General features: G+C 48.9%; 16 protein-coding genes and 1 long non-coding RNA gene across 36 annotated transcripts; 7 read left to right on the forward strand and 10 right to left on the reverse strand.

Moving 5' to 3' along the window:
- Positions 1–93,729: 93,729 nt before the first annotated feature.
- On the reverse strand, positions 93,730–97,549 carry LOC147599940 (uncharacterized). The gene is made up of 3 exons (XM_086753009.1): positions 97,400–97,549; positions 95,071–95,101; positions 93,730–94,100 (listed from the first exon to the last, which is right to left on the reverse strand). The coding sequence occupies exons 1-3, from the start codon at positions 97,547–97,549 to the stop codon at positions 93,730–93,732; spliced, it is 552 nt and encodes a 183-aa protein (XP_086609135.1).
- A 25,885-nt stretch (positions 97,550–123,434) lies between these two features.
- Positions 123,435–130,796, reverse strand: TNFSF4 (TNF superfamily member 4). Its single transcript, XM_086752905.1, has 3 exons — positions 130,599–130,796; positions 125,368–125,410; positions 123,435–123,787 (listed from the first exon to the last, which is right to left on the reverse strand). Exons 1-3 carry the CDS (start codon positions 130,794–130,796, stop codon positions 123,435–123,437), a joined length of 594 nt encoding a protein of 197 aa, XP_086609031.1.
- Positions 130,797–151,421: 20,625 nt separating this feature from the next.
- On the reverse strand, positions 151,422–177,083 carry TADA1 (transcriptional adaptor 1). 7 transcript variants are annotated; one of them, XR_015259177.1, is made up of 12 exons: positions 176,923–177,083; positions 176,584–176,675; positions 175,401–175,466; positions 166,228–166,325; positions 161,122–161,331; positions 159,945–160,096; positions 158,812–158,974; positions 157,431–157,684; positions 154,398–154,575; positions 153,634–153,708; positions 152,902–153,215; positions 151,422–151,999 (listed from the first exon to the last, which is right to left on the reverse strand). XR_015259177.1 is itself a non-coding variant. In XM_010117749.2 (8 exons), exons 1-8 carry the CDS (start codon positions 176,994–176,996, stop codon positions 157,532–157,534), a joined length of 1,008 nt encoding a protein of 335 aa, XP_010116051.2. In that variant the 5' UTR covers positions 176,997–177,083; the 3' UTR covers positions 157,236–157,531. The 7 variants fall into 7 exon arrangements, 1 of the variants encoding a protein (XP_010116051.2); XR_015259178.1 differs by lacking the exons at positions 152,902–153,215; positions 153,634–153,708; XR_015259179.1 differs by lacking the exons at positions 152,902–153,215; positions 153,634–153,708; positions 154,398–154,575.
- Positions 177,084–177,192: 109 nt separating this feature from the next.
- On the forward strand, positions 177,193–186,312 carry PRDX6 (peroxiredoxin 6). Its single transcript, XM_086753238.1, has 5 exons — positions 177,193–177,342; positions 179,432–179,588; positions 183,751–183,897; positions 184,517–184,663; positions 185,588–186,312. The coding sequence occupies exons 1-5, from the start codon at positions 177,251–177,253 to the stop codon at positions 185,717–185,719; spliced, it is 675 nt and encodes a 224-aa protein (XP_086609364.1). The 5' UTR covers positions 177,193–177,250; the 3' UTR covers positions 185,720–186,312.
- Positions 179,979–183,737, reverse strand: LOC147599942 (uncharacterized). Its single transcript, XR_015259182.1, has 2 exons — positions 181,925–183,737; positions 179,979–181,146 (listed from the first exon to the last, which is right to left on the reverse strand). It is a non-coding gene; the product is annotated as an uncharacterized LOC147599942 (long non-coding RNA).
- Positions 186,313–191,441: 5,129 nt separating the features above from the next.
- Positions 191,442–193,649, reverse strand: FAM78B (family with sequence similarity 78 member B). Its single transcript, XM_086753239.1, has 2 exons — positions 193,370–193,649; positions 191,442–192,352 (listed from the first exon to the last, which is right to left on the reverse strand). Exons 1-2 carry the CDS (start codon positions 193,630–193,632, stop codon positions 191,830–191,832), a joined length of 786 nt encoding a protein of 261 aa, XP_086609365.1. The 5' UTR covers positions 193,633–193,649; the 3' UTR covers positions 191,442–191,829.
- A 357-nt stretch (positions 193,650–194,006) lies between these two features.
- PLPP6 (phospholipid phosphatase 6) lies at positions 194,007–197,509 on the forward strand. Of its 2 annotated transcripts, XM_086754049.1 has the most exons (3): positions 194,007–194,033; positions 194,258–194,691; positions 196,606–197,509. In XM_086754049.1, the coding sequence occupies exons 2-3, from the start codon at positions 194,274–194,276 to the stop codon at positions 196,974–196,976; spliced, it is 789 nt and encodes a 262-aa protein (XP_086610175.1). In that variant the 5' UTR covers positions 194,007–194,033; positions 194,258–194,273; the 3' UTR covers positions 196,977–197,509. The 2 variants fall into 2 exon arrangements, with proteins under 2 accessions (XP_086610175.1, XP_010120980.2); XM_010122678.2 differs by lacking the exon at positions 194,007–194,033 and having other exon boundaries at positions 194,168–194,691.
- Positions 197,510–199,323: 1,814 nt separating this feature from the next.
- LOC147599943 (flavin-containing monooxygenase 5-like) lies at positions 199,324–204,685 on the forward strand. Of its 2 annotated transcripts, none has more exons than XM_086753812.1 (9): positions 199,324–199,454; positions 200,745–200,902; positions 201,109–201,297; positions 201,387–201,549; positions 201,783–201,925; positions 202,320–202,519; positions 202,885–203,234; positions 203,602–203,674; positions 203,899–204,685. In XM_086753812.1, the coding sequence occupies exons 2-9, from the start codon at positions 200,771–200,773 to the stop codon at positions 204,242–204,244; spliced, it is 1,596 nt and encodes a 531-aa protein (XP_086609938.1). In that variant the 5' UTR covers positions 199,324–199,454; positions 200,745–200,770; the 3' UTR covers positions 204,245–204,685. The 2 variants fall into 2 exon arrangements, with proteins under 2 accessions (XP_086609938.1, XP_086609939.1); XM_086753813.1 differs by lacking the exon at positions 199,324–199,454 and adding an exon at positions 200,218–200,330.
- A 733-nt stretch (positions 204,686–205,418) lies between these two features.
- On the forward strand, positions 205,419–209,488 carry LOC104486245 (flavin-containing monooxygenase 5-like). The gene is made up of 8 exons (XM_086754111.1): positions 205,419–205,553; positions 206,623–206,811; positions 206,901–207,063; positions 207,554–207,696; positions 207,948–208,147; positions 208,238–208,587; positions 208,976–209,048; positions 209,131–209,488. The coding sequence occupies exons 1-8, from the start codon at positions 205,419–205,421 to the stop codon at positions 209,486–209,488; spliced, it is 1,611 nt and encodes a 536-aa protein (XP_086610237.1).
- Positions 209,489–210,217: 729 nt separating this feature from the next.
- PRKAB2 (protein kinase AMP-activated non-catalytic subunit beta 2) lies at positions 210,218–218,402 on the forward strand. 2 transcript variants are annotated; one of them, XM_086753289.1, is made up of 8 exons: positions 210,218–210,277; positions 212,916–213,093; positions 213,335–213,501; positions 214,395–214,488; positions 215,075–215,195; positions 216,451–216,584; positions 216,891–216,959; positions 217,458–218,402. In XM_086753289.1, exons 2-8 carry the CDS (start codon positions 212,932–212,934, stop codon positions 217,533–217,535), a joined length of 825 nt encoding a protein of 274 aa, XP_086609415.1. In that variant the 5' UTR covers positions 210,218–210,277; positions 212,916–212,931; the 3' UTR covers positions 217,536–218,402. The 2 variants fall into 2 exon arrangements, with proteins under 2 accessions (XP_086609415.1, XP_086609417.1); XM_086753291.1 differs by having other exon boundaries at positions 215,075–215,189.
- Positions 218,403–218,573: 171 nt separating this feature from the next.
- On the reverse strand, positions 218,574–249,358 carry PDE4DIP (phosphodiesterase 4D interacting protein). 3 transcript variants are annotated; one of them, XM_086753287.1, is made up of 42 exons: positions 249,088–249,358; positions 248,562–248,638; positions 247,751–247,874; positions 247,525–247,679; positions 247,243–247,348; positions 241,221–241,340; positions 239,419–239,538; positions 239,082–239,174; positions 238,753–238,968; positions 238,064–238,222; positions 237,580–237,693; positions 237,217–237,354; positions 236,741–236,920; positions 236,316–236,510; positions 235,256–235,399; positions 234,169–234,247; positions 233,546–233,634; positions 233,246–233,362; positions 232,684–232,821; positions 232,231–232,343; positions 231,338–231,465; positions 227,229–227,308; positions 226,948–227,108; positions 226,529–226,844; positions 226,262–226,430; positions 226,020–226,136; positions 224,398–224,863; positions 223,935–224,170; positions 223,662–223,713; positions 223,146–223,363; positions 222,646–222,840; positions 221,854–222,075; positions 221,560–221,676; positions 221,343–221,456; positions 221,073–221,250; positions 220,864–220,988; positions 220,520–220,621; positions 220,152–220,339; positions 219,766–219,903; positions 219,552–219,690; positions 219,381–219,427; positions 218,574–219,137 (listed from the first exon to the last, which is right to left on the reverse strand). In XM_086753287.1, exons 1-42 carry the CDS (start codon positions 249,226–249,228, stop codon positions 219,105–219,107), a joined length of 6,159 nt encoding a protein of 2,052 aa, XP_086609413.1. In that variant the 5' UTR covers positions 249,229–249,358; the 3' UTR covers positions 218,574–219,104. The 3 variants fall into 3 exon arrangements, with proteins under 3 accessions (XP_086609413.1, XP_086609411.1, XP_086609412.1); XM_086753285.1 differs by lacking the exons at positions 247,243–247,348; positions 247,525–247,679; positions 247,751–247,874; positions 248,562–248,638; positions 249,088–249,358 and adding an exon at positions 244,882–246,238; XM_086753286.1 differs by lacking the exons at positions 220,520–220,621; positions 247,243–247,348; positions 247,525–247,679; ... (1 more) ...; positions 248,562–248,638; positions 249,088–249,358 and adding an exon at positions 244,882–246,243.
- Positions 249,359–256,364: 7,006 nt separating this feature from the next.
- Positions 256,365–259,998, forward strand: PHGDH (phosphoglycerate dehydrogenase). The gene is made up of 12 exons (XM_086753288.1): positions 256,365–256,587; positions 256,761–256,912; positions 257,050–257,115; positions 257,200–257,254; positions 257,345–257,443; positions 257,542–257,674; positions 257,765–257,913; positions 258,137–258,289; positions 258,419–258,551; positions 258,853–258,980; positions 259,159–259,387; positions 259,687–259,998. Exons 1-12 carry the CDS (start codon positions 256,450–256,452, stop codon positions 259,839–259,841), a joined length of 1,590 nt encoding a protein of 529 aa, XP_086609414.1. The 5' UTR covers positions 256,365–256,449; the 3' UTR covers positions 259,842–259,998.
- Positions 259,999–260,512: 514 nt separating this feature from the next.
- HMGCS2 (3-hydroxy-3-methylglutaryl-CoA synthase 2) lies at positions 260,513–263,702 on the reverse strand. The gene is made up of 9 exons (XM_086753114.1): positions 263,570–263,702; positions 262,897–263,336; positions 262,507–262,632; positions 262,078–262,242; positions 261,838–262,006; positions 261,584–261,754; positions 261,144–261,250; positions 260,927–261,052; positions 260,513–260,844 (listed from the first exon to the last, which is right to left on the reverse strand). The coding sequence occupies exons 1-9, from the start codon at positions 263,680–263,682 to the stop codon at positions 260,738–260,740; spliced, it is 1,524 nt and encodes a 507-aa protein (XP_086609240.1). The 5' UTR covers positions 263,683–263,702; the 3' UTR covers positions 260,513–260,737.
- Positions 263,703–264,397: 695 nt separating this feature from the next.
- Positions 264,398–265,471, reverse strand: REG4 (regenerating family member 4). The gene is made up of 5 exons (XM_086753115.1): positions 265,386–265,471; positions 265,153–265,250; positions 264,930–265,067; positions 264,753–264,858; positions 264,398–264,583 (listed from the first exon to the last, which is right to left on the reverse strand). Exons 1-5 carry the CDS (start codon positions 265,447–265,449, stop codon positions 264,510–264,512), a joined length of 480 nt encoding a protein of 159 aa, XP_086609241.1. The 5' UTR covers positions 265,450–265,471; the 3' UTR covers positions 264,398–264,509.
- A 3,388-nt stretch (positions 265,472–268,859) lies between these two features.
- On the reverse strand, positions 268,860–355,388 carry NOTCH2 (notch receptor 2). Its single transcript, XM_086753111.1, has 33 exons — positions 355,259–355,388; positions 345,285–345,366; positions 335,175–335,434; positions 334,152–334,487; positions 327,651–327,773; positions 312,828–313,061; positions 311,829–311,984; positions 310,521–310,709; positions 309,295–309,408; positions 307,995–308,108; positions 304,480–304,713; positions 303,876–303,986; positions 302,025–302,217; positions 300,342–300,487; positions 299,713–299,832; positions 299,449–299,601; positions 296,457–296,685; positions 293,619–293,820; positions 290,857–291,010; positions 289,721–289,905; positions 288,743–288,875; positions 286,604–286,849; positions 284,499–284,611; positions 283,422–283,951; positions 282,344–282,691; positions 281,971–282,113; positions 280,914–281,124; positions 280,226–280,322; positions 279,553–279,721; positions 274,595–274,896; positions 274,080–274,227; positions 273,498–273,595; positions 268,860–272,607 (listed from the first exon to the last, which is right to left on the reverse strand). The coding sequence occupies exons 1-33, from the start codon at positions 355,338–355,340 to the stop codon at positions 271,264–271,266; spliced, it is 7,299 nt and encodes a 2,432-aa protein (XP_086609237.1). The 5' UTR covers positions 355,341–355,388; the 3' UTR covers positions 268,860–271,263.
- Positions 355,389–362,261: 6,873 nt separating this feature from the next.
- On the reverse strand, positions 362,262–370,535 carry SEC22B (SEC22 homolog B, vesicle trafficking protein). The gene is made up of 5 exons (XM_086753954.1): positions 370,378–370,535; positions 369,984–370,093; positions 365,166–365,326; positions 364,688–364,834; positions 362,262–364,305 (listed from the first exon to the last, which is right to left on the reverse strand). Exons 1-5 carry the CDS (start codon positions 370,450–370,452, stop codon positions 364,151–364,153), a joined length of 648 nt encoding a protein of 215 aa, XP_086610080.1. The 5' UTR covers positions 370,453–370,535; the 3' UTR covers positions 362,262–364,150.
- A 198-nt stretch (positions 370,536–370,733) lies between these two features.
- PACS2 (phosphofurin acidic cluster sorting protein 2) lies at positions 370,734–451,866 on the forward strand. Of its 9 annotated transcripts, none has more exons than XM_086753044.1 (25): positions 370,734–370,814; positions 370,851–370,971; positions 398,161–398,248; positions 401,502–401,591; positions 405,869–405,994; positions 408,071–408,233; positions 409,287–409,360; positions 410,133–410,213; positions 412,541–412,600; positions 413,906–414,063; positions 416,170–416,260; positions 417,031–417,108; positions 417,827–417,945; positions 418,712–418,847; positions 419,568–419,672; positions 421,172–421,278; positions 421,982–422,136; positions 425,564–425,674; positions 427,740–427,848; positions 434,930–434,972; positions 438,609–438,651; positions 439,876–440,011; positions 443,378–443,604; positions 445,291–445,404; positions 446,393–451,866. In XM_086753044.1, exons 1-25 carry the CDS (start codon positions 370,787–370,789, stop codon positions 446,509–446,511), a joined length of 2,682 nt encoding a protein of 893 aa, XP_086609170.1. In that variant the 5' UTR covers positions 370,734–370,786; the 3' UTR covers positions 446,512–451,866. The 9 variants fall into 9 exon arrangements, with proteins under 9 accessions (XP_086609170.1, XP_086609169.1, XP_086609171.1 ...); XM_086753043.1 differs by having other exon boundaries at positions 370,739–370,814; positions 370,848–370,971; XM_086753045.1 differs by having other exon boundaries at positions 370,739–370,814; positions 370,848–370,971; positions 418,715–418,847.
- The last annotated feature ends 773 nt before the right edge of the window (positions 451,867–452,639 follow it).

Here is a 452,639-nt window from a genome sequence, read left to right on the forward strand (position 1 = left end):
TGCCGTGGGTTTATCTGAATCCTAGAAACGAGTCTTGCCCTGTGGCTATGAGACAGAGGTAATGGCTTATGGCTACAGGATGAGGTCTTTGTATGTGTTCTCTGCAATACTTGAAGCCTCCCTTGGACAGCCCTGAGCTCAGACGGACACACCCTAGGAATAGATTCTGGCTCCACGCAGGCCAGGAATTTGAAAACTGGGAACTACAGGGTGGGCTGACCCATACCAGCACCCTGCCCTACTTGTTAGCCCTGCCTGGTGCAGGAGGTGGACAGGGGCTCTCCAGAGAGCCCCCTTCCCACCTTCTTTTGCTATGGGTCCATACCAGGTCCCAGCTCAGCCCCAAGCTAGAACTGTCCTTCCTCTGCACAGTGTCTCTGCACTAGGGGTGATATTCTTCTCCAGCAGCCAGGGAGGAGGAGGGCATGTGCAGGAGGAGCTGAACAGCTCCTCCTCATTCCAGACACCTTTAGGGTGATGGGCTTGTTCCACCCGTAGGTGCTGGCAGCCAGGCTGTCCTCCGTGACGCCTTTCTGCCACCTGGAAGGGAGCACAACAGTAGCGATCATGATAAACAGTTTGGGGCTTATTAGAACAGGAGATACAAACAGAAAATGTTTCCTCTTTATTTCGTGTAAACACAGCTACAGGAAATCGAGCTACCTTGGGCAGGAAGCAGAGGTTACTGAGGACAGGGACGGGACAGCCAGCAGGGTTTTGCACGCTTCTGGCAGCAGTCTTGACCCACTGCTGCTCCAGAGAATTGTCACCATCTTAATTTCCTGATGGGGTCTTAGGAGCCTCAAAGGACTTTGGTGAGAGGGAGCAGGGATGTCACACCTGTAGCCTGAGAGACAGTCTACTTTGCTAAGCATCCTGTGCCTCCCAGCCATGGCTGGATGAGCGCCCTTGGGAAACGCTCCACAGGGAAGGAGCTGAAGTTAGGACAGCATATGAACTGCTGTGATGAAATATATGGAGGTCTTGAATATTGGGGCAGGGAGGCTTAAAGGGCACAATTTAAGCGAACACCCTGCTTTATACGTGCAAATTTGCAGACTTGTTAATATGTGACTTCTAGATGCGGATACCAAATGTGACCGTGTCAAAGTGGGTTTTGGCAAAACCTGGATTGCTTTGAGAATGTTAAGTGGAAGCTGAGCTCAGAGTAATCTTAAAAATAAAATCCTCAGGAGGCTCAAAAGTAGATTAAGATCCAAATAAGCATCTGACTGAGTCTAAAGAAGTTAGAGGTGGCTGTTGTCAGTATTATGTTACTGAGACTATTCACCAGCTAGACACAATAATGTAACTTCCAGCTGTATCCCTGAAGGGCTTTAGACAAACAAGGCAGTATCAAACCTCTTTGGGACTGGAGCTTTCCCAATTCTTTTGAAGATTTGTCATATAGGTCTATGGAACCAGTGTGGGCTGATTGTGACGTGAAGGGTATCCAGTTGGAAGTTTTAGGTTGGCTCATCAGCAAAGTGCTCAGTATTGGTGTGAAAGCAAAGGGCCTGAGTGCACAGAAGAGACATCCCACGAGACCCTTCACTGGATACAGTTTGCAAACTTCCATTGCTCTTCCTCTGCCTCTGGTAACCTGTTTAACTGAGTCGTCCTTAGCAAGATATGGGTCACTGCTGTCTTCATGGCTAAGCACGCAAAAAGATGTCCTGAACAAAGTCAAGCATTTGTACCAAAACTGTCACAGGCTTGGAAAATACTATATTATTTGGGTAAGCAGGACTTGCTGGGAGGAGTGGAAAGGAGTGAGAGGACAAATCAGCTCCCTCAGTACTGAGTTGTTAATTGATTTCTGACATGGCATAGGGACTCTTGTCTGAGTTTGAAAAAGCTGTGTGAGAAAACGTGTGCTAACTTTGAATCTTTGGAAGAGAGGAAATGCCAGAAACTGGAAACATACCAGTTACATGTGGTAGTGGGTGTAACAGTGGTCAAAGAGCTAACATCACACCTGAGAAAATAGTGGAAATCTTAGCAGGGTCCAATCCCAGCCCAGTGAACAGGGAAGAGCTGAAGCTGTCTCCATAGTTTGAATGGCTCACAGGTGTTGTCTGAAATTGCTTTATTGCCTGCAGGCTTGGCTTGCAAGTGCTTTTAATTTCAACCTGGATCTGCAGTCCTTATGGGTGCTGGACAGTTTCTAAAGACATAGCAAAAGACAGCGAAAAGCAGTTTAATTCCTTAGACAGCCTCCAGATCATTGATGTGACTGATCAAGTTCCCCCTGCAAAAATGAGGGAATGGGCAAGTAACAGCAGAAGAGAGGACTGGGGGGCCCTGGGAGGTGATCTACACCTAGGAGCACAACTGCCACTGAATCATTTGTCTCTGCCAACACCAGCTCAAGTATTGCGACCCTGTGATACAATACAAAGCCACTTTCTGGGATGGAGTGACCCTGGCATGCCTCTAGGATTGTCCTGGGCAAGCAGCTCCTTGTGGCTCCCCCATGGCAGGCGGCAGCAAACTCTTTGAGCTGGAACAGAAGGAGGCACAGAGACCAAAGGTAGTGGTGGGTGACTTTCATCCCTCTTATCTCTTAGCCAACTTCTGCAGCATCTACCTTGTATGAAACTGCAACTTAAACCATAGACTTGCTGAGAAGACATTCAGTCCTGGCTCATAACTACCGTTCTTGGGGAAAAATATGGAAAGCTTTTTCCCTTACTCTTGAAAGGCTTGAGAGCCACTGGTGAAAAACAGCCTAATCTAGGTGAAAAAAAAAAAACCAAAAACACCCACCTGGTTTGCACAGGGAGAGGTGATTAACCTGAGGAATTCTGATTTGAGGCATCCTCACACCTGTGTGGAGAACAAGGTTGAGCCAAAGGTTAATTGCCCTAATTGGGCAAATTACTTAAAGCAGGGTAAAGCTGGGTGGGGGGCCAGTTTAGTAGTGCTGTACTGGCTGGGAGGTAAGGTTGTGTGCTCTTCTTCTACCTTCATGCTTTAAACTCTGCAGCTTAGCGTCCCTGTCTAGGCCTAGGGCATTACCACTGACTGATGTTTTGCTGTGTGTGTTTGAAAGTGGCCTGGCTGGTTGCTAATTAATCTCTGGTAGCTGAGAAAGCTCTTCAAAAGGAGGAGCTTGGATTCTTAATAATTCTACTGAATATCTGTTACTGGGTAGTGCTAGAGACTAGAGAGGGGTTGGGGGGAACCTTAGGTGAGACCCAGGAGCTGGTGCAGTGTTGTGTGGTTATTGCATCCTCAATGTAACTGCTCAGAACCACGTCTCTGGTGGGTCTTTGGGACAGCTGGTGATACAGAGGCTGGACAAACTCCGAAGGCAGCAAATCCTATTCAACAAGGATTGTTCTGGTTCCCTCTTGTGTCACTGATACCTGGACTGCAGAGGGATTTATGCACCTTGGCTTTTAAAATCTCAAGTCTTATCTATGCTGCCTAGCTGGAAAAGTGGTGAAAGCTGTGCCTCTGTGACCTTAGCTAATGTGCAGCTCTGTATCACTCTACTTACAGGCCTACTCGCCTTTTCCCTAAGGAATGGGTGCCTCTGAAGCCTTCAGGATAGTGATCACAAAAATATTTTTTTGTAGTCATTAACCAAAATGTGAACTTTAAATCCTGCATGTATTTTTCACACAGGAAAAAGCACTCAAGGGAGAGAGAGAACGCAAGACTCGGCTAACCAGCAGTCACACAGGGATCAAAAAGTGTTTACAAGAAAGGAAACCAACTGTGAAATCTGTCTTGATTATTTTACCTGACCAGATCTGTGCTCCCTTCCTGTACCTCTGAGCACTGGCTCTCCCTCAGGTTGTTGCCTGATACTTAAGGGCCGAAGTGACTAAATAGGCATGTGTGAGGCTGCCCTCAAACATAGGCACCTCAACTGGAGTGTTCCTAGCTCTTCTGCTGTAAACCCCGGAGACTGGAGCGGAGCAACTGCAGGTACTGGATGGAGCTGGCTGTGGACACTACTGTATGAGGTAAGGAGGGAGAGGGAGGCCACAGCATTCTGGTGCAGAGGGGGTCATGCTCTGAGGGGCGGTTGGGTGTCTTGCCTGGTGTGAGTTTGAGTCGTGGAGCGGTGTTGGGGGACACCTCTAGGCAGTGCATCTCAAACTCTCTCAGGCACTGTGTTTGATCAGAAGAAATGAAGTACAAACGCTTCCCCTCTGAAAGTTGATCTGGTGAGATAAGGCACTATCAGCAGGTATTTCCATTAGACATTAAAAAAAAAACAACCTGTTTTCCTCCACCACCACACTGGTTCCATGTCCCAGTGGAGGGAGAGCAGCTCTACCCACTCAGCCTTTCTGTCTCCTCTGAAGACCAGTACTGACCCAGGGAATAGAAGCAAAGGGGCCATTCGCTCTAACACAGGATTTCTCTGTATTCTGGTAGCTTGCATAGAAAATGGAGCAGCAGCAGGTTTCAGAAGAAATGGGTGTATACTAGTGCTCCAGTTAGTTGGCAGTAGCCCCTCTATAAAGGGGTCTTTTAACTCGCTCCGTATCTTGTGTTCTTGCCCAGTTGTGCCTCAGCTGAGTGTGCTTCTAGCCTTCTGCTCCCTGAAGTGGGGCTGGAAAATGGCAAAGAAACTGCATGCGTGTGTGTTGATTAGCTGCGCTGGGGGATTGAAATGCAAAACCCTCTACATCGCTTATTTTCATTTTGTTTGCAACTGTCATGTACTTGCCCCTGGTTTGTTTGAATGTCAAAGGCTGAGCATCTTCCTGCCAGGGACCTCAAAGCTGTGCCTAGAGTGAGGCCCTCCTGGTGTTGCACCTATGTAAACCACACTTGTCCAGGGTTGTTGAGTGAGACTGGAAGGTGGGAATCCTCCTTCTGTAAGTCCCTGGGAAGGCTTTTGAAAGGTTTTGAGTGAGAAAGGTTCACAGCTCCTTCCTTTTGCAGTGCTCTCTCTGTCCTGGAATGCCTCAAGCTTTCATCCACGCTAACGTGATTTATGCTGCTTCTGAAATGTGACAATTGGGGAGTTTTGTCTGAGTTGTTGTTTTTCATGTATGAAATGAGCTGCTTTTAATTAAATGGGATAAATACCATCTCTCTTCTCAAACCCTTTTGTCCTGCTCTAAACTCTCTGCTTGGGCAAAAGCATAGCAACTGCCCGCGCTTACTCATTTGGCCTTTTGCCAAGGGATGCATGCTTGTCACCAGGTCTGGGACAACGTGATGTTTCCTATTTCCTAGCTATCATAAAGCTATTTATTAAAGTATTTATTTGAAAAAACAGGTTGGTGGCTTGCTTTCCCTTGCTGCCTGGAAAAGGGAGTTGGCTTTCCAAATCACTTGTAGAATCATCCCCAAAGATACAAGATCTTTGTGCTAGCTGTAACTCTGTTGTTAGGACAAATATTCCTGTGACATCTCTTCCTCTAAGGTTTTGTGCCATGTTTTTGATCTTAGTGTGTTTATTTGTAGAATGGTAATATTGTGAGCACTGCTCCTGGTGAAAATGCTGCCACTCAGGCTGGGTACGTGGGCAGTGTGCATGCAGAGGAGTGGTGAGGGTGGCTGGTGCAATGGAGCACAGCTCTTGTTAGCTCTCACATGCCTTGAGCTTTATTTCCACAAGTATACTTGTGTTCTGGGTGGAGTGAGAGGTGCATTGATACCTTGGGTAGTGTAGAGGTTTGTGCTTACCAGTTGCAGCTACTGGGTTGTCCTGGAAAGGGTTTTTTGCTCTTCCCAAATGTTTAGCATCCAGCAGCCATGGAGCGAGGAGAGGCTGATGAGGAGGCCCTTGTCTGTGGGTATGTGGAGGAGCAAGTGGGAGAGCTGTAACTGAAAGGAGATACGGCCCTCTTCTCTCTCCATGTGAGAACCGTATCTTAGGCCTGGGTGCAGCTCAGCAGTGAGTAAAGCCTTGCCCTGTGCAGAGAAGGGCTGTACTGGCAAGGCATGAGTCCTATAGCTATCTCTCACCCTGCTCTCTGAAGAGGCATGTGTCAGGTGGGACCAGTCTCTCTGCTGCTGGTCCTGCTGGCTGAGCAAGGGCTGGCATCAAGAGTGTTGGGCAATTAATGTTGCCCTCCCAGCAAGCAGGCCCATCTGGATGGAGTTGCTTGCCCAGAGCTTGCTGTGCCTTTGCTGCCCAAAGTGGCACCTGGCCTGAGAAACCTCCCCAGTTCATCCTGGCCTAGGCTGAAGGCTGCAAAGATGGGAAGTCTGGTATCTGGTGAAGTCCCTGGAGGAAATATGGAGGGGGCTTCCTGGGTGGTAGGCAGAGAGAAAGGGCAGTGAGTATGTGTGATGGCAGAGCAGCATGGCATGGAGCAGAGCAAAGGGCCCTGAATTCTGGAACGCAGGCACTGTGTCTGTCACCCTGGCACAGAGGAGGGGAGAGGTGCAAGCAGTTCTGCATACTGATGTGCTAAATACTATATATACCTAAATAAGTAGGAAAAATACTATTCTCCTGGTGATTCTGCCTACCCCCATAATCACTTATATCTGCATTGTTTTTACCCTGCCAACGCGTTTCAGATGCTCCAATAAGCACATGAAGAAACCACCCTCCCACTGCTTTGTGACTCACATTGTCACCCCTCCAGGAAACCAAGAGATAATCTCACTACAGTTGATAACAGCAGCTACTCCTTAGCTTTACAGGTGGTGGGATGCCTCTCAAATGCTGCTTGCAGCAGCTCCAGGGGCATCCCCACCTCCTCAAATTCAAATGTGCTCTGGAGATCAAAGAGCGGAGCTCCTCAGCTGCAGCCTGGGACTGGGTCGCCTTTGCACAGAGCAGGCAGGGACTCCTCCGGGGGTGGCTTTTCTCTTTCCTGCTTTGTGCTACGCTGCCCTTTGAGGCTGCCTGCTTTTCTACCCTGCTCTGTTCCGTACTCTAACCCTTTCATCTGCGGCAACTGTGCGTAGTGCACTGTCACACGTGCGATAGAGTTGTGGTGTTTCTGTGCAGAACAAGGCAGGGATGCCCTAGAGAGAGCCTGATGGGGGAAGTCCAGACCAGGGTGGGAGGAGCAGGGCCTACAGGAGCAACGGGAAGGCTGTGTCTCTTTATTTTGGGATTATGTTGGCTTTAAATCAGAACTTCAGAACGAAGACAGCTTGTGGGCGCAGAGTCTAGCATACACACTGCTGCCAGGGCGATCCTGATAAGTTGTGATTCTCTTGCTTTTTCCCTTGGCAGATTTCTGCTTTGCTCAGCAAAACAGTGGGTGTTCAGGATTTCTCTTGTCCCTCCTGGATACCTAGATGGTGACCCATGGCTGGCTGATTGTAAACTGTCTGAACCCTTATTGGTGTGAACCTTCAGTCATTCTCATCTGCTCCCCCCACCACCCTGTGTAAGTGACTCTGAAATAAGACTGAGTTTACTTCTTCAGGGTACGCTGGAGGTGGAGACAGGTTGTGCTTGTCTCAAAGTGGAGGCGTAGAAACACGAATTAAGGTTGAAACTGCCTGTTTTGGGTACTCCAAAGCACCTGACAGGGTGATGTGTATATTACTTTGAAGCAAGATCTGTCATTATTTAGCATTCAGTCTGTTCAAAGACACCTAGCTCCATGTAAATTCAGCACTGCCACTCTGTCCCACCAGGGGATGACTGCCAAAAGTTAGAGCAGTGAGGGGGGCGTGGGGGACAAGGTTGAGCATGCTGATGCCCGGGGCATGCCCTGCAGGACACGGCTTTCTCAGCTTGCAGTTTCCCTATTGGATAGGCACTAAGCAGTGTACTGGGGATCTTTAAAGCATGCTGGGCCTCAGGGGGAAGTACAAACTCTTGAAAGCTGTCAGGCTCCAGGTCTATCCTTTGGTCCCTGCAGGACACAGCTACCCATGGAAAAGCAGAGATGAGGGCTCTGGATGGGATCAGTAAGTGATGCCTTCAGTCATGCCACCTTGAAGGGCTGTGCTTGCTGAAATCTCCCTTTACAGGTGCAACACTGGGTTTCCTGTCACCCACCCCCTGTGCTTTTTATTTTAGATTTGGGAAGATTTGTGTGACAAGATGCTCCTTTGTGACATCTGCCTCTGTTTTTTTTCTGGTGTGGATATATTTACCGACGTTTTATCAGACTTGCATCATATAGATGGTGTGCTCTCTTCTCTTGCCATAAAGACTGGCTTTTAAAAATGGTAAGAGCACTGGACTGATGTGGTTTGTGGTATGGACTCCCTAAATGACCTTATTTAGTTGGCAGCTTTTTGGGGCATGCTGATTCGTCATGTGTGTGCACAATGTCTGGCACAGAGACGCTTTGGTTTTACTTTGAAAATGCAAATAAATCACGGTGCTGCTGCATGGTGGCACTGCTGGAGTTTGAGCACAGGCCGCTAGATGTCTGTATAAACCAGGGTTTGACAAGCAGCGATCCCAGCTGTGGTTTATGAGTTATTAGCTCTTGTGGTTTGTGAGTTTATTAGCAAACAGTAGAGATGGAGCGCAGATTCATGAATTGCAGTCTCATGCTGAGAACACAAAAGGGTGGCCATTGAAATCTGTCCCTTGCCAAGAAAGCTTATTGTTTAATGGCAAAAGAGAGGTTTTTGCTCTTTGCCTGCAGTGAATCCTTTCAGTTGCAGGCTTGGCATTGTCTCTGTGGCACAACTTGGTCTCTTCTGTGTGAGAGGTCGGTACAATTGAGCTTCTGGGAAGAAGGTGCTCTCTCAACTTGCAGTTTCCCTGTGAGATGGGCATTAAGCTATGTGTCAAGGATCTTGCACGTATGCTGGGCCTCAGAGGGAAATATAAACTCTTTAAAGCTCCGGGTTCAGGTGGCTCTCTCCATGCCATCCTGGCAGCCATGCGTCTCTGAGCACAGTGACTTCTTTGAGTACGGGCTCCCAGGTCTCTTTGGAAAGAGAAGTCAAGGTGGTGAGAAGAGGAGCCCTACTCCTTCTTCCCTCACCTCTGGCAAAGCAATGTGCCTCTCTGCTCCCCAAGTCTTCAGGTGTTGGTTCAGCCTGTGTCCTATCCCAGAGAGCTGCATTTCCCTGCCAAAGCAGCTTCCTTTGCTTTTCCCCTGCAAGATAGGGTGCTGCCAGTACCAGAGAGCAGCTGCCCACCTGCCTGCTGGGGAGGTAGAGGAGGATGGAGAGGCTCTCCCCGTGCTGATCCTCTCGCACAATTCCCTTACAACCACTAGAGGGCAAGGAAGGTCTGTGAAAGAGCAGAGTGGCCTCAACGCCTGCTAGAAAGAGCTCAGTTCTCCGTGGGGGGAGATCCTGCTCCTGAGGAAGGACCCTGCTTCCTGAAGGGATCCTGAGGCAGGCTGGGCTGGTGCAGGAGAGGTCCTTCGTTCTCCAAATCCCATCCTCTCCAGCTCTGCTCCCCGCATCTACACAGACCCTTCCTACTCTGCTTTGTCCCTTGTTCCAGCTCCACCAGCCCAGGTTGGAGCACCACCTTTGCCTGCCAAGGATGGTCAGCCCTGATATAGGGATTCGGGAGACTGCTCCGAGCAACAAGCAGTCTTCCTGCGTGGCTCATCTGGAGTTCGATGTCTCTGACACATGGGGAAATCGGAGGGCTCAGTGGCTGAGTGCAAGCCCCTGAACAGCGAAATACACGAGGACTGTGCAAGGCAAAAATTAGTGTGGTGATGGAGGAGCAGCACATCCCCCTCATGCTGGCTGTGTGGAGAAATGACAGGAAGTGGTGATGTGCAAAGGGACTGTCCCCTTACAGCTGATTACAGATAGATTAACTCAATGTAAGGGACCCCCTTGGTGGGGGGAAGAGCTGGCCTTTGAACCACCCCCAGCTGTGCCTGGGTCTGCTGGTGTGACATGGGAGCTCTGGGAGCACAACAGGGCTAAGGGGAAGGTGCAGCTCTGGGAAAACTGTTACTGCATGTTGTGCTCCTTGTCACACCAGACATGCGCATGAAGTTCTTGAGTTGAGGGACTTCATCAGGATGTGGCTGGAGGCCACAGCTGGGAGCATATACTGCTCAGAGCTGTGGGTGATTTTGCAATTTGTGGATACACTTTCTGAAGACGTGTATTGGACCTGTGCTCTGCTCCTCGCTGCACCAGCTAGCAGAGCCCAGGGTAAAGCAGGCAGAAGCGGAGTGGGCTGCAGCTGGCAGATGAGCCAGAGGAAGCTGAGGTACTGCATGGGGGCATCAGAGCCAAAGCACAGGGTGTAAATGAACAAAGGGGATAATGGGGCAAAGCTATCCCTATCTCTTGCCCTTACCTTTAAAAAAAAAAAATTGTTTTTGGTTTTACTTGAAGGAAGCTTGGGCTTTCAGGAAGATCCTGCCTAAAGATGTCTGTGCCCAATTAGGATATTGCTCAATGGTGGCTATTCCAGCACCAGCATGTGCGAGTATGAAGCAGATCTTGTGATTTTGTGTCTCTTGGGGATCTTCTCTCTTTTTTTTTTTTTCCTTCTTTCAATTCCAGTTAGCAAGGCAATATATTTAAATTAGTTTGTTGGACAGATAGTCTCCAAATTGACTTTTAAATCATGGCATTGGACAAGCTCTGATGTACCCTTTGAGGAAACCCAAGAATCCACGCTTCACAGAATCACAGAATTATCAAGATTGGAAAAGACCTAAAAGATCATCCAGTCCAACCATCACCAATACTTCTCAGCTAAATCATATTCCTCAACACAACATCCAAATGTTTCTTGAACACCCCCATGGTCGGTGACTCCACCACCTTCCTGGGCAGTGCATTCCAGTGCCTGACTACCCTTTCCGAGAAGTAATATTTCCTAATGTCCAGCCTGAATCTCCCCTGGCACAGCTTGAAACCATTGCCTCTAGTTCTATCACTGTCTACACGAGAGAAAAGGCCGACCCCTAGCTCACTACAACCTCCCTTCAGGAAGTTATAGAGAGCTATAAGGTCTCCCCTGAGCCTTCTCTTCTCCAGACTGAACAATCCCAGCTCCCTCAGCCGCTCCTCATAAGGCCTGTGCTCCAGACCCCTCACCAGCTTCGTAGCCCTCCTCTGAACGCGTTCCAGGGCCTCAATGTCTTTCTTGCAGTGAGGGGCCCAAAACTGAACACAGTACTCGAGGTGTGGCCTCACCAGTGCCGAATACAGGGGGATGATTACCTCCGTGTTCCTGCTAGTAACACTGTTTTTGATGCAAGCCAGGATGCCGTTGGCCTTCTTGGCCACCCGGGCACACTGTCGGCTCATGCTCAGCCGAGCATCAATCAGTACCCCCAGGTCCGTTTCCTCCACACAGTCCTCCAGCCACTCCGCCCCAAGCCTATAGCGCTGCCTGGGGTTGTTGTGGCCGAAGTGCAGGACTCGGCATTTGGTCTTGTTGGATCTCATCCCATTGGCTTCAGCCCAGCTCTCCAGCCTGTCCAGATCCCTCTGTAGGGCCTCGCTACCCCCAGGCAGATCCACACTCCCAGCCAATTTGGTGTCATCTGTGAACTTACTGAGGGTGCACTCAATGCCCTCATCCAGATCATCAATAAAGATATTGAAGAGGACAGGCCCCAGCACCGACCCCTGGGGAACACCACTTGTGACCGGTAGCCAGCTGGATTTAACTCCATTCACCACCACTCTCTGAGCCCGGCCCTCCAGCCAGCTCCTTACCCAGCCAAGAGTGTACCCATCCAAGCCATGGGCTGCCAGCTTCTGCAGGAGAATACCGTGGGAGACAGTGTCAAAGGCTTTGCTGAAGTCTAGGTAGACCACATCAACAGCCTTTCCCTCATCCAGCAGATGGGTCAGTTGATCATAAAAGGAGATCAGGTTGGTCAAACAGGACCTGCCCTTCATGAACCCATGCTGGCTAGGCCTGATCCCCCGGCCATCCCGCACATGCCGCATGATCTCCCTCAAGACTATCTGTTCCATAACCTTCCCTGTAACCGAGGTCAGGCTAACAGGCCTGTAGTTCCCCGGATCCTCCTTACAAACTTTCTTGTAAATGGGAGTCACGTTGGCAATCCTCCAGTCTTCCGGGACCTCACCAGTCAACAAGGAGCGCTGATAGATGATGGAAAGCGGCTCGGCTATCACCTCCGCCAGTTCCCTCAGCACTCTTGGGTGGATCTCATCCGGCCCCATGGACTTGTGGCAGTCCAGCTGGAGTAGTAAGTCTCTGACCGTTTCTTCCAGAATCACAGGGGGGTTAGCGTGCTCCCCAGCCGAGACTACCAGGTCAGAGAGAGGAGTACCCTGAGGATAACTGGTCTGACCTTTAAAGACAGACGTAAAGAAGGCATTCAGAACCTCCGCCTTTTCCTTATCCTCAGTGGTCACATTCCCAGCCTCATCCAGCAAAGAGTGGATATTCTCCTTTGTCCTCCTCTTAGTGTTAATGTATTTATAAAAGAGTTTCTTATTCCTTTTCACCCCAGTGGCCAGGTTAAATTCAAGCTGGGCTTTTGCCTTTCTGATTTCACCTCTACACATCCTAACGACTTCCTTGTATTCATTCTCAGTTGCCTGTCCCTCCTTCCACAGGCGGTAGATTCTCTTTTTCTCCCGGAGCCTCAAGAATAGCTCCCTATTCATCCACGCTGGTCTTCTTCCCCGCCGGCTCATTTTGTGGCTCAGGGGGACCGCCTGCTCCTGCGCCCTTAAGACTCCCTTCTTGAAGAGCAACCAGCTCTCTTGGACCCCTTTGTTCGCTAAGACTGAATGCCAGGGGACTCCCCCTACTAGTCTCTTGAACAATTCAAAGTCCACCCTCCGGAAGTCCAGGGTAGCAGTTTTACTATTCCCCCTCCAAGCTCCACCATGAATTGAGAAATTTATCATTTCATGGTCACTCTATCCAAGGCAGCCCCCAACCTCCACATCTACCACCAGACCTTCCCTGTTTGCGATCAGCAGGTCTAGCGGGGCAGTTCCTCTCGTGGGCTCTCTGACCAACTGCATTAGGAAGGCATCCTCTATGCACTCCAAAAACCTCCTAGACTGCTTCTTCTGTGCTGTGCTGTACTCCCAGCATATGTCAGGGAAGTTGAAGTCCCCCATGAGGACAAGGGCTGACGACCGTGCAGCTCGTGCCAGCTGCTTGTAGAATACCTCATCTGTCTCTTCATCCTGGTTTGGCGGTCTATAACAGATGCCCACCAGGATGTCTGCCTTGTCAGCCCTTCCTCTGATCTTTACCCATAGGGATTCAATGTTATCATCCCCAGTCACAATCTCAGTAGCAGAAAAGGATTCCCTAACGTAGAGAGCCACACCACCACCCCTCCTTCCTTGTCTGTCCCTCCTGAAGAGTTTGTAGCCATCCATTGCAGCGCTCCAGTCATGGAAGCAATCCCACCACGTTTCTGTTAGGGCAACTAGGTCATAGTTTGCCTGCCGCACTATGGCTTCCAAATCTTCTTGCTTGTTCCCCATGCTGCATGCATTAGTGTAGACACTAATTCAGGGGAGACACTACTGCTTGCTCCCGTGTGCTCTTCACTGCTGAATTCAAAAATAGGTGAATTCAGCAGACGCATTTGCTGGCTTGTGTAGGGAATGGGAAGCAAAGGGGACTATATTTCTTTCCTAGTATAAACACTTGCATTTCTGACACAGCTGGGAACAGTGCATGCAGCCCTGTGAAGGCAGGGCTGAGGCTCAGCTGGTTACCTTGCAGATGGGCTATGCCAAACCAGGAGTTTGCATGCTGTGCTAGCAGTGTGGATACATGTATCCTCTGGCAGCCTGGTCACATAAAGTTTTTTACTTCCAAGCTCTATGGATTGATGTATTTGGTCTGAGTCAGGCTTTGAAGTCTTTTAAGCCCTGGATTTATTCAAGCCAAACAGATGTACTGTTAACACAGTTTGAGCTGTCTGGAAGTACAAGCCCACCTTCTGTATCCAAAAGTAAGAGCAAGAAAAACACACCATCTGCTACAGCATCCTAACTGGCTAGACGGAGGAATACGTTGCAGCTGGATGCAGAGTAAGTCTGTGAGATAAGAGCAGAAGACAGGAGAAGTTGCCTCTCGGAGGAGTGGAAGCCTCCAGTCAGTGCTTGATGCAGCCTTTGGAAAGGCGTGAACTGAGCCTTGCTCAGCTCTTCAGGATGCTGCTGGCAGGATATTGCAAAAGCACTGAGAGTCTGTAATCCAGCAGCTCTGCAAGCTGCCTGTCCAAGGCCTCCTTGGAGCAGCAGAGACAAAAAGCTGCTTCGGTTTCGCAGACGCTCTGGGACAGGATGCCCCCTTCCAGCACTGAAATGGGTGGGTGCCCCAGTAGGCTGTGCAACGGGCAGGCCAGGATTTGTTTCTTGCTGAGCGTAACTGTGACATAATGTTGCTCCCCAAGTTGTGCATGTGGTCAGCCAGAGAGGTTCAGAAGCATCTGACCATTTTGCCAAGTGTCCCTTCTGTTTTCAGATTTGCATCTGTCTTTCCTTTTGAGCTTTCTTCATTTTAGAAACATCTGTATTCAGCACAACATTAGCCTCTGTTTTGTTCCCTGTGACTCAACTGGATGCATTTCCAACTCATTAAGGAGACCAAGCCAGTGAGAAGATGGAACATGGAGAGGAAATAGAGGGCAGCTAAGAGCACAGCAAAGAGCCAAGGAGGAGAAATAAGTATGCAATCCCCTGCCAGAAATGTGTTTTCTTATTCCCAACTGAGGAGATTTTTTCAGTAACTACTGAATAAGCAAGCTGGTGCCATGGTAATCAGGGACACATTTGACAGCAACACTGGCTGTGGCTGCAATCATTGATCTGTGTTTGCAGTTACTGCTCACAGCTGTGGCTTCTACGTGGCTTCTGATTTGTGACTGATTTCCTGTCTTTGGATTGGGGGTCCCATCTCAACACACACCCTAATTTGTGGCATTTGTTCTAATCTTTCAGCTGCTCCCTCCATAGCGGAGTGCTGCGCAGTTGCCTCTGGCCTTTTGCTCCCCAACAAGCAAATTCTTGGCAGCGCATGTGTCACAGGCAGGGACTTGTTCCTACGGCCTGGCCTAATCGCTGCCACAGTGACAATCTTATTGGAGATGTTGGGAGAAGACACAAGGAGATCACCCAGACTCGCAGTGACTCACTGTAAGTCCAGTCTTGTTCTGCCGTAAGGTGGGTGAGGTGACCTCCATGTGAAGATGATGATGACAAGGGAAAATACTTCTCAGAGGGTTAAGGTAAGATCAAGAGCTGGAGGTGGTAGAATTTGTACCCACCAGCTGACCTTATGAATCCCTCCCAAGTTAACAGAAGCTGTATGACTAGCCCCTAGGCTTAGGGTAGCACCCAGCCCTGACAAGGCTTGTTTCACACAACTGTGAAGTTGTGGGGTCGGAAGCAGCTGTGGGTGTGAAAATCTTAACAATACTACTGGAGTCAGATGAGTCAAAACCTCCAACGCCCAGTGTCCTGCACCGTGAGTGGTTCAGACATTTCTGAAATATGATGCTGAGCAAGTCTGGATGTGCTCCTATCTGAAGGCAGCTGCTTATTTGACTGACAGCTTCCTATTGACAAGCTTGTAAACTTATTCCTTATCCCAGGAAAGTCTTGCTCTAAAGGAGAACCAGCTGAAATTCCCCATGAGACAACCATTGTAGCCATTTCTTTGCCAGTCTGATGGATTCATTCTTTTGCTATTCAGGCAGTTCTTTCAGTGGCTAAAAATACTGTAGTTCCTCTGATTGCAGGGTTCCTCTGAGCATCCATTTTTCAAACAAGCTCAGAGCTGTAGCTTCTCCCACCATACAAGCTGGTTGACTGACTCTGATGTGGTTTGTGGTTATGTGTAGCGTTGCTCATCTGGCCCTCCTGTGCTTTTGATTTTCTGAATCACCGGTGAATGCGCTTTCACAAGCAAGTGTGAACCTTGCTCCTGAGATGTGTGTAAATACCATGGAGAGGTACTGAGAGGGTCAGCTTCTTGGAAGAAGACCTGCAGGGTCCCTGTGCCTACTGGAGGTGTGGGTGTGCAGTCTCCAGGCGCTGCTACAGCAGGCACTGTGGAGCCCAGTACTACTGTACAGCTGTAGGAGGCACCCAACCAGGCGTAGGCCTTGTACTGAGCTGCTGCCCGCCAGTATGGGATGAAGCTCCCCAGAGTTAGATGGTATCCACTGGGTAGTGAGTAGTTACTGAGGACTCCAATCTCATTCCTCAGTTGCCAAATTTATCACCTCTCAATTTGATGCAGTGCTTGAATCTTGAAAGATTCAAAGAGTCCTGGTGTTGACCTGCCTCAGTGTGCGGGCTTTGCAGACAGTTGCTCTACTGGTGCCCATGTTGTGCGTCTTAAGCAAATAAAGAGCAGACATTGGTGTCCCAAGCTTCCAGCCATGATATGTTGATGGTAAAGAAGCCAGGCATGATGCTGTGCCACTAGAACATGGTGTTGAGTCAGTGCATCTTCTGCTAAAAGATGGCAAAGCAAATGACAAAATAAACTTTGTGGGAGCACTAGTTTCTCTAAATTGCAAGTCAGGTACAAGTCTGTGTCAGAGCCTGGGTCTAGTGGGTGCTGGTGTAGTTTGGAGCTACCACACTGTTACTGGTCCAAACCCTGTGGTATTTCAGACAGATGTGGGGTGTCCTGTTTTATTGGGCTGTACTAGAGCTAGACACCACAAGGAGCTGAGTTTACTTCATCTGCAGAGAAGTATCATGAATCACACAGGCCCCAGAGAGATGCCACTCCTGACTTAGCAGAGTGATTATGAAAAATGTGGCACAGCTGATGAACCAAGATACTATTTAGAGAAGAAGATACCTAAGAATGGAACTGGTGCACAATAGTCTTCCCAGCATACTTACAGTAACTTGCAGGTTGTCTGAATTTCTCTGGTGTACACATGCTGCCTTAACTGTGTCTTGACTTCTCTGCTTGAATGCTGCTGAGCTTACAGCAGTAAGCTAGCAAGCCAGCTAAACCGCAAAGAAGAGTCTTCAACAAAGCATGACCCTATTAATCAGCAAAGCAAAGTTCCCCCCCCCCCCCCGCCTCCCCCCCTGCTGAACCATTTCATAGCCAGAGATGCAGCACATTGTGTTGGTAATGGTAGTTGATGCACAGGAAGTTTGAGTGGTAGTGGCAGGGTGATAGGAAAGAGGGTGCTCTAGATGAGAAGGTGACTGCAGCTGTGCTCCAAAATGGCACCCAAGGAAACAATAACTGCTCAGTGAGAGGCACAAGCAGGAGGAATTGTACAGCTGGGAGTGAGAAATAGAAATTGGTGGTTGAAGTCACCCAGAATTGAGACTAAATCTGAGAAGAGCTTTCTTATGAAAACAGGAATGTAATTAAAGCTCTTGTTAGAGAGGTAAACGTTTACTGTGTAAAGATCCTGAGAGATTTCCCATAAAACCTCTTGTCTTGGGGTTTAGTCTGTTAATTCCTTCCTGCTACTTCTGTCCGAAGCAAGGTGAAAAAATAGTGTCTATTGGAGAGGAGGTAATGCTAGCAATAAAACTCGGTTTCTGATCCTACCCTGACAGATGCAAAACAAACTGGAGCATACTGCAAGCATCATTACAAGAATCTCTCTAGTTCAACAGCTCTTCTGCATAGGAAGTGATATTTTTCTATGGTGTTTTCCTCCTGCTATTGAGTTCATCATCCTCTGCTGTCTCCTTTGAAGAAGGAAACAAAAACATACTAAGCAAATTAGCCAAATCCTTGTAGCATATCCAGAATGGACTGCAGATAGGTGCTACTCAGCTTTCTGAGGTTTCTCTGCAGTACTTTCTTATGTCACTAATTTTGGGTAAGTCAAACACTTCTGAGGCTCTTAAATTGAAATTTCAAGATTGTGTTTGTGTTCTTGCCATATAGATACGTGCCTGAAGCTCCTACTGGCAGATGTGATTTGGAAGTGCAGAGACTTTGCATGCTTGTAGATCACATTTTGAGTCTGAGTCTTCTGAACAGGCCTGAGCCATGTTCAGATCCACGTCTCGGGGCCTGGCCCATTTCCTTTCATCGCATTGTGCAATGATGCATTTAACTTCCAATATAAAAGACTGGCGGTGCTGTGCAGCAGTCTGAGAAAGGTCACCGAAAGCCAGAGGAGTTTCACAAAAAACATAGATGAAAAGTTGACTCAGATTCACTGAAATGAACAAAACTCTTCCCTTTTTCTTTTAGAATTATCTGTTTTTTGTGAAACTTGCTGGTTTTGCTGTGACCTTTATCTTTTACTCAGTCACAAGAGACTTTGTTTTTGCATGCACGTGGAGTAGGACTTTAATACAGACAGAGTTAGCATCCTGTACTCGATGCTGCAGAATGAATTGAGGTTTCCTGTCCTAATCCTCTCACCAATGGCTCCCCTTGCCAGCCTCTGCTGTTGCTGGTGCCACTGAGTGGGAGGCTTACAGCTGGTGGTGGTGGGAGATGCTTCGATCCAGCATCTGACTCTGGCAACCTGGCAGTATTCCTGCCTGCCTGGGTTGCCTCGGGCTGTGCAAAGCCGTGTGTGTGCTCTGGCATCATATCCAGAATCCTTCCCTTCATCTATGCAGAGTGGTGAGGAGGCACCTCGTCAGTGATTTGATGCCATCACACCGAAGTTTTTCTTGCCCTCCACTGACCAATAAACATTCTAGAAGATAAAAAAGAGCTATGGCCTCTGTATGAGTGGCAGTGTCCAAGGCTGTTCATCAGCCTGGCCTGAATTCAGAGGATTTTGCTGGCATCTCTGGTATCCAACTACAGTGCCAGGCAGGCATGCTGTTAGCATTTCTTGTGGCACAGTTAATCTTTTCTGTGTGTAACCAACTAAGTAAAATAGGTGCTTGGTATCTGATGGGTTGTCAAGAAGGTGCTGGTGTAGAACAGAGAGCAATATGAGGTTGTGATGCCCTGGATATTTCAGGGGAGGGGTAATATTTGAGCTAAGAGATCAGTCTCGGGTGATTTTAGGATGCTATTAATAGCCTGTCAAGCATAACACCTTGCTTTGAAACCAGCAGCTATTGGGTGTGGCGGTTGATGGCCTGTATGTGGGTTGGTGGTTCCTGCAGACACCACTGAAACCAGTGCTCTTGTCTTACCACTGCCATCTCGAGAGAGAAGTTGGGGAGCACAGGGGATCCCTAGTGACACTATGCTGCAGATAAGAGGGAATGATCTTTTTAGCTGGATTGGTTTCCAAACACATCTGCTTTCCCTTTGAGAAATCAAATGTATAAGTGAGTCATACATGACTAAGTTTGTAAGAAAGAAAGAGGCTTGCTCAGGGTGGAGTGACCTGGCCATCAGCAAAATGATGTTCCAGTGCTGTAGGGGAGCTTGGTTCTGCCCAGACAGTGTGATTTTTTAAAGAAAAGAGAATTCAAATGCTGGTTGCAGAGCAGGTTGTCCATAGTCTTATTTCTTGCTGAAAAGTGGGCCGGTTGTTTTAGTGTTGTCAAGGGCTGGCGATGACTGGAGATGAGCAAGTTCTCCAGCTGCAGCTATCCTGGCTCAGGAGCCTTGTCCTGTGGGGCTTGCTCACTCTTTGACTGCGGTGGTAGCCTGGAGCTCTGAAACACTATTACAGCTCCAAGCCCAAGTGGTCTTTGTGTCCTATAACCATTGCCATCTCTCTAGGGAAACCCTGCCTTTGTGCTGCTCCAGTGAGAAGTGAGTGGCAGTCACCGTGCCTCACTGTAGCTATGTAAAAGGAAGGGAGCTTGTCTAAGGCATGTGGGTCACTTCAGTGTCAACAGAGATGTAAAATCCCTCAGGGGTGGTCCCAGTTGAGCATAGCCTGATCAGTCTGCATGGTGTCATTGGGTGGATCAAGTCTAAACACATGTGAACATCTCTTTGTTTTCTGTAGCTTTGAAACCAGATAGGAATCTGGGAGGAGAAGGCTGATCTTGATAAAAATTGTGCGTTTGGGAGCCTCTGGTAATATTTTTGGAAGCCTGTGAAGAAGGTACAGTTTAAATTCCCAAATAAATACAAAGAAGAATCTTTAAACATATGCCTTCTGTCTTATTGCAGTTACAAGAACAGCAGCTGGACTCCTGTGTAATTTTGAAGGTCAATGGAGCCTGAGCCCTGGGTATCTGGAATGCTTATTCAGAGGTTTCCCTAGCTCTGTATTGCCTACCTCATGTCTTTCCCATCTGTCGAGGCAGAGAAGTAATTCTCAGGGAACATTCTTATTGTAAGAATACAACACTAGCCCTTTCAATCAGTTGACTAGCTGATCAGATAGAGTGGTGCAATTCCATGGGCTGAAACAGGGATCATGTGTATGTAAACAAGAAAGCTGCTTGGATTTAATTCAAGCTGTGATTAAAAGCTTCGTCCGTAGAACTGGAGTAGAACCTGGAAGAGAACCCTCAGGATTTGGGTATGCAGCTGGTTTAAAGTGCCTTTGGTGAATTAACTGCAGTTACTGAGCAGCAGGAGATGTATGTGTATCTGTTGGCCTTCTGTGATCAGGGGTGAACTGTATCTGAGTGCAGGCCAGTGGTGTGCTCTCCCTACTGATGCATAAACATGCTTGTGCCTATGGCTCACAAATACTCATAGAGGTTTGGCTGTCAGGCAGTAACTCTTTAAGTCTGCTATGAGTTGGTTTCAGCCTGTTAGGAGTCAGTTAGACCTGACTGGAAATCAGCAATTTCTTAAATAAGAATGAGCATCTAGAGCATTTGCGCCTATCCAGCTTAAGTCGGTGAAGTTCACAAATTAAATCTCATTGACGTAACTTTGTCTTCCCCTGCACCCAGCTGGACATCACTCAATATGTAAGTCCACAGGAAATGACTCCTTGTTAGAAAAGATGAGGATTGCTAAAAGCTGCTTTAGGAGTTGCTCTACTGGGAGACAACCAGCAATACTGAAATCGGAGGTATTGAGATGGCTGGAGGTGAGGGGTACTCCTTGTCTACTGTTTTCAATAATTCCTCTGGATCGAAAACTCAGTGCTGGTTAGCAAAATGTGCTTTGGATAGAAGTTAGGAAGCAGCTTCAGCATGGGGAAGGGTCAGAATATCATACCAGGAATGCTGAGACCAGAGTAGTAGAAATGGGCTGAAACTCAGCAGTACAGAGTGCAAAAGGGTGCTCAGTGACTAATAACAAAAACCTATTCTTAACCAGGGGCCTCATCAGTTAAATACTGAGAAGGAGAAAGATGTCAGTGTACTGGCTGATCACAGGATGACTGTGAACCACCAATATGATGTTCTTGTGAAAAAGGCAAATTTAGTGTGAGGATCCACCAGGTGAGTTGTGATGGGCCCTAGTCCCATGTGGTGCAAATTGTGAAGAATGACGATGCAGATGTTCAGGGATGCTGGGTGTTTATTACACAAGATCATGTTGAAAGGAAGCTTACAAGAAGGCTACGCAAAATGAAAGGATTAAGTATTTGGAAGGGACAGGAGCCTGAACTGAAGGAGAGTGCTGTCAGAAGAAGAAAACCACGAGAAATTATAATGAATGCATCTGGGCTGAAAACGAGGAGGTTTTCTAACCATCAGGGTCTAGAATACCCTCCTCCTAGAAATAGAAGTGTCACAAAATCTAGCCTTTCCCTAAAATGATATGCTAAAGTGAACTGAATGGCAGGCCCTTAATAGCACAGGACTGGCTTTGATGGGTCTGTAAATCCCTCATCCAGTTCAGTGCTGCCAGACAACCTGTTGATTAAACTGTTGCAAGTTCTGTAGATAGCTTGTGAGCATGAAGTTAATCAGGGGATTACTGATACTCTATGAGTATTTGTGAATCAGTTTGCTGAAAATGTATGGAAGCAGGCATTTGTAATTGGTTTAACTACAAAATTTTAGAGATTTAAACTGAGCTTGTCCAAGCTCTGTGTTCACAAGCCCTAAGTTTGCTGAGGCAAGATAAGCCAAGATAGATCAAGGGAACGCTGATTTCAGGATAGTGGCCCTGCACATATTCACATTGATTTAAGTACACGTCTTGAAAGCTTGTTACCAGATGACAGAGCTGTGATTCCCTGTGTTGGTAAGGGCTATGAGGAAGGAAGCAAGACATGCTCAAAGAATTCTTGTGCAGGTAGGGTAGCTAAAAAAAAACTAGAGAGATTTGGCAAGCAAAGGGTGGTGTTTGATCATCCATGTATGCGTGAGTGGTGTGTAGCTGCTGGAGCCTTTCTCTGAACTGATGCTCCTGCAGCTGTGCTCCAAGACAAAGCCTGTGTCCTTGTCATCATAATTGCTCTTATATGAAGTAGACGTCTCCTGATCTGTTAGTACAGACTTAAAATACTTTTTGCTTGTCTTGCTAATTCTTATTCAATAGTGGTTTCGCTTCTATGTTTAACTTGTGTGATTTAAATAGGAAGAGTCACCTGCTGGAGGGAAAAACCTTTTTTCCCCTAGAGGCTTGGTTGGTTTCATTTGGGTTAGCTTAATGGGATCTAAAAGTCAGCAGGCAGTCTAGAAAAATTAAATTTAACACTGCTGTGTGATGCACGATCTGCTGTGGTACGATGCAGGGCCTGGGGATGTAGTGTGCTCCTGCTGCTATACTACAGCCAGCTGAGCTGAGCAGGGCACCATGGAGGACAGACAGTGCTGCTCACTCATCTGCAGCTGGAGCACAGCACCCTCAGGTTGCACCTGCTCTGCTCGCTTATACATCAAATCCAGGGGTTTGCTTGCTCTCACCCAAACCCCTGGGTGCCTCCATAGTCTGTTTCCCTAAATTGTGAGCAGAAGAGGGGACTGTATTGGGTCAGAGGATCGCCTGAAGCAGATGACTGTGGCAGGGTGTAAGATGAGAGAGTGAACATGTGGTAGATCTCTCTGATCCACTTTCTCCACTATTTGCAGTTTTGTTTTAGGCTTTGAACCTTTGTTACATTCTGTGCTGGCCCAGCCTCAACCAAACTAAGCATGTTCTTATTAGGTGAGTATGTCTTCTTACCTGTTTAGTACTGCTGTAGTACCTGTCTGAGGGGGTCTCTATTTAATGGCTTTTTAGAGCTTAGGACATGATCCAGAAGCTTGCTCCATTTCTGCAGTACCTAAAACTTCTGGTAGTTGGAGGAGTTCAGAATGAGTGCTCTTCCAGCAAACCAGGTATAAGTAGTGTGTGCCAGACCACTGCTGCTTCCTGCAGCAACATCAGGACCCCTCGCAGAGAGTAGCATCTGGTTCCCATCAGCATTGTGTCACCTAACCTCTGCCAGGAGCCCATCTGCTGTGCCTGGTCCCACAAATGGATACCAAAGGCTTAAAGTCATCTTCGCTAAGGCTCTTGATGTTGCTGAACTTGTTGCAGCTCAGATGGAACTAGAAATGGAGGGGATTTTCTATTAAAAACATCTAGTAATGTGGCATTAGAGAGGCACTGCTCACTCCTGCTTGTGGATATTAACACTGCAACCCAGTGTTGTTTCAAAGTATTAGCTGATGTCTAGCAGGCTGTCCCTTAGCAAACCCAGCATTTCTTTTGATCATCAGCTTTCCCTGTGTTTCCTACTTGTTCTGAAAATTGCTCTGAACTCCCTGGTAGCAGCTCATTCTCATATTGCTGCTTTCTACTGAGTTTTCCATGGATGCCTTTTCCAGCCCTATGTGGTTCCGCTGTGACTACTTGCTACAAACTGTAAGGAGCTCAGATCAGAAGAGAACTAGAGGGTCCTGATGAAGCAGGACTGATGTCCCCACCTTTCTGTTTGCTGGGAATGGTTTCAGCTGCAAAAGGCAGCTGAAGAAACTGGGAGCTCCCAGCAGCTCCCAAGGACTGATTTCCTTGGCTTGGTTCCTACTGCACTCATGTACCACCAGGCAAAACAAGAGGGAAGCCACTGGAGCAGGCTGGGAGCAGTTTATCTGTGTCAGTTGCTTTTAATTCAAGTGCAAAGCAATGGGTATCTAGACCTAATTTCTCTTTGTGTTAAAGTGGTACTGTTGTTTGAAGAGGCTGGAAACTAGTGTTCTGAAAACAGCTGGAAAAAAAGAGCTGGTTTTGTGTTTTAGCAGCAGGGGATATTTCTTGCCTGGAGCCATACAGGCATGTGTCAGGGGTTCAGTGGTGGATAGGTCACGCTGGAATATCTTTTAAACAGAAATCCCTGTTTGGAGAAGTTGCATTTTGTGAGCTTTATTCTTTTCCCACTTGCATCCTCCTTTGAGATGTAACTTTGCTTAGTTCGTTGGAGTTATTCTAACCCAGCTCAATGTGAGTAAAATCAGGAGGAGCTATTGTATTTTTAAATGTAGCTCTGCATATGCAGCAACTGTCAAATATCAAGCTTACTCCTAAAGCCACTGGTTTTAAAAGAACCACTAAAAAGTTTAGGATTTCACTTTGACTCATGCTACTTTTCTTTTTATGGGAACATCACTAAGACTCTCCTTTCTTGATACAGTTTTGAGCCAACAGTAGCTGGGGAATAGCCCATTTGATGGAACAGCGTGTCTGAATGTAATAGGAACTTACAAAGACTCCAAGGTGAGATAGTTAACTCAATAGCACAGGTGTGTGTATGTTTTTTTGTCTCAGGAGAATGTTTGTAAACCCAAGTAAGTGTTAGACCTTGTGTTTTCCCTGTCCAGATACTGAAATGATCCAGACACCTGACTTACAAAGATTGACTTTCCAGTAAGAATTCATATGTTGTTCAAGTTTGTCTGAAAACTGAGTGCAGGAAATTCTTTGGGTCAGAAAAGTTTGATTTTTCTACAGTAAGTCTAAACAGATCAGACTTTCTTTAGCAAAAGAGTATGCATTTTTCAGAGTTTCACTTATTTAGTAAAGCAGAGGCTATATCTCACTGCCAGTCAAACAGCAACAAATTACAGATAAACTGGCAATGCAACATAAATTCATAATGGTATGAAACCAAGGCTTTTCTTAAACAGCACTGCTAACAAATTCCTTGTGACTTGATATTCATAATGTTGTCTAGCTTATTAGAGATAAAGAAATTGAAGTGGGAATGATTTTAATATTAAACCAAGAAACATACTGAAACTTAGACTTTATCAGAAGATAATTAAACAGTATCTTTATTTACTGTAAGCTTTCTATGTTTCTCTTCTGTGAAAATGAAAGACTACTTGGACTGCCAGTACTTATTTATGTAAGTGGAAGGTAGATGGGTATTTATCTGGAAATGATAACTGCCAACTTCAGCTGGGTGATTCTGATTAAGGAGATAGTTTGGGCCGGCGATACCAAGGGTTTTGACAGATGAGCCTGTGACTAACTGCAGCACTTTCTGGGGTTGCCACCACAACCTCTCACAGCTCTCTTAGCTTGAACTGGCAGTGGGAGTCATTTTAACCCATATCCTGTGCTGACAAGCGTAGCCCTGACCTCAGGCACCCCTTTGCATCTGCTCCTGGGAGAAGAGCAATTCCTTCACCTGCCCCAGTGCCTTGCTACCTGTGCTTGGGTGAACTCTGCAGGGCTGCTCATCTTCAGCATCATCCAAAGAGGCTGCAATGCTTGCAGGAGGGAAAGCTGGCTTGGGAGCTCAGCAAATCCAACAAGTCTAATACCCTCTCTGTGCATCAGTTTCCTAAGAGACAGAGACAGTAAATCTTGCCCTCCTATTAACAGTTATATGAGGACGAATATGGAGAAAAATAATGAATGAGAAGTGTCTGTAGGTTCTATGCATGACACTTCATGCAAGTCAATGCATTGCTGCTTTGGAATGGCTTCTGTGTCACTCTCTGCTTGGAAACTTTTTGCCTAAATTGACAATCCTGCCAGACAGAGCTGTCTGTTTCTCCCTAAGGAAACTACAGGATGAGTTTCCATCACCCCCTTCCTTGCCAGCATGTGCAAGCCTGACTGAGCAGGAGTTTGCCATGGCATTTAGCAAGGCTGCCACAGCCTAAGTAAGAACATACTTGGGTGACAGACCAGTGTGGCAGAAAAGTTGCTTTCTCAATCAGCACTGTCTGCAAGACTCTTGGTAGGAGGACCCAGGGACCAGGAGAAAGGCTGTGCAAGAAGGGCAGGAAAGGCAGGAGAGTCCGGTTGCTTGCCATGCTCCCTGCCTTTTTCTCTGCACCAGCCCAGGGCTGGCTGTGCCGTGCTGTCTGGCAGGGCTGGGAGCTGGCACTTGGATGTGACAGACATGGAGTCCGTGACAGTCCCTGGGCACAGGAAGCTCGTTTGGTCTTCACCTCTGGCAGGTTTTTCCATCACTGCTCAGTCTGCAAGACAAGGTGCAAGGGCAGTTTGGTGCTGTATACTGTTCAGGCTCTTAGTTTCCCAATCATGGCCAGCAGCAAAAGGCATTGCAGTGAATGGATCATGTGGGTGATAGACGGGTGGCATCTTCCCACCTATCTTTGCCTGGAACAGGGGTACTTAACTGGAGAGAAGCATCTCATAGCACATGGGAGTCAGACTTGGTCTCCATACAAAGCTACTGAAACAGTCATGAGAGCACCTAGTGTCTGAGCAGTGCTATCCCTGAGAAGAGGGCTTGCACCTGGGGAAAGGCATCCATCCTGCCCAGGGCAGTGCTGACACAGGAAAAGCTCTCAGTGGCTTAGGGGCACAGTCAGCTTCCCTTACACTCAACAGTCTTCCAGTTGAAATGCCAATCCTTACAGGACAGCTCCCACTAGACCAAAAAAGGTACTTAAGAAATCCAAACCCAATGATGTGCCTTAGCACACAGCCTGGACTTGTGTCCAAACCAGATGTGGAGATTGCATATACTTATTTTGAATTAGTCATTCCAGAGTGTGCACTGGTATTTGTTTTCCTCCCACAAGAACCATGGGTGGTTTTAACAGATTTAATCTGTGTCTTGGGCTTGGGCTGCAGGAATAACTGCTGACAGAGCCAGCTTGCCCAGCTCTTTGCGGTCCCGTTCACGATGTCACTGGGCACCTCTTCTTCCAGTGTGGTTCAAAGATCCCTGAGTGGTGACACCGGAGCACTGGCAATGGGATTCAGTTCAGTGCCTTTGTAGCACTGAGAATAGGGCACTGGAAGAAGGTGTCTGCTGGTGCCAGCAAGAAATTACTCCGGAGATGTGCCTGGGCTGCAATGGACCTGGGCTTGCAATGTGTAAGATACGCAGACTGACATTCAAACCAATGGTGGCAAAGTGGCAAATGAAAAATAGCCTGTGGCAGTTGTGCAAGGGAAAGAGGATCTAGACTCTCTCCGCACACATGTGAAGGCTGTTATTTGACTTATTGCCAAAAAAAAAAATAGATGATTTTCAATCCCTGCTAGTTAATTCCTGCAATTTATCAATTACTGGTTAGCGAGGCCATGAAGTGTGTGTCACGTGGTAGGGAAAGCTTGACTCAGGTTTCCCAGGCTGTGGGATATTTTGTGGGGAGGACTTGCTTTCTGAAAGTTGCTCCTGACGGATGCACTACCTGCCTATGCCTCCTCTGAGGGATGAGAGACCTGGAAGCTCTGCCTCCAGCTGGGCAGTGAGTCCAGCTGCTGTTTCAATTGATCTGGTTTTTTTTAAACTATATTTTTGTCATTTAAATTTATCTGTGTAGATCTTTATTTACCTGTATGTATTAATTCAGCAGTCTTGACATTTACAAATGATTTCCTTCATAGTCACAGACCCATGGCCTTCTCCATGCCTCTGGCAGAAGGGCAGACTGATGCTGGTGCAGCTCCAGTGCGAGCTGAGGCTCTGGTTCATCCCTCCTCATCCTCTCCAGCTGGGCTCGGGCACAGCCTGGGCACTTCCCAGCCACCTGCCAGGGGAGCACTGGGACGGATCCCACGCAGCAGAGCTGCGACTGCCTCCCACGGCTGCCCTGCTTCTGGCTCCTCCTGCAAACTGCTGCGCAGAGAAAGGTGCTAAGGCTGCAGTGACTGTTCAAGCACTGCTAGCAGAGTTTCCAGCACAGCCTGGAGTTTTCCAGTTGCTTGATGATTTTTTTTTTTTTTGTGTGTGTGTGTGTAAATAACTCTTGGTTACTGCAGAGCACTCGGAGATGACCATCACATCCCAAGTGTGTGCTCTGTGTAGACAGGCTCTTCCCCTCTCAGTATGTGCTTAGGTAGTCACAAGGTGTCCATGGTATTGTGATTCAGGATTTATTTGCCTTTAACTCTTAAAGTAATCAGAGCTCAATGTCCTATGTAGCCAGAGCAAATATTTCCTGCAGAGATCTGTTCTGTGGCAACCAGCAGAGATGCTGTGATTGTGTTTGGTTATGCTGGCGTGCCCCGAGGTGATGTGGGGTTTCCTGCAAGTCAGGCAGAACTGAGGTAAAAGCAATGCCTTGAAAAGCCATAGTAATCATGAGTGAAACACTGATGACTTTGCCAAAATCAGCACACCAGTCACCTTTTAAACCAAAATCAGCTGCTGATTTTGGTCTATGACAAGATAAGCCAAATGACTTTCAAAATGGACAGTTCCCTTCTGGCTTCTGGTGTACTGCCTGTTAAAATATTTGTTACTTGTTGTCTTTCTACAACATGTCCAGCTTCCTCTGTACAATTCTTGTTGATACCAAAAATAGCTGATATTTTTATTGCTGTTCCTCTAGGATTTCCTGACTAATTCCTGAAACAATACTGATTGGAATGTAATGTGATCTTGGACTGAATGCGTGGAACAGAAAACACGAATGAGTGAAATCCTAAAGCATTTCCTCCAGCTTCTTTCTACAGCATCAGGAAAGGGAATGCTGCTTCCTGTAGGACTCGGATCTTGCATTCATTTCCAACATGGAATTCCCTAGGCAAGCCAAGCTGTTGTTTTGCTGTGTTCCTAATTTGCCAGTACCCTTCAGATATGTTCTACTGCAACAATGCTGTGCTGCTTATTAAGGCTCTGGACTTGCTGGTTGTTCTCCAGCCTAAACATACATGAACTCTGCTGCTTGTCAAACCTGCTACCCTGTGTTGCTAATGCTGGTGAGGGGGAAATGTATGCCCCGACTCTAGTACATCAGAGAGCTCTGTACCTTGCTGGTTTTATCTGCTGGGATTTCTTCCTTGTGCCTCATATGAGAACTCATTTTCCTCCTACGACATCTCTGTGCAGAAATCTTTTTCACTTGCTACACTACATGGATGAGGAAACCCTTGGGTCTGTCTGCTTGCCACTTTTCATTTGCAGCCCAAACAATGCAGAGACCTTAGGATGAGCAGCAGGTCCAGAATTTCCGTGCAAAGAAGCAGATCACAATAGGGTTGTGAGCTTTGTCTGATCCCTAGTTGCTAGCATATGTAATGAGGGATGCACACTGCTGGTGTTGTTCCCCACACTGTGCCACCAAGCTGGCAATCTTTGGCCACTACAAGTCAACCGCAAATTTGCATGGAGCATGCAAATGAGCCTGTCAGTCTTGTGAAGATAGCTACACAGTCAGTACTTACTACCATGACTTAGCTGTGAGCAGGAAGCATCACAAGTGGGCCAGATATAATAGCTGGTTTCCCAGGAAGGGAGTCCCCAGCTGCACAGGAGCCAACAAGAGTTGCTCACAGTTGGCACCACAGTACAAGCAGAAGGATGTACTCGCTTCATAGTGTGCTGTGCTCTGTCTTCCTGCAGGTCTTCCTTAATAGCGGAGGTTCACAAACACCAACAGGGAAGCGACTGGAGAAGTGCAGGATGTTGGAGTGCTAAGAGGATCTAGCTGGAACAAGGTTAGACCTTGTTTCTCCTAGACACATTGGAAGTCTCTGCTTTCAGATGTGGCTCAAGAAGCAGTGTACCTGCTGTCAGACGACTGGCAATGTCAGATTGAATTCTGTAATTAGGAATAGTTGGAAGATGGTGGCATATATCTTGGGCCAGCTGTTTTCCGTCACGGTTTTTGGATGCTAGTGAGGATCTCTGATTCCTAAGCCTGGTTATTAAACTTTGCAGTTCTCATGTTACTAATGTTTCCAGGTGGAATAACCTCTAGAGGGTGATGCTTAAAATCCTGAGAGTCTGCCTAGAAGGATCACAGGTAATTGTGCCCCAGTGAACAAAGGAAAGCATTTCCCAGGCACATTCTTGCAGTTCAGGGAGAGGTGGAGATCTTTCTTTTTCAGTTAGATCTGCACTGTAGTTAGGATTGTAACTGTGTTTATTCATCAGCTGTTGATGCTAACTACTTCTCTTTAGGCTCTCTGAATGCATGAATGAAAAGGAATATGGTAATAGTACAATTATGAAATGATTTAATGAGGATTTTTACTATTTAATATTCTTACCACTACTATTGTTATCTGTCAGCATAGATATGAATTTTCTTCCTAGCAACGCATTTCCCTTGGGAATGAGTAACAAAAATCCCCAAATATTTGCAAAGCAAAAGCAGTTGCATCAGCCTGCCTATTAACAGACAGGGTGCCAGAGGATCTCATGAATCTGCGTGACTGAATGAGAATATGGCAAATCAAATTTGTTACCAATCACTGCAAAGTAATGTGTGTGGGAAATAAGGGCTTGCTCTAGGGATATATGTTGACATTGTAAATAGCTGTTGGAATCAGTGTAGGTGGCTGGCTGAAAACCTCACCTCAGAGTAGAAGAGTCAAACAGAATTCAGAGCAAAATGAAACATAAATCCATATTGCACCCGCGTCTGCAGTGCTGGTGGCAGTTCCAGCCAGTTTATCTGAGACACGTTACAGTAGAGCTATAGGAATTGCAGAGGTGGGCAACTAGGATGATGACCTTTCATCTGCAAGGTGACTACACAAAACTGCTTTGTTTAGAAAGAGGCAATTATGAGGAGACCTGCTGGAGACCTATGCATTTATCCCCAGAGAAGTGAAATTGTTTCAGTCATGATTTGTTGTAGTAGAAGTGCAGGGGCATATGGTGAATTTATTCAGCAGCAAGTAAGTCAAAGCAAGTAATGTTTTCACAACACAATCCAAATGCAATGAATTGCGACAGGATATTAGAGGCCAGAAATATACCTAGTCAGAGGGGTTAGATATGTTTGTGGAAAGTAGGTCCATCACTGTTAAAGATCTCTGTTCAGGAAGTCAGCAAATTTTGCTTGCTGGGAGGTGTAAAGAAGGGTCCTGTACTATGTACACACCTTTTTGTGCTCCTCTTGAATAATCCAATTTTTGCCACCGTCCGAAAGAGGATATTGGGCTAGATAGAGTAGCTGTCCTGGATGAAGACCACTGCAAGTGTTTATGTAAAAATTGAGCACTGTGTTGGACAGTGACATTGTGTGGACAGCTTTGAAGGGAAGTCTTGGTTTCTTGGGAGAAGATATTTGACCACCATGTGCTGCTACGTCCTTTCCTCTGCAAGCACTTTTGTATTGTGACCTGGGAAATACTAGTAAAGGTTAAAGAAGCTTTACCTGTAAAGGCTTGATGAAAAATCAAGACAAGCCTTGCAGTGTATTAATAGACGGAGACCTCCAGGGAAAAAGAGGGGGTCTCCCAACTTCTCACTGTTCTACTTCATGGCATCAAGCATGGAGCATGAGCGCAGAGATATCCAGCAGCAGAGGATCTCAGAGGAGAGTAACTGCGTAGAGCCAAGCACCAGTTCAGAATAAACCACAAGACCTTTATTAACAGCTGCTGCCTGCTAGTAGGAATTACTTCCTAATCAAGCTACAACTTTCATAATGTCTCAGGTTTTGCTGAGATTTCTCACTGAGAGGATCCCTTGTGATGCCCAGTTGTTTTCCATTCTTTGTCTTCATGTTTGGATTGCACAGGGTGTATGTGGGCAGAATGAGAGGAAGAGGAAGGAAGGAAAAGGAAGCCTCACAAAGTTTTTGTGGTTTCACCCACAAAAGAAGCCAGATTTCCTCTATTTGCATGCTGTCCTCATCTCTCTGGGATAATAGCTGTCCTTCTAGTAGGCATAGTGTGCTGTTAACTTTTCACGTTTATGGCTTATGGGGAATGTGATCTTATATTGTGAGGCTCCTAAGAAAGGATTGAAGATTGGTCAGTAATCTGTGATGAAACTGGGAATTTCATTGCTTCAGTGTGTTGTAGAGCATAAATAAATTAAGAAATTGATCTGACACACAAAGGTTGTGAGAGGCTCTAAACCAAATGAATCCTGATGTAACTTCCAGTTGCGAAAACCTAAGCAATGGTTTGCTACTTGAGCTCACAGGATATGCAGAAGGATGACTCATACATGTATCCTAATCCTGATATTCCCTCTAAAGCATTTGGTGCTACCTACTGCTAGAGGCAGACTTCTCAAATATCCTTTACTGTCTGATCTTGTGCAGCCATTCTTCTGCACTTGCATATACACATCCAGAGTGGCCAACAGTGTATAGCTGTTTGCAAATACACTTCATCTCCCCTTCCTACCAGAAGACTGTCATGCAGAAAGATGAGTGCTCTACCTAGTGTGATGGCCAAGACAACAGTGTAGGTCTTCACTGTAGTAAAGCAGGTGTGCAGGGAAACATATTTACATCTACCTTTTCCAGCTGCGGTTTTGCATGCCAAGGTGAGGTGCTTTAGTCAGTCCTGCACTTTAAAGCAATATATTTGATGTTTGACTCCACTGCCCTGTTTCAAGGAGGCTTCTGGGAGTTCTTCACACTCAAAATGGACTCCTGTCACTTAGACTACTTGGACCAAAGTGAATACTGGAGTGTTCTGCCAGCGAGCCAGCTATGCACAAATTACAGGTGCTCTGGCTCTCACAGAGCTGGATGGAGCAGCAAAGGGAGTCAAGGAAGCTAGAAACAACATAAAAGCTGTGTGCTAGGCTGAAATCTCTAAATTGCAAGGGCTAGAAAGTACAGTTGTGAAGGAAAGCTGTTTAGATTTTAGCCAAACTATCAGTATTTGTTGCCTCCAATATGGATAGAGGGTGGTGTGTAGCATTATATGCACTCTAGAGTGTGGTGCAGCTTTGCTAGCAGAGCATCTGCTGCCTCTTGGATGTGTATGCTTTGAATGTGACTGATGTGACATGCATATGTGTACTTGTTGCCATACAAATAATCTTTGCAGTGATATTGAAGAGGATCATGTCCTGGCTTGTTCACCTTGCCTGCCTAATGAAATCAGGTAGACATGTTGTTTCTGTCCTTTCCAGTTTCCTCACACATAGCAATTGGCAGGATATTTGCATTTGCAATAGGAAACACAAAGTAGAGTTCTATTTTAACATTGTTGCTAGCCTTTCCATCTAACCAAGTGCAAGGTCCCGCATGTGGGTCGTGGCAATCCCAGGCACAAATATAGGCTGGGTGGAGAATGGATTGAGAGCAGCCCTGGGGAAAGGGACTTGGGAGTGATGCTGGGTGAGAAGCTCAACGTGAGCTGGCAATGTGCACTTGCGGCCCAGGCAGCCAACTGCATCCTGGGCTGTGTCAAGAGGAGTGTGGCCAGCAGGTCAAGGGAGGGGATTCTCCCCCTCTACTCTACCCTGGTGAGACCCCACCTGGAGTACTGTGTCCAGTTCTGGAGCCCCCAACATAAGAAGGACATGGACCAGTTGGAAAGGGTCCAGAGGAAGGCCACAAAGATAAGAGGGCTGGAGCACCTCTCCTGTGAGGACAGGCTGAGAGAGTTGGGGCTGTTCAGCCTGGAGAAGAGGAGTCTTTGGGGAGACCTTATAGTGGCCTGCAGGGGCCTGCAGGAAAGATGGGGAGAGACTGTTCAGTAGGGCCTGTTGTGACAGGACTAGAGGTAACAGTTTCAAAATAGAGGGAGGTAGATTCAGATTAGATATTAGGAATAAATTTTTTACACTGAGGGTTGTGGAAAACTGGAACAGATTTCCCAGAGAGGTGGTGGATTCCCTGTCCTTGGAAACATTCAAGGCCAGGTTGGATGAGGCTCTGAGCAAACTGATCTGTTTGGAGATATCCCTGCTCCTTGCAGGAGGGTTGGACTGGATGACCTTTGAAGGTTCCTTCCAACCCAAACCGTTCTGTGATTCTAAGTATGCCTGTAGTTGTCAAGTTATAAGTAAAAAAAGTTGGTGATAATAAAGTTGCTATTGAGGTACATAGAGCTGTGCTGATTCAATCTATGGAGAATCTGACCTTTTATTAGTGGGTTTCTGATGACTTGACCCTGTACTTGAGTGTTGTTCTGCCCCCACCCTTGCTGTGTAGAAAGTATCTGACTCAGATTCTTCTGTGACGATATCTGCTTCCCACTCCTACTGTAAAAACACCACCTTCTTGAGTTTGTAGTGGGGAATTAAGGAATTAAGAGCTAGGAAACCTTTGTTCTGTCCACCACTGAACTAAAGGACTTGAGTTATACCACTTATGTACACCTTTCTGAGAGCATCACATTTGTCCACTTTATATGCACTTATTTATGTGAGCTGGATATTGCCACCAGCTCAGCTTTTTGTATGATCACTGATTGTCTTTTAACATTCCTCTTGCATATAACCAGATCGTTTTCTGTGCAATTGTTTAATGACTGGAATGTGCCTCATCCAGCTAAGTATGACTTTAGAGAAATAAGAGCATTATGACTCCTCTTTTCCAACCATTGTGTAAATTCATGTTCAAAATGTTTTTTAGAAGTAGTACATGTAAACATCTTTGGTCTAAAGCAGGAAGTGTAAGTTGGTGCAGTCTACGTTGGGGAACAAATGGATGGCATTGGACTAGAGGGGAAAAAGATAAGAAGGCATGAGAGAAGCTGAGTGAACCTGATTCTTAATCCTTTTTGCTCTGATCTGAATCAGGGACATGCCCGCTGGAGTCAATGAAACAACATTATTATGAGACAAGTATTTCTAGAATGAAAGAAATTAGATCAGATTGGCCTTGAAGCTCTCCTGCAGCAAACATACTTGCTAAACCATCACTGATGTGTGATAAATATGCTCCATCTACCCCAGAATCAGCTTTCTAGCACACAGTGTATTAAAGTTACCTCTGAAATGGATTCCTCCAATGTTTTTTATCTCAGAGAGGAGTGCAGCTGAAAGCAACTTCTCCCACAATATTGTCACTCAAGGGTTGCCAGCCCAAGCCTGTGCCCTTCTGCCTGTTGTTGCCTTGTGGTCTGATTCCTCTCCTCCTTTAGCTTTACATGTTTGCAGTTTTATTTTCTATTTCAGGAGCACTACTTTTTACTTGAGGAAGGAGCTAAGTTATTTTTCTCACTTGTTTGTTCTTTTCATCAGTGTTGCCAGCACAAATATTTACAAGCAGTTGTCTCCTGCATGTTGGAGAATGCAGTCTTTCATTGAACAGGGGTATGATTCATGCTGTAGAAACAGAAGATATTGGAGAGGCTGCATTAAAAAAAAATCTACTCTCCTCTCATGGAAAATGACTGTTTAAAGATACCATTTTTGTCCCACACTGGGAATAAACAATCTCAGAGCTATTTGTGGAAGAGGGATATCATCCATTACTTGAAAATTGCCTTGTTACTTGCCTTGTCCCCAAGGAAAATGTCAGCGTGTTGCGATCTCCCAGCTGGAGCCTTCTCCCTTAACTTGCTTCAGCATACTCTAAGGGATGTGGCGTAGGGGAGTTTGCACTTGGGAGCGACTCCTGTAATGTCTCACACTGATGCTACTGGAGAGGAGGCTGTGAGGCACTGTGTGAGCATTGGTCCTGCTCATAAAGGTGAACAAGGAAAGCACTTTGACAGCTCTGGTGTTTCATCATGGCCTTTCGAGTTAACGTATCTGAGTGGTAAATTGACCTAGAATAAAAGTGCTTCAAGAAACTACCATTTTTCTGCCTTGGAGAGCATAACCAGAAATGTGGCATTTCAGCTTTCTAGAAGGAAAAACTATGAGGCAAAAATTTCTGAATTTGCCTAGGGAAAATTGAGCATTTTACTCTTTGGAGGGGAAAAATATTTCCCAAGGGAACACTTCCCAGACCTAAGCCTGCATTACCCAGAGGAGATGGAAGAGAGAGCCTGTGAGGGAGATATTTGCATAGGATAATATTGCCCATTCCCTTGGATCCTGGCAGAAACACTGGGTGGCTGAAAGCCTCTGTGTGAACCATCCCTATGCCATCTGGATGGTCCACACTGACTCTGGTTAACAGATGGTAGGAAAACACAAAACCTTTGCCTACCTTCAGGTGGAAGGAGGAATCTACTGCTTGGGAAGACCTTAAGCATGAACAGGAGGGTTGGGACTCTGCAGGTGTGTTAACAGAACAACGGCTTGTCACTCAGGTAATTTTGGAAGGTTCTCTTGGGATGGTTAAAGCTAGAGTTTTAGGAAGTCAGTCCACCTGAGCAGGAAGATGATGTGTCTGCCAGCCCCAGGGACATATTGATAAGTTGAAATAATTTTTTTGTTTTTTCAAGGACTCATAATTCTAGATCCTGTTGCAATAACACCTCAGAACAATGTGCATTTTCTATGTCTGTCTGTGCCAATCCAACTTCTTGTACTGATGCAGTAGTAGATCTTAGTTTCCAATAAAGAATTCAATCAGCCACAGTGTAAGAATTGTATCATATCTTCTCAACTCAACAAACTCTCACACAAGAGCACAGCAGAGCATGCAGCAAAGTACACTATATAGCAGCTCTGGATCCTGCTCTGGTGTCACTGTCCCCTGCCCTCATACCCACCTAAATGGGCTCAGGACCTCCATCCTTAATTCTGAGCCTGTAGGAAATTGTCTTAGGTTTTGCTAGTCCTCTGATAACTATAGAAGATAACTAATCTGAGCAGTTGAAAAGGCAGCATTTTTTTTTTCCTTTACAGTGCTAGCTCTATTGTCTTCATAACACTGGTGTCCATTGGCTAGGGCAGTTCAAGACAAGCTCAGTTTTGTGTGACAGTCAATGCGAGTGAGATTGTTGAAGCATTTAGAATTCATGCCTTGCTTAATCTCATCCTGAATAGCAAGTATGTCTCTTCTAAGAAACTACCGACTGAGCAACAACATCATGGTGGCAACAAGAAAGGAATGACCCTTTGAGAAATAACTGTGTGTCCTCTTCAGAGGTGCATTGACATCCTCAGGCCATGTCAGAGACCTTGTCCTACCACTCGCGCACCCAGCGTGACCATTTGTCAGGTTGTTGTATGGGAGAGGAGGATGGAGGGAAACCCCCTCTCCCTGTGGTGTCACTCAGCATTATTTTCATGGTTATATGCACTGTGCCTGAGAACAATGTCAGAGTAATATGCTGCTGAGTAATATGCAGAGTGCCACTTGGGTTTCTAAAACCAGTAGTGAAGGACCGTGGCTGGGACCGCACTACACGTATTTGTCTGAGCTCACCATGGGACTTGGAGACTGGAATTTCCCCTTGTGTGCTTTGCTCAGGGGGTGACAGAGCCCTGTCAGAGTTGAAGCAAGACAACCACCCCACCTCATTCTAGCACAGGCGCCCTGCAAAGCCAGCTGTTGTGTTGTGGGTGTGCAGAATGCATCTGGGCTTCATAAAGCGGGTGACACTGAGATAAAAAAAAAACTCTGCTAGAGGTATTTGGTTGAGTCCTCTACAGTATAACTGCAGATTTACACAGCTGCACAGGGTGCCCTTCCTATCAATGCCTTTGTTGTGAAATACCCACATGTGGACACTGAAAACGTATGATGATGTTGTTGGATCATGCCACTACAGACTGTTGGGATACAGGCACTTGAAAACTAAGCTTCCTCTTTCTCTTTGTGTTTGAATACTTCAGCAGCAAAGTAAAGAGACAACACATCCTGAAAGGAAGGGAGAAAGTTGTGTCGTGTTCTCTCAACTTGGTGCTGCGTGGTTCCCAAGTAATTCTGCTTCCCAGTGCTTACTCTTACAGCTCCCTGCACAGGAGTTCAGGCAACAGGCACAGCAAAGTTGTCCTTGAAGGATCATAGTTGTAAGAGTGCTAATGAGAAGATTTTTCCACTCTAATAAATGGAAGCAAGTCAGAAAAACAAAGAGCTTTATTTTTTGATGAGTATAATCGTCCAACAGGAGTGCAACGAGTGTTTTGTAACTCTTGCTGCTGCTCATTGACTTCTCAATAAGCTTTTTGATCAAAATCTGTTTCTGAACGTACCGGCTGAATTCAGTCTGCTGAAATCATTAAAGCACTCCTCTGTAGAAGTGAGTCTTGGTTTGCTCTGCGAAGATGGTTTTATTGCACATAAACAATTACAGTTTTGGGTCAGACTTATTGTTGATAAAGTTCCATTTGCTCCAGTGGCTTTCAATCAACATAAAGGTGGTTTAACTTTTGTCATCAATGATATATGTTTTCTGCCTTTGGGATGATAATTAAAATCACAGAACAGTCTTTAAGCTATGAAAACTACCCTGGGTGACGCTTACCTTCAGTGAAAGGGTAGGAAGGTAAACCCTCAAGAGTATCAGTGGTCAGCCCCCAGGTCACCAGGTGCTCTGGACCCTAAAAAGTGGAAAGTCAGTAGTAATAGCTTTGTAGCTATTCTCTTGTCTGGGCAATGAAGTCCTCTGCTTGCTCAGATGCAGACTACTGGGGCAAAGTGCTGGCATTCCTATTTTCTTAATCAGAGTAAGCAGAGCTACTTGATTTCTTTTATCTGTATGCTCTGATGCCTGTGCATCAGTCTGAAGGCAAAGGAGACTGTAAGGGTTAATGGGGACTTTAGAATGTATTTTGAAGTTAATAGCAATGGGGAATAAATAATATGATTATCTCTAGCATTTCCTGCTTTCCATACTGGGTTGATCTTAGCTAGTTGAGTATCTCACAGCTTCTGAGAGGATAGTGTTGCTACAAGTTAGAGGACAAGAAGAAATCACCTTTTCTCTGTAACACCTGATTACTGCATTTTACAAATTCTCAGCCAATTCTCTGAATCAGATATCAAGGTAGGACTGAACTGTGCATCTTTTGGTTCTATAAAGGCAGCATGAATCAATCAATTTGCTGCTGTGAAAAGGTTGGGTTTTTTTTTTTTTTTTTTTGTTTGACTGCCTTGTCACACCAGAGGCAAATCCTCCATGCACAGGGGCAACATATAAAATAACTCAGTGAGGAGAAGAATCTACTTGGACATTTATACACGTTTTACAGTTGTTTTTTTTTTTTTCCTCCTAATTGACAGTCCTTTTCTGTTCAGACAGAGGAGCAACCCCTGTCCAAAGACTGTACATTCATAGGAAGTGAGTAGGAATGTCCTGTCACTCCAAGAATGAAGCTTCTCTCATTTGGCATGCTTTAAATAAAAACTTTCAAAATAACTTTACAAGTTAGCCTGAATAATTGCAAGGAGCAGAGGAACTGTCGCCTGCTGTACTTTAGTTCTGAGATCAGCCCCACTCACCACCTCTAGGATGAAGTTCAGAAACCCAGACACCCACAACAGCTATGCAATTTCCTCTGGTCCAGGACTGATGAGCAATTTTTTATTCAGAAATAATGATTATTATGATCACTGCTCATTATAGTCAATTGTGAATAATGCTACTTATCATAACAACCCAGCCCCAAACTATTTTTGCTATTATGTATGTGGAAATTGTTGCAGACCTATGTTGTAATAGTTTTTGACACTAGGAAATTTTGGCATGTCATCTTCAACATATGTTGTATTCTAAATACAAAACCAAACATACTGTAATGGCTTTCTTATGATAAGGGTACAGGGGAGAGGAAATTTTAAGAAAGCATAGATGGATTAAATACTTTGGATGAATTAAGAAACATTACCATGGAACCGAGCCTTTTTCTACATCTGAAAAAGTTTTATTTTTTGGATTTGTGTTCGCCTTTGGTCAGGAAACAAACAGAAAACCATTCTTTATTCCTTTCTGGCCTGCCTATCAAAAACTTTGAAAATAGTTGAGAATGAGCTAGCTCTCTCACATGTTAGGTTGGGAAGCGTCATGCCTGCTTTATGGATGTGGCCTAAATATGGCCTTTTATGGATATTGCCTTTAACCATTTTTCATCTTGTAGCTCTTTGCTAAATAGTGCAGTATTCTGACACTTTAAAAATATTTCTTTCGTATTCTAGTAAACTTTCTTTTAATCATCTGCTTTTGATGTAACGACTTCTGTGATTCATTAGTGGAAATTGGTTTCTCTCATATTTATTTGCGGCACTGACTCTCATCACATACTTGGAGTACTGGCTCTAAGGAGGAGAATTCATTCTGTCATGAGCTCAGTAAGCCTCCAAGTTCACCCTGGTGGAGGGAAAGGCAGAAGAGAAGTGCTAATGTGCAACAAATATTGGAAAGCCCTAGGTATTACTCTCCTTTATGGCTTGACACTATTTGACGCTTGATTGGGACGGAGAATTACAGCAGGTGGGAAAAAATATTGAAAATATCCAGAATGCGTTTCTTCAGCCAAACTCCAGATAATGTGATCTCAGTGGGATAAGCTTTCTGTAATTCTTCCAGGCTTTCCTAAATGCAGATTTTCATAATTCTTTCAAAAAAGAACTTAGTAGCTTCAAGATCAAAAGATATAACAGAAAGATATTTTGTCTGATGAAGAAATTAGACAAGTTTTGTCTGGGGTTAAGAGATATTATCAGAGAGCAGCTAGTAATTGAGGCAAATAACATAGAAATGAGCTGACTTTGTTGTCATTTTATGACTTTAAACTACAGCATATCATTTTCTAGAGGAAAAGTTTTGATTGAATCATAAAACTAGAGCTTAATGAAGGAATTAGCTGTAGTTATATAACATAAATTGAGATAATGTAATTTAAGGTCTTTGAATTCAGTGATCTGACCGTAAATTTTTAAAAATTCCTCTAACAACAGATTTATGCAACCGTATTTCCCAGCCTTAATGGTTTGGTAGCATCATGTACAGTAATCTGTGAATTCCCAATGACAGACTGTGTTTTGACCCCTTGTCCTTTTGTGTACATTTTAGATGCTACTCATTTAGCATGGTATCAGAGCAAGGGCCATGCTGACAGGCAATGTTGTGACCACCATCTACAGTCATTCCGAAAATCTCATACTTTCTCCTTTCTCAAGCAAGAAGTCAATTCTTCGTGTTCTCATTTGAAGCTCAGTGTGAAGTAACTCTTCTGTCATTTGCCATATATATTGGGCCGTACTTTCTCATGTGTTTTGGTGAACTGATTTGTGGGTGACTTTAAGATTAAGCGACAGAAAGCAGGACACTCAGAAAACTGGTAGGCTTCCTTCTAATTTAGTGGTTGGTGTTTAGGAGAGAGGACAGTTGTAGCAATTTGAAGTCTAAGCAGGTTTTTCACAGATTGCATACTATGGCGTGGGGCTAACCTGCCAAACCCAACGTGAACAGATACATCTGGTGAGGGAGACTGATCTGACTGAGTGCTCAGTGGTTGCGTTTCAGAATTCCCTGCCTTTGCCACAATATTTGTTGTTTCTTGTATCAGCACAGGGATTTCCCAGGAAATACTACTAAACCTGGCGAAACATTAACAGAACTACTAACAGCAGTAGTTCTACATTCTTCATTAGTGGCCACAACACTTGTCTTTAATGTGGCCATAGGAAAGAGATAATTTTGGAGTTTTATGTATATTATAGCACTCCATCAGGCACTTCCCTCTTCTCCGTGGTCAGTTTTTATCTTTGTCCTTCTGTTAGGTTATTAGCTTAGTGGGGAATTGCACGCATAGTCAAGAGCGAACGCGTGTAGTAAATTGTAAGAGATGGTGGTTGTGGCTAAGCTGGCCAGCAGATATATGGCAGCTAGAAATGGCAGGGAGTCTCTGTTGCCCTGTGCCACTAGGCTAACTTGGTTGCTTTGGTCCTGACATCAATCTGAGCAAGGGGAGAGCTGCTTCTCATGTCCAAATTGGCCAATCCTAATGCGTTGAAACAGATGTAGTTAGAGATTTTTTTTCTGGTGTATGGTTTTTTTTTTTGTCTTGTCCAAGCTGCAAGCTCCTCAACTTGAACCACCACCTCCTTTTATTTTTTTGCATATTACTTTAATATCCCACCCACACTGATGTGCACCCCTACTTAGACCTTGGACTTGTACTCCTTTCAGTTTTAGCAGTTGCAAACTTGATGAAGAATCTGTTGCTGCTGTCTGCTAATGCAGATGGCAACAATATGGCTTTTAATCTGCCTGTTACGTAGACTTGGTGTGCTAGCTGGGCTGCTACATGGAGGAGGAGAGGAAGGAAGTGGGGAGAGAGAAGATGGGACGGGGGAGTGGGGAAAAATACGAGAAGTAGTAATGTTTGACCTTTGTCATGGTAATTTTCCTTTAATTGAATAGTAAATTGAATTTACCGAACTTCCTTTCTTCTTTGTGGCTGCATAAAATCCCCATTCTGTGTCCCCAGTGCTGACATTCACCCTTCAGCTGCATCTGTGATATCGAGAGCCACATGTGCTGCTCCAACAGCAGGGATTCTTCCCACTGTGATGTGGGATGCAGTGATTCTGCAGGGAAATCAGTGCAGCTGCATTAACTCTGCAGTATGGCAAGTCTGGCAATATAAAGAATATTGTGGCTTTAGCAGCCTTTTTAGGGGAGCGGCATCACCTGGCAGTATCAGCACTGATGAAGCCAGCAATGGGATTTTTAAAGTGATGGAGTCAGGGAGATACTTTTTTTTTTTTTTTTTTTCCCCCCTTCAACCCTTGTAGTATAAGGAGGTGTAAGGCTCACCATCACAGACCCATTTATTTACAGGCAGGCATGCCCATACTACATGATGCATTGTGTGTGGCAGCCTCCTGTACCTGGTTGCTGAATGCCTGTCCACTCCACTTTGATACAAATAGTGTCCAGTCCCTGAGGGAAGCATTTATATGTCTTTGGGAACTGGGCTTTGCACCTTGTAGGGATTGAACAGTGTGTGTACAGTGCAGATGTCCAGCACCAGCCGGGGGGAACGTTCCCACCTCTGACCCACAGAGACCTGTGTGGCCTGTGTGTTACAGGAGAGTATCCAGTCGAACCCACCAGCTGTGGATGAGGCTGCATGTGCTGCCGGTTGTTCTCATGATCTTAGGCTGCTTGACTTAAACCAAATGGAACTGTTTATTACTTATTTCCCTGTAGATTTGCTAGTGTGTCTAGTCCAAGTAACTTTTTTTCTCTCTTTTGGTTTCTGATGTGCTAAAATCTGTTCATTCTACTGGATAGAGTTTGTTGGGTGGTTGACTGGAAGATGCAAGGGCAATGGAAAAATATTTTGGCAATTCTGTCACTATGAGAGCAGAAGTGGCAGGTGAACAGGTTGTACGTGTATCCGAGTGTATATGTCTCTGGACTGAGTCAAGCACACCCTCCATCTACCCCAGGTCATCATCTGCGTCACTGGCCACCACAAATTGCCTAAGATGAAAGTGAAAGAAATCTCAGGGAAACTGCTGAATTCTTCTGCTGGGTGACTGCTTTTTGGTGTTCTTAGCCTGAAGTTAATGTTTGTCTTGGAGAAGGAGGATCTAGATCTTCTGCAGAGTTTCAGTTTTAAATCCTTGATATAGCAACCTTGACATAGATCCTCATTCTGCAGTAAATCTTACATCGTTCTTTTCACCCTGCCAAGACCTTGTCCTCTGTGACACTGGTGGCAGCATGTCCATAGGGAACCTAGCAGTAGGTAGACAGGAGCTGTGGACTTGTGAGGCTTATTGTGGGATTTTGGCCTGCCTTGTAAATCTGTGTCTAAGTGCTGCTATTTAGCTAGAAATCTTCTTCCCTTCCAGAAGACACTTTGTGCTTTTTTATAGGTGGTGTTCATGTGGTACCTGAATTTCTTAGACTACAGTTAATAAAACAAAAATAACCCCAAAACAAACAAACAAAACCCCAAACAAAGCTCCCAGAACTGAAAAACCCACCCCTGAGTATCTCAAATAAATCAGTGGTCAACATGAATGACTCTGGGAAGCATGATGTTGTCTTTTGAAGGCTGTGGCTGCCTCACTGCTCCACAATGAGGACTTCGTTGAGCAGCTGCACAGCCTTTAAGCAGTCTAAGCGGAAATACATGAGCTGAAAGTTGAGCTCAAGTCTCAAAAGCAGAGGGCTTTTTGTCCTTACTAGACATTCAAGCTGAAATGACAGCTTCATTCTGTGTAATCTTGATTTTGTAAAGAGGTTGACGTGAGATGACAGGAACTTCAACACCTAGTAAGGTTCAGCCCTGTGCTGAATTAACCACAGACATGCAGACCCTTTGCTGCCAGGCATATCTTGATTGCTTGGACCTCCACACCCATCCCTTTGTACAGCTCAAGACCCTGCTTCTCTGCTACCTCATGTCTGGTATTGCCACTCGCATCCATGCAAAGTGGGTTGTTTTGGACCTGTTGGGATGCTGTTCGTGTTAGGTCCCTGCAACAGGGCTCAGATCAGAATTATCTGGCTGGTTGGTGGCAACACTCTCGCATGATTTTTGCTATAGTTTTCTCATGGGTAAAAGTAAAAAACAGTTATCAGCCCACCTTGTCAGGCTCTTTCCAGTTAGAATAGAATTTTCGGGAACACGGGAATCACTTAGAAGTGCTATGAAGTCAGTGCAGGTCAAGGCCCTCCTCTCTGTTACCAGCTCTGCTGTGAGCTTCTCACTTTCCACCGTAGCCAGGCAGAAGAAACAACTTTGGATCAGGGAGCTGTTGTTTGACATCTTAAGGCAGGTTGAGAAGGGTGACCCGGGGAGCTGATGTCCGAAAAGAGGATATATATATACCTTGCAAACACAAAATGTTAGCCTTGTAACTGACATGCTCAGCAACTCACTGTAGATTTCCTAGTGAAAAGGCCTGTGCAGTCACAGGGAACTTCCCTGGGACTTGCCACACAGTCCGGTCTGCAGTGGATGCCCATCTCTGGTGTGTAATAAGAACCTTCCCCAGATTGCACTGATGATGCTGCAGCAGCTTTTAAGCAGTTCTCCTTCAAGCATCTCAGAGTGAGTAAGGAAAACACCCAAAAAGAAAGTGATAGCTGCTGCAACATTGACACCTGGGGAGAACCTTCTGTTGACATTTTTGCAAAGCCTGAATCAGGAAATTTGACCTTCCTCCTCTGCACTCATTTCTTATGGCATATACTTCTGTGTGATCTCTGCTTCCTGTGACCCAGATAGGACGTGGTACACTTATGTTGAACATTTATTGTGGTCATCTTGCCAGCTAGGCTTACTGTGAGCCAGGCTCCACTGGCACAGATGAAGAAAGCTTCACGCCATTTAGCAGTGTCTGTTTGATGTGAAGTAGCTGGGAATCCAGCCTGTCACTCCCATGTGTTTGGGTTGGTTTTGTGTAAAAGCGTTGCAGGTTATTCCTAATCTTGGTATGTAGCTTGGCATTTCCTAAACTGAGGAAGGCCAGTATTGCCTCGGAAGGAAGGTGGCAGGGTTGTATAGAGTCTACTAAGCAGAGAAAAAACAGACACCCTGCTAAATGCTGGGGCTAGAGTAGAGAGAGGCAGGAGTGACTTAGCTGGCATGTGATATAGAAGAATTTTTTCATTTGCCCTTTTAATTTTTTTTTTTTTTGAGGGTGAGGGGAAGAAACAGGGAAGATGCTTACACCTTTGGGAGGCAGGAGAGTAGGGTATGGGGGTTGATAGGGGCCAGAGAGGGACTGTAGAGGTAGGTATGCCTGTTACTTGTGAGACAAGGGAGTAAGAAGGACCAACACTGCTGCAGAGGGGAAATCTGTTGCCTAAGATTGCTTTACTTCTTCAGGCTACATGTCTGATGTCATTAAGGAAGCTCTCAAATCTGTGCTGTCCGAATGTCAGACTTTAGCTATGGTTTGGAAAGAGAAGGAGCAGGAAAGGGGGTGGCAGTGACTAGAAAGAAAAGGTGGTAGCAGAAAAGGCAGGGAGAGAGCAGTTCAATTCCACTGTGTTTCTAGAAAGCCAGTTTGGCCTCTGACCAGTACATCTTTGTTATGTTCTCCATTGCTGGTAACTATCAACAGGTAGCAAAGAGCCGGGAATGTGGGAACAGCCTAGTAAGATGAATATGAATGTTTTGCCATGCATAACCTTTAAAGTGCAGTCACTGATGACACTGTGCTCCTCTCCAGAAGCAGAGGAGTCTTTGGTGGTGATGAGCCTGGGGCAAGAGAAAGTTACTCTGGAGTTGCATCAGAGGACCACAGTGGGGGACTGGTTTCTTCTGATATTTGCAAGTTTGCCTGGCAAACAGGTTACACTGCACCTTTGTTTTGGAAGGTGTAGCATCTTCCTCTTCAGAGGATGCTTGGAGTTCACTAAGGCCCAGGGCATGGGTGCAGATCTCTGAAAGAGGTGTAATGGTTATTTTCTGGCTCTTCCATGACTGCCTGGCCATGCAGGGGATGCTGAGCCATTCCTTTTCCTGCCATCTGGTTAGGAAAGGGGACAGCTCCAGCCCCAGTATGTTGAGAATGCTGCAGGTGTGTGTGATGTGCATGTGTCAAATCCATGAGCTGTGGAAAGGGAAGAACGTGTTCCTAGGTTCTTCCTGTGATATTGTACCTGCCTGATGTTCTGGTTACTGCCTTGATGCAGTCCTGCTGACTTTAGCATGCATGGCAAATCCTCACAGAAGTATTTTCATTGCTAGGTAACAGAATTTTGTTTCTCCTCTCCACTTTTTATCCTGCAGAAGGATGAAAAGAACATGGATTTTCTCTTCTTAATGCTGATGTCATTGGGTGTCATTAAAATTCAGATGGGATGAATCAGTAGCAAAGAGGGGGAGGAATTCCTGTGGGGAAGGTGTAATGCAGGGAACACTTCCTAAAATTCTCTAGTTGTGTTAAGAATACAAGACCAAAACACTATAGTGATCATTTGGGAGCATATTCCTTATTGTATTGGGCCATAGTGCACCAGTTCAGCAAAACAATGAAGTTTGTGCTTAACTGCAAACGTGCAAAAGTTCCCTTTGAATTTAGTGAGTGTTTAGGGCTGTTCTACTCGTGGTTGTTTTTCCCTGAGTTTGTGCTATTACCTGATCTTCATGGCAGTCATAGAGGGAAGGGCTTTTTAGACATATCTGATGATGGATGTCCAAGTAAGAACACTTGAAACAGAGCACGTTTTCAAACAGTGCTGAATGGTGGACTCTTATAAAATCAGCTTCACTGTGGTGTCTCCAGCAGAGACAAGTGGAATTAGAAATATTCCTATGCAGTAATGACTTTTGAAAATGCTGCTGAAAGTATTAGTAGTGGCCAAGGGTAATTCCAAGGGAAATCCCATAAAAAATAAGTCCAGAGGGGTTGAGAGGCAGTGGTCCTTGCACCCTGTTAGATGGTTTATTTTGAAGGTGGATGTGTATCTGCTTCATCTTAAAGCTGCATGGACTTTTGGCTGATGACATGTAAGCCAAATGGGTACAAACTGTTTTATACCAATCCCTTACCCCCTCCCCTGAATAACAATATTTGCTTTTATTTTATGGCCTGCAGAGTGGTCATTGTTTTATCTCTGATGAACCCGACAGCTCTTATAGCCACATGATTCCAAAGCAGAATATTATTGTGGCTTCAGGTTTCAGGCAAGGATTAATGGTTACTGGTGCTACCAAGCTTTCCCATTTCAGGTGTTCTTGCTTTTGGTAGATGCCTGGGACGATGAGGGAGGAGATGGCTGTTTGAGTATATGGCAGGAGCAGATAGGGATGCATCAGGTGATAAATGGCTGATTTTTCCTTTCTGTTCCTTGAAAGTGAGGGAATGCTTTGAACAGGTTACTTTACAGGGACAGCCCCACCTCTCTGCTGACGAGCTATTAATTGCATGCTGTTACATGTGATTAGTAACATTTAGGAGAGGGACTCCTCCCATCCTTGCCACAGCTCTTCCTCCTCATATGGATTCTCAGAAAGAAGAAGGGGGGAAAAAAAAAAATCCCCCAACTTTGGAAACTCCCGTTACTGAACCTCTTTCCTCCGGCCCAGGACCTGTGCCAATTCTGCGAACTAACAAAAATATCCACCTGAGAGTTGCACATCCCTTAGTCAGACTGCAATACTGCCTGAGGTTTGCAGAACTACTCTAAATGAGCACATACTTATTCTTGAAATCAACCTCAAGATTATGAAAAAAAAAAAAACCCTCCATTTTGTTGCTCTGCCAGACTTTTTATAGAGGAGACACTCTCTTAACGTGGAGAGCAAAGTGATATTATAGAACCATAGAATAGCTAGGGACTGTTAAAGTCCATCCAGTCCAACCCCCCACAAGGAGCAGGGACATCTCCCGCCAGATCAGGTTGCTCAGAGCCCCGTCCAACCTGGCCTTGAATGTTTCCAGAGATGGGGCATCCACCACCTCTCTGGGCAACCTGGGCCAGTGTTCTACAACCCTCAGTGCAAAAAAAATTTTCCTAATTTCTAATCTGAATCTGCCTCCCTCTATTTTAAAACCATTACCCCTTGACCTATCACAACAGGCCCTACTGAAGAGTTTCTCCCTGTCTTTGCCGTAGGCCCCCTTGAGGTACTGGAAGGTCTCCCTGGAGGGAGACCCTCTTCTCCAGGTTGAACAGCCCCAGCTCTCTCAGCCTGTCCTCATAGGAGAGGTGCTCCAGCCTCCTGATCATTTTGTCTCTTCTCTTCCCTTATTCCTGCAGTTTCGGACTTTACATGCCCTCTTTGAAATCTCACTTTTGCTTGACACAAATTACTCCTGTGTAGCAATTCTGAGCTACATGCTTAGCTTGACTTCTATTTTTTTACTCTGAATTATTGCGTCCTCCTTATTGCTTGGTTCTACTTATTGCATCCTCCTACTCTTTGCTTGGTCAGTGTATGTTTGCTGTCATTTGTGTGGTAATGCCTTCAGGTCAAGCACTGGTATCTTTGTTGCTTGCTGGTTTTGTGCTGATAACCTCGCTGTGTTTGACCTGCTGCTGTCTCTTCCTACTGATTGACGGTGACATGGAATCAGTGACCAATCTGTGTCTTACTGCTGGTGGCAGGACTTCTTGCTGCTTCTGCCCTTTTGCTAAAAGGAAAGATGAAAGAGATGCCCTCATCTGTTACCTTTCTCTGCTATAGGGGTAGAGGAGGCAGAGAACCGGGGAGGGGAGCTCCTTGCTTTGGTGTAGCTGTTCAAGGGTGGCAACAGGAAAAGCAGGTTGAAGCTCATCAGGTTCTAAATAAAAGTGGACTTATAACTACATTTTCGTGTTGTTTAAAGTTCTCCTTTCTACCCAGCCACCACAGAGTGATTAAAATCCCAGAGAAGACAAAGGACTCTCCCTTTTAAAGTAAGCCTTTTCCTATCAATGTGTTTTCAGTACATGCTGTCCACCTCCTGGACCATGTGCCTGATGGGGCTTTCAGTCCCCTTGGCAAGCTCTCCTCCAGTCTTCCCTGCTCTCCTTTCAGGTACAACTTCCAGAGAGATGTCAATGTTTGCTTTTGTGTATCTGAATCTCACTGTTACTGGCTGTTCCCCACACCCAATCTTCCCCATCATGGTATCTATGCTCTGCCACAAATAGATATTGCAGGGAGAAAGCCAAGTGATCTAGGCAAGCTTGACATGCAGTGGTGAGCCAGTAAACACTAATATATAAAGAATATAGTGCCTTGCTCAAATAGGGTAGACCAGGTTAGTCTGCCAACCCTGAGGAGTTTCCCACTGTGGTATAGGGCAGTTTCAAAATGACTTAGAGCTGAGCTGGCACTGGAGTTGAAATGAAGTCTGTATTTTCTATTTTCTTCTGGTCCACCACTCACTTGATTACATCCCCGGGGGTGTCTGTTTTGTTCTAGGTCCCTTGGCAAATGCTGCCTTTGGGGAAGGGGAAAAAACAGCCACTGCAGTTGGGCCCAGAAGGGTTTTGGTGAATCCCCATGGGCACCTGGTGCTTGTTCTCCCCTCTGTCTCCTGTGCAGACCTACTGGAAGGGGACGGTGGGGCTGCTGGAGTGGATGGGAACTCACTCTGGGTATCTGCTGAATGAAAAACTGCTGGTAACACCTCCTCTCTTCAAGTTAATGCAGTAAAAAGGTTTAGTCCAGTTTCTTTAGTAACTCATTTCAGTTGAGATGTGTTAATTGGATTGAACGCTTCTAGGTCATGGTTTGAGACGAACAGGTATCACCTTGGCAAAGCAAAGGCAAAAAGCTTTTGGATCTGAATTCCTGAATTGTCGTGTGTAGTTTGGCCAGATCAGGTTTTGAATTAACGTGGAGGCCAGTTCTAGGTTGCTTGCAGAGGGCTCTCACATCGTCGGGATCAAAAGAAACCACAGAATGTGTGATATAGAATGACCTCATCTTGGAAAAGTAAACCTAACAGCCTAAAAATGTGTTAAATCAATTCCACTTTGTAAATGTTTGTTAATATGGTGTCTTAATGAAGTGATTGAGCTGAAGGTCTGGAGTCAGACACTGAAAACTTGTCCAAGTCAGAGCATTAAGCATTTTTGCTTAATTAATGGTAACAGCCCATGTCCCACCATCTTCATGAATAAAGAACTACTGGCATAACCTGAAGATGTGTTTCTGAAAGTAAAAGAGAGCAAATATATATAAATTTTTGGGGAAAAAAACCCTAACCAAACAAACAAAAAAAGCGCCTTGAATTAGCCTGCTGAGTACTGAATTCAACTGCAAGGTTCAGTCAGTATGAAACCAGTCTGTCTATAGGCACTTTCATTCAGTCGCTCTTTTAGTTCAAGGTGGGAGCTTGTATTTGCAAGCGTTTTAGCACAGTCTCATGTGTTGGTCCTAGGCTCAGGATGACAGATCCACAGCTTGTTTATGGGAAAGAGTGGCTCTTTATGTACCTGGCATAATGCTGTGTGAACAAACCATGGGTAGGAGATGGTCCTGCTCAGGACTCAGATTCTGTCGGAAGGCCTATGAGTCTGTGAAGTGTCTTGCCCTGAGCCCTCAGATCCTCTTGAGTAAAACTAATCAGAGTCTAAGCTGTGATAGTCATCCAGGAGTGAAGGACTGGCAAATACTGCCTGCCCTGGGCAGGGAGAGAGCTTCCTTGGGAGGATGTCTGAAGGACAAGGGACTATGGGGCCCTGGTGCTCTGAGCTCTGCTGCTCACTTTGCTTTGCAGGCAGATGGGACTGGATGGGTTGGTGTGGCATTGTTGTAGTGGTTGCATTTAAGTGTGAGGTCAGAGTTTAAATACAGAGTCTAATGACAGCAGGAACGTTACGGGGCTGCCTCATGTTGCCAAGAATACACTCTCATTTCTGCAGGCATCCCTGCACAAGGGGGGAGGAAATGAGGTTGTGTTATCCCAAGGTGTTGTAGTTCAGCCCCAATCGGGAGCAGACTACACAGTCTCTCGCTCCCCCCACCCTTCAGGAGAATAGGGAGAGATAATATAAGAAAAATGGCTCGACGTTTGAGATAAGGACAGGGAGAAAAATCCTTAAAGTTACCGTTATGGGCAAAACAGACTCGACTTGGGGAAAACTATTCATTTATTACTAAAAACAGCAGGATAGTGAGACAGAGAACAAGATAACCTCCCTCCACCCCTCCCTCTTCCCGAGCTTAACATTATCTCTACTACCTTCCCCCCCGAGGCGGCACAGGGGGGAAGAGGGAATGCGGGTCGTGGTCAGTTCATCACGTGTTGTTTTATGCTGCTGCTTCATGGTCGGGGGAAGAACTCCTCACATTCCTCCCCTGCTCTGTTGTAGGGTCCCACCCATACGCCACAGTCCTTTGTGAAACTGCTCCGGCGTGGGTCATCTCTTCCACGGAGTGCAGTGTCTCCAGAACAGCTGCCCCAGTGGGCCCTCCACAGGCCACACCCTCCTTCAGGCATCCACCTCCCCAAGTGTGGGGTCCTTCACGGGCTCCAAGTGGATCTCTGCTCCTCCGTGGACCTCCATGGGCTGCAGGGGGACAACCTGCTCCACCATGGTCTTCACCGCAGTCTGCAGGGGAATCTTGGCCAGGAGCCGCATTACTCCTCCCCCTCCTTCTTCACTGACCTTGGCATCTGCAGATGTTCCTCTCACCAGAAAAGTTCTTCACAACAGGCTGGCAGACACCTCTCAGAATCTCTTCACATCACATCTCCTCTCCACTTCTTGCAGCCGGGCCGGACTGAGTTGGGCCCAGTCGGCCACCTGGCGAGAGGCCAGAGGGTGAGGGCTGCAAGGCTCATGAGGCCTGCGCCTCCCCCTCTGTGCCTCTGCCCCCGCTCAGCTTCTTCACATCTTCTCTTTTTTTTTTTTTTTCTGTTTTCCCCTTCTTAAATACGTTATCGCAGAGGGATTATCATGGAACATTCTGCTACCAATTGGCTCGGCCTTGGCCAGCAGCAGGTCCGCCCTAGGCTTGGCCGAGTCCACTGAACAAAGGGGAGCGACTTCGAGCAGTTTCCTACAGAAGCTGCCCCCGTAGCCCCCCCTCACTAAACAAAACCACAACACAAGGAAACCCAATTTTAGACCCTGCACCAGTTTTATGCCTTTTATCTCTCTGTTGGTTGGATGTGATCTTGTGGGAACAGGGCTTACTAAGCGGTGGTGGACAACAGAGGTTGCTGAAGGGATATGAATGGCCTCGTGTAAAGGATCGACAGACCCTACTGCAAGGGCTGAAAGTCCCCTGTTTTCCTACCTTAGACCCCTGCCAGTGTGGCTATGCTGCAAGCACAGAGAGTGGATATGGATGTATCAGTGCTTGCAAGGTGCAGCTGTGAAATGTGGCCAAGAGAGCACAGTACAGCTTGCTCCTCACCATCTCTAGGGGTGCAGTGATGGAGCCTTTCCCCTTGGGGACAGGCAGCACTTCGAGGAAGCCATCTGTTGTATCCCAAAATCTGTGGTGAGAGAGCGTAAGAGGAGCACTGTCTTTTGACGTAGAGAGCCAACAAGAATGGAAAGGGCAGAGTGAGGTATTGCTGCTTTCCTTATTTCACTAAGGTGGAAAGACAAAAAGGTCCTGACTACACTGAGTAATTAGTGCTAAAAATAACTACTTTTGAAGGAGACAGGCAAGGAGCCCTGCAAGGAGGAGATGGTATGACTGGTGAAAACAAGAGCTGCAATGCTATGGCAGCTCTAACAGCTTTGTGGCTGTAGGAAAGGCTGAGTGGGACTGTTGGAGAGGGAGCAACTGGTGAATCTCTGGAGTCACAGCTAGGGAGCCTGAGAAGGTCACAGCACTGAGACCACTGGAGCTAATGACTGAATTTCCCAAAGGAGTAAACCATGGCAAATGCCTTGAGTGTGAGGTTTTGTTAATGAAAAGCCAGGTATAAATTGAGCACATAGTCTCCATGGACTCAAGAGGACCACCGTGTTTTTCTGTGTGTGAGGCCCACATGTCTGAAGCAGAAGTAGGAGGCGAGTTGGATACAGCTGGGAAGTATGGGGATGCCTGAGTGTGTGCCTTCAGGGGCGAAGGGAAGTTGATTTGAGCGTATGTCATGCATCTGGCCTGCCAGACAGCATTTCTGGGCAGAAAGAGAGATTATATTTTTGGAAAACACTGTGTGTGGTCACCTCAAAACTCAACATTTCTACTTTGAGCATTAAAGAAGGGCAAGGTACATTTGGAAGCAGAGGGCTAACATAATAACCGTTGCATAATCAGTTCCTGTGCTGTAATTTCTCTATTCCTGTTTCCAGCCTCTCTGAATAAGCTTTCACTGTCGACACATAGAGTTATCCAGGCTTCATTTTCCCTTGACAAAGGAGCCCTGTTTTCTCCTTCATGCAGACCTCCTGAAGTCTAGCTGTGTCACAACATTCCTCTAGTAGAGGAGATGCAGCTCTGCAAAGCCAGTGTTGGGCCATTGCTGGATGCACATCTCCATCCTTAGATCAAGCCCTACCCTGCTGTGCTGCAAAAAGGGATAACACCGTGAACATCTTCAGGATTCTGGGCTGCTTGGCGCATGTGGCGCAAGAGTGGGGCTTGTGGGGGTACTCGGCTCTGTGGTACAGTGTGACAGCGTCTCTCTGGATGGGGCACTGGGGAGACTTCTCAGTCTCTAGGGCTTCAGCTTTTCACAGTTGATGCGCATTCAGCCCTGGTGCTGGCTAAATGTGAAAGTGAATGCAAGGTGTTTGAATAATGCCAAGTTGTCTGCCAGTTGATATCTACCCATCTTTTTTCAGTTTGCTTCCAGTAAGTCTTTTTTTTTCCCCAACTAGTAGATAGTGCCAGCTGACAGAGAATGTCCTCTGCAGGCCCCAGTGAATGGCGATTTAGGAAGGGACTGACTGAAAAAGCCAAAACAGTGTTACCTCTGGTCACAATGGAGGGGCTGTGCTGGGAATGCAGCCCCTTAGAGGCTGCCGTGGCTGCAGCCTCAGCCAAGCCAGACACGGGGACAGTCTAGAAGGATGGGACTGCTGTCTGATCCAGCCCCTGAGGCTCGGTGATGTACCTTGGATGCCCAAATCCTCCTCTGTACGTGCTGGCTCTAGATGTGATTGGTACTTTCCCACTAGAGGGCAGTTTTATCATGCATGCGTTTTCATAGGTTGCTAATCCCATTTAACAGAGCCTTTAAGACCACCAGAAATTCAGATGAAGGCCGTGGTCAGCATTTAATTACTTCAGCATCTATCAAATGTCTATACAAATGATAAAATCATTTGTTTGGAAATACACTGTCCAATATAAAGCAGGTATTGATGAACAGTTTAAGTGCACTGTGTGTCTTTGAGAACAAGCGTGATATGTCACAGTCACATAGAAATGAGTGAGTCTGACTGGGGCATGTGTCCTGCACTGGGAGCAGACACGCAGCTCCTGGATGCTTCTGCTGGTAAAAGCAGAGATATAGCAGATTTGTATAACAGAAGTTGATGTAGTAGTCAGATTTTTATTTTTAAATATATTCTGAAGCTTTACAAAGAAAACCAGAAGAATCTCCAAAGACCCTAATTCTCAATGGAAAAGACAAGTGCTCCTTATTAGGACATTAGCAGTCCTGGAGGTTTTGTTTCTCAGATGAATGACGATATACTAATAGACAGTAATATTTCAGAAAGCCAAGTAAGAACGAACCATGATTTCAAGTTCACTCAATAATCTAGACCCCAGAGGCAGCAATGGGAGCTTCCTGCACTGTGAGGCATGGTTGTGTTGGGAATATCACGCTCAGTTGTGCTGATATGTGAGAGGATGTGAGCTGAGTTTCTCAGCTAGTGAGAAACACGAGATCACTCATGACCTTGTCCTGTAACTCAATAAGTCAAATTTGGTCATGTCCTAATGTGATATTTCTCCCAAATATTGAGATTAGCCTTGTTTGCTTCTGCTACCCCCTAGTTATCCATGCACAGCTCCTCTGCTCCTTCTAGGTGTCTGGAAACATTCAGGGTTTTGCCTTTGAGATATGTGACTGTGACCTTGCTGGGAAGCTTAGCAGACAATATTTCTTGCTTGTGTTTTTTTCTAGTTATACTTGCTTAAGCCATTTGTCCCTGAGCCAGGCACAGTGTCTGGCACGAGTGTCTGAAGGCATAGAATCATTATGGTTGGAGAAGACCTCTAAGATCATCAAGTCCAACTGTCAACACAACACCACCATGTCCCAAAGTGCCATGTCTATGTGTTCTTGGAACACCTCCAGGGATGGTGACTCCACCACTTCCCTGGGCAGCCTGTTCCATTGCCTGACCACTCTTTCAGTAAAGAAATTTTTCCTAATATCCAATCTAGACCTCCCCTGCTGCAACTTGAGGACATTTCCTCTTGTCCCTTGTAGTTGGGAGAAAAGACCTTCAGGTCATTGTAGAGAGCAATAAGGTCTTCCCTCAGCCTCTTCTCCAGACTAAACAATCCCAATTCCCTCAGCTGCTCCTCATCAGACTTGTTCTCCAGACCCTTCACCAGCTTTGCTGCTCTTCACTGGATGTGCTCCAGCATCAAAACATCCCTCTTGTACTGAGGGGCCTGAAACTGCACACAGTATTAGAGTTGTGGCCTCACCAGTGCCAAGTACAGGGGCACGATCACTGCCCTGCTCCTGCTAGCCACCCTGTTCCTGATACAAGCCAGGATGCTGTTGGTTTTCTTGGCCACCTGGGCACACAACTGGCTCATGTTCAGCTGACTGTTGACCAGTACTCCCAGGTCCCTTTCTACTGGGCAACTTTCCAGCAACTCTTCCCCAAGCCTGTAGTGTTGCATCAGGTTGTTGTGACTGAAATGCAGGACCTGTCACTTGACCTTGTTAAATGTCACACAATTGACCTCGGCTCATCGATCCAGCCTGTCTAGGTCCCTCTGCAGAGCCTTCCTAACTATCTGCCTGAATCTTGCATGCCTCATGTCTCCTTTTCTCTAGCACTTCCTCTTAGAAGCTTTTCCAGCAAAGCCAAGCTCTGATTCAGCCACTGTGATAGTGATGAGTTTCTAAGTCTGTGCTGCCCTTTCCCCCACCTTGTGGGAAGTGGGTTCCCTAGTAGAAAAGCTTGTTGTGGGCTACATTCCTTTCAGTGCCTGGCCTAGCTCCACTCCCTCACCTCACATTTTGAGGAGACCATAGTGCCTTTTGGGTCACAGATTCCTTCTCAGCCCTTGTGGAAGCTGCCTGCTCCCACCTGAAGCCAATAGTGCTGGATCATGGCACCAGACCCATGCTCTAGATGCAGGACAACTGCACAGCAAGGAGCACTGTATCAAGCATTTACAACCTAAGCAGGTAAAACATAAATGCTTTTGCTTCCCTGATGACTGCCTGGTGCCTCAAACATAAAAAGCTATGCAAACTCACTTAGGGCATTCATGGCACACCTGAGAAGTTATGCTAGGTGGACCCTGCAGATAGATGCTCTTGCTAGACAGCCTGAAAGGCTGTGCCCTCTCTTATCTGCCTGAATCTTGTTTGCTTGTGTTGGGAACTCTGGCTGCGATATTCCTTCCTCGTGTTGCCTGCCAGAGTTTCTGTCTGTGTGATTCATCCCTCCAGGACAGTACAAGCAAGTTATCAGTTTTTGGGGATATAAGCAGAGTGGTTTCCTTGTGTAAATGTTAGCCTCTGTGGGGCTTAACACATGCAGTGCTGAGTGAAACCCTTGTCCTCAAACTGTCTGACAAGGCCAGACTCCATTTACATTCATTGTTTCCTTGGTGCTATCCCCTCCCGTTAATGTGGGTGCAATTCCTTGTCTGGTAATTCTGAAAGTCACAGGAGAATAGAGAAGATCAGGCTGGTGCTATAGGCTCTTAAAGTGTGTTCAAGCCACCTCCTTGATAGGTTTCCTTCTCTTGTTCAAGGGAGATGTCCAAAGAAGCTGTCCACTCTTGTGCAGAAAGACCTCTGCCTCCATGAGGGAACATAGCTCTGTCTTCATCCTTTCCAGCCTTGTGGGTTTGATCTTGCATGGTCAACAAGGCTTCTGTGATGGGCTTAACACATTGTTTTGGGATCTTGTGCTGCTTGCTTGTTTTCCTGATTATCTAATTTTTTAAGTATTTCCAGACAAATGGTAAGCTGATTCCTGTTAACTTGTCCACCTCCTGCCTCTTCCCTTTCTCAAGTTTCCTATGAGAAACTATATTGCTGTTAAGATCCTTGTTCTTTGATCTCTTTTTATCCAAGAAGTTTTCTCTGTGCAAGTCTCTGTCCACAGTCCTTTCCTTCTCTGAAGTGGTAAAGCTGCACTGACCTAGGTCTAAGAGAAGTATATTAGCAGCTTTTTGCCTTCTTCAACAAGAAGCAAAGTCTGTGATTTAAGTTTTCTGTGGAGTGTGAATAGGAATGTATGGGCAAAACTATATTTAAATACCATTTTGTGGACCCCAAAGCAATGGGATTTCCTTAATATTTTTTTTTCTTACTTTTTTTTTAATAATGCTTTTGGGAACTTTTACATTGATATCTAGTTTTTTAGATTGTACTTGCTTCACCCTGTTTTCTAGAGTTTTACTGTATCACAAAAGTATCTCTGATTGTAGCAGCTGGGACTTAAAATATGTATTTTTTTCAGACATAGTAAAATTTGTGGTCAGCTTGCTAGAGTTGGTAACACAGGTTCTTCCCTACCTATTCAGCAAAACCAGATGTTAGAAATGAGCTTTACAGTCTTGCACCTGTTCCTGCCCCACTTAATGTATTATTTTGTTCATGTTCTGCTCACTTTCCCTGCCTATCCTCACTAGATGTCTTCCCAGGTTTTGTTCATCCTCTCCTTAACCTTTGTGTTATCCATGGCAGGTGCTGGGTGTTTAGGACTTTGTATTCTCCCTCTGCAGTTCTCTCCTCAAATGTTGCAGATGTTTAGGTAATGTTTTCTGGTTGCTTTGGTTTGTAATGATAATCTTTTGTGATTACTTGCTTTCTGGGTACTGACTGTATTGGTTTCTGCTAACCACCAGTCTTAGACAGTAGTAGAAACCAGACTGTTCAGTTAATTCTGCTTGTCCTGCTGATGCTGTCCATTTCTGCCATGATCTGATCTGGTTAGTTAAATCCAGCTCATGCTTTTGCTACCTGAAATTACTGCTGCTCGTCTTGTCAGGGATAGGGGACAGTTAGGACCAGATCCCTTTGATTCTTTAGGGACACTACTGTGTGGTAAGGATTTGAGATTATTTTTTTGGGCAGGATTCTTTAGGTGTATCCTTAGTCTGTCCTGCATGTGGGTTACAGGCTGTCTCCAAAATAGCTGGAGCCCACTAGTCAGGCCAGCATTGGCAGAAGCAGCACTCTTGGGTTGTACAACCTGCTTTTCACCTCTGTAGTCTTACTCCGGCCTTGTTCTTGTTCCAGTGCTTACTCTATTGCTAGCTGATGCTTTTTATGCTGTTTCTTCAGAACCTGAAAATATCGAACTATACTTAATCTCTACACAAAACAGAATAATATCTTTCCTTTTTTGTTTTTTTTTTTTGGGGGGTGTTTTTTTTTGAACATATGAGCAGGCAGAGGCACAGTGACTTATTCTGACTCAGCTGAGGTTTTTCAGAAGGGGTAAGGCAGAATGAGGTCTGAAACCTGTCTCACCTTCTCATTGTTTTGTGTGGAACATTAAAGGACTGTATTAACATGTTTTGGGAACTGTTTATGTGAACCATAGCATCTGAAAACATCGAGGTTAGCCTCAAACTCCCTTCTCAGGCTTGCATTGTCTCCTACCCATCTGGTTTTCTGGAGCAAGTAGGGTGCACTGAGCCATGTCACCTTGTGCCGCAGGAGCTTCCTGTGGTAACAGATGCAGCTGCAGGGTCCATCTCCCAGGTGGATAGTTCTGCCTTTGGTTAGAAGTAATTTTTTTGGATGTTAGAAGGTGTTTGATTTTTCTCTGTTCCTCTTGTACCTTTGAGTTGTTGTCCTTGTCAAGGTGGCCTAGGACTTTGCCACCTGCAGCCTCCTGGTTCTGGGAGAGTGGCAATGTTGGGGCACACCTTCTCGCATCATGCCTTGTTACTTAGCTCTTGTGTTCAACTCCATCTCCTTGAACACCACCACCGTGGAAAATGATGTGGGTGGTGCAGGGAAAAGAGACTTTATCCTCCATTTTCCTCAGCAGGAAGTTCTGGGAATAGCCTGGAAGGTCTCAGTCTCTGTGGTGAACTTTCCTAATGGCAGTGTGTACAGGATATCCTTTGATTCAATTGTTACCCACCACATCTAAAAGTTAACTAGATTGAAAGTACTTAATTCTTCTGACTCAAGTTTTTTCTTCTAAAAGGAGACCATTTCCAGTGGTATTTCCACTTAGCCGGAAGAATTGAGGGACTAAGGAAAATAACTCCTGACTAATTTCACTTTTTGGCATTCCTGTCTCACTTTCTTCTCTTATCTCTTGAGCGCTGGTACTGAGAGGGCTTCTCTGGGCATAGAACTGAGAGCTTTGCAATTTCCTTAGGAAGAGATGGATTGCCTGTGTCCGCTCCTCAGTATGCCTCCAAACTTACCTTCTTGCCAACAAACCAAATCACAGGCACTTTTTTCCTCCTGTTTTAGCTCCACGTTTGCAGCGTTCTCGTTCCCTTGGATATGGCAATCTGGCAGGCCTGTTGGTTTTAACGTTTGATTTGGCTGCAAATGCAGGCATCGCTTTAGCTGGTTTTATGTTCTAAGATGGATAAGCCATGTTCTCAGCTTGCGCTAATCAGTGCAGTTTGAATTCACAGTTGTCAGGTTAGAATCTCAACACCTGTAATCAGGTAAAGTACCTCCACGGATTTTCAGGCTCAGGTGCGTTTAGAGATCAGATCTGTTACTGTATCAGCAAGTGGTCTAGCCACCAAGTTGTCCCACAGAAGATGAGCACCGCTGCTGTTCCACTTTCCCTTTAGTCTTAGACTATGCCTCTGCCCAGAGTGAAGCCACGAGCAGGTGAGTGTTGGCTTTAAAGACTCCTGTAATTTATTGAAGGAAAAATGAAAGAGGAAAAGTAAAAAGTAGTGACAGTCTTTAACCATGTAACCCAGCAGTCCTGTAGATTTTAGTCCAAATTAGGACTGTTTCCTAATTGGAAAAAGCTGCCTGTGATTCATCAGAAGAGGAGGAGGAAGCTGCACAGTCAGGTGAATTGGCAGCACAGAACAGTTTTGTCTGCTTCTAAGCCAACGCAAGTAGCTGCTCTGAAGCACATTTCTGTCTAGACATCACTGTCTGTGACTGGAATAAATACATTCCAGAACAGCTTCTATTAAAAAAACCAAAATCTGTTGATTGCCTTGAATTACTAAATATGTTAATCCCAGGATATATTTTTCATGCTTTTCCCAAGAGAAAGGTCAGAGAGGTTCAAGTAGGTTCAAAGAGGGCATGCCTTGTTTGTTTTGTGTCTGGTTGCCCATTGCAGTGACTTGCAAAATCACAGAATAAGCTGAACAAAATTCTGAATTTCCACATCAAGACAACACTATGAAATGTTCTTGTTAGACTGAAATGTGTCAGGAAAAACAGTGCAGTTAAAAATGTTGAGATATTTTTGACATTTCCCCAGATGACAATAGTTTGGTTTAAAAAAATTGTTAGGCATGTGCATTTTCTCCTCGTTCACTATTAAGTACAATTTTTCCAAGAGTATGTTAGCTCATAGTCTTACAGCTCCTGAACATGCTGCTGCTATTTTAACCTTGGATACAGTCTGCTTGGGCGATTGTATCTCCAAGCAGTGCGTAATGCTGCAGGAGCCAAAATGACTACAGAGCTATTTTGGCTCCTGCAGCATTATCCGCAGCTTGGTTCAATTAGAAATTTATTTACCATTACAAGAAATAGTCCTCCAGTGAAAGAGCCTAGTCAGGGTCATTTTTTTCCAGACTGTAAGGGAACTGTAGCTCTGTGTTATCTGATATTGCCTGGAAATGAAACAGCTGCAGCACAGTTCAACAAAGTGAAATATTCAGTTAGAAATGAGTTACCTGACCAAAACTTTGCTTCAGTATTTTATTCACAGACAGTTGAAATTAAAAAAACAAAAACCGCTTAATTTTGTGGAAATTTCAGTTCCTGTGTGAAAACTGTAATGCTGTTATGTCCTGTCCAAACATAACACATCTTTTCTCCTTTAAAGAAAGCAAACAAAAAATTTTAAATGCTCAGTACAGCGCTGAATCGCTACAGCTAATGCATCACCTTCTGAGCGTCATCTGCCACTTGGCTGCTTCTCTGCATCTTTCTCTGTTCCTCTAACTGTATGAGCTAAAATCCTGACCCTACTCAAGCCAATGCCAAAGCTTCCATTGATTTCCTTTCAGAGAAGGGATTTTACCCATTCTCTGTTTTGGCAGTGACTGGTAAAATGAAATGCACCTTAGCTGTCACAAAACTTCTATGCAGTGCTTTTAAGTTCCCATGTAACTCTAGTTCAATCCTCCGATGTTTCACTGGTTCTGAGAGAGAAAGTCTAGCTGCCTAGGGAGTCCTAAAAATAAATCTGAGACTTGTTCTGTATTTTATACTGTAAATTCAGAGTACTTCTGTTGAAGCTGTCTTAAGGAACTGCATATCTCATGGGATCCTACCCTAGTAATGGAAAAATTTCTGGTAGATGTTCTAGAGATTTGGCATTTAGGAGTGGGCACATGGTTATGGCAATTTGATTTCGGAGTTATCTGTGACAGGACGCCTCTGCTTCCCCTCCTTGTCCATTTATCACTGACCGGTGAGTGTCATCAAATACATTACTGTGGTGGGCAGAGTGAATTGGAAATGGAGAGATGGGCCCTGTTCTCCTGGGGCAACAGGAGACAGCGTACACAAAACTAGCCATTTGAATTCTCACCCCTCCCGCTGCTCCCTACAACCTATCCTAAAGTCAGATCCCCACGTGTGTAAACAAAGCCTAACCTGCTTATAGATCTAGCAGTGGGAATATGAAGGGAAGACCTAGGTGAGATTTCTAGTATTTTGCTCATGTGCTTTATGCACCTACAGTTTTCTGGTGTCTTCCTCCCGCACATAAGAAACTTTGTTCTGTGTTTTGAGAGTTTACCCAAACTACCTGCTGCTGCAAAACCCAGTTGCTTGTGCATCAGTCCCAGAGCAGCCCCTGGGACCTGGGCTGCAGGAAATGGGGTGAGGTGCTCCACCTTACTTTGAAGACCTCCTCCTGATACTGAGTGACTCATGCTAATCCCTTTGTCTCCAAACCAGAAAGAACATCTCCATATTGTGAAGAGAACAAAAATAACAAAGGCTTGTCAAATGTTTTGGGCTCTTTAGAGCTCAGGGAGTAACCAAGACACAAAGTCTTGCCTTCAGAGGCTCCCGGGGTTACTACTGAAGTTGGGGTAGCATAAGGAACAGCCCAGCCCCTGCAGAGTAGGCAGCAAGGCGTGTGAGCTGTTAGCCCCACTTCTCAATTGTTGATGTTTCTTCCAAATTTCTGTCGCTTGGACAGATATTCCCAGGCTGAACTGCTGCTTGAAACTGAATAATTTTGTAAAACTCATACCCCCAAAAATATTTTGGTGCTCTGTGTTCTCATGACTGTTCAGCTCCTGGTGTCCGTGTTAACCTCTCTGCAGACAGCTGAGTTCACAACTTATGCAGTACAGTGACACCCAACAGTCCATGCACTCCTCCCAGGTAAGATGCCAGATGGTGTTAACTCTCCAGTAGGAACAGTGAAAAATGGTATTCAGATATCAGCTGGAGCTTTCAAAACCCCAAAGGCATTTTTCTAGTGAAAGTAGCTGTCTTCAGGAAAATAGATTTGGTTTCTGTGTGTGTATAAGACACAACTCCCTTCTCTGGGACATAGATGATTTTCTTGCCACAATGGAGTCATGAGTAAGTGAAAATTCAAGTTGGGTGAAGAACTGTGCTTAGTAAAGGAAAGAGTGAATGTATTTACCAAATGCAGAAAAATAGGAAAATGTACAATGCTGAGGAAGAGGGCTCTTCTGCGAGCCCCCTAGCCACACAGCGCCAAAGCAAATCCCACCTGGCTCCTGACTCTGCCCCTGAGAGCAGCTGATGGAGAATGCTTTCAGAAGAGAGCAATATATGCACTGTTTTGTTTTCAGCAGTCTCTGATTTACAGTGATTTCATTGTGTTTATGGGTGTACTGTTTACAGATTTTAGGGACTGCATTATGTTGTCCAATGCTTTTTCAAACCTGCTTTTATTTTTGGCCTTTGAAGTTTTCCATGAGAGCTTCCATAGTCTGTGTAGTAGTACGCAGTAAGGCAGAATGTTTTTTTTTTTTTTTTTTGTAAATCTGCTGCTTGAAAATGTCATTGGCTGCCCCTAGATTTTGTGCAATGAGAAATAACCCTTTTCTACTTATTGCTTGTAGTTTTCTGTCTGCATACTCCCTGCTCCTCCTCTAGTAAAGTTTTCCAAACTGAAAAATCCTTCTTTGCCCTAATTTCTACTTAACTTCTAAGCTTTTGCTTTTTCACCTTGTCCCTCTCTTTGCCTTTCCCATTCCCCATTATCTTCCCTAAGATAATTCCTAATGCTCTGTCATCTCATGAGTGCTGAGTTTGTGTCTTCAGAATGTTCTGCACAAGGACACTGGGTTATCATTTTCAATTAACTTAGTAACTATTAGCCTGTGTGTATATTGACAGATTTGCTTCCCCAGTTGTATTACATAACACTTACTGATTTTGAATTTCATCTGTTGGTTTTCTGTTCATTCACCCTGGACCATAAGAGCCCTCTTTGACTCTACACAGTCACCTTCAGATTTCACTGTTGTGAATATTTGAGCAAACTTTATGATTTCACCCTTTGCCCTAAATTTCACTTATCTGGTTATGTGAGGAGCACGCATTTCACCTGCTGGAGTCAGAACAACGATGTATCTTGAAACTTTGACATATTTGTGGGGAAAGACAGACACTTCTAAACTTCAGCCCCCGATGTCTTATTTTGTTTACAGAGTCCTTTCAGAACTGTACACAATGAAATCCCAAATTAAGTTTTCTGTATGGATAGATGTATTTCAAACATTCACAAGTACCTCTGCTTATTTGTCAGTTGTAAATACTCTTGAGAGCTTTTCTTATTTCTGAAACACACACAAATTCCCAGTATTGGTAGATGATTAGCAATTACTAGACTTTTTCCTGATCTTTCATTATTTGCCTGGAAATTATGTGAAACGAGAATACTTTCCATTTTAAATGCTGTCTTCAGTTGTCAAGCTGCCAAACTTATTTCCCCTAACTGCAACTTCAGTTCATCTCTTGTTTGGGAGCTGTAGGGAGTGTTCCTTGCCAATCAGGTCGTTCCCTCTGCAGCTCTTGCACTGATCAGGGTTTTCTCTCTGCCCCTGGAGTGACAATTTGAATTTGGCAGAGAAACCATGTTGTTTCCAGGAATGTACATTTTCTTGCACTTAAAGCAAAAATTAATCCAAAGCCAACCAGATTATGACGATCTGTCTGTGTCTCCTTAGCAGAGATGCATTCCCGTTTGGCAGCCAAGTGTGTGAATGTGTCTGAAGTGAGTCTGTCTCCCTGTCTGGGCTGTGGGTTTGCCATGTTGTTTCTCCTTTTCATCCAAGCATTTTCACTGTTTACAGAACCAAGGGGCAAGAAGTTGCCTTGAACTCTCAACGATGCTAGTTTTGAAGTTTAAAAAAAAAAGGGAAATGATAGAGGCAAGTATGATAAAATGTACAGCAGAGGGGCAGTGTATTGATGTGGAAAAGCTGGTGGGTCTGGGAGAGGGAGCCGGCGTTGTGAGGTTATCACTAAAAATAAGAACTGTGCCCTCAGAACTCCAGCTTTTGTTTCTGAAGTAGAATAGGAGCTTGCTTGCTCTTCCAGGAGGGTCTTAAAGATCTGCTTTCATAGATCAAATTAACTGGGTCTATTCCATGTAAGAAGAGAAGGCTGAGTAGAGTCATTACAGTGTTCAAACAAGCACAAGCAAATAAGCACACACAGGAAGGAAGATGAATTGTTCTCTAGGTCCATGGTGGATAGGGCAAAAAGTCATGAGCTGTTGTAGTGGAGGAACATTCAATGGTAAGGATGTCAAGGCAGTGTCATCAATCATCCATGGCAGCTGCTGAATCTCTGTTGTGAGAGCTTTCCCAGACAAGACAAGTGCAGCAGGCATTTTACCAGGGCCTGTTGCAATAGAATAAGGGCTAATGGTTTTAAACTAAAAGGGAATACGTTTAGATTAGGCATGAGGAAGAAATTTTTTACACTGAGGGTGGTGGAACACTGGCCCAGGTTGCCCAGAGAGGTGGTGGATGCCCCATCTCTGGAAACATTCAAGGCCAGGTTGGATGGGGCTCTGAGCAACCTGATCTGGTTGGAGATGTCCTTCCTCCTTGCAGGGAGGTTGGACTGGATGGCCTGGAAAGGTCCCTTCCCATCCAAACCATTCTGTGATTCTATTGGAAGTGAGTTAGGCACAGTGGCAGGTTTCAAGGCTCTCACAGGTGAGCCCACAGGAGAGCCAGGCTATTGAAACACCCGCAGCTCGTACACAGGGCAGATGTTCTCATTAACAAATATTGTTTGTAAAATGTAGCAGCACTCTCATTCCTTTCAGTCTGTCAAAGGCAGAGTGCTGTTTTTGCACTGAATTCACTTCATGAGGAAGTTCTGAGTTGCTTGGCTTCTCTTACACAAGAATTCCTCTTTTGTCACAAACCCCACTGCGTTCTTCATGTCCTTGTATCTAAGCGCGTGCCTATGTGAAACAGCATGGTGCTGTTTTCTTGCTATTTCAACTTTTCTTGCTATTTCAGCACAGAAAATGGACACTGTACCAACAAAACCCATCCCCTCCAACTGCTGGGCTGAGCTGATACACACATAAACTCACAAACAGTACTTGTGTTGGACAATTTCCAACTAAATTGAGCAGTGAAGCAGTGCATGAGGCAGCAGCGAAAGATCCTGGTATGAATGACAGAGTGTCAGAATAGACCTTTGCTAGTCTATCCTGCTTTCTTGTCTTTGTATTGCAGTCAGATACTTCATTATGTGGGAAAAATGGGAGTGCAGAAGGGAAAGAGGTAACTAGAACGTCTTACAGCAAGTGGAACTGCCACAATGCAAGCTAGCAGTAACCTCGAGACAAAGTGTTCTGAGGTCCTCAGCCTTTTCTGAAAGAAAAAAATTTATTTGCAATACACGTGAGGCTGTGTGTGATTCTGCTTGTGTATGCAGGCTGCATGATGAAATGAGCAGAAAAGTCCCTGCGTGCCTTTGAGTTCAGAATTCCTTCAGGGCTTTGTCAGCAGTGCTGAAAGAAAGGTCTGAGAGATAGGAAGAAAGACCCACTTCCATCTTTACGTCTAATCCTCCACCATCTCCTGTAAACAAAACTGTAACCCAGACCACAGCTATGGCCATGAATTACCATGGCTCCTGAGCAGATTTCTTGCTCTCTGTATTGCTCTTCTTAACACTTCTACCATGTAATAAATTATTCCAGACTTCGTCTTATCAGCTACTTAACCTTTCCATGTCATGAGAATTAGGTAATGCTGAAGTTGTTAAACATAGAATAAATTTGGAGGCTTGCTCATCACTAAATTATCTGATTGCAAGCTGAGCTTGGTGACTGATGATCTTTGCCCCAATTATCACACATAACCACAATGCAGCCAATGCACCTCAACTCGAAGGATAAAGCAACTGGTGATTACCAGGTTTTTAATAGTACAGGTGAGGCTGTATTGACCACACAATAATATTGACTATAATTTTGAGTGGTTATCCAGTTTTCCTAGGGGATCAATGTTCAAATTCAGTCCTGGTGTTTTCGGCCTTGTGTGTGAATGGCGTGTGGTTGTGCCATGTTTTGGAGGTCACAAACATGATGTATAGACACAGGCACTAACACAGTAAGCACTAAGCTATTTGGGAATACCTTTGAGGAAGACCTGTTCTTTAGGGATAAGGCCAAAGTGGTTCAGGCATCAAAAGTGTCAGTGAAAACTAGCGATCAGTGTGCTCAACTAAAGAAGCTAAGAGTATGTGTGATTTTTTTCCAGTTTTTATTTATAGGAGGCTTTCTATTAGCCAGAAAATGTACTACTCTGTTACTCTCAAAGCGTCTTCTGACATTTGTGAAAAAATAATTCTTTTTTAGCTTCAAACTTGCAATCTGGCAATGAAACGAATGGGAGAGCTTTCTTATGTACTGCTGCTCTTGCTGGCTGCAGTGCTTTCCAGACAAGCAGCTGAGCAATGCTTGGGGGGGTCAGCAATGAATGTCCATGGGAGCTTTGGCATTTTTTGGTTTTTTAGTCTTCCTCCTCTTGGATGACATGTGCATATAGGATGGGAAGAAACTCTGCAATATGAGAGGAGGCAGGAAGCCTTATGACTTGGCTCCCAGTCCTTTAAACTGTCTCTTGGGGGCTCCCAGTCCCGAATGCTCTTTAGTATCAGGACAGGAGAGGTACCTTGGGGAAGAGTGGGTGCTGGGGAGGGAAGCTGTCCTGAAAGAGCAAGAACTCTTCTCCAGATAGGAGCAGATCAGCTAGAAGAAAAGGGACGTTAGTTCTAGGGGGTGGACAAAGGGGATGGGTACAGCATAGAGCCCTCCCAGCACACTCCTGAGAACAAATGTACCACTCCTTCTCCACACTTGGCCCTTTACATGGCACTCCTGAGATCAGGGGCCCCGTGCTCAGTTCTGTGCTGTGCGATGGAGTGTTTCCTTTTACCAGTTTTGCATGTGATGTCTTTTTTTTTTTTTTTTTTTTCTGTACATCTCTCCTTCCACTTGCAACAGAGGAGGTTCCCAGGTTCCCAATCTGCTTTCTCTTATCTGTTTATCATTCTGTCTCTCTTGGCCACCTCTTTCTGTGTAAACAGCCTTACTTTATTCAGTCTCTAAGTCCTTCTATTAATTGGTTGTTCTGGTTGCCTTTTTTGATTTCTATCTTTTACTAACAGTTCTGCTGCTGACAGTATGCTTGCCTTTCATCTTTATGACAACATCATCACGTTCTAGTCTACAACAATCCAATTCATTGTGGATCCTTCCTCCTGACTTTTTGAGGGGGCTTGAGGATGGTCTATAGCTGCAGGCAGATCTGAGCTCATTGGGAAAGGAAGGCTGTTTGCCCTGTCCTCGTTGCAGCATGCGGACAGGCGGAACCTCTGCTATTGGGAAGGAGGAATGGGACTTGAGGCCAAGCGGCGTGTTTCCCCACGTGTAGTGCTGGAAGAAGTAAAGGCAGAGCTGCGTAGTGCAATGCCCTCTCGCAGAGGTGCAGATCACCCTCCAGGTAACCCTCTCCCTAGGCAGAAATGAAAGCAGTGCCGCTCTGTAGATTGGGTATGGCTTGCTATTTCTTTAAGAATCTCCTAATTCTTTTTACCCTATTGTCACTTCAACATGAGTATTTTTAGCAGTGGAGGTATCTTGAGATTTGTTAAATCCAATGTTACTGTGCAGGGATGGGCTGCAGAGTACAAATGTGACTTCTAGCACTGGGCAAAAGCTGTTCCTTTTTCTCAGTGTAATTGCATTGATTTCAGAACAAGTTGCAACACGCTCGTGTTAAAACTGGGCATCCTCTTTCACGTCCTGACACCTACCTGTACTATTGTGCGGTACTTTTGCTGCTTTCTTAGCCGGAGTAAATTCCCTTCCGGTATCACTAACAGTTGTCTGTGTGTGGAGGAGCACTCTGCAGTTTCTCTTATTTGACACTGACATAGAAATAATCTGTTTCAGTTTCTCCTGTGCCAGTAACAATAGTTACATAACGGGTCCTCTTCAGGTTTCTACATACTTAGTGTCTCAGTTTCTATTTTCAGTTTGTTTCTGCGTTTGATGTGTCTTGTAACTTTTTGCAATGACTGCAGAAAGGATGGTGACAAATATGGAGTGTCTGTGCTGCAATCTCTCCATAAGCTTTAAAAATTTTTGTTCTTTGCTGTTAACATTAAGACCAACATACCTTAGCCTTGGTCTTTGGCTTTTGACATTGTTTGTATTTTAAAAATGGATCAGAATGAGTCTTGGGACTTTTAGTATAATCAGCTGTTTACTCCGCAACTGCTGGAGTGGGGATTTTGAAACACCCTGTGTGACAAAATGTTGCCCATAGAGATGCCTAATTATGAAAAGCAGAGTCTTTTGATATTAAAAGGGATTGTTACAAACCCACAGTTTATGCTTATTTTAATCAAGTGGTTTTTGACTAAGCAATTTTGATGAAAAAGCACCAGATGGACCGTTCATCACCTTCCCCAATAAGTTGTTCCAGGAGTTAATTTACTCCAAAACACATCATACAGTGACCTCTTGACTAGGCCAGTAGTTTGCAAGCTTTTTGACACTCATCCCACAAGCTTTCCTGTGGAACGACATTGCACTTTCATACGGAGCTGACATTTTTGTAAATGTCAAGTTTTAATCCTCTACCAAAGGCCATCTGCAGAGCTCCTTTGATAGAGCGTCCTACAGCTTTTGTCAAAATGGCCTTAGCTGCGGCATTGCTTCACCAAGGACAGCTATTCTGCCGGAAACTCCTGGGAGTGCAAGTCACAACACCTTCTTTCAGACTTTTAGGCACTGCTGCTAGGCTTCTTCTGTAGTCCATGAAGAAAGTAATCTCCAGAGGATTATTTCTCTCACCACAGACTAGGTGAATGGGTTTCAGAGAGAAACTATTTTCTCTGGATACTCCTCTCCCTGTGTTTTGTATCAAGTGTCTGATCCCTGCCACAATCATCTTCCTACAGCTAGGAGAGTATTTATGTTCTACATTCCTTGTGCTTGGATGCTTTATTTCGTTATCTGTCTTTCATTGATTCAAAAAGACTTCAAGTCCTCACATTGCGTAAGCTGAGGAGAGCCATATTTAATAGCCCATCTGAGAAGTACGCTGCTCCTGCCTTTGGGAATGTAGTGTCTCTGGCAGTGAGCATTAGAAAGGCAGATGGTGGGAGCAGTCAGGCAAGTGAATAGAAGGGAATCAGAAGATTGGAGAAGTTGTCGTCTTTTTCTCCCAGTTCTCTGCCAAGGGATTTCCATAGCACGTTGCAAGAGCATCAAGCCTTGGGGAGATGTAGCTGGTGATGTTGTCCCAAACCACTTCTCTAGGCAAACTTGCTGACTCAGTCTTCCTTTGCCCTGAGAGGTTTCCTAGGACTGGATAATAGCAGAAGTTTGTAGTACTGGGTTGATGCACAGAATTCCCAGGGAACGAGGATCTTTTGTCCCCTCATTAATGCCGTGAGTGCAGCCTGTGGTGACAAAGCACAGCTGCACTGGCATTAGGGACACAGCTTGGTAGAGAAGGATTCTTACTTTCCAAAGGGATATGGCCATTTCTAGCTCCTCTGTGCTACCTGCATCCACGTGCTCAGTTTTTCTTTCACCACTCTGGCTTATCTGCAGTTAGATCAATGAATCTGGAGATGTCTCAGTTGCCCTTTGAGAAGCACGAGGCATAGAACTGGGAACTGTCAAAGGTCAGCAACTGAAATACTAACAGGCTGAGAGTGGCATCAGAGATGACATATGTCCTCCCAAAGGGCTGCGGTGGACTGCAGATCTTTTGTGAGGTGTGAAAGTGAGTGTGCAAAATCAGCAAGATGATTGAAGGAAAGAGGGCTGACATCGTGCCCTTCATGAAGTGGAAAGATCTCGGGACATTGTGGTCTCTCTTCTTTGTGGGACATCTGACTTGAGAGATGTAGTTAATGAAGTTTCCTCCTTCAGCCTTCCTAATTCCCAAAGTCAGAATGAGATAGTCTCATAACTATTGGTTTCCTGCATTTTTTCCCTCTGAAACTGCTGCTAAAGCTCTTCACTTTGTATGGGCATAATTGGAATGCCATGGACGTGACCTAAATCTTCCCACCCAAGATCTTCCTTCCCAAAACAGGGTCACTGTTTTTCACATTCCATTTTTGACTTAGCCTTCAAGACAGGAGAAAACATCCAGGGTTTTCTTTCCCAGAACAGGGGTACTTCTAATCTTCTAATATGTTGCTTATATGGTTTTCATGACTTCTGAACTGTTACTGCACAGCATTTTTGTATATCTCTAATGCTTGAACTCTAGAGAGTCCCATGATTTCTGCAACAATGTCAGCATGGGCCAGCAGACACCACCTGCATTGGTCTGCTATTAAAGCGCTCATTTCCCTTGTCTCGTTAAGGGTGCTGCTGCGAGTCCTGGACTGCAATGCTTTTTATTTGTAGATAAAAGGAGAGTGGTTCATCAGTTTGGTCTTTCAGGTGAGGTGGTGAGAGCTGGGTAACCTGCGCACTGACCGCAGTAGAAGCAAGTTGAGTCTGTTTCAAAGGACTACCGAGCACAGAGTGCTTGATGTGATCTGCAATTTGTAGTAGCAGCATTGTGGCTGGCAGCTGAAATAATGTGTAAAGCATTAAAGATAAGCAGCTGCTTGTCTTGGAAAAGGGATTATTTTTTGTTTGTTTGTTTGGCAAGGTGCAGAGCAGCTGTGTTACACAGTCTGTGCATCTGAGGTAGTTTTTTACATAGTACAGGCTAATTTTGTTCAGACTGTTCTGGAAGCAGGAGACTGCGATATTACTTTGGTGCCAGTCCTGTACCAACCTGAGCAATGTAAAGGAGAGAAAAGTGCTTCATTGGTAGAAGTGACTGCTTTGTGGTTTATCATCACGCTCGCAAAAAATACTAGGGCTGCAAAGTTATCTGGTTTCTGCAAAGTTATCTGGTTTCTTTGTTGTCTTATATGCTACCTTTTAATCAATTATTTTAGAATAATTTTAGGGAGGAATCACAAATTCAAGAAAACCACAAGCAAAGGTAAAGATGAGTACTGGTTTAAGAGAGATTTGTTTCGCCAAGGATCTATAAAGTCCTAACTATTTTTTGCATCCAGATATGCATTTACACTGTAGAATGTGAACCTCATTGTTTCTCTTGGATTCATTGGGATCGAAATCAGCCCTGCTCATTCAGAACTGATTGACGCTGCTGTATACTCGTGAGAAAGGGCGGCTTGTCTTGGTGAGAAAGGTGGTTTACTGGGAATAGCCGTGGTGAGATTAATATTGCTTTGGTCTAATCACAACAAATTTAGTCTAACTTAGATCTACCGCCCATGCAAATTCTGGAAAGACTCTGGATGCTGGCCATTACATGTAAATGGCAGGTGGAGAGGAAAATTCTGGCACAAATATGAGAGAGTGTCAGTACAAAAGAAGGTTGGTTAGGGTGGCGTGCAGGTCATCTGGCTGACCTTGAACCTGAAGTGTTAGTATCTGGTGGTGGAGAACAGGGGGCATAAGATTTCAGCCAAAACCATGAAGCTTGACTTTCACTTCCAAGAAGAAAGAAATAACCATAAAGAACAGTAATGGATCCCCCAGCTGAGCAAACACCCCAAGCACGGGTAAATCTAGAAACTACATGGAATTGCAAAGATAACACGAATATCTAAAAAGCCCTTATCCCAGAGCCTAGTTGTGGATAAAAACTTGAAATGAAACATGGAAAGAAAACAAGTACGGAGGGAAAAATTTTCAGCCTCTCAAACAGAAGGGGAACAGCTGTAGAGGAAGTGGAGATGCTGTACTTGAAGGAAGTTGTGTAAATAGAGCTATGGCCCAAATACTGAATTAATGCCTTAACTCAGTTTTCAGTAACAATGATATATAAGGTTAATGTTGGAATCTGTAGTAAAAATGTGAATGCAGTAAGGGAAAATGAGCATCTGGAGTGGAAGCAAAATTTAGGCTAATCAGTATGAAAATAACATGGTCCCTGAGTAGTCTTTTTCCTTGGCTATTGAAAGAATTGGCGCATGAAATCGCAGATGGGTTTCAAGAGATTTTTTTTTATTACTATTATTAATCTGTAAATTTGGGGACAGAGAAGTGGCAGATACAGTACCTGCCTTCAAAAATGGGGGGGAAACCCCCATAAATTTACATGTCTTGCTGCCAAAAGTATCAAATCTTAACATGTAAGAGGAAGAATGGCTGAAGGTGGGAAGGCAGTGGGAAGGGATTACAGATAAGATTCCCCCCCCCCCCCCCGTCACCAAGGTCAGTCACTACACAAGTAATTCAATGTATTTTGTTAGAATATAACTAGATTCTTAAAAATGGTAATGCCATGGACATAATCAAGGCTCAAGTAAAACACTGATCCATAACCCCATAAGCACCTTCTCTTTCATGGTGGAAATGATAATGGAAATTACAAGATGGACTAAGCTAAAGACAGGTGCCAGGAGTATTGAAGCTAGGACTGACTCTGTTTAATAAATTTCCTGGTCATGTAGATATTTGGCCATGAAGTTAGCAGGTGACATAGCTGGGATTAATATCATTACTGTGGAGAACTGTTTTTTTCTAACAGGAAAATAATTAGATAATCTTTTGAACTGAGGGAGGAAAACAGCAGATTGGTTTTTTTGGTGGTGGTTTGGTTTTTTTGGTTTTTTTTTTGGTTTTTTTGTTTTTTTTTTTAAGAGAAAAGGAGCAAGAACTTTTGCAATACCCTGGGACGTTGTTCCTGAGAGAGGGTGGATAGGAGAGAGAAGGATGGATTGTCAGTGTTAGTCAACTGTAAGAACGCCTTGTAAGGCTGTGGAATGCATCAGACTTTAAATTCCTAGCAGAGACAAAGAAGCATTAGTGTAATTGTGTAGAAGCTGTTTTTAAGACCCTGTCGTGATTTTGTCGAGTCTGTTTTGCCCGTGATGGTAACTCTCCCTGTCCTTATCTCAAACCTCAAGCTGTTTTTCCTTATATTATCTCTCCCTATTCTCTCAGAGGGTGGGGGGAGTGAGAGAGAGACTGCGTAGTCTGGTCCCGCTCGGGGCTGAACTACAACAGACCCCATTTGGAGTACTGGGTACAGTTTTGATCCCTAATGTTTAAAAGAAAGGAAATAAAATGGAGAGGAGCAAAAGGATTCCTAGGATGGCCAGGTCAGCCTTCAGAGATTGAGTCCCATGAAAAAAAAGAGTGGAGAGTTTGTTGTTTAGCCTAGCAGATAGTAGACTTACAGAATATGCCAAGTTTCTCTATAAACATATAAAGGAGGAGACTACTTCAATTTAAGGTTATTTCTGGGCCCAAGACTAATTAATTATCAATAGCTTACATTGCAAATTGCCAAGAGCTTTGTACATCTTTCTGGGTGACTTGTGGGATTGCTTCTATATGGACTTGGAGGAGATTATCTGAGGGTAATCTTAGAATAAGGGGTGGAAATTTTAATGGTACAAATCCTTGAATTACCAGTAGTGTTAACTGTAGTAAGAAAGGGATGGAGAGTATTTAACAGCTGTTAATCTTTGGTAATATTAATATTCCGTTAGTGCTCTGGGATTCTGCTTGTTATCTACTGAGGTCAGGAAGTTTTTGTTTTCTCCCTGATACAAGATGAATTCTACATCTGGGGTTTTTACCTTTCTGTAAGTGTCAGATAAGGGTGATAACTGGAGTCAAGAGACTGTGTGAGGTGTGCCGGCTGTTTTGCTGGTGTCAGATGCTCTGGTGCTCAGTGGTCTGCCTTGCTCATGCACTTCTGGCTGAGCAGATGGCCATGTTTCCAAAGAGAAAGGAATTTTTTTTTTTTTTTTTTTTCTCTGAGACTGGCAGTGACTGCAGTGTGGAGCATAGCTTTCTTCCAACCACCATGAGGGAGTTTCACCCAATAAATTTCCTTCTCTTGCCGAGCAAGTAGAAAACATTTCATGTTTCTAAGCATCTCTTATGTACTGACTTACAACACACTTCAGTAATGCAAAGTAGGAGGCCACTCTTTTGGCTAATAGTAGGAATGGCTGCTATTTCTTGGAAACTCATCAGCTGGAAATGGTGGGAAAGAGGAGGACTTCAGTCTGTTAAAGATGTAATGCAACCGCATAGGAAGCGTATTCAGCTCCTGGCTTCATCACATGCAGTCTTTGTATTTGACAGATTTGCTCTTTTCCCTTTCTTACTGTCTATTTCCTGAGAAAGAGAGAGAATCACAAGCAATGATGAAATGTACTGTGCATTCCTATTTTGTCATTGTTTTATAAACCCCTGCACAAATGACTTATTTTGTGTGGTTAAAAAAAAATTAAATATTATAGTCTGAGGAACTTTGTCAGTATCCTGGAGATTTTTAGTTTGTATCAGAGTGCTTCTCCAAATGCAGAAACTTGCTAACTGGTTGAATATAGACTTCAAGAGGGGTCCTCAGCCTCACTTAAGCAGATGATTAAGAGTAGGATTGAATTATTGTCCTCATGTCTTATTGTACATACTTGTGAAGTCTATTTCCGTGTGCCTTTCTATGACTAATGGCCTTATTACAGTATATGATATAGTTGGCACAGATTAAAAAGAATCGTAACAAATTGCACAGGACTGTTGTGCAATAATGCAGACAGGCATGAACAGGCACTGAAATTCCAACCCTTCTTTAGGCTTCTAATGAGATGTTACTAAGACTTTTAAATATATAGTTTTTTCATTGTCTCATCCCCATTGGATGTGACCTTCCCATACCCTGATAAGAGAAGTCTCTCAAAGATACAAAAAAGAAACTAAAAATGGAGAGTGTGTGGTTTCTTTGTGACTTGAATTACTTCATTGTTCAGTCAGGGGAATTGCCATTGTTCTGATTAAAGATTTGTGTCCATTTTGTTGACTCTGGTGGGTTAACCTTGCCTGTCTACTAGGTGCCTGCCCTGCCATGCTCTGTCTCCCTCCTCAGTAGGACATGGTGGGGAGAATAAGGTGGAGCTCATGGGTCAAGATAAGGACAGAGAGATCCCTCATCAATTACTATCACATGCAAAACAGATGTGACCTGGGGAAGGTTCGTTTAATTTATTGCCAGTTAATAACAGAGTACGACAGTGAGAAATAAAAACAAAAACCAAAACTTCCTCCCACCCCCCTTTTTCCCAGGCTGAACTTCACTTCTGACTCTTCTATGTCCTCCCCTGAGGCGTGCATGGGAATGGGGATTGGGGTCAGTTCCTAACACTTTGTCTCTGCTATTCCTTCCTCCTCATGCTGCTCCCCTTCTCCAGCATGGGGTCCCTCCCATGGGCTGCACTGCTTCATGAACTTCTACAATGTGGGTACTTCCTACAGGCTGCAGCTCTTCAAGAACTGCTCCAGCATGGGTCCTTTCCGCAGGGTATAGCCCTTTGGGAACAGGCTGCTCTCCAGTGCCTGAAACACCTCCTCCCCACCTTCTTTGATGTTGGTGTCTTCAGGGCTCTATTTCTCACACTTTTCTCACTCCTCTCTCTCACAGCTGCTGCACAGTATTTCTTCTTTTTTACCTTTTCTTAAATACGTTATCACAGACACATCACCAGTATTGCTGATGGGCCAGTGATGGGTCTGTTTTGGAGATGACTGGAACTGGCTCTGTCCAACATCAAGACAGCTCCTAAACTCTTCTCACAAACGCCACCCCCACTACCACAAGGACCCTGTAAGGCCTACTGTAGTGCCTCTGCCAAGAAGACATTAAGTTTAGATTCCGTTAGGCAACCAAAAAGTACAAATGTGGGCCACTGTTACAGTTTTGAACTGCACAAATGTTTTGGGGATCTTTGTTATATAATATGCTGCAGCTGTAAGAGACTGCTAACCACTCTGAAAAAGATGCACTTTTTAAACATTTATTTCTAAAGTCTGGCATACTAATGTGCTGAGTCTCCTTAGGAAGGTCTTTACAAAGCCTGTTGCAGCTGCCTAAGCTTTCCCTTCTCTAATGGGGAAAAAAGGCTCTTCCCTATGCTCGTACTGACGATATGCCCAAGTCTGCTGCCTGTTCTCTCCTACAAGCTATTCCTGCTGCTCTTTTTGGCTGTGTCTCTTCCTCCTGTCCTAGGGTAGCCTAAATAGCATGCAGAAATGCTTATTGGTTTCTGCTCCAGAAGGTAATCAGATGGTTCCAATGAGCAAAGCAAACTGGAAAGAGCAACATGCAGGTGTGGAAGAGCTTTGAGGGCCTGTTGTGACAGGACTAGGGGTAATGGTTTTAAAATAGAGGGAGATAGATTTAGATTAGATAGGAGGAAAAATTTTTTTACAATGAAGATTGTAGAACACTGGAACAGGTTGCCCAGAGAGGTGGTGGATGCCCCATCCCTGGAAACGTTCAAGGCCAGGTTGGATGAGGCTCTGAGCAATCTGATGTAGTCGGGGATGTCCCTGCTCCTTGCAGGGGGGTTGGACTGGATGGGCTTTGAAGGTCCCTTCCAACCCTAACCATTCAATGATTCTATGATGACAGTGCAGGACAAATGAGTCTAGCTCCAGATGCCTTAGCTCTGCTGGATAGGTCACTGAGAGCATGCCTGTGTGAGTGCCATGCATCTGCTCCATGAAGGTCTCCAGCTGACCAACGAACTGCACCCTGCAAGGAAGGCCAGGGATGGTGCTGGGCTGGAAATGGAGCAGAAATATAAAGGCCTGCAACCAGGTGCAGAGACACAACCAGTACATCCTTCATCAATCTTCAGCGGCAGGGGAGGATGTTTCCCTACGTCCACGTGAAAGCTTTCTAAATGACGCAGATATCAGCCTGTGTAAGTTATTACAGCTCTGCTGAGGCTGCTGGGTGAAGACATGACCCTACATATTAAAAGCACTGGGGTTTTTTTTTTTAATATAAATCTTCTGTCTTGAAAAGAGTTGTCTCACCAGCTAAAAAGAGGATTTTTCACACCATCTGGCTGATGGTCCCTAGTCAAGTATTCTGTCTCTGTCTTTGGCCAGCAGTACTGGGAAGAAAGCTTTGAGCCACACACAGGGAACAGATGCAATAAACTTCTCCTGAGGCAAGCTTCTTGCTGACTCAGAAGCCAGCTCCTGGCCTCTGGGAATCTCAATTGTAGGGGTGGATAACTGTATCCTGATCATTGCGTCATCAGTTTCTGCCACATTTCCTTGAGGATACCTTTGTTACTAGCCAAAATGACATTTTAAGATAATGCATTGCTGCTGTTTCAAATACCCCATGCCTAAAACGAATTAAAATCTTATCTAAGGACATTTAAACTTTTTAACATTGGTAATTTGTATTTGGTGGATTTGGGCCATAAAAGACAAGGTGGAACAGTGAAATTTAGTCATGTCTGCTTGATGTTGTTTCAGAGCTACCAGCCTTTTTAAAATAAAACAAAATGAAACAAATGCTCTGAAAATGCTTAAAAGTACAAGGTGATTTCCAATAAGCTTCTATTTTGTTCACAAGTTTGGGGTTTTTTAAATTCTCTCCCTTTTATGTGCTGTCCTGCAATCCTAGTCTTAGTCATTACATTACAGAGTGTGAAGTATTTGAGACATTTTCACACTGAATAAACCTAAGACCTGAGTTTCAAACATAGAAAGCTTTCTGTGTTTGAAGTGCAGTCTGTTTTTCTCGTTCAGTCCTGTTTGTGTGTCTCACTGTAACTTGTTAGGCTGTTTTGATGCTTTCATCTATTTTGGTCATAGACTTTCATAAGCCAAAGGAACTGATCATTTGTGAAGTTTTGGTGGTCACTGATTCTTGTGTGTAGTTTCAGAGAAGCCATATGGTAGTGAAAGGAGGAACGTAACGAATCCTATCTAAACAGGATCTGAAAGGGGATCCACACAGGGCATCTTGCTGAAGTTGCTGATTTTTCTATGCGCCCTAAGCAGTAAATCTCTTCTTGGAACAAGAACTCAGACACAAATGAAATGCAGCCAACTGAAAGGATACCTGTGCTAACTTCCACGCAAATGATGGGCTGCAAGCAAAAAGCCTTCTCACAGGAGTAACTCTTCCTGACTTGCACACCCTTTCCACTCTAGATGAGAACCTGCAGGGATCAAAAGTCTCGTTCCTGTTGTCATTGACAGTCGTGCTCCAAAAGTTATCCCTTTTGGCGCTGTGGTGCTGTGTTTGTAATTCATGGCCATTGTGTTCGAGTTGCAGTAGTTTCAAATGGCTGTGGTCCTTGTTTATTGAGGAAAAAGAACATCAGACCCAATCTTGTCCTAGTGTAAAGAAGTATTAGTGTTGCGTTTTTGTTTGTTTTGTTTTTTTTTTCCCAAGTTTCTTCATCAGTGGCAGCATTCTTTGAAATGATCCCTGGTCCAGGGAAGAATGGAGGTGAAATTGGACATCTGGCAGAGCAAATGGTTTGAGGAGGAAAGATTCTGCTTGATCAGGGACTGGGAGTATTTTTGGACTACAGGAGGCCTGTGTCAAAAGGACAGACTCCATTTAAACTGCTAGTGAAACAGGCAGCTGCTACTTCAAATCCAGACAGGTGTCATCAGTGAGCCTTTCAAACCAAAGAGCAGAGGCAAATTCCTAGGGAGCAAAGCACACAAGTTTCAAGATGACACAGCACTACTAATGAAGCCACCAAAGTTCTATGTCTGTGAAGAAAGGGAGGACAGCAACAGTCAAATGGGGGAAAAAAGAAAAAAAAAATACAGACAGGACCAACGAAGTTCTGTTTAAATGAGGCACTGCAAAGAAAATCAAAACAGTGGTGCGACCGTTTCTAGACCAGATGTGGTCTTACTACGCATATTAGAAACTTGATGGACAAAAGATAGTCAGTGGTATTTCTGTTAACACTGTGACAAAAAGTAGAGAGGTGAGACAGTGAGATCTGCTGAGGAAGAAGTGAGGTAGGTGTGTATTATATAATAAGAAAGATGTATTTTATTTCTTTAAAATACATATGGAAGTCAATTTAGAGTCAAACCAAGTGAATGAGCTACCAATTTCAGCAGAACCACAGAATCTCATGGCTTAAAATTCCAGGTCCACATAGGAACAGTATTGTTTAGAGTCTGTGTTAATGAGTGCCCACCAGGATAAAATATTGCCTGTGCTATGCCAAGGGAGGCCACAGAGGCTGCAAGGGCAGGAAATGCAGTAGTAATGGGAGACTTGTACCACCTCTATCCTTTTCCCCACCCCCACAGATTGGGTAAGTGTCCCATCAAGACACGATATACACAAGAAATTTTGAAATGCGATTAGTGATGGCTTCCTGGAAGAGCTATCAAGGTAGACTGCAAGAGTTAGTGGAGTCCCTTGCTTTCTCCTTGTGTATCAGATGTGGTCCACAAGGCTGTAATCGCTGTGTACCAGTGATTGCACTCTCACCATCTGTGCAGGAGCCATCAAAGATGAGAGAAAAAAACCCTCCATGCACACAAACGCAGTCAGCTTCAAAAAGGGAAACTACATAAGAATTAAGCTTGTCAAGAAAACCATGATAGAAGATGCAGTAAGACAGTTAATCTTTTCAGACAGAATGGGTTTACACCCCATGCTGGGGACTCTGAGCCTGTTCCGCAGCCAAGGAGGAACTGAAGGAAGCAGCTGGCTGAATGGGCAGGCAAGGGTGGTATTGGCAGCCACAGGGTATTCTTCAAAAACCAAGGTCAAAAAAAGGAACAATCATGTCCTTTTTTAAAGCACTTGTAGAGCCTGCTGGGTGGGTAGGGGTTGCTCTGTCCCAGAGAAGGACCCACAGGTGCTAAACAAATTGTGTGGCTTTATGTTTGATGTGGGAGGAACAGGCATCACCTTTAGCAGAAAGGTGATGGGACAAAGCTCAAGTAGCTGTTGTTGGTTACTGATTGCTACATGGAGCTTTCCTCTGTCCCAGTACCAGTCTGAGAGTCAGAAAAACCTGTAGCAAGATGACTTTGTAACCTTAGACAAATCATCTATGTCCTGCTGGGCCTTCCTTGCTTCCTGTAAAACTGAGGTGACAGATTTCTCTTAAAAGTCTTCCATCAGTTATGTGTGCGACTCCGGTACTGCATCAGTTGTGCTTGTGCAACACACTGTATAGACAGGACTGGTTACTCCCTGCCCGTACCACCACACCATCACTTGCTTGCAAAGAGAGCAATGCTGAATGAGGAACCTCTGTGAGCCAATATCTAAATGTGGTATTGAGGGCTTGTGGGTCTATTTCTTTGAGTAGCTTAGTTTTCTGAATAGCTGAGATGCTTTGAGCCTGCTTTCTCAGGGGTTGTGATCACAGACACCCAGATAATGGTGGGACATCAGCTCTTCTGAAAATTTAGGAGAAGCCAGGGTAGGGGTAGGGGTTTGTTTGGTGTGCCATAGGGTTGGAGGGGAAGGGAGTGTTAAGTATTTTTACTTAAAATTTAGTCTAATTTTAGATGCCTGAATATCAGGACTTTAGCAGAAAGTAGGCTTTAAGACTGAGTCTTTACTTTGTATATGAATTAATGTGTGCCTTTAGAGCTAAAGAGTACAGTTGTTTTGGAAAGAGACCTCCTTGAACACAGCTAATCGTGCAGACTTGCAAATAGTCCAAACCCAATAGCTGGAAACACTGAACAGCATGTGGGGCTACACAGAAACTAGGATGCTGGTGAAACAGCATTCCTCAGTGGAGTTACAGTTGCTCACAGCAGATAACAGATGCTTGGTCAAAGAGAAATATGCATAGGGATAAATTCTTGGACATCATAATTAAATCTTAACCTAGACATTTCCTCTGGAAAATAAAATATTGTTTCTGGTCAGTATGGGAGTTAAATCTGAGACTTGATTCTTCTCTTTTTTTTTTTTTTTTATAAATGTTGAGTAAGCAGGTCTTTGTGCTCAATAAGAGTCTTTGTAAAATATGTCAAATTACTGTTAATACTAGCTATGCTGCAAAAGAACTGAAAATTAAGATTAGCTATGGTTACTATCCATACATCAAAAGCAAGGCAGAAATCTCTGTTAAACACATTAGATTGTACCTGTGTTGTTAAATTACTGTAAAGATTGTTTGGTCGAGAATTCCCAAAGTAGGAAACGCAGCCTTAGAGCTGCCTCTGCAGCTTTGCCTTGATTCTCTGTGTACAGAAATCTGGGCAAGCTTTTATTCACTGATTGTCTTCTCACTCCATGTTTGCATGCTCCAGGACCTTGCCTTCTTCAGGGCAAGGCTGATGATGTTCCTTAATATTTTTGTGGCTGTTGTTAGAGTGCAAAATGACCTTTTCATCTAACCTGCAGCTAAAAATCAGAGTCCAGCATCTCAAGTCAGCGAATGTACAGTTAACAGCCACTTTTCAAAGGTTTGGGTTTTGTTATGTGCTTAATATCACACAAATATGCCGTTGGCGGAAGGAGGGACAAAAGTAAAATGATCAAATCATCCTTAAGTCATTTATCTATGAGGCTATTGCAGTCCTCTGTTCTGTGCCCTATGTAAGACCAAATTTCTCTAGTAAATACAATAGAGCTTAGACTGTATCTTCCCTTCTTACACACATTAGGTGGATCTGATCCTGTATTTGCTGTGCAGAAAATGAGACCTGGTGCTGTGAGAATGTGCCATGGCATATCTTGGTGCACACGCACACAAATAACTAGAATTATAATTAGCATTTGCAAAGTGGTTTATATTCTGATATTTCCTAAACTTTGAATACTTCAGCAATGACAGGAAAATCCTGTCTTTTAAAATGTTTTCTTTGTGCCTCTGTTAATGGTGATGGAAGAGAGGCAAAACAGGATTTGGATCCTGAAGCATTAGTTAAATAGAAATAAGGTGTCAAAATCCCAAAGCAGACCCCTGAAACTCTTTGTTCAGTCTCCTGCAGTGCAGGGAGGGAGAGTCTGCCTGAGCCAGTCTCCAGCACAAACTCCAGCTCTGCTTGGGTTTGTGCCCAGGGTGGCCCAGTCTGGACAGCACTCGGCACAAGGCTGCACTGTTCCCTGGCAGTCCCAGGATGGAGGAGGATCTGCCTTCTAGGTGCCAATTTCTCCAGTGGACTTCACCCAGTATATTTTCAGGATCTTAACAGAAGAAAATTTTGGCCAGGTGAAGAGACAGCAGCACCCTCTTTTGATATCACATCTGCTCTGGAAGGGGCACACAGTCACCTCCACGACTCATGGCAAAAGGTGAACAGGAAAGCCCCAAGAAGTCACATCTCCAGTTCAGTGCCTTTTCCTATCTGTGGGTGGTTTTGTTGCCAGTGCAGAACAGCCGCAGGCATTCAGAAGAAATTATTGTCTACTTTAAATTATTTTCCTAGGGAAAAAGTATGAGGTGGACTTTTACAAAATCCCCTGTTTATGTGCTTTGCTCGTATAGTTCAGCCAAGTGCAATCAGCGCTAAACACACACTTAAGTAGGAGGAAAAACTGGGAGACTCTGACTTCTTCTTATTCCAAACACACAACCTCTACAGACCACGCACAAAGGGACATAATGGTAACACAGAGATGAAAAGGAGACCCAAGCCCCGCTCTGAAAGGACAAACCATCTGAACATGTTTATCACAAGGGATTTGGGTCTTCTCAAAGCAGCTTGAAACTCCCACCCTGCCAGTTTTGAGTGCTGCAACGGGTGGCAGGAAAGTCATGCTCTGTGGAAGATGTGTGGCCTTTGTTGCTTGGTATTATCCAAAAATGACTTACGGCTAGGCCAGATGCAGGGTTGCTGCAGGGATCACAGCTTCTGTGTGTTCTTGGCTACCCTTGAAAATTGGACATCCGCCTTCTGAAAGTGGGCAGAGGATGAAAAGCCATGATCATATCATTAATGTTCTGGTTTGGGAATCAAGGCAGAGGCACTGTAAGCCCAGACGTCTCCCAGGCTCATCTGACTTCATGCTAATGACTTAACCAAGCTCTGCCAACAGGCAGAGCTACGATGGCGGATGCAGGTGAATTCCAGTAATGGAATAGTAGTTTTCTGAAAACTGTTTGGAGAAATGTCTCCTGGGTCTCAGTTCTGATCTTCTATTAGTATCATCTGTCCAATTTCATCAAGGCAGAGCCAGGACAGTTCTATTGTCCTGTGTTTTGGGAGGGCTGCAGGACTTTAATAGGATTCCAGGACATAACATCAAAGTAATCTGAACCATTTTCTATGACATTTCTTTGCTCATCTAATTAACAGTAACAATTAAACAATTATTTAATAGTAAACAATTGGTCAAGCCTTTGTTCTTAGAGGTATACTTAAATCCCTGTGTATGTTAAGTTATACAAATCAACTATCAACACAAAGCTTAGGATGATCATTGCTAAGGGCAGGGTGGTGTCCTCAGTCCCCACATGTTAAAAGGCCAAATGATTAAGCAGGAGATGTTACTGTATTGGATTTCTGTCCTCTGTCTCCCACTTACGTAAGAGTTACTATAAACAGTTAAAGACAAACTGTTTATACAGATTTCCCCACAAAATAATATTCATATAAAATTGGACCTGTGTTTTCAAAGCCAAGGCTGTTGTGCAACCATCTGAATTTCAGCACATAAACAAAAATATTTGAAAAGCATACACAGAAGCATGTTGACAGCTGGGAAAATATTTCTTTATATCTTTTCATCAACAGTGAAAACAAATTGTTTCACTTATACTGATAAGTGATTTTATAAGCCAGCCTGCAGTATATGCATATATATGTTTTGATTCTTTGATATCCTCCCTTTCTTTCTCAGTAGCCCAGCTGTGGGTCAGGGTTGAGGTCTGTACCCAGCTAGCTCCAGCCCAGCAGGGTTTGGATGTCCTCACTATCACTGGAGCCTGAAAGTCTTGAAAACCTGTGGCAGCTGGTAGCATTTTTGTGTCCATAATAAACAAAATCCATAGTGATTTGGATCAAATTATGCTGTAGGTATGCTCCCTAGGGTGAGGTTTTTTCAGGGCTTTGTCAAAATGGTTTTGTCATCTTTGCTGATCTTATGCAGGTATTGGCCCGTCTTGGAAGTAGAGGCTCCATCCAAGATGGGGGATAAGCAGGACTGAGTTTCTTTCCAGGCTCATCTAATGGCTTGTACCTCTGTTGTCTGATGTAGCAGCTTCATCTAAGCCCATTCTCTGTGGAACACCCCAAATGAGGGATAAGAATCAAAATAAGGTTTGTTATCCATGAACGTTGGTCGGGTCCTTCCAGAGAGGATGCAAGCCTTTTTACTGCAGTCTCCTGGGTAGATGCTACCACTACCAGGCAATATCGCAGCATCCCACATACAGCTCTGAGGTCCATCAGGTGGGAGAGAAGCGAGATCTGCTCTTTATCTAGTGGCAGGAAAAGCTCATCGCAGAGGGGTTTCAATTCTCTGCCCCAGTCTGATTTCCGACTTAGATTCTTGTCTAGACAATTATCTGCAGTGAGAGGAAAGTGAAGGCGACTGTTGGCTGGTTTCTCTGCACCTGTCTCTGGTGTGTCCATCAGCAAACTGAGCAGTTCCTCCAGTGGCTCTGGGATAAAGGGGGATAGCACAGAGAAGCTCCATGGACACGGGACTGAGACATTGTTAGGGCAGATAGGACACGTATTAATGTATAAATACAAAAGGAATGTAAGTATGGGAGAATATAAATATGATTGTGAGCAGCAGGGCTGGAAGAGAGTGACTGTAGGTCATTTGAAAACTTCCCAGCCACACAGAGGTTCTCCAGAGGGGCAAGATGACAATTCCTTGCGGGGTTTTTGTTGCAGACACAGAGCAACAGAAGGAAATAATTCTGAAATTGATATGAACATTGCTATTAATGTTCATCAACCTTCAGACTGTAATGTAGGCTTCATGGAGCATTGTGTTTAACAATAGACAGATAATTTCCTGCTCCCACTGATAGGTGATCCCATGTGTGGTTCCTAAATGTCGTAAATATTTTGTGTATTTTGTCTACTGTTGTCTTGAGAAGTTATTCTGGCATATAGAGTATGACAATAGTTATTTTCACTTCAATCTATAATAGCCTTGCCTGAACAGCAAAGGAAAATCCAATACCAAAAAACCAGAACAGAAGAGTTCATCATAAAGCACATGGCTGAATAATAGATTTTGATAAATGTTGTTCTAGGCCACCAAATGTTTGGTCTTCTGATGTGTTTCTTCATGGCCTAAGCTACTATAAATTGCCATGTTTTGTGTGTAAAAGGGAACATCAGATCAAAAGGCTTATGTATGCTTAGAATAAAAAGATTATGAAAGTGTCAGATTTGCAGGAAGGATTTCAACACCAGTTAAGTGAAAAAGCTGCTTCAGGTTAATTCTTTATGGCTAGGACATGTCTGGGATCGGGCTGTTTCTCTGCATGCATCTGTGTATCCTCTGTACCCACACTAATGTCTCCACCTATTATGCACAGCTAGTATCAGCTAAATAAGAAAGGGGAATCATCACAAATTACTACAGTTTTGACAGGAGTGGGCTGACTAGTACAAGAGAGAGGTCATGGAACAGTTGAACCCTGCCACACAGGACAGTGTAAGCTCTGAGTCCTGGAAGGACTTCTCTCAGAGCTGTACCTATTTTCAACACTAGAAAATCCAAGCACAAAATCCAGGTTTATGGGAGAAGTAAGCTTTGTTCATCTCACTGCTTGTTAAGCTGCCTGGCTCTACCTATCCAGTGAGGGCTGTAAGTACTGGCAATACACAGAAGTAAGTTCTGAGTTACTATCCCTTCTCCTGAGAAGCAAATATTCAAAGAAAGAGGAGATCCAAACCGCAGTTGCCATACTCCAAAGCTTCCGCCATGCCCAAAGGGGAAAGAAAGGATTCAGCCATCTCTAGTTCCTCGTCATGTATTGTGAGATTTTCCAGCTTTTGCTTGAGAAGAATTGTGCCAAACAAGACTTACCATTACAGGTTCTCCCCTGGTTTCCATCCCCACTAGTTTTCCCGTAGTCCCTTTTCAGAAAAGTACTGAAACACATACCTAAATTTCAGCTCTGTTGTTTAGGCAAATGCTTAAATGAATGGCTGGTTCATCAGGTGCTGTGAGCTGCGTTTCTGCTTATGGCCCTGGAATGAAGGAGGAAAGAAAAGCCGCAAAGATGAGTTGCACTGGAGACATTCATAAAGGCAGATTTGAAGAGCTGGCCTGCGCCCACTCTGACTCTTTATCAAATTAAAGACATCAGTACTCAAAGAAAGCTGCCTGGCTTTATAAACAGGGGCTGTCAGGGTTCACTGGTGTATGGTTTGCTTCCTTGTCCATCCAAAGACGTTTTCTTGACTTACAGCTCAGAGACTGCATAGGTGTTTGGTCTCCCTCAGATCAGAGAGTGCCTGTCCCTGCTTCACTTCACTTATTGTGGGTGTAGACTTGCTGTAAGTGAAGGGAGTGTACAGGAGGGTCCCTCCCTTTCCTATAGGAAGATATATTGGACACTCTTGAAATTGGAGAGAAATTTTGCCTTTCAAGTTTACAATGACCCTTCAGGAGAAGGGCTTCACATACAATTAACTCGTCCTGAAAACATTTTTGAAATTTGAACGTGATGGTAAACAAAATCCAGTGGTATTAATCATCCTGGCTCTGAGCTGCAAGTTCAGGGATCAGCTTTGGCTCTGGGAATTTGAAAGCTCTTCCCAGTGTTCAGCACCAGCTGTACAGTTTTGACTCAGGATTTGAGACAAATACCCGTCATGAAAAAGAAACAAGACCTTCTCTATAAGTTCATGGGCTGTTGAGATGAGCATAAAAATGCCCCAAATTGGAATTTGCTGTCATACATCTCCTCACCATGTCATGTAACACGTACTATATGCATCTCAGAGGTTTGTGTAGGTTTTCCTAAACTCAGTCTCATAACGCGGTCCACAGCATGTAACACTTAAGTAAACTATGGCTTGTTGACAGTTCCATAATGGTCTCCATACAGCTCTGGTTGTCATATTGTTTATTATAGGGTTTACTTGATCTACCGTTATTGCTAGTCTCAAATATTTTGACTGAGTCCTCAAATATTGTGAAACCAGCTATAAAGATTAACAGAAGGAAAATGCTTCATTTCTGTTATCTTGGAACTTTTTGATACCTGTTGTTTCTTTTTTTTTTTTTTTTTTTTTTTTTCACTTTTCCTCAAAAACGTCTCAAACCCTTTAACTGAAACCTGCATTTTGGTATCTGGTGTTGTGGGAAAGCCACTGGCAAGGCTCGTGATGAAAGTTTTGTGGCGCTGTTTGAGGAGAGGTGGCAGTGAGCTGTCAGCATTGCAGGGCAGTTAAAATGAGGGAGGGAAAGCAGCTCTGGGAGTGAAAGCCTTGTACCCAGAGAAGAGGGCATCGCCCGGCCAGACCATATTTCAAGTTGGAAATGTTTGAAGGGAAGACAACCCAAAGCCTTCCAGTAGGGAAAATGAGTGCCAGGGAACCTACAAAGGTGGAGCTGGTGGAAGGTGTTGCCTGTGGCAGCAAGAAGTGACCTTGGGATTGCAGGATTACAGCATCCAGCTTTCATCTCTTACACTATCATGTAAAAAAATACTTTTGCGATTTTATACCAGAAGTGAGTCATACCCCTGTGACTTCCCTTCAGTGACTCTTCTGTGAATTGTTTACTCTGCAAAGGCAGGATGTGTTGCTTCCAAATCCTTCCTACTTCTTCAGACGTTTGCCAGAGGGGTAGGCAGGGTGCTGGCCCATCTCAGCAAATGTCTTTTGCAGCAGCATGGCCGTACTATGAGGCAGTTGCTCCAATGGTACTTGGTGGCTGAGCCCTTGTGCTGTTTATCAAAAGGTTCAAAAGCAAATGTGTTTCCTGCGTTGTGTGTAAAGTCTATGCTAGCAGTGCCCAGGGTCTGCTCTGTGGGCACTAGGAGCTGAGGTGCTATGGGATCTTCATGTGTATGGCATGAAATCAGAATTTGTTTTCCACAGATTGTTGTATGTCAAAGGGAAAAAAAAAATGCTGTTTAAATGAGATGAAAGGTGGGATTTGCCAAATTTACACTGGGAGAGCCATTCAATAAAAATTCTGTTTCAAAAGATGTGAAGCAGAAATGGGTTTCTGCTTCTCAGCTTGCCAAAGCCCGGGGATCCATAGCACAGGCAGATGTCCAACAAGGCCAAAGTAAGTGGTGAGTGAGCACTGTGCTGGCCAGCCTGCGAACGCCACCGTACTCTGCACCACAGTCACATTTCTGGCGTTTGGAAGCTTTCTTTGTCCGCTTCTGGGACATTGTGAAGGTATTATATTCTTTTATTTGAAAGAGGAAAAAAATACTTGAGAATTGAATCCAGATACAGCACTTTCTGGGTTTATTTCCCGAGCACTTTTACCACTGCTTTTACTGTCTGCAGCGAGGATGTTTGGTTAATACTTTCCCCTGAGTCCCATGATCAATTCTCATCTCTGCTTGTCTGGACTTCTGGTGAACCTAAGGAAATCACATAATCTTGCTGTGCCTTTCTTCCCTATCCGTAATATGCTAGTAATACTTTCTTCCCCTCTAAGATACATTTTGCTTATTAGGCTGAAATCCGTGATGACGCAGGCTGTCTTTCGATATATGTGGAAGTGAAGTGCCCAGCACAGTGGACCCCTGAAATCAGGAAGTACCAGAGCACACAGAAACCTGGATGTAGATGAGGGGTGATTCCTCCCAAAGTATCTGCTAGTGCCACTCCACATGGTGGGGCAGCCTTTGGTGTGCCTGGGAGGTGAAGAGGCTGGGCATGATGTAAACCCTTTTCTAATTTGGGAGAAGACAGCAAGAACTAGTGCTGCCCCTCAGCTGGGGTGTGTGACTTGGTGACTAAAGGCCTTTTGGTTTGAACCATTAAATCTCCACCCAGGTGAGACACAAGAAGGGTAAGACCACCACAAGACCCTACCTAACTTCACATGCACTCATCTTTAGGGCTGAAATTACCAGTGCAGGTTTTTTGTGCCAGGCTGAAACTTTTCCCTGGAAAATTTCCATTGGGACAATTCATTCTTGCCCAGGAAGCACAGGTTATGTTATCCAGAGGAAAGGCTTTTCAGAGCACCCCGCTTAGGTAGCCATCCTCCCGCCAGGACCAAAGCCAGCTTGCTTAGCTCCAATGTCCTAAGCAGCGTTATCTCATTGACCTCCTTTGCAGAAGTCTTGAGCACTGGAAGTTCCAACCAAACCTGCTGATAGTTCTTATTATACAATAGAAGCTACTCTGAAGAATCGGATCTTTAGGCAGTTTGCTTCAAGCAACCTAAATTAAAGGTTGTCTTTTACCTTTCCTCTATGATTGGACTCTGTGAAGAGAGGACAGCATCATCGGCTCATTTCACCTTGGTTTTGAGATATACGCATATATACTATGCAAAGTGTAGTTCATCTTCAGAACAGGGTTCTGCCTGACAGAAGAACTCTTAATGCACAGTACGTTTATTAACCAGCACAGGCAGAGAGTGTGCGGGGGCTGTGCCGGGACAGGTTTTGAGGCACTGCTACTGGGTATCATTCACCAGTCCTCAAGGAGCTGATGGTGGCCCTGGGCGTAGGATGCTCTCAACACATCAGCAGCTTAGGCAGGAACCACTGTGTCTTTGGGCAGTTCAAAACTGAGATTGCTTTGCCCCAAGGTCTACTGGCTACTCCATCTGACTGGCCAGGCTCAGTAGTGACTCCTGAGAGTGAGCAGCCTGAGAAGCCCCTGTAACGGTGTTGTTCTAAACAGCGTGTGTCTGCGCGACATCATCAGAAGTGTCTCTGTGCCTACTCAGAGGAAAGGTCTTGCTGTTTTTGATGTGCTTTATGCCACTTTTTGCCTCAAAGAGTGAAGTAAACTTTGAAATCATGCAAGAACAAAAAATAGGCAACCTCTCTTGAGTACGGAGAGCGTAGTGTACCGAGGTGTGGTGATGCTAGGTGGCTTGTAGCTGTTTGTTGAACAGAACAACTGCTGAATATATTGTGGTTACTTTTATTCAAGTATTTATTTTATAGGACTGCATTTTGGCTCATTTCTGAAGACGTAGAACCCTGTACTTCAAAGGGCAATTGCATCTCTCCTCCTGAAGAGGGCTGTGCAGTGTACTAAGCTTCTAGGAAAGCAGAAACTACGGGTCCCGTAAAAAAAAAAAAACCAACATTTTTTTCCTAGTTGAAGGCACATGACTAGCTATTTATACAGCCAATCTCATGATGTATTCACTCTTCTTTAAGTCATACTTCCCAGAGATTAAAACGTACATATTGTTAAAAGGTGTACACTACTTTTTCATAGCACCAAATCTCAGTGAAAATGCTCTCTGTGTGGCAAGTGCTAATTTCAAAATGTCAAAAAAAGAAAGTTTTTTTTTTGTAAATGAATTTTTGCCATTGCATTGTTTTGATAATTCCGCGTAACAGTTTTCAGAGAGGCAGGATTTCCAACCCAAGGCATTTGGAGAACCTTGTCTTTTAGGTCTGCTATGCATTCCCAGATGCCAGGGGCAAGGGAAGGAAACACAAATTTTCAAGGAATCTGAACAGTTTGGTTGTTTGCAGGTTGGGGAGGAAGGGCTTGGGTGCTCTTATTTCTTGACATTCGTGATGCTGGCCCCATCAAATGTGAGTACCATTGTGTGAAGAGCTTTATAAGGCATGTCATGGGCCAGGCCTGACTCAAAGACAGAAGCAGACAGATTTTCCTAGTTATTTCTGAAGTGTGGGGCAGGGATGGGAGGCCCAATGGCTTGCATAAGAAACACTATTGTGACCATCCGTGATTTCTGCTCTAAGTGACCTTCTGGTGGGCATGCTCCATTCCATGGAGCAAGGAGGCCTCCAGGCAGTTTCACTGCAGTGACATTTCCACATCTGCCTTCTGCTTTCATCCGTGCTTTGGGTGCCTGGGTCTCAGAGCCAGATCTTCAGGCCAGAGTACTGCAGGGTGTGGGACTTTGCTGGTCTGACATAGAACAAGGAGTCCTTCATCCTCAGTGGACCCTTTGGGGTGTGTTTTGAGTCTCAGAAAATAACGGGGGAGGGTGGTGGTGTGTGTATTTTGACTTACACTTGACTGAAGGCTTATGATTTGCCTCTCCTGCCTGTTGCTTTTTCTACCTGCATCAAGGCTTAATATGCATTGGTGTTGGGCTGCCTCGGGTACAGACATTCCCTGTCCCCGTGGGGCTGAGCCGCATGCAGTTCCCCTGTGTGCTGGGAAGACGACTGAGTTTGGCACTGCCCTGGGTCTGTGCAGCTCAAACTAATCTTACTCCGTGCTGATACTGCCAACTTCTCAGAGCAGAAGAGGCAGTGTAGTGAAAGTAAATTAAAGGTAGAGAAATGTGTCAGTCAGTTACCTTCTTGGTCCGTATCAAAGAAGTGAGATACACTTGCGGTTTCTAAGGTTTTGTCTTTTTTTTTTTTAATTTTAAACTAAGGGAAATCAACAAAGCAAAGTAAGAACAAGAGTAACATTTTAAACGGTAGCAGTTTGTATGAAAGAAAACACAAGACTGCAGGCATCTACAAGAAGTTGACTCTTGGTTCTTTAGAGTTACAATACATAGAATATAATATTGTACGAGCAAACAGCACTATATATTTACAGCCAGCATCTCAGTTGCCTTGCTTTCCCATGAAAATCCATCTGCAAGGCTGTGACATGCTCTGAGGAATTGCAGAGGAGTTTTCACCCATGAAGGTCTGGGTGGCAGGAAAGCAAAGCACAGAGCCCCTGGGAGAGCCTGCCCAGGCAAGGGAGAGGAAACACGCCATGGGACAACTGAGCTGTCATGCAGCCGCAGCAGCCTGCTTTTCCAGAGCGCTTTGCCTTTGCTGAGGTCTTGAGACCTTCCTGTGAATCCTGAGAATAACCTGCAGGTGATTCAGTGCTCATCCCAGGAAGCACAGCAGATAGCCAAGGCCTCAAAGTGAGCAGCATCTCAATGCCTGCTGGTTCCCCAAGCAGGTGAAGGGCATGTTACTCCCCTGCTAGCTCATGTTTCCCACCTCCTTGTTGCTGTACTGGTATGGCTTGTGCTTTGTGCTGGATATTGAAGCTGTGTCTGTGGCAAGAAAGTGGTAGGGAGGGATGCTCAGCCCTTCCCCATTTCACGTCAGGACTGTGTCTGCTCTGCCCTGCCTGCAACACCCGCTACACAGCATAGTAAAAAACGCTGGAAACAGTCTCCAACCCTCCATCCTCAACTCTCTACTGCATGCCTGCTCTCCTCATATGCATCCTTTCTATGATTGTGTTTTCCACTGGCTCTGCTTCCATACACCAGCTTTCATTGTGTTTCTGTGCTACTCAGCCAGTGGTGATGCATCCTTTATGGCAGCTGGATGCAAAGTAGCTCCATTGGCTGGATCCACAAGCTCGCTGTGGTGTGCATGTCTGAACCGTGGCAGGGAGCTGACATGAAATCAGAGGTGCAGCACTGCTTGTGCTTGACTGGAAAGGTCCTTGTGCTCTGAAGTACCCATGAAGATGGAGCTTCGCTGGGGAAGCTCCTACATGGTGTTTCCGTTGCTGGTGGCAAGGCTGTGGATGGGGCTGAGAAGCTTTCCTTCCATCACAGACTGATTCTGAAGCATTTCATCCCTCTGCTGTAGACGTGTCACTTCACAGGCAGGTTGTGCAGGAAGGATATAGAATACCTTAGCTTTAATAGCACCTTTCGTTATAAGGGACCCAAGGTACTGAAGCGTACCGAGTTCTGAAATGCAAGCTGCTACAGAGCAGAGCTCCTCACCAGCTCAGAACAGACTGAATATAGTGACTTGTTTTCCCAGGATCTGAGTCAACCCTGTAATGCATCAAGAACTTTCCCGCCTAGAAGCATCTTTCTCTCATGCTTTGTGATGATCAGGTTGCCATCCTTTATTACTAAAGTTTGCTATTTGCTTTGTTTTATACCTTATTCTGTCACTGCAGGATACCAGCCTGCTATGACGTACTCTAGCAAGTTGAATTTCATACAAAAAGAAATTGCAGACTCTTCATCCATGTTCTAAGGTTTCCTGGATGGAATAAGGGAGGAGCTGACTCAGAGCAGAATCCTGCTATATTTTATACAGGCCCCAATAAGTCTGATTCTCTGCCACCATAGCGTCAAGACCAAAATTTACCTGACAGTACAGCTTATCTCCCTTCTGCAGGAAAAAGGGTCTCCCAAAATTTACTGTGCCCCTTCCATCTCCCATGTTTGATCCCACAACCTTGTTGAGGAGGATGTCCGGCTCTTTGTACAGCATCAGTGTAAAAGACTCATTCATATCTTTTTTGCGGTTGACCTGAGCGTAGATGAAATAGTGGCCACTCTGCTCGATTATGAGGTACTGGTCATGGCCCTTCTGCACACATCCATCGCAGTGCTCTAAGTTCCATTCCCAGCTCACGGTACCTCCCAAGTCTAAATTAGAAGACTCTTTTACTGAGGAAAACAGACAAAATAGGTATGGTCATTAATTATGTTCTAAGGTGACTAAATCATCACACCCATTGTACATCTCACTTCCCACTCCCTTCCTGATTTTTTTTATTATTACTGTTTAATTGTTATTATCTTTTTGAGTGTACTAACTCCTCAGGAGTGCTTGGAAGGGGCCTCAGTGTGCCAGGAGAAGCTGTGAAGGATCCCCATGGCCATGGGTGGGTTGGAGGGGCTCCCCACCACAACAGGTTAGCTGCTGAAAGCACCTGTTCTAGTTTTATGTAGTGAGGGGGGCCTATGGTGGCAGCTTCTGTAAGAAGCTTCTAGAAGTTGCTCCCCTTTGTCTGGTGGACTCACGCAGGCCTAGGGCAGACCTGCTGCTGGCTGGAGCCAAGGCAATTGGTAGCAGAATGTTCTGTGATAACGCCTCTGCGAGAACGTATTTAAGAAGGGGAAAAACAGATGTGAAGACGTTGAGCAGTACCTTCAGCCACTACATCTTCCTGGGGGTGGTCCTGGCTGGTTAGGGTCTTGCACAGGCAACAGTCTTTACGTGAAGTTTTATGGATGCAGAATTTTTTCATTGATTTAATTAAATCTGAGGGTCTGAACTGGTATATGGGGCATTACTTTAGGACTGCTGTAGGTTGGGCTTAGGGAACTGATGACTAGCACTTGACAGCAATAAATGTGACCCTTGTGACACTGATTTTACTGGCCATTTTCAGAGAGGTGCACATAGCTGATTCTGGCAGAGAGAGAGGGTTGCTGGCTGACAGCCCTGGGTACAGAGCTGGGGAGCTCTATTTGCTGCGGCCACAGCACCCCATGGGGTCTGTATTTCTGCGGTCAGGACTCACACCAGCCCTTGGAGCGGTTGTAACTAGGCATGAGGGCTGTGAGACAGTCATCTTTGTCACAGCACAAGTCTGACAAAACCAGAAAGTGAGTCTAGCATCTCCATACTTACAAGATCCGTGTGCCCAGCATGACTCGGGTGCCTGTGGAAGGAAGCAGTGCTTGGTCAGTGTTTTCTTCTGCAATTTGTTCTCTATTGGTGAGCTCAACAGAGGAGCATTATCTTTACAAGAGCACAAAAGCATTCTCCCAGGAAGGGAAATAACCTTTTTGTCCATCATTGCAAACAGACATGAGCAATGATTTATTATGAAAAAAAAAAGTTGGTTTCCAACAAAGCTTGAAATGTTTAAAACAGATCAGCATTTTTCATAACTGTTTTGGTGGTATTTTTACCAAATAAAAGAGACAACCATCAGTGGTGCCTAGAGGAGGTTTGCGCTCCTTTTGGGTGACAGGGCTTTCATTTCAACTGTGGACTCTGCTCTTGCAGACTCTCACAAGTGATGTCTCTGTGGACAAGGACTCGACTTAAAGCCAGTGCATACACATGGGGAGCTGCACAGTGTTGTGCTAATTCACCCTCATTAAAACCATGAACCTTTCCTTCTGTGCGTCATAGTTTGAAATCATTTAGCACTGATTTGGTGTGTGGTGGAGTTGTGTAGTAGTTGTGCACCGCGGTGCTCACACATGGTGCTTTTCCGAGGCACTTTGCACTCTGAGAGCAGCTAAGGCGTGCTGACAGCGGTCGCCTCTTCTTTGGAGTCGCTCTTGGGCTTTGTAGCCCCTGTGCAAGGAGGAAGAAGGAAACATGGAGGGCTGAAAGGATGCCCTCAAGGTCACACCTGATAAGCAGAACAGAGAGAGCTTCTGTCTTTTATGCCTACTTCTCTTTAACCACTACACTGTACTTAGCTCGGGGCGACAGGTGCCGTGCTTTCTAATCCATGAGTCAGCAGCTTTCCTGTGCCCTTCCAGCCAAGGGAAGGAAGCAGCTCCATGAGCTCGCTGGTGGTAAACTGTCAGTGCCAAGATATTTCAGTCTATTCTTGTGACTCAAGGCTTGGTGTTTGCTTGTGGAGGTCATGCTCTTCCTACACAGCAGCTGTATTCTTTCTCTGGCCAGAGCCCATAAAAAGCAGACTTGGGATCAACTTACAGACACAGGGACTCAATTCTGCCTCACGTCTTGATGGATGCCAGCTCTGAAATGCTTAAAATTGCTGTTGAAGCACAACCTCATCTGTTCCTTAGGAAGTTGCTGTCCTGAGTGCTAGGGAGGTTGTCGGCTCCCTTGCAGGGAAACGCTTTCATTACTCAGACCTACTTCCCCCAATTAATATGAATCAGTAGCATCAAAGGCAGTTCTTTCACTTACTAAAGCAACTTTCTTCAATATGGAAAAAAGAGGGGGAGGAGTGGAATGTGTGTGACATGCTGGCTGTATCCGTGTGTGCGTCGCCATCAGAGGGATGCAGTTGTGACTGCAGGTCACAGCTGCTGCTTCACAGCTCCTGAATAGATGAGAGAGGCTATGGGAGCGGGACTAAAAGTACCAAAGCAATTAAAAAAAAAAAATTATCTGCTAAATGATAGTGCTGTCAGGTGCAGGGCATGCTCCTCTCTTGTGGGAATTTAGCAGTTTTCATATTTTATAAAAAAAAACAAACAGTGCCTTGTAGAATCACCTCCTGAGAGGTGTTCCTGGTGTCATTACGCCACAAGAAGCTGGCAGACCATGAGAACAAGCCATCCTGCCTCTTAACAGAAGGGGACTTTTTCCTTCTCCCCTTCCTCCCCAGAACTGGAACTGGAGGGAGCTACATCAGAGTGGGATATGTAAACCAGCGTCCCAAACTGGGATCCTCCAAGCACTTGGATCCTCCAAGAGACTGATTCACAGTTTGGAAACCAGAAAATAAAAGCTTGGCCTTCAGCAAATGAATCACTTGGCTCACCCCTGTATTTCTGTTCATTGCTATACATACAGATATAGACAGAAAAAAAAAAACAAACCATTGAAATCAGCTAACTTGACTCTGTAACCGATATTTGGGCTAGATTGTATTAGCAAAAGAAAAAAGAATTCATGCCTGGTGAAATACCAGGACTCCTCAGCCTCTCCTGTCCTTACAGAGCATCATCAGCTGATATCATACTAGGACAGCATACATCATCAGTGCAGGAGAGAAAACAAAACTGATTTTTTTTTTTTTTTTTACTTATGGAAATGAAGGCAACATGCTGAAGATATTTACCCAAGGAACTGACGGAAATGTTATCATCTGAAATTTGGAAAGTAAAAGCATTAGCTGGCTCCAAAAGAGAAAGGATGACTAGGTTGCAGTTAGTTGATAGCATCCACACAGCAATGTTAATCTTTAGGAATAATACATGTGCTGTATACTCTAGAGTTAGGAATTTTGCTTTGTCCTTACCTGATTATGATGGAGCAAACAGAAGACAACAGAAACCAGGGCTGTAATCATAATCAAAACAAGTATTAAAGTATGAAAAGCCACTTGACAACATGGGAATTTCCTTTTCTGTGGAATATTTCCATTCTCCAGCAAGTGTGGTTCCTCCATGACGCTTATCCTCAAGACAGCTAGAGCTGAGGATGCAAACAGCACCACAGTTGAGAAAGGCACGGCCAGAATTCCCGATGTCCTTTTTGCCACAGCGGAGCATGGACACGATTATATGCTGGAGATTTCCCCATGCTAATAAAGCCAAGAGGAGGAGCCACAGTGTGTTTCATCACTAGCCTGGGCTAAGAGGCAATGAGTTAGTATTTCCTCATGAAACTGAGGCAGCGCTTTTCATTTGGCTCCTGGCCCCGAATGACCAAAACGAAACTTCTGGCAACGGGCTGCAAGGGCTCTGAAAAGCATCCTGGACTTCCATGCAAGGAGTCAGGTTTACAAACTTGCCAGCAAACGCAAAGTGAAGGAATAATGTGCCAAGCGCAGGAACTTCCCCATGGCTGCGTGTGATCTGCTTGTGTTTCTGGGGGCACCGGTGTTTTTTAATGGCTGAGAATTGCCGTCAGATTCTCATTTTGCCAGCACAAATCTGAGCACTGATGACAGAAGGGCGTTTTTTGGTTTTAGGTGGGGTTTTTTTGTTGGTTTTTTTTTTGTTTTTTTTTTTTTGCAGTTCCCTCAGGACATGATTCATGCAGTAAAAGTGAAACTACACAAGCGTGAAAATATGACTGTAAGCAGGCACTGCTGTAGAGCCACAAGTTAGAGCCTTAGCGGCAAATGGAAACAGTTGCATTGACCACCAGCGTTGACTTCCACAGTGGTGCCATTTGAGGAGAAGGAGGGAGAGGAGGAAAGGAGCTGGGAATTTTGCAAATGACTTCCAATTTGCAGTTTGAAATGAGCTGGCTGATTTTCAAAGTCTTTCTAAAATAATTTTTTGGTTTTGCCACTTTTATTTTAGCTTACCTGCTTCTTGAATTCCTGATTGTGGGAACAAAATTTTGAGCTAGAAGTTGTGTGTGGGAGGCAAAAAAAAAAAAAACCAAGAAAAAGGAAAGAAAAAGCAGATAGGCATGAGAAGTAAAAAACAAAGGAAAACTAAACAACACCTTTAAAAAAATACATCTTATAACTGTCAATCTGGAAAGTAGTTTCTATTTTTACATTCTGCGCGTGCTTTTGAATTTTGTTTCAACATAAAAAACTGTTCTTCATTGGTGTTTATTTAAAAAAGAAATTCTAACACACAAAGATGTCACTTGGAGATCTCTGCCAGCTCTGCTGCACTCCTTTGCTGGAGATGGGATGCATGGAGAAAACATCCTTTATACGCTTTAGTTTTGCTTCTGCTCTTCCTCTTCCCAACCTGCAGAAGAAGCCTCAACTCTTCCGGAATAGAACCCAAGTTAAATATCTGTGTGTGGCAGCGGGGTGGAATGGAAACAGAAATTTGGAAGGGGCACAAGAAGAAAAGTAAAAAACCTGAACTGTTGTGTTAATACTCCACTTCATCTTTCGCATCTTCAGTTAGTGGTACAGTGGGTCCTAGCACACATTTAATTCAGGGTGAGACAGAGGGAAACCTTGCGCTGCTTCCGGAAAACCGCTGAGCTGCTAGGGAGCTCCCAGCCGTGCCGCTGCTGGTGCAGGAGGACATGCCATCACCAGCCCAAAGCCACCCACTGCTTTCCTGGATTTTTGCAGTCAAACCTGGAGCTTCTCAGAGGAAGGGAGTGGGAGGGAGTTACTCAGAGGGAAGCCAAACATGGGAGGGCAGTGGTGGAGGCAGCAGCGAGCTGCCTGCTCAGGGCTGGCCCATGGCAGGGTTGTTTGCCCCCCTGGAGCTTGCTCTGGGGCAAGTTCAGGGCAAGCCATGGGAAAGGAAAGCCCCAGACAGCCTCAGCGTGACTTCCCCCCCCATGTAGGTTTTCTGCCTGCCTTGGTAGTGGTTCCACATGACTCACGTCAAGGAGACTGGGTACTTTCCACAAACTCCTTCCTAAAAAAGCAATTCAGGACTTGGCCCTGTGTGGAGGGACCTGTTATCCTCTATGATATATGCGTTCCTCTGCACCCTGCCGTGGAGTGACCCCAGGAAAGAGCAAATGACTGTCCCTGCACCATCCTGTTTCCTCTCTCTCTTAAATAATTGGTTCATTGAAGCTATGCGTGCAAGAGCCCCTGACAATCCAGCTGTTCCCCTGAGCCAAACCAAACTCTGCAGTCACCCTGAAGTGCAGCAGTGCCAGTATGACAAATACATATCACCAGCTGCAGCAAGGATTGTTTAGAGTAGGATAAGAGAGCCTGCTTTTCCCTGGACACTCCCACAGGCTGGCTTGATCCCAAAACAGCACTGGTCTGCGGCTCCAGCCCCACAGCCCCAGACACTAAGCTCCCCACTTGTTAAACTCCTGGCTTTGACCACAAAAAAAAGCCCAAAGCAATCTTCATTTTAAAGCATGCAAATGAGACTTCCTGTGACATCCCATAGAGCGCAGAGGCAGAAAAAGGTCTAAAAAGAAGTATATTAAAAAAACCAAAACAAACCAAGAAAATATCGCAAGAGGAAAATAAGATCTACCAACAACTTCAGCAACATTTTTTTTTTTAACCTGTGAAACAACAACTTTATTTTTTGTTCAAGTAAAAAATTATAATTGCTACCACAAATAGAGCTCAGGGGCAGAAAATGTCAGTCCTAGTACACAAAATTTGCTGCTTACTTAGATGAATACAGGATTAAAATGGGAAGGATCATAGAAGATCATAAGGAGCTGGAGTTGAATACTTCTAGACTTCAAAGAGGAATTTCATTTGGTGGAGGTGGAGTCCAGCTAATATTATATTTATTTTATATTAATTATATTATGTTAAGCGTGGTTACAGTAGCTTGTGTGACTCACTGCTAAGTGGCAGTACTGAAGGACTATAGCCATAGACTGTAAATCTGCCTTTTCATCACGTTATTTGTAAATACACTGCCTGGAGCATTGCGGGGAGAGAGCCTCAGTGCTGCAGCGCTGTGCCGGGATCCCAGTGATGCTGCAAGCCCTGTGCAGGGCTGGAGGAGCCCTGGTAGGAGTCAGCAAGTGGCAGCAGTTCTGCAGTTCTCACCAGCCTCAGCCAGGCTTGGGAGCAGCAAAAGCACTGTTTAAATTAAACCTTTCTTTTTATTTGCAAAAATATTTACGACTGCATCTCAACTGTATTTTCCCTCCAGACCCCAACAGTTTTTGTTCAGCTGGTGTTTAACCATGTTACCCCAGTTAAAAAATGGACTCAGACTCAGCCCAGCAGACCAGAGGATACCATCACCGCCATGTTTGGGCTCATTTTCTTCCTCATTTTGCGGTGCTTCTCAAAAGTAGCCTTAGCTCTCAGAATATGATTTTGCAACAAATATGTTTATTGACAGGATGCCCACTGTATGCTGGTCTTGTCCTTCCTTTTCTTTCCTTTCTCTCTTCTAACAGCCTGTTAGGAAGGGATGGAAACTAATCCAGTGTAGAAGCAGCTGCATGCCATACGAAGAAGCAGGATGTGTTTCTTATCTGTCTTTTTCCCTTGCTTCCCTTCCTTGATTTCATAGCATCACAGAAGGGTTAGGGTTGGAAGGGACTATTAAAGGCCATCCAGTCCAACCCCCCTGCAAGGAGCGGGGACATCTCCAACCAGATCAGGTTGCTCAGAGCCCAGTCCAACGTGGCCTTGAATGTTTCCAGGGATGGGGCATCCGCCACCTCCCTGGGCAACCTGGGCCAGTGTTCCACAACCCTAATTTATTAAAAAGACAAGTGATTGACAGGCTTCGCACTAGCAATGTCACACCTCAAAACACAAAAAGTTTATCTCTAGCCTTTGAATTTACATTGTGTTGGAGTGCCTGGGTGCAGGCATTTGACTCTCTGCCAATTTTAAAATACGAAATATCTGTTAAGATGACTAAAGCAGAATGGGAAATTCTTGTGTTCCACTGCTGCACAGTCCTGACCTCATTTCCTCTGCCTAAGCCTGGCCCTGGGGACTTGCAGTAATTTCGCAGCTCTGGCGCAGATTGGAACTTGCAGACTTACAACTCGCATGTTCAGGCGGGACCTTTCTGTTAGCCTGCGTGATGCCATGTGACGACATTCGTTAGCGTATTTGTCCCAGCCCCTCTCGCTCAGATGCTGGATGGTGCTTTGCAGCCTATCCCTGGGGACCTGCTCTTCAGAGCTCCGGCAGTCACTGTGTGTTTTTCATCATCAAATATTAGCACTGCTTAGTGTACTTTTTAACCCTAGAATAAACTTTCCACGTCCTGACCAGCTTGTTTTCAGTGATAACAAAGGTTGCCTCAGGTTTACTTTTTGATGCAACCTTTCTTTATGTTTGTGGGAAGACTGGCATGTTTCCAGTTGCCACAGCTTTCCAAGGATATGAGAGAGGCTTAAGAAGCACAGAAAGCTCCTAGAGCAGTTTTAACCCCAGAATGCAGGAGTAGAGAAAAAGAAAGATTGATTCATGTGAGAGATCCTGAATTTCAGATCTCTGTTGCATTGAGTGTGCAGGCATTACTGCTGTCCTTGTTTCCCTCAAACTGGTTGGGGGGGGGATGCAACAAAATCAATGGGCAAAACTGGAAAAATTGACTGCCATTGGGAAAATGAACCATGGCAAGATGCCTTGTCAGGCCAGGCCATGGGCACCACTCAGTCCCATCCCTAGCACCACGGGCTCTAGGGTTGGCAGGGACCACAGCAGGAACCCCTGGCATTAGGCGTGATGGAAGCGATCGGTCTGCGCTGGCACCTTGTCCTGGCAGCTGGTGCAGCTTCAGTTGAAGCAGGCTGAATGGCTGGCGTGGCTTGGTTTGTGGTGCCTTCTGGTACCCACAACCACTATGTGCTGCAAGTATTCTTCTAAAATGCGGGCAAGCTGCAGCAAAATCTCTGTTGGGCAGTTGTTGCAAACGCCTAGTGTGTCTCTCTGATTCAGGCTTCATTTGCTCTAAGGCCCAAACATTGCTGGAAGCGCATGACTCCGTGCCTGACAGTGAAAGTGTTTTGCTTTGATTAGGCTGTGCTGAGGGCACACACCGGGACCCACAGAGGCTCAGTGGGAAGCTTCCCGCTCCAGATGTGTGCTTCTGACCTGGCCATGGGGCCAACAGCCACTGAGTGGTCCACCCAAGCTAGCACGGAGCTGGACTCTGAAACAGGGGTGCAGAGCAGGGAGGTGGGGGTGACAGTCTGACAAAAAGAACTTTTTGCACCGGTATTGGCCAAAGGCCTTGGCTGGTGTTAGAGGGACAGCGGTAGTCATCAGAAAAGCCCTGAGTGTTTCCCGCTGCAGGTTTTTTCCAAAACACAGTTCTTTACCTGAGTACAACAGATGCATTGTCAGCTTAGCACACTCTCCCTCCTTAAACACTGCTTGTGATCACCCTGGTGTGTTTGGGAGATTCCTCTGATTTTGTCTTATGCTGTCAGCAAAGCAGCGGCACTTCCGAGATGGACGGCGGGGCTGAGCCCTGCAAGAACCACTGTGATGCCCATGCAGTGCAGGGGGAGATTCCTTTGGGGCCTCGGAGCGAGCCCAGGCACATGAGTTTCCCCCAGAGCACAGCAGTTGGAGAGATGCCAGTGCCTGTACTGAGAACTACAGGCTGTGCCAGATTCGTGATGTTTCTACCCATGTTTTTCCCTCAGGAAAGCACTCTCGGTGTTAAAGACTTGTGTCTCGTGCATTGTCTGCCTTCAGTTTCTGACCGTGATATTTTGTTTGGCCGCTGGCTGCCAGGTTAGTGAGTGGTATGATCTGAATAGTGACTGACTTCAAGGGTAGGTGAAGCGATGGCTGAATAATAAATGGAACCTTAGACAGAAAGTTGTCTTCTGTGCAGCTGATGTTGTGACCGGTGATTGGAGCCTTAATCCAGCAAAGCCAGCAGCTCCTGGAAGAAGGCTGGAGGCTGCTCCAGACCATAAGGTGATGGGCAGCTTGCCCTCCTCTGAGGAGAGCTGTGGGAATGAAAGGGGTGGGAAGAGGGGCTGAGTCCAATTCCCACCTGACATCCTCAGCAGGCTCTCATTACTCTGTGGGACTTACTGACACTTTACGTTTGAAATGTTCTATTGCACAACAGATGCTTCTGGTTTAGGTTTTCCAAAAGCTATGATGTCATATCTATTCAGAGCTTTTGATCTGAGATCCAAGAGCATTTCGTCTGATGCACAGTATCAGCATTGCTCCTACATCTTGCCATGGAGCCAGGGTGGATTCAGGACTGGAGGCACCTCCCTATCAGCAGCAGGGCTGGCCCAGGGTTTTTTTTGGTGCTCTGTCCAGGCTGAGCTCATCTCCTTGCTGTGTTGCTAGGAGTGTCAAGGGCTAAGGCCGAGGCTGGCTGTTGGTTCAGGCTGTGCATTGACTGCAAGATGGCAGAGTCATCCTGTGTTCATGGCAAGCTCCCAAGGAAGGGGACGGTGGTGTGTGCTGCCTTTTTGCATCAAGCGAAATGTCTCCCTTCTGCAACATGAACAAGGTGGGCATGCCCTGCCTGGCCTGTCTTCCACCTGCTGGCAGTTGAATAGATCACAAAATTTGCAAGGTGCAGCATATGCAGATGGTGGAAAAGGGAGATGGGAGAGCATTATGCTGGCCTTTGACAAACCGCGTTTATTTGTAACTGGGAACAAGCTGTTGCAGGTCTCGCAGCTTCATGCAGTTCACCTGTCCTCTGTGTTTTCTCTTTCCACATAATTTCTTTTTACTGATGCCAGGCATGAGTATCCAGTGGGCCAGCCCATAAAACAGGGCTGCACTTCTGAGCTCAGCCCTCTGCTCCTGCACTCATTATCTCTCCCAGTGGCGTCCTTCGCTTTCCATCTCTGTGCTGTCATCTCGGAGTTAATGTTTGCTTCCTCTTAGTCTCCCTTAACCAGCAGCCAAGTAAGATGGTGTTGTCATTTGTAAAAAACACAGATGATGTGTCCTCTACCCTCCTCCTCCTTTCCTTGTGCCAGCTTTCCTCTGCTTTCCCTCCCAAACATTTTTCCATTTTGTATTTTCCATTTATAAGCATTTTGCATCATAAAAGCCAGATCTGCCAATGGTGCTTCACTGAAGGTAACCACTCTCCTCTGATGCAGCTGATAGGGCTACCACGATGAACTCATGTGAGGCAGAGCTTGTCCCATACCATGGTGTTTCCCAGCAGGGATTTCACCAAGTGGTGGGAAATTCCATGTTCTCTGTTACGTGTGCAGGCAGATCAGAGAGCCAGCTTCTGTGTGTGAACTCAGCATGTGCTGGTTGTCAGCGCTTGTGCTGGCACGGTGAGGTTCTCTCTGACACACACCAGCATCTTGTTTCTCTGGGAGGTGTTTGTACTGGATCAGTTCCTCCTGCTTCTACCAATCTGTGTATTTTGCCAGGTCACACACTCGCCTTGGGCAGCATGTCCAGGCTGCTGTGACTACTCTTTAGGTAGAAGTGAACATGCAACAAAACCAAGAAGAAAGGTTTTTTGCAGTAGTATTTTCAGGAGAAGCAGCAAGGGCGCAGGCTCTGCTTGCTCCATGCTGCTGTAGACTTTACTCCTCTAAATAGCGGGGAGAAGCAAGCCTTGCTTTGTATCTGCTTCTAAGTCTGCGCTGAGTACGTAAGGTCCCTGAGATACAGTGTTGTCACTCAAAGCAAAGGGCAAGAACAGCAGCCCTGCATCTGCTTTCCATAGGAGATGAGATTGCTATCACCAATGCAATGACTGGTGTGAAGACTAGATCTGTCCCTCCCGGGTCACCCGTCTCAGAGCCACTGGGCCAGAATCATCTCCATTCGTCACTGAGACTCCTCCATGACCACAGACACCAGGGTTTCTTTTTCTTCTCTGCAAGTCCAAAGGTAAAAGAGAGAGATGCTTGAGAAGATCCCATCTCATCTCAAGCATCCTCACCAGTTTCCCTCTAGGCTTAAACCAAGAAAGTGTCTTAGCAGGTCTCTGGGTTTCCTACTTACTCCTTCAGTTTACTCCCCTCAAAGCAGTCATAAACGTGGCCTACATGCTGGAAGCTAACTCTCTTCTTGCACAATTTGAGAACAGATTTTCAGAAGTGCTTCTTGTGGTCCTTGCAGATGCTAGCTGAGAGCTTGAAGTGTGGTGTTAAACGTGCTTGCTGGTCTGGAGCTGGAAAGCAGCAAGCTATACTTGGCTGTTCTGGAGCTGAAATGTTTCAGGACTGAATAAGCATTTTAGAAGCTGGAGCTTTTCACCAGAATTTATTCAGGAAACTTTAAAAAAAAACTTCTGTACTCCTGTAGTATCAGCTGAATTACTCCAGAAGCACGTTGTACACTGGTACACAGTCAGTTGGATTTCTGTGCAAGAGGCTTCTTGGGCTTCCTTGTATGGTTCTTGGCTACTCTGTGCATGTTTTTTAATAGCGTGGTTAAGAATTAGTGATTGATAACTTGGAAACTTATTAGACTTGCTACTGAGATCCTTGAGAAATCTAAAAAATAAAATAAGGGTAATCTGAGGAACACTAGAAAATCTTGGCTATAGTGTCTTCTCTAGAATTGTTTTTTCCCATGTGGGTTTAAAACCACGTCTTTCCTGGCATGTGATGAAATTACGCATTGTGTGTTGTGACAGATTGGATGCCCTCCAGCTGCGATGCTTTTACCCAGCAGCCTCTAGTCTGTAAAGCCTTCCTCCAAGTGACAGCATTTTGCTGTCATCTTTGCTTCACCTGCCAGCTTTAGCGCGATTCTCCCCGCTCTGCTTCCTGCTGAGCGCAGCAGTGATGGCAGCTGCCCAGGAGCCGAAATGGGAGCTTGTGAAGGGACTATGCCATAGATCCAAGTATGAGAGGGCTTGGGTGAGTCTGTCATAGGCTGAACCCATGAAATTATGTCAGCTTTCCCTGGGAGCTGTCTCCCTTCCCCTGTACTTATTTCCCTCTCAGCAGCACACAGTGAGAGGAGTGTGCTAACTTGGAGCTGGGCAGTATCCGCAAGTATCCCCTAGCAGCAAGGTAGAAGATGTGTTTGAGGAAGAGGGGGAGCCTGTAACTCTGACCAGTTTCCATTCAGTAGGAAAAACAAAAGCAATTGCCTTGTTTTATGCCCACTCTGTTCTGTCCTGTGAAGATGTATGTGTTCTATTTACTCACTTTCTTTTCCTTGGCCTCTAGTTAACTCTTCTGTTTCCTTCAGTGGCAATGCCTGTAAACACTAACTGTTAAAGTAGCCAGTTTGCAATCTATTAGAAACTGTAACAGGAAGAAATCTCACCAGAGGAAGCAGCACAAAAGCAGTGGGAGCACCACGGGGTTTGGATACTGTTATGTTGTGACAAGACTTGAGTGACTTCATCAGAAAGAGTAAAACACAGAGAAACCGTAAAGCATTATTCATTATCTTTGGATGTATTCTCAGCGTGTGCCAGTGGTTAGAGATGGTTAAGGAATAACAGTTTAAGTCTCATGTTGCTACTTTGTGAAGGGATTGAGGGTCTCCATCACACAGCCCACACGTTTCCCTTGCCCGAGTCCTGCATTCAAACCAAAACACAAGGAGGGAACTCCAGATAGGGAGATACTTCTCTGTCTGAAACTCTGTAGTAAGTGGTGATTCGTCTGGTCCAAAAGGCTACAGAGTCCTTCCCAATTCCTCGGCTGTTGTCACTTGGGTTGGAAAAGGCAGTGCAGCCTCACTCTCTCCTCTGCTTCCTCTTGCTGCAGAAGCTGAGCAGCTGTAGCGTGAGACTATGAGCGTTAGCAGAAGCAGCATGAATGGGACGGGGTGAAAGAGTTCTAATTATGGCACGAGGTCTTCTAAAGAGGCCAAATAGAGAAGTGGTTGGTCTCATGTTTGCGCTTTCCTCACCCAGTGAGTACCAGTGGTCTTGGCTTAGCTTAGAAAATCACAGTGGTTCTTCACTGGCCTCGGAAACTTACTCAATTCTTTTGCAGTCAGATGGGTGAGTTAGTTTTCAAAGTCTTGGTAAACCTATCCCAGAAAGCTGGTGCTTGTTCTCTGCTTCAGCTGTAAGCATTACACGCTGGCAGGGAGGTCCTCTGCCCTGTCACCTCATCCCGTGGCAGAAGCACCGGTACTTGTGTGGTGCCTAAAAGGAATTTGTCTAGACGGCTCTTAAGGACCCCAAAGAGGCCCTCTGTTCTAGGGCTATGCTCTCCTTAAAAATGTGGAGTTTCTCCTCAGTCTCCTATGGGCTCCCAAATTAAGCCTGTGGCCTCTTTCATATCCACCATGGGCACAGAGAACAGGTTATTCCTTTTTCTTTGCGTGAGTCATTTAGAGACCTGAAATCCACCCAGAGGACAACAGGACTCTTGGGAGATGTTTTCTATACCTCCAAATATCGTAGTTTTCCTTTGGATTATGTGTGACTGATTCGTGCCCTTTCTGGAAGGGGAATATTTGGGACTAGGCACAACCCTCCCACATGTTTTCAAGCTTTCACGTACAGCGTGATGTCTGCCTTTTCCAGTGAGTTTTGTCTTCAGCCTGGTCCCAGCAGACTGTAGCCTTCAGATGCTTTTCTCCCAAACTCTTTGCTCCTTATTATGTTTTTATTGCAGAGCATTTCTGCTTAGGCAGAGCATAAACTTGCACATTCTTTCTGACTTGTGTCTCATTTTTTCAGATCCTCTCTCCAGATGTCTGAATCACTTGAACTTCACCATGCCCTTCACCATAACACTCCTAGTTTTGTGTCCAGGCTTGAAATCCTACACTTGTTCTTCTATACCCAACACCTCACATAGCACAGTAATCTCAATCGTGAGGTCTCATTGTAGGAAATTGTTCACCTTGGCTCAAGTGGGACTTAAGCTAGGCCCACATGAACCTCATGAAGTTCAATAAGGCCAAGTGCAAGGTCTTGCACCTGGGCCAGGGCAACACCTGGTATTAATACAGGCTTGGGGATGAAGGGATTGAGAGCAGCCCTGAGGAGAAGGACTTGGGGGTGCTGGTGGATGAAAAGCTGAACATGAGCTGGCAATGTGTGCTCGCAGCGCAGAAAACCAACTGTATACTGGGCTGCATCAAAAGCAGCGTGGCCAGGAGGTCAATGGAGGTGATTCTGCCCCTCTACTCCGCTTTGGTGAGACCCCACCTGGAGTACTGCGTCCAGCTCTGGGGTCCTCAGTTCAGGAAAGACATGGATCGGTTGGAGTGGAGAGAAGATCAGGGTCATCACAAAGATGATCGGAGGGCTGGAGCACCTCTCCTATGAGGAAAGGTTGAGAGAGCTGGGGCTGTTCAGCCTGGAGAGGAAAAGGCTCCAGGGAGATCTTACTGCAGCCTTTCAAAACTTAAAGGGGGCTTATAAGAAAGACAGGGACAGACTTTTTACTAGGGCCTGTAGCAATAGGACAAGGGGTAGTGGTTTTAAACTAAAAGAGGGTAGATTCAGACTGGACATAAGGAAGAATTTTTTTTTTATGATGAGGGTGGTGAAACAGTGGCACAGGTTGCCCAGAGAGGTGGTGGATGCCCCATCCCTGGAAACATTCAAGGCCAGATTGGAGGGGGCTCTGAGCAACCTGATCTGGTTGGAGATGTCCCTGCTTCTTGCAGGGGAGTTGGACTGGATGGGCTTTAAATGTCCCTTCCCACCCAAACCATTTTATGACTATGATATCAGCTTGGCCCATATTCATTACTGGAGCTGTAGGGATTTCTGTTAGCAGAGTGGTCAGGCTATTGGTTTAGAGTTACTTATTTCAGTTATAGACTTGTCCCATCTTTTTTTTTCTTCTTTCTTTTTTTTTTCCCCCCTCTCTTTCACATGTTGTCTATGTAATGGCAGAATTTGGCTCCTCTGTGCAAAATCCAGACGCTCCTGGCATGGGACAAGTATGGAGTAATGTCCCTTCCAGTGATGTGGGAGGTTGTGTAGAGAGGGATGGGATCTGGTTTCCATGTGAAATCACGGAGACCTTGGGTGTGCTGTGGAGCGTGTGGAGTAGTTCCTGGGCACACCAGCATACCCAGAGCACGTTGTAGGAGAGAGGAGTGGAGGAAAAAGAGCAGTTATTATCTCGTTCAGCTCTTTCACTTTCCTTCCAAATTGCTTTAAAACAAAGAACTGCTCTTTGTTTACTCATCCGTCCTACTCGTCTGGCAGAGATCCCAGCTCACTGAGATGTGAAAGAAGAAATCCTCCTGAAAACTGTGAAACATTGGCATGGTTCTTCCCCAGCCTAGGGCTGGGAGGCTTGCATCATCCGCCCCTGGACACTGAAATTTTTCTTCTAATCCTTCAGAAAGCCTTACAAATCAACATCTCACATTGCGTCAGCATCTGGCAGCCTGCCTCCCTCTGCTTCTGGCCTCACTGGTAAAATGAAACTATGGCCCTGCTGTTGCATGTCACCCAGCTTGGAGCCATGTGTCTGCTCTGGGCCAGCCTGCCGAGGCACACAGCTCTGAAAACCTTGGCAGTGCAGGGCTGCCTGTAAGCTCAGCAACGGGAGCACGCTACGCAGCACGAACCACGCAGGGTGAGTGGCCACGTGTGCGAGATGGCTCCTGTCTTCCCCGCCAGGCACAGCCAAGCTGCAGGATAAAGCCCCCCACTGCCCATCCCTGTCCTGGTCTGTCCCTGCTCCCCGTGATGTTGGTCAAGGGTGGCTCTGCTAATTATAATCTCATAGTCTCGCGTATGGATGCTTTTTAGTTTCCTCCTCCTGACTGCCTTCACTGATTTTATTTCCCCTGCACATTTGAAGAACTACTGCCTTACCAGTGAAACCAGCATTAGGAAACGCCGGAGCTGAGGCTGCGTGAGCAGCCTTTCTTGCCCTGCCTTGCACAACTCCCTGCCCTTGATCACAAGTGCTTTGCGAGAGGGGATTTCCTCCTCTGGCAGGGCAGTGGGTGGCTGGTACTGCCGCAGGGGCAGCCAGCCCTGGCACATCACCGTGAGCCTGCCCTCATGGGGCACACGAGGGGAGGCAGCCTGAACTGGCAGTGCTGTGGTTTGGGTGCTCTGCTCTGGGCACCCGTTTTTCAAAGTATTTACCTTTCCAGTCAACCTTGTATAACAGTGGACAAGCTGAGTGGGCACAGAGGCCCATCCAGCATGGTATACTGCCTTACATGTCGAGACTGCGGTGTATTCTGTTTCTTTGTGCTCAGTAGTTTGTGAGGGATTTCTCTTGTGTGAATCTGCTGCTTTCTGAACCTATCCAACCTTTCAGCTTCCTCCTATGGCAATGATTTCCACAGGTTATTTAACTATTGTTTGGAAAAAGCCCTAGAAGTCCTTGTTTACCGTTTAAACTGCTGTCTGTCCATTTAATGAGATTCTCACCTCTATCTGAGCTTGCTTTGCAAGAAGCAGAGAGTATCACTCCCAGCTCACTGCTGCTCGTGGCTGTGAAAGTCTATGCCAGGTCCTGCAGCTGCAGAGCTCTCTGCTTTTCCCAGAGTGGTGCGGCTCAAGGTGTCTCCTTTCTCCTCTGACCATCCATGATTGTGGGAGAGGCAGGGATGTGGTGGAGAAGAGAGGAGTTGCTAAAACCCTATGCCACTTCTGAGGATATCTCAGCACAGGGTTTGGGGTTTTTTTTTTGAGTTTGTAGCATTGTGCCACTCAGAAAAGCCAGAAGCATCTTCTGTGCAGTTTGTGGTGAGCAAGCCAAGTTGTAAATGCCTGCTGCAACAGCAGCCACACTGTGCTGTGGCCCATGCATCCACAAACACGCTCCAGGAGGACCGCAGGCTTGAGTAGGCGCGTGTCAGGCACCCGTCTCTGGGCCTGCCTCTGCTCCCCAGGGACAGGATGCACACACGCCTGGCTGGCACTTGAGACACTGTGACAGGCCCCTGGCTGGCTCAGCTGATGGGCTGGGACCTGAACAGCCTCTCCTGCTAGGAGTTGTTTCTACTTGGCAATTTGCAAACCCGCTGTGCTGCTAGAAACCCCGTGGCTCTGTGTCAAAAGCTCCTCTGAAGGAGTTTCCTTACTATGTTTACTTAGCAGATGGTTTCTGAGCTCTATCCAGAGGAAGGCGAGCAGGGTGGAAATGCCACAAAGAAAAGCAGGCTGGGATCCCTGCCATGCACCCGAGGCAGCCCCTTCTCCTTTCACGTTGGGCTTGCTGAGGAGCTGGGGGAGCAATGACCAAGCACTAAGCAGGGGCTCAACCAGGGGATGGATGGTTCTGCCACCCAACACCCTGCAGCCTCCCCAGTGAGCTGGGTTGCTGCCTACCATCTCCGCTCGTTTGCTTTTTGCCTTCGCAGAGCTGAGTTGCTGTTACAGCTGTCTCCAGCAAGGTTTAGGAAAACATAAGTCATCCTCAGCCCAGATCAGAAGCAAGGAAAAAAATCCAGCCCTCCAACTCCTTCACAGGTTATCACCTCAAAGCTCCCTGGGTTTGTGCTTCCTCATGCAGGCTTTCTGATGCCTGGGGGATGTCCTGGACGGGCCCTGTAGCTTGTTTGAAAACCCAGTGGAAGGTTCCCTGAACTATGTGAATGTCTGGTTTCACTGAAAATTTGAAAAGATAAAAAAGGAAAAACATCTTCCCCTGCTCCTCTTTGCAGACAAAAATATCAGAAATTCAGTCATTCCCATATGGAATGTTTTGGTTTGCTCTTATGGTCTTTATTTGTTTGGTTTTGGAACCACCATTGTTAGTTTTGAAATGAAGCCTTATTTTGACATGAAACATGGAAACATTTAATCTTGAAAGGAATTAACAGAAAGTTACTGCTTGTGGGAATGTGACTGCTCTAATCTGAATCCAAATTACGTTTGCATGATGTAGTCCAACCCCTCAAATGATTTATTGAACTACTGAATTGCATTTGGAGGAAAGAGTTTGGTGGTTGCAGCAGAAATTAAAGGATTTTCATCCAAATCAAGTATGTTTGCTCAGATTAAGAACAGTCACAAACCTTTTCCTGAAACCTAACCCATGAGCAGACCTTTCAAAGGCATGATGCTTGAGAGACTGCATCAAGAGGCACCGCTTTCTGTATGCTCAGCCCCCTGCTCGCAGCCCAGCACACCAAGTCTCTCCCTGCCACTGGGCTCCTCTCCTTCCACTCGCCAAGTCCCAGGCCCCTCTCCCCATCACCTCCTCCATTGCCTCTCTCGATCTATCACTGCGTTCACCCTTCTTATCCCACCTGAGATGCTCCGCATCTCAGTGTGTCAGGACTCCTGCAGGGACTTAAACATTTGAGTTGCGTGTTGCCCAGGTGTGCTGGGAGCTGCTGTGCAGGACGTGGCCACCTGAAGACTGGCATTGTGGCAGTGGTAGCATTGCCAAGCTCCTGGTTGGGTGGATGGGCAGCAGTAACAGCTTTCTCCTGAAGTTCACCCCCAGGAAAGGCACACTGTACTTTCCCACAGGCTTTTATTTGACAGATTTTAGCTTGCGTTGTTTTGTTGGTGGGAGAGAAGGGTATAGGGATTATGTGTTGGGAGTATCAAATAGATGATGAGTCAGAATTTTACATTAATCATCCTTTACCCCTCTGACAGCAGCTTGCCTTCTGCGTGCCCCTACAATGATACAGGCATGAGTGAGTTTCTTTCTGAAAAGAGCTGGGAAAACAAGGCAATTCCCCCAGGCACAGCACACGAGGGAATACAGCCAGCAGCTGACTGCAGCTTACTTGACGTTTCACACCTCACTGGTGCGTGGAAGGTTGAAAGTGAAAGGTGACCCTCTCTATTTGTTTAATCTGCCTTCTCTATTGACTTTCAGAACAGAAAAGCTGATTGAAACTCAGCCAGAAGAAAAATTACAACTTCAGTCAGCTTTGTAGCCATAGTGAGGTTTTCTGCCCAGCCCAGAAACCGATGATCTGGCATTACCAGTTGGCACCTGTTGCATCCCTGTTTAATTATTAACCTCCTTCAGAAGCCTTTCCCATCAATCTCCCCTGGCAAAAGGACAAAAACCTCTTTTCCTGGTCCTCTTGGCTAAGGGAAATGTGATTTATGAGCTCGCAGAAGTGGGCAGTTTGCTGACAGATCCCAGCTGCCCACTTGACAGCTGGCAGTGCTCTACATGAGAGTGGTGAGGGCAAGGAGAGGAGGAGGAAGCAGGAAAGGTGCAGCTGGAAAGGGGGCGGATTTTTGTTTGCAAACATTCTGACTTCAGGACATCCTAGGAAAATGATGCAAGAAAGGTCTTATGATGACAGGGCAGCCTTACAGGGCCACGACATGTCCCCTGCTCCTGCTGTCATGCAATCCTTTGGGAGCTCCTGCCTCCACATATTTTATTTACAAAGATCCAGATGTTTTCCCACACATACGCCACTCGCTGTGTTTACACTACCTACCGGCACATCAGGTGATGTTCAGTCCTCAGAAGCGTAGGGACATCTCGTGCATCCTCTTCCTCCATGACTGCCTAGGATCATTGGGACGTATTGTGGTTAGGAGCCTCTCTATTCAGCCAGAAGTTCCCTGAGTAGCTAATTTTCTCATCCTGACATGATTCAGTGTGCCTGTTCTCAGAAAATGCTTGTTTCTTCTGACGCTGCTCAAGTTCTTCAAGTTGCAATGCAGATGGAGGCAGCGGGAAACCTCCATTCCCAGGGAAGCTGAACCAGAATTCAGCTAGTGATGTTTGCCTGCCTTTGTAGTGTGGTGTGGAAGACAAGCAGCAGGCACCATTCAGCCTGAGAGAAAACTTGCACCCAGAATCAGGCCTCTCTCATTGCTATATGACAGCCAGCTACAGCCTTTTGGTTGAGCCTGTGTCACTATGCAAACATGATGGGACATGGAGAAGAATAAGCTAGAGGGGCCCAGCTGAAAGGCTGTGATGGGTGGCACATCCTTCATGAATTTTGCTTTAGGCCCTTTTTTGGATAAGCACTAATACCAGGTCCATGAACAGAGACCAGAACTCCAATCCTAACCTCGCCTTACTCATACCTCTTGGTTTAGGCCCACAACGGCATACCAGCTAGCAACAGGAAGGCTTCAACATGGCTTTGCCTGCAGTATCCTATGGCCTGCTGGTTGAAGATAACTGGCCTCCAAATTAGTAGGACTCAAACACTGATCTCCAATGGTGCTGGCATGCAACTACAGGCATCCTGAAGCCCAAGTGGCCAGTGGGGATCTTGGGGGCTGTCTGAGGAGTGGAAGAAAAGATGATGGCTTCCTCCTGGTCCTCTCCAGTCTCCTTAGAGGAGATGGAGGTGTGGGAGCAAGGCAGCCTGGATTGCCCTCTGCAGGGCTTTGTAGGCACCTACCTCTCCATCACTCACAGAGGGGAAGCAAGGTTGCCCTCTTGGGGCCAGGGGCCTGGCATTTGGGGCAGGGAGTGCTCAAGGTGGGCACCGAGAAAAGCCTGGACTCCGTGGTAACCAGCTCTCTGGGGTGAGGCCAAGTTAAGCAGAAGTTTCAAGGCCAGGCTGGACGGAGCACTGGACAACCTGATCTGGTTGGAGATGTCCCTGTTCTTTGCAGGGGGGTTGGACTGGATGGCCTTTAAAGGTCCTTTCCAACCCAAACCACTCTATGATTCTAAGTTCAACACATCCTGCCATGGTGAGTAGTTACATTAACAACGTATGACTGATACTTATCAGAGATTAATCCAATTCTGCATACGCAGCAAGACAGGGGATTGCGTAGGAGGTCACTTTGTCAGGCAGAGTCACGCTTTGTGGGGACATCTGTGCTGTCACAAAGCTCGGCGGGAGGGGACGTTTCAGGCTGAGGCCATGTGGGGCTGGCCAGGAGTGGGCCTGGCAGAGAAGGGGACAAAAGCTGTCCTGAAACACGACAAGTGCCCCAGGGACCACCACAGCTCTTCCAGCGTGCTGCTCGGGAGCAGTGGTGCTAATACGACTTTTAAAGCTCTAACTGCCTGTCGCGAGCGCTGCCCTGCCGTTATCGGATTAATCAGTGCTGGAGACTGGAATCTGACAGCAAGCACAGCCTGGTGCTGGAGGCAGTGTATTTATGAACTGGTTGTGGTTGCACCGACTGCTGTCTGAGCTGTACGGTTGATGGAGAACTTCCTTAACTGCTTGTCTGAGGGTGACTTCTGCACATTGGCTTTTTGTGTTACCTCTTGCTGCCTTTATCAGTTGTCTGGCTACAAAGAGAGCAGAAGCAAGCGAGACTTTCCATCATTTTAACAGTGTCAGAAGGTTTGCTGCAAGCCCCAGTGGCTGGTCTGGCATTTCAAGCTGTGGAAATACACTGTGGCAATTCAGGTCCATTTTAAACAAAACTGGGAGGCTGGGCCTGAGGTTCATTTTCCCACCACGTTCCTGAATTCACATGCCTTGCCATTTGCTGAAGTCGGTATTACGGGAGCTGTGAGGAACAAGTGATATGCCTGGCATATCTGCATGTGTGGTTGAGGATGAAGCAAGGTCTGCAAGCATTGCAAAACAGGCTTAGAAATAGCTGAGCTGAGATGGACAATCCCAAGTACGAGAAGTGCTCAAATATTCATGACACAATATCTGTAACCGCAGTTCCCGCTGAATCTGTCTTAATTAGTTGTTGCAGTTTCCTGGGTTTAGACAAAATGCAAGTGTAAATGTATTGCAAGAATGATACTGAATGTACATGCATTGGAAGTATTTTAACATGCTCATGATGTTGGTGATGCTGGTTAGGAGAAGGAGGAAAACAAAGTTTCAGACCCCAAGGTCTGACTCGCTGTGCTCAGGCTGGGACAGAGGATGTGAAGCAGGGCAAAGAGGCTCTCACATGCCATTGGAGCCTCAGTGACCAGATAGTCCTCATCTCTCGAGGAGAGAGTTGATGTAGGCAAAGCCACTCATTCAGAGTTACGCTACGGAATTCTAAAGCCAGAAAACGTTTCCCTCAGAGTGGGATTATACTACAGGCTTAGGCCCAAGGAAAAAGTACATAAGAAGTGCGATATGTGATAGGCATCACTGCTGAGCAAAGCCTGTTAATCAGTGTGCCTATGCGCGTGACCCTCGACGGATTATTATCTGGGCATCTTTCATTGCTGAAGAGAGAACAGTGTTCTTTCCTTATGACTATATGACTTGTGACTATATCCTCTGACTGATCTAACTGGTTTTTAATCCAAATAACTTTCATTTAAAACTCTGTGATTTTACAGCCTCTTGGTATGGTGTGTAGTAATTTGTAACACAGTCACTCCTGACACTGCATGAATTAGTTCTTGGCCTCGGGGTGCTGCTAAGCCAAGATACTGTCCCAGCCTGCAGGACAGGATGAGATGTCCATCCCCAAAGCCTTCCAAGGCATAGTATAGTCCCTGAGATGCCTGTGGCTCCTGGCACTGCCAGGCTCTTCTCTCCGCTCTCCTTTCAGCTTCATTTGTAGTCCTCGCAAGCTGGAGAGCTGCCTGCTTCTTCCTACGTTCACCTTGTGAGCAACCACTATCTGTAACAGCATTTTTTTGGAGGCTATCTGAATCCATTTCTAATGAAGGCTGCAGGTTTGTCTGTGTGCCTTCTCGTAGCACCAACCTGCTAATTCAGTACTGACTGGGCTTACTCTGTATGGTCTCTGTGGCTTTCCGGGCTTCCAAAACTCCTAGGGAGCAATGTGTGCAGGAGCAGTGCCAGCCAGCAACAAGCAGGATGCTCCCAGCCACAGGTCACCTGCAACGCTCACCTGCAGATCACGAGCTTGCACCCTGACACACGCGGAGGAGCTGCTTGTCTCTCGGCAAAGTCGTCTTCGCAATCTGCTTGGAAAACCCTTCAAACCTTTCCCCACCAGGCACCCTGAGCCAGTGTCGCAGCTGGCAAGGCACCGCCTTTGAGCTATTTGCGAATGGTTTTAGCTACAGGCAGCTGTTGTGCCTTCGGTCGCTGTACATATGCTTAGCCTACCTCTGCACTGACTGTGGCCGCAGGGCTGGTTTTTGGTGATTTTGTCTCTCTCTGCTCTCAGCTCTGTTTACAATGTGAAGCATGGCAGTTGTTAATGATGCAGAAGTTGTTGTTTCCACTACGCTCAAGTTTTAGTTACTCTTCTCTGGTTCTGACACAGTTTTTTTTTTTACACAGCAGTGTAGCACTGACCTAAAATCTTGGAGTATTTATGGCCTGCTTCTTGAGACTAGTGACTGGTGTTCAGCTCAGACCATCCCCCCTGCGGCGCAGCCCTTGCTGATGGCCACAGCTTATCTGGTCCAAACTGCACGCAGATACCTGGGAAGGTCTGAAGGGTCAGTGGAGCGTCTCTCCATCTGTTATTGCTTTTTTTTTGCTGTTATTCTTACAAACCCAGGCAGGAGGCATGAGTGTATGTGACTGTACCCACAACAGCAAGGAAGAGAGTCCTGGCTGCTTTCTGGTATGGGGCAGCTGAGGTCCCTGGCTGCATCTGTGACAGCGCAGTCAGCACAACTGTCAGGATTTGGTGTGTGGGCTGTGAAGCACTGGCACGGGAAGGCAGCGCCTGCCCCTGCTTCTAGAAAGGACACTTCTTGTAAAAAGAATCAAGCATAACTCGAGGCATACCTGGGAAATGACTTGAGTTATTGCAGCCAACTGGGATGCAGTGAGATTTTTCTCATGCAAGCTGGAACGAATCTTTTCTTGTAAAGGGTGGATACGGCTGGAGACAATCTATAATGTGGTCTGGAGGCTTTTCAGAGTTGGTGAGCAGCCACCAGAACTAGTCCTTCACATCATCAAGAGTGGAACATATGAAAAGTTAAATATATTTCTTGTTGGCAGGTGTGTTAATGTACTCTGGATTTATGGCAAGTGATGAAGGAAGAAGCAGATCAATCAATGTTTCAAAATGCTGCACGTAACCCCCAAAAAAATCTGAAACCCTATGTCATCTGTGTGTCCCCATTGAATGTATGCGTGCTGCTGACTTTCTGTGCTGGTGAAAGTAAGCCAAATAAGCAACTGTTGGCAGTAATAGAAACCTTAAATGGCCAAAACAAGACAAAGGAATGCAAGTCCTTCGAACTCTGAGATACCACCAGTGATATCTTGTCTTAGGGGTCTACTTGGTGATGAAATTATAAAGTTGCTGTGTACCTTATGAACCAGATCCTATGCTGGGTTAAATGTTTGTTTATCCTTGGAGATGTGTGCAATACCATTTTTTTCTTTATACATAAACCAAATAAGTCTCTGGATTGCCAGTAAATAGTTGCGAATTTGGCCTTAAAGCAATCATTAGGAAAGTACATTTGTGCCCGCATCAAGTTTTGCTTTGCCTCAAACCTTGTCCTGTTTACTCTCTGAACACTGATGGACTACCCAAGCATCTTGGCCAGAGGCCCAGCTCCATGCCCCAGTGCCTTGGCTGGCCACCAAAGAGCAGTGTGGGCTACCAGCCCCAGCAAACTGCAGAGGCAGAAAAAAGTGCAAGCCCGGGAAGGGGAAGTGCATTTCTGCTTATGAGCAGCTCTAGCTTGTAATCCCCTTTTACTGAGTGTGGGCTTACAGGAGAAAACGCATCTTTAGTCCTGTCTTCTGTCTGTCCTACCCCATGGTCCCAAAGTCCTAAGTGTAATCCACAGATCTGCTACCAGCATCGCGTCTCTCCTGAGCTCTCCTTCCATCTGCTTGCCTGAGCTTTCTGCCCACCGTCCTTCCCTGCACTCAGCTCCCCTGGGACAGGTCAGCCCTGGGATGCTGAGCAGCTGCCAGCAAGTTGGCTCATTGCTTGGCACCTTAGTGGAGAGACGTGCCTTCAGCCTCCACCCTGCTTGCCTGGGTTGCTAGCCCTTTACAGCCTTCCTCATCAGCTTAGAGAACTGAGCAAATACGCTCCCCAATCCTTCCTGGCCTTAGGGTATACAAGGCTGCAAGTGGCAAACACGAAATCCTTCTGCAGCTCTCTTGCCACTGTCCCTTTCTGACCCGGTACCAACTCCCCTTCTCCCAGTCCCCAGTGAGCGTTACTCAATTTGCTTTACTTGGTGGACTAGCACATAGCTGGAAGCAAGCATCCCTGGGGCTGGATATCATTGGAAAACGATAACCAACTGTCAGCTCAGAGAACAGCTCTACGGGCTGAAGGTACAGATGTTGCTGAGAAAAGTCTAGTAAGTCAAACCTTCCCAACCAGTTACTGCAGGAGACTTGGATTTTATATCATGCTTTCCCATTTTGATACTTGAAATATGGAAACTAAATTCCTGTACTTTCTGCTGAGTTGGGCAGTACTAGCTTTACAGCAGCAGGATCGATTGCACTTTGCCAAGCGCAGTACAACTTTCTTGTTCTCTCTTGCTAGTGAAGCAGGCATTAGCTGTGACTCATGCTGGCTGATGAAATGTAAGTGGTGTCTAAAAACCACAGGCTCATTATCCACCATTACTGGTAACCACTTGCGGTAGAAAAGGAGATGACTTTTGAAGGGACGTGAATGGAGTTTAAATTAAATGTTTTCCATTGCCTGTTCTTGTACTGGTGTAAATAGAAGGAGCCCCCATCCCATTCTGGTCTGCACTGCCTTCGGTAGTGTCTTCTTGGCTGGAGAACAAAAGCCCTGTGGCTCCGATGGGGGCAGTGAGGCCAGCTCATTCCTCGGGGGTAACCGCAGCTCTTACACCAGTGTTCCTCTAGAGTTAGGGATTGTCTCCAGAAAAGCCTAGTCCAGCCTTGCACTTCAACACCTTCAGCTGCAAGGAGCTCTGAAGGGTGACCTAAAACCTCAGTGCACTGACCTGGTTGAACAGATGCAAGATGTGACTTTAGCACCACCTATGAGCTCCTACAAGGCCTTAACACCCCAGTAACAAAAAAAAAAAATAATGTTTCTCATATCAAAGAGACTTTTAACCTTGGTTAAAGGAAGGAGATACAAGCCAGACACAAGCAGAAGCTGATGGTATGGAAGCTTAATGGTGAGGATAGTCAGTCCCTCAAGTAATTAATCTGAGGAACTGAATTGTTGCAACCTTTCTTTCAAGACAAGTGCATGTACATGTTAGGTCAGTCTAGTTCAGCCTGAAAGTGCAGAGGAACCTGCACGTGAAATGCCCTCTCCTGCTCTAAAGAGAAAGAAATGGTGCACCCTTGGAAGGTACAATCGATTTGTGTTTATGCTTAATCTTTCTTGCTGCCCAGTGCACCCCTGTCCACACCACTGACACGGCCTGCCCTGCGTTAGCCCGCGCTGGGAAGCACCAGCACCACACTTGGGGAGAGCTGAAACGGAAGCTGAGATGTAAAAACCAAACTATGCGAAAATTTCATATTGTTTTCATACCAGTGAAAATGTCTGCTCACTTCCCCGTCCCCAAGGGACACTGCAAGCCCAAAGGTTACAAAGCAAAGTTTTATTAGCTTTTAGGAAGGGAAATACATTCTCACTTCAGCCGGGGAGCGTGACAATCCCCAGCTTGGGGGCAGGGTGCAGCAGCCCTCGGTTCCAGTGGCAGGCAGAGTGACCAGAGGTAAAAGCCCAAAATGTTCCTTGCAGCTGGGGAGGAGCATCCAGTGGGTGCAAGTCAGCCCACAGTTGCTCAGTCCCATGATGAGAAAAAGCCGCTCCTTGGTACTGCATGAGTAACTGCTTCAGCCACAGAGGTTTCCCCTGGGGCTGTGGCCTGGCCTCGGGTAGGGAAGTTCATTAAACGTGGCAACAGCGTAAAGCATACGGAAAAGCTGTCCAAGACCTGGAAGATTTCCTCTAGCTGTCTTTGGCACCTGAGCCTGCAGGAGCGCTCAGGCAGGGCTAGGTTGGGCAGGGAGCCGAGGCGGGCGGCAGTGCGGTGCCCGTGTAGCAGGAATGCTCCAGGGCACCGGGAGCATCTGCAAAGAGGAGCTTAGCACTGACAACCCAAAGTCTGAACCCTTCACAGTGTTTCTAAGAAATCTAAAGTAACATTCTTATGCCTATAGTATAAATACATAAATACTTTTAACAAAATACTTTGGAGTGTACAGCTAGCAGTGAGATGCTGAAATGTTGCTGGAGTTCACTGGTCCCAGGTACTCGACTTGCCCTTGAAATCTGCCCCACTTCAACCAAAAATACAACAGTCACTGGCTGTGCTCAGGTCATGCTGCCCACAGCACGGGCAGCACAGGACTTGTCTTCGGCAGCCACAAGCTGTAATGAGAAGAGGGATGTGCAGCCTATGATCACTGAGAGAAGTTTGACTTCAGCAGGAGCCAAGCAGGGTGTGCGTGGGTACACAGGTGCATCGTGGAGGTCGTGCTTGTGAATCTCTCTCTGGTGCATTCCAGTATGACAAGGTCTACTTGTGCTCTCCCCCGCTCCCCCCCACCTGACCTTTTTCCCGTAACCCTGCTCCAGCGATAACCACCAGTGATGTTGTGATGGAGGCATCTGGTTGTGATGGAAGCATCCGGATCAAAGCAGATTCAAAGGAGACAGATAACAATACAATAGCCAAGGACTAATTTATGGTGATGTGCTCACCTAACCACAGTGCTATTCAATGTCCAACTGAAGCCAAATTTGGGAAAAAACTAACACCTGCAGTTATATGCAAATATGATTAGGAGTTAATTATCTTACTCCATAAATAGTGAGTAGCCCAAGAGCCCTTTGAGTTCTCCTGCATGGCAGCAGGCTGCATGCTAGGATCTCCCCTTGAGTAGGGACAACTCTTGATGTTACTCCTTGAGGTTGAGAAAATCCTTATCACATCAGAGACTTGGTAAATGAAATGGGGATAAGAGCGTTGAAACATTTTAATCTTAGCTAAGTTGACTGATTGTTCACGTATAATACTTTAGATATAAACCGTTGGCCAAGTCTGGGACTAGGATTGGATCCAGGTGCACCTAGACTCCTCTTTGAGAAGTTTAGAAAGTAAGGAGGTCCTTTCTGAACCTCATGACTCAACAGGAGGGTCTCCCTGACAGTTTTGTCTGACCTTGTTCTCTATGCAGTAAATAATCAAGTCTACCTTGCCATTGAATCTTGTTAAACCAGTGTCGCATTTACCATTTACTATCAAACTCACTGGTTTATAACAAGAAAGTATATTGTTGCTTCTGTCTTCAAAATGAAGTGCATTGCTCCATCTGCGACACTAGTGTGAGGCTCATGGGAACCACTGGAATCCTCCCAGAGGAAAGGATGCGCAGACCTGCAGATTTCACTTGGTCCATTAGAGACAACCCACCAAATCCAGAGTCTTCATGTTTTTCCCAATTTTTATGTGCCTGGATCATTTTTGGGTCAAGCCAGTCTGTGTGTGTGTGCTTGAAGGAGATTATCCTTCAACTTAACACTTTCAAGAGCTGGTGTCAAGATGCAAATGTCCCACCAGATATCCACTCAGCTCAGTAGTAGTCTGCAGATAGCCAGAAAAAGTCAGTGGTCCTCTGCTCTTAAAAGGTGCTCCTAAAAACCTCATAGTCACTGCAGAGCCTGCAATTCTGCTGTCCAGTGCAGAACTGTTAGCTCATTTCGAAATACCGCCTTCCTTTTGTGGCCTTTATCTGTCAGACAGCACTTACCAGGATGACTGCAAAGGAAGTCCTTTGCCACCTCTCCCCTGTCTCTTGCCTTGCCAGACAAAGGTCTGTGGAGCAGATCTGTTATCCTCCTTCTCCAAATGGCTTCAAGACACTTGAGGTATCTTCCTGATTTACCAGACTTTTATTTTAGCAAATATACAGTGCATTTGTACTATATACACATATTGTCAAGTAAACAGAGAAACCCAGGGCTTCTCTGAATGTGAGCTAAGCTGAGGTGACTTTCTTTGGCTTTCATTTCTCTTCTCCTCAAGGGCTCCACGCATCCCTCTCTCCAGTGTTAGAAAGATCCATCCTAGGTAGCAAAACAGCTGCACAGAGCTCCAAGGAGATGAACATGGAACGTACTACATAAAGCCTGTTTGCACTGTGATTTATCTGCACTCCAGCTGAGGCTTTCTGCAGCCCCAAGGAGGGAGGCTAGAGCAGTCTGCCTGTACAAGTACAGCCTGTGAGAACAAGCCTCCCACAGGCAAATGGATGGGTAGGAAAGGCTATACTTTACATGTCGAATTCCATACGTCATCTTCTACACCGAGCAATTGAAGGGACTTAGTAAAACCAGGCTAAACGACAAATCCGCGATGGTGGCGTTGAAGCTGGTCTGCAGGGTGATGATATCTTGATCAAACAAGTAGAGCACTGTGGTTATGTTCACTGCATTGCTGCTGTCCTGGACAGTTTCCTCCCAGAGGGTACTGCTCGTCGTCTTGTCCGTCTTCTGCAGTGTCAGCTTCAGCAAGTCCAGGTGAGTGAAATGGACCCCGCACTTCAAGGACGCTAGGTAGAGGCCATCACAGGTGATCATGATGGAACCATTTCTGATCTGAATAGAGCCTACTTCAGCAGTGAGATTCACGGCCACTCCTTTGATGCTTTCACCTGTAATGGAAGAAAGCAAAGATCCCACGATCATGTCATCCCATGTAATCAGACAAATGTCGTCTTGGAAATGGGTTGTTTTATATGGACTGACTGCAGCAAAGGTGGAAAATATAGGAAAGGAAGAGAGTAAACTAGAGAATAGGGCAGACTAGAGAATATCATCTACTCTAGACAGGCATCATCTACAGTGGAAATTTCCAGGTTCCGACTCTTCAGCAAGCTGTGCCTTTTGGACCACAACTCCAGTTTATATGAATTATTCCTCCAAGTTTCTATTTATGCACTATTTATTTACTGTATGTCTTACTTAAAATACAGACATGTAAGTAAAGCATCTCTCTCAGTTCAGGAAGCAGAGGTTCCTAAAAAGAACAGAAAATACAGATAGTAACTAAGAAGAGGAAAAAGTGTTCAGAGCTGGAAGGAAGAGAAAAAGTGCTTTCTGTGGAGATGCTAGTAACCTAAATTCTTGTCTTTGGGGTTTTTTGTTTGGTTTTGGGTTGTTTTTTTTTTTAACAGAAGACAGGATAAAAGAACAGCATAGAGACAGAAATAGAAGAAATGAACGCAGAGCAGAGTCAGGAGAAATTAAACCAGAACTTATCAGGAAAGATTTCCTCTTGGAAGGAGCAATAACAGTTCACCGGGCTATGCTGGAAAGGTTTCCCCGCTGCGCTCCGGGGTTTTCAGCACACCCACTGAAACTCCTGGGACCCAGGGACCCAGAAGGTCTCCCGGTGGGCAGCACGGCCCCTCCGGGCTGAGGCCAAAGTTCTCAAGCTTTTTCTCTAAGAACATGGGTTTCTATTAGGTTAGACTCATTGCTACCTTGCAATGTTAACTGCAAGTAAAACCATCAACAATATTTTTAGTACGATTTTGAAAATTGTAATATTTGCTTCTATCATTGAGGTATGTCACCAGATAAAACATTCAGGGTCGTCAGCAGGCAGAGTACCGCTATTTCTGCTACCATGGGTACACTCACTCGCTCTTCCCCAAGAAACCCTTTATGTTTTCCAAAAACCAGGAAATCCTTGCCTTGTTTCAGAAATACCCCAAGAGCACGCTGCGTGCACTCAGTATTCTCATTCTTTAGCAGAGTGAAAGCTTTTATTTTTAGTAGGTAGGTAAGGATTGCAGAAGTCTGTGCAGATTTGCGGGTTTTTTTCTTCCGCTCTGGGCAAAGCATTTTTGTTTGGTTTGGGCACTTTGCAGCACTGGGTCGGTTTTGGCCCCTCTCCCCCCTCCGGACAGCTCTCCTGGCACCTTTCTCCCTCAGCAGAAATACCCATTGCCGTCCCACGAACAGCTCAACCACCTCCGCCATTTTAGGGGCTACCGGTTGCCACGGCGGTCCGTGGGCAGGAACCCTCCCTGGGGTACCAGAGTACTGGGGGGCGGGTTACAACCTAGGGAAACCAGGGGAGCCTTCTGGGGGTACCGGTGTCCCGGGGCCTTCACCCTCCCCGCCGCAGGAACCGCTCTGAGGAGCCAGCCGGTAACTGGGACAACGCTGTGGAGCTGGCAGCCCTCCCGAGGTGTCCCCCCCCCGCCCTGCCCAGACGTCCACCCACCTGTGTAGCGGATGTGGGTCCACAGGATTTTGTCGCTCCGAGGCTGAAAGAAGGAAGAAAAAAAAAAAAAAGAAGACAATAAATGCTCGATAATGCCCCGGGTGGGCCCCTTGCTGCTGCTGCTGCTATCGGTTTCATTTTCCCCACCGGGACCGGGACCGCGCCCCCGAAGCAGTGCAGCCAACCATCCTCGTCGCTTCCTTTTATTTCGTTCTTATTATAAAATAGGATTTTAGAGTGGTTCTTAGCCAGCCCAACTTCCAGCCTAGTGCTGAGCCCTCAGGAGCGCACCGGCTCGTGTTGGTCCCGTTTAGAAAAACATCCCGGTGAACACAATCGAGTCAGACTGGAGTAGGGGAGAACCTTGGGGTGCAGAGCCTGCGCTGCATGATTCACTCACCCCTCGAGTCACCCACCTACAGCCAGGGGTGCCTGTTGGCAGAGCAGGGACCCAGACGCGCCTGCTCTCACAGGGCGCTGAGAGGTGGGTCTGGCTTTATGGTTCCTCGTACTTTAGGGCTGGGTGTTACTGGATGCGTCTCTCTCACTGGCTCCCTTAGAAGTGCATTAAGACACTTTTAAAATCGATTTGCATTTTAGAACAGTAAAAGTGAATGCAAATGCAGAAGCGTGTATCTTACTGATCAGATACGCAAAACACCAAGCTTCTGTATTAGATTTTTAAATCTGAACTTTGCATCTCAAACTCATCTCTCGTCTTAACCACAGGAGGCCCAAATCTGCACTCTCTTCACAACCACAAGTCTTCAGCGTTTTGCCTGATTAAAGAGTGAAAGGTTAGGTTCGCTGCTCTGTGTTCTTTCCTTTACCTGTGCCATAGGTTTCCCAAGGGAGAAGGTGGGCTGGTGAGCTGTGTGTTGGGGTGACTTTCATGTATTTGGCCTCATGTTACAGGAACAGAGCAGCCCCTTTGCTCTGGGCACAGGGAAAGTGTTGGAATAGAGTAGAGAGCCAGCGCAGACATGTAAATCTGCAGGTTCAGTGCTGCGCCCTGGTACAGGCAAGCGGCAGGGGAAGGAGGTTGGAGCCAGGACACCCTATGCGGACTGTGTCAGAGGGTGAGGTGGGTGCTGGTGGTGGGAAAGGTCTGCTTTGACGTCCTCTAGTGCTGCCATGGCTGACTGATGCTCTGCTGGCAAAGCTGGATTTGACTACCAGATACAAGCTTTTACTGCACGCTGGCTCTGGCGGAAATACCTCCCCTGACATTACTGATCCCATCCATTACCTCAGCAGCTTCAGTCTTACACTTTTTCTTTTTCTAGGCACCTAAGCACGTGAGCATTTCACTCTTTGGCTCAGGCAGCCTGGATTTCTAGGTAGTTTCCCAACAAGATGATAGCATAGGACCTCTCAGCATAGGACCGCTGAGCTGCTGAGGTCAAACAACATCCACTGCAATCTGTCCAGTCTGGCCACTGATGGACAGGATGTATTAGACAGGTTGGGTGACAAACTTGTAGCAGTTGTAAGAGTGTTCTGGTTTTGTTAGTGAGGGGGGGCCTAAGGTGGTAGCTTCTGTAGGAAACTGCTAGAAGTCGCTCCCCTTTGTTCAGTGGACTCGGCCGGGCCTAGGGCGGACCCGCTGCTGGCCAAGGCCGAGCCAATTGGTAGCAGAATGTCCCGTGATAACGCCTCTGCGATAACGTATTTAAGTAGGGGAAAACAGGAAAAAGAGGAGAAGATGTGAAGCAGCTGAGCGGGGGGCAGAGAGGGGGAGGCGCGAGCCTCATGGGCCTTGCAGGCCTCACCCTCTGGCCTCCCGCCGGGCAGCTGACTGGGCCCAACTCGGCCCGGCCCGGCTGCAAGAAGTGGAGAGGAGATGAGAAGTGAATAAGATGTAAAAAGGATCCTGAGAGGCGTCTGCCAGCCTGTTGTGAGGAACGGCTGCAGGCGCCAAGGTCAGTTCAGAAGGAGGGGGAGGAGTAATATGGCTCCTGGCCAAGATTCCTCTGCAACTCGTGGTGAAGACCATGGTGGAGCGGGTTGTCCCCCTGCAGCCCATGGAGGTCCACGGAGGGGCAGAGATCCACCTGCAGCCCATGGAGGACCCCACGCCAGAGCAGGTGGAGGCCTGAAGGAGGCTGTGGCCCGTGGAGGGCCCGCTGGGGCAGCTGTTCTAGAGGGACTGCACCCGTGGAAGAGATGACCCACGCCGGAGCAGTTTCACGGAGGACTGTGGCCCGTGGGAGGGACCCCACGCTGGAGCAGAGGAGGAATGCGAGGAGTTCTTCCCCCGACGATGATACAGCGGCGTAAAACAACGCGTGATGAACTGACCGCGACCCCCATTCCCTTTTCCCCCCCCGTGCCGCTCGGGAGGGGAAGGTAGTAGAGATAATGTTAAGCCCGGGAAGAGGGAGGGGTGGGGGGAGGTTATCTTGTTCCCTGTCTCATTCTCCTGCTAATTTTAGAAAATAAATGAATAGTTTTCCCCAAGTCGAGTCTGTTTTGCCCGTGACGGTAACTTTAAGGATTTCTCCCCGTCCTTATCTCAAACCTTGAGCCGTTTTTCTTATATCATCTCCCCCTGTTCTCTCGGAGGGTGGGGGGAGCGGGAGAGAGACTGCGTAGTCTGGTCCTGATCAGGGCTGAACTACGACAAAGAGTATCTGCCTGCTTGTCATGAATGTGCATTACGTGGGGTTTTTTTCCATCTCTTTGCCCGTTACTGCGTGATCTCAAAGTACCTTGCAATTTTCTACTAGTAAATTCTGCTGAGGAGAGAGTGTACTGGAATGGTGTCTGGAATGGTGTCCATGAGCTAGTAACAAAGTTAGTCTTCCCTCTTGGTCTGTTCTGCCTTCTTATGGTGTGCAAGAAAGGACACCAGAGAGGTACTCCTTACTGACTGCGTCCGATTTCCCCGTATCATTTACACAGAGTTTCCACAACGTTTTTGCCTCCTCTGGATCCCCAAACGTGAGACCTCCTCCTATCTGGGCCATTTTATCTAGAGCCATGCCATGTGGCAGAAGTTTCAGGAATAGGTTTGTACTGCACAAAGCGCAAATCTCAGGGGACTGTAGTGACGCGTGCTGATTGAGAGGACCGTTGCAATCATGTGCCTGACTCCCTGTGTCATACAGATTGCAGAGGACTGTGTAGTGGAAGCGAGTTGTACCTCCTCCACACCAGGAGATCGTCACTGGGGGGTTTCACACCCCCTGATTGCACCTTATGCGGCCTGCCCATGGCCTGGTCCCACCTGCTGTGGCAAGAGGAGGTAATTCCAGCAGAGATGGGAGCTCACAAGCCTTGCCGATGTGAAAGCAGACTATTACTGCCTTCTTTTTTTAACTGTTGCTTGTTTGGAAATCATAAGTGACAGAAACCAGATCACTGTCCCTTTTTGTTAAGCATGGTCTGGGCTGCAGATGCTGACTTCACTGAGCACGTGCCATGACGTTATTTTCGCAGAATAGTCCAGGGGCTTTTTAGGACTGTGAGCACAATGGAAAGTAATCAAATATGGTCTTGCTATGAAAAAACAGAACTACTGTCTTGCTATTAGTGTGGCACTCTCCAGCCCTGGAGAGCAGGAGACTCTTCTGAAGAACAAGGACAGCCTCTTGGTTGCTGCCACGGACCAGTGCTCCCAGCCTGCTGCTCTGAGGCTGCTGTGCCCCTACTTCCATAAGGTCCATCTCCCTAAACTGCCCTGAGAGTCAAGCCAGATTAGTACTGCTGCCTCTTCTGTAGCCATTCATGTGCCTGGTTCATGGTTATCCCACTGAGCTTTGTAATTCCAGTGCAATGCAATCCCTTTGTGTCCAATCCACGAGACAGCTCCTGCACAGCACGGTGCAGGACACCATGGTTATCTGCTTAAAATATAACTGAAGCTGGTTCTGAGCCTGCAGTTAGCAAGTGTTTAAAATGGAAAAGGTCCTCTGGTGACTCCCAGGGCCTAGACTTTTAATCTGCTGTAGGCACTGCTCCTCGAGCACCCTGTTTCAGTTGTTTCTGTTGGGGAAGGGAAACTCCAAGCGTGTACTGTGTCCCCTCCTCAGCTGCTGCTCTCTTGGGTTTGTAAGGCTCACAGGCAGCAATGCCAGTGCCTGCCATCTTTCTCTGGAGGAGGGGCATTTGAGTTAACATTTTTACAGAACACAGAGATGCTGAGAGATGAGGAGTCACAACTGGAGTGCGACCCAGAAGAGGTTTCTGCATCTCAAGCAATGTGTTACCTTGCCCTTCTCCATTGGCTTCCAGTGCAACTTCTCTCCCCCAAAGTAGCAGAAGAGCACTGAACTGAATGAAAAGTATTATCTTTCAGTGTTATCAGGGTCATTGTTCTGCAGTTTAATAACACTGTAAGACTCGAGTCAGTGAAACTTGTGCAGAGCCTCAGAGTTTCATTAAACAGCAGAGGACCCAGAACACAAGGCCATCCCTCCCTTGCGTGGTTACATGGCAGGCTTGCTTCTCTGCCACGTCTAAGTGGGAGGAAAGAATGAACTTTGGTAAGATGAAGCACAACAAGCTTTGAAGTGGTACATAGCTCCTGGAGAAGATGTGGGAGGAGAAGTAGCTAGTGTATAAGCGGCACTGAAATAGCAGTGAAAAGTTGTTGACAATCCACCAGCCTGCAAACACGTGAAAGAGGCAAATGTGTTTACTGTAATTTTTGCTAAAGTATTCTGATTTTTAAGCATCTACTACTCTTAAAGCCCAGTATATGTGCAGCCTGAAGGTGATGAAATATTTCAGAGGTCTTGCTAGAACTGTCACAAGCTAGCTTGCTTTCTAACATATCTGCCTGTACATATAGTGCATTTTAAAACTTCAGGAGGTGTTTATGAGCAACGTGGGTTCTAATTCTTCCACGTTGCACTTGTTGAAAGCAAGCATCCACCCAGATGATCCCATTTAATTAAATGGAAATACACATGAGTCACTGCAAGTAGGGGAGAGAGCCAGAGGGAGGCAGACCTCCCTCGCCCAGAGGCCCATGCAAAGAGCATTCTTGGAACGATCCTGCTTCCTGACGACCTCTCCCCAAACTCTGCAGTGGGCAATACTGAGTGTTGTTTTGAGGACAGGTAATGTAAAAAAAAAAAAGAATGACAATCATTAAGGAAAGGATTAAAAACTTGTGGTTTGAACAGGGATAAACCTAAATGCTTTTTTCTTTTCTTATTAAAAAAAAAAAAGCCCATACAAAGCTTTACAGGCCAGCAGACAATGGGTTGAACATGAGCTCTTACCGTTGAGGGTTGCAGAGAATCTATACCAAGGTAAATCAAGCAGGCAAGCAGTAATATCCACTGAGCAGCTGCGGACACGAGGTGCAGTGTGTTCCTAACCTGTCCTCTTTGCCAGCTCTTCCACTCATCCTCCGCAGGTTCCCTTTCACGATCCTTCTGGTCTTGCTGTCTCAGCTCTACGTGTGGCTGTCCTTCCATGTCAGCTGGGCTGCCAGCAGCTGCTGGGGAAGGGGCCAGGAGCGCCGCAGCAGCCTGGAGGAGTAGAGGACAGATGAGTTAGGTGCTCCTGTCCCAGGAGCAGAAGTGAAGACAGTGCCTTCAGGAGACTGCTTTATGCACACAGAGAAGCAGGCGGGGGAACTTCTTTGTGACTAATCTGAATTTCCCCTTCCTTCCTTTCTTTCTTTCTTTATTTCTTTTCTTTTTTCTTTTTCTTTTTTTTTTTTTTTTTTTTTTTTTTTGTGCGTGTGTGAATGTGGGGGCTGATTTATTGCATCCCAGTTCAGTTTTGAGTAAGGGCCTTTCAAAGTAGATGTGTTTATGTCTTTCATAGTTTCAGCTGTGGATGTCTTGATATGTGATGTTTCCAACAATAGCTAAGAGTTGGGTGGACAGTGCTTATCTTCACTCAGTCTTTTGTCAGTAAAAGCTCTCATCTTCCTGTTCAGCCTAAGGTGGGGGGTTTACAGGCTGGCTCCCTCCCTTGTTAGCAGCATATAATGCTGCTGAAATCTATTTTCTGTACAGAAGCAAGGAATAGGAAGGGATGTGGGACAGCATAAAGAACTGGAGAGAAAATATGCACTTTCCATTTCTCTTTGCCTTTGTCTTCTGGCTTTAAAGCCATGGGATACTGCATGAAGCCTAAGAGGGAGAAAATGGAGAAGTGCTCAAGGAACATCCCTTTTTGCACATGCTGAAACGTGCAGTCCAGAGAATGCACTCAGAGGGGCACCCCTGGGCCATCCAGGCTTCCCTCCTGGAAGAGGATTGCCTGTCCCTTGTGACACCAGCACCTCCCCTTCGCTTGGTCTCCTTGTGACATTTGCTCATGATGCGTGGAGCTGCTAAATGTCAGTTATCTGCAGCACAGACCATCTCCTGTGCTTATTTTGGGTGACAGGCTTTGCATCATTTTTGGGTGCAGTCCAGCACTGCTCTTTCCATTGCTCTTTTAGCCAGATTTTTTTTCAGTTGTAAATTAGCATATCATGACTCAAGTCAGATGCTGCCTCCTCCCGGTGAGGATCGAGCCTGTTGGGAGTGTTACCGTCTGTCTGTCTTTCAGGGATGAGTTGTCAGAAAGTTTCCCTTCCCCAAAATGTGGTCTCTCGACCTGTCACAAGGCACATGTCCTGACAAACATATACTCTACATGCAGAGGAAGCAAGAGTAATGTTCTTTCATGTGTTTTTCCATCTAGGCAAGGATATTTCCTATAAACATAAACCAAATGAGTATAGCGGCTGGGTAAGCAACCTGCCGCGAGGACACCCCACTCTAACCTTGAACCTTTCTTGAAAAATAACCTCAAGTTGCTGGTAGCTGATGGATTGAGTCAGGAATGTACTCTGGTGTTTGTCTCAACAGCAAACTCAAAGTCGTGGGAAGGTATTGAAGAGGGTTCAGCTTTCCCATTTTCCATTGGCTCTTGAGTGCATTAAATTCTTGTCTTGCTTTCAACAGTGGCCACTCTCCAGGCCATGCTGGAGCCCCTGGCTGAGCCCCAGCCTGATGAGGGGCCCTGGGAACAAGCCTAACACTCCTTCCTCATCCAAGAAATATGACTGGGGCCGCAGCAAGGAGAGTCTGTTGCTGCCTCTCAGCAGTTCCCTCTGATTTGGACCGTGAGTTTGGAGGTAGGACTTTGATACCTAGCAGTCACACAGTGCCGGGGAGCTTGGGCAGCCCCGCGTCAAGCTCAGCATCAGCCAGGACTGGGCTCAGGCTTGGCCAAGCTCTGCAGAGGAGTGAAGTGATGCCTTGGGGTGCTGCAGAGACCAGCTGAGGTTGGAGGGATGTGGAGGAGATTGATTGCTCCCGTGGATCTACAACATCCTGCCATGTCTAGGTGCTTGCTTAAAAGGTCCCCAGAAAAACATTCACCCTACTTGCAGCCCTGGTGTCCATCCATAAGGGGCTTGGTGGTGTTGGGGAGCCCACGGAGACTGCAAATGAGGAAATCTTAAATGCGGCTTCAGAGCAGCTTCCTGGTGGGGAGCAAATCCAGCTCAGGGTCCTTCCCCCGTGGGCGGGGGTCTCAGCTGCCTGCAGTGCAGATGGATGGCAGTGGTTGCTGGAAAGCTGGGACTCAGCTGTTCCAATCCTGCAGGAAGGACGAAACAGGCTTGGCAGGCTGTCCAGGCTGTGCAACGCCTGAGCCTCCTCATACCTGGAGGTCCCTGCCTTGGGGATGTCTTGGGGGCAGTGTCCCCAGACTTCTGTAGCTTGCAGACCCCATGGCTGAAGCTGGAGCCAAAGTAGGCAGGCACGGAGGACGCCTGGGCTGCCCCATACCTGCGTTCCTACCTGTAGCAAGAGCCACCAGCGAGTGACTGCAGAGGCAGCCAGCTGCAGGTCTTGCACAGCCTACCAATGAACTTGTCAGTGTTTCAGTGGGGAATTACAGAACGCGAGCATGCGATCATCACCCCACGGCCGCCTTCCTGGAAGAGCAGGCATTGCTGTGTATCAGAGCAGCTCTGTCGAGCTCAGCCAAGCCTCGGCGGTTATGCCCTGGGTGCTTCCTCCCTGCTTCCTCCAGGAAAGGAAACTTAGTTTTGCAGTTTGCTGTTTAGTTTCTGCTGAAATGCCAGGAGCTAAGGTGTTCCAAACTCGTGTGATCCTGTAATTCTCACATTTTGGGTATGTGCCTTTGAACCAGACGTGAGCTCTCGCCCATCTCCGTCTCCTCCCTCCCCAACTCTGGATCTTGCACTGGTTTTGTTTCTAAAACCCTAAAAATTGTGGGTGGAGGTTGTGCATGTATATTTCTGAAATTGCCTTGTCATTCCTGTACTCCCCCAGTGCAAGTGTCGCTCAGCCTGGGTTAACAACACTGGTAGCACTGAGGATCGAAAGCTACGTCCGAAGTAATGTATCTGGCATCGTGTCTGAAACAGGAAAGAGGACAGCTCATTCAGAGGCATCATAAACACCTATGCACAGACTGTCTTTCGCGGTTTTAATCGCCTTCAGTTTGTCCTCCTGCCTCACATATGAAAACCCAAGTGCATGCAAATTCAGTGGCTTTAGACATGTGCTGTCAGAGCCCCTGCTCTTCCTCCTAGAGGAAACCTTCCTGGCCTTCCGCACCCTGACACATCACAGGCTTGCCACACGCACACCCAGCAGTTGCCAAAATTTGCTGCATTGATCAAAATTATTTTGGTCCCGCTTCCACAGGCACCCAAAAGCTGCTGTCTCTTGGGGTTTTTGTCAATCCTTTCCAATCATCATGCCAAATAAATGCCTCTTGGTGGTACATGCAGCAATGTTATTCTAGCAAGGACTGAAGGAAACTGGAGTTAGTTGGTGGTATGGCTTGTTGGGGTTTTTTTTTACAACAATCCAATATCTCCTATATTAGGCTGTCATTTCTGGGCTTTCCTGGACTGGGGAGCTGAGTGTTTTAAAACCTTGCCTAAAGCATGTTTGTCACAGTCAAGGCTAAATCTCGCGGCGTTGTCGCTGTACCAGGGCCTGCCATTGCCTCTGTGCCATGAGGCTGCTGTGCTCCAACCAGCCGGACGGGGCAAAGAGCATCCTCACCGCAGACTACAGCCCCTAGCCTGTGCAGAGCACCCGTGTGTGGGAGTCACAGGGCGGGGCCCCTTGGCCAAGGGCTGGTGCCTTCCTCGATTTAGTTCCCATTTCCCAGGAAATTGCTCTCATCACCCCAAAAGGAGGAAATGAGGAATTATATAGGAGAGTTTAATTTTACTTCTCAGAAAAACAGTGGAACAATTTATTTAACTGTTTGTAAACATCTGGAAGGAAGAAGGAAATGAGTAGCAACCAGCGTGGGTTTCCAAGAATAAAACCTAAATGGTGTCTTGTGGGACAAGGAAGCCTCTTGGGCAAAGGAGTAGCTGGATATTCACTGTGCCTTCCCTAATAGTTTTGACTCTCTTTTTCATACTATTCATGAAGCACAATCTGTATGAAACCGCTGCTCCGCAGAAGTGGAGCCAGTCGAGCGATTACTGATGGTTTGTTGTCAAAATGGAAGGACATACCTTGTCCTCCTGGTACCTGCCGCTCTGCAATGTGTCCTTCACCCTGGGGATCCTCCGGGCCCTCTGGCTAGCCAGGCAGGTGTTGCAGATGAAATATTTCACACGGTTGCAATTTAGCAGCAAGTCAAGGTTTATTAATGGTGTGAGATAGATACATCAAAGGTTGAATTTAGCAGCACTTAATCATTAACCCATTAAGAGATTAAGAAAGTGATTCAGTAGAATATGTTGTGATTAAAACAGCAACTTAATTACAGATTCAAGAATGACAAGATTCGCACTAACTTACTACAAGTGTCCTAAATCAATATGTATGTGTATAAACGCAAAACACACACACGCAGACAGAAATATTTGGATCCAATTAAGTATATGTATAGAGGAGACTAGCCTGTAACAAAAAGTTCCCTCTTCTTTCTCATGTTTAGAGTAAATACTCGCAGTGCATCAGCATTCCCCAACGGGCCATAATTGAGTCTGGAGAAGTTGCACTTCGCCCTGGCCTTTTGTTGACCTTGCCAGCAGATGGTCCTTAAACCTCTTTGGACTGAGCAAGGCCGTGCCTGTGAGGCGTCCCAGCTCGAGGGAAATGCTGGTCATCCTGCTGCGATCCAGGAGAGCTCCATGGGTCTCGCTCAGGATCACTGTTTATAGGGTCCAAGAGAATTTACTTTTGTCAGGTACTTTTCCTCTCCAGCCCAACTTGGATTATGAACTGTTGTGATGGTTTCCACTAGTTGATTCTGGTATCACTCACTTGTGTTCTAAACCAGATCAAGATGTACTAGGTTGTCAGATGATGATTGACTCTTATTACTGTTTCCATTGTTTCCAGTATTGGGGAAAACAGGAGCCAGGTGTGTTAAGGGGTGCCTTAATGTTCAGGTTCACTGCCTTCCCGGTCCATTCCTGGCTCACCCTAAGTTGGTATGAGGCCCAGGAGAGGAGGAATCACACCAAGCACCAAGTGAGGGAGTTGCACCACCACAGCAGGAACAGGGACATGCCCATAGAGAAGATCTGGCCTCTTGGCTCTTTTTGGAAGTCTTTGCCTGTAATTTAGGGGTTTGGCCTCCACTTGGAATAAATTACAAGGAGAGTGGTGCTGCTGTTCTCATCGCTGCAGTCAAGTAATACAACTTACGCTCAGTGTTGTGCTGTCTTGTGTGCGGTTGCTTATTTTCCAGCAAGGCTATTTTGGCCTCACGAATAACTGGTTCTATGGTTTGATTTAGTAAAACAGTGGGAAAAAGCAAAGGAAGCCTTGCAGTTCTACAGCAGGAGGAGGGAAAAGCAAAGGGTAACAAAGGTAAGATTTTCATCCAGGTCCTGCTGCTCAGCATGTGCCTCAGCTATTGCCATTTAATGTTTCTGTCCATTCCAAAAAGAAAGTATTTTGTAACTAAGCCAGGTTTATTTATTAAAGTCAAGGAATTTTGCCTAAAAAGTCTGTGGACTCCTGCTCCAGTGTTTCTGAACTGTGTGAACTAGCTCTCACCCTTGATTTCACTTCCACCTGGCTTTTTCTTGCTCCTGGCTTATAGCCACTCTTTGGCTGATGTGTCAAGGATTTCCTCCCGCAGAGGCAGTGAGCCAGCAGAACAGAGTTTATGTTAGTCAGGCTGCTTTTGGCAGCGTGAAATAGAGGAGGAATTGTGAAAATGGTGTGAAATCAGAAATAAAAATATTGACATTTATGTGGAGCCAGGATTTTGTGGGGACATCCCTGAAGAGGAGCATCAGCACCGAGGTAAATCCTGCCGTGCCTCATCCTAGAGTGCTGCGCTGGGATTTTTCTGAGCAAGCTGCTTTATGAGAGCAGTGGGATGAGTGGCAGAGGGGTTCCCTGGAGCACGCCTCCAACAGCTGCTGGTTCCTCGCTGCTGTGTGCAGAATTGTTTTCCCTGGCTGTCACAGTCCTTGTGCCAAGAGAACTCAGTGCTGAGCTCTGGTTGCACTGGGCACAGCAAAGCCAGGCAGGATTAGGACCTGCCCCTCTGACAGCGCTGGCAGCTTTTATTGGTGCTTAGGGACTGTGGTGGACCCAGTGTCCCAAGACAGGCTGGGCAGCATCTGTAAGCGGGTATGGCGACTGGGGAAGAGCTGTGTGTTTAATGGCAGTTTTATTGGCAGGTCGTGGTGTTCTCGGCACCGGATGGGCAGCCGTGCCGACCTCTGAGCAAGCCGAAGTCAGCGTTCCCTCAGCTGACAGCCACGGCATTTCACACCAGAGCTGCTCGGTTTCTAAAAGTCAGCTGCTGCCCCCTTTTTGATGTGACGGGAGATTTTTCTTGAGCATTATCTCTTTCCAGTAAGCCCCTGTGGACTGCACCCTTCTTTTCCTCGGAGTGGACTATATTTACCACGGTGTCAGCTGAGTGGGCAGGGGCTAAACGTTCACTGTGGCACCTTTAATAGGTCAAAGTGAACTTTATCACACCAGTCTCCCTTCCTTTTCCTCCGTAGCTGCTTCACTCACAAATGCCTCTGTACTATACCATCATACTGTAAGATATCAGGAGAAAAAAAATCAGATACATATTTTGCCATTTTTCCAGTAAAGAGAAATAACAATGTATGAAAAAAAATGAAGTAATTCTACAGCTGACATTCAGAAACGCAGCCGGCCTTGCCGAGCTCCCCGGCTCAGCCAGCTTCATTCCCAGTCGTTCCTGCAATGTTAGAAACACCCAGGAGGGATGTGAAGCCCATGATGCTCCAGACACAGCTCTGCTCTGGGTTAAGGAAGTGGTTTCTCTTGTCTATCTGGCACCGTCATCCTTGACCTGTCTGCTTCCCCTCATCACCCCCATGGGAGTTTTTTGGCCAATAAAAATCATCCCTCCTGAAAATGAGGTTTTATTGCTGCTCTTGATTCTTCCTGTGGCCCTCTAACCTACTAACTTCTTTTAAACATGATGACAGGAATTGCAGGGTTTTGGGGCAGATTTGCAGGCAGAGGTACTACCTCTTATTAACCTTGTTAGCTCCCTTAAATAGGTGGAGTGAAGCATGAGCAGATGGGTGGTGGGCAAGCAGAGACTGCAGTAAGGGGGGGGGGGGGCGTTAAGAGCCGGTGACCTTTCTAGGAGAGAGACAAGCTGGAGATTGCAATAACTCTCTCTGCAAACCCCAACCTCTACCATGTGCCCCTTTTATGTTGGAGTGACTTGTGTTTTTTAATCAGTAGTGATGGCCTTACATTTAATGCAAACTGTTGCATTAATGATGTGGAGAAGGGTTAGACATCATTCCTGCCCCAGCCATGGCCAGCATGAAAGACCCACAGGCAGTACCATCTCCTACTTGATGAGAGGAGTCAATTCATCCCTTTGCAGGTGTTTTATTGGGATGAGATGCCTATCCTTTTCTAATCAGGATGTGTGCACTACTGCTTCACCTGCCTCTCACCATCAGTTTGGTCAGCAAAGATTTATCCATTAGTTATGGAACTCCAGAGACTGAATCAAGATCTGGTGTCAACAAGAGCACGTTGACCAGCATGATGCTTCGTAGCATCTCCCTGACGGACAATGGGAACTCCTTCCTTTTCTTGTTTTCTGAATATTGTTTTCTTATTTTTAACAGCTGTCACGTTAAACTTCTGGCTAAATTGTTTCCTTCATTGTTTCTTAAACACTTCTTAAAGAGCTCTTTAACTTTCCATTCACAGTCATTTAGTTATTTTTTCTTTCCACCTGGTCAGTTTTGCTCATAATTTCCCCTGATTTATACTAGCCCTTTTGAAACATCTAGTAGCTGTATTACTGGCTGGGGCTGCCCTCTGTTTACTTGTACTGACTATAATCAGATTGTGGTCACTACTCCTTAAGCCCTGACCACTTCTTTGGCAATTATATCATCTTTACTCACTGTAAAAAGCCCTAATATAGCACTTGCATCCGGCTTAACAGTTTCTGTGTTAGGAAATGTCCATCTGAAACCTTTGGAAACTCTCCTGACGCTCACCCTGGTTACACACAAGTTCCGACAGAGATTTTCCCCACAGCATCACCATCTCCTTCTCTGGACTCTGCAGGAGGGAGGTTGCTGGGACCTGGTGCGAATCTTGGCTTTAACACAGCCGATAAAAACAACCTGCTCTCAGTTCTCTCTTTTTATTCTTTATTCCTTTTATTTCCAAAGACCACATTGTCTCGATGCAGCTTGAATGTGAATGATTGAAAAAGTCTTATTACAACAGGGTTTCCATAGGTTTAACTTTTTACTTTTGGGAGAGATGAGAAAAGGTCCTGATCTCCAAAAAGCAAGCAGTCCTTGGCCCCTTCTCCCAAGCTGCCCCAGTCCTTGAGGCTTCAAGGCTCATCTAGTGCTGACTTCATGACATCATCTTCATGGCATAAACCTCTAACAAAGCAGGCGCAGGAGGTATTTCCCAGCTGCCAGAGAATTCTACAACTATAAAACCAGCAGCCAGGCCCCATTTGCAGTGGGCAGGAGGCCGTGTGCACTTGCAGGAGCAGCCCATGGCTGCTGTGGATGAGGGCGCCCACGTCCCATTGCATGGCCCTGCATTTTGGTACACGCAGGGGCTCTACAGATGAGTGCGTCCAGCCCCTCGGCAATGCCAGATCAGAGGGCTGCGAGGCAGTATCAAGAGCCCCAAATGACTAACCCGGCTGGAGGTTTTCTCTGTATGAGACGAAGCAGCACTCCATGCTCCAGCGGGCTTTAAAGGAGGGGACAGCACAAAGGTTGTGGTTGCAGCTGAAGCCCCCAGAGACTCTGGCTTCATGCCCTTCCCACGCAGCATCACGCTGCCAGCCCCATGGGACACAGGCAGAAGTACAGGGGGTGCAGCAGTATGAAATTCAGGGAGGGTGAGTTTTTGAGCCCCATGTGCCTTTGGGCAATCGCCCTCTTTGTTAGGCAGACAAGGAGAGTTTCCCAGTTCCTTGCCAAGGCAGATGCAGTAACCCAGGGGATGTATAACCACCTGCCCCCCTGCAGCTGTGACCTCCCCACCAGACCTCACATGTTGAACAGGTACTTGGAGCATTAGTTGCTTTTCATTTTCTTTCAGATAGCTCCAACTCTCCAGACAGGCTCCTGCGCTGATATCAACAGCTGTGAAATATTTTCACTGCAAGACTGCAAAGCCAGTAAGTTATAGCTCAGGGATTTGGTAACTTCTTCTCATCTCTTCTTCATCTAGTGTTTTGGGATTCTTTGCTTTTTGCACTGTATGCAGGGTTTTTTAGAACCTTAAAAGACTGATTTTTTCAGTTGCATCTTCAGTACAGATACAACAGATCACTCAGATCTGAGCAAGGAAGAAAGTTATTCCCCTGAGACTACTTTTCTCTGCCAACATAGAATCATAGAATGGTTAGGGTTGGAAGGGACCTTCAAAGGTCATCTAGTCCAACCCCCCTGCAAGGAGCAGGGACATCCCCAACCAGATCAGGTTGCTCAGAGCCCCATCCAACCTGGCCTTGAACGTTTCCAGGGATGGGGCATCCACCACCTCTCTGGGCAACCTGTGCCAGTGTTCTACAACCCTCATTGTAAAAAATTTTTTCCTCAGCTCAGCTCCCTTCAAGGCTGGGGATGAGCAAAAAAGCACAGATTACCTTGGTTTTTTTTACATAATTTCTTCTCCTTTCCTGGCATCTATCCTGGGCAGGGAGGGAGCTGCGGTGGCTGGATCCACCGGCTCACGTGGAAATCCATGGCAGCATCAAGGTATGGCTGCAAGTCTGGGGTTCCCCTGAGTCCCATCCACAGCACCTTGAGAGGTGAGGTAAAGCCTCGCTGTCCCAGCTCTGCTTTGGGCAAACCCTCAGGCAGAGGGACCCCCAGCCCCAGCCCCACTCCCTTTATAGCTGGAAACAGCCTCAGCTGGGATGCTCGCCTGATGTGTAACGAGCTGAGCCTGTCTCCAGCCTCTGCAGCCCTTCCTTGCAGATCCAGCTCCTAACCCTCTTTCCCAGCCCATGACACACCAAACCCAAGTCCAGCTCTCCCATGTAGGGAGGTTTTTTTTCTTTTTAATCCCCTTCTCTGCAAAACCAGATTTGCACACACAAAAAAAATACCTTTCAGACATAAAAAAAAAAGGCTGCCTCTGCCTTTCTGTCCCCATTCTGAGCAACCTTTAGTGCCAAAATAATAAGTCTGTATTTTTCCCTGCCTGTGGATGCAGAGAGGGCGACAGCCAGTGGCAGCGCTTCCTGCCTTCCGCTGTGCCGGGTTCAGCAGCCCCCAGAAGGAAGGTCAAGTGTGTGTCCTGGGCTGCCTGTGGTGGGTCCCATGGAGGGGTAATGATCAGAGAAGGCACACCAAGCAATGACTCAACATGTGGTTGTATTTCCTTTGAAACTCAAGCAAGAAAAGCACTTGCAAGCAACGAACACATGTCTGAACATGCTTGACATGTCTGAACAGGGGTTTAGCACCCAGCCAGGTCCCCACAGAGGCTTCCCCAGAGCGCAGTTGCTTTTCCCCACCACCTTTGGTTTGCACCGTCTCTCCCACGCCTTGGCTGGGAGAAACCCACCAGCAATGCCCTTCGCTCTGGCCAGAGGAAGAGTCCCTTTGGACTGCAGTATTGGGAACAGGGCCGGGCTGGCACGACATGGGTGGAAACAAGAGCTGGCCCTTTCCACTGACCCTGTCGCAGGATGCTCGCTTCTTGCCCCTGCTCTCCCCTGCTGCCAGTGTGGGGCAGGGAGCGATCCTCAGGAGAATCACCTTTTTCTCCCCGGGGCAGCACCAGTGCCACCACAGCGCAGGATGTCTCCCCGTGACTCAACTAGGTCAACTGTTGAGTTGAAGGCAGGCAGTGAGCGAGCAAGGAGGCAGCCCTGGTGCAAGCGGGGGTTTCTCTTCTCTTAATGCTCCAGGTTCTCATCAATTTGGGATGTTTTCCAGCCCTGATTTGAAAACAGGAGGATGGGATATCTGTCCACACTTAGATTTACTCTTGCACAAACCCTTGGCAGCTCCCTATGGGCTGGGGCACTTGGCCGGGCGGGCTGGGACAGAGGGCAAAGTAGGAAGTGGCCTGGTGCCCCATACTGCTTTAATGGTGGAGACCTTGCTGTGAGGTACCATCAAATCTCAAATGGTTTGTGTGGTGCTTTGCCAGGTTTCATGCCCGCTTTCCCATCTTTCAGGCAACGTTTTTCCCAGGTATTTTTCCACTTCCTCTGCTAATTTCTATGCGGTTGTGTTACCCCTGGCAGGCTGAGCACCATAATTGTGCTAATGGATAAATAGTATTTATGGTTATGACTCATCAACTGTACCATTACCATCTACTAAATCAGTGTAGATCTGGGTAGAGATGCTGGTTAGTGCTGGAAAAATAGAGCCCCTGTGGCTTTACTTGGCACCCACACTTGTCTCGAGGATGTGACACACCAGCCCTGCCTGGTGGGCCCCCATCTCCCACGGTGACACTGGAGTGAAGGGGGGACTTTTTAAAGCCACTGTCCCCATGGCATTTCATCAGGCCAGCAGGAGCGTTTGAAGAGCTGTCTTTTGATCCACTTCACTTTCTGGCATTTGCTTGATACAAGTTTGTTGCAGTTTAACTGCAAAGAAATCGGCATTTTTGTTTGAAAAATACTCTGGTATTTGGTGGCTGAAGAAAAAAAAAATCCCAGAGAAGTTCAGCTGATAACGTGGTACAGTTGTCTGCATAGTGCTGGAAGAGAGCGCAGTCATGTCTCTCCACCCAGCGATATCATCAATACTGCTATGACTTGTGTAGAATATAAGATGGAAAAAACGAAAGTGCTCGAGGCAGCTGGAAATTTTCAGGTGGAGTATTTGTCTGCAGCCAGTGCCGCTGCCTACTGGGAACCCAGCGCGACCAGCAGCCCCAGCCATGCAATGGTATCTGTCCGAGAGCTGCATTTGGGTGCAAAAACTCCCACGGCAGCCAGAGCGCCCCAGCCTCCTCACAGTGACCCCCAGATGTAGAGAGTGGAGGTGAAGGAGCTGCTCCAGCCTCCAAAATGGAGATGACTTGTTCTCCTTCAGCAGTGTGTCCTGCTGAAATGGGAGCTGGGGTTTTGTGGGGCTGCTGGAGAGGCAGATGCAAGGCAGGAGCTTGGGCAATCTCCAGCTAATGCCGGTTGCAGGTAGCTAAATATACACTCCTGTGCAGAGCTCCCGGCACCTTCTCTCTGAAATTATTGGCCCAGGCTGACTTAGACACATAGTAGGAACCTGGGAGCCCCTACGCCTGGCTTCCCAAGCCTGAGGTAGCAGGGGTCCCTCAAGCTGAGCAAGGGTATTTGATGCTGGGCATTGTGGGCTGGTGGCACTTCTCCACCCCATGGAGAGCCCTCTGTAGGCTTTTAATAATATGGGATGTATGTGGTCAAGCACAGGGTGAAAATGCACTACTTAAGGCTGTGATTGTCCCAGGGTCAAAGCAATCCAACGCTTGCATTCCCAAGACTTTTGTAACTCTCCTAGACGTCTCTAAAAATGAAAAACCAAAACCCCAGCTGTCAAAGACTGACAGGCTCCTGGGGCAGAGGGTTTCTCCCAGTGCTCAACACCAGAGCTTTGAGAGGAGAATGCCTGCAGAGCAGGGCACAGCCTTGTCCCCACGGTGCCATCCCCCATCCTGGCCTTGCTGCAAGCGCCATTCGAGGGCAGCTCCAAAACCTGGCTGGAAACCCCAGCACTGCCCTGAGGCTCCAGAAAGGAGCCAGGCAGCCGAGAGCTCTCCACTGGTACAGATTTTCATGCTTGTTTTAGACCTCTTTTCAAGCTGACGCCTTCTGGGCTCAATAAATCTCTTGGTAATCCACTGGCCATCAGTTAATACAGCAGATTATCAGTTTAAGCAAACCTAATCACTTCTAAATGCCACAAAGCATCATCCATCATTGGGAAACCTTGGCCAAGGGCTGGGTGACTTGCTGGGCTACCTGCCTGCATCTTTCCTCTGACTCAAATCAGCCCCAGCACAAATATTGGGATCCTGTTCTCAGCTTAATTCACCTTCTGGTGATTGCCTCATCGACGAGGTGTGATTTGCTCCAAGAGGCCATATGGGAGGGATGGAAGGAATAAAGTTATTAAGTTTGATTTCAGACTACTGGGAGCAGGGAAGCTAATAGATGAGAACTACCATTTGGGAAGCCAGCTCACTTATAGCAGGTAACTGCAGTGAGTAATGATTTAAGCCCCTAAGAGAGCTGCTTTACACAACTTTCAGGTGCTTATGTATGCCGTCACTTGGTGTGAGGCCACATGGCCCAGCAGGCACCAACTCCAAGAGAAATGAGTTTGCATTTCTCAGGTTTCTGCAGCATTAACTCCTTTGAATTACAGGAGCTGAAATTTCCCTAAGACTCACACTCTCATTTACAGCATGCGAGTTGTCCAAGAGAGGATAAACCACATGCATCTGTCTGGCAAGGTCTGCTATGGTCCATATTCATGGAGTAAGATGCTCTGAGTGCAGCCTAGGATAAATACGCCTTCCCGTGCACTCTCCTTGTTCCTGGAAGCAGCATCATGTTCTCGTATCAGTGGTGACTGTTTGCACATGGTGCAAAGCCCTGATCAGCAGCAAGGGGCTGGGGGCTGCACTGTACTGTTGCGCTGAAATTGTGCCTCTTCTCAGACTTTTACATGTGTTTCTTTTCTTTTCCTGTTTGGCAAGACCCTCCCCACCATAAAGTACATCTTGTTTTTGGAGCTGTCTGTGGGAGTCAGGAAAATGATGCATTAATAGCCTTTATATGTTAGGGGGGTTTTAAAAAAAAAAACAAAATAATTTGCAATCACATCAGCCGCAGTGCATAGCACGTGCTTCGGGGCAGGCAGTGGTCTCAGGCTGCGAGATGTGGACGCAGACTGGAGCTGATCTCACCGTCATTCCCCCTCCTCAGCACTGTGCTGCCCAGAGCCGTGCCAGCCCAGGGCTCCGGCCCCCAAGCTGGGTGGAGGGTGCTTCGAGGAGCTTTCAGCAGCCTGTAGAATGCCCATTTCCTCCCAGGCATCCGTGCTCTCACTGCCAGCTCTCTGCCTGCACACAGATACACCGAGGTCCTGGTGGGGCTGCATTTTGCACTGCAGAGATGGGCTGCGACAGTGGGCCGGGAGAAATCCCCCCATTATCTCATTGGTATTTGCGTCATGGCTTCCTCGGGCTTTGGAGGAGTGTTTCTCACCCCTCGTGGCTGCCCACGGGCTATGCGGGCGCCTGTCAGGGGCTGGCCATGGAGACTGGCTGGAGGCTGCAGTGATGTATTTTCTCGGCTCCACAGTTCCCTGACTCACCAAGATGAGTCTGAACCAAAGCCTTCATAAAAACACTACAAGAGACGAAGCACGCAAAGATCGAGATCTCGTTTACCCAGACACCACCAAGTCCTCTCTGGTTTTTCACTGACATGCAGTTCACTAGGCCCAGCCTACAGTGGGGAAAAGCAGCATACTCGTGCCGAGTGAGAGCCCTGAACCTCTCCCCAGGTGAGCTCTTAGCCAGGAGCTGGTGGGGACTGGGACACACCAAGGACAAGCATCAGCCTTTGTGCTCCAAGAGCGATGCGCTTCTGCCTGGTGATCCCAGGAAGGGATTAGACTTTAGATCACATGCTTTAAATAGAAAACTCACTTCTGAAGTGAGCAGAAAACCGCAGATAAGGATGGTGCAAAGACGTGGCTAAACTGCTGAGGAATTCCCCCAAGAGAGCAAGCTGTGGCGGCAGCCCTCCCCAATCTCACTGGCCCCCAGCCTCAGCTTCTGCTGGCCCCATCCAGGCACCACAGATTAGCTGAGGCACCAGGGGATTTCTGAAAGACCCAAAGCACTGCATGGCGACACGGAGCCTCCTGCAGCAGCGCAGCACGGGCTCGTGCCATGCCCGGCCCGTGGCACCATGTCCATTTGGTTGCACAGAATTGGTGATGGTCCTGCAGCACCCACCCAGCAAGCCGTGCACAGTGGAGAGAGGACATTGTCCCATTCGTACGCTGACATCCACAGGGGCTGGGAGGAGATGTAATGTGGCATCAGCATCCGGACGGCTGCTTCCTGGCAGTCATGCTTAGCCTGTACAGCCCAGTATTTCCCCAGCTGTCAAATGAAGGTAGCAGGGTGGCTGCTCCATGGTGCTGCCTCCCTCTGCATGTGTGGCCAGCCATGGTGCACGCTTGGCTCGGGGTGGGCTTCCCACAGCTTGCCTGGCCCCTGTGGTCTGGATTTGGTAGCGTTGCCAAATGGGAGTGCTATACCCCTCTCTGGGGTTGTTGTTTTTTTTTTTTAGGTCGATGCAGCTGCAGAGCACTGCCCAGCTGCTGGCAGCCACTGGGACCACAGCTGCAAGGAAGGGCAGTGGTTCTGGTAACACACCTGCTCCGGAGGGACAGGCTGAGCCCCATCTCCCAGCTGGACAGCACAGCAAAAGGGGGCTTTTGGGACGCCCTTTCTGTGCCAAAGGAGGATGGCAGCTGCTCCATGGCTCCCTGTGAGCCCCTCCAAGAAGCACGGAGACTGGCTGCAGTCTTTTCCTGGGTGGTTGCCAGCAGGTACAGTCCTTCGTGCTCACCTGGCTCCTTCCCAGCTGCACTGTAACACTAAATTTCTCCAGACTTCAAAGAAGGCAAGCAACACCGTGCTCCTGCTCCACAGTAGCAGGCAGCACAAGGCAGGCAGGCAGCACCATTATCCTGGCCCAAGGGAGCAAATGTGCTTCTGACATGTCCTAGGCATGCTTCTGACATGTCCTAGGCATGCCTCTGACATGCCCCAGACATGCCTCTATGCTCTGCTCTTTAAAAGAAATCCTTAGTGCTTCTCTCCCTCCTCAGTTTCGATTTGAAAAGCAGCTACAGTTCCGCTCGCCTGTGACACCAACAGGAAGCACAGACCCACGGCCACGGCACGCTCATGCCCCAGGGCACCAGGCTCACGGGCACTGCCTGGCCATGGGGTGAGCCTGGCCCCATGGCACTGACATTGGCCCAGCACAGAGGGGAGCTTGAGGTTGAGGACATGTTTCTACACGAACTGGAAGTTTTTTCTTATAAAAAAAATTGCGATGGCCAGGGTCATCCCATTTGCTTCAGCTCAGCCTCTGTCTAGGGACCACTTTTTTTTTTTCTTGTGGTTGCCATTTTCAAAAAACATTAATGACTAAACCATCAAAATCTCAGAAAGCAGAAGTCATGACTAATGGTCTTTGAGCTTCCTCCAAGTTTAATACCAGAGTAATAAACTCTTACAGGAACAGAAATTAAACCAGGCAGCGAGTGAGCAATCACTGGGAATGCCAAGCTGCTCCTCCAGTGCCTGGAGGATCAAGTATTTGGCAGTCAGGCCCATTATTTTTCACATCTTTCCTTTTACTAGTAGCAAAAGCAATAGCCATTAAGTGCCTGGGGGAGTAGAAGTGTTAGGGGCACCAGGAGGGCATGGTGTGCCCTCTCGGCGATGCCAGCAAACGCGTCCATGGGAGCCATGCTCTGCCCACTCTGCTCCTGGTCTCCAGCGATGCCTCAAGGCCATGGAGGCCATGCTTGCACAGTGCCGGGTCCATGCCTGGCCTGGCACCCTCATCCCATCCCAGTGGTGGGGCCAAAGCCCTGGGGTAGACCACAAGCGCCTTTGGGCTCCTGTGAGAATCTTCAGAAAGGGGAACTGTCAGATAATTCCCACAGCACACGCAGAAGCACAGCTGTGGTTAAGCACCAGCTCTGAGGTATTGCTCATTTGCATTGTGCGCTTACCTCAGCTGCTTTGATGTCACACATGAGGTTGTGGTGCCCAGGGTGCCTGGAGCTCCCGGTTTCCCCAGGAGGACAGGTACGCCCATGCTTCTCTGTGGTGAATGTGACCATCACCATCCAGACAGCCTGGCTGGCTGCAGGCTTGTCCCTGCTCCTGCCCTGTCCCCACCATGGCCAGCGGAGCCAGCAGCAGTGTGGGCACCCAGGGGACCTGGCCCCACTCACCCATTGCCGCTGTCCCAGGAGCCAAAAAGGGCTTGGGGAACTGCAGGCCAGGAGGGCACCTGTGCCTCTTTAGGCACTGGGGAGTCTGCAAGTTGGGCCATGGCCATCTGCTGTGTGGTCAGTGCCACCCTTCAGCAGCCCCTGTACCAGTAAAGGTGGCAAGCTTGCACCTCTGGGAGCTCAGCCAGTGCCATGGCAAAGTGGACTTACTTGGGCTGCTCGTGGACTTACTTAATCCCATGGACTTGGTGGCACATGGGGTGAAGAAGCAGCCAAGGGGCTCCTCAGGTGACCGCAGCACATGAGGGCAAGGCGGGGCCACGTGGAGGGGTGATGCCAGCAATGCTGATACATCTCCCCCCCGGGGCGGGGTGGGGGGTGACGGGTGACCCTCAGGGTCACTGCAGATGCTGTCAGGTGCAAGCCAGTCCCACCGGCTGCTTACTGGTACCTAAAGCTATGATCTCCAGGTGGCTGTGGCTGCTGCCATTAATGATGCTCTTCAGCTTTTTGTTTGCTTTATTTCTTTCTCTTTTTTTGGGGCTGCAGATGCAAAGATTTAGTTTGAAAGGGATCAGCTGCATGCAGGGGCCAGCACCTCCCTTGAGCATCGAGGAGGCCAGTTTAGATAACCCAGGACGTGGACTTGTTCTCTACAATGCCAACCCTGCAACTGCATTCACTACTCACACACCAAGTCCTCAGGAGCTGGAAACAGGTGACTGAGGTGAGCTGGAACACCCACCACACAGCAGGGAAGAGCCAGGCTGAGCAACAGCATGCAAAACGCAGCGCCTTCAGCGCGGCAGCTCACGGCGTGAGCGCGGTAGCCAGCCTCCGGCAGTGCCTGGGCTGCGCTCAGGTGGTTTGTCTGTGTATGTGCGTGCTACCCGGTGTTTGTCTTTGCCTCTTTTGGTTTTTTTCCACTCGTGGGCGTCCTGAAGAGTCAAATAATGCAAATCACCCGCGGCACTGCCCGTGTGGGGGGGCGAGGGGAGCTGGAGCCCACGGCACCACAGGGAGCATGGGGCGCACGCGAGGCCGGAGGGTGCAGCTGCCCTGCCAGGCACCGACATGTCCTGCTGGCACCGGCCGGCAGAGCCTGCACCCGCTGCCTGAGGCTGGTTGGAGGGATATAATCTGAAACACCAGCTCCCCCTAAATCAAGCCCTGCAGGTTGTGTTTTACTGGGAAGCTCCAGGAAAAGGCAGGAGATGATACGTTCTTCAGCAGCTGGGGGAAGTGAAGCCTTGGCAGTGGTGATGGGCTTCCTGGCCATCCCTCCACCCTTTGTCGAGGCGGGGGGTCTCGGTGCCAGGAAACCAGAGATGCTGCTGCACAACCACACACGACTCCCTGCATCCAGCTGGCTGAGCAAAGGCTGCCCCCAACAACACCTCTTGGGGTTTGGAGACCAGGTTCTACCAAGCCTTCCTCTCTGTTTCCCAAATGGGCCTTTTCCACCCTTATTTTTAAAAAAAAAATAATGAAAAAACAAAAAGGTGGTGGAAATATTCCCACCCTCCTTTTCTCTCCCCTTCTCCCCCAGCTCTTGAGCTCCCCATGTTTTTTTTCCCTTGGGAACATGGATGCTGAAGATTATGGGGTTGCACCGGCTGTTTTGGAAACAGGATGCCCGTGCTCGGGTACGAATGAGCTCTGCTCAGCTGCGTCAGCGTCGCTGGCTTTTGCAGCCGGCAGGAGTGAAACTGAGAACGCTGAAGTGGAGGGATAAAGCAGCCAGCCAGCGTACAAAGAGCTCCAGGATGTACGGCTCAGCCGCGCACGGGGGCGTGGGGACAAGCAGCGGCACCCCCTCACCATTCACATGTGGGTCAGCAACAGGAGCTGTGCCACAGCGAGGGGGCACAGGCTGCCCCACACAGGGCCTCGAGAGCCCACGGCTGCAGGGAGGTGTGAGGCAGGGGCAGCGTGTGCAGCCTGCCCGTGGCACAGCGTGCCCTAAGGGCAAGGACACAGCTGTTTGACTCGCTGCTAACATGATTTATGACTCACTGTATCTGTGTGTACAAGCTGGTTTTGGGCGGGAGTAAATAAATGATTTTTTTTTTTTCCCCCCCCAAAGGCTTTTTTTCCCCTTTTTTTCAGCACCAGGCGTTTTCTGAGCTGCAGCTGCTGACCGCAGAATGGCTCCGAGGGCTGTGTATGGTGACTGTGGCACCTCCAGAAGGGACACCAAGCTCTGCTCTGTATCCCTGGCTCAGGGACAGACACCCACCTTGCCTCCTTCTCTCCTGATGGACGGTCCTGGCAGAACAAGGGCCACCACGCTGTGTGGTGTTTGCTGCCTACGATGGAGATCCAGCCCCCACTGTCACGCATCCCTTGCTCACAGGCTCCAGGAAAAGCCAGGGAGTCCAGCTGAGACATTTTGCAGTGCAGAAGGAATCCACACCGATGAATCCCCAACATGTGAGAAAGGAGAAAACCTGCTAAGGCCCCTGCAGCTCTGACCCTCTGGTGGAAGCCATAGGCCATCTGCAAAATGGCAGGGCTGCACCTCCACCCAGTGCTCCCAGAGCATGAGCGCAAAGCTGACAGCCAGCCATGCTCTTGCTCCCCCTTCTCCGGTCTTTAATGAACACAGTAGAGAGTGGATGAGGACAGAGAGGAAGCTGGTGGATAAGCACTATTCTGAAGCCATTTATTATGGAGCTATTCATTAACTCTATTTATTACAGAGTTAGTTAAAAAAACAGATTTGACAACTTGGAAGAATCTTCTTGTGATTATTTTGGAGAGGTTGGGGGCAGAGGCAAAGATAAAGCACACTGAGCTGCCCCATGATTTCTTTCTGGTGGGAAAATAGCATTTTAGTGAGAAATGAAAGTTTCAGTGGAAAAGTATCTGAAATCTTTGCTTTTCCCTAGATCACACAGAGTATCTGCTACCATCAGCATTTCATATAGTCTAATAACAAAATATTAGTATCTGAAAATCTAGCCTATAGGTCACAGAAGGGCTTGGCACCAACCTCCTACAGTACACAGACAAGCACCTGCTGATGGCTCTAGCAAAGCCCATCTGGAGCATCTGCTTCTGAGACATAAATGAACCCATCTGGGAGACCGTTCCCTGCAATGCCTTTACTGCTGCAGTCCAGCCTGCAGTGAAACGGAAAGACCTAAAGGAGGCTTTTCTGTAATCACCTGTGGCAAGATGACAGCTTCAAGAACTGCTGCGGAAGACTTCTCAGCCAGGGCCAAACCGCAGCCCGGGATGCGAGAGCAAGCTGGCCAGCTGTGCACGGGCAGGGAGGAGTAAGGAAGGAAAAGAGAAACTGGCCTTTGCCTGCATGCGCCACTGCCAGGACTTGGACAGGAGCACTCCCTCCAAAACAAGGTCTAAAAGTCTAAAAACTTCCAAAGGGTTTAAAGAGGTTATGGACTGCTCCATGGCAAAGCCAGCAGCCCTTCCTGTGAGACAGAAGCAACCCCAGCTCCTTCTCTTTCTTCTTACCGAAGTGGAGTTTCAGAAGAGGCTGTCATTGCACAGAATGAGATATCTGATTGTGAGAGCTTTTAAATTTAACAAAGACATAACAAAACCCACCAGCAGGAAACTGGTTTCAGAAATTCAAACAGAAACAATACTTTTTAATGACTGGTTTCAGAAATTCAAACAGAAACAATATTTTTTTTTAATGATAACCAACAACACACTCCCAACGAGGCAGTCACTAAGCCGATGCCTGCCATCTTTCCGAGGGCGCTCTCTTCAGAGGCGATTCCTCTGGGGCTTACCTGGCAGCCAGATCCAGATGGAGCAGAGCAAGCTGCCGAGCGCCCTCCCAGCCAGGCATCCAGCCCTGCTCCCAGACTCAGCTCCCCAGCAACTGGCCCCACAGGGCGAGGGTAAGGACTAGATGCGTGGCAAAGGGTCTGCTCTTAGGCTGCGCGATGGGAATGGCTCCGCTAGGCACAACTGAGCCGGCAAAGGGGCCACAAACACTCGCTGCAGTGGCAGTTCCAAGTTCTTTTCCACACACTGTGCCCATTGCAGGGAGGTCAAGGTTCCAAGCAGAACCTCAGAGTAGCTTGTACTGCTCCAATGCAGCAACTTTTTGTCCTCAGGCAGAAGAAGAGCCAACATCCAGGCCTCCAGCACTCCACCAGAGCATCCTCAGACTGAGGATAGTCTGCAGTCATAAAACCCCCGTCGGCCAGATGTTATCTCGATACACAAACTCATTTCCTGGCAAGAAACAAATCAAAAATGCTACAAAAAACTTCCCTTGGATGCACTTGGTGAAAAATTACTCTTACACAAGTTTTCTGACCAATTACAACTTGATTTTGCCTCCTCCTTTTATGATTTTAAAAAAAAAAATATTCGTCTAATCAGGACTTTGGACCACAATCAAACTCAGAGCTGGAGCCAGGTTACAGCAGCTGTGGTGGCCAGCAGCCTGCGCTTGACCCAGAAGAAATCTGCACCATGTTTCTGTCATTGCCACACAACCCCACCTGAAGCTGTGTCTGCACGGGGATGCCCAGGACACTTAACAGGACTCCTCAAAAGATGCAAAGTCTAGGAGACAGCTGAAGTGCCCGGGTCTCGGCATGAACTAAGGCCACCGTCCACCAGAGGAAGGCAGACACTAGTGTTCGTGCCCTGACTTTGCAGGCGCCATGAACTCTGCTGTGCAAACAAGCCCGAGAGGTGCCAAGCAGATGACAGTCCCTTCTGCCCGCAGCGTCTGGAGCCCACAGAGCTGTGCTTGCCTCCAGGTTTGGTGAATATTGACCTCAGGGACACGAAGGGCACACGTCTGGCTCCCTGGCCTGCCCCTGGCTACAACCACAGCTACACATGAAGTCTTTTTCTGCAGTAACTGCACGGCAGGCCAGTGAATTCTTCCTCTCGTCCTGCCAACCAGACCACACCAGTAACCACACTGGTGAAGAAAAGCAAACTTTTTGGCTCTGAGAAACTATTTCCTTCTAAGAACCTGTTGAAGTTACGCTGTCTCTAGCAGCACGAGCCGTGCCTCTCGGTGGGAGCAGAGCTTGCTGTCATTTTTCTACTGCTACAGCACCACTGCAAACCTACTGCACATCATTTCAGGCCAGCACAACACAAACATCATCACCTACAAACACATGACAGGGAAGAGCCACCACCATCCCTCTCTGCAGCTGCCTTCTCAGAACTGGGGAGGCAGCCCCTCTTCTGTAGGGACTTTCTTCTTTGATGACATCAGGCTGCAGCACTAGGTCACATGCTTGCTTTCACCCCAGGAGCAAAAAAAGCCATCTCCTTTCTTGGTACTGTTTCTGCTTGGCTGGACAGCAGAACATTTCTGCAGCCCCAGTCTGGAGCTCTTGGGCATCCACAGTGTGGAATGCAGTACGTGTGGTTTCTTCAAGCAGCCTCATTTCCTCATTTTCCTCTCTTTGCCAGAAGTTTCCTAGAGGTCAAGTAAGGAGGAAGGTCATACAAAATCACTCACTTAAATTTTTCTCTATTGAGAAACCAGAATGTGCACTCTTAGGTACTGCTGGCACACAGTCTCTGGCCCTCAGAGAAGCCACTCTTTGCATCAAGCCCAATCCCAGCTTTCTACAACAGGGGGATTGTCTGCTAGGAAGGAAAAAACTGAGGCAACAACCAAAAAAGTCCACCTCAGCTGCAGCAGAAAGTGAGATGGCTGGGAGAGGATATATGAGCAGTTAAGCTAAGAAAAAGGCAGTGCAGTGCACGTTTGATAGCAAGTGCTATGCTCCGGGTTTCTGCTGTGAACCAGCAATGAGAAACATCTTTCTTGGTCACCAGTCTTGGGAGCAAGAGTTTGGCCATTTGGGGGTGTTGAGGAGGGCTACACACACATCTCAAGGATCCTCCTTGGCACTCAGCTGGAAAGGTTTGGTCAGACTTAAGCCAGGTCTGGCAGCTGGAACAGTCTGGGAAATAAAAACAAGAGACTTTATTTCCGCGTCCTGCACTCTCAGGGGCGTTGCCCACATCCTGAGATCAGATGGCAATCTTCACCCAAACTCAGGCCATGAAACAGGCCTGATGAAGCTCTCAAGCAGGTTTTTTTCCCCGTCTTCATGTGGTGGGTGATGGTTTTCCACTGCAAATCTTAAATCCATTAGGAGCTCCCAAGTGGCAGCTTTCAGTACATTGCACAGTTCCTACTGGGTTAAGAACACAGGATGCAACTCTTGCTATTGGGGATGTGACAGATGTCTCATTCCTTCCCTTGTGTCCTCCCATACAATACTCTGGGGTGAATATGACAAGAAGTTCTAGGTCTAAGCTGCAGCAAGAAGCACGAAAAAGCCTTCAGTGGTGAAGACTGCTAAACAGTGCCCAGGTTGCCTAGGAGAACTCTGAAAGCTTCCATGTGTAAGTTTTTGGGCTAAGGTCTGTCAGGAAGTTGTAATCAAACTCAGCTTGCCATAGACTTGGCAGGGTCTTGGTGGATCTTGGAGCAGAAGATGAACCCTTCCAAAAAAACTTCAGTGCTACTTCAAGCTGCTGCTTTGAAATTCAGCAATCTTTCTTACTCATTTTAGAGGGCTGACTACTGTAGCGAAGACAGACATTATGTCACAGCGAAAGCCACCAGCCTAACAGTGATACATACCATTACCATCACCCTGCTCTCAGTGCAGGTGTCCAAGGTCAGCGATTCAGTGTCCAGCTGGCTGCTGGTTCCTAGTAGCACTCAATACTGGGACTCAGGAGTCAATACTGGGGCTTCTTATGCTTCCATTTCCTTGCTGCTGACCTGGATGAGAGGATGGAGCATACGGGCAGCAAGCCTGCAGATGATGTGAAATTGGGAGGAGTGGTTCATACGCTGAAGGGCAAAGCTGCTATTCAGAGGGACCAAGACAGGTTGGAGAAACAGGCTGAGAGGAACCTCAAGTTCAATGGCAAATGCACAGCCCTGCCACTGGGATGGAGTAACCCCCTGCAGCAGAACAGGCTGGAGAACAGGCAAGAAAGCAGCTTTGCAGGAAAGGACTTGGAAGTGCGGGTGGACAACCAGCCCAGGAGCCAGCAGTGCAGCTGTGCAGCAAAGGCCAAGCGCTAGCAGGAGCGCAGGCAGCAGGGTGAGGAGAGGAATCCTGCAGACAGTGACACACCAGAGCAAGTTCAGCGGAGGCTAGCAAGATGGTTTGGGCTGAAAAACACAACGTATAAGGAGAAGCTGAGAGAGCCAGGTTTGTTCAGCCTGGAGAGAAGGCAAAAGGGAGATCTTGCTGTTATCTGCTACTCTCTGACGGGAAGCCACAAAGGGATGCACAAGAAAAACTGAAAGGCAACAGGCACAGGTACAACATGAGAAATTCTCACAAGATGCATGGAAAACCTTCACTGTCAGCATGGTCACACACTGGAATAGAAAATGCCACCACCCATCTCCAAAGAAGATCACCTACTCTAAACTTTGAACTTAACTCTTCTTTCAGAATGGAGTGGACAAAGCAGCCTCCAGATGTCCCTTCCAGGTAAATCGCCCCAGAAGGCTATGAAGCACCACTTCTCACGAGACCTCGCACTTTATGGGAAAGTGCATTGAGAACGTCTGCCTTTCAGTTTTCCGATCTGTGAAACGGGGCTGACAGGATTTCCTTATTTGAGCCTTTGTTGTCTAGCAGATGTCCTGAATAACCCACTTTTTTCAGTGTGGAATAGATTACTCAGCTCTTCAGAACTCTGTCTGCAAAGCCTTCCTCCCAGAACATGCAAACAGAAGAGAGAGGCACTTCTTGTGCCATACTCAGTATTTTGTTTCAGAACTGACTTGTGATGCTGTCGGAGACTGCATGCTTTCTTCAGATCTGAAATCCTCAGAGCTGTTCCAAAGTTTCTAGCAAACAAACTTAATGCTTTCATTTTGCACCAGAAGCATAACTTACCTGGGAAATCCCCCTCCCACACCCCAGAGTCCATACTTTGGGTGACTTTATGATCTCACCACATACAGTTACTCGGGTTCAACGTTGCTTTTAAAAACTGCCATGTAAAAGCCACCGGGGTCAACTTTTAAGCTAAGGCTCACTCTGAATGCTTAAGTACAGAAGAAATGGCAGGTGCAAGGAAGGGACCAAAAGGAATCTTCCACCTCCTCTCTCCCACTCCCCTCTTAACCACACACTGCTATACCTTAAGAGACATGACCTACCACGTGGTCAACTGCTCTTGTCCTTCCAGGCCCTGCTGTAGCTCTTTCTCCAGCTTCTTCATAAATCCTAAACTGGTCTTCTCATGACGAGAGCCACTGGTATCTGCATGGGCGCTGCATCTTGCTATGCCTAACTCCACAGCACATCCTGCAAGGGGATGCAGGAAAGCCAGGAACACTCTGGCCCAACATGAACAATCATGGGGGAAAAGAAAGGAAGTTATTAAAATGATAACTGGGAGGAAACATCAGGGACCTGCACCCTGGGGGTGCAGTAGAGAAGGAAACTGCATGGGAAAGGGGAAAGATGACAGCCTTCCTATCCAAATACTTCCCAAACAGAGGAAAACTAGAACAAAAGAGAACTATGAGCTTCCCCTTTCATATTCCCCCCCGAGGAAGCTGTTTCAATCCCGCTATCTGGAGGCGCAGTAAGTCAAGTCATCCTTCCGCAGGTACCCTCTGTATGTGTCATTAAGAACAGATAATGTTTTAATAGCATTTTTGCGTTATAAGAAGCCTGTTCCCTTCAGCATCTGAGGAGCACACAGCTGACTCAGGAAGACAGTAGCGTGCCTGAAACACAGCAGGTGGAATTTCCCCTTTTGCACACAGTGATCTGCGCGGCTCCCCATGCGGAGAGGTATGGCTGGATTTTTTTTACGATGAAGTGATACGAGATATCTCGCTCATGCTGCAAATACAAGGAGCCTGCAACACTACGACAGTGAATTGCTGTATGTATTCGGGAGTTGCTGTCCCGCCTCAGGTACGGTCAAGCTGCCTGCTGGGACGGCTAAATCATTAGCTGCACTGACAGGCACAGAAGTCACCTCTTGTCATAGATCCAACAACTCCTAAAATATCTGATCACAACTACTACAAGACAGGGGTGAGTCAAGGACCAGGCTGATGTGCAAACATTACTCACAACCCTGATTTTGTTGTGTATTTTGGTAGCTGGTGAGAGATTCCTATGACAGTGCGTACTTTCATGTTTTGTGATGCAAAACAGTTCAAAAGACAGGCTAGAAAGGATCTTTCTCTTTTTGCCTTGTTTTCTCAGTTTCTAGTCAGAAGTTCCCTGGTAGAAGAGGAACAATGTCACCTTACAGAACGGCTCATCTTCACAAAAGCCCACCCTGTTTCCAGTTAAATGAATGGAAAAAGATCCCACCAACTGCAGCAGAAGTTGGACAAGGCCCCTGGAGACTGAGGTCAGAAGAGAAACTACCTGAGAGAGTGAGGAGGCAGATTCCCCATGCTCAGAAAAGAAAACACAAATACACCTTATTTAAAACCAACTCTTTTCACCCTCACTTTTATTTTTCCTAAAAAACAGTCTTTGCAAACAAATCTCTTGTTTCTCCTTTCCAATTCAGAGGGATTGCTGCAAGCAGTCCATGGCACGTGACTCTGGGGCAGCAGAGAAAGTGTACCGCAACTCAGTCATATTTCCATAGGAAAAGTTGACTCATAACTTACGTCATCCTTGAAATGCTGACACAGTTTTGTAAGAAGCATCCAAATGTCAAGTCCAAGGAGCACCACTGTAGCCAGCTGAGGCCCGACGTGGCTGCCTAGCTCTAGCAGAGTAGAAGGCCCTCCTTTGCCGCGAGACGCTGGCGATGGATTTTATCCTGCTGTAGCTCTTCATGGTTTGGATGCCAGAGTTTCATGACAATTCTCTCAATGTTTAGCGCGTAGACAGTGTGCGCAGGAATAACTTCTTTGTGCACCTGGAGAAACATATTAGATAACAAGTGTCATGCTTTCATATGCATTTTCCCAGATTGCCTATGGAAGAATCTCCCTCTCCTGATCAGAGAGTCAGCCCTGCAGAGCAGGAATGCAGGCTGTCACATACGAGGAGAGCTGCAACTTGCCAGCACTGTCACACTGCCAGTACAGAATAACTGCCTGTTAACGTCATTCTGTAAGGGAGTAGCATGGTAAGGAAAGAATCATTTTGCTCTTGCAATGCCAAACAACAATTTGTCATCAAAATCTTACAAACAGCAATTCTAGCTGACTAAACACACGAGACAAATGCTTGATTACAGCTCTTAAAATTAATGGTCTGCCTCCACAGCCCTGAGACAAAATCCCAAGGCCTGTTCGCAATAGTGGGGATCAAGAGGGAATTCCTCACAGCTAATTTTAGACATTCAAAGTAGTCTGAATGTCCTCAGAGCAGCCAGAAAGGGATGGACCCGCAGGCATACATCTCCACAGGAAGACTCATCCAGCCTACCTCTGACACGTCCCCAGGGTTGGGGTGGTCATAGCTAACCCACTGTAGCAGCCTGCACGCCAGGACCGAGGTGGAACATGAGGAGTAAGAAGGGACACGCCAGGCAAGTCATTTTGCTGCATCGCTGGCAAAATCTCAGTCTAGCTCAATTCTGATGTAACCACCGCAGTCTTGCTACAGAGGAAGACTTCACCCTTCTTACATAGCTATGAGAAGAGACAGGGATTTCCTCATCAACTCCCTGACCAAGGGGAGCAGAACAGACATTAAACCATGAGCTGCCTGTATGTTAACTGCTACCTAACAGTGGGAACAAGTTAAAGCCAAAGAATTCAACCTAAGGTCAGGTTGGATGGGACTCTGAGCAACCTGATCTAGTTGAAGGTGTCCCTGCTTCTTGCAGGAGGGCTGGACTGGATGGCTTTTATAAAGGTCCCCTCCAACCCAAACTATTCTATGATTCTAGTTGTAAATTTGAGAGGGAAAGACAAAAACAGACTGCAGGAGGAGAAATCAAATCCCCCTCCATGCACGTAAATGAAATTCGAGACTGGTAGATGGTACTCAGGACAGCACTGCCTGGGACATGACAGTGTAACATGAACAGCTTACCTGTAATGCCTCAAAAAGGTCATACATGTTCACTGGCGGGAGGGATGCTGGTAAGGTGTCTCCAGAGCATGCCAGGAGTAGAGCTGCCTGCTGCTCCGCATCGTCGGGCGGGGGCTGGGGAGCTAGGCTCTGACCGGCAGAAGGCGTCGCACAGGCTGGAGGGCTGTAGACAGAGCAGGCAGTAAAATCTTCCAGTCAAGAAAACAGCACCAGTTTTGGAAAGTACACAGAAGGGGCTTGGCTTTCCTGTATCAGTTGGCTTAGCCCCTATGTACGTAAAATTATTTCAGCTGGAATTAAAATATCTTTAAAATTCCAGTTTAATGTAATTAGTGCAAACTGATCCTTAACAGGCTTCAAATCTGCTTAACTGATCTCAGTTGGGCAACTTTTGCTATTTACAGCCAATAGTTTCTATCCAGCATAAAAATTAAGGCGCCCACAACATTAAACTGAAAGCTGTTAGCTGTTAGGCAGAGTTGTTTGTCGAGGATTGCATTCGTAGTGTTTGTAGTGCTATAATAAAATCTTAAAACACCCACGGCCTCCTGTCAACTGCTAGAAGCAGTCAGAGACAAACACAACTGCCTTCTCATACACACACGCTGCCAGATGCGCAGCACAAGCTGTTTGACATTGAGACTTTGGAAAACAAGATGACCTTGAAGCTCTGCTAACTGGAAAGGTCTGCCAAGAAACCATAAATACATTTCGATGCAGGAAATGACAGGATGTCTGTCAGCGTTTCACAGGTCTTCACTGACATTTCATTCCTGGCATAACAGTGGTGCCCCGACAAAGGCAGGGCTCTTCTGCCCAGAGGCAGCTTCCCCTCACTACAGCTTCCAAAAAGCAGTAACTACTAAGGACAGTCAGAGGGCCAGGGGGTCACCTTTCTAAATTGATGGACAAGCACAGGCAAGGGAGAGAGACTTAACACTGTCCTAAATTCCACTGCTGAGAAATCCCCATATTGCCCCTCCCTGTTTAGCTGTACAGTCCTCTGTATGGATACCTTCTTAGCGTGTGAAAGGTAAACACTATTAACAGATTCTGAACAGAACTGAACCGCGGAGCAACTTTGGGAGTGGCAAGCTGCATTTGAAATTAGCAGTGTGCTGAGAGCTCCTTACCACTCAATTAAATTGTTGTAAGCAACAACGCTGTTCTTCAGATATGGCTGAGGGTTAACATTGCTTCCAAAGGCATACTTGAAATGGCCATCTCTCAGACGATAGGCTTTCCTCCTGGATATCACAGACGCCAGAATATCCTTAAGATGGTTCTGCAGTGAAAAATGATCTTATTACACAGGTCGATTCATTCACCCTACCAAGCCACATCTATGAGAAGGCCCTCACCAACTGGCAAGACCAAAGTAGTCCTGCTATGACCACAAGGACCTGAAGACACAAGGAAACCAAGATCTGGACAAGTCATAGTATGTTTTCACTATCAGATAGAGAACATGGCACAGTGAGTACTGTACGCCTTAGCCTGTGAACTGCACTTTAATAGGGGACATGCTGTCTCAAATGTCAAAGAGGTTTCTTAAATGTTAGGAAATTCCCAACCTCTGATCCTTTTGAAAAAGAGTTAAGAGATTTCATAATTGGCACTAGATGTTACACTTGTACTGAAATACTGGCCCTAAAACTACCACTCACTCCTCTTTTTCAGACTGTTCAGCTGCCTGAAAAGTGCTGGAGAAGCAGCTGTCTGAAAAAACAAGCAGACAACTGCTTCTTAATTTGGCCTCACTCCCAGATAGGGAATTCAGGTTGGCCTCCACATCCTGACTCCAGAAAACCATCCACACATCAACGCTCCAAGTAACAGCTATATCATTCCTGGGATCTGTCCGGTAATGCATCACTGATGGCCAAAACCAGCAACAGCAGGCACTTCACCTGCAGGTGTTACCTGATTCTGTCACTTCACTTCCATGCCAGATACTTGTGCCTATAGTGGATTATTTTTTACAGAACTGGTTAAACTGGAGCACCCGTTCAGTCCCTACTTTTAAGTGACAGGAACAGCATTCTCCAAAACAGCTTCTTAAGCATGCCTGGAGTTCTTCATATGCAAGTACTTCAAAATTAATAACTTGGAGGCAGAAATCCGAGATTTTACATCTATGATGCCACAAATCTGGAAGCCCTTTGATTCTCATCTTACTCCTCCCGAGGCACACAGGCAATTAGAGAAGCAGGTTTCCTCTCCCCTCTGAGGGATGCTACCCCATACTGCACACAGAGCCTTTTGTTGCTGGTGTAATGGGAACACCAGTGCTGCCCAGCCCAGTCTCACCTCCACAGCATACACAACTGCAGTCACTGCCTCCTCTGTGACGTTGTCTAGTCCGTGTTCATATGCGGTTACGATCATCCTTCCTTCTAACTGGCCACGTGTAGGGAGCATCATGGTATGAGAACACAGCTTCAAATCATCATCCTCCTGAGGATCCTTTGCTACAAATTGCTGGGCTCCAGACAGCGGATTCTGAGGCTGGAACCGGTGCTGTTACAAACACAACATTAGAGCACAGGACGATAAATACTTAGTCAGACCCTTTGGTTCATCCAGCCAAAGATTCCTTCTCCAGTTGGAAAGCAAACACCTATAAAAACGTATCACCGTAAGGCAAGCAGAGTGACATTCCTCCCCAGGATACTCAACCAACCCCCAACAATTTGTGACTGAAGAAATTTCTGAGCCAGGGTTCGTGTCCTTTTATTAAACAGCCCATGAACCTGTCCAGCAGCACCATGAACCACCTAAACTTTGGGTATCCACAACATCCTGCAGCAAGAAATTCTAGTGTAACAACACACCACACAGAGTCACCTCCTCTAGTTTGCTCTGTATTTCCCATCTGCTAGACTGATTTGATTCTCCTGCAAGTCTCAGATGTGGTCAGTCATTGTCCCTTTTATCTCTGTTCACGCTATCCAGGCCAGTGATGATTTTACAGACTTTCACATCTCTCAGTCACCTCTTTCTATGGAGAGTTCTCATCTATTTAGTAATTTCTTGTACAGAAGGGTGTACTTTTACTTACTAACTGTACAGTTTCCATCAAGATTAAATACAATTACCCTAAAGCTTGTGTGATTGATTCTTAAATTTCTTTAAAGTTTTAAATGCAACAACTTAGCCAAATTCCAGTTCTGAATTTCATACTCTAGTCTCCCCATGCACTTTCAATACTCTAAGCAGAGTTCTGTTACTCAGCAGCCACTGATTCTGAGATGGATTATTGCTATTTTTCAGAACCGACTCAGTTAACAACTCGGTTATTTTATATATATATAACCACCACAGAACAGGCATTCATACCAGAAGGCAGCAACCCCCATTTCCCAAGTCACATGTATTCCGGCACAATTCCCTTGCTGCTCTGGTGTCTCAAGCTCTGAGCGCTTTGCTGGCTCCTGGGAAGTCTCAGTCCCCAGGCAGAGTGGGGAAAACAGCAGATGGGAATGATTGACGCTTGGGCCCAGACACGCGCTTAGCCCAGCCCCAACCCATAAGGGAACAACATGGTCCTGGCTCATCTATTACTCCCCACAGCTCCTGCCCCTCAGCTCTCCAAGCCACAAATCCAGTGGCTCTGGAATGAAGATTGCCACAAGGCTCTTATGGGGCATCAAGGCAAACATGTACTTTAAATACAAACAATGAATATACAGCAAAGCACATCTCTCACATCTTAGTTTCAGGAGAAGAAGGGGGGGTGCTTTATTCAAAGGACAGAGTGGCATTTAACTCAGAGTGAAAAACCAATCCACCCACTAATGATGTGAAAGCAGGTTTCTCTCCCCGTAATTCTGAAGACTTACGCTTTCATTACAGGAAAGCTACATGCCTGTATGCCTGGAAAAAAAGACCTTCAAAATGTAAGCAGCTCTTAAGAGGAATGTGTTTTGGTAGAGCAGAAGCCAATTGGAGTGAATTCGTGGTCTTTCACAGCTGTTATTCTGACCAGTGAGGGAAACATCAGGAAATACCAAGGCACTTCAAGTTCACGCTACTGAGGAATTCCATGAGTAATAGACGAGCTCGTTAATCATAACATACATTGCATACAGTACTTGCTACCAAGGATTCCAACACAATGTTGCCTGTGGAGCTCAAGGGCAGCCCTGGCTGCAGTGACCATGAGATGGTGAAGCTCAAGATCCTTAGGGCAGCGAGGAGGGTGTGCAGCAAGCTCTGTACCCTGGACTTCAGGAGAGCAGACTTGTGCCTCTTCAGGGATCTGCTGGGTAAAGTGCAATGGAATACAGCCCTGGAGGGAAGAAGAGCCCAGGAAAGTTGGTTGATATTCAAGGAGCACCTCCTACAAGCTCAGGAGCAATGCATCCCAACAAAGAAGTCAGGCAAAAACGCCAGGAGGCCTGCATGGATGAACAAGGAACTCCTGGACCAACTGAAAAACAAAAAGGAAGCCTGCAGAGGGTGGAAGTAAGGACAGGTAGCATGGGAGGAATACAGAGAAGTTGTCTGAGCAGCCAGGGATCAGGTAAGGAAGGCTAAAGCCCTGACAGAATTAAATCTGGCCAGGGACATCAAGGCAATGAGAAAAGCTTATTTAGGTACATCAGGATAAAAGGAAGACCAGGGAGAATATATTTCCTTCCCTCTCTAGAAGGAAACAGGTGACCTGGTTACCCGGGATGTGGAGAAGGCTGAGGTACCCAATGACTTTTTTGCCTCAGTCTTCACTGGTGAGGACTCTAGCCACATTGGCCAAGTTGCAGAAGGCAAAAGCAGGGACTGGGGACAATGAAGAACTGTCCACTGTAGCAGAAGAGCAGGTTCGGGACCATCTAAGGAACCAAAAGGTGAAGTTGCCAAGCCACTGTCCATCATATTTGAGAAGTCAAGGCAGTCTGGTCAGGTTCCCGCTGTCTGGAAGAGGCGTAACATAACCCTCATTTTTAAAAAGGGGAACAAGGAAGACCCAGGGAACTACAGGCCACCCAGTCTCAGCTCTGTGCCTGGCAAGGTCATGGAGCAGATTCTCCTGGAAGCCATGCTAAGGCACATGGAAAATAAGGAGGTGATTGCTGACAGTCAACATGGCTTCACTAAGGGCAAATTGTGCCTGACCAATTTGGTGGCCTTCTACAGCAGGGTTACAGCATCGGTGGACAAGGGACGACCAACTGACGTCATCTACCTGGACTTACACGCTGGAGGGAAGGGCTGCCAACCAGACCTTGACAGGCTGGAGAGGTGGGCCTCAGCAAACCTCAGGAAGTTCAACCCAGCCAAGTGCAAGGTCCTGCACATGGGTCAGGGCAATCCCAAGCACAAACACAGGCTGGGCAGAGAATCAACTGAGACCAGCCCTGAGGAGAAGGACTTGGGAGTGATGGTGGACATGAGCTGGCAATGTGCACTTACAGCCCAGAAAGCCAACCACATCCTAGGCTGCATCAAAAGCAGCGTGGTCAGCAGGTCCAGGGAGGGGATTCTTTCTCTCTACTCTGCTCTGGTGAGACCCCACCTGCAGTACTGCATCCAGCTCTGGAGCCCCCAACATAAGAAGAATATGGACCTGTTGGAGCAACTCCAGAAGAGGCCATGCAGATGATCAGAGAGCTGGAGCACCTCTCCTGTGAGGACAGGCTGAGAGAGCTGGGGCTGTTCAGCCTGGAGAAGATGAGCCTCCAGGGAGACCTTATAGCAGCCTTCCAGTACCTAAAGGGGGCTTACAAGAAAGATGGGGAGAGGCTGTTCAGTAGGGCCTGCTGTGACAGGACGAGGGGTAATGGTTTCAAAACAGAGGGAGGTAGATTCAGACCAGACATAAGGAAGACATTTTTTACAGTGAGGGTGGTGGAACACTGGAACAGGTTGCACAGAGAGGTGGTGGATGCAGCATCTCTGGAAATGCTGAAGGCCAGGTTGGACGGGGCTCTGAGCAACCTGATCTGGTTGGAGATGTCCCTGCTTACTGCAGGGGGGTTGGACTGGATGGGCTTTAAAGGGCCCTTCCAACCCAAATGATTCTCTGATTCCAGGAACAGTGTATAAACACACACTAGAAATGTGGTATCCAAGTAAACAAAATTCCAAGACTTCCACTACATCATGACTTGCTTATCAAACTCTCCTCTACTTGCTACTGAAAAGTTACAGTGAAGTTTCAAAAGCAAAAGATAACACAGATTGCCATCAGAATTCACATTGCAGCTGTGAGCACTGCAAAATATTTCAGCAGTTTGTAAACACGATGAGCCTTCAGCTGGACTCACATCCCTTTGAAACACTGCTCTCTGAAGCACACACACATAATGCCTAATTATAGCGCCTAGAAGCATGGTAGGCACTTTGGCTAAGCCAGGCTAACTTCTCACCCTGTAAGAGCGGGAGGTTTCACGTGCCCGTCATATCCCCAGCCATACGGTTGCCCCTCCTTCCTTTGTGCTGTCTTTGGCATTCATCCAACCGCAAAGAATGCCGATCCAGCTGAATAAACCAGCAAGAAAAACTTGGGGTTTGGGATCTTCTTTGTTTGGTTAGTTTTCTGCCTTGTCAGAGAACTGAACCGGATCACAATGTGCTCAGACACCTGATAAATCTAGCTCAGGAAGAGACAGACACTCTCCCTTTCAACAAACTTCATTCACTCTGAACTGTCTTATCAAACCCTCCGCCTGTGAAAAAGTGCATTATGCTCATCCTCCTTCACACCAGGCTCCCTCCACACTGGTCTGTCAGCACAGAAACAATGGTGTGACAGTACCAGATGGATATACACAGCCTTCGCTGCAAAATTAACTGGATCTTGTGCATTTCTCTGCCACATACCAGAAGCCAGCATCTTTGCAAAGCATTTTCAATTCTGAAACAACCTGGCCCTCTTAAAACATTCCATCCAGGGAACATCTTACTTCTAACACTTTGGATTGTAATGTTCTGCAGAGTGAATCTTACAATCCTGCAACTTTGCCTGAATAAACAGGAAATCACTTTCACTTCAATAATTCAGCAGATGTGTGAAACGGATAAGATATCGCAGAGAATGTGAAAGGTGAATGAGACCATGAAAGACCTGTCCAAGCGTTACCACAGTGACCAGAGAGCTAAAGTTACTCCTCGCTGGTTCCTGGAATACCAGCTTTTGCAACTTTGACATTTAGGTGTTCTTCCATGGACTCTCTGGTGTCTAACAAAGCCAGGTCACACCGCAGCCTTCCTCCCAAGATGCTTCCATAAGAGAGGCAGCAGCTACTAACCCCCAACTCCTGCCTCAATCCATAACTCTAAACAAATATGACATATATCACTGCATGCGATGAACTTTCATCACCCCTGGTCATAACAAAAACTGCACGCTGTACAGAGCTCTGCACCCCCAGCAGAATGTCAGACAGCAACGACCATTTGACTGTGGACACTTACATCAAACTTTTGTCGAACTGAAGAAATTTTTTTCTTTCCTTTGGGTTTTCCAGGTTTAGTTGCAGAGCCACCCGGCCATGGCAGAGATCCAGCACCTTCTAGAAATTGAAAAGAAAGAAAACCACTCAATATGTGTTGCTCATTTAGGGTAAGGATGAGACCGTTCACGCAGGAGAACATTTAACATTTGGCCCTCAGGTAGGCTTTAACCCAAAACCAACAGCCATGGCCCAGAGGAAGGACTTCTCGGGGACAATACTCTTGGCAGGCCTTCTCTTCCTTTGTCAGCCCCCTGCCAGCTGGACTCACCCATGATCGATCACTTAAGTACAAATTTCTGTCCACACACCACACAAAAACCCATGGTGGAGGGAGAGAGATAAGCATAGCCTCCAAGAAAAACCAAGGATGGAACAAACAATTTGTTCCATCAGGAATAAGACAGGCATTTTCCCGGAGGAGGATTCTCCTCCCACCAGCTCCTGGATCAGGTCAGATGCAGGATCAAGCAGTCTGATTCATCTGCCTTTACAGCTCCCCATCAGCTTTAGCAAGCTTTGCCTCATACTCTTGTTAAACATCATGGCTGGTTGTTCAGGAGAGGCGGGGAAGAACTGGAAAGGCCACTGAGCTCAGCAGCAGGACAACACCAATGTGAGCAGTGAGCTTGTAACTGACCGGAACTGGCCAGCAGCTGATGAAGAGATTCTTGCCTAGTCCCAATAAGTAAGTACACTTGACCACATCCCCTTGAGGAGACTGCTCAAAAGTCCACTGTTTGACAGCTACACCTACAACACACCAAACCACATCCTGGTCATCACACAGCTCTTGGCAAGGACAACCTAGCAGATTTCCCACTGACGAATTTACAGGATCCCTGCACAACTCCTTCACTGGGGCTTAAGACAGCGTAGCATTGCATGTGCGTGTTCTTGGTGACAGTGAAGAAGCGCAACTCAAAGACTGGACAGCCCTCTTGTGGCTAGAGAGGCAGCCTCTGCTTTGTGTCACCGGTATCCTCCTCCCTTGGTTTTGCACAAAGAGTGAGCACCCTTTTTCCTAGCACCCTTTTTCCTCCAGAGCAGAGCGTGCCCTATGCTGGTGTCCCTGCCCACCTCCAGGGAGCTCAGACAACTCAGCTCTGAAGGTACCTCAGTTGCCTTCAAAGTGGAGGCTGGAGCTCTGCTGCCAGGCGGTGCTGACAGCGCAGTGGCATCTCAGACGTCTCCTGTCCGCAAAGCCAGCATTTGCCATTTCCTCCCGACCTGGAGGAGCAGGGACAGCAGCCATCCCATGACTCACCATCCACAACTCGGCCAGCCCCAGGCACATTCACTGAGTATCGGCCAACAACCAGCCCGGGTTCTGTCCTGTTACCGCAGGCTGCCACGGCTCAACACCAGCTCCACGCCAACCTGCGTGCTTACCTCTGGCTCTCACAACTGTGTTTAATTTGCTGTAATCAGGAATTCATAACTACAGTTATACTACAACCCTGTTTGTAGGGAATGAGGCTGGCTGGAAGTCCGTGGCTACGCGGAGCTTCCCACACTTATGGCCGGAGCATGAGCACAGTGTCCTCTGCCACAAAAAAAAAAAAAAAAAAACCCCACACAAACAACTTCTAAAACATGACTTTAAGGATCAGGCTAAACCAGAGGATTCAGGTGAAGTTTATGAAGGGTCAGCTGCTAAGAAGGGGTTAGAAACAACTTACAGAAACACAAAGATGGCATATTCTCCCTATAAAAACCGTTTCTTAAAAAGTTTACCTACATCCTATTAGCGAGGTGAAACCAACAGCCTACAACAAACCTTGTTGTCAAAATCTACCAGTCCATTATACAGAATTAAAAGATAATAAATAAACCCTCTCCAAAAATCATAAAGCTGGCTCACTACTCATCACTACACTTCAGTAGAGGCCCTAACAAAGGGGTGTGGGAAGGCACTGTGGACAATCACCTGAAGGACCACTCTCACCCTTCATCAAAATCTCAGGACTTATATTTTAGGATCTATCAAAATAAGGCTACCTCTCCCACAAGAGGTTTTGCCCTTTACAAATGAGTTCTTTTTTCCCCCCTGCTCCTTTGCAGCCTCACTTACAAAAAGTATCCCTAGCTAACTGTGTGACCAGATGGCAGAGACGGAGAAAGGGCAACGGATGGAGACAGAAATAGTAATCAACGCCCTTTTATCTGACAATTACAGATGAATAGGTTATAGCAGAGTCTGAATTTTTAAAATGCCTTATTTTAAAAAAATAATCTCGTAATTTTTAAACTAAATGGCAACTAAATTTTTTGTCTTTGACAGCGAACCTGAAAGATGCAACTTAACTGAATCTCAACTTGCACATTTAACAAAAACTTAGCTTAGAACAAGGAAAAGGCGAGATACTATCTCCTATTTCCCATTATAACGAGCCCAGAGCAGAGGTTTTTTAGCTTCTTTTCCAAGTTCTCATATTACTAAGCCTGACTTGCACTAAATGAAGAAAGCAAAATTTCCCTCTCGTATTCTAAGAAAACCAGTATTTGCCTTCCTGGTCACAAATGACAAGGTTGGGTTGGCTCAGATGTGAAACTTCTGAGCTGTTAGCAGCTTTTATTTAATCTTGCTAGCAAGAGAAGTATATGTTAACAAGCCACAGAAATGGCTGCTGATACGCCTTCAAAGATGAGCAACAGATAAGAATGGTTTTCTAAGGGCTGCCACCTCTCTCAGCGGTGGCAGCAGCCAGTCCAGACAGAGCGCGTCAGGTTTCCCTGACATGCTACACCAGCACCGCGCAGGAGGAAAGGACAAAGATACAAACAGACAAAGTAATGAGGGAGAAAAGCAGCCAGGCATAGGAAACAAGCACTTCCCCACCCTCGTTTATTTAATCTTCAGTATTTTATTTATCTTCTTGCAGAGACAAGGGTTTAATCAAATATCTCCAATGACCTTCCTCTGTCAGCAACTCACACTCCCATTTTCTTACTTTTCATCCCTTCCCAGTTCTCTGGAGAGAAGCAGAACATGAAGTTGGAAGCCCTTCAAGCAAAGCCTGCGGGCAACCCTGACACAACAAAACATTCCTGCTATCCCAGCAAGAGCTCTCATTCTCTGAATCATCTCTTCGCTGGCTCCACATCACTAGTAAATAAATTAAATCCTTACATCACTATCTCAAGTGCTTGCAGCTGTCTGTTTTGTTAAGTTAACATTTAGCTAAGAAGGGAGGTAACAGCTCAAGCAACCTTGCTAACTTGATTGCCTGCAATCATCCAACAAACAAGTTTATGGAAGGTAAAGAAAGGCTTTAAGTTGGATTTCCTCTTTATAGAATTTTTGGGGGGAAGAAAAAACCCAGACATATAAATTCAGAAAAGCACTTCTGAAAATATTGGTAAAAAGACAATACCAAAACCCCACACTTTGCTTGTTACGGGAAGCGCACCACATCCCTTGGGCTGGTACAGCCAGCCTAAAATCACCATTAGGGCACTCTCTAGTACTTTGGATGGCATGTTTCTGGGAAGTTCCCCTCTGTGGGAACTTCACAGCTTCCCAGCTACATTACAGCTGGGTACCACTGAGTATTTGTGGGGGTCTTTACAAGCATGGCTACTACAGGGAACAACATCATCACCTGTTTCTAAAAAGGGCAGAGAAGTCAGATTTAGGATTGCTCAGGATCCCGCGGTGCTCTCAGCGGGAGCTCAGCAGGAATTAAAGAACCTGGTCATTCTTTACACCAGAACAGGTGTGAACCTTCCTGCCTCTCCACCACCAAGCCCTAAACGTCCTGTGCCACACAGGCTGTTGAACTGGGATTTGACATTTGCGTGACCAACAGCCTAAGCAGGTGAGAGGGGGAAATGGAGAGCGTTTTCACAAAGGGTCCGTTCACCCAGTGTTCCCGTATAAGCCTGGGTGGAACCACTACTCCCAGAGGGAGCAAAATTCAGATCCACAGATGGGTTTGTTTCCGTGGTTCAACATATGTCATAATCCTCAAAAACACCTCCCCCAGGGTTTCCTATTACAAATGCCACAATATCAAGTACACTTTCAATGCCAATCACATTTTTTTTTAAATGCATTTTAAATATGGTTCTTTTCCCCTTGACTCTCTCACACGATGGTGGAAAGTGCACGCATCAACAACAGCTGGCGTGCCAAGTGCTTCAAGTACACTTTTAAAAAATTACTTGTTTCCACAAATCATGAAGTAAACATAATGGTGAAGACAAAAGCCTGTTAGTTTCCATTCTTCCATGGGGGGAAAAAAAAAAAAAAAAAAAGAAAAAAAACATCACACCAACAGAAAAGTAGCAGGTGTCAGACTGGCATCTAGGGAGAGAGAAAGAAATCTAGAGACAAATCTGGTATTCCACTCGTACTATACTTCCCTCACGTGCTGGGTTTGGCTGGAGTAGAGTTAGTTCTCTTCCTAGTAGCCAGTACGGGGCTATGTCTTCGATTTGTGCTGAGAACAGCGTTGGTAACACAGATGTTTTAGTTACTGCTGAGCAGTGCTTACACACCGTCAGTGCTTACACACAGTGCCTCTCATCCCACCAGTGAGTGGCTGGGGGTGCACAAGAAGTTGGGAGGGGACACGGCTGGGACAGCTGACCCCCGCTGACCAAAGGGATGTCCCACACCGTACGATATGATGCCCAGTACATAAAGCTGGGGGAAGGAGGAGGAAGGGGGGCACATTTGGAGCGATGGTGTTTGCCTTCCCAAGTAACCGTTACGCGTTATGGAGCCCTGCTTTGCAGGAGGTGGCTGAACACCTGCCTGCCAATGGGAAGCAGTGAATGAATTCTTTCTTTTGCTTTGCTTGCACGCACAGCTTTCACTTCGCTTATTAATCCGTCTTTATCTCAACCCACGAGTTTTCTCACTTTTACTCTTCTGAGTCTTTCCCCCATCCTGCCAGAAGCGAGCAGCCGTATGGTGCTTAGTTGCTGGCTAGGGTTAAACCACGATCGTTTGGTGATTCGTCCAGCAATTGCTCCCACAGAAAAAGTGCCAGCACTGAAAGCTGTTGCTGCTCCTCACTACCCCTTGGCAGCGCGCTCAAGGGCACACAAACACTGGGGCTCTAAGCTTTCCCAGGTGAATATTGGTCTAGTGTCACCAGAGCCTAGCTCCAAAACCAAAATCCTCAAAAAAAGAAAACGTCAGGTGATTGCTCCCACAAAAAAATTGCCAGCACTGAAAGCTGTTGCTGTATATTAGAGTCTACTGCTTGTTAGGGGCTGCTTTTTGCTTTTGCTGCTTACTGTTCTGCTTATCATCTTCCTCTGCTGTGCTTGGGAACATTATGATAACAGCAACAGTGATGCGCCTGGGCTTGTGTGGCCAGGGCATCGCTGCCGTTTCTGTGCTGCTGCACTGGACAGGCTGGAACTCCAGTGCGAACTCAAGTCAAAGGGACTGTGACCTGTCGGTGCGTCCACGCAGGAGCAGGACACTCCAAAGTGTCTCTGGCCATGGATAAGCCCATGCCAGAGCAGGTACATCTCAAAGCATCTATGGCCGTAGCTACGTCTGTACCACAGCAGGTGTACCTCTAAAGGGTCCACAGCCCATGGATAAGGCCATGCTGGAACAGCGTGGCTCCTCAAAGCAACTGTGGCTGTGGGTAAGTCTTCGTGGCAGCAGGGACACCCCTGGGGAGACTACAGCTCAGAGATAAGGCTCCACTGGGAGCTCGTACATCCCTAGGGGACTGCAGTTTGTAAGTCCAAGCTGGAGCAGGGGCAAGGGGAAAGAGTTCATTGTAATGTTAAACCTGATGGTTTGGTCCACAGGGACCAGAGGTGGAGACTGTAATAAATACCTTTAAATTGTTGTAACCCAGGATTGGAGTTGCATGTATGGGAATTACTACAGCAAGAACTCCTTGTAGTTAGCCAGGCTAGGAGCAAGGGGAAGAGTTCACTGTGATGTTAAACCCTATAACCTAGCCCAAAGGGACCGAGGGTGGAGCTTGTAAGAGATACAGAATCACAGAATCATTTGGGTTGGAAGGGACAAGCCCATCCAGTCCAACCCCCCTGCAAGGAGCAGGGACACCTCCAACCAGATCAGGTTGCTCAGAGCCCCGTCCAACCCAGCCTTGAACGTTTCCAGGGATGGGGTATCCACCACCTCTCTGGGCAGCCAGGGGCAGGGTTCCACCACCCTCAGTGTAAAACATTTCTTCCTTATGTCCAGTCTGAATCTGCCTCCCTCTATTTTGAAACCATTACCCCTTGTCCTGTCACAACAGGCCCTGCTAAAGAGTTTCTCCCCATCTTTCCATCCCCTTTAGGTACTGGAAGACTTGTTGCAGGCCATGATGCAAGCTGCATGTTACAGGAATTACTACAGCAGGACCCACCCGACCAACGGAGAACAAGCCTTGCAAGACGCAGTGCAAGTGCAGCAGTGACCCAACCTGAGCCAGCTTTGCTGCCCAGTAGCTCCATGCAACACACCACCTCTCCTGTCCTGAGTGACCACCATTCACAGATGGAGCCCAAAATCATGGGCTAAATGAACTCAATGGACATTTGATGGACATTTTCAAGGGTGGCCCACAGATTAAGGGAATGGTATCTGTGTGTTATATCAAAGGATGGGGGGGGGTGTAGTTAATGAGAATGTATTGGATAGCATGGGACCCAAACATGACACAGATGGCATGGAATAAGGGTGTGCTGGGTTTGGCTGGAGTAGAGTTAGTTCTCTTCCTAGTAGCCAGTACAGGGCTATGTCTTCGATTTGTGCTGAGAACAGTGTTGGTAACACAGATGTTTTAGTTACTGCTGAGCAGTGCTTACACACCGTCAGGGCCTTTTCTGCCTCTCATCCCACCAGTGAGTGGCTGGGGGTGCACAAGAAGTTGGGAGGGGACACGGCTGGGACAGCTGACCCCCGCTGACCAAAGGGATGTCCCACTGCCATGCTCAGTACATAAAGCTGGGGGAAGGAGGAGGAAGGGGGGGCACATTCGGAGCGATGGTGTTTGCCTTCCCAAGTAACCGTTACCCGTGATGGAGCCCTGCTTTGCAGGAGATGGCTGAGCACCTGCCTGCCAATGGGAAGCAGTGAATGAATTCCTTCTTTTCCTTTGCTTGCACGCACAGCTTTTGCTTCACCCATTAAACCATCTTTATCTCAACCCACGAGTTCTCAATTTTACTCTTCTGATTCTGTCCCCCACCATCCCACCGGGGGTGGGGCGAGTGAGCAAGCAGCTGTGTAGTGCTTTGTTACCAGCTCGGGTTAAGCCATGACACCTGGGCTTGCATGTACAACCTGCTAGGCCACACACAGCAGACTGGTAAAATCTACCAGTCAGAAGCCCAGAAAGTGGTGTCTCAGTACAGACTAGCTCTAGAATCCTTGGGAGACTCTGCAGTGATCTGAGGAGAGCAAAACAGACACTCCAGAAGGGGCTAACAGTATGTACTGTGAGCTGCAGAGCACTAAATCACATATTTTAAGAACACACATATATGATTAAACTGATTTTTTTTCAAGCTGGCTTATGCAGACCTGTGGACAAAGAGCCAACAAAAGCCTGCCTAAAAGCACTGGAGGTGACCATTACATTCTGTCACCAATCTGCTAAAGCAGTACAACAAAGGGTTCTTCAAGGGCTCTTAAAGAGAGTAAGCTTCAATGGGACAACAGGAAAAGTCCTTGCAAAGACTTGAAATTAAAGAGGTCAGGCAGGAAATAACAAGCATATGGAAGCCACCTGTGGAGCACCACACTGCTTTGTGCAGGGTCTCATACTTTTAACGCACTCCCAGAGTCTTGAAAAAGGGCACTGGGGAGCTGGTACAGTTTGCTGACAGATCTGAGCTGCTCAAGCCAGGAAGATGAAGCCTGACTCAGCAGCACAAGGCTAAGTGACTGAATAAAGAGACAAATGAAATTCAATACAGTTAAGCATACAGAGGTGCACACAGGAGTTAACAAGCCCAACTTCAGTCACACAGCAACAGACTAACCTGACCACTGCCACTCACAAGCAAGACCTTTGGGCTATGACCTCTCCTTCAACATCCACCTCAGCTCAGTGCTGAGCTCAGAGGATGCAGGCATTCTCTCCCTCCCCCTCCTAATTTAGACTCAGCTACTTCAGGTAATATTCACAGCAGAATCACTGTCCTTCTGCTTTCTCTTTATAAGGCAGATGTAAGTATTCGAAGTCAAAAGCAAGGCACAGCAAGATTTAGACAGAAGTCTTCTGAATTACATGAGTGCAGACTGCTAAAGAGGGCAAGTCTGGGATTCAAAAGGTGTTTGCAAAGGTCAAGAGCAAACAAAGCAAGTGTGAAGGTGGGGGAGGTTAGCACTTAATTAGCACAGCTGTTATAGTTAAGGACCAGGCACAACACAAAAAGCTGTGGGAATCCATAAAGTTTGCGTTTTTTCCTTCCTCTAGCTACATCAGGTTCCCTAATAACACACACAGTTTCTCCTCTCGGAAACTCATCTCTCAGGTCTCAGCCCATTAGAGCTACAGCAATTTTCTCTCCCTTACTACACATCAGTTTCTTATCTTGAATCACAGCTCAATTGTCCTTCCTATCAGATCTCCGGATTGAGAGTTCTTCCAAAGACCAAACAAAACATATCTTCGAATCCTGACGACAGTCATTCTAAATGCTTACAAAGCTAAAAGGCTGGCTATCTGCAGAAGGCTGAGTTAACTGGCCACAGGTCAAATCAAGACCCACTGTAAGCACTCCCAGTAAGCATTTTTTTAATCAGAATCATACTTGATTTCAAGATCAGTCAGGAAAATCCAGCTCCCCAAAGTGATATCCCCAGCAGAGAGAACAAACAGCATCACCAAATTCAGAAGAGAGAGGACGTGGTAAGCAAAACAGATCAAAGGCAAAGCAGCATCTCCCTTCACACAGAACACACCCAATCCAGAAATCAAGCCAGCTTATCACACACAGCAATCCAGCACACAGAGCTCATTCATAAAAGCATCTCTGCTGAAATCAGCTGGATCACTACTACTTCGCAACACTGTGCCTGTGTGGCACAAAGAACATGAACATTAAGGCTCAGAAAAGTGGAGTGCTTTGAACAAAACCCAACAAACGTGGCAAAGAGTTACTGCCCGATGGTTTTTAATGAAGCTTCTCAGGACTTACCTGGTGCAGAAACCAAGATCTGGCATCGGGTAAGAATAGCCAGGAGGAAATCGTTGTGAGAGTGCACTGCATAAAGACAGAGAGCTCATCAGCAACACATCAGCACCCAGAGGCACCCCCCCCCCCCCCCCCAAGCCATCTTAAAAGTAGCTTGCTACACTTTCCACAGTCATGTTTTCCTCACGTCCTTAGCTACACAGGCACAACTTTTTTTGTTTGTTTGTTTTCTCCTTCTACTGGACCCAGAACCTGCTACTACCAGCCCAAGAAAAAGGCTACCACATGGCACAGAAACAAATTAGGTCACTTCTCAGCGTGCCACACACACAAATCTCAGCGTGCACACAACACAAACATTCGGTGTATCTAGCCAGAGGAGGATCAGCTGTCCCTCCTGCCACAGGCTTGTGGGAGTAGGGCTTTTGGTTTTGCTAGAAAAGGACTAGTAAGAGCCAGCCTCAGGAAGGTGAAGTTAAAGTGAAATAATTTCTAGATAAAATGCAACTTCCTCACAGAAGGGTTACTGGAACACAGAGCAAGTAGAAATACCATAGGCAAACTGCATAAGCCAGGGTTAGAGGGTTGCAGGATTCTCTCTGGCCTCCGAATTCAAGCACCAACAAATTCGCTGCCCCTCCCCACAGCGATCAGGAAGGTGGAAGCCAGGAGCCCCTGCAGTGCTCTCACGGAGACACCCAGCAATGTCTGCAGACCCACACAGAGGTGAGTACAAAGGAATTTCACTCTTCAGCCTGCCACCGTCAAAGGCCAGGAAGGAGATCTGCCCGCTGCATAATCACTTTGCTGAATTCAGGGTTTCCTTCCCCCACTTCAGCCACAATACTAAAGGAAAGTGGAGTATGGAAGGAACTGGGTCTCTACAGTGACATAACAAAGTAGTTTCTGGTTGCTGGGACAATATGTTGTACTTTTTTACCATATTTACACAAGCTCAAATTGCCTGTCAGTCCTGGGGCCACAAAGGGATTTTCCCCTGCAGGCCAGGGCACCTCCAACCTTTTTAACTTGACTGCCACCCCAGCCCTGGCCATTCTTATTTCTCTCTCAGAGCAATTTCCCTGTTCAGGTTCCAACATGCAGCAGGGAGGAGCTTCCCCCAGAGCTGCCAGTGGCAAGGTAGCATGATAGCCAACAGGAAAACAAACACAAAATGGCTTTTTACCATTGTCCTGCGTGAGAAGCCTGCGTGCTTCCAAATCAAACTCCTCCTTACTGATCTTCTGCTTGAACCAGAGCTTCAAGTTGGCCCAGTACCTAGGGAAGAGCACAGAAGGTGCAGGCAGCAAACAAAAAGGGGTTTTCCTACCCCCACTGCTTTCCCCCAGCAACGCAAAGGGGCCTGCCGCTAGGCCAGCGCTGAAGCTTCCCCACAGACACAGTACAAACGCGCGGCCCTTCGAAGGCCAGAAGAAGATGAGCGGGCCTCGCAGCAGCCAGGCTCGGCCTAGTCCGGCGGGACGCCCCCCCGGCGGCTCGGCCTCGTCCCAGTCCCCCCACTCACTGCTTCACATTCTCGCCCAGCGCCTCACTCAGGCTCTTCTTGGCCGCCTCCAGCTCGCTCACGTACGTCGCCATCACCGGAGAGAGGGGCAGCAAAAATAAAAAACAAAACAAAACAAAAAAAACCCCAAACCCCTCCCGCCTCCGTCCCCCAGGCCGTAAAGCGCGCGGCGGCAGCCGTAAAGAAGGGCGGGCGGCCGTCACGTGACGGCCAGCCGGGCCCCCGCCGCCCGAGAGGGGAGGCGGCGGCCCCGCGCATGCGCAGAGGCGGCGGCAGCCCCGGTGGCGAGCGGCGCGGCGCGGAGCGGAGCGGAGCGGGGGGCGCAGCCATGCCGGGCCTGCTGCTGGGCGACGAGGCGCCCAACTTCGAAGCGGAGACCACGCAGGGCCGCATCCGTTTCCACGACTTCCTGGGAGACTCGTGAGCACCGGGGCGGGCGGCGGCACCGGCCAGCACCCCCATGGGCACGGTCACCCCGGGGGCTGGTTGCCGAGCCGGGCCGGGCCGGGCCGGGTCCCGGAGCGCCGAGGGCGAGGGGTTTCCTTTCCGGATGAACACGGCGGTGAATTCTGCGTGCGAGCCTGGCTGGACCCCGAGGGGCTGGGCGGGGGGAGCCGTGCAGGCCGCGTCACTGCCACGGGCGTGTTGGGCCAGTCCGTTTTATGCCAAATCCGTGGGATTTTTTCCCGCCCAGGCACAGCGGCAGCCCCTCACGGTTGTGCTCGGGGGGCGAGGGAGGCCGCCGGACACCGCCGTTTCCCAGGGCAGCGCGGCGGGGAGGCACATCCAGGCCCCTCCGAGCGGGCAGGGCCGCCTCTCCCCGTCTCCCCCACCCCCTCCTGCGGGCGGCAGCGCCAGAGCGGGGCCGAGCCCTCGGGGAGAGGCGCTCTGGAAACGGCGGAGCCCGAGGAGGGGCAAAGCCAGGCTCGCCAGGGCAGCGCTTAGTCCAGGCCAGTCACGGAGGCCAGCTGCTCTGTCACGCACGTCCCCTGTGAGTGAGCCCGGGCTTGCGAGGGTGTGTGATGGAGCAGCGGCGAAGGGCTCTGGTGTGTGATCGAGCAGCGGCAAAGAGCTCTGGTCCCGTTTGAACCCAGCATGGAAAGCTGCGTGCCTTCAGGGGCTGTTTCCCACAAAGCCTGTTGCTCCATTTCTGGCAGGAGTGGGAGGCTGCTGGCACAGCGCGTTTGGGACTCACTCCCGGCCGCGCTTGGCAGCCTTGAATCGCTGTTTGAGTTCGCTTCTGTCAGTGTTGTGAGCTTGGGCAAATGGGGAAAAAGGAACCCTCTTAGTGAGAAAGTAAGCTGCAGGGCTTCTTAAAACTGGCTGTTCCAGCCTGATCACCCCCATGACAGCTTTCTTTGACAGCTTCTACTCGGTTGTTTGCTGGCTTTTTATTCAAGTAGCATACTTATTGTATAAAGAGACTCGTAGCACCAGTGGCCGGTAGCTGCCCTGTAGCTTCATGGCGAGCTATAGCGATCGCACGGCTCTGGCAGAGCTGCAGGGTGTTCTCTTCATCCCTCCAGCTCCCTTCCTAAATCTCTAAGGCAGGACTTACCCCAGCTGCTGTGGTATGTGGCTGTATTTACTGAGCCCTGGTAGCCTGGTGAAGAGCAGTGCGGTAAGACCTGTGAATTTTGAGCTCAGAAATGGTGCAACAAATCCCTGGCAGAGAATTTTAAGGCGGGGGGAGCTTTGCTTTAGCCTCTGGAAACTCCTGAGAGGCTGGGAGCTGTTTTGCCATAAGCCTGACTCGCTGCTGGACTGCATTGCTGACAAACTCTGTGCCCCAGTTGCCTTGGCTGTAAAGTGGGGTCTCTGGCACTTGCCTGCTCTAAAGATCACAAAATCTGCTGATGGGAAGCGGTGGGCAAAAGCAAGGTGGCACTATCGTTATAACTGTAGCCGTAACGTGATGTTGGCTTCTGGCATGCCCCATTAGTTGATTAATTCTTATTTTTTCATGAAGTATGTTTGGCGGCTCATGGCAGCAGTTGGGTTAAGGTTTGATCCTATCTCCTTTTAAGTTGCATGATCTACGTGGGTGTTTCTCCTCACGGTGGTTGATGAGGTGTACAGGATAGTGAATAGCCTTGTAAATCGCTAATGATCTCTGCAGTAATGTGGCCAGCAGGTTGGCATCTGCACGCCCTTGGATGCATGGTGTCTGAGGTACAAAGCGTACATGTGGCTACCCCAAACTTCCTCACGCGGCACAGTGTCGATCTCCACATCAGGAACTGTGGGCTACTCCAGCATCCCCTGGAGGATACTGGAGGGAGAAGGAGACCAAGGCACAGGGAGTTTCTCAGGGCACAGTGAACAAGGGTGTCATGAAAGCTTCTAGCGACAGGGAAGGAAGAATTCCCAGGTCAGGATTTCCACTTAGCAAAGAGATGAGTTGTTCCTGCAGTAGTCTCCATGCAGTGCTGTCAGTACAGCTTTTTGTCTGCAGTACAAACTGAAACGACTTCTTGCCCTAACACCATCTCCTGCTCTCTTCTTTCAGATGGGGCATCCTCTTCTCCCACCCTCGAGACTTCACACCCGTCTGCACCACAGAGCTTGGCCGGGCGGCGAAGCTGGCGGCCGAGTTCAGCAAGCGCAACGTGAAGATGATCGCCCTCTCCATTGACAGCGTTCAAGACCACCTCTCCTGGAGCAAGGTACAGGGCATGGGGAGGCGCAAAAGGGGCTCACGTTGCTGCCTTGCTCTGAAGGCCAGAGGAAAAGCCCACACAGAACAGAGCACAGGCTTGGAACTACATATCTGCTGAGGATAACATCATAAGACATTTGAATCCCAAAGCACTTCGGGCAGGAGCTGCTAAAATGCAGAGCAGGAACAGGAAGGTCTGCTCCATCTTCATGGAGCACAAAGTCCAGGGCACTCTATGCACTGACACTTTGAAACAAGAAGAAAACAGTACTACTGCTCTCTCACCCATACCTGAAAGGGCAAAACGTACGTGAAGGTGGTGGCAAAAGCTCAGAGGAAGGTGGTCTATCCGCAGACCCTCAAAAAGTTCTGTAATAAAACAGGAAAGGAGACATCAGAAGTGAACAGGCAGTCTTCAAAGGTTGCAATTCATGCCCGGGCAGGGAAAAGAAAACAGAACAAACAGGAGCACGTTAAACATAAAACCACAAATAGGAGAATGTTAAATATAAAACCATTGTGAGTGAGTATAAAAAAAGATGGGAACGAAATAGCTTGCTGAAGGAACATAAAAGGAACTAATGAAAAGCTTCAAACGCAGCCTCAGCAATGGTGCGCTGCCAGAGAGTGTGACTCCAGGGCTTACAGGTGGTAGGGGTGTAAAATGAGCATTTCAGACAGGTAGGGCTAGAGTGTAAAAATCCCTGGGTGCTCATTTTACATCCCTACCACGTGTAATTACCTGCCTCTTCCTTTATTCTTAGAATTGAGAATGTTCTCACACATTTTCCAGGGGTGAGACATGCATGCAATAAGAGGCAGTAAAGGTGAGAAATTTCCACACTCAAATATTGTTTCATGTCTGGCTTTAGAAATTGCCTAACTGCCTTATTGCTTAAATTGACCTTTGTACCTGAGCGGTGCATGGCCGATGTCCCACCAAGCCTGAGAAGGGCCTGGAAAAAACAGCGTACACATCCCACACCAGTTAATGAGGTTTCTGTGCCGGTCAAACTGTCTGAAACCACCAGTCAAATTAGCAGATAACGTCCCATTAAAAATAACAGAAAGTTTGGGTTGTGCTTTTGTAAGGGAGTCTCATCTCCTGGTTGGCTAAAGCCCTTTGAATAACCATAGGGTATTGTTGACTTTTACAAAGTCCTTGAATTTCCAAGAAGCTTTTCAACAACATCAGCTTTGTGAAGGGCAGGCTCGTTTCCGCAGGGAGACAGGAGGAACCAATGAGTTGTGTTGGAGAAGGGAAGCAGCAAACTCCCTTGAGACTCTGCAGGGACATGTGGGGTTCAGCATACTTGAGTGAGCTGGAAAGGAGGTGAACAACGAGCTGACTTTGCTGATGCTATGGAATCATTCAGCACAACCTTGGGTAAAGCCAAGAGAAGTTGCAGAGCGGCCTCTCGGCACTGACTGGTGGGAGGCAGAGTAGCACCTTTGGAAATCCTTCCAGAACAAGTGTGGAGAAAGGCAGAGGGCAGCGGTCCAAGTTGCGGTGAGCTTTCCGTCAGGCTGCAAGAGATGGTGGTTTGGAAATGTCAGCTCAGCACCTGTCAAAAGGGAAACCATGAAAGCCCTCCAGAGCAAAAGATCCAATTGGTGAGGACAAATCCATAGCAGACTGGAGTCTTCATGCAGCCTGTGTTTGCAGTTGCCCATCTGGCAGACTACAGGGGAACAAAAAAGTGCGGAGGGGGAACAAAGCTGCCTGCAGTTTGGGGCAGGTTTACTTCAGTGCAGAGCAACTGGGGCTCTTTAGCCTGGGAGTGGGAGGACACGTCAGGCTGCAACACTGTGAGCAGTGCTGGAAGCGTGGAGGAGCAATGAACACAGCTTGTGTGCATCGTGGAGGACATAAGAGAGGGGACAGGGATGTGATTGCTTTGCTCTTGGACCTTGTGATCCTTTTCCTTTGTCCTTGACAAAGCAGAGAAGAGCTTTAGATAATCTGGAGAGCCAAAGAGCTGAACTAGGAAGGCGACTGTTAGGGTCTGTCGCAAGTCTGAGACCAGGGACAGTGCCCCAGGGGTTCTCCAGCCCAGCCGTGGGGAGGGAGTGGGGAAGAGAGCTTAACAGAGATCCCAAGCCTGGGCAGAAGCTGCCTGTCTGGACAAAGGCAGTCTGCATTAAATGCTAGGTTGGGATCTAGAAACTGCAGCTTCCTTCACTAAATCTTAACTTGGAGAGAAGTCCTAGGAGCGAGCAAAACTTTGGGCAGGCCGAAGACGTCACTGCTCTTCTTGGCCGTCCCTAGCCAAGACCCAAGGGCTTGGTCCAGAGCTCGGAACAAACCTGTGGCTCAGCCAGAGATTAATCCCACTCTCCTACCTCCCCAGTCTGTGCACTGCTGCTCCAAGGACTGCTTATGCAGGGTTGAGATGTGCTGTGCATGTCGGAGGAGGTTTCGGTGCTCTTTTTGTCCACTGATGCCTTCACTGTGGTGAGTAGGGGTGAATAAATCACTGCAGCGATGTCTGGTTTCAGCTGGGACTCTGGAGAGAAAAATAATTCATAGGGGAATACGTGAGTCGCGAGTTTCCTATTGCAAAATAGGGTGGGGTTTGTGAGGCTGTTTGGGCAGAGATCCTCAGGTCATGAAATTACGTGCATTTTGGCATGAGTTACAGTCTGTAGGATTTGGATGTTTCTTCTCAGAAACCTTCTTCATCCTCCGTCCCCCACTCTGAAGAGAAGAGGTGTCCATGTGTCACTGTCTGACCATCTACGTCCTCTTGTGACTCTGTGCGGCATTCAGAAGCATTTCATCTGGGCTGGCCTCTCTGGCTCTGCTTTCCTTCCCCGCTCTGCTTTGACAAGGCAGGAGAACAGAACCAATTCCTTCCTTCCAAGGCAGGCCTGGCCACAACCCAGCTGAGATAAATAGCCCCTTTTTGCAGGGCACTGCCCACTCAGGAAGCCCTGGGGAGAAAACAAGCGAAGACAAAAGCTGGAAAGGAAACGTCCTGCCACGTGTGCACCACTTGACCTGCTTGCAGCATCCTGAGCAGCTGGGGCAGGGTTACAGCCCCTTATGTCACCACCATCAGCCTAGGAGGGCTGAGGAGCGCTGCAAGGCCTGCCTGCTCTTGCTGCTTCTGGTGTGCTCCAAGCAGCAGCGGGCAGTGCCAAGAGACAGCATTTCCAACCCTGCCCGCCCCGAGCTCCCCCTGAGCAGGACTCAGCCTGTTCCCCCACATTCAAAGCCCAGGGAATGTGGAGAGACTTGCACATTCCAATTATCAGCTCAGCTGATAACGCACCACAGTGGTGCGCAGGAGGCTTGCGTCAGCGCTGGAGTCAGTTTTGTCCCCTTGTAGCATAAAGAGGATGGGAGGAACAGGCAGCTCCGTTCTGGTGCAGAAACCTTGAATTAAACTTGTTTTAATGCTGGCAGCTGCTCTGTTTGTGCTGCCTTGAGAAGGCTCCTCCTAGCCATGCTCTGGCTCAGCATGACCTGCACGGGTGGTACTGCAAACTACAAGGAAACTGGAATGCTTTGCCATTGTTTGTTTTTGGCATGCTTGATTTTCTCTTCTGTCCCACAGTTCAGAAAGGAGCGTGCGGTGTCCCAGCACCTGCACTCTGACTGTTTCTTAAGAGCGTAGTCCAGTTCAGGTCTGACACCAACACATCTGTCAGTAGTGCTAGATCACTCGCTGGAAGAGGGTTGGAAGAAGGACACCTCCATTCCTGGAGAAAGGTGGATAAATCTGCCCGTGTCACCAGCACAGGCAGGATTTCCCTATTTCCCCGTACCCACTCCTGGGCAAAGCACAGAGACAGCTGGTCCATGGGCAGTTCCAGAGGTGAGCGGCAGGGTATGAGCATAGACAGCCTACCAACTAATCTCTAGGAACAAGGCAGAGTCTGGCCTGGCACGCAGGTTTCTCATTTGTCACCTGGTTTCTGGAAGCAGAGAAACTGCATGGGAGGCCATGAGCCCCTGGCTGTGCTGTCCCAGCCTGAGACCTCGGGGCCAAGCAAGTCACAAGCTCCTGCAGAGTAGCTGCTGAACATGTTTCTGCATGGCCCCTCTGCAGGAGCTTGCCACACACACGTAAAGCCTGCCTGGAGGTCTCCCTGCTTGGCCTCTGTCTCCTGTGGGGGTACCCACAACAGGGAGCATGAGCGTGCCAATGGTTTTGTCTCTGCAGGACATCAACGCGTACAATGGGGAACAGCCCGAGGAGAAACTCCCCTTCCCCATCATTGCTGATGCGAACCGGGAGCTGGCTGTCAAGCTGGGCATGCTGGACCCGGATGAGCGGGACAAGGACGGCATGCCCCTGACTGCTCGTGTGGTGGGTACCTGGCCCTGAAGCGCCACTAGCCTGGCAGCCTTCTCAGCAGTAGGCATCGCCTGCCATCCTGCCCTGTGTCTGTGGGGTGGTCTTGAAGATGGGGGCAGCTTACCTGGATGGACATGACCATCTTCAGGAGAGAGGTTGACTTCCTTGGGTTAGATCCATGGGTTGTGGTGCAGGAAGAGGCTGGGCAGCACTGGCCTGCTGGCAACAGCTCCATCTTGCTTTTGCCACCAGCTCATTGGATTGTGCCTGTCCTAACACAGAGAGGACGAAAGTGCTTGATCTGCTGGACTTTCCCTCTCCCCTGCCATGCTTGCATTAGAAGGGCAGAAGTCAAGGGGAAGAAACATTTCAAATTGCAAAACAAGCTGGCATTGGAAACAGCAGTTCCCAGAGCACACACTGTTCCCTGAGCACACACTGTGTTCTCTGTGCCCAAGTATCAGTTGTTGCTCTAGGAGTTTCCCACCATGGCATCTCACCTGTCCTGACACCTGCAATCAAGCAGGCCACCTCCCAGGAAATGGAGGAATAGCAAGGCTGAGCAGATCCATCAGGGCAGTTGGACAAACATCTTCTGCGCAGCCCCTGACTCTTGTCTCTCTGTGCTCAGGTGTTCGTTTTTGGCCCAGATAAGAAGCTGAAACTCTCCATCCTGTACCCAGCCACCACCGGAAGAAACTTTGATGAGATCCTGAGAGTGGTGGACTCCCTGCAGCTGACAGCATACAAGAAGGTCGCTACCCCTGTGGACTGGAAGGTGAGGAGCGGAGCAAAGCTCACAACCAGGCACTGAAAATGTGCATTGAAACATCAACCAGTGTCCCTTGGAGGAGGATCCACGGGGTGGGGAAAGCTGTTGAGGTCCTGGGATATAAGTTAAATCCCAGCCCAGGGCTGTTGCAGTTTGGTGTCAGCCATAGGAACCTCCCTTCCCTCCCCTTGGTCCCTGTGTGCCAGCGGGTACTGGGCTTGGCTCTTCTGGTTATCAGTACTTGGCTTTTGGCCAAGGCAGGTCCTGCCCTCGTTGTCTGCAATAAGGAAGGGCATTACCAGGTGTCAGCATGCCAAAGTACGCTCAAAGCCAGCGAAGCAGCAAGCATGGGGCACTCCGCCCTGGGCCTGCTCACTGCTCTCTGCCTTTGAGCCACTAAGGGCCAGTATGGGCACGGCTCCACTTTACCCAGCGCGTACACAGCCGAGTCCTGTCCTTGTGGAAAATTACCAGTTGAAGGTGCTTAGTTGTGGCCATCTGTGTGGGGCCAGCTCACGCACCAGCCCACCTCCCAGGGCAGCACACCTTCCCCCAGGGCTTGGCACACCAAGGGGGAGCCAGCACCACCTGTCTGGGAACGCCTGAGCAACAGAAATGGATGAGCAGACTCGGACAAGCTGTGCTCCCTCCTGCATTGCAGAGGCCCAAATTCCCCTCTTGGTACTCCCTGTTCCCATGGGAGTGCTGTGGGATGCCGTTGGCAGGGCTGGCAGATGGCACAGCTCTCCCTTTTGACATCAGCCACACCTCCTGGCATAGCTCCCCCTCAGTCCTCACTGCCCGCTCCGAGCAGCGCTGCAGGGGAAGCGCCTGGGGCGCTGCGGCTGAGTGTTCGCGGGGAGGCAGTGTCACCTGTGTCCAAGCCTGCCAGCTCCTCTGCTGCCCTCACAGTTCCTGTTTTCTCCCCAGCCTGGTGACAGCGTCATGGTCGTGCCCACCTTACCTGATGATGAAGCCAAGAAGCTCTTTCCCAAAGGAATCTTCACGAAGGACCTCCCTTCAGGCAAGAAGTACCTGCGTTACACCCCGCAACCGGAGTGAGCGGGCCTGCCCGTCCATCCCGCCAGGCTGCAGGTCGTTCGGCATTGGGAGCCTTCCCCGTGCCCAGCTCCTGCCTCCCTGACACCGCGCAATCAGCAGCCTTGTACCGTCACACTCACTGGTGGTGCATCATAATACTAAACCAATCCTCCCCATCCCTTTCATCCTCCACATCCCCTCAAAACTAAAACCTTGGGTGTTTTCTTGCCTTGAATCAGCCCCGCGAGCAAGAGGATAGCAGAGCAGTGGAGGCTCCAGGGCTTGTGCTGTGGAGTCTCTCCTGGTTGGGCACCAGAGGAGCTTTTCCGAGAGGCATGGTGAGAAGCATGGTGTCAGCAGCCAAGCCCCGGAGAGGTGTCCTGCTGGGCTCACACACCTCCCATCAGGGAGGTTCGGGGGCTCCAAACTGCTGGGTGCCTTTTGGAGCAGCTGTCACTAACACATTAGCACCTTTGTCTGGTCCCTTGTGTAGGGGAGGAGCTGCAGAGCCAAATCTCTCACTTCTTACTGCTTTCTCATCTCTTGCTAGAAGTTGATTATTCTCAGGTTTTATGGAAGAGGGAATAGAGCAAATAAACTGATCTTCAGTACTACCTGCGGTATCCCTCATCTGCCTCTGCTGGTGTCCACAGAACCCTGCGCAATTTACTTTGTTCCCTAAGCCGTGCAGCCGGCATGTGTGCCCATGCTGATGGGTGGGTGGCAGCGGTACAGACTGCCCTTGGTTTTGCTCTGTAAATAAGGCACTTTGGAAGCACGGGTTGTCTCAGGGCACATCATTTCAGACAAGGCGGTGGGGCCCAGGGCAGCCATACTGCTCCTGCTTTGCGGCAGAGCCTTGGTGGGAGGGAAGGAGATGTCAGCTCAGGGAACATGCCTCAGCCCAGCCTGCTGTTAGCTGCGGGGTGGGGGGTCCCACCCCGCCTCCCAGGGCATGAGCGGGCATGGTACAAACCATGCAAACTCCTCCCTGCTCTCCCAGACCTACACCTCGGGGATCTGTCAAGAGATGAGCGATGATTTAGTATAACGCTAGGAAAGAAACCCGCTCACCACATAGCTCGTAGGCTGGCTGCCAGCATCTCCCAGTGCCCAGCACAATCGGCAAGACTCAAAAAAATGAGCAGCTGTTAAAGAAATTGGCTGGCTCAGGGAACAAATGTACCCCGCAGCAAGCAAGGACTAGTTAGGGTTGATGCTCATGGTAAACAATGCACTGAGCTACTCTTGCAGCATCCTGCAGGGTCTAATCCTGGGGCAGCAGCCGCACCCACCTGGGACATGGCCCGTCAGTCCACGGACAACATCCAGATCCGCCAGCTCCTCCCAGCACCCGTCGCTGTCCTCCACCTCTGCACGCAGGCCTGAGGACACCCGCAAACACAGCTGCGTTGCAGAGAACTCCCTCTTTCATTATCAAAAAAGAAAAGAGGGTTTATATTTGTATTTAATTGCCTCCAGGAACTCTACAGGGAATATTGGTATTTTTCCCCGTGCGACTTTTAAATGAACCTTCATTACAAAGTTTGGCATTATCCCCACTATTTTTACTATAAGAAGAAAAACCCTGATATCTGGGGTGACTCTTGTTTCCCCACTCACCCTTTCACTCTGCAAGAAGCAGGAAGCAGATCTGCAATTCCAAAGGGGAAAACATCTCTTGTGTGTAGACTTTTCAGCCTTACCAAGCTTGGCACCTTCCCTAGTTCCCCACAACTGAGCTCCTGGGGTTCTTGCCACTTCCCCGGCACACACCCTTCACCTTGATCTGATTTCCTAAGGAGAGAGGGGCTGTCTGTCCCCACCCCGAGCCTTCCAGCCGACTACCCCATTTCTGGAAGGCACAAAGCAGCCCGAAGACATGGCCCGATGGCAACCTTTGTGCAAAGAGGCTGCTCTGAGCATCCCCAGGGAAGGGGCGCTCAGGGTGAGCACAACCTCTCTGGGACACCAAAGAAGCCACCTGCAAGTCGGGACAAGGGGAAATGACTCCTGTCACCAGACTCAGGGGGCTTAAAGCCAGTGAGAGCAGCTGCTGGTCCCTCCGCCAAGCCAGGCAGGGGCTGGCGGCCAAAAGCCCGTGAATTCCTGCGTGCTCTCCACTGCCGCCATGGCCCCAGAGATGCAAGCCAACCAGATGGACTCAAGCAAACACAGGGTTTGGTTCCAGTACAGCTCGAGTGGTTTTCTTTTAATCCCAGAGAAGTGAAATGCAACATTTGTTCGAGTTGGTAATAACATCCAGCGACAGAAGTCCAAGCCCCCTACTCAGTAAAGTCATTTGTGTTTAAGGCACTCTGCAAAACCAGCTTTCCTCTCCTCCTTCTGATTTTCCCCACGCGGCAGCAGAATACCTGGTTTGGTCTTTTCTCCATAGCAACACCCACATGTCCTGGCTCTTCTCACCATCTCCGGGAATTGGCAACAGCAAATCCAGCAGGAGCTGAACAGAGGAACGCCGGGAGGCCGGGCCAATAAATACGGACGGGCGCTGGAGAGAGCACAGTGCCCGGGGAGGGGGTACAAGGGCTTTGAGCTTCTGCAGGAAGGGGACAGGCACGGGGTGTCATCCCTGCAGGCATCAGCGTGATTCCCCTTCCTTTCTCCCCACCTTGGCTCCAAAAGGGGATGGGAGCGCAGGGGCCCGTGAACATCCCTCCACAGTGGCGCTCCCAAACGTGCGGCAGCACCCCAAAATACAGGAGGCTGGGTGAGGGGGGAAACCCAGCCGCCCCTGCCGTGCAGCAGAAGTGACCCCCCTCGACTTCCAGCCGTCAATAAATACCAATAAATAACTTAAATAAACCTTAAATAAATAAATAATAAATAAATAAGTGACCCGAGGACAGGGATGGAGGGGAAGGAGCACCCCGAGGTTCAGGGCATGGGGGGAGCGAGTAGGTGGGCATTTCCATGACCTGCCCCTCCCTGAGATAACGGGGTGCTGGTACAAAAGGGGGGCGCAAGGAAGGGCTCCTGCTCAGGGTTCCCATCAGTACGGCTGCGGGCCGCGAGCTGAACCCAGACTCTTGTGCAGGAGCTCTCACCTGCCGCCTCCCTCCCTCCTTTCCCTCCGGTTCGCTTCAGCATCATGAGCCCTGCACCCGGCTCCACTGGCCGGTGCCACCCAACTCGGGCAGACACTCGCCCAGTGCCCCCACTCAAACATGAAAACACGGATTTTTGTAAACATGCAAAATGCCTGCAAATTTTTGCAAACATTGTTTGCAATTATTTTTTGCAAACAATTTTTGCAAACTTTTTTTTTTCCCCACAACGGGGTAATGCCCGCAAAGACAACCCACGCATCAAACTCAGTGCATCAAATCCAGCCGTCAGAGAAGGAGCGGGCACAGGAGCCCAGCAGAAGCCTGGGGGGATGAACACAGGCACGGCCCCGGGGCTCAGCCAGAGCCTGCCTGCAGGCTGGAGCAGCCCTGGGAGCTCAGGCACACGGCTGTGGCCAGGCACCGGGCACCCCCCCCCCGGGGGATGCTTCAGACACGCGTGGACAGGAACGGCGGCTGCTGCTGACTCAGTGTGGAGCTGAGTGATGTGGCCAGCACATCTTAAAAGACGGCAACAAATTCAACAGCATCTCCCTGCACCAGCATCCCCGCTCTCCCAGCCGGCTGGCACCACTGGCAGTGCCGCAGCAGCTCCCGGGGACTGCACAGCCGGCATGCAGCCCAAGTGCAGGCCTCGCCCTTCCCTGCGGAATTTGGGGAGCTGGCTCACACAGCCTCTCTGGATGCAGCTGCATGGCAACCCATTTGTCAGGGAACCCCCTCCTCTGTTTTTTCAGCTCCAGTGCTGACAGCGACATTTCTGTCCCACTGGGTCAAAAATATACATATCTGCCTTATTTCAAACCAAAAGGTACTTACCCTCCTCCTCCTCCTCCCCCAAATCTTAAGGAACACTATATTTAAAGTTTATAACCCCCTTCCACGCTCTTTTTGAATAACGTAACATCAGCGATGGCAAAAGCTGACGTCAGTCCTGTACCAGCACAAAACCACAGGCAGAGTCTCACAAGAGCAGGACATCTTCCCACGCTGACAAGCTCCCAGTAGAAGCTGCACTCCAGAAAACAGCAAACCAAAGCTCAGAGCCCCTTCTCCCTCCAAACCTTTCACCCCCAGCAAAACCCAGACATAGGCACCAAAAGCAGCAGGTTCCCAGCTCGCCCTGAGGCTGAGCGGGAGGAGCAAGACCGCCGACCCCAGCAAGGGGAAGTGTGCGTCAAGGCGTCAAAATGCCAAAGGAAAAATAAAGAAAGAATCCAATCAGCAGCAAATGCTACTGAGAATAAATAGCATGGGGATTTTACAGGGATTTTTAGCCTAATATGACTGGGGAGCCCCTTCGCCAGCAGGGACTAGGGTGCACATCCCGTCCTGGAAAAGCACAAGCTGCGGCTGAAGCTTTGCAGGAGCTTGGCTGCGCTGAGGAGCGATGCCGCAGGGATGTGCCAGCACACGGAAACGGAGCAAAGCAGCTCTGGGCTGGGTGCCTCAACAGCCAGGCTGAGGTCAGCGCTGCTAATACCACAGGAAACGCTCTGCATGGAAGCGCCGAACACGGCGACCCTCCCCAGGCTCTCCTGGCAGCAGGACAGAAGATGGGACCTTCCCAGCTGGACTTACTCGCACCCCCAGAGGGGCATGGTGTGAAGGCAGGGGTGCGAGATGGAGAAGCTGCAGGGCTGGCACTGGGCAGCAGATGGAGCAGAGAAAGCAGCAAAAGCTGTAACCATCTGCCCCTCAAGGGCGAGATATTGGGAACTGCAGCTGGCAGCCCACAGCACCGCACCACCCTGCAGACCAGACCATGCCAGCCATGCGGGCAGGGAGGGGCGAGGAGAAAGGCAAATAAAACCCCCTGTTACCCTCCGAGCACCTGTAGCAGCAGGAGGCAGCACCCAGGCAGCACGCTCATCTCCTCCTTCCCAGGCAAACCCAGGCCTGCCCTGCGCAGCCTCTGCTCACATCCCTGCCTCCGACGCACAGAGAGGAGACCCCCCATCCCTGCAGAGCCCGGGGAGGTACCGCAAGGTGTGCCATCCCCTCCACCGGCGTCCCTGCCAGTTGCCACCCTGCTCCATGAGCGGCTGAGGAGGAGGAGGGTCTACACACGAGCCAGCATTTGTGTGAAAAACGAGCAAGCACACAGCTTCTCGCGAGGGACTTGGGTCTGCAGTGGAAGCGTGCGAGTCCCGGGGTACCTCCAGGCTGATGTGGGTACCCCACACACACAGCCACCGAGCGCCTGGGCTGGGTGAACGGGCATCGCTCCCGATTTCTCACTCGGCTGAGAGAATCGGTTCTGCTTCTGTAAGAGAAGGGTCGGTGGGATTTGAGGGTGGGGGGAGGTTGAGGAACTGCAAAGATTTAGTGCACCTTAAAACGAAAGGACATCTAACCTGCCCTTAGATCTCACTCCAAGAAGGAAAAGAGCTATGGCATCTCCTACACTCACAACTACTCCAAACACACCCAGACGCATGCAAAACGTGTCCCGCTTCCCCCTTGGCTGCGGAAAACCCCTCCCGGGCAGCAGCAACAGTCGGCACTGGGCTCCAGCTCCGCACCCTGGCACTGCCAGCTCGCACTCTGCTCCCGGGCCCTCCTGCCCAGTCCCAACAGGCAGGGCAAGGGGTCGATTATCGATCCAAAATGCATAGGTATAGACACCGCACAGACGCCCGTGCCCCGGCGGGAAGGGTCACCGCAGGAGCCCTCCGTGTCCAGCAGGCACGGTCTTCACTTCTACCTCCAGTTGGGTGGAAAGCAGCATTCGCCACAGGCACGGTTCAAGCGCACTCACGGTCCTTGCGTTGCCCTGCAAGGAAAGACAAGTCGTTTAGGTCAGACAGCCTCTTTGCCAGCCGCAAGCCCATGAAGTACTCGATTCCGCTTCCTGGGAAATCCTCCAGCTCAGCGATCCCTCTTCCGCTCCACCACACCAGCCAGGCTCTCTTTCTGACTCAGGAGGAGCCACATTTCCAGCCACAGCTACAAAGGCAGGAGAACCTCAGAGGTCTGCTTTGGCTCGGAAACCCCGTTCGTTTGCAGCAGGTCCTCACGCACGCGCGCCCCGGCGCCACTCTACTTGGGAGGTATCACGACTATAGGCTGGCCTCGCTTGGGTCTCCACATGAGGACTTGGGCATCGTTGGCATTGGGTTTCACTAGTGCGTTTGGTGGGATGGGTTCCATCCTGCTGAGGATCCGGGGCTGCTCCTGCTGAGTCCTTCCCACCAGCCGCGCCCGCTGCCCCAGCAGCTGCATGGGATCAACCTCAATGTCCACTCGCATCCTCCACTTTATTGTCTGCAAGATTATCTTCTCCTTGGTGGTGGTGTTCATGGCCACCAGCCACGTAGTAAAGCTCTGGTCCCTTTTAATCCTGGTCAGCAGCGGCACGTTATTGTTGCTCACAGGGACAGCCCACGTCACGCTGGGGTAGAAGTTGTCGTTCATGCTCACCGAGAACCTGGAGATCTTGTTAGTGGGCCCGACCAGGGTCACAGTTTCCGTGGTGTTTCCGTACCAGGGGTAGCTCACGCCATCTGAATCGCTGATGGCTTTTACTCTTCCTTCTCGCAGGTCGGGCAGCTCCCAGCTTGACCTAGTGAAGGAGAAGAGAAAGGCCAACTTAGCAGGGAAATGGCAGCGACAGCACCCAGCAACGGACAGGGAGGCAAGCAGCGTGGGGACCCTCTCCTTGCCTGCAGCAAGCTCTCAAGGACCTCCTTCAAGAACAAATTCAGCTTTGCCGAGTCCTTCATGGCGAGCTGAAGCCTTTGCTCTTCTAGCACAAGACTAGTTTAATTAACCTGCAATCAAACCAACTGGACCAAAACTCATTACTCACTCTCTCTGGGGCCACTCTCTCCTCAACCAGCTCCTCCTGGGAGAACAGCCTTTCCCATCTGCCAGCTGCTGCACCGCGACCACAGCACCGGCCAAGCACGTCAGCAGCCCCCTCCTGCAATACACGTCTGTGATTTTTATGCCTCAACATACAGGCGCCTGCACAGAAGCACGTACAATAACTGAATACCACAGTTACGCCTGCCGCTGGTGCAATGAAATCCCTGCAATATGGCTGGGAGGGGGGAATTCCAGCCCAAATCTTGGCTGCTGACCACGTTAGCAACACCGCGTGGCTACGGCAAGGGAAACGATCACCACGTGGCAATTACGAGCGAGGAGCTTTGGCAAAACCTCCCACTGAATCCAACCTCTGGCTACCAACACATCTGGGCTCCGGAGCAGCCTGCGAGCAGCTGGGGACACCCGGCCTCCGACCCCCTGCACGAGAGACGACCCCTGCTCTCTCCAACATCCCCAAGCGCCCCATGCAAACGGATCTGCCACGACACAAGGCAGGCAGCACGAGGACCCTCTTGCGGGCTGTGGGACGGAGCCCTCCAGCCATCTGCGGGGGTGCCGGTGACCCCCCGCGCACGCAGCGGACACGGGGAGCAACACGGGGCAGGCGTCGAGCCGGGGTGCCCCGAACCCAGCCCAGTGCCGCTGCAGGGCCTCCGCGTCCCCGTTCCCGTAGCGCCCGGCGCTGGGCCCAGTCCCCCCAGCCCAGCCCGGCCCGGCCCGGCCCGGCCCGGCCCGGGGCGGTGCTCACACGCCGAGGTCGCTGTAGGTGTTGTAGAACTCCATGTGGTTGCAGGCCTGGATCCAGCCCACCACCCAGGTGTGCCGCCGGGCGATGGGCGGCATGAGGACGCGGGCCGAGGCGCGGAAGTAGGGCGTGCGGTACCGCAGCACCACCGGCGAGCTCTCCTCGATGGCGGTGGCCGCCGGCTCGATGGTGGCCGACACGTCCGACACCACGATCTGCTCCCGACGAACCCGCGCCTTGCAGGCCACGCTCTGCAGGCACCCCATCGCCGCCGCCGCCGGGCCGCCGTCACCCGCCGCCGCCGAGCCGCGGGGCCGGGGGGGCGGCCCGTCTCCCCCCCGCCGCCGCCGCCGCCGCCACCCGCCCGCCGGGCATCGCCGCCCGCGCACCGGCGCCGGCAGGGCGAAGGCGCCGCCGCCGCCGCGACTCTTGCGGCCCTCGCCGGCTGCCGTACGCCGGCCGGGGCGGGCACGTGCGCAGAGGGGAGGAGGCGGGGGGATCCCCGCCCCGGAGCGCGGCGGGAGGGAGGGACCTCCCAGCCGCCAGGGGGCGCCCCAGCGCCGCCTCGCAGCGTCCCGGCTCCACGGCAACCGGCTGCGTCACGGGGCGGGGGGGGGAGGAGGCGGAAGAGGAAGCGGGGCCGCGCCGGGGCCGCCTGGTAGCGGGGGTGAGGGGGGAGCGAGGGGCCTGACACCCTGGGGTGCCCTTGGGGGGGTCCCGGGGACTCAGCAGGAGGTGACGGGGGGCGGTGCAGAAGCGGGAGGTGCTGAGCAGGGTGCGGCGAAGGGGAGAAGCAGGCCCGGGCCGGGGATGTGGGTTTCTGGGCGGCTCGGTCGGGTGCCGGCACCAGAGCAGGCCCGGCAGCCGGTGAGCGGCCCTCACCTCTCGCAGGCCACCTCCCGTCGCCATGCCGAGCCCCCGGAGCAGCCGCGAGCGACGGGCCGCCGCCGGTGGTAGCAGCAGCAGCAGCCGCCTGGAGTTCCTGTCCCTCCTGAGCCAGCGCAGCCCCGCCGCCCCCGACAGCCCCTCCCGCCGCAAGGAATCCGGTAGCTCGGCGGCGGCCCCGCTGCCCGAAGAGGACTGCATGAAGCTGAACCCCTCCTTCCTGGGCATCGCCCTCAGCTCCCTGCTCGCCATCGACCTCTGGGCCTCCAAACGCCTGGGCGTCTGTGCCAGAGAGGGCTCGGCCTGGGGAAGCGCACGCCCTCTCATGAAGGTCATCGAGGTTTCGGGGCACGGCATCCCTTGGCTGCTGGGCACCTTCTATGGGCTCTGTCAGAGCGACAGCTCGGCGGCCAGGGAGGTGCTGCTCAACCTGCTCTTTGGTGAGGCTGGGGGCTGGCTGAAACTGAGGGGGGGAGGATGGGACACAGCTGAGTACACCTCAGCCTACTACAGCCCTGAGGGAGCCAGGGGATTTTGAGTAACTGGTGCCAGCTCCTCTGGGGTGCCTGGTACCAGAGTGAGTAACCCTGCAGCTGGAGGGCATGGTGGCATGGGTATGGCTCATCTGTCATCCCACCAAACACTCCAGCCACACACTGTGGAACTCCTGACAGTTAAACTGCTCCTGCAGTTGCACAAAACTTTCAGAGCCAAACTCTCTTTCAGTTCTTCAGCTTATCAGGACAGCGCATTCAAGGTGCAGCTTCCTGGTGTTGAGACACCAGCCCTTTCCCTGAAAAGCTGCTCTGGCACACAGATGTCTGCACCCTCGGGCTCCCTGCAGGCAGTACCTGCTTGGATTCATCTGTATCAGCCAGTGAGGAAACTTGGTTTAAAGCATGCATTGTCATTTCATGTGGTACAAATTCCTCCTCCTCCCCAGCATCCCATCTTATTAGGTACACTCAGATTCTTCATTTTGTTCATTTAGAAACTATAGCAGCTCCAGAGCAACAGAGCTTTTCAGGTTCCTAGTTATTACTCTTTTAATAAGTTGCAAATAATTGGTATCTCACACTTATTTGAATCAAAATTTGCTTGGTGGGAAACATACGGGTTTGTGTACCTTTTTCATCTAGCAGCACAAGGTTAAATTACAGTCTCACAGCCAAGCTGTGGGAAGGGGTCTGGGTCCAGCCTAACCTCTGCTCCAAAGAGGTCTGTCCCAGCACCCTCAGTGCTCTGGGCCAGAGCCACCCACCCCCTCTGCAGCACCCACATGGGGACACAGTGTTCCCTAAAGCTGAATCTCCCAAACCATGTGTAAAAAGAGAAAAAGTGATTTAACTAGGTTGACATGTGGGAAAAAAAAAAAAAAAACAAACAAACCTGTTCTTAAATGATTAACCAAAGGGAATGAACTGAAGTGACCAAAAGATTTGGTGTTCAGACACGAGCTTTAGGACAAGCAGAAGTCGGTCCCTCACACAGGACTTTCTTGGAAGAAGTAGCCCTGGCTGTGAGCACTGCACTAGCCAAGCTAACATGCCCTCCACGAGAAGCTGCTCTTGCCAAATAGTGGCTGAACACTCCTCACAGGCGCTTCACCTCTGACTTCTAAGGGCAGCCACCATTGTGTAAATCATCCTTTATTCAGCTCTTGAAAACCAAAGCATGGTTAAGTTTCTGGCATGAATCCCTCCGGCAGCAGGGGGAAGCCAGAACTGCAGGAGCCCTGGCAGCGCCACAGGAGCTCAGGGCCCCTCACCCTGAGCTGAGGGGTTGAAGTGGGTTGATCATTCACCTGTGTCAATTTGACCCCCAGCCATGAGGGTAGGGAAAGCAAGGTCAAGTCAGCACAGGCTTTCAGGAAGGGAGTTGTGGGGAATATTAACCCCTCTGTTGCCTTCAGATTCAGGATCAATTTGAACCCTGAGTCATGGCAAGATTGGATTTTACACAGAAAGAAAAGCCCTTGCGTGAGAGCTGAGCCGAGTCTTGTTGCTGGCTGTGGCAGGCAGAGGGTCTGACGCTGCACGAGGGCTGCATGCAGCAAGAGCGGAGGTTGAAGATGTGCTCTTGCTGGAGGAGGCCAGGCACTAGGTGAGTGCCATGCTCTCTGCACCCAGGGACTGTAGCCATGGGAAAGGTTGCCCTCTCTTAGCAGGTTTTGGTGGCCCAGTGCTTTCTTCTCCACTAATGGCTCTGCTTTGATTCTTGCCTTGTTTTCCATGGAGGGGGGCAGGAAAAAAAAAAAAACAAACCAAAACAAAAGGAAAAAAAAAGGCACAAAAAGACAACCAAAACATTCAAACAAAACCAAACCTTGCTAACTCACTCTTACTGTCTCCTAGCGTTGCTGCTGGATCTCGTGCTGGTGGCCGTGGTGAAAGGCCTTGTCAAGCGTCGACGGCCCACCCACAACAAGATGGACATGTTTGTCACCATCTCAGTGGACAAGTACTCCTTTCCGTCGGGCCATGCCACCAGAGCCGCCCTGGTCTGCCGCTTCGTCCTGCACCACCTGGTGCTCGCCGTCCCCCTGCGGGTCCTCGTGGTGCTCTGGGCTCTCATCGTTGGTGTTTCGAGGGTCATGCTGGGCCGGCACAACGTGACGGATGTGCTCTTCGGTTTGGTGCTGGGCTACGCACTGTACAGCGTGGTGGAGTACTGCTGGCTGTCCCCACTCAACGCGCCTGCCCTCTTTGCGCTCTGGAGCCATTGATGGCTGGGTCCCTCCCAAAGGAGGGGGCATGCACCTGGTTTTCTAAGCATGCACAGGGAGGGGATACTGGGACTTGAACGCACACCCTAGACTCCATCTATTCAGCCAAGACTTCAACAGTAGCGGTGCGGCAGGCTCCTTGGCTCACACTTAGATGTTTGGTGCTGTCTTGCCCTCCTGAGGGGCTGTTAAGCAGAGAATGCACTGGCCAAGCAGCTGCACTGACTGTTCTCCTGTGAAAAACCAGTCCCTGCAGAGCCCAGGGAGGGCTCAGCACATTCACCTGGCAGCTCACTGCTGATACTGTGAATTGGCATGCCCATGCTGGGCACCTGTTGTGTTAGGCCATGGTGTTTGTGGTAGCTGTGGCTTTGCAGAGATTTGTCTGCGATCACCCATGTATCTGTATGCTGTAAATACACCAATCATGTTGCTGTTGTGAGCGTGCCCTGGGCAGCCTGCTCCATAATGCCTGCCTGGAGGGGACTTGCTGGGGTCTGTCCTCAGGTTTATAAAGAGCTCTAACTTCCTAAGCAGTGTGTCTCTTCCCTATTGCTCTCGATTTAAGCACTGCAATGAGGCCAGATCTCAGCTAGCAAGGACACAAGCACCTGGCTCTCAGTGCCATGAGGAAGGGATGGTGCAACAGAGGGTTTGGGCCATTCATGCCACCTCCAAGAAAGTGGTAACTGGCAAAGCAGCTCCCAGCAGCAGCCTGCTCCTGAAGCCCCTGTGCAGAGTTCACAGCTCCTTTTCCCCTCTCCACAGGATTTTCAATCTCCCAGGGGGTACGGTGCATTCACAGCAGTTCCTGTTTGTCAGCACATTACCAGCACTGCTGACAGCATGCTGTGGAACAAGCCCCTTCCCCATAGCCCTGGCTAGCCACACACCCCTCACCCAGGCTGCTGGGCAGCTCAGCCTTACCTGCACCACTTGCAGCAAGAGGCTCTGGCTCTGCCAACTGCCGCCACCACCACCACCACCACCACAGCTCCCCAAGCTCTGGGCAGGCTGGCTCTCCTGCCCTGGCAGCCTTTTTCCCCAGAGAACTGCTTGTCCTTAGCAGGAGGGGAGCACAGGACCCAAAACAAAAGGAACCACAGCCAGGCAGGGAGTGAGTGGCTCTGGACTGAGCTTAAATAGTGCTCCCAGCATGTAGAGGGGGGTGATTGGGTCCAAGTGAGGCTCATCATGGCCATTAAGGGCTATTAGTGCACTCAGGGCCCTGGAAAGCACAGATTAAGCTGTATTAAAACCAGGCAGTGTTTTCAGTGTGCTGTTCCTCTGGGTGAAGCGTGCAGGAGCTGGAGCAAACAACCCATCTTCATCTGTCACCCACCAACCCACAGGGGCTGAAATTAAAGCTCTTCACATGACAAGAGTCCCTCAGAGCTGAGCCCTGTCCCGCTGGCACAGTGAGCTAGTGAAGCTACCACCTGTGGGTTTGCACTCCAGTGACAAAAAACCAAAAATATCCCTTGGGTTGCACTGCGTGCCTGGCAGCCAGCTGGGCCAGTCTGGCGTGTGCTCGGCAGCACTCAGCCAGCCCTCCCACCCCAAGGCAGATCAGCTCTGTGGTGGCTGTGGGACCACAAGCAGACAGCAGACTCTGGTGTGGTCAGAGTTTGGGGCGATCAGGGCTTGCTGAGCTCTGCCAAAAGATCTTAGCTCTACTTTTTTCCCAAACACCGGGTGCTTTTTGTCCAAGTGGTTCTTACAGCCATTGGGGTCTTCCTCTCCAGGCCGTGGAGGAGTACAGCAGCAGCTCTGTGCGTCTGTGGCTTGTTCCCACATCATCTGTGTGCCAAAAGTTTCTCCAGGCTTACTTGCAGCACCCTCCACGAGCTGCTTGGTGGAACCTGCCATCAGCAGGGCACAGCCCCGCTGGGACACAGGCTGCCCTGCCACCCTCTCACCTCTGCTCTGCTTCTCCTCACCTCTGCCAGCAATACCTTTGGTCTCCTCTTGTGTTTGTTGTCACTTGTCAGCGCTCCTCCGAGCATGTGTGCCAGCCTGCTGATAGGCAGGGTGCTCGGCATGTCCCGCAGCACCTCTGCCCGCTCCAAATGCCCAGAGCAGACGTGTCTGTGTGCGCTACCCACCATGTCCTCTGTCCTGGGTGTTCACCGAGCACAGAGAACCATGGCTTTCCTGCAGATAGCAACAAGCCAGTCTTGACCGAAATGCCATGGCTTGACCGTGCTGCACTCCTGCAGTTCCCTGCGCCTGACAGCACGGTTCAGCTGGGCCATCAGCCCCAGCACAGTGGGGGCAAAGTCCAGGGCTGTGCAGCCTCTTCTAGCCACCAAGGCAGAAGGGCAAATTCGAAGGCAACCTGCACAGAGGTTTCACAGCATAGCTGGGAGAAGTCCCCTGTACCTGTCACCCTTGGGCAGTCCCTGCAGAGCCTGCAAAAGAGACAAGCCAGCCGAGAGCGGAGCCTCCACGCTGTCCCTGTGCTGATCTCCTTGCCTGGTAAGCGATGCTTTCGATGCTTTTTGACAGGCAGGCACGGAGTGTGGGTTGACAGCTCAGCGCCTCTGCCTGGGGCAGAGATCAGCCCTTGCCAACAGTGAGGGATGGAAAGAGCTTTATTACACTTACTGCAAACATACTGTGAGTTTAGAAAGTTAAAACCATTGCAGCAGAGCTTGGCCCCCCCACAGCCCTGCACCTTGCTCAGATCTGGGGGGAAGCTCCCCGGACACAGGAGAGCAAATTCCCCTGCAGCCCCCAGGGGCTGTCCGGCTGCGAGAGCCAGCGGCGTGCCGGCGCAGTGCTCCTGGCACCCGGGTCCCACCGGTCCCAGGACGCTGATGGGCCAGGAGCAAGCCGCAGCTACAGGGACACTGTGCCAACATGCCCAGCCTAGGGGCATGGGGTACGTGGACGATGCAGTGCTGGGTGCCACCGAAGCAGCCAGAGCTGCGTGTGCCCCCAGGTAGCAGCATAAACAGGGTTGAGCTAATCCTGATAATCCCAGAGGTAAAAGTTCAGGGCAGAGTTTGTTTACCCGGCGTGCATGCCACGTGCACCGGCTGCATCTCTGCCTCTGCGGCAACCCCGTGTCCCCACAGTGTCCCCCCATGGGGGTTCCCAGCTCTTTACCCCACCATCCAAGGCTGCGGCGAGAGCCGCTGCCGGAAAAGACGACGAGGTGGCCATGAGCCAGCGCCGACGCTGGCTTCCTCTCCCCGTCTCCGTGGGAGGAGTGACGGAGGGGGAGGCCCTGCTTGCTTCCACCACGCACCATAAAGCCAGGCCGCCATCCAGCATCACCGCTCGGGGCGACCCGGCAGAGACCCTGCCTGCTGCTGGCCTTTCACCGGCTGCCGATCCCGGCGGCCACAGGTCAGTTGAGGGCCTTCCCACAGGCTGCCGGCACGCAGCAGGCGCCGGGGCAGAGCGACAGCCATCTCCCTGGGGAAGAGAGAGGGCAAAGGGCAGGCAGAGCGGCCATTGCCCACCCGGGAGGGAGCCATCGGTAACCGAGGCAGGGCACGGCACTCCGGCGTGCCTCCATCGCCAGGACTTGGCGTGGGCAGGGAGATTTCAAGGCTCCCTGGTGCTTGGGAGCATTTGTCCCCATGATTTCCAGAGGCACCACCATGGTGACGCAAGGACCCGGACAGGTCCTTGCCAGGGGGGAATAGCAGTTGCCTCTCAGCCCCAAACAAAATTTTGGGGGCTGCCTCTCAGCTTTGGTGCACAGGGCCAAAATTGCACCCCTCGCCCCTCAGCCCCACTCTCCGGCACTGTCCCCAGGCAGAGACCCAGCGGTGGAAGGCAGCATGACGAAGAGGGTGGCCATCATCGGAGGCGGCAGCAGCGGGCTGTGCGCCATCAAAGCCTGCCTGCAAGAGGGGCTGGAGCCCATCTGCTTCGAAAGCACTGGGGACATCGGAGGGCTGTGGAGGTTTGAGGTAATGTCTGCTGGCCGTGCATCCTGCTGAGGGTCAGCACCGCAGCAACTGGGGATCAGCAGCAGTGGCACGCACCCGGCCGTGGCAGGGTCCCAGGGGAAAGGCTGAGAGCAAGGGCTCCACACAAAGGGCCACCACATCAGCCACAGCCATCCCTTCCCATCGCTGCCCCTGTGCCAGTGCTGAGCCGTGCCCCGCTCCCGCAGGAGCGCCCCGAGGAGGACCGCGCCAGCATCTACCGCTCCGTCATCATCAACACCTCCAAGGAGATGATGTGCTTCAGCGACTTCCCCATCCCCGAGGACTTCCCCAACTACATGCATAACTCCAAGATCATGGAGTACTTCCGCATGTACGCCCGGCGCTTCGACCTGCTCCGCCACATCCGCTTCAGGGTGAGAGATGGAGGGGGTGCAGGCGGGCAGTGGTGGTGGCGGGGCCGGGGGGCAGAGGGTTCCTGATGCCCACTGCCTCCCGCACCCAGACCAGCGTGTGCCGCGTGGCCAAGCGCCCCGACTTTGCCGCCACGGGCCAGTGGGAGGTGGTGACGGAGAGCGAGGGGAAGCAGGAGGCGGCCGTCTTCGATGCCGTGCTGGTGTGCACCGGGCACCACACCAAGGCGCACCTCCCGCTGAGCACCTTCCCAGGTACCGCCCCGCACCCCAGTGCAAGAGAAAGCTTGACCACGGGAACCCCTCTTCTCCCTGCTGCTCTTCCTCCCGGCCTCAGCATTTCCCTGCCTTGCTTTGACTCAGGGAGTGCTCCCATGCTCCCCAGGAAGGGTCTGGCAGTGCCAGGGAGGGTCCCTACTTCAGCTTTTGGCGGGGTGACTCTCCAGCCCGGCACCAGAAAGCCAAGCATCCCTCCTTCCCGTCGGCAGGCATCGAGAAGTTCAAGGGCCACTACCTCCACAGCCGAGACTACAAGGATGCCTGGGATTTCACGGACAAGAGGGTTGTTGTCATTGGGATTGGAAATTCGGGATCGGACCTGGCCGTGGAGATCAGCCACGCAGCCAAGCAGGTGAGCAGCGGGAATGGGGTCCCAGTGGGCAGGGCAGCCACCCGTGGGACACTGCTAGCTCCACGAGGACACTAGGACCAAGGTGCTGGCACGACCACCACTCCATCCCAGCACTCATTGCATTCAGCACCGTGGGCACCCGACAATCCCAGTTGCCAGGCAGCAGCGGCAGCTGAGACTCTATCCCATACGGATACACTGATTTCCATCCCTGAGCCCCAGCCTGGGGCTGCCCCTGCCAGGTGGGTGCCCGCACCTGGCTCCCTCTGCCCTCCGGATCTTCACCCAGCACGTGGGCAGCGTGAAGAGGAGTGATCCCAGGGCAAGGATGTGGCCCTCTGAGGTAGTCCCCCAGGACCACCACAGCCTTCAGGAGGTTTCCTGCTTCACCCAGGTCTTCCTCAGCACCCGCCGGGGTGCATGGATCTTCAACCGTGTTGGAGATCAGGGCTACCCCATTGACATCATCTTCACCACCCGCCTGAGGGCCTTCCTGCAGAAGCTGCTGAGCTCATCCATGGTAAACAACTTCGCCGAGAAGCAGCTGAACGCGAGGTTCAACCACTCGCACTACGGCCTGAAGCCAAAGCACAGGTGCCAGCAAAGCTCCCCCTGCCCAGGTTGGACCCCTCGGCTCCTCCCGTGTCCAGCCCTGCTCATCCATGTCCCTAAGCCTAGGCTGGAGCTGAGGCACCAGCCCTGGAAACCCAGTTAATAGGCACGGTGTCCCCAGGCAATGCTTGAGGGAGCCACCACTGCCCCTTCTGGGGACCTTGGTGGTACCAGAGCAGTAGCAGCTGCCAAGCATCCCTGGGGGACCAGCCCCATTGGTGATGAGCATCCTCAGGGCTGAGCATCCCTGAGGACAAGCATCCTCAGAGCAGGGAGCAGTGGCCGGAGCAGGACACGGAGCAGAGACACCCTTCCACAGCATGCTGATGGCTCCTTGTGCCTTCCAGGATCCTTGACCAGCACCCAACCGTCAACGACGACCTGCCCAACCGCATCATTTCGGGCAGGGTGCGCGTGAAGCCAAACGTCCAGGAGTTCACAGAGACATCTGCCATCTTTGAGGACGGCACCAGGGAAGACATCGACGTTGTGGTCTTCGCCACAGGATACAGCTTCTCCTTCCCCTTCCTCGAGGGCTGTGTAAAAGTGGTGGAGAACCAGCTCCCCCTCTACAAATTCATGTTCCCTCCTGACCTGGAGAAGCCAACGCTGGCTTTCATCGGCCTCATCCAGCCCCTGGGTGCCATCATGCCCATCTCTGAGCTCCAGTGCCGCTGGGCCACCCGTGTCTTCAAGGGTAAGTAAGCGAAGCAAACCTCCCCTGTGGTTGCAGGCCGAGCCTGCACCCCTGGAACCAGGGCAGATGGCGCCAAGCCATGTTTGGGAGGCAGCAGCCGGCTGTGCCATCACAGTCACGGGCGATGGCATGGCCACCTTGCAGCCGTAATGGTGAGCTGGGCTTTTGCCTAAGCAGCTCAGGGACATCGTACCCTGATCCCCATGGGCTGCTCCTTCCCATCCTGGGAGCTTGGAGAAGCTCGGGTGCCAGACCACCCGCCACGGTGGTGCTGGCAGGGGCACAGCACCCAGGCAAGGGCAGCACCGCAGCGGCCACTGTTGCCAGTGGGGTACAGCACCCCTACACTGCAGCTCATCCTCCCTAGGGCTGAACACGCTGCCCCCACGGCACGACATGGAAGCTGACATCAAGCAGAAGAAAGACGCTATGGCAAAGCGGTAAGACCCCTTCGGGAACAGACGGCTGCTCACGGGCACCTGTCCTGTCCCGTGGCTGCATCTCGTCACATTTAGCCGTGCCAACAGACGGCAGGGATGCGCTCGACCGCACTCACCCCGCTGATCCTTCCCGATGGTGGTCTGTCTGTCTAATACCTCCTTGCCGGCATGCAGGACATCTGCCGGCTCTGCCACCAGCACCCACCCACCCTCCCTGCCCGCAGGTACGTGAAGAGCCAGCGGCACACCATCCAGGTGGATTACATCCCCTACATGGACGAGCTCGCCTGCCAAGTGGGGGTCAAGCCCAATCTGCTCGCCCTCTTCCTCACCGATCCCAAGCTGGCGCTGGAGGTGGCCTTCGGGCCCTGCACACCGTACCAGTACCGCCTGCGGGGCCCGGGCAAGTGGGCAGGCGCCAGGGAGGCCATCCTCACCCAGCAGCAGCGCATCATCAAGCCCCTGCAGACGCGGCACATGGAGGAAGAAGCATCAGCCCCTGCTGTGCCTCTCATCTTCAAGCTGGTCGGGGCCATGGCTGTCCTTGCAGTCATTTTTGCTTATTTGTAGGTGCCCTAAAAGTGCAGGAAGGGAGGCTTTGTGATGTGCTGGGGGGGCTGGCCAGCCACAGCCACCCCTTGCGCCATGGCAGCCTGTGCACCCCAGTGCTGGCGGGAACCCTCCTGCCTGGCATGGCCTTGCCGCAGCCACACCACGAGCTTGGGGTGCGCAGAGTCTCCCTGGCTGCCGAAATAACGCCTGGGCCCCCACTTTGCACCTCCTCCTGGGGAGCCGTTGCCAAGGATGGACAAGGAAACCTACTCACGTGCAGGGTAAAATCCAGTCCCTCTCAAAATCCAGTCCCTCTTGGCCAGCTTTCGACCCAGCGGGGATGCACCAGCTTTCCTGTCGCCTATAACCCGGCTGTGCCACCGCTAGCTCTGCTCACAAAAGAGCCAAGCAGCAAAGGCACAACAGACTTCCTAACTGGATAAAAGCATTTTAAACAGAGCCAGGTGTCCGCCTCGTTACTGACACCACCCCATGCGTGCCAGGGGGGACGCACGGGAGTTTGTGGTCAGCCTCGTGCTGATGGCACAGCTCCAGCTCCACAGCAGCGTGGGCTGCGTGCACATGCAGGCATGCACACGTGTGTATCCACAGCAAAACAGCCTTGCCCAGGATGTGCGCCACTGGAGCAGGTCACAGTGGTCACAGCTGAGTGTCATGGCTCAGTGCCACCCTCGCCACCCACACGCAGCCCCTCCAGAGGATGGCTGGGGACCCAGAGCAGTGACAAGGGGGTCCTGGCCACCACACACCTGGGCCGGCACGGTTGCTGGCCACCAATACCCTGAGCATCCTCCCAGTTTTATTTTCCACGCCACGACCTGCCGAAATCTGGAGCGTGGTCACATCTTGGCCTCCACGCCCAGGAAGTCCCAGGGCAGCGTCGGCATCATTAAGCGCTGACTGAATCTAATGAGCCGCTTGCAAAGGGCGGGCGCGGGTAGGAGGTGTGGCATGGCAGCGAGGGGAACCTGTAGATCATGTCTGCAAGAAACACATGTTGTGACAGCCCAGCTGAGCTCGGTGGCTCACAGGAAGCACAGGAACAGCCATCCCAGAGAGAGCAACACCACGCGTCTCCTCAGTGTGACCCACTGGGCTCCAAATCCTGCCGAGCGTGTGCTGCCCCTGCTGAGGCTTCCCCGCCATCCTTGCCACCACCGCACCACGGGACATGGCTGCCCGGCGCGTAGCCATCATCGGGGCCGGTGCCTCTGGCCTGTGCGCCCTGAAATGCTGCCTGGATGAGGGGCTGGTACCCACCTGCTTCGAGAGGAGTGGGGATATCGGGGGGCTCTGGCGTTTCGAGGTAAGCCCCGCGCCGTGCCGCCTACCCTGCAGCAGCAGCACGGATGGGATTGGGGTTGGTTGATTGCATGCGGGTTATTGAGGAAAACCAAAGGAAAAGAAACCTGCTGTGGCAGCAGGAGGTCCCCGTGGTGTCAGCTGGTGTGCCAGCCACACTGGACCCGTCTCCTTCCCACGGACCTTCCTCAAAGACCTTACCTGAGGGCTCACTCCCCCGGCTCAGTTTTCCCCCTTCCCATCCCTCCCTTCCCAGTTTCATCCATCCCTTCCCCTGCTGTTTTGCTCCTGGTCCCCTCCAGCCCTTTCCTACCCACTCTGGTCCCATCTGACCCAGCTGGCTGTCCTAGTCCCAGCCCTTCCCTGGAAGTCCCGGTTCCTCCTCTCCCTGCTTCTGTGCCACTCACCCACACAGAGGCACCAAGCGTTGCCTCCTCTGTGCCTTGGCTCTTCGTGCCTCAGGGAAGCCGCATAGCTCGTTTCTGCCCCCATCTAATGAGGCTGCTGACTTTTCGCCCTGGGGACCCACCAACAAGAGGACAAATCTTCCCACCGTGCCCTGATACATGGGTGAGAGAGCCCGAGGGGGGACACGCAGCACCATGCCAGCTTGGGATTTGGGGTGGCTCAGTTACAGCCCACCGGTTCTGCCCACGGTGGGTCAGAAACAGGGCTGGTGCAGAGACCCGGCGAGCAGGAGAGGCCACTCAGCTGGAAGCACCAGAGCTGGCTCAGCAACTGGGGAGATCTAATGTGGCAACTGGGGCAAGAGCACCACAGGCAGCTTTGGGAATGCACCACCTCACTGGGGCCAAGGGTGGGAGCAGAGAAACTGAGGCACAAGACCCCACAATCTGCTGCCACCACTGCATGGTCCTGCCAACCCAGAGCATCTTCTTCCCTGTTTTGTGTGCTGGACAGTTGCACCCGCAGGAGGGTGCTGGGCGCAGGGACGGGTGCCACGACCACCCATGGCTTAATCCTGCACCCACAGGCAGGGTGGGGCGCCAGGCAGGTCAGGCAGCCAGCCCGCGGTCCCTGTGCCAGTGCCGAGCCGTGCCCCGCTCCCGCAGGAGCACCCCGAGGAGGACCGCGCCAGCATCTACCGCTCCGTCATCATCAACACCTCCAAGGAGATGATGTGCTTCAGCGACTTCCCCATCCCCGAGGACTTCCCCAACTACATGCATAACTCCAAGATCATGGAGTACTTCCGCATGTACGCCCGGCGCTTCGACCTGCTCCGCCACATCCGCTTCAGGGTGAGAGATGGAGGGGCTGCAGGCAGGCAGTGGTGGTGGCGGGGCCGGGGGGCAGAGGGTTCCTGATGCCCACTGTCTCCCGCACCCAGACCAGCGTGTGCCGCGTGGCCAAGCGCCCCGACTTTGCTGCCACGGGCCAGTGGGAGGTGGTGACGGAGAGCGAGGGGAAGCAGGAGGCGGCCGTCTTCGATGCCGTGCTGGTGTGCACCGGGCACCACACCAAGGCGCACCTCCCGCTGAGCACCTTCCCAGGTACCGCCCTGCGGGCTGCTCGCCTGCTCCCTAACAGCCCTGGGACCACACTCCTGTCCGGCTTAGCCCCCACCCCGCTTTGGCTGCTCCCAAAAATGCCTCCACAGGTTAATGCACCAGGTGGGATTGCACGAGCATGCTGCTATCCCACGCATTTTGGTCTGTCCTTGGTGACTCTTGCCATGCCATCAGCTCCTCTGTCCCCAGTACTTGGCACTAGGCAGAAACTGCAGGAGAATTTTGGAATGGGAGCATGGAGGTCTCCAGTCCAAGCCCAGCTCCAAGCCAGGCCAGCCCCAAAGCCAGGACAGGATGCTCAGGGGCACACTGAGCATCTCCCAGGCTGGAGATGCCACTGCCTCGCTGGGCACTATCCCAGGGCTCCATCGCTCCCACTGGTTATGCTGGTCCCAGCCTTTTCCAAAAACACACCACACAGCCACACCCTGCCCCACGGCTCTCCTCAGCATGGCTTCCCTCTCTCTTCCAGGGCTGGAAAAGTTTGAGGGCTGGTACTTGCACAGCCGGGACTACAAGAGCCCGCAGTCATTTTCAGAGAAGCGAGTGGTTGTGGTCGGCACTGGGAATTCAGGCATCGACATCGCGGTGGAGCTGAGCCACGTTGCCAAGCAGGTGTGCTGGGAGAGCCCCTGGGGCTGGGGTGCTTATTATTTGGACCCCAGAGGGCACTAAGCAACCCCCCACCATCCTGTGGGCTCCCCTCTCTCCAGCACCCAGCCATGAGCACCCCATCCTCTCTCGACGGTGGTGGCTGTTATGGTTCCAGCAGCTACACCAGTATCTCTGTCTGAGGACCACAGTGGGGGCCCAGCCCGGTCCCGAGAATGGTGCCACACCACCACCTCCCCTCTCCTTCCTCACAGGTCTTCCTCAGCACCAAGCGTGGGACCTGGGTGCTGCACCGGGTGGCAGACAGTGGGTACCCCTTTGACTTGTCCTACATCAGCCGCTTCATACAGCTCCTCCAAAACCTGCTGCCCCACAACGCCAGCAGCTTTCTTCTGGAGAGGAAGCTGAACACCCACTTCAACCACGCGCTCTATGGCCTCCAGCCCCAGCACCGGTGAGTGCCCTGGCAGCACCCTGGGGACCTGCCCCGGCACTGCCCATCCTGCTGGCTGGGCCCCACACGAGGTCTGTCTGTGCCTTCCAGGGTCCTTGACCAGCACCCAACCATCAACGACGACCTGCCCAACCGCATCATTTCGGGCAGGGTGCGCGTGAAGCCAAACGTCCAGGAGTTCACAGAGACGTCTGCCATCTTTGAGGACGGCACCAGGGAAGACATCGACGTTGTGGTCTTCGCCACAGGATACAGCTTCTCCTTCCCCTTCCTCGAGGGCTGTGTAAAAGTGGTGGAGAACCAGCTCCCCCTCTACAAATTCATGTTCCCTCCTGACCTGGAGAAGCCAACGCTGGCTTTCATCGGCCTCATCCAGCCCCTGGGTGCCATCATGCCCATCTCCGAGCTCCAGTGCCGCTGGGCCACCCGCGTCTTCAAGGGTAAGTAAGGCAGTGGCAGGGGACGCAGCCAGGCTCCCCTGGCCATGGCGAGACTGAGTCATTCAACTGGCAGCATCCCCTTGCTCACTGCCACCCTCCGCTCACCTTTGCTGTCCTCCTTTTGCATACTCATAGGGAGAAAAAAAAAGCGTTGCATTCTGCAATAAGCCTCATGCTCCTCTTCTCTTGTGGGAGCCACTAACGGGTCCCTGCAAACCACCTTCTCCCTCTCTTCTCCTGTCGTTACTTTCTTCGCTGTGCCTCCTGCTTTGCTCCTGCCGTGGTGGCACATCAGAGGTGCAAGCAGAGGCCAGGCTGGGCTGCAGAGCCAGCCCAGACCATGGTGGGAGCACAGCCTTCCCTCCAGCCACGGCCTCCTCTTCCCCAGGGCTGCAGGACCTGCCGCCATCCGCCGACATGCTGGCTGAAATAGCACAAACCAAGGAGAAAATGGCCGAGCGGTAAGGACCCTGCACAGGCTTTGCCCCTGCCACCATTACCCCACACCCACATGCCAAGCCCACCCGCCCTCCCTGCCCGCAGGTACGTGCGGAGCCGGCGGCACACCATCCAGGTGGATTACATCCCCTACATGGACGAGCTCGCCTGCCAAGTGGGGGTCAAGCCCAATGTGCTCACCCTCTTCCTCACTGATCCCAAGCTGGCGCTGGAGGTGGCCTTCGGGCCCTGCACACCGTACCAGTACCGCCTGCGGGGCCCGGGCAAGTGGGCAGGCGCCAGGGAGGCCATCCTCACCCAGTGGCAGCGTGTCGCCAGGCCCCTGCAAACCAGAGCCAGGGACCGTCCTGCCCGCTCCAGCTCCGTGCCCCACATCTTCAAGGTCTTCTTCAGCATCGGTTTGATTGTGGCCACCCTTGTCTACGTCTTACTCTCTTCTTAACTTAAAAAAAAAAGGAGACTGCCAGTGGCTCCTCCTGGCAATCTTCTGCCTTTCCTTTGGCCTTGGGTGTTTCTGTAGTCTCTTGCTAGGTCTGCTGCCACGTCAGGAGGCGTGGAGGGAGTTGGTTCCTTGGAGATGCAGCCTGGTCTGTTTCACCTTCCTGCTGTGCCATACCAGGTCTCATCGGGGGCTGCCCTGAGGACAGGGATCACTGCCCTTCCCTAAATCCTGTCCCAGCAGCTCCACAAGCTCTACCCTTGGGTCGTCGGCATAGAGGTGGTGTGGAAACTGGGAACTCGCCCGGCCAGGGCACCTCGGGAAAAGGGCAATAAAGCTTGTTCCCGTGCTGAGGGGACCGGGGACCACGCTGCGTGGGCTGTCTCAGTCTCTAGTGTCTGTCCTGAGGAGTCTGTCCTGCCCACGAAAGGCTCGGCCAGCCCATGGGCAGCACTCTGGTCACTTTCACCCCCCAGCCGGCCTGCCCACCCCGCAGCCTGCCAGCCCAGCCCGAGAGCCAGCACGCACCTCCTCCCCGGGCCCCAGCCCCAGCCCTGCCCTCAACCGACATGGCCGCCCCAGGCCGGCCGCCCTTAACAACAACGGGCGAAGCCGCCCTCAAAAAACATGGCGGCTGCCGGGCAGCGGGGAAGCCGGTCCGCAGGGAGTGGGGGGGGCGCGGCCATAGAGCGGCGGGCGGGGGCGGGCCAGAGCGCCCCGCAGAGGCTGGCGGTGGCGGCGGGGGGTGTCGCCATTTTGGACGGAGGCGGAGAGCGGGGCGGCGGCGGGCAGGTGGGGCAGCGGTCGGGGCCGGGGTGTCGCGGGTGGGTGGCAGGCGGTGGGTGAGGCTTGGCTGAGCGTTCCCACGGGTGACACTGCGGTGGGTAACGGTGACACCGGCCCTGCCCTGCAGCCGGCTCGGAGCCCCTCGGGAGGGCCCTGTCCCTCCCCGGTGCGGCCCGCTGCCCCCCGCACAGGGCCGTGGCAGGCGCCGCTTCCCCGAGAGCTGGCGGGGCCGGGGCGCGGGTGGCCGTGGGCCGAGCGTGCCGGGACGGCCCCGCCGCCGGGTTGCGGAGCCCTCGTCCCAGCCCTGCCTGCATGGCGTGGGTCCCGGGGGAGGGAGGCTGTTCCCAGCACATCCCCTTAACCTTAGGGCAGCCCCAGGGCCGAGCTCTGGTTCGGGTCTCCAAAACGGGGAGGCGGGAGAGTCCGGGAGATTCGGGCTTCCCCCAGGTACCCGGAGGTGTCAGCCGAGCGGGCAGCTGAGGGTGCTAAACGCGGACCCCGTCTCTCCAAAATAAACCCCCTCAGGCTAGTTGCCTGTGTTTCCCAGTGCCAGTCACCAGCTTGGGTGGGAGAGGCAGCAAGCGTGGCGCTTTTTGAGGGGAACTGGTGTATTTCACCTGTCATTTTGAGAAGCAAAGTGAGGACACGGGGCTGGGTGAAACTGAAGGGGCCTTGTGATCCGGCGGGCAGGCACCCACCTTGCTGCGGGCGGCAGCTGGCGGCGGATGCGCCGAGAGGCTGCGGAGGTTTGCTTGGGCCTTGGCAGCGTTTCCATCAGTGACTGGGACATACTTGTGTCACACTGTCAGAGCGTGCTGCGCCGCAAGGGCTTGTCTGAACACAGGAGGGTGCGAGCTGTAGAAGTTAATTTGGTAAGGCCAAGTACCGCGGGCTGCGCACGAACAGCTCGCTGTCCCAGCGCGGAAGGGTGCCTGTGTGCACCGTGCAGGAAGTGGGTGGTCTTGTCTGCCTGTACGTTTGGATGCCACACGCCAGAAAGGAGCCGCTGCTTGGGAGAAACTTCAGGAAGCGTTTGGAGAGCGTGACCTGTAAGGGACAGCCGGAGGGACTGGATTCCTTTTAGACAAGAGAAAGGAAAGCATTCACATCTGTTAACACCTGCACATATCGCTCAGGTCTGACTTGGTACAAGAGAATATTCAGTCTTTCCTAGCTTCCTCCCATAGATGAGAAGTAAGGGAGCCTTAGTGGAGATGCTGGGGAAGAAGTTCCTCAAGAGCAGGTCTAGTGGCACAGGGGCAGGTTTTGTGAGGAGCTGGCTGAGCCTCCCCCAGGGCAGAGGGGGAAGATGTCAGAGCAAGCAGTGCAGCTCGTCTGACCTGGATCTTCAGGTACGCTTGATCCTCACTGAGAGGAGGTGGGGATACAGGTTAGCTGCCCTCTCGAGCAGCCTTTTAGCCCTCGGGATTTAAGAAATACTTTAATAATTACTCTGTAATGTTCTAAAGCCCAGCTTTGGCTGGCAGCCTTGCCTGGCACCCTTTGTATAACTTGATCTTCTAAACAAATCCCCAAACGTCACAACTAAGTGCATGAAGCAAGGCTGGCTGTCTTCTTGCCTTGCCCTGCAGAGCCCATGATCCACTGATCATACGTTAAGCTGGAAGCTGCAAAATACCCTTTTTTGGGAAGGGGGCAAGAACCCCGATCTGTCTTGGCTGCTGGAAACTGGGTAAAGCTTGAAGAGTCCTGTGTAGCTTGCGGTGGCTTTGGTTTTTGTCCCAAGAGGTGTGCAGTTGTTCATGGCTTGGTGCTGTATGGCCAGTTCTTCTACTTTGCCTTCTCTGAGCTGGGTGAGAGCACGGATGACAGCCCATCTCCAGCTTCAGAGCGGCACTGAGGCATCTGGGCTTGCCTTTCCCTTGTCGTGTGCCTCTGGATGGCCAGGGAGATGCTGGAGCGCTTGGGGTGGTGCCGTCGGTTAGGGTCGCAACAAGCAGACCTCCTTGCTGCGCTGTCCCACAGCTGACACGGTGGCTTGCCCGGTGAATCATAAGTGAATGCCGTTGAGAGCTGAGCCTTTTGCAGACACTACAGCATTAGCCCCACACCTTGGCCGAGCTCCAGCTTGGGCAATTCCACTCGAACACTTTAAATTCTCCCTGTCGCCTTCGCCAGGGGCGAGGCTCCGCTCTTCTGCCTGCGAGCTCTTGGAGGCTTGTTGGGAGCTGTTAAACAGCTGCTACTTTCACTCTCCGGCTGTTTTCTAGCTGGATGTGGGGGATTTGTCTGTAGAGTCAGACTGAAAGAGCTCTGTTAACGCCAGGTGATCGATTTGCCAGTAAAGGTTGGCTTTATTTTTCCCCAGCAGCCCCTCTACTATGCCAACTGCTGAAGTCTTGTGTGGGACGCAGTGTAACTCTTACCAGTTTTGGAGTATAATCATTACCAGCTTAAATAGAGTGATGGTTCATAAGGATATGGCTATAATTAGGTCAAGCTGTCTTGTTTGTTAAATTCCTGTTCAGCTCCCAAACTTGGCAGTGGGAATGAACTTTGGGCCTTTTTTAGGATTGCTGTCAGTCTCCTCTGGCAAAGAGCACTGGGAAACGGCGCCTCTGCTCCTCTCCTCGCTGCTGGAGCCCGAGGGCGCAGGCTCACTGCTGTTCTCTGTCTTTCACAGGGGCTGCCCAACTGTCATGGGGAACACCACCAGTGAACGAGTGTCTGGGGAGCGCCATGGCTCCAAGTCCCACCGCTCGGACGGCTCCGGTGCCCCCCACCCCGCCAAGGAGCATCCACACAAGATCATGGTGGGCAGCACCGACGACCCCAGTGTTTTCAGCTCACATGACTCCAAGGTAGGGGGTTGCTGCTGCCTTCCCTGTCCTGGCTTCGGGGCCCTGGCTGGGGCTTCAGCTCACTGGCTGTGCGGGGCCGAGCTCCCAGCCATGTGAGGGGTCTGTGGAGAGCTGAGAGGCTGGAGGACCTCTGCCATGCTCTGCTCTGGGGTGTGCAGGTAGGCTGGTAGAGGCCAGGAGGAGCTAAATGTGGTCCCAGTTGTCTCTGTGTCTCAGTCAGACTCTGGTTTTCTTTGCTCAGATTCCTGGGGACAAGGAGTTTGTGTCATGGCAGCCAGATCTGGAGGAGTCAGTGAAACCATCCCAACAGGCTCGTCCCACTGTCATCCGCTGGGCCGATGGAGGCAAAGAAGTCTTCATCTCCGGATCTTTCAACAACTGGAGTACCAAGATCCCGCTCATCAAGAGGTAGCCAGTCCCTCTACATTCTCCTCTGCTCCATCACAGGGAACATTTTCCCTTCTCTGTGCTGGTTGCTGTTCCCTTTGCTCACCTGGCTTTTCTCAGTTCACCCAAGCTGGAGGGTCTGAGCACAGATACATAGTCAGCTTCTTCCCTGGGCAGTGCTGTGTGGCGGTCAGAAGTTATGAAACAGAGGGATGGGTCAGGACAGGATGGGCCACTTTGCTTGCCCAGCTGGATGGCACGCAGCACCTAGTCCTGGCAGCAGAGCCCTGCCCAGGTGCGCGGCAGTTTCCTGGAAGCTGTCAGCTCTTCCCTTGACTGTGGCCTTACCCCATGCCTAGTTGTGTTGTTGCCAGTGGGAGCTGTTTGTTTGTCCCTCATATGTCTTCCTGCCCTAATGTTGTTCTCGCTGTTCCCCAGTAACATCTGTGATTTCCGTGGAAACAGCATGTAGGACTCTGGGCATAATCCCAGCAAATCATCTGGAATAGGTTTATCTCAGTTGCAGGCCGCTAGCCTTGCTGTCCCCGTCCTGCAGTGCCAGCGGGGGATTAGATGTGTTGCTCATGCATCCTCTCCAATGCATCTTGCGCAGGGCATCTGCCGTGCTGGTTTTCCTTGGGCATGCAGGGCAGGTCTGTAAGCTGGACTGCCTCCTGCGCTCCCTGCAGCTGATCTTCTAGGAGTTTGAGCCACACTAGTGCTCTGAACGCTCGCGCCTGTTTTGTCCGTGCCTCAGATCACTGACGATGAGCAAGCCTAGCCCTGTGTGAAGGCGTTGGGGTGGAGGGGCTGGGCAGCACGTGAAAAAGTGCTGTTTGCTGGGACCCTGTGAAGGAGCAGCATCCAGAGCATCAGTGGGGTAATGCTGTTGCACGTCTGTTCTCTCTGCACAGCCACAATGACTTTGTTGCTATTCTGGACCTCCCGGAAGGAGAGCACCAGTACAAATTTTTTGTGGATGGCCAGTGGGTCCATGACCCGTCTGAGGTAACTCTCAAAGCTTTAGCCCTGCAGATCTTGCCTTCTTCAGGGGACCAGACATGATGTAACTGTAGTGGAGGGGGAGCAGGAAGAGCAGAGAGTCTCTGCCAAAACGAAAGGGGCACCTCCATCCCGTGAGTCCTTTTGGAGGCTGGTTCCTCTGGGCTTAGATGAGCTGTACAGGGGAGTGTCAGGGAGGTACTGAGGGGCAGGGAAACACCAGAAGGTCTTTAAGCCCCATTCAGAATTGACCACGTGGGAAGACAGGCTATGGGGTCAACATTCACTTGCAGGTTCCCCTCCAAACTGAATTACACGGTAGCAGCATGGGAAAGAGAGGGCACTTACCCATCGGCATGTAGCAGGATGGAGGATGAAACTAGGAGGTGATGTAGGAGCCTGGGAGTAACGGGAAGTCCTCCCACGGTAAACAGGAGAGATCTGCAAGCACAGAGCAGAGCTAGATGCTGGCCACCTGTGCTCTGAGGTAATGGTGTAGCAAAGACAGCTTGGGCTGGGAGGATCTAGGAAGCTTTGTGTATGCTTCAACTGGAGATGAACATAGGAAGATTCTTACCTCAGTTCTCTCCAGCCTGTGGTCACCAGCCAGATGGGGACGATTAACAACCTGATTCACGTCAAGAAGTCTGACTTTGAGGTGTTCGATGCTTTGAAGGTGGATTCCCTGGAGAGCTCAGAAACCTCAGGTCGGGGTGAGTTTTTGTTGCATTACAGCTTTGCATGTGCTATTTTCCACCTCCTCTGCTCTCAGACTCACTGCTCTGGGTGCGAACAGACTCCCTGAGCAGAAGTGTGGGCCCACACCTGGGAAGAGTAGCACTTATCAGCATGTCCTCAGCAGCCCATAGCTGAGGCCTTGTCGCCGTGGAGGGACTGTGCTAGTGTAACTTGTTCTGTGCTAGCACTGTCCCAGAGCAGGGTCAGTGCCTGTGCGCGTCTGAGGCAGCCATTTCAGACTGGTGAACGCCGGGAACGTCACCCCTTTCTGTCTGCTCAACTGTGAGTAAGCCATCTGATCTGGGGTACAAATTAGGCAAGAGCAGGATCCGGGTTATTTTCAGCAGCTGCTCTTGGTTTTCATGCCAAGGTAATTTGTACCAGCGCTAGCACATCAGAAACCTCCCTTTCCACTCGCGTTACAGCAGCAGGTTAGGTTACCACGCGGACGCCGGCAGTGCTGGCTCAGTGTGAAATGCTGGCAGGTTGCTCAGTGGTGTTTCGGTTGAGGGTGCTCTGAGCATGTCTTCCCGTCCCTGGTACAAACCTCATCTCAGATATAGCTCAGACATAGCTCAGCTCCACGTCCTTGCCCAGCCTGGGCGGGTGATACTTTGTTGTAAAGAAGCCAGCAAGCAGCAGCAGCTCCAGGGAGGTAGAGCCCTTCTGGGTGCTGGCTGTTCCAAAACGATCAGGTCAGATGTGGCTGGGAGATACGGCCAGGCCAGCTTCCGGTCACCACAAGCTCTCGTGGTCCCTCACACAGGCTGAGCAGCTGCTCAGTCTCGACTTCCCATCTGCCTTTTCTGGGACCTCCTTGTTAGGCAATTCTGCAGCAGCGAGAGCGTGCAGGTGTGCTGCTTGCTGTGCCCGTGCCTCTGCTGCAAAGGGTACAGCTCTGGGGCAAGCTGGCTGCTCGCTATGGGGAGAGGGACCCAGCTGTGCACAGAGCCGTGCACGGGGGTCTTGGGGTGGATACCACAGGGTGCTTGTGTTGTATCAATGCCTGTACCAGCTTACAGCCCTACGGGGAAATGCCCAGGGCTCGCCTGGCTGCTTATCCTGCTGTGAAAAGGCTGAGCTGTTGCTGTAGGATAGATGGCCACAGCTCACGGAAGATGTTTGTGCCTGAAAGACCGTGCTGGGTCCTTCTCAGCTTCTTGAGAGCTGCTCTGTGCTCGACGGTCCTTCTTTAGCCATTTCATGTTTCCTCCCGTCTCTTCTCTTTAGACTTATCAAGCTCGCCACCTGGTCCTTACGGCCAAGAGATGTACGTCTACCGGCCCGAGGAGCGCTTCAAATCCCCACCCATCCTCCCACCTCACCTCCTCCAGGTCATCCTGAACAAGGACACCAATATCTCGGTGGGTGCCAGCATACTGCCTGCATACGGAGAGCCACGCTGGGGTTGGAAGGGAAGTCCTGTCTGCAGGGGCCTTGTCTCCCCTTGGCTGGGGCCCGGCCCTTGGCATTTCCTGGGAAAAGCATCACTTTTCCGATTAACCACACTGGTTTGGCCCCTTGCTCTGCCCGGTGCTTAGCTGGGCTCTGTTCCTGCTCAGAACAACCAGAGACGCCAGCAGCTCACATTGCCTGAGGTGGCAGCTCCCTGTGACGGCTGGGGCGGGTCAGGGCTCTGCTGTTCCCCTGTGACACTCCTCTTCTCCTAGTGTGACCCGGCGCTGCTGCCCGAACCCAACCACGTCATGCTCAATCACCTCTACGCCCTGTCCATCAAGGTAAGAGCAGGTCCCGTGCGGCCGCTGGGTGAGGGAAGGGGAGCTGCTGTGGCTGCCAGGAGCATGCAGCACCCACAGGGAGCAGAACCTGGACAGCTGTGGGGTGGGGACAGGGGTGCAGGGATGGGAGGACCCACGCAAGGACAGCTTGGCTGCTCGGTGAAGTGTGTCACACGCAGGGATTGTTGGTTGCGGTCACCTCACAGCCCCCAGTTCCCTGTAGCTGCCTCCCCACGGCGTGGTGGAGCTGGGCAGCCCCAGGCTCTCCTGTTGTGTACCAGACCCTTCCCTCGCTCTGCCTGGGCTCCCGGTCGTGCGTGTTGGACGTGTCTCACCGGCTGTGAGGCTCAGGACTGCAAGGACGGGCTGGGGCTGCTGTCTGAGCCCACAGAGCCCTTTTCCCGACGGCTGCCTTGGGGCTGGCACGCTCCGGGGTCGGCACAGCCGGGCTTTGCTGAGCTCTCCCACCTGCTCCCGCTGACACTGTGTCTCTCGCAGGACGGCGTGATGGTGCTCAGTGCCACGCACCGCTACAAGAAGAAGTACGTCACCACGCTGCTGTACAAGCCCATCTGAGCCGGGGCCTTGCCCACCCCCACCACGCAGGACACGGAACGCCGCTTTGTCTGCACACACTGGGCCACCGGGACTGTGTGAGAACTGGTCACTGGCTTCAGCCTCGAACCTGGCAGGGACACAGGCCCCGGTGATGAGCCCCGGGGCTGCTGGGGCCTGTGACACTGTCCCATCCTACTGGTGTGGTTTGATTTAACCCTTGGTTTCCGCCCACCTACAGCTGCCCTTGGCTTCTGTGAGTCTCTGGGGCCGCTTTGTTTGCTGCTCACCAGAATAGCCTTTCCTCGCACCCAGCACAGAAGGGGCTTCACCCTACCCATCTTCTCCAGCCTGCAAGGGCCCCGAGGCGGTCCCAGCACTGCCCCCAGCCCAGGCCTCCAGGAGCATGTCCTACCTGCTGAAGGTTGCTGCGCTGTCCTGGTGATGAGCCTCCAAGGCCACCTTGATCCCCTAAGGGCTCTGGGATGCCCCAGCCTGCGCGCTGTCCTGCAGCCCTGAGTGTGGGGCTGGCCCTTTCCTCATGCTCCCCAGCTTTGAGGAGGGCTCTCAGCTGTGGCCGCAGCCCCAGCCCTCTGCCAGGTTCAGCGTCGAGTCAGCGGGAGGGAGGGTACAGCCGGACGCAGCCACGCTTACCTGCCGCCGGGACAGCACCGACAAGGACTGAAATGCCTGCCCCGGCCCCAGGGTGGAGCGCTTCTGTGGGGCAGGGCTGACCGTCACAGCCCAAGGGGCACCTGTGCATGCCCATGCCGGAGGGGGCCTGGGGAGAGCAGAGCAGGGCAGGACCCCTGGCTACGCCGCCTGCTGCCGGAGCAGTGCCCTGTGACAGGGTTTTCTCTATTTATTACAGTATTTATTGTTCTCGGTGCTGCTGGCCTGGTGTTGGTGGGGCGCGGAGGGGCTCTGGAGCAGCAAGGGAGCGCCTGGTGGGGCACAGAGCTGCCTGTGGGGGGCTGGGTTGGAGGGCTCAGAGCCACCAGTTGGTGGTTTGGGGCTGGGGGAAGACTGCTGCAGAGACGGGCGTGCCAGAAACACCACAACCCAAAGGAAACCTTTATTTGGGGCCTCTCCAGCCACTGAACAGTACATGACATTTCTTACATCTTCCTCCCATGCTGGGGCCCCAGGGAGCCCCCAAAATGCAGCTCTGGTACCTCTATCTCTATATGTACATATACATACATCCACGAGCAGGGACGAGTAAGCAGCAGGGTTACAAATGGGACCAAGTCCTGGGGCAAGAGGTGCTCAGTGTGGGGGGGCTGTGATGCCCCACTCTAAGCACCAGGGGGAGGGGCAGGGGGGGTGGGGGGAAGCGCTGAAGCGTGGGGCAGGCAAAGCCCAAGCCAGCAGCTGCTGCTGCGATCACAAGCGAAAGTGGACTGAGGGCACACGACCACCATGGAAGCCCCAACCCACTAATGGTGCAGCACGGGGCACCCCAGACCCCTCTCCACCCCAGCCCTTGGAGTAGCAGGCACAGGGTCCGCTCCAGCGTGGCGCGGCTCGGCTCGGCAGGCAGCGGGCTGTTCCCCAGCCGAGGGTATCGCTCCCTGCCCTGCCTTTGGCTCACGCGACAGGCAGGGCCTGCTGGGCCTTCACCTGGTGAGAGAGCATGCGTGGCGATAAGGGGGAGCACGGCAGGCAGGCCTGCAGCTGGGACATGGGGGCATGGGAACAGACAAGGAAAATGGGTCCCTGTGTGCCCCCCACGCTGCGCCCAGCTGGCCCCTCAGCGCCCTCCATCAGCCACCACGCTGCTGGCAGGGCACGGGGGTGTCTGCTGTCTGTGCCCATCACCAGGGCATCCACCCCATCCCACGCTGGCTGCTGGAGCGGGCTCACCTCCAGGTTTGTCCTGGCCTTACGCAGCACGTTGTGGGTCCTGGTCACTGCGAGGGAGAAAGGGACGGAGTCAGTGAGGTCCCTGCGCTGGGGAGCCATCCCAGGCACACAGGGACCAGGCCAGCTTGGCTGTGCCACCCCCGGCAGCAGGATGCCACCCAGGCCACCTACGGTGGCTCATGATGAACTGCTCCATGCTGTCCTTGAGCTGGGCTGTGCTGCGCAGCTGCTTGGCTGTATTTTGCAGAGCATCCTCCTTCTTGGAGAGCTGGGCCCGCAGTGCCGCGATCTCGCCCTGTAGTGCCTGCTCCTGGGACAAGATGGGCACCACGAGCGGCAAGCGTCCAGCCCGGACCACCCTGCCAGCCCCCAGCCCGGTGCTTACCTTGCCCTGGTGCTGGGCAGGGCTGACGGGCAGCACGGTGCTCCAGAAGGCAGAGAGGAGAGATGCACACTGCTCCAGGATGCGGTGCAGCGCGCTGGCGCTGCCACAGAGGTGCTCCGCGCCTGCCCACCCCAAGGCCTGCAGGAGAAGGGTGCGGGAGCGAGTGCTGCTGGGGCACCTGCATCCCGCTGCACCTGGGTGCTCGCCGTGCCCGGCCCAACACTGCAGGGCAGTGCCGGCAGCAGCCCCAGGCTGGACGCTACCTGCCGCTCTCCAGCCCTGCGAGCCTCGGGGCTGGTACTGGGCTCAGGAGCCGCTTTATGCAGGGGTCACAGAGCAGGGTCCGTCCCCCAGCCACCTGCACCCCCGTCCTGCCCACGCTTTACCTCCTTTCCCGGGAGCGGGCAGCTGGGCAGCCCGAGCGCTGGGCGCATGAGACACATCAGCTCACAGGCCAGCGCCTTCCCCTCCAGGATGTGCTGCTCCAGGGCCCGGTAGGTGTCCAGGTGGCCAACGACGTGAGCCCCCATCGGTCCCTCGCTCTTCCTCACTGGTGGGTCTGCTCCACGTTGCTCTGTGGGACAAGCAGGGCAGGGTGAGGACCATTGCCTGCTCCCCCTGCAGCCCTCCCCGTCCCATCCCAGGGCTTGGCTCTGCCCTGGGCTCTCTGTCCCGGCTCAGGAATGGTGGTGCCATGAGTACATCAGGTCTCAGCAGCACTGAGGCACATGTGTGGGCAGGCTCTGGTACCCACCATCCATCCGCTGGGCCACCAACATGTCAGAGGGCAGCAGGGAGAAGAGGGGAGCTGCTGAGCTCGTGCCAACATCCCGCACTGGAGGAGATGGGAAGCAGCCTGGAACAAGAAGCATCTGAGCCCCTGTGGACTGCCACGGCTCCGTATCCAGGGCAGCTGAGGGGCCTTCCCTCCCCTGCTGCCTGCCCGCAGGGCCACCGTGCCCCTCCCACAGCCACGACAGGAGAGGTGTTTGAGACCACCCAAGGGTTTCAGAGGGGTCAGGCATCCCAAGACCAGGAGCCGGGCAGAAGAGCTGGGGCTGGTGGTGGGGCCTGGGGGGCTGAGTGCAGGTCCCATACCTGCGCGGGTCTCGGCAGAGGGGCCAGGGAGGCTCTCGTAGACGTTCAGCTCCGTGCGTAGGGTCTGCAGGAGCAGGCGTTGCCCCTCGTACTGCTGCTGCAGGAGCGTCATCATGTGCTGCAGCCTGCCGAGGGGTGACACATGGGTCCAGGGCCAGCCATGCCACTCAGCCCTGCTGGCCCCAAGGCCACACTGCCCCAAACCTTACCTGTTGTTGTCCTTCTGCAGAGAGCACCGCTCGTCTCGGAGCTGCCGGATGTTCTCTTGGCACTTGACGAGCTCCTTCGCCAGTCTCTGCTGCTCCTCACGCCTCTGGCCCAGCTCAGCTTCAGCCTCCCGCACCCGGGAGCAGGCAGCCAGGAGAGCCTCCTGCACCCGCGCCAGCTCTGGGGATGCAGAGCATGGAGGTGTCACCGCCGCACTGTTCAGCCAGCGCTCTCTGGGACTCAGACCCAGGACACTGGTGGCCTGGCCATACCTTGGGAGAGGTGGTCACACTGGAGCCGCAGGGTCCGGTTGTCCTCGCGCAGAGCCTGGTTCTCCCTGCTCAGCTGCAGCCCTGGGCCTTGGGCGTAGACGTCGCTGGGCAACCCTGCAAAGGAGAGACCGGTGCTCAATCTCTCTCCCAACACCCCGCTGCGCACAGGGTGAGCGCAAGGCTCCCCGGCAGCCCCGGCCCCAGCGCAGCACCGTACCGCTGGCCTTGCCGGTGGGGGCCAGGCAGCGTTCAAGCTGCTCCCGGAGCCGGTCGTTGGTGCAGATGGACTCCTCGAGGCGCTGGCACAGGCTGCGGATCTCCAGCAGGTCTGCCCCTGCCACAGCCAAGGAGATGACTCAGGGCAGGGATGGCTGTGGTGCCTGCCCCGTGCCAACCCCACTATCCTGCCCCATACCAGAGCCATGTCCCACAGCCATTCTGGTGCCAGGTCTCCTCCCTGTTCCCTCACACCCAAGCGCAATGCCTCCCTGCTCTCTGGCATGGACCTTACCTGTTAGCTTCTGGCTGGAGGGGTACCCCGATGGCAGGGCCCCATAAAGCGGCTGGCCAGGAGGGGGTACGTCCCAGAGGGCACGGGTCTCGGTGGCCCTGGGGACCTCAGCCAGGCTCTGCAGCATGCCATGTTGGCAGAGCGATGTTGGGGCTTTGCTGCCCTCTCCGAGGGGGCCCAGTGGGGCTGTGGGCTTTGCTGGTGCCACAGGCAGCGTCACACCTGCACGTGCAGGGCAAAGCAGTGAAGAGGAGGAGGGCAATGAGCAGGGAGGAGGAATGGGAGTAACACAGCCCTGCCACCTGCTTTTTACCTCCATCTCACTCTGTCCAACAGTGTGGTCCAATATCCCCCCCCCCCATAGTGATCCCCCATCATTGACCTCCTGCCCCAGTCAAACCCATTCCCCTTGAGAGCAGAGGATCTCCCAGGGCTCGCTGATTACATAACACTCATTGGCAGGTCTCAGCCCCACTCCTACACAACAACGAACCAAACCAGCCCTTTCCCAGAGGCCCTAGGATGTGCAAGCACCCACACCAAGCACTAACGCTGCCTCAGGCTGTGTCCATTCCACCCACCAGGTCATCTCTACATGGCAGGCACATGTCCCCATCGTCCCTCAGCCAGAGTGATGGGACCCAGCCTTGAAGTGACGGCCCCGGGGAGCAGGAGAAAGGCCAGGGCAGGACGGGCGGGTCAGAGAGGACAGGCGGTCATGCAGCATGGCATAGCATGGCACAGCACAGCACAGCAGGCAGGACCGACCCCATGCCAGATGCACACGCTCACTTTCTCCCAGCTGCCTCCGGAGCACCTGCAGTTCCTGCTGTGCCTCGGCCAGGGAGCAGATGGGGGGCCCGCAGCACCCCAAGTGTGGGGTGGCAGTGGGAGGGGGTGGCCCGGCAGGTAGGAAAGGGGGCATCCCAGGGGCAAGGAAAGGCAGGGGGGCACTGATGGGTTTGTACAGGGAATCAAACTGAAGGCCTAGAGACAGGAGAGAGATGGAGAGAGATGTTAGCGCAGCTCTGGCTCAGCCTGGCAGGGACCTCTCCTCCCTAGGGACACTGGGGACCCTGGCAAGCCCCGACCAGCCGAGTCCCTGTGACAAGAGGCACTGTGGGCTGGGACGGCCCATGCGAGGCCCTCGCAACCTGGATTTGGGGTGTGGTGCCACACGGGCAACCCCTGCCCAGGCCTGATGGGCACCTACTTGCTGCAGGGACCCACACACTACAGAGGGGCTGCATGTCCCCAGCCCACGGTTGCAGCCCCCATGCACCCCGCGGTACCTGCGAGTCGGGCAGGCTCCTCGTGGCACTGGATGCACTCGCTGGCCACGTCCCTGTCGGAGCAGGGCTCCAGCCCCTCAGACACGAAGGAGGCACTGGTGGCAGAGCAGGATGATTCCGAGGGTGGGTGGCTGCTGCCTGGGGACTCGCAGCGTTCCTGCAGCTTTGCCTCCAGGCTCTCAATCACCTTCTCTTTCTCCCGGAGGTCCCGGCTGAGCCTGCGGAGATGACGCATGAGGGTGACCCTCATCCCACAGCCCTTCCCCACTGTGCTGTGCACACTCCAGCACGACAACCCACACACCGCATCCCACTCGTGCTGCGGGGCTGCTCGGAGCCATGGGGTGCCCCTGCCCAAGCCTGAGACTCCCAATCCCCAGAGGAGAAGCAGCCACAAGACATCCATGGGGAGCAGAGACCCCCAAGGGGACCCCAGACCTTCACCCCAAGAGCAGTGATAGCCCCCGGGGCACCCACACAGAGCAGGTCCCTTGCGCCCTCCCTGGGAACAGGTACCTCAGCACCAGGAGTTCGTGGCTGGTTTTATCCTCCCTGTCTTGTCGATCTCCTGAAAAACCAAGCCAGAGAGGAGCCAGTCAGTGTCCACATGCCCCAAGGCTGCCTGTCCCCAAACAGAACCATAGCAGGACAGCTCAGCTCAGAGTGGGTAGCCCACACAGCACAAGGTGTCCGAATTGCCCCAGCCCTTCACAGCACCCGTCAAAGCATCCTTCCCATCCTGCCGTGCCCCATGACGCCCAGCCCCAGTGCCACCCCAAAGATACGTACTGGTGCCCAGCTTGTTACTGAGCCTCTCAGCCAGCTGCCCACCCTGGGCCAGCTGCTCCCGAAAACTCTGGCCCAGGTAGTAGTCGATGTCGGTGCCGCGAAGGAGCTCCTCGAAGGACCGCAGGGCATCGCGCAGGTGCTGGGCCAGGCTGTGGCTCATCCCACGGACCTCCCGCACCGTCTGCCGCAGGTGGGAGAGCTCTCGAGCCTGCGCTTGGATCAGCGAGTCATACTTCCTAGGAGGGATCAACAAGTGCGGGGTCCGCAGGGCTGCCAGAGCCCCCCAGAGAGCACGGTGGGGACGAGGTGCTGTGGGGGAGTCTGTGCGCCATCCACCCCACTGTGCAAACACTCTGGGAGCACGGCTGCAGGGAAAGCGTGCAACAAGAAGCCACCACCTTGGGCAGATGCTGGAGACCCCCATATCCCCCCCCCCGTCTGGCCCTGATCCCCTCTGCCATACCCTGGCCAGCTGGCAGACTGCAGCTCCTTGGGCAAAACGCCTCCAGGCTTGGTTGTGGGCAGCTGCGCCTCAAGGAGGGCGACGCGGTGCACCAGGCGCTGCAGGTCGCGGTGTGCCCGCAGGGCGGGCGGGCAGAGGATGCCATGGCTGTCCGACTGCCAGCCCTCGTCCTCGTCAGTGAGGCTGTGGGCTGGGGAAGCCAGGGCCGCGGGACCCGGCTCAGCACCCGAGGCATAACCACTGGTGACGGAGACGGAGCGGGCACAGCGTTGCAGGCTCTGGATCACTTTGTTGGCATTGAGCAGCTGTGCCTTGAGGTCTTGTATGTGCTGGTGCAGGACCCCCACATCTGCCGGGGCCATGGCTTTTTGGGCAGCCATACCCACCCTGAGCATCCCTGGCCGGCACGGGGACTGCAGCTCCTCGCCCAGGCTGGGCTCACTGAATGTATCCGGCTCCTCGCATTCTATGGAGGGAACAGGGCATGATGTCATAGAATCACAGAATGGTTTGGGTTGGAAGGGACCTTCAAAGCCCATCCAGTCCAACCCTCCTTCAAGGAGCAGGGACACCTCCAACCAGATCAGGTTGCTCAGAGCCCTGTCCAACCTGGCCTTGAGTGTTTCCAGCGATGGGGCATCCACCACTTCTCTGGGCAACCTGTTCCAGTGCTCCAACACCCTCAGTGTAAAAAATTTTTCCTAATATCTAATCTAAATCTACCTCTCTCTATTTTGAAACCATTACCCCTAGCCCTGTCACAACAGGCCCTACTGAACAGCCTTTCCCCATCTTTCCTGTAGGCCTCCTTTAGGTACTGGAAGGCTGCTATCAGGTCTCCCCGGAGCCTCCTCTTCTCCAGGCTGAACAGCCCCAACTCTCAGTCTGAGGTGCTCCAGCCCTCTAATCACCTTTATAGCCCTCCTCTGGATCCTCTCCAACTGGTCCACATCCTCCTTATGTTGGGGGCTCCAGAGCTGGACACAGTACTGCAGGTGGGGTCTCACCAGAGCAGAGTAGAGGGGCAGAATCCCCTCCCTTGACCTGCTGGCCACGCTCCTCTTGATGCAGCCCAGGATGCGGTTGGCTTTCTGGGCTGCAAGTGCACATTGCCAGCTCATGTTGAGCTTCTCATCCATCATCACTCCCAAGTCCTTCTCCTCAGGGCTGCTCTCGATCCATTCTCCGCCCAGCCTGTATTTGTGCCTGGGATTGCCATGACCCAGGTGCAGGACCTTGCACTTGGCCTGGCTGGACTTCATGAGGTTGGCACGGGCCCACCTCTCCAGCCTGTCAATCTCCCTCTGGATGGCATCCCTCCCTTCCAGCGTGTTGATGGCACCACACAGCTTGGTGTCATCGGTGAACTTGCTGAGGGTGCACTCTATCCCACTGTCCATGTCACTGACAAAGATGTTGAACAGGACTGGGCCCAACACGGACCCCTGAGGAATGCTTCTCATGACCGGTCTCCAGTTGGACACTGAGCCATTGACCACCACTCTCTGAGTGCGGCCATCCAGCAAATTCCTTATGCACTGAGTGGTCTATCCATCAAACCCATGTCTCTCCATGCAGGGTGGGCAAGCCACAGGGATTGCCAGAGCCTTGGCTCTCCTTACCAGGGCTGGTGGTCTCATCCCGGTCAGCTTCGGTCTCACTTCGCCCACACGTCTCGTAGCCCAAATCCTGGAAGTCCACCTGCACTTGCTTGCTGAGCTGCTGGGCATGGGGTTCACCTGCCAGGCAGCACCATCAGCTCAGGGTCCCCCTCTGGGCAGGATTCACCATCCCTGCCCCACATACAGCACCGGGCATGCCAGACTTGGCACAGACCCCCATCCCACCAGAGGTTTTAACTCACGGAGCAGGATGTGGTACTTCTCCAGCTGCTCGGCTTGTGCCCGCACCGTGGCTTCCGAGGCGGCAAGCTTGTCCTGCAGCTCCTGGCACTGCCTTTGGCCCTGCACCACCTGGGAGCTCACCTCTGTGCCCAGCCCCAGCCAGCCCCCGCTGGGGACCATGCCCTCTACCTGCCAGAGAGGAGACAGGTTATGAGCTCCCCATTTCCATCCCCATCTCCATCCCTATCTCCGTCACCAGCTTGATTCCCTGTGCCCAGGGCACTTACGTGGCTCCCGTCCTCTCCACCTGAGGTGCTTGGGCAGGGCCTTTTGGGCACATCATCCTGGGATCGTGCCTCCAGCGCTGGGCGTTTGGCAGGCATAGCTCCCCTTTCTGCCAGGAGCCCCTGGCCATCCCCACAGCCACCAGCCAGACGGTCCCCAAGGGTGTTGCGGCTCTTCCGCTGCAGCCTGCGGGGCTCAGGGGCTGGGGAGCTGCCCAGTCCAGCCTCTTCTTGCTCCCCACTCTCCAGCAGCGATGTGGCTTCACCCATCCGCTCCTTCAGCTCCGCATTCTCCAGGCACAGGCTCAGCATCGCCTTCCTGGGGGCACAAAGCACTGTGAAGGGCCAGCAGTGGCTGGGATGCAGGGTACCCCCCCTCAAGCCACTGCCACCAGCTGGTTCCAGCATCCCAGGGCTCTTGCCTGATGTGGGAGACAGAGGAGAAGCCAGCTTCCTCCAGCTGCGCCTTCAGCTCCCGCAGCTCCTCTTCTGCCCGCGGCTCCCGCTCCGGCATGGTGGGTGCCGTGCTCCCCATCGGAGCCCTCTTAGTGCCCCCATTTTCCTTAGGGGCCCGGGAGCTGCTCTAGAGGGACAAAGGCAGAGGATGATGGAGACATTTCCAAAGAGGCTGGGGCACAGCTGGGCAGAGGCACAGTGCCCAGCTCTGCCACCCTGTTCCTGGTGTCACACTGCCCGTACTCACACGGTGGGTGGCTGTGCTGTGGGCTGCCTCCTCCTCTATGCTGGCAGTGGCATCATCAGCATCCGTCCCCGTCGCCTGACCTAGGGGACAGCACAGCACAGTGAGGAGCTCAGAGCTGTGGCAATGGTGGCACTGTCTACTTTCTCCTTCCAAGTGATGCCTGTGGCCGCCGCAGGCAGCCCCAGGGCAGGGGCCTGCTCCTGCATGCAGCCGGTGCTGGGGCACTCCCAGCAGGACCGAGGTCTCTCTGCTGTCCCCATGCCCTGCCACCCTCTCCGCGTGCTGGAGCTCCAACCTAGAACCCTGTGCCGGCCCTGTGCCAAGGGAAGGGACCATCCCAGCTGCCCACAGCCCCAAGGCTAGCACCCCAGCAATGGCACCTGCCCCATCCACATCTCTGCCTTCGCACCACCTTGTGCTTCCTGCACATGTGCATACATGCCACTCGCCCAGTGGCCACTTCGCAAGCCACGGCCAGCAGCAGCAGGACATGCCCAGGCAGGGAGCCTCGCTGGTGCTGCCTGACCTGGCAGGGGTGTGGAGCTGCACCCCACACGATGGCCTGCCTGGACAGAAGGAGCTCAGGGAGGGCACCGACAGCCACCCTGCCGATGCCACCCGAGCCCTGCTGCTGTCTGTGGCACTGGGCCCTTTGCAAGCCCTGCACTGGCCTCGAAGAGCTGCAGCAGAGCTAAAGTGACACTTGCACCCCACACCATAGTGTGGAGGGGGCTTGAGCCCACCCTGCCCCACAGAGCTGAGCTGGGGGCATGCACTTCTACTTGCACACAGCTCTGCTCCTGGCCCTTTGGAGCACCCCACAGCCTGGGGTGCCCTTGTCTGGGTAGCATTCCTCCCACCCAGCTGCAGGGCCCTGCCTAGGCTGGGATGTGGGTGTACCCCCAGCCCCTCTTCCCACCAGAGAGAGAGGAGCACGAGATCCCGGAGCTGTGCAGGGCCAGGTTTTGCAGCCGCTTGTGTCCCACAGCTGCTTTGCCCCTAGCCCAAACCCAACACCATCAGGTCTGGACCCCCCAGGCAAGGCTGAACAGGGAGCACGGGAATGCAGAGAAATCCCAGCATGGGGAAGAGAGGCCAAACATCACTGGTGAGGAAGCAGCCAGCAGGAAAGCAGACGGCTCCTGGGAGGGAGAGCCAAGGACCAGGCAGGAGCACACCTTGCAGCAGGGCAGGTGGTTGCACAGCATGCTGTGCGCATAGATGGTGGTACACTCAGAAGATCCACACATGACAAGCAACTGCCAGGAGGCTGCAAAAATCAGGGACATCTCACTGCCCAGCCTGGGCAGACATCACCCTGTGTGGTGGAGCCTGCTCACTGAAGCAGCCATGCCCCAGCGAGCAAGGGCAGCCATCCCAGAAAAGCACCGTTGCGGGAGCAAAATACTTAGCAGCAGCTGGAAGTGGCAGCAGCATCCCTGTGAAGAAGCAGCTTCCGCAGGTGGCATTCAGCATAGCCAAAGCACGGCCCTGGGAGTCCCTAGGGACACCACCTGCCAGGTGACAAACCATCTAGGGCTACAGCTTAATGCCTGCAGGGCCCCGAAGGTCTCGGCTGCAGGCTTTGCTGACGGGGCTGAGAGCCCCCACGCGCAGGGCTCTCCAGCTGGGTCACCATGGCAGGGTGGATCACAGCCAGCCCAGATGCTCTGGAGACAGGGGAGAACCACCTCTTATGCCAGAATCCAGCACCCCGCTTCTCACCGTCGTCCACAGCTCTGCGCAGCTCCCAGTGCTCCAGGACTAGGGCAGAAAAAGGGAGTGCAAATCTCAAGGAAAACAAAAAAACGGGGGAAAAAAAAGAAAAGAGGAAGCTGGGGCAGCAGAGTGCACGTGAGGCAAACTGCGCCCAGGCTGCTGTTCACCAAGTGCTTGAGCCCTCCATCGCAGCAGGAGCACACCAGGGTGCAAACTCAAAGGGACAGAGGTTGCTCAGCTCTCGCTGTATTACCAGCAAAGGAGGGAAGAGATGCAACCCCAGCACTATTTTTCCACAGACTCCGTCTTTAACACCTAGCCTGAAGGCAAAGAGAAGTAGTAACATGGCTTGAAAATTGCACATGGCCCACCGGCACAGGACACCCAGGTGCACTGGCTGCGCTGGAAGTCTTCACGCTGCTGGGAACAAGGGAAGGGAAGCCAGGTCCCCAGGGAAATTAAGAGAGAAAGGAGAGACCCCCACGAAGAGCTATGAGACAGCACAAAGCACTGCACAGTTTGACAGAGGGTACGCTCAGGCATGGGATGCTCAGGCTGCTCCTCCTGCGGGAATGCACAGCCAGGGATATCAGGGATGAAAGGCAGCGCCTAAAGAACAGAGCAGAAAAGTTGGGACCCCTCAGCCTACGATAATTCCCCTATGGGGCACTTTACAGCAGTGATGCTAGCAGAGGCCAGGGACAGATCTGCAGCAAAATACACACACAAGAAGAGATGGGAGCTGCTGGAGCACCAGCCAAGACTTCCCTCATGCCACACCAATGAGTCTGTGCTGGGTCCTGGGCTCCATGGTACCCAAGGGACCAGAGAGCCAGGCATCAAAGCCAGGACAGAGGAGGGAAGGTGGAAGGATAAGGACAGGGACACAAAGGCTCCTACAAAGTGAGAAGTAGAAGGAGAAAGAGGATGGTGCTACACAGAGAAGTGAGAGGAAAGGAATGAGATGAAACACAAGAAAGGAGAAGCTAACCAAGTACCAGAGCTGCCCAGCGGCCACCAGCTGTGTCCCTTCAGGCCATAAGGGAACTGCTGAACTCACCCCACAGCTAGGTGAGCACCCAGAGGAGCGGGGCTGACCTGCTGCGCGTGAAGGGAGAGCTGTGCTGCCTCCTATCCCCGTCTGAGGCAGGGAAGAGAAGACCTCAGCACAGGTGCAAGGCATGGGGTAGGTGGTGCCACATGAAGCAGTCACAAGGCGGTGCGCAGCAGAGTGGTCACAGGTCCAGGTGGCACAGCCCAGCAAGACAGAGCTCTTCTGCTTTACCCGCTCCTCGTTCAGCTTCCCCAACAAGCAGAAACATGCTCAGAGGTACAAAATTTGCTCCTGCCATCTTGGGAAGCGATCGAGTACGAGACAGCTGATCCATAGCCTGCTGCACACGGGAAACGCTGGTCATCAGAAAGCTGTTGCTACTGATTTTCAGCTCTCACACCAGCCCCACCACTCCCAGAGGAGGTGAAAGATGCCCTAGAAGAGGTATAGAGTGTGCCAAGTGGGACTGTCCCCAGAATAGCAGAATAGGGCCCTGCCTACGGCCCAAGGGGCGCGTGGAGCCTGTAAGCGAGATGTGCGCGTACAAGTGAGGGAGCAGACCCAGCCCAGACCCTGGGAGCAGGGACATGTCTCAGTCACCCCAAACCATCTGTCAAAAAGAGGAGGAAGCTCTCCCTTGAAGGCATTCCCAAGCCAGGCTAAGACAATTTACGATTGGGGGCGGGGGGCGGGGGGCGGGGAAGTCAGTAAAATCATTAATACTGGAGTAGGATTTGGTTTAAGTGTAAAATGAGTTGCCCCAGGCAAGTGTCACCAGGTCTTGTGGCCCTTCTCAAATTCTCTGGTTCTGGAACCCACTTTTCCATATACACCTTCTCCTTTTGGGCCAGCCACCATCAACCCAAGAGGGGGATGTCACTGGGTAAGAAAAATGGTGAGGGAATACAAAAACTCACACTCATGCACTTGGGAGATGATAGAGAACATTTGGTGTTTCCTTCAGAGAAAGGGAATCTTTATTTGGCCCATAGGGGTGGGAGGAGAAGGGAGGTGGAGGGAAATTGACTAAAATGGAATGATTTGGATGTGCAAATACACCACTGGCCACCAGGGTGGGTCAGACAGGAACATACATGAGACACACGTGGATTGCACTGATTGCCATTTCCGAAGCAGCTTAAAAATAAAACAAAACAAAAAAAAAAAAAAAGCCCTGTACCAGTTCTATCGTACCATTACTAAGTACCAAAGCAACCCTCCCAGAGTCAGTGAGACAGGCTCGCTCGGTTAGTGAACCGTTTCCGTGGCAGGCGGGCGAGCGCCAGTGCTCAGAAGGCATGCTGGGGTAGGACTCTCACACGCTCCTGTTCCCCACCTCCTATGGCGCCCTGCGTCTCCAGCCTGCTCAAACACTCCAAGCTTCTTCCAAGAGCTTCTTCCAGCTGTCCTCGGAGTTCCTGGACTCCCTCCAGCTCCACCTGCAGAGTGTGGTCTCTCGCAGCACTAAGCGGACACGCCGCACAAAAGGGAAGAGGGTTAGACAGGCTGCAGCAAGCGCACACCAAATTGGCCTCTCCATCCAGGAATGGATCCAGGCACAGGCCCTGCCTGCTCCCCAGGCAGCTCAGCCACGTCTTGCTTCACCTCTAAACATCCCCCAGAGCACAGCCATCCCTAAAAAAGGCTCCAGCCCATGGTAGGGGACTCCTAGTCACAGCTGTTCTTCAGTACTTACCCAAGCACTCCACTTATGTGCTCCCTTGCCATCAGGTAGCTCAAATATCCCAGAGGCTGCAGCCCCATGAAGGGCAGGGGATTAGAGAAGAGGACAAAAAATGCAGGCCATACTGCACTGCGAGACAACCGCCTGGACAAGCACCTAGCTCGATCCTTATCAGCCCAACAGTTGGTTGGGAATTTGACAGCAGCTTCTGAAAGGCAGCCAAGTGTGGGTGGGAAGCTGAGCTGGGAAGGGATAAGCCAGGGAATAAGAGATGCAAATCCCAGGGCCTGAATAAAGGTGGCAATGGGGAGAGTTTACGTAGCATTTAAAGCTGGCCACTGCAGCCTCTTCAAGGGAAGAAGGCAGATGAAAACTTGGACTCTCAAAGTTACATTTGTCTGATTCTTTGACTAGACTCCCTTTTTCCCACTGAGGGCTCTCAGACTTGCACAACGATCACTGCCTTAGGGATTGCCCCACCGCACCACCCATGCTCAGCCCAGCAGTGGAGCAGGGCAGAACAGAGCCAAGGCAGCCTCGCTTACCTGTCTGGGTGTGTGTGAAACTTCACCAGGCTGCCGTAGAGCTGCCTCTCTGCTTGGAGAGCCTCATTTAACCGATTCCTTTCAGCCACCAGCCCTTCCAGCATCAGTAACAACTGGTTGGAGAGAAGAGGCAAGATGCAAAACTTAGAGAAAGAGACAGAAATCAAAGGAGATGTCTGGCTGCCCCAGAGAAACAGGGGTTTCCTCTTCCTCTCTTGCTTGAGTCCAAGTGATCAAGTTGACCAGTGTCACTCCTGGACTCCAAAAAAGCCTCCACCCTTGAGACAAGTGCTAAGAGGAACCAGTTCTCTCATCTGTACTCCCCCTGTCGTACACAGCCAGCTTCCAAGAACAAGTGCATCTCAGCATATCCAAAGGCCGAAAACAAAGTCTCACAACCGAGCACCAGTGGAAATACAAACACATCCCAGATTTCACCATACGCCACACTACCTGTTGCCTTCTGTTTCCAGTAGCCTCTTGTCCTCGTGACTCTGCCATAGCCACTTTCTCCTGAAGTACCAGCACTTCTTGTGTCAGCCTTTCCATGGCTGGAATTTCCTCAGGATCCACCAGCTGCATCTGCAGATCCTGAAAATCAAGAGCAGGAAGGCTCAGTGAAGAAGGGATCAGTAACAAGGACAGCTGGACCTTCGTAATCCTCCCTGGAATGCAACTGTCAAAAGTTTCCAGTGTTTGGAAAGACCCAGGTGTCCTAAGAAAGAAATGCCAAAGCACAGACAACAGCCTGCAGCAAGAACTGAGAAGGGACACAATGCAGTCTGTTTAAAATGACTCGAAGAAGCTATTTGGTACGCAAGGAGCAAAAAGCCTAATGACACTCTGGGGGTTTGGGGTTTTTGCCTTCTGGCTGAAGTAACACAGAGGGCTGTAGGCAAATGAGCAGCGATGCCATCCATGGACAGCTAGCCACATTACTCTGAGGATGGGGGGAAAGATGACTCCTCTGCAGCCTTCCCAGGTGGAACTGATCTAGTGTAGCGTGTTATCTCACCTTGATGAGGTCCTCTTTGATCTGGATGGTCCTGGTCAAGGACTCTATATCTGAGGCCTGCACCTGCAGCTCTTCCTCTTGTGTGGCCACGACAGACTGGAGAGCTGTGAGCTCCCGCTAGGGAGGGAAGAGAAATCCATTAAAGCCTTCAGAAAGCCAGAACTCCACTGCAAGCTGCTGCCCCATTTCTCTCACTGGGGATACCATCACAATAGGGAGGGTCCAACACCGCCAGTGAGGGGCAGCCCAAAGGTCTCCTGTAAGCAAGGGAGATCAGCATAGGCTCTATTACAAGCTTACCCTGCTTTCCCTTTCCTTCTTTGCCATTAGCTCCAGCTCCTCTTTGGCATTAACAAGATCCTTCTCCAGTTCTGCTTCTGATGTCGTAACTGCAAAGACAGCTTGGTTACTGCAGGGCTACTGTGTTTCAGCTCTAACCCAAGGATCAGACAGAATCCCTCTCTGGAAAGACAGGTCCACGATGCTTGCGCTCCCCACCACACTGTCTCATAGTAAACAGTCTTCTTCCCTGCTTCATCCTTAAACAGCAGCCCAAAGCAACAGCAACATCCCACACCTGCTGTCCCACCCCGGCAAGGTTCAGGTGTCCTGTACCCAAGGCAAAACCCAAACCAGTTGCACTTGTCTCAATCCAGCCTCAACCACGAAGTCAAAAACCTTAAATTGGGCAGGATCAGCTCTTCAGTGGAAGCACCTCACCTCAAAGCCAACACCAGCCTTTCCCTTTCCCACACTACCATCCCTGAACCATCACCCAAAGGGGAGGCACAGCTTTATTTAAAAATACTCATTCTTGCTCAAAGCTCTTTACTCTTTCATAGTTTCACGGAATGATGTTTCCCCTACAGCAAAAAGCCCCAGTCATGTTTGGGGACCTTGAAAGAAGGTGTCACCACACTCACCTCCCTCTTTCCTGCAGCTGCTGTCCCTCTGTGGGGATCCGGCAATGGCTGCAGCTCCACAAGCTCTTTGCTGTATTTCCTGAAAACACAAAAGGCTCCAGGTTTGCACCTTTATGGGGAACCTAGCACTCACAGCTTCCCCAGAGCTCCAGGATTGCAGCAAAGCTGCTGGCTCTGAAATGTGAGAAACCAATGAAGGGGATCTAGCCAGGCAGGGGGACAAGTGATTTGCACCCAGCTTAGAAGCTGTATGTGTGGGCAACAGGGCTCTGGCCTTGTTTTATCCGGAACTAGGAGATTGCTGGCAGTGACTGTCTTCACAGCAAGGATTAAACAGGTTTCACACAACTGCAGCAAACCCAGCTTTCAACTGAGACTCTACAAAGACCTACATCTTCACCCAAAGATGTGGCCCAGAGGGACCATGCAGTACAGAAAACACAGAGCCTGGCCCATACACATGTCCTTGGAAGTCTCTACAGCTCACTTTGATCCCGGGAATAGAAACAAGCAACCTGTTTACAGCTGCTTAAAAACATTCAACATGTCAGCTCACCAATAAACCATTAACAGTTGCTCAAGTAGGAACATGGCATATGTAGCCTTGGAGTTGTGCTCACCCTCAAAGGGGTTTTTAGCAAAGCTGCTTTAAAAATACCAACTCCAATTGCGGAAGAGACAGCAAACAGTCAGCGGGCTCTGCCAAGAATTAGTGGGACCTAAAATTAGCTCTCTTGTCCCCTCCAGAATGTGACAATGTCAGGGAGGGGATTACAATACAGCGAGGCAGCCCAGCCCAAGGAAGGACTGGGTCAGTGCTGGAAGGTCAGAGGGTGGATTTCTTTCATACTTTTACGTGCCCTAGGGGCTCAAATACTGCCTGATCAAAATGAAAGGAGACACTGAGTGACAAAGGCTGCTGGAATCAAGATCAGAACATCCAGGCAGCATTTCTGCTCCTCAGTTTCTTCTCTTCCCTAATCCTACTTTCATTTCTATCATTCTCTGTGGTGCTCCCCTCTCTCCCATTTCCTTCTGTTGCCATCAGTTCTCCCTGGAGCCTTGAGGCCATGGGCATGATTCTTACTTGTATGGGCTGTTTGTCCTGCTTCAACAGCCTGGCACCAACCGACTGGGTCCCAACAGGCTCCTTTCCCAACACATGCTGGCGTAGGAGTTGTAACTCGGAGCTCCTTTCAGCCAAAGCGTGCACCATCTTCTCAGCAGCCACCTGATTAAGCGGTAAAAATAGGGGAAGGCAGGTCTGTGACTAGGAGTGTGATCTCTGTCCCTCACTTTCCTTAAAGACTACAAGAAACCATCTCAGTAATTATCTATCACTTGAGACTAGAAGTGCTCTGCAAACCAGCCTGAGAGCTACTGCTCCTGGCCACTCAGAGCAACTCCACTGCAGCCCTCCCATCTCTCCTTGCCAGATGGCTGCTGCAAAGCTCTGCCTCCCTGCCTACAGAGGAACAAGCTCCTCAGTTTCTCACCTCATTCAGGAGGGGAGAAAGACAGAGGACAAACAACAAGAAGGTGGCAGTGCCTGGCTCTTTAGCCCCTTTTTTATGAAAGGAAACTCGATGCAAAGTGTCTGGGGCAACACTGAACGGCACTCAGTGTGCAAGAGTAGGTAGAGTAGGAACTGTGGCTCTTTAAGTGGCATTGACATGCCCAGGACCATGCTCTAGTTTGACTAACATGTAAATTAAGAGGCAACGAGCAGAGCTTCCTCAGACTTCTGCACCACACGAGAAACACCTCAGAGTCTTCCTTTCTCGTCTGGTAACACCCATGTGAAGCAGGAACCCTCTCACGGCCCCTCTGCTGCCTCAAGCCCAGGAGCATGGATATCTAGGAGCGTCTGCACCTCCTTCCCCACCACACACAAACCCTGCCCAGTCCACTTAATTACAGGGACCTGACCCCTGAACACTGCTACAAGAGCTGCTGTGTCGTAACTGCTCCCACGTGATGGGTTGAGACCAACCTAGAAATGGCTCATGGCATCTCATGTGGTTCTTCAATACTCAGCAGCTCCACCACGCTACACCAATAGCAGCCAGAGAGCATCTTCTATTTGCTCAACGCTAGGCAGAGCCATCCACCCCAGCCTCCCCACCACAGCACTGCACACAGCTCACTCTGCTCTGCAGCTCCTTGGCACTCATGGCCTGCAGCAGCTCCCGGATTTCAGCATCGTGCTCCATGGTCTGATGGTTCCTGTCGCTGAGGAGATCCTGCAACATTTTCTCCTTGTGCTGGAGGCGTAAGCACAGCTCCTCTGCTACCTCATTCTGTCCTGGGCCCAGCTTGCAGAGCAGAGTTGCTGTAAGCTCCTGAACAAGGGGGAGGAAGGGAGAGATGGAAAGACATTACTACCTAGCCAAGAGAGCAGTGTCTCAGCAAGCACAGGTATTTACAGGTGCCAAAAGCAGCCAGGTTCCAAAGGACTAGGGACAGATTCACGTGCCCTCCTCAGAGATAGGCAGCCAGGAGACTCTGGTTGGGACCACTCTCTCTGCAGACAAACTAGCAGAAGGCTCAGAAAGCCAAGCTAAGGCCTTACCTCCACTTCCTTGTTCCTGTCATGCAGGCAGGTCTGCAGTTGCTGGATGATCCCCTCCTGCTCCTTCTGCTGGCTGCAGGATTTGGCCTCAATCTCCTCCTTGAGCCAGCGGAGGTTTTGGCAGGTTGCTGAGACCTGCTCTAGTTCCAAGGTTTTGGCTTTCAGGAGGCTCTCCAGGCTCTGGAGACAACAACAGAAGCAGCTCAACCAGGGATAGAGACTTTATCCTGAACTAAGCAGAACTGGAAATACCAGCCTCGCGTGCTAGCGGAGCATATAGATTCACCTCTGTCCTCTCCAGTCACCACACTCACCTCTACACCCAACCCAGAAACTTGCCCTGCACGCAGGGCCAGAGGAAGGCCAATACCCTGCAGCTGCTCTCTCCAGCAACACCCAGAGCATTCATGGGAAGGTTTGTCTAGCACCACACCACAGCCAGGCTGGACTCCGCATGCCCAGATACAAGGACTCACATGAATGGTGGCCTCGTTGCTGGACAGGACGTTGTGCAGTCTCTCCAGATCACTTCCACGCTCCCTTATTGAGAGACGGAGCTGTTGCAGCTCTTGCTCCTTCTTTTCCAGGGCACAGAACTTCTCATCTACTGCTCGCTAAGGTGAGAGAGGGTGATTGCTCAGGATGGGCCCTGCAGCCCACCACTCAACTGTGTGGGGAATCTCGGCTCTCCCTTTCAGAGGGCTCCTCTGGAAGGCTGAGCCATGAAGAGCATGTAGAAGACATGGTCACCCCTGGGGTCAGCCTGGGGCTGCACCACTGATGGTAGCCCAAAAGCTGAACCTCAGGGAAAACAGATATCACCAACAGACTCTGCTCACCTCCAGAGCAGCATCTCTGTCACTGACTCGCTGCTGCAGTTTCTCCAACATGGCATTCATGGCTGCAGGGCTCTTGTCCAAGCTTTGCTGGCACTGCAGGAGCTCCCTCGATTCCTAGAGGTCACAGGCACACATCCCTAGTATAACTGTCAGTCCAGAAACCCCCCAGAGAGCAGCTCAGGAGAATCAGGGCTAACTACCTCCACTCTACACTTGCTCTACCTCCCACATTAAAGGGTGAAAGAACCCCAGCGTGAGGCTGGTTGACAAGCACCTGCCAGGGCTCACCAGACACTGCTGTGGGCTGAGGTACTCAGATACCTGTGCCTTCTTCCTCATCTTGGAAGCCCAGAAGCCTCTCTTTCCTTCCCTTCTTCAAAGGGCACGTGTGAAAGCTACAGACTGACTTCTGCATTGTCAGATACCAAAGGAGGAGCCCGAGCCCTGGCTAGTTATGCTCAACTTGAATCTTCCTGCATCTCACCTGCAGAAGCTGTTCCTTGCGAGCCAGATGCTGACTCAAACGTTGAACTCTCTCCTCCTGGGCCTGCAGTTCACGGCATTTCTCCCACTCCACAGTCTGGAGCTGCTGAGCCTTGTCCTGCAGCTCTGTCTGCAGCTGCTGTACTACAGCACGCAGCTCCTGTGAGGGAAAAGAACATACCTTGGCAGTCAGTCCTCAACAGACCTGTAAACAGCAGGCCGATCTGAAGAAGCCAAGAACAACAAGGGCTACAGGAACAGCCAAAAACGCTCTGCAATATTACTGCTTTCACATCTCAAGATGCACTTCCACGGTGATGAAGTTTGAATTTACTTCATTTCCATCCATCCACCTAACCTCCTCACTCTGGCCACAGGCAGAGCTTTACAGTCAATCACAGCTAACCCGTGCAGGAGTGGACATTAACTTTGTAACATCGCAAAATGAGATGAGACATTTGCACCAGCCCAAGACATACAAGTGACAACATACCCACTATCAAGTGTCTTTGCTGATTCTAAATCCTCAGATATGAAGCTAAGGAGGCTGGAGAATTCTCTCTGCCACATGTGACAAGAGTGCCCAGACTGGCGTAGGCAGAAATTATGAACAAGAGTGGAATACTGACTACATCAGTGCTTCTTAAGTCACGTAAACTCAGAGACTTCCAGGCTAAGTGCTCGTCATACCTGGTTGTGTTTCCAGGTTGCCTCTTTCTGCTGCTCTTCCTCATGCACCATGGTCTCTAGGAGTTGGGTTGCTCTCCTGGCTTCAGCCAGTTGATGCTCTTTCTGGCGCTGAGCTCTTTTCAGTTTTTGCACCTCCAGCTTGGTGCAGAAAAGCATGTTTTGAAGATCCAGCAGTGACATTTGCTGCTCCTCGGATGAGAGTGGGCTCTCTGACATCTAACAAGAGTGGGAAGCAGAGAAACTCAGAGATTCACTTCATAAGAGGGATTTAAAAATCAGGATCCCTGCAGAACAAAACCTGATGTACTTGAGGTTTTCCAGGGACATACCTGCAATTGTCCCAGGTGGTTTCTGTGTAACATGTCCCGCAGCTTGGCCATTGTCTCATTCTGCCCTTCAATGATATGGTACAGCTCTTCTGTCTACAAGTCAAAGGACAGGAAGCCCAGTCATTGGCAAACCAAGCACAAACACTCCCATCCCAAGCCTCCAGCATGGATAATGACACGTTAGCATTGCACAAAAGTAAGAGCTTTACAAGAAATAATTTAATGAGATCCAGGATGCCTAGCAATCGCTTAAGCATTCATTTTCAGTCGCTGCCTACAGGGCTAGCACACTTTCCTGTTTCGGTGAGCACCACTCCCCTCCACTCAGAACTATTACCTTACTCTCTTTGCTCTTCAGGGCCTCGTTCAGGCTTTGGATTGTATGATCTTGCCTCTGCGATGTTTCTTGGGCAGATTTTAATTCAAAATTCAATTCATTCAGTTTTTCCTGTAACAACTGAAGACAGAAATACGTTGGTTTTTTAATCCTGCCTAATGCTCTACATAAAACACCCTTAGGCTCCAGACAGCCCAGGTATTCACCACATCAAGATCAAGGTGGCTCCCTCTGGAGTCTGTAAATACTGTCAGAGCTGGGTGGAGACCAGTGCGTAAACACAAGGCGTTCAGTCCCTCCACAGGACTGTTCCAGTGCTTCTGGTCCCTCCAACACAGCCTCCACATGCAAGAGGGAGATTCTAAGGCTTGAGTTCACATATCATACTGCCTCCCACATACTCCAGGAGAGTCTTGCTCAGACTACCCAACAGCCTTCCCAGTTTCTATCATTTGTTTCTGTTGCCTTAAGAGGAAAGGGGCTGCTTCAGCCCAAAAACCTGGAAAAAATCAACATGGAGAATCTACACATTCTAAAAACTATCTCCTTTGCTTCTGAGGTCCTCCACACATCGCAGCTGCCCCTTTACAATCTTCCAGCCCCTTCTCTTACTGTCTCCTTTGAATACCCAGGCACTCTTGCAGCAACTGCTGGTCTAGGTAATTCTACATTTGATCAGCTCAGTGGCTCATTTAGCCTCAAGTTCTGGCTTCAGCACAACAGAGTCTAGCCAGCGCCAGCATGCCAACAGCACGGCTGCAAAGCAAAGGGGAACATCTTGCTAGTCCCCATGGCTGGTTTACAACCTGAGAAACTTTTGACTTTTACATTTTCACCCTAAAGAGACTACCATCTCAAACAGTTTTAGGACAGTTCTCTGCTTTCACCATAATGTTCATGACACAGTGCACATTGTGCATTTAAGCAACTGCTTCTTAGCATTTCTAAACATGCCACCTGTTGGTATTCTTAGTCTTGGATGATATGCATCTTCCTCAGAACTTACTCAAGCCTCAATTTCTTAAGGAGTTGGTGCTGCCACATGATTTCTTCTTGTTGCTCGTTAGTTTACACACCTGTCACTTTATCTCTTCTCTAAGAGACACTCCCCCTAAACTGTTTAAACACTTCCAAACGCATTTACTCAGTCCTGAGCCTCTTTATTTTCCTGTCAGCCTTTGTGGTCCAAGCAGCTCCAAGAGCTTACAGCTGTCCCCAGATTTAAATAAATATTCCATCCTGATGGTTTTTTTCCCCCCATTTAATCCCTCTGTTTTCCAGCACGTAAAATTTACCTTAGAGTTCAAGAGCATAACTAAGAACATCAACCCCTTGCAACGTGTTAAATTTGATCTGCTTCAAGACAACTCAGCTGCATGTCTCTTTCCTAAGAAATCTTTTAAATCAAAATTAAAATGGGACCCTCTCTGTGCTGATCTCCCTTACTGCTTGAAAAAGCACTCAAAAGGTGCACCAGCCTCAGCCCACGCAAATCCAAGAGACAGGGAAACAGCCCTGTGCATCTCTCCTTCACCAGCTCCCAGAAGGCTTAGCAGGCAAATGGGAAGTTCTTTCAAAATAATTGTTTGCAAAAATAAATATGGAAAATTTACACAGCACAGCTGCCGAAAAACCTAAATGCCACAAGCTGGCAGACAACAGCACTGAGAATCACATGTCAGCACACGCACCCTTGCTGGAACAGAGGCACAGATGCCTGCCTCTGGCCAGGCTAGGAGGCATTGACCAGTACTAACTACCAGACTCACTAGGCGCTGAGTTTGCTGTTCATGAAGAAATACCTTGTTGGCAGCTTCAAATTGCTGGATTTTGCCCTGCAGCTCTGCAACACACAAATCAGACATGTGGTCCCCTGCTGCAGGGTCACTTGGAGCTGGCTTCTGACGTCCATCCTGCAGATTCTGAAAAAAAGGGAGAGAAATGGCTTAAATCTTGCACTGGCTTCTATTCAGTTGTCAGCTCTCATAGACCTGGCAGCATGGACTCAAATATGCCCCACAGGGCTTTTCTAACGGTCTCTGAGACATCAGGCTGCCCATGTCTCACTTCACCTGGGTGGCAGGCTGGCACCCGGCAGCTCTCTGCCTCACCCGAGGCTCTGGTTGGGCTCCCTGTCTCTCCTCACTCCCTTACTGTGAACCCAGCAGCCTGTCTGGCTCTAACCACTGTCTGCAGGCTGACGACAGATCTGCTCCCCACACCCAAGCCACATCCCGCAAACTCTTCCTCCTTCCTATGTGCCCTGCTGGCAGTTTCAGAATAAAGCCAGCACTGAACTGAACTCCTCCCCATGTTCTGCCAAGCTTCTCCATCTTAATCAAGCCCACAACCTTCAATGCTTTCCACCAGCTACCCTCCTGCCATGACCTGGGAGTCGCTCCCTGCTCCAAACCCCTCCGCTTGTGATTCTCTGGGCTCTCTTGCACAGCTCCCCATGCTCCAGCAGCCACACCGTGTGCGATTCCCTGCATCTCCACAAGCCATAACAAATTCAATGCTACAGCTGAGACTTTTTTTCTTGTCACATACCCCTTTATTGAGAATGGAAACAGCCTACTTTCTGACACGTGGCCTGCCAGACCCTGCTGGCTGAGTGCACACTAATCCCTTGTCATCCCTTCTTACTCTTGTGCTACCTCCTGCCCAGTGAGCTGTTAACTCCTGAGAACAGCATCCAAACCCAGCCACCCACCACAGACCTCACAGGACTCGTTAGGTACTCCTGAACATCATCAGCAATACGACATCAATTATACTGGTGTCTGCTTTAAGTGGGAGCCCTGGCGAGCGCAGGGTTGCAGTGCAGAGGCTACGAGAACATCCCAGAGCTTTTCAGAGCACATACAGCAGCACCAGCTCCAGGCAGCACAGCACAGGGAGAACAACAGCCAACAACAATTAGCCCTGTCAGACTGAATCCTCATCTTCAGCAGCCACAGAAATGCTGTCTCTGGGAAAAACAGGCAGCACAGGGGAGTTCCCCCAGAACCATGCATTGCCTCTCACATACAGAAGCAATGCTTCCCTTTACCCTGATGTTTTGTTAAGATTTTAGTGAAAACTTAAAACAGCCACAGCAAGTAATTTCAAATTTGCCCAGCCAGAAGGATTCGGATTAGACAGGGAGAGCTGCTGGAATGTGTCGCACCGCAGCTATTTTGAAATAAGGTCGGGGGGGGGCGGGGGGGGGGGTGTGGGAGGGGGGTGGTGGGAAACACACCTTCTCTCACAATTGCACATTCAAAGAAAAATAAGCAGAAAGCCATCAGAGAGCTAAGAGCAAGGAGGGGAAAGGCAGAGCCAGCTCCAGAGTCCAAAGTCCCAAAGCCCGAGCTGCCTGCCTCGTGCTTCACCGCAGCCATGTCAGCAGTGCAGCTCCCCAGCGGTTTTTCCTACATCAGCATTTCACTGACAATCTCTCCTCAGTACAGCTCCAGCAACGCCAGCACACACTAACCTAGACAGAACACGTCTTTAAAAACCAATGATAATAATCACAGCACTATCTAAGCCGGCCAAGCTCACATCTGCCCAGAACAGTGGGTAAAAGATCAGCTGTCAGTGAGGCAACGCCTCCCTCCCTGCCAGCCCAGCACCGCAGGCAGCTGCAAGAGTGCATCTGGCAAAGGCTGGGTTTGGTGGCATTTTCCCGAGGCTGCGGTGATGAAGGGGAAGAATTGTTGGTTCAAGAAAACGCCCAAGATCACAGTACCCAAGAAATCACGTGCCCCTGACACCAGATTGCTCTTGGTCATCGGAGCTTATGGCAGTAAATTTAAAGGAGAACTGCAGTTCCCCAAAAGCAATCAAGGAACGCTCATCCTATCAGAAAGGCATTTCTGCACGTGAATCACTGGACAGCAGCACCTGACTTTAAGAAAGAGTGTTGCTTGTACAAAGAGAAAGAAGAGTCATTTATACAACAACCATTTAGCTTACTAGCTGCATCCAGCTTCCCATTTTTGCTGTTAATGCCATCCGAAGGATTAACTGCTCTCCTCCTTCTGCCAGACTCTGCACCGAAGCCTGCAACTGCTGCTGCCGCTGTGGCAAGAAACAGGCAGTAAAAAAATCCCACAGGATGAATCCCTGGCAGGGATGACAGAGGCCGGAGAAACTTCCCTAAGGCAGTTCCAAGAGGAGGATGGCGACATGTGATGCAAAGCCATTAAATGCACCATGCCGATTGCTCCACGTTCTGTTAAGATAAAGCCTATTTTTACGCTGTAAATATATCCCTAGCAGTGAGAATTAGTAGCAAGCAACACACACTACAGGAGCAGCATCAACACCCTCCTTCACATCGTCAGTTGCTGGCTGCCAGCACAATGCCTTTGTGCACCAGATGAAAATTATTTTTTTTTCTATGTTCCTCCCTAGCATCATCCCTTGAGTAGGTTTTAACAGGAAAAGCACACAGCTCTGGGAAACGCCCGAGCAGATGGGACAGCAAGCAGTGCTGGTTGAATAGGAAGAGCAATTCAGCAGAGCCACAGTTGCCATAGTAATAAACAAGCATTTTTCTAATCCCCCGGGCACTAAGGCTGCTAATGGGAATGCAATTAGGTTGACATGGATATTCCTGAATTGAAGCTGACTGAGGTCTTCTATTCATTAAGGAAAGTCGTAAAGGAGTTACAAGTTCAGCTTTTTGACTGCATACTAATGAAGATTTCATTAGAGCCAGCAAAACAGAGGCAATCCGGAGCTACATGAGGACTACCACAAGGCAGATAACAGCATGGGGAAGTCCCGTGAAAGCAGGAGCTTTCATCGCCTCTCAGAAACACCTGCCATTAACCGATGAATCTCTTCAAAGGATCAGAAAATAAACCAATTACCTAGAATACCAACCCTAAAGTCATCCTCTGGCACAAATCCACCTGCAAGGAAAACACCTTTTCCTCAGGGCACGCACCACAGATCCCTGCGCGGATCTGCACGTTAGGCAGGTTGGAGGCCTGATCTGCAGAGGCCGGGCTCTGGAGGCAGGCGTACCTGACACTGCACCATTACCCAGGCACAAAGAAAACACATTTGCTGGAAAACACATGCCCAGCAGCTTCAAACACTCCCTTTGGTTGTGGGTAAAAGTCACACTGACAGAGAGAAAGAGAAAGCTGAAGTGAAACTGGTGTTCTCTCTGCAGAAAATTGACAAAGCACACAAAGAGCTTAGACCCATCTCGCAGGCTGCATTAACAGGGAGAGCTGATGGAGGGGGGGAAGGTTAATTTCCCAGAACACAAGGAGGAAACAGACGACAGGAGAATGACAGACGAGAGAGGCAGCACACCTAAAAAGGACCGAGCTGCCTATTCTTAGCCCTGGGTTCAGCAACACGCGGCTATCTGTATTATCTCAGCACAGAAGAATCTCTAGTGGGCTCAGTGTTGGGCTGCAGGGACGCTGCTCAACCGAACAGCAGCACAATGACCTCTACCTGTACCCGCAGTGGCATATAATCCTCACAGACGTCGTCCCACAGCTCCTGCAGCTCAGAAATCTCCAGGGAAAGACCCAAAGGAGCTCTGGAAAAGGATTTTCTCTCTGCATTGAGGAAGGCAGAACTAGCACACACTAAGCCAGCAGAAGTGCTGCTGCCATCTGCCAAGTCACGGCTGAGCTTGGGAGGGGGCAAGCTGGACTTCACAGGAATAGGTAGCCTGCTGCCTCGGGGGCTCTGAAGGGGTTTGTAGTCCAAAGCCTTGATCAAACTGAGGGCTAGCTCCAGCCTGTTCCCGCTCAGCGAAGAGTTAGGGGTCATGCGGTCATCTGAGAAATCGTCGTATTTCCCATTCCCTTTCACCCCCTTATCTGCATCTTCATCCTTCTGCTGCGGAGGGCTTGTCTCCACGGTCGTGTCCAGGGACTCAACAGAGGAGGCAGGTGTGCCTTCCTCCATGCTCTCCCCATCCACAGGCCCTCTGGTGCTGGCAGACTCCGCCACGTCGCACCCAGATGACTCCTCATTGCCCATGCTGGCTGACCATCGGCTGGACAGCCCACAGGAGATGCTTCTGGCTACCTTTCGCGGTACTTTGCAAATCGCTTCATAGTCAGCATCGGCCACCCGCAGCGCGGCACAGCCGCGGCAGCGCCGCGGGCGGTTACTCGCTCCCTCTGAAGCGTGGCAGCTGTGTGGCTCCAAGCTGTGCTCTTCTTGATCCATCCAATATTCATACCCAGAATAAGCAAAGTCCTCCTGAAGGAGGGCAGCGTACCGTACATCAGGCAGGTTAGAAAGGTCCACAGTCCCATCCCCTACTCTGTCATCTGTGCTAGAGTCTTCGTTGTTCCTGCGGTACATGCTTGCAATGCAGAACTTGAGGCGGTCTTTCTCCAGCAGCAGTTTCTGCAGGCGCTCGATGGAGAGGGCTTCGATGCGTGCGATGACGGTGTCGAACCTGTAGATGCGGTCCAGCATGAAGGCACACTTGCCGCAAGCGAACTCGGATTTGCCATCCCGGCACAGCTCCCTGCCCAGGACGTGGGAGAGCAGCACCTGGAGGTTCAGCTTGGCCGCCGTGTGGAAGATCCATCGCCGCTGGTTGCCGCACAGCTCCCGGGCGCAGATCCGGCAGGTTTCCTTCATCCTCCCTCCCGAGCAGCACCCAAACCTACTTCTCAAGAGACCTTCCTGAGGCCTCTACTGCTCACTCGATGCAACTCCCAAGAGGTTCCCTTAAGCCCCAAGCCCACTGGCACTTCTCACCCCACCAATCTCCCCCTTTTTAGGGGGTGACACGCTGGGACTTCTGATGCTACAGAAAGATCCCACCCTACACTATCTCCTTCACATCTCAGCACAGCCACACCAGGGCTGACTCCCTCTCCTGGCACACCTCCCCAGTGCCCCCCTCCCCACCTTCGCTGCCCTCCTCTCCTCGCAGGCCCCCCCCCCCCACCTCTCCGAGGCGGCCCCCTCCCTCCTCACTGCCCCCCTTCCCCGGGGCTGCTCCCCCTTCTGCCCCCTCCGCTCCGCCTCCCCCCCGCCGCCGCCGCCGAGGATGCTCCTGCCACGGCGGCGCCCGGCTTCTGGCTCAGATTTCAAGATGGCGGCGGACGGCAGCCCGCCTCCACGCGTGCGTGATGGCCGCGGCGCCTGCCGGGATTTGTAGTCACCACGCCCGGATGTTACGCATGCGCAGTGGCTGCCCGCGATCCACGGAGGGCACGCGTGGGGCTGGCACGGGCAGAGACAGTGACATGGCCAGAGCCAGGGCCCGGCCCCAGTCCCAGCGCCCTCCACTAGTGCCTGTACCCAGTGCCCAACCCAATATCGATTCCAGGTCCCCACCCCAGTGCCATGTCCCAGTCCCAGTGCCTGGGGGGGGTGGCATGTCCCCACAGCACGAGGCCACCTGCACCCACACCCCGTGCCACTCGACGGGACGGTTCATGGACTGACAGCCCATGGCTGCTGGGGACAATGCTGTGCCACCAAGGCGCAGCACAACCAGGGCTGTGCAGCTGCCGGGAACGCGCTACTCTGATCCCTCACAGCCCCAAAATCCCGCCTGGCACCATGCCGGGCTGACGAGGGTATTTTAAGATCTGGGATTTAAATGGCAGATGGGTGCAGGTGGCACCGATACCCGCAGAAGGACTGCTCAGGCCAGTGGCCTCACCCCTGACACCGCGTCCTCCTGGTACCCCTGCCTCACCGGCATCGCGGGGCACAGACGTGCAAATGCCCGATGCTGCCGGGGGGACAGGGATGACAGTGACCAGCCGAGCCCTCGGGTGGAGGTGCTCCTCCCCAGGGTACCGAGCTGGGGTCCCCCCGTGCCTGCGCACCCACCTGCCCCACCACGGCTGGGGGCTCCTCCGGGCTGCGCTTCTCATCCAACAGTGTCTCCACAAGCCGTTTGCTGGCGGCCAGCTCCCGGGTCAGCTCTTCGATCCTCCTGCAAGGGAGGGAAGGGTGGGGGACACTCAGCATGGTTCTCTCCCCAACAGCCAGTTCTCTCCACTCCCCTGGCTGCCCACAGCCCCCCAGTCCCGCACAGCAGCAGCCCCTTGGTTGCTGCCCCCCGCAAGGGCCAGGCTGGCAGCACAGAGGGGACAGGGCCTGGGCACCCACCTCTGGGCCATGGCATTGCAGCCGTCATCACTCCTGTCCTCCTCCTTTGTCCTCGCAGCTTCCTTCAGCTTCCCCGCCAGTTCCCGGCACCGCTCCGCCTCGGCTCTGGCCAGCGCCGTGGCCTGCTCGGCCTCACTCCGTGCCAGCCTGGCCTCCTGCGTGGCAGTGGGGTGAGCCTCCAGGCACTGGCCACCCCCACCCCGGTCCCCACCACCCCTGGGCTCACCTCCTGCAGGAGCTGGATCTTGTTCTCCAGGAGCTCGTAGACATGCTCCGACTCCCGCTGACGCTCCTCATACTGCTGCCGGAGTGCTGCCTGGCTGCGAGTTGTCTCGTTCTCCGCGGCCACCCTGCATGGCACGGCACGGCACGGCACGGCATGGCACAGCATGGCATGGCACAGCACAGCACGGCACAATGTGGCACAACGTCGCATGGCATCTTACAATATGACATGGCATGGCACTGCACAGCATGGCATAGAACGGCACAGCACAGCATGGCCTCCTTTCGCAAAAGCTCCCACCTCAAACCGGCTGGGCTGGGTGAGCTGTGCCACCCCGGTGGCCCCAGCCCAGCTTCCCCTCGCCATGGATGGCATTTCCACAGGACCCCCGGGCAAGGCGTACTGTAACCTCCGAGCGCTGCTGCCGTGTGGACGCAGCTCCTCCGGCTCTGCCAGGTTGTGCTCAGGCTCTGACCCACCAAAGCCATCCCCGCACGCTCCCAAAACTGGGGGCTTCCCAGCTGCCGTGCCCCCAGCCCTGCAGTACCCTGCTGCGGGACACCCTGCGCCATGGCCCTCGGGCACGGCGCTACCCTCCCTTACCAAACACGTGCTGCCCTTTATTTTTGGCTGTAAAAGGAGCACCATGGGTGCCCAGCCGCTTTGCAAACCCCTCCAGCCCTACTGCAAACCTCTCCACTGCCCGCAGCGGGCGGGCTGCAGGCAGACACCCCCAGTCCCCGTGCCCACCCAAGTGCTGCCTGGGTGCCACGTCCACCCCGGGGCGAGGGGCTTGGCTGGCCCCGCTCACCATGTCTTGTCCAGGGCTTGTTGCTTCTCTTGCAGCTCCCGCTTCAGGCTCTCCACCTCCACCTTCAGCTCAATGTTCTGCGGGGTGGGAGGGAGGTGGGTAGGATGCCCCTCATGCCTGCCCAGACCCCCTCCAGCACTGCTCGCCCACAGGAACACCTCGAAGGTAGTGTGGGGGTCTCCCACCCCACGCCAGGTACACTCCTGGCACCAAGCGCCGTGGGTGATATTTCAGCCCGCCGGTGCTGGGGCAGGGTGTACCCGCTCCCATCTGCACCCAAACAGGCACTGCAGCCCACCCGGGCACCCCACTGGGCTGGGGACACCCTCCCTGTCCCTCTCCCCACTACTGTCAAAGGCAGTGAGGGGCAAACTCCCGTACAGGGGGTCCCCCAGCCCCAGTGCTGTGCCCAATGCCCTTCCTGGCATTCCGACCAGCTGTGTTCCCCTTGGCACCATCCCCTCCGGGCAAAAGGGGGGCATCGGAGGGAACCCTCGTTAGGTACCCATCCCCCCCAGGGGCTCACCCGCCGGTAGACATCATCCCGGCTGTCCTCGCCTTTCTGCTGGACGCGCTCCTCCAGAAAGTAGATGCGCAGCTTGAGGCTGAAGTTCTCCTTCTTGAGGTCATTGAGGTGCTGGGAGAGCGTGCGGTACCCATTAGCCATGGCCAGCGCTCCATGGAGGGGGGCATCCCGGCACCCCTCACATGGCGCTGCCGGGGACACAGCCCAGGGTCCCTGCCCGCCTGCAGCACCCGCCGCCGGCCCCAACGCGGCCCCTTTCTTTTTTTTTTTCCACCTCCCAGAGCTATTTGAGGAATCGCCGAGCGGGATGGCGTGGACGGGCGGGTGGTGAAACCTGAGCCCCGGCGGCCCCCACGCGCCGCAGCCAGGAGGGCGGCGAGGGGGAGTGCGGTGGCCGGGGGGGCTGACCCCCCTCTCTCCGTCCCACTGCCACCTGCCCCGGGGCCCCCTCCTGCCCTCCACACCCCAATATGTACCCTGCAAGCACGCAGCAGTGCTGGGGAGAGGGGGGGTCCCGGAGGTGCCGTGGGGTTGGTCCTGACACCCCAGGGTCTCACCTGCTCAAAGTCCCGCAGGGTCTGCGTCTGGGCGAGGGGACCCATCTCAAGATCCCGCAGGAGACACGTTTGCACCAAGGGGCCAGGCTGGACCTGAGCACCCGGGGGGCCATGGGACCCCCCTGGCTCAGCCGGCGCAGGGTCCTCGTCGCCCTCACCCCATGACCCGTCTTGGGAAGCTGGGAGGGAGCGAGGGCGAGCGGCAATCAGACGAGGAAAGCGGTTGCTCTGCACACCGCCTGCCTCCGAAATGTCACCGGGGGGGGACGCTGGGACGTCGCGAGCCCCTGGCCATCCCCTGGTGCGAAGCACGCTGCCAGGGACCATCACCCTTGCCGGGGCAAGGGAACAGGGTGTGCGGGGTACAGAGCGGGGCTTTTGGGGTGTCTTACCCGCCATGCAGCTGGCTCCGGGGAGCACGGCCGGCCCGTCACCACTGCTGGGGTCCCTGCCGAGAGGAGCACATGGCCACGTCACCCACGGCATAGGGGGTCCAGCCCCCAGGGTCCAGCCTTGTGCATCCGTGCGGATGCATGGTTGCTGGAGGGGGTGCACAGGGGCACGTGGGTGTCCGTGCACTCGTGGGGGTGCACGTCTGCGCTCCCGCAGCCGGCAGGCATCTTCTCTAAGTGCAGAGACACGAGGCCCTGCAATGGCTGTACCCCCTTAGGGAGCAGTTCAACCCCATTAGCAGCCCTGGCAAGGCCACCTGAGCCCCCACAGCAGCCCCCCGCCACCGCAGGGAGAGGGTCCGGGTGCTGGCAGCGAGCAGAGGTTGCCTAAGGCAGGGCTGGCCCCAGCCACGCTCCAAGGGGCCCCGTGCCTCCGTGCTATCACAGCTCCCCACCGCAGCTGCAATCAGATTTATTTTCAGCTGAGGAGCGTGAGTCATTTCATGATTTGAAAGAAAGAGGAAAAAAAAAAAAAACAACCCACAAATAAAAAAAAAAAAAGGAAAACCAAATCAGAATATTTATTTTCTAAGCTCAGCATGACGGCTGTTCGGTGAGGTCCCATGAGCAGGGGGTGGGCACTCGCCCCCAGCACCACGGTGGGCACAGTGCCCACATGCCCAAGGCTGAGCCCCAACAGCTGGGCAGGGCCAGCGCGTTCCTGTGGCACAGGCCATGCCAGGGGCCCTGGGGCACAGGCCCCGGAGCCGGGCACACCACACCAGCACATCATAGGCAGGGGACACAGCACTTCCCGCCTGGGAGGGAGCGGGAGGAGGCAGCCACGGCCCCTGTGGCAACAACCCATCACAAGGGGAAACTGAGGCACGATGGCTGTAGACACGCCAGCACTGGCCGGGCACCGTAACCAGCATGATACTCATAAGTAGGGAACCCAGAGGTGTGGTACCCAGAGGCACGGTGCCCGGAGGCATGAGACCCAGAGGCACAATACCCGGAGGCACCCAGAGGTACGCTAACCAGAAGCATGACACCTGAGGAGACCCCATACCCAGAGGCACAATATCCAAGGAGGCATGATCTCTGGAGGTGTGACATCCCAGGAGGACTGATAGCCAGGGGTGCGATATCCAGAGAGAAAACATCCAAGGAGCTTGGATGTTGCAATACTCAGACTCAGGATGCACAAGAATTCACAATACCCAAGGAAGCACAGTACCCAGCGGCATGATACCCCAAGGCATGACATTCCAGGAGGCGAAATGTCCCAAGAAGCAGGATACACAGTGACATGGCATGCAAGGAGGCACGACACCCAGAAGCAAAATACCCAGAGAAGCAAAAATCAAGGGGCATGACAACCAAACGCCTGGTACCTGAGGAGACACGATGCCCGGAGACACAATACCCATGGGGACACAGCGCAACACTCAAGGAGGTGCAATACCGAAAGAGGCACAACACCTGAGGAGACGCCACATCTGGAGAGGTGACACCCAGACGGAAGGGTGACCAACCCCTGCACTGCAACCCCATGGGGGCTCCTTGGAGCCAGGCCATGGAGATGCTGGGGCCAGCAGGAGCCCCGGGCTCCGCCGGCTGGGCTGGCTGGGGGCTCCCCGCTCCCCGTCCGTGTGCCCAACACTGGGAATTTGTTTGCTGCGAAGGGGAGGCCACCGCAGTGCTGCCAGGGCTGCAGGAGGACAAGAGCCCTTTCATGCCGGCCGTGCCACCCCAGGGTGCGGAGCAGAGCCGCTGGCACAGCACAGAGCCAGAGGAGGGGCACAGCCCCAGAGCCCCCCACCTGCTGGGCAGCACTTCCCACCTCGGGTACCTTCAGGTCCTGGCATGAGGGGTGCCACGCGGCCCTGACTCAGAGTGCCCGCTGACTCACAGCATCTCTGCGGCATCGCACCAGGGTCACCACGGCTGCTTGCCGGCACCGGCATTCCGGGGTGCCGCCAGGGAGAGGGGAGAGCGCAGGGGTGGCTGCCAGGGCCACGGCACGTGGGCTGCGTGAGGGCGGCCGCTGCCCCACGGGAGAGCATCCCCACGGCACCGCTCAGCGCACCGCGACGGCAACTCACCTCCTGCTGCTGCCAGTTCCCTTCCTGCGGACGGACGGACCGGAGGGATGGCCGGAGGGATGGATGGCAGCCCCTAGACCCACGCTCAGCCACAGCCACTCTGGGTGCCAGTGACTGTCGCCGGGCTTGCCGGTGGGCCGTGGCGGGGGCCGAACGAGGCCAGGGCGAGCGCGGCTGCTCAGTGCCGGAGACGGGATGCCGAGCGTGGCACAGCCTGGCTCCCCAGTGACTCGTCGGCACAAATGTTTCAGCAGGGGCTGAGTGCATCCAGGGGAGGGGAGGTGGAGCCGGGGACAGTCGGCCACGACTGCAGCAGCCGCCTGCGCGCCCTGGGCGTGTGTGTACGGCACACGGCACGGCCGACTGCTGACAGCCCACACACAACGTCTCCATTGAGGATGGCGAGATGGGGGGAGCCAGGGGCCGGTGTTACCCACACCTCTGGCAAGGATTGCTCCCAGCGCTGCACTGCGCACGTGGCAGCCGGCATGGCTCGCAGGGCCTGGCAACCCTGGCCAGATACCGGGATAAACGGTCTGGCTGGTGGCTCAGGCTGGAATTGGGGATGGATGGAGCCAAGGGAAGGATGCGAACGTGGCTGGGCAGATGAGGTGAGCCAAGCATCCCACACTGGCACCCCGAACCACAGCTGTTCCCCCAGGACCACCCTTGGCCCAGCGCCTCCCAGCAAACCCCACCTGCCCAGTGCCCAAAGGAGAGCCCTACGCTGGTGCCGGTGCAAGCCCAGCCCCACAGGACCCTACGGCTCCTCGGCACCCTTTCACTTGGCACAGCATGCACTGCCCTCCCTGCACGGGGCAGCAAACACCCACCCATGTGCCCCCAGTGCCAGGCAAGGGGTCCCCTGTTCCTTGCCTGCACACCAGTAGCTCCCCCAAAATCCCCGCCTGCATGCCCAGCAGCGCTCCTGGGCTGGCCCAGCACAGGGCCCAGCGATCCACCAGCCCGGCTAGAAGCGGGGTGTCCCACAGCCCTGGCACCAGTGTCAACCCGAGGGACTCCAGCAGCGGGAAGGGGACACACACGGCCCACGGGGGCTTGGGACGGGCACTGTCCAGCCCCACGCAGCCCCGAGGGGAGCGCACCCACATCCCGGCCACACTGATGCTGGTTGGTACCCAGGCCTCAACCTGCCGTGACATCACCACAGCCCAGCGTGGGCTCGCGCAGCCCCCACGGGTGTCCCGGGCACACGGCCATCCCGACCCGTATCACCCACGGACACAGGCATCTACGGATGCCGCACACGCTCCTCACCTCCGCCGCGGGGTTCGCATCCTGCCCCGGCCGGGCACCGCGCCGGGCGGCACCGGGCCGGGTACCGGCGGCACCGGGCGGCACCGGGCCGGGTATCGGCAGCACCGGGCGGCACCGGGCGGCACCGGGTCGGGCACCGGGCGATCTCTGCAGGCGCTACCGGGCCGCCCCAGAGTGCGCCGGGGAGGCGGCTCTGCGGCACCGGCCGGCTCCGCCCGCAGCTGCATCCCTCCTCCTCCTCCTCCTCCTCCCTGCCTCCATCCTCCTCCTCCATCCTCCTCCTCCCTGCCTCCATCCTCCCTCCATCCTTCACCCCTCCCTCCATCCTTCCTTCCCACTCCATCCCTCCCTCCCTCCTTCCGTCCACTCGCCGCTCCCTCCCTCTGCCCCCCTCGCTCCCTCTCTCCATCCCCGACTCCATCTCCCCAGCCCCCCAGCCCAGCAGTCGACACAGCCACAGCCATCCCCCCCTCCCCGCGCCCCTCCACCCCTCCACTCCCCCCAGCTCCTCTGCGCTGAGCCCAAACCCTTCCCCACCCTTCAGTCAGGACCAGTCTCTAATTCCTCTCTGCCCACCTCAGTCCTTCACTCAACTTCCCAATCGCCCCCAAACCCCTCAGTTAGCCAAGATGTCCCACAGCATCCCCAACCACCCATCCTCACACCCCAATTACCCCCAGTGGGGTAATCCCCTACCACTCTGGTCTTCCTTAGATGCTCCCATCCCATCCTGACACCCCCAATTCCCCTTGTCACCCCCACAGCCCCATGAGCCCCCCCACAGGGACCCTTCCAGCCCCACAGCACCCTCACTGGCTCTCCAATCTCGCATGACTTCCCAGTCCCCACTGAGACAGACCCCTGTCACCCTCTATCCCCCTGGACCCCACTGTCACTGACCTTCGAGCACCAACCATCCCAACCCAACACCCCCATTTCCCCCCGGCCTTGCCTCTCCTCTCCCACACCCCATCCCAATCCCAGTAGCCCCAGTTCTTTCTGACCGCACCCCCCTCCCCCAAATTGTTTTCCCTGCTTGATCCTCCAGTCCCAGCACCGACCCTGCCCTTTCCCCCAGCCCTATCACCTCTGCAGGGACTGCCCCTCCCAAAATCTCCTCCACCCTGCACCCACAGCCCCTCAGCCAGCTGTCCCCCATGCCCCCCTGCCCCATCTGCCACCAAGCTGAACCCAGCCAGAGGTCAGCAGCGGGGTGCCGTGCCCTCGTAACCCCCTCACTCCATCCCAGTAGTGGCTCATCAACACCCATAGCCCGTGTCCCCCTGCCAGTTTTGGGGTCCCCACCATCCTGTAGGGACCAGATTCAAGTTTCTCCAACTGGCTCCCTCGGTGGGCCAGCAGTAGGGGGACATGTCTGCGCCAGCACCTGCCGTGTCCTGGCAGGCCCCTTGTGAGGGACAGGGTGCTGGGGTGCAGAGATCCCGGGGTGCTGGGGAGCTAGGGTGCTGTGCCTCCAGCACCTTTCCCCAGGAGAGGGCACCAGTTGGCCGGGAAATGCCAGCAAATATGATGCAGTCAGCGGTGGCTTGGCCACTGGTGGCTTTTGCATGAGTGGGTCACAAGCGTGGGAGAGGGGACACGGAGATGTTGGGCAAATCCAGGCTGTGCCGGGACAGGGAGCGGGGAGCACAGACGGCGAGTGGGTGGGTGCCTTGAGCAAGGTCTTAATGGTCAATGGAGGCCGGGGGCTGCTCCAAGGGCTAGCGGGGCTGCGGGGCCATGTCCCGTCCACGGCACATGCCGGCGGCATGGGTGCCCCCAGCCCATGCCACGTGCGAGGCTGCAGGGAGGCAGCCCCGTCCCCGCGTCACGCAGCCCTGCCAAGCGGCCATTCCGGGACCCCACTGCAGATTTCACCAGCTGCTGCCCTTGACCTCGTCTCTCACCCTGTGTCGGCCGTCTTGGACTTTTCCCCGCTCTGGCGTCACGGTTGTTCCCTGGCTGCGGCCACGGTGTACGTAGCACTGGGGTGTAGGTTGTGCCAGGCCGTATCTCACACCGGGGTGTACGCAGTGCTGGGGTGTACGTAGTGCTGGGCTCTCCCACCTTGGCCACGCTGTCCACGGAAAGGGCAGCTGTGCCGGCAGCTGGGGCAGGTCTGCCGCTTGGGCCCTGCTGGGTTTAGTGGCCCCCGGGGGCCACCCCAGGTCCCATGCGGGGCAATTTGGTCCAACCCTTGGGGCACGCACAGCCCAGTTTGGTCCCATGAACAAGGGGATGCCCTCCATCCCTCCCCATCCACCATTTTGGGCTGTGCTCAGCCCCATGGGGTCCCCACGCTGTCCCTTCTCAGCGCTTTTTTCCCCCCATGAGGTCACCGGTCGTGGCCATGGGGCCTCTCGCCCCACAGAGGGCATTTGATGGGTGGCTCCCGTGCACCCCACGTCATTGGGAGCTGGTGGCCAAGGCTGGCCCCGTGCCCACAGCCCCTTATCGGGGGCATTGCTCAACGGCGGGGGCGAGAGCGAGGGCAGGGGCACTGCCATCTCTTTGGGGAACTCCTGTTCCTGGGCAAGCTGGGGGCCCATGGGCTGGGGGCCAGGCTGCTCTCCCAGCCTAGCTTCAGGGCGAGCCACTCGCACCACCGTGAGTGCCGCCATCGTTCCCCTGTGCCGGGGCAGGGAAACTGAGGTGCGTGGGGTGGGGGACACGCTGTCCCCTCGCGCCTCCCGGTTTTGTGTCTCCCCCGGAGCGGGGTCCTACTCCCCTCCCCTCGCTCTGAGGCTGCTGGATGGGACGAGGTGGGGGGCGCTGGCAAATCCCCGGCCCCGCTCCCCTCCGCCTCCCTCCCCACGGGGGCGGAGTGGCGAGGGGGGGGGGTGGAGGGCGGGGAGGGGAAGGGAAAGAGGTGGGATTATGGAGACGGGACCCAATGAGCCCGAAAAACGTACCCCTCTCGCAGCCCTTTTAGCTCTGCGGGCGGGCGGCCGCGGAGCCGGTACCCCCCTCCCGTCCGGTCCCGTCCCGTCGGGTCCCGGTCCCGGTCCCGGTCTCGAACCCGCGGCCATGGCGCTGGGGAAGCTGCAGGAGGTGCTGATCAGCGACAGCCTGGACCCCTGCTGCCGGGAGATCCTGCAGGCCGCCGGCCTCCGGGTGCGGGAGAAACCCGGTCTCAGCAAGGAGGAGCTGCTGCGGGAGATTCGGGTGCGTGGGGTGCGTGGGGGGGGCGGCTGTCTCGGGTGGCATCCCAGCGTGACCGGTCCCCGCCTCCCGTCTGATGCAAGAGCCCAGCGGGTTTCGCACGGTGGGATCCCAGCCCCCCCTCCACCCCACCCGGTCCCACCTGTCGTGTTTATGTCTCCCCACCACCCACTCAGGACTGCGACGGGCTCATCGTCCGCTCGGCCACCAAAGTCACGGCCGACGTGCTGGCGGCAGCGGAGCGGCTGCGGGTGGTGGGCAGAGCGGGCACCGGCGTGGACAATGTCGACGTGGAGGCGGCCACCAGGAAAGGTGTCCTGGTCATGAAGTAAGAGCAGGAGCAGGGGGACACCCTTGCCTGCCCCACTGGGGAGGCCTCAATGGGGTGCCCTCCCTACCCACGGCACCCACCCCTGCTGGCCCCAGAGGGGGACACGCACCAGTGACACCCCTGTCCATCCCCAGTACACCCACTGGGAACAGCCTCAGCGCTGCCGAGCTCACCTGCGGGATGATCCTGTGCTTGGCCAGGTAAGCGTGGGGCAGGACGGGGGGGGGATGGACGTGTGCCCCGCAGCTCCCTGACCCCACACTGACTGCAGCTTTCTCTTGCAGGCAGATCCCACAGGCAGCTGCCTCCATGAAGGAGGGCAAGTGGGACCGTAAGAAGGTAGGAGGCAGACACAGCACCCCAGGGTGGGACAGGACGGCAGTTGCCCACCTGGCGTGCACTCACTCACTCTCCTGCTTCACACCCTAGTACATGGGCATGGAGCTGAACGGGAAGACGCTGGGCGTGCTGGGGCTGGGGCGCATTGGCAGGGAGGTGGCCACTCGCATGCAGGCTTTTGGCATGAAGGTGAGGAGCTGGGGTGGGGGGGGAGTGATGATGGGGAGCGATGGGGAGAGCGGACTCCCCCGGCCCAGCCGCAGGAGCGAGCACCTGCTCTGCCTCAGACCATAGGCTACGACCCCATCATCACCCCCGAAGCCTCGGCCGCCTTCGGCGTGGAGCAGCTGCCGCTGGAGGAGATCTGGCCCTGCTGCGACTTCATCACGGTGCACACGCCGCTGCTGCCCTCCACTATGGGTACGGGTGGGCGTCGGCGCAAGGCGGGGGTTGGAGGGGAGCCAGGGCAACCCCCCACCCTGCTGCTCACAGCGTTCCCTCCCTCGCCAGGGCTGCTGAATGACAGCACCTTCGCCAAGTGTCGCCGCGGCGTGCAGGTGGTGAACTGCGCCCGCGGCGGCATCGTGGATGAGGGCGCGCTGCTGCGGGCGCTGCGCTCGGGACAGTGCGGTGGGGCCGCCCTCGACGTCTTCACGCAGGTGAGTGGGGCCGTGGGGACCCCCCCTCCCCCGATTTTGGCTTCATCCTGGCATCACCCTAACTCTGCCCAAGCCGGGGCAGCTCAGCAAACCCTGCAGGACTGGGACTGGGCACAGCCCTCCCCAGCTTCCCTCCTTACAAGGGGGTAAGGGGGTAAATGCCTTCCTTGGGGCTCCCGGATGGGTGCCGGGGGCTGACAGCAGGATGGGACTGTGTCGACAGGAGCCCCCGAAAGACCGTGACCTGGTCAACCATCCCAATGTCATCTGCTGCCCGCATCTGGGTGCCAGCACACGAGAGGCGCAGAGCCGCTGCGGCAAGGAGATCGCCACACAGATCGTGGACATGGCCACGGGGAAGGGACTGGCTGGCATAGTGAGTCCCTGCGGCAGGCACCTCACCTCCGTGCCTCAGTTTCCCCATCTGTAAAACACGGGGTGCGTTGGGAGCAACCCCGCGTGCTTGCTGGCAGCTTCCCATCGTTCGCCCTGTTCTTCCTCGCAGGTCAACGGGCAGGCTCTCAGCAAGGCGTTCGCACCCCACACCAAGCCCTGGATCACCTTGGCCAAGGCCCTGGGCACGGTGCTGAGCGTGATGGGCAAGCAAGCGCAGGGCAGCGTGCAGGTCTGCACCCTAGGTGAGCCGGGCGGGCTGTGCCCCGTCTTTTGGTGCGGGGACGCTCATGGGCGCAGGGTGCAGGGTGTGTGGGGACCCACTGGGCTGGGTGGATGGGAGAAGGGGTGGACAGGAGGATGGGAGGACAGGGGCATGGCGATAAGAGTGGGAGGATGGATGGGTGGGTGCATGGATGGGTGGGAGGGTGGGAGCAGGGACTGGTGGGATGATGGGTGGGTGGAAGGGCCCACCCCAGGCTGGCTGCTCCGGCACGGTGCTGACCTCTCTGCTGCTGCCCCATCCACCCCGTCCCTGCACCCCAGGGCCATCCCTGCAGGAGGCCGGGAGCTACCTGACGCCCGCCGTGGCTGCGGGCATGCTGGCCGGAGGGGCGCAGAAGGAGGTGACCCTAGTGAATGCCCTGCTGCTGGCCCAGGAGGCCGGGCTGAAGGTGCGTGGACACACGGGGCTCTGCACGGCAGCCTGGTGCACCCACTCCCCCATCCTTCCTGGGGTCGCCCTGTGGGGCCAGAGGGATTCCATGGGGTGTCCTCTGAGGATGTCCCTTACCCACCAGCGCCCTGCCACATGCAGGACCTGGGCGCTGAGCAGCTGTGTCTCTCTGGCAGGTCACCACCACCCATGACAAAGCGGCACCTGAGCCAGACGGCAGTGACGGCTTGCTGCGGGTGTCCCTGCAGGGCACCCCGCGCCGGGTGGCAGGGACGGTGCAGGGCAGAACCCCGGTGCTGCGGGAGCTCAATGGGGCGACCTTCAAGCAGCCGGCCCCACTGGCTGGCCCCCTCCTCATCTACAGAGCCAAAGCCTCCCAGCCCAGCGCGCTGCCCGTGCTCGCCGGTGAGCTCCCCACGTCGGCCCCGAGTCGGGTGTATCGGGGGGGCACCCTGGGGGCACCCAGCATCCACCCCGGAGCTGAGCCCCGGCTGCAGCAGGGAGGGAGCAGATGTTATGTGGAGAGGGATGGGGGGCTTGGGCAGATGGCTGGGGGGCTCGGAGCGAAGGACTCGGGTTGAGGGAAAGAATTGGTGTCATGAACCTTTTGAGGGGTGTTGGGGTGGGCGGACCCCTGCTACCCGTAGGGTGCTGGGGCGGTGGGGTGGCCTGCGGCCCCTCTAACCCCTCTCCTCCTCGCCCAGAGCTGCTGGGGAAGGCGGGGGTCCAGCTCCAGTCCTACCACAGCTCCAGCACTGCAGCGGGGGAGCAGTGGGCCGTCGCGGGGCTCTCTGCTCCCGTGTCCGACCTCGGCGAGCTGAAGCCACGTGTCACGGAGATCTTCCAGCTCCACCTGTAGCCCCCCGACTGCCTGCGAGGACTCTTCCCACAGCCACAGCACCCAGATCCCCCCACCCCGAGCCGGGGGAACATCACACCCTGCCGCCCCTGGCCCCCACACTGGTCTTGGGGTGGCCCAGTGCTCAATAAAGGGTCCAGGAGGAGCGAGTGTGTGACGCCTTGTCTGTGCGGTCTCCTGTCCCCGACCCCAAAGCTCCACCGGCCTCTGTCCCTCCTGCCCACCCCTCCTTAGCCCTGCTGCTGTTTGTTCAAGGGTGCAAAGGTCTCCACAGCTTCTCTGGCCCTACCGAGGTCCCGTCTGGCCATGATCCCGTGCCGGGGCACAGCCCAGAGAGCAGGCAGCGCTCCAAGGGGGGCTGAGCCCTCCCGTGAGCCCCCGCGCCACCTGCCCCCCACATTTTCCTATCGGGATGTTTCCATTTACCCCCGTCACGGGGAAAATGGTGTCTTACCAGCCCCAAACTGGAAACTGGGGAGCTGGGGTTTACCCGGCTCCCTCAAACTGTCGCCACACGCTCCCATCCTGGGGAAAGCGGGGGTACCAAGGCACATGTCTGACGGGGCAGGTGGATAAATTCTACAAGGACGACAATCCAGCCCCACGGGGTGGGCGAGGGAAGGGGCTCAGGGTGGGAGGGGACCACTGGTGACCAGGAGCCAGAGCCGGGCTGCCGCCCCCCTCTCATCGGTGTCTTTATTCCCCCGTGCTGGCCAGCCGTTTCCGGAAAACGCCGCTGTCTCCGCCAGCTCCAGGTCTTGCATTGCCACTGGCCGCTTCCCAACCATCCGAGGTGATATTTCTCATGGAGACCAACCCCGGATTTGGGGGGTGAGCAGGGATGTTGGTGGGGAGGAGAGCATCCCCCTTCCCCAGGGCTCACCACTCCAGTCCCTCTAGATGGGCTTCCTGGCATATTCCCGGCGGTACTTGGAATCCACCCGGGTCAGGTACCAGGTGCCAGGGAAGAGATCCGCCTGGGAGCCGTGGGGAGTGTGGTCGGCTGCGGGGGAGAGTGCGGTGACGCTCAGGAGGGCCGCAGGGTGCCAGCGAGGGGGTGTCGCATCCCCTGGACCCCCACTCACCCAAGTGATGGGTCTCCTCCCGTCGCTTCATGATATCGGCGAAGTCCTGCGGGGCCACACGCTTGCGGGCATCCAGGCGAGCCGGCAGGTCAGCCAGGCTGGAGACCAGTTTGTCCAGAGGCGAGCCTGGCGGCAGGGACCCCCCGAAGTGGGATGGCATCACTAGCAGCCCCACTCTGCCCTCCCCACCTGGAGCACCCCGTCCCACGGGGCTCACCCGGGGCCGCATCCTGTGAGACGCGGAGGGAGAACATGCTGGCGGCCAGCCCTGATCCATAGGAGAAGGCGCCGATCCGGGAGCCGGCCAAGTCCCGCGCTGAGGACCTGTGGTGAGGGGTTAGGGGGTTTAGAGGGGATTTGGGGGCTGGGGGCTGCCTCCTGCCCCTTTCACAGGCAGGGGGGTCCTGGAACTGGAGGGCGTGTGGCCCTGGAGTGCTATGGTGTCCCGGGACAAGGCTTTCGTCCCCTTCAGTGCCTGGCTATTCATGCGCGGAGCAGGATGCATCCATGCCAGGGGTTACGTGCAGTGAAAGCATCAGGTCCCTGCTGGGGGTTGGGGCTGACTGCTGGCACCTGTCGCCTCAACTCACCAGGCCAGGGATTGCCCTCCTGAAATCACCTCCTCCTCAAACCCAGCCAGCTTTTTGGGGGACTCACTGTGCCAGGAGGGAGGCCAGGCAGCCGTACATGGACGGCGTGTACATGTTGCCATTGCGGGAGGAGAGGAGGAGGGAGGGCTTGGTCTTCTGGTTGAAGATCTCCTGGCTGGCAGCCTGGAACGCTTTCTCCACCTCCTTGCTGGTGTAGGTGTCCTCCAGCTTCACGCCGCTGCCCAGAGAGGGAGGCTGGCTGAAACCCCACACCGGCGCATCCCCATCCGGGCTGGGGGAAGGGGGACAGGGCTCACTCACCGAAAGGGCTGCAGCCCCTTGTAGAGGCCAGCGGCCGTGTCAGGGTTGGGGGCAGCCAAGAAGTCGTTCAGCAGCAGCCTCCCCACTGATTTCTGCACCAGCTTGCAGAAGGGTGTGTGGAAGATGACAAACTTGAAGTCGTCGAGGGTGAAGGGGCGCCGGACACCGTCTGGAAGGCAACGTGGGGGCTGTCAGCGCCTGGCGGGACGCGGCGGGCACCCCGGGGGTGCTGCTGCTTACCCTGCTGCCACTGGCTCTCTGCCTTCCGGCGGTACACGGCGTAGCAGCGGTCCAGCGCCCGCAGGTAGCACTGGATGGAGAGCTGCCCATCCACCACCGGATATTCGGAGGCCAGATCCGGCTTATAGAAGTCATAGGCATGCTCCATGTGGGTTCCCCGCAGGCCTGAGGGCAACAGGGGAGAGCTGGCTGTTGGGGAGCATCAGGGGGTCCCAGCTGGCATCCACCAGCCTCCCTGGGTCACTCCGAGGTGCCCGCAGGGACCTGGCCGGCCGAGATCCTGGGATACCCAGCACTGGGCAGCCACTGGGGCCAGCAGAGCTGGTGCTGCTGGAGGCGAGCAGCTCCATCCAGGGCTGGAACATGGACATACGGCCCCCAAGGATGGCACCCGCCAGCTCGTCACCCCCGGGGTCTGGCAGCACCGACCTCTCTCCAGCACCAGCGGGGCGTTGGGTCCCACCAGCATGGCGATGGCACCGGCACCTCCTGTGGGCCGCGCGTTCCCCGTGGCGTAGACAGCGATGTCCCCGCACACCACCACGGCGTAGCGACCTGAGGGAGGACAGGGGAGCCGGTGGGACCATCAGCGGGTGGGAGCACGCTATCCCCATCCCCATCCCCATCCCCATCCCCACACTGCCAGGTGTGATGGCCGAGGCAAGCGAAAAACAGGTGCGACCGAGAGCCCAGACCAGCAGCAACTCCCTTCAAGGCTTTGGGTTTCAGGCCACCTTCTGCCTCCTTCCCTTGCCCCACAACCCCCCACCCTGCATCCAGGCCCCCAGTCCCCATGGCAGGGTCCCTGCCTGCACCCACCGTCCCAGGCGCTGGACTCCACCCAGGCAGCTGCGTTGAAGAGCGAGGCTGTGCCCCCGTAACAGGCGTTGGTGGTGTCGATGCCCTCCACATCAGTGTTGCCCGAGTCACGGAAGAGCTGCATGAGGACGGTCTTGACGGCCTTGGACTTGTCGATGACGGTCTCGGTGCCCACCTCCAGGCGGCCGATGGCATCCCAGGAGAGGCGGCCGCGCTCCACCAGCCGCTGCACCACCGTCAGGCACAGGGAGTTGATGTCCTCATGGGCGGCGCAGAAGCCCATCTGCTGCTGGCCCAAGCCCCGCGTGTACTTGCCGGCCTCCACACCGTCGTACCGCTCCAGCTCCTCCTGCTCCACATACTGGGCTGGGAAGTACACCTCCAGTGCCAGGATGCCCACGTCCTTGGGCCAGGGGCCTGTCCCAGCGGCGCTGGAGAGGCTGCAGGGTAGAGGGAGCAGCCATGGTCCCACGGCAGTTTCAACACTGGGGAGATGCCACCAGCGAGCACCCCAGGCTCTGAGCACCCTGAATCCCCACCAGTTCCCTGTACCCAGCAGCGCTGCAGGGAGGAGGGAGAGCATCCCCTTCCCCAACAAATTTTAAGGGCACTGCCATCTCCCTCACCTCCCCTTGTTACACCTCCACCCCACTCCGTCTGCGTGGGCACTCACCGTGCCCTCTGCACGGCCATGGGGTACTGGGTCCCCCCAGGTGCCTGCTCCGGCCCCGTCGGCACCCGCCTTGCCCCCCAGCAGCGCACGGCACGGCCGACCAAGCGTAGCATCTTCCCCCGCTGCCGCTGCACCGAACAGAGGGACGGATGGCGGGATGGACCTCGCACGGTGCTTTTATAAACTGCACGGGTGGCACGGCACAGCCCTCCCGGCCCTTATCAGCACGCAGGACCCCGGCGCTCAAAGGTCACCGAGCGCCAGCCAACGCGACAGGGAGAGGGGAGCAAGCGTTGGTTTTGCAGAGGGGGGACTTGCAAGATGTCTTTGTCTTGTGCCCCAGAATGCGCTCAGCCGGAGTCAGGCCCGAGCGGCAGGACGGGCTCTCCGTGTCCGTGGGTCACTGGCATGGCTGCGGTCACTGCGCGGTGTGCGAGGCGCTGCCTGGCCTCCTCACCGGCCCTCGCCGGCCCAGGGAACGAGCAGAGGGCAAACAGGGGTTTGGTTCCAGCACCACCCATGCCAGCCGCGACGGGGTGCATGTCCCTCACGTGGCTCCAAGGAGGCAAGAAACCCCTGAGCTGGGTAGGGGCAGAGCCATCTTCAAAACAGCAAAGCAAACAGCCACGTGACGCCTGTGGCAACACCACGGTGACACAAGAAGGGACCTTTGGTCCCAGTGCTGCTGTCAACACGGCCACGGGCTGGGAGAGCCGCTGGCCCTTTGGCTCCCGGGGCTGACCCCCAAACGGCTCCGCTCACGGGCAGACCCTGCCAGGGTTTCGCACCAGCACCAAACTCACACAGCGCTTGCATGCCTGGTTGTTGTTTTTTTTTTTTTATAGATGTATTTTTAGGAGTTGGGGAGAGGGGAGCGGAGGTGGCAAGGCAGGAGTGTTGCCAGCGTGGGGTCCTTGGTGGGGTTCCCTGCAGGCCATGCTCAGTGCAAGGAGGTGAACTTGCAGATGTAGTGATGCTGCCGGGCACAGTTGGCGCTGGACCACTGGGTGAAGTCTGCCGGAGGGACAGGACGGGGGTCAGCAGGGGCCGTGGAGTGGACAGAGGGACCAGCTCTGCCCACCACATCCCCCCGGGGGGAACCGACCCTGGATGAGGAGGAGGAAAGGGGGGGATGATGGCTGAGACCGAATGCTGGAGGTGGACGCGGGGTCTGGGCACTCACCGCTCTTGGGGGTCAGCATAGCGCAGGTCCCCCTGTGGGCACCACTCCTGGCCGGCCCACTGGTGACGTTGTACTTGTCCCCGCTCAGCCACTGCCAGGCCTGGCTCTGTGCAGGGAGAGGGATTCTCAGAGGCATGGCCCCACCACCCCTTGGCCCCCCACAGCCCCCCGCCTCACCTTCTGCTCGTAGTGGAGGCCGAGCCAGACGGGCTGCACGCGCTGGTAGTAGGTGATGACCTTCTGCAGCGTGGCCGCCTCTTGGGGCTCCTCCACCCAGGCCAGGTGGGCATCAGCGTGGCTGGCCTGGCACTGTCTCTGCAGGGAGAGCCCTCAGTGGGACTCAGCCCCTTGGGAGATGGGGTAGGGGTCCCCGGCCACGTGCGTACCCCGGTGGGCTTACCTCGGCCTCCTCCCAGCTCAGGAGCTGACGGAAGTACCTGAAGCAGTTGAGCTTGTAGTAGGACCAGCCCTCGGGGCAATAGCCTATGGACCGGGCGCCTGCGGAGGGTCGGTGGTGGGGAGGGACGGGGCACAGTCGGTGTCGCCAGCCAGAGAGCACCTTGGCTCCCTCCTGGCCCCACTACGAAAGCGGTCACCCCCCAAGGCTGGGAGCATCTCCCCTGTGGGACTCACCGGCTGGCCACAGGAGCCCCACGCAGCCCAGCAGCAGGAGAACGAGTTTGGCCGCTGCCGCCATCCTCCGTGCTTCCAGAAGCGTCCCCTGCCAGAGCTCTGGGTCACAGCAGGTCCCCAGGGGATGCTGCCCCACGCCCAGAGGGTGCAAACCCACCCTGCTAAGGACTGAACCCGGCCCCTTTCAGGCAGCTGGAGGGGCTCTGTCTCCCTCTCCCCTCCCTGGCACCGGTCACGGCCCCGTGCCCGCACCATCCCCCAGGCATGGCTCGGGGTCCCCAGCCCACACTGGCGATGAGGGGTCCTGCTCCCACCAGCCTCGACGGGTGGCATCTGGGTGAGACCAGCTGCTCCACAGGGACACAGGGAAAGGCACGGAGGGGACACCAGTGCGGTGGGCATGGTGGGGACCCCAGCCCTGCCCTGGCATCGGGCGGCAGCAGCGATGGCACATGCAGAGCCAGGGCTGGTGGGGTGGCAGGGACTACGTGCACGGCATCATTTTCACCCCCCGAGCCGTCAGATCCAGGCACGATCGGCCACATCAGCGCAGTTCCCCTTGATCCGGGCTAATCCCCAGGCACCGGGGCCTATCTGCAGACTCAGCTCGTCTTCCCCTCAAAGAAGCAGCGACAAAAGTCAACGCAGGGCCAAAAATTGCATCGTGGCAGCCTGCCTCATCCAGCGAGGGCAGCGCTCCGAGCCCCCAGGGGCTGCTGGGGCTGGGACTGGCGTGCCCACAAACCACCTCAGAGCATCCCAAGGCCCAGGCTACCTCGCGGGGGTCCTCTTCCTCACCTGCTGTCCAGAGATTGGGAGGAATAACGGCTTCTCCTGGGTTGCCAGGAGAGGAGAGGAGCTGCCCTTTATAGCCCAGTGCTCACCAGCATCAGTGTTTGCCCAGCTCAGGTGATTCCCACCATAAAAACCTTACTGCTCACTCCCCTCCACCTGCTCCCCCGCCCCCAGCTTTGCTGGAAAGCTGCCCAGATCTCTACTCTGTTTGCATTCAACATTCCTCCAAAAGAGGCAGGAAGAACCTCTCCTAGTTGGTCAATAAACCCCCTGCAATTAGTATTAATTACTAACGCAAATACAGAGACGAGCTCGTGGCAGAGAGCAGTCTGGCACCAGGCAGGAATACCTGGTGGCCCAGGACCGGGGGGGCAGTGGGAACGAGTCCCAAGGGGAGGTTGCCCTGATCCTGGTCGGAGCATCCCTGTGGTGACCAGCCAGGTCGTGGGTACCACCCGGCAGCATCACCCACGTCCCGCTGAGGGATGACATCCAGCCGGGCCCCACGCCCTGCCCAGCTGTGCCATGCGTCACCCACCCCCCACCCTTGTTTGAACTGCCTGGGGATGTTTGTCAGCAGGATGGACGCGGGGATGTGGGAACAGCCTGCGGCCGGGGGCTGGCAGGCAACCATCAGATAGCGGTGTGGTTGCCCAGCCCCCAGCCCTGGCAGTGACGCAGGGCTTCGTCAGTCCGCATCCCCCTGGGAGGAAGGGGCAGGTCTGGCAGCAGCAGCCCCCCGCTGCCCCTGCCCCACCGGGGGTACCCGCAGCCCCAACCAGGCTGCCACTGGCACGGAGCCGCGGAGAGGGGCTGCCCGTGGCCCCCCTGGAGCCCTTTGGCACGGTTGGGCACAGCCTTCCAGTGGCAAGTGGCTGAAGCTCGTCTACCCTATTGCTTCAACCACGCTGCTCTGGAACATTGCTTTTTTGGTTCCTAACAAAGCTGCTTTCAAAGCAGCTCTGAAAGCTCTTCCCACTGCCCATCCCATGGGCTCCTGCAAAGCTCTGCCTGCTGCCCATCCCATGGGCTCCTGCAAAGCTCTGCCTGCTGCCCAGCGCCCTGCTGCTGCCAGCTATGGCCGGCACCGGGCCCTCTTGAAGACCTTTGGAGGAGGCAGCTGCCTGCAGAGGCTCCAGCCCCAGAGCTTCACCCAAATGGAGCGCTTGTAGCTGGCTGAAGCCGTGACTTTTGGCTGTCAGGCTCAAGCCGTGTCCCCCCAGGTATCTCCCACAGCTCCTTTGTGGCAGCATTCACCAAAACACGCAGCCAGCGCGACGCCCACAGGGAGCAGCTCCACGCCAGCGTGCACAGGCAGGTCTGGCTTTTGCCCCAGGGAGAGAGGAGGATCAGACCCACCTCCTTCGCCTACACAGCCAGGATAAGGCTGCTGCTGCACCCCGAGACCTCTCGAGGCTCAGCCAGTTTGTGAGGCACCCACTGGGATCAAAGGGGTAAAGCCTGCTTGTATCCAAACACAGCTGCTGCCCGTTTGCATTTCTCTGGAATTAAACCACCTTACAGAGGAGATTGGCCACTCTAATGGCCAATCAACCGCCCGATCACACTCTTCAAAGACAGCAACACCCCCTCCAGAAGACAGGACTCCATCTTTGTTTTATGAAAAACCACAAAATGTTCCCCAAAGGAGCCTGAGGCTACTCCCTTACTCCTCGGTTAGATAAGGGATGTCCCAGCTCCCTGCCTGACTGGTTCCATTAGGCTTATTTGGAGGCAACGCGATGAGTTTTCACAAGCCCCTCATCCTCCCGGGCAGTGGAAGAGGCATGAGCCGTCCCCAAGGAGACGCAGTTTCAAGTCTCAGCCTGAGCACCGGCAAACTTGACGCAACTGTGCCAGAAACACAGCAGACCTCGCTCAACTCTGGCACAGACGTGCAACCTGTGGGAGAACACGGCTGAAAGCCTCCCGGAGGTCTGCGCTTGCCAAGCTGGCTCTACTAGAGGATAAAAGAGCTGCGCTGTTTGAATATTAAACCCTTAAAATGCCCCCAGCAGCTTTGGCCCCGCCAGGAGTTGTAATTCAGCTACCGGCTCCATCCAAGTCGGCAGCGAGAGCTGGAAATCAGCCAGGTGAGCGCTAGCAGAGCCCAGGGCTTCGGTGGCACCTCCCTGCTCAAAACACAGGAATGTAGCCGTTGTCAATGTGTTCTCCAATTGTTCACGTCAAACTTAGTCTGAAAACAGCAGGGAGGAGCCCTGATTCCCTGTGTCAGAGAAGGGAAAAAGCCACACAATAGCCCTGGCTCCCAGAGTCCCAGGCAAGCGAGAGCTCTTATTCAAAGCATTTCAAAAAGACCCCATCCCAGTCCCTTCCTGTCCTTGCCAGTATGCCCAGCTGCTTGGCTGCCGGTCACTGCCCCCTCAAATAACCAAGAGACCCCAAATCCTCCTGCTATACCCCAGGCTGGGCTGCTTTCAGCTCCCAGGCACAGTTCTCTTGGATGGAGCTCAGCAGCGGGATTTGCGCGCTGCCAAATCACAGCACGGAGCACCCTTGATCCTCAAAAGCTCTCTCCTGACCCAGCCCGTAGAGGTCCTAATGAATCGTCCCTTACCAGGAGTCTGAAGAGCTATCCCACACCGCTGACCCGTTTGTAACACAGCGCCCCGGCCACGACAGCCGGGAATACGAACAAAAACAGCAGCACACAGAGGCTGGACACATACTTTTTATTCTGGGGATAAAAATTGCTTATACATTTTGCAGCAACTATTTTCATAAAAGACTTTTATAAAAATGTAAAAATAAGCAAATATTTTCCATTATTAATATAGGAAAATGCTGCTGTGTGAATGGTTACTCTACAACTTATGAGATAAAATACCACCTTAAGGAGATATCATCTTTACAAGTATTAAAAAAAAAAAAAAGGCAGAGGGCCATCGTATTAACACGCCAGACACGAAACTGGCTTCATTCCACAGAAAGCAAAAGGCAGCCACATATATAAAAAAAGGCACTTGGTTATTTGGGGCTAACGAGGAAAAGCCCTTTGTTTCTTTAGCATCGATGTAGCAACACTTCATTATTTGCAGTGAAACGTGTACCTGGACAGACCTCCAGGAGCTTGGGGGCTCCTGCCTGGAGATCTGAGTCAGTTGCAGCTAAACTTCACAGGACACACTGCAGTGAGCGTGCCGGGGAACGCTGTGTGCGTCGTAAAAAGCAGTAACTTCAGAATCAAAAACTTCAGCCCAAAACGACGACCCCGGGAATCAGCTCCTCCTGAGGCCCTGCCTTCATGTACCATTGAGTCAAATCGAAAGAAAAAGCTCTTACTCTTGATTAGAATGGAAAGAAACATCAGAGAAAGTACTGTACACGGTAGGATGCTGAACAGTCGCTGCTTGGAGGGGAGCAGCCTTATCTGTCCTTTGGCGGCAGCCGACAGCCCCGATCTCTTTGGAACGCGTGTCTGCAGGGTTCCCCCGAAGAGGTAGGAGCAAACCATCCCCGGAAATGTTCACATCAGCCGCTGACCGGTTCAGAGCCCTTCAGGGAAGCATTACTCTCACGGACAAAGCAGAAAGAGCGGCTGTTTGGCTAAGGTCAGCGACAGCTGGCTTCCATAACTCCAAAAATATCAGAGGAGCTGCAGCACAAACGGCGCTACCATCGCAGAGAACACGTGGAGCGCCTCAGTTGGGAAATATCAACAAAGGCTGAAGCTGAGAGCAGAGGACAGCCCCAAACCTGTGAATCAAACCGCGTTAGGCAACGGTTTCTGAGCTATTTGGTCTGTCGCTTACGCCCAGCTCCTGGCTTCAGGCACGCTGCTGCTGCTGGAAGCGTGCTCAGGAGTCAGTGCTGCAGCCTCCTTGTTGGGAGGGGAAGACAAGGCAGCCCTGCCCCTGGGCTGGAGCAACAAGGGGCACCTTCAAAGGGCTGGACGCCGTTCTTGACACGGGACACACACTGCAAACATGTAATGACATCCCCGACACTTCTTGATAGTACCATAAAGAGGCAGCATATGGTATCTGGAAGACGGGACACACAGCCACCCTTGGATGGAGGGGAGGGGAGCACTGTGCAAGAACGCTGGGAGCTTGTGTTAGCAGGTTTTGAAACACTCGTGCTCATCCCAAGAGTTTCCCAAAAGGCCTGTATTAGGTGTAGGGCATCTCTTCTCGCACAGGAGCCCGTGAAGGTGGTCACGGACAAACCTGGCAGGATGGGGGGGCACAGGGAGGGTAGTGTCAGAACGGTCAGGTGTGTCTCAAGGAAGACATACAAATGGGAGAGATGTGCCTACAGGCCATGTCGGGCGGAAGACCAGGTCAGACCAGCGTTTTCAGGAGGGGAAAGAAAACAAAAAAAACCAAACCACAAAAAAAAAAAAAAAAAAAAAAAAGACCTAAGAGAAGACTATATGTGTACATAATCTCATAATATCTGATGGGCAGGCAGTGAGAATGCTAAGGGGTGTTAGTGGATCTGTACAAGACAAAGGCTCGTGAAGAGGAAAGGGTGAAGCTGCTTGACAGAAGGTGTCACTTGACCTGGAGGTGTCCTGGGAAGTCCAGGCTCGCTTGCTGAGCAAGAGCAGCCAAGGGAAGGAGGGGTCTAGGAATGGGGGTGCAGCTCAGAGCTGTCAAGACAAGGCAATTTGAACTCGAGGAGAACTAGTAGAAGGTGCTTCAGAGAGAGGTTACGTGGGTAACAAAAGGAGTAACAAAATAATAAGGATACAAAGCTGGTTTTGGCTAAATTTCTGGAGAAATGACCACGAGATGCATTAAGCCGAAGAGCTGTCTCCCCAGAGAAATGGTGGAACATATTTAAAAGCAGACTGGAGAATCCAGTGCAGGCAGCAATCACACCCAAGTTGCATGGGAGGTGGTTAGAAGTGACCCAGCTGGTCTTCTCCATCACCAGCTTCTACAGTTCTCTGTTTAGCAGAAAAGCATACAAGCCTACAGCAACCACAGTCCTTCCAAGGAAAAAACAGCCTGGGCTCATTAAGACTCTTGGATACTAAATGGTTCTTCATTTCCATCCTGGAAGACCTTCATGAGTTCTGGAGTCCGCTTTAATCGGGCTTCACCTTGGCCAGCCTTCAGGCATACACCTGCATGTTGTTCCGCTGCTGCTCTGTCATGTGAGCGGCCGCTGGCCCGCGCTGGTTGTTACCGGGACTGGTTGCCACATCAGACCAGTCAGAGGCAGAGTGCGGGGAGGAGCTCGACCACTGGTCTGGAGATTCAGGCGATGGAGTCAGGTATGGGTGCTCCCCTTGTAAGTGCCGGTTGTGGCTAGGAGTCCGTTCTGTGGCTGAGGAGTAGCAGCTGTGCTGTGAGGGAGGCGTGGGGTACTTCCCCATCGAGCTCTGGAACTGGTGGTAGGCCGGCAGGACCGTCTGAGCCACCTGCCCGTCCTGCTGAGGGATGGCAGCCATGGAGAACGAGGCGCTGGGCAGCTGAGCTATATCTGGTATCTGGTACATGGAGCTAAGAGGACCAGCCATGTTCTGAGCGCAGTTTGACTGGGCCTGCTGCGGCAGTGCTTGCTGGTTGATGCCACCCTTGGGAACCAGCTGGAAAGTCATGATAGGGGGCAGAGACTCCCTGGACACTCCCATGTGCTTTGTATCTGCTTGAACCAAACCACTCTGCTGAGAAACACTGGGGTGCGAATGCATCACCTGCGGCACCATGCCAAACATCTCGTTGTACTGGGACTCGTTCACCTCCATGCGGTTCATCCATTCGGTGGAAACGTTGGCTGGCCGCAGCCTGCCAAGCCCGCCGTTGGGAGGGGTGGTTCTGTGCTGCGAAAGCAGCTGGCTGACAGATGGGAGCACGGTGCTGGATCCACGTCCTAAGGGCTGCATCTCATGGAGGTTGGAGAAGGACATTGTGTGCGCGGCCTGCACCGACGGAGCGGTCAGCAGTGAGCTGGGCGATGAGTGTAACACCCCCGGCGACGGCATCACAGGAGACGATGTTGGTTCGGATGCAAAAGCGTGGGGCGACTCCAGGGAATCAACCGGTGACAGGGTCACTGAGCTCTCCGAAAACTGCCCTTTGCTCTCACTGAGGGACTTCTTCCTTCTCCTCTTCGCATCTTTGGTGAGGTTTGTGGGCATGATGCCTTTGGCGTTCGGTTTTCGTGACTTCTTGCTTAAGGAAGCGTGCTTCAGATTGAGGAAGGACCTATTTGGGCCACAGATGACCGGGGAGAGGGCAGAGTTCAGCATGGCGCCGGGGTGCCCAGCGGGGCTGTGCGCCACGTTGTACTCGTTGAGAAGCTGCACTATGTCGTGGTGCATCCGGTCCTGGGCCACATCTCGGGGCAGGCGGTCCATGTGGTCCGTGATGTCACGATTGGCAAAATGGTCCAGCAAGATTTTTGCTGCTTCGAAACTGCCTTCCCGAGCAGCAAGGAAGAGCGGTGTCTCTTCCTGAAAAGGCAGAGAATAAGTATGTTAGCGGCTTCACTGTGGGGGGACTGACTTACAGCTAACACTCCCTTTAACAGCGCGGCAACACCTGGAAGCACTGTTTAACGTAGTGTCGCATTAACTGTCTCCAAGAACAACCCCCCCGAGAGACGCCCATTGAAAAAGGCAGGTTACAGGAGATTATTTCATATATGGCAGTGGAGCACATGGGCTAAACTATCCCACCAGGAAGGGCATTATCCTGCCGTGGGTCCTTGGAGGAGCTGTGAAAGCACCTGGTGCCTTTCTCCCATTGTCTCCTATGAGGGAAAGGTACAAAGGGCTAAAACAGCCCAGCGAAGAACAGCAGTTTGTTGGTAGCTTTAAAATCCAAGGCAATATATAATAATCCAAAAAACAAATCCTTCTTAGGCATAGGAAAGAAATCAAGGACTAAGACACAGCAAAAACTAACAATGAAACTACAGGAGGCCTGCAGAGTGCAGACTGTCTCTCAAACAGAAGGGCTTTTCCCTCATATCCACCCTGCCTTGAGGTCCTTGGAAACATGACTGCTGCTGTACTGCCAGATCTGGCTCTCTGCTAACCAGAATCCAGCTGCTTGACACTGGCAGCACTTCACCCTGGTGCTCTCGCACACCCCCGACTGCATACTGCATTCCTTTTCTGCAAGGAAAGCAGGACAACATTAATGCCCAGGACTTGGCCACACAAGAGAACTGCTCTCCCACATCAAAAATCCTACACTACATCCAGCACCTGGGGAGAGTTCCAGTCACAGTCTGGGTTTGGAAGACCTACACTGAGCATCCAGTTCAGAAAATCTGAACTTAGCTCACTTCAAAGAGCAAAAAGGAAGGACAGCTGTACTTAGCACATCCAAACTGTACCTTGTTATCCTGCATGTCTCTGTTGGCTCCATTTTTCAGCAGCGCTAGTGTTGCTTCCACGTTGTTGACAGCAGCAGCCCAGTGAAGAGCAGATTTACCTGTAGAGAAATCCAACACCTTCACTAACAAACCGAGGAGCTATTTTCTAAAGCACTAAGATGGACAGAGTACACCGACGGAAGAAAGCAACTGCAATGCAGCTCGCAGTATGTGAGCATGTCCTGAAGTCACATTTAGACCTGGGAAATCACCAAGCTTCAATGAGACTTTCAGCACTTGCACTGGGATTTTTATTTTTTTTTTTTTTTAAATAATCTATCAGCAAAGTCACATCTGCAGTCCAGAAAATCCCAGCATATCCAACCCCGTATTTCTTCTCCTCTTCCAGTGTTGTCTAACCAAGCCACTGTGCAGCAGCCTGCAATTTGTTACTGCTGGGAGGACTTCTGCAGGAGACCCTAGCATCTGATCCAGCTACAGAATTTATAAGCAGCCCACACTCCAGGAGAGCAGAAGCCCGCTCCTCCTTGCTCGCGCCGTGACAAAATGTTTGCCCAGCCCAGTATGTCGTGTTCCCTTTACCGTGGTCATCTATGGCGTTCACATCTGCCTGGCAATTAATGAGCTCGGCCACCATTCCTTCCACAGCCAGCCGTGCAGCTAGAATTAACGGGGTTGTTCCATCATTCATCCGTGCATCCAAGTCCGTGACTCTGTTACGGATCAGGATCTGGACAACAGGGGAAGACAGATTTTTTTTTTTCTTTTCAATACCACTACAGAACAAAACTGAGGATTTGGCAGAAACTCAAGAGACACTTCAGAATCAAAAAGCAGCCTGACCACTGAAATGCAAAGACCTAGATAACAGGATAGAGGAAAACAGACCAAATAAATACATGCCAGATGATTTATGCATGCAGAGTTCTTCGAGCTACGAATACCTGAAGAAACTGGATGTAAAAATATAGTTTCGCCCGGCCATCACGCTGTGGAAGGCATGAGAGCAAGGCTGTGAGTGAATAGAGTGCAGCTTGAGCAAGCTCATGTAATTACAGAGCACAGCTACTCAAAAAGGGGTTCTTCAACTGCAGTACCTGGAAGACACCCTGGGCATCAGCAGCTACGGCTGCGTGCAGGGGAGTCCGTCCCATGTTGTCCCGTGCATTAGCATCCGCGCCAGCGTCCAGCAAACGTTTTGCAGCATCTGCTCTTGAATAACGGGCTGCTAAGTGCAGTGCCATCTCCCCAGTACGGTCCGTTTGGGCCTGCAGGTTGGCACCTTGATAGATCAGATCTGTTATTATATTTGCTGAGGAATCTTCTGCATCCTCATCATCCTCGCTAATGTCGGAGCTGCCCACACGCAGAGATGCCAACATAAGCGGAGTACATCCATCTGCAACAGAAGAGACGTTATCAAAGTAACCTGACAGTGACAGCAAAGGAAAGGAAACCCTCACACAATCCTCTCCCCTTCAGCGCCTACCGGTACAGACAATCCCTCCAGTCACTTTAACTCAGATGTCATCTCTTATCTTAAAGCCCAACAGAGTTAGCGATTTCTTTTCCCTCCAAGCAGGACTTTAATACTCACTGCAATCCCAACAGAACTTAAACACTTCTCAAATAAGTAAGATCATTATAAAACAAAAAACGTTTACTGCTAAAGTGAAAAACTTCCTCCAAATATAAACACTAGCTAAGTTCCTAAAGAGAAGCAAAGGCTATGAAAATCAAAGACTTCAGATGACTACATATATAGCTATTCACACAGATGTTCTAATCACATACCCGGGAAAAAGAAACCATTTACAGACATAAATAACTGGACAACAAGCCACTGACTACTGGTGGCATTTTGCAGATAGTAACGTGAAGAGAAATGCAGACAAAGGCTTTTATACTTATTACACACCAAAGAACTCATTAAAAGGAACCTGAAGTTACGAGTCAAGCACTTGAAGCTGAAAAGCGCCACAGTACGACTGCCTGAACATCTCATTTTGCTTTTAATAACATCCATGACCAGAGCCCTAGACAAACTGACCAAGCACACGCTGCAGTTTCACAGGGGTACACCACGTAGGAAGGGACCATGGAACAGGATCTAATCCAGTATTATTCACTGGCGTACCAGTAGCATCCTACACATGCACAATGCTCCGTTCCACATGCACTCCTCCATCGTAGCACGGACTGCCCACAGCTACACTTTCCTGGAAGACTCACCACAGTGTGAGTACTTTGGAAGATACTTGTCTCACCACAAGTCTGCAGTGATGGGCTCACACTGATGGGACATCCACAAAGGTGAAACTGAGGCTCGGATCATTCATCCAACCAAGACTCTTCCATTGACACTGGAAGAGGAAAGGCTCCTCTGGATCTCTGATTTAACTTAGCTCCTTTGAAAGAACCTCCCTCTCTCTCTGCTGATCAAAGAGGGAAGACTAGCTCCTGCTGCTGTTTTTTCACCCTTGTTAATGAAACATCTCAGTATATTTTCAGCAACCTATGAAATGCCTAGTGCTTCAGTTTCAGCACACTCTGAACTTTACAGCATATTCATTACCTAACTAGTCCAACTGTAGATGCTAATGCTTGCTTACTGATTTTACTGCTTTACCCCACACACATTGTAGGCACCTGTGGAAAGTAAGAGGGACTAACATGGCACCAGGAGTGAAACACTCTGCGCTAAGCACCCCAGCGGAGCTCTGCAAAGGTAAACACAAATTTTGCTTCTCCAGCATAACTCACCAGCAGACATTCAAGGCAATCTTTCAGCAACTGCCTGATTTATGCCATGGAGAAGCAGGGGACATTCCTGGACCCTACAGACACAGCTTCCCTGCCTGCACACCTCTCAATCTACAGTGCACTATCTGCACTGAATGAGGTGCATGAGCCCTTCGGTGTTCTGACAGAATTGGGATTCTGTGCAGATAACCAAGGCAAAGATCTATTTAAAGTAACACACAAGAGTTCTAATGCCCTGGCTCACTTTCTGACTTCTGCTCACCAGGCTTTCCTGACTCTCTATGTTAGGGCAGTCCCAAAAACTTTCTAGAAATCTATCTTCTACCGCAGGGAACAGTGTCGAGCACCCGCAGCCTCCAGCTCCGCTCCCCAGCCAGGCTGGCAGCAGCAGCACGGACGCTCCTCCTAGCGGCACGCAGTCACGGGGGACACGGGCTTTCACCCAGCTGCTTTCTCAGGGTTTGCTGGACGGCGGCAAAGCATTGCCGTGTGTGCCTGGGTTCGGTTCCAAGATCCAGCACTGTCTACAGACCCTCCTGCCTGTCGTCCAAGGCTATACCTCCTTTTGTGCTTCTCCCTCCCGCTGCTGGCTCTGCTTCCTTGTCCCAAAAGAATACTTCTCAGTATGCAAGTCAGGCTGTGGTCTCCTCCGTACTGCCCCGACACAAAGAGTAGAAAGGCAGAGCACAGAAAGAACTTCCCTTTTCTCCAGTGCCACAGCCCTGGGAAAAACCACTTGCAGGAAAAGTCCTGCTTTCTCAGTCACTGCAGTGGTCCTGGATGGACCATGCCTAGCTGCTCCACAGGGACATAGCTGTAATATGCATTAAATCCTTAGAAAAACTAGCTGCCACCCTCCAAAAAGTCTCTCAGGTATGTGCAGCTCTTTTCAGAGCTTTGTAAGTTGGCCACACATGGGTACTTTTACAAAGCTAGCAAAAAGCACATCCAGCTAGACCATTACAATTAAGTGCTTGACGAACTACCAGAAAAAAAAAAACCGTGGACACAATGTCTTTTTTCCTCCTTCCAGCTTGTTCTCTGAAACAGCTGGAAAAGAATCCAAAAGGATCCAGCTGGAGACAGACACACAGCATGGAAAATCCCAGTCTGAAGCACTGAAGTTTTAGTAACTGAAAAAGAGGGGCATAGAATAGGGACAGTTAATCAGTTTTAATTATAGGTGGTGTTACCAGTTATGCCTATAATTGCATTACCCTGGTTACACACTCACAATAACTCCAGTGAAAAGAATGTCCTCACCACTGTGGGGGACACAGAAAGAACAGCATCGGGAGACAAAGGTGGCAGTAGCATTTTATAAACTCTTCTGTTTGCTGTCTTTCAAGGAGACCCCCCCTCTGAGCAGGACGGTAAAGCCAGAAGTTCACCAGACAGGTACAACTTAAGGACTCCCACAGGCACAATAAACTGAAAGCTGGGATGTAAAGAACCCCCCTGGCAAAGTCTCTAGGCAATATTTCTGTAGGAGACTGGACCTCTTGGATTCCTCTAAACTCAAGAGACCAGAGAAGGTGCTAGACTAAGAGAGGGAACAACTCCTTGGTACATTGATGCATTTGACTTACCTCTCCTCTCTCTAGAAAAGATCTCTACTGTTCTACCTGCCACCTGGACCTGCTGCCAGGATCTAACACACCCAGCCTCAGAGGGCTCCAGCCTAAACACCTGCACCCAAGTCAGTCAGCCTCAACACCCTTTGTAAGCAGCGAAGCATTACAGGAGTGTGAGCCATCTCATCTTCCGGAGACTTCTGCTTGAGACAGAGATGAATTGTCTCTCAGAAGTGCCTGTTTCTTCCCTCTGCCTGCAAAGGAAGAGGAAGGTTGCCAGGGTAGATGAATAGCTACATTAACTGTGAGGAATCCTACCCCTCCTTACTAACCCATTATTCCAACGCTTCTCAGATTTTTAAAACTATTTCTTCCCCTGACTTAAGTCAGTTGCCTGCTTCTGATGCCACAGAGGGGGATAGCTTACAGCAGCTTGCTGCAAGCTTCACAGTTGCATATGAATGGCAGGAAAGCAATTCACAGGTCAGTACTATTCCATTGCTATTGTTGGATAAAGCTTTGAGTAAATGTGAAAATAAGCAGTCTGAAGTCTTAAGAACGTTATTGCCTATACTTGGAAGGCTTTTACCCCACCACACAACTAGAAGCTTCAATAGAGAAAGTAAAGAAAAGCTTAACTTTGGCAAAAACTGATGGTTTATGTTCTCACACTCATTATAGAGAAATCCCTCCTTCTCTGTGCTTTGCATTTGGGAGAGCTAACGGGTCAATGAGCAGAAAAGACAATAGAAGGGAAGTGAGAGAATGGGTCCAGTCATCGTTCAATTGCATGGAAATATTCCCACAAAATGCAGTAAAAAGCAATTGCAGCAATATCATCACAATCACCTCTCCACATATGAACAAGAGCTGTGCTTGCAGCTCATCCGCTCAGGATGAAGTTCTTGGTAAACTCCCTCCTCTCAGAACACAGGAATCAGGCATTACCAGATGACCCACCCCATCCTTACCAGGTTACACAGCCTTGGCGCTACATTTACACATCGAAGGAAATTTACATGGAAAGAGAGCAAGCCTGTGTGCGCATGCGTGTGTTAAAGGAGACTCCTTCAAAGTGCACAGTTGTGTTACGAATTCAATGAGTTGATCACTGTAAGCTGGGGATATAAACCAGTGAATAATTAAAAAAAAAAAAAAATCATCACCAAGCTTGCTGCATTGCTGCTCTGTTCCAGCACAGATGTCTCACACAGTGCTGATCAGGGTATACTGTCTGCCAGAAGTCATCTTGTTCAGGAAAAGGCCATCCTTGCTTCCACCCCAGAGAACAGACACCTCAGGTATAAACCCTGCTAAGTTGGTCCTAAGCGAAGTCTGGCATAAATCTCTGCAGTCATCCAGCTAAAGAAGCTGGGAGTTATTTCCAGCACAACTATGCATCCCAAATTTCTGCCACAATGGCATTCTGACAACATATTTTAGACAAGTGCTGTTAGAAAGGAGATTCTACAGCTGTAGTTCCTACAGGTGCTTGCTAAGTGAACTCTTTCTCCTGGTTACGTGGTATTACAGACCACAATCCAATCTCTCCAGCTTTCTTTTCTGGAGTGCACAGGAGGTTTCCTTGAGTACCATAAAACTTCTGCTGGTGTTCCTGTATACTCCATATAATTTTTAAAGGTTAGCAGTCCCAGCCATTGAAGACAGGGGAGGTTGGTGCCTGGCTGGCAGAACACGTGGACGCTCAGGATACTGACCTGGCCCTCTGACATTGACATCCAGAACATCCACTTCCTGATCTGCTTGAGGTGGTGTAAGGGCAAGCGATGTGCTCCCACAAACATCTGCTGCCTCCAAGTGCTGCTGTGTCCACTGGCGCTGATCTATCTGCTCATCTCCTTCGGGGAGCAAGGCTTGATCTTCAGACTGAGCACAGGAAATAAGCAGTTACTTCAAAATGCTCATCAAGTAACCAAAGACACTGGAAGTTCTTGTGGTGGTCTTAGTTCTATTGGGGCTTTTTGGGTTTGGTTTTGTTTTGTTTTTTTTTTCCTTTGGTTTTTGTTTTGTTTTAAGCTAACGACAGCCTCCATTTACCTCTGCTTGGCATTCTCAGCTTTCACACTCCCACCATATGTTATCAGGCCTGAACTACAAGACATGACACTGCCATTAACCTTCTCTTCCCTCTGATGCAGCAGGGCCTGGGTAGGGAGGGGACAATGGAACAGAAAGTACCTTGTTTCTCTACTGGCCTGTGGTGGCAGTGTTAAACTGAGGACTTGCTCCTCAGATATCATTAGTTCTATATTACAAATCCCTAAGCAAAGGGAGGTTTTGAGCAAGGGGCAAACTCTGGAAGCTAAGATAGCTGTTTTCCTCACTAGCAGTTTCAATTTCAGGTGATACTCAAGTCTTGGAGCTCCTTACCTTTGCTCTCTTTGGCTGAGGTCCACCATCACCGGCCCAGTGTTCAGTTGGTCCAGAATCTGCCAGGTTACCCTCCGGTATCTGGACTGACAGGTTTCTAACAAACAATGAGAATATCACTTTGTAGGCTGAGCAGGTGCTACTACTGCTACTTATACTAGCCTGCAGAGACCAAGTATGGGATGCTTGCAAGTCTGGCGGCTTGCAAACAGAGGGACCAAGAAATTAGAAATCTCAGGCAGCCAGCAGTTGCTTTAAATGCATTTACAACTGCAAACTGGGTTAATTCAGTGGAATGTCACAAAGCATAAATGGGATTCTTCTTTTGAAACTTTACATTTCTCTATCATGTCTTTAACATGTTCAGCTAGATGTATTAAAAGTTCATTGTCACCTATAAACCTAAAAATGTCTCATCTATTCCAGAAGGAAATTATACACACAGCATCCAACCGCTGAACTAAACAGTGTCAGAAAACCAAATATAACCAGGAGATCAGATTCCTTACTAGCATTTTATAGATTACAGTTAATTAAAAGTCCTTCTGTCCAAAACAGACGTATTAAAATTTAGAGAAATAGCCTAAGTAGTTCTATCTTAAAAGGCAGTTAAGTGCCTTTAATGAAAGATGTTCTCAAAATCCTCTAACACTAATAAATACTGTTAGTGGCCTAAATGCAAACTTACTTGAGTCCAACAGCATCTTCCCCAACTGGCTCTCTGCGCTTATGATTACTAGGATCCCTGCGCAGAATAAAGCCCTCTGGGAGCCACAGCGAACCATGTTTGCGCTTTCGCTTTGCCATCATCACACCCAAGAGAAGGATCAGGAGGATGATCAGAGCTGCCACAGCAAGTAGGTAAAGCAACTGGGTCTTTGGTGGCAACAAGGGTTCACCTAAAAATTCCAGTTAAGACACAATGAGATTAACAAAGTGGAGACAATGATCTTCCATCTGCTACTTTTTTTTCCTCACTCAGAGTCTCCCCCACAGAGAGTGTATTGTCTCTATACTGTGATGCATTTAGAGCAAAGGCTTGAGGAAGTTTAGGCTCTGCAGCAACTGTTGTAAGAATACATCCTGTCTTTCTGGCTTCCCTTGATCTTCTTTTTCAAAATATTTTTTAGAGTATATGACTGCCAAACTGAAGATCTTGCTTCTTCCTCAGGAGTCCTGCTGGCCGAAGACAGTCACTCTGAGTAAGTGTAAAGAGAACTGATCTACATAAAGATAAGAGCACGACCCAACTAGGAATAGTGATATTACCAATCCAGTATGAGGTTGGAGCAGAGCCTCAGACTGAAGGAGAGAGGAGCAGAAATCAAAGGGATTACGTGTCATTAGAGGAGAAAATATCTGGCAGACTGAGGAATGCCCCCTATCCTTTCTCTCTAATGACATCTTGTTCACTGAATTCATGGCTTAGAGCACATGAACCGTTTTTAGCACAAACAAGATCACTGCAGCATGTGGCATACTGCTCCAGCATACGAGAGATTACTGTTCCTACAGGTATTAAAATTACTGGGCTCCACATTGAAATGCCCTGCCTTAATAACCAGATGTCCCCTCAGAGCAGAATAAGCATATTGCACATACATACTTCTATACCTGAGGATGAGTGAGTCAGCTCCCAGAAACCATACTGAACAGCGAGACATAGTAACATGATGATCATAATCCGAGCATGAATTTTGCAAGCCCAAGTTTGCACAAGCAACTTGTGCTCTGCAGTTACTTACTTTGGACAGACACGAAAGGATAGGGTAACATGCCCTTGATGGCCTGAGCAGCTAACAGAGCTGCAGCAGCTTCTGTATTCTGAAAGCACTGCTCCGAATCCTCCGCGCACTGACGGTTGTCAATCTCCAGGAACACCCTGGTGCTGCAGAGACACAGAGAAAGGGCACAGAAGTCAGCAACAGAAACTTTTCCCAAAGCACTATGTTAAATTGCAGCCTTGTAAGTTAATCTTTCCACCCCAGCACTGAATTCGGCCCTTGCAATAGCTTTATGTTTCCTCATAAAAACCAGACTACAGCCCTAGAAAGTCCAGAATGCCCCAAACACCTACCAGCATAACAAGGCCAGAGGAACACAAAGGCATCCACTCACCCAATGACCTCTTGCTCTAGCTCTCTGTGCTTGCGAATGACCACAAGCGATCGTCGGCTCCGTGCTGCTGATTTCTCCCCATAGTATGGGAATACCATGGGGTTTCCCTGGGAGTCCAGCTTGATTCTCAGATTGGTGTGCAGGAGAGTTCCCAAAGTGCGCAAGAAGCTACGAACATCACCCAGCAGCTCGTCAGGGGGCATCAAGACCACAATGATTAGGGTTCCTTCTGCCAGCTTCTCAGCTTTGTCACCAGCACAGTCCAGACCGTCCCAGCCACACTCCTCACTGTTACAGCCCTGGTCACAGCGGCCATCTGCGTAGTGATCTGCACAATACTTGTCATACCTGGAACACCGAAAGGGTTACAGGCAGCATACAGGACATGAACATTCTGTACAGAATACCCACAGCCTAGGGGCCAAGGCCTCAAACTCTTCATAATCATTTGAGGTAAAATAACACTTGAATTCAGGATATAAGGAGAAGAAATATAACCCCAGTATAAGCTTGCAATTTGGCAGGGTGGAAGTAGGAAGCACAGAACACCCCAAGAACATGTGGTTCAATTTTGGTACCAGTGGAAGGTAACTGCTTATTCTGTTTACCAAGATAAAGCTCTAACACCTCCTGCCTCACCAAGGCAGAATCATCACAGCTGGAAAACACATTCAGAGATAGTGAATAGAGCTGGGATAAAAATACTGGTACTGCTGGTACAGAGTGAAATTCAGGATAGGAGGCAGCACTATTAAAATCTAGTACAAGTGAAATGCCTCCTATTTACATTTCCACAGCAAGCAGGGCACATCCATCAAGCAGGTTAACACATTACCATTGCTCAGGATATCAGCTTAGTTCATAGCACACAAAATCCAGAACTTCTTTCCCAAAACAGATAAAATGTACACAAAGCAGCAGAAACTCCTTGATGCTAAACCTTTAGCAAGAACAAGGACCAGCAACAGAAACAATGGAAGAGATGGGAGCAGCAGGCACAAAGCGTACCAAGTACTGAAAGCACTAGCAGGAGATAGATCAGTGACACAGAGAAACCGTTCTCAGGATCAAGCCTTACTTGCACGTTTTGCCATTTTGCTGACATTCAAAGTTGTCAAACAGGCACTCGGCTGTGTTGCAGAACTCGTCACACTGCCCATTGAAAAGCATCCAGCAGCGCAATGAAGAGGAGCAGTTGGCCCAAGGATCTTCCATTGTCAAGGAGCAGTCGCCTCCATCCCACTGGCAGGCATGAGTGTTACAGTCTTCATCACAATAGCCATCTTTTGCTTTTTCTGCACACTGGGAATCCAAACATCCTCGGGGCTCTGGACTGAAAGTTACAGGCTGTTCACACTGGCTGCCTTGGGTGTGAACAGGACACTGACAATAATAGTAGGGAGGCTGAGAATGAGGGTGGCAGCTTCCACCGTTCTGGCAGGGGGCACTGGCACAACCCGTATTTGTCTGGCACTCCTCTCCCACAGACAGCTTGGGGCAGTAGCACCGTGGACCAGAAGATGTCTGGATGCACTGCTCCCCCTTCTTGCATTTCACTTGTCCACAAGTACTGTGGCTGCTGAACTCACATTTTGCTCCAGAATAACCCTACAGGGAAAAAAAAAATGCAAAACAACCAGGCTCACAAACTTATTCTTCAGTGCTCTGAGGGCTGGAGGCAAGGTGTCGCATGTGAACCCTTTCTCCCCCATAGCTCCTCTAGCCTCACTGCAAGAGCCAGGATTTTCCGGATCTAGCCTCAGGGATAAACTAGGAACTTACATGGCTCCGTTACATTTTGAAATGAACTTAGAAGAGCCACAAACAAGGGGAATCTTGCAATAAGCACAGGGCACACAGGATAGCAAAAAAACCTGTCAAAATTTAATGCTAGGTTTAAGACAGAAAAGCCAGCTATCTTGCCTCAACAGGAGAATTCAACAGGCAGCATCACTCTCCTAGGGCACCTGGAAGCCCTGGGTTTCCCAGCTAAGTAGACAAACTAAAGGATGTGGGTAAAGAGTGCTGAAGGACACAGCTTTGCAGTACAGAAAAGATAACCTTCACCTGCAGGGGACCACTGAAACTAATGAGACTGTAGCCAGAGAACTCTACAGCTGAGGCAGGCAATTCAGTTTCAGGATTTGGTGCTTACCGGAGGACACTGGCAGATGAACCCATCCGGCATATTGCTGGCAACAGCACAGGTACCTCCGTTCTGACACGGCTTCCGGGGACACACATCTATTACACTCTCGCAGTGACGACCTGAGATGTAGACACACGGGGAGAAAGCAGAGAAACGTGTGTGTCTGTGCGCACCAAAAAGCCATCACAAAGCAAAACACTCCAATGAATAGCCAACGAGTCAAACACTCCAGTGAGACCTTCTCCTCAGAGCAGGCAGGGCACACCTCTCCAGACAACACATGCTCTCTAAGTAGCTGCCTAAGTAGCAGTAAAGGAAGGTACAACACTGAAATCCATAATGGGCATTTGGGGAGAGCCCACCTTGTCTGCTTCCCCAAGAATATGTGCAACCCAGCACAAAGACAGAATTTGTTCCTGTCACCCTCAAGTCATTCAGGCACAGAGGCTGAAGGTGCTGTACCACATCAATTTGGGGGTTCCTAAGACTTCTTGACTTTTTGGGAGATGCTCAATGAGTCCAAACGCAAATCACACTCTAAACATGAATGAACAACTCTCAGGACCAGATGCGACACAAGTGAATAGGACAAGCAAGCAGACTCTGTGATCAACTAGACAGAGAAGTCTCACTGCAACAACTAGCATTTGCAGCAGCTCCCAGAGTCAAGAAACTCTGACACTAGACTAAGAAGATGAGAATGACCTAAGCACGACTTGGACCCCCTAGGAAGTTAACAGAAGTCTCCACACATGTGCAGCCAAGACTGACTGCTCGCAGACAGCAGCAGACAGAGCAGGATGGCCCACAGAGTTCTGGCATCCTATCAGTCGCAAACCACAGCAAAGCCACCCCGTCCCCTCCCAAGCAGAAGGGTCAATGTGGAACGCACAGAAGACAAACAGCTAGAGGAAGAAGCATGTTTCACCTCTGTGCCTAACATTTCCAGACAGATTTCATGTCTGAGACACAGCAGCTCTCTCTGCTCCTCCTAGGGTGCAGCAGGTCTGCACTCCCCACGCCGCAAGTTCCAGCAATCCTTCCATGAAAGCCAGAAGCAACATGAGGCACAATTCATAAAAGCAAGCTTAACAGACAGGCTTAAATATAAACCTATGTGATGACCTGCGCCAGTGTCCCACTAGCTAGCCCAGCTCCGCTTGCCTCCTACGTCGCTCTTTTAGGAACCACTTTTGTCAGCCTACGTAACAGATTCAAAAACTACTATGTGAATTCTTCAAATGTATGTTTTTGTGATTTCCTCATATCTGACAATCACAAATTTACTGGAAAATCATTATCTTTAAATTAAAAAAAAAAAAAAAGAGAGAGCAAAAACTACTGGTAGAGCACACAGAGAAGGTCACTGGTAAGCAGGGAAAGTGAAAGGTTTTAATGGAGAAAAACTGAATACATAAGTTAAACTGACATCGAAACTGTAAAGCTGAAAGTTAAGACACATCTGGAGACTATTAGCCCAAACTTATGCCCAGTGGGAGGCAGAAAGCAGAACAACAGCAATACTAACAAAGAAGAGATCTAGAGAGAGTGAGACATAAATTTGCACAGTGTGAAATTCTTACAGTTGTGATCCAAGGTTGGACAGTGGAAGGATCACATCACTAAGCTAGGAATGTACAGTCTGTCTACGCACAGAGTATTCCATTCTGACCACATCACCAATGTAAGGAAAAAAGGGAGCAAGGAGTAGAAAATGAGGCCAAAAGCTAATTATGGATACCATGACACTGATTTACAGAGAAAATTCATATGCAGCTTTGCAAAAGAAAAGGCTGTGGAGAAGCTGACACGTGAACAGTTACAGTTCCAATACCAGAAATGTGAAATCATGAAGGAGAGAAAAGTACCACAGGAAAAAAAATCCTGGCAGCCAAGCATCTCAGGAGATTCCTTTGTCTGAGACAGTTCTAGAAGCCAAATTTCTTGGAAGGTTTAAAAGAAAGATTGGTTTAAAAACTGAGACATGGTGTAGGGAAACAATCAGATATTGTAAAGGGAAGTGACTAGATAACATGACTGCCAGAAAAGGAAAGAATGACCATTTTTCAAGATAGTACTCTGAAACTGGAAGCATGTTTACGACTACTCACCAGTAAAAGCACTACGACAGACGCATGTATAATCATTTATCAGCTGAACACAGTCCAGACTTCCACGAGGGTTACAAGGATTAGAGAGGCATTCGTTGATATCTCCCTCGCATCGCTCGCCTGCAAAGCCTGGGAGACAAATACAGCTGTAGCCTCCGATCTGGTCAATGCATTGCCCTCCATTAAAGCAGCGGGGTACTCCTGAGTCTGAAATGCAGTCATCGACATTCTCCTCACAGAAACGGCCTGTCAAGATAGTAAAAAATAACACTTTGAGCATATGGTGTCATGGCCTTGTTTCCTACACTGCTTATCGAGTTTTAAGACCACGTCACACACAGTCCCCGACATAAAGAGGTAAAGATCCCAGCTGAACGCAATCCATACCCCGTGCAGCCCATCAGCCTCAGATCAGACCTAGGGAGCATGTGTTTTAGATCCAGGCTGCTCTCAACGGTAGGTCATACTGGTATTTAGCAGCTTTCGTGTCTGACTTAATTTAAGGGCATAATTAAAAACACAGAACGAAAACAAAATGAAAGAAAGATGCACTTGATTTAGCCCTGCAACTGAACATAGCCGGAGAGTCCCCCGCTGCCCTTGCGAGGCTGCGAGCTTCCCACCATTCATCATGGCGGTAACCCTGAGGCTCGGCAAAGAGCATTTGCGGTGACATCATTAAAACAAGCAACAACAAACCAACAGAAAAGCAACTGTGATAAAGCACAGATTCCTGGCCAGCATGCCACTCCTGCAGTTTGACTTCTGATCTGGAGCAAGTAAGGCCATTCACCTAAACACGGAGGATGCTACCACTGTAAGTATTCATCTCAAATTGGGCCAGGGACAAAAGCTAAGTCTTGACATCACAAGTAATTATATCAATATTTTCTAATTCCTTTCATTTACAAACAAAAATTTCTCACATCTCCAAAGTAATTAATCTCAACAAATAAAGAGTGAAGAATTAAAAGCCATACATTCAAAACCATTTGAAGGAGAGTGGGTACTTTAGTACAACACAGAAATTCTGGCAACGCAGAATATGGGACACAAATACACACTTCAACGTAGAGACATAAGAAGCAACTTTTTTTTTTTTTTTTTTGAATTGGAGGACCAAATTAAGAGCAATACATTAATAACATAAACACTTATCTGGACTGCAGAGATGTGCCAACAGCCACACTGGTAATATGCATGGGCAGGAGGCAAATATATTAGATTATGTTGTAATTTTACTTAAATTTATTTTATGAATGAAGAATTTAGTTCTATCTGACACACATCTGGAGATTTTGCCTACACTGAGAAGACACTTCAGGAAGAAAAATAAGTTCAGAAGAATGTAAAATCTTTAACTGGCTTGAAGAATAAACTTAAGAAAAAATGTCTAGTGAGAAAGCATTCACTGATGGGTTAAAATGTGCAATCTTTAATATTTTCAAAGGTAGAAGCCAGGGCTATCAGGTCAGCTACAACAGGGAAATGGAAGGGAAGGTTTCAAGAAACACTACATTAAACAAGCTGTGGAATTGTACTTACTGAAAACCACCATTACGTAACTGTGGACTTTTCTTTTTAAAAAGAGCTTTTAATAAAAGAGCTTAAATTTGCTGAAACAGTTGAAGCTAGCCTAGAGGCACTGAAGTCCTTTTCCACAAAAGACTCCAGGAGAGAGGACAATGCAGGGCCAAAAATTAAACAAGTAAAGGACACTGGAAATTATGCAAGGACACTTGCAATTAAGCAAGTTTTCTGTATATTTCATAGTGTCTTAGCCAAAAAGAAACCTTGGATTTACTATATCAAAACAGGCAGGGTTGGGAGAGACCTTAACAGTAATCTAGTCCATCCTCATTGCCAAAGATGGATCATACCCAAAGGTCCCAAAGGACCCCGTTGTGACCTATTCCTTTAAAACAAAACAAAAAAAAAAAGGAAAAAAAAAAGAGAAAAAATAAAAATATCCCAGCATTTATTTTTAAAGAGAAAATATGTATCTCAAGGGATTCAGTGCACTTTGGGAACATTCTTCAAAGATAATAATGCATTCCCTTTAGACTCTGAGTCACGAAACCAGTAGTCAGAAAGGAAAATTTACTTTTCTAACATTCATTTAATTGCTGAGCTTCATACCCCGAGTTCCTGGCGGACAGGAGCACTTGAAGTGATTGACGAGGTCTATACATGTTCCTCCGTTCTGGCAGGGCTGAAACTGGCACTCATCCACTTCATATTCACAGTTGACACCCTGGTATCCAGGCACGCACTGCCAGTGTAAAAATAATTGTGAATAATCTTCTCCTAACAGAGAGATTAGCAGACATCTGAGAAAGGCTAACACAGACAAACCACCCCTCAGTGGGACAGATTATGACTGCCTTTGTAGCTCAACAACTGCAAGTGATTTAAAGGGCTGCACAGCCAGCCAGCTTAAGCACACAACTTGACCGTGTGACTACTCGACAGCACACTGCATGCTTGAATTTGAGTGACTTTATTCCTGCAAAATATAGCGAACAAATCCTGACACCCTTCAGCACTGAGACTGGCTTAGTAGTTTTGACTTAAGGTTTGTGTAAAACTCCTCCTGTCCTGCGCACGAACTTCTACCATTCTGAAAAGCTCAGGAAGGTTGATACACCATAATATCACGGCCTACACTGTTCTCTGCATCAGCTGTAGGAAACAGAAAGCAGTGGAAGGCATCTCCCATCTTGAGAGGCAAGGGATACTTTGCCTGTCCAATAGGGAGAATACAACATTCCTTTAATGCATTCTACATATATTTTAATATAAACCACACCTCGGATAAAAAAAAAAAAAAAAAAAAAAATCTTTCAAGGTAAGAACTCTGTCTCCAAAGAGGCAAGGAATTCAAATGCCCATCATCCACATCTCCTTACCATAACACTTCTAAATCAGTCTTAAAAACCTCTCAGGAGCACTGCTTCTGCCACAGCTAAATTAAAAATTCTTTCCAGGTGCAGGTTGCTTTTATCCCCTTTCTGAAGATATTCTACCACTTGCATGTGTTTCTGATTTCTTTTGATTCCTTTGCATTACAATGCCCTCAATATTTAGATCTCTTCCTACTCAACCCCCAAGCATTACCTCGCACTGGTATCCACCCAGGTGATCCCGGCAGGTAGCACCATTCTGGCAGGGGCTGGAGTCGCACTCATTCAGCTGCACCTCACAGTAACTGCCGGTGTAACCCACCTGGCATCGACAGTGGTGTGTGTTTCCAACATTGAAGCAATGACCAGAGTGCTGGCACAACTGGTCCACTGTGACTCCTGAAACAAAGTTGAAGAAATTGAACACGCTTGCCACCAATGTTGGTAGCTCAGCCCAGGAACGCATACCCTAGACCCAACAAACTGAAAACCTGAAACTGAAAAATTGAAGAGTTACTCTTAAATCATAGTTTATCAGAACCAAAACTAGCTTCTAAATGAAGTCACTGCTCTGCCCTCTTTGGATCTTCAGCATCCACACTGACATGAATTACCTGTATTGCTGTATTATTTTACCACTAGCTGGTGAACACACATCTCCAAAGTGATATTGCTGCCAGACAAAGGTTTAACATTTGTACCTAGAAAGTCTGCAAAAGGTATTGGAGCTTGACACTTCTCTTTCAACAGTACATCTGTTTGGATTTCCTGGACTGAAAATGGCATGACACTGTCCATCAGCCTGGGCTACAAGCCACCTTCCAAGAAGAAATTAACTTAAAACCCACATCTTTTACATGTGCATCATCTGAAGTAGGAAATTACTACTTTGGGGGGCCATGGTATTATCCATATCGCTACATAGCTCACTTAGCAGCCAGCATTTTTCACAGAAACACAAAGATCATGAGTTACAGGACATCTTTCTCATACAAGGACAACATGTCTTAAACCAGGCCTGCCTGGGATTTAGTAGAAAGGCATAAATAGCCAAAAAAGCAGTCCATGTAAAACAGTGGACTGAGAGTTTATTAAATATTAATTTTTTTTTCTAATATTTTAATGGCAAAAGCAAGCTTCTTATGTCAGAGAGAACCAGGAAAGCCTCAACTCCCAAATACAACCTTGCAAAGAGTTTCTTAGCTGAGAAGTGGACATGATCACCCACCCAGAGGCAAAGCTCTCTGGGATTTCCAATGCATGCTGTGTTCACAGGCGTACGGGGAAAGGAGGTGCAGATAAATGAGGCATGGGGAAATGTTTTCAGTTAAAGCACAGATGCTTATTTACCCCTTTGTGAAGCCGCCACTTGACACGAGACATTGGGCACATCGCAGTAAGCACCAGTCCAGCCAGATGGACAGACGCACAGAGTCTGGACTCCACTCTGGACACATGTGCCTTTATTCTTACAGGGAGACTTGCTGCACAGATCCATAAGTGCCTGGAGAGAAAAAAAACCACAACATGATATATGGCAAGTGCTGTACGAAACACTACTCACAGTGTAAGTTCAAGAAGCAAAGAAAGGAAGCTCTGCAAAGCTGGTTCTGTGTGGCACTGGAAAGAAGGATTGTATTTCCCAAGTCTAAGCCAAGTTCTTCATTGACAGGCTCAAGAGCTTATATGCCTAGGAAAGTGCAAATGTATAGAGAACTAAACCCCAGGTGGCAGCACCATTTCAAGAGTAAGCTGATCCTCACACCTTGCTATGCAGAGGGATCTTTGGCTGGCTGGGTTTGAGAAAATTCAGTTTTATCTCAGACTAGGCTTCTAGTCCCACATTAATGGGAGGCTTCCAGCTATTAATAGTAGCAGGTACTCTTTCTTCTCTGAAACTGCTCCCACCTTCACTGCTTTTTGAGGACGACTGATGTATTCCACATTTTGATCTCTGCTTTTCCTTTTTGTCATTAGCTCACCATACCTGCTTTTGGCCCCATTTGCTCTAGTATGGTCTCTCTGAGTTCTCCCATCTTCCGAGATTCAATTGAAACCCCACAACTGTTCTATGAACTGAAGATGGGCCAAAGTATACTGCTTTTCTTGATTCCTTATATAAAAAAAAAAAAAAGTTTCCAAACAAAAAGACTAAAACACAAAAAATCATAATATGAAAGTGGAGTGAAGACCCAAAATAACTGTCTGACCTAATATAAACCAGCCACTAACCATCATTTCCTTTCTGAGCACTTAAGTCTTCAAAGTAGTGCAGCTATTTGATTGATTTCAAGCTGACTTGAGGGAAGGTTGAGGTTTTTTAAGTGCATACTACAGAATTTTGGCTGTAAAATGCAATTTCAATTGCAGAAAGTTCTGCTTTTCAGATGCAAACTGTCTCCTCACAAAGATCACAGCAGAAAAATCTGTGCTTTCACAAGCAACCAAAAAGAAACTTGGAATTAAGTTTTATCACATGTAGTTGAGCGTGAAGAAGAAAAATACCGAGCCTCTTGCTTCTGCATTTGTAATGAGTAGCTGACTGTTTTACATGCAAATTCTATAACTTATGAATCATTGTCTGATTTTGTGCTGCTTATTTAGCTTTGCTAATTAGGTCAAGCCAGTTTACCACTAAGATGAGAGCTACAGTGTAGCTGTAATCTATAAATCTCTCCAATACAGCTTTGAATAGTACTTATAAATTTAGAAAGTTCTGACTCCCTGTTTATAACAAGTAATACATTATGATCAAGCTTCTCCGAACACGAAGCAGACTTTCTGAGAATCCACAACACCTAATTTGGGGGCAGGAACATTAATCCTTTTCTCAAGTCAAAACAAAGCAAACATAACAGAAGAGGAACTACTGAACTTCACAGTACTTCACGATCACTCTCAATGCTAATTCTCCCAATGAGGTTTAAGTGCTGTGCCCAGAATGCATAATTAGGGTAGCAGAGTGGTTGTTTTTTATACCACTTCACTACTTTGCATTCACTTCCTCCATTAGCAATACCTAGAAGCAGACCTGACAATTTAATGTCTAGCAACATACTTCTGGAAAAGCACCTCCCCCACTGCCACTAAAATGCTGCTTCTAACACCCATGGCTTTACAAAGACACGTTGGCACGAAAGACAGTTCCAAAATCCTTACAAAATTGTGCTCTCCAGTAGTTTCAGAAATTAACAGGTTTACTTTTTTTTTAAATAGCAGCACTAAGGCTGCTTATGAAGAAAGCCAATATAGTGTTTACTGTTCCAAAGCTAGAAATAGTCTCAAATCATTCTTGTTGTTTTGATAAGCACAGGAGAAAAAGAAAAAGCTCTGATTTGAAAAATTAAATAAGCATTCTTTTTCCACTGTGATATGCCAAGTGTTTAATAGGTACGAGTCAGTCCTTTAGAGTATGGGTTTGCAGCTCCTATGTTCAACTGTAGAAAACCATAAATTGCCTAAATTACTTGTCTGCAAGTAAAGCTAGAGCTTTTTATTGAGGTTGTTAACAGGACAAGCACATCAGTTAGTGCCCAAAAACATTCTCTGGCTTCTTCTGGGGAAAAAAAAATAATAAAAAAAAGAAAAATCTACAATCGATCCAGAATAACTACACTGTATAAAACAGAACAGTTAAATCAAGGTCCTGCTAATCACACTGATATTCTGCCATTTAAAGCAGTGGGGTTTTAGTCTTTGTGTGTGCTTGGTGGTTGTTCTTTTTTTTAGTACAGGACTCTGCCTTCAGTCAGGACAATTTTATGTTTCAGATGAAATGCAGCCATTTTCAAAGCTAACAGCTGTTTCTCATTTTAGAAGAAAACTAATCTAGAAAGTTCCAGTAACACCTGTCCTCATAAATAACCAAGCATTTTTCTCCTCCTTCCAAACAGACAACTTCAGTTTCCAGAGTTCCGAACAGGGGCATCTGCTCTATTAGAAGTGCTGGACGACTTCTTCCTGGGGCTAACAAGCCAACCACCTCTTACCAGACCTGAAGGAACAAGAGCTCTGCCGTGTTTGGTACCTCACATCTAACCCAGTCACGTCTGCTGTCAGACACTTCAAACAGCAGCGTGTTGTGGAAAAACAGGCAAGAAAATGTCACCCACCTGACAGTTCCTGCCAGTGTAACCCAAAGGACAAATACACCGGTATGTGCCTAGGCTGTCCACGCAAGAGCCTTTGTTCAGGCAAGGATGTGAATCACACTCATTAATTTCCATGAGACAGAAGGGTCCTGTGAACCCCACCGGACACTGGCAGGTAAAGGAATTGATCCCATCCACACAAGTACCTCCATTGAAACAGGAGCTGTAAGAGAGCGAGAACAAAGGTAAGCTCAGAGAAAATGCAGTTAATTCACAGCCAAATCAGTATGTGAACATCACTAAAATGAGAGAGAAAAGGAGATTACAGCATCTTCTGACCACTGGTAAATTCCTGCTAAAGAAGCATAAACCAGATAATGGCAATTTTTTTTTTTTTTTTTTTACGCTGAGGGTGGTGGAACACTGGAACAGGTTGCCCAGAGAGGTGGTGGATGCCCCATGCCCGGAAACATTCAAGGCCAGGTTGGACGGGACTCTGAGCAACCTGATCTGGTTGGAGATGTCCCTGCTCACTGCAGGGGGTTGGACTGGATGACCTCTGAAGGTCCCTTCAAACCCAAACCACTCCGTGATTCTAAATCAAGGGCACTCCAGCTCACTGTCTTTTACCTTGGCAGGCGAAAAAAGTAAAGCAGTGTTTCAAGGAGTCATTACTGGTGGAGGTAACTTATTTAATGAAATCTTCCCAGCTTCAAGGTGACCACAAACAGTATTGTACCAGGTAGGCGTGTGGCTTGCTCAAACTGATGAATTTTATACAAATTTTATTACAAATTACAATTGCATTACAAATTATGAGAAATGAAACAATTTGCCTTTTGTTTAAAGCTTCAAAGGAGTCACAGGTATGTTTTCTCAAGGAAAAAGTTCATATAACATGCAAAACATAAGCATGTTCATTGAAATTATGTGAAAGTATTGGTATTGCTAAATCCCCTCCTCCTCTTCTCATGAGAACCTTAGGTCCTTGATTTGTAAAACTACTCATACATGCCCTGGCAGAATTCAGATCAGAGGAATTATTGCCCCCCCTAACCTCCTGATCCTAAGAAATTATGCCAGATGAGGTGTCCTATGGAGAAGTGACTGGGAAAGTTAGGAGAACTGATGCCTCATGCAAAATTGACTCCTTTTTCCTTTTAAAGAAACGACAGCCAAGAAATTCCTGCTCCTCAGAAAATAACTCCTAGATCAGATTCAAGATAATCAGTTTGATAAAGCACACAAAATTAATTCATGCTTATTCTCCATCTTATGCACTGTCAAAGACACACTCCTTCCATGAGAGGAGCCACTGACTCACCTTCTTGAGCTTCGAGTGCAAGTTTAAAGTATCTAAATTCTGACTGTGATTACAGTAGAGATGTTAACATTAATCTATTTATTAGAGATGTTCCTCTGCTTTGTGAGCTGAATTCTGTTTTACAAAAACTGCCGTTTACATTCATGGCAAAAATGAGGAAGTTGGTGTGTTTCAATGAAATCAGGTACCCATCTCCAAAAGAAGATGGCACTCTCTCATAGGCGGCTTCTCACAAAAGACACGGAAGAATTATTTGAACTGAATTCAAATCAGCCAACCACCATGGTGCTCTTAAGTATAGCTCAGTAAATTTTGGTTGAGAAGGTGTGACTGGTTTAGCTTGGCAGAGCGTTGAAAATTGCTACATCCTTCACTCATACCTGCAAGACTGGTTTCTGTCCTGACTGATAACAAAAACAAAAACAGGATGAACCTCAAGGAAGGACCAGGCATTCTGCTAAAACACCCAACCTACTTCACTCGATTAAACAACTGTTGTGCAAATTAAACACACCCTCATCAGTGACACAATCCTGCTCTTAAGCAAAAGATGTTAAAATACTTCCTCCCCCACAAATGCAATTTCATAAAACATAAGAAAGATCTTTTCTTTGTGTGCAGAAAACACATGAGAATACCAATAGCTTTGCATTTAGGTACCTTATTTGTTACCTCTGGTAACTAGACTAGAACAGACTATTTTAAAATATTTTTTTAACCATTTCAAGCTTTATTAGAAGTTGTTTCCATTTGAGAATCTGAAGTTACTTATATCAATCCTAACAAAGCGTAAAATAAATATGCAGATAGATGATGGATATACAGGGTTAACTCTCAAAGAGCTTTTAAAACTACCAAGTGAACCATTTATACAAGGACCAGCTGTTGAGCCTTTTAACTGGGTCCCACACCTCCCCCTTAGAACAGCCTCAGGTTTTATCTCAACACTGCTAAACCACATCCAAGTTGTGAGCATTAAAAGATCTCTGATGATTAACCTCTCCAGTACAGAATTTGTGATTTAGTGTTTCTCCTGGTTGCTTCTTCATATTACTTGGAGTCAACAAATGAACTCAGTGATAATTTAATTTTCCTGCCTTTCTGAGAGTTGGCCATCGCTGCCATTTTTCCATATTTTATATTTCTCAACACAGTAGCTGTTCAAAACCAACCAACTTCCCTTCCCTTATGTGATAATGGCCTTATAAAAACACAAATTATTTATGTTTTAATAAGCTAGCATCTGTTCCTGTCTTAACATTTGTTAAACACTGTCATATTCCTCCTGTAATGGAACTAAGCTTCTAATCAGTTATGCAAACTGAAGACCGACTTTGACAGGCAACTGTCTTTCAGCTGGTATCCTGCTGAAGGTCAGTAAGTTTTTCTTGCACGAATAACAAGCATGTCTCAGTGACAAAAGGCAGGGAAACAGATCCTCATCCTTAAAAACTGCTTCTCAGTAGGACTGGCATCAAGCCACGAGCACACATGGTGTGGCTCCTTAGTGCAGCAGCACGGTGACATTATCTCACCTTTCAGTGCACTCATCGATGTTGTTCTCGCAGTTGGTTCCCTCAAACCCAGGCTGACACTTGCACGTGTAGCTGTTGACGTAGTGGGTGCACGTGCCTCCATTCCTGCACGGCTCGCTCAGACACTCATTGGTATCTGTTTGACATTTATCTCCATGAAAACCAGGTAGGCAGATGCATGAGAAAGAATTTATCCCATCCACACATGAAGCTCCATTTTGGCAGGGATCTAAGACGGAAGCATTACAGCAAACGTTAAAATGGGTAGCAGTCAAAGGCCAGGCCTAGAGTAGTAGCTTTCTGGGAAAGAAAGTATCACACAGCCCAAAGTGTGGCAGACTACTGGCAAGATTTTCTGAGCCCCTTTATGGAAGAAATACTTGCAAAGCATTATCAGTAACAAATTCACAAGAAAGTGTGGATCAAGACCAAGCTTCAGGGCCTAAAGGATTCTCTGCTGGAATTTGTTCAGCCAAAACCAACAAAACCAGACCCAAAGTCTCTTGGTTTAAAATTCAAACTCTGCTTTTTGATAAATGCCTACTGAGAAAGACAATACAAATAGCACAGCAACTGTTCCTTTTTCCTCATCAAGTCTTATTCACAACAGAACTCGGATCGTTCTCTCTTTCCCAGACGCTGTTCAACACGTGGAAGAATGTGGGTGCTTCATTTTAAGCATGAAAGTAGTCTGGCCAAACCAAACGTGTATGTGTAAATTTGTATAAATATATATATGAGCACTTAGCATTCTTCCCAGTACAAAAGGCTGACTGAGGAAAGGCTGGCAGAAAAGCTTAAAATATCATACACATCCCTGGATTCTCCTCATCTCTTCATTTCTTCACATTTTCTTTATCCCTACCATGATCTTGCTACTTGCGTATCACCATTTTTTGGTGTAAGCCACCCCCTACTACTGTTTTCTCTCTACTTCCACAAGTATCGATCTGCCTGAAAGAGCTCCACCATTCAGTAGTTTCCTCCTGCTTTGCTCCTTCCACTTCTGGATTAAAGACCCACATTCTTCTGTCAGGTACTGCCTCTGAAGCCAGCTTCCTTTTCTGCTCTGCATTCCCTAGACCAAAAGCCGATGTATATGGAGGCAGGGAGGGTAGGAAAAGGGGAAACAGGAAGGGGGAATGGAAAAAAGGTTACAGAGCAGGGTTTTTTTAATCTATGACTATCTTTAAGTACTCTAGAATATAAACTTTAAAAAGCAAATACACTCCACCAAAAAACTGCAGTTCAACATAAGTACAAGATAATTCTGTTCACTGGTAAATGAAGAAAACAGATGTGAAAGGTAATTAAACCTCATTTATTGACTGAGAAATATGCTCACATGATAAAAAATTGTGTTGTAAGAGACACACCTGCATCCATTTAAAGGTCATCTGACTACTGCAGAGAAAAAGCACATTCAAAGTGAGACCCCTGGCAGCTATAAAATGTTGTGTCTATGGCAGCCAGCCATTTATGAGTGAAGCCAAAAGCTGCGCATTAATTTTCTGTGCTGCACATTTACGGACAGAAAAAGGAGACTCAAGTATCAACTTTTCAATAAGTTCTCGTTGTTGGAGGGTTTGTTTTGCTTCATAGATTAAACACATTTGGCTCAAGCCACGGAAGGTTTTTGTTATGCTAAATGAAATCAGCTGTAGCAGTAATTTGAAATTCTTCAACCTCATGGGTGTGCTGCCTAACAGACAACACAGGACAAATCTCGCAGCTCTCAGAACACTTAGGAATAGAGAGAGATTTCCCAGCTGTTCAAGAGAGAAAGCTGAACACTTTAAAAACATTTTTATCTTCAGACACCCACACAGAAACTAACAGGAGAAGCAATAATTTTGTTGGCTTCAGTAAGTAAAGCTCTGGGTCAGTGAACCAAGTGACATTTTTTGGTATTATACCTGTTTGCTTAGAAAAAGGCAATCAAAAGCTCAGGCTGAGCCAGATGCCTTAGAAGTTCTTTCAGCAGTGCTGCTTTGGAGTCTCCCACGGTAACTTTTGCTAGGAAGCTTGTTTGGATCCTTCTCTACAGCAGTCACTAATTTTAATGTTTTTAAACCCCAAATACAACTCTCTAAATTCATACCTAAAGTCTTTAAGACTTCGGTTTGTTTTTAAGCTATTCTAATAAAAAATAGGTTTGCTTTTGGCTTTTCTTATTTGTTTCTTTTTTTAAAAAAAACTTAAAACATTGTTAACTCCTCTAAGGTTTGATAAAGCACTTATCAAATAGTAACAGATGAACTTTTAAACACATGACACTTCTCAGGAGACTCTGATTTTATCTGATGATGATACAGAATATGCCCAGCAAGAAAAAGAAGTTACTATGTATTTGGTTTCCCTTGTAAATAGCAGCATCAAGGACATGAAAGTAAGATTTGCTTTTTGGTAATTTAAACAATTTTAGTACTCATCACTGTATGGGCTATCCTCCTGCAACTGATACCTATTCTGGAACAGAGCGCCTTCCTGACGATTAATTTGCTTTTAAATATGGATTAACTGGAATAGCAACAGCACCCACTCTTTCCAGAATATTAATGTCAGACAGAGACATTTCGGGAAAGACTGCTACACCCTAGATTCCCACCACACCTCAGTCAAGCTTAACGTTGAAATACAGGTAAGCCCTGCAGTGTTACTTTAACCTGGTGTATTAAAATTTCAGGCAAATATAATTCTTCATTTAACAGTGCTCCTTCCTTAAGTATGTAAACTCTAAGGACCTTTTCAAGTGAAGAATCTGGGAAAAACTGCTATCAGAACACCGTAGTCCATTTCTTGCAGCTGAACATGATGGATTTTGACTGCCTCAAACATGCAAGTCTTACAAAGCTGAGGTTTTTTTTTTTTTTGGTTTTGCCAGGAGATTATAAAAGAACTTTCAGTATTTGTCAAGTAGCAGCCATCAATAGCACAGCAAAATTATTTCTAGGAAAAACTGGAAAACACAGAACAATCCGCTGATACTCACTTGAAAGGCAGTCATCAATGTTACTGTCACAGTCTCCTCCCGTGAAGCCTGGCCGACATTCACACAGGTAACTGCCTTGAATATTATGGCACAGGGCGTGATTTTTGCAGGGCTTTGAGAGACATTCATCAATATCCACTGTACATCTCTCCCCTGAAACACAGAGAGTCCAGAAGTAAGACTCCTCATAAGGCAATGGGTCAAGAGGCTCAATGCCAACCCAGCCCAGCGTTCAAAGTACAGTGTGTTCCCCATCCATGTTACCTTCCCAGCCAGGCGCACACTGGCAGGTGTAGCCTTCGGAGTCAGGAGATTCTTGGCAAATTCCCGAGTTCTCACAAGGATCAGGGGAACAAGGAGCAACCACTACCTGGCAGTTCACACCTGGAGAGCAGAAGGGGAAAAACCAGGAGAATATGCTGCTAAGAGCGTGGTGCTTCTTGGAAGAATGAATTGTAACTTGCATGATTATCCTACACAGCAGACAGCATTTCCATATTTGAAAAATCTCAGCAGAAGGAAAAGGAGATCAGAGCACTCCTCATGGGCTCAGCGGGTACAAGCAGACAGCAGCCATGGTAATTCTGAGTTTAATGCCCCTTCAATTCCCAGTGCATTTATATATCTCAGTCTTTCTTACAAAGAAAATTAAGCTGAGCTGCCATCAGGACATTTCTTAATGAGTCCAAACAAAGCTTAGATATGGTCTTAGTAAGTATTCTGCTACCGTATCGTATCTACATGAACTAACTGTAATTTAACTTCATAGAACCATGGCATTTTCTCTCTTGATTCCTACTTCCATGAAGTTTAATGAAAAGATAAAAATGGCACTAAGAGTGCAAGGAAGTGGAAAGGAAAAAGAGAACAGAAACTTCTCTCTGAATTTTCACCTTTGAATCCTTTCCTACAGGTACATCTATATCCATTCAGCAGATCCTCACAAGTTCCTCCATTCTGGCATGGGTTTGATTTACATTCGTTCCCTTCTGTTGCACAGTAATCTCCTATCCAGCCTGGGTCACAGACACACTTGTACCTTTAAAGGGAAAAACAGCAGTAATTTTAGAGCACTCTCAAATAATTCCTCTACCAGTTTCTCCTGCAGATTAGTTCTGGAGAGAAAACCAGAAGACCTCTCTTTAGGAGAGCACTAAGTTAGGTTTAGATTGCTTATCCCAGCTGTATAGTTTTGAAAAGACTGAAAATAACCCTCCTTTAAAAACACACTTCCCTCCGTTAGAGTTTTCACAAAGCACGCAGTCAACCAGCAACATGTTTCTGCTTTGATAAGACCATCTCAACACATTTAAACAAAGACAGAAAAAAAAAAGATTAAAAAAGTGGCGGGGAACAATAGGTTCCAAAGATAACTAGACTGATTTAATACAAAGTACTGGTTACAAATGAAAACAGCTGGCTGGGAGCAAGTGCAATTTTCTCCATCATGTTTCAAAAGCTGATGTAGAGCAGCACTCCACCCATATGACGTAGAACCAAGGACTTGGTGAATCACCCTGGACTCAGGCCACACAACACACACACTGACCTCCCTCCTCATGCAAACAAGACTTATTTCATCTGGCACTGAGCGTAAGGTGTACATGGGCATAAACATGAATGCAGATGACAGATAACAGACAAGATGAACCAAAGCATTTGTTTTCTAAGCTTACACGGAGGCTGAATTAGCAGTAAAGGCAGTCTTCCTGTCAGCTCCAGGGAAAGTGCTGAATCCTGCCCTACAGAGCTACCCGTAGTGGCAAATCACTTCCTTGCCCAAGTGCTGACAACACTTTATAGGATGCAGCACACACTGCTATTCCATGTACACTTGGGAAATTTCACAAACACCAGTCCTACCTCCCCAAACCTGGTGACTCCACAGGCCCTCTGCTCCCAGACATCATTACCAAAAAGAGGTCTGATTAAGGGCTCCTGAAATCAGCATTTGGTCTTCCTAGATGGGAAGATTCAGAAGCAAGTACTGCCTTCAAAATAACCAGAGCAAGCTCTCCCTTTTTTCTCTCAGGCATGCAACAGTGTGACTAAAGCTGACAAAATCTCAGCCTTGGATAAACTGTTCTAAGCCAAATACTTCTTTGTCTCCTAGGGTCAGAAGTTGTCTGCCTGTTCCTTAACACAGAGTATTCGTGTAGCAAGAACAGCACTAGCCAGCAAAGACAGTCTCCACGCTCAACATTTTAGTTTTAGAGCTCCCCAAAGATTCAGTTTGGCCCCATTTCTTTATTTTAATTGCATTCACTCTAATCACTCGAATTGCCAAACCCTCCCTTTAGACAGTGGCAGTCCACCCTGTGCTACATGCCCATGCAAAGACAGCAAAGAATACATTGCAGGACAGAAAAACCTATGCTGAAACAGCACAGACTCCAGCTGGTGACTAATTGTCTACACCTTACTGTGACTATGTCATAGACAGCAGCTAAATCTGGAACCTGATCTGAGAAATGAGAGAAAAATCAGAAACCTCAAGTCAAGATGGAATTTCAGGTAAAGCAAAAAAAAAAGTATAGAAGGCAGCAGATAAGTTTAATGTGACAGTAAGTACTTACCCACTAGTAATATGTGTGCAGTTGCCATGCACACAGGGATTACTAAGACAGCCATCTGCCTGTGACTGACAGTGAGGATGATGGTAACCTTCAGGACACAGACACCGAAAGCCATTGACTTCATTTATACACGTTCCACCATTATGACAGGGGTTGGATGAGCATTCATCGATGTCCACATTACAACGCGGGCCTAGAAAAAACCCAATACTTATTAAGTATTTTATCTTAGAAGAACATTTGCTTTGCATGTCTGTGAGAACACACATCGAGACACAACTCAGTAAAGCCAATACAGCAGGACAGATCTTGCATGCTTCCGTGCTTTAACTGAAGCCAAGAGAAGCATTTTTGAAAGATGCAGCACTTTTCCGTGCTTGGAAAACAGCACTTGCACTCAACAAGCGTTGACAAACCATTCAAGAATCTCAACAGAATTCCACTAAAAATCACTGGTTAATATTCATTAGGAAGACAAAAATCACTCAACTATATCATGCTTGGAACAAACCTCTTGAGCTCCACTTGTCATAGCCCTGCTCTTCTGCTTTGAAGTACCTACCCTTTGAACAACCAATACTGCCATACTGTCTGCAGTAAATATAGTTCTTGTGGTTTATTGCACAAAAGGGACTCTAAAAAACACCGTTTCCTGTTTGCCTGCCTCTGATTACGACTGCAAGATCCTTGAAGTAGTGACCATAAGATCTTGTGAGGCTGGAAAGCTAAACAAAGTGAATGTTGCAGTAAGTTGAAAGCAGTTTTAACATACAGAAAGGACAAAGTCACGAGACTCCATGCAAGCCAGCTTTTTAAATAGTGAAATACACCAATTTATCATATTACTAAATTATTTTAACAGTATAACAGTAAGAATTACAGTAGGATAACAAATATGGTATGCCAGCAACAACGATGAATGAAAGGCAAGAGCAATCAGGATCATGCCTCTTCCTGTTCTGGGGACTAAAGAGTACCACTGTGCCAGAGCCAGAGGAAGGAAGGAGCGTCACAAGTTTAGAGAGACACCAAGAGACACGTGAAACCTCTTAGTGCCATTTCTAATGCATTTCAGATCAATTCTAATTAGAATCATTCAGTAATAAACAGCAACAAACGTGATGAGAAAACAGTTATAAACAGTACCAACTGCCTTACAATAATTATTTTATGAGCGTATTACCCTACATGGCTCAAAACATATGAAGTCCATTATAAACAGTGTTGAGATGTGCTTTAGTCATCAGAAATAGTCCTGATACAGACGTAAAGTTCTAAGCATGGGTCCAAAATTCCTAAAAGCTTCTTTTTTCAGCCCTACTTTTACTATATTAGATAAGTCCTTGCAATTTAAAAAAGAAACAGAATAGACCACCCTATGAAGGAGAAGTACTGAAAAAAAACAGGTTACTGAACTGGAGACTTCAGTGTGGAGAGCAGCTCACTAGAACACTGAGTTAATGCTTTGTTTTCACAGAAAGAGAAAAACTGTTCATGGTTAAAGCCCAAGGTACTGTCTAATCAAATACCTCTCTATTGTCCACAATCCCTCTGTCCCTGGAAAGAAGCTGTAAATAATAAACCAAAGTCACATGGGTTTATTTGTTATAAAACCAAGAACCATGAATTGGACGTAATTACCTAACAAGAATGGCATTTCACAGCACAGATTAGGCTATTTTTTTGCTTGGTAGAACTTGCTGTAAGGTAAGACACTGAGATTCAGAGATTAGAAGGCTTTATCGAGATACTAACTGCATCCCTCACAGTCAGTATGCAACGAACAGCTTCCTTAGCTGCCCAGACAACTGTCTTCAAAACAACTCAAAGCTGTCGGGTAGCTGACTTTACCTGTAAATCCAGGTTTGCAAGCACAATTGTAGCGATTAATGCCATCAATACAGTCCCCGTGAACGCATGGGTTACTTGCACAGTCATCAAAATTATTCTCACAGTTCACTCCTGAAAAAAAAGTTAGAGGAATAAGTAGGCCAAATCTTACAGGGAACACAGCAAAACTATTTCCCAGAGCTAGCCAAATTAAGAATCCCACTTGCTTCAAACTTACATGTGCAGTGGTGCAACTTAAACAGGTGCTGATGCAGAAGCACTGCGACACCAAGAAATGTCACCTGGGTCCTGACTGAATAGGGCCCTGAACTTGTGCTAAATGTTTAAACAAAAGAATAAACTAATTTTGAACACCATGCCTATTTTTTTTCCTGCATGCTTGAATTGTGGGAGTAAAGAACAGGTAAATTCTTCCAAGACCAGTTGCATTATCGTGAGCACCAGGCAATCCACGCAAACAGCAAAATTCAAGAAGGAAAAGTAATCTGAAAATTATACTCTCATACCATAAGCTTATCTCTCTACACAAATTTAGCACACATAATAAATACATAAATGCTTGAATTCAGCTAGAATCCAATTCTTTCACTTGTGCTTCACGTACCTGAAGTGCCCAGCAAACAGTTGCACTGGTAGCCATTGACCAGATCGATGCAGCGCCCTTGGTGGAGGCAAGGATTGCTGTGGCATTCGTCTATCTGCTCGCTGCATATGGCACCCATGTAGCCAGGATTGCATATACACGTGTAAGAATCAATTCCATCTTGACATTCCCCATGGTGGCAAGGATCAGGATCACAGTTGTTGATATTCTCCTCACAGAGAAGGCCAGTAAAACCTAAGGAAAGACGACGAACAGGAGTAATTAAGAATTTAACTGTTATGGTGCTGCAGTGCAAATATAGAAAGAATCATAGTAAGAATCACCAAAGTGGCAGAAAGCACAAAGGGTAACTGGGCATCTCAGCTGCTGCCCATTTTCCAGCCCTGGAAAACAACATTCTTCCACTGCTCACAGCATTACAGAACATCTTGGAACTGGTTACCTTCAGTTTATTCAGAACAGCAGCAATGAGAGGAAACACATAAATCTTCACGAGAAATATTTACTTGCATCATTATAAGCTATCTGATGGCACTCTCCTGTCATTATTTCCTCTACACAAAACCAGGGGGGCTGACTGTTTCAGTATGACAAATTACTGCAAAGATCCTGCAGAAATCTTCCCAAGGAACTCCCTTGGCTCATGTCAAAGCTTCTGCAACTCTGCTTATTAAAAAGTTTCTTGCCCCTCTCATTGGGAACCCTTTCAGTAACTTCAATCAAGCACCAACTGCAAATTTATGAAAGACTGCATGCAGTATCTTCAGTTAGGAGCAATGAAACAAGCAGCAATTTGGCCTGTTTCATTCTGCTTCAGCTGGGAAACATCCTGGGCAACAGAGAAGGACAGACTCTATTCACCAGAAGGGCTGAAACATCGGTTCAGGAAGCTAAGAGCAGCAAATAACTCGGCCAAGAGCCCTGTTTTCCACGATGGAGAAGAGCTATAAAAAACAGGGACAATTTAAAAGAAATGGTTTTCAGAGATGAGGTTTTGGAGCAACAGCTCACACTGCCTTCCTGCAGTGGAAGATTAGGAAGGTAGAACTTCAAATTTCAGACATTAACTGGGGACTGATACAAACCAAGCCGCAGGGAATTTCAACAGCTGAAGAGTGATTCTCACCTGAGTATTACAAGTGGATAACAGGCTCCCCATTTTTCATACAGGTTTGTGGTTATTTCTCTGGTCAAACATACCAGGTGACGGCTAACATTTCCAAGTTCTGCGAACGTATGCATGGATGAATGGGTGTGGAAGTAGGTGGGGAGAGTGAAGGGAAGCTAGTTAGAGAGACGGATATAAAAAGATGTTAGGGAAGGAAGAGAAACAAACCGATAAGAGGACGAAGAGTAGCAAAAAAAAAAAAAAGAAAAAAAAAAAAAAGAAGACAGAGGCAAAGAAAAGAGGAAAGACCTAAAACAACTCAAGAAAAGAAAAGCCATGATCTACCACTGGGAGGGAGAAGTGGAATAATGCCAGAAGGGAAAGAAAAGACAAAAAGCAAGCAGTAAATAGAGCTATCTGTACAGCATTTGGCCAAACATTTTGCAGTTTTCAATCACTTCGGCAGCTGGTGATTACCATTCAGGGAACACATATCACTCATAACATGAGATTAATAGCGCAAGAACATACTCAAACGTTATTTTCCAGTAACTGACTTGCCCCAATGACGAATTCCACATTTCACTCTTACAGAAGGCTGTCAATATTAAATAAAATACTTAGCATGCATTCAAAGAACTATTATCTTGCCTCCTACTGTAGCTCAACCGAAGCACTTGAAGATCAGATACATTTCTCAATCTCTTAACTGAACATACCTTACTGAGATACGATTTCCTTCTTTGCAGACAAGAGTTAGACTAGAAAAAAACCACTTGAATACAAAACATCAGAATCTCTCAGATACGACAGAAAAACCCCTAGTACAGAGTCCCTCTTCCATTTGCAGCCAAAGTACTAACCAAGGATTTTACTAAGAGCTGCTGCTTCAGTAACATACATTTGGTTGCTTTCAGCCTACTCCCTGAAAATGCTCCCTACATCACGTGCCTTCATGGAAGCAGTAGCCTTCCCTCCTCATCTGGGAAACCTAGGATTTCTATACTGAGGTTATTCCAGCAGTTTAATGCCCAAATTCAGAACATGCTTTTCAAGGCGCAGCTCTCCACTACCTGACCTAAAACCCTCCCAGGCCCAATAAGCCCTGCTCTCGTGATGAATGAGAGCAACCAGACCACACACCAGCTTGAGAAAGACTTTCTAAGATAGTTTCGAAATCTGGAGAAGATTTGAGCTTTTCCTTCTCTTTGCAAGTGCCAGCTTATTCTGTCACATGCAGTAATCAGAAGGAGAATTCTGACGATAACTATTCCTCTCCTGATTAGAATTACTGCATTCCCCTACTTTCAACAAATTCATTGTTTCTTCACGCACTTTGGGGAAGGGGAAGAGGGTGCGTGTGAAAAGACCGGGGAGGAATTTTTAGGCTAATCTCTGCTATATTCTGTACAGTGCAGAATAAATTAGTGAAGTTGAATTTGCCTTAACAATTTGATTATTGGAATGAATCAAAATGAGAAAAATTGTACATTAACCTAGCCAACCTAACAGCACATTTCCGGGACAAAGGTAACTCCAGGAATTGTTTAGTCTCTTCCCTAATGGAAGAGATAAAGCCAAAGCATTCCACGCCTGAGTCTGCATCACTCACCATCAACTGAAAGCAACCAAAAGTCATTCCTTACTGAGAATTTGAGTGTAACAGCTCTGAACTGCCCATACCCTCTTATTTGACCAGATATAAAAATTAAGATTAAAAATATCTACACCACATCTAGAAGTTCGAAGATAAGAAAATCCCATAATTGAACCTGATGCTTCTAAATGTGTAATTAACCAAGCAGTAAAGGAATTCAGTGCATTTAAAAAAAAAAAACACCTCAGTTCCATCCACAGCTCTGTCAAAGTTTCTGTATGATGCTTGAGAAATTACTTTAACTACATTCTGGTAGGCAGCTACTGTGTAGTGTTTCTTCCAGTAGACACAATTTTTACTGCATTTCAGTCTTACACTTTTGACATAAAATAGCCTGATGCAACAGAAATCAAAATACACAGTAGTACTGCTCTGCTCATCTCTTGTTCTTCAACTGTATACTATATAATCCGACTTGGAAGAAAGAAAGGTAAGCCACAGATAAAAGGCTTCACTGCTGTTTTTACACTTGTGCATTCCATAGTCAGTACAGAAGTTGTCACCTTCTGGGAAGCAAGAAAGAGGGAGGTCAGAACTCCCATCAATCATGAACTTACTGCTTCCATAAGTGAAAAGTTTTCTGTATTTAAATACTATTCTCTGCCGCAAGGGAGTAGACAAAGCTTTGCAACAAACGAGCAGTATTTCAGAGAAAGAAAGAAAAAGAACACTGACAGTTGTTCGGCCACCCCTGTATGTATTTAGGTTACATGCGATCTCCAGCCCAGGGGCTCTGAACACAAGACTAACCTGTGGCACACTGGCACTCATAGCCGTTCGGATGGTCGATGCATTTGGCTCCATTGAGACACGGTGTGCTGGAGCAGTCATCTATATCAATCTGACACACGGCACCACTGAATCCTGAAAGGCAGGAAAAAGGTGAAAATCCACAAGTAATTTGAAATAATTAATCTGAAAAGCTGCACTGTCAGGAATTATTTATTGGCAAATTCTTAAAATCACACAAAAAAATAAGCTCAGTAAATCTAAACTCAATTGCATCATTAGGCACACACACCACACCCTGGGTGGATTGGTTCCTTGTCCAAACCAGCAGCCAAAACATAGTTTCTATCCTCCAGATCAAAGGATTCTCAGCTTGAAAACTGAGATAGTTAAGTCAAACAGCAATAAAGCAGATGGAACACAAGTGGTGTCCACTACCGCACAGTATGCTTGTCTACAAAACTGAGAGGCCACCGATAAAAACTTTCAAGTAATCAAAGCAAGTAACTTAAAAAGAAACAATAATGCATACATCACTGGAGCCTTCAGACTAGAATTGCTACAGCAGTGCGGAATGTGGTACAATACAGCACTGTATCTTTCAATACACTTCTTGAAATAGTTAATGAACTATCAACAGGTTATGTCAGATGATGCAGACCCTTAGTCAGTTCAAGGGAAAAAAAAACAACCAAACAAAAAAAAAAAAAAAAAACACCTCCAGAAATGTTTCTTGGAGGAAGGAACCAAAAGAGGAGCCAGAAAATCATTTGTCAATAAGAAGGGATGCAGAGTGGGCTTTCATCAGGTATATTCTGAACTCAAAACTTTTTATAAGCCATCAGAAAAACAAGTGACGTTTACCCTATAGCTAACATTGATCTCTCAGCTCAGCATTTATCCTTCTTTTCTGAAGTGGAGATCCAGTCCACCTCCCTCCTCATGCTAGCAACATAAACTATGCTGATGTAAAAATAGCTTCTGCCTAAAAACCTCAGAAAAAGACAAAAAGCATGCAGAGGGTCTGATTTAAAAAATGTATTTAGAATTACTCATTTATATTTCACTGCTGCCAACTACCCTTTAAGGTGAGACATCCAACTGTATGTTTTTCCACACTTATATTCAGTTACAGGCACAATCCTACAGCAACCAATACGTCTATTCCTGTTTACCAGCGATTGCAACTCACTCATTCAAACAGATGCTGCACGAAGAAAACAGAAATCACAAGAAACACACCACCTGCAATCTCTCACTGGTTATCTATGCAGTTCTTGGTACGGTGAAGCAGGAAAAGCTTCCAGAAATAAGTACTTACCAGGAGGACAGACACAGAGGAAGCGGTTGACTTTATCAAGACACTCTCCGTTGTTCACACAGGGATTACTTAGACACTCATCAATATCTTCTTCACAGTGAACACCTTTAAAACCTGTTTAAAAAAAAAAAAATCAATAAGAAGAGGTGACTGAAGGCCTTAGAAAGTGCCCTTGAAAGTGTAACTGCCTCGTACACCAGCGCTGAAAGTCTAAGTCTAGTTTTATTGCAAGTTTGCAGCTTGGACAGAACCTATGAGATAAGAATATACACCAGAGATTAAAACAGCATGTTGAATGGGTATTTTTCACTGTTGCTTAGAGTGCTCACTTCATCAGTGGTAACAGGCAAAGTTTGTGCTGAATTCACATCTAATGTTTTCTTCCACTTAGTGAGAAGGGGTTATATTTTAACACTTTGGAAGATATCAGTATATTTGGGTATGCACCAATATAAGGTAAAAGGTAAAGAAACAAACACAGCAGATAATTTTAGCCCCCCCTCCCCCTTTCAAAACAGATTAGATATTAATAAAAACTCATTCTAGTTTTCATGGTATCAGCTGACCGCCTGCAGGCCTCACAATTCTTTCATCACAGTTTATAAAACTGTGCAACTGGCAACTTGCACTCTTCTTTTTTTTTACTATTTTCTATCAGAAAGCAAAATAGCAGAATACATAGTTCATTGGTATGCTGGACATGTAAATTATACAAGCAAAATTCCAATAAAGTAGCTTTTTTTTTTTTTTTTTTTTTTTTTTTACAGTTATTTCCTTAGGTCAGTAGGAGCTTGCACCATTTGGGGTATTTTAAGCAGAGAAAAAACAAACACTATTATCCAGAATCATCATATACATATACTTGAAAACTCAGTCACTCTTAACATTTGCACCTGCCTTCACAAACTTCTGTTTCTGCACATGCAATTTACCAGGTATAGTAACAAATACATTCACATACACTCCAGCTCAGAATGCTAAGCGCCTTTGGTGATGTAGAGATTGGTTTATTTCTCACTCCTCTTATTGCCTTCTCTCTCCCCCACACAAATGCCAAGTCCTCCTGGCTGGTTCTGCCACAGCAAGCTTGCTCTCACCCTTTCATTTAGCCTCACCCCTTTGCAATTTTGTGTTCCACCTCAGCAGAGCTGGCAATTCTCCCTGTGCTCTGCCTTCTGAATATTTTCTTTGCTGGAAACCCCGTCTTTGTCAGAAACTCCCCTCACCTGGCATACAGAGACATGTGAATCCTCCGATTTTATCCAGGCAGGTGGCATCGTTTTGGCATGGATTTGAATGGCATTCATTGATATCCATTTCGCAGCGAGGCCCTGTGTAGCCCTTCAAACACTCACAGTGGAAAGAGCCTTCTGTGTTTACACATTTCCCAGCATGTTCACACGGATTGCTGTTTGCTGCAAGAAAAATATATAGGTGTGTGTGTCAAAATCTCTCCTCAGAGCAGGAAAGCCACAATGTTCTTTATTAGTCATGGTATTTTCCAGTGGTCATTCCCTTCTGGTAAGTAATACTGTGGAAAGACTGTTGATCCTTCTGGGAAAAGGCTATTCCGAAGAAAAGATGTGGCAGTTACCTGCCTGTCAGAGGCAAAGAGTAAGATCGCTGTCGTTACCAATGAACCAAAGGAGCAACTCTGGTCTGTATTACTAATGACAGTTCTTAGGAGAGTATCAAGCGTCAGAGACTACAGAATAAATGATGATTTCAAAGTCTTATCTCTAGGTTGTCTTTTACATTTACTTCAGTCCTGAGGCTGATGAAATGCTGCCACAGCCACAAAACTACCAAACTAGTCCTTCCTGTGTTTTCAGAAAGCTACAGCACTCTTGTCCAAAGCAGACTGAAGAATGAAATTCAAATAAGTGCTTCTTTCCAATACTTCCATAAATGCTGGTTAGGTATTCCCTTCATGCATCACATTCTAGAAGCATGAATCAGGACTCACAAAACTATAAGCGAGTCTGTGAGGGTCCAGCTAATCCCCAAATCAACACAACAGCACGATATCAGAGAACTACAGCTTTAAAAGTCCAGTGGTCACCAGTCTCAGAAGGCACTCACAAGATCCAGCTATGTTCTGGCTGTCAAACAGCCTTGATACCTTTCTACCAAGGCAGGAGCTGCAACAACTCCCACACAAACTGCGATACTTTCATTATACGTTGCAGTTCTAAGGCTCAGCTTAATTATCACATCTGTTTGCATGCACGCCTCACACAATGCTAAAGCTCTCCTGCACAATAAAGAATGGTTAAGCATCTTGCTCTCACTGCTTTTCAAATTCCAGAGGCTAACAGCTCAAACACGGACAGCTATTCTTACTCAGGCCTTTGCTCCAAGTCTCTCGCAAGATTTAAAACTCATCTAAAGACACTGGAACAGAAGGGGGAGAGCAGGAAAGGAGTTGCACTTATGCTGAGAAGCTATGACCAAATGTGTATTCTTGCCTCTCTGTTAGTCCATAAAGTAAACGACCCAACTCCCTGTTCACGTACTCGCAAACGGAAACTCACCCATTGCACATTCGTCCACATCCTCAGTGCAGTCTGCTCCCTTATGGCCCTGGGGACAGGTGCAGATGTAGTGTCCATTCACAGGATTCGTATCACACAGAGCACCCTTCTGGCATGGATTGCTAACGCATGCATCATCCAAGTGGCACAGAAGACCTACAGAAGTGTAGAAGAGTTCATTCAAAATAGTGAGAGATAGTAGTCAAACTGTATGTTACACAAGCAAATCTTCCAGCCTGATATTTCAAACAGAGACTTCCACAGACGGAAGCTTGAACAACTTCTTATAATGGGCTTCAACCCATGAAATCCCTGTGGTAGGCTACTACACACTTACAAAACTTTATAAGTAAACATAGATTCTGTGACTTCAGAGGTGTGTACAGGACTTCTGGAGTGCTACAAATGCTTACCATTACCAAAATCTGCTCCTTGGAACAGTTAGCTAGCTCTTCTTTTTGATTAGCATGATGATTTTTCTGAGAGCTGAAAATGCACACGCAGACGAAGCTCACTTTCTTAATTCAGATACGCTGATGACTTCTATTTCTGGGTAGTAGTAAAGAGACCTTCACATTTTTACCTACTCTACAACAGCAAATTTTCCACTATACCAGTCAGGGCATCCTCACTCATGCAAAAGTATCTAAATTTGCCTTCTAGGCTTTTAAGTACAATTATCACAAGTAACACAGAGCAAGTCACCTTCATGTATAACTTCTCAGGCAAATACAGGTCCTGCTAAGCGCTAGAAAAAGATCTGCTCTCCTTGCAACCTAAACTGTAATAAGTTTGTCTTCCAGCCTAATACAAATACTTCTTTGTCCCAAGCTACAGAGGTTTAAAAGGTCTTTGCTCATGGACAGCACTTGTTTCCTTTTGTTCTTCCTGGTTCGGTTACAAAGTGTGTAAAATAAACACAGCACTTTAAGCAAATGCATAACCTTCTGGAAGTATCTTCTATTAAGTGCCAAACCTATTCAAGTTTTCTGTCCTTACCTGCCTTTCCTTCTGGACAAATACATGAAAAAGAAGCCACTCGATCGATGCAAGTAGATCCATTAGCACAGGAGGCAGTGAAGCAATCATCAATGTTCTTACTGCAGTCATCCCCGCTCCAACCGTTGACACAGACGCAGGCATAGCCGCCGTTGTGGTTGGTGCAGGTACCACCATTCTGACAAGCGTTGGGCTGGAGCTGACATTCATCAACGTCTTCAGTGCAAAACTGGCCTGATACACAGAAAGAAACAAGTTTAACAGAAGTTCAGACACAAGAAGATTCTTTGATGGACAACATATCCAAGGGAAACACTGTACTTCAACTTGATTGTCACTTCTTATTTCGAGGACATTCAAGCCTGAGAACTTTCAACAACACTGTTGTCAAATTAGGTAAAGATAACTAGCATCCCTAAACCACCCCGAAGCAGGAACTGAACTGCAAATAACTTTAAAAAGGCACAGCACAAGAGGCAGCAGGCAGCCTGCAGTATATGAAGGTACATCTGTGAGGATGTCAGAGGGAGCAAGAATGAAGAACAGCCAGAGGGACTAGGAAGAGAGACGACAGCCTTACAAGAAAATCTTGGCCAAAGCAGTGTCAACAGACCAATAGCAAAGTAAGTCTTGTCAGGAGAACTTAATTCTTTTCTATAATTATTCAATTAATACTACTTATTGAGGAAGAACAGAATTCTTGAGACCCTTCTACCTAAAATACTCATTTTCCTTCCCCCAGGTATTTCCACAGACAACCACAAATAGTTGGGGTTTGCTTGGTTGTTTTTTGGTTTGGGTTTTTTTTTTAAAGAGACAAAATAAATACTCTAATAAAACACTTTTATGACTTGAGATATTGGAGGGAAGAAGACAAATGTACACTGTTTCTGGGAGTTTTAAGGAAAAGGACCACTGGATCTCTAAGTATGAAATCAGTTTCACAGGATACTGACTTTCACAGGCACATCTTTAGGAAGCTCTCCAACTCACATTTACTAAAGTATTTCTTTATCCAAATCCATCTTGGTTTGGCATCAAGATCTGGAGAACCTACCACTTGCATCAATATTTTGTTTCAACACTTATTCATCTTCCTGATTAAAGTTGCATGGTTTACGTTTAAGCTGAAATTGTTTAGCTTAAGTTTTAAGTCATTCATTCTTCAACACATAAACCTAAAGCTGATTTCTTCCCAGGCTGGCACACAGGTGCACACATGCCACCACAGAGTACTGGTCACAGTCCACAATCATCTTCGAGATAAACTATTTCTTCCCTTTCTGTTACATTAAGAACTCTCTAGCACTGAAAGCTTGTCTCCACCCCGCCCCCTCCTTATAACTCATTTCTACCACCCTTCCTAAAACGTCGATTTGATTTACACAGCACCAAAAGACCACTCTCCATCAGAGAATAAGATTTGTTTGAGGCAACCTTTTCTTCCCCCCGCTCCAGCTGACAACTTCACCTCCCTCGCTAGCTTGCAGCGGGTTTCCAGTATTTGGGTCAAGACTCTTAAGCAACTGCATTGCTGTGACCAAGATCGTCCCATTTGTCATCTCCAGCTACTGTATCAGTTGCACACTTATATTTGCCTGGAATTCCCCTCATATTCCAAGAACAAAAAATTCAAGAGCAGGACACAAATCTTCCCTGCCAATTTGCCTGGGCTCCGGTTTGTTCAGGTTTGCCAATTTAAAAATATTTACTGGATGTTGCTTAACAGTCACCTTGTTTATTAATGGCCCAGAAATGATGATGCAAGTGCACACACACACACCCTCCTCCAACACACAGAACTGAAACATTTATTGTTGGCAGGAATGTAAAAACATCCAGTCTTAACCATCTCCATTTACTGTACTCAAATGATGATTCCTTTTGTTTCCAAAGTACTTAAATCCTAGCCTTTGGTCCTGTGAGCTCTGGATTTTTTTCCTTTAGTGGCAAAGAAAAATATTGTTTTTTTAAAAAAAGTTGCGCAACTGACTTTGTTCTGTGCGTGTGTTCCTTCCTCCAGCAAGACTTCTTCAAAACAAGGATTTTATCACTTGAAAAAACCTAATAAAATTTTAACAGTAATAACAATTACAGTAGTTTTCAGAATAAATCCTCACTTCCCTTCACTTTTACTTAGTAAAACAGTTTGGGGAAAATCTAACACTTCATATTGTTATCTGCAAAATACAGCTCTCTACATTATGAAAAAACAAAGCCAGGCATTTGTCATAATAGAAGTCGTTTGCTCGTTGGCTTTCGATATTAGCTTATCAGTAGCCAAACTGAAAAGAGTCAGTTATCTCAGACTGATTCCTAGTAGTCGTGCGTATCTCGCAACTCAACACAATTTACTTCCTTTTAAAAAAAATAATAATAATCAAGACGTTATTTGCTTATTATAAAAGTGATTTTCCTTCTTTTCTTGGAGGGGGCCCAACCCAGATCAAAGAACGCCCTCTCTGACGAGGACTCACCCGTAGCGCAATGGTTTTGCGGAAGCGTTCCTGCAGCACTGACATCTCCCTCTGGCCGCAGCTCCTTTAGACTCCGTATCACTAAAGCACGAACAGCCTCCAGCACTAAGGTTGCCACACCACTCCAGATTTCTATGCCTGTCTCAAAATCATTTGCCTTGGGATTAGCTGAATAAAACTCCTGAAATGTAACGTTTCGTGGGACTTTTTTGGTGGACTGGGGGGCTGTGTTTTGTTGGTGCTAGTTTTAGGGGTTTTTTTTGTAGGGTTTTTTTTTTTTTCCTTTTTAAAAGCAAAGATGGGCAAACTACTCCCTCATATAAACTTCTGGGTTTGTTTTTAACTTCCCATTTCAAGTGTCACTAGCAGTATCGATTCTTTAGGATTTTTATACTTTTTTTTCCCCCCCCTAACACTTATTCACCACTTTTCTAGAAAGGACAGGACCAAGTGACTTCACTGATGTGCTTGCAATAACCCTGTATCTTAGGCTATTCCATGTCTACTCTCCATGTCTCCTAAAGTAAAACTTTTTAAAAAGTACATCAAGGTCTCCACAAGAGGAGAATAAAGCAGAGTTTAAAGTTCTTTGAGCAATTCAACTGTATTTCAAAAACATACCATGTCTGAGCTCCTTAAATTTGATCTTCACTTAGCTTCTCAGATTTCTAACGCTCCTTCTGCAGCTACCAGATCACAATCATATTTGTGTTTAATTACAAATATGAGTACAACACAGCTCTATCTTAATGCAGTTTGTTTTAAAAACAAAGGAAATTCAACTCAATAGATGAGGGATGCAAATGAGTCATTAACTATTGCATTTTACTATTGAGTATTTTAATGAAAACAACTTGTTCTTTATTGAAGTTTTAATTGAAATCCAGACTCAAATAACTTCTGGGCAAAACCATACGAACCAAAGGCAACATAAGGCAAGCAGAGCATATCAATCTAACAGCGTTCCTAAGTACGTTCCTAAGTCTCAGCGCCATCAGGCAATACAAGTGTAATAGTTTTTGAAAGATTTTTGGAACTATGTTTTAAAATGCTACAAATCCCAGACTGAAGTCCAAGGCACTCGCATTTTTTAACTGGAGCTGGTGAACTGGCATGAATGCAAAGCAATTTCAAGTCCACTTAAAATGCTGGAGCCCTTATTGTTGAAGCGGGGCTTGAATGACTTGGAAATGCATTCTGTAGCCCAAAGTCTCCCAAAGAGGAAAATAAATAAATTTTTTTGGTAGGGTGGTTGGGTGGGGTTTGGGATTTTTAGATAATCTACGGTCCCTTATATGGTGTTTTTGAATCTTCAGGTGTTAACAACATGGGATTAATGGCCAATATTGTAATTCTTCAACACAAGTTTTTGGAAGGGGGGATTTTGTTTGTTTTTTTTTTTGTTGTCGTCGCTGTTTGGTTGGTTAGAGTTTTTTGTTGTTTGTTTTGTTGAGTTCTTTTTTCCCCCCACAGAAAAGAGCACACACATTCGTAAATGGCTTTCAAGAATGCCCTCCCCCAAAGCAGCATCATCACCAAATTCTTAGTGGGACTGCACAGTGGCCACAACCTCTTATTCCCACAAAAGGGCTGGTTTGCCCTCAGTAGAGACCTCAACTCCCTGTGCAAGTGAGAGAAATAGATTAATATTTTGGGCGGTGCTGCAAAGAAAAGATTTGACGGTTCTGTTGTTAACGACCTAGGTCTCTTCAATGCAGTGTCGGTCCTGGGAGCTTCCTGACTGACTTTTTCACAGCAGAGACAGAAGTCTCTTTCAGTGTCTGACATAAACCAGGATTTAATTCTAAAACGTCTCAATGGATATTCTGCACAAGACTTTTCTCTGCCAGGTTAGTTAGGCAGATTTAAATCAAACGAAACAAAAGATCTCTGTAACCGTTTACGTAAGGGATGCTGCTTTGACTTAATTGTAACTGAATCAAGTATATTAATTTGGAGCCATGTACTTGGTAAGCCTGTTTTCTGCTTGTTAAAGAGTTTTAGAAATAATCAAGTCTTTCATTCACAGAACCGAAATTCAGCTTCCAAGTGCAAACTCTGTTATGAATTGTACAGTGTAACTCACATCTTAACCCCAGTGCTTTTGAACACCACAACCGCTTCAGCTAAGCATTAATTCGTTCAGCTGGAAGTTTCCGCAGGTATTTCTTTTCTTGTGCTCGTGCTAGTTTCAATTACATTTCTAAAAGAAACACAGTAAATATAGGGGGAACTAGTGAAGGCAAGCACAAATACACTAACTGTACAATATTTTAATGGAAATGTAGAAACACACATATAAAAGACAACAAGAAAGGAAACACAAACTACTCCAAGAAGCTAGTAAAAGCCTAACCTGACCTTGGTATTTGCAGAGCCTGGGAAATCAGCAAAATGCCGACTCAGGTTCTAAGTGACCTTGTACAAAATAAACAGCTAGTCCATGTGGTATTTCAAAATTGAAAACTAGAAGTAGAAAAAGGGAACAGCCTTCAACTCTTAGCACTTTTTGCCCACTATGAAACTTGGTTACTTCCTGCATATTTCCCCTCAGAAAAGCCATATGGAGTAAGACAGACATGCTTGCTGCTTGGATTGCTCCCATATTCAGACCACCAGGAACTGGACAGGAACTCTGGGAGCTCCCCTTCAGGCAGACACAGTATGCAGTTGTTCAAGGTCCCTCAAGTAATTGTACCAGATTTCATTGATGAGAAACAGCCAGCCCCTTCTCCTAGAGCTCTTTATGTCAAAAAGAAAAAAACAAAGTCTGATTTACAAACGTAAGGCAGATTGCACTCATTTTATGTGCTACCGAAAGAGTAGAGCATTATCTTGAACAAATAAGAAACCAAAACCTGCGAAGCAACAACAGATGCCTCCAAAAGCTGATCCTATCAAACCACACAGTCTTCGCATAAATCCCAGTTCCAAGACCGGAAACTGCACTGATCCTACAGCTGACAGCAGGACCTTCAGTCAGTTCAATCAGAGGTCTTCATCTTTGGCAGAGCGGACTCTCCAAGAAGGAGAAAGTTTTCTTGGCCTCTTAACAGCTCTCCAGCAGGAAAGACTGCTGATGCACAGCTGGAGTACCAGAGGCCAAGGCTACAGAGGGGAGATCTCACATGCAATTTAAGCACTAAAAACATTTGGTAGGACAAAGGATGCAAATATCTTCGTGCGCCTTGAAAAATAACAGTTTCTTGAAAACTGAGCTGGGAGGAGATAGCAACATTATTTCTCTCAAAATCATGACCACCACAGTACCGGACTCAGACTGAACTGTAAGTCAGAATACCTTAAAAGTTCAGTGATACTGGAAGGGAAAAATAAAGCAGTGAGAATCACAAACTGGTCCTCAAGGTCCTAAAAGACTCCCTAGAAGAGGAACATCAGGTTTCAAGAGGTTCTTATGCCCCCACGCCCTCAGTACCTCACCAGAAGTTTGTCACTTCTCAGACTACAGGGAAGAGCTCACCAGCTCCCCTGAAAGGGCTATCTGGGAAGTTATAAACCAGGTCCAGATAGAAACTCCCTGAAAGAGTAATTTAATTCACAAGTATTTCAAAGATTATTGTACGGTTTTTAAACCAGCTCATCAGAACCGTTTACTTTTTTTTTCTCCAAGTTTCAAAGGACTACTAAGTGAGAAGGTGAACAGCATCTCACCAAGACTCAAGAACAGGCTAAGAGATAAGAAACAATATTTGTATAAATTCCTGAATCAAATCGTGCAGAAGGTTAGCAGTACCATGGCAGACCACATCCGGCTTGGGAAGGACATTTCTCCGTACAGTTCTTTCTTGTAACACAAGAAAAACGCCTGCATTGACAACGTAACCCAACGCATGTTGGTCAGTCAGGTCAAAGCTCAGTTTCCTCAAGTTGCTGTGAGAGTCTCCTCAGCAAATGGAAAAGTAAAGGAAAACTGCATGGAACCATCAGGCCTTCTTTAACCTTCAGAATTATCCATAGTCCTTGAAAAAAACTAATTTACAATTAATGAATACATACAGGCACTGGAGCATTTAATTAATGGCCTGGAAGGAGATGAACAGTAGGCAGCAATATCTTTAACAAAATAATATTTATATTACGTAAGAGGAAGCCAGGGAATTTCAGACAGATTCAACCAAGTGAGGCTGCGGAGCAGTGCAACAGCAGACAAGGCTTGGTGCACAAACGCCAAGTAAAACACAAAGGCAGACAGACTTGTCGCAGAAGGTTTCTGTTAGGCACTCCTTGAGGAAAGACTTCAGCTTCCCTGGAAGAGTTCAATGGGGACCTCCGCTCAATCACAGCTTTAACCAACAAAATAAACATCACTGACAAGACATTTGACTACAAGAAAGAACAGCTAATGCAAACAGTCATTGTGTAATAGCAATGGCATAGCCTCAGCCTGGAATATATTTTGCAGTACGGAAGCCACCACCTCTGAAGAAAGACACCGAAACAGGAGTAGAGTCTGACAGACCGACAGAGAGAAGAATTTTGTAAGAGACTTACAAAGCAATTCTTAACCACAACGGGACAAAAACAGATGATTAAAAAAATGTATATAACATAACAGTTATTGCAGGGAAAATACAGCACATGGCAAAAAAAAAAATATTTGATCATTTATATATTTGCTTTACTGACACAAGATACCTCAAAAGCAAAGAACTTCAAACTTCTCTGATAAAGGCGACATCTTTATACAGACAAGAACATCCAGAGCAATGAACAGGGAATACTGAAAGGGATCTCAAGTGCGATGTCCAGATCGCATCCAAATTCCAGATCCTCTCACGAAGCCATCTCGGCAGCTCCCTGTGGGCAGTTTGCACAATATGACTGCTGCCTTCAGCTTCAAGGATGGCATCAGGCACACAGGAATTCAAAGAACTACACTGCTCACATCTGCAAACGTGTCCTCAGTTGCATATGTGTTTAGTAAAGGTCTTCTCTGCTTAAGTTCTATGGCAGTTTCGCTTGAAAAAAGGGCTGAAGCCAAGTATTTTTTCCTTGTAGAAGTTTTCTAAAGTAGTGAGAGGCATCACAGCCCCCCAGAAAAGCACTTCTTCCCCAGCATCTCACAGCATCTTTCTCCCATTTGAAATGCAGAACTACAGAGCAGGAAAGCAGTAGTGGCCACTCCCAAATCTCAGGTGTTGGGTTTTCGATTTGGTTTTAATAGATCTACTGTATCTTGGGCAATGTCAAATGCTGTTCAAGATACCACAAAATTTAAGAGCTTAATGTAGAATTCGAACAATTGGAGATGAAGCTACGATTGCAGCAAGCAGAGTAAACATCTGTGTTTGTTTTAGGCTAATATGGTGGAGAAAAGAGTTTCATTTTGTAACCACACTGGGAAGCATGTAGTGGAACTAATGGGCTTTTACAAGGGATTTTACAACCCCCGAATACAAAACTCTGGGCTTTAAGAGACTTATGTACGCCCTCATCCATTAAATGCTGCCCTAAATCACTCCCCACAGACTACTGAGTAGAGAGGGCAGTCCTCTTCAGAGGCAGTAATACAAATGAACAGAACACAATTCATTAAAAGTTACTAGTGAAGCACTAATGACAGACTGGTTTAATATGGCAGCGGCAGGTGAAGTGACTGGGGACAGCAGCAGGATAGAGAAGTAACCAAAAGGAAATAGGCATCACCAAGCTACTTTCTGTTTTGCCCTTCTCTTTACCTCCTCTGGAAAATCCAGTGAGTCAGGGAAATACCTAACAAGTGAAGAGATCTACAAGGCAAAAATGTAACAGTCTGAGCCAAGCCTTACAATAAAAGCTTGAGAAGATGAAGCTATCTCAGCAACACATCTTTAGTAATTACCCAAAGATAAATCATCTCATTCTAAGTACAAGGGAAAGGACAGAAACTGCCAGAAACAAGTCAGTTGCAGATAAAACAACTGTTACCTATTAGCTTGGTCTCACAGTGAACCATCCAGCAACCCAGCCTCACCACAGTGGTCCAGCCTATTTCGTTTTAGTGCCAAACACATGCAAGACGTACTGAAAACCTAAAGACAGCTCCACAAGAAATTATTTGGCACATTTGATTGCAAAGAGTATTTCCCAGCCTGGAAAGTCACCAAAGGTGCAAGGGAAGAGGCAGCAGCGTGGTCTAAATTGGATGCTGTCATTCTGTCATCGCATCAGCTTAGCTGTTAACACCTCAGGTGTTTTATTACAGCGCTCTCCTAACCAAGGCTTGCTGTCAGGAAATGGAAAGCGGCACAAAATAAATGGGAGATCGTGGTAGGTTTCCAGAATCCAGACTGGATAAGGTACCGACTGATGGTGTAACTTTTAATGCCTCTGAAATCAATCTTCTCCGTACAACACCGGCATCAAGTACCACAAGAGAAAACAAACAACACCCAGGATCAAGTTTGTTTATGTTTGACACTTCAAATCATTTGTACACTCAAACTTGGAGCTGCCAGCTCTGGAGGCTGCCACGTGCTCCCTGCTCCCTTTGTATCTGCCAGTTCAAACATGAAGGAAGAAAAAGAATCATAATCCCTCTTGGCCTCTTTCAGAGAGCTGTCTCTTGGAGATACCACTAGTAGTGACAGCAAATCACCAGCCCACTTGCCAAGTTTGGCGTAGACAGATCTCAGCCAGTACCAAAGAGGCTACTAGGCTTTTCAATAACGTTTGGAAAGGCACCAGAAAGTCTGCCATCCCTGCTCCACTAGGAAAGATGGCTGCACTTCTCGCAGGACTCCGACCCAGCCTCCCTGCGTTAATGTGAAGGTTAAGGATTGCTCTTTTCAAATTACGTACGCACACGCCAACCAGAATCAGAAAAGAGTGTGACTCTGACAGTGCTCTCCAGCAGGTAAAAACAATACTGTATAGAAAGTAGCAAGAATAGAAAGCAAGCAAATATTCTGTCATTTAGGAGCATGATCAACATTTATGATCCGTGTCATCTAGTGTCAGATTAGCTCCTCTACATTTCAAGCCACTAAGTATTCCAGCAAGGCAGTATTTTTTGAACAATAAGTTAGCATGACTTGCTACTGTATACTTTGTGATACAGAAACTGAGGAAACTGGTATTTGGCAAAGAAAGTTTTAAAAAACAAAATACCAGAGCTTACTATCTTACATAAAAATGTTAAACATTAGCCTTTTGAAGTTTATCCTCCCTTCTTAGCAAAGAAAAGTCATGTCCGAAGGAGTTTAAAGCTGAGATTTTCACAGAAAACCAAGGTAGGGAGCAAATATTAGTCTAATTAAATGGGAATCGAACCCGTAACTCCCCCCTCTTTGAAAATTCCTGCCTAAAGCTCTGCAGAAAAAGTAACGCTTGTGCTAGTGTTTAAGAGCATATGACCAGGCTAACAGCTATTTTAATTAAAAAGCACAGCTCTGCTGCCTGAAGAGCTTTTCTGCTCAAGACAAACACTTACTTCTTAACCTAGCTCCCAACGCTGGAGTTATTTGGTGGAGTCAGCTGTTAGCACACTGTGCTTCCCTTGAGACAAAGGTCTCCTAGATTTTAAAATATACATTTCACTGGAGCCCCCTTTTCAGGGGAAAACAAAGCCTAAATAAATACAACTGCCATGGGAGTCTCGTCTTCCCAGCTACAGGGGTAGAAATAACGAAAGGAGGCAAGCAGGCCAAGCCTGCAACGGAAGCAGGACAGTGTAGATCTTCCAAAACCCACTTCAGCATAGACATAGTGTGTCCCTCATATCCAGAAACTTATCCCACAACTCCTAATGCAGCACTTCAGGAGCAAACTATGCAAAGGACTTCACTCAATGGAGGATACAAATCTTCATCTCTGCTGTGCACCATTCCCAAAAGGCGATTTGGGCCAAACACCGCCCATTTTGATCCTCTGAGACACTGCAAACTTTCCAGAGCAAAGTAGGAGCCCTTCTCAGCCAAGAAAAGCAAAAGCATTTACAGCTTTTTACCTTATAAATCACTTTAGTGTCCAAATTCTCAAGTCATCTTTCTTGACACAAAGCTGCGTAGGTTAGATCAACAGAGTAAACAGGTGCATTTTAAACAGTCTTGTTTCTTTACATGAATTGCAGTTTGGAACAGCTGACCAGCCTTTAAATTCTCAGGTGGTTTCACCGGGTCCTGTGGAAGGACAACCTAAGCTTCCACACGATTTTACAGCCCTGGACACTGCCATCACTTCCTCTCCATCTGTTCACCATGAGATCGCCCTGTGAACTTCAATTCCTGATCCCAGACAAGGGGAAAAAAAAAAAAAAAAAAAAAAAAAAAAAAAGAAAAGCAGCTGGACAAGATTTTTTACTAAATTAGTGAGTTAAAGTGGCACAGTCCAACAAATACCAGAGCCACCCAGGGGAAGGGTGGCTGGGAACACGGAGAGAAGGCAAAGACACCTTCCTCCTCAGACCACAGTGAACCACCAACCTGGTTTAACTACTGCAGAACAGCAGCGCAAAGCAGAGACTTCACATGGCACAGTCATCAGCCAGGATTTTAGGCTAATTTTGACTCAAATTACACTTCAAATACACCAAATTCTTGTCCTGCCATGCACAAAGGAATAGACTTCAGTCTTTCACAAAAGCATCTTGATCTATTTCCAATAAAAAGTGAGTTTCATTATACGTCTGCAACACAGTGCCTCGAGAGGCCTCAGCAAACACTGGTTCTAACAAAGGATTTAGCCTGGGACAAGATAAAGTCATCCTTAAACAAACAAACAAAAAAAATCAGTTAACATTCAGCAACAGAAAAGATCTAGTGCAGTTTCACCAAAACACATGCAAGATCTTCTTCCCAGTCACAAATTTACGAGGTTGACAACCACTGTAACCATATGAAATACAAGAACTTTGAAGGTGACAAAAACATTAGCGACAGCAGGAATTTCTCATCATTGTTTCTGAAAGGCAAGATTTTATCTTTCCGGAAAAAGCAGCAAAATGAGAAAGAGAAGGCAAGCACTTCAACAAAAAAAGGAGCAGTGAGCCCTATTTGAGGAGCAGGAAATTAGACTGAAAGCAAACAGTCTCTCAAAAGCTAGATTCTAGTACCAAGCAGAAAAAAAAAAAAAAAAAAAAAAAGAATAAATTTAAATGCATAGTTACATAGTCCAGCCTACCACCTGTCAGGGAATTACAAGAGGCAGATAGTTAGCAAAATGAAGTAGGACAGTTTCTCTTTCAGTAAAGGATGCTTCAGTATCACTTTACACAAAACTATTCTCCATCGGGTGCAGTACTGCTTCTTGATTTTTCTAGCAAGGAATGAGATTGGTTTCTCTACACCATGAAGAACAAATTAAATTAATAAACATGGTAGATCATCAACCACGGCACAAAGATTTAATAAAGACTAAAACTGCAAATAGACCAATTTAAACTTCTCCAAGATTACTTGACAAGTAAGTATTAGAAAGAAGAGACTGCAGAGGAACTTAGGAAGACAGCACATGTACACTGTTAAAGTACTTTTAGAAAATTTAACATCTTTTCACTTTTAGCTGATGCTTTTTTTTTTTTTTTTCCTTAAGCTGCACATAATGCCCTCTAACCTCAAGGTCTCTTTCGAAGCTTTTGATTTCCCGAAGCATTCACTCTCAGCTTCCCACTGTTGGGCTATAAGCATTTATCAGGACAGACTCTTACAGAGTTGTTTGCTCAGCTCTCTCCTCTTCACTTACCTTAGAGATGATTTACAGTGTTATAAATCACATTTGTGCAAAGGATGGACCTGCACTTACACAACATTTCCTTATTGCTGAGTAACTCGTTTTTTATTGTCGTTTACTCCTGTCAGCATCAGCTGCAGTTTAATCCTGAGAAAAGTCACCTCCCCAAACTATTCTAGTAGTTTTCCATCTCCCTTCCCTATTTTGTGCTCTGCCTCAGTGACACCCCTCCTGTCTCGAACCTGGACATGTACTGATATCCTGCATCTTCTCAGTCTCTAACTGAAGATGCAGGAAAGGGACTGAAGTCCATTCAGAGAAACGAGCTTCTTTCAACAAAATGCTACAGAGATGACAGAGCAGGGTCACTGCTGGGCTGAGCTGCAGGACCACGTTAGAACAAGAGGAACTCAGCTGACTTGCAAGACAGTCTGTCCACTGGCACAGTTCATTTTAAACACGACAGTTCAGTTCCCCAAAGGCTCTAATGTTCGTTGTTCAAATAGCCAAGCTGCTGGTTCCTGAACGGTGAGACCAGTTTTATTTCCAAGCTAACCTGATTCCTGAAGTCTAGAAAGTCAACGGCCTTGAGAAGCCATCATCTAAAACCACTGCTGCGCTGATAATCTTAACCTCACCATAAACAAAGGAAATTCTCAGAAAGCCCTTTCCACTAAATTGTTTTAGAAAAGCATGAGAACATAAGGCTTGAGGAGCTCTTATCTCTTTCCAGGGTTTCATCAAACACACACACATGGTTTTCTGGAGAGACTGCACACAGGAGACAGATGGCACAATGCTGGGCCACAACACAGGTCTAAATTTTTTTCCCAATGCAAGTCAGTCAGAGCCCATAAGAGGTTCAGAGAGGGAGCCACACAACTGCATTGCAAAGAACTTCAGTGGTTAATCAGAGAGAGAATCTACCACAAAACCAAACAGAATCACAGCCTGTTACCACCAAGGTCTCTTCCAGGTGAGTTGCAGAAGTCATCCCTAGTTGACAACAGTCATCTACTCAAATTCTGTAAGCCAAGCTAAGTTTTCGAGGCCTCTACAAAGCAAAATAATCCCTTGTAGATTATAAACTGATGCTGTACACACTCATAATCCCCTATGCTTCAGGAATAAGCCGGAGATTAATTTACTGCTGACAGATGCTGGAAGCCATAACAAGGTTTATAATTTCTGCAGCGTGAAGCAAGATTTTGGGGGTTACTGAAGGGTTGTTGGCTCCACACCCGAGCTCTATTCATGTTTTCCTTTGCAGGTTTCACCTTCTGCAGGCTTTAAACACAGCCAGCCAGAGAAGCAGTAAAGAAGCAAGGGTACTTGCTCATTAAGGGACTCATTTTCTCCTCTTTACACCTAGCTTCAAAGAGCTGTGCAAGCAGTGGTGCATTTTACTCTGATGTGGTTTTAACTTCATTCAACAATATATAATTATTTAAAGTTAACGAGAGTTCTTAACTGGGAGCCTCCTTTGCACTTAATGACAACCGGTTTATAACGAGAATGATGCTCTCGGAGGAAAAATAGCTCGAACAAGATGAAACCTCTGGTCTCTAACAGTCAAACTCCTCACAGTGCATTTGTCTGAACTACCAACCACTACAGATGTTCTGGTTTCAAATACAGTATTTTCTAGATACAAACATGCCAAAGGTTCTTCAGAACCTGAGGGGCTAGGTCAAGCTTAGTTCCAAAACAAGTATCCCAATCTGCTTTATGAAAGGAAAAATGCAAATTGAGTCCATAGCTCAGTTTTCCAGTTTTACGGTTGTTTTTTTAGCTATGATTTTGAAAGAAGGGCAAAACTACACTCAGCTGAAAAAGTGTGCCAGCTAAGAATCAACAGTATGACTCAAAAAAAAAAACCCAACCCAAAAACGGAGGTATTTGTTTATTTTTGAGGTACAGAGACATTTTGTGACTAAAAGTGACACTGAATTTCCTGTAAGCTGCTTCCTTACATCAAGCATAACACTTTCTTGAATTCACACTTTTTCCCCCTACAGATCCCCCTACAGACTTAGAGTAAAGCAGACTCATTTATGAAGCAAAAGTAGCTTTGCTAGTCATAGAACTCCAGATAAAAATCAGTCACATCAGGAAAATAATAACAGCAAGAACATAAGCTTCCCATACATACACCACTTCTCTTCCCTCCCTTTTTCCCACCAACGCCTTCTTTCATATTTGCCCTGTTCTTCAGCAGCGTTACTATCTACCGGGGATCACTATCCCAGGTTAAAAATACCCCCAAGATGTATCAGCGAAGTACTGCTATATGCACATACCTGTAACAGCAAAGCCATGCTTTGTACTTTTGTAAAACACATCCTCTTACATCCAAGCAGAAGTACAGCTCTGACAGTCAGACTGCACTGCGGCTCGAGAATCATGGTACTTATCTGCCAAACCCACGCGCACGTAACCCTGTTAACGCTGCCTGGTACAATGGGAAATTGCCCGGCATTGTGGTGGCTTTGACGCAAACAATCTTCTTGTTTGCATCCACTGACATCTGTCCCCCAGACTGCAGAACAAGGCACAGCTGTGAGCTGCATTCAGCCGTACGCAACTTGAGTTGTACACTGGGTGAAGGCCAGAAGTCCTGCATTTCATTCCCGTAAAGCATGCCCAGCCCGTACGGGAATGTTTAGACAGTACGTACCTGTCCATTGCGGGGGGCAGCGGCAGTTGTAGGTGTTCACACCATCCACGCATACGCCTCCATTTTGGCAGTTGTGATTCGGGCAGTCATCAACGTTGTGCCCACAGACGCTCCCCTCGAAACCTGGACAAAGCAAAAATCACAAGATGACTGAAATGGGCTTTCAGCTTCTTTTGAAGAGAATTCACCCTTCATACAGCTTCCCCTCTTCTTTTTTTCTTGCCCTGTTAACCTAATCCTGATGAACCTCAATGTAGCACACTGACCAGAGACTTTGTTGAATGCCTCTACTGACAGCATGCAGGCCAGATTACACAGAACACCACTACCATGGGTAGATGGCCAAATAACATCTTCACCACCAAAAAGACAAGGGCATTTTTTCTTTAAGTGACTAATGAGCACTGTCACTCAAAGGAAACAAAGTGAAGGCCAGGAGATTTAGTTTACTAGGAGGTAAACTCATCACTGCCCATCAAGCAGCAGTTAGAGAACAACCCAGGACAAGTTTTCCCATGGCAAAAAAAGTGCGCAGTGTTCACTTCACAAATACCTCAGCCTTGGTCAGGTCAAAGAAAGATCTTCTATGCTTTGAAGATGAGCTTCTTCAGTGTTAGAGAAGTCAGTCAATCAACAAATCAGCCACCACCCAGGCAATGCTTATACACTAGGCCCTGATTAAAAAGCAGAAGGAACCAGACACCCTTCCCCAATGAAAATCAAGGCTCCTAATGAACACAGCCACACTGGTAAAATATTCTTGCTAGTTCTCCCTTTCCTTTCAAATAAAGAGAAGCAGAGACATTAGGGAAGGGAGTCGTCAATAATCCATCTTCCCCTTGACTCCCCCTGCTGATTTACTTCACACTTCATTAAATAAACCTGCCACTTCTGCTGGATGAGAGCGCTATGTATCAAAGCACAAGTGGATGCATGCTAATGTGGATGAAGTAAATGATTCCAGAACACACGCGTTAATTTAAAACATCAGCTCTGCCTCTTCACTGCTTTGGAATGTAATATTAGCATGACACAGTCCTCTCATCCAAAATTATGCTTTAACCCTTCTACTTTTGATGCCCCATTCCAGACACTTCCATAACATCTGTGTCAAGTCACATAGACCCTCTAAGCAACATCTGCTCCAGTGTAGATCACGCTGTGTGGCAGATGAGGCGGTAAAGCTTTGAAGCAGCTTCTCTAGACTATCACTCTTCTCAGGAGACCTGACATGTCCCATGCATTCCCAATCTCTTGAACTTCTCCAGTACAGCAGGTAAGAGTCAGAAGCAAAGAGCACTGCTGTTGCCAAGCTATATCAAGTGCATTAGCGCCCATCAGCAAGAAAGAAGCCCTTCCCACCTTCACTCAAGCTCCTGCAAATTTAATGGCAGTAGAAAAGGTTAAAATGAATAGGAAATACATCACGGTTAGTCCAAGTCCTAATCACAGCAGTGTGTTCCTGGCAAAAGGTGGTGAGGAGCAACTACCAAGGAATACAACTAGTATCAGATCACTATATTTAAAACTGTATAAAGCTACCATGCATGACCGAAGGCTCAGCTATAAAACACAGGGGTGTCCTATCAGTTTGCTCTTCAGCTTGACCACAGATTGCACTCATGCCAGCAACGTGATCAGCATGGAAATGCATCCAGAACCACAACCTCTAAAGGTTTAAGTTCCTATCCTTTCAGCTTGGACAATATGAAGACCTATCCTACTTTGTAATAAAGAAATTCCTGACGGCAGGTATTTATTTAAAACAATCTCACTGTATTGCACTCAAATTTAAAGCTGTCCAATAATTATAAGTAATAAAGCATGGGTGTTACCCCAACACTAAAACCTCACCAAGCCATTATGCATTTTCACTTTTTAACCAGCTATATTACCATCTAAGAGTTGGTCCTCAAGTGTCTCAGGCAAATGCAGAAAACCATTAATCCCACACTAAAAGCTGGAGGATACCACTAGCGACAGTAGAATAGAAATGAAAAAGAGAGTTTACCAGAAAAAAAAGCACAATGTAGTAAAAGGTTCAAGAGAAATGACACACAGCCAAGTGTGCTCGGTCAAAAGACATCTCCAGGGGAAAGGGAATCAGGAACAGTTTGAATGGAGAAGATGACACTATTTTGAAAACACAAGTTTTCTTTTTGGTAACTTCCCAACTTCCAAATTCCCTTTAAATTTTTCTTACTCTGAAGAACGACTTTGGCTTAGTTTCAGAACATCTAAAAGCTGTAAAGGCACGATTTTTATGTCCTCTTCAAGTCGTACTTACACTGCAATATTGCAATCTGCTTAATTGGTAAATAAAACTCTCCTAGTAAATTTTAGGTTTCATTCATAAAACTGGTCCTTTAGAGTCATGGTTGTTCGGGCCAACCCACCTACATTTGAGCACAACAAGCATGAAGTTGCTCTGAGACACGTGAGCTTTTCTTAAGCTGGGTCCCAGGATCTGATTTTGCAGTTACATAACCTGGCTCTTTTCCAGCAATCCAGAGAGTTCACTGTTTTGATGTATTTGGACACCTGACACTGTTTCCTGTTCCCTCCTGTGCTGGGACTAACATCTTGTCCTTTGCCTTCTCCCTCCAAGAGAACAGCTTGCAATACACAGCCTGACTTTTGCTCCGTCTCTCCAAGCACAGCAAACTAAGGAATGAGAACCTCAAGGGGAAAAGCGTTCCCACTGCTAACAGCATGCTGTTCCTCCTCTAGCACGCAGACGGATACAAGCAGATAACTTTACTGCTACGTCATCTGAAATCTCCATGCCATTCCAGAGCGCTATATCCAATTCCCTCCAATTCTTAATCCTTAGCTTTATTTCAACCTATGAATTACACCTCAAACTTTCTGCAGGACCAATTAGTTATGGGGACAGGAAATTATACCTGAATGAAAATGGTATGCTATTGTCAGATTTAGGGCCTGCTGACAAGGAATTAGGGATCTCGACACAGAGCACTAAAACTGATCTGCATCATTTTAACACAGAAGCAAAGTTCTGCACACCGGGCATCCAAAGGTAGTTGCCTGCATGCAACTCCAGTAGTTCAGCGTCTTGAAATAAAAGTGAGATGGGCTACTCGACATACGAGAGTTGGCTCACGCAGAGCAGAGAGGCACGCACGCCATCTGGTACCCGAAGACTGCTGCCATGCAGAACCCTCACACCTCACCAGAAGCAGCTCATCGCTAAATCCTGGCAAGGTCTTCCCCACCACGGGAAATTCAGCATGTTTGCTAGACTCCATTCATGATGCTCACTGCACGAGGTAGTGTGATGCCCCGCTACAAACCGGCGTGAGGTTACTTCCTCTTCCCAGGAAGTGTTCCAGCTCTCATAAACAGCCTGCTCCAGCCTGACAGATCGTTTCCTGAACAAGCCCTTGGAATTCCCTAGGGTCCTTATCTTAGTTAATGGGTAATTATTTTGATGGATAACAATGAATAATCACTTTCCCAGCTAAGAACTTCCTCTATTGACTTGTTTAACATTCCATTAAAGGTTAGTTGCCAAATGAACTCCTTTTTTGTCAAATATTTATAACTATGAGCTCGTTCTTATATTTAAAGGAGTTGTTAATGCTTCAGGTTAAGTCTCTTTCACAGAAGTATTTTTTTTACTATGACTATGATTGACCTAACATGCTCACTTGTCTGCAATCTTTTTATCTAAATCAAAGCCCAGAGAAAAAAAATTATTATACCAGATGGATAGAACATAAGAAGTTACCTTTCACACAGTGTATATAACTCTTCACTTACACTTGCCACCAACTGCTGACCCCTTCTAACACAGAACTTCATGAGTTACCTAATGTAAGATTTGTTTGTGTAAATCCAAAAGTGAAATGGGAACCTGAGAATTTAAAATAGCAAAATAGCAGCTTGGAAAAACAGTACTTGGACTACTGTAGAAAAAGCTGCTGTGATGTGTAATCCCAGCTTGTAGGCTTTTTCCATATTTCCAAGCTCTGATTCTCATGCATCTGTATTTTTAAAACAACAAAATTCACTCAAAAGTAAAAAAGAAAACATCTACAGGAAACAAGAACTCATTTCGGTGCCAGTCCAGGAGTAAGCTAATTATGCTTAAATTGCTGCTTGGGCAACATCAGTTTCTTCAAAGCAGTTTCACAGGTCATAAGATGCAAAATCGTATTAAAAAAAAGCATCCCAGTGGTTCAAGATGTAACTACCTCCTGCCTCTACAGCTGTAACGCTGAGCTATGGTAACATCTGAAGGCAATTCAGAAGGAAGGGCTAGAGCAATTCCATTTATAGTCACAGTATCATCGGCATCGCTCCAATTCAGAGAAGGCGTCTAGAGAGGAATTTCTAGTCCATACTCTTGGCACTGTCTTCCAGATGAGTGGGCCGTGTTCACATCTTCCCTGGCTGGGACAGACCACCATTTCTCTTCTCTCTGTTGACCTTTCCTTCCCAGACAGAACCTTTTCCAACACTTCAGAAATTTTGTGCTACATGCTTGATTGTAAGGGAGAAGAAATGGCTGGGTGCCTTGCCTTTATCAAAGAGTTCAATGTAAGCATTTTGGCTTCTCCAATGTCTCTTTTTTGTTATTTTTCAAACAACTAGTTTTTAAAATCAAGCTAGCAAAACAACATGGCCAACTTAAACAAATACAGGAAATACAGAAGTGAAGGCTTTCAAAGCCACACTAACTCACCCCCACCATACACTTTGTATAACAAGTCCAAAAAAGCAGCTAATAATCCAAAACGTGTGTGAGCAGTGTGGGTGTGTAACTGTTACTATAGTAATCTCATTTTCATTTCCTGACCATAGTTTAGTCAGCCCACATGCTTGTCTAAGGGAAAATGTGCTCCTACCCTTGTGCCCCTGTAAGACAATCACGAAAGCAAACTGCCTTATCAGCTTTACAGGATCAAGTCCTTCAAACTTCATCTTCCCCTCCTCTTCCTCCCACCACACTGCTTCTATGTGAGATCTTAAACTCCTTGAACTGGCTAAACAGATCTCACTGAGAAAATTCTGAATTTCTGATCAAGCCTGTTAGTACAGAGATACTTAGTTTACAATTTCATTTATAAAAGATGCAAAGCAGAAAAGCAATACATTCCCTGAAAAGAACGGTTAGTTCAGATACAGCAAAGACCCTGTACGTTCAAGCACTGTTTTTTCAAGCATAGTTAGAAATAGTTGCTTTTGCACAAAAATAAAGATGATACATGCTTCTATTTTAAGATTGACTTTCCTAAATTCTTCTAAGTCACATGCTTGCTCAGACAACCCAGAAAGTTGTTGTACAGGCACTAGCTAAGGTTGGCAATGTACATTTAAGGTAATGTGAGCCAACACTTCAAGACAAAGATCTCCAAAAAGAGTGTTTTTCACAAGTTAAGTTCTAAATGCGCTTTCCACACATACCTGCGACTCCAGATGATCCCGATGAGAATGCAGCCACTCTACATTCACCCTAAACAGCATACGGCAGCTACGTCTTTCACATAAATAACAACAGAGAAATGCTTAAGGGAGGAGAGTTTACTTTTCTAGATTACCACACACCAAGCACTTATGTGCCAAACTGCAATACACTCAAGTAGGAAGTCTAGTCAAAACCATTTCCAAACAATCAGTTTCCCATGGACTGAATTACTCAGTAAAAAAATATCAGCCTAAAAAAAAAAAAAGTGATACGCAAAGATGACTAGTACTGCCCTGTGGTCAGTATGACAAGCGGATGGGGAGGAGCAGGACAGGATGAGACCACCAGGCTCCCAACCAGGTGACGCACGGTCATTTGTAGGGACAGGTGCCTTGGTGATCGGAGCCCAGCTTGACACACAAAACCAATACAGCCCATGATCCCGAGGAGTAAGCATGTCACCCCTGCTGTGGATGAACTCAGGGCAGCTATCAGCGTCAGAAAACAAGCAAGCATAAATTATCTGGAGGTACTATAGTATAAAAAGGGTGTAGTGAGTTGGAAATGTTATCTCGTAAGATTTGGAGGAAATGGAGGAGAAAAAGGAAAGGAATAGAACCTAATATGTTTTAGGGGTAAAGACTGAGAAGGAGAAAGACACGCATTCATACTCATTCAAGCGCTGAAGTTAACTGTGGTCTTTACTGACACAAAGCTACATATTTGTAGAGCTTTATGTTCATGGAATTTCACATTCCAAATGGGCATTAAGAGATAACAGCCTAATCTCCTTGGATCTACCTCACAGTTCTTACCTATTTGACACCCTGCCTCTACTTGGCTTCCAAAGAAATCTGTCATTTCTAGCCTTCTTACGTTTTCTTCCCTTCCATATTATGAAATCCTGACACCCAGAAATTCACATCCTAGCAGAGCTTCCTGCCTTGCTGAGGTTTCTCCCTTCAACCCTATATTAATTAGACAAGTATCACACAAACTCCAAGAGATGTTTTCAGAAGAACACAGTGACAAGACTACAAAACAAAGCACTTTGAAGAAGGACCATTTACCTGGCAGACAGTTGCACTCAAAGGTGAAGTCACTTGTTTGATGACACGTTCCTCCATTCATACAGGGTGACGGGGAACACGGCACATACACGCTCTCACAGCGATGCCCTGTATAGCCGGGCTTGCACTGGCATCGGTATGAACCGGGCAAATTGACACAGGTCCCACCATGTTGACAAAGGCCTGGTGTGGCACATTCATTCACATCTATCTCACACTTCTGGCCAGTGTAGCCAGACAGACAGATGCAGGAGAACTTATTTCCAGATACAGTACATGTACTTCCATTGGCACAAGGTTGAGATGTACAGGCATCAATCCACTGGCAATCCTTTCCTGGAGGGTCAAGGCAGAGCACACCATTAATAAAAAGTTATTTCTATGGAAAACAGTATTTCCTTCATGTTACCTCAAAATGATTGGTGTACTAAATCTTAAAATCATTACAGGAAAATTTATGTCTGCATTTTGCAGTATTATATTTGAAACAAAAATCAATTTGTGGTTACAGTACAAAGTCATTTTATTTAGAGTGGCAGCAAGATACAGAGAGTCGTGATTTATAAAAATAATCCATGACCTGAAATCATACTACACACTGACACTCACTCTTCTTCTACATCCCCTTCAAGAATGAAAGGGGTGAGTTTCCATGCTTCCCCTCAGACACCCAATTGTCATTTTCCCATAGAAAAAATTTGCTGGTCAGATTTACTTCAGTTCTTCTAGAAGGTAGACTCTGAATCCAAAGCACAACAGCCACTCCAGAGTAGCTTCTGCACTCAGTTTTCCCACGTGGACAACCCCACAAGATCTAAATGTCTTTCTGCTTACGTGTAAAGGGTAGGGAGTTTGATTCCCTAACCCCCTTTGCTTTTTTTGGTCATGAAGTCACTTAGAGCTCTTCTCATTTCCTGTGCTGGAGCTAGTAAATTTGAAAGCGTATTATGACTGCCCCAGAACATTCCAGGATGAAGTAATTCACAAAGGAGGGAGCCTGGAGGTACAAATGCAGAACCTCACCTGTGTAACCTGGAGGACAGACACACTCATACGTTTCCTGGCTGTGGGGGTGACATGTTCCTCCATTCAGGCAGGGCTGGGACACATAGCAGAGGTGCGTTTCGGAGTATTGACAATCCTCTCCCGTGAACCCTGGAGCACATTTGCAGATAGCCTTTCCTATCAGAGACGTAGTTTCACAAGTTCCCCCGTTCTTACAGGTATTGCTTTCACAGGGGTTTCTGTACTGGCAGTAGTCTCCAAGAAAGCCTTCTCGACACCTGCAAGAGAGAAGAAATTACTTGCAGCACATTAACCTGAAGCTTTGCTGTCCTGGGAAGATCTCAGGAATGAACTCCCATGGCCACCAAGAGTCTCGGAATTTGCCATAATTAACATTAATACTAACAGACCTAAATGCTAACGTCATAGATGTAACACAGCCTTCCTCTGGGATTGTCCCAAACACCACCACAGAAAACTTAAGTTCAAATTGTGAAATCACTCATTACAAAATAAATAAATAAATACTGCACACAATTGGAGTTACATCAAATGTAGGACCTTGTTCTTGCACTTCCCTTCAAAACTTCAGTAATAGTTTAAGTGTTAAAGAACTGCTGAGTAACAATTAATTCCTTGCACCTAGTCCCATTCTAATAAGCATTCTTTTTTTAGAAGAAAATCAAGCAGTTTCACTAATAGGTATTAACATCAGGTATCATCCATCCTCCAAAATATTTATAAACCTTGTACAAATGCAGTGTCTGAGGGCCCAAATATCCGTAGCAGTTCTTTCTCCACAACGCTCCCGTGAGACAGGAATATACTGCTATCCTCATGTTGATAAGTGCATCTGGGACTGCGACATGCTGAAGGCTGCGCTCCACTAGCAACGCAAGCACTGAAGTCAGGTCTCCCACGCCCTGGCTAGCACCCTCATGACAAGGTCACTGTTCCTCTGTCTCCCACAGAAAAACGAGTACACACACTATCTACAACCAGGGTAATATTTTATACAAAGATCTGCGATCGCAGAATAACTGCGGTTATTTCTCTCTAGCCTAAGCTTATGTCAATACAGTCTGACTACACTTGTCAGCTGTAATCCATCTTTTAACTGGCCTTTGTACTACAAATTTTCCATTTAACTTCCAGTGACGGAGGACCCAGGCAAGCAAGCCTGCAAACCTCACCTTTGTGTCACACACAGTTTTATTTGCTTCCTTCGGGTAGCAAAAAGCTGTAAGAGTATATGCTGGATAAAAACACCACCTCATATACAGGACTGTCTACTTGCAGTTTTTTCTGTAAGGCACAGCTGCAGGCTTTAACTGGTAAGCAACCCAGGATACACAGCCTGAGAGAACACATATTTCACTGCGAAAAATTCAAAGGTGGACATTAGATACGCTTTGTTCCAGAATGGGATAGGTGCAGTTATTAAATCGAGTTACTCAAATCAAAAGGGAGGAGATTCCAACTGCAAGAAATACACAAAGTCTCCAGTTAGGCCCCAGACAAGAACATAAAGAGACTGCCTTTTCCTGATGCACTTCCAAGCATACAGTGGATTAAAAAAACCACCAAACACACCTAACTGCACAGGCCTTAAAATTCAGTTTAAAATCAAAGAACTGTCATGAAGCTGTCTTTTAAACAGACTATTACAAGGATCTGCCTTTGTTCCAATATTATTCAACACTTCTGTTGATGAGTAACAACAGAAAACATCAATCCTTGTCAAACATACAGGTAAGAGAGAAGTTCTTGTTAGAGTAGCAGCAGAACTGCTTAACAAGACCATCAGCACTGCTTAACAGACCATCACATTGCCACTCAGCACCGTGAAGTCATACATCTAGAAACAAATCACAGCATCCTCCGCAGAACAGGAGCCTGATCTGGGAAAGACAGACTTGCTCTGGGGGTTCCTAACAAGTCAGCTGAACATTAATTCCTAGCGTGACAGTTTGGCCAGGAATACTTTAGATGTACACACAGCAAATATCAAGTAGGAATAAACGAGATTATGCTACCTCTGATACTTGCATGGCACAACCATTACATCAGTTCCAGTGTCTGGTCTTTAAGAAGGAAGAGCTGAAATGAATTCAAAGACGCCAACGGTAATGATTAATAGAAAACTCTTGACACAATGAAAAGCTCAGGTGGCTCAGTCTATTTATTAGAGGGAAAAAGAAAGGAGACAGTTAGTCAAAAGCTCCAAGTACCCACAAAGAAACTCAGATTTAACAATAATTCCCAATCTAGAAGGTACAGGGATAACAGAACTGAGCAGTTAAAAGTTCAAGCTAGACAAATCCAAATTAGAAATAGGGTAGCCTTTATCTTCAGACACAGACTTACATACAGTCTCTCAGCAGTGGAGAGAAACAACTGGAACAACGCACTTAAGGTTGCAGTGGAATTTCTCCATCATTCATGCTTGTTTAAAAGAACACCAGGATTGGCTGTTTCGGAGAGAGTATGCACGCTAGTTCAAACAGCTATTCAGAGAGGTTATTATCCCAGTTACGCAAGGGGTCATTACTAGATGACCACAACTGCTTTTTCTCATGTTAAAATTTATTAACTAGCTTTAGCCATATGTCTAAAGCAGGAAAGTCATACAATAAACGCGCATAATTTACCATTCCCCACACCCAAATTAGGCTCCTTTCACCATACCTTAATACTTTCAACTTCATAACCAAGAACAGACACGAAAGAAGAGTCTTTGCAGGGCAAGGCAGGATTAATAAAGTTACAGAAAGCAAATCCTGGAACACCACCATCTGCAGAACATCCTCTGCATCTTGTGCCACCCTCAGTATAACAGCTGAAGGTGGCCGGTCAGCATGAGCTGCTGCCACCTCACACGAGAGGCAATCTCCAGGTATTCTGGGCCTAAACCACAGCAGTTCTATAGGCTTCCTTCAACATCCCAAATCCCTCCTTGATTTGAGTTAGCAGTCAGTCCAAACGCCAGCAGGCTGGAGCACGACTTTGTAGGAGCTCGATCACACAGAAATCTGGCACCCAGCAAAAGCAGCTGTGCCAGAAGCTGGAAGACTGCTCGACTCCCACGGCACTCAAGCCTGCACACGGTGCACTGGCTAGCTCTGCTCCGAGACCGTCTGGTAACTACGGTTAAATCATGTTTCTGGACCTCTATATGCAGCTGATGAATGTGTAAAGTCAAACTGAACTTCAGTCCCAGAAGGTTTACAAGACTTTGTTACAGGGATTTCTTCTGGTTTCACCACCATCAGTGATGGGGAGGTTCGGGAAGCTCAGCCTCCTTTGGTGTCAGCAGTACACCAAGCCCCTCAGCAGCACAGGCCATGCGCTTGTAGCTCTCTCCATCATGAAAGAAAGAGCAACAAACCAGAACTTCACAGAACGCCACCTAGGCCATCGCATCAGGCAAACAAGAGGTCCTCCAACACCACCCACCACTCCAATAAATAAAAACTAAACCAAAACACACCTAGAAGACAAGTCCTAAAGCGCTTTTTCATTGAGAGGCTGTGGAACAAACTAGAAAGTCTAGAGGAACACCTCATGTTTTGTCCACAAGCAAATAAACCACCAAAATACACTTCTCTCCCACTCCTCCAGCACTCAGGCATATGGAAAGGTGCATTTGACATTTGGTAACAGGGAAAAGAGAGCCTAAACACTGATTAAGAGTATTGCTGGTATGATTTGAAAGGAAAGCTGAGATCTGTGCTCTAAGACGACGCTCACAACCATCGCCCACAAACAGCCCAGCATTTTGCACACAAATATTCTGGTACAAAGTTGAAGAGCACTCCAAGACCAGGCTTGTTCCGGTATCTTCTGAGGCTAATCAGAAAAACATGAGTGAGCACTCCAGCAGCGAACAGCAAAAGCTCTTTTCACTTCAGCTCTTTATATTTGGAAGGACAAAGCCTTACAGAATACGCCAGAGGGAAGGTGCCTGCCTGAGGAGAGACAGTAGGTCAGGTATCCACAGCCCCCATACCAACCATTTTGTTCTCCTCCTAGAGAAGTGCTTGGTCACACAGTTATGCCATTTTCCCCTCCAGTAATTCAGTGCACTCCTTCTTGAACGTTAAAGAACAAAAAACCTACAGTCCAGATTTTCAACCACGTCTCCTGTCACCAACATTTCTAGGCACAAATACTAGTAATTTAGCTCTAAATGCTGGTGTAGACAAAACTGCAAATATTTGCCCCTGATTCATGTTGGGCACCGCACTGCCTAAAAATAGAGGCAAACACCGAAAAAGCGGGGTCTAAGTCCAGACTTCTTTAAAGGATATGATTATCCTCAACAGCAACTCCAGCTTCCCACCAGCCCTGCTCTGCTGTCATCCCAACTTACTCTTTCAAGTTCTCTTTGGGAGAGAGGGGGAGGGGGGGAAGCACCACTTGTCTACAGAGCAGCTTAAAATTATAGCAGCTTGTGTGAGCTCCAAATGACATGCTCTGAGCAGGAAACAGAATCTTTTCCAAATAAAAGCCACTGTTTCTCCTCAGTTTCCCATCTAACACTCAGAAACAGAAAGATGAAGTTTGTTCTGGCACTTTCTGGAAGCACATGAGGTCTCTTAACCTACTTCAACAGGAATTTAATCTTTTAAGAACAAATTTCACATACAACTTAATTTAAATCCTGATTTCTGAAAGCTAGAGAGTTTGAAATGGGAAAATGTCCTGTGGGCTGTATCAGCTATGCAGCTGCTTCTAATTAAAGCTTCTCCTTTACTCTCTCTGGGCTACTTTCCAGCACAAATACTTTAGTCAGAGCTCAGCCCATTTTTTTTTTCCTCCCCTCCTTTTCAGCTCCAGCCTGCATTTGCCTTCACTCAGGCTCTCATGGAGCTAAACAAGAGACGTAGAAACAAAATGAAGGTATTTATCCAAATTTGAAGTATCCACAAATCCACAGAGCTGCATTCACTCTAACAACTTAACGCTACAAAGTGAAAGCAGAAGGCTCACAAAAGCTGCATTTTTGGCTCTTCTGCCAGAAAACTACATTGAAGTTACCTCCCAATACTTAAGTTCTCTCTTGCTTTCAAAAAACTTCTGGAAAAATAAGGCTGGTCTGTTGGAAAAACCTCCTCATCTACCATACTACATTGGCTCGGGCACATTCATAGGACAGTCTCTTCAAATGCACCTTATAGACTTGTTTTAACCAGTCTTCCAGATGTTTCATTTTCATGGGAGATGCACAGAAGGAAGCAGATGGTTTTAATTTAAACCGCGAAGGGAAGAATTTCCTAGTAGTCTTGCTTCTCCCCCACTCAACTCAACACTCCCTTCACTTTGATTGGAAGATGCTTCAACAGAGAAGGGGGGGAAAAATGCAGCGCGATGACTAACGTGAGAAGGGTCTCAGCTACTTTGCTACAGATTTTAACCAGACTTCCCTCTGGCTCCGGGGTTCTGACTCCCACACCTACACCTCCTCTCAGGAGGGAGAACAGGATTCTCTGGTTAGCTTTACAAACGCTCCTTCCCATGTCTCAAGGCTCTCATTTATGCGTCATACTTTGAATGCAAACTACGGCATGGCACGGCCTCTCCGTTGTGCCTTTAAAGCAGTACACAGCTATTGTTTCTAGTTCTAGTCCACAGAAAGTGCTTCTACAGCGTACTGCTCCACAGCGTACAGCAACTGAAGTCTGAGTGGGGAAGGTTTAGTTTAGCTTTTTCTAACCAGAGCTTTGAACAGCTTTTGGCTTGCACAGGTAAATCACAATAGAAAATTTTGACCGAGTGACTCAAACCACCACTCTGCTCCCAGATTTGAAGCCAGAAGTGTGTGTACTCTCTTTTTCCCTCTGCTCTGGTCTCAAGGGTCCCCTCTGATTTCTGAAAGGAGACAGAAGGAAACAGGAAAGGGCAGACCATTCTCAGAAAGGGACAACTTTTCAACTTCTGCATTTAGCCTCTTCTGGAAAAGTCTCAGACCTCATCCTGCTACAAAGTCTCCTGTGGGTATTCCCCATTCACTGGTCTAGGAGTAATTAGTCTCTCGAGATAGATCCTGAGAAGATATCTGCTGCAGTCTCGGAAGCAGTTCTGCAGTCTAGGATCTTGCCTTCAGCCTCAGTCCTCCTCTTAAATCCAAGTTAAAATTCATTTCTGAAGATCCAGTTGGAAACAAAAACCTGGGAAGGGGGTCAGAACTGGGCCAGAAGCCCCTTGCTGCCATGCCGTTGCTACTTTGAGCTTAGCATGCTTTGAGGTCCTCCTGTTGCCACCCTGCAGACAAGGGGTAAAAACTGCATCATGCAATGCAAAAGTGTGCACAAACTCTGCACGCAGTGAGAAAATCACTGCTCACTGAAGAGGCACAGAAGCACACAAAGCTGCACAAACCCAGACAGCTTCAGCCATGAAAGGATGCGCTGAAGGAGGCTGTCCTTTTGGCATCAGCCTACTTCAGCAGTCTCCCTGTTTGACTAGGCTCAACAAACAGGCCATGGCTGCCACTCTACCTTTTTTTTTCTCACCATCAGGACTGGACAAAAGACATGAGTGATAAAGCAGTACTTTGGTTCATACAGAGGTTCCACTATCCCTCTGGACACACAATATGCAACAGTCCTAAGGTAAAAAATCCAATCTTAAAAGCCTGCAAAGCATGAGAAGTAGCAAGGCCCAGGTTCCTCCCTAAACCTTGGAGCACCCCTACCCCAACTCCCTCTCTTCTCACTTCTGCTTCTCTCCCTGGCACGGTCCTGCTTCTGCTCCCTGTCACTGGGACACAGGGGAGGGAAGTTGGGAGAGGCCACGGCTGCCAAACACAAAGAAACCAGTAAGATACTGCCTGCTTCAGGGTCCTGCCCCACTCCAAGCACAGAGAGACTGCCCAGTCCTCCATACCCCCACAGCAGAGCAGGCTCTCGCGCTCAGAAAAGAGCAGGCAGCGCTGCCAAAAATCTCTGCTCTGCTTGTCCTTGAAACAGCTCCCTGTACCCACACCTTCTCAGCCTGCCTGCACTGCAGAAACACCGCAAGTGAGCAGGCCTGTCCCCCAGACTCTTCCTCCTACTGCTTTCCCAGTCATCCAGCAGCAGGGAGACAAGAAAGGGTTTTCCTGTGATGTTCACAATTAGCATTAAGCAACAGGCAGCCGTTATCCTGCTTCGCCGCTGGATATGAGAGTACGCAAGAAGGCTCCTTCATGCTTAACACCTCAATGTGCAAAAAGGCTGCCTGGAGATGCTTTGAAGGGGGAAAAAACCAGCCCACAACGCAATACAAAGCCAAGCCCCAAATGGAAGCTGCCTTTTGTCAAAGCAGAATCCAGAAAGCTCGGAAGGACGGGTCACCTTCGTACTGCTGCTGCAGATGCAGCCACGTTCCTTGGAATAAGGTCTGTGTCCTCACCGTGCTAGTCACCAAAAGCATGTAGAAAGATCTCTCAAACACAAATTCTGACCTTGGAAGACGCAAACACAGGAATGTGTAATTTTCTAAATATAAAGTCAAGGTCAAAGAAGGTCGGTAATTCTATCAAACTGCCACAAAACAACAGCCATGGGCCAGCAGCGTCACCAGGGGAACGGAGCTACTTAAAGGCGCTCGCAAGAGTGATCTGATAAAGATCCAACTCCGACTTCCTTACCAGGGTCACAATCGCTGTTCCCATAACAGAAGCCAGATGCAGCAGAAAAAAGGTTTCTTAGCAGAAAACTAGCTTTCCCTTTTAATGGAGTGGACACTACAGGATTTTCTGACAAAGAAAGCTCTTTCAGCACTAAGCTGTCACTTGCCGCTTTGCCAAATATCTAGACTAGATGTTTTGCTTATCAGCGCTTATGTTACTCGTGTCTTATTCATCATATGTGATTATCTCTGATGCAGGTTCTCCCTCAGCTGTTTGCTTGTTTCTTATAGACAGCGAGATTAACTAGATGGATCAACCACAGGCTAGAACAAACAATTTGGCTGAGATGAGGTACAGAAAGAGGAAGAGCGCCTATTAGAACAACTTACTGCCCAGCAGAGGAAGTACTGCAGAAAACTTGAAAAAAAGTGGAAGGGGTGGAGATTTAGCTAATCAGTGGGTGATCCTGCAGAGCGAGAAGCCCAGCCACTTGCTTTAGTAATAAGTTCAGTTTCCTTAACAAAGCATTTCTACTCTTTACAGCCATCAAAAATTCATGAAGTCATTTAGGTTACCACACCAGACAGAAAGTTCCCTTATTCAGAGTTCCTCATAGTACAGGAAAAAAAAAAAAAAGCTAAACCAAAACAGGATGCTAAAAATCAGCCTGCTAAAGGTAGAGTCTCTACAACTGAGGGGTTTTCTTTCTATTTTTTCTTTCCTTTCTGCAAAAAAAAAAAAAAAAAAAATTCTTGAGCCAGAACGAGAAAACTGACATATACTAATCTCTATATACAGGCCTCTCTCAGCCCTCCTAGTTACTCTGGCTCCTGCAAAGGGACTGAACTGTTACTTGAAGGGGGGGTTGCCTTAAGACCTGCAAGAAGGCTTTTCACAAAAAGGAAGAAGGCAACATTAGCATTATAAATAACTCTGTGTGCTAAAAAAAATATGAGAGTGGTCAAAGCCATCACTGTGATAAGGGAAATGTATTAAGAACTGGATTGCAGTACAAATGCAAGAACGGAAGTTAACCAGATGAACAAACTAAATTTTTTAAAACTTTTTTTTACAGTCTAAGACATGGTTAAGAAGATGCAAGTTGGAGAAAACGTCCTTAGGAAGGTAGAAGCGGCACCAGCATCAATATCTTGTTTATTATTTTCATCGTGACCCACATACTTTGGGTCCAGACTGACATGCTTAAGCACGTGTCAGAAAGATCTACCAACGTCACAAAATTTCTTCTTTCAATCTTAAAAATACAGTGAAAAGCACAAAAAGTTCCAGCTTTTTTTTCAGATAGGCAGCTTGTTTCTGTTGACAGCAATATAAAGCCATGGAAAGGAAAAGGCTAAGAAGCAGTAATAGTTAAAAATTTGAAAAAACCAGCAGGGAATAACAAGTTACATATTTGCCTTTCTGTGGCCCTTCTGCACATAAGGTATTGATTCGAAACTGAGAACCACCTCAAATTAGATTATGATTTCCCCTTTGTGTGCCACAGGTGCAATTTAAGTCTATCGAGTTTTATGTACCACATTAATAGAAAGAACCGAGGGTCGTGGCTAGGGAAGATGGACGTGTAGAAAAGGGTGAAGTGCAGAGCTGTGGGTTAGTCAAGCTAAAGGAACAAGACAAAATTCACTAATATTTAAAGACTGTTGACATTAAGAAAACAGTGATTTAGCATGCTAGAAAATGGCATAACTTGCACTGATGAAGTAAACAAGGTTTAGAAAATAATCCATTTACTGCAAACACCGTAAATTAACGCTGCCAAACAAGGAGGATTTATCTTTTTGCAGTATCACTTCATTTTTAAAAAAATCTAGATACTGCAGTCTGAAAGGTGAACTGCATTTAACCGGATGTGATTTCATTCTCTAGACACCATGCACCCCCCCAAAAGTCCTGCTGATCAACTTTCTATGCAGCAGCAAAGCGAAGGCACCACTGAAGATGGGTATCAACATTTACCAAAATCAACTACGCCATAAAGACAAACGTGGGTGTTTGTTTGGGGTTTTTTGTTAGTTTGTTTTTGCAGCTCCCACATATTACTTGCTCTCCATCATGCAGAAGGGAACTGGCACACTTCAGAGTGCAGAGTGGTTCTGAGAATAAGAATTTTGAAATCTGGGCTGAAGCTCTATGAAGTACAGCAAGTTATAACATGGAGAGCAAGTTCCAACTTAACTTGTGGTCTGGAAGCAAGGTACAGAGTTTACCTCTATGGTCACTTTGGCCTCGCTGCCTAACCTAATGCAAACTGACAAGATGCAAACCCAAAAACCTGAACAAGAATTCCAGATCTCCTATGTTACAAAAAGCTAGCGCATCAGAACTAACACGTTATCTAGAAGCACCAACTGTGCTAAAATCATTATGCTGAATGCATATTAATATGATAATGATATGCATATGATTAACAATTTACATTTCCTTACTGGCTAGGACTCTGAATGAAAGAAGACTGGTAATTAAATTGATCAGAAATGAAACGAACTTACTTGCAGTATCCTGTACCATTTTGATACGGAATGCACCTTCCCTCATTAACACACGGCTTGGAATCATCCATACACTGCAAAGCTGAAAGAAAAGAAAACGACAGTCAAATCAGTAGCCATACACGTCAAGTCAAAGCTTCATTAGCATGTTTTGGGGAATGAAAATCTTACAGCAGAAAATTTTATATGACTGGAACAAAAACAAAGACACTATCACATATTTTAATTTAATCTCTGGCAGCATCAAGAGAGTCAGACTGAAAGAAGAATCAAATACAGATTTGTTCATCAGGCAACTAAATGTTTCCAGAATTTCTTTTAGGTAGATTTTCAAAGCAAAGCACGCAGTAATTTCAGCAAGCTACAAAGACAATCGTACCAGCACTTGCGTATAGTGGTACCAATTACTACTTTCTGATCAAAATTCTGGACTGAAATTCTCGGAAATAAGAGGCAACTACTCCAAAGCCTTCTTTCACAATATTTTGTCTCAAATTCTTTCCTTTTCTACTATCTCTGGGGACACTTGGCACTGAAATAGGGGCATCTGCACCTCATAAGCTCATCCACTGTATGTTTCTAGCAATCCAGAATTTGCTGGATTTGCACATCATTATTGCTGTGGCACTCTGATTTCAGCCAGGATTGTGTTTGGAAGTAAGTGAAAACAGAGATGTCACAGACTTTCACCAGAGTATTTCCAAGGAGGAGATACTCTGTAGCTCAAGCTTGCCATTTTCAACATTATGTTTTCAAAAAGGCATGAGGCATGATACAGTTCAGGGCTGGTCAATTTTTGTCCAAGTCTGCTGAAAGTTCTAGTGAGGCCTGTTCTGATGGAAGCAACGCATCAGCTCCAGCCCTGGCAAGCAGCCGCCTTTTCACCAGGACCTGAAGCAGCACACTGTGGCTATTTCTGAAGCGACCAGAAGGGCGAGAGCATGGAAACCCTGCAGGAGCAGAGGGCACTCTAGAACCACAAAACTTTAGCCGGTCCACCTAGACCGGCTAAATGGCATTCAAATCCCATTTGAATAGCACCAAACCAGCGGAGAAAGCTGTTGGAATTAGAAGATCTGGGTCCTATCCTAAACTTACCCACATACTGAGAAGTCACAAGCTCTTCCCAGCCTCCAGTTCTGCCTCCTGGACCCCAAACACACACACGTTGTGCCTTTACATATCCTGTTTCAACAACCTCACTGCATTTGGGAAATCATTTCACCAGTCCTAAAGGCACCTAGCGGCATCAATAACATCCACCCACCCAAACTGCCCGCTTGTGTACCAGCTGCTGTAGGGCAGATTGCCCTTTTTTTAGAGATAGTTTTCCTTTCAAGAGGTATTTAATCTTTTTTGTATTTTCAGTACAAAGTGTATATGCTGGCGACTAAGGAATGGGGCTCAGAAACCGAAGAGTTAACACATCAGTCCCACAAAGCTCTCCCTGCAACCAGCCCAAATTCAGTCCAGCAATTAGACAACTTGGAACAGACTCCAGTTACTGCTATCCAGGGCTTGAAGTGTTCTTTCTCAATAACCCCAGTGCACGTAAATAGGTCACATGCACTACGAGATACTACAGCAGCGTTTCACACTTGCAATCCCTACAGAGAATACAGTAAACTAAACACAGTTGCTCAGGAAAATTATCAATATTTCCCACACTACGTGTATGGCTGTTTGTTAACTTCTTTTCTGAAAAAAAAGGGGCACTTGGATGGCGCTGCTTCTGCAGAGCCCTCAGGAAATGAACAAAATTCCACTCTGAGCCCCTTTCAGATAACCCCTGAGGTCAGGGTTACTAAGCGACAGAAATATTAACACGGATTTTGCATGGCATTCCCCCCCACAGCGGTCAAAACCACTTACGCTGATTTGCACCTGTCCGACAATTTTTATCCCATTTAACGGCAACATCCATGAGGCTTCGCCTGGAAACTTCATCTGTTTCTGTCTAACACCAGAGCAGCTTGTTTTCACAGCAAAGATTAGCTCCGGTTAGCGCAGTGTTCCAGAGAAACTGCAAAAGGACCTGTAATGATTCGGACTTCTCTTACCACCTCTGCTACTCCAGCGAAACGGAGAAAGGTTAAAGTGAGCCTTATCACATTTCAGAAAACCAGGAGGGGAAGCTGACTTGGTATTTTCATCTCACTACCTTGAATTTTCATTCTCTTCGCACCAACCAAGCCAGTGAAGCAAACGCTCAGAGGATTATTTCTTTTGTGTCCATGCTTTCAAACACAATTTTGTAATCTCTTCGAGTACCCACGTCCCCAGTGAGAACTGAGCGGCCAGTTGATTTTGTAACCCGCAGAAGTAAAAGCTTAACTAGCGCTTGGCCAAAACCACCTCCCAGCACAACTGCACGGAGGGGAACTGGAGGGCAACAGCTTTCAGGGTCACAGCAAGGATCCCAATTGGTGATTCCCGTTTGGCTTGCCAGGCCAAATACAGACACAGCAGAGAGGCTTTAGCAAAGTAATTATTAATTCTCTCCTGGTTTTTGACAAATTATTCCTGCCTTGAACTGCCGTTTAGCAGGTCATTAAACTATTACTAGTACTTATAATTCTTTAACAGAGACGCATAGTGAATAGGCAATGAAGGCAGCTAAATACATATTTTGTATATAGTAAGCTAGAAGTGGGAGAAGCTAAGAAAATAAAAGCCACACTTTTTTCAGCCTAAGACTAAAATAGGCTGAATAGAAATACATTGAAATGCAACTAAATCTGAAGTGAACATAAATGTAACCATATTCTATATTAAAATAAGTATTAAAAAGTAACATAACCACTTCTCTTTAAAAATAGAAATCACAAGGGAAATCGAAGACTACAGTTCTCACAGTAAAATTAGCATTTCTGTGCACAAAGCACTGTCTTCCTGTATTTCATGATATCTTTAAAAATTTCACAATGCACACAAACCCAAGGCATTCCAACAAAACTTACTTTAAAAGCTACTTTTCTGCTACTCTACCACGGCGTGCTCAAGGGTTCACAGTATGAGAAACTTTACCTTCTGCCTCAGCCAACATAAAAAGTACGTTTCGCTACAGCCATTGTGTTAACTGGAAATACTTTGGTGTGTACAGCATGAGAGAGGACAGCCTTGTCTTGAAAAGATAAAAACACTTTTCTAGAAGCCATATATAAATAGCATCAGCATGCTGTCAAGGCTTTGAGTTTAACAGGCTGCTTTTGACAGTTTTCTTCTGTCTTCAAAAAAAAAAAAAAACAACAAAAAACCAAACCAAACCAGCAACGGTGAATTGTTTATTGGTCTTCTGGACTTGCTCTACTTGCCAAAACCACCAAGGCTATCAGAAGCTGGGTTAGCCCAGACCAAGTGCAAGCAGCGATGTTTCAAGTCCTCGCACTCCCGTGCAGTGAGGGCTTGCTCCGGTACGGCAGGTCTTCATGGGGAAATCCCATGGCTTTCTGATGTACTGAACCGCCTCATGATTTTTATCAGTCCTTTTGGGCATATTATAGGAATATTGGGAATACACCCCACAATTATCGAAAGACTGACTTCTTTTGAAGAGGGCAGGCCACCACGTTGTGAAAGAAGTACCAAATCTCTAGCGTGCATTGCAGCAAACCTGGGAAGATTTCTCGGACAAGGGCTCTAAGCGCAGGTGAGATGAATGTTACTAGCTGTACCACCCAGCCCGGAGTCCGTACAAACCCTTGCACGTGCCTGCATTTAGACACAAATTTTAACCTGACACTTTAACTAGCCTACCAGGACTATTTTCCAAGGCCAGAGGGAAAAAAAAAAAAAAAAAAAACAGGTAGCTGCTGCTGTAAAATGAGCACAAGCAGAACGCGTTACTCGCAGAAACACGATAGGAAGTGTCGTGATTCTCAACATCTGAGCCTACCAAAGCTCACAATTAACTGGAGTACAGTTTCACCCAGGTTTAATCATTTTGGCTAAAGAGACAGTTAAAGCAAATGTAGGAGGAAAAGAAAAGCCGTGTTTCTGCCTCATTGTTCCTTGGGATGTCAGGATGATCTGGAAGTTGTGATTTGGTTTCTAGAGTCCACTATAAATTCAGATACTTTCTAGGCTAGAAAATTAAAAGAAATAGTGAAGGACTAAGATCAGAAGCTGTAGGTTCAGCTTTTAAGAGAGAAGGCTGCTATGGGGAAACAGAGCCATAACCAGAGCAAATCTGAAAGGGCTTTGTTGTAAATATTAAAAGGAATGCAATAAACTCCTCACCCACAAGTTCAGAAAAAGTCAAGCAGAAATAAAAACGCAAAATACCAAAACAATTATTGCTGCGAGGAAGAGACATTACAAAGCTGGTTTCCTGTAGCTTTGTGGTTGATTATCCTGCATCTAAGAAGGTGCAGGCTCTGACCCAAAGGTTTTACTTTACGTAAGAGGAGAGCGACATTCTGGCAGAAAACACAGCTGAGCTGATGGTACAGTTTTCTCCTTGGGAGGATGCTATACAGGGCTCTGCTCTTTCAGTCCATAAATTTGCTGTTAAGTTCATAGAAATTCAGTATCTTTTAAGAACCCAGACCTCTGTCATATTTCCTTGAAGCTTGTCCATAGGTCCAAAAGCTCTCTTGAGGGAGAGAGTGGAAAACAACCTACTTTAACACAGAGGAAAAGTCAGACTAAAAATACATTAAAGACTAGAAAGAAAAGGACAAAATAGGTTTCGGTAACCTTTATGTAGTCAGTGGAGTTACTGTCTCGACTGATATTCACAAGAAAAACACCTGCCATTTCAACTGTGCTACCCACTATAAGTGAAAAGGAAGGTGGAAAAGCATCCAACGCCCTCAGACAGCAGGAACACGGGATGCATGGGGAATCCTTACGGAAGCTCAGGCTGCTTCCCTATGTGGATTGGCTCTGAAGACGACGACCACCAGCACAGTCAGAAACACCGGCTACACTACAAATCAAGAGGTCTCAAATTCAAAGGGAGCAAAAAGCACCTTCTGATTCCCTCCAGGAAAAATACAGTATGAAAAAAAGAAGCTAAGGGAAAATGCTGAAGCACGAGGTGCAATTCTGGAGGAAGAGCAGTAGGTCCTCGCTGTGCAGAAAGGGACAAAATACTCCCACAGCAGCACCGAGCAAACAACTGCTGAAAAAGAAGCACCGCACAAATGGAGAGAACACCCAAAGATAACCAGATTTTGGAGGAAAACCACAAAGGAGTGATAGCTAATTACGCTATTCACTAACATCAACAGGTTACAGTTTCAGTGAGACTACGTACCAGGGAAGAACCAATTAGTAAATAAGTGCTAGTTGAAAATACGAAAATAGGTTTTTTTCTTTTTTTTTTTTTAAAAAACAGGTCATCCCCTAGCAGTCACACGGAGGGGGTGACATGTGACAACAAACTACAAAAAAATTCTTACTGTGAAAAAGTGATAAAGTCTTAGATTCAGCTGAGACTTAGAAAATGTTTAAATCCCCTAAGTGTTAACAAGCTGAGCAGTTTGCACATCACAGCCAGAAGGCAGTAGTTAAGGACCAGGCTTGTCTATAAGGCACAGACATGGTCTGTAAAGTAAAAACAGTTTCATCAGATTATTAAAAGATCTCTGCTGGTTTTACAAACAAGAGCTTGAAATCAACTAGATAACGCAAGACTCATCAACTGAGAAGCTGAGCAGAGCTCAGAGGAGTGGGAAGGCACTCAGCCAACACCCTGTACCTTTTGGGAGAAAACCCCAATATCTAAATTGTTTTTTTCCACTGGCTTCTCTAGGCTTTGTAAGACAAGTATAAAAAAAATGGCAAAAAAAAATATTTAAGTGGATTTCAGAAGAACAAGCCAGTAAGAAGAAATTTTGCTTTAGAATTTCATCAGGTTTTTTTGAACTCGGGAGCAAGAACAGCAAATCTGACTACATCAAGCTCTCAGACACACAGAACTGCACGCTCTGCCATCATCTGTTTCAAATCTCTCCTCTGAACATCCAGGAACTGGCAAAAACTACTAATTGGCCCTGCTAAGAACAGAGCTGGGAGCTGTTGTGCAAATTCACAGACAGAGTTGAAGTTTTTCTGTCCTGGGGGTCTTAGGCCTAGGAACCTGCAGGAGGGCTGTTATTTCCATCGGTTGCAGCTACAGTCCGCGTGATGCTGCTCCTGGTGAAGAGCTGCAAGTTACAATACACACTGAATTCAAGACGAACTCGCAATATGGTTCGAAAAGTCTGTCAGTCACCATAGTCTCCATTTCTTTGCACAGCTACTGTTCCCTCCCTTCTCCTAGTTTCAGTTTTCCAAACAAAGCCAAAATGCCTACAATCCAGAATGGCAACATAGAATCATAGAATCATAGAATGGTTAGGGTTGGAAGGGACCTTCAAAGGTCCATAAAACACTACTGAAAAAAAAAAGTTTTCAACAAAAAAAAATGTAGTGAAGGCAATTAAAGAGCTGAAGAGGTATTGGTGTTTCCATGGCAATCTGGCAGAGGGGAGCCATGTTCGTCTCTTCTCCAAAGCCTTCCATCATTCTCCAGCACTAAATTTTTATTAATTTGAACGTTAAGCATGTTTGCTTGTGCAGAAATGCTCGTCCGCTACTTGTGCCGAGCGGCGTTTCCGCAGTCGTCCAGGGTGATGTCAGAGAAACGAGATGAAGACTCGCTGCACGGAACAAACAGCAGACGCCCGTGCCATTTTGAGATACAAAGCTCTTTTTTCATCCTCATAGCAATCTAAAAAAAGGACATGTGCCCTAGGAACAGACTATTTTCTAAACAGAACGGATTATTATTTCTGCAGCTCTCAGATGACTGTGTTTAGAACGATATAAGCGCTGTTTCTTCTAGATGGGCACTGACAGCCCTTGACTTCTGTTGGCATGATGATTTCAGAGTGAATTCATAGAAACTAAGAATCTAACTGCAAAGGGACTTTTTAACACAGCTGCTTAGGGAAGCTCTTCTTTTTTCCCCAATACAAGCGACACTTCCCTAACATGTCCCAAAGAGGGGTGAGAATTAATAATCACTGTATCATTTCTCGGCTTTGCCAAGAGCACAAACTCAAAGGAAACTACATTACATCTGAAGTTACGAATTGTGGCTGTTTGGTTTTGCTGTTAAGTAAGGTGCCCACCTCCAGAAAGAACAGGCTGCCAGAGTCCTGCTCCCGTTCTTTCACCTCCTCCTTGTCCTGAGTTGAAACCCCAGCCACCCGTCCCCCTCTCACGACACAGACACGGTTTTTGAAAATGGGAGAAGCTGAACGGGACCAGAGCATATTGAAGAGAAACATCTACTTACTGCAGCAGCAAGACACCTGAAAAAAAAAAAAAAAAAGGAGGGAGGGAAATGGCTGTGGAAGCTGACAAAAAGCTAACCCACCCATTGTAAGAGATTCGAACATCAAATGCCACCAGAGGCACAAGTCTTCTTTTCCCAGGGATTCGAGCCCTGAGAACATCAGCAAGAGGATCTTCACGTCTTTCTAATCTGACTAAGTGACACCCTGCAGGAAGTGATGTGAGTGAACCAGATTCTCATCACACTCCCTTTTGAAAGTCTAAATCAGCATCTTTGATAAGAACAAATTTGATAGGCGGTAACACCTTCATAAGATCAAGTAAAACTTGCTCTTCCGTAAGCAAATCTGTATTGCAGACCAGCACTGTCAGCGTTATCTAAAGTCCTCCAAAGTGTCACTCTTTGAGTACTAAAGATCTCAAACTGCAGTCCACATCAAGACACGTTACCTTTGCACTGCTCTAGACTAAAAATGTCTTGCAACCTGTTAGAAATGTGGGCTGATAGTCAAGAGCAACCTAGTGAAATTGGGCTCAGCCAAACCCAACTGCTAATAATGACAGTGGGTAATTAGGGTGGGCTTTACTAGTGAGGATTCTTGTTTCACCCATTGCTGTCTGATCAGAAGAGGAGCAAATCCTTCACAGCAATTATCAGGAGAGTATCCTCACCAAAAGCGCAGGTGTTGCTGCCCCACCCCAGCTTACTGCAACTTCAACTGCAGCCTTCTGCAAAACTAAACAACGGCTCAACTGGAAAAGCAAGTTGCTGCACCATTGAGCCTGCATGATGAGGCAGAGCTGAGCAGTCCAAACCATAGCGCTTACTGCATCCAGGAGCCTCCTATTTATTGACCAAGAGGGCTGACATCAGATACCTGCCCTCTCTTGCACAAGAGCATCAAGACAGTTGACGGTGCACCTGAAAATACCCTTTCGGTGACTTCATCCTTCCCTCTCCCATTAATTCGAGCCACAGCTCCCACTCCCAAGAACCAGATGCAGGTCAGTATCTCATGAACAACAGGAGTCATTTTCAGCCTCGATTTGTCATCTCTGACAGCCAGCCATTGTTTAGCACGAGGAAGAGTTTTCACCCACAATGCCAAAAAACCTCTGCAGCATGGGAGGACCTCGACCAGCCCGGCAGGTATCCATACCCAGTCAAGCAGCAAGTGATATCACAGATACTTCTCTCAGCTCCTGTCAGAGAAGGAACTTGCAGGGCTAGCAACAAGCTGACGAGTTGCTGGTATGAAGGTACAGTTTAACTACGTGGATGTAACATTTAGTCTTTGCAAAAATAGCATTTTGCCGTCCTACGGGACTATGTAAGCCATTTCCAGAAATAACAGTCCTACTACACGCCACACCTCTGCCCAACCAAGAAAATTTATTTCTGAATCTGTAAGACACCTACTCTTGAGAGACCCTTTATTTTTCCAGTCCTTTTTGAGCAAACCTGGCCAAAACACATTCAAGAAATATCTTCTTTTTTCACTCCAACCATTTTATTGCAATGTATCAGTAAAACTAAGTCAGTCAGATTTCAGAGGGTGTTACTGGAAAAAAAAAAAAAAAAAAAACAAACATTTCTCCCAGCAGACAAATAACTGCCACTTGAAAGTCAAAACAGACAGATTGATTAACCTGACTACTCTGTATCCAATACAGCAGCACTGGTCAAAACTCTGCAGACAGCAGCTTCCACTCCCAACCACACCAAAGAATATCAGTGCCTTGCTCAGTCACACACTAAACAACTTCCACTAGCACTTTCTCCCATCACTGCGCTCCCTACAAGTCATCTGAAGAGCGATCCGGCCTCTCGGGAGCAAAAAGGAAGAAAGGATGAGAAGTCACGTAAGTCATCAACGACTGCTGGTCCTCAGCAGCTGGAATGTGCTGCACAGCTGCCCATGCTTTACTGCAGGAGCAAGAATGCTGCTGGGAGAGGCAGGAAACCCATCAGAACCCAACAGCCGAAGCCGTGGACCGCGTTCTCCGGCCCAGCTGTAAAACACAGCGCAAATGCCAACACACAACGGGGGACAGTGACGAAGAGCAGCGGTTTCTTCAGATGCACACGCACGGCTTCAACGCATGCTGAAGCGACCGGTGGCTCAAAAGAGGAGGAGATGCAGGAATTCCTTCTCTGTGTGTAGGTATGTCCTCAACAAAGAGGCCAGCGCGACGCAAAGGGATTTCAAGCGATGGAAAGCTGCACAGCATTTTCTCCCGTGTTTTGAAACAAAAAAAAAAAAAAAAAAAACCTCAGGCACTCAAGCCGAGTTTTGGGGTTTTTTTGTTTTGTTTTGTTTTTTTGTTTGGTTGGTTTTTTTCCGTTTTCTTTGCAACGGCACATCGATCGCCGCCGCCAAAGGAAGACTTCCATTCCAGGTCTTCCATCACGCGTAAGCCCCCGCGGGAGAGCGAGCGGCCCCCACGGGACAACGGCCGCCCCCACAGGAGCCCCGGCTTCGCGGGTGGGACTCGCCCCGACCCCCCCACCAGCTCAGCCCCGCGATGACACCCCACGCGAGGCCCCCGCGCCGCTTTCCCCGGCCGGCCCGAGGGAAGGAGGCGACGCCGACTCCGGCCGCAGTTTGGAGCGGGGCCGGTCCCCTCCCGCGCACCGCCGCAGCCCCCTCCGCACCCCGCCCCGCCGCCCACCCTCACTCACTCACCGGCCGCGGGCTCGGCGCGGCTGAGCACGGCCAGCACCAGACCGAGGAGGGCGGCGAGCGCCGGCCCCGCTCCGTGGGCCATGGCCACGGCTGCTCCCGCCACCGCCGCCACCGGCAGGGCGCGAGGCGAGGCGGAAGAATCTACTCCCCCCACGCCGCCGCCCCGCGCGGAGGGACACACGGCCGGGACGCGCCACACCGCACCGCCCTCGCTTCCTCCGCCGCCGCCTCGCCTCGCCCCGCCCGCCGCCAGGGGGCGCCGCAGCGCGGGACGGGGCGGGGCCGGGGAGTGGGGGGGCGGTGGCTGCGTGGGTGCGGGCAGGGGGACAGGGGAGGGGGGAACAGGGCGGTGGGCATAGCGCGCGGGGCTGCGTGGGCAGGGGGGACGGGGCGGCGGGGTTTGGGGGGCAGATAGCGGTGGGGATGGGGGAGAGGTGGCGATGGGGATGGAGGGCAAGGAGGGCGGGACACCTTGCCGTGCCCCCGTGGGGTGGTGGCAGGGCTGTGGGGTGCCCACGAAGGAGGAGGTGGGGCTGTCCTGCCCTTCGCTGGGACGCGGGGTTCAGGCAGGCGGGGGTGACGGAGCGTCGGCCAAGGGTGGGTGTGTATGGGAAGGAGAAACCCAAAACCGGCATGGGCCGCTGGAGGTGCGGCCCAGTGGGAAGGGGAGCCCATACGAGCCCACTGCCCCATGGCTGCTCGTGCTGCGGGAGGCCAGCCAGGTTCCCATGGCAGAGGTCTTGGGAGGGCAGCGGCTGAATTCAACCTCAAGATCCCTCCCGGTCCTCAGCCATCCTATAAAGCGTTAAAAATCCTTCTGCCCTGGCCTCAGCTCCCCGCGGACTGAGAGCCCTTTGTGTGCGGTGCTGACAGGGCAGCCTGGCCCGTGAAGGCAGGATTGTGCCGGGTTTGGGGGAGAGAGGGGCGATGAATAAACCTCACTGTTTTCCCCCTGTAATTCACCAGATCCCAGAGTTCCTCCCAGGCATGGAGCTGGATGGTCAGCACCCTACCACCACAGTGATTTTTTTCAGGTACGCTGAATGCGGCTCCTTGCCTGCTGAAGTGGAGGCCAGACCCTCAGCGTCCCCCAAATTTTCCGCATATAAAGTTACATGTGGCAGCGACCAACACTTAAACTAAAACAATCACAAAGCCAGGCTGGGAGTCAAGGAGAGACAGGCAGGAATGTGACCAGAACAAGGAGAGCTTGGGGTTGCTCTTCCTAAAGCAGCTAATTCAGGAGCAATTCTGTTGTTTCACTGAAAGCTGCTGTTTCCAGCTCCCCCCAGTTCTGAGTATTACTTATCATCTCTGACCTTGAAGCAGCCAGTTCTTCGTCGTCTGCATTTCGCTTGGCCTGAGCACAAGCTACTGACCCCCAGCACAGGGACAGCATCCACGGCCGCCCCGGCGCAGCTCTGGGAATCAACCGGCTCCACCAGACAAATGGGGCTCGTCGAGGAATCCAGCCCAGATGAGGGAAGGCATCGCTTTGCTCGCGTGGGTCTGGGGAACCTGCTGCGGCCCCATGCCAAAACTCCTCAATTAGTTCCCCATCATTGCCATTCAGCAATAAGCTGTTTACAGAGGAGTTAAAAACATGATTGAGCATTGCTTTGTCTTACGCGCCCTGTTACGGTCTCATTAACACCACCACATGCAAACGAACAAAGGTTCATCATGCACCGGCAGGAGCAACCCTCCAGCCCCACCGCATGCCATCTCACCCCCAGTTTCCCACCCAGAGATGACCAGTGGCCAACACTGGAACTGGAGGGCTCCCATAAGGTTTTCCATAGTTTCCTTCTGGTTCCCACCGTGTCTTGCGCCGTTTTGCCTGTGGAGCATTTCGTTTGGGTGCGGGAGCCGAGCCCTGGCTGCTTGGGGTGGCGAGGGGAGGTGGGCACGGTGGCAGGCAGGGTGCCAGTGCATGGTAGAGGGCTGGGTGCACTCCGGCACTGGAAACGATGCCAGCTGAGGGATTAGGAGAGCTGAACAGACTCCATATCCACAGCATTGCTAGTTAAACGGTCCCGGCAGCTGGGGAAATCCTGACACTTTGGCTGACAAAGGCAGGGGGATCAAGCCCTCTCTAGGGCTCCATGTTAGGAGCCTCACTCTGCAATAATTTGGATTGCCAGCTCCACAGAGCACTTGTATCGATCTCAGCACGTGCAGACCACCCTCCAGCCTCAGTGCTCTTTGGGGTTCCTGCCCCTCTGCTTCAAACCCATGCCAGCCCCTAAACCATCACTGGCGGGTGGAGGTGCTCGGCTGCCACCGGCGGCGTCGGGGTCTGGGTCCCCCCTGTTCAGCTGGGACCCCCTGGGTGATGCTGAGCGGCTGATCTCTGCAGCTGGCGTGGCTGGTGGTGAAAGGGGGGTGAAGGCATCCTGCTCCCAACTTGCGCTCGCTCTGCTCAGGGAGGAAGCCCACGGGGACAGCATCTCTCCCGCGCCCCGTGTGCCTCATTGCTCTGCAACCAAGGTGGGGACGCTGCTGGGCAGAGACGCACCCGGGGGCTCTGCTGTGCTCTCCCCAGCTAACCTGGCAAAATGTATTTGAACACCCTGAAGTGCTTTTTGGGTGTCTGTACGTGGTCAGCAAGTGGCGTGGAACTTCTCCTCTGCCCTTCAGCCTTGGAAGAACTGCTGGTTTCACCAGCCTGGCATTGGCTCTTTTAGAATAAATTGTGTTTTCTTGCAATAACCTTTCAGTGACATTGCTGGCGGTTCAGACACTCAGACCTCAGCTCAGCCCACACCCAAACGCCTGCCTTACGTCCCAGCATTTTACACACCCGGATAAATGTTGCCTCATTTTTACCTACCCCTGCTCTGGGGGTCCTTAGGACGTGCTGGAGTCGTATATCCTAGCTTTCTCTTTTGCAAACAGAGGAGCTGGAACCCTGTTAAAATGGAAGCTGAGGGTATTTCACAGTTACAAGACATCAGCAGCCAAGAGATTTAAGAAAAACAGGAGGAAGAGAGGTTTCCAAGAAAATCCTTGAGGCTGGCAGCCTTGTGCTCACGCCGCAAATCGCTTGCCCTGTGCCTCGTCTGCTCACTCTTAACGTTCACATGACTTGGCTTTGCCGTGATTACCTTACCTGCCAGCTAGTCTCGTCTTAAAAATAAACCCCCCGAGAAGTGCAAAGGCATTCCTGCTGCAGGCCCCGCAGGAATGTGCCGGGTGCCCCACGCTGCCTCCGCCGCTTCGCTTAATCGCCCGGGGAATTCGTACCCTTGGCCTTCCCCACTGCCGCCTTTGCTCTCAGCAGCCCCTGGAGAATTTCTGCTGCGGATGGAGCCGCGCGGCTCCGTGCACGCAGCTTTTACCGAAGTCGGCCTGACGTACACTGCGCCTGTGAAGCTCTCGAAACGCTCCTGGCTCTGGGCATGGGATGGAGCAAGGATTCACTGATTTGGGGTTGCCCTCCAGGCCATGCCGCTCAGCACAGCCTGCTCCATGTCCATGCCAAGCCAGAGACCACCTGGGTCCCTTCTGTCCTCCACGGTCCTGCCCTCTCCTGAGGCGGACGCTGGGTGCAAGATGCCATCATGGCTGCAAGGTGCTCATGGCTGTGCGTGAGGGACACGGCCCTGGGGAACCATGTGCACCCTGGGCTCTGCAGGCTCCAGGACCACGGGGATCCATGCAGGTCCCGTCACGGAGGACTCAATGTCACCGTAACTCCAGCAAGCGCGTTTAGTTCTGCTCCTCTATGCAAATCCTGTGTCTGCTGCCATTTTCGGAGGCCCTGGCAACATGCCGGGGGAGCGGAGCATGCCAGGGAGCACCCACAGGACTGGGGTCCTGCTGGCAGAACGCTGGGAGAAGGAAAAGATTAAAAAAAGCAATGACGGAGGAAACAGGCTTATCGTCTCTCTGCAGAGCGCCGGGGCTCAGCCACAGGGGGTTTTCTCAGCCATGATTCAAAATCATGCTGGGCTCCTCCATGCAGCCGTCAGCCCAGAGAAAGCCCCGTGGCGCGGGACTGGCAGCCCCACCAGGGTGGGCAGGGGGAGCGGGGACTCCCCAGCTTCTGCTTTATCTCCTCCAGCAGGTTTGCAAGTTCAGGCGTGACCACAGCCATCCGGGAGCAGCCACGTGGGACACCGCAGGGCTTGGTGATGCGGACACGACCCCTAGCAAACCTGGAGGCATCCCTGTGGCCACAGGGGACCCAAACAGTGCCCAAGCTGGGGAGAAGGGGGATGGGCTGGGGAGGGGAGGTGGCACGGCCTCCTGAGGGGAAGCAGAGTTGGGGACATGTGAGGGCAGCTGGGGCGAAGGCTGTACAGGAAGCATGGGCAGAGCATCGGCAGTGGACAGACCATACCCCACCTCTCTCCAGTGCCCAGGGGCTCGGAAGCAGCCGGACCCCCTAAGCCCCGCAAAGGGCTTGGGTCTGGGGGGCAAAAAGGGCTGGAGCAAGGAGACTGCCAGGCACTGGGCGGGTGCCCCGCGTCCTGCCCTGCGGTGTGCTCAGGGCTCGGGACCAGCCCAGCTGTGTCACTCCAGATGGCAGGGATGGGACACGGCGCTGACTCAGGCCTGTGCGGGAGGCCTGGTCCCAGCAGTCAGCTGCCTGTGGCCAGCCGCCAAGCCCAGCACCCTCCCGTCTGAAAAAACCTTAATTTTCGGTTGGCAGAAAATCGACATCCTCCTTTCCAAAAGGTCACCTGGGCAGCAATGCAGCGGAGCGAAGCACGAGGTGAGCATGGGGAAGGTGACCTCCTGAGCCCCCCAGCCTGGCTCTGCGGGGCATCCGTCCCTGGAACCAGTGGGATCAAAAGTCCTCCAGAGAGACAGAGCTGCCATGGCCCCCCGGCAGCCCCCACGGGAGGGAAGACAGGGTCTAGGGTGCTCGAAGGCTGAACCCCAAGCCCTGCCGCCCTGGCCATTGCTGCGTTGGCTGCCCTGGGTGGGCACTTGCCCTCCCACGGGGATGCTGGCACAGCCCGCCGTGCACCCATGGCAAAGCAGCTGCCAGAAATCACCTGGAGTCAAACTCCCCCAGAGGGAAAGATGATGAAAGTGAGTTTTTCTAAAAACCTGCCCAAAAGAGGAGTTTGTGAGTCTGAGGAGCTGGTTCAAAGCAGAGGAAGCAGCTGGTGCCCAAGTAAACACAGAAACCAAAACCCTGCAGCACCCGAGCGGCTGCTCCCCAGAGCGCGGACTGCGCAGAGCATCGCCACGGCCCCTGCCAGGGGGGACCTGGTTTGTATTTGACACTGTGGCCAGAGCACCCTGCCAGCCTTTGCCGTCCTGCCATGCTATTCTCCTCCGCAGTGCCGTGCCCCACCCGCAGCAGGTTTGGCAGCATCTGGGAACCAGCTCTACCTGTCTGCCCTCCTTGCCTGGCTTTTCAGATGCTGGAGGAAAAAAACACCCCACCACCCAGCACCAGCATGCCAGGCAGCGTAAGTTCCCCAGCGCAGCCCTGTGATGGGCCAGGGTAGGGGCCACCTGGCACCATCCCCAATGGCACCCCCATATCCCATGCCAAGGGTTTCCCAGCAGCAACGGGCATGCTGTAGGGCCAGGGAGAGCCCGGCTCTGCCCCTCGCACCCTCCAGGATGTGGGACCCGGGTGCTGCAGAGGTGGCAGGACTTTGCACTGCTCCCAGGTCCCACATCCCACTTCCCCCTCTGCTGCGCACGCAGAAACTCGGCCTCTGCCGGGTTGAACGGACCAAACACGGGAACCGGGGGGATGCATTGGGGAACCCAGCAGGCAAAGGCTGCTCCAGAGCCTCTGGAGGCAGAGGGGCAGCTCAGAAACAGAAATGAGATAGGCATTGGGTAGGAGGTGACTTGGGCAAACACCATGCTGGAAAACATCATGGTCCAGCTCAGTCGCAGCATCCCACCTGCGTGATGGGATAAGGCTGGGCAGCCTTTTGTAGCACAGACCTGGAGCCCTTGGAGGCATATCTCTGGGTTCATGGCAATGCAGCCCAGGCCCAGTGCGGCTGCAGGTCTTTGGGGAGACCAGGGCATTGCAAAGAGGTGGGAGCACCCTCAGGAGGAGCTGCCTTGCTCCCCCCAGCTCTGGGCACAGCTCTGCACCATGCACCAGCTCCATGCAGGCACTGCCATCTGCAGTCAGCAGGTCCGGGGCCAGCCCTGGGCCTCTCCCAGCACGGAGCACACAGCACTGTGACTCTAACCTCTCCCAGCACCAAGCGCGCAGCGCTGTGACCCACGAGTGAGCAGCAACCAACCGCCACGGTCACCCACACCCAGCAGGGCTTCACTTCAGGGCAGGGAGCCACATCCCTGAGCCCACAGGTGCTCGCCCAGCCCGGCCTCAAGCAAGCTGTCAGTTAACGCATGGAGAAACCAGCCACGGGTTCTCCTCCTCTGCCTCAAGCAGTGGGATACGAGCAACTCACCTTGCGCCTGGCTGCTCTGGAGTTGCAGACAGCCCCCAGCAAAACCACCCCCAGCCTCCACCTCCCTCACACTGACCATCAGCAGCGCCTCTGCCCTGTGCAAGGGAGGAAAAGGGGCTCCACATTTGGAATGCAGTAAGCGGTGTATAAAGTGCTCCCTGGGACCCCATGCTGGCTCCTGAGGGAGAGGAGTCTTCCTTGCCTTCCTCTTTAGGCAGCAGCATTTGCAGCTCTGTGCCCTGTTAATACTGACACAAACCCCACTCCTCCGTTTGTTCTGCTTCACACGTGGCCCACACGTACAGCATCGCCACAAAACTGTCCCCCACAAAAATGTGCCCATGCTGAGGCTGCCTGCCCACATCCAACAGGCAGAGACACGCCAGCAAGGAAAGAGACCCCCGCTATAACCGAAGGATAGTCTCTCTGCCAGAAAGTGGCCAAGATTATGTTTTTCAATTAGTTCTGACTCCAAAAAGGAGCCCTTATCCCAGGTGGCGTTAGCTATGGAGCTGTTACCCTCTTGTGTCCATGGAAGGAAAGAAAGCATCCTCCGAGACCACCAAAACAAGACACGGGAAAGTCCACACTGCAGAGGGGAATTTTCAGATGCGTTTATTTCACTGCTGACACTGGCGCTGCAGGAGGCCACTGTTCACCGAGCTGGCCTTCACTGCAGAAATGTCACACCCCTCAGTCACAACAACCCACGTTCGGTCGGTGTCTGCTCACCTTTCAGCACCTTACACGGACCTACATCACTGGGACATTCACCTGTTAGGGACACGACTGAAAAGGATTAAAAATAATGATAACAACAATAAAGCAACCTACAAAGTAACACTTGGGAGGCATCATGCAGAAATCAGACGATTTTAGACTACATGGCAGATCAGATTTGCTAGGTTTATTGGTGGACGAGTGCTAACTGCTTCCCTGCCAGTCCAACATGGTGCCAAGTTGGGGAGCGTACCCAGACAGGGCAACAGCTCTCCGTTTCCTATCCAGAGGCAGGAAAACACTTCCAGGTCACAGTTTACACTTCCAGAACTACACAGGATTATGTGCTTGTAAAAGGTGCTGGGGAGTCCTGAAACTCCAAAACTCCTTTGGTGACGCTGCCTGCTTTCTACCGAGTGACAGACACTTGAGTGCAGAAGAGTGCCTGAGCTGTGGGACTTCTTTTTTCTCTTTTTTAAAATAAAAACAAAAGCTCACTGGTAAAATATTTTTCTTAGCACAGGTGGACCAAAAAAAAAAAATTAAAAAAAAAAAACCAAACCACATTACACTGGAAATATATAGATTGGCCCACGAGAAAGAAGCAGCTATATACTATTGCCCCCTAATGAGTTTTTCTTCATCTACAGTTTCAACTTCCCAAGTGAGGTAGGGAGAGGGTGACCAAAGGGAGAAAAAGATGGTGTTTCCAAAGGATTCCACTGTTTTAAAGTTATCCTTTTGAATCCTTCATGTAAAGTTAAAGTGTTCTTTAAGGAAACACCGCCTTTTTTTCACAACATTCAGAGTTTTGTTTTTTTGGTTGTTTTGGGTGAGAAAAGAGGAAGAAAGAAAACAAGCATCCCAGAGATGAAATGCTGGCAGTTTTGACACATTTTTGGAAGGAAAGTACTTTATAAAAAGGAAGCAAATAATCTAGTGAATCTGCAGATAGAAGGGAAAAATAGAGAGTGCTGACATAGTTTGCACTGTGCCTGCTCCAACGGCGCTTGAATTGCACACCCTGTTCACATGGAAACATACTGTCACACACAGCTGTCAGGAGAGGGAAAGTGGACACTTAAAAACTCGTAGTTTAACTTCGTAGGAATCAGTAATACAGAAGCCTTTCACTGCCCCTTCTAGTACTAGACAGAACATATTTTAAGGCATAATTTAACATCCATTTCTTCCTAAAGCAATTTAAAGTGTAACAAGTCAACATTTCAGACACAGAAAATTCAACAATAGCTATTCTGACAGAGGTGAAAGCTACTATATGTACAGTGCAGTATTTGCCTTCAAACAGGGGGGTCTTGTCTTTAAAAAAAAAGAAAGAAAGAAAAATAACTGCAGACCCAGATTCTAAAAAAGCAAACATTGCCAACACAAGGAATGTTCATTAGAGTCCAGTTCCCACTAGAGCTACCCAACAGGAGGACGTACAATGTGATTATGCTAAACCGCACTGGTTGACTGTTCCCAGAGCGTGCCCCTGGCAGGGGGGCAGAACCATGGGAGGCCAAACTCTGTGCAAACCCTAGTGCAAACTGCCTCAGAGGAAAAGCCTGTAGTCAACAAGCCTTCACACCTATTGTTAGGCTTCACTAAGAGGTGTAGTAGTCAGGTGTAAACCTAACAATTCCAGGACGCTCCCGTAAAGGTGATGGTCCTGTGTGGATTCTAATGCACATCCCCCGTGAACAGTGTCCTGCACACATACACCTGCCAGGCTACCGGCTTTCCCTCTTCCGTGACTGCAACCGGCTCACAGCCACCAGAATCTGACATAGACGATCAACATGATAAAAAACACAGCTACGGCCGCAAGTTTGGCGTAAGTGGAACGCATGTTCAGATACTTCGCATCCTGACGGTACTTCTTGGACAAACTGGACAAGCTGTTGGCCTTGGAATCAAGAGCTGTTAAAGGGAAAAGGAGGAGAAGTTAATCAAGATTAACCCAACCAGATGTTCCCCAAATGTCACATTAACTGTACAAGTTTCTCCCGAGCAGCTGGAAGCACAGTAGTTTCATATGGCAGCACGCCCTGTGCCTATCTGCAGTGCTGTTGTTCTTGTCCTGCTGAGACGAGAGCCACCCAAGCTGGTGAGACACTGGATTCACCCAAAAGAAGCACCAGTACCTGCCAGGTGCTTCAGGACGCAACTGAATCAACCAAAACACCCACTGAGTTCACTCCTTTTCTCAGGAGGCTCAGGGATTAGCACGCCTTTCCCTCCAGTATGCTCTACCCTCCTGCCTGACCGAGGGCACAAGAAACCGTATGCCAAGGAACCGTACCTGAAAGTGCCTCTCCTCGCTGTAAGACTTCCTCAATGTTGGCCACCATAATCCTCTGCACATCTTGCAGCTCTGTGTTGATGGAGCCCAGATTCCTCCTTGCCCGGCTATCAATGTAGAGCTTCTTGGTTTTTTGGATGTAGGTATCTGGAACAAAATGAGGCTATCAGAGAGAATCTCACCTAACACAGAGCTGCTGAAGGAATGGGAACTTTGCTGAGACAGCCAGCAGACTGCATGCAAATATTCACTGGAGCGAGGCCAACAGACTTAAAGCAGGAAACCTGAATCAAAGGACATTTACCATTTCCCTACCACTTCTCTATTCACAAATACTCCTTGCTCAAAACACCCATTTCTCTAGTGCTAAGAAGAGGCTGAACTGCCAATTCCATAGGCCAAGCTGGAGAGGATCCTGTTGCTGCTGCTCCCTCCCAGCAAGAAGTTTCCTAACTAGCCACAACGCAAGGGACCTCACCAAATTCAATGAAGGAATAGGGCCTGGAGACGGTTGGCACCTTCTTGCCATGCTGTTCATCGAACTCCGAATGCAAGTCTTCCAGATATGCAAAGGCCAGTTTCTTGGGGAATGCAGCTTCACACAGGACCAGGTAACACACTCCTTTCTCAATGATGTAGCTAGAAGAACAGTAGACATTGCATTAATCAACCAATTTTGAAACTATCCTATCAAACCCCACTCTGCATACCTTTATTCCTATGAGGCAATGAGAACTGGGTACAGGGAATTCCAGTTTGCCACATCTGGATCAGGTGTAAACCTTTCTACAAAGTAATGACTTATTTTTCCTTTGCCTAAAATAAGTTATCTTGTAGCCTCAGATCTATACCCGTGCCAAAAGCCCTGAACTTTGACTTCACTGGAACAAAAGTTGGCCTGCGAGTATCATTAGCTTAACAAAATACCAGCAACAAAAGTATTATAATTTTGGAGTAAAAAAAAAAAGCAGGACGCCCTCACTCCCTCCTGCAGTTGGAGGGAGGGGAGCACAAGGAAGTTTGCCAACAGAGTAGTGGGGAAGGTGGCCAACACAGCCCTGAGACAACACAGCACAGCCAAGTACCTGAGGCCCAGAAATGGGAAGCTCTGCCCTGAGATTAGGACACGTACAAGAATTTCATCTCAGCCTGCTAAGAAGCCACCCAGTGACTGCCAGCTCCTGCTTCCTGTTTTGGAGGGCTGGGTACCCCCTTTTACCCCAGTAACAGCCTGTTGGCAGATGTCACTATCCACACGCATGACCTCAAAGGCAGCTGGGGAAAAATACTGGTGCTAGACGCGTTCTGGTGACTTCCCCTACAGCTTTGCCATGGGTAAGGATGACTGTGCTACCAGCTCGTCGGCTACAATGTTAGGAGCTCCAAAACACACGTTGGAACAGGAGCTGCTCTTGCTGTGTAATGCTGTTTGGTTTGTTCCTCAGCTGAACATGCAGAGAGGACCTCTTCTCCTCCTCCCGCTGCCCGATCCCCATTGCATCCAATTTGTACTGTTTGCAGAGGTTTAGTGCTGACCTTGTTCCAGTGTGAGCTCCAGTGCCTCCGTCAGCACCCAGAACAGGGGCCTTTCATTACAATTCAGCTAAAAACCCTACTGAAACAAGGGATAAGATAGAACCAATCTTGAGATTGCTTAGGCTTTGTTATAACCGTCTGCTGCTGCACATTGCCCACTACATTTTTCTCCTTGTTTAGAGAATAGAAAAATAAAGGCAAGAGTATTTCTACCAAACCCAAGGGAGTGGAGACACTAGATAGCCCTGCATACACTTTTGAATGTTTATCTACGTTGTTGATGGTGGAATTTAAAGGCTACTTTTATGCTACCTTCCTTTGACTTTCTGCATAACGGCATTATGTAGCAGCCTAGTTAGCACAAAGATTAACAGTGTATTAAAGAATTGACCCAGTCACGAGGGCACTGTAGTTAAATAAGTAGCTTAAAATTTTGTTAATAGCTGCATCAGGCTTACAAAACAACTTCCCCTTCACACAGTTTTTCTAGATACCCCAACAGGTCCAAGTCCTTTGAATGAACCATCCTCAACTTGTCCTGGGCTCGGGACTATCTATTTCCTCTGCTCCTATGGCCTGTGTACGAATCCCACCAGCCTCCAAATAACAACTGATCCACCCCAACGAGAAGCAAGAAACTCCAGTCACTACAATCCGTTCCACAAGCGTGTCCCCATGCTTTTATTCCTTTTTATGTCCCTCAGCTCAGACTGCATCAGTGCACAAGACTAATCCTACAGTACATCACGCCTCTGTGCTTCCCTTGCCCTCGGAGACCTGCTTGACAGCATGGAGTTCCTACAAATCAACAGCCAGATCTTGATTTAGCCACTGTCATGGACAGCAGTATTTGAAAAACTCTTTCAAAATAAGCAAAACTCGTGTCAGATAGGAATTCTCATAGTATTCCCTGAGAGTCAGAGCAGCAAACTCAAGATGAGAGCAGCCTGAGGAACACTCCCCACAGGTCCAGCTCTGTCCCAATGTACAGCTGCAGTCCTGCCTGCAGCTCTTCAGCTGTATTTCTCACTCGCCTTCCCCCTGATGTGACATTAGATGTGTTGGATTTAAAGCTGATCTGTCAAGACCACAGAGAGCAAGCACACCTCATTCTGTCCCAGATTCAGACAATTTTGGCAACCTCTGTTCAACATCAGTGCAGAATTCCTGCACAGCTGGGCTTCTCAGTTTTACACTTTGTACGTGCCTCCAAGCTTCAGCGCAGCAACCGATCACGCCAGCTGCTCTGCAGCGTACACAGATGTTGCCGTTTGCCACTGCTAACTTCTGTACTCCAGATTTCTGCACACTGAGTACAGCCAGTAGGTTTCTTAGTAACAGTGGCAAAGGCCAAGGGTTGTTTTTAACATGACAGGTAAGAGCCACTTCAGCCAAAGGTCAGTTACCAACTGACAGCACAGCAGGCTCCACAGCACACGCACCTGCACAGCCGCGTACACCGAGTGCTGAGCTGAAAGGGTGACACAGCTTTTGGAGGTGATGTCTAAACATTATATCCAACAGATATTGCTTCAGCAGTCGTAGTTTAAGCTTCACATGTCAGCCAGGCTAAACTCTTCTCTGAATTGATCAAGCTAAAAAGGGTCAACACCACCTCAGCAAGTTCAGCAATGTCCTTAGCCACACTTGTAACTCTCACACCACAAATGCTCTGCCTTGATTTGTGCTGCCCTCAGCAGTCAGAGCTCTGATTTGGCAGAAAAAAAAAAGATGTACTGCGCTAACGAACAGCACGGCCATCAGTCAGCATTATTTTAGTCTAAATCTTAAACTCCCCCATTTCCTCCCCTTCCCGTAATGTTGTCACAGGAGGTTTTCAGATCCAAAAGTATTCTTTTTATATAGGTCTTGCCTCAATGTCCCACTTTAAAAGAGGCAGCACTTGAGTGATTTGCAGTAGCAGCTGTCGATTCCTGTGGAACTTGTCTAGGGACTAACTCGACACAGAAGCAGCAGCACTCCTTTCCCCGCCGATCTGCCAGCCAGGTAACCTGGCTGTTTCTCCAAGACAGCTGTCAAAACACGAGCTCGCCCAAGTCCTCCCACCTTGTCAGAACCAGAGACAGTACAGCCACCGTTAAGAGGCTTCAATTTCCTGGCGACTGCAAGCAGCACAGCCTTCCCAGACACAGCTCTGCTTGCGTCATGGAAGCAACACAAGGAGGGATTTACTAGGATCTACACAGACTCTTTTCCAAGGCTTCACTGCCAGTCAGAGCTACACCTCTGCAGTGCCATGGAAGCATTTAAAATGGGAGAGTTTTTAAATTCTAGAAAGTTTTGACTTCTAGAAAGAAGATGGTGCAGAGCAGCACTTTGCCGTTAACTCTAGCATCAGCACCCAAACCCGACAGGAGATAGGGATGGCCAGACTACTTTAATCAGGGTCATCCTCAGGCCGCTATAACTCCCTATCAAAGGCAACCAGAAGCCAAGAGAAAAAAAAAAAAGATTAAAAAAATCTTGTCACAGTTACCATATGTAAGCCAACCACAAAAAAAGTTGCCCTCAAAATCTCATGGCTTTTGCCAAAGATTGCTCTTCCAAAAAACTCCTGTTCCTGTCTTTTGATTTCACTGAATCTTTGAAGAAAGGGACAGGGCAGGAGATTTGCTAAAGGGCCCTTGTTATAGAAGCAGAGACCTAAAGCCAACCTTGTGCCGCATTCAAAGGCCATCTCCCACTCACCCAGCCAGGAACACGCACCTGGTCAGCAGGGCTGGGGGACGGAGAGGGATCCCACTGCTGACAGCGTGGCAGAAGCGGTGCCAAGCGCGGGGAATCTTGGTGCCTCACTGGCAAAACTGCACAACCCTGCCTCGGTGATCTCACGTGGCACTTGATCTCAGAGACTTCTAACACAGTTATTTCTGCTAATAGCACAATCCTGATTCTTGCAACATCTTGGGCTTGATTAAACTCTCAAGCATTATTCTGCTATGTAATTACATGTCACGTAAAGAAAAATTTCCTTTCTTAAACATAAGCTTGCTCTCCTGCCTTTCACTGGCTGTCAAGGTTTCCTCCATTTACTTGCCTTTCCAATTCCCTTGCTATTAATTAGGGAATAAGGATACCTGATCTGCACTCTGTCAGCTTTCATTATTGTCTATTCAGGTTCCCTTGTTAGTGTGCTACAGGACAAAGCCAAAATTGCTTTTAAGTTGGGAGTTTCCAGTTTAGGAAATTTGGCGACAATAAGACTGAATCTACAAGATGGGAGAAAAAAGTTTATCAGCTATTAAGAAAATAATAAAATAACATTAAAAAAAAGTCAGAGACGTTCTACGTGCTTCTACACATGAAGCTAATCCATGACACGGTACGCTCTCACAGGACAGGCAGAGAGGACAATGCTGTGTAAGAAGAGCAGTACTGTCAGACTCTTTTTAGCAAGGACAAAACACAAGAGGTACAGAAGACATGCTAAAGGTGTCTTAGAGGGTGCAAGCAAACAGAAAAAGCTGAAAAAGAACAGAGCCTACATTGTCTTCAGCAAAGGCAGAACTCTGAACCTGGCTGAAAAACAAGTGCCAGACAGCAGCGCCAAGAAGCAACAACTCATATGCTCTCCCCTTCAAGCAGCTAATGTGCTTCAGCTAGCAGGGCAGAGAGTTGAATGACCCGCCCTCTCTCAGGCAGCCAGCTTCCAACAAATCCTCACCCTGGCCCAGCAGTGCCTTCACTTATTTCCGCCGCGGCAGAAGCCGGTTCCCTCACTGCGCGTACAGGCACTTACTGGAAAGCCATGGCTCCTGCTTCGAGAGTGCATCTGGTGGGGGACTGCTCGTTCAGCTTGCGGAAGAGCTGCTTCGCTTGGCTCTGGTACTGCTGCAGGTCGCGGCCTGACTGAGAAGGGAGAACACGTCGTTGGGGGCGGCTGCTACCGGAGAAACAGCCCCCGCCCGCAGGCGGGGGGGGGGGGGGGGCTCAGCCCCAGGAGGAGGGGGAGCAGCCCGACAGCCGCGGCTCCCCACCTCCCACGCGCGAACACTGGGCGGGAAACGCTCGCGCAAGAGCCGCCCGGCTTAGCGAGAAGCGGCTGCAGGGATCCGGCTGGGCCGCCGCCGCCCCCCTCGCGCTCCTCACCGACACACAAGGCCCGCGGCCCGCACCCGCCGCCGCCGCCCCACCTGCTCGTCCTCCTGCATGGAGGCGGCGAGCGGCAGCCCGTCGGCCACGCGGGCGATCATGGTGAGCAGCACCATCTCTGCGGCCCAGCCCCTGCCACGGAGATGGCCGGAAACTACCGCCGCCACATCCGGTACAACCGCCGCCAACGGCACGGACACTTCCGGTCGGCGCACCGGGAAACCGCCCGGAGCGGCAACACGAACAGACCTCTAAAGGGCCGCAGCAGGGGGAAGGAAAGCGAAGGGGAACCCGGCGCAGCCACACCCCTTTCCTGACCACGCCCTCAAACTGTAACCCCGCCCCCCAGCGCGGGTCTGCCCACGCCGCACGTGACTCCTCCCCCTCCCCGCCGCCCGGGGCGGGGCGGCGGCGCAGGCGGCGCGGTGGGCGCGCGCCAGGCCGGCAGCCATGGCGGCGGCTGCGGCTGCGGCGGCGGCGGGGACGACGACGACGACGACGACGACGACGACGACGACGACGGAACGGAGCCGCCTCAGTTTCCCGGGTGCTACCGGAGCTTTAGGTCGACCGGTGCCTATGAACCTTTTCGCCACCTGGGAGATCGACGGTTCCAGCCCTAGCTGCGTCCCCAGGTAACGGGCGGGCAGCCCCCGGGGCCTGAGGGGTTGGGTGCCGGCCTCCTCCGGGGGGTCCCGCGGGTCGGAGGCCCACGCCCAACCCCTCCGGCCCCGGGGGCTGCTCCGTCGACCCCCCTTTTCCCCTCAGCTTGGCGGTCTTTCCCTCAATTTTAGGGTCCCCCTCAGCGTTACCGCAGCGATAGGCAAGGTTCCCCTATCCCTTCACTGGATTTTGGGGTTGGGTGAGGCCCCCCTGAGCCTAAAAGGACGGGGAGTTGGGTGCTGCCCTCTGCATCGGGTCTGTGAGAGGGCCATCCTCTGTCGTGTCCCCTCCCCAAAAAAAAAAACCACTGGCTTGGCATGGGGAGTGTGTTGGTGGCAGGGTTTGTGGTGTCTGGCTCCCTGTCGTGCCCACTGGTGCTCCCCAGGTCCTGCCCGTCTCACGTGGGGTGTCCTGCTGCCTGGTAAATCCCCCCCCCCAACATCCGTTGTTTCGCACTGGGCGTCAGTTTCTCTTCTGTTCGTTTTTTTATCTGCTCCCAGTTCCAAATCTTCTTATGGCTCCAGTGTGTGTGTATAAAACACGGATGAACCCCTGCCTGCTCTTTTTTTTTTTAGCCCACATGGGAGGGATGCCTTTCAGTTTTTATAAAATGTGTGTTTTTCAAGCCTGGCTTTAACAGAATGCCTTTGAGGGTTTAAACATGCTGAAGATGAATCTTGGAAGCGCTCTTTTTTGTCTTTTTTTTTAATGGGGACGCAGCAAGGGAGGAAAAAGGAAACAGAGTCATCAGGCTGACCTCACAGGAATGTAAAGCTTTGCGAGCTTTACAAACCCCCAAAATCCCTCTTGTCTTCTGCACCATCCAGATAGCAAGTTGGGCTTGATGGCCATGCCTCTGTCTTGCAGGGCTAGCAGCTTGCTCATGGGACAAGTAACTATCTTAGGTTAAACGTTTCCCACAGTTGTGGTGCTTCGGCGTCATGGGCAGGAAGATAGCACGGGGTAGAAGAAAACTCAGGTCCTGCAATTGCAAATGATCTTGGTTTATAACAGCTTATCTGTGCTGACGGTGCCTTGGAGTATCTGTCGAGCAGCAACTTTCTCTCCTTGTGTCTTGTTTAGCCTTTCTTCTCTGCAGTGGGAGGCCTTGGAAAGGGAATAGCACCAAGGGGAACCTGCCTCTCTTCAAGGAGTCCCTCTGCTGCAGAAGGAGTTGCCTGTATGGGAGGATCTGGAGGAACCATTGGTGCCCTTTTGATTTTGCACTGGATTTCAGTGCAGTTTGCATCGGCCCTGGTGGTGTACAGAGGACACGGAGGTCCTCTTGTAACGCCATTTTGAAACCTGTTCTCTCCATTCCACCCTCAACTACAGGAAGGCGGTTGGGTTTCCACCTTGTAACAGTTTTCCAACCTCATAACAGTGCCTGTTAAACTGAAATAAAAACCAAACGTCTGTCGCTGTCAAGGACTTTTAGTTCTGCATTATCATTTATGCTGATACTTGCAGATTTGAAAACGAGCTCACAACATAGCTTGCTTGTTTGCAAATCTGTAGATGACCAGAAAATGCAGTGTAAGGACACTGGCTCTGCCTTGATGTGGTAGGGGATAGGGCTGCATCTGCACAGGACTTGGCATTTAGGGTGGGTCCAGGGTGCTGGAATTGTATTGGGCAGCAGATTGCAGGCAGCTGGTCGAGGTGCCTGGAGGAACCTGGGTGGTGCAAGGGTCCTGTAGGTATCTGGGAAGGCAGGGCAGAAGTGGGGCTTGAGGGGGAAATTTTGGAGTCACTGGAGCAAGCTGTGAAGCAGGAGCTGGAGGAAGTGCTTGAATTGCATGCCCTGGGGCCTGAGGCAGCAGTGGGAGGACTGGGGCAACTGGGACCTTCTAGGAAGGTAGTTCTTCTGAGAGGCAGTTTGTGTGTGGTGGTGGGTCCCTCTGGTTTCAGCCCTCTGGCTGCCATCGCCTTTGCTTGCGGTTCTGGGTGCCCTTTTCTTCTAGAGCCCTGGGGGACAAGCGCGCATCCAGCTGCCACGTGTGCTGCTGCTGACCGAATGAGCAGGTCTTTCCCCAGCCCCGCTGGAGGTGGGCTGCCCCGCGTGGGCTGGGCAGGCGTGCAAGGGCTGCCTACAGGGTGCAACGTATGGCAGGTCTGCAGCTGTAGCTGTGGGTGCCAGGTGTTTTCTGTTAATCTGGAGCGAAGTCAGGACCGGCTGAGGTTGCAGGTCCTGCAGCGATGTTAGTCTGGTTGCACAGTGAGGTGTGTGCTCTGCTGCATGTGCCGGGCAAACGCTGAGTTCTGGAGCAGCAGCAGGGGTGCTAACACTCAATTCTGTTGTTTCTAAGCTTTTAATATAATGTCTTGCGATGCTACGTTGAGTCTGCTTTGCGTTTCATTACAGGCTTCGCCACATACCTCTGTCAGAGAAAGCAGGAGTTTGAAAACCCTGAAGTTACACTACTGCCTTTGTATTTTAAGTTCATGTTGTAATGATTTTTTTCTGCAATGATTTTTTTTCTGTGGGGATGTGAAAGGAGGATGTGGAGGAGAGTGGGCATTGGTGTGTGGTCAAGAACTGTGGAACGGCCTTTGTCTCTTCTGAGATTTCCACCAGTTATAAGTTCTCCTCTGGGTTTCTGTTGATGGGCCTTCCTAGTTGAGAAAAGACTTGAACTTGGCAGAAAGTCAGAGGATTCATGGAAGAGGGGCATGTGTTTGAGGAGGGAGTGTTGCTTCCTTCCCTTTTCTTTTTCCTTTAATTAATCTTACCCCAGGTCTAAACCATTTCTCCTACAGTAAGCTGGAGCAGGAGGGGTCGGGGGAAGCAGTGCCTGGAGCGGGCTGTGCCTGTGCAGCCCTGAGTTGTGCGGGTGGGTGTTGAGGTGGAGGGCTTCGTGCGGATGTGGTGTACGTTTCCCAGAGGATAGCTGAGAACTGGACTGTGGGAGGAAGATACTTAGAGCACTGCTCTTCAACGCACTCTTCTTTGGCAGGTGATTTACTGAAAGTCCATTCAGCTTAGGTGGGGGGATGTCAGTAAAATCTGGAAGGCTGCCCTGGTGCCTCTGTAGAGTTTCCTTTTGTGAAAAGGCTGCGTCTAAACTTAAGGAAGAATAATAGTGAAGAACCATAACATTGTTCTGCAATTGTGTGTTTTGAGTGAAACATGAGGTTAGGTGGTGTTTTGCACTTGCACTGGCCTCCCTTTCTCTTCTGCCACTTCCAGAAATTATTTTCTGACTTCTTTCTTCAGCACATGTAGCTCCTGGGGGTTTTGACTGACCATAGTCCTTCTGAAATGCGAGTACTTTCTTTTAGTCATCCCAGAAATGTGCCTCAAACTGTCTCACTATCTGGGCGTAGCTGCCACATACCAGAAGGGAGAGATGCCTACCTTTTTCTGCTGTTTCTTTTTTCTGTGCACTGAAATATTTTCCTTTGTGGAAGGTTACATTACGTAAAGCTCTCCCTACCACCTGTAAAAACTGAGAGTAGTGGTCTTGCTGAATGACTGCAAGATGATCAAAACCTTTCCCTCTGTTTCCTCACACTGAAAAGTAAGACTTATTGGGGGAGTGGGAGAGGCAGCGCTTGTTTTTCTTTTTTTCTTTTTTTTTTTTTTTTCCTTTCCAATCCCTTGATGAAGGTGTGGGTATGAATGGCATGATGCAGCACTGTCCTACCTTGAAGGAGCCTCATGAGGAGGCAGCAGCATGGTGAGGCTGTCTAGAGGAAGAGTGGTCTTGGAGAGCAAAGCTTTGTTGGAAGGAGATCTACTAGAGCAAGAGCAGGAGAGGGCTGGTACTCATAATGGGTTTTGTTTTAGGCTACTGCCTTAATTGCCACATACTTTAAAAAGTTCATGCTAAGCTTTGAACAGCGAAGTGGAGTGTATTGAGACCAAATTGCACATGGAGCTGTGAAGCAGATCTGGGAAAATGATGATAAAAGGGCTGGAGCACCTCTCTTATGAGGACAGGCTGAGAGAGTTGGGGCTGTTCAGCCTGGAGAAGAGGAGGCTCCGGGGAGACCTGATAGCGGTCTTCCAGTACCTCAAGGGGGCCTACAAGAAAGATGGGGAAAGGCTGTTTAGTAGGGCCTGTTGCGATAGGACGAGAGGTAATGGTTTTGAAATAGAGGGGGGTAGATTTAGATTAGAAATTAGGAAAAAATTTTTTACGATGCGAGTTATAGAACACTGGAACAGGTTGCCCAGAAAGGTGGTGGAGGCCCCATCTCTGGAAACGTTCAAGGCCAGGCTGGATGAGGCTCTGAGCAACCTGACCTAGTCAGGGATGTCCCTGCTCCTTGCAGGGGGGTTGGACTAGATGACCTTTGAAGGTCCCTTCCAACCCTAACCATTCTATGATTCTATGAAAAGATGATGCTGGAGATCCAAGGCTGTTTACTGGGGACTACCTGAGCATTTCACTTGCCAGCTTGGCTCTGTAGCTTGCCTGTTGGGTGAGGAAAAGAGAAGGGAATCCACACGTGTCCCCTGGACTCGGACAGGAGGTTGCTGGTGCAGGGATGTTACAGCTTTGCATGCTGTGGGACGGCCACGCAGCACGTGGACTTTCACACCAGCCCTGGTGCGGACATTCCCAAGGGCAATGGAAACTGATTGGGCTGAGGCTGCGGGTTCACAGCAGCTGAGTGGATCCTAACAGTTTGCTCATGCCACAGGCTACATGCTCCTCTCCTTGTGCCAGCTCCCATCTTCTTCCACTGGTCGGTCTCCCTGTTGGCTTTCTGCACATTAATGAGTTGCAGTGTTTTGCTGAGGGTTCTGCAAGCAAGTAAAGGTGACAGTGCAGACCTGCGACCAGGAGGGACACAGTGAGGACTGCTGATTCCCTCTCGCAGCTGAATGCTGGGGGGTTGTGACCTGTGTGAATTCCACTGCTGGCTGTTCTCTGTGAGGGGCTGCTGTAAATGCCTTGGGAAGGGAGAGTCTTTGCCTCTTGGTGCGAAGGATGCATACCTACGCTGGGAACGGCAACTTCGCTTGACCAGTGAGAACATGTTCTGGCCTGGTTCGAGCAAAGGCTGTATCGGCAGAGAAAGGTGGACAGCTTGATAGAGTAATAATTATGATCAGGTGATGCTCTGTAATTAAAAAGCACTGATTAATTCAGGTAGGGAGAGATGTTAATTTCAATGTATCTTAATCTTCAGATCCATTGGTATGCTAACACTTACGAGAGAACTCTTTTTGTTAGGATAATTGCTGGCACGTTCGTTCGGAGCTGGCTGTAGGTTTTTGGTACATTTGGAACCAGGAAAATGTCTAATTACTCAGATGACTAGGTACGTTTCAGAAGTGCTTATTTGGAGGCTTTGTTTTGACTTTGTTTGAATAGCACGGAACGCGTAACATTTTACCACCGAAGGAAACTGAATACAAATGAGCGCACAGGAGAGGCTTTAAAAAAAATTGCTAAGGCGATGTTGAGTGTTTGAGATGCATAAGAAAAAGCATCCACAACTGAGCAATGGAGGTGAAATGCTTGGAGTAAAGCACAGTGGCCAAACCCAACCCCTCTATTCTTAGAGCCAGGAAACCCTATTTCTCCTCCTTGGTCTTTGCAGAAGAGAACAAGATCACAATAACATGACTTAGGGCAAGGTGAGATGATCCCTTGGTGCTCCCCTCGTAAATCCTATCACAGTTACGAAGTTTGTTGCTTTGTACGATGCTACTGAATGTGATTTGGACTCTTCTATTCAGTGGAAGAAAATTTCTGTCTAGAGGCTGAGTGCTTTGTCGGAGTCAAACTTCCAGTTAGACTTATTTTGAGTGGTCTTTTAGCTGTAAGGTGAAGCTTATGCACGTCAAGAACGGTTCTGAAAAAGTCTTAAAATCTCAAAGCTGCTAGCAAAAGGTCTCTGGATGGGGCTGTGCGTGGTTTTCATCCGGATGCTTTGCACATGTCCAGTGCAGAAGGGCATTGGGAGGGGAAGGAAACGGCTGCCCTTTCAAAGGGCCTCTTTCCTTGCCTTCCACCAAGTGAAGGTGCCCAAGGGACCTTCCCCTCGTGTTCCCTGGACGGTCTGGCCCATGATCCTGCAGCTCTGCGTGGCAGGAGGCGACCCTGCAGCTGCTTGTGCAGGAAATAAAAGCTCTGCCAAACGGAGCCGTTGATACCCCACCTCTCATCAGCTCTGAGCATGCAGATGATTTCTGTGGCAAGCTTGTGGCTGTATTAAATTAGCTATGAAATGATTTGCATAATAGATTAATCAACCAGCAACAAAACATCCCTCTTTTCTGCCAAGAAAAGAAAAGCAACAGCTCAACTGTTACAAGAGGCCATTATGTTCCTTGCAACCCTTAATCTTTCTTTTTTCCAAGAGCACTTCGTGTTTTGGCCTCATGCAGGAAGCCGGGCTGCTCGCTGGCTTCATTTTCGTCACATCTTGGCAGCTTTTTCTAAATCTTTTGGGCCAAATTTTGCCACCATTATGGTGACCTTCTAGGGAGGGTATTTCCTATGGAATTGGTGGCTGCCCGCCAAACAGCCCTGTGTTGCCAGGTCCTCCATTATCCTTTGCCTTTCTGTTGACTCAAGAGAGTGAAATTCCTCCGGGCCCCTCGCGCTCCTTCAGAACTGCCCTATTTCCCTGGGAAATCGGGAAGCAGGAGCATGGGAAGGAAGCGGGGGGCCTCAGAGTGTATGAGTGAGTGCACAGGAACTGGTCAGTGTATTGTATTTTATTTTTTCCTGCGTTTCTACCTCCCTGTAAGCCAGCAATATAAATTTCCTAACCTGTATGGTCCTCCCGTGGCTCCAGGCGTGACATCTGTGTGTTCTTGCTTGGCTGAAGAATGCCACCTCTCAAACAGCGCTGGGGGAGTTTTAGTCCGAATGGATCCTAACGTGCGGATGATAAGAGGCTTACCCGTCTTAATTGAATGTGATAGTGTGAAGCTTCTCTCGCGATGAGGTTTAATTGGATTGTAGCACTGTACGGCCATGTGGAGGCTTGCGGGGCACGCAGCCAGCTTCACAAGGAGAGAGTGGATCCTTGCTAATCACTCATTTGTTTGAAACAGTGAATTGCCGAGAGACCTCTGATGGGCATGCGACAGCCAGTAGCCCTGGAGGAGGGTTTCCTCAAAAACTGCATGTGTAGACCCTGTCCTTGGGTCAGTGCAGCTGTGGTAGAGGGTCTGCAGATCTGCATCAGGAGTCTGAATCTGGGAAAAGGAGAAGATGTGCTCCTTGTGTTTAGAAAAGTAGATGCATGGGCTCTCTTGTTGTGTGCTGGTGTCTGGAACCCGTTTCCTCCTCTAGAACCGCTTCAGCCTCTCCTGCAGCAATTTGTGTGGCCATGTCACTTGTCACGAGCTGTGCCTTACTTCTGAGGTGGCCCGCTTGTTCCTTCTCGTCCAGCAGCTGCGAGTCTGCAGGCCAGTCTGGCTTCGAGCGCAGTTTCTTGCCACGCAGTGACTATTTTTGATCAGGAGCTCAAATGCCAATGTTGGACCTCTCCTGCTCCAGTGGGAAAGCAATCTAATTTTTAAAGAAGTCGCTGTCTGCCCGAACTGCAGAGTGGCTGCTCTTGGGAGTTTTTGTACTGACAGTAAGGGTATTTGTTTTACTGATGTTTCAAAAGAGTTTGAAATCTGCATGGTTGCTCAGATCTTATTTCAGAAGAGTTGTCAAGGAAAATAGCATTTGTTCTCCTGTAAGCAGGCAGATTAGCATAAAATATCAACTTTGATGTTGCGCACAGTGTGCTGCTCATCCGTAGCCTCTGTGCTGGTTTGGAGAGTTAACTGTTTATCTCAGAGATGTTTGAACGTGCTGGGAAATGCCCTTAAGGACAAGATGTGCCATTTGGGCAGGGAACAGCACTGGGACACTGGGAGATTTTGATCGACTCGCCCTGTTTCCCGCAGCGGCTCATCTGAACTGTATTAAAGTGAAATAAAGGGAAAAGGGAACACTGGTGTTTAACCAAAACCTGCACAGCTTGCCGGTCCTCCTGGGCCTTGAGTAGGTAGTTTCTTTTGTTCTAAAAACAAAACAAAAAAGGGAACAAACCTGGTGATCCAGGATGAAATTTTTAAAGTGCGTGTTGCTGGTGCTGGGAAGAGGTGGAGGTTTGAAGATGTGAGGTTGTAAAGGAGCCGGGGGGATCAAGTGGATGCCTGTGTGCAGGGTGAAGTGGAACATACTTTTACTGCTCAGCCAAGTACTTTATTTTGCGTTAAAAATCTTCTGAAGGAAAAACACTGTCTCCTTCCGTTAGATCACTTTGCTCTGTTAAGCTTGACTGTTTGAAAATCTTTCCCTGCTCTTATTTTTCTACAAAGCCACTAGTGCAAGGGCTTGGAGGTGCTCCTCGCTGCTGGTAAGTAAATGTGATGTGCAGGAGAGAGATTTCTAAATGGATCTTTCCCTCTGCAGGGAAGCACGTGGGGGGCTGCAAATGGAGACACGGGAAAACCACGGAGCTCATAATATAGTTCTGGCCTGGGTTTCAAGGGTTTCTAGTGCAGGGCTCTCATTAATGGTGAAAACGAGCTGCGGTTTGCACATACGCTTGTCTGATATGTGTTTCCCAGCAGGCACTAGGCCAGATCTAGATATAGAGCAGAGAATAACCCCCATGGAGAGATTCTTAGGAAGTCTTATCTATATATAGTCCATATAAGTCTGTATCCCCTTTCTGCTGAGAGGACAATCTCTGCCTGAGGAACGTGGTTAATGCAGATGTACCCCAGCTTTTAAGAACCAGACAAAGGTCCACAAGAATCAAGTCTGCTGCATCCCGTGCGAGCGATCCCTAATGTGTCCTGGCTCCTGCTGCGGTGTGTTGCGGTGGGGAATTCTCTGCAAGGGCCCCAGCTGCACCACGCTGTGCTGTGACCGTGCTGTCGTGGCGAGCTGGTGACGTGCCCCTGCAGCCAGCTAGGCTTATCCTCTGCGGGAGCATGCAGCAGCCGCCGGCCAGAGGGAACAGCTGCATAGGCTGGGGCATGTCATTCGTGTGGAACTGATGGTGCCTGCGCCTTCGGAGCACGTTGGTCTTGTTGGGTGCTCTCATTAAAGTGGTGAGATCGTAGCTTGGCAGTGACTTGTCATGAAACAGCTCTAGTAGGATTTTATGCCAGTGCAATTCCCTTTCTTGCAGCTGCTGGCCAGAGTGTGCTGTGAGAGGAACCTGCACAAACATACTGCTTCTTGTGGAATGAGAAATGATTTGTAGTGCTCAGCCCACCTGCTTCATCCTAACACAGAGGGGGCAGCGGGGGGGGGAAAGACTAGCAGGTGGCTTAGATCAGAATTGGGAACACACAGCGAGGTGCACAAGGCTGCCCTTCCACACAGCAGTGTGGTCTCCTATTTAATTTATGTAAGGGTGCGGTTTCATGAATAGGATGTCTGAGGCCATTTCCAGCCAGCCTTCCTTTCCGTATAGTACGTGGCCTTTTCCAACCAGTGCACCACTGGCTTTCATAGCTGTCCTGGCAGCCTCTGAGGGCCAGCTGAGGAGAAGCACAGCCTTCTTTCTACTGCGAAGAGTTTGCTGCCCACTTAGCATTTTTGCAGTGCATCCTGAAACTGAAGAAGTGAGAGTCTGGGGAGCTTTGTACCAGCTTGAAATGTTGGTCTGCGAACAGCTCGTGAGGCTCTGTTGCACCTGCATTCTCTTTGTATGCATTTGTCTCTAGGATTGTGGATCTAGGTATCCTTTTTTTAAAGAGCAACCTTGTTTCCTGCACTGGAGAGGCTGATTCCTTTCTCATGTTTTTGAAGGAACTGATCTGTCAGTGTAACTCTTAACCCTGTTCAGGCTGGAAGCTTGACAAGCCGTGATCTGCCTTTCCTAAGCCCACGAAATTTGTAGGGCTGCTGGAATATAGCAGGATCGTTTGAGGTCACTTGGTCTTGAGTTTCTTCAGGGAGAGCACACTTCAGCTGGAGGCTGTGCCAGAGCTAGATTTGACTGCCTCTGGAGAGGCTGTTCCGAAAATGGGTGTCTATAACATGGAATCTAATCTCAAGACAATCCAGCAAACTTTCCAGCTCATCAGATATGCATGCAGTCTTTATTTCACCTTGTCGTGTGTGCCCTGATTTCACTGCTGCCTCAACTGTGTGAGCTCAGTGGTTTGTAACTGGGATAGGGACTTTACCGTTCTCAGCAGAGCGATTGTAGCATCCATTTCCTGGCCGTGGGGAGCCAGCGTCGGGGCTCCCTACTCTTTTACCCTTCTATCTGTGCCGTGGGTGGTTGTGGGGGTAAGACACTAAGCATTTACCTCTCCTCAGCCTGTCACAGCAGAGCTCCAGGAGCTCTTTCTCAGATGTGCACAGAGCTGTGCGTACTGTCCGGACACTTCAGGTAAGGTTATAGCTGGCTTTCACCAGCTCCTCTGAGGCCAACGTGTCCGCGGGCTCTTTGTAACCTCCCCGCTTAGGCTGCTGCTCGCCAGCACCTTCTGCCTTGTGCCAGCACTGGGAGTTCACATGGTAAAGCAAACCAGGGCAGGATTTGGGGGACAGGGGTGAGAAAGTGGGTTGTGTTTCAGTTGGATCAGTTCTCTGCTGTGCTTTGCTGCAGGGTGGTCCAAGTGGTTATGCAGGCGGAGAGGGCGGATGAGGACAGAGCAGGTAACCTGTTTAATCTAGTGCTGCTGCTGGGCAGGCATCAAGTGGAAGCAATAAGTGGTTCTGCACGCTCCCAGTATATGCACCACATTTCTAATTTAGTAGAGCTTCTCTTTAGGCTGGGGAAATGACTTAATGAGCGTGGGAGGAGATGTCCAGCCCCTTGTTTAGAAGCTTGTGTTTTGGCTGCCTGCTAGAAACCCCGGGGTGGTCCAAAGGCTTGTGTGTGTTCTCCAGCTCGGAGCTGCTGTTGTCAGAGCTGCAGAGTGGGTCAAGGGGAAGAGATAGTTGGAGTGGAGGTGGTCTTTCCTTCTTTTGGGCTCTAAGGGGGAGTCTCTGGTGGGAAGAAGGTTTTGGGAGCTAGGCTCTTTGCAAGGAGATTGTCAGACAGGCACTTTCTAACTTGAATAATTGATGGTGTAACCAAAGCTACTGGAGATTGTTGGGGATGTAACTGAATCTTTCACACCGATTCTTATGCAAATTCAAACATGTGCTCCTGGTTTCTAATGGGACACCTACAAATACAACTGGCTCCATTCAGAACTCTGCATCCGTGCGCTGGATCTTTAATTGTTAGTGACTTTATAGTAAGAGCGTGACTTGCAGAGCTGCATCTGTAACAGTTTCTCAGTGCTGCTTTTACCTGTACATGTGAAGTTGCCCCGTAGATTTTACTTAAGTGACCTGCGGAGGTTCTGGCACCTGGCTTGGTGCTGGCACTGTCCATTGCCATGTTGCTCTGGTTCAGTAACAAAATGAGCTTGAACGTTTCAATGCTGTTTTCTTTGCTGATGTGTTGAAGGCAGATGAAATGACCTTGAGTTCTGCAGAAAATAATTTGGTGTCTTTAACGCTGAGTGCAAATAGTGTTAAGTTTCTACCCAGTAAAACTATGACCGTGAGTTCATAAGCACATTTGATAAATATTGTTTTGTGCTTTTTTGGGGAGATAAGTGTCTGCAACCTCCTGGCATAGCTTCAAAATAAGGCTTGTTTTTTCCTTAAGTGTGTCATATGGTGATGGGTCAAAACCATGTGGGCTTAATTTCTTTAAAATATAAACAGCCTAGAAATGTTTGTTTATGTACAAAATATCCACCCAGTGACTGTAAGCATTTCCATGTTTCTACAAGAAAGGAAGGTAATTATATAATAAGCAAAGATTCATATGGCTTAACTTGTCTCCCATCTGGCATTAGTTAAATTGGTGTTTTCATCTGCATGACCTTTTGGGGTGGGGGGAAATTAAGAAAATGGGAAACGTGGCTGAAAAAGACCTTCCTAGCTCGTGTTCTAGCCCATCTAAAGGCTGGAGCAGCCCCACTGAAGAACCACTGATAGCTGCTCGGGGGAGCAGCTGTTCCCCCTCTGCCGTGGTCCTTGTTACTGGGTAGGTATTGTAGAAGTTTTTGTACAGTTGGTTTTAGTTGACCGAGGAGTTGCCTGTCCTGCATGCGGTCCTTCCCCAGTGTAAATTTATATTGACTAAATAGATTAGCTGTAACAGGAAGAGCTTCCTTCTTAAAAAAAGCTATTGTTAGAGCATAATTTATCATAAATCTCTAGTACTTCTAATCCTGCTCTCCTCCCACAGCCTTTTCTATCTGCCTGCTGATTTACAATTTGCAGGGTCTGATCCGAGTTTCCTGGGGCTGTCCTGCAGCCTTCCTCTGTGGTCTCTTCCTCTTGGACGGGCAGTTTTCAATGTCAAGATGGTTCCAAAACATCCCCTTTCATGAAAATATACCTGCATGCTTTCTAACTGGAAGAAAGATGATATGCTGCTTTCCCGATCAAGTTGCACCCACTGCCTTAAAATGAAGGATTTGCAAGGAAAGCTGAGAACTGCAAGAACTGGATCATATATATTTCATGTTGCTAGTGGCTTGCTAGGGGCTGAACTCCCTTTTATTTGCTCTTCTACCTCTTCTCTGTGCTGCATCTGAGGGCATGCCAGAATTTAAGGTGCTCTGATTTCCTACAGACTGGCAGGATTTGGATCTTCTTTCTGGCACAATTCTGCTTTATTTTGCTTACTATAGTTGAAGACCATTAATATAGGCCTTATCCTTGCTTCACAAATATAATTTTCAGTGTCTCCAGGTACTTGGATAAGCTTTGCCTGCTCATGTTCAGTCACAGTGAGGATCTGAGACAGCTGCTTGCAGATACCAAAGCAGATGAGAGGATTTTTTTCCTCCCAACATGTAGCATTCAGCAACTCAAGTGTAAAGCTACTCACTGACTCAAAACTCTGGTGGTTCTTTACCCTTGGCCCATGGGGATGTGCTTGAGGACTAGAAGCCTGGCTAGTGCTTAGTTCAAGCAAGCAGGTAGAGCTTTTTCCAGGGAGAAATGATTTCAGAGGTGGGTTTTCTCAGTTCAGCCTTTGGTCAGCATGCCTGTTTTTCTGACACGGAAATGGCAGGTCCTGCTAGGTGTCATTAAAATTGTTTATAATAAGCTTTTGCTGTTCATTCAATTGTTTCCTTGTTCCAGGATCATAACCTAAGTGTACATGCAGCCTGGCAGTGCTGAGCCTCTCTGTTGATGTTCCTGCTAAACCTGCGTTCAAGGCCAGCTTTCTGGTGCGGGTCCCTTGCTGCGCACATGTTGATGCAAAGTGCTCAGCTCTTCTTGGTGCCCTGCGCAGATGCTTATGGTACTGCGTTTCGACAATGCATCTCCCTTGTCTGGGTGCGGGTGCTTAGGTTTGCTTTGCAACGCTGCTCTCCTGCAGGTCTGAGTAGCCTGGTTCCTGGTGCTTCTGCCTTTGTACAACATTCGCGTTCAAGAGGATCACCGGATGAAAACACCTGTTGCACCCAGGTGCTCAAGTACAGACTCTGTTCTAGAGCTGGATTCTGAGTAGGCTTAGCCCCACCTCACCAATGTCCCAGCCATGTGCTGCCTCCTGCGTTCTTGCGGTATTTACTTTTCCCCTGGCTTCTCTCAGCGTTGCCGCAGGCCGCTGCTGTGGTTTCGAGCTGTGAAAGCAACGCGTAGCGCTTGGCTTCCCAGCGCGCTTGGAGTCAGTGCACACTTTCCTGCAGAATGGGTCCCTGTAAAGCTATCTATTGAGTACTGGTAAAGTCACACAGTTTTTCACAGGGCTTCTAGGGAGGTGGGGAAAAGGTGCCTTGTATCTTGTGTACCTTTAAGTGCCATGTAAATGACTCTGCTCTGGCAGTAAAGCATGCGACTGCACAGGAATCCTGCTTTGCTGAGCTCTGACTAGCAGCGTGCCAGATACCGGGCATATGTTTGTGTGAGCTTGCCGTCACAGTGAGTTCTCAGAGGTGGCTTTTCGTTTAGGACAGCCATAAGATGATTTCTCTTTGCTCTTCTTTGCTTCCACAAGGTTGTATTTCTCTCTGGTGGTGATCAGATTTGCTGATTGCTCAGATTTTAGCTGGGAAAAATGCCCCTTGTTGGGATTCTGGTATGTCTGTATACAGTCAAAAATGTTGAGTGGGCTGGGAGTAGCTTCCAGCAAAGTTTATCAGTTTCTTGGAGCTCTTTTGTTCAATAGAAATGCCTTTCTCTTCTCTCTCCCTTCCCACTCCCCCTGACAGCCCACCTCTTTTCTACAAGGACGTGCTGAGGTATAATTCACAATCGTGACTGAAGTGAAATATGCATAGCTGCAAACACTTTTTTTTTAATTTAGTGATACTTCATTGTTAAGGCATCTCTCTGAACAGGTTTGCAGTTTCAGCAGCCAAGCAATCAGAACATGGTAACAAAGAGGATTTTGTGAAAATGCTTGACTTAGATTTTTATCAAGCTCTGAGGATGTTTTGACCACTTGCTTTTTTTGAGTGTCGGTAGGAAGTATCTGGAGCAGAGTAGGCCCACAGTGGGGAAATATATTAGAAGCGTCCCTGAGAAAAGGATATGGAGTTGAGTTTTCCTTTTCTCTCCCTGCATTGTATTGCAGAAATCATATGGCAGCTGGAGTACAATAAAGGACACATTAGACAAAAAATTTATTGATATTTGAAGCATCAGGAATGTCCAGTCTTGGACGCTGCAGCTCTCTTCCCACTGAAGGGAGAAATTTTACAACTCTCTTTGCTCTTTGGATCCATCAGACTTGATGCTTTTGCGATCTCTTGCTTTTTATGGTGCATAACAAAGTCTGGCACTGGAAGCTGCAGGCCTACCGTATTCTGTTGCAGTCACTATGGCCCAGGGCTGCCAGGGTTTGGTGCGGGGCTGACTGAATCACAGCCATACCAAGAGCCAATGCCTGCTTATAGGTAAGTTTAAATAGCTTTATTGACATCCAGGACATCACAGAAAGCTTGTACCAGTTTAAAGGCAGAATTTGGTGTAGCATAGTGTAAACAATTCTCTCATCTCTGAAAATTCAGCAGTTCGTCTTACCTCTCACAGTTCCTTTCTCTTGAACAGTGAATTCAAGCACCTTCTCTAGCTTTTGTTTTTCTGTTTTCTGTCCTCTGCTGTTCCTGTTAACAGTCTCCTGGGCTATCCTGGTTCCAAAATTATCGCCAGATTTGCCAAGATTTCCCCAGGATTGTAGGAGCCCCAAAACCAATCTTCTTGTTCACTCTCTCTGTAGGGAAATATGATTTCTTCAGAGACGTGGATTTGACTGCCTCTGTGCTGACTATCATGCCAAAACATGGCCTGGGAGACAACTTGCAAATTGCACGCAAATCTCAAAATGGGAGGCATTCTTCTATATTTGTAAGATGTGAAAAGGTAGAGATGGGCCCTCTCATCATTACTTCAGTGTAAGTACCCAGACTCCAAAGGGAAAGAGCGTGAGGGATGGTGGGTTTGGATTGCCCTGTGATAGATGGACACAGAGAAGCAGGTTTAGTATTTTACAGGTACCTCAACAGAGAATTTCTTGCATCATCTTTTTAAATCTCAGCTCAATCTGCTGGATGTGGAAAGTTTAACAGCTTTAGAAAATGTGGTGTTTAGTAGATCAGTTGCCTGCTAATGTGTTTGAGTCTATTGGTGAAAAATCTCAGCAGTCAGAAACTAAGTACGTAAACACATCTCATGTATGCCTAGCCATAGGCCCCAAAGATGGTGTGCTCGGTGTTAGCTGTAGTCGGTGAAAAGGAGAGGTTGAGTCTGGTCCTCTGAGTGATGAGGGTATAAAATTAAGGATATACCCAGGAAAAAAATGTTGTAATACCGGTCCCTATCTCATCCCCACTGATGATCATCAGCTGTTTCTGTGACAGAAGTGCTCTTTGACAGCCTGAGTAATTGCACCGGCTTTCAGGATGCTCCTTGCCTCATCCATAAACAGAAGCACCGAGCACAGAGTGATGCTGATACCTATTCCTTGCTCTTAGCATCACTGTCATGTGAGTGTTAGTTGATTGCATCAGGCAAATGTATTGGAAGATAACATTTTCAGGGAGCTGAGACTAGTCTGGCTGTAGAGTTTGGTTTCCATGGGTGATCTCATGGTGTCGTCCTGTTCACAAATGGAGTAACTGTGTCTTAATGCTGGATAGGTTCCTCGGTAATCCCTCCCAGCAGTGAACCCTGATATCCTGCTGAGGAAGAGCTGCCTTGCATCCAGCCTCTGCTTGTTCATGCCTTGTTTAGCTCCGTCTGCTTATTCTGTAGAGCATCTACAGTTTATCTTTGTAAGTCTGGGTTCAGTGGGAACTCATAGCTCTGATGAAAGGTTGTAGGGCCTGAATGGGTTATGATTGTTACAAATCACTTACTGTTTTATTGCCTGTATTCAGCATTAAAAATCTTACAGGGGTCTGGAAGAAGTTCTGAGCAGTGAAGACCAGCATCTCAGAGCACCTTGTGTCTATCACAGCTGTTTGGCTTCCTTATGCAGGTCACTCTTATGTTTTAATAAATATTCTTGACAAATTGAACGAACAAGTTCAGGCATTTGGTTTGCTTTGCTGCTCCCTTATTGCTTTCAGCAATGAAATATCACCAGCAATGATGCTGAAGAAATGTAATATCTAAATAATATTGAATCTCTGCTTGCCAGCTCAACTTGTGACAGATGCCGAAGAGGTTTAGAATATAAAGCAAATGCAAATGTTTCTCTGGAGCAAATCCCTATTTTCTGCCCACCACCACAAGCATTTGACACTGGTGGGTCTTCCGAACTCCATTAGTAAAAATTGTGGTTCCTTTTTCCCCTGACAAACTTAAGGTGATGTAAGCTTTCAGAAAAGGGGGTAAGCAAAGTCTGAGTTGCCAGGTTTTCTCCCTTTTCCATGAGAAATGCAGTGAAATCTCAGTCACGAGGGGCTTTTACAGAAAACAAGTAGAAAACCTTGTGCTGAGTTATTGCCAAACAAGTCCTTCCTTTTTCAGTAGCAGCTGTTTGAAGTAGAGCACACAGACTATATTTAGATACGAAGAGAAAGATTGCGGGGAGGAAGACATTGTTAAAGTGGTTTTGAGAGACGTTTTGAGATCACCTGGATACTGGGAGTTTCCCTAAAGGAAGCTGCCCTCATTGAGGGGGGCTCAGAAGTGCTCTGAAAACCTGAGCTGTTTGCAACCCTGCTGCAAGGCCTGGAGATGCATGTCCTCCTGGTCATCCCCCGGGCCGTAGGGACAGCCTGGCGATGCGGGTTCCTCCCTGTTCAGATTATCCCAAACTATTTGGGGGTAGAATATTAATATTGCAAAGCTCCTCTCAGTTTGCTCCTTCCTTTCTGGGGAGTCAAATCTGCAAGGGACAGTACATTTCAGCTGCTTTACCCTCAATGTTTTGTTCCAGTTTGAGGGATGTTAACCAGTGTTTCCAATGCGTTTAATGCTGAATAGAGTCCCCCAGCTTTAGTGGCAGAATCCAGACTTGTTTGTGAATTATATTTAGCGCTGATGGAGGCTGCTTTGTCAGCTGTGTGTTGTTGCCTCGTAAAAACTGGCACCATTCAAATCTAAATAAATGCTGCTGAGAAAAAAAAGAACCTTCCTTTTATAACTGTTTTAATGTGTTTGACTTGGAAACATCCTTTGAGCTGTGGCCAGAGAGCAAGCTGGCTGTCGGTGTTGCGGTGCCCTGTTTGAAGTACCTGTGCACAGACAAGCAGGTGCTGCGGGGCTCAGAGGAGCTGGGTGCTTGTGTGCCACGGTGCTGTCAGAGCGCGCAGCTGAGGTGCTGCGAGCCTTACACAGGGTGTTTGTTTCGTACAGTGGCAGAAATTGCTTTTTGTGGAGCTGGTTGGTTCTCCTAACCTTTCTTCTGACCTGCTATTGAGCACATTGGGGTTTGGAGTTGCAACTTTCCCTTTGTTGGTCCTTCCCTGTAGTTCAGGTTGCTGGTGCTGTATTTTTGGAACCGCTGCATGCTGGAAAGAAATCATGCTTTGGGGTGCTAAACAGTTCTCCTGTGTTTGAGGCATGATGAGAACTGTGCAAAAAAAAAAAAAAAAGTTTCTAACTTGGGTAACGAATTCTGGTATTTCTTTGACTGTCATCCCCTCCGTCTCTGGAGTCAGGGGAGGAGGGAACCAGCGTTAAACACGGGGCAGTTAAAGGAACAGCATGGACCATTGGCTGTGCGGGGTATTGGGGTGGCTGGCTGCACATGCCGGTCTGGACAAAGGCCTGAATGGCAGGCTTTGACAGACTTGCTGCTGTGAGAGCAGCGTTGGGATCTGCGAAGTGTTCTTCTAGTCTGAAAGGGAGCCCACCAGTGAGATGCTTTGCATATTTGATTGCTGTGCTGGTTAATACCAAACGTACCATCGAAGTTCACAAATGTTTTTCATTGCTGCTAGCCGCTCTGCCTTTACCCTTACAGGACATTTTGAGTTCTCAGTGAAAAAGCAAACAGCCATTTGGGCTCTAAATTATGCCTGTGTGGCTCTCCCATCTTGTTTATCTTGGGCCACCTTGCAGACTTCACACACAAAACCCTGTTCATCTGGCATCTGATGCAACTAGATTGAGTCAAGATTACCAAATAATGGTCTGTTAGGAATGGGCCACCTGCCCTGGCTTTGCTGCCTTGGGTCCAAGTGGGTCAGCAAGGGAAAAGAAAGCTTAAAAACAAAAACTCACCCTCAGAATTATTTTTCAAACACTCCTACAGCAGTGTTCAGAAAGTGTATTTATTCAGTGGTGTGAGGCAGTAGTCTCTCAGAGAAGCACCAAGTCTTAAGAATTCCATGCCATCAGGACCTTGGCTTTGACTGGGAGGGCCACGTGTCTGACTTGCTCATGAACTGGGAAGCATTTGGAGATAGCTGAGTGAGAAGTAATATGATGCGACCCATGGTGTGAGCCTGTCTGGTCTCTGGAGTGACAGTCTGTTTAACTCCCCTCTGCATCAGAAGGTGTCGTGAAAGCTCTTCGAAGTGGAGAGACGGAAGGCAGAGAGATGGCAAATTGTTCATGCCCTGAGAGCAAGCTTGGGTTTGGGTACACCAAGCAGTCACCATCTGTTTTTCCTTGCCTGCTTTCTTAGCTGGAGGCTTCCTAGTCCTGATTTCTGATGATGAAGAGATCACAGTGATGGGTAACCTGAGCAGAATGGAGCTCTTCATTACAAGCTCTTCTGACATGGGCCTGAAGTCAAGGCTCCTGTTGGCATAATTTTTTTCTGCTTCATGGGGGACCCTTGGCTGATTTGCAGACAGAGGGGAAGATCAGGATATTTCAGGATGAGTCCTGGCCTCTAATGATTTGCAGACCGTAGGGACTGTCTGTGCTGTGGCTGGGATTGCGGTGTCTCCCTGGGGTACCAAACAGGAGCCCACGGCGAGCACAGCGCCAGGTGGCGTGACAGCAAAGTTCACCGTTGGCTGTACGACAGTGGAAACAAAAAGCGGAGTAGCACTAGTGTTTTGAAAGTAGTCAAGTGCAAGACTGCTTGGGGGCTTGAACCCACAATCGAAAAGAAATCACTGGATATTAAAACAGCCTGGCTGGTTGCAGGACCCCCCTCTGACTCTGCCTACGCTCAGATGCACACCAGCTCTTCGCTACATAAAGCTCCTCCTGCATAAAGACTTGAAATAGAATCATAGAGCAGTTTGGGTTGGAAGGGACCTTCTAAGGCCATCCAGTCCAACCCCCCTGCAAGGAGCAGGGACATCTCCAACCAGATCAGGTTGCTCAGAGCCCTGTCCAACCTGGCCTTGAATGTGGTCTTGAAATGGGACAGGGGAGCTGGGGGAAGCAGCTGTTTGGAGAAGAGGATTCTTGACACAGTAGTGAAGGAGGATTTGCCATCAGACTGCTCCAGAGGGGAGTGAGGAGGAACAAGCAGGCTTTTGGAATGCGGGCTGACATCCCTAGTTGCTGTGGAAACATTACCATTCCCAACCTGATGCTGCTGCCATGGTGCTCAGGGTTGAGGCATGGATGTGGTGGGGTGGAGGAGAGGACAGGGGAGAGAGTGAGGGTTATCATCCAGGCAAGGCACATGCTGGAGAAAGCATGTGCCTTGAGGCATTTTCTTTAACCCCTTCATCTTGCTGACTGGTGCCTGTAACAGAGTTAGCTACCGCTGCAAGGATTTCCTCGGTGCTGGAAGGCTGGCTGCTGTCTTTGTTCTCACAGCCGGCTGCAGCGCTGGCAGCTTGGGAGGGGGTACAAGGGAAGGCAGAGATGTGCTGCTTTGCAGCAAGCCGTGGACAGATCAGGATGCCTTTAGCTCTGATGGTCCTTCTCATCTGCTGGCTACTCTCAGCAGCTCCCACTGGTCCCAGAGGGTTCAGGGCAGATGGGAGAGCATTCCCATAGCATGCCTGGAATAGCTGATCCCGGCAATGGGCCTGCTGTGTGCAAGTGTTGCTGTCTGGGGCATGGGGGCCAGTGAGGAGAAAGCAGTTTGCATGAGGAAGGCATGCAAGGGAGGGGAGAGCTGCTGGGTTTGTTCCAGCTGTGAAAGTCTCTTCTCTTTGACTGCTCTCATTAGGCGCTCAAATGGGAGGCTGGCATTTCAGCACTGCCAGGCTGTACCACAGTGCGTGGGTATCTCGTGCAAGCTTGTTAGACCCACAGCTAGCACTGGCCTTTGGTCAGATGGATGGGGCTGCGCCTGGTCTGTCTCCATCTTGCTGCTTGTTCCTCGGTGGTGGTGCCTCTGGTTACTCCAGCTACTACTAAATTAATACAGCAAGTATCAGATGTGTTTGTAATTTAATATAAAAAACATAATCCTGACGGTCTGTCAAAGGAGCCTTCACCATGAATCAGCTTTTCATTATTTGCTGACTTTAGTCTTTAAAGCCAATAAACCACTTTCCTGTTGCCTCAAAACTTTAAAAACATTGACCAAACCTAATCCACCAGTACCACTGGCTTTTTCATTGATGTTCACTTTGATGTCAGAATGCTGTGTAGTCCTGGTGTTCAGGATGCTGGGAAAAAGGCGAGCCGGGAGAGGTGCATTTAACTAGGCTTGTGCCTGTGCTTGGCTTTGCAGGCAGCGTGGTGTGAACAGACAGGTGAGTTTGTCTAACTCCTTTGCACTCCATTGCCCGCCTGAGAAACAGACCTAATCCCTGCTTTGTGTTTTTTTTTCCCCCTATAAGTTACCCTGTAATGGTCTTTGAAACCATCAAAATGAAGATTAAGAAGCCAAATGTATAGCAGTGTGTACAAGAACTGAGATCTCGACCGAGGTCAGCAGATGTGTGAAGAGAACTGCTTCAGCTCTTGCTAAAATTACTTCTTAAAGGGAGAGAAAGCAGCTGTTTCTTGGTAGCACAGTTCAGACCACCTACCTGGAGGCGAGTGGTTGGTGACAGACAAGCTGATTTCCTGCTGGTGTGACCTGGAATACATCAGTTCTCAGCTAGGTAGTCAGAACGTGGCATAACACAACTGCCAGCTTGTACAAGAAGTTTTGCTTCTTTACCTGAAGTGTATGTGGAGCTGGGGAGATTTAGCTTTGAGCCCTACGGGTGTCTCCAGCATCACTGCCCCTCAGTAGCGCCCTTTCCTTTCCAGACTATTGAAGTGCTAAGAAATTAGAAGTGCCAATGGAATATGTGAACTCTGTTTTCTGAGCCAGTTACTTGGCTTGCAGGGATCCTGATTCCTCTCTGCCTTGGGTGACTCCCCTAGAGCCAGCCAGCAATGTCTTGTCCCACTGAAGGAAGACAGTCTCTCAGTATTTTTCAACTGCCATGTTGAATTGGAGTATCTAAGCTCGGATGCACTTTAATCCTTGGTCTTATTAACTACATGCTGCTCCTCAAATAGCAAGTGTGCCCATGCAGAATTCTAGGATCTTTTAAAAATCATGCAGGTCTGCAAAATTTTGACATCCCCTTCTTTTGCATGCTCAGTTTGGAGCGGGTATATTTGTGGTATATTTGAAGTGAGCAGGATGGTGCTTCAGCTGTAAAAGGATAGTGTCTGGCTGTGCATGTGTGTCCTTGTGAGGTCCTGCGTAGAGCCTGTTGCATAAAATAAGCGGCCATCCTCTTACCTGTCTGAACAAGACCTGCTTGCTATGGCATTTCTGTGGATTTTAGTCTCTAGAATCTTAAGAGCTTAATTCTCTGTGTTAATGCTAGATTTCAAGATCCTTGAGAACAAGAACAGTGAAAATACTTGCTCTGCAATTGTTTCCTGGCTTCTTAAAGCTTGCTTGAATGGATGTGTAGCCAGAACAGATGGGTGAAGGTTGCCATTTAGCTTGGGGGTAAGTGTGCATGAAGGAGAAATAAGCAGAGACTAATACAGGACTATTACGGTTCCTTGCAAATTACTCAGGTTATGCTTTTGGCATGACAGAAATCGGGGTGCTTGACCTCTGCCTTCTCATTTAATTTCTTCTTGCCTTGGAGCTTACCTGAGAAAAGGACCGACATGAGATCGTTCTGATGGAACTGGCTTGTAAGCTTCGGAAAGTGAAGAAGCGCTCTTCCTGTGGCTTCTGCTGTTTCTACCCTTCCCAGAGGCCCTGCTCTGATGCTTCAGTGACGTTAGAGGGCAATTCTTCTCCCCTGCTTTCACTCCAGGCTAACTCTCCTAGGCCAGTACAGAGCCCTGCCTTTAGCGTGTAAGTGCAGGAACAAGTACACCCACGTGCTGTTCTGTTCTTCCTGGGCGTGTGCGAAGCAGGCGTAAGAAACTGCTTGCACAGTTGGCTGTTCGTGCGCCGCATGCGTTCACACCTTACTTAAGCAGCTGTCTCTGAAAAATGCTGTGCAGGGCTTCTCGCTCCAGCCTCTCCTTGCACAGACGCCCCTATAGCTATGTGCAGAATGGCTCTGTTTGTCTGGGCAAGCGTGCATGTAGGCGGGTGTCTCCCTCCACTTCTCCTTCAAGTGGCTCACGATTTATTTTGGGACTGTCTTGGGTGTAGAGTGTCAGCTCAGAGCAAAACACTCAAAAGTGGAGGTTGAAAGCATCGAGGCAGGAGGCTGCTTGCTGTCCTGAAATGCTGAAATAACTTGGGTGAGGTGAAACTGTCCAGTGACCAAACAGAGGCCAACTCTTGGCATGAAATGTTTGCTCTAGGAACGTGTCTTCACAGCTCTTAACCTAGAGAAAGGGTATCTGCAATGAGCTAGAGTCTTCTTGCTCCAGCTCCTGTCTTGCACTTGGAGGCCCCTATAGCTGTGGACGCATCTGTTATTATTCTCTACTTCTATGGGGCTTAATTAAAATACAGGTCTTTTAATTTTTAATTTTTCCTTCCTGTTGATTCGACTGTCTCTGCGTGAGCGAGGTCTCAGTGCAATTACTGTGCTCCCTGTGGAGACACAGACATTTAATTCAGCGAGGCAGACTCTTTCTTGGAGGGGGTTTATTTTCCTGATCTTTCTACTCGGAGGGATGCAGAAGCAAAACATCCAGTGAGTAAAGAATGCGACACTTTATTTGGTTGTTCTGGGCATATTTGCTGGATCTCAGTTACCAAAATGTTATGTTCTTTGCACATAACTGCCTCCCTGAGCAAAAAGCTCGTGATGAAGCTATTCAGCCCAACTTACATTAGCAGGGCGAGTCGAAACCATTGGGTCAGGTCCAGGTTTCCTCTTTAAAACTGCATTCTTGCAGCAGTGATGTAAAAAGATGAAGAGTTTTCTTCTTGTGGAACGCATTAAGCTGGCTCACGATTTGTTAACCTGAGAACAGGGTCAGGCAAGTACCTCGTGCCTCCTTGCAATAGTGGGGATGTGTGTGACTGGAGAGGTGTGAGCTCCTCAGCAGGCACTGCCTGCTGTGGCGTGGAACCCAGCCGTGCTCCTAAAAGGGACATCTACTACGAACCTTCAAAAAAGGGTGGAAATCTTGGCTCTTGGATTTCTGTTGCTCTTGTTTAACACTGCTTTGGCTAACTTAGTGCTTTTGCTAGCTTAACTCCCCATGTGCAACCATAGGTCAATGCTGAAACAAACATGTAAAGAAAGCGTTTGCCTGCACCTCCTGTCTTGCAGTCCTGGGTTTTTTATAGACCACTCAAAATACTTCAGGCTCTTTCAGCTCCAGACTTGAGGCTTTCTCAGTTCGTGTGTCTGTGCTCTAGGTTATTTTCCCTGTGTTCACGGAGATCAAATATGTATGTATGTATGTGAAACTTGCAAATTAACAGGCTCATTGATAGAAATGCTTTGTGAGACCAGTTCCCTTCCTGATCCCTGAGACTTGATGGAAGTACAGCAAAATCTAGCCAAAGGATGAGTGTATGGAAGGAGGTGCCACTGTTATCAGAGGCAATTATGGCAGACAAATCCTTGCTGTATCTGTGGGTGTGAGCGGTTCAGGGTTCCTGTGTTGGCAGCGGGGGCACCATGCTGGCTCTGGATGCAGTGACTGGAATATCCTTTTACGTGATTATTTTGGGTAAGGTATGGCCCCTTTCTGCCATGTATTCTTAGGGTTGCTTTGATTTGTAAGCTGCAAACTTAGACAGAGGACCCAGAACAATAAGTGTGTTGAGGGTAAGAGTGATTTGGTGGGATTTAAACTCCTGATTTTATTTCCACCCCGTCGATGAAGAACATTTCATTGTTGTTTGTGTGAAGCGTCTTTTAGTACCAGCAGCCCAGCAATGGGGGATAAAGAAAGCAGATGTGTCCCATGTCTTTTTTAACTGCTTTTGTTTTTCTGATTGCTGTAAAGGAGGCATTTAATTTTTTTTTTTTTTTTTTTTTCCAAGCAGCAAGTGCTCCACAGGGCTTGATCAAAGCTCATAAATGATTAATTGAATGCCCAGCAGAGAACAGAACGCCCTCCTTGTGCTCTGCTGTGTGTGCTGAGAACACCATTGTTTCTTCCCGTACCTTTTTCATCCTTGAGCTTGGGGCCGGAGAGAAAAGGCCTTTGTTCCTTCCCTGTCAGCCGAGACAATGCCAGTGTGTTGTCCTACCTCTGCTCTCAGCACCTGACCGGCCCCAGCTCTGTGGGTTTTGGCAAGCTGAGTGCGATTGTCCTCCAACTACAGCGTTACAATGAAAACAAATGGCATCACAGCCTCATTCCTCCAGATCCTGGTCCAGCTGCTTCATGACGGTCACCACCCGCATCTGTGCTTGCCGTTTTGTTCGGGGCGTGGAGGGAAAGCCGGCAGCCTCTCCTGCGCTCCGGGTTGAGGAATGCAGCTTCACCTGACTTCCAGTGTACAGGGACACTTATATTTGCAGTTGAACATGCTGATCTGTGCTGTCCTGCTTCCACAGGTGCCTGCTTTGCTCGGGGGAGGCTCTGCCTGTGGGTGAAAGCGTGCTCGGCCTCCCCTTCACCAGCCCAGCAGCAGCTGCAGCTGTCCTGCCTGCTTCTGCCATCCTTCCTCCAGCACCCAGTGCCTCCGGGCTTGTGCTCATCTCGATGATGCTGTGCACAGCTGCTCGTGGTGTGATGGAGGGGAACCAGGCAGACCCAGTTTTTCCACCTTCCTTGTAATTTCTATAGCATCTCTGGCTGCGCTGTCTTCAGGTGCAAGACTCCGCAAGGGAGAGAACTTTTAGTTCATTCTTTCTCTTGGTTTTTGGCGGGGCTGATGGCAGGAACCAGTGCTTTGTGGATAAGTAGGAAGAGCAGATGGCTGGCAAGGGCAGGTTTAGAGATGTGCTTGAGTGAAGGCCTTAAGAGCTAAGACCAGCTCTTCCCTGTTCCTAACCCTGTGCAAGAGGGCAGGGTTCAGGCAGAGCCACAGACGTTTCTGGATGAGGCAGGCAGCAGCCGCTTCAACATCTGCCATCACTCCTGTTGGGAAGAGCCTTCAGCTGCGTCACTCCTTCAGTTTTGCACCCCAGCTGATACCTTCAGGCATCGCAGCAGAGCAATATTTCAGCTTCCCACAATGGCAGAGAAGGTGGTGGAGGTGCAAGGCACCCTTGCAATGGTGACTCGTCAGGCTCCTGGCAGTGGTGTGGAGTCCTGCAGTTCAAGTGCAGGTTTCAGTCAACGGTACTTGTGCTGCTGCTGCCTGGACATGCACCACAGTCCAGCATCAGCTCCTCGTCCCTTCCGCTCTGCTGCTGGGCTTAGCCCCTTTGTGAACAGCCCCAATGTTACACTTTATCTGGGAGGAAGAGCTCTGCAGTGGATTTCAGAGGAGCCATGCTGTGACACTTGCTAATGTCCCATGGCAGGGGCCAAAGGTGCTGATGCTGTGAGGCAAAGGCACTGCCAGCTCCTGGCCAGTGTGACGGATGGTATCTAGTCACTAGAGCCCACTCAGCAACCTTCTCTGGCCTCTGCTTTCCTCAAGCTGAGCTGTCTTTGCTTCAGGTTTCTCTCTCCCTCCAGTTTGTTTCTAGGCATGTTTTCTTAGTTACACCAGCTGGTGGCAACTTCTGTGAAATTGTGACAGTGCCAATACTGTGGTCCTGTTACCTCAGAGCCTTAACTCAATTGCACCTAGTCCAAACTTTATCCCCTCCCAAGCTCCCTGTGCGGAAAGGCAGAAGTGCAAACAGCTTTAACCAGAACAATGTAGCATTGCCTGGGTGAAGAATGTGATTTACTTGCGTATGTGTGGCATGTGAATGCCAGGGCCAGGGGACATTCCTTGACTCCTCTCCTTTTTTTTTTTCCTTCTTTTTTTTTTTTTTCTTTTTTTTTTTTTTTTTTCCCCTTTCCCATTAGAGATGCCTGAGCCACTTGCTAGCACTTTTGTTCGAGGGTGAGGAGGAGAACGCGTGGGTTGACAAGAGGAGGTGGGAGTGAGATCTTTGGGGGCCTGGAGTCTGAAACTGAAAAAGCCAATAGTCTAGGAAGGCTTTGTAGATGAGTTTAAAATTAGACTGACCCAGGGCTTTTATATTCCTGGAATTTAATTCCTCTGACCCTAAAACTTTTGGTCTGACTCAGAGCAAGAGTTCCCAGACTGTGGTCGGTGGAAGTCCATGCTGTGAGGCACTCTCATGCGTCCATGGGTCTGTATCAGAGAGACTTACGTCCTGTCCGCCTCCTTGTGTTTGTGAAAGGCTGGAGAAATTTAGTCTGAAAAGCCAGGAAAGCCTCACGTATTTCTGCAGCCTTTATGTCAGTATCAGCGTGTGGCTTGTGTCTGAAGCCTGTTCACCCTCAAACTGTGGTACTGCTGAGTGTAAAAGCTGTTCAGAGTTTTTCCTTTTTCAGGCATGATTGTAACTGTTTCTCTTCTGTTCCTGTTTGCAGGTTGTGCAGCTTGACATTAAAGAAACTGGTAGTCTTAAAGGAATTGGATAAGGAGCTTATTTCTGGGGTCATTGCTGTCAAAATGCAGGTAATTGCTGCTCAGTTCTAAGAATTGTGTTGTTTGACTAAAAATACTAGCAGATGACTAAACTGAGCTTTACCTCCACATGAGGGTCCATTGCAGCCACAGGCACCTTCCAAGTACACCAGGGCATTCTGGATGTGTGGAGAGTCTTTTCTGATCCTTCCCCCATGTTCCTGCTGCATTTCACTGTTGTTAAGTGAAGAATATTGTTCGCTGAGGGCTCAGCATGAGCTTATTTGTATGTAAAAATGCTCTTTACAGATCATATGCTGTCACCTCGTCTTCTTGAGCTGTCACTAAATCCAAGCCTGGCTCTCTATTTACATGCTTCAGCTCACTTTAGGGCTGAATATCTTGGTAATTTGGTCCTGATTTGGGGGGGTCTGGAGTCTGGGCTTTCCTCTGCTGATGGGCAACTCTGCTATCGAGTCCAGGTCATTTCATAGCCAGGTGCTTGTCAGTGGATTTGTAGGGTGCCTACACATTTTAACTTGTTTCCATAAAATACAGCTGTCATTCTAGGTAAATAACCCACTTTACAGCATGCGTTTATGCCGTTTAATTACGTGCCTACATGTAGGTCACGCTGCCTGCAGGCAGGAAGGGGAAGGGGACTCAGTTCCACAGTGCGTCACAGCATCAGTTCGGCTCACGTGCTCCCGCTACTGCAAATGCTGAAGTACTTACTGAGTAAAAGCCTAGCAGAGCTATAAGTAGAAAAATACCATTAACCGTGGTGAAAAGCAGCTGCTTTTCAAATAAAGAACCAGGCAAAAACCCCTGCAGAGAGCTGGTTGTGTCAACACACAAAATCTAGCTTGGAATGAGAAATCATGAAGATTCAGTGCAAGAACACACAGTTGAGGATTTAACCGGCGTGTCTTATCTCCATGAACAGTCCAGGTGGGGTAAAAATATGTCTGTCTATGTTGGAGGGGGCTCACGCACCCACAGCAGGGAGCAGAAAGGCAGGGAATCATTTCACACACCTGGATTTGTGGGAACCTCAGAAGCAGCACAGCTGTGTGTTCCCAGGCTGTCAGATATTGCTTATCAGGGCTGAAAGCTTTCCATGTGTTTGTACTCCTAGGTGGTGGATGCATCCCTGTAAGGGCCTGAGGCTTGTCAGTGAATGATCTACACACAGAGCATGTCAGACCTGGGTTGGAGAATTCAGTAGCTTTTACTAGAGCAAAACCTTCTTTTCCTGTCTAGGTTGCTGCTGACTGCTTACACTTTTTGTGGGTGAAAGCTTACCCCAGACCTGCAAGTCCAAAAGGAGTTTTAACACATGGGACTTATTTGCTATTTTGGCTACATGTTGTGATCTGCCTTGCTGTAGTAATTCAGGCACTGAAACTTGAGCAGTTCTCCTGCAGTCCTCTCTACACAGGGCAGATCTTTGAAGAACTCGAACGCAGGAGGACTTGCCTTGTTTGAGGTGCTTATCTGCCAAGTCCCAGGCTGCAGCTTGCATCCCCACGCCATCCTTATTTTGCCCTTGATATGTCTGTCGGGTTGGCCTAGAGGTGACAGTGGCTGGAATGACCACCGTCTCAGAGAGTGCCTCACCTTGGGTGTCCCTTGTGCTGGATCAGCACCTGTATTTCTTTGTGGTATGCTATTTAATGGTGGGTGAGTAGCACTGCAGCTGTCTCAGGCACAGGCAGGTTGGAAGCCTTGTTATTGAAAGTCCCTTTATAGCTTGCAGATTATGATGATGATGCTGACAAGCTCTTTCAGGGATACTTAATTTGCCAGCACTCAGGTTTCTGACATGGCTGTAGTTTGAGGCTGGTGATACTGGATCATCAAATATATGATCTCTGTCAAATGACTCACTGCCTTTGTATGGGGAATTGCAAGAGAGGTGTCAGACACTGGAGTCTTTACAGAGGGGATGACTGAATTCAGACCTAATGAGAGCACCTTGCCTGCATTTCCCGTGTTTCGCTGCAGCCTCCTCAACAGTGATGTTCAAAGAGTTGTCAACTGTATTTCCCGAGCTGTTGCTCTATTTATCTGCTGCGGTCTTTTAAAAGCAGCTATATTTGGTCTTTCATTAGATTTCGTGTTGCGTAACAAGTAAGGCAAGATTGCTGCTATTAGGAGCTTTGCACCAGTGGAACAGATGCTGCTGTTGCCAGCAGCGTGCTGCTTTTCTTGGGGTGAGCACTTTGGTTTCTTGCCCTGCTCTGCTCTCTGTCTTCTGATCCGCTGGAGCTTAGGCACCTTGACTTTTGCACGGAAGAGCTGGCACAGTGTTGTGCAGGAGCTGAGGCACCACTATAAATCACAGCATCTGCTCTGGCAGCTGGAGTGATGTGTTTGGGGAGGAAGGGATATAAACGAGTCTCTGCTTCTCTCTCGTCTCAGGATGCTCTTTGAGGCTGATGTGGGCAGACCAGATTTTCCTTTGGATGTAGCTGGAAGGTGTTTACCCCCCTAGTCTGTCCCTGATTTCCCAGATGCTGCTTTTTTGAGAGCTACGGTCCTGTGCTTCTGGGAGATCAGCCCATCTGGACAAAGCCAGATCTGCAGCCTCAGCAGAACATTGAGCCAGGGACCTCTGAAACTTGCCACTGTGTTTGAACAGTGCAGAAGGATTTGCTAGTGCTTTCCTGCTAGTTTTCTCTGAAACGTTCTCTGAAATGAAATGCTCACACGGTAACTCGGTTAGCGTACAGCAGCCCAAACACGGTGTTGATTTGGAGTTGCCCTGTAATACTACCAGGTCTCCAGGCTCCACTGTGATGCTTAGTGGATTTTTTTTCTTTTATAACCCCAACTACTTGGAGTTATTTAAGCAGGTTAAAATCTCCAATTTCCCCAGGGAGGGGTGTGTCTGCCAGAAGAAAAGACCAATCTGTCATGGCTAACAACAGAGATTTAAGCATGACGCTACAGCCTCCAAACCCAAGAAATTATGAGCCTTGTACCTCTTGGCTGAAGGAAAAATACGAGACTTCAACTTGAGGGGTGGGGATTGACTCATAGCCTTTGAATGTTGAGGTTTGGCAGAACAGAAACTGCTGTGTTGCAGTTAGGACAGTAAATATGCCCAAATCTTTATTAGTCAAATATCTCCCTTTCATCTCATTAATATTTCACAGAAGTGCAAGGTCAGACCCATCCATTCATTTTCTCTATGGCAGTCCCTGACAGTGTTTCCTGGTTTTCAGTAAATAGGACTGGGGTGGGATGCAAGGGCTGGCATCTGGGGAATTCACCCAATGGACTCTTTGTTTCTGTACAGGGCTCGAAGCGCATCCTGCGGTCTCACGAGATTGTATTGCCCCCGAGTGGACACGTGGAGACTGAGCTTGCGCTGACCTTCTCGCTGCAGGTAAGGTGTGATGTGGCCTTGGGGCACGTGTGCTTGCTGGACTTGCTGCTTTTCAGTGAGCAGAGGTGCCTTGTGGGTCTGAGGTGAAGACCCTTCTAGTGCTGCTTGTTCTTAAGGCAGTCCCAGCCATTTCTGAAGAGCTATCTGATCTTTTTTGGCTTGTCCCTGGGCAGTTGGAGCCCAGGAACATGAGGGCTTTGCTGCAATCTGTCCTCTTCATGTTATGGCTGTGGCAGGAAGTGGAGCAGAGCGGGATCACTCTTTTTTGCCTTTTGTTGCCTGCCTTACGAATGGGCAGTGGAGGGTGCCAGCCACGGGGGGTCGCGTGGAGTACGGGGCTGATGGAAGGCAGTAGTGGGAATAGGATAGGTGGATCTCTGATTTGGAGTTGCTGAGGGGAGGCACCGTTTGGGGAAGCGGGAGCGGTATGCAGACAGTTACTCCTGGCTCTGGAGTCATAGGAATAGCTGGGAAATTGAGTAACTGTACTTTATTGGTTCCTCTTTTCCTCAAAGCATGCTGCCCTGGTGCTACCTCCTGAGCAGGGAAATAGGGTAAATAGAGGCTGGCTTGCTGCAAGCAAGGAGGATCCTGCATGCACAGAGCAGAGCTAGACAGACACTCAGAAGCATTCATATCTTTGTGTTTTGGGACTATTGGTTAGATCTTGAAGTAAAGAGTTTGATCTGGTAAGGAGAAAGGCTTGTGCGGTGAGGTGATACAGGCTGGTTGTTACTCCGAGACCTGTGCAGACTGGAAGCAGATAAGATTTCATTGCAGACGGACAGTAACCCTGCGGCTGTCCAGGCGGATACACAGATGGCTGATGCTTCTGGTTCTGTCCTGATGCAGCCACGGACTGGGTTGACTGCAGCATTCCATCCCCTCCTTTGTGAACAGGAATAACAAAGCCATGTGCCAGGAGTACCTGTGCTTGGGTCCTGGGGCTGCAGCTTTCCTGCTTAGGAGCAGAGCTGTAAGATGAGCCAAGTCTCCCTCTGCCAGTCCTGTGTCAGCAAGGAGCAAGTATTTCTGCAGATCTTTTTGGAATGAATTGGGAATATATTTTGGGTTTTGTTTTTTTTTTTTTCCTGGGCCTAAGAGCAATGCTGCAGCAGGATGCAGAGCACTGTCTTTAACTCTGTTTTCCCTGAAGGGGCTGGGAGTTGAGCCAGAATAGGGGAGAGCAATGTCTGTGACACTGAACCTTCGGAAGGGGTGAGCAAGCTTAATGCAGAGATGCGCTGCTGGTCTCTGACTGCAGGAAGGATTGGTGGTCTTGGATGCAGTAAGGCCTGGGAAGTGTTCCTGAAATGGCACAGCAGGATTTTTGTGACAGCTTTTATTGTTTCTTAATTGAATGATGGCTGGAAGCTGCTCCTAGCTAACAATTGCAGCTTAAGCCAGATACAGTCTGAATTTAGTGCCTGGAATATATTTGAGAGTGGTGATGGGCCACAAAGTAAAAGCATGTGGATGTCACAGCGCAAGATCTCAGTGCCTTGCAGCAGCTGTTGTCTCCATATTGCACTGTCAGCTCTTCAAACTGTATGTCTTGCTTTGTGCTAGCTGTCTGGATTTATAGACCCTCGTATCTTCACCGTCACAGCCTTCTCAACTGCTTCTCCTGGGTGAAATTCTCATCCTTTGCACAGAGCGTTTCCTTGTCAGAGCTAAGCTAAGAAGGTGATGGTGCAGGCTGGCATAATAGCGAGCAGCCCATTGTGTCTGGTAAGCCTCTGCTCAAACAAAAGGGAGGAGTTTCCTGTAGCTCTGTTACACAGCTGGAGTAAGACTGGAGTTTGTGGTGTGTCCGATCCTGTTTTGCCTTGCTAGCTAGGGCTAGACCAGTGGTAGCCTTTCTGGCAGCTAAGCTACCATCACCCTTACTGCTGGGATGGCTGTTTCTCCTGACCCTCCGTGGGTTTCACAGGATCAAGTGAAGTTCCCCAGCTACTCCAAGCATGACATCACAGCTCTCCAGTACACTTAATACCTGTGTTTAGTCTAATAAACCTTTCCAGATGGAAGGACTTGCATCACAGGGGCTTCAGAAAGAATGTCTGGCCCTGACTTTTCACTGCTCTGGTGTGTGTGACGGCCCCCTCTTCTCACCCCTCGAAGGAACCTTGGAGTGTTTGGTGCTTCCTCAAAAAGTCTGGTTTTCGACTGTTTTCCTCTCCAGTATCTGTCATGCACTGACAATTATTGAAGAGTTTTGGTTGAAACCATTCTGTAGAGTTGATAAGCCATGGCTGGTGTTGAAAAGAGCTTGTCTGTTCTGTGAAAATGGCTTGGCTTTTCTTCTAGAGGCTCTTGCTTTTAACTAAGGAGCTGAGTGGCCTGAGTCTCTCTGTACCTTTCTTTTATCATCTTCGAATGCTCATCAGAGGTGGCCAGGCAGCACACCTTTGAAAAACAGAAACTTGCACATGTATGGACTTGAGCCGTCCGGTTTAATCCCTGAAACCTTGAAATCAAGCTGGCCTGGGACCAAGCATGACTCTGGACTTTAGTTGCAGGCCTGTACTTAAGCGGCCTTGGTGTGGCCCAAGTCCTTTGAGATGAGAGCAAGGAGTCCCTCTCCTCTCCCACCATTCCAACATGTGGAAGGGCCCTATAGGCAGGGAGATGGTAGATTTGAGTGCAAAAGGTTCCTCTGGCTTTTTGAGGCACCTCTCTTGCCCCTTCCCCACAGTAACTTTCTTCCATCCTTGTTTAGGGACATTGCACGTCTGTTGCACAGGCTTCATTTGTGCCTGGATGCAGGTGTGTTTTGAGGTTGCCTTTTAATTAACATGGACTGCTGCTCCTCTCCTGTCAGTCCACTTCCTTGGGCAATGCACAGCAGATCTCGCCCTTGCAGAGCCATCAGTTAATTAGTATTCTGCCTGTTCGTGTGGCCACTGCTCCCAGCTCTCTGCGTAACAGGCAGGCTTGCTCTGGACTGCAAATTAATATCTTGGGCTTTCTGGTGATGTTCAGCACTTGTATTTATCAAGCATTTTGATAGGCAGGGAGTTATTTTCATAATGTCTCAAGGAAAAAAAAAATAGGTCTTGCCTGTGAGAGAAGCATCCTTCACTTGGGAATGTCCTGTTTGAGATCCCTGCAACTAGGTTCTCCTGTACACAGGTTACTTAGTGCTGTGTATTTTGTATATTTGGAGCATGTGTCCTTTTCACCTCTCTTCTCAAGATGAGACTTGGCTACCTTGTCAGATGGCTGCTCTATCTTTTCTTGAAGATTCTTCTTCCATTGTACAGCATCTTCCTTCCCACAGCAGGTGAGCTGGGCCCTGGGGACTGTCAGTGCTCTGGCCGGCATCCCGGCAGAAAGCAGGGCCTGACTGCGCTGATACTCTGTGCAGGTGAGCAGGGCAAGCTGAGATAGCATGGTTAGTCCCGCTCTTTCCCTGATGGTCTCTGCCTGACTTCAGAGCCTCTCTGTTCTTGAAGAGTTTTATGGGTGATACATAAATGAATATATTTTCTTATATGGAACATGCCTTGGAAGGCTTTGTGTCTTTGCAACATAGCCTGGTGATAGGACAGGGTTTTTCTTGACTTAACTACTTAAAATACAACCACTTTGAGCAACAGAAGTGTGGCTGTGTTAATGCTGGAAAACATTGACAGTTGCAAGAGCCACATGCCTGAAGGAGACGACATGCTGGAGAGAATCATCGCATGACTGTGTAGGTCTCTGTGCTTTAGCAATAGAGGCATCAGCAAGTCTGTGGCCTCTTCATAGCTGTGCCTCTCTCCACTTGCTGTTCCGAGCACAATAGGCTCTCAAATGTGCACAGCAGAGGGTCAAACACTGAGAGGTGTCCGTGTGCCAGAGTGAAGGCTGAGAATGCTGGGGTCCACAGCTGTCCCTGCCACTGACCATTGCATGTGCAGGGGCAGCACTGGGGCTCCAGTTCTGGCCAGCCTCTGTCTAGCTGCTGGAGAAAGCAGCTCGTGGAGGCTCCTCATCTCTCTGAAACCAAGCTTGGGCTCAGTCCTTCCCAGACTGAACAGCTCCTCTGTGCCCCCAGATTGCATTTTCAGTGTGCTGGGCTGTGGAAGTGAAAGCTGAGAGCTGAGCTGTTCAGGCAGAGAGGAAGGCTTCCTTGGCTTAATGAAGGATTGTCCACTGAGGGCAAATTAGCTGTAGGCACTTCTAAAAGCCCTGGGTTAATCCCTAGCAATGGAGTTTACTCATGAAGCAGGCAGCTTGGGAGATAATGTTGAGAGATTTAATAAACTTTTCCATTGTGTTTCCAACCGCAGTACCCTCACTTCTTGAAGAGAGAAGGCAACAAGCTTCAGATCATGCTGCAGCGGCGGAAGCGGTACAAGAACCGAACCATTTTAGGCTACAAGACTCTGGCTGTGGGGTCTATCAACATGGCTGAGGTGAGCAGCATTTGACATGATCTCTGTTTACAAAGGTGAATGTTTTCCCTTCTCTTTAAACCTGATGTTGTCACTTTCCTCATTGAGAAGTACCTGGCAGGATTTCATATAGCTGTCTTAATAACTGTGATCAGTGTTCACAGGGCAATATTTTAAACAGATTTTGCTACTGAGTAATAATATTGGGCATTTTCTGGATAGTATCTTGAGAGTTAAAACTGTCATGAGGCTGTCTTATTACCTTGTAAGGGTTTTGTTGTTGTATGCGGTTTGTTGTTTTGGTTTTTTTAGTGTTAGGAAGTCCGGATCGTAAACGCAGATCAAGACAGGGTCAGTCGAGCAAGCCTTCCAACCCTAAGAAATGTTAAAGTTCAAGCATGGTTTTCTGTGCTTCTCTCAGCCAGTGTATGAAAGTTCAGGATGAAGTAGTTTCTCTCATTTTGCATGAAACACCCTTTGCAATTCTTATTTCCTGGCTGTTGGTAATTTAGGTGGAATTCTATTAATCAGAGGTAAATGATAAAATTTTCAGATTTACATCTGAAAATTAATGCTGGAATCAAGTATGGATAAATTATTCACTAAGGCTTTCTGAATAGCTTAGCTCCATGTTTCATTATTTCATCCCCTGTTTAATCTCTGCTATTTCTGTTCCTAAGTATTTAGAGATGGGCTTAGCAGTAGCAAGTTCGGCTTAACACCAATATTTCTTATCAGACTGCATCCTGTCAGCAAATAATTCCATCCAAAATAAGCTGTGTTATGCTGTGGTGAGTTATTACTGTATTATGTAATTCATTATGAAGACCACTCCTTATGCCTAAGTTCAGCTTCCCTTAGACTTGCAGTAAATGGTGAACTCCCCATTTGAATTGACCAAATGCTGATTTGTGATGTTGTAGATAATGTTTTTCCTGTACTATGTGTGATTTGTTTAAGAACTAGAAATTAAATACTGCTGTAAGGCAGAAAACATGTGGGCTCATTAACTAGACCCATCAGTGAACGCCTAAGTGTTGGGCATTTGTTACTGCTACATGTGTTTTTTCTTAAGTCTTTTTGTAATGTCAGCTGAGTGAGGACAGAAGGTCAAACATTTTCAAAAGTTCACTAAGTTAGGAGATAGTTGCTCTCCAGCTCATCTGGAATATTCCTGAAATTGAAGACTCAGGAAATCAAATTTCATAAGCCTTCCCCTCTCCCCTTTGCAGTTTGTAGCACAATGACCACTAAACAGCACTGACACATTCCTTAATTATTTTTTTTTTTTAAAGTTCTCTTAGCTGTTGAAACAAAGCAATGAATTGGAGTTGTGAGTCTGAGCAGAGTTTAAGAGCAGGGGGCATATGTTCCTCATCAGCTCAGGTCTTTCTAAAGCCGTGTGAAGACCTGACAAAGCAGCCTGGTGTGTGTTAGAAAGCTGAGGTGCGGGCGTGGGGAAGCATTTTCTGACTCCAGTGGGGCAAGAGAGGAACATAGGTCCTATGTTCTGGGGAGAGCCTTGTGAGAGGCAAAGGAAGGAGAAATCCACACCGAGATGTTCCTCTGCCTCCACTATTGTCTTGCTTTTCGTGACCCACTGCTCCATTATCCTTGGGTGACCAGCTCCTCTGAGATTCAGGTGCCAGCTCTCTGGAGCAGGGATTTTTCCTTTAGGAAGCACTCTGCATCTGTATCTCACCAATAATTTTTGCCTTTACTGTTGCTTCTGCTGGGCTTTAATGCAAAATTAAGTTCCTTAATTAGGTGTTCAGAAGGTTGGTAACTTGATAATTCGAATCAGTACTGTTCCATGGAAGCAAATACATAGTAATGAAGTAGTCAAGTATTGTGCTTCAAGGATGAGCTAATCAACTGTTAAGCTCCATCCATCACTTCCGTTAGTAGTCAAATAAAATCTCAAGTAGTATTGTATGTTGCCTGCAAGTGGCTCCTGCAGTTGCAGGGTGTTGGTTTGCTTCTGTACTTGGAAATGTGGAGTAACTGTATTAACATAAATAAGTCTTGTTGTATGCAAAATAATGCAAGTTTAAATATATTCAAATGCAGATTTGTACTGCTTAATTTCTGTCCCAGGTCATGCAGCACCCAACAGAAGGTGGCCAGGTTCTGAGCCTTTTCAGCAACATCAAAGAGGCTGCAGTGAAAGTGGCAGAAATCTGGATCTTCTCCTTGTCAAGTCAGCCAATTGACCATGAAGACAGCACTATGCAGGCCAGCCAGAAAATCAAGTCTACAGGTAAGAGTACAACCAGGTGCTCTGAGGACCAGTGTCTTCCTGAAGTAGCTGGAGTTAAACTGCATCTGGGCTTAGATGCTTCCTGGGACAAATGAGAACTGGTTTGCACAAGTTGCTGTGTCTCTAACTAATTAATGCAAAGAAAACCCACTTTGCAAACCTGTTACTGTGTAAGCAGGGAGCGTGACAGGAGTTAAGGGATTGAATTGTCCATGCTTCTCCTGCATATCACACCAGGCCTGAGCTATCCAGCAAGGGTTAGTTGTGTTCCTGCCAACGCTCTTCCAGCATTACTGGTGGGTGTGTTGAGAACCGGTAACTTCTCACCTGGCCAACAGTGTTCTATTCAGGAGATTCACATTTAAGCTACTCTTCCAACTTCTTTTTCCTTTGAATATTCTACAATAAGTCTCATTAACTTAGATGAGACGTGCAAACCTGCAACATGTTCTGCTGTGGACTGTGGTCTGGTTTAATGACTGTAAATCCATGGTGTTGTGCACCATATAGGGAAATCATTTTGTTTCTACTCATGACAATCTTTTTACGTGGTACCAGCTTTCTGCTCACTGCTAGAAGAGTGACCTGTTGAAGGTAGCACATGGAGGTGCTTGTGTGTTGTTGCCTGAGGCTAGGCAGCTCACCTGAAGTGTCGTTTCAATAAAGGATTTAGACTCTCCTGGCATACCTGTCTTGCTTCTTTAAGCCAGTTACGCCAATGTTAGGGAAAAAACTAATTTCCCTTCTGGAGAAACCTCTTTACTTGCTGCTGTTTACCAGGTGGCTCTTCCGAGGGTAAAAGGGGGTGGTCTTTCAAGGAGCCTTATCTGTGTGCTGGTCTTTCCTTTCTATTAGATCTGTTTCTCCTTGTTCCTTACAGGCAGTTCTCATCTCACTGGTTCTAGCACAGACAGAAGATCAACTAGCAGGCATCTCCTTGTGTGCCTCCTTTCTTGATTTGTGACAGTTGGCCTTCTCTGCTCCTGAGATGAGACTGTCCCTTCACCTTAAAGGAGTTTCACAGGATCTCTCCCTTCTTTCCTTCCCTTTCAGACAACTATTCCGAGGAAGAGTACGAGAGCTTCTCTTCTGAGCAGGAGGCCAGTGATGATGCCGTACAGGGCCAGGTACTGTTTAGGGCGTGGCTTCTCCCTGCGAGGACTTAAGTAGAGCGTGTAAACTCTCAGCTTGTGCTTGAAACTAAAAGCCTATTTCTTTAGCTAAACCATGACAGTGACTGTCACCAAGTGTTTAGCTGCAGTGGCACAAGGCCTTCACAGTAACCCATTTCTTCCGCTGTGCTGTGATTTGTCTGTTCACATATTTGGACTTGAGCTCCCTTTAAACACTAAAACATTAGCATCCTTGTGTGTTTCTCTGCTTAGTGGTCAAGGCATCAGCTGATTGCTTCTGTGATACTGATTGGATTCAAAGAGCCCAACTGGATTCCCAGCTGTAATTAAAGGGCAGTGGGCTCTGAGTCTGACTTTAGTCTTTAATACTTTCTGCAGAATAGGTCCTTCTGGAGAACTCCCTGGCTAGACGGGAGGTGCTTTTGAGTTTGGGTCTTATTTACCTTCAGACTCTGGCATCACCTGCCTTCCAGCTCTTGGAGGGTACTGAGAGAGGAACCCGCTGAAACGTGAGGCTGTGACTATCCTTGTTCCTTGAATGTAGAGCTAGGACTGTTTTGCTTCTCCAAGCTGTTATTCCTGGCTTTCTACAGATCTCGTTCACTTCCTTTTTCCCTCTGCCATCATAATTGCAGTTAAGACAAATGCTGAAAGCCTGGCAAGACAGAGCAGCAGGTTCATCTTCACAGAGAGAATATTTTTAGCGCTTAAATGCTCATATGTCCTCAAATCACAAAGGTAACACAGGAATCCTCTTTCTGTTCAGGATTTGGATGATGATGAGTACGAGCTGGGGAAGCCCAAGAAGCAGCGGAGATCGATAGTAAGAACGACGTCCATAACCAGGGTCGGTGGAAATTAGTTTTACTAACACTGACGGGGTTTGGCCAGGATGCGCAGTGCATGTGGCTTATGGGAGCAGCAGTACTAGACATGCTGGCCCAGCAGAGAGCTTGGGGGCATGGTCACAGCATGTGAAGAGCTACCAGAAGCAGCCAGTTCAAAGGGTGGGGCCGTCCAAGGTTTGTGTGTGTTCTGTCTTCAATGTCCTTTGGCTGCAAGGTTAAGGAGCTCCAAAAATCATGGAAGTATGTGAAATAATCCAGTGCAGGATCCATGCTCATGTCAGTCCTGAAAGTAGCTATAAGTAAAGGGAAGCTCTTTTGTTTGTGCTCTGCATGGGAGAGGCCAGTGGGAAAGTATCAAAATGAAGTTAAGGAGCTCAGCCAAGGGCTGGAGCTTGACAGATGAACCTGAGGTGGTGCATGTGGTGCTGAGGTAAAAGACGTAGCAGGATGTTGAAGGCTTTGGCAAGTTGCATGCAGCTATCCACCCTCTCACAGCAAGCATGCGTGTGCCTGCAAAGCTGCACTTCTGTGTGGAGCGGCGACTTGTGCCTGACCATGCCATACTGCAGCTTTCTGCTCACACAAGTGTGATCGTATGTCTGTGACAATAACTCAAAACCACCAGGATGGGTTAGGCTTTCTTTTTTGGACTTAGGAGTAAGTTTGGAGATCATTGTACCTCCTGTGAGGCTGTTTTGGAAATCCATAGTTTGACAAAGTCTGAAATAAACCCTATTTTGACCTGAATCTGCCACTAAAATGACCCTCTCCATGAGACCAGGAGCATGATAGTTCATATCCTTTGTGTCCTTAGTATAGTTCTCAGGTGTCAGCGATCATCTAGGAGAAAATACATGGCTTGGTTATTAAACGAGCAACTTCCTCTTAGTAAGAGGAATGTCTTTCTCGCCCTGACCACTAACTGATACTGAACCTCCAGTGTGTGGGGCTCACACAAAACTGGGTGTGGTGCTGCCAGTTAAGTTAACATCTGTCCAGCTCCAAACCCGACAGGTCTCCTGTCTGCCAACTGTCAAACTGTTCAGGCCAGCAAACAGCTGTTGCCGTGCCACCTTAGCTGCTGCCTGCTGTGCATCCTCCCTCCGCAGACTGCCGTGCTGATCCAAGGTGGTCGGTGTGATGGACAGTTTTGCTTGGCATTCTGAGCTGGAGGACAATTCTCACTGTCATGAGAGCATCTTTGCCTCACATGTGCGTTGGGGACAGAAATAGGGCAGTCTTTGGAGAGTCTTGTTTGAGGCCTCGTGGATTTATTTCACCTAAAATTCAGCTGCCAAGAAGGTGGTTGCAGCTCGCAGGATGTGAGTTCAGAGGTAAAGAGCTAGGTTTGGAGGTATGGGGCAGTGTGAAGTGTCTGAGGCCAGAGTGGGAGCAGGCAGTTCTGCTGGCAAGAGGAGCTCATGTGAGATACAGGAGAGACAGCAAATGAGCAACTGGCTTCACCTGAGAGTAGCCTGGTGCCAGCCTTTTTCTCCTCTCTTTTCTCCTGACACAGGGATGACACCTCAAATGCTCTGTACCAGGACTCACACCTGGGCCCTTCTTGTCTTCCTTTTCTTCAGAGTGTGCATATTAGGTTGGTCAGTGACAGAAGGGCTGGGCAGTTTGTGGCAGATGGCAGCTGTTTGGTCCTGCAAGAGAGAGAGAGAGCGCTCTTGGGGGCAAGTAAACACAAAAGGAGTGCAGCAGTTTGGCTTGTGTTGCTTTGGACTTGGTGCCTGCTTTGTCCAGGATCTGGAGGTATCAGATTTGGAAAGTGTTTTTCTGATGAGCGAGTGCTAAGGACAAGCCCCACAACTTTTCTGCTAGTCAAATAAATGAGCCTGCCAGGATGAACTGCAAGCTCCTGGAAAAACAGTGCTTTGTTGGTAGAAAACACATTGTACTTTGGGTCAGTGGGTAGATGCCTGTGTGGTCTCACCTTTCCTTGTTAAGAATCGGAAACAAGGATTCAAATGTTTGCCAGAGATTTGTCAAACAGGTACAGAAGGGATTCTGGCAGATAAAAGAATTTATTATCCACTTTGTGTCCAGCTAAGAGTTGTCTACCATCCATCAGGGCCAGAAGGTCTAATGCTTGGTGGAGTAGGACTGAGTTTGTTGTAACGTGGGAGAGAAAGTATCATAGGTCTGGAAAAGCTAATTGCAACATGAGAACAGCAGAGACTTGGTTTGTGGTGCCAAGAGTTGTTTGATCTGAAGCAGCAGCTGGAGCACCAGTGTCAGATGTGTCTAGGCTTCTTGCAGACTGAGAGAAAACAGTTCCCTTATGCTTTACTTACGTTAAAGTGTCTTTGACTTGCAGCAACAAAACTTCAAACAGAAAGTTGTGGCGTTGCTGAAGAGATTTAAAGTGTCTGATGAGGTAAGTAATTCAATCTACGTCTTCCTGTCTGTGTGTTGCCCTCGAAGTGCTTGGTGCACCTTGCTTTAGTCTTCAGGAGCACTCTCCTGTTTCACCCTAGTTCCCATCGTTTTGTTTTCAAGTCTGCAGCGGATGTGACCTTTCCTCACATCCTGGCCTTACATGGAGGCTTGAGGGCCAACTTTAAAATGTCATCAAACATTTTCTAGATTGAGTTTTATCAAAACCAGATTTTGGCCACCACGCGTGTACCCATTAGTGTTGCAGACTGCTTTGAAATTATCTTTGACCCTTTCAAAGGCAAGTAGTCTATTGTGTATGTTGCTTGTGAAGTTAAATCCCAGCCTGTTTGATCATCTTACTAGAACAGCTGGGCAAAACATGAAAAACTTGGCTAGGGAATGCAGATCCACAGGAGAGTCAGCTATCTGGTCAGAGCTGAAAATGAAAGAGATCCGGAACCAAATAAACCTGTGTCACATTAAGTACCTCAAACAAAAACAGTTGACATCTCAGTTGGCTGTCCATGTGCTGATTTTGTGGCCTGTGGGAAAGAGTGAGTAACTCCTCATGCTTCCCTATGCTTCCAAACAGTCCTGTTAGCTTTGCTGTTCTTCCCAAGTTAGCTCAGCAGAGTCAGCTCTCACAGCTGAGGTCTCGGCCAGCTGAGCTCCTGCTTTTCTGGAGCTGCCATTCAAAAAGCAAGCTCTGAACTGTGCACAGCTGCCTGCTTACCCTGGTGTATACGTGAAGCAACCCATGAAAGTTTTTTGTGAGAGAGCTGTTCTTTTTCGCTTTGCGTGTGGGTGGCAACTGATTCTTGTCCAGATTTCAGGCGCCTCCTGTGGACATTTCTGTCATTTCTATCTGCTTGGGTATCAAATCAGGACGTGTCATGGCAACTTTTTCAGTAAAACCCAAGATGGGTTACACTGTTGAGAGTATTGCGTTTCTGTACTTGTTCTAAGAAAACTGAGACTCCGTTAGGGGCCTTTTTAAAGCTTTGTTTATAGAATGGGATAGAGTAATGGACATAATCTATGGTTAATAGCTTGTTCTTAATTGCATCTTAGTGGATGCTTAGTCCAATAGGTAACTCCTGCTTAACCAGACACTGGTAACCTTGACCCAAAACAAGCACTTCTCAAATACTTAATGTTTCTGTTGGATGTGTTCCTGGTAGCACCAGGAACAGAATCTTTCTCCCAAGACTGGTGTGCTGAGGTTCTTAGGAGAGTTCAAGTGACATGGGGTCAGTCTGGCTCCTAGCAGAGTCAGCAGTGCCCGCTTTTGTCCTGCGTGTAGGTTCTGGATTCAGAGCAGGACCCAGCGGAGCACGTTCCAGAGGTGGAGGAGGACTTGGACCTTCTGTATGACACGCTGGATATAGAGAACCCAAGTGACAGCGGGCCAGAAATGGAGGATGATGACAGTGTCTTGAGCACTCCGAAGCCAAAGTTAAAGTAAGTGTGGGGCAGCTGATGCTGGGCCAGAGAGAGACTATGCGCAGTGGCAGCACAGATGAGATGTTGTTTCTATTCCCACCCCTCCATCTTGTTTTTTTCCTATGTAAACCTGCTGTTGGAGCCCTAGTGTGTTGTTATAATGTGAATGACTGCTGCTTGTGAGCTAGGGGTAGCGTGGGAGGGTCTAACTCCCCTTCCATCTCATTTCTTCCTTCTTCTCTTTGCAGATGTTCTACCTGCCCTGCCATCTGAGCACAGGGGTAGGAATTGCTGGCAGGCAGGCAGTAGAATTAAACCGTACGCAGGTGTTTTGAGGAGGTGGTGGAAACAGCCAGGAAATCTGTGCTAAGGCAGAAGGCTATGCAGTTGGAAGCTGCAGAAGTAGAGGCAGGGATGGACAAAGCAGACTGTGTTTTTCTGGAAAAGCTTGTAAGACCCTGTGTGGAAAGAGTCTTTGCAGGGATTAAGGAAGCAGAACCGCAGGAAACAAAGGAGTTACTCAGAGCCCAAGGGGACTGACTGCAGCACACGTAGATACACGCAAGCCTGTTCTGAACTGGCTTTTGTGGGCACTGACTTATGGGCAATCACAGGGCTGTGGAGCTGAGCTGGGGATTGCTGGCTCAGAGTCTTGAGCAGATGCAGAACCCTGAGCTAACAAGAGCTGTGTCACGTCCCTGCCGAATAAAGACTGAAAGCAAGAGACTGTTTGAGCTGCACTCAGGCTTCTGACTGCCATGTGGTTGCATGCTCAGGCCTTCAGTGTTGTGACGGCTCTGAAACAAGCAAAGCCTGCCACTGCAGTCGGTCAGTACAGTATCTGCTAAATGCCAGCTAATTACCAGGTGTCATAACATCCTAATTAATGTAGAATAACCTACTTGGGCTAAGAATAGATTCTGAGTCTGGAGTGACTTGTTCTTGTTTCAGTGAGCCAGAAGACTCAGGATAGACTGGGGCAGTAGTGGTAAGTGATGGGGCTGGTGACTTATATAGGCATTTGTAGCTTGACCCAATATATTGCCAACTGGTTAGCCCTACCTTGAAGGGATTTGAAAGTATTTGTATTGTGATAAGCAGCTGCTCTGAAACAAGCCAGAATGTTGTATTATACACAGTGAGAGCTTGTGTCCTGTTCCCTGGAGCTGAGGAGCTAACTGTTCTGATGTGATCGCTGAAGTATTGCTGGAATAAGAACTTCTTGTGTCTGGTGCTGAGGAGACATTTTGTGGTTTGCTGTGTCCAGTTCTTGTGTTCATATCTTGAAAGGGATGTGATAAACGCTGATGCTTGTAGGCAGATTTTTCCTGCAACAAAAAAAAAAAAATCAGTTCCTTAAATTGTAATTGAGTCTTGTAGCCTGGTGCGATGAGCTGCCTTTTTATGTGGAAGCGCAATCTGATTGTATGCGCTACCTTATCTTATTAAGCAAATGTGTAATTGGATCCTAGGGCTGGCAGCCAAATCCAGATGCAAGCTGGAAATAAAATGCATATTATCACCAAGAGTCACTTACCTGCAGGAGCAGAGTATCAGTGGGGGACAGTAACTCTACTTGCTGTATTTCGGTCAAGAGCTAGACCCTGTCTGGAATGGCATGTAGTTCAACCAGCATTTGCGAAGCTGAAACTAGAATTGCAGTGTGAAACTTTGCACCTGGTGTTTGGAGTAGTGAGGACACAACTGCTTGTGTGGGGTGAATGTGCTTTCTGTTCTGCTGTGCGAAAATGCTGGACCCACATGCCTATCTTTGTTTTTATGGAAACAAAAGCTGCTGTTTGGTGTGTAGTGTGGGAGCATGCAAAAGTTCCTAGTAAGAGCTTTATGAATATGGTCTGCTATGTGGCAGGTGACATGCTGGATCCATTAGATGGAGGTCTGTCAGTCAGTGTCAGGGCTAGGCAGGGGTCTCTGGACTTTCTGGCTTCTCTTGCTGTCCTGGAGACTGACCTCCTCCTCCTTTCAAAAGTAGCCTATAAATTTTACTGGAACCGTTGGAGAGCAGTAAGACATGCTGGGAACAGTGATGTTTCTTTGCTGTGGATTAGATGGTCTTTCTCTGTTAACGTTTTTCATAAGAAACTCCTTGCTTTCTTTATGCAGACCTTATTTTGAAGGACTGTCACACTCCAGCTCTCAGACAGAAATTGGTAGCATCCACAGCATCAGGAGCCAGAGAGAGCCATCAAGTCCTGTAAGTCATGTTTCAAGAAGGTTATCTCTCTGCAGGCAATACAGTAGACCTGCACTGTCTCTATTTGCCTGTGTAAATTAAAGCACCCCCTCTGACCTTCTCCAAAGACTTGGGTGCAGAGATATGAATTTTCTATGTTTGTTGTTTTGGGAAGTTTTGGGGTTTTTCTGTTTGATTGAGGGGGAAGGTGGTGTTGTTGGTCTGGTTGGGTTTTTTTGTGGTTTTTGGTTTTGTTTTTGTTTTTTTTTTTTTAAAGCAAATATTGTATTAACTTAAGGGGACATCTTCTTCAGGTCATCTATTGAATACTTGCCAATGGTATGAATAGCTCCAGGTTCCTGTGTACTTGAAATGACTGCCAGGATGGGAGATGTTGCCTCTGAGTTTTAGGGACTCCTTGGCACCATTTGGAGGAAGCTTTACCTTACAGTTGTTGGGATACTTTTTACGGTGGCCAGGAGTGAACACTGAGGGGCAGCTCACCCCCTTTTCCATCCCCTCATGGATGGACATATTAGGCACACAGACTATCAGTCCTGTTCCAGGGTGCTTCCTTGGTTCTGCTGCGAATTGTGCATCAGCTACTGCTTTGCTACATCCCACACTAATGCACTGGGTCCTGGTGTGACCAGGAAGCACTCCTGGTCGTCCTGCAGAGGTGTGCAATATTTAAATGGAGAAGTGTGTCTTTTGAACAGCCTGATCCAGAGAGCGTGGCTGAAAACTGTCCTGGTGCTGTTCCTCCTAATGTTTTTTTTCCTCCTCTCAAGCAGGTAGAAGTGCCTGAAAAGACAAAGAGTCTTGGAACCAAACATGTAGGCGACAGTATTTCTGACACTGTCTCTTACGTAAGTTGAAAACACACTTGTTAATGTTCCTCCTGGCAGTTTGGGTGTCAGCTGTGTGCTGCATTCTGTGGCATGTGTCTGTCCATTTAGTTGCACATGCAACACAACTTATGTAGGTGACGTTAGCTGCAGTGAAGATAGTGCTGAGCTCTCCTCTTGACCTTAGTTGGTGGAGGTTCCTGTCTTTCAGCCTTTTGAAACTGAAATGCTTTATGTGGCCTCCTGTTTAAACAGCCTTTCTTATGGTTTGAGGAAGGCTGTCCCAAAGTACACTACTGAGCATGTGTATCGTCCAGAAGAGTATTCAGGGCTGTTGCATTTTAGCAGACAGAAGTATTACTGCAAGCTCACTTGGCAGAAATCAAGCTGGTCCTGGGGTAAAAATCCCAAAGCTCTTTCTGATAGTTCGTTTGGGTAAGCCAAATTAATCTAATTTGCATGAGGAGGCATGTCCCTGGCTTTGAGCTGGGAGAATGTGTATTCCAAATAGCTATCTGAGCGCCTTTCCTCTAGCTCCCTTGTGAGGCAGAGTTGGGAACTTGTAGCCCCAGATAGCCAGTATTGGCTTCTCCCTTTTGACAGTGACTAGCATGTCTGGAAGAGGCAAGGTGAGTGTGCCCCAGCCAGAGCTAAGCTGGGATGCCTTCTGCCAGCCCTGTGGTCGTGAGAGAGAGGGGAGGGTTTCTTCCTGATTACTCTGTTCCCTGTGTTTTTGCAGGAGTCTAACCAGCAAGCTGAGGTTCAGGAAGCTGAACTTCCCACACCAGATGTGTTTGAGAAGCTCCCACCCAGTGGGAAGATCACCAAGACTGAGTCTCTTATTATCCCATCCACCAGGTAGAGTGGTGACACAATATTGCGCCTGCTGCTGGGCTGCTGGGGAAGTCATGGACAGCTTGCTGGCGTTTCTTCAGGATGGCTTAAAGCCATTGACTGCAAGGAGACCATCCTTGTGTTCAGCACTTAAGTGATGGATCTTGATAAAAAAATGCTCAGAACCCTGAAGGGCAGCGTTGCTCTGAGGTTGTTCCTGTCTCCTGTGTTGTACCTGCTCCATGTCCAAGGAAGCTTTTATAAAACTCTGGAGCTGCTTGCTCAAAGATACTGGTGCTAAGTCAACGTCTGATGCAGATTTTGGCCTTAAACATGGTTGTTAAGTCTAACTTATGTCCTGTTAAACCTTCCCAAATAGAGTAGTGAATGTGGGCTTCAGCAACCCCACCATATAGTTTCTCTGGTCATTTGCAAGCAGATAGATGCTCTTTTGAAGAGGTATTTCTGTGCTGCTTTTGGGTGTGTGCCTGCAGTTTGCCTGACTGGATCCTATTATGCTGGTGTAGCAATCAGGGTGGTGGTGCGGGGTCTTAGTGCGGGATGTGGAAGTCTGCCTGGCACTCCTGGGCACATGTTCTGTAGCTGAGCCGTTTGCTCTTCTCTATCACAAGCAGAATTAGCAGGGCTCAAGCTAGCTCAGATCTACGTGCACAATTCCTCAGTGCCTCCACTCACATTGTTGAGGTTGCCAGACTGGACGATCTGGGATTTGGGGGATGTATCTCACTCAGATACGAGCCAGCTCTGGAATGCAAGCACATCTCTCTAGCAGGTCTGAAGGGAAGCAGACGGGACGTCGGGGAAGGAGCACGTCTCTGAAGGAGAGGCAGCCAGTGAGGCCACAGAACGAGAGAGCAAACAGTCTGGACAATGAACGCTCTCCAGACACACGGCACCACTTACAGGTGTGAAAAATATTACAATCTCTCCAACCACTCACAGTTTTTCCTCTTCTCCAACTACCTCCTGTGCTCCCTTTCCTTCTGGTCCAAGTGCTGTCCCTGCTGGGAAGGAACTGAGCCCTGCAGCTTCAGGAAGGAGGGAATTTATGTCTTGGCTCATACTGTATCTTCCATCCAGTCTGCTGGGTTCTGCCAGCTTGTTGCTTTGTCAGCCCGCCATAAACTGAAAACACTAGAACAGATTGCTGTGATGAGAAATTAGTAGGGATGTGTTGAGGAATTACTCCTTTGAAATAAGGCAAATTGCTATGGATCGCAAAAGGGGACTGACTTGTGCGGAGCATATGTGCCATGCTTTTGTTAGCTGCGGGACTCAGTTAATTCCTTCCTTGAAGGAGATTGTTCCTGGCTTCTATGAATCCAAAATTCCTTGGGCTGCTGTTATTTGGTATAAAGTGATGTAAGTAAAAGTGCGTGGCAGAAGGAGTAATGGCCAACAAAACCAAGGTGGCTACTAGAGGAGCCTGCAGAATACTGCAGCGCCGAAGACGCTCCTAAGTGTCGTCCCAACAGCCACCGCAGCTGCTAGTGTGACTTTGCTGATGGGGCGACTGAGCACTGGTCAGCCATGCGCAGCCGCCTTTCATGAATTGCTGGAGCTGGTGGCTTGAGAATTAGAGCTGACATCTCCTACTGTTCTCTTCTCTGTGTCTTTATTTCCAGATCCCCAGGAAAACAGTGTATGACCAACTAAATCACATCCTGGTTTCCGATGACCAGCTGCCAGAAAACATTATTCTTGTCAATACTTCTGACTGGCAAGGCCAGGTAAAGGCAGGAGATGTTACCTGAAGCACAGTTCTCCTTCACTGTTCCTCCTCAGGAATGGACAGGCCTTGAGCTCTACCACTAACCAAGTAGGTTCTGCTGCTTGGTTGGAAGAGCAGTGGTGGTGCTTGGGGGCTGGCAGTGTACTGAGTGTTCAGTGCCTACGCGTTGGATTTCCTTTGACCAGGAGATGCTGTGGATCTTGTGAAGTCACAGAGGTGTTTTTTTTTTTATCTTCTACGAAATGCCACTCCTTCTGGTTAGCAGCACGCTGGGAATTAGCTAGACCCTTGCACTCAAGAACCTACTTATCAACTGTGGTAGACTGGGACAAAGGAAGCAGGGAGGACTGACCTGTGGTTTGGGCTGAGCTTTCCAGGCACAGGTGATGAGCACACGAGAAAATATTTCATGTCAACTCTGTTGCCTTACACACACGCTTGTGATTCCTGACTGCAAGTATGTTACTGCATCTTTTCTGAGTGAGTGATAGTTGTTTTAAGGAGAACTCTGAGCAGCGCTCTTTTATGCTGACAGCCTGTAGTGGTTTGTTATGGGTTTGGAATGAATTTTGCTCCTTTCGGAACCTTAATCTGAGAAAGCCATAAAATATATATGGAAGAGGACCAATAAACATGCGCTGGGCAAGTGTCGCCTTTAGAACTTGTGCCAGGCTCGTGGAGTTGCATTGTCTGGTTTGACTTTCTCTTTCTTGAAAGAACTAGGGTCTCAGTGTCCAAGAGTGCAAAAATACCAGCTAAGCTACTGGTTCTGGTTTCTCTATACTTGGAAGGTAGAGAAATGCCTTCTAGAGATGGACAGAAAGCACTGTAGGTCATTTTCCCGTAGTTTTAGCACCTTGTGCCTGCAGTATCGGAGGACATGAAGATAGCATTGGCTGGAGCGTATAGATTAGTGGTGCAGAATTTGAAAATGTGAGATAATTGCAGAGTCTCACCACTATTATGTCCATGTATACCTGAGGTGTGTGTTAATTTGTTTCCTGTTAGCTGCATGGAGGGGAAACAGTCCCTCATGAGGAACATGTATGTTGGTAGAACCTTTTCTTTTTTTTTTTAGTGCTTGATAGTGAGCAGAACATTGCATTTGTTTGAGTTCTTTTGAAATTAGAGAGATATGCATCTGCAGTTCCAGAAGCAGGCGAGTAAACAGCACCTGCAAATGGCCGCCTGCTGCTGCCCTGCTCTCTGCAGCCATAAAAACCCTGCTGTTCCAGAGTTGTCGTTGCTTTGTTTTGGATATAGTGTTGGTGTTTGTCAAGAAGGTGCAGTGTTTCCATTTTTCTAGAGGAAGAGCTTTCCTTTGGTTGATGCACAAAGATGAGGTATTTGGGAAACAGCCGTATCGCTTACAAATTGGACATGGGGAGAGTGACTGCTCTTGGGTGTGAGAATATGTAGGAGGCTGGGGAAGGCAGATTTTCTTCTTATAATAAACTGTACCAAAAAAGACTATAAAATGTTCTATTCTCTCCTCAGTACCTATCGGATGTCTTGCAAAAGCATACCTTGCCAGTGGTCTGCACATGCTCCTCAGCTGATATTCAGGCAGCTTTCAGCACTATTGTCTCCAGGATACAGAGATAGTAAGTTCTCACCTTGCTTGTGGTGTTTGTTGAGTCTCAGCTCTAAAAGCCTCTCAGCTCCTGTGACCCAGTGCCCAGGGAGTTTTCCATCCAAAAGCTGAGAAATACTTCTCCTTTCCAATACTTCTCTCCAATCTATGCTCCTGTGGCTTTTCGGCACTCGCCAGCCCTGCAAAGTTGTTGCTGTTCTCCCATGTCTCCTTTCATCGACACCAGTGATTTTAAAAGATTGTGCTTAGGAGGATGCCTCATAGGTCAGATCTAACAACCAGTAAAGCATACAAAGCTAATAGGTAGGTTTTTAAATAGCTCTTGCTCCCTCTCCCTCAAGTAATTCCCAGATTAATTCCTCAATTCCTCAAGGCATTCCCTAGATATCTACAAGGGCTGTGGGTACCTAAGTATGTTCTCTGACACAGCAGTTAATTGCAATAGGTACATCCTAACCTAGATAGTTGAGTCCAGCCCTTTAGATTATTAAAATGTGTGAAAGAAGGAGCAAGGAGACCAATTAAGAAAGTACTAAACAATGTTGCATTTTGTTCATAGTGTTTTAAGCTGCTGATAATCACTGTGATACTGTCTTCTGTATTGAGTGAGCTCTCTTCTGCTGTGGTTGTTATTAACCAATTTTTTTTTCACTTGTTCTGAAATAGCTGGTTGGAAGCACGATTATGAATATATTTCCTCTTTTTCTGTCTAGCTGTAACTGCAACTCACAGCCTCCAAACCCAATTAAAATTGCAGTGGCCGGAGCCCAGAATTACCTCAGTGCTGTATTGAGGCTCTTTGTAGAGCAGCTGTCTCACAAAACCCCAGACTGGCTCGGCTACATGAGATTTTTGATCATCCCTCTAGGTAAATAAGGAACAATTTTTCTTCGTAGAAAGATGAATGGGTTAAATATGATGTGTTCCCTCAGGAGAAGCCCTCCTGGAAGCTTTGGCTAGGTACATGGCTGTTAAATGAGGCGAGCACCATGCTGTCGTAGTATTGTGTAATGCTTGTGTTGCTGCTCTTGTGTGAGTGAATTTCATCTTTGCGTTCGTGATGCCAAAGCCTGCTTGTAAACCTTTCATTTCAAGCAAGGGGTAGGCTGCTTCCTCCCCATACAGGGGGACTCTTATATCTCTTTTTATCATGGTACAATGAATGCATAGAATAATGTTCTGGAAGGCCTTTCCCCGTCTGAAATTTTAAATTCATTGGGCACCATATTTCCCGAAGCGATAACTGTTCTGACCTCCCTAAGCCTGACACAGAAAATGTTTATGGAGAAGGGAGGGTTGAAAAAATTTTAAAGGCTCCGAAACTGCTGAGAGTTTAAATTAATCAAATTACATGTATCTTTTGACCTTTCCTTTACGTGCAATTCTCTTTGGGTTTTTCCACTCAGTTTTCCAGCACCTTATCTCTGCCCTTCCAGCAGCTCAACAAGCCTGCCTGGCTGGAAAGTAACCCAGATTGGATCGCCTGTGTTGAGGGAAGTAGAGCGGACTGATAATAACATTAGAGGTCTTGTTGCAGTCAGAAACGTGAGGACTGTTGTAGCGGTGAGGCCTGGGAAGCCAGGCAGTCACTGGTGCTTGTGAGCAGGGGCATCTGGGCAATGTTGGTGTTGTAAGGGTGTGATGCCAGAAGCTGGTCTAGTCCGAGGCTTGGCTCGTGTGAAGAGGGCGCTTAGGTGATGTAGGCAACAGAGGACTCGAAAAGCACTTTCTCTCTGGATTTTCCAGTCTTCTAGGTTTGGGACAAACTGATGGCACTTGCTGCAGGAGTCAACTGCTGCCTGGCACCATGAACAGTGGGGCTAGGCTGTTGATTTAGTAGTGGGATTTGCGGAAGTCAAATGAAAAAGGCAGAGGAAGAGAGCTGGACCCTTCTGTAAGGAAGGCATTTAGGTTCCGAAGTGGTTGGCAGGAAGAGGAGAGACAGCTCTTTAGGGGGTAAAACAAAAAAAAAAATATATTTCTGCAAGGTTAAATGTGCTTTGAATGAGAGTCTGTGTGACTGAGGACTGTGGTCCTCACATGCTGACTGTCTCCTGGCCTCAGAAGAGTTTTCTGTCCTGCAGTCTTGAATGACCTGAAAATATTCTCTTTTTGAAAGTGAAACACAAGATTTAGCTGGTTTGGTTTGGGGTTGGTTTTTAAATGTTAAAACTTTCTTTGGTAATTAAAAGAAGAACAAAACACTTTGATAGTGGAACTGCTTCAGAACTATGAATGCTTTTAAAATGTACTTTAAATATAGAAACTTCTCTAATAGGGCCTTTCCCATAGAAGTCTGCAGTATTTCCTGACTGGATCAAATGCTTATTTCTGGCCAGCTTCCTTGGCAGTTCATTAAAGTGATTGAGGAGCAACCTCTTTTTTCTGACAACTGAAAAAGCACCAAAGGCAGAATGGTGGCCGTGCCATAAATGTCTTAAAGGAAAAGACTTTCTACTGTTAGCAGCACCTTTAAAGTAGGAATGGTGGAGTTTTTTCTAAGATGATTTTACCTTCTTAGTCCACAGCTACATGCTGCAATGACAGAAGAGACAACCTACGGTGGTTCGTTAACAGTGAGAAATGCTTACAGTCTATAAGCATCTGTACTGGGAGAGTCAGTCCTGCTTCATGCTTCTGATTCTATGGCCGAAAGACTCCTTTGCTGCCCAAACCAGCAGAAAATGTTTATGGAGAAGGGGCAACTGAAAAGGGGCAAATAAAATAGGAGAAAAAGTTGGGAGTTATTTTGGCTGTTTGGGGTTTTTTTTGCATTTTATTTAGCTCCCATGAATAGAACTTCTTGGGAGATCTTGTGTTTAGTTCTTGTTTCCAGCTGCATCTGCCATGTGTGATGTGTTTTCCCCAGTATGTGGAAAAGCTTCTCCAGTGCATGGTGCAGAGTGGTTCCATGTGCACTGTTTGAAACTCCACTGCAAAAGAAACAATGGGTGTGAAAGTAGCCATGATCAGGAGGGTCCAGGAAAGAACTTGGGCCTCAGTCTCTAATGACACCAACGGGAGCTCAGAGAGACCTTCTGCTTGAACCTTTCCTGGCAGTCTGGAAATCAGTACTGCTTTGGAGGACTAAGAAAATAAAGTGGGGTTTTTCCACCACAAGCTTTACTGGAGGATGGTGACTATAGTTAAGCAACTCATGTCTTCTTGAAAGGAGTTGTCAGGTTACTGATTACCAGCTGATGACTCAGACTGTTGCAGTCTCTGGAAGTGTAGCTTGATGTGAGAATTTGGTATGCTGGAAGGATAAAAATAAGCTGATTAGGAGGAACTCTGAGGCCACTTCATGACTGATTGTAAATGTACAGGACTCATGCTGAGCATGACTGAAATGTGGTGACTGGGAAGTGCAGTCCTGGCATAGCTTTTCTCCTGTGTTGAAAGACTGGAGACATAGTTGCGAGAGCGTATTGTCTGGTTTGGGGACACATGGCCTAAAATTATGAAGATGGCAAATTTTTACCATCACCCTGTCTCTTAAATGCCTTCCCTCTCCTGTTCAATACACACGTGAAGTCAGATCTCCATCCACAGCTGCGAGCTGGAGGCTGAACACACAAACTTCTGCAATGAGGTCTTTCCATGCTCACAGAGGAGCCATAAAGCTTCGCTAGAGCAAGCAGGGACTTGGTGCATATACCAGCATTCACTGGGGACTGTAATACTTCGCCTCTGCTTTCTGTCTTTAATTACAGCATCTTTATTGAACTTGTAGCCCTTTTCTGCTGATTAAACAGGCCTCCCTGGGTTGTTTTTTTCTGACTGGGGACAATTGCCTCTTCTCAATATTGCGAAACAGCTGTGGTGTGCGAATGGTGTTTGGAGGAAGGGGTCCGACTCCTCCTGGCAGCGGTGACCTGGCTGCGGTACGTGCCGTGTGGCCTGTGGGCAGGAAGGGCTGCTGGGAAAGCCACTTGCAAAACTGAGAGGCTGGAGATGGAGAGCCGTAGGGCCTCTGTGTCCTCCAAATCATTTATTTCCTCAGCAGTTTCCCAGTCCTGTTTTCTTTGACCTTTTAAAATTTAATTTGGCAGGGGGGACGGGGGAGGTGTCACTGAAAGATATCAGTGATGTTGAAGCAGTCTCTCTGATGAGAAGTCTATTTGCATGCTCTTGTGTAGATAAGCTGGACTAAATTACTCTGTTATAATGGAAGAAATTTATTTCTGGGGTGTCTAGTGTAGTTTTGATTTGGGAATTTAATTCCTTACCGATAAAAAACACACTTGTGCTCAGTGCTGGGAAGAACAACTGTCATGTTTTCCTTTCTTTCTTAGGCTCTCATCCAGTGGCCAAGTATCTGGGGTCTGTAGATTATAGATACAACAACTTCTTCCAAGATCTAGCCTGGAGAGATCTGTTCAACAAACTTGAAGCACAGACCACTGGTAAGACCATGTGTCTGTGTCTGGCCTGTGTGGGATAAAAGGCTTGAATGAGTAATTTTAGCAAAGGTCAAGTAAATACAAGAGGAAGCAGACAAATGTTTTTATTCCTCTTTTCTCCTCACTCCACTACATTCGCTTTTCAGATGCTGACCTTTGTATGTCCTCCACGTCGTGGTTTGCAAACAGTTGTTGGCTCCTAGAGGCACTAGCTGCCTCTGAGTCACCCTGGCTTTACCTAGTGCTCAGCTTTGTTCTTTGGTGTGGAGGTCTTGCTACCAAGCTTAGTACATTGCTTTCTTTGGCCGTTCAGAAGCTGCCCAGCTTAAAAGATTTGGAAAACTGGAAACTCTGGGAAGATTAACTTCTATTAATTGTGTGTGAGAATGACCTTGACATTTCTGAAGTCTACTGGCAGGATCTTTTTCATTAAAAAAGAATTTTGTTCTTCACCAGTGTTGTAACGTGGGAGCTGCCCTAGGTCAGATCAACAAGTTCCTGTTCTGATCTGAGTCTGTTCTAGGCCAAGATAAAGCCTTACTGTTTGTTAAAGTACTAATTTGCTTAAAATATTAATGCTTACAGTTTTTTTCCATCCGTTCCTTCAAGAACAGAAAGAAATAGGAGAAAGGAGAATTTGCATCTAGCGTTTAGAGCTGCATGAAAGCTTGAGACTTGACTGAGGAGTGATGCTCTCATGGCAGCATATCCCATACATAAATTTCACTAGAAGGAAGAAGCTTTAGAGTTTTTGGAGTACCATGAGGGTGGGGAGGTTGCAGTGTGGTGGTTCTCTTGGAATTGCAGAGTGCTTGAGGCTCCCAGGATGCTCCTGGAAGTCCTCTAGGTGTAGGAGGAGGAGAGACCAACCTCTTCACAGGTGATTATTCAGAGCATTTTCGAGCAGATGGGAACTGGGCTAGACAAGGCCCTGGGCAGCCTGTTCTGAAGGTGAAGTTAGCCCTACTTGGAGCAGGAGGCTGGACTAGAGATCTACTAGTGTGCCACTCAGCCTATGCTTTTCCTTGATCCTAAGCTTGTGGAAGAACAGATGTCTGGAACTGGTTTCTTTTAATTCCTTGTTGCACTTGGAAATGCAGGCAAATGTCAATACAGACTTGATTTTTGTGTCTGGGCTAGGAATACTTCATTAGCTGTAGAAATCCAGCTCAAGAGCCATATCTGTTTAGTTGGCTGTATGCTGCAGCCCTTATTTGTTTGCCTGCATGCTACGAGGAAAATGCAGCCTCATTTTTTTGCAATCCAGACCTTTTAGATTCTCCATTTTCATTGTGCAGTGAGAACTGCACAGAAACTTCATCTAGCAAAGAATCGTAGCTCTTCACAGTTCACTGTTCAAATACAAAGAGTTTGGGTTGAAACGCCCGTTAAGGTATGGAAGTGCCTGGTGAAGGTCACTTGCGTTCCCTTGGTCTCATAGTTGAGGCTCTTTGCTTAAAACCAAAGAAATATGGAAGGCTTTTAGGAAATGTCTTCCTGTGAACTTGAATCAAACACAGTCTCTCAGATCTGAGCATACTTGCTGCTACATGTGATCTTTGTGTTCTTCTTACCCTTGCGTGGCTCTCAGTCAGTTAACTCAGCAGTGTCGCGAGTTCATTAGGAAATGAGGTAACTCGAATGCTGGTGTGAGCAGAGCAGCTCGCCAAAGCCCTGGGAGAGATGACTGGGCACTTTCTTCAGCAGATGCCTACACTCAAGGTGCAAAAAAGTCTAAAGCTGACTCTGGACAGGTACACATTTTCTGTAAAAGCATTTTAACAAATATGAAATAACCATAATACTTCAGTCAATAATGCTGTGTACAGAGGGCTGTGTATCGAGTGTGCCTTCCTAAAGTTTTTACCTTGGTGCTTTTGTAGGATGTTTGCTTTTCGTCAGAGAACTTCACAGTGCTCTGGGGCAGGCTGCAAAGCTTCTTTTGGAAGATGCAGTTCAAATGCAGCTGGCTGGGTACCGTCAGCTGCTTGGCTGAGCAAATGGAGGACATCACTGGTGATGGTCTGAGAAGTCACTTGAATTATTTTCTCTCTTTGTTCTGCTGCAGTTACAGAAACGCCTGATGTTGTCTCCCGGATAACGCAGTATATAGCAGGAGCAAACTGTGCACACCAGTTGCCCATTGCTGAAGCGATGCTGACATACAAGCAGAAAAGGTATGTCACTCTCATAATACTGACTTTCCAGAGCAAGCATCAGGTTGAAAGCAAAGTGCTTTTCTCATCTCATGTGCCAGCAGTCTTAAAATCACTCCAAATTACAAATGCCTTGGGAGCCTTTTGGTAGCCTGCACCCAGTGATGTGTCTCAGTTACCTAACAGTGAATCTACAACAGTGTGGTTACTTCAAGTGCAGTGATTTCTTTGAAGATCTGAGAGATTTGGGGAAGTGGGGACTAGGCATGATAGGGGATGGGCAAATTATATCTGCTTAGGTTCTGGAGATCTCTTTACCACAGAGACCTCGGATGTAAGACTGGACTGTAGCATTCCCCCCTAAAGTATCTTCCATGAGACTTGACCTTTTTCCATCATTGTTAAGGGAACTGAAACCCTGTCTTTTTGGACTGTAAATAGCAGAGCTTCTCACAGGAGAAACAAAAATCCTTGTTTGATTGGCAGTTGCAGGCTACCAGCCCAGCCAGTTGCAGGGCTGACATTCACCAGGTTTTATTTCAACTTCTCTTAAGGGATAAGTAGCCTGTAGGAGGGAGAATTGAGTTCTGAAAACAAGATTCAGAAGTATATGGAGCCTCATGTGGTTGTGGTCCAGGAAGAAGAGGGTAGAGATGCATTGTTTCTGAGGCACAGAGGAGAATAATAGACTCCAACTCACATCCCAATAATTTCTGAGAGCAGGACAAACACTCAGCTCATGTGGTTTTTCTCAGTTAGGGACTAGCCATCTCCTATGAGGCATGGGAGATGGGTGATGTTAATTGTTAATTACTACCTTTTTCATCTTGTATCTGATCTTTCATTTTCAGTCCATTAACATCCCTCATTGGTGCCTTCTTTGTGTAAGGCCTGGGAGAGATAAAAGGTGTGGGTAGAGTCACTTTTTCCCTCTTTTTGGAAATGCTTATTGTATATTGCTTTTTCTTTCCTGTGTCTGCTCTACATTACTTGGCAGAAATGATTCAGTAAAATTTAGCCCATTCTTCATGCTCTCCTAAGGAAAATATTTCCAGACTGACTAGTCCATTAAAAAGAGTGCACTTTTTTCATGTATTTGTGAACTTCCGTAATGTTAACCTGATAAAAATGAAGTTTGGAGAGCCACAGGGTACTCAAAGCTCTTAGCGTGTATCTTTTATTCTGGGTTTTTTTGTGTGTGAAGTCTTACTTTCATTACCAATACAGAGTTCAGACACTCCTAATGCAATGTGAACCCCTTCTGATGGCTGCCACCTTCTTTTTCTACATCCTTCAGTTGCTGGGTTCTGCACTGGTCTCCACTGTTTTTCCATTCTGTTACAGGTTCTTTTTTTTTTGTCATTAACACACATTTAATAATTTTGAGTTTCTAGTGTGCCCAGAAAGGTCAATTCTGTGTTTTGTTGAAAACATCTGAAATGTACTTCAGCAACACACACACTTAGTCCTCCCAGCAGTACGCATGACTGCTTTGCCAAGCTGGTCTGATCCATTTGGATTTTTAGACCCTTTGGACTTGTTGTGGCAAGCCTGAAGCTGTTGATAGGTTTAAATCAGGCTCAGATCCTGCAGAAGGTTACTTGGAAGATTGCTGAGACTTTTAGTCAGACTCATGGCATAGCCTGCAGTCTGTTAGTATCTCTGTTGTGTCCGCTTTAAAATAACTTCTACTTTTAGCTCAGTACCCCATGAGCAAACTGGAGAGTGAGTTAGAGGAATAAGCTCTCCCATGGATTGATGGGCAGTTACCTCCCCGTGTGGCTTTCTTTAGAAATGCAGCTCTGTGTCACTGGCAGCGAATTAGGGAGGGTATTGTGAAAAACAACACAGAAATTGTGTCCACTAGCACTATCTAAATGAATGCATCACTTTGTTGTAAGTGTAATAATATGTTTATCTTTTTCTTTGGTTGCTTTCTGAAAAGGAAAAAGAGCTTTCATTTTGATTTTACCATAAGGTATCAGTTCCCTTTAGGTTCCCTCTCCCATCTCCTATCTCTTTTCCTTCATGAACTGGTCTTTTGTGCCTTGTTTAACAGTTCCTGCAGGTCTGGGAATGCACAGTTTGTGCTTTAGATTAAATCCTGCTCGCTGCTTTGAAACTATGGCATCTGCTGGCAGAATGCATTGTTGGAAATGACTGCTCTGCCTTTGGACCACGTATACGGGTTTCCAGGATGTAGACTGTATGGAAATGTAGGGGTTGTTGAGAGCGTAGCTTTGAGCAGTAAAATACAGAGAAGGTAGGGGTTTTCTTCCCATCTTCCTAGCCATCAGGGGATATAGTGTAGCTCCAAAAGCATCAGGACTGAGCAAAGGCTTTTCAGTTGCCATCTATTGGAACTGGAGTGCTGTAGGTGGCACTCAGTGACTCAGGGTAATAAAAAAATTGAGGACTAGTCTCTTACTGGCAGACTATCCCACATATGAGATTTCTCTGAGCTTAAGAAAGAGGAGGCAGGTGTATGCTAGCAGTGGAGTTACTGTCTCTGAGCTGCCTCCCAGACCCCTTTGCTCTGCAGAGTCCCCTGCTTCGAATCGTATAATTATTGGACATTGTTTATTTTGTCCTCCATCACAAAGTTGCTGCAAGTCCCTCTCCCTCAAGACCAGAGGTGAATGGCTTCTCCAAGGCCAGCTTTCAAGGCAGTGGTCCATGCAGAAACAGCAGCGCTACCTACAAAGTCATTGCAAGACAAATCTCCCAGTATCCTAGCATTTGCTCTGTTAAACAAGCCCTAGTGGTCCAAGGAAAGCCAAGCCAGTCGTTAGGACGTAGCTGTATGTGATGAGCTGCTTTATAACTTCATTGCCAGCTATCCCTGTTTTTACTTACCTCCGCTCTCCTTCCTGTCCCCTTGTTCTGTTTGTCATGGCAAAAGGTTGGCGCATGTACTGCCTGTGATGGACTGCAATGGTGCAAAAGCTTTGTCCCGTTCTTTTGGAGCATCTGCTGACCTTACCTGAAATCAAGGGGACTGGCAATGAGGAAGGGATTCAGGAAGGAAATGTATTGCCATTTTGGCTCCTCTGTGTTACCCTGGGTGACTGTGAGCGCTGGGAGAATTACTGGTTACTGAATTGTCAAGAAACACTGCAGTGTAGGCAACATCTGGGGAGCTGAGGCCATGATGGCAGAGGTGGGCCTCTCACTAAGAGGAGTGTATCATCGGCGTTGATAACCCTCTACATTGTTTTCTTGAATGAAACCCTGCAGTATTTGAGATCTGCGACTTGACAGATGCTCATTCTCAGTGTAGCTGGATTGCTGATCAGTTCTGTGAACCTGGGCTGGTGTCAGCCCCTGTAATTCAGTGTCCAGCACAGCTCATGCCACGTGGCTTCTGGATAGCCCTTGCACAAATCTGGGGAGCAGCTTGGCTGTTGGATATAAAAGCATTGCTCGCTCGTCAGGGCTCGGGCTCGGTCATTTTCTACCTAGTTATGCATTTACCAAAAGCTCTTCACTCTCGTGTGTTGTAGAGCGCTTCCCCAACTCTTGCTCCCTGGAGCACGAGTGCCTTGAATTGGAGGGTTCCTGGGCAATAGAAAGCAGGGGTAACACTGTTTTCTGCCTGCTGCATGTCTCTGAGGCTCTGCTAAAACACTCAGCAGCGGTTGCTGAACATGAACCCAGCTGATGAAGATGGACCCAGTTCCTCCTGTGGCTCACCAGTGCCTATGTCATCTGGCTGGTGGAAACGTAACAGGAGTTTATTTGTGCCCCAGGGCAGCAGAGTCAAGACTCAAGAAATGCTGGATGCCCTACTGACTGTGTCCAGCCCGCTATAGGAACATGGAAGGTGCTGGATGGGAGTTTCATGGGGAAGCAGAGACGTGACTCGTCTGATGTGTAGTGAGGACCTAGAGTTGCTTTGTCCCTTTGTTTGGTTTGACCACTGGAGACTCGATGGAACAGGGACAGTGTTAGGCAGCAGACAGCTACAGTTGCCCAGTGGGAAGGACGGATACTTCACACCAAAGATGAACCATGGAGAGTTGTTGGTAGTGCCTGGCCTGAAATGGCTTAGAGGCCTGCTAGTCCCTAGGTGATGAAAGGCCCCTCTTTCCTGTTGCCCCGCTGCAGGACTTGCATGGAATAAAGATCATACCTGAGAGCCTCCTGCTAGGAAATCACAGGTGTTTGGCTTCATTTGAGTCTGGTTTGGATTGCTTAAATTTTAAACGAAATCTTACTAAAAGGCTAATAACTGGCATAACTGCTCGAAGTGATTATCCAGTCCCTCTTACTGTAATATCTGAGTGCTTTGCAGCTTAGTTTGTACTTTGTCCCAGAAATGAGAGAGATTATTCTTTCCCTTTCTCAAGTGGGTGACTCCTAGTGATGTGGCTTCGTCTCCTTTCTAAGTGTCCTAAAACACAGAAATCTGGCTATATGACTTTGTTCAATCTGAATTAATTTCTTGGGGTGGGTAGGGAGGGAGCCTGCAAATCAATTTCTGGACAGTTTACCTCTGAAAAATTGATCGCAGGTGGATGGATTTTGCCCAGGCAAAAATAGTAATTAGACAACTCTCCATTCCAGATAAAAATTTTCTTTCTAGCCTCTCTGCATAGGTCTGTTCTTTATTTTCCACCAAAATTTGTTTGTGCGTTTCTTCCCAAGAATTACAGAGGTGAAGTATCAATAACACTGTTAAAAATCACAAACCAGGGTCAGATCTGGCTTTAAATTATAGCTGAGATACCAGGGCTGTCAGAAGCCCTATGGATAAAACCAGGACCTTGACATTGCTGTGGGGGTAAAGCCTCTGCAGCCGGGGAGTCTGTGCAGCCTGGGTAATAAGGGGAGCTGCCTTTCCAGGGACAGGAGGTATTTTAGTTGCAGGGCTGTGGTAAGGGGAATAGAAGAGACTCTTACCAAGGTGAAAGAATTCTGGATTAATATTTTGGGATCCCCAAGGACAAGAATCAGGGAAGAGCATGAAAGAGGAAGTGGAGAACAAGCACAGTCATCTCATCTTTCCTTTGATCCACATGAAGCGTGGCTGTTTTGATAAGCTGCATTTACAGAGGCACACGTGCAAGATCAGAGTTCCCGAGACGACATGTGACAAGACTTCGACTTGCTGACCTGAAGTCCAGCTGGATTGCTTCAGGAACAGTCTATGCATCATTGCGAGCTGTGATAAATGGTGACTGAAGCTAATGATTTATTTCAGAATTGCCCCTGAGCTCTCTTCAGTGGGAGTCTGAGCTCCCAGGATGAACAAGAATGAGTTTTCTGCTGTAATTGGGCATGGTTTGTTTTTGGGGAGCTTGGAGCAAAGCTGTACAGTAGCTGAGAGATGACTAGGCGACTATTGTGCTTCCCTCACTTGATCAGTGGGACTCGATTCTGCCTGCTTCTCAGCCCACAGAGCTGAAGAAATGACAACAAAGCGGAACTTCTATTCTTTGCTTTTCCCAGCAGCTCTGTGGGTTTTTCATTTCCCTTTGCAAAACCGGAGCTGGAAATTTTCATATGATATTTTTTTGCTAGGGGATCTGCAGCCGTCTTTGGAAAGATGTGAATTTCTGGCTTCCAACATAGAATCAGGGACTCGGTGATTTTGTCATGTGCTTTGGGGGAAGAATGAAGGTGCAGTGCCTGGGGTTGTGAGGAAGGAAGGAGCAAAGCCCCTGGCTTTGCCTTAGAGATGAGTAAGCAGAGCTGAGCCAAAGCGAGAGGCTATTTGCAAAAGCATGCTCTGCTTTGGACCAAGAGGGAGCTCTGGCTTGAGTCATGTTCGCTCCAGTTCTATGCCATTCTTTCCACAGGGCTTAGAGGAAACTATCCAGCCCGTGCTAATCACACAGGGGTTGGCAACTTCATGCATTTGGTGCATTTCTGAACTGTGCTGGAAACAGCACAGAAGAACCTGCTTTCCTGAAGTATTTGTGCTACACCCAGCAATATTCTGGATGAAGGCAATGCTGGATGATTTTCCTCTGAACATTGCCGTGCTCTGAGCACTGAGGGATGCACAAAAAGAGAAACATGAGAAATATTGGTGTATGTTTGATTCCTACCTGTTTCCTGTGCTTGACCACTGAGAAATGTGTGTCTTGCCCGTGCGGTCACTTCCGCTACTGAACTGTAATTCCTCTGAACACGTGGATGTGCTACTGCAGTCCTCTCCTCACCCTGTGGGTCCATCTTCATCTCTGTTGCCCTTGAAGGGGAGCGGTGGCTCTGCAGGCCCTCTCAGCCTGCCTTCCTCCTCACTCAGGTCTTCCCTCTCTTGTCTTTGTTGAGTCTCTCCCGAACTCCTGCTAGGTTTGACTGTGGCCTTCATTGCTGGCCCTTCTCCACCCTCTGGCTTCTGAATCCCGGGCAGGGCCAGAGCGGGAGGGGCTGATGCCTTCCTGCTTTCACAATGTGTGTAGTGTTGTCTTCAGCTGTTTCCGGGACACGGTATGCGTTTCGTTCCATTTGGTTTAGCCGTTTGCCGTTTTCCAGTTGGTGTCCTGACCTAGCCGGTGTGCTTTGGTGCCCAGTCTCTCCAGCGTGCCTGTCTAAGGGACCGCAAGCTTCCAGGGGCAGGAAATGTGTCTCTGCGTGCATGAGTGTGTGTGTGTGTGTGTACTTGCTAGTGCTGTACAAATAACCACGTGTCACGGCTTGTAACCCCGTGGCAGGCTAACTGCTTTAGCGATGCTGGGATGTGCAAGGTATGGCACATGACTCCAAAGGTGGGACGCGCGAAGGCCATGCGTGCAGAGCGCTTCAGGTACTAGTAAGTAACGCACAGTTCTCCGTGTTGTTGTGGCGCAGATCCATTTCCTTGCAGTAGGAGGTCGTGTGTCTGTAATGACTGCCGTGCCATTAAAGCATGTTTCTCTGTCGAGCGTGAGGGAGGGAGGAAGAGACCTTTCCCCTGAGAGATGTGCCGTAAGCTGCGTGCTCTTCCCCACCCATGCAGATTCTTAGCGTGCTGGCAGGGGGCCTTGAGAGGAGACATTGGACTGGCGCTTGCATACTGTCCGTCCCTGCTGCATGCTTGAATGCAACATATAAAGAGAGTATTGTGTCCGGTGTGGAAGCAAGCTGTTAACAACTCTTTTCTCTTTGCCTTTAGCCCTGACGAAGAATCTTCGCAGAAGTTCATTCCCTTTGTCGGGGTGAGTGTTACCTTAGTTATGCTGTCTCAGGCCAGCTAGAATATGTCCACAAGTGTTAACCCAAACTTACCTGGTTTCTGGGGTAGTGCAGGAGGAGTGGGTGCCCTAAGGTTGGATGCAAACCTCTGAGATCCCTCAACAGACTATAGGGTGTATTTTACTTTTCACGCAGCTGACTCTGGGCAGCTCTGTGCTGCATGCCTGCCAGCACCGAAGCAGGCACCACAGCCTTGCTATTGCCTTGTTCGTTCAATTCTGAAAGGAAAGTTTGACGCTGAAGTGCTCTGATCCGTGGCTTGTCTTTGCTGCAGACCAAAGCACCTACTTGGTGGAGAATTGCTGCTGGGTCACATGTAGAGAAAGGTGGTGTGATCCTGGAAACCTGATCTTAGGGCTGCTATGCCCAGCATTGCCCTGTGTGATTGATTTGGCCAAATTTGCTATTCCAGTGTCAGTCCTCTGTGTGCTTGCCATGAACAGTCTCTAGTCCTCTTAATATTCCATCCACTCCTGGGAAGTGGAGAGTACATCCCACCAGGGAGATCATTTATACCACTGTTAAGTTTGAGCCTGGGGCTGTAGCTATTTAATGCATTTTATTATATGAATATGTATTTGGGATAGAAGTCCTTGGCTTTTCCTCCTGTCCTTATCTTTAAATGTTCCCAGCTCAAGTGGACAAGGGCAGAGTATCTAGGCAGGGGTGTTTTTGTGCTTCTGTCAGTGTTTTTTGTGCACTGTGTACTTGCCTTTCCTAGCTTCCCTCCCCTTATTAAATCGTGCTCTTCAGTGCATTAAGTTTTAGGTGTAAAGTCACTGACCTGCGACCAAAAGGATATCCCTTGTCTGTTCTTCCGCTACTGGATGTCCTTTTCACAGTTTTTGCAGGTCTCTTGTATCTTCTTTCTTGCATGCTGACTGTTTTGCTCTACCTTCTCTGTGTTAAGCCGACTTGTGTGCGTTCCCGTTTGTTTCCCTGTCAGTGCATCAGAGCTAATCTGAAATCCCAAGGTGTTTAAAGAGCTTAGTCTCTCTTGCCCTCAGGCTGACCCTGCTTTCACTCTGGTGTCTCTTCAGAGTGAGAGTCTCTCTCTGCGGTGTCCCTGAGATGACAATCTGCTTTTGTTTGTTGAAGGAAAAATGTCTTCTGCAAAAGCTGAGACACATCTTCCCAGTTTATTCCCTGCTGATGAGCTTTGCTGTGATCTTGTCCCTCACATGAACTGTGATGGCTGTTGAAGAACTGTTGTTATGAAACAGCTGTTTCACCTTTCCCAATAACATGAAAAGCCCAGAAGGGCTTGGAAGCTCCCGGACTCGTCTCACTATAGCTCTAGGCTCTGCAAAGCTCTTCTTTGGGGCTGATTTAGTTCAGTGCTATGTGCAAGCAAACAGGGCTCAGAGTGTTTGTCCAGTTCCTCTAAAACAATCATTGTCTTGACATTGGCAATGCGTTTCCAGTCTGGAGTTGATTGTCTGAAAGTGGGAAGAGTGAACAGCTTTGTGTGTTTAACACTGCTAACCCCTCAGAAAACTTACCTTGGAAGCACAGACTGACTTCCTATGTCAGCTGGTGGTGAGGGACTAGTGCTGCTTATTCTTGCTTCTGAAGTGTTTCTGACACAGTAATTCCCCGTAAAACAAGTCTGAACAGACTCTGAAAGGCCAATTGCAGGTGTCTCTCAAAGTCCAAGGCTGAACACGAGCACCAAAGCTCTTTCCCTCAGCTGCAGCCTGCTTGGAGCTGTTGGCCAAGGAAGAGGGAGCCAGTGATGTTTGGGTTTACAACTCCTGACATTGGCTGGACTCTGTTGGCTTTTAGGGTGCAAATCTTGATGTCCTGCGGCTGGGTTGTGCAATCTTTGACCCAGAAGCAAGCAGGGCAGTGCCGTGATGCTCAGCTGGGCTCTGAAGTGGTAAAAGCAGAGCCTCACAAGGGGTCAGTTGGGTGCAAAAGCCAGGGTTGAGTGGTGAGGCTGCATGGTCGTGTGCCTGCGTTGTGCCCGGGAGCATTAACAGGATGTGCTTCCTTCCTGAAAGGACAGGAGGCTAGCTACTGCAGCATTCCTGGATGGAGGCATTGTTGGGAGTGCAGCAGCCTCAAGCATCCTCCCTGAGTGGAGGGAAAGTATTTAACCTTGTCTTGATGCAGAACTCGAGCATCTTCAGTCAGCCAGCAAGCGGGAAAAAGCCAGAAGATATTTCCTGTCTGGCTTGCAGATCAAGGTGGCTCTAGGCAGTTTTCTGTGTTGCTTGTTCTTCCCCTGGCTCTTCTGCCTTGCCCCCTTTTGCTCACAGCTAGTTAGTCTGTGAAACATCCTCTTGGCATTTAATGTATACAGCACAAACGTCTGCTGGACTCCAGAGCCATCTTGTTGCCCTTTGGATGGAGACTGGCCAAACTGAGCTGCAGCCTCCTTCTCCCAAGCCAGTGCCCCTGCACACATTGCTGCATTCACGATGGCTTTTCCGAGACTGGAGCTAACGGAGAATCCACCAGAGTGCCTGACAGCTCTCCAAGATCTAGTGCTGAGCACACACCCCCACGCTCCAAAGTTTTTTGCTTTTAATGATTAGGTCCTTTTTCTTGATCCTATAGCACAGAAATGTGCTCCGTAGTGATGTGGTCTAGACATGGTCCTGTCTGAACCTAACCGTCTTCTGTTTTCAAACTAAATAGACTGCGTGACATCGTTTCTCATTCTAAAGCAGGTTTTATTGACTTGAGATCCCTTTGCAGCTCTTTCCCATTTGTCAGCATTTATATAGGGTAGACGTTAGCCCTGGATACGAGTTTCTTAAAGGCCTGAAGAAGGGTCTCTCCTCTGCAGTGTTAGGAGTAATGATCAGATTATGGCTACAGAAGGTCCATGCTTTTATATCACCAAGGGTCATTTTATCTTTCTAGGCATAGTGTGTTCTTGGGAGCTTGTGTTCTGTTCCACAAATTATTGCCAGTGGCATTTATCGTTAACATAAATGTACTAGCTGGTGGTTTGCCGTATCAGAACACATTTGTATCTTTATTACAGTGTGATTGGGGTCGTTCTGACCTGTCCATGTGGTGGTTTATCCATGTCTGTGCCCAGAGGCTTTGCTAGGAACTTTATCTTCTTTGCCGGACACTTTCCTTGTTTGGAGACTCTTATCAGAAACTGTACTTCATTGCTTTTGTGGTTTCCTACAAACCCCGACTGTTCTGCATCCTAGAAGTGGCTGCGCTTGTGTGGTGGAAGCAATCTGTCTCTAATTATCAGGTGTATCAAAGCAATGCTGAAGGGATATTTATGTTCCTTTCTCCTCCCTGCCCACAGGTGTCACAGTCAGGCACTGTAGTTGCCAAAGCTTGGGGCTGACAATGGGCTCTTCAGAGCTGTGCGGGTCTGTGACAGCTCCGTAGAGTCTGTGCGGCCTTTTGTATAGGTCAGGGAGGGGCTGTGAGCTGGCGCTGCTTGGCTGCACACTCCTGGGACCTGCCTGGCTCTTAGAAGACCCCACTTTAACATACTTTAATGCTACTCTGGCTGCAGGGAGAGTGTCAAGGGGGCTGTAGAGATAAGTTTCGTTTGGGGGTTAGGGGTTCCGAAGTTGAGGGGACTCATGTTTCATAGAACTCTTCTGTTTTGCCTCCTCTAGGTGGTGAAGGTTGGAATAGTGGAACAATCTTCTGCAACGTCAGGTAACAACCATCTTCTGTGTGCTTTCTGTGTCGTACAGGTGGTGGGAGCCTGATTTCACAGGCTGAACGAACTTGTCCATTGCTGATGTCTTGGAAGTTTATTAGTTCCCAGTTCTACTGCATTTTCTCCCAGCGGGTGTCCACAGAGAGGCCTCTGTCTTGAAAGAGGCCCTTTTTCATATTACTTTACAAGGAGCTTCAGGCCAGCTGAAATTCCCACACCTTCATCCAGAGAAGTCCCCACTCTTACATGTTCAAACACCCATTTTTCTTACGAGTGTTCTCAGTGGGGTGGATTCACCACTGCGGTTATTGGAGGTTCCTGCTCCAAACTGGGGAGGCAGTTCATCGGAATTTCGTGCCTGTCTCCTTAGCTGGGCTCAATTGCCTAATGAAATTGAACTCAAACACATGCCTAACACTGGGAACTCCAGGATGAGCGACCAGTTTGCCAATCTGACAACAAATTTAGATTCTTTTTTTTTTTTTTTTTTTTTAATGGAGGCGTGCAAAGCTGATTTACATGATACTGCCTGCTTGCACACGTGAACATGGGGTAGTGTTGTTTTATCAAGGTGAACTTGCTTTCTCCTTCATACACACTACTAATCAGCAATATTGTCTTTCTCATGGGTTGGGATTGTTTCTCATATGGCTTCACTATTAAACCCAGATTCCTGAGGCCTGGGTTACACACAGGTTTGTGTGTGGACACAATCCTTCTGTGGGTCCCCCCTTGGTGCCACAGTGCTCCCACCATACTAAAGAGCCAACGTGAAGGGAATGATGCCTTGGTTGTGAAGGGTGGAAGCAGAGGGAGTGCAAAGATCCCTGTGGTCAGCCCAGACGTACTGGATTTTTCTTGCAGCAAAGTGGTGCTGCACTGCAGTAGTTGTGGGGGGAGATTCCCCAGCAAGGATCAATGGGCTGGGCTCTGACAGTGCAGGAGGCTCAAAATCAGCCGAGGGCAAACCCTAGGAGAGCAGATGCCAGGTGGAGAGCCCAGTCGAGTGTGAATGTCTATGCCTGCCTCTTCCCCAAACACAGAAAGTTCATGGTTTAACTGTGGAGGCAGTCAGAACTGATGGGCTAGCCGATCTCTGGATTGAGTCTGAACAAAACATGTGCAGCAGGAGCGTGGGCAAGGAGACTGAGCTGTCCCAGCATGCATGTGCTGGGCTGTGAGACAAACCCAGACAAACAGTTTGACTTCTTTTCTGTAAGGTGACTCTGATGACGCAGCTCCCTCAAGCTCCAGTGTCCTTTCTTCTACTCCACCTTCTGTGTCTCCTGCTGTGAAAGAAGCCTCCCCCACACCACCTTCCTCACCGTCTGTCACAGGCAGCTTCTCATCCTCAAGGTAAAGCATGTTTTGTCTCCTTACATGTCCCTTGGCTGTCTTCTCTGACATGTGAGAGGAAAGCTCTTCTAAAGGAAAACCTGTAGTTCTGCTTTCTTTCTCCTTAGCAAACGCTTGAAGTCATCACCTTTCCCCTTCACCTCCTTTGCCTCTGGAGTGACTGTGTCCTTGCTGGCCCACAGGGAGCTGAGGAGGGCAGAGGGGATTTTGCACCTGATAGGAAGACTGCACTTCTCAAGGGCAGACATTTGAACTAGAAGGGGCAGCCTTATTTCTGATAGTCTGGCGGAAACCCTGATTCTGATGAGCCATTGTGGCAGCCTTTTTGGGAAGGTTTGTGTTCCCCATCTGCTGGTATTTTCCCTTTGAGACAGGATTCTTTTGCGGAGATATGTAGCCAAAGAAGATACTGACCCTAATACACATGGGTCCTAGCCTAATCCCTCACGGTTCTTACAGTGTGTTTTTAAGGACCAAGTGACTGTAAAGTCAGAGTGACTCTGTAGGAGGAGCAGGCTTTTGCCCCATGAGGAGAAAGCTGACAGGTGCAAGGTGGCATAGTGGATTTGCAGTTTCCATTCATGGGTGTACTTGAAAGCATATCGGAACTGAAAACAGACAGCGCCTGTAATGTGAAGCTCTAGCTTAGCTGGAATTTTTAGGAGTGAAGAGAGGAAACCACTAGAAAACTGCCAGTAAAGAATTGCCCTGGCCAGGACTCTCATTTTGGTTGCTGCACAATGGTGTAGCTGTCTAACGCTTTGTGTGCAGTTCTGGTACCCAGAAGCACATGGTGAAGTTGAAGATTCAGGGAAGCACAGGCAACACAATCAGGGGGACAGAGCAGCAGCCTTGTGAGGGGAGACTAGAAGCACTTGGACTCTGCAGTTTGAGGGAGGCAGAGGTAAGCCACTCAAGTCTTGCAAAATCACGGTGGTGGTGGATTTGTTGAATATTGAACTGTCGTTTACCAAACCTGTGGTACAAGAGCTGGGGGCATGCAGTGACACTGCCAAGAGGTCAGTTAAATGGGAGAAAAGAAAGGACTTTAGCACGCAGCAGGAAAGGCATCTTGGGACTGTGCCTGCCTCTGCTACTCCTGTGGCAGCAGGATCAGCAGGTCAGAGAGGGGTCAGGCAAATTCATGGACAGCAGATCCATTAATGGATACTAAAGGATAATTGAGGGTTGTCCCCTCTAACATCCCTAATCCTGTGACTGCTAGGCTGGGGAAGTCCAAGGGAATGCTCAGCAGTTAGAAACTGGGCTCACATGCTCTCCCTAAACAGCATCTCCTGCTCTCCCTGTTGGAGACAGAATGGGGACCTTTCCAGCCCACCCTAGAATGCCCTGCAAGGACCTGTAAGCTCTGACTTCATAAACTAGCTTGAGAATTCCCTTTTAAGAAGAGGAAATGGAAATGTGGAAGTACCAGTTTAGCAGGTGCCCAGCAACTGGAAGGTGTTAGTGGCCATCAGCCTGTGGCAGGAGGCCCAGTTCCCCAAAGCCCTCCTGTTGGCCCCTGTGGTTTGGTGGCAGGAGAGTCCTGCCTGCCCAAGGCTGGTCCCAGCACTAGCTGGCTGGCAGCGTAGAGAGCTGGGGGCTGCATGGGCTCTGGAGAGCAGAGCTGACTTCTCACATGTGAGCTCTGTGTGGACTTTCCAAGTTGGGAGTGGTTTGGGAAACTGTACCCACAGCAGTGTAGGCTATTAAAGTTGTGAGCCACGGACACAATATATCTGAAGTTGACACCCCATCTCTGGAAATACAGTACTTTTTGGTTTCATGCTGTGTGGTAAAATCACCAAGAAATGAGGAAGTTTAGGTTCAACATTGTTCCACCTCCCCTGATCTGTATGTGACAGCACAGGGGTGGAGGGTGACCCAGACTGAAAGATGAAGCCACGTGTTTAACCAGGAGTGGAATGGAAAATCCTGCCTGGGCACAGTGAACATTAGAATGCTTTAACTTTCCAACTGGTATGAGAAATGCGATGCAAAGGAACCTTGAAATCCAAAGCTGCATCTCGAAAATATCACCCTTAAAGAGTCTCACTTCTGAAATTGCCCTGAGGACCCAAAACCTGGTTTTGGTGATCAAAGACGAGCTCTGCTTTGCAGTCTGACTTCATATTTCAGATGAATAAATGGCAAAGAAAGGAATTGATTTGCTGAGAGGACCTCAATGATGGGCTGTCCTTGTTTTACCTTGAGAGTTTCTTATTAGACAGGCAGTGTAGAGGGATGCATATTTCATTCAAGATCACAGATTCATCTTCCTTAACAATTGCATTTCTCAAGTAGGGGGCACAGAATAGTAGATAAGTTAGTTTTTTGTCTAGTACTTGCATATTATTCAAGACTCTACCCTCGTGTAGGAAGAAGTATAGGCTGTCACCCCTAGGTCTGCTGAATGATAAACCCCTGCTCCACTCGGGGTTAGCTAGCAAGAGATGAGGGCAGGCAAGGAGTGGAATTTCCCAGACTGCTCGTCTTCCCTTTTCTGGCTCAAGAAAGGCTGGCAGCGTATTTTGGTGACACATGTCTGTTACCACATGATGTGCGGGAGTTTTCAACAGCAGATCATGCCCTGAAATCTGCCGTTGTTTAGCAAACATCACAGGACTGGCAGAGCATTTTCCCAGCACAGGACTTCCCCAGTTCACAGTGGGGCTGTGGGGTGGATCACCCAGTGCCAACTCTGTTACAGCGACCTGAGGGGAGCAGAGATCCTGTGTGACCTATTGGAGCATGGAAGGGAAGCAGCTGGTGACAGGAAGAGCTCATGGACATAGGAGATGGAAAGCAGTCAGGGAGGCTGGGAACTGAGTGCCTAATGTTCAAGGACCCACCAGCTCTTTGTTCACCCCAGTTCATGGGTGGTTTTGGCAGTGCTGTGCCTGGCCGGGGTCATTAACTCATCAGTGCTCAGGAAGCAGCAGCAAAGTGCTTACAGCCCCTCTTCCTTCCTCAACAACTGAAAGTGATCTGGGCCACCTCAGGGGTTGTTTTTGCTGGCTGGGTCACTGAACTCAGCATCGTGTTAAGGAGCTGCTTGTCTGCTCCCTTTCCCACCGCTCATCTGTGGGACTACACAGCAGATCAGCTTGTCTCAGCTCATTGCCGTTCTGTACTGCCAAGCTGATGCCACCAAGTAACATGACCCAGGCCGCATCACTGAGTGATAAATTGTGCTTTTGTGATTAATGATTCTCACTATGAAACATTGCTGCCTGCTTTCCCAAAGAGCCAGGCGCTTGTCCTCTGACCATCTGGTTGGGAACGGCAGCAGCTCTGAAAAAAACACAGATGGGGGGAACTCTGCTGAGTGCTGCCCAGAAATTACCTTCTTCTCTTGTTTTCCAGCCAGAGCCTCGGTGCTGAGTTGATGGGGCTGCAGGTGGATTACTGGATTGCAGCACCACCCGTGGACAGAAAGAGAGACCCGGAGAAGAAGGACCCCTCCACTACCAAAAACACACTGAAATGCACTTTCCGGTCCCTCCAGGTCAGCAGGTTACCTGCCAGCGGTGAGATTGCCACCACTCCAACGATGTCCATGACTGTCGTGACAAAAGAGAAGAACAAGAAAGGTAAGGTGGACACATTTACTGTTGCCAAAGGCCAGGAATGCAATGCTGCTCTTCCTGTTCTGCCGCTCCAGGGCTGCTTGACTTGTCAGTCCTGCATTACAGCACCTTAGTCATATTTTTATTCCCAAAATCCTCATCTGCCTGTAGATGAGAAGTGATTGCATGAGGTGATAGAGTTTGAAAAGGTGGTTCCTCTTTGTGCTGCAAAAAGGAGATGTGTTCACCCTCACAGCTCAACAGCTGAGATCTTGTAGCCCAAAAGAACAAAGGTGAGGCCAGAGCAAGGATGGTGCTGCTTTGGCACGTTGGATAGGTAAGAGGCAGCTTGTGCCCTGCCCTGACCACCCTGCAAGCCTGTACAGCTGCATCCTCTTGTCTCTCCTCTGCCGCACAATGGAGATGCAGACAGAGGCAGGACGTGAGTGCATCCCATCAAGTTGCAGCATATGGCAGCAGCCCCAGCAAGGATGTTCTGCTGGATTTGACGTGGTGTCCTCATGTTAAGATACCACTGTCAAAGCCAGATGAACCCACCAGCCAGACTTGCCAAGCCATTGCTAGTTGTGCATGTATGTACAAGAGGTGGTGTCACTCAGAGCAGGGTTGCAGTGATGTGAGCTCTTCTACAGGAGATCTTATGTTCTTGTACAAAGTGCTTTGTGGGACAGAAGGAGGTAGAAGAGAAATGCTCTCAGCACAAAGCCTGATGTTAACTTTTTAAATCATAAACTCATGGCTTTGAGTTTATTTTCTCAAAACAAACAAAAAAGGCATTTAAAATGTCATCAGTAATTCTGTATTTGCTCCTGGCCTTGGTAATGTGAAACATACTAGAAATTGAGAACAGCTCTGCAGCGAAGTATTTTCAAAGAAGCAGCAAGGCAGTTCTGCACTTACACTTGGCTGCCAGCAGCTGTCCTTCACAACATCTTCCTGTCTGTGGGCCTGGGAGTCATTCCTGGTGGAAGGAGGGGTTTTGGGGCCTCTGAGAGAAGGCTGAATGAGCCTCCTGGACCAGTGGCTGGAGGACATGGGTGCATAGCCCTACAGCCAGGTCACTACCAGGCCAATGTAGCTGTGGCATTGCTGGTATCAGAGCTTCCACCCCTGACCACACCCTGTGGCGTGCCTGTGGGAGAAGCAGTCCTGAGACACTCAAAATGTTCTTCACTAGGGCTGGCCCAGCCTTGAGCGGTGGTGGTGTTCAATACCGCCAGCTTTTGTGGAGCTGGTTTGTACATCTTTGCTCATGCATTTGGACAGTTCTTGGGGAACTGGACACTTTTTAGCTTTCCTAATGCCTTCCCTCCTAGGTGGTGCAGCCACCTGGAACATCCCCTCAGCCCACCACAGGGTGCAGGCTGGGCACTGCTACAGGTGTGGCTGTTTTGCCCTGGTATCCCAGCGGAGCAGCAGGAGTTACCCTGAAGGTGCCCTTTGGTGCCTGTGTTATGAGCTGGGAATGCTTCACGTAGAGACAACTTAGGGCTAAGATGTCCGTGTGCGTAAGTGACGGTGCTGAGCACTGACACAGTCAAACTCCTGCCAAACAGGGATCATTTTAGGAGTTAAGTTAGAGTTAGAATTTTCAGACGTGAGTGTTTAAAGGCAAAAACCCAAACAAGTCTTGGTGCAGCTCCTGTGAGTGGCAGAGATTCACTGTGTACCCATTTGATTTTCTTCCAGTGATGTTTTTGCCCAAGAAAACAAAAGACAAGGAGGTTGAGTCAAAGAGCCAGTGTATTGAAGGAATCAGCAGGTTGATTTGTACAGCGAAACATCAGCAGAACATGCTGCGTGGTAAGTGCAGTGCTTGCATCCCGTCGGGCTCTGGGGCAAGGCTCAGCTGCTAGCGTTGTCCTCCAGGCAAAGGGCTCACCTGGTGTCCTGCCCAGTGCCCTGGAGCCAATGTGATGGGGGTGTGCCTGGGGAATGGGCTTGAATGTTTCCAGCATGGGGGAATGCTTTAATATGTCTGGGATATGGGAAAGTCCTCCCTTACCTAGGAACTTCTCTGAATCGGTGCTCTGGAAGAGGAGAAGGGCTGGGCCGGCTCTCTTCCCCTCCCTGTCATTCTCTGTTTCCCTTGCGTATCTGGGAAGTGATGGTGGGGAGCGGTGAGGGTGTGACTGCTCCTCTAGGCAGGACTCTGGCACAAAGGCATGCCACAGCAAGAGTCCTACAAGCATCTTGCAGGCAGACCTAAAGTGGCTGTCAGTGGAGCTGTGCATCCAGTATCAAAAATACCCCAGTAGCCTATGCAGTTGATAATCCCCACCATTGTTAACAGCAGAGGGATCTGCTTAGGTCATCTCCTTAATCCTGGCCCAGTCCCTATGAGGCTGGTGAGTGCAAGGAGTGGGCACAGAACGTGTGTCACCTCTTTAGGAGGCACAGATCTGGTTAAGAGTGCCAGTGAGGAGAGACTGATGTCCATCTCTGTAAGAGCGTTTGCTCAAAAAAGAAAGTGGAGTGTGTTTGGAAAATTTGAGAAATCAGATCAGGTGACGCTGAAATCAGCAGTCTGAGAAGCTCCAGTGTCAGTGAGCGATGCTGGAACAGTCTGAGCTGTTTTCCCTAAGCCAGGTCTGCTCTCGAGCCTTTCTCCCCCATGTTTGCAACTGTTTACAGCTGTAGGATGGCCAGGCAGAGCAGCACGTACCCTGCATGCAGAACATGGCCAGGCCTCCCTCTGCCGACTGCAGGGAGGTTTCTAGCAAAGCTGCTTCAGGCTGACCACTTCCACTGGGTATTTTCTAACTCTCCTCTCTCTTTACCATCCATGCAGTCCTGATCGATGGGGTGGAGTGGAATGACGTCAAGTTCTTTCAGCTGGCAGCACAGTGGTCCTCTCATGTCAAGCACTTTCCCATCTGCATATTTGGACACTCCAAATCTAACTTCTAGCCATGCTCGGCGGAGGGACCTTCTGTCCATCCCGGGGACTGCACACCAGGAGCCAGGAACTGCGTGCCAACTCCGACCCGCATTGCTCTTGCCCTCTCCTGCAGAATTAATTACAGATGTGCTTGGATTACTTTTGAATTACTTTTTTCTATTAACTCTTAAGTTTACTACAAGGGAAGGAAACCCCTTTAAACAAAGGCAAAAAAAACCCCAGTCTTAAATATAGATGTGCTGACAACGTGAAGTCGTGGGGGAGTTGGCAGGAGCAGGCAACCTGCCCAAGAACACCTACCACTTACGAGCAGATAGCTGAATAACTGCGCTGCTTATTAACCTGAGACCTCATTGGTGTGAGTGGGCTGGGAGAGCCATGGAGCAGCTCGAACGGATTTTGTGGAAGACCATGTGTGTCACAGTGCGTTTGGCCCTCTCCCTCTGTATTTCTAGGAAAAAAAAGATGGCCAGTCTTTCTTCCTGCTGCCAAAGGACGAGAGATCAGCGAGTGTGGAGGGAGTTCAACTGTCGTTTGAAAGACAAAACTTGCCTAGCCAGGGAGGTCTGGAGAGGAGATCCTCTTCGGAGCATGGAATCTGCCATGGGGATAGGCAGGTGTTTGTGCTGAAGCGATGCCTGAGGAGGGTCGGGCAGGAACAGGAATTAGGGAAACACTAGGTGTAAGGAAACTTCAGCATCCCAGGTCTGTGACAGTTACCGAACCGAGCCAGTCACAATGTCCCTGCAGCTTGCTGCGCTGCTGAGGGACACCGCGTCAGTGGGGTCGCTGCTATTTACATACTCACACCGATTATTTACCTGTCAATAAAACCTCATCCAGCCTCTAAAGGGAAAGGATTTTTTTTAACAGCTGCAGATTTTTTTTAATGCTTTCTAAAAAAAAAATAAAATAAAAACAAAAAATAAGAGGAAAAAGAAAATTAAGTTGCCAAAAAAACAAACCCAGGAAGATGAGCCGTTGTCTGTGAAGTGATACATCACTGTAGTGGCTGGACTGGGAGCCAGCCAGGCGCTCTGCGTGTCCAGCTGCCTTCCCGTCCATCTGTCAAACCGCACACGTGAGGTAGCATGGGCTGCTTTATCTGCTGCCTTTGTCCTGCCCTGACCGCGCTGCACTCCCCAGACCCTCCCTCGTGCACCTCCCCAGGCATCCTCCCACGGGCTGCTCCGCAGATGGACCTTGTCCTTACCTTCTGCTTTCTGAATATTCCTCCCCGTGGGCATTTCTCTATGGATTGCATCCCTTCCCCACCAGGATAGGTTTTTTGCCCTGGCACAGCACTGCGTATGGCTTGAGGCTTTGCTAGAGGATTCAGACCCGAGGTGCAGTGGAAGCTGTAGTTGGGACGCGAGAGAGGATGAAGCCAGCCAGGTTCTCTGTCCGCCTCGGGCAGTGAGATGACTTGCGAGGCAGAGGAGTGAGATTTTGGGGTGTCTCACACTGTTGGCTTAGCTCTGACTGTGCTTGCGTTCACTTTGTACACCATACTGCTGCTAGGGATGTCTGGGCTGCCGGGACAAGGGGATGCTCTTACAAGAAGGCAGCGTGGCAAGCCGCAGGTCTGGGCGGCTCCGGGTGCTGCAGAGGTGGCCTTTTGCTCTCCAGGCTTCCTGGGGCATGCCTGGGAGGGATCTGGAGCGGGTGGCGGATGGCGTTCGGGGAGCTGAGTGTGCTTGCCGTGTGGAAGAACGCATCGCTAGCATTTCAGGGTCACGGACTGAAGTTTTTGATGGGGTCCTTTTGGGACCCACCCACCCCACAAGGGCAGGTCAGGTTCTGCGAGCATTTCCAGAAGGCACTTTCTGGGGGCAGTGATGCTTTTGAACTTTTACTGGCATCTGCTGGTCAACACTTTTTTTTTTTTTCCTTTTCTTTTCTTTTCTTTTTTTTTTTTTCTTTTGTCTGATCTCTTACCTTTGGGTTTGTAAAGGCTTGGGGAACCTGCTTTGTGCTGCTTGGCAGGTCCCGCTCTGCGCGGAGTTGTTCTGGGCAGGGCAGTGGTGGTGTGCTCTGTTAGGCCTTTTCCTGCTGACAGGGAGCGAGGGGTTATGAGGCGAGGGCATGGTCCCTGCTGAGCTTGTTGCAGCTCACAGCAGGGGCTGCTTCACCGACTCCGATTTCATGAAATCCTTTCCCAGTGCAACTGCAACCTACTTGGCCAGGGACTGGGTATTCCCTTCAGACCACGCAGGGGAGGAGGACGCGGCCCCGCGCCTGGTGGCACGCTGCTGGGCAGGCCATATTGTCTAGTCGCAATACTCGTATTCCTTCCCGCAGTCCCGCGGGCAGGTCTGCCTGCCATCTGCTAGCTCTTGGCTGTGGCAGAAGCTGGGCTCTAGTTCGATTGTCGTCGTGTCCATCGGTTCCTGCGTTTTCGGTTGACCTGAGCTGATGCTCTGGGACTGTATAGCGTTGCCTAGCAGCAGTAACATGGGAGATGGTGTATAAGCACATCACTTCTTTTTCTTTATTGAGGCTGTTGCATCAAAAAAAAAAAAAAAAAAAAAAGCTTTTTAAAGGAAATTAGTCAGTGTGTGATTTCTTCCTCGAGTCTCACGCTGGTGTGACAAGAGCGATTGGGCTGGGTTCCAGCCTGAGGAGCCGCATGCAGGCTGGGCAGCTCTTGGTGCCAGAGCGTGTTAGCGCTGCAGAGGTGGGGTGGACTGACCGACTGCAATAACTTTGTTTACTGGGGGGGATGAGGGGGGAACCATCACTGTGCTCCTCTTTGTATTCCAACCTACTGTAAAGAAACAAACGGTAGCTAGGACAGGATTTCCAGAGTCCTGCCTATCAAATGTGTGTTGTCCTGCTCTGCTGTGTGTGTGTGTATATGTGTGTGTGTATGTGCGAGAGAGAAACGCTCCTGCTCGTTGCATTTCATGTTGCTTTGTGTTTTGTTCTAACTTTATCCAAGCGAATTCACAGGGAAACTCTCTGCGTGCCTGAGACCTGAGGGCATGCATCTCTGCAGGGTTTCTCCCCTGTGAAAAGCTGCTGTTGCTCCGCAATGCCTCTCCTGTATAAGGAAACATCCTGGATTCCCAGCCTTGTCCTCCCAGAGCTGGGCAGCTGTGTGCCCAGGGGGTGGCTGCAGTGTTTCCCAGCCATGGAGGTGAGGGGATGGCACGCACGGGTGGTGGTGCTGCTGCTCTGGTCAGGGTGTTGTGCCTCTGTGGTTTCTCTTACGTTGCATGGAGGCACTTTGTGCAGCCGTTTCTGTCCCTGACTGGAGGAGAAACAGGTTTCTGTCCCTGGGAGAAATAAGCATCAAAGCACGCATGTGGCTCAGGCCGTTTTGGGAAGGGGTTTTTGCACCTGCTGACATCCATGAGTGAGTGATCTTGGGTCTCCCACCCTCCCAGCTTCCCCAGCAGTTTCCCGGGGAACCCTCCCAGAAGCCAGCCCCGCTGACCAGAGGGATCTTTGCTGCAGGGCCGGGGAGAGCTGCCAGGCAGTGATGGGTCAGTGCCAGCCTGGCGGGGTTAGGCGCCTGGGTTAGGCGGTTGTGTGCGAGCTGGTGAATACCAAAGGATGGCATGGAGCAGAGACAGCACTGTTCCGTCTTCAGCTCTCAAGGGTTTTGGTGAGGAAGGTGCAACCCGAAGGAAGATGGAGTTATCCATCTTAAGGTGTTACCTCGCCCACCTGCGTTAGATGGGGCTTGTTTTGGAGCTGCGCGGTCTGACAGCCAAGGCAGAGGCTGGAGCGGGCAGCATCTGAGCTGATCTTTGGCCAGGAGCCCCTTTGAAAGCGGTGTCCCCTGTCTTCGTGTCCCTCGTGTCCCAGATCTTGGCTCTGCTCCCTGCAGAGTTCACCTCGCCCCCTCTCCTGGCTGTTGCTTCTCAAAGCAGCCGATTTCTTTTCCCTTGGGCGAAGGGCCCCTGCCTCGCTCAGAGGTGAGGTCTCGGGATGGCTCGTTGCTGCACTGGGCTCTGCGATGCTGACCTAGTTTAACAGCGCTAGGGAGCAGATGGAAAATAGAAGGTTTTTGTGGCATCACGTTGCACCTTGAGTGCTTCCTGGTCCTCCAAGCTGAGTTTCCTGGAGACAAAGGCTTGGCCTCGGCCCCACCAGCATTCAGTCAGGGCTGGCTCTCCTGCGGCGCTGGTGACTTCACAGGCATCTTGGGCGGCTGTTTTAGCTCAGGGCTGCAATTTCCATCCAGTTCAATTCTGACTGGTTACATCTCGGCAGAGCCCTCCTTAATTTACACGAGTTTGGGGAGAGCCACTGTATCCTTGGCTGTGTTTTGCTGCTTTAATTGGCAGGCGCTTGTGGCTTTATCCTGCAGAGAGGACAAAGGCTGAGTGGCTGGGAGTTTTCTGGGGCTGGAGGAGATGCGCTTGTTTGCTTTCCATCATCAGACTCTGAGAACCACTATGCCCCGTGCTTACCTGCAGCTGCAGCACAGGCCCCGTCCCATTTCTCCTCGGCAGCGCGTGCTGGAGGGAGCACTGGAGAGCTGGGGTGTAGGGCATTGTACTGGGCGCCTCTGAGTTTTACAAAGAAAATCCTGGCAAGAGGCAGCAGAGTTAGTGGCCTTCTCCTGCTTGGTGTGCTGAGGGAAGGCTGGGGTTAGAACGGCCCTGCTGTGCAGCAGTAAAGGGCTGGGGGCCCTGGAGCTTTCCTGAAGCTAGGTTGGATGTGGTGCCTCTGTCACCTTCATTCAGGAGGTCTCAATCTTGTCTGATAGCTGTGTGGTGACATTTTAGTTTGACACTCCCTCTGGGCTTACCTGGCAGGGAGAAGGCCAGAAACATGCAGCAGCATCTCCCAGGGGTTTCCTGGAGCCTCTTCAGTGGGGCTCTCTTGGGAGATGCTCCTGGCAGGGCTGGCTCCTGCAGGGTCACTTTGGCTGGTTTAGAACAGACTGGGGGAGAAGGGGACATGCCAAATTGGAAAGCAGCAGGTCACTGGTTTCCCTAAGGAAGAGCACCAGTGTGGGGCCACACAGAGTCAGCTGCTGCTTTGCGCCTTGGCCGGAGAGTTGCCAGAGTGTTGCCTGCCCAGCTGTGTACATGCCGTGGCCAAGGGAAGCGCTTGCGAGCGCGGGTCCCACGTGTGGCAGGGTTGCGTGCCGCCAGCCTTGTCTGGACCACAGCGTAGGAGAGGGCGTTACCACTTTGTAGATTCCCGAGTTGTCCATCTGTTTCATCGTTGTATTGTTTGGGTTCTAGGTTGTGGTTTTGTTTTTTTTTTTTTTTTTATGAAGACAGATTAAATGTAAATAGATTTTTTTTTTTTTTTTTTTTTTGGAACAAACTGCAACGTGCTCGACCTCGTCAACTATTTTATGGTACTAATGCAACACTAATAAAACTGGACATGAAAGCACACACCAGTCCCTTGAGTCATCTCTCAGCAGGGGCTGCTCTGGCACGACTGGGGCATTTGTCCCCAGTAAGAGACCACGGCATGGCTCTCTGGCGTGGGGGTGCCGAAGCTGCCTGCATCCCTGTGCCGAGGGTGGCGCAGGAGGGGGGTGGCTGCTGATGCAGCAGGGAGCTGGGGGCGAAGGACGCTCCCCGCAGCGGGCCAGGCTGCTCCCAAAGCATGCAGGTCTCGATGGATGTCCCAGCTCCTCCACACGGCCTGCCCAGGCTTGCAGGCATCTTTATGGCCTGAGCACTTTGCTGGAGGAGGGGATACAAGTCCCACCTGGGTGGCACTGAGTGGGAACTGGATAATTGCAGGTAGGAGGAAGGTAAGTAGTTTGGGAAGGGGCAAATTCGGGACTCTTGAGTGCAGAGACAGCACCGAGAGCCATGGAGAGGGCCTGGCTGCCGGCAGGACCAAGGGAGCACCGTGGGACAGCTAGGGGAGACAAGTGGGTCAAGGCTGTGTTTTGACTGTGTTTTTTACATAGGCTCAGCAGTAAACCTGCACCGGGGGCCCAGCTGCGTGGAAGAGGCTCATCCTGAGCTCCACCTTTTAGAACCCACAGCGGAGCTCATGTCAGCACGAAAGGAGGGGACTGGTGTAGTGGGAAGGCTGAGGAGCTGGCAGGGGGAGCAGAGTGCTCCCCACATCACCAAGAAGCACAAGCGAGCTCTCTGTGCCAAGCCAAAAGCCTTGGCAAGGCCATGGACGCGCTCGCCTGTCTTCTGGA

The sequence above is a fragment of the Chlamydotis macqueenii genome, chromosome 8 (assembly GCF_036417535.1).
Source record: "Chlamydotis macqueenii isolate bChlMac1 chromosome 8, bChlMac1.mat, whole genome shotgun sequence".
In the NCBI taxonomy this organism is placed as follows: domain Eukaryota; kingdom Metazoa; phylum Chordata; class Aves; order Otidiformes; family Otididae; genus Chlamydotis; species Chlamydotis macqueenii.

Bases quoted from the DNA above. Each gene is read 5' to 3' on its own strand.
- TNFSF4 (XM_086752905.1), bottom strand. From the start codon at position 130,796: ATGGAAGGACAGCCACACGTAGAGCTGAGACAGCAAGACCAGAAGGAT. The intron at 125,411-130,598 runs GTAAGAGCTCAT...TCCTTCTTTCAG, and splicing joins ATTCTCTGCAACCCTCAACG to CCTCGGAGCGACAAAATCCT. The intron at 123,788-125,367 runs GTGGGTGGACGT...CTTCCATTACAG, and splicing joins GACCCACATCCGCTACACAG to GTGAAAGCATCAAAGGAGTG.
- FAM78B (XM_086753239.1), bottom strand. From the start codon at position 193,632: ATGGGGTGCCTGCAGAGCGTGGCCTGCAAGGCGCGGGTTCGTCGGGAG. The intron at 192,353-193,369 runs GTGAGCACCGCC...CTCCTTCACTAG, and splicing joins ACCTACAGCGACCTCGGCGT to GTCAAGCTGGGAGCTGCCCG.
- PDE4DIP (XM_086753285.1), bottom strand. From the start codon at position 246,033: ATGAAGGAAACCTGCCGGATCTGCGCCCGGGAGCTGTGCGGCAACCAG. The intron at 238,969-239,081 runs GTATGTCCCTGG...CACTCTTGTTAG, and splicing joins ACCACCTGGGACAATTGCAG to ATGTCAGAGAGCCCACTCTC. The intron at 235,400-236,315 runs GTGAGCTGTGTG...CCGCTTAATCAG, and splicing joins CCAAGGAGCTGCAGAGCAGA to GTGGCTGCTGAGAAGATGGT.
- PHGDH (XM_086753288.1), top strand. From the start codon at position 256,450: ATGGCGCTGGGGAAGCTGCAGGAGGTGCTGATCAGCGACAGCCTGGAC. The intron at 257,255-257,344 runs GTAGGAGGCAGA...TTCACACCCTAG, and splicing joins GCAAGTGGGACCGTAAGAAG to TACATGGGCATGGAGCTGAA. The intron at 258,981-259,158 runs GTGCGTGGACAC...TCTCTCTGGCAG, and splicing joins CCCAGGAGGCCGGGCTGAAG to GTCACCACCACCCATGACAA.
- PACS2 (XM_086753043.1), top strand. From the start codon at position 370,787: ATGGCGGCGGCTGCGGCTGCGGCGGCGG. The intron at 405,995-408,070 runs GTGAGCAGCATT...TTTCTGTCCCAG, and splicing joins GGTCTATCAACATGGCTGAG to GTCATGCAGCACCCAACAGA. The intron at 427,849-434,929 runs GTATGTCACTCT...CTTTGCCTTTAG, and splicing joins CTGACATACAAGCAGAAAAG to CCCTGACGAAGAATCTTCGC.
- LOC147599940 (XM_086753009.1), bottom strand. From the start codon at position 97,549: ATGGAGGAACCACACTTGCTGGAGAATGGAAATATTCCACAGAAAAGG. The intron at 95,102-97,399 runs GTAAGGACAAAG...TTCCTTCCACAG, and splicing joins GTTTGCTCCATCATAATCAG to GCACCCGAGTCATGCTGGGC. The intron at 94,101-95,070 runs GTAAGTATGGAG...TGTTTTCCTCAG, and splicing joins ATGCTGGGCACACGGATCTT to TAAAAGAGTCTTCTAATTTA.
- HMGCS2 (XM_086753114.1), bottom strand. From the start codon at position 263,682: ATGCTACGCTTGGTCGGCCGTGCCGTGCGCTGCTGGGGGGCAAGGCGG. The intron at 263,337-263,569 runs GTGAGTGCCCAC...TCTACCCTGCAG, and splicing joins ATGGCCGTGCAGAGGGCACG to CCTCTCCAGCGCCGCTGGGA. The intron at 262,007-262,077 runs GTAAGCAGCAGC...GTTGCCTTCCAG, and splicing joins AGAGAGCCAGTGGCAGCAGG to ACGGTGTCCGGCGCCCCTTC.
- PRKAB2 (XM_086753289.1), top strand. From the start codon at position 212,932: ATGGGGAACACCACCAGTGAACGAGTGTCTGGGGAGCGCCATGGCTCC. The intron at 215,196-216,450 runs GTGAGTTTTTGT...TCTTCTCTTTAG, and splicing joins CTCAGAAACCTCAGGTCGGG to ACTTATCAAGCTCGCCACCT. The intron at 216,585-216,890 runs GTGGGTGCCAGC...CTCTTCTCCTAG, and splicing joins ACAAGGACACCAATATCTCG to TGTGACCCGGCGCTGCTGCC.
- REG4 (XM_086753115.1), bottom strand. From the start codon at position 265,449: ATGGCGGCAGCGGCCAAACTCGTTCTCCTGCTGCTGGGCTGCGTGGGG. The intron at 265,068-265,152 runs GTAAGCCCACCG...CTCTCCCTGCAG, and splicing joins TGAGCTGGGAGGAGGCCGAG to AGACAGTGCCAGGCCAGCCA. The intron at 264,859-264,929 runs GTGAGGCGGGGG...CTCCCTGCACAG, and splicing joins GCCTCCACTACGAGCAGAAG to AGCCAGGCCTGGCAGTGGCT.
- SEC22B (XM_086753954.1), bottom strand. From the start codon at position 370,452: ATGGTGCTGCTCACCATGATCGCCCGCGTGGCCGACGGGCTGCCGCTC. The intron at 370,094-370,377 runs GTGGGGCGGCGG...CTCCCTTCTCAG, and splicing joins CCATGCAGGAGGACGAGCAG to TCAGGCCGCGACCTGCAGCA. The intron at 365,327-369,983 runs GTAAGTGCCTGT...CTGTTCTTCTAG, and splicing joins GCAGGAGCCATGGCTTTCCA to CTACATCATTGAGAAAGGAG.
- LOC104486245 (XM_086754111.1), top strand. From the start codon at position 205,419: ATGGCTGCCCGGCGCGTAGCCATCATCGGGGCCGGTGCCTCTGGCCTG. The intron at 207,064-207,553 runs GTACCGCCCTGC...TCTCTCTTCCAG, and splicing joins CCCGCTGAGCACCTTCCCAG to GGCTGGAAAAGTTTGAGGGC. The intron at 208,148-208,237 runs GTGAGTGCCCTG...TGTGCCTTCCAG, and splicing joins GGCCTCCAGCCCCAGCACCG to GGTCCTTGACCAGCACCCAA.
- PLPP6 (XM_086754049.1), top strand. From the start codon at position 194,274: ATGCCGAGCCCCCGGAGCAGCCGCGAGCGACGGGCCGCCGCCGGTGGT. The intron at 194,692-196,605 runs GTGAGGCTGGGG...ACTGTCTCCTAG, and splicing joins GCTGCTCAACCTGCTCTTTG to CGTTGCTGCTGGATCTCGTG.
- LOC147599943 (XM_086753812.1), top strand. From the start codon at position 200,771: ATGACGAAGAGGGTGGCCATCATCGGAGGCGGCAGCAGCGGGCTGTGC. The intron at 201,298-201,386 runs GTGAGAGATGGA...TCCCGCACCCAG, and splicing joins TCCGCCACATCCGCTTCAGG to ACCAGCGTGTGCCGCGTGGC. The intron at 202,520-202,884 runs GTGCCAGCAAAG...TGTGCCTTCCAG, and splicing joins GGCCTGAAGCCAAAGCACAG to GATCCTTGACCAGCACCCAA.
- NOTCH2 (XM_086753111.1), bottom strand. From the start codon at position 355,340: ATGGCCCACGGAGCGGGGCCGGCGCTCGCCGCCCTCCTCGGTCTGGTG. The intron at 299,602-299,712 runs GTAACATGGATG...TCTGTGTTTCAG, and splicing joins GTGTGCGCCTGGCTGGGAAG to GGGAGAGATGTACAGTGGAT. The intron at 282,692-283,421 runs GTAAGGCTTGAT...TCGGTGTTCCAG, and splicing joins CAAAATGGCAAAACGTGCAA to GTATGACAAGTATTGTGCAG.
- PRDX6 (XM_086753238.1), top strand. From the start codon at position 177,251: ATGCCGGGCCTGCTGCTGGGCGACGAGGCGCCCAACTTCGAAGCGGAG. The intron at 183,898-184,516 runs GTGGGTACCTGG...CTCTGTGCTCAG, and splicing joins TGCCCCTGACTGCTCGTGTG to GTGTTCGTTTTTGGCCCAGA. The intron at 184,664-185,587 runs GTGAGGAGCGGA...TTTTCTCCCCAG, and splicing joins CTACCCCTGTGGACTGGAAG to CCTGGTGACAGCGTCATGGT.
- TADA1 (XM_010117749.2), bottom strand. From the start codon at position 176,996: ATGGCGACGTACGTGAGCGAGCTGGAGGCGGCCAAGAAGAGCCTGAGT. The intron at 176,676-176,922 runs GTGAGTGGGGGG...GCTCTTCCCTAG, and splicing joins CTGGGCGAGAATGTGAAGCA to GTACTGGGCCAACTTGAAGC. The intron at 160,097-161,121 runs GTGAGACTGGGC...TTTTCACTGCAG, and splicing joins CAGTTGTGTATGCTGTGGAG to AACCATCTTAAGGATATTCT.